Raw genomic sequence first — 576,716 nt, 5'->3', positions numbered from 1 at the left:
CTAATGTGTCTATCTCATCTTGTCAGAAAAGCATTTCCTGGCTCTCCCCTCTGCCCTGATGGATTAGATGCTCTCACATTTCCCAGAGCTCCTCTTCTGAGCATTTCTCACAATATTTGCTTTGCTCTTTTTTTTTTTTTTTGGGTTTTTATGAGACAGGGTTTCTCTGTATTGTTTCGGAGGCTATCGGTCCAGCCCGGCCTTGAACTCACAGCGATCCGCCTGCCTCTGCCTCCCGAGTGCTGGGATTAAAGGCATGTACCACCACTGCCCAGCAACTTTGCTCTGTTTTAATCTTCAGTTTGAGTTAGGGACTTATCAACAGACCATACTTAATTGATGGTAGAGGATTTTCTTTGATATACCTTTAAATTAATTGATTCTATTGATTGATTAATTAATTAATTAGTTAGTTTGAGACAGAATCTTGTAGGGAAAGATTTTACATATCTGTAGTGCTGACCACTCCCGTGTGGGTGTGTTCACCGGTAAGTAGAACATATGGGGGATCAATAGAGTTGGGGGAGGAGACTTTTTCTCTTTGGGTTTTGGTTTCGACCTGGAGAGCAGCGTGCAGACCTTTGGTTTTCGACTTTCTTAGCTTTTCAAGTAAGTGATTTTTCTTTCAATGAAATAGCATAGGATATCCATATTTTGTGTAGTTTAATATTTCTGATTAGAGTTTCCTTGTGCAGCCCCTGCTGGCCTGGAACTGAGTATGTAGATCAGGCTAGCCTTGATAAGAGCTGGTATTAAAGGTATGAGCCACCGTGTCCAGCGGACTTTATTACTTTTAATTGCATATCTGTGTATATGAATGCGGTTGTGTTCATATGCTGCAGGTGTTCACCGAGGCCAGAAGCAGTAGATCCTTCTGGAGCTGGCAGTCAAGTAGTTGTGAGCCACCTGGTCTGGGTACTGGAAACGTAACTCTGGTCCTCTGCAAAAGCGCACACGCCATTTCTCTAGCTTCTATTTGGTCTCTGGAATGCTTTTCAAGAAGGAAACATTACTTCACAAATGTTTAGTGGGTGCTTCTCAGGTGTCATGTATTTTGTGGTATGAGAGACATATGATGTAACTACAGGGTGAGAGAGTACTTGCCTTCAGGGAACTATCATCTTGCCAGGCTGACAGATATCAACCAAATACACAAATACTGACAAGTACTGCAAGTTTATACCCACCAAACAAGACGTCTCTTGTTTCTTAGTATCTGAGCAAAATACATTTATGATTCAATACTGAAAATTCTGTACTTTCAGAGCATACCCAATTATCAAATCCATTGTGTACTGAGCTGCTACGATTGAAATATGTCAACAAGATGATCACATTTAAGACCTTGACAAGTCCTCATGGAAAGACCATTAGGTACAGATCCTGTTCCAGCCAAGTTGACGGGTTGCTGTGGTCTTCCAGTCAAACTCAGCATCAGAACAGCTCACGTGGAAGTGTAGGCAGATCTTGATTGGGAGCCCATCTTAAAGGATGTCTCAGACTTGGCCAATTCTGGTAAGAGCCAGTCATGCCTGAGAACTAACCTACTGGTGACCCTCCCCCCCAACCCCAAGAGAGAATAACAAAATATGAGTGTATGGATGTGCCATGGTCCTCAGGTCGGTGAGACTTGACTCTGAGTTGGCAGTGTGGCTGGCATCTGCGCGTCGCTGTGAGCACTTGGGGAGTCTAGCCAGAGCATCCTGTCTGTAGGCTGCTTCCTTCCTCTCGTCCTCAGTCTTTTGTTCTTTCTCCCACTCACAGTCCCACACAGTCATTATCCCCCATTTTCCACATGGATAAGTAGGGGCCCATAGGGCTTCTGTTGCAAGGATAATAAATGATAGAGTCACTTAAATACCGTTATAGGAAACACAGCTGTATTTTTCTACAGATGATAATCAGTGGCTCATAGACACCAGGAAAAAACTAGACCTTTATTTTCAGCCTCTAGAAAAAAAGGGAGACACGAGTTTTTTTTAGGGGGTATATGAGATCTCTCTCTTTCTCTCCCCCCCCTCCCCCAGTTGTCAACATTGGGTTGGGACTTTTTTGCTCATCTCCTTTCTCTGTGCTTGGGATTGATTTGGCTTGAGTATTCTAGATTCCATGTACACGGTCACAACAACTGTGAATTTATATGTGCAGCTGCCTCTCTATGTCCAGAAGACACGTTCCTCTGGTCATTCACTTCCACAGTGATTATAGTGGCCCACAGGGTTCACAGCTGGGTAAGATTGTGATTGCTCTTCTTTTCCAGTCAAAATGGAGTTAGACCCCAGGGTCAGGTTGGACTGCAGAGGGCTGCATAAGACCATGAAGCCCATAGAGGCAAAAGGCATGGCTAGGTCCAAATTTCTACAACTATGAAAGTAAGGACAAAGCTTCCAGATCAGTCAATACCAGTTTGATAGCTCTCTGTTCTTTGATTCAAGTATGTGGTATCCTGAGCAACATGGTCAGGAATTGCTTGGCATTATATGCTCATTCATTAGCTCATAGGAATGCAAATGTTCCCTGTTCTGGCAGAGTATGAGACAACAGACAAGTCAGTGCAGGACAGAGTGCTGGGTGCTGTGATGGGGTAGCTATTAACATGCTGTGAAAGGTGCATTAGTGCTCCAGAGGTGTCAGAGGACACGAAGACAGAGAGGCAGAATTTTAGGCAATGCAATTTTCAAGAGCTTGGTGGTGCTGCTGGGTGCACAGTTAGTACTGTTACACCAGATAGCAGGCAGCATTTCCTTCATCACAGAGAATTCTAATGGACAGCATTGGAGTAGAAGCTCATTCTGCTGTAACTCTTGCCGTGCATGGCAATGGCCACTTGCTAAAATGTGGAATAAAACAGGAAGAGAAAATCTAAAAGGAAAGAAGGAATTGTCTGGATACACTGAGTTTGGGATGTTTGCAGGCATCCAGGCAATATGACTTTAAAGAGTTAAAAACTGGATCTAGAGCTCAGAGGGATACAGAAACTAGAGAGGGGCATATGAGAATCTCTGGCCCCTAAGTACTGGACATGCAGAAGTAGAGGTGAGTGGAGAGGTTAAGATGCTTCACTGACCACCTCCCCCTCCGAAAGTGGGGGAAGAGGTTCTGAAGAACAGAGGGAAAAGTCATCCAATGAAGAGTAATCTGAGAAAACAGAATGCCGAGTGGTAATCCCGAAGTCAAGGATGAATTAGGCAAACAGGTCCAGAGCCTAAGAACACCAAAACAGGATTTGTCCTGAAAAGACTCTGCTGTTTTTGGAGGTCAGGAAGTCATTAGCAGCCTTGCCTGGAGAAGTTTCAGTAAATGGAGGAGAAGTAGCCAGGGTACAGCTGGCCTCTGGTGGATGGAAGAGGCGTGTGGGGGCGGGTGAGGAGACACAGGCGCCCTCATTCAGGAAGTTTGGGCAAGAGAACGAGAAAGAGCCATAATGAACACGAGGGAAGGACAGGAAAAGGCAAGGGAAAGTTTTGAGTTTTTAGAAAGTGTGAGACTTGAAGACAGCTTTTAAACTGTAGGGAAAGAGCGGCCGGGATGGAGAGGTTTGTGTGACCTTAGGGGAACGGTGTGGTGACCTAGCTGCTCGAGGGAAGAGAAGACACACTTTGCCTCTCAGGTCCAGGGTGGAAGGGTAGAGTGACTAATTCCCAGGGGTGCAGGGGTGGAGGCGGGAAATCTGAGGGCCACACTCCTCTTAGTGTTGTAACATGACATTTTGAACTATGGCTTGAAGGCCATTCAGAAACCGCACATATGTTACTTTTATTGGACCATGCTGACAGCCAAAAGACTGACAGCCACACAGGTCAAGTCGTAGGAGTTTTCAGTGTGGGAGGTAAGGATAAACACTCAACTTTCCAGACTAGGAAGACGGTTCCTTGGTTCAGCCACACTCCTCAGAGCTGGTTAATCACTGTCCATCTAACATAACCAGCAAATAAACCCATACCTGGACTTGGCCTCCTCAACCTACCAAAAACACCAAATAAAAACAGAAGAAAGCCTTTAAAAACGAGCAGAGGAGGAGAGCACTAACCCTGAGTGCAGGGGAGCTGATCAGCTTGGTGACAGATTTTTAAGTGGCAACAGCAGAGATCAGGAGAAGGCCCCGTAATTTACATTGGTAACCCTAACACTGGGCAATCTGAAGTACAGGCCAGCCTTCACTACACAGTGAGTTTTGTAGCTTGGGCTGCCCTTGAACTCCAGATCCTCCTGCCTCACTCTCCTAAATCCTGGGAGTGTGGGAATGAGCACGACGCCTAGCTTAGATGCTGTGCTGTGCTAATATCACCCCTAATGTAATGCTGTAATGATAAATGGCACACTTACTGAAAGTAAAACTAAGTATTTATTGTAGAAATTACTCACAAGATACCAAACAAGTAACCCAGATGAGCCGAGTAGTTTTCCGCCGCCGAACTGGAAGCCAAAAGCCGGAAAAAGAGATCAAGACTTCAGTTCTTCAGTCTTTTATACATTTCCCACGTAACGCCCCTAGCCATGCCCAAAAGTGGGCCTGGTTAGTGACGTAGTTCACAGCCTACGTCCGTATATGTCTTTATGTCCATCCGTATATGTCTTTAGTCATGCCTAAAGTGGGTGTGGTTAGCTGTATGGTAAACCGCTCTTTTATTATCTCATCTGTATGCGCCTCTAGTAAGTCACATGGTTAATGGCGGCATTGTTTTCCTCCTACACTAATGAATAAATTCCAAAGACATTCTCACGAAGAAGGCTGCTAGCTTCCTGGGGGAATATTTAAAATGCTTCAAAACACAAAAGATTTGAAGCCAAGGGGGCCGGCTCAGACTTGAGTTAGGATTTCCATCATGGTGGTGATGGTGTGTACCTGTAACTGCAGAGCTGGGCATGAGATGCAAGAGGACCTGGGGGCTCAGTGCCCGGCAGCCCAGTCCAGACAGCACTAGCTCCTGGTTCAGTGAGAGACTCTGCCTCAAAGAACCTAAGGTAGAGGTGACATAAAGAGGACGTCCAGCATCAGCTGCTGGCCCTTTTGCAGATACACATGCAAAAGTGTACAAAACCCCCTGCTGCAAAAGCACATAGGATTTGAAGAAGTAAGATAATTTTATTAATTTTCCTCAAACAAATTCAATACATTCCCAGTTAAAATTTCACTGAAACTCTAAAATTTGTCTGGAAAAGGTAGAAATGTATCAATAACTAACTCATATTTTAAGAGCACAGAGGAAGACCTTACTATTAAAATCGTATATTAATTTACTGGGGGGTAATGACATGGTTAAAAGGGATAATATAAAGAGCAAATACATCAGTGGGAATGAAAAGAACTCACAACTCTGCTGTGTATGGGTGATACTTACTAGATACCAGAAGACAAAGCTTTATCTTTAAATGGATGACAGGCTGCTTATTTTGGCCACATTGGAGAAATTCTTCCCCAATGAAGCCAAATAAATTTGGGTTCCTCTGCTATATACAGATGCAACCCCAGTGTATTAGTTAAGGCATCACTGAAGGTTGAAAACCATGAAGCTAGTAGAAGAAAATATTTCTGTGACCAAGGGATAGCATAAGATTTTTCACAAGAGAATGAAAAAACTCAGGAAAGATGTTTTTGGCTTTAGCTGTATTAAAAACAAGAATTTCTGCCCAGTGAAGAACTTCACAGACATGGTTAAGAGACAAATGGGATGGAGGGAAGATGTTTTAGGGTTACGGTTGCTGTGATGAAACACCACGACCAAAATCAACTTGGAGGAAAGGGATAATTTGGCTTACATCTCCACATCACAGTTCATCAACAAAGGTAGTCAGGGCAAGAACCTGGGGTCAGGAGCTGATGCAGAGGCCGTGGAGGGGTGCTGCTTACTGGCTTGCTCATCAGGGCTTGCTCAGCCTGCTTTCTTATAGAACCCAGGACTACCAGCCCAGGGATGGCCCCACCCACAATGGGCCCTCACCCATCAGTCACTAATTAAGAAAATGCCCTACAGTCAGATCTCATGGAGGCATTTTCTCAATTGGGATTCCTTCCCTTCAGATAACTATAGCTTATGTCAAGATGACATAAAAATTAGCCAGCACAGAAGATAAGAAGATAAATAATAGCTGAGACTCCCAACGGGCTAATAAAAGGAAGGCATGAACACCAAGTGTAGAAAGTAAGACAGCTAATGAAAACAATGGATTCATGATTTGAAGAAGCTACTTAAAGATGGCAGTCGGAATGGCTACATTCATTAAAAAAAAAAGGCTAGCATTCTGTGACTCTGTGACAGAAACATTAAAGACAAAGTGGCTGCTCAAGTTACCAGCAAACTTTGCAAACATGCAGGGGAAGGTACAGTGAGGATATGCAATGGTAGATGGGGTCTCATCGCCCTGTGGATATATGAGACACCTCTCATTAACGGTGTGCAAGAGAGAAAATCTTACAGGAGTCTGTGGGGTATTCTCTTCAGTAGGGTGGATGCACCCAGTGGTGTGATGTAGAACTGATGGGAGTGTGCTTTGAAGAGATGGGGAATACGACTGTTAGCTTTAGATCACTCCACTCTTTCACGGGCCTCAGTCGTGAGGGAGCCCTTAAAACTATCTGCATAGGTCTGGGCATCTGTTCATGTCTTTCTTAAACACACCACTTTGGACTTGAGCCACATCTAACGTGTGGGAGGCAAAGAAGCACAGGTAGAGGGTGGTGTCTGGAGAAAGGAACCTTAGGTGGTTTTCAGAGATGAGAAGGTGTCAGAGTTAGTTTTTGTCAACTTGACCTAAACCTACATATACCTAGGAGGTCAGAATCTCACTTAAGGAATTGCTTCCATCAGATTGGCTTGTGGACATATACGAGGCATTTTCTTAATTGCTAATTGATATGTGAGGACCCAACCCATTGTGGATGGTATCATGTCTGGGCAGGTGGACCTGTGCTATATTAGAAAGACGGCTGTCTTAGTCAGTGTTCTATTGCTGTAAAGAGATGTCATGACCATGGCAACTGTCTTAGTTAGGGTTTCTATTGTTATAAAGAGACACTATGACCAAGGCAACTCTTATAAAGGAAAACATTTAACTGAGGTGGCAGCTTACAGTTCAGAAGTCCAGTCCATTATCATCATGGTGGGGAATATGGTAGCTGGGAGTATGGCTGCATGTTGGAGAACTATACATCTTGATCCAAAGACATCAGAAAGTGAACTGTCTCACTAGGCTTGAGTATATGTGAGTTCTCAAAGCCTACCTCCACAGTAACATACTTCCTCCAACAAGACCATACCTATTCCAAAAAGGCCACACCTCTTAGTGGTGTGGTGCCTTTGCTATGTAGTGCCACTTGCTATGAGCCTATGGGGGCTGTTTTCATTCAAACCTCCACAATGGCCAAGCAAACCAGGGGAAGCAAGCCAGTAGGTAGTGTTTCTCTACCATTTCTGCTTTAGTTCCCATCCTGGATTCCTTGTAATCTATAAGGCAAATAAACTGTTTTCTTCATACAAGTTGCTTCAGCTTGTGGTATTTATCATAGCAACAGAATCAAACTAGAATAGAGGGACTGACACCAAACCTTGCCAAGTCAAGGTGGAACAGTGCTTCAAAAATCCTGCTTCATAGGATATGCTAGGCCTGTAGGCTGAAGATGGATGCCCCAACATTGCAGAGGTACCTTTGGTGACTATCCAGGCAGTCAATTGTTTTTGTCATTTCTCACATTTTTTGGAAGTCACTTGCTTTCACTTCCTGCTTACTCAGTTAATATTATTTCCTTCTTGGGTGTCTGAGGAAGTTGAAGGCTAGATAGTATAGTTATAGTTTTCCTTGTTTACCAGACTCAGAAAAGAAACTCAGTAAAGAGGTATAAAGTGTAAAATGTTGAGAGATTTTAAAAGATAATTTGATAACACAAATTAGAATAGAAAATAAATTAGATACAAGACTTTGGACTCACCAAGATAGGATAGATAATGGAGTATTTTCTCTGAATTTGTCAAATGCAAATGGACTAGACCTTGTTGATGTATTTATTGCCTGTATATGTTGTATATAGCTATTGTACTTATTGTATGTGGTTTTTCTTATGTTAGTTGTAGCCTTCTTTTTTGTGTTAGACAAAAAAGGGGAGTTGTGGTGACATATTTTTATGATCTAATACAGGGACTGACACACTCTCCTGGCCTCTGTTGGCACTGCATGCATGTGATACACGCACATACAGGCAGGCAAAACACTCATACATATGAGATAAATAAATCAGTAAAAAAAGATCAAAAGATCTCCTACATTGTTGGAGTCAATTTAGATGGTTCAGTGTGCACAAAGCTCTTGATATTTAACGGTGTTTGTCATAGTTATTCTACTTTGAAGAACTAATTGAAGACAGAATGAATGAAAACATGCATGTAAATTGGTTTACTGTAATGTTAAGGAAGTAAAGAAGAATTGAAACATGCTTTGGAGATGCTTACTGGGTGAAAACACATGCAAACACGATGGAGGGTGGACCCCTGGAACTGATGTAGTGGTTTGGCAGGCACTCTACCTTCCCGAGTGCTCAGATTATAAGTGTGTGTCACCAAGACTAGCTTCGACTTGGTTCTTCCAGAGAGATTCTCAAAGAAACTTCATGTGGTATTCATAATTGCCTTGCATTTGTATTTGAATTCTCTTTGGATGTACTTATTTTTATATATCACCAACTCCCTCATTAGTTATTTGAGAGCTCTTGTTGAATTATTTGTTGAAATTTATCTCAATTATTGTAAGTAATGAGTTCATTCTCAAATGAAGTAATTACCAATCTGTCATCCTTTTCCATTTGTTTCGGCAAGTATGTCTACTCACAGATCATTAAACTAATTTTAGCAATAGGTCATTCCTAGGACTGTTTTTAGTTACTTTTCCTGGAAGTCTAACGACCCCACATTGGGCACCAATGACAGACAAAAACAATTATTTAGTCAAAGCTTAGCTTGATGGACCAATGGGTTTATTGGGTTTATTTACAGAAGCCCAGGTGAGGAGTTCTCAGAGGAGTGTTGGTGACAGGAATCATCTGCATGGTAGATGATTACTTCATAGATGCTGCATCATGAAATCCTGCCTTCAGTCAGTCTTTTATCTAAGATCAAGAACAATTGGGAAACAAGATGGGTGCAGGGGGATGTTCCCAGCCCCATTAGCATCACCTTAGACCTAGCAATCACTGTGTTAGTATGCTTTTTTTATTGCTGTGACTATAGGGTCAAAGTGATAGATTCCATGATGGTTGACAGTTGGTCGAACCTACAACAGACTGTTGTAAAAAAGTAACACGGATGAAGTGACGAAAAACCAACAGAAATTTATTATATTGCAGTTGTAGAAATATGTTAAAATCAGGCCATATCCTGCTCTAAGTTACTCCATTATTTGTAAAACAGTTTTTATTTATCTATTTTTTATTTTTTAAATTTATTTTTGTTTTGTTTTGGCTGTGCCATGCCTTGAGAGGCTCCATTTTACAAGCAGCTTTTGAGTCTGTTTTGATGACTCTGTTTCTTGGTGGGCACATAAACACCCATGGCATCCAGACTGATAGCCAACTCACTCCTCAAAGTAAAAATGGTAACCCATACATTCGTTAAAACTGGAATCACATGAGCACACAGATATGTTGAAGTCACAGCAAGAGAAGCAGGCCTGAGAACTCAGGATACATACCCATCCAAGTAAAGTGGTGCAGCCCCCTCATCTGGACCCCATAAAGAGGAGAGCACCTAACACTGCTGTGCCAAAGGCCATGTTGACTTCTCCTCTGACTGAGCAGTGTGTATGCGTTAGGCACTGGTGAGCAGAAAACTCCTTACTTGTCCCAGGGCTTCAACTAAGTTCTGTCCCCACTGTTGGTGCAGCCTACTTAAATGTCACCCACCCACCTGCCCATTTGTCCCTCTGGACCTGTCATCCATTTGTCTGCTTAGGCTCCTTTCTGGATCCAATCACTGACCCTCTATGGGCCTCTATGGTCTGTGTCTCAACTCTATGGGCTTCTATAAATCTGTGTCCCAACACGACCCTGAGGCTCAGCTCAACTCTGACCCGTGTCTTGACTCTACAGAGGTTCCCAGCAAACTTGCAGGAAAGCTTGCTATTTTATTCCAACAGAGACTTTGTTTCCATCTCTGTTGTCTGCTCAGAACCTTCTAAGAACTTTTTGAACTCTGTTTTAGCCTCTTTAACCATTTGTTGCCTTTCTGATATTTAAGCATATACATATGTGCACACATATAGACAATAGATAAGTAGATTTTTTGTGTGATGTAGAATCTGAGAATTGTGTGTGTGATCTGAGAATTGATATTAATAGGTAGTGTTTGGAGGGCTGGAGAGAGAGTTTAGCAAATAAAAGAGCTTGTTACCAAACCTGACTACACATGACAGGAGGACACCAACACCCACAAATTGTTCTCTGACCTCTGCGTGTGCTCCGTGACACACATGTGCCAGACACATACATGCACATAGACACAAATAAACAAATGTAATGATTTAAAAAATTGGAATCAAATAGCTTTTGTTTCACTTTCTCGACTTTCAAGGGAACCAGAACTATGTGACAAATTGCTGCCAAAATACCCTTGATATACCTTATTTATTGTTAATTCTGATAGTTTGTAAAGACACAGTTTTGTTTTAAGCCTGGGACATTCGCCAAAAGACTAAAAATGTGAATCGAGATGCCAGTAGGTCATGCTTTCTCTTGTAGGAGAAAATCTCTTCTGGCTTCTGATGTTTGCTCACAGCTCTTGTTGTTTCTTGGTTTGAGAATGCTATACCACAGTCTCTGCTTTGGTTATCAGAGGCCTCTCTTCTTACCATGTCCAAACTGTTGTTTTTATAAAAGCACCAGTTATTGTTTTGTTTTGTTTTGTTTTGTTTTGTTTTTTCTGTTTTCTGAGACAGGGTTTCTCTGTGGCTTTGGAGGCTGTCCTGGAACTCACTTAGTAGTCCAGGCTGGTCTCGAACTCACAGAGATCCGCCTGCCTCTGCCTCCCGAGTGCTGGGATTAAAGGCGTGCGCCACCAATGCCCGGCAAAAAGCACCAGTTATTGTAATAGACCTCATCTTTATATTATTGTATAATTACAGTATGACTTCACCTTTACTGTTGAAGCCTGCAACAACCCTGTACTGAAGCAACATGTTAGTGGTCAGAACACCAACCCATGGATCTGAGAGGGAGAAATATAATCAGCTCCTAGCAAAGGGAAAGTCAAAGTTCTTGAGGAAAGGAGTAGATAACTCATAGGCAGAGAGTTGACTAAGAACCTTGAACTTTTCATGCATGCCTGTTCGCTTTAAGGTTCTGAGTCATGCACATTGGGGGGTCCCAGGTCTTTCTTGTGGGTGGCCAGCTGTTTTGGAGGAAGTCTGTCTGCCCACAGTTCTGGTGTGGAGCTGGTGTGGTAATGATGATTCCGGGTAACCTGAAGCTGAGGTGGGTAAGTCCAGCTACAAGTCGAAAAGGGCCTTTCTCCCTGGGTTTACTTTCCAGAACACCGCAGAAAGCAGCTTCTCGCTGGACCTGGGAAAAGTGCCGTCTTTCCCACTAGAATGTGACCCTGTCCTTCCAGAGTCACAGATTTATGACTTTTCCTGTTGTGTATTTTTATCTTCCCAGCTGCTTAGAGGAAAATCAGGATAATTCTGAAAGCAAAACTTTCAATCCAGAGTTGATCTTTTTTTCAATTGCTGCAAAGTTTGTGGTTTGGGGCATTTTCACCCACAAAGTAAGCCTGAGCTGTTGAAATGTTGTCGGCGTCAAATGATTCATCTCAGTAAAAGCTTCCTTGGTCGGCCCTTCTTGTCCCATCTTTTCAGTCAGCTTGATACCAGGTTGCATGCTTTCTGATCAGGAGGGTTCCTCTGACTGATGACTCCTGCTAGGCAAGTTCATGGAAAGCCTGGGTGTCAACTTCTCTCCTGGCTGGATTCCAGCTGGTGTCAAATCCCCGCTGTTTGCTTTGGCTTTCCCATATTACCTCTTTTACATGGGTATCACAGAAACCTTCCTCTCGGGGTCCAATAAAAACCACCCCTTACCCTTTCAACCTTGCTACAAATGGTTGGAAAAAACCTCATTGTGATTTTAATGTAGACAAAGGTAACCAGGAGGACAAAGTAAAAAGTGATTGGCACCATTCACACGAGGGACAACTGGGATACAGCTCACCAGAGAGAGGCCCCTTTCAGTCGTAAGAGTCCTCCGGGAACTGAAGGTTCCACCTCACCGTTTTGGAAATGATTATCAACTCACTTAGGCCAATGGCAAAAAAGAAATTATTCTTGAGTCATGGGCGACAACATGTAAGTCTGTGAGGTTGCTGGAAGGACATAGGTAGCCATGGGGAAGAACAAAGACAGTCTGTCTTCTAAGAAGACTGTGTGCACAGAACCCAGGGGAGCAACGGGCGTGGTCGAGCTGTTGAGTTGTGAGGGGCACTCAATAAAAAGACAGAGTGGAAGGTGCTCTTTGGGTGTAGAGGTGAGTCAAGGAGAAGCTGAAGGCTTTAGCGAGAAGTCTGTCTGTCCTTCTGTAGCTTAAAATGGCAATGTCCATGGTCTGTGCCAAGTTGAAGTGCAATGCAGTGACTGTAAGAAGAAAACATTTCTTGGCACTGTAAGAGCGGACATATATTTTTATATGCTGTGAAGTTGGGGGAAAAGTTAATGGTGTGAAGTATGGAGACCACAGTTATAAATGAAAGTCAAGGTTTTAAGCCAAATCTGTGGGAATAAGAAAATAGGTGTTACGGTATGCTAAATGCTTTCCCATGCAGCACTTTTTCAAGCTGGCAAACGTTAGACTTCTGCCCGTGTGAACGATTGCTTTTGCTGGCAAGAACAGTCCAAGCAAAAACAGAAGCAAGCCACCATTTTTTTCTTTTTACAGAAAAGGTAAAAACTTCAAACTTTTCATGGAAATCATTTACACATTTCTTTTACTACTACTTAAAGAAATAGTGATTCCATGAAAATTGGTGTTCATGATAAAAGTAAGTTGTGGAGGAAATTGTATAGGTCTTTTGGGGTTAGAAGTTCACAATTCTACATAGAAGGTGTAAGCTAGGAAGAAAGAAATACATGTATTTGGGAAAGATGACCACTATTAACTTTAGCTTTCTTTGACCCTTGCCTGTATAAAACAAAGTACATTATATAACTGGCGTTCACTCACGTATTTTTCTTACTTAAGAAATTCGGTGTGGTGGTACATGTCTTTATCCACAGCAGTCTCAAGGCAGAGACAGGTAGATTCCTGTGAGTCCAAGGCCAGCCTCGTATACATAGTTATAGGCCATCCAGGACTATACAATGAGATCTCGTCTCAAAAATTTTATCTTAGCTCAATATATTGCTGGGCCCATCTAAACTGTTTTTCTAAACTTGCTTGCAGTTAGTAGAAGGCCCCTGACCTTTCAGCTGATGAAAGTATTGGAGAAATCACTAGGTTCTAGTCTTTTGTTCTATCTTCTGTATTGTTTTTGCCAGGAGACCATTTTGAATGAACCAGCAAACTCGAGATTGCCCCACAGCATGAGAGATAGGTAGTAAGAATGGAGGGAAGAAGATGGGTACCAATGGGGCCATTGGCACGCTGGGTTGGTTGCCACTACTCTTTCTGTAAAGCCTTTTGGTTAGCCTGTTGCATAGGATTTCTGTTTCCTGTGGTTCCCTGACATCATAATTACGTGAAGCCTTTGACACAATCTTGTTTTGTATGGTCTGCTTTATGTATAAGCTAGTCATTGTCACAATGACAAGTTTCATGATTTTCTTCCTCAAATCCTCTGCTAGGCAGGTCCAATCTTCTGTCCTTGAGACACGACATTGTCACCTACCAAAAATTCAGTTAAAAAAAAACACATATTTTCAGAAAGTTAACAGTTTTGTTGTGGAGCACATGCATTGCTATTGTGGGGTGCATATGGCCTATGGGCTACAGGTGGTACACACTAAACTATTCCTGAATGCATGAATTAACATTGGCAAACTTTTCCTCTTTTTCATCATTGTATTTAATGCCCAATAGCTTTTTGGCATATAAACAAAAAATTGCTGATGTGGCTGATGGGAAATAAAGAAATGGAGACTTCAGGTTCTACTCAGCAGAACATGCCAGATCATAAACACTCATAAACCCCAAACACATTTAAAATCAAATAGCATTGGTAAAAGAGAATCGGTGAAGGACCAGCCCTATGCTCTGGTCACCTGTGACCACATTACAAGTGCTCACAATAGAGACATTTGTTTGCCATTGTATAATTTAGTATTTCTGAGTCCCATGTAATCAAAGAATCCAATCCATCTCTTCAATCTATACTGATTAGTACCCAATGGAGATCTCACAAAAGTTGAGATTATCTGTACATGTTCCTCAAAAGAGGGGAACCACCAACATCCTGCCATTCAAAGAAGAGAAAGAGAGGCTCACAAGCCCCATTATTACTCGAGGACTTATAGTCAGATAATGGTTGCTGGGGATGGGAGAGACCTCTTAGCCAGTAGAGTAGCTCCTGATTAAGGTGACCATGCTCCCATAAATCCTCAACTGTGCTCCTGTGAACACATAAACATAGATACACAAAAAGGATGGTGTGGAAGTAGAAGGAAGACTTAGGAATAAGAAGGGGACCAATGGGAGTTGGAGAGGGACAAGAGAAGATAATGCTGCATATGATCAGATTACATTATGTATATGAATGATGTCATAACAAAATCAATCATTATGTATCATTAATCTATGTTAATAAAAAACAGTTAAAAAACCTTGATGTAAATATTCTTATGTGACACAGAGTGAGAAATCCTACAACACAAAATGTAGGGGGAAAAAGACCACTGTTGTTATTTAAGGTTCCAAGCTTGACACCAAATTCAACCAAAGTTAAAAGAAAACAAAAACACAGGACTTTGTACAACACAGAAACTCCCATTTTAGTATGAGATCAAGACATTGTCTTGTTATCATTTGTTCTGTAGAAGACTTATGCCTATCACATAGCTGCTCAAGTGAACACTTCCTGGAGGAAGGAAAACCTTGGCACAAAAATGGAGAAGACAGAGAAGGGGGATCTCCTGGGGACCAGCGAGACATCCTGGCCCTATGTCTAGAGCCCTGGTACTCAAGCCTTCTGGAAGCTGGCAGAGATCTCTTAATGTTGATTTCCTTCTGCATCACTCCCAGGATGTTTTTCTCCCCTTGAATTACATAATAACAGGAGGACCTGATAGCTATCAATCAGAATTCATTTTTGAGTTCTCACACCAATTTATGTGAGTAAGAGAACTACACATCACTGTTCCCTCGAACATAAAAATTTAAATCCCTTATTTATGCTCAAATAACACCTACTTATTTCATAATCTTCATCCTCGTCTCCTTAGCATGAGTCCCAAGAAAGTGTCTACTGCAGCCTGGATAAGGCCTTCAGATGAGTGAGTGTACATATCGTGCCATCCTACGTGTGGCCCCCTAAGGCAGTCTGGTTTAGTGCTCAACTCCTGACCCACATAAACTGGAGAATATATGTCTATTGCTTGAAACTATTAAATTCTGGAATGATTTTAATGTATAAATGGATAGTTAACACAACTAATAACAAGTAGCTCTTGCCAGGCATTGGTGGCACACACCTTTAATCTCAGCACTCTGGTCTACAGAGTGAGTTCTAGGACAGGCTCCAAAACAATAAAGAAAAACCCTGTCTCGAAAAACCAGAAAAAAAGAAGTAGCTCTTAAAGTAGCTTATTTGCAGTCCCACATGAAGCACATAGCCTCCTTCATCCTTCTAGTTTCACAACTTTGGTATAGTTGAGAGAATTAGTTCATCATCACTACTAGTTTTCCTGTCTTTTCAAACAAGTCCAGAGAATCCTTATTTTTATTTTTATTTTACAAATGGCCAGATATGAATCTTTAGGTTATGTGGACTGTGTGGTTGGTCATAGCTCCAATTCTGCTCAGAGAAGAAGACATATAAAGACAATATGCAAATGAATATGGCTCTATTCTAATGTAAGTCTACATAGGAGCACTAATAACTAAAATATCACATCATCTTTCAAACATAAAGTATTATTCTTTTGATTAAAAATACTTTAAAAATGTAAAAAATGAACCTTAGCTTTCAAGTCACTTAACAGCCATCATTGGGAAAGAGTTGGCCAATGGATGCAGAGAGCCAATTTTTGCAGAACTAATAAGATCCTTGATTTTTAGCTGGAATGTGAATAAGCAAAGGTGACAGCTTTTCAGACAATGGCTACAGGTCCATCTCGCAGTCAGTAGGTAGAAACTATGCATGCATTTTCTGAATTATTAATGAATATGATGACATCCCCTCACCGATCTCCTCTTTCTGTCTTGAATGAAGAACTTTTTGGACAATGTGGATGGCAGAATGCCCGGGGGATGGTGGAGCAAACAGACATGAATTTTTGGCTCTGCATTATTTGTAGTTGTGCCCCTTATAAAAAGCATACTATAATTTTTCTTCAACCTGTGTTTATATCCCCTTTTCTCACCTCCAAATTCATATTCCTGGTAATGGTGTTTTATTTGTAGGAAGGACTAGAGTTACTAGGTATGTGTGGAGTTGGATCCATTCTTTACCTGTCAGGGTGGGTTCAACAAAGGATAGATTTGGCTTTTTCTCAAACACTTGATGTCTGAAAATCTGTAGGTACTGACCTTTTCCCTTGGTAATTGATTTCCTTGGATATGGAGGTGAATGGGTGTGCCTTTAAATTCCTCTTTCCCAACTTTGTCATACCTTATCATATGCCAAGAGAGTAATACTATTAATTGGGAGAAATGTCAGTCTCTTCTTGAAATTTCTAGTAGCAAGTTCATTCATACTGTCTTCTGTGAAGCCTGCTCAGGTAAATGAATGGCCTATACATTTTATTTCTAAAGTATTTATTGGAGCTGTGGTGTTCCCATCCATGGAGTAGTTGAAAGAATATGGAGCCATAATGGATATAGACACTTCTTTTTGAGACAGGATCTTATTCTGTAGCCATGGCTGGCCTGGAACTTGAAAAGTCACGAGATCCACCTGCCTCTACCTTCTGCGTCCTGGGTTAATGGTGTGTGCCACCACCAATCTAATGGCAGGTGACTATTGATTGAATCCTAAGGATTTTTCCATGTATGTTTTACCTTTATGAGGGCAGACAAATGTAAAGATTCCATAGTCAAATTGTTCTGAATTCTGTCCATATTTTTTGTGTTGTGCATGTCCCCTTGTGTTTATTTTTAAGAATGCTGCCCCTGGCCTATTTTGGCACTTTATCCATGCTCCTTGCATGTAAGCTTATGCTTGTAACAGTGGTAGAATATAACATGTAAAGTGAACGCCCTGGGGGAAAAGGATCCTATTCTACATGCATAGGCCAGATTATCACTCAGTTAAAACTGGGGAGCCTTAGCTGAAGCCTAAGGTAAGCCTCAGAAAGTCAGGGGGCCATTCCTTAAGATGTCAGGCTTTTCAGTTATGTTCTGATTTCTGTCTGATTTCTCTGGGTTCTTGAAGACATGAATAGAACAACAGTTCTGTTCCCCCTTTCTGAATTCCATCTGCTGGAACTGGAAAGTTAAATATCTAGTATTATATAATGAACTAAAGACAGTCCAGTATTACTATTCAAATAAGAGTAGCAGTATAACTTAAAGATATCTTGCTTCTTTATCTCTCCTCTCACATTCTTGCTACTTTAAAACCAGAATATACCATGGCCAGAGCCCTCAGATATTTGGCTTAGAAACTTACTTTCTTAGTCTTGAATTGTCTGGCAGATGGAGGGTTAAGCTTTGGCACCTCATCAAAGATTTATACACAGTTGTTTGGCATCAGTCACACACATTCCTAGGCACAGACAACTCAATGAGACCATGGCTTTGCATTTCACTGGCTTTTCACCATAGCAAAATTATCTGACATGTGCCAGTCTCAGTGTGACATATGCAAAGTGTGTGTGGTGTGTTTGTATGTGAGTGGTGTATATGGTGTATGTATGTGGAGGTGTGCACACCCACGGACACGCATAGGTTAGGTTACTGTGCAGCCTGAATGAAACGGTGCTAGTTACACTCTTGTTCCAGCGCCAGGCAACTTTAGTGGCTCAAAAAATGTTGGCTATTATGGTGGCTGTTAATATGATGGTGAGGTTGTGGTTCTACATATCATTGGCATTTTATTATATAAACATAAAAACTAACATATCAATTTGGAATGGAACATAGCCCAGAATGCTTATGAAAACCCCTGATACAATTTAATTTATTTGTTTAATTAATTTTTAAAGCTGAGATACAGTATTTCCACATATTCATGAGGTCTCTTATGGAGATTTAATGACTTGTGTTATGAATAATCTTAAAATCAGAGCATTAGGCATTTTCATATCTTCAAACACTAGTAACTGTCATGTCTTCTAGTCATTTTGAAATGTAGCACATTGATTTAATTAATAGTTCCCAGAAAGGGGATGGGATAGGGGGTCGGTGGGGAAAGGGAAGGAGGGGAGGGAACTGGGATTGACATGTAAAACAAGCTTGTTTCTAATTTAAATATAAGAAAAATAGTTCCCTACATGTTATAAAGAGCACACCAGTTCCTCCCATCTCTTTTGTGCCCTTTATACAGCTTCTTTCCATCCTTCCTCTGCTCCACCCTTCCCCGTCTCTTGTGGCCATGATTCCATTGCACTCTTTTATGAAATTGACCTATTATTTTCCACAAATGAGTGAGAACATGTGGTATTTGTCTTTCTGCATTGAATTTCTTTACTTGACACAGGAATACAAACTCTATGTTGTTGCAAGTGGTGTAGTTTACTCCTCTTTAAGGATGAGTAATAGTCCAGTGTGTGTGTGTGTGTGTGTGTGTGTGTGTGTGTGTGTGTATGTGTGTGTGTGTATGTGTGTGTGTATGTGTGTGTGTGTGTGTGTGTGTGTGTGTGTGTATTTCATTTCTTTTCATTTGCCTGTTGCTGAATGTCTAGTCGACCACTAAGCATGGATATTCTGAATAGCAATAAACACAGGACTACAAGTATTTTGGCATAATAATTTCATAACTTTTGTGAGTTCCAGAGTTAGATTTTCTGGGCCATTGAGTAGCTCTCTCTTTAGTCTTTGGAGAATCTCCATGTTGTTTTCCATAAAAGGTGTGCTAACTTATATTCCCATCAACACTGTGGAAAACTTTCCCCTTTCTTTTAAGTTTCATCAGCAGTGTGTGTGTGTGTGTGTGTGTGTGCGTGTGTATGTCTTTATGTGGGTATGTATACCTGAGTGCAAGTGCCTGTTGAGGCCAGAAAAGGTTATTCGATCCCCTGGCGCTGAAGTTACACAGTTGTGAGCTGCTAGGAATGGGTGCTGGGAAATGAACTCAGGTCCTCTGCAAGAGGCCATTTCTCCAGTCACTACCAAAATCTGCAAGTTCATTATGTTTGGTGTTCAAGTTTTAGAATTTATTAGTATATTCCGGACAAGAGTCTCTTAATGAATTAATAGCTGGAAAGGGTTTCCTCGAATCCTTTAGGTTGTAGTCCCCCAGATATAAAGTATGAATCTGCTCAGTTTCTGTGATGTTGCTTGCATGTACATGATTTCAGGGTTGATCATCTGGCACTGCATAACCAATTGTGCTGGTGTGCTCTTCCCTAAAGAATGCCCCTTTCTCCACTCTCAGCATTCCTTCGTTTGCTGTAGTTATTTATGTGGGGCGGAGGCCTCATGAACTTTCCCCTTTCATGTTAGCATGTCTATTGGTGTTGTCTTTCTGGTGTAGGATATAGAACAGTCCTTCACCAAACGTGGTGGCTCCGATGCTTGTGGGTATCGTAGCTGTCACTAGAGGTGAAGGAATTTAATAGGAATGCTTTTGTGAGAACATGATACAAGATGCAGGGGGACTTTGTCATCACTAGCCATGGTACGGAGTTGCAAACAGGAACATGGCATTTTCTTGGTCTCTAGAGAAAAACTAGGGTGATGCCTGGGCTTTTTATACTTGCAGTTACAGTCCCAAGGCTGAGAACTAGGGTGGGTGGTAGGGAATGTTTCCTTAATTCTTCCTGGGCTGGTGTAATTGATCTCTATTGCCACTGGTAGTCACATGGAGCTGTGGAACCTGGCTGGGACCTTCCCAATGGCCAGGAGCAAGTGAAGCTGAGACATGGCAACAATGAGTGGGTACATTTTCAAGATCCTCCTTGGTTCCTGATTAATGAAGTTATAGCGTGGGTGGATCTTTTTGCTTGTGGCTGTGATAGCTGTTGATTCTGAAAATGCAGGATGCAGGATGTTGTGTTCCCCCAGCGAGGGAAGCAAATGTTCAATAGTCATCGCTGTGTCAGCCCATTGGTTGCCAACCTCTAAAGCAGGACAAATGTCTAGTAGTGGCTGTAGCAGCATAGGCTCAGGAGGTTGAGGAGGACCCAATGTGAATTTCCTTTGTCACTCGGACAGCCTGGCTCCCCAAATGGACTGAAAGCCTGTGGGAACTGTGGAGCCCTTCCGTGCTTGGAGCTGCTGGCACTTTTATTTTATTCACAGTGGTGCTAATCCGTCTCACCCTGTTAAGCAGCCAGGGTGGAAGATGCAATTTGCTTTCCCCTGGTGTTTCCTGACTCTCTTTGTCCTTAGAGTTCCCATTCCCTTACTGGCTTTCTGAATTCTCTCCACTTCTCATGATAGTTTCTCCTTTGTCATCCTGTTTCTTCCCTACGGCAGAGTCAGGGCACTGACCTTCAGGGCACCTCTAGTCAGACATCTTGGCTACAGCTCATCTTCTCCATCTTGCTCCTTCTGTCCTCCTCCTCCTCAGCTCTCCCTTCTTTCTTCTTCCTCCTCCTCAACATCATCAACTCTCCCTTCTTCTTCCTCCTCCTCTTCATCATCATCAACTCTCCCTTCTTCCTTCATCCTCCTCCTCTGGTTTTGTAAATGGTTTCATTGTAGATATAATTGTTTCCCCCACTATACAAACCTAATTAAAAGTCAGAGGGCAAAGGAACCCACAGAGTTCACACAAGCCAGCAGTTGATGCTGTAGAGCAGGTGTGTGTGTGTGTGTGTGAGAGGGGGGGGGGAGTGAGAGAGAAAGAGAGAGAGTGTATGTGTGTGTGTGTGTTTGTTTAGAGGGATGCATTAAAAGTCAATATGTGTATAGAGATACCTTTGGGCCACAGAGAAGCAAGTAGCCATCTTTCTCATTCAAGCCAGAAAAGAATGAGTTATACCCTGTGTTTACACCCTTCTTGGATTCTGTTTATAATTCAGGGAGCTGGAAACAGCTTATCAACAATAATGAATTTTAATAGTATTCAGTTACATTTTTTGGGGAGGACTGCTGAAATTCATATCCATGGCCTGACAGCAGTACTGAACTTCAAGAGAAAAAATAACCACACCCCAGCTCCTCTGTACGCTACAGCTTTAATGACGCAGATGCAGAGTAAAGTCAGGAGAGACACTGGCAGTTCCAGTAGTCTGGGGAAATACTCTGTGTTGAAGGAACTCACCACAAGTTTGCAAACATAAATCAGATCGAGACATCATTTTCTTTGGATGTGGTCATTGAAGAATTTTCTTACTAGCCCATTTAATGAGCACAATCATAATATTTTTAATGCCCATGTTCAATTTGGTTATCCTGAAGGTTGCAAGGGCTTTACTCTGCTCCAGAGTTACCTAATGTCTCAGAGGCGGTGAGTTTTTAAAGCTGGGAACAAATTTCATTAGAGTTTGATTCAGGTAACTGAATTCAAGATTGAAAAGCAAGTGCCCATGCTGATGAGTTTACAGCAACTGGTTTGTGGCCTCTGGATTTGCCAGAAATAGATGCAATCTGTCCATGTCCCACTTCGGTTTGCTTTATTGAGGGATATAGAAAGTGAAGGAGTTTGGAAGGAAACATTACATGTGTAAGGAGGAAAATGAGAAAGGTACATGATAAATAGTTCAAAAATTGTTTGATATAATTTAGCTTAAACAAGGTGATATTTGAAGAAAAGTATATAAAAATCACTGGATAATGAGGTCTTCATTTATTTTAGGATACAATGATGACCTTATTGGGAATAATAGGGATATGAATATTGGAATCATGAAGGGTAGTTATAGTCTGTCTTAGTATTGTTTCCTTTGTGGTGACAAAATACCTTGACAAAAGTACTTCATGGAGAAGCTGTTAATTTTAGCTTACAAATCTGGCTTACAGCACACCTATGCCAGGATGTCAGGGTGGCAAGATTTAAAGCAGCCAGTCACATCTACAAGAATGAGCACAGGAGGAAGAAATGAATGCTCTTCCCAGCTCAGTTACCCTTTCCCACTCTTTTAAAACTAATTTCGAGACAGAGTCTCACTGTGTAGCCCTGGCTGTCCTGGAACTCACTATGTAGACCGGGTTGGCCTTGAACTCACAAAGATTTGCCTGCCTCTGTGCAGTCACCACCATGCCTGGCTCCATTCTTCACTCTTGCACAGAATCCTATTCCTAGAGAAAAGTGCCACCTGCAGTGGCTGGGTCTTTCCATTTTAAATAATCAAGACACATCCCTACACACATGCCCACAGACCAACCTAATCTAGATAATCCTTCAGTGACATTTTATTCTAGATTGTACCAAATTGACAATTTAAACTAATCACCCTAGAGCTAAGTTCCAAATACTTACTAAAAGTACATGACTTTGGATCAATTCCTTAACTCATTTGATGTCAGTTTTCCCATATGAAGAGTATGTAATAGCAGTAATAACTTCATGAAGTAGATGGGAAGATTAAATGTGTTAGCCTTACATCCTCATGCAGAGTAAATGTCTAATAATGTCTTTTATTGCTCAAAGACAAGGGGATTGGAATATTCCAATGAACTGCAAGATCTTTCCCTGGTGACCACTGAGGATGTGATAACATTCTCTTCCAGATAATGCAATTAAGTGTTTTATTGGCCCACAGTAGGCATTAGCTGTTTGTAAAAGCCCCTTTCACTCTGTTAGTGTTGGCTTGCCATCTCTGAGAAGTGCTTTGCCTTTTAGATTCTGTTTTCTCCTGCTTTGGGTTAAAATCAGAGCTGTACCATAACTTACTAGTCAGCGCTTGAAATGTAAGTTGTTGAGTGTTTAGATTTAATCTTGTGTTTTCATGGACAGGGCAGATTTGTTTGTCTTCGCCTGATTATTTCTTCTTCTTCTTCTTCTTCTTCTTCTTCTTCTTCTTCTTCTTCTTCTTCTTCTTCTTCTTCTTCTTCTTCTTCTTCTTCTTCTTCTTCTTCCTTTCTTTCCTTCTTTCTTTCTTTCCTTCCTTTCTTTCTTTCTTTCTTTCTTTCTTTCTTTCTTTCTTTCTTTCTTTCTTTCTTTCTTTCTTTCTTTCTTTCTTTCTTTCTTCTTCTTCTTCTCCAAAGCTGCAGGTATCTACTGACCTGGGTTCCTGGGATTTAGAAGGGCCAGGGAAAGACATTCACTGTGAGCAGCTGTCACCGCTAAATGTTAGTAGAGTTAGTAGAGAATTTTCTTGGCTATGTCAAAACTTCCAATGAGGAAACTTCCTTTTATACTCTTTTCCCTCAGGAATCAGTCCTACCCAGACATGGGACAACTCTCCCTTAAATGCTGTCTTTCCTTCCTTGGCTCATTTCCTCTGTTTGATTTCTGATATTTTGATGGTCACTTCTCAACTGCTTGAATTAAGAATTACTGCTAGGCATACTGGCACACACTTTCAACCCCAGCATGGGAGGCAGACAGGAGAATCTCTGTGAGTTTGCAGCCGGCCTGTTCTACAAACAGCATGTCAGGCCAGCCAGGGCCACACAGTGAGATCTTGTAGTGTTGTTTTTTTCTTTTTAAGATCCTTGTTTATTCTGTCTCCTGAACAAAACATGACCCTTGTGCTCAGGAACTCCCAGAAGCAATGGTGACTGCATAAGGCCTGTATAAGATGTAGCCATCAACATTCTGTCATTAATGGGGAAGAGGACTCATGAGGCTTCAGCCCTCCCTGAGGTGGCTGTTAAAGATTGTTGGGGAGTGCAGGAGTCATTTTGTTGAATATACAACAACTGATAACATGCATATGCTCCAATAAATAATCCCACCTATGTTCATGAAAGCAACTCTAGTTAGCCTCACCAAAACACAAATAAACAAAACAAAAACTCAAACAAAAAACACAGGAAAATGTGGGAGGGGGACCATGGAGACAGAAAGGGCTCAGTGGGAGGAGCTGCAGAGGGTAATGGGGGTATGTGTGAAATGATCAAATGCACTCTGTATGTATGCATATACCCACAGAATTGTCAGAAGACAACAAAACAATTTAAATGTAAAACAGGAGGCTTTGTACCAGTAAGTGTCTTGAGGGAGTCAGGTGAAGCCAGGGTGTCAGTGTCTTCCTTATGTGTTAAAAGCAGCAAACTGGTGCTCAGAGGAGATGTGTGCAGGGCTGAGAATGAATTGGGTAGGTGACTGTCTATTCATTTTGATTATGGACATTTTATCTAAGTACCAGGCACCAGTGTACCCTGGTGACGTAAGAGCTGGGTTCTCTACTTATCTCCAAGGGCTCTGTGACTTAAGAAAGCCACCTACAGAATGCAGTGGGAGTACAGAGGAGAGAGTCACCCTCAGAAGCCTGCCAGAGGTGTTCTGCATATTCATAAAACCAGAGATATTTGTGCTGAGGACTTGGGTGAGGAGCTGATTGCAGACAAGGAAGACAGTTTACACCGTAGTTTGCCGGTGCATGGAGTATTTCCAGGAGGAAAGTGGGTTAGGGGCTGAAAAAGAAGAAGCAGCAGGAGTTAGGGAAGAAAGAGAGGGTCTATTCGTTTCATTTCTGTTGCTGTTACAGAATACCCAAACCTGAGCAACTTAAGGGAGAAAAGGTTTGTTCTGGCTTACAATTCCAGAGGGGACATGGTGCATCATGGGAAAGGCATGGCCTCAGAAATATGAGGCTGACCACCACACTGTACCAGTAGCTACAAGAAGACTATAAACAGGAAGTGGGGCCAAGCCATAAAACCTTGAAGCCCACCCCCAGTAACGAACTTCCAGCAGCAAGGCTCCAGCTCCTAAAGGTTTGATAACCTTTCCAAACAGTGCCACCTGCTGGAGACCAAGTATTCAAACACAGGAGTGGATGGGGGACATTGTACATTCCAACCACAACAGAGGGGGAAGGTCTTGACTAAAAAACTCCAGCCCCTTTAACAGAAGGTAGGAGATGTTTGATTTCATCAGAGAAAGGGAGGAGAGAGTACCTCCTCCTAGTGCTTCTTTTTCTTTTCCCAGAGGAAGAAGAAAAGGAAGAGGAAAAGAGATTCCTATTTTCAATTTCATCTCTCCGGCTTCCAGCCATAAGTTGTTATCCTCGGCAAGGCACTAAGCTAGGTTCTTTCCATCCTTGTGCAGTCCATCCTCATGCTGCAGTGTCTGTGAGGAGTTAGAAGTCTCCTCAGCTCTTTTACATTGCACTGAGGCTTGAAAGATAGCTCTAAATAGCAGTGTGAGCTTGCAGTTCATTGGGTCCTCTGAAGTCTTGAATCCTATAGCACTGTTATACATCCATAGCTCACACAATTATCTTTAATAAGCCTCAAGCAAATCCCCTATTTCTACATCTCCCTATCTTTTCTGCTTTACTGCTACTACTACTACTACTCCACACACACACACACACACACACACACACACACACACACACACACACACACACACACGTCCTTAGAAACTCTAGAGACCAATGAAGCCTTGTTTTCAGAGACTAATTACTTGATTAGAGGTTTTGACATTGACTTACCAAAGCTAACACTTGAAAATACAGTTGCCCCAACTTTTTAAAAGCCATTTAAACTATGTTTTAATAAAAATCCTTTCTGTTGTTGGTTGTTTTTTACTTTTTTGGCTCTTTGGCTGGGGGTGGGGGAGGGGCGGGGGTGTGGCCTGCCACCCAGATCCCAAACACATACATGGAGGCTTATTTTTATTTATAAATGCCTGGCCTTAGCTTCCTTAGCATGGCTTGTTACTAGCGAAATTTTCTTAAATTATCCTGTCTATTTTTTGCCTCTGGCCTTTCTTTCTCTATTTCTGTGTACATTTTTACTTCTTTCTCCATGGCTTCCCATGTAGATGGGTGGCTCGCCCATGAAGTCTTGGTCTCCTCTTCTTTCTTGATCCTGGATCTCTCTTGCTTTCTGATCCCTCTTTTCTCCTTCTCGTCTTTATTCTCTTTGCCTGCCAGCCCCGCCTATCCTTTCCCCTGCTTCTCTATTAGCCATTCAGCTGTTTATTAGACCGATCAGGTGTTTTAGAAAGGTGAGGTAGTAGCACAGCTTCACAGAGTTACACAAATACAACATAGAATGCAAACCATCTCTGCATAATTGAACAAATGTTGCACAGTATAAACAAATGTGTAACACTTGTTTTCTTTTTTTCTGTGCTACTCAACACTTCTTAAAACAATATTCTACAACAGTTTTTTTTCCCCATTGAGGTGGATTTGCAAGTTGTCGCCTCAGCTGTGTGGCATCAGGACTTTGCTTTCTGTCCCACAGGCCTCAGCTGCCACTGTATTATGGATTCCTCAGTGTTCCCTAGGCACTTGGTAGATGTGCTCTTGTCTATTGGAAGTCATGGTGGCAGCTTCAGGGGCTGGATTCTTATCAACTTTTTAATATGTCTTCATTTTGTTTTCACAGAAGGGATGTTTTTGTGAACTTGAGGGTATCTGCTTTCTCTAGCCCAAGCATTTTTCTTGGTATCATTTTCTCAGTATGGAGGCCTTATCCTCTGAAGTAACAATATGCAGTTTGTGAGAATGCTGGAGGTCCTCATCGTGGTTTTCACATCTTTAGGTATCACAGAGACACATTACCTAGAAATCTTAACTTAGTAAATTCATGGTAATTCTAATATGTGCTAACTAGAGATCCTGTAACTTTTATCACAGACTGGAGTCTGCCTGGGGGCCTATGAACTGCCACTACAGGGCCCCTGCTGTAGGCTGAGTATTTTCATTAACAGAAAGATGCTCAGTGTCTACTTTGAACTAATGGTATGGTGTTGTAAGTTATTCTGAAAACACCATCCTTAAGTATAGGAAAGTGAAAATAAAGTTGTTCTTAGTCTTTGGTAAATAGTGAAACTCCAGACACGTACAACTTTTGAGTATATTCAGTGGGAGATAAGGTAGGAAGCAGAATAGATGGTTAGAGAGATGGTTGGCTACTTTAGTCTATTGTGTGACTGTAACAGAATCCCACCAGTAGGTAATTTATAATGGACATAATTTTGTTGCATCACAGTTCTGGATGCTGGGAAATCCGAGCTCAAGGTGTTGATCTGGAATGATGACCGTCTTACAGCATCTCATCACATGGTAGAAGATGAGAGAGCAAGAGGGTCAGGTTTTCCTCTTTCTAACAATACCAATCCCATCTGTGATTGTAGAGTCTGCATGATCTAGTCACCTCCCCAAACTCTCACCTCCCAACACCACTACAATGGAAATTCAACTCCAACACTAGTTCTAGAAGGGCATTCAAGCCATGTCAATACTTGTTAAACACATTGCCAAATCCTGAATGACAGCTTCCTTACAGCCAGATGTGATTGTGCTCATCTGCAGTCCCTGCACCCAGGAGGCTGAGGCAGGAGGATGGGAGTTCAGTGGTGGCTCAGGCATATACCCATACCTTGTTACACAAATTATAAATGACCCAGAGACTGATATTAGGGTTCAAGCTGAAGATCAGCAAAGAAAAGCAGCCAGCCACTAGATCTTACCTCTAGCTCAGGCTGAAAGGCTGATCCATGTGCTCTTCACCAAGCCTCAGACTGCTGACTCTCCTCAGCACTGAGACTTCAATGTCTTTCTATCCTTATTTTAGCTGAAGAATGAATGCCAGCTCTGAGACCCTGCTCCTGTCTTAAATACCTCTCAAGAGTTCTGGGATTAAAGGAATGTGTTCCTAAGTGCTGAGATCATCTTTGTGAGAGCTGTTACTTTTTAGGACTGGATGTATTTCTTGTACTCACTGTGGTCTTGAACTAATGGAGATCTGTCTACCTCTTAATCCTGAGTCCTGGGATTAAAGCTGTGTGCCTGGCTTCTATGGTTTGTGGTTGGCTTTGCTTTTTGAATCCGCAGGCAAGCTTTTATTAAATAATAAATAATATATTACCATAATACCTTTCCTCAAATAAGTCATTATATAAATAAAAAATAAAATCCAGAGTCAGGTGGGGGTAGCTTATGCCTCTGTTCTCATGGATGTAGAGGCAGGTGGATCTCTGAGTTTGAGGCCAGCCTGGTCTACAAAGGGAGTTCTAGAACAGCAGGGGTGTAACAGAGAAACTCTTTCTCAAAAAGAAAGGAAGGAAGAAAGGAAGGAAGGAAGAAAAGAATAGAAAAAGGCAGAAGCAGTAGTATATGCCCTTCATCTTAGCACTCAAGAGGTTGAGTTTAAGGTTAACCTGAGCTACATGAGACATGGTCAGAAAATACCAAAAACATCTCTCCAAACTCAATAACAACAATAACAAGACCCCAATTCCCACCCCACCTCCCCAAAGCATCTCTCCCAATTCCAGAATATTCAGTGATGACTCTTTCAGACTGCTAGCCTTTTTTGTTTTGTTTTTTTTGTTTTTTGAAGCAGGGTTTCTCTGTGTAGCCCCGGCTGTCCCTGTACTGACTCTGTAGACTAGGCTGCTAATCTTATTTCTATCAGAAATCTAAAATAGTGTAAAAGTAAATAAAAAAATCTATTGTCCTAAAGTCTATCAACTTATGACTGTAAGGACAGAAAATACCCTGAGCAGAACTTGCTTCTGGTTCTAATGTTGGGACCAGCAAATGAGCAGTGGGCCTCGGCTCACTGACTCCTGTCTCCTCTCTAGACCTGTGACAGTGCAGTCTCACTTGTAGATGGAAAGCCATCTATGAAACCACCTGAACGCCCAGCTTGCTGATTGTGAGGATAGCTGGTAGTAACTCCTCTTTAGGCAGCAGAAGGGAAAAATTTGATGCATTCACCTAAAAACTTTATTTGCTACGGGAATTTGCTTTGGCTAATGCAACTTTTAAGACCTGCTAGTTCACTCTGAGGCTAAGGAACATTTATGTAAGGAATCTTCAATAACATTCCTTCAGTTTGGCAAGCATGGAACTCACTGATGCCAGTTTTTCCCTCTTTTGAGTATTCAATTTGCGTATGGTTTCATTTGACTTCCCAAATGTTTCAATGTTTAAAAACTGCAGATAGGATCATGCATTTTGCTTTTATTTCCTTCTCGGTGGTTTTGGTCTTGATGGTTCTGAAACCCTGAGCATAACCAGGGCCTGCACTGTGACCTTTCTTTTCACTGAAGCCAGTTTGCGATTCCAAATGTTGCTGATCTTCTGTACTTCCCAAAGTAGACCCCCGCAAGTCCTCCATCTGAAGCACCGGTTCTTAGGGTGGGAATTTCATGATGGAAACTTGTGTTAAACACATGTTGGTGATTCTACGATGCCACTGATTAGAGGTCAGCTCCCTTTCTTCCATTGCAACATGTAGAGACTTCACTCTGAGAGCCACGATTTGCTGAGTACAGGGCCCTGGGTTATAGGTAAAGCCTAGGTACTTGGAGGCTCTGAAGTACTGGTGAGGCGAAATCATGACGTGGATACTTATTACTAGTTATGAATGCTCAGCCATATCTTAAGCTTGTCCCACTAGCTTCTATATAAATAAACTGTTTCTCTTCATCCACATTTTACCTCTTTTTCATCCTGTATGTTCTACTCTGTGTCTGACTGGCTGGCGGCTGCCTAGCTGCCTGACTCTGGGCCTCCCCCTCTCTTTCTCCCTCATTCTCTTTTCTTCCATTCTCTTCTCAAGCCTAGATTACTCCTACTTATTTTCTCTGCCTACCAGCTTTGATTGTTCCTCTATCACCTAGCTGTTGGCCATTCAGCTTTTTATTAGACCAATTAAGTGCCTTAGGCAGGCAAAGCAACACCGTCTTTACATCATTAAAGAAATGCAGCACACACAAATATAACACATCTTTGCTTAGTTAAAGTAATATTCCACAATATAAACAAATGTTAACACATCTTTACATAGTTAAAATAATATTCCACAACATGTAATGCCATGACTTATTGATAAAAATATACATTTCCAAGTTGGCAAAGCTTGAGAGACCAAAGGAAATAATGCAGATGGTGCTTTACTGTGTTGAAAGTTGGAGAATGAGCTTAGCCTTCAAATGCACATTATGCTAGTGTCAGCCTATGATATGATCTTCCCCTTCCTTGCCAGGATCTGACCTTTAACACTGGCAGTTTAAGGAGAGTGCTTTTCATCATGTCCAACACTAGATATTCCTAGGTGGTTCCTATGTTTGTTCCTATGATAAGAAGACAAGAGAAGGGCTGATGAGATGGCTCAACAGTTAAGAGCATGCCTTGCTCTTGAAGAGGATCCAGGTTCAATTCTTAGCACTCAACCATTTATAACTCCAATGTAGGGTACCTCTGCAGGCACTAGGCATGCATGTGACATACATATATATGAATGCAAAACATTCATATGCATAAAATAATAAATAAATTAAAAATAATAAATGAACATTTTTAAAAAGAAGCCAAGAGACAAAGAATGGGCCAGTATAGTTTGAGTGGGAAATGACTCACATAAGCTTAATTATTTGAATACCAGGCTATCAGTGACACTGTTTTAGAAGGTTATGGAGCCTTTGTGGGTGGGAAGCATGGCTGACAGAGGTGGGTCACAGAGTGTTGGTATTTGAGGGTTAGAGCCTGACCTATGTCCTGCTCAACTTCTCTGCTTCCTGGTTGTTCCAGGTTATATATGGCAGCCTCACACTTTGCTGCTAGACAGAGACCACTCCCATGTGTTCCCTACCATGATGGACTGATGTTCCCAGGACCTGTGAGCCAAAGGAAATCCCCTGTCCTTTAAATTTTCCCATCAGCTATGAAGAGTGTTGTGGAGTAATCCTTTTTGTACACTGTGAAGATTTGTCTCTCAGATTGGTTTAATAAAAAGTTGGTTGACCAGTAGCTAGGCAGGAAGTATAAGTGGGACAACCAATCTAAGGATATTAGGAAGAAGGAGGGTGGAGTCAGACAAATTGACAGGAGCAAGACATGCTGGAGAACAGGTAAAGCCATGAGCCCTGGAACAATACATTGATTGATAGAAATGGGTTAATTTAAGTTGTAAGAGCAAATTAGTAATAAGCCTGAGCTATTGGCCAAGCATTTATAATTAATATAAGCCTCTGTGTCAGTTATTTGGGAACTGGTAGGCAGGAAAGTAAAGTCCACCTACAGAGGAGAGCAATGGATGTTTTAGGTAGCTTTGAGATATTGACCCTATTTAATTTCCATGACCCCTTTGGAGAGAAAAACTAACAAGAAACACAGGAGGGTAGATGGTTTCTAATATTTTTCCTGCTTCAAACCTAGAATTATTTCCTCCATCTTTTCATCTTCACATGCTCAGTAGATGAGTATATTCATATAATGGGGCATATACTATACTCACATTAATCAGGGACTTCTTGAGAAAATAGAATCAAGAGGATATGGTTAAGGAATTGACTCAAGGAACTGGGTATGCTGGCAGTCTTCAATCTTCAAGGCAAGCCCACAGGCTGGAGAGGGAAGGAAGAGTTATGGCCCAAGTACAAGCAGACCCAACTCGTGGCCAAATTCCTGCTCCCTCAGGGCAACCAGTCTTCATTCTATAGGGCCTTCTGATGTGAAAATTAGTTAAGTTTTGGTGAATTATCTGATTTACCCAAAACCTTCTAATTTTGCTAATCTCATCTCTTCCCCCAAATATGTCGTCAAAGCAACCAGAATAATGATTGACTAAATAAATTGGTACTATATTCTAGTCAAATCAATATATATTATCCTTTAAAACATCACATAAAAGTTAACAGGGCATCATAGCATGTGGTTCCAATCTTACCTGTTAGCAGTAAATGTGAGATAGGATGTGAGCTATCTGGTGGGTCTTATTTTACAGATGACAGAATTAGAAGATCACTGTTTCATTTGGATAAGAAGCAAAGCATATTTTTAAAGTTAAATTGACTTCTGATTTTTAAAAGAGGCATAAAAAGCTCCTCACCTTTGCACAAATATTGGTCATAGTGGTGTAGGAAGACATCTTCCACTCTAAATCAAAGTTTCCAATGAGGTCCTTAACTAACGTCCTGTTGTTCTCCCATACTTTTAATAGGTATTTCAATATAAGGAACATTATATGTTCACATTTGTTCATTTGGCAATTGTCTTTAATACAAAAGCAAGCCTCATAGCAGACTCCTTTTACAGGACAAGAGAAAAATGAAACAAATGTTTATGTTCACTGATAAACACAATGAATACTGAGGTTCTGTTTACTCTGAGATTGAAATATAATCCACATAGCTTAGCAGTATAAATCACAGAACAAAAACTGTGTAATGTAGCTTCCCTGAGATAGGCTTGGTCCCTTGGGATGACATTTTATTACTTACTTAATTATTCTATTTTCTGTACCTTCTGAGTTCCGAAGCTGTCCAGATGTCAATGTCTTATAAAATAAATGTTTCATTATGAAATGACACACGTGGCATGTTTGCTTATAATGATAGCAGCCTCCTAAATTCCCAAGCAGCAATAAGGAGACTTCTAAAGCCAATTTATATTCATCCAAGAGTCTTTGCCTCAGATCTGTTTTCTGTGTTGCATCAAGGTCATAACTGAGATACCTGTGTTAAGATCAGAAAGGGGGCTGCCATGATCTTTTTTTCTTTTTTCAAAACAACTTTATATTTCAGAAAAGACGCTGTGGTTGAGAATTTCAGCAAGATTGATCTTGCAAAAGGATATAACTAAAGAAGTTGCAAAGAAAGAAATCTGCCCCCAAGTCTGGCCAATATAGCAGTTGGTTTTATTTCACACTTTTACAATTACTGGGGGATATCTGGAGTTATCTGTAGACTTATCATTCAGGGGGAAAGACTCAACAGATAAAAAGCATGCATCCTCTCACCCCTGCTAAGACTCCTAGCAACAGTGCAGAGTGTGTCTGGATGGTACTTTCCCTTTAATTGAAATAGTGGGTACCCTAATTGTCATCATAGAACCTACATCCAGCAACAGATGAAAGCAGATGCCCTGATCCATAGCCAAGCACTGGGATGAACTCCTGAAGTTTGGTTGAAAAGGGGGAGAAGGAATCATATGAGCAAGGGGGAGTCAAGACCATGATGGAGATAACCACAGAGACCGCTGACCTGACATAGAAGGAGCTCATAGACATGGACTGACAGCTGGGGAATGATGGAGGATGTCTTTCTGTATATATGTTTCTCTAATTGGTTGATGAATAAAACACTGATTGCCAGTAGCCAGGCAGGAAGTATAGGTAGGGCTATGAGATGAGGAGAATTCTGGGGAGAAAATGCAGAGAGAGGCTGCCAGAGAGATGCAATGTAGCTACTGGGAAGATAGGACAGACATTCTCTGGTAAGATGAGGCCATGTAGAAATACATAGGTTAATAGTAATGGGTTAATAATTAAGAGAGAGTTAGCCAATAAATAGCCTAAGCCATTGGCCAAACAGTTTATAATTAATAGAAGCCTCTGTGTGTTTATTTGGGGCTAAAAGGCTGTGGGACCAGGTGGGACAGAAACTTTCATCTACAGGGGAACCTGCATGGGACCAAACTGGACCCTTTGAGTGTGGGTGACAGTTATGTGACTTGATCTGTTGGGGGGCTCCTGACAGTGGCACCAGGACCTAACAAGAGCATGAATTGGCTTCTTAGAGCCCACTCCTTATGGTGGGATACCTTACTCAGGTTTGATACAGCAGGGAGGGGTTTGGTCCTTACTCAAGTTGGTATGCCAGACTTTGTTGATTCCCCAAGTTACCCCTCTGAGGAGTGGATGGGGGAGGTGGGAATGGTGGGAGGCAGGAGACAGGATAAGGGGAAGGAGAGGGAACTGGGATTGGTATGTAAAATGAAAAATCAATTTTTAAATAAAAAAGCAAAGTAAAAAGCATTTATCTTCTTTTCATAATTATAGTGATATATACATATATGTAAAACAAAGAAATTATATATGTGTATATACATATGTGTGTGTGTGTGTGTGTGTGTGTGTGTGTGTGTGTGTGTGAAATTAGAATCCACTGTTGGAAATGTTACATGACTTCCTTATTTCTTACAAGGATTAGATAGATTATAGATGATTCAGACACCAAGAGACTAGTTGAGAACTTAGATTCCAATAAGGGAAATGTAACCCTTACATGGTCCATTTGTCACATAACTCATTGATTTTCTTTTCTATGCTTCTCCCCATCTCTTTGCTCAATCCATGGGATAATCAGTGCTCTGAGAATATTGTCTCAAGGGAGTAGGACCACTTTACCTTTCTGTGACTAGTTGAGCAAAATTGAGTACTTCCCATTGCTGCTCTTTATTGTTCCTTTTTCTCTCCATGGGGACATCTCAAAGAATGGGTATGTGGCAGCCTGGCATTGGGGTACAGCTACATCTTACCTTTCCTATGCCCTTTTATACTCTATCTTTTTGGGGGAGGAGGTGGGAAAATCCTCAGTTTCCTTGTGTATAAAACGGCTATATAGTATTTTACCTCACATGAGTCTTGGAAGGACCAAAGGAGATACTGTGTAAGTAAGTTACACAGTGTCACCCAGTTTTCTGGATGTAAGTGAGAAACCCAGTAGTGCTACTCTTGCATCTGTAACCCAAAGGGAAAATGCTGTCTGCATCGCTACTTAAGATGGTTAACACAGAGAATGAGCTTAAGTGCCCCAAGCAGATGAATGGATAAAGAAATAAATTATGTGTGCATACACTGAAATTTTTTTCAGCTGCAATACAACGGAACCCTGTAATCATGGATGGAACTGGTGTGCAACACAGCAAGTGAAAAGAGAGACACAGTAAAACAAGTGTCACATGCTTCTTCTCATATATGGATACAGTAAACAATGACAGTAAGAAAATAAGCAAGAAATCAAGCAAAAAAAAAAAAAGCCACTGACCTGGAGGTAATGATGTGATTGCAAGAGATGCGGAAGGGTGCTGGAAGGGTGAGGGTAGATGAGGGATGAGTGATGATCAGTGTGCGCTGTGTGCATGCGTGGGGACATCAAAGTGAGTCCTGTTCACCTGCACCATTAACGTGTTAATAATAAAAATGATTTTTAAAGTTACTGGAAAAGGACACATTCACATCAGTCACTGAATTAGATACGATTCATTGTATCAGGCACTAGTGGCATGGTGGAATCACTGATCTGGGGATATATTCAAGAACAAGCTCAATCGCCATGCCTACTGGAAATAAGTATTCTTTGTCTAATTTATTCTAATAGTAGTGAGCTAAAGCAAATACTGCCATGAGCAGGACACATGAGCTGAGCTCTGTGTGGAGATCTGGGAAGAAACCAAACCAAACCAAACCAAATGGAAAGAGATGTGGATCAAATACAAAAGCCCTCTAAAAATAACCCATTTTTATGTTAATAGTAATATACTTTCTTTGGTATTTAAAGCAATGTATGGTTGCTAAAGTCACATGGATAATAGATTGATAAATAGAGGAAAATAATATGGGAAATTTAAATGAACCATCTGTGCATGTAAAAAGTGACTATGTGTTTGATAGTCTATCTTCAGACTATTATTTTTATTTTATTGTTGAAGCAGGGTCTCTTTAGTTCAGGCTGTCTTTAAGCTTGCTTTGTAGGCAAAGAGAAACTTCTGGTTTTCCTACCTTTACCTGCATGTGAGATTACAGGCATGTACCAGCATTACCTTGATTTATACAGTACGGGGGGGATTTGTTGATGCCCGGCCAGTCTATTTCCAATTGAGATACATCTCCATTTTATTTCTGATTTTTAAAAAATAGAGCTGAATCATAGCAGTAATATTGTTAGGGCTTTTATATCATCCATCTTTGAATGATTAACTAATGCAGATTCCACCATTCCCCTAACAATATAGCCCCGTGGTTTGGCAGTACGAGGAATAAATACTTGTGGCCTGGCCTTTATTATCCTCTAGACAGCTGTGAAAGAGAATAAAGTAAGAGGTGAGATCTACAGTTTACAGTTCCACCTCTTTCCTATGTGCAGGATTGTCTGGATTTAGTGAGAAAGGTTTTCTTATGCAATCTTGGACTAAATGCAAAGAAATATTAGAATTAAAGGGGGGACGGTGTGTTTTAAGTAGCTGGAGCCACAGTGCGGATGAGTAGAGTCTACAGTGAAGCATGCTGTGTTCACGGTGAACTTTGGGATCACTGACTTCCAGGGACTTTGCTAGGTGTTTGATAAGCAGAAAGACAATGGCAGCATTGTCTTTGTGGCCAGTAAAGCCGGTGCTGGCTCTGCCTGTCTGTACATGCCTGGACTCTTCCACCCAGCTCAGATATGCTTGTAATCGCTGGGGATTCTGGGATTGATTTCCTATGCTCTGCATAGCTGAAAGCCAGAGTATTCCTGTTTCATTCCCAGTTTTACCACACGTGTCAGCTTTTGCCAGATACCCCTTAGGAGAACCCAGAATTTCTTTCTCACGGGCTTTCTCAAGGTGTTATATATGTGAGAGACTTAGGGTTAGGTAGCATAACTTTATTGAATCAACTGGTGGTAATAATGCCCTGGACTTACTTGTAAGACACTGTCTGCATGAGAGCTATGATCTTCTCAGGGAGAGTTAGAAGGGTATGTATTCTTAACAATAAAATGAGATACCTGGGTAAAGAAAGTTCTGTATAATATGCAGCTCACAGTGACCCTTTACTTAGACTGGTGGGCTGCCACTGATAATTGTGATACATTACCTTTCTCTTGAAGGACAAGGAAAGAAAATCCAGGAAGGTGTGGATTAGGTGGGAATTGATTACTATTTTTTCCAAATTGGCAGTTATACGGTACCCGTTGCCAGAGGTACACACAGCCCGAGTTTTTCAGTGGATGCTGAGAGGAAGAGTCAGGTGAGCTATTTGATGCTGAAGATTGAAGTTTAAAGGAGCTACACTAAACTCATAGGAAAGGGGAAGGCTGGCTACTTTGCTCATTTGTTGAACTATTGCCTTGCTTTTAAATACTATTCCCTTTGCACCCTTTCTTCTTTTTGTTTTATTGTTTGGCTTGCTCTTTCTTTCTTTCTTTCTTTCTTTCTTTCTTTCTTTCTTTCTTTCTTTCTTTCTTTATTTCTTCATTCCTTTCTTCCCTCCTCTCTCTCTTTTGCTCTCTCTTTCCCTCTCTCCCTCCCTCCCTCCCTCCCTCTTTCCGTCCCTCCTTTCTTCCTTGCTTGCTTATCTTTTTAGACAGGGCCCCATTATGTAGCCTGCTGTTCTGGAACTCACTCTGTAGATCAGCTTTCCACCAAACTCACAGAGATCTACCTGCCTCTGCCCCAGGGTTACTGGGATTAAAAGTGGACATTGCAATATTGCCTTGTTTTTACTGAGAATTTTGTGAGTCAAGAAATAACAAATCTAATTAATGGTTGGGATAAATCAGAATTGTCATCATCTTTTGTTACTTTCCCTGTGTCCATAGAAGTCTCTGAAATTAACTCTATTGATAAATTGAAGCTCTTACGTTAGGATCAGTGGTGGCTTGTTCTTCTGTTTGGTACCTTTCCTGGGTGGTGTCTGAAGTTTAAACCTTTTTGCGCACTTCTGCTCAAAGAAAGGTTTGTGGTAACAGTATCTGGAAACTTTCTGGTGTTATTCTGAATATTACACCTTGACCCAAATTGGAAAGATAGATCAAAACATCTTTCAAGGTCTTAGAATGAACTCATTAAATACTTAATAAAAATCAGTATTTTTTTCTAGGGACTATCTTCGTTCTGAGGACAGTAGATGCAATCAACCCATGACCCTGGTAGTCCTGAGTCTCTAGACAAAGTCCAGAGTGGGGAGGTTGACCTCTGCTGAGCCTGAGGCAGGCATGTTTAGATAAGAGTGTTAAGTCTCAGGTTAATCCCTCTCTGTTTTCCATTGTATTTTCTACCTATGTCTCCTCCCTACACTATGAAACCTCTATTCAGGGAACACATCTCATCTCACATCGACTTTTGCGGTTTGAAACCCTACAATTCAAACCCTGGCTCCACATCCTCCTCGTTGTGATCCCCCACACAAAGGTCGTATTCCATTGAATGTGCTACAATGGCCTCTTAGCTTTTCTAATGGAGTTTTAAGATGCTGTGTTAAGTGCAAGACGGTGACTCATTCACTCAACATAGAGAAACATTCTGGTTGAGCATTAATTGTAGAGAATCTAGGGCAAAGGAGAGGAATAGGGGGAGACACAGCAAAAGAAAGTGACGGCACCAAAGCTAGATGATGCTCCTGGGATGCTTGTAAAACAAATAATTGCTGATGGATGGCATATGGGGTTAGTGTGGTTCAGAATCTGGGAGTGAGATGGCCAGTACTTAACTGGTACATATGAGCAGGGTGCTGGGCTGCGCTATGGTGATAGATGGCCTACTAGTTTTTATTAACGATTTGTCATTGTATGGTTGTTAATTGGGGTTGGGTCAGGGCAGCAAGCAGTTTCCTCACACTCTGTTTAATAGACCACTAATGTGCCTCAGTTCACACATAGTGTGCCCTCTGGGATACTAAAGCAATGAAGGAATGGAGACGGAACCAAGGGGGCTGATTCATTCACAACCTAGCCACAGCGGTGAGAAGTCTATCCAGCAGGGGGTGATGGCTGCCTGTCGAATGAAAGGGGAGTAGGGTAAAGACTCGATTCTGAAACTAAAGCTAGCAATATGGGGAACAAAAGCTAAGTTACATTTTAAAAACCAACTAACATTACAGTCTTAAGAAATTAATAACCCAGATTACTAATTTAAGATGGATCTGATTGTATGATACCCTGATGCTCTTACCTACTTTAAAATCACAGTCAGAAAGTGATTATTATCTCAATAGCAAAAGGCATTCTGATTTTTAGAGACATCAAATATTAAAAATATGGATTTTTTTGTTTTTTTTTGAGACAGGATTTCTTTGTATTGTTTTGGAGTCTGTCCTGGAACTCACTCAGTAGACCAGGCTGGCCTCGAACTCACAGAGATCCACTTGCCTCTGCCTCCTGAGTGCTGGGATTAAAGGGGTGCACCACCACCACCTGGCCCCAAAATATGGATTTTTAAGTCACTGATATATACTATGTTCCCTCCATAAATCCTCTCAACAGCAATGGAAGTGGAAACTGAGTACAAATAACCATCACATTTCAAAGTTTTTTGGATACTGACTTTAGGATTTCTATATTAATATTCAAAATAATGAGTGTAACTGACAAAATACATGGAAACTATAGTTTAATGGGCATTTTGTTGAAATGTGTTACTCATTTTATCTAGCTTATCAGAACTTAAGAAGAGAACATGACACTAACACAAAAAAACCAAAGATTACAAGTGAACAAGGATCTGGAAAAGACGAGAAAACCAAACCCTCAGTTAGCAGAATGAAAGAAACATTAGTTTCGGGGAGAAGTAAACAAAGCACAGTCAAAGAAATGAAAGGAGTTGTTTTTGATAAAACTCAAAAGGGACCAAGTTGCTGGGCAGAGAGCACGTGGCGAGGCGAGGCTGCTCACACCATGGTGGGGGTACAGAAGGGGGGGGGGAGTGCAGTGGGGGAGATAGATGATAGGTAATAGATACATAGATGATAAAGAGATAGATACAGATGATAGATGATGGAGAGATAACACCATGGTGGGGGTACAGAAAGGGGGGGAGAGTGCAGTGGGGGAGATAGATGATAGGTGATAGATACATAGATGATAAAGAGATATAGATGATAGATGATGGGGAGATAGAGGTAGATAGTGGATAGATAGACAGAGATAGATAGATAGATAGATAGATAGATAGATAGATAGATAGATGGCGCTGATTAATTAAGAGCAGGTTGCCTGGCCTGGGATTGTTTTATGTGGCAGTATATAGCTGATTCAGGGGACTTACTTGGGAAAGTTGTGATTATGGCAGCTTGGCAAGGTGGCTTCACACCTTAAGTCATGCTGTATTTGTTCTTGGTGGATGACTATTGCGTTGTCAATAGGTGTTTCTAGATAAGAGTGCTTGATTCTACTGAATTCAAATACTTCTAGGCACTAAGTCAGACATTTAAGATTTGAATGTTTAATCTTCCTCTGAAATTATATAACAGAATATAGTTTATATCTTAATTGTGAGACATGCCTGTGTTGGCATATAATTACTGTCCTAAACTGTGTGCTTACTAAAGGATCCCTAATATCCTATGCTGGACAATATAGATTATTATAATGAGGCATGAGAGCAGAATGGGGAGTGAGTGGCCAGTCTCAGTGCAGAGCAGTTTTTGAGTTGGTTTATTTTATTTAGATTTCTCATTTTTTGTGTGACAGACTGTGTGGCATAAGCCTCTGAAAAGGAAGGTATTTGGATGACAAGTGGCTCAGTTAATAAGGGAACCTGTCATCAAACCTGAATGACAGAGTTCAATCCCCAAGAACCACACAACAGAAGAAAACTGACTTCTACTGAGTTGTCCTCTGACCTCTGCTCATGTACTGTAGTGTGTAGATGGGTGTGAGAGTGCACTTACACCCATCTACACAACTAGATAAACAACACATGTAAAGAAATAAAGGAAAGAAGCCTGGCGTTGGAGGCACATACCTTTAATCCCAGTACTCAGGAGGCAGAGGCAGAGTCAGGCAGATCTCTGTGAGTTCAAGGCCAGTCTGGTCTCTACAGAGCGACTTCTAGCACAGGCTTCAAATTGACACAGAGAAACCCTTTCTCAAAAAACAAAACAACAACAACAAAAAATAAAAAATAAAAAAAGAAATAAAGGAAAGAATCTTCATTTAGCAACTAGTTTCATGGATTTCAGTCTACCATGGCAGGAGGGCAGAGCAGGGAAGAGCAGTTGACAACATGGCACTAGGGGTAGCATAGAACAGTAGGGAGTGGCCTACTTTCTCCAGCCAGACACCACCTTCTGTAGCTCTACCGCCGCTCAACAGTATATTCTAATTTTGAATTCGTCATTGAGCTACACCATTCATTATCCATTATTAATTTTCCAGGTTTACTAATCCAATCAAGGTGACAATCAAGAGTAACTATCACAGTTATTGCACTATTTCAATCCATTTTATAGGGTTTCCCTGAGAACAAATGCTATACCTCTTATTGTTAGTCCAAGGGTGTATCCCCAAGTGGTGCCTAGTATAGAAGCAACTACTAGAGGTGGGGGGGGGTCAACAGGGCTGTCTTTGTATACTGCTCATTTGCACTGTGAGAGTACAAATATGCACTGCAATTTAACATAAACTTATAGTTAGCACCAATGGATGGAAAGATATGGAGAACTTTGGAGAATGTGGTAGAAATGCATTTTTAAATGCTAATGCCCTCTTTTGTGTCAAGGGAGTTAGTCATTTTCTCTTGGTTCGGTATACCATAAGCTGGGCCCTTCTCCAATAGGGGGTCCCGCTCTTGTTTCGGCCTGTACATGACTGGTGAGAAAGTCTACCCAGTTTGGGAATGTGGGACTATGGGCTTAGTTATTCATCAGCCACATTCTCCAACTTAATCTTTTTTGGTCATACAGGTGATATTTTGATGTACATCAATCTTACCCCTTTGCCTTATTTTTCAGTTTTCCTGGAACAACTGCCAAGAGGTGTTATTTATTGAAAATCCCCATACTTACCACTTCCTGATATGGCCTTGATTTATTTGTTTACCTTGTGTTTCTCCTTAGCAGAACACAAGCTCCAGGGCAGAAATTAATTTTGTTCTCTGCCGGATCCCCAGCACCTAGGACAAGAAAGCCTCCTAATAAATGCCCGTTAAATGACAGCACCGGTTGCTATGCCAGGGTGAATGAAGATGAGGGAAGCATGGATGAGTGAGGTCATCCCGCACCATTTCTGTGCGAGTTGTGGAGTGTTAGTCTCTTACCTTGTGTGTGTTCTTTTTTTAGAGTTTTAACTTATGCACAAGGATGTTTTATCTTCATGTATGTCCTTATACCATATTTGGCCCTTGTACTCGGAGGCTGGAAGAGAGTGTCAGATTCCCTGGAACTGGAATTTCAGATGCATTTAACCTGCAATGTGGGTGCTGGAAATCCAGCCCAGGCCCACTAGAAGGGAAACCGGGGCTCTTAGCACTGAGATATCTCTTCAACCCACGCTGCCCATTCTTAAGGGTGTTAGAACAGCATGCAGTTAACTTATCACTATCTGATTTTCCAAGCTTCTGGATCCTTAGAGCAAAATATTTATTTTTAATGAGCTTTGAAAATGTTGTCTTAGTGATGCTTCCATTGAACAGTAAGAAGGTAGACTGAGCTCTGGCGGAGATGAGTAAGACAGCATTTGTCAGGAAATGAGTAAGACAGCATTTGTCAGGTGTTTGCCCAGGGCCCTTGGGGTATGAGGGCTTCAGCATTGCTTTTCTTGCTCTCTAACTTCAAGTACCTGTGAATTTTCTGAATGGCTAATGTGGAGAAGTGAGATGCTGTGTTTATCATAATGGAGCTAAGCACTTGGTAGGAGTTTTACCTCTCCAAGGAGGCCATTCCAGCTTGGCTTTTGGTAGAGCCAGTAAGGAGTTGGCTGGTCACATTTGCAAAGTTGCCTCTATCTTTAGTTTACATTTGAGCTTTTCTTTTTATTCTTCTCAACGCACAGTCTCATATGTCCTACGTTGGCCTTGAACATACAATGGAGGGTGATCCTGAGCTTTCATCCTCCTGTCTCCACCTTCCATATTCTGGGATTATGGGTGTGAGCTACCATGCACAGTGAACGCAGTGCTGGAACTCAAACCCGGGGCTTGGTGCATGCTAGGCAGGCACTTTCCCACCTGAGCTGTATCCGGGGTTAGGTCTGGGCATTGTCTTTTTGTGCTCTTTGCAAACGATTTGTCAGGCCCAGATTCTCCTTTGCCCTCTGGATTTAGGCTTCCATAAATTTAGGCTTATGCATCTGTGTTCTTGATACTTTCATGTCTATAGTTGTCTTCCTAGGTGGCCAAACGTTGGTGATGTTAAGGTTTTTAATAAGGGATTATTATGAGGCAAAATACTGAGCTTAAACTCAGTTGCATATTTGTCTATGTATGTATATCTATCTATCTATCTATCTATCTATCTATCTATCTATCTATCTATCTATCTATCTACCTACCTACCTACCTACCTACCTACCTACCTATCTATCTATCTATCTATCTATCTATCTATCTATCTATCTATCTATCTATCTATCTATCATGTTCCCAGTTCCAGTTCAGTTAAAAAGAGATTTATATTGCAGCTCAGCAGGTAAAGAGTCTCACTTCCAAACCTAATGACCCAAGCTTTCCACTCAGAACCAATACAATGGAAGAAGATGATAGACTCTCACACATGCTGTGGCATGTGCAGGTGCAAACACATACAGGGAATAAATAAACAAATGTAAAAAAGGTAACAACATTGCCATTTGTTGTTCTTTTTGTTTCCTTTTTGAGGCAGGGTCTCACTATGTAACTTTGGCTGTTCTGGAATTTACCATGTAGAGCACACTGGCCTTGAACTCATAGAGATCCACCTAACCCCGACTCCTTAGTGATAGCATTAGAGTCATGGGCCTCTAGGCCTGGCTTCTTTTTTTTGCTCGTTGTGGTGACATTTCACTTGGACCTCAGGAAAGGGTGACGTGAGAGAGTCTGATAGCTTTACCTTTAGGAGTCACAGTGTCATCTTTTATTATTGAAACCCCACAACAAACCCAGTTAATACCCTTTAAATGTCTGTAACTTATTTTATATGCAGAGGTTTATTTTTCAATCATTTATTGAAAAGACTGTGCAACTTTCATTTATTTGCTTTTTAAAAGCCATAGCAACCATCTTATGATAGGCAACTATTTTATTTTGTTTAAAACTTTCTTTTTAAATAATATTTTTAATTAATTCTTCAGAATTTCACACAATGTATTTTGCCCATATTCACCCCTCCACCAACCTCCCTACTCACTCACGTTCTCTCTCTGCATTGTTAAAAGTCAAGTTCAACTGTGTTCCCCAAATACCCTTGAGAGTGGGGTCCGTGAGAGAATGTGGCTGACCTTCCAGAGGTCACACCCTAAAAAAAGTGACTCTTCCTTTCCCAGCAGCTGTCAGGTGGTGGTGGCTCCTCTGCTGAGGGTGGACTTGTTCCCCACATACCCCTCTCCATGCTGGGATTTTGTCTTGCTTGTGCTTGTTTAGGCCTTTTGAGAGCTGTCACAACTGCTGTGAGTTCATAAGAGCAACTGCCTTGCTGTGTCTGGAAGGCACTATTTCCTCGTCATCATCCTTCACCTCTGGCTCTTACAGTCTCCTGCCTGGTCTTCCGTGATGGCCCCTGGACCTTGTATAGAGCGTGTGTGGTACAGATGTTCCCCTTAGGGCTGAGCACTGAAAGTCTCTTATTCTCTGCACCTTAATCAGTTGAGTCTCTGTGTTAGTTGCTATCTACTGCAAGATGCTTCATTGATGAAGACTGAGAGGTGTGCCAGTCTGTGAGTACAACAATAAATCCCTAGGAATCATTTTAATGCTATGCCCACTTAACATAATAATAGTAGAAGGTTTTCCTTTAAAGCCTAAGATCTCCCTGGGCAAAGTTCTTGACCCCAATAATGGTACCAGGTATGAGTTCTAGCTTGTGGAGCAGTCCTTAAATTCAATAATAATAGTAGTAATAAAGTGTGTTTGAGACAGTAATGCTACATAGCACATGCTGTCCTAGAACTATATAGCCCAGGTTGGCCTCGAATTCACAACTCTCCTGCCTCAGACTTTGGAGAGCTAACTTCAGTGTGTGCCACTGCCAGATTGATATGTAACTTTTGAGATCACCAGGTAGCTCCCTGCCTTCTGATATTCATTCTAGTGTATTCCCTTCCTCTTGTAGATAAAAAAACCTGGTGACTTGCTTCTGAGTAAGATATTACAACAACAATAGGAGCCACTCTTGAAATGAGGTGATAGGCTATTGTGAGTTTCTTGTGGCTCTACCAAGTTCTTGCTTATGTTGTCTGACAGGACCAGCACTGTTGTGGAATATTAGTTTAAGATGTATTACATTAATGATGTAAAGATGTGGTGCATTCTTTTATGTTGCATTTGTTTAGCTCTGTGAAGCTGTGTTACTTTGCCTGTCTAAAACACCTGATTTGTCTAATAAAGAGCTGAATGGCCAATAACCAGGCAGGAGAAAAAGGGAGACATGGTGCTGGAGGGCAGAGAGACTAAGTAGAAGGAGAAGTCTGGGAAGAGAAGACCAAAGATCAACGAGTGAAAAAAGAAGGGGCCAGCCACCAGCTAGGAAGCCAGACATAGAATAAGAAGGAAAGAAATTATATACAGAAATAGAGAGAAATCCTAGAGGCAAAAGGCAGTTGGGATTATTTAAGAAAAACTGGCTAGAAATAAGTCAAGATAAGACTGGGCATTCATAGTAAGAATAAGATTCTGTGTGTGATTCATTTGGGGGTTGGGTGGCAGACTCCCCAAAAGAGCAGAGTTTAAAAAATGAAACCAACTACCTAGGTGCTGACAACAGTCTCTGGCCCAATAGTCAGTCCAATATCTTGGAAGGAACTAAATGCTGCCAATAAGATTCCACCTGGGATTCTGCCCCAGTTGAACCTTTAGCGAACTGGTGTCCTCGAATCTCTAGAGGTACCCTCAGCTAGAAGACCTAGCTAAATCAGATTTGGTTCTCAAAGAAACTGCAGGTTTATAAATGTGTATTATGTTAAGCTTTGAAGGTTTTGTTTCTCAGCACTAGGTACCAGAATATATCACATAACATGAAATAATCACATAACATGAAAAAAAACCCCATTTCTTTTTCTATGGGAGAGAGCCTCATGTTTCTCTAGCTGGCCTTGATCTTCCTGCCCCACACCTGTCCTCTCCACCTGGCTTATGTGGTGCTAGGGACCAGGACTTTGTGAAAGTTAGGCATGTACTCTACCAACTGAGCTACAGCCCCAGCCTCTCCCAACAAATTTGAAGTACCTTGCATCTTGTTTATGATGTCATTCAATTTTATTTAAAAGCCAAGGACAGGAAATCACTTGATTTGCCAGGACCTGCTACCTAGTCATTACTTCCAGTTTTAGGGTTTCGGACTACGATGGGTAATTTCCATTGTCAACTTGGCTGAATTTAGCATCAGTGTGGAAACGTGCCTATCAAGTATTTATTAGGATATTTACAGACAGGTTGAACTGAGGAGAGAAGGCCTACTCTTAATGGGTGTGGCATCATCTTCATGGGTGATGTAAGCATCAGTACTCTTTCCTTCCTAACTAGGATGCTATTTGACCCAGTGCCTCAAGCTCCACCCACTAGGACTTCTCTGCCATTATGGACTGTACCCCTGAACTGTAAGCCAGAACAGACTCTTCCTCTCTTGAGTGGCTACTGTTAGGTACTGTGTTACCCCAATAAGAAAAATAACTTACAAATATCAAAGGGGTTATCAAGAAAGAAGCAACAGTTATCAGTAAAATGTGCTGAATTTTAACTTATAATCTCCTTACTTAGTTCAATATAGTAAAAAAGCAGGAAATTAGAATAATAGTTTTTATGCACTGTCATCAGTGTAGGATTTTTGCATTACTTTAGTTCATCAATTTATAGAACATATGAGCAAAAAAAATTTACAATGCCATTTTTATGTTAAAGCTAATTACATTGAAATTACTCTTTGTCAGAAAAGGCCTTATTTAGAAAACTTCAGGATACTAATATGCACTTAAAGTATTGTATGAACCGCTTTAAAATTATGGTTCATGTTGTGTAGAACCCAAGTGAATGGATATGGGATTTGTTTAGGCTTCCAACAGCACAAAGGCAGATTGACCTCTGATGAGGAAGGAGAAGGGAAATTAGCTAGACTCAGCTGGGAAAACAAGCACATGGAATATTTTTGGAATTTGGTAATAAATAAGGGTCAGTGTTCTACCTTTCCACCTGTGTTGCTGTTTATGGTTTTGGAAGCGAGCCTCACCTGGGTGCTGGTGGCATATGCTTTTATTCCCAGCACCTGGGAGGCAGAGGCAGGTGGCTATCTGTGAGTTTGAGGCTAGCCTTGTCTACAGAGTGAATTCCAGGTCATCTAGGGCTGTTACACAGAGAAACCCTGTCTCAGAAAAAGAAAAGAAAAGAAAAGAAAGTGAATCTCAAATCTCTGTGCAGGTAAAAAAAATTACCTAAAGACATGACATTAATTTTATTTATAAAAAGAAATGATTAATGCTGCTCGAATAAGAAGAGATTGCTCAAACAATAAACACATAAATCTCACTCCTGTATCCTTAATGTGGATATGAGTAGTGCAACCCCGATGTCCTAGGTGCCAGCTATTTGTTTCTCAAGTTCATTAATGGAAGGTTTATAGGCTTAGTTCTGTAGGTGACAGTCACAGTGACAGCATCAAGGAGATGGGTTATCTCAGGAGGAAGGTTTCAAAGGGAATGTTGCAGATGCTAGGGAGATTTCAATTTCAGTAGTTCAAAATATTCAAAAAGACATTTTTATATTCCAGTGCCTAGATTGTTTTATTCTCTAGAAAGAACAAAACATTGCCCTCAAGATAAGATGGGAGAGAAAACTGGCTGACCCAATGGGCTATTGGAATGGGCTCCCAAGTGAGATTGTGAAATCCTGTTCTCTGGCTATCTCAGCTGTCTGGTATGTTAGGATAAAGATGGGAAGAGGGCACAGGAGAATGAAGATGATCTCCCAAACTCCATCCAATCCTAAAACTGTCTCATTTTCACAATGGAATTCTCACTGTTGGGTAACAGACAAACAAAAACACTTCTTATCAAGGAGACATTTTACAAATAAGAACTGTAATTCTTTGAAATTTTATTAGAATTGATGAATAAAAGATCTGTAATGCATTATTACCCTGAGTTGTAATCCGTTTTTGTAAAACGATTTTTGTTTTTATGACTGGCACAATTTTGCTATTTATACATGCTATGTAGATAGCATAGTTCTTCAGGGTCATCCACTCAGAGTGCTTTGCTGGCCTGTACATTCTTGCTAGGCAGGTATATACCTTTAGCATTGTATTCCTAAAAGTCACTGTAGTCCTGGAGTAAAGGCAAGGTTAACCCTGAAAGTAGCTCTTGTGCTTTCTCTGGGTCAGGCTGGTCAGGGGTACTCATCCTGAGTCTGTCCCTGTAGTACTCTCTACCTGTCCTTACAAAACGTGCTTACTCAGCTTTGAGTCATTGTCGTGACGGATTCCTCACTCTTCACTATTGGCTTTGTTCTTATGCCTAAGAGAACCCGTGTATTATGGTTAAGTATGGATTTTCCCAGACAGAAAATGTGCTTACATAGTCTGATAGCTGTAGGATCTTGAACAGGTTACCCAGGCTTTTATGAGTCCATGTTTTCATTAACCTGCTCACTTCCCAGGGTTTTTGAAGACAAAACACAATATAATGGGGTTTCTAATGAGTTTCACACAGATAAGATGAGAACAGTATCTACTGTTGACTTACTCTTGCATGCTCATATCCCCAAATGTGTGTTTTTAGTGAGCAGGAAGCATACACTATGGACATGTTTGGATTTATGTAAGAAATAGGTATGACTATCATGGGTGACTTCTGTTAGACAATTAATTTTTAACTTACAACTTAGTCACTGTTATATTGCTGTGAAGAGACACCATGACCAAGGCAACCCTTATAAAATGGAAGCACTTAACTGGGGACTTACTTACAGCTTCAGAGGTTTATTAGCCTGCTATCATCATGGTTAGAGCATGGTGGCACCCATGGTGCTGGAACAGTAGCCGAGAATTGCATCCTAATCCACAGGCCACGAGAGAGATTGGGCCTGGCATGGGTTCAAGTCCAATCTCAGTGATACACTTTTTACAACAAGGCCATACCTACTCCAAGAAGGCCACACCTCTTAATACTGAGAGTCTCATGTATATATAATGGTTTTGATCAAGTCCATCCCCATTCCCTCTCTTCCAATCTCTTCAACCATGGCTATCCCCTCCTCGTTTCACATGCTTCTCCATCTCATTTAAATCCCTGGATTCCAGGTAATACTGACTGTGTGTCCGTCTGTGTAGACCCATTTACTGGAGCACGATTAGCCCCTCCTGGGCCCCATTCTGGAAGAAAACCCGAGTCTTCCTCTCCCAGCAGCCATCAATTGTCAATAGCTCCTCAGCTGTGAGTAGGATTTCCTACCTCCCTCTTCCATTTTAATCATAATTATTGTCATTACTTTATTTTAGTAAAAAGATGATACTTCTACCTAAACCCAGTCCTCTCTGCCTTCTGGAAGATATGCATAACTCCCGTAACATCATGTGTTTCCATGTGACCGCTCTAAAGTTAGTACCTTATGCTTTTGTGGGGAATGCAGTCTCCTGTGCTGTCAGGTGACTCAAGTCCTTTCCAGAGAGACATAATGACTGTACTGTGCACCGTGCCTTTATGAGGCCATGTAAAGTCTGCTCCTTGTGTTTTTCCGTGACTGTACTGTAAGGAGGTTTTAAAATGGGTTTTGTTTTCAAGTTAGGGGTAGTTTCCTTGTAGAAACTATTGCTATTCATTAAGGTTGATAAGTGAAATAATTACAGGCCTATTGCATTTTAACGTCTTAAAGAACATTACAAACAGATGCTAAGTGAGCCACTCATTTGTCTACTTGCTCTTGATCTATTTCCTGATCTGGCCTCCACTCATTCTGACTATAGAGTTCCCTGGGGAATGGGTCTGGGTCAATTTGGAGCAGGTTTGTTGGGGAGATGGAGGATGGAATCCTGGGTATAACCTTCTTGTTTGCTTGGATTAGAGGGAGAACTTGGCATTGGGCATTGCAGTTCTCCTTTATGAGGGCCATCCCTCCCTTCCTTGCCCCAGCTTTCTTTGAGTGGCTAAGGCATGGAACCACTTCTTAGTAGTGCACCAGTTGGCTCTCCTGCTTGGCACCTCACCCCTTCCTTTTTTTCCCTGGATTTACAGGAGCGGCAGCTTACATCTGTTGATACATTTGTCACACAGACTCAACTTCTGTTTGGTTATAAACATCTGTGAAGTATATGAGGCTTATCTGCCATGGATACTGGTATTCACATTAGGCTATTTAAGAATTTAAATAGGTGGGCAGAAACCATTGCATTTTTTGTTATTTGTGGTAGGTACACAGTAGGCAATGAAGAAACTTCTCAAGGCTTCTTTCTCTGGATGCGTTGACTAGTGCTTTATTTCTTAGTTTTTAGGTGCTTTAGACAAAATTATTTCCTTTTCAAGACTCTTGTTCACTCTCTGTTACTGAACATTGGCGTAACTACACTCCTTAGTTGATGGATAAAAAAGACAGAGGAAAGAGAACACAGAGACTGCACTACCCTATTAGTTCAGACACTGTACTGGAACAGCAGACAGTTCTGAGTTTTCTTTAACACTAATGGCAGAAAGGTGAGCTCTTACCAAAAAGAGATGGGAGTTTTGCTAATTTTATGTTAAGGCTATGAGATGTCTTTTCCTCCGTCCCTAATTTCCATTTCCTCATTTATGAAATTTATGAAGAGATCTATCAAAATATTGCTTTACATTATTAAATGTTATCAATTAACAATTGTTCAGGATGTTCTCTCTCTCTCTCTCTCTCTCTCTCTCTCTCTCTCTCTCTCTCTCTCTCTCTCTCTCTCTCTCTCTCTCTCTCTCTCTCTCTCTCTCTGTGTAAGTCATAAACAAACACAATTCCAGAAGCAATGGCCAAGAACGCCAGGTTCCTGTTTACTGTTCCTTGCTTTCTTTATATCGTACCAGGGACTGATTGCTTGCACTCCCTGCTCCAGACAATACTTTGATTGCTTCCTGTTCCTTTAAGCTCCTTTGAGAGGCACAGTCTGAGTCACAGGATGACTCAGCCTGAGGAGGATTAATTCATTCCCTTCATTTAATACTGCTATTTTTAATAGAAGCAATGCTGTTGGGAGATAAAAAGTCAGAGTATCACATGTATACTCAAGATGTTCAAGGGATATCTATAGCTGAGGCACACACTTTTGCACTAAAGAGAAAGCCACAATTACAGCAATATTCTCCCAAGTCTCGGTGATGGACATTTTCAGCCAGGATCTTTTCGACCCTCACATAAATTTATGGTTTTGAGATGAATGTCTTGAAAAGAAAACAAAGTTCTACTAACTCTGGCAGAGACTCCATGTTTCTTGGACATATTCTGTAAACATTCTTATGAAAATTATTTTTTTAAAAAAACACGTTTAAAAATTACCAAATAAACAAGTCTAGTGTTAATGTCTACCTTTTAGTTTTTGTTAATCTCTTTCTCTTTTCATTTGAGAAACTGTAATGGTTGAATGAGAAACGGTCCCCACAGTCTGGTACATTTGAATGATTGGTCCCTAGCTGGTGGTGCTGTTTGGGGAGGCTTAGGTGATGTGACTTTGTTGGTGGCACTGGAGCTGACTTCAGAACTTCTAGACTCACAACGTTCTGAATTTGTGCTCAGCTTCCTAGTTACGGTTTCATATGTGAGCTATCAGTTTGCTGTGGCACTAGAGCTGACTTCAGAACTTCTAGACTCACAGCGTTCTGAATTTGTGCTCAGCTTCCTAGTCACGGTTTCATATGTGAGCTCCCCGTTTGCTGCTCCAGTCACCATGCCTGCCTGCTGTCACACTTCTCCATTGTGATGGTGACAGACTCTTATCACTCTGGAATTGTGACCCTAAATGAACCCTCCCTTCTGTAGGTTGCCTTGGTCGTGGTGTTTATCACAGTGGTAGAATAGTGACTAAGACAGGAGCTTATCTGGGGAGAATCTTTCCAGAAGGCCAATGGTGGTCTTACACTGGATTAAAAGTTTAGAAGTTTAACTCATTTCAAGAAGCATTTGATTATTATTTACATGGTGCTAGGAATTTGGAATACAAGACAAAGCAACTTCTCAAGACAGTGATTTCTTGTATTTTAGCATTTATCACCTCAGGACGCTCTGATACAGCAGATCTGAGTTGCAGATCAAAAACATACTTATGTGAAGGCTTCCTACATTAGCTTTATGCAGTCAGGCTGGGGGATTTTAAACATATATAATTAAACATCCCACTAAAACTTGACTTTTCTGGTTAAGAGTTCACAAGGCTACACAAGGAGTGGTGTTGCTGGGGATGAATACATGTCCTAAAGTCCATGGACAAAGGTGGGACTCAGAAGCTCCCACCTGAGCAGCACTGGGGACCACAAGTAGGAATATAAAAGGAGCAACAAAGGATGGAGTGGAGATTTTCAATTCCTGTCTTACCTGTCTGTGTTTTTATTAGAACCTCAGACAGGGCAGTTTATGAAGAGCCACGAATTTGTCTTCCCATAGTTTTGGAGATAGGATCAAGCTGTTGACATCTCAATTCTTATTATTTCCACTTTCACAAAGATACCTTGAAGGTGACCCCCTCTGCAGGAGGGAGGTACTGCTCCTCCCATGGCAGAAGAGGGAAGAGAGAAACAAACCCTTTGTGTCATGGCATCTATCCATTCCTGAGGACAAAGTTCTGAATATGCAACACATGAGTTTTGAAGGGGACAAGACATCTAGACCTTAGCAAATGCCAATGTGTAGAAGCAGAAGAGGCATGCAAGAGCACGATTTACCCATGCACCCAACACACTTTAGCTAGATGTCAACTAAAGAACGATTTACCCATGCACCCAACACATTTTGGCCCACACTAGAGGTGGCAGGGGTGATGAATTTCATATCAAAGGTTACCTGGCTACATACAAACTTAATCAGCATAAGGGAACTACTGTTCTTTTGTGACAACCTTAGAAAATTAATAAGGGGTAATGTCGCATAGGGAAAATGATACTGTATAGTCTCTATGTGTCTTCAACACTACTTTAAAATTATTGTCCCAGAGAGTCAATGTGTTTTAATATTTTGTCCTCTAATTATTACCTTTAAAGATGAGCCCAGAATGGAACAAATCCTTGGATAGATTAAAAAGTAATGAGTCACATTAAACACAATGGGGGCCAGGGAGGTGGCTCATCGGACATCTCCAGTTTGATATCCTTAGGACCCACATGGTGGAGGAGAGAACTGAGTCATATGTGCTGTTCACTGACCTCTGTACATGTGCTATCACACGTACACACATACACACATGCACACACTCTCTCACACACACACACACAAATAAGCAAATGTAATAAAAAATTAAAAAGCAAAGGCCTGCAGTTAATGGTACCTCACTTATGCTCACAGCTGCATGAGAATCTCTTTGATGTCTCCCAGGCTTAAGGACAGAATGGTCCCTTCCTTTGCTTCTGAACTATCCCATGAACATAAATTTGTCATTTTGAAGATAAAAACAAGTGACCAGGGAGCACATTTGTTGGTGATTTAAACTACAGCCCAGGAGATATTGGGATTATATGTAGGGATGTGGGATCATGGGAGAAATTTGAATTTTAGTGACACGGCACAATTTCCTCGGAGTAATTTTGGATTGTGAGCAAACAAGCAATAAACATTTATCAAAGAAGCAAGTGTGTCTGGCTCTCCCATAGAAAATGACTTATCTTTTGACTTGCATTTGGAAGTAACTGATTTTTTGTTTCCTGCCCATTGTTCGCTCACTCGTTAGTTTGATCCATTTCTCCTGACTATTGCTTAGGCTTCATCCTCACTGTGAGTTATTGCCCATCCCCTCTCATTTTTCATGTTCTGCAGTTTGAGTTCTTTCCTGATCACAGATGCTTTTTTTAAAATCACATTTTTAAGCAAGAGAAAAATGAATGGTGAAGAAACAACTGGCTCCTGAGAGGACTAATGACAGCGCTGAGCTGATGGCACATTAGAGTTACTGGCTCACACCCGTGTACAGTTATCTCCTGAGATACCATGTGGTATTTACTGCACAAATGAATGAAACGCGTGGATTCTTTTTGCTGTTGAACTTAAGTGGTTCCGTGCCTATATACTGATCCATATTATCTCTCTTTGGAATTTTCTCTTCAGATTCTTTGCCATTTTACTCATTTGGTGTTACAAAATTATAAAACATTAGCCAGGCAGTGGTGGCATACGCCTTTAATTCCAACCTTTGGGAGGAAAAGGCAGGTGGATCTCTGTGAGTTCAAAGCCAGCCAGGTCTACAGAGTGAGTTCCAGGACAGTCAGGGCTACACAGAGCAACCCTATCTCATAAAACAAAAACAACACAACAAAACAACCCCCAAACCTTAAAATATGATAAAACATTCATGCCCATATACAAAACATGTTTATATATAGTTCAACAAATGTCAAAATACTTTAAAACTTATGATTTACTATTATGTTATTCAAGTTGTAGAACTAATTTCATATAAAAGAAAACTATTTAAACCCATAAGACCTTTATTAGAGATTTAGAGATTACTAGCATTTTCTTAATTTGAAAAATATTACTTAAAGCAGTAAATTTAGTAATTTATTATTTTTTCCAACTAAATCAGCCAGTATGTTTACTTACAAGAAATTCATTCTGGCTTTTTGATAGGAAAAACAATTTTTAAATGGCTATTAGTAAGTAATAGCATTGCCAACAGATTTGGAAAAGAGCGTGGGGTCTGGGCAAGAAGTGTAGGCCAATGCCTTGCTGTAACCCATCCCTTCTCCAGGGCGCTTCCTGGAGTTCTGGGCACACACTCCCACAGTTGACAGGTCTGGCCTAGACTGATAATCTAGCTTTTGGAGCTCAAGGCAATTATCTTGGTGGAACTACAACTATGTCAGAGAGAATTTTACACATTTGCTTCTCCTTTACTACCTGGTATTTGATCCAAAATCTGGGTCAACTATATCAGATGCTAGTGTGCAGTGTAACTCAACAGAATTTGAGAAAAGTAATTCCTGCAATCACAACAGTAGAAGGCAGGATTTTCCCTGCAAAATGTATAGTGAATTCTTCAAACATGGGAATAGGTTTCTGAGGTCAAACATATACTTTTCTTTCTTAAAATGGTGGATTGTCATAGAGCACTGCAACAACACATATTACCTTGTTTTAAATTTTAAAATACAATCTGTAGTATGAGTGATAACTTTGAATTAATTTTGTGCCTCCTCTTAGCTGTGCGACCTTAAACAAATTAATTAACATCATTCCTACTCTGAAGTATCTGTAAATTAGAAATATCAAATGTCTATTTTGTCACAAAAATTACTATTAAAATAAGAGTGGAATTGCATTGAATTTCTCTCCATTTAGTTTGAAGTTAGCTGTTGGTTTACTGTATATTGCTTTCTCCTGAGGGGAATGGGAGCATGGGGGGAGGTGAGAAGGAGTTGGAAGAAAGAAAGGGGTTGAACAGGAGGGGAGAGGAGGACATGAGGGGGCAAGAAGGTTGAGTCTGGGGAAGAATAGAGGAGAGCAGGATGAGAGATATCATAATAGAGGGAGCCGCTATAGGTTTGAGGAGAGATCTGGCACTAGTGAGATTTCCAGAGATCTACAAGGATGACACCAACTGGCAATCTAGCCAATAGTGGAGATGCTACTTTAAATGTCCTTCCTCGTTAATGAGATTGGTGACTACCTTGCATGCCATCCTAGAGCCTCCATCCAGTGGCTGATGGAAGCAGAAGCAGACACCCACAGCTAAACACTGAATTGGACTCCTGGAAACCAGTTGCAGAGAAGGAGGAGTGATGAGCAAAGGGGTCAAGACTGGGCTGGTGAAACCCATAGAAACAGGTGATCTGAACAAGGGGGAGCTCATGGAATACAGACTGATAGCTGAGAGGCCAGCATGGAACTGATCCAGATCCCCTGAATGTGAGTGTCAGTGAGGAGGTCTCGGCAATTTATGGGGCCTGGTGTAGTAAATCAGAATCTATCCCTGGCATATGAATGGACTTTAGGAGCCCATACCACAAGGAGGGATGCTCTCTTAGCCTGGACACATGGGGGAGGACCTAGCCCCTGCCCTGGGATGATATAATAGACTTTGGAGATCCCCCATGAAGGGCCTCATCCTCCCTGGAGAGTGGAGTTGGGATTGGGTGGTGGGTTTGAGGGGGTTAGGGAGATGGGGGAGGAGGGGAGTGAGAGGGAACTGGGATTGACATGTGAAGCAAGCTTGTTTCTAATTTAAATAATTAAAAAACCAGGTTATAAAAAATGAGAGTGAAGTATATGGAATGGTTACCCGCAGAGTAAGTTCTTGGTAAATGTTATTAGAATTGGTCACAGTTATAATAGGGTCTAGTTCATTTAGCTACAGTTGTCTCCAGTCCCCTATATTGAACTCTGATAGGTCAGTGAAAGATGCAGTTCTCATTATCAGAAACGGGAGCCATCTCCATGCCAGTTGATGTTAGAATCAAAACTCCACTTCTTTCACAATAATTGAAGATCTGGGTGCAGAAGAGATGGCTCATAGGTTAAGAGCACTGGCTGCTCTTCCCGAGGAAGCAGGTTCAACTCCCAGCACTGATGTGGCAGCTTACTACTGTCTGTAACTCCAGCCCCAGAAGTTCTGACACTTTCACATAGGTACATATGCAGGCAAAACACCAGTACACATAAAATGAAAACAAATCATTTACAAAAGTCCTGAATAGGACTCTCATGACAAAGGGGACATTTTGAGTGTACAGGAAGATGAGATGCATATTGTCTTAGTTACTTTTCTGGGTGCTGTGACCAATACCTGACAGAGGGGAGGATTCCTTGACTCACAATTTAGGGTGTTGTCTTTTCTCATGGGGAAGGCATACTAGCAGAAGCCTGAGATAGCAGAGATCAATGGATGCTGCTTTTCCCTTTTTTAATTTTGTCTTAATCTTCAGCCCAAGGAATGCTGGTGTACCTTGTTAGGGCACATCTTCTGATTTCAACTAACCTCATCCTGAAATCCCCTCATAGATATGTTCAGAGATTTGTTTCCATTCCAATTTCCAGTCCAGTTGACAATCACTACTAAACCTGAGATACATCGTTCTGTGCGTGGAATATTTTTAATCATGTAACTTTCAAACACATAAAAAATTTTAACATTTGGTTGTCTTACTTTTATGTATGAAGATTGACCAATGTGTCATGTGATAACGGTCTAATATGTCTGTTAAAAATTCCTGATGTTCACTTTTGTATAATCGTTGTATCCACTGGTGATCTTTTCTTTGCTAAAATTTTAATTTCATCAGGTGTTACAAAATGATACTTTTCTAAGGCTGTTATTCCTTAGCACATTTGTGGGTTGGATTTCTTTTATCTTTTACAGTTATTTGTCTATTCTCAAATATAGGAAAGCCAGGATAAAGATGAAATAAATGCTCAGTATATAGACCTTGTCAAGAGGTGCCATGGATATTCAGGTGTGTAGTAACACTGTCAGGAGAAGTCACAAGTATCTGGGATATACAAACACCATCAGGAGCCACCCACAGGTATCCAAGGGTATACTAATTAGATCACAAGTGCAGTGACTTCATGCTCCTTTGTTTCCTAGAACAGTGTTTACAAAGCCATTTTTGAATCTTCAAAAGTGGTTTAAAATATTATTACACAATCTAAATCCTGATAAGACCTCAAATATTCTGAGATCCTGGTAAGGCATTACCCATTTTGGTTAAAATTATTTGTATTAGTTTAGAATACTACTATACATGTATTCTTTATATGACACCTTCCATACTGATCATGGAGATCACTAAACTTTAGGACAGCTGTTAATAAAGTGGGAAGGTTCAGCATGCCTTAAGAGTTGGCATGACAGCTGGGCATGGTGGCACATGCCTTTAGGGTGAGCACTTGAAAGGCAGAGGGAGGAGGATCTTTGATTTGAGGCCAGCATGGTCTATCTAGACAGTTCCAGGACAGCTAGGGCTATACAGAGAAACCCTGTCTCAGAAAATAAAAAGAAAAATAGAAACCAAAACCCGGTCCCAGTAGTACATTTTCAAAATAAGAGTGGTACTGTTTGTTCCGTGAAATGAACTTTAACTTAGCAACATGGAAAACTTCTCTGACTTCAAATGATTATGAATATTTGGTTTTGTTTGAAGGCAAGAGTTTTGAATGGCTGGATTTACTTATCCATATAAAAATAAACTACCAAATGCCACTTTCCCAGTTACAATATGCTGATGTTGTACCTGAGGACTGAGTGAGGCTTCAAATGGCTTACTCTGGATGGTTTCACTTCCTCCAAGGCAATGTGGATATCTTTGATATTATCTGCACCACTGATGACATGACATCAAGGAGTGATTCAAACACCCATTTCACTCTTAAGATCAAAGAAGCCGAGTAGACCATCACTAGGTCAAAGTGGCTTCTGATTCTTGTTAGGGATTCCTGTAGAGCCATCAAATATAATTTGTCAATCTTAGCAGCTCCCCGGGAAAAACCTCCTTTGGCATGTTGGCTAAAAGCCACTCCTGATATTTCTGTAGTTGGGTTTGAATCAGGTTTGCCTCTCATGCCCATGGCCAAAATCATTGGTCAACTAAGCCAGCTATGAATGAATATCACCCTTTCAAATTATTCTGAGTGAGTCTTTGTTTTTCTCTTTTCCTCTGGAGTTGGATCAAGTACATTGACGTGTCTCCTGGAATGCTAGTGTGTATCCATATACTAGGAAAAAAAAGACCTAAGCTCTTACTCTATTTCCTTCAGTTTTAGTTTATAAATCTCTCAAAAAGGTGGCAATTCCAGTCTTTGGCTGAGATGAAGTTGAACAGTCACAGCATCAGAAAAGATTTCTTTCATGGTGGTTGGCCAAGTCTTTAATGCACATAGGACAACCTGCATGGTAGAACATTCCAGCATCTCTGGATACTTCTCCCTTCACCAAGGCTACAGAACTTGGATTGCCAAACATTGCAGGTGCTCCATCTTCCTAGAGAATACCAGCGTTTTCTTTCAGGTCAAGTTTTTCTTGGCAAGAAAACCATGTTGACAGCCCTTGGAGTTTCTAAAAGGGGCTCCCATAATAGGAATTCTTATAAGAGTCACTTGGTTTTAGGACTGTAAGTTGTTTTATTTGGTGGAGTGTTGAATGAAAATGATTTTAAGACCATTATTCCATTTGAGACAGAAGAAATGATCCTAAGAACAGTGTGGATAGTTATTGATATTTTTTGACTGATTTTTGTATTGAGAGGTAGATTTTTATAGTGACAGATATTTGGTTTTAATTCTTTGGTTCACAGGGTAAGTGTCAACCTTTTCTAATGCTCTCATGGGCCTTTGTCTTGTCTGGTGTGACTGGGAACCTACTAAGTTTGCTTTAAGATGAGCTTTGGCTACTGGGGCAAAGTGATGCTACAGGGTACCAGTAGCTTTTTCAAATCAATTCTCTACTTAATAATAGTGAAAATCCCCTCTGCCCTTAATGCTTTTAGAAGGAGATCATAGACAGTTGTTAGGTTGTCTGGATAGGTGACACCACTTACTGCAAATGAACTGATGAGTGGACCAACCTTGTACCCTGTCCTTTCTCTTTCATATCTCCTCCCCTCATTCCCTTTCTAGCCTTCTTCCTGTTTTGTGTTTGTTTGGTTTTAATTTTAGATGTGTGGATGTTTGGCCTGCATGTATATTTATGCACACGAATGCCTGCTACTCACAGAAGCCAGAAGAGAATGACTGGTACCCTGTAGCATCACTTTGCCCCAGTAGCCAAACCTCATCTTAAAGCAAACTTAGTAGGTTCCCAGTCACACAAGACAGGACAAAGGCCCATGAGAGCATTAGAAAAGGTTGACACTTACCCTGTGAACCAAAGAATTAAAACCAAATATCTGTCACTATAACCAGGCTCACAGATGGCTATGGGCCTCCATGTGGGTACTGGGAATTGAACCTAGGTCCTCTGGAAGAGCAGCAATTGCTCTTAACTGCTGGTCCATTTCTGTTCCTTTCCTGTTTTAGTCTCACATCATCATCATCATCATCATCATCAATTTGACCACACTAATAGTTAACATTTTGTCAATTCTCTATCAACCCTTTGGGTTAGGTACTGTTGTTCTTATTTTACACAGAAGAAAAACAATTACTATGATTCAAGAACTTAACAAATCATCCCAGAAGTGGCCGGTGACGCCATATTCCAATCCAAATACTCAGGCTGCTAATTGCTCTAAAAATAGCTTGCCATGCATGCTGCCATTCATTATCTAAGTAGCAAAGTCTTAGTATGTTTTTATATTAAAGTCTTTCCCCTCAAAACAGTTTTAAATAACAGCAAGAGAAAACCATTTTTTTCATTTTGTTAAGGGTCTCCCAGGGACCACAGATTAAAATTTTATGCTATAATATTTTCTCCCCTAGCCACCCCCCCAGAATGGTCTTCCTTGTTTTTTGGTAGCTGCAGAGGCACTGAAAACAGACACTGGGAGTAATAGGTTTTGACTTCCAAAAACCATGATTGATTGCAAATACATTCCCACTGTTTGCCATGGGTATTTTTTTACTATTGTATTTCTGCCATTCTAGATTCCTCTGTAAATGCTTCATTTAAAGAAAGGCAGCTGTAGCATTTCTAGAGAGAACTCAGTGGTGTCTGCTCTAGAGGGAGGGACTGTGAGACCTGTTTTATAAGCACAGATGTCTGTAACTGTCTAGGAGGAAACCCAAATATATCTTCACAACTCTTGAATTTTTATCATACTTTCCGCAGCTGAGCCGACACAGTCTGGAATAGAAGCCTTGTAAACAAGCGGCATTCTCTGGAAACCCATCTGTCTCGTTGAGGCAGTGACAGTGTGCTTCAGTTTAGGGCCACTTTATTAAATTGAGTTAATGCCCATAAATAAATGGCTTTTTGGGGAGACACAAACACTCCCTACCACTTGAACTTTCACAATGAGCGAGTGCCAAGGCTGATAAAGGCTCCGCATGAGTTTCAGTGTAGCAGAGCTCCCCTTTTGAAAATGGCATCTGTCATGTCTGGTATTCAGGCTGAAGGGGCACTTCTTTTGAAATTGAGTTTTTATAGTTGGGGGCCATAAAACCAAAATGAGTAAAAAGTCCAAACTAAAGTGTCAGTTTTGTCACATTCCTGCTTCAGCTGGACATTTCCACAAAGTCTGCAGCCACTCTTCTAGCAAATCCTGTTGTCCCACGCTTTCTCTACCTGGAGCCCCCACCATTTCTGAGTTTCTTCCCACCACCAAGTCCAACACTTGGACTAAGTCACTCCACAATGTTTCCAATTAAAAGAACAGAGGTGATTGGAGATGGTCATCCTTCCAGCAAAGAGTTTTGTGTTGCAGAATTATACTGGTATAAAGAATGGAAGTAAGTTGTTTTGTCTTTTTGGTCTGAAACTTGCTAAAATCTTCATATCTAATTTAAAATAGAATCCAATATTCTTGAATATTCTTGGCCACATAGATGTGACTTTTGCCCCAGATCCTCTCTAGATTAGTCTCCCTAACACGGGAACACTGAGGCATGCAAACACTCTTTCCTCACTCCCCAGGTGGCTGGCTTAGCAACTTTCATGTGTTCTTTTTATTCACAATTGTGGAGGTGTTTGTTGAAAGTGTGTGGAATTATGAAGAGGTGTTGGAAATATGTGAAGGTGTGGGGAGGTGGATGGAGATGTGAGGAGGTGTATGAAGGTGTGTGGAGATATTGGAGGTGTGGGGAGGTGTTGGAGGTGTGTGGAAGTGTGTGAATGTGTGTAAACATGTTGGAGGTGTGCGGGGAGGTATTGGATGTGTTTAAGTATTGTAGGTATGTACAAGTGTGTGGAGGTGTGTGGAGGGTGGTGGAGATGTTGGATGTTTGTGAAGATGTGTGGATGTTTGTGGAGATGTTGGAGGTATGGGAGGTGTTGGAGATGTGTGGATGAGTGATGAGATGTATGGAGGTGTGGGAGATGTGTGTAGGTGTTGTGAGCATGTGGAGGTGTTGTAGGTTTGTGGAGGTGTTGGAGGTGTATGAAGGTGTTAGACTGTGCGTAGGTGTTGTAGATGTATAGAGATGTTTAAGTAGGTCCGTGTATGTGTGTTGGAGGTTTGTGTAGGTGTTGGAGGATTGTGTAGGTGTTGGAGGATTGTGAAGTTGTTGGAGGAGAATGGAGGTTTGTGTCGGTATGTGAAAGTGTGTACAGGTGTGTGGAGGTGTATGGAGATAGCTTGGTTTGTGGCTGGAACATGGGTTTGCCCATGTTTTTCCTGTTTCCCTAGTGCATAGTCATTTTTATGGCAGATAGTAGGGACATTGGATACAAACTGAGATGTGCTAAGCACCTTATAGCTTCTGCTTGGCTGACTAACACTTCATTATATCACAGGTCCCTCCTTGGTTTAGCCAATTATTGTAATTCATGTAGACTTATAGGAAATCTTGACATCAGATAATGTGATTCCTCATGCTATGAAGTGCTGTGGTGGTTTGAAAGAAAATGGTGCTATTGGGAAGTGTGGCTTTGTTGGAGGAAGTGTGTCACTGTGGAGGTGGGCTTTGAGGTCTCATATATTCTCAAGCCACACCCAGGGTCTCATTTCCTTTTGACTGCCTATCACGATGTACGACTCTCAGCTCCAACAACATGTCTGTCTGCACACCACCATGTCACACCATGATGATAATGTAGTAAACCTCTGAAAATGTAAGCCACCCCAGTGAATAAGAATTGCAGTGGTCATAATGTCTCTTCACAGCAATAGAAACCCTAACTAAGACAATTGCTATTATGAAATAAAAGGATCATAGGTATTGACATGGATGTAGAGAAATTAGAATCTGTATATCCATTCTGTTGGTAGGGAAGTAAGATGAAATAAACAGTTTGGGAAAGATTATGGGATATCTTCAAAATTAGAAATACCAAAAGACTTAGCAATCTTATCCCTACATATATGTCTGAAAAATTGAAATTAGAGGTTGGACAGATGGCTCAGTGGATAAAGGTACATGCCACCACACCTAAGGACCTGAATTTTATCCCCAAGTGTGCATGTGTACACAATGCATGTGCAACACACACACACACACACACACACACACACACACACACACACACACAGAAATGTAAGAAAGAAATGAAATCAGTACCTGGAAGAGATACTGTCCTTTCATGTTCATTCTTATATTATTTGTTATAACCAAGACATGAAACTACCCCAGTGTTGACTGGTACACAAATAGATAAGAAACCTGAAGTGTACACTCACAATCATATATTATTCAGCCTTAGCATCTTACCTTAATTAAAATCCACAGTAAATCATTTTTGGATATTCACTTTTGGAGTCCATGTGTGAACAAGGATTTTTTTCAAACTCAGTCCTCATGAAAACATAGATGTGACGCTGTTTCAAGACTGGATTGAGTTGCAGAGCTTCTGGGAGTGATGGGAGGGAGTGGGTAGAATGACTCTCATTCTCATGTAACCTAGGCTTCTCTCCAACTTACTGTAGAGCTGAAAACAACTTCAAAGTCTTGCTCCTCTTGCCACAACCACCCGCATTTGGAGATGACAGGCATGACCCACCAGACCTAACTTTTTTCTCAGTCTTGCTGCCCCAGCTCATACCTAGAGGTCTATTCTCGGCCTCCAACTTAGTAACTTGCCTTGTGTGTCAATGGTGCAATGTTTTCTTCCATAGCTCTGTATGTATTTTGCTGGGACTTTGGTGTAAGAGCTGTTAAGGAAATGCCTTTGCTAAACTCCCCAAATACCTCTGTCAGCTCTCTGTTGCTGTGTGTTGTGTGTCAGATTGCATCATACTTCTTCACGTGCTGCTCTCTCTATTGTTACACAGCATTACCTCCCCGTTCATTCTCTTCCCTGCATTCTTGAGAAAGGAAAGAACTACTTTCTTGCTTCTATTTTTGAAAAAGTGATGAACAAGACTACTCCAAATATGTCCTATCTGACTTCTGTGCATACCAGAAGCTTCATGCTGACCATTTATAAACCACCAGGAAGGCCCATTGTAGACCCATACTGTTTCTGTGATACAGGATGAGCTCTTTTTAAAGAAAGTAAATACATTTATGCAGGGCACTGTGGAAAGAGTATCAGGCATGGCAGTAGCAGGAGAAATACCTGTCAAGGGTGAGTTTTTATAATCTGAAGAAGACCTTTGGTTCCTAGCGTGGAAATATCAAAGGAATAATCAACCAAAGTCAGGCAGTGTCAAATGATTCTCTGTGTACTTCTGATTGATGCTATGTTTTTGCCTGACTCTGTCTTTTCTGTGACACAAGTCAGTTCAGTGTGCAATATGGAGTTAGCAGCAGCCCTTTCTCCTTTCTGTGCTGTTGTAATGGCAACCAAAGACCTGACTGTCCGCCATTATATGTCTCAGTGTCAGTTGCATTTCCTTGGGGCTGGTTAATCAAAAAGTGGTAGATCAATCCTGTTAACTAACCATCCCCGCTTGCCAACAGGATTATGGTTGGAACCAATCTTGTACTCTTTATGCCATCCTGCTTCAGAGCACCTGTCTGCATTTGCCTTTCTTGCCTTGGATCTAGTGGCTGGATGCTGCTATCTGATCATGTTAGTAAAGGTGAATTTTGGGTTGACCCCCACAGAACTGGGTATTTGTTATCCTTGTGAAATGAAAGTACCCTGGAGCTTGATGGTTACGGAACTTGGTGGTTACCTGACAACTCCTTGAAACTTCATTCTCTTGGTTGCCATGACAGCACTTACACACTGCTCAACAGTGGGATCATCTTTTCCATATCTCCTTCCTGAAACACTTGTGGTTACTGGAGTATGGGAGTGCTAATCACATCCTTTCCCAGCGTGTGTTCTGAACTGGTGGAGAAATAGACAAAGACGGCAGTTGGAGAGCAGCATGCCAGTTCCATGACGACACAGTTCCACCAGAGATTTAGCTTGAGAATTCTCTGCCTTTCTGGTATCAGGGGACTGGATGGGTTCTTCCACCCAGTCATGTCCAGTGAAGCAGGACACACCCAGGTCTTTGCTTTCAGGGTTCACCTTGCCTTTGTATGGTTGGGAGATTTGTTTTCACTTGTTTTATAAAATATGTATTTGGGCTGTGCTCTAAGCCAACTTGTCTAGAGATAAACAGTGGCTGGAACCTGGGTCACCCTTGTGCAAACTTATAAACCCATTTTATAGATTTGAAACTTCCTTGAAGAAGTTTCTGAACATATGTAACATATGATCCAGGTTTGTGGACTGTCCAGCATGCAGATATGTAAGTAATGCCCCTCTTTGCTTTTTTTAATGTTTTATTTATTTTTATTACTTTTTTTACTTTATTACTTCCCATGTCAATCCCAGCTCCCTCTCCCTCCCCTCCTCCTGCACCCCCCCACAGCCTCCCACCCTATTGCCATTTCCTTCCACATAGGGGCTATCCGGAGTCTGTCATTTCACTCAGGGCAGGGTCCAAGCCCTCCCCCAAGAGTCCAGGCTGAGAGAGCATCCCTCTTTGTTTTATGGACACACGAAGTCTTTTGTATGCCAGGGATAAATACTGATCTACTTGCCCAGGGCCCCATAGGTTGCCCAGGCCTCCTCACTGACTCTCACACTCAGGCGGTCTGGATCAGTCCCATGCTGGCCTCCCAGCTGTCGGTTTGGGGTCCAAGAGCTCCCCCTTGTTCAGATCAGCTGTCTCTGCTGGTTTTGCCAGCCCATTCTTTGCCCATTTGCTCATCGGTCCTCTCTCTCTCTGTCATTGGGTTCCATGGGTTCAGTTCAGTGTTTAGTGTGGGTGTTTGCTTCTGCTTCTCTCAGTCACTGGATGAAGGTTCTAGGATGGCATATAAGGTAGTCATCAAGTACATTATCAGGAATTGGCATTTAAGGTCATCTCTTCACTATTGCTTAGCTTGCCAGTTGGTGTCATCCTTGTAGATAGCTAGAGGTCTCACTGGTGCCAGATCTCTCTTCAAATCTATGACTCCCTCTATTATGGTATTTCTCATCCTGTTCTCTGCCTATTCTACCTGCCACTCAACCTTCCTGTTCCCCCATGACCTACTCTCTCTTCCTCTTCCTCCCCTCTTCTTCCCAGCTCCCACTCCCCCCCATCCCCTGCCATGTTTCCAATCTGTTCATGAGATCTTGCCTCTGGGGTACCATGCATATCTCTTTTAAGTTCTTTCCGAATCGGCACTTCCCTGACCCATGTTTAAAATCTGTACATGAGTGAGTACATGCCATGTTTGTCTTTTTGTGACTGAGTTACCTCACTCAGGATGGTTTCTTCTAGTGCCATCCATTTGCCTGCAAATTTCAAGATTACATTGCTTTTTTTTCTGCTGAGTAGTACTCCATTGTGTAAATGTACCACATTTTCTCTATCCACTCTTCAGTTGAGGGGCATCTAGGTTGCTTCTAGGTTCTGGCTATTACAAATACTGCTGCTATGAACACAGTGGAACAGATGTCCTTTTATGAATTTGCATCTTTTGGGTACATGCCTAAGAGTGGAGTTGCTGATGCCCCTCTTTGTGACGCAGAATGAGACAGTGGCTTTGTCCACATTTCCGGCAAGGGTCACCCCAGCCCAGTGCTGCATGTTTCTACCAAGTCTAATGTTTGGCCCCTCACAGCTTTCCTAGACAGAAAATTCTCAACAAGATTTTTATTCACAGGACATAAAATTTTGGAAAAAGATATGACCAGAAAATGATTCTATAAAATTTGTTATTTTTAGTAATGCATGTAATTATAAAAATGACACAAATAAGGTAATATATATTTATGACCATTAACACACTGTTTTAAATGTGTGTATATAAAGTGGAGTGGCTCAATGGTGTATATTAGCATTTATGATAACCCACACTTACCTTTTTCTGTGGTGAGAATACTTAAAAACATCTAGTTTTGGAAATTGTCAAGAGTGCAATACATTGTCATTAGCTACAATCACCATGTTGCAAATAGGTCTCCTTAAATTTTTCTGGAAATATACATTTTCAATATTAGAACTTAGGAAGTATACACTTAAAAAAGATTTATTTATTTGTTATGTATGCAGTGGTCTGCCTGCATGTATGCCTGCAGGCCAAAAGAGGGTACCAGATCTCATTACAGATGGTTGTAAGCCACCATGTAGTTGCTGGGAATTGAACCCAGGATATCTGGAAGATCAGCTAGTGTCCTTAACCAATGAGCCGCCTCTCCAGCCCCAGGAAGTGTACACTCTTTAAAGATGTACATGTATAAGAAGTATAATGAAGATGATGTCTTTTCATTTCTCTTACAATTATGCTGTCTTTTCTCAGGTGCCCTAATTGAGATCTTGATTTGGGAGGGTTCTTCTGAAATGTGGGAATACGTCTGGTTCTGAGTATGGTAGTCCTTCTCTAGCATTTAGTATTTCAGGGAAGTCTCACTTGAGTGTAAGGAGAATGCTTGATGGCTTCCATCTCCAAGCCTGGGCCACATGATAGCCACTGAGCTTGTAAGGCTTTGTAAACCTTAGTCTATCCATGCTTCATCCCCTACACTGGAAATGCCCATCACCAACTGAGATTCGACAATCAGCATGCAGCAAGGTAGAGAATTTCTCTGCACTGGGTCAATGAGGACTTCATGTCAGCTCAGGTCTGGCAGGCAGAACAATAGCTAGGGAATGGACCAACATTTAATGAGCTCCTCCTGTGTGTAGAGAATGACTCAAGCCCTGTGGGGGGATGCAGAATGCACGACTTCATATTTTCCCTTCTTGTCATTTGCTTGTCTTCTGATTGAACAGTCCATGGTCATTGCGCCACCGTGTCAAGAATATATACTCAGATGTGGGTTAATGCTTTAACTGCTGGGGCATGCGCGTCATCTATTCAGTCTGCAGCACCACTTGGCTTCTTGTGGTCCCTGGGATTTCCCTTCAGGTTTCATGGATGCTTTATTGGTGAGCTGTAAGAAAGCACAACACAGCTGAGTATTCCCTTGGTGGTTGGAAAGAGACCTTCAATTGGTAGAACTGGGTTTGACTTTCCAGTGCTTGACCTAAATCTGAGGTCTACATTTCCTGCTTGCAACACTGTGTTGGCTGCATGACTCTTTCCAAATTCTTTCAGAAATCTATGTTAACTAGAACGTTAATGTAGATGAGGAACCATTTGCTTATTCCTTTATATATTCAACAGAATATTTGGAGTACTGAATGTGTCCAAAGCACCAGAATTATAAAAACAAATAAGGCATGGTCCCTGACTTAGAGACACCAATAAGGGAGGGATACAGACACAGAAACTAGGAGTCGCAGGAGAGTGCAGGGTAAGAGCTAACTGGAAATCACAAAGGCAAAGGAGTCAGCTGCCTTGAAAGCTCAAGGGGAAAGTAGACATTGAATGTGTCTTAAAGAAGAGTCTGCCAGAAGGAAGGAAACCTGGGTAAAGGAGCGTGTGCTGAGTCATGTAATTACTAGCTTGTGAGGTCATTGTTTGTTTGGGAATGGTAGGTAACAAGTGTTTAACTTAGAAACTCATCAACATGGAATGGCAGTTTTCTCTCCAGCCAAGTGAGGTCCCCAGAGCAAACACTGGGAAAATGGTTTATATCTGGGGAACTATGTGAGCTAAAGACAACTTCACATGTATCCATTCTGATACATGCATATTTTCACAATAAGTTTTTTTCAAATCAAGTTCTGGTTTGAAATTACATTAAAAGGGAAAGAGCCCTTCAGTTGTAGAATGTTGACCTGGGATGGCACAGCTAGACTAGAATGATCTTGCTTTGACCATATCTTTATTTGATTTTTCTCTCCTTCCAGAATTATGCTCTGAGTGTGAGCAGCCAGACCAAAGCCTCTGGTGTGGCCAAGAATAAAGGCTGGGTGAGCCAAAAGTAAAGGGGCAAGAAATGCTAGGGGAGCCTGGTCAAGCCAGCAGCATGCTTAGCCTCATCAATCCACATGATTGCTAAGTTCTTACAAGCAGGAGATTTGGCAGCAGACGGGTGCTGTTTACTCAGAGACAAGGCTAGGAATTCTTGCAGCCATTTGCCTTCACCCGTCTCACAGATTGAGCAATGCAAGGAACAGAGGGAGCTGGGACTTCATGTTGCTTTGTCTTTCTTCTACTGTCATTTAAGTATCCCTCTTGTTCATGAGATTTCTCTCCAGTTCTGAAGTTGAAATTCTCCATGGGACTGTACAAATCCTTGAATGTTTCTTGGTGACAAACCATGAGTGCTTACTGTTCAGCGATGACTATCATATAATCTATCATAGTTATTTTGGATTGTGATTGGAGTGGCTGTACCAGCTCCTTTGTTAAAGTGTTGATTGGTATGGGAATACAGTGGTAAGAGTAGTCATCAGTTGGTTTTACTGAAGAGGTGCAATGTATCTGGAATGTCATCAGGAGACGTGTCTATATGGGATGTTTTCCATCCCTTGCAGCCTCGGAATGTCTAAGCATATTTTGTTTACCCTGTTCACTGGAAAGGAACTTGTTCATTCCCATCTCCCTAAGACACAGTGAAAAATCACTCTCAATAATTTATACCATAACCTTCAAACAAAAGACACAGTTCTGACGATTGTATCTTCAAAATTTATCCTTTGGGAACTTAATATATGCATAATGTAATTTGGTCACATTTACCATTATCACCCCCTTCCAAATTCTCCCTGAATCTCTACTGAATCCAACTAGTGCTGCCCTTTTATGCGTGGCTGTGGAGTCATCCACTGGAGGATGGTCAACCTACCAAGGACTACACCCTTAATGAAAATTGAGTCTCCTACTAGCCCCCATCAACTGTCCACAGCTGCTTAGCCCGAGGTTAGGCTTCATGAATCCCTCCCCATTCCATGCAGGAATGTTGACTGGCTCGATCTTGCTCTGGTCTTATGCAGGCAGCCACAGCTGCTGCTGAGTTCATGAGTGAACAGTCATGTCTAGAAGACATTGCTCTGCCTCAGTCCTCACAGACCACTGGCCCTTACAATCCTTCTGTTCTCCCCTCTGTTATATTCCCTGTGCCACGAGCAGGCTCTTACTCTCCGCACCTTAATCAGTCTCTATATCCACCACCTTCAATCAGTCATTATTTCTCATCTGCTCTAACAAAACTGTAAAAGAAAAATGAATCAGAGACACAGGTGCTTTGCAGGACCTATGGTCTGAACACGTGCTTTTTAGGAAGTAGAGCAGATGAGGTCCTCTATATCTGTTCTTCAGTCTTCTACAGCCGCAGTCACTGATTGTCAAAGGAATAAACTGAATTCCGGAGGTTTTAAGGACATTGCTCAAGACCCAGAGGAGCTGTAGATGCCTGAGTTTCAGTGTAGCAGACTTTCCAACATCATGTTACATATAACTTTTGACTTTGTGGGGAAAATATTACTTTTCTTGTTTGAGTTTAATTGGCCCCATATCCCAAATTCTTTATCAAAGCCAGTGTTTGTTTTGATTTTTTCTGATGAGAAATCTTCTACAAAGAGAGGGGTAAGTTCCATTGCTTACTGCTATTGTAGTTAAGATATGGAATTTTATGGCTGTACTGAGTGGTGAACTCAACTGTGCTGAGTGTCAAATTACTTGGCTGGATCTTGTATCTGATACTGGAACACAATAAACAGCCTCTGCTTTTAGACTCAGGAATTCAAGTATTTGATTTTTGTACATTAGGAGATTTTTCCCATAAGTTAGAAGTTTGGGAGAATAACACAAGAAGAGTGTCTGTTATGAGTCCCATAGAAAAGGAGTAATGAATGGAAGTAATGAAAGAATTTTGGTTGCTAAGGTCATAGGCCATGTGACAGTTACAGCTGTGGCATGCAGAAATTATTTAGCTTCTATGTCTTAGGTTTCCCATGTGAAATATGACTAGTAGTAGCACTAATATGATAGCTATTGTGAGACTTATATATATAAGCATTTTGAGCACTAAAATTTTGGGTTGGGTAGTGATAAGTCTTTCTAAGCCTCTGAACCATCTAAGAAAAATACATTTCCAATAGTGCCACTGATATGTGAGAAGTCTTCAAGAACTATAACAGGCTAGTTTGTACATTACATCCCTTAAACAAAGGAGGATTAGGGAAATCGTTGAGATGGGTCAGCAGGTACAAGTTCTTATTGCACAAGCACAGGCCTGACAACCTGAGTTCAAACCCCAGAACCCACACAACAGTGGACAATGAGGAGCAACTCTCAAAGTGGTCACCTGACCTCCACATGCATGACACACACATGTGCCCCATCATACACACATACATTGATAAATTAAAAAATTAACAGTGCATTAGAGATTACTACACTTACAAATATTATAGTGTTGTATGTTTCACCTACTGTTAATTATTCCAGGGTAAATACAAGTTGAATTTTAAAGGATGCCTATGTGACTTGACTATAATACTAATTACAAGTGGTTACTAAATGAATAATGAATGGCAGAGTTTTAAATATAGTAAATGTATTCTGAAGGAAATTTCCAGTCTCCTGAAAATTCAGATTCCTAAAAGGAAGTATTAAAACTAATAAACTTTTACAGAATTCCTGCTTTATTATTCTTTTAGCCTATGATTTTTACTGGAATGCGTACCACAAGAAATTTAGTAGGATCTCTGGGCTCATTGACTCTAGTCTTCTGCCTCAGTGCTCAAACAGGGGACACAGTTCCTATATCTCTGAGTATCCTAGAGTTAAATGGATGGTAGAGATTATAGAGAAGCCTCCACAGTATAGGAGTAAAATGGATTGGGAGTGTAGCTCAGTGGTAAGTGAGTGTTTGTATAGCAGACATAAGGCCATAAAGGATTAACTGATTTTGTGGCATATTTAAACCTTATATTGGGAATGAGGATGGACTGGCCTCTGGTAGACATTACAGACCTGGAATGGCCCTTCTGAGGCTCTCATGGTGGCTGATGCCTTCTTGCCGGGATCCATTATTGTTTCTTTTCACCTTTTGACTGCTGTTGTCAAGTGAATGTGGGGTACATGTGTAATTGTAGAGAATAAACCACTCATACCATATACTCAATAAACAATATTATCCTAGAACATGGTTTACGACTCCTTGGTAAATTTTTATGTATCAGAAAGGGAAAAAAGTTTCCTTGTTATGGTATGCAGTGACATTTTGTTTATGATCTAACAAATAAAACTTGCCTGAAGATCAGAAAAGCAAAAGCAAAGCGGCCAGTCACTTGAGATTTCTGACCTCTACCAATGCTCAGACTGCACTTTCAGACTGTGCTGCTCTTCACCAAACCTCAGACTGCATTGAGATCCTGTCTCCTCCCATTTTATATTCCTCTCTAGTGCTGGGATTAAAGGCATAGGATCCCAAGTACTGAGATCACCTTTGTGTTAGCTGTTTCTCTTTTAGACTGCATCATTTTCATGTAGCCCTTGAACTGAGATCTGTCTGCCTCTGTTTCCTGAGTGCTAGGATTAAAGGTGTGTGCCACTACTGTCTGGCCTCTATGCCCAACTAATGTGGTAGATAGCTTTGCATTCTGATCTTCAGGCAAGTTTTATTTGTTAGATCATAAACAAAATATCAACAGTATGGGACTGTAATGCGTGTGCAATTGCTGATAATAGCCTTATATGCACACAGACAATTTTTGAAAAAAATTTATTTTGGAACTTATATTTCACATTTTTTGGTTTTCATTGTGTACATGTGTATGTGCATGTGTGTGCACATACTTACTCATGCCATAGTGAACTTGGGAGGTCTGAGGACAACTTCTGGCAGTCAGTTTTCTATTTCCACTATGTGGGTTCTGGAAATTGAACTCAGGTCATCATATTTGGCAGCAAGGGCCTTTACATATGGAACCATTTCAATGCCCCCAAATAATGTGTGTGTATGTGTATTTTATTTTTGATTTAACACATGAAAAGTATTTGTTGTGATCTGTTCTACCCCTCTTATCCTCTCCTCCCCTTCCTAACCCTTAACGAAGTCTTGTCTGACCCCTCCTCCTCTCCTCCTCCCTCCCTCCTTCCTTTCCCTTCCCTTGCTCAACTTGCTTTGTGTGTTTAGGTCTTAAGCCCTTAGCTGCAGCTGCCCTATGTTCACGACTGACACATTCATGCCATATGTAGAAGAGAGTGTTTCTCTTTCCCATCTTCTGGGATTTAGTCTGCCAGTCTCTTATTCTGTGATATTCCTTGATCCTTGGAGTGCCAGGGTGGGCAGTGGATGAAAGTGAATTGTTAAAGAGGATCCTCCTGTGAGAAACTGAGAGAAAAACAGTAAAACCAAAACAAAGTCCCTTAAAACTCACGCTTATCTGCTTATTCACCGTGAAGAGATGGGGGCTGTTTTTGTTATTACTAACTGCATTTCTTTTCTCTTCTTTTTTTGTTGTTTTAGAGACAGGGTTTCTCTGTGTAGCCCTGTCTGTCCTGGAGTCTCTCTATAAACCAGAGATCTGCCTGCCTCTGTCTCCCAAGTGCTGGGATCAAAGGTGAGTGTCAACACTGTTGTTACTAGTTGAATTTCTTTCTTACATTTTCTACCTCTTTTTGAGGAAATTTGCAAACTTGTATTTTTCTAGAAATTTGTCCATTTCACTTTAACTTGTTAGCATCTTATTTTAGAATGCTATACTGTATCAGTATATATTTAATAGATATCATGCTATATATATACATATAATACACACACACACACACACACACACACATATATATATACACACACACACATAAAACTTCTTATTGCTATAAGAGTGGTAATGGTGTCCCTGCTTTCATTCCTGATATTATTGACTTGAGTCTTCTTTTTTTTTCTGGTCATTGTAAGTTTTTATTTTTTACTCATTTTTCCTCTCCATCTTTTCAGTCTTTGATAGCCCCGTTCTTATTGAATGGTCAGTTTTGTTGCCATTGAAAGTCCATGGAAAGTGCTGCTGTATTTTCCCAAATTATGTTATCCACTCGAGAAGACCTGTAGAAGATGTGCACAAAGACTTACAGTGTAGTGTCATGAAGAATATATAAAACACTTGATAATTTTTTGTTTTGTGGCCTTGTGCCCTTGTGTAACCTGAATATATGAAAATAGATGTGCTTGATTAAAGAAACAGCTAAGCAAGGACAAAATGGATTATTCCTTGTACTGTTTATAGAGGTTTTAAAATTTTATTTCTTTTGTTTTTTTGAGATTATAATGTAATTACATCAAATCCTCTTCTTCCACTCCTTCAAACCCTCCCATGTACCATACCCCTCTTTTAACTTCTAAATTGATAGCCTCTTCTTTAATTAATTGTTGTTATATACGTATATGTGTACACATATATGTTCCTAAATACATGAGTACAGCATGTTCATGTTACTTTTATGACCGATCATTTGTTATTGGATAACCAGTTGTGGTGCTCTTCCCTGGGGTGGACTATTTCTCTTGCTCTCAGCCTTCTTTGTTTGCCTGGAACTCTTTGTGTAAGATTGAGGCCTCATGGTATTTCTGCTGTCTGCTTTGGCATGTGTGGTGGTTTGATTGAGAAAGGCTGTCACAGACTCATGGATTTGAATGCTTGGTTACAGAAGTGGCACTATTTGAAAGGATTAGGGGGTGTGGCCTTATTGGAGGAAGTGTGCCACTGGGGGTGGGCTTTGGGGTTTCAAAAGCCCAATCCAGCCCTAGTGTCTCTCTTTTCCTGCTGCGTGTGGATCCAGATATAGAACTCTCAGACTACTTCTCCAGCACTCTTCTGCCCACATGCCAACATGCTTCCTGCCTGACAATAATGGACTATGCCTCTGAAACTGTAAACAGGTCTTCAATTAAATGCTTCGTTTTTATAAGAGTTGCCATGGTCATGGTGTGTCTTTTCAGCAATAGAACACTGACTAAAACAGCATGCTCGTTGGTGTCACCCTTGTTCAGCTCATGTTTAGGCAATCAAGCTGGTGAGACTTCATGGATGCAGTTTCTGACTTTACTAGGAGGCACAATTTCACAGCAAATTCCCTGATCCTCTGGCTCTTATTATCTCTCTACTCCCTCTTCTGGAGTGATTCCTGAGCCTTGGATGTAGGATTTGTATGGTAGGAAGTAGACGTTTTAAATTGCTAGACAAAACTGGAATTTTTAATTTAAGGAAATATTCTATTGATAAAAGATTCTTGCAGCTTATGAACTTACAATATGATCGTGAAGAATATTAAAATAGAAAGGAGGAAAGACAGTGCTAATAGAATGCATCAAGTAAGTATTGCATGTAACAAACTATGCCAAGACAGAGGGCTTAAAATGGTAATCATGTATTATTTTCACGAGACGGCCAGCTAACTTATCTGGGCTGATCTCACCTGCATAGTTAGTTTTATTGGTCTTGGCTACCTCCTCCCTGTCCATATTGTCTAGAGATCGGTCTCTTGCTGTCGTCCTGCTAGAACAGTCAGGGAATCTAGCAGGTTCTTGAATGATGGAAGAGATTCTGTGGGATAAACTGGAAGTAACTTGTGTTTCAGAAATAACTTTTTCTGAACCTCTTGGTTCGGAAGAAGGTATTATAACTTCCACCTTACTTTGGCCATAGGTCCCATTGCTTACAAAAATAAACTTTTACAGAATAAGGGCAACTTCAAAATTATGGTAGGAGAGTTGATGGGTCAGTAGTGTAGTCTGCCCCAGAGAATTAGTGATGAAATTAAGAGGGTGCTCCCAGCTGGTGATTTCTGCCAAATGTAAGTTGAGTTCTATTATTGTTGGAGTGGGAATAGGAAGGGCGATGTTCTGTAGATTGTACTAGTTTTGCCTTGTTGACAGAATATGTGTGCCTTAGGAAACAAGAAGTAGTGGCGGAGTTGTAGTGTACATGCTGGCTACATTAGGATTTAAAATGTCTATTGTGTACCTACTTTGAAAAAATGTTTGTATACGTGTCTGCATATGCGAGGGGGTGCTTGCCTATGCATGTCTGTATAGAGATAATTGTTAAGTGTCATTCCATCACTCTCCACCTTATTTTGGAGACAAAGTCTCTCACTGAACCTAGAGCCCACCATTTTGGCTGTGCTTTCTGCCCAGGGAGCCCATTGGTGCTGAGATAACAGGCATGCATCATCACATCCGGCTTCTGCATGGCTACTAGGGATCTGAACTCGGGTTCTCACGCTTGCGTAGCTAGCCGCTTATCCACCAGCCCATCTCCCCAGCATTTGTGCCATCTCCTTGTGTGACCATTTTTTTCGCTTCTGCATGGAGCATGTGACTTGAGCAGGTAACTACCTAAGCATTCCTAAGTCTTGGGGAGTTTGATCTCTCCTTTTCTCATGAGTTGGCCACATCAATAGGTCTTGTTTGTCTTGCAGATGGGGAGGACTCTGGGGAAGCTGCCTTGTTACTCCACAAATACCTTAAACTCTGGAATTTCCCCTCTGGGATTATTATATGTGAATGGATTCTTAGGTTTTACAATGGAAAAGCATGAAATCATACCCGGCTTGGCTGTTGCTATTATTCATTTAGCAGGTTTATTCTTTTAACAGTTAAACTTCGATCATGTTTTACTATTTGTTACATACCACTTTTTATGTATTGCATGGTTTCTGCATTTTACAGTTCACTGTTTGAAAGGGCATCAGTCTGTGAAATCAGGAGTGACTTGCCATTATTTTGCTTTTGTCCTCACTAATGTTTTGTGTATTTTTGTCTCAAAGACAATTATAGATTCGGGCGTCAGCCAAGTCAAAAGACGTATTTTACTTTCTTGCCGCTAATAGCAAACCCCAATGCTTCAACTGTACATATTTGTGTTTGGGAATGTCCACAATATACACAGCAGGCATTTCTATAAACATCAGGCACAAGCATCGAATAGATAAACAGCCACAGTGAAAAAAGATAGAATATGTTGGGACGGTAAGATGATTCAGCACACGTCCCAGAGTGTCCCATCTGTCAGCTGTGCATGGTCTTTCCCTGAAACCACAGTATATTTGGTTTAGGGTGTGGTTACTTGGGATTTTGGGTGTTGAGGTAATTACATTTGTTTGTTCTTTGTATCTGGTAAGGAAGTCTTTTGCCTTACTTCCCCTTTGATTGGGTTTGGGCGTGTAAGAACTTTGAGTTATAAATTTGACACTCAATCTAGTATTCACTGGATCCCCTCCCGACTCTCTTGTATCTTGTCTGTTTCTTTCTTCAATCCACACTCCTTTCAATCATGGACTGGACTAGCCAGCAGTACTGGGCAGTTTAATTTTGTCTTACCAGTTTCCTCTTTGTCTTTTATTATTTGTCTTTTTAATTTTCTTTGGGGAAAATGTTCTCTAACTCATCTTCCAACTGCTCTCAAAATGTTCAGTTCTGCATTCATATTTTTGGTTTCCAAGGATTGCTTTTTATTTTCTGAATTAAATGAGCCACACTGATTTTTGTTAACCATTGCTGTTACTATATATCCATTGTAGATAACTAATAGGTTTCACTGTAGTAACCTTGTCTTTACTTCACTCTCCTTCATTTTCAGAGGATGTTAATGGTAGAACTTGGCTACTTCATAGCCTCTCTCTCTCTCTCTCTCTCTCTCTCTCTCTCTCTCTCTCTTGTTGTTTGGCCTTCTGTCTTTCACATTAGAGATCCTCTTTAAAGTGTCTTGTGAATTTGACTGCTGTCCAAGACTACTGGCTGCTTTGCTGAGTATGGCAGCGATAGTTGCCCTTGTCTGGGCTCGCTCTGGGTTCCATGGTCAGGTGATCTAGCCTGACTGTTTCTAGAGACTGTTAAGTGTTTTTTAGGCTTTTTCCCTTGGGAAGGCAGAGTTTTCAGACTCTCTTGGATTATTGTCTGGAAAGATAATCCTCTTATTCAATATGTAGCATGCCCTCCATATGGTATGTCTCCACCTGATAGAAGTTTCCAGAGGAAATAAAAACCTCTAGTCTTACATATATAGAGTTGTACATGGGATCTGATTAGTTGAAGTAAAATGTGTATCTCTGACTGTACTTTGTTACCACATATTCCTGAGTGTTGGGGGTATGGGGCATGCTTTCCTTTTAGTTATATTTCAGGAGTATATTAAAGAAGTTAGTATTTATCTACCTATTTCTGACTTTTCCTATAGACTCTTCTTCCATTCCCTTGATTCTTATGGAATTCTTATTACTTTACCATTTTTGTATGAAATTTCTTGAGCAAATATGAGTTCATCCATTATACTTAATGAGAAATCTTACAACATTTTAAAACATTGTCCTGTTTTCTATTTGGTCTTAATGACAAGAATTTATTCCTTTGACTGCACTACTTGTATTGTCATGACACCATGTGTCCATTTGCTAGGATCCCATGCTTCTGTATACATGAACAATGTGTTAGATTTGAGTGGGTAGTTCTGCCAGTGTGATTGATGGGCAGCCACTCTTAATGCTTTCATCAGTCATTTAAATGATAGCCAAGGGTCTTCAGTACACATGAAATAAATTCACTGACAGCCTTCATTGGGCAGCATTGTTACAAAGCAGAAATAAAAGAAATCCAGATGGAAGGGGAGGCATGGGATCATAAAAAGAAAACTTAATGTCCACATATATTGATTAGAGTGTATTGACTGGGCTTGAAAAGTAGAAAGAAAAAGGCTTGTACCTGGTGACATTCTAAATAGTAATTAACCACTTGTTTAATACAGTAAGACAAATTCTGCCAGTAGCAGATGGAGAAAGTGGCATTTATTGTTCTAGAATCAGCATTAGATTATGCTTATGATTTTGTTTGTGGGCCTGAGAGTTTAGAAGAATGAGAAGACCTTATAAAGTCTTCAGACAAAAACAGTGAAAATAAAGTTTTCAAACTCTGACCAGAATAAATCAGTGCAATTGCTTAATCTGGTGAAGAAAAAGCCATAAAATACATGATAACACAGGTGAAGGAGTTCTGTCTTAGAGATATAAACCATGAGCTCATCTTACTTTAAAGACTAGGTATTAGTAATATCCCAGTTTATAATCTCCTAATTTATCTTGAATGAAGGAATGTGTTTGCCCTCTGAGATAGGTAGTGTTTACTAAGATGTCCACTGAGTAGGGGCATCTGTAGACATTTGGAGATGTGTGTAGAAAAGGGACTGAACCTGCAGCTGGGAGACTCAGACTGATTTTCTAATAGTGCATTAAGTTATTGCCCAGTCTTTGTCTAAGGGCTTAGTACTCAATGCCCGGGGTCTTCCTTTTCTTTCTATGAAGCAAGGACATATCCCTGGACCCCAATTTTGGTAAAATATCATTGCGATAAGAAGTGAGATAATATTGAAAGTCACTTGGTAGAAATTATATAGTAACTCAGAAAGCTTCTTCCTGTCTACACCAAGTGGCAGAGACATTGAACAAGGGCTCTGGGAGCATGTTGCTGTGGGCCAGAGGCCCAGCTTAGCCTCTTACTCCTCAGGTATTCCCCAAAAGCTCTTTCAGATTTCTTAGATATGTTTTCTTCATCCTTTAAAAAAGTGACTTTGCCTTCATGCATGTATGTGCACTGCATGTATGTCTGGTTCCTGAAGAAGGCAGAAGAGAGTGTCAAGTCTACTGGAACTAGAATTACAGATGATTTGGAGACAGCATGTTGATGCTGGGAACTGAACCCAGGTTTTATGCAAAAGCAACAAGTGCAACAGCCACAGAGTCATCATTCCAGCCTCATTTTCTTCATTTTTAAATCAAGATAATAGCAATGATTTATAATACATAGAATTAATAAGCATAGAAATGCAATGTACTTAAAACAGGACTTGAAGCACACTAATTACTTGATATATTTGCAATCGCATTTTCTTGAATGAGAGGTATTAAAATGGCTGATGTGTCTTTGTGAGCTCAGAAATCGGAAAGGTATGCAGGCATGCTAGCAATCACTGGTGCATGTGGACCACGGTTTGGAACTGTCCTTACCTGAGGCACAGCTCCCTGTTTGGAAGCCACATGGACAAGTAGAAAGCAGCATATGTAGAGTCCTGAGCACTTAGTGCCGCTGGGTGAAAAATTAATTCAGGGTCACTAGGATAGCTCCTTGCTCTGGACTGCTTCATCCACAGCTCAGGCATTTTCAAGATTCAGCTGATGAGGCAGTTTCCTACTATGCCCCAGTAAAATAGCCTAATCTTAGTTTTGTGTTGCCTTTGAGTCAGCTTGCCCCACAATGGTGAGGGAAGTCAGGGCAGGAACTCAAGGTGAACTTGAAGCAGCAACCATACCTAGCTAGCTTTCTTATATAACCCAGTACCACCTGCACAGCAACAGAGTCTTTCTGTGACAATTAATAATCAACACCCCCGCAACTCACTCACAAGTCAGTCTGATCTAGGCAATGCCTGGTTACGAAATTCCCGCCTGGGCCCTGTCACCACTTCAGAGCCCCAAAATAACACACACAGACTCTATTAGTTACAATGCTGCTGGCCAATATTTAGGGCTTCTTATTGGCTAGCTCTGTCTTAAGTATTAGCCCATAACTACACACACACACACACACACACACACACACACACACACACACACACACATATTTCTATAAGGTCTTATCTTACCAAGAACACCAGACTCATGCTTCCTCTCCTCCTGGGATCACATGATGACTCCTTACTACATTTCTCAGAATCATCCTTCTCTTCTAGTCCCACATATCTTGTTTCCCTATTGGCCAACAGTATTTTATTCATTAACCAATAAGAGAGACATATACACAGAAGTACTTCCCCCATCATCTTCTCTTTTCTGTCTAAATAAAAAGAAAGGTTTTAACTTTAACATAGTCAAATTATATATAACAAAACAGTTATCAAGTAAGAACTATAGTTACAATATTTATTTCATTAACATTTAGCAAGATTTAAAGAAAATATTCTATCATTTATCCTATCTTTGTGAGTCTAAAGTCTTATATGTAACTTATCTTTTATTATAACTAAGAGAAACTAAAACCATGAGTATCTATATTCAACTCCATCAAAGACCACAGAAGGATAGTATATAAACTCTTGAATTGACAGACACAACTTGCTGCCTGGTCAGTCACCCAAAGTTCTTCTGTAGTGTTGGAGCATCCATCTTCAGCCCATAGGTCATAATGCCTCTGGTAGACTTCTCAGCAAAGCAGGAAATTTAAAACTGTCCCACCATTATTGGTAGCTTGACAGTCATTTCTGTGTCCTGCAGAATGTCTGGCATATTTCCTCCATGAATCAGGAACCCTTCAGGACTGTCCATTTGTTTTGTAAGTTCAGTAGTCACTTTCCTATGGGTCCTGCATGTCCAGTTTATCAATCAGTCCAGGCAAGAGCAGTTTTTTGCCCAAATGGCTATCTTGCCATGTTGAAGGCAAACTTCTCTCTCCCTAGATAGAAATATTAGGTACAAGACTTATACTTTCCAGTTTAGAACAGCTCTATGGTGATCTCTGTTATACCTTTTCCCTAGGACTGGATATGTAGTTCTTGCCATTTGCTCTTGTTGCTTCACTGGCAATAGGTCTTGAGGGTGTATATTCTTAATTTTAAGTGCATACTTGATATTTGCTATCTTTGTATATAGTTTTATATCAGGTCTAAATCTTTTTATTTACACTAAGAGGGGAGTTGTAGTGAGAGATCTTACGCCGTTTTGGGCATGGTCACAGGTGCTTACATGAGCATGTGGGATTTTGTTCTGGGGTCAGGGACAGGCTTGCCCTCTGTTGGTTCCAGTCAGGTCACAGAGAGCCATTGAGCTTGGATCCTTGTAATATTGATACTGGGTTATTGGTTTCTCATGTAAGTGATTTCTCCCCAATAAATTAACCTATATCATCCCAATCCCATGCATTGTAATTTGTACTACCACAATGCCTCATTCCAGGATTTCCTCTCAGATGACTCTGGATTTCATCAAGTTGACAATTAGAACTAAATAGGGCAATACCTGTGAGAGTTCTTTGTATTGACTTAAAACGTTTCTATTCTTTTCCTAAATTGTAAGTCCCTTGAGTGTTGACCAGAGTATTCTTCATCTTTGTATTTGCTCACAGTATGAATGTGGTAAAGGTTTGCTAACTGGCAATAGAAATGACCCTACAAGCTGACCCCTGAGACCTTTAGGTGTACACTGATTTCCTCTGTAAACCTGGCAGGGATTAAGCCTCAGTGTTTTCATTTAGGTGCTCCTATCATTTGAGGCAATATGCTTTTCCTTTTCCCTAAGCTATTCTAAGGTGCAATGGAAGCTGTTTTCATGTGCTGGCTGAGTAAAAGGATTTTGGATTACAGGTCACATGTAAATCCCACTTTGACTTTATATGTCAGTACTTGCCATTTATGTAACAACCATTTTATGTTTTGATGAGAATGTAAAGTTTAACAGAGGGATGAAACCACAACCGAGCAGTGATTTTATGTATGTGCCGAGGACTTAGGTGGACACTTATTTTGCCAGTGTGAATGTTGAGGACTGCTTTCTGCTTCCTTGTATCTATATTCCTCAAGGCTACTCTCCTCCCTTGTTTTTTTATGTGCTGTAATTGGTGTAACCACCATTGTATTGTAGTTCAAGGTAATTTTTTGGATTTTATGAAGAAAAATAATGAATGATTGAAATAATAGATTCAACCAGTATTTCATAAACATACTGCAAGATCTCACTTTCCAGTTGTGAGAGGAATGCAGAATACTTCTTAAACTGCACACAGGTAAGTATGCATTCAAAAGTTGGTGTCATGTAAAGCAGGTTTCCAGAGACAGAGAATTCAGGTACAGTGGAGTTCAGAAGAGGATGGTTCATTTTTGAGTGGAAGACATTTCAATAGAACACTCTCGGGACCAACAAATCAATAACCGAGTCAGGATTGGTCAGGGAATTAGGCTGCCTCCTTTTCTAGAGCCTATTGATTCCTGGGAAATAAAGTAATTTATGTTTTAAGTGGGAGATGTTGCCAGGAAATAGGCATGACTGCTGTATTTCCTCTATGGTTCCTCCACCTTATAAAAACCTTGAAGCCAGGGGCTTTAGACCTCCTAAACAGAGTATCTGAAGAAAAGATAAATAAAATGTAAGCAATTTTGAAACTGGGTGATAAGGGCACATGATGTTATTTAATATTGTCCATATTTTGTGGGGACCTGAAATTTCCAGAATGGCAGTCTATTTTTCAGATAGGGCACCTTGCCAAGCCTCAATATAAGGCGAGATGCTTAGTCTCACTACAACTTGATATGCCAAGTTTTTTTGATATACATGGGAGGCCTGCCCTTTTCTGAATAGAAGTGGAGGAGTGGATGGGGAGCAGAGAGGAAGAATCAGGGAGGGGCTGGGAGGAGAGGAGGGAAGGCAACAGCAGTTAGGATGTAAAATTAAAAACAATAATTAAAAGCAAGCCAAACAGCTATAGGGAGCATGAAAGTTTGCAGTGGGGATTGTACCAGGCTTGAAGCTGCCTGTGCTATTGAGAGGGAGAGATAGAACCTGCAACCTGTCCCTATATAAAGCAGCTCAAGACGGTAGAGAGCTAGCTGTGTCCCAGGTCTCCTGCACTTGGGCTGCTATGGTCAGCAGACTCATCCTTCTCAGAGTTGATGCTTGCCTGTGTGTTACACACAGCATAGAAAGTAGAGTGGGAGGCAGAGTACTTGAGGTCCAGGTTCGCCTTGCCCAGCAAGAGCACATTTTGGTGTGTGGAGTCATTGTTGGACACTCAGCAATGGGCCAGGTGCTGGACTCTGGGCATGTATTACCTCATCAGTGCCTAATTTTGCTTCCACCAAGTTGTTTTGTGGTCCAAGAAGCATAACTATGTAAATGATTAGAAAAATTGTAAACCATGTAGTGCGAAGATAAGCTTTAACATGTAGTATATAAAGAAATAACTAGCTTACTGATAGAAACTTGTCACAGCATGGCACTTCAAATATGACTGACATTCTCAAGTTTCCACATGGGCTTATTGGTAGGGCCTTATCTTCAATATTTATGTTTTTCTTCTCCATTTTCTTATTAAATAGCCCAGACTAGCCTTGAACTGAGGATCCTTCTGCCTCAGCTCACTAAGCGCTGGCGTTATACCACCATGCCTGTGTTTTTCCCTTCAAGTTTTAAGCTAGTAGGTCACTACTGGGTAAAGTATTATAGAGCATAATAAAGCATCACTACATGTGTTGGTAGTAAAGCGGACTTAACTCACTAGTTGTCTTCCAAGAATTTGCTTTACAAAATTGTAATGCATGCCTCATTTGCATGTAGTTCATATTTCCTGTCCCAGAAGCCTTGGCAATGCCTTACTCTGTGATTTTTCTTGAGTTAAAAGGAAGAAGAGGAGGCCAGCTGCGGCTTTGACACATGTAATTGCACCTTGTATTGCAGCAATAGTTATGCATGGGCTGTTTAATTTGAAAGGAATACCAGGCGCACACTATTCACATCTACTGAAAATAAAATGAGAAGAATGTCTGTCAAATGCGACAGAGTCAGATTACTAGAATTAAACAGAAGAAATTATTTTTAATATTTTGTGAACATATGGCCATTGAGCGGTGTGAGATGGAGGGCTGAGTGTATTTGCTGGAATGTTGAAAAGACACTTAAGAACTAAATCTGGCTCACTTCCACTTGGCAGTGTAAGAGAATCTGGGTGGTGTGCGCAGCAATTCCCCGTGAAATTTTTAATCCTTGCCTGGAAAAATATCGGTTGTAATGATGCGTCTCTTCAACAGAAATTGGCTGGGGAAAGGAAGGTCGTGAGTCTGGCTGGCTTGAGTCACTGATGTGAGGTGCTTATCTGAGGACATTTCTCCGAACTCCAGCAGTCAGGAATGGTGGTAGCATGGATTTGGCAAGAAGTTTATACATCTTGCTGTAAAATCTTTTGTTTGCTTTCCTAACTAGAGAGAGATAAGCATATCTTTCCGATGTCACACATGTGTGTGTAATTTAAAAGAATCTTTCTTGATGTTGGAGGAATTCAGAGACCTAGCTTCACATAACCCAGACCCCATGGAGCTGCATGTCATAGCCAAGGTCACCCTGCTCATTAGGGTGGATGTGGTTTTAGGACAGATGAGCTGTTCACAACTCAGCACATGGCAACTTTTCTTCACATCAGTCTGGTCTCAGGACATCCATATCTCCAGATGGAAGGACCTCTTCAGGTTTTTTTCTTCTACTTGAATACTGAAGTCCTTTCTAGTTTTAATATACTGCAGCCTAAAATGCAACTTGTACTTCCCCCCCTATAACTTTGAAGTTTTATTTTGAAGACAATCTGTCTTGAAAGAAATTACTTTCTTTTCATAATGGCACAGTAATTGTGTCGGGGGTGGGGAGGCTGGTGACTGATTTGGGGAAATAGAATGTAAAATGTATCAGTATCTTCTGTATTTAGACTGTAAATAGCTGATCTGTTATCACCCATAAACAAGGAAGTTAATTTGGCAGTGCTACCCAATATCTAGTAAGAATTGCTTGAAGGTAATCCTAAATAATTTATAACATGGGTATCCATTCTGGTTCTGTAGACACAGACATTGATTGTAGCTTTGATAAAAGCATTTAAACTCTAAGAGCTTTAATTTGGTTTCCTTTGTAAAATAAGAATCTTAGTTGACTTACATCTTCCTTCCAGTTCTGTGATTTTGGTCTTTTGAGATTTATACTAAAACCAGATCCTTCATTCTAGTGTAACTCATCAGGATGCTTTCCACATTATTCTAGAACAACAGATTTATTACCCCTTCCCTTTCTCGATCCACCCCTAGCTTGGCTTGGTTTTGAACTCTTAATTCTAAATTCCTCCAGTTCCCAATTGCTGGGATTATAGGTGTGCATCATTATGTCCAGTTTGGATTCCTTCATTCACTTTAGAGTGTATCAATCATATACTCACTTTTAGGACTGACATCAGACTCTTTTTAAAGGTGACAGGATATATCTGAGTGTTGTTCCTTTTCATACGTTTTATATCACTATCTTTCTTTATATATATCTTGATTTATTTCAAGAAAAAGTTTATATATCACTGAAGTTAGAGTTGTTTACCATTGTCTCCAATTCTAGAAGAGAATCCCCCTCACTGTCACAGGTACATCTCTGTCCCACACAATTTAGGAGCAACAAGAGAAGAGCATTGGATAAAACGTTATAAGCACACACACACACACATATATTAAAAAATTAAGTGAGACTCTGTCTTGATGTACAAAACAAAACAAACAATCCAACAAAGGACAAAAATGTGGAAAATGCACTTTGGCATGTGCCTTTGGGCAAGTGTATTTTCTTGAATAATGAAATATTCAAGAAACAAATTTGTGATTTCTCAGGGAGGGCTGAACCTACACAGCAAATGAGTATACTCCACCAAAAAGGGGACTTGGGTTGCCATGCTGTGGGATCTAACTGTCAGCACCATGCAGCTGTGTCCTTTTCACCTCTTTGTGATCTTGGGAAGGATTTCATAGGTTTACTTGACCAGCTATGTTCATTTTCGTAAGAGAAGCTTTTCCAGACTACCAGGTGGCTTCAAGTGCTCTTCTAGTAAAGGACTACCCTCTGAGCCAAATTGCCATCATGTTCATCAGATCAGTCATGTCTGCTTGTGCCCAGAGATGGACTTGTGGGCTGTTGACCTTCTCACAGAAAAGAAGTGGGACGGAGGGTCCTTGGACCCTCGACAGAGTGTGCATCTATGGTACATGGGCATAGACTTAGCTGAGTAATCTTCAAGGTCACCCACACTCCTGCCCATAACCCCATGCCTATTACTCTGTAAGTAAGCCAATAAAGTCATTGGTTCTTCAGGGTAAACTTGGTGGCGTTGAACTTCAGTTTGTCACTGGAACCTTAGAAGGAGTGGGGTATATTCTGTGTAGTCCCCCCATATGGCAAAAGTTCCTTCAGTTTCTTTCTTTCTTCATTTTGTGTTTCTGTTATTGCACTGACTGGATCTCCCAGCACCTCACAGAATGAGAGTGTAGAGAGCAGGCATTCTTGCCTGATCTGAACTAGATGTGGGAATGTAATCTTTCACTATTAGATATCTTGTTAGATGTAGGAGCATTAGTTTAGAAAACAACCTTATATTTTCCCTGAGAGGTCTTATTCAAATTTATTAAATGCCTTTTAGACATTGCTTCATGGGGGCTCTTTTGTTCTTTAGTCTGATGATTTAGTGGATTGCACTGGTGATTCCAAGCCTTTCATTCCCATTTGTAGCTATTATATAACTCTTGTATTAGTTCTCTTTTCCTTCCTCCTATCCTTCCTCTCCCTCATTTTCCTCTTTTCCCTCCTTTTCTCTCTTCCTTTTCCCCTTCTTCTCCTTATGCTCTTTTACTTTTTGTAGTGTAGAAGATCAAACCCAGGGCCTTTCTGTATGTTCAGTAATCACTCTATTGCCCAGCTACACCCCCAGCCCTGTTCATAACTTGAATTTGTTCACATTCTGCTAATGATGTGTTTATTTCTTTCCTTGAGACATAGTGCTGGCTGTCCTGGAACTTGCTTTGTAGACCATGCTGGACTCAAATTCCCAGAGATCCACATGCCCTTTTCTCTTGACTGCTGGGATTAAAGATGTGCAGCACTGCAATTGGCTGTTGCTAAAGACTTTTTTCTTCAATACTGAGAAACATTGGTCATGGCTTTCTTTTACTTTTCCCCTTTCCTTTTCTGAATGTTGCCTCCTTTTTGTCTTACAGTAATACTAACTTCATGAAAAAATAGTTTCTTCCTCCTGTCTATTTCTGGCAGAGATTTTTAGCTTGACTTGGGTTGATTTTTTCCCCCATAGTTGATATCATTTCTTGAAATGCTAGATAGACTTATATAGTGAAGCCATTTCAGCTTAGAAATGTGTTTGAGATGTAGGGATAGAATTCAGTAGTGTCCTTCCTTCATTCCTTCCTTCTTTCTTCGTTCCTTCCTTCATTCTTTCCTTCATTCCTTCCTTAATCTTTTTGAGGCTGGGTTTCTCTATGTATGCCTGTCCTGGTTCTTTTTGAGGCTGGGTTTCCGTATGCATGCCTGACTGTCCTGGGATTTACTATATATCCTATATCCCTTCTTGCCGCTCCTCAAACTCATGGAGACCTGCCTCTCTCTACTTCCCCAATACTGGGATTAAAGGCGTGTGCCACCATTGCCTGACTTTTTTTTTTTTGGTTTTTAAAACTATAATACAATTACCTAATTTCTCCCCTTCTCTTTGCTTTCTTCCCTCCAACTCTTCCCATGTACCTTCCTTGCTCTTTTTCAAATTTGTAGCTCCTTTTCCTTCAATTATTATGTGTATATATATGTTGTTGTATATACATATATGTACAGATGTAAACATGTAAATACAACCTGCTTGGCTGTGTAAGGTTACCTGAATGTTTATCCTGACTTTCTCCTACTTTCATGTGTTCGGCACACACTACTTGGATGCTGCCTTTTCTGATAAAATTGAGTGTTGTGAACTGACCTTGGGCTGCCTTTTGTCTCATTGTGGTCACTGGTTGTTGCACCTGTTATTTTTGTTTTGTTTTGTTTTCCTGAAATTGTTTGACTATTTTCAAGCACAGCATTTGTCCTGGTTGTAACTTTTATATTTCTCCTTCAAGTTCAGGTCTTTGCTTCAGTTATCTCAATACTTTGTCATTTATCAAAATTACAGTATTTTCTTGATCACAACATAATGTTTCTTTAAAGTCACAATACAATTTTTCCTTTAAGTCTACTTATTGATATGACAGAGCTCTCCTACTTTACTTTGACGTTTGCATACCACATCTTCTTCCGTCATTATACTTCTAACCTATGTGTTATACATTCGTCTTATACAGTGGTTCTCAACATTCCTAATGCTGTGACCCTTAAGTACAGTTCCTTATGTTGTGATAATCCCCAACCATAAATTACTTTGTTGTAGTGGGCAGTGGTGATGCACGCCTTTAATCCCAGCACTTGGAAGGCAGAGGCAGGCGGATCTCTGAGTTCGAGGCTAGCCCAGTCTTCAAAGAAAGTTCCAGGTATCCAGGGCTACATAGAGTAACCCTGTCTTGAGAACAAAGAACAAGCAAAATTATTTTGCTGATGCTTCATAACTCTAATTCTGCTACTGTTGTGAATCATAAAGTTAAGCATCTAATATGCCACCCAAGGGGGTGGTCACAACCCACAGGTTGAGAACCACTCCTCTAATACTAAATGTTCCTCTATACCCATTCAGAGCACATCTGTGATATATATTTTTCAAACTTTGGTCAAAGTGAAGCAAAGCTCATTGTGTTTGTGTGTATGTTTTGTTCACTATATTATTTCTTCTTGGTCACTGTTCTAAGACCTATTCCCTTATCATTTCCTTTGTGTTTAAATATGTCTTCTCAGTGATATAATGAAGAATATTTCTAGGTATAGAGATCCATATATCATTTGTAATTCTGGAATACAAAGAGCCATGCAAACCAAGCATAATTTATAATGTTTGGTACAAATATGTTTTGTGGCAAAATCTGACCAAATTTCACATTGAGCTATTTCTGATTTTCATTGACTCCAGTTGCCTTGGCATGTAATATGTGTACTACAGAAACATCAAGGCGTTTGTTTACAGGTTATTGACCAGGCTCTGATGGGGCTGTTGTGAAATATGTGGCTTATACCTCTCATTATTTTCTAAGACTCAAATGTTCTAAATGCTTGCACATGTCTCTGAGATCTTCATATAGTCACTTCCCAGAATGATTGCTAAATTTTGGGTTCTACTGTGAAATTGTGCTTCTATGATACCCTATGTGTTCTAAATAGAACACATGTCCACTGTTTCTGCATGCTCTTGACAACACCAGCTATTATCATGCAGCAGTCTAAAAGTTGTTTTTATTCTTTTGTACAATTATAAATAGAATCTATTAATGAACATGTCAGGACAATATAAAATAACAGAAAGCAGCCTAAGGAAAAAACATTTAAAGCTCTTAAAGATCTTTTCTGAAAGACAATAACTTTCAATATTCTGTCTTAATTTTTGAATATACTTTTAAAACACCAACATAGAATCCCGCATTATTTCATGTATTTTTATTTTCTGTTTTTCATTAATGTTATGGTCTAAGCATTTTTTTCTGTTTTAAATGCTCTTTTGGAACATGGTTTAAATAACTGTAACCATTAAAAAAATTTTTTTAGAGATACACCAACCAGGGCTGGTTGCTTAGGCCTGTTATACCATGGGGAAGAAAATGTTTTTTTTTTTTTTTTGGCTTACAGTTCAAAGGTACAGAATCCATCAATGGTAGGAGCAGGAAGCTACTGATAACATATTTACTCATCTCCAGGAAGCAGAGGCAAGAAAGAGGAAGTGGGGAATGTCTATAAACTCCCAGATCCCACCCCCAGTGGCATACTTCCTCTAATAGGGCTCCACCTCCTAAAGGTTCCATGATGTCCCCAAGCAGGACCACCATCTGGGGACCATGTGTTCAAAGCCTCTGGGAGATATTTCTCATGTGAACCACCATATTCTGCCCCTAGACCCAATAGGCTTAGGGCCTCCTCGTAAGTCAAGATTAATTTAGTCCAGTTTCAAATGTTCTCATAGTCTTTGACAGGCTCAATGTCTAAAAGTTTAATGTCTATTCTGAGACACAAGGCAGTATCTTAACTGGGATTCCTCATAAAATTTTACAAAGTCAGATTGCTTCCTGCCTCATACATCCCAATCTTTAGCTGGTTCTATATTCCCATCTTTGGCTGGTTCTGCTCCTGGTAAAGTAGCTCTTCTTGGCAGATACCTCATGACTTAAGCACTTCCAACATCTTGGAGTTTCTACTAAAACCCAGGCTTCAATTCAGTGTTATTCTGTCTTGAAATTTCCTCTAATGAATAAATCAGTCCATAACCCTTTTACTTAGCTCATGTAAGTTCCCAGGGCATGGACAGAACACAGTCAGAGTCTTAGCTAAAATACCACAGGAATAGCATTTAGCCCACTTGCTAATAGAGGACTTGTTTCCCTCTGGAATATCGCAAGCTGGACCATGTGTATACCATGGCCAGCAGAGTATTTGTCTATGTGAGGTAAGAAGGAAGCCTGGTTCAGTACAACTCAGTAGCTGGTGTTGGTTCAAACCACCTAAAACTGGGTGGTTTACTTTAGGCATATTTAAGTACAGCACAATTTGGAAAAAAAATTCCTGCTGATAATTTACTGTCCTCTGTGTACAAAAAAGCTTAAGGCATGACCACATAGAAACTCTTTGTAAAGTACATATGACCTTGTCCATAATGATGGACTCTATAGATTGACTACATGTGACATCTAAGGGTCTGGGAGTGGATCTGGTGTGGTCTTGGTTATACAGATAGTGTAAAGGTCACCCAGCTGTTAACCACCTCTGTTCCATTTGTAAAGTATGTGACATCTTCTTTAAGAATGGGGTCTATATATATATATATTTACTGAGAAACAATGCTCAAGAGAAGGGTCTAGGGAGGATGACTGAGGTAAACATAAGAGTTTGGAGGAACCAGGTGTGGCTAGGCCATAGAGAGATAGCTCAGAGTTCACTAGGCTATTAACCACATTCATTTCCACCCTTCTGGGCAGAAAATAGGTTATATATCTTTTCCTTTGGACAAACAACTCTGCGTGTTTAACATTTCTGGCTTCCACAGTGCTTATCTATGAGCACAAGGACCTCTGCTTCCTTACACTGGGTCTCCACCACCCACATCATTCTCAACATCACTGTCTCCCAGGCTCCATTGAGTTCTGCTTACAGTATCCAGTGGCTTTTCTAGTGTGACATTCCAAAGTCTTCTACAGTCCTCCAGAAACCAGCATTTCAGGATTTTCACAGGAACAGCTTCACTTTCCTGGTACAGCTTTTCTATTAGGTACTTTGCTGTTACTGTGATAAACCATTCTGACCAAAATCAATCCAAGTGTAAGCATATAATATAAATTTGAATGCTTTATCACACATAAAAGGTTCTCACCCTTTTAAAAACATAGTAGTTTATCTATAGAAACCAAACAACTTTTTCCTGCTATCAGAATTCAGAATTTATCAAATTAGTGTGTTTTCTGATTTGTGTTAGAACATTTGATTTTAAAATTTGCTGCTTGAACTGCTGCAAACTGATGAAGGCTATCAGAGAAAAGTCATGGCTGGTAAAAAAAAATGCAGAGAATAATTGACCCAATCCCTATCCTTGTGAATCTACAGCACAGCTCTTGTATCTAAAGCACAGGCAATGTCTCCGAAAGAGGGGATGGAAAGTTTGTAAGGACCAGAGGACCAGGACATCTACTAGGAGGCACTGCCCTCTATATGTGACAGGGAAGCTGTACCCATGAAATCTAAATAATGTGATGGCCTAAACAAGATCTGCTTAATGACAACTGCAGTTGACATGCTAACATGGATGGGGGAAATCTCACAAGTCCCACTCCTAAACTAAGAGCTCCAGGCATTCAATGGCTACTGAGAGAGGGGGAATCCATTTTCTTTAGAGATGAGGCCCCTGGTAGGTTATCTGGTCCCAATTGGTCAGCCCTAAACACATGTACTTATGAGCAACACTAAGTGGATTATAATAGGTTATATACATAATATATAATTTATATATAAATATAACAATAATAATTAAAGAATTTGAAGAGGGGTGGGGGGCCATAGGTGGAGTTGGAGGGGGAAGAGAAGAGGGTGAAAATGATATAAATACCGTACTCATACTTGATAGTCTATAAAAACCCAAAACAATAAAATTAAAATAATAATAAATGAATTTTGGTTTGGGATTGGGATAGAATTTTCAACAATTTCTGAAATGTTCCTAAACACATTTATGCCATTTTGTACTGTTTATGCAAAGAGGAATTCTCAACATTGATGATTATAAAATCAAAATATTAACCATGGAAAGCATTGAAGATGCTCTGTGTCTTGCAGTAGTGAATGTTCATCCAATATTTAATAATTTATGTAAAAACCCATTTAGTGTGTGTGCATACTTGATTTGTCTTTAATAAATGGCAAAATCATGTAGACATCAAAATTGTTTTAAAATAAATTTATAACCTAAAATTATCAGTAGACGTTTGGCTTTTATGCTTATTATATATTCCCAAATGCCAGGGGGTCATATGAAAATGATTTTGTGCTAAAGGGGCTGTGAGTGGAAAATGTTTAAGAAGCCCTGGGGCTAAGGAAGCTCTCACCCTCTACCTCTGCTTCCCTGATGCAGTGACATAATGTCACCAAAGTGATGCCTGTGCCACATTTCAGGTTTTTGTCGTTATTGTTATTTGGACTCATTGCCTGATTTGTTGTTTCACTTTATTATTGTTTAAATTTTCTGAAAAGTTGAACTGTAGGTGAAGGTCACGAATAATGCATTCAATCTTCAGTTGTCCTGTGCATATTTTCTGTACTTACACCAGTCACCACTCCAGACTTCTCAGTGCTCTGTCTGACAATTACTACTTCTCTTCTTTTAGAGACACATGGCCATAAGCAAATCAGCCAGAGATCTTTGTCTCAGTTTCCTCACCTGAAAAACAGAGAAGTCACAGCCTCATAGCTCCCCCTTGAGACCAGAAACAGTGAATGGGAAATCCTTTTGTAAACGGAGCCAGTGGTTCTCAACTTTTCTAATGCTGTGACCCTTTAATACAGTTCCTCAAGTTGCGGTGACCCCCTAGCATAATATTATTTTTGTTGCTGCTTCATGACTGCAATTTTGCTACTGTTGTGAACTTTAATGCTAATAAGACCATGTTTTCTCACGATCTTGGGCTACCCCTGTGAAAGGGTCCTTTGACTCCCAGGTTGAGAACTGCCATTGTGTGGACCAGGAGTTGAGTATAACTCCAGGGATCTTTCACCACTAGATGGCAGGGTAGCGGTGTGAAGCAACCCAGTTGACCTTAGCTTCACCCAGACCAATGTCTATGCCTTTCCCCTTCATTTATCCATTCTTCCTGCTTTACCTTAGCTGCTGAGACCTCTAGACTGGAGTTGAAGTATTCTTTCCTTTCAGATGTCAAGGGAAGAACTTATGGCTAATTGCTTGCCACTGCTGCTCCTACTTCCTACTGTCTTTTTGACTACCAACTTCGACTGCTTCAAGAACAGTGAGAATCTGTGCGGAGAAGTTTTGAATGTCATTCCTCCCAAGCTGGGGGTTAATGCTGAGAAAGTCTTTTCAAATGTGCCCACATGATTGTTGGCATTTTTGGTGGTGTGACATCAGGGGATCCTGGAGGCGGGGCTCGGTGTTAAGGTGAAGAATGCAGCATCTCCAGCATCTGGGACACAATTTCACATTGAGACTGTCGCATTGGATTGTGGGTGGACTGTTGTTTTACCACAGACTCTAAGATGCCTTTTCCTTTCTATGCAGAGGAGAGTTTGATAGACAACTTAAAAGGTGAACTCTTAACTGAAATCAATACTGTAAAGGCATATATAATGCATAGTTACTTTCTTGTTGTTAGATGACATAAAGCATTGCAGGAGATCAGGGCAGTGATGAAAGTACATCAGACTGCCTTCTGCTCTTCCAAATAGGAAAAGAGATAATCGTTCTTAGATGTGGCCTACAAAACAGTAATTAAAAAAAAGTCTTCATAGTACAGCCAGTGTTCTCATGACTCCCTTATTTGGATTGAAGACACTGCTTTTCTTTATGTGCTTCATTAAAATCAATGACCTACAGGGTTATGTTTTTAGATGAATTTGTCTTTGGTTTGCTGTTTTAGCAAGAGGAAGCAGATCCAGGGGGATGATTGTATTTTGATGGGGCCATGGCATTGGACACTTCAGAATATGACAGATCAGAGCATGTGATAGCATCCATGGATCATATGTTACGTGTCTACAAAGAGGTGGAGTAGTGGAGACTTGAGGTTATTAGCAGATTAAATCGGATAATATGTGTTTAATTTTTAGCTCAGAGCACTCAACCAATGTTGTTATTACTACAGTATGTCTCATGAATTCCAGATGCTGGAACTCTGCAGACTTGGTTATTGCTTTCAGGGACCTAATGTTTGACAGAGACACAGTTAACTGAAAATAATAACAGTGTGTATAGTAAAGACTCTGCCACAAAAAAAAATCAGGGTAGGGTGTTTGTTTGGGGAGCATGGAACGAAGCACACAAGCTAGTATTCTGACTAGGAGGGCTTTACAGAGACAGTGTGAGGCCTGAATAAAGAGTGAGGGATGTGGGACGGAGGCATGGAGAGTTTCCCACATGGAACACATGCCTGAAAATCCAGAACTGGGACCAAGCAGGACGAAGCGCTGAAACGCGGGTTAGTTGTTGGAGGATAGAATCTCTGGGGTCCCTGGTTGGTGATGAGGCTACAGGATTGGCAGTGAGAAGGAGAGTGGAAAGTAGTGAGCCTCGGAGCTGCATCTTACCATTGTTTAAGGCTGGTATTGACTACGCTGAAGTAGAAAAATTGATTGACACTTCAGATCTGCAGACTGCTCAGAGTGGTGATGCTACAGCCAACTTTTATTGGATTCGGTAGCAAACTGAACACGCTGATTAGCACCTCCACACTGAATCACACGCCTCATCAGAGTGTTGCTTCTTTAGTTACCATTTTTCTGTTTCTATTTTTCTCAGAAGGGTCAAAGTGATACAAAAGTTACTTGACAGTCTCCCATGAATAGGCCTGCAGAGGACAAACGAAGACTCTTAGGAAGAAGAGGTCACATTTGAGTATTTAGGGACCTCAAAATTGTTATGTGGTTGAGAAATAGAGAGCATACAGTAAATTAATGTCAGGCTTGCCTTACAGGAGATAAGCAATGCTATTAGATTGTTGTGAATTCTCTTACATCTTCTCCAGGACCAAACAGAGAAAGTTCTATGCATATAGAGATCATTTCTTGGACTTGAAAGCGATTGTACCTCAATTTAATAATACATGATAGAAACACTCCAATATTTTGTTAAAAGATTCAATACAGCCTTTTGATGTCTACAAACCATTATATTTCAGTCCACTATTTCATGATCAATCCTTCAGGCTATTCTCAGTAACACTGAGAATGCTGTAACAAATGTGCATATTTATAAATTCTTAGAGTTTTCCTATGAGCGGTCATAGTGGGTGCCAAAGGGGGACAGGGCTAGTCAAACACATATATGTGAATTAATTCACATTGTATTTTTGACAGATATTATCTGTGTGTAGTAGTCTCAGAACTTGGAAGCAGAGGCAGGAGAATCAGTAGTTCAAAGTCATCCTTGGATACATAGGAAGTGAGAGGCTAGCCTGGGTTATGGGAGACTGTCTCAAAACCCAAGAATAGGAAAAATATTTTGTCATATTCTTTGCTAAAGCTTAGCAACAAACTATATTAATAGGATATAATAGTGCTTTTGACTATTGCTAATCAGCTAGGCAATAAACTGAACCACATGGCTATTTTAATTTCAATTCTTGCTGCAGTAAGTGGAAGTGATTTTTTGTTGGTTTTTGGTTTGCATTTTTTTGTGTGTTCGCAGTCAATGTAGCTTGCTCTTTCTTTCTACTAAGCTATTCGCCTTGCAGAATAATTCTGTAGATTTTTATCTTAATCCTTTTCATATTGTATATGTCTTGCTTCTCAATCCATCTTTTGTTTCATTTTTCTATTCTCTCTGGGAAATAAAATGGTTTCTCTGGGTTGTTGATGGTAGCCATAGGGTTGTTGTATTAGATGCCACAGGAGTGAATATCTTCCTACTCTCCTCTAACCTGGTTGTATTTTCAGTTATTAATGTTAAAAATAATCTCAAGTCGGGCGTTGGTGGCGTACACCTTTAATCTCAGTACTTGGGAGGCAGAGGCAGGTGGATCTCTGTGAGTTCAAAACTAGCTTGGTCTACAAGAGCTAGTTCCAGGACAGTCTCCAAAGCCACAGAGAAACCCTATCTCAAAAAACAAACAAACAAACAAAAAAAGTCTCTTATGGAAAATATGTGAGAACAACTGCTTTTTATTGTTTGAGAATTTCCTACATGAATATAATGTGTTTTGATCACAGAGACTGAGACAGCTTTCACAGGACCTGCACAGGTCTACACCAGATGGGGTCCTAGAGCTGAAAGAAGTGGACACATACCCCCATCTCTAACCCAGAAGTTATCTCCAACTGATAGCCATGTGCAAATGAAATATTAGTTTCTCCAAGGGGAGATTTTACTGAGGAACAGACCACACTTAAGGGTAGACTACATGCCTGGCAACCAATGCAAAATGAACTCAACATCTTTGGAGGCTCTTTGTCGTATAAGTCAGGGCATTTTTTAAACCTTACAAGTCCTTTGTGTATATATTATGTCTTCCAGTTTTGTGTTTTTATGGGATTCCTGTGTGTGCCAACGTGTTTCTCTGTGTTTATATGTGTTTCTTGTGTTTTTCCTTTAGCTCTATTTTTTTTGAGGGGGGATTAGCTGTTTTGTCATATTCCAATTTGTTTGTTTTTGTTTTGTCTTATTCTAATGATTCCTTAGAGGCCCATTTTCTAATGAGAGACAAAAGTGTAGAGCCAGATGGGAAGGGAGGTGGGAAGGAACTGGGAGGAGTGGGAGGAGGGGAGACAGTACTAAGAATATACCCTATGAAATAAATCTTTTTTTTTTTTTTTGGTTTTACGAGACAGGGTTTCTCTGTATTGTTTTGGAGGCTGTTGGTCCAGCCTGGCCTCGAACTCACAAGATTCGCCTGCCTCTGCCTCCCGAGTGCTGGGATTAAAGGCGTGTGCCCCCACCGCCCGGCAATAAGTCTATTTTTAATTAAAGAAAAAAGTTAAAGAGGTGTTGGTCCCCTGATTTCTTTCTGATCTCTTTGTTGCTTGCATCTAGGAAGCCTATTGATCTTTGTATGTTAATTTTGCTACTATAAATTATTGTTGCTTAAAATGTTTATCAGTGCTAGAAGTTTCCTGGTGAAGGTTTCAGGGTCTTTTATATATAAAAATCATATCATCTGCAAATAAAGATCCTTTGACTTCCTTACTTATTGTAGTCCTTTGTTCTCCTTAAGTTATCTTATTGCTCTAGCTAAGACTTCAAATACTATGTTGAATAAATATGGAAGGAGTGGACAGCCTTGTTTTGTTCCTGATTTTAGTTGGAAATGATTTGAGATTCCTCTTCATTTAAGTTAACATTGGCTGTGGGATTGGTGTAATTGCCTTTATTATGTTGAAGTATGTCCCCAAATCCTCATTCTTTCCAGGACTTTTATTATGAAGGCATGTTGGATTTTGTCAAAGGCCTTTTCTGCATCTAATGAGACGACGATCACATGGGCTTTGTCTTGCTGTCTGTTTATATAGTGGGCTACATTTATCAATTTACATTCTTGCATCTCTGGAATGAAGCTTTCTTGATCATGGTGGGTGATCTTTTTGATGTGTTCCTGGATTTGGTTTGCAAGTGTTTTATTGAGAATCTTTGTTCATAGGGGATATTGGTCTATAATTTTCTTTTTTGTTCAGTCGTTGTGGTTTTGGTATCAGAATAAATGTCCTTGTAAAAAGAGTTAGGGCTTTTGTTGACTAGGAGACTTTTAATTACTGCTTCTACTTCACTAGGGTTTGGGGTCTGTTTAAATTGCTTATCTGATCTGAATTTAATTTTGATAGGTTATGTATCAAGAAATCCATTCCAGTTTGGGATACAGGCTTTGCAGAGGGTGGGGAATGAAATTGGGTGGGCATTAGGATGGGAAGAAGGATCTCTGAGGAGTTGGAGGAGTCTATAATTTTTTAAATAAAAGGGAAGATTTAGGGTTAAGACACATCGTCTGAGGTACTGAGAAAAATGTGTAAGACTGTGTGTAGTTGGGTGTAAGATAACCAAGCTAGACAGAGAACTGGAAAGACATGACTCTGGACAGGTGATGGCAGGCTCTATGGCATCTGAAGCCATTAAAGAATCTATGAAATGCCTATTGTCTTTCTACTTATTCTTTCTTCTAATGCAGACAATTGTGATAGGCTAAATTGTAAGTGATGATGCCTCCACCTGCTTCAGGAAAGGGACTCCAGATCATCTTGTAGGCAAGGAGTTAACTAAGAACAAATGAAGCTACATTTTGGTATCTAGGAGAACAAAGAACTTAGAATGTATAGCAAATAACACTGGAGACTCTGGGAAGGTCAGAGGATAGTTAACACTGACTAAGCGATCAACAGATAGCAGACAGTCAAGGCCAATAACTGGTAAGGTCACTGTCAAAGATGGACAGAGGATATATTAGTCATCCCTAACTGGATGGGAAGTGCAGGACCAGTAGATGATCACCTCCCTAGTTGGGCCATAGAGACAGGCACAGCAAGTTTGTGTCTTCCATTGGCTCAGTCCATGATAACTTAGAGAATTTGCTAACCCCCATAGAGGTTATTTCAGCTTTTGTCAGGTTTCTATCATAACCCCATAGAAACTTAATAAAAGAGTTTGGTAGCTGTTTCCTCTCTTGGAAATCCTCCATTTCTAAGGTGTTGAGTTCAGATGGTCTGCAGTTCCTTTCTCAGGAACAAACTATGACCCAGATGTGGCCCCATGACTACAGGCATGAGGTAAAGCTTAGGAGGAATGTCCACCAAACAAAACAAGGCCACAAGCGCAGAGAAATTCAAAAGGAAGAACTCATATGGGAGGCAGGTCAAAGATGTCTTCAGGGAAGAATGGAAAGAATTCTGATAAGGGGGTCATGACCTGCCCCTCCAATTCCACCATACATGTACTGTTCCACTCCTCCGTCTTTCCCACTTCCCCTCACATACCATTACTTGTGGTGGCATTGTACCTGCTGTGTGCCTTTACCCCAAACAGCTTTACTTGCAAAGGTTCATTACAATGATTTATTGGTCTGGTTCAAGGCCTCTGACGTCTGCTGCACCATCAATACTAGATCCTCCCTCTCATAATCCTGCTGTTAGCCTGAGCCATGGAGATCCTGAGGCCATTGTTCTGCAGCACTGGCCCTTTCACACACTCCAGTAGCTCACAGATGGGGTAGATGTTTGGATGGACCAACTCTAAGCCCTGAACCTGGGCCCGGGTCATAGGTGAGTTGGTCAGCCTAACAGCTCTCCTATGCCCACACTAGCAGGGCCAGCTCTCCCCTGCCGCCCAGGTGACAGGCAGAGCCAGCTCTCCTGTGTGGACATTGTTTTTTAAAATTCAATCAGTTAGTGTGAGTTGGAATCACTTATGTTTAAGGTTGTTATGGAGTGAGATCTAAATTCCTTTATTTTTGCTTGTTGTTTATCTGGATGGCTGGGTTATTTGTTCTTTTCTTTCTCTCCAGTTAGTAATAGAGCTCTGTTGCCCTCCTTATTGTATTGGATGTGATAGATTCCTTCTAGATATTTGCTCAGATATTCCTTTCATGGAATTTATTCTTTATTGTGTTCTCATGAATACAAAAGGAGATGATGAAGTTGTAGTGTCTTCACTCTGGTCCTTGAGAATCAGAGGCATTAAGTATATTCAGGCATGGTGGTGTTTCTTGAACTTGTGAAGATTTGTGCTGTGATTTACACTAGTGCTGATCCTGTATGGGGCAAGTGTCCTATGGTTCTCTTAGGTTGGTTGCCTCATTTTGTGTGTGTGTGTGTGTGTGTGTGTGTGTGTTTCAGGGACCTCTGATTTCAGGTTTAAGCGTATCAAACTCCAGAATCACCCTTAGCCAGTGAGATCTATTCCTCAGGCACTAAGAACATGAAATGCCCCTTTGCCTTAGTATTGCCCCATCTGGGCGTACTTTTTGTCTCTCTCTCTCTCTCTCTCTCTCTCTCTCTCTCTCTCTCTCTCTCTCTCTCTCTCTCTCTCTCTCTCACTCTCACTCTCTTTCTCTCTCTCTCAAAAATATATATATGTATATATATTTATATATTCAGCGTTTAACCCTCTCACGCTACACAGTTGCCTCCCATACTAGAGCTGGTTGAATTCTGGTTCCCTGACTTCCATTTTCTCTCTCTCTTAGATCCTCAAGCTATCTTAGGTTAAATAACATTTCTTCTCCAGGTGCCCCCAGCCACAGCATTTGGCTACGGAACTGGCCCTTCATTGCTGACTCTTCCAGCTCAAGAAATGTCAGCCGGACCAGCAACTGGATTTGAGGCCTCTGAGAGTTGTGTGTCTGTACTGTGGTTAGGATTACCCATCTCCTGTGCCATGTCTGACTGGATAAGCTTTTGGATTAAGTGTCTGCTTGTTCTGTTCCTGCTGAAAAGCTGTGTTCTCTTTCCATTGCTTAACCCTTGGCATTTCTGCACTTTTCATCTGTCCTATAACTGCTCTGTGAAGCCTGAAGATCCTTCTCTCTCTTTGCCTTTGGATTCTAGTCTGTCTTCTCCTTAGCATTTTCCTCTCCCTGGGTCACACAGAGGCAGTTTTCAGTCTTCCATCTGCTGTTGAAAGAGGCAACGTAAGAGTGTTTTAGTTACTTTTTAGTCACTGTGAAGAGACAACAGGAATAAGGCACCTTACAAAGAAAGTATGTAATCGGGAGTTTGCGTAGTTTCAGAGAGTTAGTCCGTGACCGTCATGGAAGGAAGGATAGCAGCAGGCAGGCATGGCACCGGGGCAGTAACTGAGAGCTACATCATGATTCACAAGTTGAGGGAAGAGAGAGAGACTGAGCCTGTTACAACCTTTTGAAACCTCAAAGTGACACACCTCCTCTCACAAGGCAGCACCTCCTAATCCTTCCCAAAACAGTTCCACCTAGAGACCAAACATTCAAATATATGAGTCTATGGGGGTGGTTCTCATTTAAATCACCCCAGGGCAGAAAGGTTTATTTTTGCTCTTAATACAGGGCATACAGAAGGGAGACATGCCTGAAAGACCATCCTCTCTGTGGCAGTGGGAGGCTGCTTGCTACAATCTTGGTGATAACGGGACTGGTGACACTCTTTAAAACTGATGTTAGTGAGGGTAGATGAGAGACTTAGGGCAAGTGAAATTTTAATTCCTAAACAGAAGGAAATGAGATTTCCACTTTCCTCTCCTCCCTCTTTAAAGTTTATGAGCTGATATAATTAGTAGATAAGTAAATGGAATGTTTGCTTTCTAGCTAAACCCAGTAAGAACATGATGATAATGCTCTATGCTTGTAACAGCATTTAATTTTGATCAACTATGAATCCACAAGTTCTCTACTCTCAGAAAGGGCAGCTCTTCATCAGCTACTAAAAGCAGAGAGCAAACACAAATGAATGCGATGTCTATTCTGATGTATTCTTACCACAAGAACAGTCAGTCAATCTGGCTACATTCTGTGATTGATTAATTTAGAATGCACTTTGCAATTAACTCAAAGACAGAAATTCTACTTAGAGTTAGACGTTCAGCAGGGGCTCTGCAGAGGCCATTTTGGATGATGTAACTGATACTAGAAGCCTTTAAAATGTGCTGGGAGAGTGTGCATCCCACGTCATATATTTCAACTTAGTTCTCAACAGCTGTTTTCTCTATTCCAAGATTCATTTCCGAGTAGTGGCTGGCAGTGGCTGGGTCGAGGTGGGATTAAACCGGTTTTACACAGGGACAAGGAGAGCTCACACCTTTATGTATAGCCTATTACAGGAACCCAGAGAAGGGCATACAGGCATGGTCTTTGAGTGGGCTGTACATTTAAATAGAGAAGTTTAAATAAAAATGAAGAAGTTATACTCTACATGGAGTAGTACACGTTGGCCCTTTTACTGGCCACCATGACTTACAGCCATGTTTACCTTTCTCTTGAAATGTACATGCTTATGTTAGCATAATTATATTGCTTTTTGTTTTCTGTTAAAGACGCTATTTTGTGTCTCTTCAGTACTCATTTCAATTTTTAAAAGCTGTTTTCGGATTTCATTTTAAAATATGAAAAAAATCAAGAAATAAAAGTTGTCTGAACCCCCAGGATAACTCTAAGAAGCCATACCTGCAGTCTAAAGCACACAAAGTTATTTTTAATCAGTGATTGAGAATATTAGCATATAAGGCAGTTACATAATTTAGAAAAATTAATTAGAGCCTGTTATCTTCCAGAGCTCTACTTTCCATGTTAACTCTCTTTCCTGCCTTTCCCTGGCTTTGTCTCTACGTTGCCTAAGTAACAAAACCAATCCATGTAATGAGCCAGGCTGTGTAATTTTAACTCCCACCACATCAGGGTCACAGTGTTAAGATTTCCGCTGAAACTTCCAATTGTAGGATGGTAAATGCTCTTCATTGTTCAGATGTCATTCCTGTTTCTTAATATTAGAAATGAAGATATTGAAGTCCAGAGACATGAAGTAAGTTGCTGCCATTCACAGAGGTGTGACAGAGCCAGTCTCAGAAAGCTGCCCCTCTTCTCCTTCCTGTGCCAGCCTCCATTCTGCCCCTACTCTCCTCTCCATTCTGCATCCCTTCTGTATACTTCATTCACAAGTTCTGTTTTTTCTTTCCTCACCATGTGTGAACAGTGATGCCTAGAAGACATTTATTCAACTTCTTATAAAGACATTCCAAACTATAAGTACACATGAGGACTTCCTAAACAGAATCCTACTTGTCCAGGAATTGAGGCCACCAACTGACAAACTGGACCTCTTAAAACTAAAAAGTTTCTGCATAGCTGAAGAAACAACCAATCAAAGAAAGAGGAAGCCCGCAGAATGGGAGAATATTTGCCAGTCATACAATTGGCAGATGATTAATGTCCACTATATATAAAGAATTAAAAAAAATGACCCATTCAGGAAACAGGGTTGGGATCTGAACAGAGAGTTCTAAGAAGAAGAAATAAAAATGGCTAAGAATTATTTTAAAATGTCCATGATTCCTAACAATTAGAGAATTACAAATCAAAACAACTTTGAGATTTCAGCTTACCCTAGTCAGAACGGCAAAGACCAACAAAACAACTGGCAACACGTGCTGGAGGTGACATGGGGGAATCAGAACCCTCATTCATTCAGAATGCAAACTGGTTTGGCCCTTCTGGAAATCTGTGTGGAGAACCCTCAAAAAGCTAAAAATGCCATATGATCACTCCTTGGCAATTGACCAAGGCTGCTCCGCATCCTACTTTACCGATACTTGCTCAGCCATGTCCATTGCCACTCTGTTCACATGAGTTAGGATATGGAAACAAGTTAAATGTATTTCAGTTTGCATAAGGATAAAAATATGGCACAAATGCATTATGGAATACTAATCATCTGTAAAGAAAAATTATGTCAAAGGCAAGTCCCCAGTAGTGAAGATACCATGTACTTCAGACAGGGGCAAGAAGGTATGAGCTAGATCTGACATGAGTGCCCCTTCTTAGGGACTAGCTTTCATGCTATAGAAGGTGAAATACAAACTTTCAAGGAGGGAGGCAACCAATAGTCTCACACAGCTATGAAGTTTATGAACCACAACAATGACCAGCATGGCATGATAATCCTAAGGGTTCAACAGGGGCATGCATGCCTTGATGGTAACCAACTGGACCTAAGGCCCATGCCTGGTACTAGAAGCCTCGCTAGCTACCTGGGGCTCATGAAGTCATGGATCTCGAAGATAAACCTACAGCCAACACTTCACTAAGTCACAACTAAGTATTTCTTTTGTTTCTGCTTTTTTTTTTTAGTTTAAATTTAGATTAGAAACAAGGTTGCTTCAGAACAAGTCAGTTCCAGGTCCCTCTCCATTTCCCTCCCCTCCTCCCGTACCCTCCTCCCAACCCCCCTAATATCCCCTCATTTCCCCAGGGAGGGTGAGGCCCTCCATGCAGGTGTCCACAGTCTGTCATTTCATCCAGGGTAGGGCCCAGACCCTCCCCCCAAGAGTTCAGAGTGAGAGTGCATCTCACATTGTTGGATGGGAGTCCAAAGTCCATGTGTATACTCAGGATAAATACTGATCTACTGCCCAAGGCTCAATAGATTACCTAGGCCTCCTCACTGACACCCCCATTCAGGGGGTCTTGATCAGTCCCATGCTGGATTCCCAGGCATCAGCCTGGGATTCAAGAGTTAACCTTTGTCAGGTCAGCTGTTTCTGGGGGTTAAACCAGCCCAGTCGTAATCCCTTTGGTCATCAGTCCTCCCTCTCTGTTACTGGCTTTCTTGAGTTCAGCTCAGTGCTTAGCCATGGGAGACTGCCTCTTCTTCCATCAGCCACTGAATGAAGGTTCTGTTTCCCAGACTCTCTGGCCATGGGATTGTAAACTGGCACTCCCCAGATCTATGTCTAAAATCCACATATGAGAGAGTACATGCCCTGTTTCTCTTTTTGTGACAGAGTTACCTCACTCAGGATGGTTTCTTCTAGTGTCATCCATTTGCCTGCAAATCTCAGGATTCCATTGTTTTTTTCTGCTGAATAGTACTCCATTGTGTAAATGTACCAAACTTTCTCTATCCACTCTTCGGTTGAGGGGCATCTAGGTTGCTTCCAAGTTCTGGCTATTACAAATAATGCAGCTATGAACATAGTGGAACAGACATCCTTGTTGTATGAATGGGCATCTTTTGGATATATGCCTAAGAGTGGAGTTCCTGGGTCTTGTGGTAGGTTTATTCCCATTTTTCTGAGGAATCTCCATACTGATTTCCAAAGTGGCTGAATAAGTTGGCACTCCCACCAGCAATGGAGGAGTGTTCCCCTTTTACCACATCCTCTCCAGCATAAATTGTCATTGGTGTTTTTGATTTTAGCCATTCTGACAGGAGTGAGATGGTATCTCAGAGTTGTTTGATTTGTATTTCCCGGATGGCTAAGGATGTTGAGCACTTTCTCAAGTGTCTCTCAGCCGTTTTAGACTCCTCTATTGAAAATTCTCTATTTAGTTCTGCAGCCCACTTTTTAATTGGATTCTTTGGTGTTTTGGAGACTTTTTTCTTGAGTTCTTTGTAAATTTTGGAGATCAACCCTCTGTCAGATGTGGGGTTAGTGAATATTTTTCCCATTCTGTGGGCTGCTTTTTTGTCTTACTGACTGTGTCCTTTGCCTTACAGAAGCTTCTCAGTTTCAGAAGGTCCCATTTATTACTTGTTGATCTCACTGTCTGTGCTACTGGTGTTATGTTCAGGAAGCTGTCTCCTGTACCAGTTCCTTCAAGGGTACCACCCACTTTCTCTTCTAAGAGGTTCAGTGTGGCTGGATTTATGTTGAGGTCTTTGATCCATTTGGACTTAAGTTTTGTGCATGGCAATAAACATGGATCAATCTGTATTCTTCTACATACTAGCATCCAGTTATGCCAGCACCATTTGTTGAAGATGCTTTCTTTATTCCATTGTATATTTTTAGCTTCTTTGTCAAAGATCAGATGTTCATATGTGTGTGGGTTAAAATCCGGGTTTTCAATTCGATTCCATTGGTCTACCTGTCTATTTTTGTGCCAATACCAAGCTGTTTTCAGGACTAGAGCTCTATAATGGAGCTTGAGGTCAGGGATGGTGATGCCTCCAGACGTTGCCTTGTTGAACAGGGTTGTTTTGGCTATCCTGGGTCTTTTGTTTTTCCATACAAATTGATTATTGTTCTTTCAAGGTTTGTGAAGAATTGTGCTGGGATTTTAATGGGGATTGCATTGAATCTGTAGATTGCTTTTGGCAAGATTGCCGTTTTTACTACATTGATCCTACCTATCCAAGAGCATGGGAGATCTTTCCATTTTCTGAGGGCTTCTTTAATTTCTTTCTTTAAAGATTCAAAGTTCTTGTGATAGCACTGCTTCCAAAGTGTCCCATACGTTTGGGCATGCTGTGTCTTCATTCTCATTGAATTCTAGGAAGTCTTTAATTTCTTTTTTTTATTTTTTCTTTGACCCAGGAATGGTGCAGTTGTGCATTATTCAATTTCTATGAGTTTGTAGGTTTTCTGCAATTTGTGTTGTTGTTGAATTCTAATTTTAAAGCATGGTGGTCTGATCAGATGCATGGAGTTATTCCAATTTTTTTGAAGCTGCTGAGGTTGGATATGTTGCCAAGTATGTGTTCGATTTTGAGAAGGTTCCATGTGGTGGTGAGAAGGAGGTATAATCTTTTTTATGTGGATGAAATGTTCTATAGATGTCTGTTAATCCCAGTTGGGTCATTACTTCTATGAGACCCTTTGCTTCTTTGTTGAGTTTCTGTCTGGTATTCCTGTCTAGTGGTGAGAGTGGTGTGTTGAAATCTCCCACTATAAGTGTGTTGGGCTTTTATATGTGATTTAAGTTTTAGTAATGATTCTTTTATGAATGTGGATGCCTTTGTATTTGGGGCATAGATGTTCAGGATAGACATTTCATCTTGGTGGATTTCGCCTGTGATGAGTATGTAATGACCTCCTTCATCTCTTTTGATTGATTTTATTTTAAAGTCTAATTTGTTAGATATTAGGATTGCTACCCCTGGCTTTGGTCCATTTGATTGGAAAAATTTTCCCAACCTTTAACTCTGAGGTAATGTCTGTCTTTGAGGGTGAGGTGTGTTTCTTGTATGCAGCAGAAGGATGGGTTCTGTCTTTGAATCCATTCTGCTAGCCTGTGTCTTTTTATGGGTGAGTTAAGGCCATTAATGTTGAGGGATATTAATGCCCATTGAATGCTCATCCTTCTTCGATTTGCAATGGTTGTTGGTAGAATTATGTGTGTAATTTCACCCCTTTGTTCTTTTGGCTGTTGGTAGAGAGGGATTCTCTAATGCCTATGTTTTTCTGGTTGTAGTTAACTTCATTGGGCTGGATTTTTCCTTCCAAAACTTTCTGTAGGGCTGGGCTAGTGGATACATATTGCTTGAATTTAGTTTTGTCATGGAATATCTTGTTTTCTCCATCTATAATGATTGAGAGCTTTGCCGGGTATAGTAGTCTGGGCTGGCATCCATGGTTTCTTAGTGTTGATAGAATATCTATCCAGGACCTTTTGGCTTTCAGAGTTTCCATGGAGAAGTCAGGTGTAATTCTGATAGGTCTGCCTTTATATGTTACTTGGCCTTTTTCCTTAGCTGCTCTTAATATTCTTTCTTTATTCTGTATATTTGGGGTCTTGATTATTATGTGGCGAGGGGACTTTTTTGTGATCCACTCTATTTGGTGTTCTGTAAGCTTTTTGTACCTTCATTGGCATGTCTTTCTTAACGTTGGGAATGTTTTCTTCTATGATTTTGTTGAATATGTTTTCTGCCCCTTTGAGGTGGTTTTCTTCTCCTTCTTCTATACCTATTATTCTTAGGTTTGGTCTTTTCATGGTGTCCCATATTTCCTGGATGTTTTGTGTTAAGGATTTGTTGGACTTAAGGTTTTCTTTGGTTGATGAATCTATTTCTCCTAGTGTATCTTCAACACTTGAGATTCTCTCTTCCATCTCTTCTATTCTGTTGGTAATGCTTGCATTGGTAGTACCTGACCGTTTGCCCAGCTTTTCTATTTCCTGCCTTTCTTCAGATTGTGTTTTTTTATTGTCTCTATTTCAGTTTTCAACCTTTGCAATGTTTGCATTTTTTCTTGCAATTTTCGGTTTATCTTTTCGTCCGTTTGTTGCATTTTATGAATTTTTTGGTTTGCTTTTTCTTCCAATTTTTGCTTTGTTTCTTCTTTCATTTCCTGCCCTTTTTGCTTTGTTTCTTCTTCCATTTCTTGCATTTTTTACTTTGTTTTTTCATCCATTTCTTTGAGAGATTTTCCTATATCCTCTTTTAGGGCCTCTATAATTTTCATGAAAGTGGTTTTAAAGTCATTCTCTTCTGCTTCATTTGCATTGGAAAGTTGGAGTCTTACTGGTGTGGAGTCTCTAGAATCTGGTGGTGTCATATTTGTTTTTCTGTTGCTGAGTGTGTTTTTGTATTATCTCTTTCCCATCTCTTTTTCTAGTGGGTGCAGAAAGAGCCCCTTACTGGTCTGGTGGTTAGGGGACCAGTGTTCCCTTTTGGTGGGTGCTAGCAAGTCCAATAATCTGGTAGTTCTATTCCTTGTCCTCTTTCTGGTCCTGTGAGTAGAGAAGAAGACCAGGAATCTGGGGTGCTTAGCCTCCCACCTGGTCCCTGGTACTTTTGCTGGATCTGCTGGTTTCCTGGTCTTGTTGGTGGGAGAGAAGTCCTGGAGTCTTGGGTGTTTGGCTCCTGCCAGGATTGGAAGCTCTGTGCAGTTCCCAGGCAATCCCCAGGCACTGGAACACAGGCCCCGATGCAGGGCCTGTTGTACCGGGTCCTGCTGGAACAGCTGGTCCCCTGGTCTCCCTCTAAGTATTTATTTTTATATCCATAGGTAAATGCAGTCCATGTACCCTCACCGAGGAAACCTCCCTTTGCAACAGATGGTTACTATTACAGAACACCATGACTGATCAAAATGCAGAGAACAGGAGATCACGAGGAACCCAGTACTGGCTGATACGTCTACAGTACAGTCCCTGCACTGTGACTAAGAGATCACTGTAAGAGTGTACAATCCAGAAGAAGTTGTCTGTGAAACTGTGTCTCCTGGAAATATTGCTGCTAAAACAAGCCCTTAAAAGTGACAATAACAATGGGCATGCTAACATGGAAGTAGGGGGAGTTCATGAGGTCTCAACCCTAGACAAAGAACCACACGCAACAAGAGAATGCTGAGAATGTGAGAAATGGTCTTCCACAATGAAGAGCCCCACAACTAGCTCTCTAATACCAAGTGATCAGCGCTGAGTTCATATATATACAGGTAACATTATATATACTGAGCAATTATAGTCAAGAGTCTCTCATTCTCTCTCTCTCTCTCTCTCTCTCTCTCTCTCTCTGTGTGTGTGTGTTTGTATGTGTGTGTGTGTGTAAAACAAAGATTAAATTTGAGATAGAGCAAGAACAAATTGCATAGGAAGAGTTGGAGGGAAGAAAGGGAATTTCAAAAGTAAAAAATTATTATAAAAACAGCACACACAAATATCTGTGTTTATTCTTTGACTTTCAAATTGGATCTACACCCTGTACATGGTAGCTTCTGACTAGAGTCTAAAATGGACCAGACCCCACTTAATACATTCTTTTGAACTGATTCTGAAATTAGTTTAAATTGAGCAGAGAACTAAATATTGTCACTGTCTTTCCTAAAGCTTCATTCTAATATGAATACCAAACATGATTATGTAGCTTCCAATTTATTCTACCTTCCCAGCTTATGGATAACAAGCAAATCATTTAATTTCTCTATAAAACAATCTACTCAGCCCTAAGATGAGGACAATATTATCTTCTATTTGATAGAGTTATAGCAAGGAAGAAATAAGCTACAACACACACAGCATTTTGGAAGGTGTCTGGCACAAAACCAATATGGCTATGTTTATAGTGTAACAAGGTTTTCTTACTGAAAGGCATCAATGACAGAAATATATTTATTTATGTCATGTTGATGTCATTTACTGATGTGTATCATACACATGCAAAAATATAAAGTTTATGAAATAATTTTGGATGCCAAAAGGCTGTCTTTCATGTCCCTACTGCTAACTCAGACACCACTGATCTAATTTCTTTTTTTGCCCTATATTTTGTGTGTTGTCTCCTACAATATTTCCCAGTCTACTATCAGCTGACAAATGACAACTTCTTTCCCTGTATCACAGCAATTTCTCATGTAGTAATATGTCAACTTTTATAAACTTCAGTGGCCTAAAGCACTGATAAGCCCACAGCATGTATCTTTGGTAATTAGGAATCTTTTATCACCCCATACCACTGGGATTATCCTCTAAGAATCTGCTGTAGGCTGGAACAAATTATATTTCATGTTCAGTGGCTAGGATTTTTCTCTTCAGTTGCTTGAATCGGAAGATGAAAATAGGGTTTTCAGTGTCTTTGTTTATTACAGTGTTTGGTTTGCAGATAGAAATGCATCAAGGAATTTATATATTTTTTTTAGTTTGTCATTTGAGGATATACATGTAGACCTAGTTATCACAAGGAACCAGGAGCGTTCCAGGAAGGGCTGGGTAGTTCTCTATGTCAGAGTTCCCATATGCTGCAGATGTGAAGGTTATCTTTGGGTTGATCTTTCCTGCTTCTTGTGTTATTTTTCTCAACTTTTTTTGATGTGGTTATGAAAGTAGTTGAAACATCTTCAAGATGATAAGTTACTGTAAAAACTCAAATTCATTGTTAACCGAAGTATGGAAGTATTAGTCACTTCTTTTCATTGTGAAGGAGACAAGAGTGCTCACCAAGTTAAGATAAAATGCATTGTTACCATAAACATAAATTTATCATTGGAATCTAGAACCAGTGGTTTCATAATTGTTTTAACCAGGAATTAAAAAAAGTAAATTATTAGATGCCTATTGGGACAGTTCTAGAATTATTCTAGAGTTTGCTTACTGCTTCATAATAAAATTCTGCCACATGTTGTTACAAAAGATAAGTGTGAAAAGCATAAAAGTGGGTTGTTTCTGAGAATTACTTGGGAATAGTTGCTGAACAAATCAAATTCAGGTGTGATTCCTTGCGATTGAAAAATTTTAATAAGTCTACTTAAGGGTTAGTGGAGAAAAGAAAAGAAATTGCTCCACCTCCATAGTTGTTCCCTACAAATATGCTCTTTAGAGGATGTCAGGGGGCTAGCCACTTCATGTTGCCATATCTCAAACCTGGGACAAAGGGCTAATGGAATTCCCTGTTAACATATCTAAGCATCAGCATCCCTCAGTCTCTACCTGTTTGGGGTCCTCCTGGTTGACATATGGTGCCCCCTAGCCTGGATTCTCCAGCCCAGGGCCTGGGCCACTCTTTCCACAACCACTCCTCCCTTTATGTCTCAGCCTGGCCATGTTCACTATGAATTTGTCCAGATGTCTCTGCTTCTGGCTATGCTCTCCCTCGTATGTATGATCAACCTCCTCCACAGTCCCTAGGAACAGTCATGTCCTCCTTTTTATTTCTTTTCTTTCATTCACAGATCTTATCTTTGAGGAGTCCCCAAGTGGTAGCTGTTTGGTGCCAGGCTTGCCCAAGTAAGCAGGAGTAAACCCTACCATATTTGCTGATATTGGCCCAGAGCTACACTTTCCATTTCGTTTCTGCACTATTAACAATTATAGAGTCTGTTATTATATATGCATAAGTCATTATTCATGCTGAGTCAGTCTGGTTAGAGAACAATAGCATTAGAATAGGTTTCACTTTCAAACCTAATGTGTAATGATGGTTAATTTTATGTCAGTTTGGCCAAGTATGGCTCCTGGATTTTGGCCCAGTATGGCTCCAGGAATGTTTTTATATCTGATTATTATTAAAGTAGGAAAGCTCAAGTCAAGCAGATAATCTTTCATGGGGCCCTTTCCTAGCAGTTAATGGCCTTAAAAGACAGATCCACTGAGGAAGAAAGCAGTCTTCAAATGGTCTTCAGATTCAAGACTGAAAAGAAATGTTGACTTTCCCTTGAATCTCTTGCCTGCTGGACTGCACATTTTAGGACTCTTAGTCCCTACAGCTATATAAGCCAATTTATCCAATTTATTTCTCTTATTTCTCCAGAGATCTCTGGCTAACATAGCACACGAACATTAGTTAACTAGTCATGGCTATCTGTGGTCACATGTTCTTCCACTATACGGTGAAAGTTTGTCATTCTGTGGTCACCCACTCTGCTTTTCTTTAAGAAACACTGTCGAGCTCTGCTTCATGATGTCCCTACAAGTGTGAAGTATCCTCATGGCCCCACTTCCATATCCAAGAACTATTCTGGCTCCTATGCCTTGCCCACCATGGTGACATATCCTCAGATGACAAGCACACATAAATCCTTTCTCCATTAAGTTGCTTCTGGTCGGCTCTTTGGATCTGAGGACGAGCAACAGAATCAACTGATGAGTGAAAAGAGAAGATGTTTCCATTTTCTGGTGTCCTCTTTAGTTTCTTTCTTTAAAGACTCAAAGTTCTTGCGATACAGGTCTTTCTTGTTTGGTTAGTGTTACCCCAAGGTATTTTATGTTGTTAGTGGCTATTGTAAAGGGCGATGTTTCTCTGATTTCTTTCTCAGCCCTTTTATCATTTGTATATATATAGCAGGGCTACTGATTTTCTTGAGTTGATCTTGTATCCTACCACTTTGCTGAAGGTGTTAATCAGCTGTAAGAGTCCCCTGGTAGAGTTTTCTGGGTCACTTATATAAACTATCATATCATCTGCAAATAGTGAAAGTTTGATGTCTTCCTTTCCAATTTGTATCCCCTTGATCTCTTTTTGTTGTCACGTTGCTCTAGGTAGAACTTCAAGTACAATATTGAAGAGGTATAGAGAAAGCAGGCAGATTTGTCTTGTTCCTGATTTTAGAGGAATCACATTGAGTTTCTGTCTATTTAGTTTGATGTTGGATGTTGGTTTGCTGTATATAGCTTTTATTATGTTAAGGTAAGTTCCTTTTATCTTGGATCTCTCCAAGACCTTTATCATGAAGGGGTGTTGGATTTTGTCAAAGGCTTTTTCAGCATCTAGTGAGATGATCATGTTATTTTTGTTTCTCAGCTTATTTTATGGTGGATTACATTGATGGATTTTCATATGTTGAACCATCCCTGCATCCCTGAGATGAAGCCTACTTGGTCATGGTGGATGACTTTTCTGATGTGTTCTTGGATCTGATTTGCCAATATTTCCCCATGATCTTGGATAGATAGGATCAACATAGTAAAAACGGCAATCTTACTGAAAGCAATATACAGATTCAATGAAATCCCCATTAAAATCCTAGCACAATTCTTCACAAACCTTGAAAGAACAATTCTCAACTTTATATGGAAAAACAAAAGACTAAGGATAGTCAAAACAACCCTGTTCAACAAGGCAACATCTGGAGGCATCACCATCCCTGACTTCAAGCTGTATTACAGAGCTATAGTCCTGAAAACAGTTTGGTATTGGCACAAAAATAGACAGATAGACCAATGGAATTGAATTGAACACCCTGATATTAACCCATATATGTATGAGCACCTGATTTTTGCCAAGGAGCTAAAATTATATAATGGAAAAAAGAAAGCATCTTTAACAAATGGTACTGGCATAACTGGAGGGTGAAATGTAGAAGACTGAAGATAGATCCATGTCTATCACCATGAGCAAGACTTAAATCCAAATGGATCAAATACCTCAACATAAATCCAGCCACACTGACCCTGTTAGAAGAGAAAGTAGGAGGCACCCTTGAACGATAGGTACAGGAGACCGCTTCCTGAACATAACTCCAGTAGGACAGACACTAAGGTTGACAATTAATAAATAGGACCTCCTAAAACTGAGAAGCTTCTGTAAGGCAAAGGACACAGTCAGCAAAGCAAAAAGGCAGCCCACAGAATGGGAAAAGATATTCACTAACCCCACATCTGATAGTGGGCTGATCTCCAACATTTACAACGAACTTAAGAAGCAAGTCTCCAAAACACCAAATGATCCAATTAAAAAGTGGGGGACCGAACTAAATAGAGAATTCTCAATAGAGGAGTCTAAAATGGCTGAGAGACACTCGAGAAAGTGTTCAACATCATTAGCCATCAGGGAAATGCAAATCAAAACAACTCTGAGATATCATCTTACTCCTGTCAGAATGGCCAAAATCAAAAACACCAATGACAGTTTACGCTGGAGAGGATGTGGAGAAAAGAGAACACTCCTCCACTGCTGGTAGGAGTGCCGACTTGCACAACCACTTTGGAAATCAGTATGGAGATTCCTCAGGAAAATGGGAATCAGTCTACCACAAGACCCAGCAATTCCACTCTTAGGCATATACCAGAAAGATGCACATTCATACAACAAGGATGTTTGTCCCACTATGTTCATAGCGGCATTATTTGCAATAGCCAGAACCTGGTAGCAACCTAGATGCCTCTTAACTGAAGAGTGAATAGAGACAATGTGGTACATTTACACAATGGAGTACTATCCAGCAGAAAAAACCAATGGAATCCTGAAATTTGTAGGTAAATGGATGGGCACTAAAAGAAGCCATCCTGAGTCAGGTAACCCAGTCACAAAAAGAGGAACATGGTATGAACTCACTCATTTCTGGATTTTAGACATGAATCAGGGGAGTGACAGCATACAATTCCATTGCCAGAGAATCTGGGAAACAGAACCTTCATCCAGCAACTGATGAAAGCAGAGGCCCATACCCACAGATACACACTGAACTGAACTCCTGGAATCCAGTGTCAGAAAGGGAGAACTGATGGGCAAAGGAGTTAAGACTGGGCTGGTTTAACCCACAGAAACAGTCGACCTGGACAAGGGAGAGCTCTTGGACCCCAGATTGATGGCTGTGTGGAAAGCATGGGAATGACCCAGACCCCCTGAGTGTAGGTGTCAGTGAAAAGGCTTGGTAATCTATGGGGGCTTGGGTAGTATTTATCCCTGGCATACAAATAGACTTTGAGTGCCCATTCCACAATGAGGGATGCTCTCTCAGCCTGAACTCTTGAAGGAGGGCCTAGACCCTACCCTGGATGACATGACAGACTCTGGAGATCCACCATGGAGGGCCTCACTCTACCTGGGGATCGGAGTGGAGACTGGGTGAGGGACTGGGGGGCCTGGTTGGGAGGGCTGGGGAGAAGGGGAGGGAGAGGGAGCTGGGATTGACATGTGAACCAAACTTGTTTCTAACTTAAATTAAAAAAAGGAAAAAAACTAAAAAAAATAAGAAAAGAGAAGATGAGGAATGGTGGAGAAAGTACTCACCATTATTGGAAGGTTTGGGGAGTCTCACACTAGGTACCATACATACTGCAGAAATAAGGGTTCCCTCCCATAGGTTCCTAGTTTCACCCTGGGTACTATACATTACTTTGGAAATCAGGGTTCCCTTCCATAGGTTCCTAGTCTCACACTGGGTACCATACATACTGAAGAAATAAGGGTTCCCTTCCATAGGTTCCTAGTCTCACTAGTAGAAGAACTGAGCAAACAGCCTTGAAAGAGAGCTTGATGACTACTTCCTTCGAGAGAAAAAATAATGTTGAAAGAAACTTGTAAATCTCTATACCTCCCAGGACGAGGGGGTGGAGTGGAGGAAGAAATAAAAGCCTGCCACATAGTGGAGGGAGAAGGAGAACAGCTTCCTAAAAAGAGGAGAAATGGCCAGGTCATCAGGAAAGACACGGCCTTGCTCCGGGAAAAGAGAAAAAAGAAGCAATGCTCTTCTGGGTATGCTGCAGCAACTGCTCGGGGGAGGGTTTCTGGGAAGGAAAGTGTAATCTCACCGAGGAAGTAATTATTCCTCCCATGTCTTTATGTGAATCAGCCTTCCTGAGGGCTACTCTCATGACTAGGCATTGGAGGAGTCCAGCTGAATTAACTCTAAAGGGAGGAGACTGAAGTATACAACTTTCTGAATTTAGGGGTGTATCAGAATGATGCAATGGCTCTTACCTTACTCAGGGTCAGAGGTCAATTTGACTCTTTTGATCATGATGAAATAATATTCCATTGATGAGTCTCAGTGAGGCCTGATATCTATCTTGAGTGGTTTCCAAGTCTATGGCAACAAAGTATTTTATATAATTGCATAAAATAGCCTTATGAAACCCAGCATATGCACAATAAATATATTCTATTTAAAAATGTTATTAAAAATGAAAATTGGTACTTGGAAGTAGGTCTAATGTTGTGATCAGCCTTGAAACCCGGCCTGTAGACTTTTAGGAGAGATGTAGTAGAGTTTGGAGCTGCAGGCAGGAGCAACTATAGAACACTGAAAGTAGAGCGTTTTGCTTGTCTATCTGTTGAGACGGGGTCTCACTATGAGCCTTGACTGTCCTGGAACTCACTATATAGAAGGTTGCCCTTGAACTCACAGATATAAGCTCACCTCTGCCTCCTGAGTTCCAAGATTAGAGTTGATAGCCATGCTCAGCTGTAAGTGGAGCTCAATGGGATATTCCCATGGGAGTATTGAAGACCAGAATGCATACAGATATGTAGATAGTGAAAACAAACTCATGAGAGTTCTGAGAAGAAAAAGAACTCTTCCAGGAATTATGCTAGAAGCCAATTGTGTTATATTCTGGTAAAAGAAAAAAACTGGCTACATCTCCATCCATGACTTAATACTTCGAGTGAAGCTGAATTTAAAAGCAATGGAATTTGACACTTAAAACTATGGTCAGTTTTCAAAGCGGGACTAAATGAATTTTACATTGTAGCAGAGTTATGAGTCGGTGGGAAACAGGGGCAGAATGCTGATTTGAGGGTAAAATACTCCTTAAAGGCTCATGTCCTGGAACCCTTGGACCCAAATGCTGGTGGTGCTGTTTTTGTGTTTGTAGAATCTTGAGAAGGTGGAGACTCACTGAAGAAAGTGGGTCGTCAGGGCTGGCATCTGAGGTTTTATGGCTAGGCTGTGGTTGAGAACTAACAGTCTGTGTTCCTGATGCCATGGCCAAGAGCAGCAGCTACCACTGTCTTTTGTTCTGTGAAGGATTATTCTCTCCCTTAAAGAGTATAAAGACTATAGTGGTATACTCACTTTATTTTATTATTTAATATTTAAATTAGAAACAAGCTTACTTCACATGTCAATCCCAACTCCCACTCCCTCCTCTCCTCCCTCACCTCCCCAAACCCCCCAGCACCCCACCCAATCCCCACTCCCCTCCCCATGGTGGGTGAGGCCCTCTGTGGGGGATCTCCAAAGTCTGTCATTTCATCCAGGGCAGGGCCTAGGCCCTCCCCCATGTGTCCAGGCTGAGAGAGCATCCCTCCATTTGGAATGGGCTACCAAAGTCCATTCATATGCCAGGGATAAATACTGATTTACTCTCTGAGGCCCCATAGATTGCCGAAGCCTCTTCACTGACACCCAAATTCAGGGGTTCTGGATCAGTCCCATGCTGGACTCTCAGCCATCAGTCTGGGGTCCATGAGCACCCCCATGTTCAGGTCAACTGTCTCTGTGGGTTTCACCCACCCGGTCTTGACCCCTTTGCTTATCACTCCTCCCTCTCTGCAACTGGGTTCCAGGAATTCAGTTCAGTGTTTAGCTGTGGGTGTCTGCCTCTGCTTCTATCAGCCACTGATGAAGGCTCTAGGATGGCATATAAGGTAGTCCTCAATCTCATTATTGGGGAAAGGCATTTAAGGTAGCCTCTCCACTATTGCTCAGATTGCCAGTTGGTGTCATCCTTGTAGATTTCTGGAAATCTCACTAGTGTCAGATCTCTCCTCAAACCTATAATCACTCCCTCTATTATGGTATCTCTCATCCTGCTCTATTTTCTTCCCCAGACTCAACCCTCCTGCTGTCCCATGCTCTCCTCTCCCCTTCACCAACCTCTCTCTCTCTCTCTCTCTCCCTGCTCCCTCTCCCCATCCACCATGCTCCCAATCCAGTCAGGAGATCCTGTCCCATTCGCCTTCTCTGGGGTACCAGGCATAACTCTCTTAGGATCCTCCCTGTTTCTCAGACTCTTTGGCAGTGGGATTGTAGGCTGGCAATCCCCTGCTTCATGTCTAAAATCCATAGATGAGTGAGTACATACTGTGTTTGTCTTTTTGTGACTGGGTTACCTGACTCAGGATGTTTTTTTTTTTCCCCAGTGTCATTCATTTGCCTACAAATTTCAGGATTCCATTGGATTTTTTATTTGTTTGTTTGTTTTGTTTTCCACTGAGTAGTACTCCATTGTGTAAGTGTACCATATTTTCTCTATCCACTCTTCAGTTGAGGGGCATTTAGGTTGCTTCCAGGTTCTGGCTATTGCAAATAATGCCGCTATGAACATAGTGGAGCATGTGCCCTTGTTGTATGAATGCACACCTTTTGGGTATATGCCTAGGAGTGGAATTGCTGGGTCTTGTGGTAGATTGATTCCCATTTTCCTGAGGAATTTCCATACTCATTTCCAAAGTAGCTGTATAAGTTGACACTCCCACCAACATTGGAGTAATATTCCCCTTTCTCTACATCCTCTCCAGCATAAACTGTCATTGGTGTTTTTGATTTTAGCCATTCGGACAAGAGTAAGATGGTATCTCAGAGTTGTTTTTTTTGGCATTTACCTGATGGCTAAGGATGTTGAACACTTTCTTAAGTGTCTCTCAGCCATTATAGACTCCTCTATTGAGAATTCTCTATTTAGTTCTGTAGCCTACTTTTTAATTGTATCATTTGGTGTTTTGGAGACTTGCTTCTTGAGTTCTTTGTAAATTTTGGAGATCAGCCTTCTGTCAGATGTGGGGTTAGTTATATCTTTTCCCTTTCTGTGGACTGCCTTTTTGCCTTGCTGACTTGTCCTTTGCCTTACAGAAGCTTCTCAGTTTCAGGAGGTCCCATTTATTAATTGTTGATCTCATTGTCTGTGCTACTGGTGTTATGTTCAGGAAGTTGTCTCCTGTACCAATTCGTTCAAGGTTACCACCCACTGTCTCTTCTAAGAGGTTCAGTGTGGCTGGATTTATGTTGAGGTCTTTGATCCATTTGGATTTACATTTTGTGCATGGCGATAGACATGGATCGATCCACATTCTTCTACATGCCAGCATCCAGTTATGCCAGCACCATTTGTTGAAGATTCTTTTTTTTTTCCATTATATAATTTTAGCTTCTTTGTCAAAAATCAGGTGTTTGTAGGTGTGTGGGTTAATATCAGAGTTTTCAGTTCAATTCCATTGGTCTACCTGTCTATTTTTGTGCCAATACCAAGCTGTTTTCAGGACTATAGCTCTGTAACAGAGCTTGAAGTCAGGGATAGTGATGCCTCCTGAAGTTCCTTTGTTGTACAGGGTTGTTTGGGCTATCCTGGGTCTTTTGTTTTTCCATATAAAATGGATTATTGTTTTTCCAAGGCCTCTGAAGAATTGTGCCAGTATTTTTATGGGAATTGCATTGAATCTGAATCTGTTGATTGCTTTTGGCAAGATTGCCACTTTTACTATGTTGATTCTATCTATTCAAGAGCATGGGAGATCTTTCCATTTTCTTGTATCTTATTTAATTTCTTTCTTGAAAGACTCAAAGTTTGTGCTATACTGGTCTTTCACTTGTTTGGTTAGTGTTACCCCAAGATATTTAATGTTGTTTGTGGCTATTGTAAAGGGTCATGTGGGATTATCTATTGCCTATGGGTTTTTTCTTTTTGGTTGTAGTTAACTTCCTTGGGTTGGAGTTTTCCTTCTAGAACTTTCTATGGGGCTGTATTAGTGGATATGTATTGTTTAAATCTGGTTTTGTCATGGGATATCTTTTTTTCCATCTATAGTGATTGAAAGCTTTGCTGGATATAGTTAGTAGTCTGGGCTGGCATCTGTGGTCTCTTAGTGTTGGTAGAATATCTATCTAGGACCGTCTGACTTTCACATTTCCCATGGAGAAGTCAGGTGAAATTCTGATGTATTTGCCTTTACATGTTATTTGACCTTTTTCTTTCTTTGATGCTATTTATAACACACAAGTCCTCTGGCTTTTTATCATACCCTTGACTCCCAAATTGCTTATGGTAAGTCATAGAAAATTTCTCCTATTCAGTCTTTGTTTGATTTACAACAATGTCAACTATACACCTGAGTCCATTCAACCCCAGAGAAACTCCACTGACACACACAGAACTACTGACATCGACAGTAGGGACACATGAGTAAGTAACCTCAGAATTCAAATGTTGCCCCAGCAGCACTTAAGTAACTGAAGGAGAATTCTTCTTCAGTGTTCCCAAATGTAAGTTGGTCACTCTTTCATGGGGACCAGGGGATTCAGATGAAAGAAAGATCTATCAATAATTGGTAAGTCTAGGGTCAGCCAAGGTTCCATTTTAAGGACAATTCTTTGAGTGATAAGGGTTACAAAGTTCTAATTCCTGCTATAGCCATGAAATATAATTTCCAGTTTGGAAGTGAGGGAGACAAGAAGCAGAGGGTATTAGGCTTTTTCTTTATACAACACAGAAAGGTTAAACCTGTGTCACAGTTCTGAGATCACAAGAAAATTCACAACTGGGAATACAAAAAAGAATCAACAGCATTTATCATTAATACAAGAATAGAGACAAATCAGCATAGTAAGATTATGATTTGGTTTCATTACTATAGGATTTTAAGAAGTTTTAGCTGGCATGGTTCAGTGGTTAGGAGCATTGACCATTCTTCCAGGAACTTGGGTGTGATTCCCAGCACCCACATGGATGCTCACAACCATCTGTAATTCCAGTTCAAGGGAATCTGATGCCCTCTTTTGGCCTCCATAGGCACTACACAAAAATTGTGCACAGACATGCAGGCAAATACCCATACACATACTTCTCTTTAGTTAAAAAAATATTAGCAGATAATGTTGTTCATGTGTGGTTTATTTTTGAAAAACATTTTTGAAAGTTTTCTAATACCAAATATGTGGCTTTGTGGTGGTGATTTTTGCCTTTCTAAACCTAAACTACTTTATTAAACCACTCACAAAAAGAATGTTCTATGGTAGTTAAACGAGGTAGGATGAAAGCAAATGAAAGATGATTGAAGCCTAATATTTTATTAATTATATTAAGTACAGTATAGGTTTCTTTTTGGGGCCAGACAAGACAGCTTCTCTGGATATCTGTGGGTGATCAACAAGATTTGTGTTACAGTAATGCTTTGACTTCTGTCATTGTGAAACTTGTCATGTAAAATGTGGTTCACTGAGGGCCATTCCCACAAGTACATGATGTACTGTTCGAAGTTTGAAACCAGCAATCTTGACGGTACATAAAATGGTGGAATTGAAATGTGGTCTGGACGAGATGCCATAGGAAGAAGTATATTACCAGGGTGCTGTCTAACTTATCTACCCACTTTAGATTTTCTGCTGTTTTTCTTAATTCAGCTACAACCTCAATATTTGTACTAATCCTGTGGGTTCTTAAGGTCATCTTTTTGTTTGTTTTTAAAACATGATTATTGCATAATAGCATATTTTGTAATATAAATAATCACAGTTTAGTCAAATTGGCTAAGTAAATACAGATTATGGAAAAGAACTAAGGAAGATATTTCAAGTTTGTTTAGCTCCTAGACTGTCTTGTAGAAGAAAGTAATGTTATCGTCTTTGTTTACACTGGAAGTTTTGACAACAGTACTATTTGACAATCAGCCATATTTGATGCAGCCATAGAGCATTTTAAAAATAGAAACATGTTATATAAAATAGATATTTCATACTTCTCTTAAAAACAGCAAACTTTGGCAACAAGGCACCAACTCGCTCATGGGTAAAGATCAACAGCTATAGGACAGTAGTTGCTCTTTTAGATTAGTAGGGAGCCCAGTACCATCAATCCCAGACAACTGCATGCAACTGTTATCTACTTAGTTTCTGTGGGTAGTGAGCAGTCATTGAACCATTTTAGTCAGTGGTAATCTGCATATATGTCAGTGGTCCTGTGGATTATGATATAGCTAGATATTACCTGTCACCTAGTGGTTTCAGTTTAGATATACAAATGCAATAGTATGGTAATTGTGTACAGTATTAAGTAGAATAATAGGTTGTGCAACCTTGTGGCACTGATAGACTACACCACACAACCTGGGTGTGTGTAAACATATAGTACACCAAACTGTAGGCTTGTGTACCATATTTATACAGTAACAAATTGTCCAATGGCACACTTTTGGGGAGGTGTTGCCAATGTCAAGCAGTGTATGACTGTAACTGCTCTCTGGGGTGCAAAGTGAGCTAACAAGAATGGTACTTAGACAGACTCAAAACAGTTTTCATCTCCAAATAACTTCATTTTGCCTCACGAATACAGAACCATTTTCTGAGAAGTTGGTCTTTACACATTTCTTCTTCTTTTTAATAAAGGTAGATTAAAATGTATATGCTGAAAACAGCAGTATAACTGGCATGTATCTTGGAAAATCAGTGAAAAGTGTCTATTCTTAAGACTAGGATCTTCTTGTTTAACATATGCATTTGTTCATTTGTCATTTAGTTATTAAGGGGGAGCTATGTATTAAAGATCCTGGAGCTGAAGTGTGAACAAAGTGTGTGATTTTATGGAAGCTTTATTTTGATAAAGGAAATAGGAAATGACTTAAGATAGTTGCAAGTGTGATGACTAACATGAAGCTGACAGAGGATATCTGTGAACTTAGAAATATCAAGTCTTGAATGACCTAGAGAAAATAGCCATCAACTGCCTGTAGCTAGCTCCTCATCTAGGATGAGACCCTAGATGAAATTTCTCCCATCCATTTACATAGCAACTGATGCTATCATTATGTAGATCTTGTTTAGGTAACACATTACAGAGATTTAATGGGTATAGCTTCCTTGTCATGTATAGGAGCCTCTCTACAGCAGCAGGCATCCTGGTCCTCTGGCTATTACGGTCTTTCTACCCCCACTTCTATGATTTTCCCCTGAGTTTTAAGTGTAGTGGTTGTGTTACAGAAATTGCGTTACACAACTGAAACTGTATTTCATTTGGGCACTTCATTCTCCTCATTTTGAACATTTTGTAGTAGCTTCCATTTACTACAGAAGAAACTTATCTAATTGAGGGCTAAGAGCTGCACTTCTATGTGGGTATAAGGATAAACATTTAGACTATGCAAGAAATTATATTATTTCAAGAAAATGGCAGTAGCAGGTTCTTTTATAGGGTCTAGGACCTCTCCAGCAATAGTTAATTGGCTAGGCTTATAGTTCCAGATACGAATTCCCTTTTATTGAGCAGGACTTAAATCTAATTTGACAATGTTGGTTATCCCCAAGATAGAAGTGCTATTATTGCACCATCGGGGATATCTTGATGGGTAGGACATTTTTGGCTTTATTTCTGGGTAGAACTAACCATTGATTGCTTTTCTTCCTTGGCAGCTTACATAGCACCTTCCAATACTATGAGAGCCAGCCCTCAGGGAGGAGGATTTCTGGTCAGTTTCAGTTCAATTCCTCCAAGTCCTGTGTCTGAGTGTCTTGTGTCTTCAGCAAGATAGTCTGACCTTCCAGTTCTGGGAAGAAACCAAAGACAACACCAATCACCTTTATTGTTTGAGGAGTCTCTTGAAGGGAGGTTTCCCATGACTGACATTTGAGTTTTGTTAGTCTGTGACTTTGAGGGAGAGTACCTATTTCTTATTGCTTTATGATCCATAGGTGAACAGTCCAACTAAGAGGCTCAGTTAGTTGCAGAATAGCTATCAGTACTACTTTGGGAGTACTGGGACTACTCTCTTCTGCTTTGGAGAATAAAGTAGGTCTTGGGTAATCTTTGATCAGTGGCCTTGCTTTCTAACATCTCAGGCATCCTGGTAATTTTCTCTCTGTCGTGTCATAAGAGTATGAACTATGAAATGAATGTTTTGCTCCACTTCATCTGTCACAAATGGCCATCTTGCTTCTACTTGTTTATGTCTCTGTGGTCTCAGCAGCCACTGTAGTTCAGTAAGTGTTTCTGAGGCGTCCATTCAGAGCCAGCTGTTGGCTTCCTCCCAAGTTCCTTTACTTCCCGGCACACCAGCTGCTGTTTTATAGTATTCTTACTTCCTTTCTTCCTGACCCCACATTTTATTCTCTTCAGTCTCCAGTCTCTTTCAGCTTAGTTTTCAGTTCCTCCATTCTCTTTGTTACCTGTGGTTTCATCGTCTTTGCTGATTCTGTTTGTCACGATTTACACCTTTCTTCTTTTTCCTGTATGCCTGTTAATCATGCTCCTCTTTTATTCTCTCATTTAACTGCCTATATACTCTTAGTTTCTGTTTGTCTCTCTGTCTCTGTCTGTCTCCTTCTCTTTCTGTCTCTCTCTGTCTCTCTCTCTGTCTGTCTCTGTCTCTCTGTGTCTCTGTCTCTCTGTGTCTCTGTCTCTGTCTCTGTCTCTGTCTCTGTCTCTGTCTCTCTCTCTCTCTCTCTCTCTCTCTCTCTCTCTCTCTCTCTCTCTCTCTCTCTCTCTCTCTCCAGGGTCTCATATAATTCAGGCAGACTGGTTTCAAAATTACTATGTATCTGAGGCCAGTTTTGAACTCTTGCTCTTACTGCCTCTTCCTCCCATATAATTTCATTTTGTTTTTCTATGTTTGTCTTTTAATTCTTTTAATTTTATTCTCTGTACCATTCTCTGTTGCCTGCTATTTTCACATTAAATCCACACTAGACAAATTTATTATATGGACCTTCAATGTAGTTTATAACCATTTGATGTGTTGATTGCTTAAAGCCAGTCTGGATATCATCCTGAATGGTTAATCTTGCCAAAAAGAAATGCCAGAAACTTTTTTTTCCTTGGATCATTGATATTTCCATTAAAAATAAAATCTTACAAACAACTGGTTTTAATTGGGTGAGAACTGAGTAAGGGCTGTAATTAAGTATGATACAATAGTTTTAAGTTAAAAATCCAAATGCAGAAAGTAGAAAATCATATGTGCAGAAAATAATGTGACATGAAAATATACATGAAGAATAAAACAAGGCATGAAATACTTTTGCAGGGTCCTTCCTTTTCTATATATTCAGATCCGGTGTTCAGAAACTCCCATCAAATATTGTTTCAGGGAGCGTTGTCCTTTGAAAATGAGCCCACTTTCTTTTCTTTCTACACATCACATTGAAAAGATCAAAGTCAAAATAGATGCTCAAGTTAGCTATAAGACAAATAAAAAAAACCAACTGTACCAAACAAAAGATGCAACAGTTATTCTAATGACATTTCTGTCTCTCAAGGTATTTTGTTTCCTTTTGCTTCTTTCAGTTTACTGTCTCCTTGCTTGTTCTTTATTCAAGCAAACTACCTCGGCTGTTTCTGGTGTGTGTTGGGAAGTAAACCTTCCTTTTGGTGTCACTGCTCGCTTTGGGGATCACTTGGTCTGGCTAGAACACGAGCCATTTGGTTAGAAAAGCTGTCTCATTTGGAAAGGAGCAGCCGGGCAGGGAGAAACTAAACTATTTTTCTGTGTCTGCCTGCCATCCAAGTCTTTGCAGTCGTTGCCAGTATTTTGCAGGGAGAAGTGTGGGGTTTGTTCGGCTGTCAGTGAGCATGAGGGAAGGAATCAATTCACTCCAGTCTATTCTTTGTATGATGGACTCAGTTACCAAAGGCTGGTGGTGAGCACTTGTGCTGATACTTCAGGGTGCATCCCAGGATGTCGGAAGGAGGGAAGCCCTGTAACTATCAGGGAAGGCATATGCTGGTCTGTTATGCAAGGCTCATATTTTTCTTTTACTGTATCTGTGGCATTAAGAGTCCCTGAGGACCACCCTTCACTGAAGCAGAATTTGTCATGAGGTTAGTTCCATCATCCAACATGGACAAGATACAAAAGGAGTAAGAATTTGTCTGAGTAATTTTCTTGAGATGACCTTGGATTTCTAGTACTGATGTGGGATATATTAGAAGGATAATAGAAATAATAAAAGCATGATGGAATGAATCCTCACCTAAGAGAGGTTACTGATGAAAAACAGGTACTGTGGAGAATGGAGAAAGATATATGAGCCCTGGAGATCACTCCAAAAATACAGAGAGGTGGTATATAAGTTTTGCTAAGTGCTAGGATATATATATATGTATATATATATATATATATACATATATATATATATTGCAGAACTCAATGACACAACTGCTGGGTAAACAATCCAGTGGTTTAAGGGTTATGACTTCCTAGAGAAAATGAATTGGAATACTACAGTAAGAAGAAATTACCCTTTTCTCTGTCTTCATAATTTGACTAACGAGTGACTATATTAATATGCAAAGGACTTTAAATGTGTGCTACTACATCCACACAAGTGTCTGAAGCAACACACATTTACCAACTCCCATTTTGTGAGTGAAGAAATCGAGGCACAGAATGTTACTGAAATAACTCACCCAATGTTATAACTGGAAGATGGCACAGCCAGGTTCAAAGCCAGATGCCAGTCAGTATGTTCATTCTGCTGCTCAGGTCTTGTCTGATATGGGTGCATATAGAAAATATAAAGCTACCTTCCCTTGAATCTGTTAGTTATACATAGACCTACATTTGAAAGGGAATAGTGAACTGTTGATGAATTCCTAAGAAATGGATGAGACACTGGGAAAACGGCTCCTGACACAGAACCCTGAAAGACACAAGCATGTCTACAATGTAAGGTCACTTTTAGGCAAATAGAAAGCAGCAAGGGAATATATAAAATGTTTGCTGAGAGCAACTCTTGTACTAGATCCAAATTAATCATGTTTCGTGGGTTTGAAAACAAACTCTGCCAACCAACTCCATGAACCTATTCAAGTCTTTTCATTTCTCTGAGCTTGATTTTTCTTGTCTGCCAACCAAGGACGATGACTGTCCACCCATCATGAGGTGGCTATGGTGATGAAAGCAGACAATGTGGCATAAGATGGCCCTTTGATATAATAAGGAGTTGTCACATGAGAACATCCTAGTTTGTCATCATTAAGACCACCGCCGTCTCGCTTAATTCCCTTCAATTCTTACCACGTTACTTATGAGGTGCCAGGCAGGGTTCTAAATGCTTTACACGCTAACTCACTTCACACCATGACCTACACAGTGGGCTTCGTGAGCACTTTTACTTTACAAGCGAGGGCGCCAAGGAGGTGTCTAACCGTAGCATGTCTGTCCTGGAGTCAACTTAGAGCCACTGTCCCAAGCCTCACAGCTGCTATAAGCCGCCTTTCCAACCTCAGACTGCTAGAAATGGCCAGAAATGGAATTCAGACTAGTATTTTCCCACTCTAAGTCTAGACTGCATTTTTTGGTATAATTTAGGACTGATGAGAGTTAAAGAATCGAGAGCAAAATTCCACTTAACAATCAGAGAGGCACTAAGCCTGCAGGCCGGCACATGCAAATCTTCTGGCCCATTAGTACTCCTCTGGAAGAGAATTAAGTTGCAGAACAAAACCAATGAATTAAGCATGGGAAATAAGTGAGACAACAAACCATATTAACTGAATAACATAAAAACGAATCAAAGCAAATATAAACGGGCTGGTTATTAAACTGAATCCTAAGGCTCACTTCAATGGCAAAACAGACCACCAACACAATAACTGAATTACATTTATTTGACATTATGTGCTGTTTTTCTGATGATTTTAGATATTGGCATTTACTAAATCCTAATTATCTTACAAAGAAACAAAATAATTTAGCGTTTGGCTTACTTGATTTTATTTGTCATTTAAATCTATTTTTACTGATAAATAAAAATGTACATTAATAAGGTAGTGTATAATATTCTTATGCACATATCCATTGGATAATGTTTAAATCAGGTTAAACATGTTTACTTCTCTTCAAATAATTATCATTTCTTCATGGTGAAAACTTTCAAACTTCTGCCTTCTGGCTTTTGAACTGTCTTCTGCATTGCTGTCTGTAAGTGCCACGTTGGGCAGTACCACATTAAAACTCCACCTATTTAATGGCGTGGCATCCACCTTGCTCCTCATCTGGCTGGCACATTACCCCAGTGGCTGGTAGCCACAACTCAAGTTCTGCAAGGGCACCATTTCTTTTTCCTTCACAGAGGATTTACTAAGCACTTCATACACAGTCTTGCTTTGAATATTCAAAGTGCAGGCATTCAGCAAGTCTTTATTAAGGGCCGACTGTGTTCTAGGCACTCTTTGTTATGAGGCAGGGATTTATCAGTGAACAAGACAAAGCCAGCACTCTGCTGAGGCTTATCCTATGGAACTAATAAGAAAAGCTTAAAAATCAAACAAAAGAAACAGAGCAAATGTTGCAAAACTTTGTGGTTTGGCAAGCTGACCTCCAAGGATGAAGTCAAGGGCAGAAGCCGAGTGGTAGAGGAATAAACGCAGGTCAGCTTCTTAGACATGGAAGGCTGGTTTTAGAAGAAGAGAAGGGCATCCACACCAAAATTCCCTGTGGCTGCTTGTAAACAGGAGAGGTCAGATGTCAAGAAAAGAACTGGAAGCAGAGATTCAGGAATGAGCATCCTGAAGGAGAGAGATAGTTGAAGCAATGGCATTTCTCTCCTGAATGAGTCAATGTATGAGAGAAAGGCCAAGGAACAGAGGATGGATGCTGGAGAAACAAAGTGTGCTGTAGTGAAAGATGATGCTTCTGAAGAGGAAACCGCCTTCCCAGGAAGACGCAGAAGGGGCAGGAGCTCAAAGGCAGTTAAGAGAAAATACTAATAATAAGCATTATTGTTCTCCTGAGAAAATGGCAAATGCTGGGGGAAAAGCGAGAAATCTGCAGGATATGGACGGAGCAAGCACGAGCAGGCTGATCTAGGACACCAGCTAGCCTGGGCCATAGGACTGACTCTAGAGGAACACGTACCATTCTGCTCACACAAGACTATGGAAACAGGAGCTTAATCAGGGAAATTCCTAGTGAAATACTGAAACACAAAGACTCTAATATGCAGCTCTTTATTTTCAAAATATGGCAAGACTCTTAGAAAAGACTTTGTTGTCTATTTTGAAAATGAGCAAGAAGAATCTGGGTCTTCCACTGTGAAAGCTGAAGGTCCTCATCCATCTTCATAAAGAGGTTTATTTTTCCTGTCATCCAGGAGGGAAAATGCTTCCTTGGTATGGAGGTTTGAAGCAGAGGAGAAAATGGATTGCACTCAGTCACAAAGTTGTATCTGCATTAGGAAAGTATCAGTTTGGCAGGAGAGATGCAATAACTTGTCAAGCAGATTAATCTCAGCAATGGAAAGTCCTAACCAAGCAGCGGGAACTTTCATCCATCTCCCAGATAGATAGGTTGGCTGTGGACCTGGGAGTGAAAAGATGCTGGCAATCTGTAAGAGCTTAATATGTGGAAACCATGATGAACTCAGAGAATGTGTGTGATTAGATTTATTCAATATTGTGCCACTCCCATTCTACGATTGTAGCAGAATGATCTGAAAGGCAGAAAAAGAAAATCAAAGCTTGTTTAGAGACTACACACTTAGTGATTTTTTATAATTGAGAACTATTTTTCATACAATATGTTTTGATCGCGTTTTCCCTCCTCCAGTGCCTCCCAGACCCTCCTAATCTCCCTCCCCACCAACTCCACCTTCTCTCTGTAAAACAAACAACAAACATAAACCAAAAAGAAAAAAATGCATACATAACAACTACAAAAAATAAATCCTCACAAAACCCACAAAAGTAAAAATCAAAACGAATAAGCAAAACACCACCAAGACAAAAAAAATACCAGAGCAAAACAAAACAAGGCAGAAATTATATGAAAATACTGCTGAGTTCAATTTGTGTTGCTGACTGCTCCTGGGTATGGGGCCTGCCCTGAAGCATGGTTAATATATTCAGTGAGACTCCATTGGGGAAAAATGAGTTTTCTTTTGCCAGTGGGTATCTACTGCAGATAGCGTCTTGGTTATGTGAGCCCTTGTCTACTTCTTCTCAGTGCTGAGACTGTGTGGCTGGAACCTGTGTAGGATCTTTGCATGCTGCCATGTCTCTGTGAGTTCAAAGTGAGTCAGTCCTGTTGTGTCTCGATGACACTGGTTCCTTGGAGTCATTCATCCCCTTTGGCTCTTAAAATCTTTCTGCTTCCTGTTCCATCAGACCCCTGAGCCTTGAGGGAAGTAGCTTTGATGAGGACACCCACTTAGGACTGAGAGTTTCAAAGTCTCTCACTCTCTGCTCATTGTCTCTGTATTGTTTCCACTAACCACAATAGGAGGGTTCTCTGATGATGTCCAAGTAAGGCATTGATCTATGGGGATAACAGAATGTCATTAGGAGTCATTTGATTGCTATATTCCTTTAGCAGAATAATGGCATTAGCGTTTCCCCTAGGCCATTGACCTACTTTGTTGTGGGTTCTTGGCTACTTTAGCAGTGTCAGGTATAGGTGGCATATTGTTTGTCTCCCTGTGTAGCTATGCCTGGCATGGAACTTACTATGTAGACCAAGTTAGCCTCAAACTGGCAAAGTTCTGCCAATCTCTGCCTTCCACCCACTGGGATAAAGACTTGTACTACCACACCCTGGAACTGCATCGACATTTCTTTAAGCCCTCTTTAATAGGTATGCATGGCTAGAAAAGCACAGAAATCTTTTCTCTCTTTCCTCCTAAGTATGGGCATTGCATTTTCAAAATAGAAGGAAATGGCAGGAAGAAAATTTCCAACAACGCACAAGTGAACTCAACCCCCATCCCTAACCTTTAAATGAAATCCCAGACTGGAGAATCCCAATGTTCTGAAATTGTGCTCTCATTAGTGAAGCCTTCAGGAAATATGTTTGTGGATACACCCCTCAAAAGCTGTGTTTGAAATGCTGGTGTGTTTTGCCTTTAAGGACCAGGACTGGGTGCAAAGGGAGAGAGCTCCAGGACACTGGGAAGTTAGACTTTGATAAGGCTCAGGTCTATTACTTCATGGTTAATATCAAGGTCTGGGAATGCCCATGACATTTAATGGAGTGCTTTGGGAGTGATAAGTAGTCACAAAACAGAGCCAGCACATGGGCACAAAGCACAATGCTGTGTTTTCCTCAGCTTCGGGAACCGGTAACATACCATAGAGAAGTCAAATGGCTGAAGCAAAGAGACTGGTTTATATTGCAAAATACGCTAATGCTGATTAGAAACTAACCATAGCCCAATTCCTAGTCACGGATGAATTAGGAACTTAAATTGCAATCTGTAGCATTGACACATTATAATATACGCTGTGTTTCTGGCTAACCACGGAGAGGTGATGTCATTTGAGTAGTGAAGACCCTGGGGCAGTTCATAGAAGCAGGACGTGTGTGTCTGGGTGCTGCCTGCAATCCATGTCAACTGCCACCACTTTATCACACTGTAATATCTCTCCTTTCAAAATCTTAGACGAGTTGAGCACACCATCTGCTCTTTGTCTGCGTCCCTCCTGCGCTTCCCTTAATCTTGAAGAATGGCTCTTGAAATGTATACAGAACTCTTTAAAACATTTGCCACACACTTTGAGAAGGATCTGCTTGGAAAACCAGTCCTGCCTTCTGTATTTGTTCCCAGTTGTCCGCTGAGTGCCATGCTTCTTGTGAATCTAGTTTTGTTAACTTTGGGGTAAATGTTATTTTTTTTTTTTGTAATAGCAAGACTAACAAGCCAAAGTGAGCTGCTTGGGGTTGTATTAACAAATGGCTCAGGTTCAGGCAGGCTTGATTAATTTACCTGCTGTCTAAGCTGAACAAGGGTTACCTGGAAGTGAGTGTTTGTTTCTTTTGCTTGATGGTTTCAAGATGGACCTTGTCCCTTTAAGGAATCTTGGACACCTTGCATATTTGTTCAAACAACTGCTCAGGTTTCAGCAGCAATTTCATGATAGCTATAATTCACACAGCTCTCCTTCAGCAAACAAGGCAGCAACCTGTCAGCAAGACGGATCTCCCAAGGAGCTGGCAACCGAGGGTTGTAAAGATCTGGCTCTAAGAGGGACAGAACTGTCACCCGATGAGCTCCGATGGGTTATTTGTTGCCAGCCACTTTTCATTATTCTCATTTTCTTCCCTATTTAAATAGTATGCGGTCTAAAATATTGGAAATTTCAAGAAACGACTGTCTTATACCATGGTCAAAAATAATGGCTAACACTTCTGTAGTGCTTATGTGGAATAAGCATTATAGCTTTACAGATATTGGCTCTTTCAACTCAAGTGATGACTGCAGTGAGATGCAGACTATCATTGCCCTCAACATAGAGAGAACAAAATGGTGGCTTTGGGTACCTGCTTGAAGTCTGTGGATTGATAAGTAGTAAAGCTGACACTGCCCAGGGTCAAAATGAACAGCCACACTGTGTACACTTCCTGACCTGGGTCCACACCTGCGCTGCCTGCCTTTCACGGCGCTTTCTATCCAACTGGTAAAACACGTGAGATTAGAGCATGTTTGGTTACTACCTTTAAGTTTTGTTTACTCAGTCATCTTTGCTCTATTTACAAACTCCGTGAAGGCATCATTATGAAAGATAAATACATTTTAATTCAGTGAAACTGCTAAGGTGCTCTACTTCATATATTACCTCGTGGTGTCTTCTTTCTGGTCCTACCAGAAAGCTGAAAGGATGCAGGAGAAAAAGTTGGAGTGTCAAGTTAGTGTGCAGGGCAGTAAAGCTGTTGGCTTCTTTAATCTCGATTTTCCTCTCGGAAAAGTGCATCTATCTGCCACTCCCATGCCTGATTGAAACTTCCTGGTTTTAAATATCCTATTAATTGAAGTAGAATTACATCACTTCCTTCCTTTTTCCCTCTCTCCAGCCCCTTCCAGATACCCTTGCTTCAACTCCTTCCATGCCACCTCCACTTTCAAGTTGATAGCTTCTTTTTCTTTGATTATTATTGTTACATGCATGTTTACTTTTTTTGTTTTGTGTTTGTTTTTTTCAAGACAGGGTTTCTCTGTGGCTTTGGAGTAGAACTTGCACTTGTAGACCAGGCTGGTCTCGGACTCACAGAGATCTGCCTGCCTCTGCCTCCCAAGTGCTGGGATTAAAGGCAAGCATGCATCACTACCACCTGGCTTACCTACGTGTAAATGTTCATGTATGTATGTATGTATGTACATCTATGTTTACACAAATATATATACAAATAAAACCTGATGAGTCCATTATTTTTTTTTCCTCCCCTCCTCCTGCACTCCATTACTGATTGAGTATATGGTTTCAAGACTGGCCACTCTGCTTTGGACACCAATAAGGGGGTTCATGCTTATAAGAGGCTAATCTTCTTCCCACAGTCATTAGTTGCCTTTAATTCTTTATCTAGGGTGGGACCCCTCAAGATTTTCACTTTCCACATTAAAATATCTATCAATATAGAGATTGTCTTGGTCTGGTTTATGCAGCCATTTCTAGGAGATACTGTTTCATAACAGGCCTCCTGGTCATCTGGCTCTCATAACCTCTCTGACCTCCTCTTCTTCCATGTTCTCTGAGTAATGTATGTAAGAGTTGTGAGACAGATGTATGTGTAGGGTCTGGGATCCCCACAATCCATTGATCTCTGCATTGATGTCCAGTGGTGATTTTCTGTGATGTTGCAAAAAGAGGCTTCTTTGATGAGGATTGGTAGTTACACTTATCTGTGGATGTAAGGATAATATTTAAGATGTAGTAAGGGATTATCCTGGTCTAGCAAAATGGTGGTGGTAGATACTTTTCTAAAACTTGTCACCTCCCTAGCCTTGGGAAGCTGGCTAAGTGTCTAGTACCAGACATGATTTCCTTCTGGTTGGGTGAGCCTTAGGTTCACTCAGACAGCTGTTGGTTGCCAATAACATGTGAGTGTCACTTATTGCACCTTGATATACATCTTGTCATGCTGGTACTTCTCATGGTCCATAGTTGTCCCAGCTGGGTAGGACAGTTTAGCTTACTCCCTCCCTTGGCAGCTTGCATAGTATTTTCTGGAACCATGGAAGCTATACAGCAGAAAAGAGACTTTGTGGTTGGATTCAGCTTGAGCCATCTGAGTCCTATGCTCTAAGTGTGTGTCAGCATCTTCAGCAATAGGAGTCCACTGTCCACCAACTCCTGAGGAGCAACTCAAGGGTACAACTATCATCTATATTATTTTTGCAGACACTTCGACTATCCTAACCAAAGTTTCTTTCACCTTGTATGGACACACACACACACACACACACACACACACACACACACACACACACGCACGCACGCACGCACACACGCACACACGCACACACACACGCACACACACAGCAGACACACACACCTTAAAGAAAATTAAGCTATTTTGGCAGACAATGCTCCCCACAAGAACTATAAATTTATTACCACAGTTCTTCCTAAAATTGAGTGCAGATATCAAAGTCACATTGACACATTTTATAGGGGAGCCAATTCTTCAGTGTCTGTTGTTTGAAGTACCAGTACTAGTTCAACACATACTGACATTTTTGTTGACTAATTTTTTTCTTTCTTAATTCTGGGCTTGACATTTACATTGGGAATCTCAGAGAGGCTGAAGGGTACATCCAACTGTGACAAAATACCTGCATGGGCAGTATGTTCCGAAGGTACCTCTGAGAATATGTGAGGAGAGAGCCTGCATTTTGAGGAGATATCATTAAACTTTGGCAACTGCTCTGACACCATGGTGCCCTGCCACAGAGAAGGTGCCATACAAAATTTTACACTAGAAGTCTAGATAAAATATCTTTGGATTTTCTGTGCACACCCCTCCGGATTAGATACTGCTGCCAACTGGTTAATTGACGCAAAGATCCCTCCCATGAGGTGTGAGAGTCTGTGATATAAATCCCATCTGTTTCTGGAAGCAGTTTATGGGTTTGGCAATATGATGTGTTGGCTTGACAATTGCTGAAAAATCCTTTTTAGCATGATACAGGTATAATTTTTAATAGTATCCAGATTTCTTTTCCTCACCATCTGACTTTAAATTAAAAACCACTCTAGCCCAATGTCTCAGATACAAAATTTTTTGTGAATGTAAGTACTTTATAGCATCTACTGACTAAAAGGATGTGCCTTGTAGTCGCTAGTAGAGAAACAGAATGGTATGAGAATTGGAATATTACCCTGAATATGCTCTTTATTAGTTTCTTTTTTAAATTATTATTTTATTTGTATGGGTGTTTTGGTTGCATGTATGTTTGTGCACCACATGTGTAGAATGCCCCTGGAGGTAATCACAGGGTATTACATCCTTTGGATCTGGAGTTACAGATGTTATGAGTCACCTGGGAATCAAACCTGCATCTTCTGCAAGGGCAACAAGTACTCTTAACCTCTGAACCATCTTTCTAGCACTGCCCCCCTCATAGTACTTCTTAAGTACAATTCTTCAGTTTCAAGGATTGTCTAAAGAACACCTTCAGTGGATTCTAGGATATGAGACATTCACTAGACTTGTGTGAACAGTATATACATGTGTCAGTTTTTACGTCACTCACAAATACCTAAGACGAATTACACAAGTGAGGAAGGATTTCTTTTAGCCCATGCAGGTTTCAGTCTCTGGTTGTCTGACTCTATTGCTTTAGGCTGTGGCGAGATAGACTGTCACATCTGAGAGCACATTGATAAGCACAGCAGCTCTCCTCAGGACAGCCAGGGACAAGAGGGAGAGTCTAGGAAGTGAAAGACCCTTCATAAATATGTCTGCAGTGGCTTACTTCCTCCATGTATGTCCTGCCTCCTAATGTTACATAGTCTCCCAAAATAGCACCACCAGGTAGGACAAAACATTCAGCACATGAGCATGTGGGGCACAGTTTACATTCAAATCATAACAGCATTCATCTTCCATGACTAACCTCTCTATAGGTAAATCCAGGTTTTGGAAACAGAAGAAGCAAAGACAAATCTTACTGGTGAAAACCAGGATGTCAGCCTGAGGGATATAGGAAGTTAGGAAAAGAAATGACTCCATGTCTTGACATCATTATGGAAAGCAAGGGCCTGCCGACCTTTCCCTCTGGCTCTCTAATTCTTACGTGGGAATTTTCTTCAGGCCTGTCTACACAAGATACGATTTTAGATCATAAACCTTAGTTCCAACTTGACTTCCTTAAGATCTGTTTTTATCCTAACTTTCCTTTAGCTCCATATACCTCTATTGCTGCCAAGAAGTTCTGTTCCTTTGGCCTATACCAACTGCTTGCTGCATGAACCCAAGTTGACCCATACTTTCACTTGCACGAGAAGAAAGATAGAACAACAACATCATTTATCAGTTTTCATTTTTATCTGAAGTAAACCAATAGCAATGTTGTGCTGGAGATAAAGTGTCTGATCTGTGAGGATGTGGCACTAATGTCTGCGCATGCTCCGTCAACCAGCAGGAGGCCAGATGTCTTAGGCTACCCTCCACACTTCCAGAGGTGGTGTTATGTTTCATGGTTTAGGGCTCAAGGTGCTCTAGAACAGGATGATGACCTTATGAGCCTTAGGTAGACCCAGTAGGCCAGGTGAGCAAACCTATAGTGTCTATTTCCTGGAAGAATGTTGACTCTTTCCACCTATTCCCAAGGAGAAGTCCCATTGAACTGTGGTCCCCTTGTGCTCATCATCCTTAGAAAATCAGTGTTCTTAATTCTGTTATGACTAATAGAGCTGTGGTAGAGTCATCATCTCACACGTCAAGTGCTTTTATGTTTGCCTGATATGTTGGGATAGTGTCTATTCCATCAGCTGTCCTTTGAATTTGCCGAGATTGCTGAGAGTCAGATAAAAAGCTCCCTGTTTACTTGTGTTCTTGTTTAGAAAACTTTCCCCTGATTCTGTTCCCCATTAGCTCCTTCAAATCTCTCATTAACCATCTCTAGTCTTCATGTTCTTTAAATTTCACTTTTATTCCCTACTTTCTAGTTATTCTTCAAAATGGTAGCTTGATTTCCGACTGCTTCTCTTTGAGGTGGTATTTGGGTAAACGCCTTCACCCTAAAGCTTCAGAGCCATGTTAGTATATCTGTGACTATGGCTTAACTTGCATCTTTAGGCACAGTGTTCTTTTGCTAGCTAACTAACAAGTATAGTGTTGACAGTACTGTGGCAGCTTCCCAGGCACTGATTTTACTTGATCAGTTGCATCTGGTTCAATTATTAAACTTGTGGTGGTAAAGGTTACTACATGTCTATGTCCCAGTAAACTGTCAGACACACAGTGTCAATTGACCAGCTTTTGAATGAATAAATACACCCCAAGAACACTTTTTATGCACATATGGAACCTTGAATCTTCATTCTATTTAAAGTTCCACTATTAATGCAGAAAGGCTGGTAAAATTGAAATTCCAACTGATATACACTCAGCACTAAAATGTCTATACACAGATCTCTAGAGGGGACATCACAATTGTGTGAAAATTATGCCTGGGCATTAATTTATACAGTTGGAACCAAGTGATGACGTAGAGGTTAGTGCCATTGCCAGAGATTTTATTACTTCCATAAATCTCAGAGATTTATTTGTTCATTTCCTGAAGGAAGAGGGCCTGCCATCCCATAAAGTGTTACATGCCAAGAGGAACATCAGTTTATTCATGAGGCAGAAACAGGTATGAGGGGGAAAGCCTAGGCATGGCACATTTTGGTTTTTCCAGAAAGGTTAAGGAAGGTCAGAAAGCTTAGGCTCATGGGTGCTCCTTGTAAAGTCAGTGAGCCTCATAGAGGCTGTCGTGGGTTGTCTTTCACCTAGCCCTGAGTGACTTAGAGGAGGCCAAATACTTGGTGTATGGAAGTTTGATAAGGAGATAGGTGGGTTGTCAGCTGTGGATTAGTGAGTTTCCATTGAGTGTTGTAGAGGTATTGCCAAATAAGCTGTTTGCTGTCTTGACAACTAGCTAGCCCTCCTCTTTAGGCAGAAATGGCCCCCAGGATATTAAAATATCATAAGAAGCAGTGCATTAGCAAAACATTACCAACAGTCACAGACTTTTTCATGATCTTCTGTGATTCCTCTGCCAAATCAGAGATTGAAAAAAGGAGGCCATACGTGTTTAGAAAGGAAATGTACCACAGAATGAGAACTCCCTCATGCCTGTTCACAGGTACAAGAGGAGGTTCAGGGGCTACCTCTCAATCCCTTGATGACAGTGAGTAAAGACTACAAATTCTCTATGAGGATGTTGTCTTCATATTAAGCTGGTACCCGATTCATGCTTGAGAAGTGAGCCATCAAGAAGGACCATAAGTGATAGAAATCCAAAGCCTCCCCTACCCTCTAAAAGACAAAACAATGACAAAAAAACAAAACTCCAGACAGCCAACATAACTGTAAAACAATGAGTAGAAGAGCTTCAAGCATCTACCAGTCACTGGGAGCCTGAAATTATTTAAGAAATTAACTTAAAAGGTTGATTACCTACTTATATAAGATCTTTATTGTTCCCTTAAATTTTCTTTATTTATTGCATCTTAAAAATTTCAAAAACAAAGTAAAACAAAACCCTCAAAGCCTAGCAAGTTCAGCATGGTAGACAATGAGGGAAGAAACCATTTCTCTCAATTCTACTGTAAGTCAAATTTCCTCCCTGGTGAAGGCTAGGACATTGGTAGCAGAGGGTCTGAGGCAGATCTGGGCTCCATACTGATTCTGTTGTTTCTGTGTTATTTTGTAAAAACAAGTTTTATCTCTAAACCCGGCGTCGGATTTAGAAGGATCTCAGAATTATTTCTTGTCCCAGTTACCACTCAAAGTAATGTAGGTTCTATTAGCAAAATAAAGATTTGGTAGAATCAGACTGGCTTGAAAAAAAAGTCAAAGGGTTTAGTAATGGAGGAAAATTCTGATTTAAAATGTGAGGAGAAAAGAATACGGCATTCATATCATATGGAAAGTTCATTTTTCTGCATCCTTACAGACAAAACAGAAAGAGTATAAAATATCTCAGTGTTATATCATGATTTATACCCTTGTAATGTTTTAATCTTATAATTATATATATATATACTTTCTTATTTGGTTTGTGTGAATGTCTTTGGAATTTGGAAAAACTAGTATTTCTCTGTGCTTTATTGCTGAGTTACAGATAAAAATAACAAGGGAGTGCCAGCCTACAATCCCATGGCCAGGGAGTCTGGGAAACAGAACCTTCAATCAGTGGCTGATGGAAGAAGAGGCAGACTCCCACGGCTAAGCACTGAGCTGAACTCAAGAAAGCCAGTAACAGAGAGGGAGGACTGATGACCAAAGGGATTAAGACTGGGCTTGTTTAACCCCCAGAAACAGCTGACCTGACAAGGGTTAGCTCTTGAATCCCAGGCTGATGCCTGGGAATCCAGCATGGGACTGATCAAGACCCCCTGAATGTGGGTGTCAGTGAGGAGGTCTAGGAAATCTATTGAGCCTTGGGCAGTAGATCAGTATTTATCCTGAGTATACACATGGATTTTGGACTCCCATCCAACAATGTGAGCCGCACTCTCACCCTGAACTCTTGGGGGAGGGTCTAGGCCCTGCCCTGGATGAAATGACAGACTGTGGACACCTGCATGGAGGGCCTAACCCTCCCTGGGGAAATGAGGGGATATTGGGGGGGTTGGAGGGAGGGCACAGGAGGAGGGAGGGAAATGGAGAGGGACCTGGAACTGACTTGTGAAGCAACCTTGTTTCTAATTTAAATTTAAATTAAAAATAAACAATAAAAATTAAAAAAAATAACAAGGGAAAAATACCGGGTCTATAGTTCAATGGTAGAGTATTTGCCTGGCATGTACAAGGCCTCGGGTTTGATTCTCAGCACAAAACAAAAAAAAAAAAACATGGAAAAAGAAATGTAAAACATCTTTTTCTAAGAAAATAGTAGGATAAAAAGTTGAATGTGAAAGAGTAATTCAATGGAAGACCAGAAAAGGCATGGAAAGCAAGTTAAACTTAGCGTTGGAAATGATGGTGCTTAACTGTCATGGACAGGAATGACAGTGGTATAGGATAGAGGTATTTAATACTTGAGATTGAGATCATGTGGTAGTTTGAATGTAATTGATTTCCATAAGTTCATGGGGAATGGAACTATTAGGATGTGTGGCTTTGTTGGAGAAAGTGAGCCTTGTCAGAGGAAGTATGGCATTGTGTGGGTAGGCTTTGAGGTCTCATATATGCTTAAGCCACACCCAATGTCTCAGTCCACTTCCTGTTGCCTTCTGATCAAGATGAATCCAGCACTATGTCTGTCTGTTTGCCACCATGCTCCCTGTCATTATGATGATAGACTAAACCTCTGAAACTGTAAGGTGCCACCTCAATTAAATGCTTTCCTTTATAAGAATTACTGTGGTCATAGTGTCTCTTCACAGCAATAGAAACTCTAAGACAATTTTCGTCTATATACAAAGTTCTTTTGTTCTCTGTTAAGACTTTTAGAGGACTCATACTGTATATACTGTGCCTGGGTGTAAATATAAGGCCACACATGGCAGGATATGCAAGGAAGTAGGCAAAGGAGACACATTTGTTGTTGGCATGGTAAGAATGGCTAGGTGGGTAGAAGTCAATAGAAAGTAACCACTTTCACAGATCAGTCCATACCAAAATCTTCTCAGACTTGATCAGGGAAGTTTCCCTCTGAAGTAGGTGATTATTAAGTCAGAGAATCATAACTTGTCAAACTGCTGAAAAAATGTGATTTTTGAGTGGGACACATATCACCTCCCTCACAACTCAGGGACCATATCAGAAGTAGGAGCAGACAGGATGGAAGAGCTGGCAGATGGGGAAGCATGCTATGAAATGATGTCTTCTAGACTTGTCATGGTTCTTTCACCCCTGAACCCACAGCAGCAGTGGTTACCTGTAAAAGGCCTGTAAAAAGCCAGCCTCATCAACATTCCACCATGGAGAGGGAACTTATAAGGCCGCACTCTAAGAGGTTAGTGGTTGCTGGAGGAGGGGTATCATATTTCTCAGTGATGTAGCCTCTCGCTGTCAAATTGCTCTTGATCAAGTAATTAACCCCTGACACAGGATCATGCATGTAATCAGAATTAAATATAGGAACACACATGCATGCACACACAAACCTATGTGCACATACATGCTCATACTCATGCACACACATACATACATTATGTAAGTATAGGGGGATTTATTGGGAAGAGAAGATGATTTAGAAGCTGAAAGGGAGGCAGTAAATAATGAAAGGACAATTAGGATTAAAGTAAATTATCTGTACCAATGAGATTGTGAAAAGCTAAAGATACTAAAGCAACCTTCCTGGTCTAGTCAGCTTTCCTTACCTAAAGTAGGGTATGATGGACTGCAATTTGCAGTTGTTTGTTGGAGTGCATGAATGTACTTTAATGACTTATGTAAGTAGTGCAAACTGATGCATAATTGCTTATGGGGCGATATCTTCATGTTTCAGCAACTGAGCAGAAGCATTTGGCTGTTGTTTTCTTGTGACATGCTTTTCACGTTCATTCCTCTTGGGGTCCTTATGATAGAAACACTGGTGACAGCACAGTATAGGGGATGGTTTGAATCAGGAAACAAGAGTCTTGCATTTCCCCCTTAGGCTCTGCCACTGCCACTTGAGATGGCTGTCAAGGGAATCTCTGAACCTCTATGCTTGAGCCTTTTGCTTGAGTTCTCATCTGTGAAGGAGGTGATGAGCCAGATGCCTTTTCCAGAAATCAGATCACGTGACTGGGCATAGTCTCATACCACCCTTTGTTTCTACTTTCAGCTGCTCTGGTAAAGTTAGAGGTCCTGCTTAAAAATACAAGCCAATAAACGTAGAATATATATTGTGTAGAAGTTTCGAAAAAATTACAGAATGTAACTATCCTAAATCACTTCCATGCTAACCAAGGACAGTATCATTAGTAGTTATATTTATTGTATTGCTCTTCTTTCACACCTGCATATGTTTATCTACTTTTGTTTTATAAATATGTAAATGTGTAATTATGAATATATTTTAGGTAAACTATATTTACAAATCATGTGCATAGCTTATATGCTTTTTAAATATGGCCATTTTATTCATTTGGCTAAATCTTTGTCATGAGTATTCAATGGCTACAGAATATTTTCTCCTAGCACAATTTCTGAAGAAAGAATAGATTTAACAAATTTTAGCTTTAGTTATTAGACTTGAGTTATTATTTTTCTACATAATTTGCTTTTCAAATGCCTCCTGTTTAGGAGCAGGGTCAGCAGCTGTTACACTGTGTTCATTGTGCACCACAAGGAAAGAGAGAGACAATACCTCATGAAACAGCAGTCTTTAATATATTATACCATACAAGTAGGGTTGTTGATCAATCTGTAGGACAAGGACTTGGGAGCCTTGCTTCTCCTGGCAGCCCTGAGCAGGGGCTGAAGCAGGGTTTACAAGCACAAAACCCACAGATGCCTTGCCAAGTCAGTTACAGTTTTTCACCAATCAGAATCCAAAGATTAGGGACTTTCCTTATGTATTTCATCATTGTCAACCAACATAAAATGTAAACTTTCAAGTCTAACCAATCAGATTCATTTTTTTTTTATTTTTGTGTTTAAGAATAGGAATTATGTTTGGGGGAACTATTGTTATCTAAAGAGGCAACTGGTTCTGGCAAGTCTCCCAGCTTCCCTAGCCTCTGGGAACTTGAACGTTGTTCCACCCCATAGGTAAAATGGAGTCCGAAGTCAAAATGGCAGTCCTTAAAAGGAGTCCCTTTGTCTGCTCCCAACATTGCCCCTTTGTCTTGTGAATGAGACATTTCATCACTTCTTTTAGGTTGGGGAGCTGGAAAATTCTGAGGTTGCAGTTGAGATGTCAAACCAGTACTGGGATCATCTAGAGGATCTATGTCCAAATTGCCCTTTTCTCCAGGATAGAAGGCCTCAGTTCCTAGCCTATGAGACTGTCTCATGGAGTCTGAAGTCAAAATGGCAGTCCTCTTAACACATATATATCCTAGGAGAGTAGCCAAACAGGAAGCAAGATGGAAACCTCCATGTCTTATGGTACAACCATGGAAGTCTTGCTCCGCAGTGCTCCCAATATTCTACTGGCTACACAAGACCTTCAGGTCAGTGTGGAGGGTTATACATACAGAGGCTGACTCCCACAGATGGATTCCTACAAATGTGTTTGTGGGATTAAATCAACAACCAAATGTGGCCTCCATTCTTCCTAAGTTGTAGTTGTTCAGCTTTCTTTAGTGCCCTTACTCCGTAACATTGCCATCATGGCTGCGTATCATAGCACACAGGGATACTGTAAGGAGACCTAAACTTTTCTGCATCCACGGAGGTTATGTGTTTCATATGTTTGGACAATACTTCTCTGTGACTGTATAATTACATTGTTCCTTCTTTTCCTTTCCTGCAGTTGCTGCCTTCTTGTCTGACTAAATGGATACATTTCTGTTTCTACCTTAACCCAAGTTTAAAAACAAAAGACTAATTATTTATTATCAAATGTGGGGTAATTAGGAGGATTGTACTCCAAAGCAGCCTCACATTGATTAGGTAAAAAAAAAATCCTTATTTGTAGGATAAACACATTGAAATATTTAGTGATATAGAGGTATCATGTTGGCATCTTACTCTCAGATTAATCAAAATAACATTTACACACAGAGAGAAGCATTCAGGACAGCAATGTATAATATCACTATCCTAGGAATGGAGTGTAATTTTTGATATAAGTTATACCCCCCCTAGTATATGTTTCAGTGCCTTTCTTTTCTGTTATACATAAAAATGTCACTCCTTTCCCCTTTACATTTTTAATTTGGATATACTTTCAATCCTGTCAAAATGTTGCAAGAGTTGTAGGAAGACCTCATTAGGTTAGCCCATGTCTTAGCCCTAACCGATTTGCTGTATGCTTCTCTGTAATGCGTTCAAGAACATGGAGAGTGAAGCCACACTCATGGGGTTTCAGGTGGGAATGAGGCCATTTGTATTCCTTCTGGTAAAGAAGCAAACAACTTGTCTGTCATTTTCAGTGCACTGATACTTTGCGGGAAGCTGAATTCTAAGGTAATAGAATAAGGAATTTGGTTGGGGAAAATGTAATACCTGAACTGTGACCTAGTAATGGATTTTAGCCAGGTCTACAGTCAGAAGACAAACACTGTGGAAAAGTTTGAAAACTCGTGGAGGCTGGCTGGAAAAGGAATGGGAAAGTGATAAGCAAGGAAGATGGAATTGCCAACTATCAGCCCTTTAAAGAGATACCAAGAGTACTGCACAGGGAAAACAGGAAAAGATGCCTTGAGGGCAAACTCCATGCTTCATCATGGGTTGTAGAGAGTGAAACTAGGAAGCCAACTGAAAGACATTCCCTTGAGAAGAGTGTCTGCTGGGGAGCCTTGTGCACACAGGGACACCTGGGTCAGTTTATTCCTGAGGTCAGCACCTAAACATTCACAGAGTAGGCCCTGACTGATGGGAGCTATCAGCTGCTTAACCAGGCAGCAGGTTTTAGCATCATCCATGTGATGTCAGCTTCGCAGACATGCCACATGCAAGTTCTGGGTTCATAGATAGAGGCATCACTCCTGCAGGCAAACCCCAACAAGGCAACGTGTGAAGCTATGAGGGTAAAGATGAAGATGCAATGGAGAACAGGAGACTGGGAGTGCTAGGAACGTGACTCAAAGGAAAAACTTGGAATGTATGGAACTTAGGGAGATGAATCTCGTGCATCTTGACCAGGGGAAGAAAGTAATATGGTTTCAGCATAGCGTATCCCCCCACAGCCTCTGGTTTTAACACCCAGGTCTCCAACTGGTGGCAATGTTTAGGTATTTCTCTAAGTGGTGAGGTCTAGATGGGGAAGGAGATGAGGGTGGCCCCTTTCCTACAAGTCTAAGTCACCGTGACGTAGACTGTTCTCCCCCTCCATGCCCCCAAGGTCACAACAGACCTAATCCTTTGAAACAGTAAGCTGAAATAAATCCTTCCTTAACAACCAAGAGGAGAATAAGAGGGATCAAGAAGACTGAGACAGGAGAGGAATAGAGGAGAACAAGAAAGGAGATACTTTAATAGAGGGAACCAATATAGGTTTAGAACAAGGTCTGGCACTAGGGAAATGTTTAGGGATCCATAGAGATGACCCCAACTAAGAGTCTAGACAGTAGTGGAGAGGCTTCCTTTGATGTCCTTCCCCTATAATGATATTGATGACTACCTTGGTTGTGATCCTAGAGTCATCTAGTAGCTGATCAAAGAAGCAGTCACCCACAGCTAAACACTGAGCCATACTCCTGGAATCCAGTTGTAGAGAGGAGGAGGGATGAGTAAAGGAACCTAGATAGTGCTAGAGAAACCCACAGAAACAGTTGACCTGACATAGTGAGAGCATGGAGACCCTAGTCGTAAAGCTGGGGAACCAACATTTAACTGAACCAAGCCCTCTGAATGTGAGTGCCAGCTAGGAGGTCTGGGCAGTCTATGGGACCTCTAACAATGGAGCCAGTGTTTATCCCTAGTGCACAAATGGACTTTGGGAGCCCATTCCCTGTGGAGGGATACTATTACAGCTCAGATACATGAAACATAGTCTAGGCCCTCCCCCAAAGGATGTGACAGACATTGATGGTCCCCTGTGGAAGGCCTCACTATCCTTGGGGAGTGAGAGGGGTATCGGTGGAGGGCATGGGAGGAGGGGAGAGAGAGGGAACTGGGATTGATACGTAAAATAAGATTATTTCTAAAATTAAAAAAAAAGAAATTAAAAACCAAACACAACCAAGATGTTTCCATTTACACAATGTTTCCTAAATTGACAGGTATTATGCTTTTTGTTTTCTAATCTATAAATATAATGACTCTTGGGAAGGATAAATGTATTTTGGTGCTGTTTATTTCTAGAGTGCTGGTTGATTCTTGGTGATGAATGCTTAACATACATGTCATGGATTTTGATAAACTCTGAAAATTTTAGAGAATATTTTAATTCAAAGTGTAACTTTATAATGCTGACTACCAAGTACAGTTTTGAAGAGAGAGGTTCCTTGTGAGAGTGTTCCTTGTGAAAGTCTGCTGCATAGACATGCCCATAAAGACCTCAGGAGTAGAAAAAGACAACTTCAGTTACAATTGTCTCCTAGTTCAGTCCTGAGCCTCAGGTTGTCTTAATTAATACCATGCCTTCTTTATCCCTTGATAGAGGGCCAATTCCTGCAGTGTGCAGGCTTGCTACGTAATTGCTGAGGTTGGATCCTATAACAAGCACCCAAGAGATAAGCATGTTATTCCCTTCTGTGAAGGGAAAAGAATTAACTGGGGTCTTGTAGACAGTAGGTGTCCAAGCATAGTTTTACAGTAAATAGTTGTGTTTGGTGTGTAGTCATGGGGTATGGAATTTGGCTGCTGCAATGAAGATTACTACAGAGGCATTTGTCTGTTGAGGGATATGCTTCCTGGAGACATCCTCCCCCTTTGTCTCTGCAACTGTGTTGTACATATAAGTAGCATTTATTTCCATGACAAGGTGGAAAGCAGAGTCAAAGGAGGACAAGTCCTTGGGCTAATTTGACCCATGTAGTTAATACAGGTCAGTTATTTTTTGGTGGATGTTGCCTTGTACCATTTTATAAGTTCTCTTGAAGCAAGCAAATGTGCTTTTCTTTAGTCAGGGTTAGACAGAACATTTGCTTTATCTCTGTTTCCCAGAAAATTTTGTTTATTCATAAATCATAATTATAAATTGGAAATGGCTGTTTTTAACATTTATTTCTTATTTTGTGAGATTGTGTGAGTGTATATGTGTGCTCTTTTGTGTGTGTGTGTGTGTGTGTGTGTTGCATATCTGTGTGTCCTTGCATGTGTGGCGATCAGAGGACAACTTTTGGGAGTCAGTTCTCTCTTTCCACCTTCACGTGGGTTCTGGGTATTGAACTCAGTTTGTCAGGCTTGGCATCAAGCCTTTGCTTGCTGAACCATCTTGCTTGCTGACTATTTTTTTTATCAGACTAAGCGCAGGTGTGTTTACATAGTGGAAACAGACAGAAGAAATGCCTACTTTTCTCATTTTGTTTATGGGTCAGTAAATGAAATATAAATTCCACCTAAAACCTATGCTTTTAGAACTGTTTGTTCCCTAGGATATTTCTAGAAATCTTAAAGAAACATCAAGGGCAAATTAATTGTGAAAGCTTTCTCTTTTTGTAATTCTTTTTTGAGACAAGATCTCAGTATGTGTCCCTGGCTGGCCTGGAATTCTCTATGTGGCTATACTGAACTTGAACTCAGAGATCCACCCACCTCTGCATTACAAGTGGTGGAACTAAAGACATGTGCTACCACATCCAGGTTTGAATTGTTTTCAAAGAAAAAGGTAAACAGGAATGAATAAGATTAATAGCAAACTCATTTAAGCCCTTTTAAAAATTATTTTATCGACTCAAACTTCACTACTTTATGCAGCAGTTGCTTTATCTTTTTCCTACAAAAAATACATGCTATTGTTTACAGCTCAATTTCTACCTTTATTTGGTTGAAGAAACTAAGTCTCAGACTTGTCAATACAAGGTGTTCCAAGTCCTTCAAACAAGAGGTAAAAGTTAAACTTGAATTCAGGTAATTAGACCTCAGAGACTATTCTCTCAACACTGAATTGCAAGCTTCAAGTTTCCAGAGACAAGTCATTGAATTATACAGTTATACAGAACGAGAAGGATTCAGTCTTAGTTGGGAACACTTTCAGTGTCTTAGGTGTTTTTGATTTTAGCCATTCTGACAGGAGTAAGATGGTATCTCAGAGTTGTTTTGATTTGCATTTCCCTGATGGCTAAGGATGTTGAGCACTTTCTTAAGTGTCTCTTGGCCATTTTAGCCTCCTCTATTGAGAATTCTCTATTTAGTTCTGTAACCCACCTTGGGTGTTTTGAAGACTTGTTTCTTGAGTTCTTTGTAAATTTTGGAGATTAGCCCTCTGTCAGATGTAGGGTTAGTGAATATCTTTTCCCATTCTGTGGATTGCCTTTTTGTCTTGTTGACTGTGTCCTTTGCCTTACAGAAGCTTTTTAGTTTTAGGAGGTCCCATTTGGGAAACAGGAAAGAACCTAAAAGATATGCATATATGCATAGTACCCAAGAGAAGAGGATTGAGACAAGATCCTCTGAATGGATGGGGAACACAGCGAGGGGGTGCGGGGGGAGTGGGAGCTGGGAAGAAGAGAGGGGGGAAAAGAGGAAGAGAAAGTAGGTCATGGGGTAACAGGAAGTTGAGTGGGTGGGAGTGGGATAGGGGGAAGAGGGAATCATAGGTTAGAAGACAGATCAGGCACCAGAGTGACCTCGAGTGATCTAAAGGGATAACACCAATTGGCAAGCTAAGCAATAGTGGAGAGACCACCTCGAATGCCCATTCCTGATAATGAACTTGATGTCTATAACCATCCGGGAGCCTTCATCCTGTGACTGATAGAAGCAGAGGCAAGCACACAATTAATCACTGAACTGAACCCAAGGAACCCAGTGACAGAGAGAGGAGTGATGAGCAAATTGGCAAAGAATGGGCTGGCAAAACCAGCAGAGACAGCTGATCTGAACAGGGGAGAGCTCTTGGACCCCAGACCGACAGTGGGGAGGCCAGCATGGGACTGATCTGGATCCCCCAAATGTGAGCGTCATCGAGAAGGCCTGGGCAACCTATGGGGCCCTGAGCTGTGGATCAGTGTCTATCCCTGGAATACAAACAGTCATCGTGTGCCCATAGCACAAAGAGGGATGCTCTCTCAGCCTGGATTCTTAGGGGAGTGCCTGGACCCTACCCAGAGTGAAATGACAGACTCTATATATCCCCTATGTGGAAGGATTTGGCAATAGGGTGGGAGGCTGGGGGGGGAAGGGAAGTGTGGGAGGAGGGGAGGGAGAGGGAACTGGGATTGACATGTAAAACAAGCTATTTAAAATTAAAATAAAAATATACTTTTATTGTGAATAATTAGAGTGAGGTGTTGAGGGCATTAGGTCCCTGCACTCACAGAGAAGCACTAAGGAAACCAGGAATGTGAAACACCAAGGAGGCCTCTGTTGGCTTCAACGGACGCAAACCCAGAGAAGCCCAGCAGATCTCAGCTAGCGACTGGACCGGAAGCCGAACTCCAGGAAAAAGAGAGCGAGACTTCCTGTGCGCTGTCTTTTATGCCTTCCCCCCCCGTAACGCCCCTAGCCATGCCCAAAAGTGGGCTTGGCTAGTGATGTAGTTCCGCCTACGTATGTATACGTCTTTACGTCCAGCCGTATACGTCTTTAGTCCTGCCTAAAGTGGGTGTGGTTAGCGGTGTGGTAAACCGCCCTTTTATTACCTCATCTGTATGCGCCTCTAGTAAGTCACATGTTTAATGGTGGCATAGACTTAGTAAGTCACATGTTTAATGGCGGCATCAGACTTCCTCCTACAGGTCTCTTTAACAGAAGACATACACAATCTATTTTCACCCAGAAGGCTGGGAATGGATATAGTTAATAGCCTCATGATCTGTGCTATCTGTAGGTCTACACCACACCTGACTGCCTCAGACTTTTATGTTTGTCCTAGTCATTCTCGCTAGACTCTTGAGCAGTTTCTCAGTCAATAGAACCCATTTTATGGAAGAGGTCGTATGTCCTTTGTAAAGAATTTCAAAGTAAACATGTCTGAAGCTTCCTTGTACACATAAGGTTGAGTTAATTATCACCAAGAAACTTTCCCCAAAATTGTTCTTTGCATAAATATTCCTAAAACAAACTGCCCTGGTTCAAACTCTAGAATTTTTGAACCAGCACTGGGTACTGAGTTATGCTGACCTGAATTTCCTTCTTGCCTCACAGGGATTATTACTCTTCCAACCCTGGTATTTGCACTCAATAGGTGCTGGAGTTCTGAGGATATCCTAGAGCTCTTCTGGTCTTCACTCTATGCTGGAACCCTGAAGCAAATAACAGCAAAGGGATGCCTCGGCAACAGGATGAATGGACTTGTCAGAGAAACTGAGGGAAAGCAAGCAAGAAGCAAAAGCTTCCCTCCTCGTGTCCCTTTATGTGGGCTGCCACCAGAAGGTGAAGCCCAGATAGAGTGAGTCATCCCATCTCCAATGATACTGTCAAGAGCATTCCTCACACGCATGTCTGGCTGCTTGAGCTTTAGTTGACTTCAGTGGTAGTGAAGCTGGCAGCAAGATTAGACATCACTCTACCTAATCAAAACTTGATATTTGGAAAAGCAAAACTTTCTCTTCACTGATAAAGATCTCCCCTTTCACACACTCTTCAATTTCTTATAACATTTCTCTGCTATTTTATGAGTTCAGCATTTTTAGATTCCACTCAAATAGGATCGTTCAGGATTTGCTATTTGGTTACTGAGTTATTACATTCAATATAATGTCCTCAGGTACATCATATTGCTATAAATTGTGGGATTTCTGTTTTACTCAATTCAGAATAGTCTCCTAGAGCATGCATATTTTTCTCTTTCTTATGCTTTTAGGTACTACGAAGGTACTGCACTTGAGTTGCTTTCAAGGCAGAATACTGAAGTTACAAACCAATGGTTTCTCAAAGTTAGCATGAACCCCATAGGTTTTCCTTTTGTTTTGTTTGTTTGTTTGTTTGTTTTTGGTGCAAATGGATCCCAGAAAGGTATATATTGGATAGATGTTACCAAAGCGTAGGCATGCCCTCACTGTTTAGATACCTTAAATTTAATCATTAAAGTACAGGCTATTACAACTCATCTGTCATCTTGTATCTTACATCTGCTTACTTAAATGAATTCTGCTTTGTTTTTAAACATAAAATTTAAACAGCAACTGTAAAAGAGGGCCCAATAGACTTACAGTAAAGGAAAAGCATGGTCCTACCCTTCACTCCTTTTCTTCTCCCAGTGCAGATTCTGCCAAGTAGCTAAATAATATGTGCTTATTACTGTACTATCTGCTACTGGGATATTGGGGACTTGCTCTCTTGATCTACCTCCCAGCTCCATGCTGACCCCTAAAATTCATCAAGTGGTTTAATTTTTATGTAAACAAATTAATCAGGCACATGATCTCACTCATATACAGAAATTAAGTAAGCTGATCTCATGGGGGTAGACAGGAGAATTCTGGGTACAAGAGACCGGTTGGGAGGCCAAGGATTGGGTTGGGAGATGTTGATCTAAAACTTTAACTCTAAGATATATTTTATCCTTGAAAAATGCTAAAGCAGTGACTTAAAAGCATTCTCATCATAAAATGATGGTTATATAAGATAGCTGTATCAGCTGTTCCATAATACATATATACTTTAAAACCTTATATAACACATATGCTATTTTAATCTGTTAAGGTTAACATTAATTTAAAATCACAAAATGGAAACTCCAGAATGTATGGGTAGAGGACTTTTTTTTTCTGTGAATGCATCAACCTAAAACAATGATGATAATTCAGGACTTTCTTTTTGAGGGGCACGAAAATCCTATGCAAACTCTGATGTGTTATTAGCTGTACATTACAGTGCACAACTGTGAAATAGAATGCATGGGTTAGCCAGGCGGTGGTGGTGCACGCCTTTAATCCCAGCACTCGGGAGGCAGAGTCAGGGCATCTCTGTGAGTTCGAGACCAAGCCTGGTCTACCAAGCGAGTTCCAGGACAGGCTCCAAAACAATACAGAGAAACCCTGTCTCAAAAAAAAAAAAAAGAATACATATGTTATGCAGAGGAACCATGGGCAACATCTTACCTGATTCGTTCCCTGATTCATCAACCCGTTCGTTAACCCATTCTTCCCATGTAGGTACTGAATGATGAATGTCAGGATGAAAATATGAATGGGATTTCTCTCAACAAGTTCACATACATAGAGATTATTCTTTGGTTTATTAGGTTGTGTGGTTTACGCTAATGAATCTGTTTATTCTATTGTGGTGTAGGTCACCCACTACCTGTAAAACAGAAGTGCACCTCTTCTCCTCAGGAACTCTCTGCAACAAGAGCATCACAGGTAGGTACCAGATTCAGAAAAACTGACCCCAAAGAAGTTTCCAAGTCTTTTATTCAAGACATTTCTTAGCATACACTATATTTAGGTCATTCTTCTTCTTAATTTTGAATTCCCAGCATGTTGGAGACAGTATTTAGTCTGTGTGTTTCTTTCTGATTGATTGCATATAACTTAGCATAGTGTTTCAGAGTAACACAATGGTCAAGAAGATTTAGGAATTTCTATTGTTTTCCCTTTAATCCTAACCTCACTATCTCTACAACCTCTGAACTCCACCTAAGCCTGGACATCCAAATAAATCTACACAGCACTGAGTTTTCCAGTTCTGCCTAAGACACAAATTTGGGGCATCTGAGGTCAAAGGTATGCACATGTTCATGGCTGTGTTCCATACAAAGTATGTGAGGAAAACATAGGAGGGGGAATTTCTGTCTACCCAAACTCAGTATGCGTATTTCCTCCTGGATCTCCCCCATATTCAAGTGTGAACATGGAGACAGAGCAGGGAATTCTTTCTCTTTGAAGAATATACTGGCAAGAGTAACTTGGAACTTGGCCTTTTATAAAAAACAAAACAAAACAAAACTGTGCTGAATGAGACAAAGAAAGCAGTGATGGAAAATTTCAGCATCTTCCTGCCCCCCCTTCTTTTCATCCTCAAGAAATAATAATAATAATAATAATAATAATAATAATAATAATAATAATAAATACCACTGAGAATATGCAGCACATTCCAAGAGAGTCGATCATCATTGTGTTTAGCAGCCCTTCAGGCCTATGAAGACAGAAGCTGGTGGGAGCCTGAACTCTCATGTTCTCCTCCTTCCAATGCTTCTATTATTGCTATGGCTGCACCATTATTAATATTGCAAGCATCTCACCATGTTTTCAAACAAAACTTGGCTACCATTTCTGCAAATGTCATAAGAGCTAAGCTCCCTGTAAAACTTTAAGGAAACATTTAAAAAACTAAAGCTGCCCAGGTTCAACATGAACTTCATTAATGGCTTCCTCAAAGCCAAGCATGGTCTTGAGAGGCCCATTAGTGCAATCTGGGGCCTCTGAAGGCCCACATAGTTTCTTGGAGTCCAAAAATGCCTCACTCGAGCTGGCATTGTTCCCTGGCCTGTGCTGTTTGAGGTCTTTACTGGGTCCAGGTAAAATTCCCATCTTGTTTCTTTTTCTTGATTCCATTAGTAAAGATGAAATATAAGACAGTGCTAAGCTGCCTGGAGAAGCAGCTGCTAGATTCCTTATTGGAGGGGCTTAGAGAGCTTCCTTGTATTTATTACAATTAGCTGCAGCATGCTGGGATATGACTCCTTAATTAATAATGCTATGTATGCCATTTTGTGGTCAAATATTCAGTCAGCCTCTACAGACACAGGATTCTTCACAGGCATGAGATCATGGCCAAGTTTTTCTGCAGAGGAACATTGATGAAGGGCCTTCTGACCCCTAGGCTTCACCATCAGAGTCTGTGATGAACAGGCTCAGTTTTCAGAGGTCCACCTCCAGCTCTAATGACAATGGATTTCATTTGGTGCAATGTCCCAAGCACTATCCTTGGTGCTAGGAATGTGACAGTAAATAAAGAAAACAATATTTCCCCACAAAGGACATATGGTGAATACTGGAGACAGATCACAAACAAACATATGTGCTTTAAAAATGTTTCTAACCACCTCAGAAACAATTGATGCAAGATAATAAGGTAGAGAAGATGACACACATATATACATACATACATATATATATACATGTGTGTATGTATATATGTATATATTAGTGGTAGGTGGGGCAGCTATTTTAGATTTTCTAATAATGGGTGAACTTCTTGAAGGAGTGTCAGTATTTAGAAGTATCTAGATACAAAGACAAATGAGCCTTGGGATATCTAGAGAAACTAATAAAGGACAAAGGGGCAGTATTCTGAAGTTGGGTGAACCTTAAACACTTGCTCAACAACAAAACCCACAGTGTGTGTGGAAATGTTAAACAGAAGGGAGCAGAAGAAGAGGAATTTGGGTGCTTCTCCACTCACACTGGGTGGACTGTGCCTCTTGCTCTTGAGGGTGTTGGGTCCCCTAAAACTAGAGTTGCAGGAGGTTGTTAGGTGCCCAGTGTTCACAATGGACACTGAAATCCAGGACTCATCAAGAGCAGCAAGCACTTTTAACTGCAGAGTCATCACCTTAGGTCACAGGGAGAGTGGATGCTTTCGTCCTCCCTTTCTCCCTCCCTTCCTCCCTCCCTCCCTTCCTTCCTTCCCTCCCTCCCTTCCCTCCCTCCCTCCCTTCCCTCCCTCCCTCCCTCCCTTCCTCCATTCCTCCCTTCCTTCCTTTCTCCCTCCCTCCCTCCGTCCCTCCCTCCCTCTCTCCCTCCTTCCCTCCCTCCCTTCCTTTCTTTTTATATTCATGTCAATAAGGCAAATGGGAGGTTCTAGAAGAGCCCACTCTCAGCTTGGAATGAAGGCAGGTAATTTGGAATTGTATTTTGACTATTACTAGAATCCCTTTCCAGAGACAAAGTACCCTTGTACAAGCTGATGGTAGACTGTCTGTTCTAATTGAAATGAGCCCTCCCCTCATTAATATCACGGAATCCATATCATCCCACAGACTATAAGACTATATGGTCAATTCAGGCCATGATTCAGAGCCAAGAGCCTTCACTGTGACTTTCACTTTCTCTGGGTGCTGTGAGTACAACTAACACATCACTCTGTGGCTTTATCTTGGTGATGTGGAGTTTACCATTTTAGTTTCCATTGAGTTGTTACTTCTTGAGTCCATGGTCATTTAATCTTCATCTGCAATGATATTGTTTATAGCACTTTGAAAGCAGTGAACCTTGACCTTGATGGAGAATGTACACACAAGAACATATGTGGTGGACCAGAAGTTCTTTCTTTTTGTTTTTTTTTTTGTTTTTGTTTTTTGTTTTCAAAGAGAGATTTGATATTCATAAGTGGTACAAGGATAATTAGTCTTGATAATAAATGTGTCATTCATTCAGCCATCTTAGGGATGTCAAGGTATTGTTAACCCCACAGTCCTGTGAGACAAAGTACAAGCTGGGTAACTACTCATTGTGCTGGGGGAATCATCTCAGACTCCATCACTCGATGGCTGCTGAGCCTCAGATTTATGTTATTCTGTGGATTTCTCATTCCATATCTTTCTGGCTTACAACCTGCAGGCTGTTTCAAATCATGCCACCATATTAGTGACATGCCACTTTCCTCTGAGTAGTCTTTGTTCCAGAATCAAAAGTGAGTTGAAGATGGAGAGGATCTACAAAGGCATTAGGATGTATCTGAGAAGCTGGAGTTGTAGGAGGTTTGTTGTCATGATGTGTTCTCCACTGAGTAGCGGTGAGATCACTTCCAACACCTGAACCCAGAACCACAGATTCCAAGTGTGTAGGGAAGCTGGCTGTGGAGGAAAGAAATGTGAACATGTAATAAAAGTTTCAGGGGTTTTGGAAATAAGACTATTCAGGTCTATCTTCCTTCTCCTAACACAATAACTCCAGTCTTACCATCCAAGCCAAAAAACATGTTTCTTCAAACATCTACTAGTCAAAATGCATTACATTTCTTTTTGCTTCTTATCTAGATTGGATTTCTGGTCATTTGGTTCTGAACATTGACTTCCTTTCTGGAGCCATCTGTGTTATAAAATTACACCTGGAACTTGGCATTTTTCCTCAGTAGACTTGAAAAGATTCATCAGATGACATCGTCTGATCTCCAAGCTCCCATCTGACCTCCAGAGTCTCGTTTATCATTCAGGTTACCTTTCCTTTCCTTAAGTCTTTTCTTTGAAATCTATTCAGTGGATGGGGAAGATTCAAATGTTTATGTATTCTCTGTCTTCAGAAACTGAAGGAATAAACCACTAGCTGTGGATTTAGTTCTTTTCAATTGTATTCAAATTTATAAACAGTAAAATACATGAAGCTGAGATAGCAATGATTGTGTGATAACAAGGGAAAAAAGTAAATACTGCATTTAAAGGTACCACTGGAAAATATGAAGTAGAAACCTTATTGTATAATGTATTCTCCAAAGGTCCACATTTCATGCAATGATAATGTCTCCTCGAAGTCTAAGGGCCAGACAAGCTAAACACAGTCTTGATTGCATTTAGTCCTTACTTTATGAGTCACTTTGACCCTTAATTTTAACTGTTTAGGCTTCATGATTTCTCATCTAGAAAAATATGACTACTATACCTTTGCCTTTTTAAAATTCTCATGGACACAGAAACATGCTGAACACAAAGATGTATGCCATAGATAAGGCAATTTTGTATGAGTAAACAAGGTATTTAATAATTAGATGAAGTTGTAAAACCCAGAGAGAGAGAGAGAGAGAGAGAGAGAGAGAGAGAGAGAGAGAGAGAGAGAGAGAGAGAGAGAGAGAGAGAACACATGCCAGGATCAACATCAACATTAATTATTCTATTGGTGTGATTGAACAAAATGTTTACTTCAGAACACTCTGTTCAGCAGAAATGAGTTTAAGATTGCCAACCGAAGTGGCTAATTAGTATCTGATCAAGACTGGGGAAATGAGTGGCTTCTTTAAGAATGTTTGCTGTCTTGAGTGTCTAAATGAGCCTGACATCCCTGGCAGATGTTAAATGCAAGGGACCATTCATAAGGCTGTGGTCTGTGAACAGTTAGCAGACAACTAGAGTCCTTTGCTGAATTACCATTTGGATTAGATGCTCCATGTTCCACCCAAGATTCAAACCTGCCCTTTGTTTAAGGACTAAGACTCTGGAACAGGTCACAAACAACCACCAAACCCCAAGTTTACTTTGTGTTTGGACATTGTCATGGAGCATATAAACTTTGTAAATAGTTGGTTCTTATGTAAGATTTCTCATTTTATGTCTGGCATCTTTTTCTTTTTCTCCTCCCCCTTTCTTCTCTGCCCTTAAATTTAATTTTATTTTCTTTTAAAAATTCTTTTAACTAATTTTACTCTTACATTCAGGGTAAGGCATAAATAAGTACCTGTTGAGGAAATAGAAGGTATTAAACTAGGGACGTCTCTAAGATATAGAAAACAAGGATGAGAAGACAAACCGGGGAAAGAATTTTCTAGTTTCTAGTTTTGCTTCTAACAAGTAAAATCCTCTTACTCCTTAGATTTATTTCTCATTTGTAATCAAAAGCAGCATTTCTCTGAAAACAGTGTTTGTTGGGCTCTGTGTTTAATTAGCTATATATGTGTACATATAAATTGCAGATGCTAAGCAGCTTCATCTTCATGTTGGTTTCTCCTTTCTCTTTTTATCCTTGTTGGTCTATAATTTTTAGAGATTTTTTTCCTTCATGATATTATTAAACCTGGAATCCCACACACACCTTTTAAAAGTAACTTAAATTACCCAAATACTATTTTTCCTAACTTATTCTATCTGCAGTATAAACACAAATTCTAGAGGACCATATCTAAGATTCACGCCATCTCCCTCACTTTGTCAGTGGTCCATTGCCATCCACATGAGATTATTCTTTCTATTGCTTCAGAGTGGGTTTCATGGGCCCAGCGTTGCCCACCACTCACATGTTCTTTCACGTTTTCCTTGCCAACTTTTTAAAATTATCTTTGACTGCATGCAATGAACCTCACCTCATGAGATTTCTTTCTGAGACTTGTCTCTTCTGAATAATTTCATGTTTTTATACACAAGAATTTTAAGATTTTCCATTGGGTAGCATAGTTTCTAGCTTAAGTTTCTGTGAGCCACAGAATTTGCTTTATTTACAGCTAACAACAGAGGTGATTCTTCTCCACACTCCAATGATTGATAGAGAGTAGGTTTCCAAAATGCATACCAATTGAATGCTCAGATCTGTACTGGCTTGATCCTGTGCAGCTCTTGCTTGGTAACCACAGCTCTGTGAGTTCATGTGTAAAACAGCCATGGTATACCCAAGAGCCAGAATTTCACAGTATTCCTCCTCATCCTCTGAGTCTTACATTTTTCTGACCCCTCCATGGTGGTTTGAATGAAAACGGCCCCAATTAGCTCATAGGGAGTAGCACTATTAGGAGATGTGGCCTTATTGGAATAAGTATGCCCTTGTTGGAGGAAGTGTGTCACTGGGGGATGAGCTTTGAGACTTCGTATGCTCAAGCCTGACCTGTGTGCCTCCCTTCCTGCTGCCTGTGAATCTGCATGTAGAACTCTCAGCTCCTTATCCTGCACCATGTTTGCCTGTACAATAAAGGAACTTCAGGAGGCATCACCATCCCTGACTTCAAGCTGTACTGTAGAGCTATAGTCCTGAAAGCAGCTTGGTATTGGCACAAAAATAGACATGTAGACCAATGGAATTAAATTGAAGACCCTGATATTAACCCACATACCTATGAACACATGATCTTTTTTTTTTTAATTTTATTTTCCAGTTTAAGTTTGGATAAGAAACAAGGTTGCTTCACAAGTCAGTTCCAGGTCCCTCTCCCATTCCCTCCCTTCCTCCCGAGCCCTTCTCCCCCCCCCCCCTGTTATCCCCTCATTTCCCCAGGGAGGGTGAGGCCCTCCATGGGGGTGTGCATAGTCTGTCATTTCATATAGGGCAGGGCCTAGACCCTTCCCCAAGAGTTCGGGTGAGAGTGCACCTCAAATTGTTCTATGGGAGTCCAAAGTCCGTGTGTATACTTGGGATGGGTACTGATCTGCTGCCCAAGGCTCAATAGATTCCCTAGGCCTCCTCACTGACACCCAGATTCAGGGGGTCTTGATCAGTCCCATGCTGGCTTCCCAGGCTGATGCCTGGGATTCAAGAGTTAACCTTTGTCTGGTCAGCTGTTTCTGGGGGTTAAACCAGAACACATGATCTTTGACAAAGAAGCTAAAACTATACAATGTAAAAAAAGAAAGCATCTTCAACAAATGGTGCTAGCATAACTGGATGCTGGCATGTAGAAGACTGCAGATAGATCCATGTTTTCACCATGCACAAAACTTAAGTCCAAATGGATCAAAGACCACAAAAGAAATCCAGCCACACTGAATCTTTTAGAAGATTAAGTAGGAAGTACCCTTGAAAGAACTTGTACAGGAACCTGCTTCCTGAACATAACACTAGTAGCACAGACAATGAGATCAACAATTAATAAATGGGACCTCCTGAAATGGAGAAGCTTCTGTAAGGCAAAGGACACAGTCAACAAGACAAAATGGCAGCTTATGGAATGGGAAAAAATATTCACCAATCTCACATCTGACAGAGGGCTGATCTCCAAAACTTACAAAGAACTCAAGAAGCAAGTCACCAAATAGTCCAATAGAACTGAATAGAGAATTCTCAATAGAGGAATCTAAAATGGCTGAAAGACACCTAAGCAAGTGCTCAACACCCTTAGCCATCAGGGAGATGCAAATCAAAACAACTCTGAGATACCATCTCACTCCCATCAGAATGGCTAAAATCAAAAACACTAATGACAGTTTATGCTGGAGAGGATATGGAGAAAGAGGAATACTCCTCCACTGCTGGTGGGAGTGCAAACTCATACAGCTACTTTGGAAATCAGTATGGAGATTCCTCAGGAAAATGGGGAACAACAATCCCACTCTTAGGCACAGGGTCACTTTTTTAAATGGCACATTTTAATTATGAGATAAACATTTTACAACATTTTCTAAAACTTATTCCAAGGACTATATGCTATCTGATACATATATGCTCACTTTACTAGATTTGTCACTGAGCCAAATGCTGAATCTCCTCAGAATTTCTCATGAAAGGCTTGGGTTTTTTCCACATTAGTTCCCCTTTGTAATCTCATTTCCTAGTTACCCCGTGCCAGTCCTGGAGAAAAAGTCATCACTGTAGTACACCCCCCCCCCAAAGTAATTTCCTAGGTATGCCTCTAAATTTTTGAAACTTTCAAAAACAGCCTAAATATTTTGTTGCATAGTGAGAAAACCAATGTATAAAACAAAATTTAGGCCAAGACATCAGTAGTCCAAACTTCACACTCCATTAACTGTGTCGGGAGTCTGTTTATCCTTGGCTACAAGCATTATAGCGCCACCTTCTGGGAGGATGGACCTTTAACAGCGCAGTTCCTGGTTTCTGTAAACAGCTGGTTTTGTTTCAGTCACTGGCAAACTAAATTCAGTTGAGGTCAGTAACAATAAGAATTACTTGCTGTCTTGGTGTGTTTGGGCTGCTGTGACAAAAACTCCTAAAATCGAGTGGCTAGTAACCAATAGAAATGTAATGGTGAAGGCTGAGGAGCACAGTTCAAGTACCTAATAGATACCGTGTTTGGTGAATGCTAGCTTCCTGATTGATGGAGGGGATCATCTCACACATCTGAAGGGACTTCTTTTTTCTTAGGATATGAATCCCACTGATGAGGGCCCTGCCTTATCGATCCAATTACCTTCAAAGGCTCCACTGCCTCATACTGGAAGTTTGCGGGTTAGGATTTCAAAATATGAATTTGCATGGTGCAACCCCCACAGTTTAGAGACTGCAAATAGCATATTTTGTAAAGCAAACAGAATTCCTTGTTGCCTGGCCATAGCCATGGTGTAAATAAAGCCAGACATGGCATGGCCAGACACAATGTATCTTTGTATACTGAAGATTATTGGAAGCAGGCATTCCATTTCATATTCACTTTATAGCTTGACCTTATGTGTGTGTGTTGTTTTTTTTTTTGCAGACTCAAACCAATACCTATTGCCAGGTCTACAACAAAACAGTCAATGAGACAAACTCACTCTTTAACTGATGATCTCCTTGATGATATTCTTGTGTTAATGATCCATTTTGGAGTAACTACTCTGACTTGGACACACTAAAATTTTTTGTTTTTGAAATTGTAATTTAATTACATTTCCCTTTGTTCTCTCTAAACCTCCCACTCTTCTTCAAATTCTTGGCTTATTTTTCATCTGCAGTTATTACATGCATATACAAATTCGCATATGCATATGTATGCCTAAATATACCCATTGCATCTATATAATGCTACTTCTCTGTGTTTTTTTAGGGCTGACTTTTTACTTAGTTACCTGTGGTTCTTTGTGTAGGGTTGAGGTCTATTGGGCTTTTCTCCATGGCATGTTTATTGGTGTCACTCTTGTTCAGCTCATGTTTGGGCAGTATTTAGTGAGACTTTATGGGTATAACTTCTGATGTTGCTAGGAGACACAATCTCACAACAAACTCCCTGGTCCTCTGGCTCTTACAATCTATCCGCCCCCTCTTCCACTAATTCATTAAAAATTTCCAGGGCTGGAGAAATGACTCAGGGAACCCAAATTCAGTTCCCAGAACCCACATAGAGTGGTTCATAATTGCTTTATTCTATAGCCTTAGGGGTATGTGAGGTAGCTGACCTCCTAGGGCACCTGTACTCATGTGTACATGCCTAGACATAGACACACAGGCATGCCCATCATTTCAAATAAGAACAATTAAAATTTCCTTGGAATTCCTTTGGCTTTCAAGTCCTATGTTGTAGGATTGAAGGGGTTATAGTTAGGCTTAGTCTAGGGCATAAGAGAGAGGACCAGAGCCAAACCTAAGTTAATTACAAATAACAAATGCTGTACTATAGAAAGTGTGAAATGAAAATGAGTTGTATGTTTTGCTTGTTTTTATTGGAAAATAAGATTTATTATGATAGGTAATATGAGCAATCAAGTGTATTGACCACAAAGCCAACTGGCCTGACCTGCAAACTGGGTTTCTCCATCAACTCATCCATCCAGGATCAGTTTCTTAATGCAGATACTTCCCCATTTTCCCATAAAGTGAAACTAATTCTGGCACCTGTTCCATATGACACATGCTATATTTGCAATCTAGTCATAACTTAATTATTACACACCAACTATTACTCTAAATATATAATTTTGGTTATTGTTATTGAATTTTCTCTTTCATGTATTTTCTTGGTCTGCCATTTCTCAAAATAATCAGGCAAGCAACCAATTTCATGCTTACTCTCTGGGGTGGAAATATAAGAAATGCATATGAATCCATACACATTTTTACAAGACACATAAATAAAAGGCAACATATACATACAAGTGAAAATTGAAGGAAAAACAAAAATTAAACAGTACTGAAAATATAAAGCTTTCACTTACTTGAGTTGGGATCCGAATAGCATTGACACACTGTGGCAGGTTGATATTCCATTTTTTAAGATAGACATTCCAGTTCCATCTCTTCCCTTTCAATGCTTTAATGGGAGCTACCACATTTTAAATTTCTTTGTTCTCCACCACCTGAATTTTGATACTTTCATCCCTACAGTGTCATCTCCCATGTTTCCTGTATTTTGTTATTTTTACTTAAATAATTGATAAGCTTTAGGATATGTCTGCAAATACACATACATATCACAAATACATTTGCAAGTTTACTTTATAGGTGGTACCCTGTTTTGAATCATAATTTGTCATAGTGTTTGGTTGCCTTTGTTGCATGTTGGTGCCTTTTGTTGGTGACCACTGTCTAGATCCTTTTGCTTTTATGAGGGCCATGATTCTCCCTTGGAAAGTTTCTTTTAGTTTAAAATCCCTCTTGCTTAAAATTTATATAGAAAGATTATACATACAGTTGTTTCTTTTGTTTTCCTACTTACAAAGTAATGAATTTGGTCCTTAACATCTTCCTATGTTAGCTCACGAGAGTCCCTTAGTCGTATCAAAATGAATTCAAGCACATTTGGCATGTGCAGTCCTTTAATGTTATCAGTTTCATTGGGATCCAAATTATCACTGGCCCGGACATCATAAAATGGGTTAGTAAGTCTTTTAAATTTCATTCCAAGGGCGTTTGTTTTCTAGAGAATACATTTACCCATTTTCAGAATGTGTGTTTCCTGGATATAAAAACAACCATTTCACCTAGGAGCCCTGCTAGCACTCAATGAGAAGTGGCATAAACAGCCATCAGGAACCACGGACACTCTGTTCTATGGACTTACATTGCCAGGCACATCTAGTGGGTAGAGCTAGAGTATATAGTTTGTAAGTTAAAATGCAATGTGAGTTGATATAACTAGTATTCACACTATATAGCTGCTCTATTGTGCCTGGGTTCTTGTATGCTCTAGATAGATGATATAGCAGAAATGTATTTTCTCTCAGTTCCAAAAACTGGAAGTTGAAAATCAGCGTGGGATCAAGATCAAATTCTAGTAAATACTCTCCTGGCCTGCAGACATTCTATAGTTTCAGTGTGAAGATCTGGCAGAGATAGGTGTATCAATTTTCTTGTACAAGGCATGGATCCTACCATGAGGGCATTGCTCTAATGATCTAATCTAACCCAATTTATCTCCCACTTGTTCAGCACCAATGTTTGAGTAGGTAGGAGGACAAAACAATCAGTCCATAACAGAGATACAGGGCTTTTACTAACCTTATTAATCTTATGTATTCCATGTTTCCTACACCAAAAGGCCTCGTTTTCTAAAACATGGATGTGATTACTCTTTTGAGTAAAGTTAGGGAGCTAATTCTACTTTTTCATGGTTTTGATAGTTATGATGAATCTATAATTTTAGAACAGGCAGTCATGTGACAAGGTACTTACTCTTGTAAGAAGGTATTGTAATTGTGAGTGTGTGTGTGTGTGTGTGTGTGTGTGTGTGTGCCCGCTCCCATCTGAGTGTGATATGTACATGTGAGTACAGGTGCTCATGGAGACCAGAGAGGTTGGGTTGGGTTAACTGGGACTGCAGTTATAGGTTGCATCCTGGGAACTGAACTCAGGTCTTCTGAAAGAGTAGCTCATGCTCATAACTGCTGAGACATCACTTCAACCTAGGATTTTTTCAATCATTGTAAATTGAATGTATTTTTTAAGATTGCATTGCCTGGTTGGAAAAAGATAATGTTCAAGAACACTTGCATGGGCTTTGTGTTGAGAATGCAGAGATAGAACAGAGTTTAGATGATTTGTCCATAGCTCATGACACTATTTTGTCTCTGAGATCTGCTAAGGAATAGCAAAATTGGGAGAGCTTCAGATTGGTTGTACAGGTGCCTGTGTCCATGGGAACGGGAGTGTGTTGGACAACTGTTAGAGAAGTAAAAATATTCTCTTTGCATGTGTTTATATTCATATTTTTTCAACATATAGTACTGAGCCACATGCAGTAATTTTCCACCTAATCAACCCAGGATTTTACTCTTCGGTACCATCATTTAGTCAGAGAGTTCTTGGGTAAGTTCCTCATGAATAACATTGTCTGGCTTCCTGTATATTCTCAAAAGATTTGGCTTTTATATTTAATACTGACTTTTATTTGCATAAAGGCTTTTATTTATATTTATTTTCCTTGAAAAGTTTATATTTAGCATGCATGGTTTTCTGTAGTCTAAAATTTCTAGTAAAATAAAATGATATTTTCACCTTTCCTCCAAAAGTTCAATAGCTTTAGCAGAATATGCTGGTTATTTTCTGTTAGGGGTCTGTTTTACCAGATGTGAACTATGTCTATTCAGGATATAGTTTTTAATATATTTTGTCTTGGGAAATTTTTCTATGTTTTTTTAGCATTATTATAGTCAATACTTTCCCTTCACATTCAATTCTGTGTGTATGTGGCCATGTCAAACTTTACCTTTCTTCCAAGCCTACTAGCCTGAACAGTCCCCCTTCTTTCAGTTACCAAGATATTTTTCATGTTGTTTACTCAATCTTGTTCTTAATTTAGTCATTTCTGAAAAAAATTGATAGCATTTGTAATTCTTTTCTGGGTTCTATCAGCTCTCTTCAAATCTTTCTTTTTCATTTACCTCATTTCTGGATTTTCCTTGTTCATGTTTATTATGTTTATCATACATATCTTTTTAAAAAGTTTCTGTAAATGCATAAGAAACCATTTTAATACAGAGTGATATAGAAAATGCATGTCTTATTGACATGTGCCTCTCCTGTGCTTTGACTTTCTGTAGGGATAATTGGATGTATTCCACCACAACTACTAAAATTTCAAGGAACAGGCAAATGTTTTTGGCTTCTAAGCAAAAAGAGAAGATCCCCCAGAAAGCTAAGGGTATCTGCCATATGTTCTATTTTTAGTTTGATAATTTTGTATTTCACTTGATGTGATCCTTCCAATTTTCAATAGAATGAGTTTTTCTTATCTTCTAGGCATTGCCCATTAGTATCTTAGTCTGTTTTTATAAGTCTCTTTTATATTTTTTGCAGCAAGCTGAACTGCCTAAGGCAAGGTGATAATGTATTTAATTCTTAGGAATATCATAGGAATCATTGAAAAATAATGTAAACCACTTGGCATGGGAAATGCATAGAAAGACTCCAATAAATATTGGAGATTTGAATTCCTATCCAAATATTACTAAGCCTTGTTTAGCTTCCTTTTCTTTTGGCTGAGAATATATCATTCAGATTCTCAGGGTAGGAAACAAGAATCCAGGAGACATCCAGGTACTACTTACTCTTTATTTCGCCTCTACAGGAGATTCTGTAAAGATCTTCAGTGCTTGCTGACACTCTCAGGTTAAATAACTAAAGTCAGCTTCCAAATACATTGATGCAGAGCATTTGAGGATGATAACTAGTGACATGGCTCCACTCTCTAGCTAGGACCGAATGAGCTGCTTGATCATTTAGCGCCTAAAATTCTCAATATAAATGGAGGCAACAGGATTAATATACATATATATATATATATATTAAAACACTTAGTATTTAAGTTCGTTGAAATGGTTTCTCCGTTCAGTTTTTAAGATTTATTTGTTCACACACATGTTTATATGCACCAGATATAGTACCCACAGAGGCCAGAAGAGGGTGTCAGATCCTTGGGAGCTGGTGTTCCAGGTGGCTGTGAGCTTCATGATGCAGGTGCTAGGAATGGAACCCAGGTCCTCTAGGGGAAGCAGCAAACGCTCTTAAGCACCGAATCCTCTCTACAACCCCCTCTTTCTATCTTTTATTACTCCTTTTTCCATTTTATTTTTCCAGATGTTGGGAAGTAAAAGATGGAAAGTGTGGGGGGGGTTAAGAAAAGCCTTCTCACTCTATAATGTAGCTAAGATAGAAACCAACATGAAGATATGAATAACTTGATGTGGTAAGATGCTAAATTATGAGTGTGTGATTTGCTATTGTATGTGGTCACTAGGAGGAGAGACAATACTTTGTGAAAGAAGCGAGCTTGTTGCAGTGTCCAGAAACAACTCTTCTATTATTTTCTTTCTTTCTCTCTTTCTTTCTTTCTTTCTTTCTTTCTTTCTTTCTTTCTTTCTTTCTTTCTTTCTTTTTCTCTCCTTCCTTTCTTTTTTTTCTTGTGAAATGTTTACATGTAGTCACTGTTCTATATAGAAGATCTCAGAAACTAGTGTGTTAAACTCTTTAGAAGTAACCCTGCAGAATTACATGCTTACAGTCAGGACCTTTGGTCTTCTAGTAGTTACAAAGCTGAAAAAACTATTCATGCATTTATTTGTTCGTTCATTCATTTTTGAGACTTTTGAGACCTGCTATTAGCCCAGGATGTCTTCAGCCTCCTGAGTAGCTGAATCAAATGGGTATTCCACTATGCCCACCTCTAAAAGGCAATTTACAATTTGTTTCACAAGGAATGGCATATTTTTAACTTGCACCATGAAAGTGAATTTCATTGCTTTCAATCCAGAAACATAAAGCTCTACAAACCTAGACCAGGAATAGGTAGTCTTAAGCTAAGCTTTCTATTTAAAAATCTTTGGGATATGCTCTGTGATATTACAAAAATATCCAAAATGACTTGAATTTCAAGTGTCCTTGGCTAGAAGTCATAAGGGCTTTCTTCTATAAATCTGGCTTTTAAAGGAAGCAGGAAGATGTTCCCCACTGGCTCAAATACTAGAAGACCTTTGCAACCAAGTCCCAAACCCAGTTGATTTTTTTCCTCTAGTAAGATCTCACTAATATTTTTAAAAACGTTAAGTATTTTACTATCATACAAAGCTGTAATAGTCATCTTACTCTATAGTGCATTTAATAATGCTATCCATTGAGATGGCGTTACCATCATCCATTAAAAGTAATGTGCTCATAACTTCTTTGGTGGAGTAGGGTATGCTAGGAATATGCAAGGTTGAATGGGCTAAAGTTTGGATGTAGATGAGAACAAATATGGTTGTAGTTGCAATACTCGCTAGACATCACACACACACACACACACACAGCTTGTGTAGAGGAAAATACAGAGCTTGAGGTGTGGGTTAGAAATAAAAGGAATGGTATTTGGTCCTGCTTTAATATCAATTACATTTTTTTCCTGTCTTTGAGTATGTGAAAATTTTTGGGCAACATGCAGCTTGAAGCAGTCACTCCTCCCCATTTTTGGCTTTTTTAAAATCCTTTTCCACTTTTGCTGCTTTAATAATCATTGAATTTGTAGTTGCGGGTCAGTGGGGAGATGCTTCCACATTCTTTCATTCATCAATGGGTATCAGGTACTTCTCCAGCCAGACACTAGGTAGGTTGGTTTGCTGAAGAGTGGATATGTGGGAGGTCATATGAGTTTCTTTTTTCCTTTGCAGTTGAAGCCCAGAGGAATGATGACTAAAGGGATTAATGAGATATTGGAAAAGGCTCAGATATATCCATGTCTATGATGATCTGATCATTTAGTGAGAGAATAAAGATGAAAGCATAGTATCCCCATGAGGTCTGCAGCTAACTCATAGTAAAGCCATCCTAAGGCAATGGAGGGGGAGAGGGATTCCTATCTCACTTTGATCCTAAGTTGAACCTACCACTAAGATTAGGGCAAACAATGGAAGACTTAATGAGCTAATAGACTGTGTGGTCCTGGAGTTCTAATTGTATGACCTGATTATTATGGGTGGTGGTTGACTACCAAAAGAAAATTAAAAAGAGGATGGGAAGAAGAGGACAATAAGTATCTGTTGTGACTGTTTAGCTTTGAGTATGCTGTGACCAATTCAGCATAGATGGCTGAATTGGCAGCATAGATGCATCTGGATGTGAGATTCGTAGTAAGTGAAGGATATTCCTCCCTCTTTTTCTCAGGTAGGTAAAAATAAAACAGAAACATTGGAGGTATCAGTGCTAGTACAGACTTTAGAATCAACAGTTTCAAAGTTGAAGCAGTCTCAAGCAACTTCATCTGCTCTGGACCCCAGTGAGTGCATCAGGGAAGGAAAAGAGAGTCAGATTCTATGTAGTGATGCTGTAACAGTATAGTTATAGTGCATGTAAGGGAGTCAGAGTCTATGCAGTAATGTTGTAACAGCATAGCTATGGAGTGTGGAAGGGAGTCAGATTCTATGCCGTGATGCTGTAAAAGCATAGTCATAGTAAGTGTAAGGGAGTCAGAGTCTATGCAATGATGCTGTAACAGCATAGTTATGGTGCATGTCAGGGAGTCTCGTAGGAGAAACCTACCCAAGCCACAGTCACACTGCCTAAACCAACCTGCATGAGTATGCACAGCAGGTACTTCCTTCCTGAGCCAACCTAAGGCCTGCTGCTATACCCAGAGACTGCTAATGCAGAGACACCTGACCAGAGATGTCAGCGAGGGAAGGACAATACAGCAGAGTTGCTGCCTGAGCCAATGGGACTTTGGGAGCTACTCCCACCCGACTCTTGGAGTCTGTGTTGTTGACTCCGAGACTCCTCGCCCCCCTCTCCTAAGGGGTGTCCAAGCAGGGTCACCCACAACAGTCTCTAACATAAGCAGGTAAACCTATGAAGAAAAATGAGGTTTTTTACAGGGTTAGTCATTAAATTAACATGGAATCAAATTGGTAAGACTTAGTGAAATTGTATCACACATGCCCATGAAGAGTACTTATCTTCAATGAAAGAAACATTCAACCTGTTCTAACAACTATTCATTCATTTTGTTTTTTATTACTATCCTGTTATATTAAAAGGATCTGAACACTCAAACAGACAAACACACACAAACTAAACAAATTACAAAAACAAAAAACTTCTCAATTCTTTCCTACCCCTCAACTAAAATTAACTTCTGTTAACCATTCAAAAATTAAATTTCTTCTTTTATCAAGAAAAAATAAGCAGCCTTTTAGTAATCATTTGGGTTTGATTATAATATGCCAGCAACATCTGTCAAGAAAGCAAAGATAAGCCAGGCAAGAAGGCACTTTTACAATCCTAGCACTTAGAGGCTGAGGCAGGAGACTCACCCATTTGAGGCCAGCCTGGGCTATATAGTTAGCTAAAGACCAATTTGGATTATAGAGACCTGTCTAAAAGAAAAAGGGAGGTGGGGGAGAAGGAAGTGGTGGCGGTAGAGGGGAGAGGAGGAAGAGGAAGAAGAAAAAAGAAGAGGAGAAGGAGGGGGAAGAGGATGGGGAAGCAGTTACCATATAGAGAATTGTGAATAGGAGGGAAGGAAATCTGTCCTGGAGTATTTTTCCAAGAAGCAGAAGTAGAGATTGGGAAAGAGAAACCTATATCTAACATCCATTAGGTTAGAGCTTATAAGTAAATCATTTTGAGGAGCATTCCAGGTAGAAAGTGTAACTCTCCCTCAAATCTTTAGTGGTTAAAATAATAAGAACTTATGTTATCTTGCTAGGTCATAGGTAGGCTGACTAGTGTGCTGGTGGTCTGGATAGGTATGCTGATCCCAGGTAAATGTATACATAGGGCTGAAGCTGATTGCTAGTTATTTTGACCTGCTCTAGGGCAGTGCTGCCTGACATGACTCCTCCATGTGCATCTCACTACCTTCCAGTTGACTCACCATGGCATGCTCACATGGCCATCCAAAGGCAGAGAGACAGGAAAAGGGAATGAGCTAGCAATTTCTCAAGAATCTCCTTGACTCCAGTTTTCTTGTTGGTGAAAGCCAATGGCAAGTAAGCCTAGTATTACAAGGGATGTGGGAGGTACTGTCACCTAGGTTGAGGGAAGGGGGTGGTGTTGGAAGGTGACATCTTTGAAAAGTCCGGGTGTCCTTTGCAAATTTGACCCCTCATTGTTTTGGAAAAGGCAGTATCTCACTACCAGCACTAGAGATCTGCACCAGGTATTTCTGTCATTTATAGGATGGACGTTTGCCCTCAGCCTGTAATGTGTAAGACTTTGGCTAAGCTAGTTTTGTGGAAAGGTAAACTAGAGTAATAATAACACAGTCCTCCTAATAAAATTGGAACACACATTTCATGGGGGCAGTGAATATAGCTCAGTATTAGAGTGTGTATCTAGCATGCACAAGGCTAGTGTTTTAAACTCCAGCACCAAATTAAGAAAAATACGTTTGCATTTTTTTAAATAAGAGAAAAACACCTTTATTTATTTAGGAGTTTGTTTTCTCACTCTTTTGGAGTAGAAAGATAATACTGATAATCATCTTAGATTGATTTTAAGCCTTCTTTGCTGGAGTTTAATATCAACATTTTAATATCATACAAGTATCTCAAGCTGATTACACTATCCATTTATTTTGCTCAGAAATCTATTCAGAAGACATGAGAAGAAAAATTAGTTAAGATTGTTACAGTAATTATGAGTCACAGCTAAACTCAACAATGTATGTGGTAAGCTCATAAATGTATATAATGCAGTAAGAGTTCAAATGTGCACTATAGGGCATTATATGCAGCATGATGATCTCCTTATAATGTTAAAAATGAGCAACACGATTTTTAGGCAAACATAAAATAGAACCTAGTTTTTAAAAGATGAAGTAAGTAACATTGTTAACATAAAACACAGGTCTTACTTCAAAAGGAATAAAAGAGTTTGCTTTTGAACCAAATGAGTGATCAAGACCAGGTTCCTATTGACCTGAAAGATGTGTTCCACTGCTAAAGTTACATGAAATTTTAATAGTTACACAACAAAGAAAACAATAAATCAAAGTGTTTACCAAATACACTGGAGACCATAGGTAGGTGGGTTACCACAAAATAGGGGAAGTGCTGCAGACGCTAATGGCATTTGGAGCTTTTGGATTGGTGGAAGGCAGTGCTCTGCTAAGAACTGATTTTAAGGGTTTGTGACTTAGATGTTGGATGTTAGATCAGACAAGGGATGAAATCTCTCAATGGATCTAAAACTAGCCCAACATAATTTGACTCTGGGATGCATGTTCTAACTCTCCACATCATTGCAATTTATAGGCATGACTTTCCTTTTTCTCTGACTTCTTTTTCTACAGTTCTCCTTGTTGGACAAGCATCACATTCACACACATGGAGGAAAAATGCTGTTTCATGTTCCATGTCACTAGGAAGGCTCATTCCCAGAGTCTGGTAAAGAATGAGCTAGGGAGACAGGAAAGCAGTCTTCAGGAGAAATGATAAAGCCATTAAGGAAGAAATCGTGGATCGTATCAAAATTACCTGCTATTATGTTCCGGGCTACTCTTTTATTATGCTCTTTGTATCTGATATAGCATCTATTTGTGATGTAATAAAAGTATTACACCTAAACGTAATCAAGAACACAGCATGGCCTAAAAATGCAAACACAGCAATTAAGGGCAGCATGCATTTTAACTGACCAAACAATTACCCTTTTAAACCCCATTGACTATAGATTCTCCTCGCTGTCTATAGCTACTTGTTCTTTGAAATATGTTGTTTGATGTTGGAATTATTTTAAATAATTCATTATCTTCTAATTTTAGGTTTTATTCTGACCAGTTTAATTTCCTAGTCATAATCTTATGAGAAATGGATAATTCTACTTTTTGGGAAAATTGGTTTCTAATGTCTAAATTATTATTAGTCTCATTGTAATGAATAATTTAATTTATCCTCTTGTTTTGATAGTCAACAAGCTGAATGTAGGGAAAGGGAATGGGTAGCCAGAGTGTTATACTTCTTCCCTCCCCACACCCTCCATCTCTTACATTCTGTCTACCTTTCTTCCATGATGTTCCCGGAGTCTTAGACTGGATGCTCTAGATGTCCTTTTTATAGCTGGAAATTCAGCAGTCGTTCATTCCTTCTCAGTGATTTGACAAGAAGTAATTCCTATTTTCTGTAGTTATTTGTTTGAAAAATTCTTATCTTTAGTCACATGTACTAAAGGCCTATTTAAAAAACTACCTAATAGGAATATTTTAACTATAGTATATTTCCATGTTAGATATCTTATGACGATATTAAATATAAATGTAGTCTTCAACACCCTGCTTGGCTGCCATAGGTAATGAAGTTAGACAAATGCTTCAAGTTCATTTTTTGTTACTTTCGTACTCCCAAGGTGAAAAGAAAAACACTAAACCTTCTTTACTGTTCATTTAAAGTGGCCATTTAAAATAGTGAAGCAAAGGAAACAGAAGTGAAATGCTTACAAGTAATTCTGAGCATCCAAGGAAGGCAAACACAGATTCAGAAAGAAATCAGTGTACTTTCCATTGATTAAATTGAGTTTTATCTGGAACAGAAAAAAAAACCATGAAATGCCTCTCCACCATCCTCCCATGTAAGTGAGGGACTGAAGGAAAACGGTGAAGGCACACAAGCAAACAGGACCAGGCATGGCCTCGAGTGATGGCAGGTGTTTCTGTTCAACCACACTACAAATGGGAAGCAGTTAGTGACAGTCAGCTCCTGTAGAGAACTCCCCCATTCGATGCCTTTGTAGAATATGAACCCTATAGAATTCTGAGGGTCGGTGTTTTGTATTCTGTTCTGTACCAAAATATCCACTTTGAATTCTAATCTTGAATGTTCTAGGTTGTGCCAGTTCTATCCATTACTGTAATTATGTAACTCAAATCTTTGTACAGATCAAGGAAGTGTGAGCAGGGTCAGACAATAGATATTTATGTATAGTGACATTAAATGAAAGGTTTTGGAGTGACTTTAAAAAGCAGCAGCTTAAAAATGATGTCACATTACATTCATCAAGGTATTTAGAATAGACTATAACCATGATGATGTCAGGGGATGTAACATGCATTTTACTTCATTAAAGTATTTAAATATTTTGAAAATCCCTGAAACTGGAAAGCTGAGTCAAAGTCATCAATGTGGCTTGTGTGAGGTCAGGTGACACGCCCACCAGACATGCACTCTCAAGGAAATTGATATTTTTGTTTATTCCATTTTGTTCTTCTGTGTCTATGTGTTCCTGTGAACACCAGAGTTTATTTGCTTTGGAAGGTAAAATGAAACCACCTCTATTGCTTCTGACTCTCCAGAAAGTTTGTTGGATGACTTCTCTGAAGATAGGCTGGAAGCCTGGCTGATTAGGAATGTTCTGACAGCCATACTTGAAAATTACACAGGATGACAGAGTGTGGCCACGGCATTTTCTGTGTTGGCAACTTTCGCAATGTACAACCTTTCCTCGTGATTATAATAGAATGTGTTAGTTATTTCCTGGATTATTTGTGGATTCTAAAGCCTTCTCACCACACATGTAACTAATTTAGCCCCATTTTGCCAGCAGCTGATTTGTGAGTAGCTGCCTTTAAGAACAATGCATTGGGTCTCTGCTTTGCTTGAGTATGACAGTCTGCTCTGTCTATGTAAGGAAAAGGAAGTTCACTACAGACCACCTCCTGAGTTGTCAATAACTTCAGAATGTTTGCCTGATGTAGAGTATGCATACATACATAAACACGTGTGTGTGTGTGTGTGCAAGTGTGTGTAATTTTACCTAGTTATCTCAACAAAAAGTAAATAGCATTTCCAATGTGGGGAGAATCACTTGGACACTCATTGGCTTTTTGGCAGCTTGGCGTATATTACATGCAATTCTGAAGGTTAATAGCAAGCATGTGGGTGCCATTTGATTATGAAAATCAGGGCACTCAGTTATTAAACACACCACAATACATACTTAAGAAATTATAGTATTACTAGAAAAACTGACTTCCGGGAGACAACTACCTCACAGATTTTGCAGCCAAATTTGTGGTGGGGGCGCTACCAAACCTGGAGTGTCTGTAACAGGTTTTACCTCCCAGTTCACCAGGCTGGGAACAGATTTATCAAATGTCTCTGTTAATAGAGAATGCACTCACACACTTCCCAAGCTCAGTCACTGCAGAACGTTGAAATACTGGAAACTGGCATTTAGTATTTATCAATTATATTTTCTCAAAATATGCTAACAGGTTTTGTCTTAACTGGGGGGACTACATTGTACCTGGCATGCACCAGTTTCTTATGAGCTTCTCCTTGTACGTATGCAAGAGGGCAATGTATTCTTAAATAGCTTCTTTAGAAGATGTCCTGTGATATTTATAATGATTCCTGCAAAATCTTCCCTTCAGAAAGAAAAAAAATTAGAGTGCTGATGTTACCAAGGGGTGGTGGCACACACCTTTAATCCCAGCACTCAAAAGGTAGAGGCAGGTGGATCTCTGTGAGTTCGAGGCCAGCCTGGTCTACAGAGTGAGTTCAAGGAATGCCAGGCTCTTACACAGAGAAACCCTGTTTCCAGAAACAAAGTCAGGGACCACTTTACATTCTGTCAGTACTGTGGGAAGACTGACTAGATAAGCCAAAATTAAGAGCTGCAAAATCATCTTTAAAAGACTTAAGGCTACCTAGGAACAAACAAGGTTGCCCTCTGGCAATAAAATGGAAAGTATTGGGGACCATCTTCCTATATAAGGGCGCTGTGCCGACAGGCATGCTGTGGCATTGCCTTCATTAGGCAGCCAACATAAAAGAGTATTCCTAGCCAGAGCAAGCAAGGGCTGGTTCCTGGAGAAGTACTAGAAGGTAAATTTTACTCTCTGGTTGACTAACAAACTACACACACTCAATAAATACACAGCATCACAATAAAGTGGCCAGCAGTCCTGCCTAGGGGTTAAGAACATGGGCTCTGAAGGTAAATTTCTGCTATATAAAATGACGTTTTACTTTTGATACCTGTAACTTTTTCCGTGCTTCAGTTTTCTTCACTGTAAAATGTGCAGAGACACTGTGTGCTGCCACTGTGCCATGCAGGTTGAGGGGTGGCGTCCACAGGCTGAAGTGCACAGGGGGAACCTGATGAGGACCTTGTGCTCATGCACATTGGTCACTATCGGTATTTGTGCTTTCCTCTGCTGGAACCTGGCTGTGAAGCCTTTCTGGGCAGTGGCCCCACTGTGCCCTTTGTATCCTCAGGAAACTGTGTGTGTGCTAAGGAGTTTTGCTTTTAATTGGAGAAGCCTCCTGTGTGTGTTTTCTCTCCCGCCCTGGCATTTGGTGGTAAGTGTGCTGTGGTAGGGATTAGCAGGTCAGAGGGATGGCAGAAGCAAGTTGACAGCTTGATGCCCACACTGAAAAGTCTTCTGTCTTCCCCCTCTGCATGCCTGCTGTGAGGCACAGGATGAATAAAGGAAGGACAGTGGCCTTTGGGTTGAGATCAAATGCGTGGGAATGTGTGAGGTAATGTGAGAAAGAGAAAGGAGAGATTTGGTTGTTAAAAACCTGTAAGAGAATTTTAGAGACATTACATCTATTGATTTCTAATCTAGCCCTGGGGACCAATTAATCCTGGAGAGAGTTCCCAGGAAGTTTGTGGTTAACAGACCCTCACGGAACTCAGACAAATAGAGTCAGGGTTCTAATGAAGTCCTGGGCTTCTGGAGCACATTTCACAGCCCCCTTCCTGTGCTTCTGTAGTCTTTACATTAGCTGTACCTCTGTTGTGTCATGATTATCATACATAATTATGATAATGGCTGTCATGACTGACATTATGGGATTATGGCTTATTCATCTGTGCTCACATAATACCTTGCAAATGGGTATATAATGAGTACTTGAACAAGGAATACAAGAATAGAGAGAAGAGAGGAGAGAATAGGACAGAGAAGGAGAGGGGGAAGGGGAGGGAGCAACGGTAGGAGAAAGAAGGGAGATGAGAAGGAAAGGGAAGGGAGAAAAGGGGAAAGGAGGGCAGAGAAATGCAAGAGAAAGAGGGAAGCAGGGAAGTAAAGTAAAGGGGATGGACAGCTTTAAGGAAGGGGGCACAGAAGGAGAAGGCGGAGACATCCAGACCTGCACTTATTTCCAGAGTTGTGGCAAATGCCAGAAAGGTCTTGTTTTAAAGATTCCTACAAAATGGATATAGTCTTTCTTAATAACATGTCCCAGAGTGATGGAACACCCAGGAAACCCACAGCTCATCATGGCATCTAATCATTACCCTGAAAGACTGAGCTTTCAGGATATAATGCATGCAAAAGAGGAGGCAGCCTGATGAGAATTAGACAGCATGTAGATTTAGGAAGCCATGTTTGCTAGTTGGGAAGACAAGAGTTGACATTCTCCAGCACTGGAACCAGTATAGTAGAAATGCCATTGTATTATTCACTGCATGCTTCCGGAGCACAAATGGGAACTTTTCATCTATTTCTAACTCCCTGGCAGGTTATAAAACACAAACTGTTGCACTTTTCCTAAACCAGAGCACCTTTCGCACTTTTCTTAGTCTCTTGAGGTTGGTGAGTTGCTTATTGTTGAGCCGTTTGCTTGCCAGAAGGAGACACTGTAATGAGACTTTGGAAGCTAAATGTGAAAAATCTCATGAATTTGGAAGCAAACGAACGTACTCTCTGCTTTCTGAAGACAAGTTGACTCCAATTCCAGGACGGGCTCAGCACCGTGCCACTCTCGCTCACATTACTTGTTCCTTAGCTCAGCTTACAAGGTGCAGGCAGCAGCTCCTTTCCAGTGCTATTTCTGCCAGCACCCAAAGCCACCTGACCAAAGAGGTTTGACGATGTCAGAGACGTGCTAGAGATGAAATGGGAGGGAGAGAGAAAACCCAACTTCTTCCCAAGTGTTAATTCAAGAAAGATGTGAAGATGTTGTTGACAAATGAAACCTTGCCACTCAGTCCTCTTAAATGTTGCACAGAGCAGACATCTACTTTATTTTTGTGCTATTTTTAGGTTGTCTGAGCAAATGTGAAAGCGCTCAAAAACACATAAACATTCATAGATACACACTTAATGTTTAATGAAGGTGGCTGGCTTACATAAATTCATGTTCATTAAAAATATTTTGAACACATGAAAGTACTTTAATAAGCTCTTGCTAATGCTTGCCGTTCTTGAGGTTGTGAACACAAACACACATGTACAACTCCCTTCCCTTCATTTTTTTCTCAAAGCTGGGGACCACACCCAAGATCTCATGCTTGTCAGGCAGGCACCCTCCTGCTGAGATACACCCCAGCCCTTCCTTTCCTAAGTAGAAACTTCCCAATCCATGCCCTGCTATATTCTGTGGCAGTGGCATGTGGATATTTCCCCAACAGTGCCCATCACTACTTCATACCTCCAAGAATCTTTTGTAGAGCTAGCTTAGTGCTCATAAATTCCTTAAGTACATTTTCAATATGGAAGAATGTCCTTTCTCCTTTAATTATGTGATGGGGAAGTCTTCTGCACATACGTTTCTCTTACTGGTTGAAGAATAAAACATTGTTGGCTAATAGGGAAGCAACATAGGTGTGACTAGGAAACAAGGAGGATTCTGGGAAGTGTAATTAGGGAGTCACCATGTGATCCCAGGAGAAGAGGATGCATGAGTCTGGCGTTCTCAGTAGGATAAGACCTTGTAGAAATGCATATATTAGTAGTTATGGGTTAATACTTAAGACAGAGCTAGCCAATAAGAAACCCTAGGCATTGGCCAACAGCATTATAACTAATAGAGTCTCTGTATGTTATTTGGGGCTGTCACAGCACTGGGACTGGGCTGGTGGGAAGAGTTATTGCAACAATTATGACCGATAGCTTACCAGGTATAATATTCTGACTGAAATCTGTGGCCTTTTATAACTTGTACAACATGGACCCAACCCTTTGGCTCTCATGATAATTCTGATGAGTTTTCCTTTTTATACAAGTTGTTCTTTCTCTCTTACTGCTTATAGGGTTCTTTCTTTGCTCTTCACATAAGTGTTTTGATGATTATATGATGTAAAGTGTTTCTTTTATGGTCCTGTCTATTTGGTGTTGCATATGTCTCTTATATTTTGATTGGCATCTCTTTCCTTAGATTAGGGAAGTTTTTTTTCTATGATTTTGATGAAGATGTTTTCTGTGCCTTTGACCTGAGTCTCTGCTTCATCCTCTATACTGGTTATTCATATGTTTGGACTTTTTATAGTGTCCCAGAATTCCTGCATATTCCAATTCATTTTATTTGATCTTTCTGTTGGCAGAGTAATCCAATTCCTTTATTATGTTTTCCAGACCCAATATGTTCTATTCCACTACATCTACTCTATTGGTGAGAATTTCTTCTGAATTCATTTTCATTTGAATTCCTCAATTTTCCTATCATTTTCAGTTTTATTTCATTTTGACTTTTTTCAGAGATTTTTTAATTAAATTATGTTTTTATGTATTGAATTTTTATCATTTTACTATGTCATTAATCTGTGTGTGGTTTCAAGGTCTTCATTCCAGCATTTATTCATATCCTCTTTGAGTTCTATGATCACATTTATTATTGATAATTATTTTAAGCATATTTTAGTTAAAAAGTAATTACATAGCCCCATTCCCTTTTCTCTATTCATTTAATCCCCTTCTAGGCTCTCTCACACACCTCAAAAACTGATGGCCTTTTTATCTCTATTATTGTTTTACAACATACACACATCTATATATTAACAAATATATAACTTGCTAAGTATATTTTTATATATGATTATAGAGTTCACCACTTTGTATTGAATAGCCAATAAGAAGGCTTATCTCTGGGAAAGGTAATCATTGGTTGCTTGGGATGCTTTGTATAAGGACTGGACCCCATGAGAATTTCCCCCTTCAACATTAGCATGACTATTGATATTATTATTGTTCACGTCTTGTTTAGGGAGCCATTACTAGAGACACTAATTGTAGACTTCCTTGTCATCTGGTTCTTACAATCTTCCTGCCCCCCTCCTTATGATGTTCCCTGAGTCTTAAGTACAGGGGCTGTGTTGTAGTTGGAATTAGTCCTTCCACAATCAACATCCTATCCAGTTGTGGTTTTCTGTGATAGTCTCCATTTGCTGTAAAGAGAAGCGTCTTTGATGAGGGACGGGAGCTGCACTTATCTGTGAGTATAAGGATACATTTTAGAATATAGTTAAGAATTATGCCCAACTACTGAATTGACCTTGGTAGGTTCACTTCTAAGGTCCACAGCCTCACTTGCAACAGGTTGGCTAGGTTTCAGTACCTTCTTACTGAGGGGGTCTTAAGTCCAATTAGACAGCTGTTAGTTGCCACTGAAATATAAATGCCACTATTTTACCTTTGGGATATCTTGCCATGGTGGTCATTGCTATGTTTCACAGACATCACAAGTAGAAGGACTATTGGCTTCATCCCTCCAGTGGCATCTTGACTATTACTTACTAGTACTATGAAGACTAGAGACCACATGAAGGAGGCTTTCAGAGTAGGTCTTCTTGGAGCCATCTGCATTCTGTCTCCTAAGTGTATGGTGTCTTCAAGAATACAGACTTACCTTCAACCTTTGAGAGGCAACCAAGGGCAACAGCAATAGCCTGTATTGTTTTGGAAGTCAATTTGGACCACTCTAAAGAACAATGTGAATGGGATTTTTGTTACATAGTCTATAGCTCTGGTAGAGAGCCCAAGAGGCACAATTTTGTTTGTTTGTTTGTGTGTGTGTGTGTGTGTGTGTCTCTGTGTGTATGTGTATGTGTGTACTCAAGTTTAGGTCTTCTATTTTATTCCATTGTTCTAAGTATAAGTTTTTGTGCCAATGCATTATTTTTTTAATTATAGCCAGTCCCTCACGCTCTTAGGTTTCTCATAGCATCTTACACAACACAAACCCATAATAGGATATCCTGTTTAACTGCTTGCATCTGTTCCTTTTTCAAAGTGCAGAGACGCTACTTCACTGGGTTCAGACCTCTTCTAGGTATAACTGTAGAAATTTTTAAAACTTCAGAATGTTATCAATCAATGCAAATGTGGTAGGCTGAATATAATTGGCCCCCATAATCCCACATTAAAGCAGTGCTAATAGGAGGTGTGGCTCTGTTGGAGTGAGTACGGCCTTGTTGGAGGAAGTGTGTCACTGTGGGTGGGCTTTGAGGTTTCTTATGCCTAGGATACTGCAGAGTGTCTCAGTTCACTTCCTGTTGCCAGCAAGATGTAGTACTCTCAGATCTTTCTCCAACACTGTATCTTCCTGCATGCTGCTATGTTCCTTGTCATGACAATAATGGACTGAATCTTTGGAACTGTAAGAGAGTCACCCCAATTAAATGTCCTTGTAAGAGTTTCTGAGGCCATGCTGTCTCTTTACAGCAATAGAAACCGTAATTAAGACAGCATACAACTCATTCTTTCCAGTAATTGTGTTACATCTAAGTACAAAAGACATAAATAAACTCAGTTACCTGACTTATTCATTCCAAAGCTCAGCCCCCATTCCTAACCCCATCTCTATCACTGAGACTTTGTTATGTTTTATCTATCAAGGGGGAATGAGGGGATTCTAGCTAGATATACTAGGTACAATGCAATATTATCACTTTAGGGTGTGACATTCCTGTGTCAAAAATCTCATAAGAGGACTGGAACAATGGCTCAGCCAGTGCACTTTTACCATACAAGCGTTAGAACTTGAGTTTAAATCCTTAGCATCTGTCCAAAAAGCCAGATACAACAGCACTGAAGGACAGAGATGGGCAGATTCCAGAGTGTTAGTGGATATCCAGTCTACCTAAACAGCAAGCTCCAGGCTCAGTAAGAGACCCCATCTCAAAAAATAAAGTGGAGAATGATAGAGGGAGGAAGACACCAGATACCATGCACTACGCATGCATGTGTGTGTGTGTGTGCCTGCATGCATGCACGCGTGCGTGCACACACACACATACACACAAACAAATACATACACTCACAAATCTCATAGGAGAGGTCACAAAGTGTGTGGTTATAGCAAACCATACAACACTGCATTGCTTTCCAGACATCCAGACATGACACGTGGTGCTCTGGTTTCTCTGAAACAGAAAAGGAGGAATAGAGGCCACTTTCTGTACCCATCAGGGATAAAAAGCCTGGTTTTGACCATAGAGACAGTGTAGAAGAGGTCATAACTTTGATCTCTCTTTCTCTGTCTCTTCTGTTGGACCTTGTTGAGTATGTGTCATAAGGCAAGTAGTCACCTGCAATGAAGGTGATGGTTAAAACCACAGCAATGGAAAGAGAACGGGTTTAAAAACTTAGGTATGATGCCAGAAAGCACATGTCAGAGACAGAGGTAGGCATCATAAACTTTGGAAAGTCCCAGGAGCAAGCTCCATTTTGAGGTTATGTATGTAGAAAGGACACACAGGGCTCCAGCTCCCCTCATCGGTTTACCCTGTTAACCTTGATGTTGGTAAAGCAAAGCTGCCCTTGTTTCCCCTCTGGTAGGCTCATGTGTTCTTTGTGTGTGGGTGGATTTCCATGGAGGCTTGCCTTTTTTGCCAGCCCATATTGTTTTGGCTCAGCCACCTGTGGCATCATAAAAGTCATTACTCAAACAACTGGTAGCTAAACCACAGGCACGGACTGCTTGTGTTGCCAATTAGGAGAGATAGTTGGGAATTTGAGTTGACATGGATTCTAAAGGAATTTTACTGGATGGAATAAACTTAAAAATTGTCAGTATCATTCAGAAGGCAATAGGCTCTGAGAAGAGTCTGATGTCCTTCTGTGGTTCCTCTGTCATTACTACAGGCTAGTTTTCAGGTAGCAATACTAATAAAGAAGAAAGACTCAAGATCCATGATAGATGTGTTCAACCTCTAGTGTTTGGGCCACTATGGATGCACTGATCAAGATTCATGTAACTTGGCTCATTAGAGATTGATATAATTTTATTTGGGAGGAAGTCACTTACACAAGAAGCAGATGGCCACCACAAGTTCCCACTCCAAGCATCCACACCAGTCTGCTATCTATGACCTGACTGGAAGCCAGAGAGAGAGAGACCACCTTTCCTGACCCCAGACCTAAACCTACTCTCTGTCACATCCAATCCACATGTGAGCAAGGTGGATATCTCACTTTTAATCTAAAGAAAAAGATTTAGGCTTGATACAAAACTATATACAAAGACAGCAAATATCAAGTATACTCTAGGAGAAGGAACAACACACTTAAAACCTATTTCCAGTGAAGTAACATAGAGCAAAAGGCAAGAACTACACATCCAGTCCTAGGGTAAAGGCATAGCAGGGATTACTATAGAGTTGTCCTAAGCTGGAAAGTTTAAGTCTTGTGCCTAATATTTCTATCTACGAAGAGAGAACAAAAACTGTGACAGTCTAATCTTCAACCTCATCAAAGACCTGAGAAGGAAGATGACAATACTGGTGTAGGAAAGAAATTCAGGCAGGCAATTGCCAAAAGGTGCAGGGAAGACAGAAACAGCAGGAAACCTGGACAGTCAGCCAAAGTCTCACAGCTGTGTAGGGGCAACCAGCTTTGGCTAAGGCCTGGAGTATCTGACTGACCAACACAAAAGCTGGGAGGTATAAAGACTGTCTTACCTGGCAAGGTTTAGCAGGCTTCTATGTTTTTCTCCTGCAAGCACAGTAGAATAGCATATCCAAAGTCAGAGGTTAAGGTGGGGGCAGTTATTTGCCCAAGAGGCCATTAACTGATGAGAGAATGAGCTCCAGAAGGAGTGTCATCTCTGCCCAACATTTTCTTGGGAAATCTTGTTGCTGTTAGGAGCAATTGTGTCTCAAGTCAACAGAGTCCAGAGTACTAGTATTAAAACATTTAAGTGTCATGTTCTTCAGGTCTGTGAAGCGTTTGAAGATCAAATATCTATGTCTGACTAATCTCATAAGTATAAGAAATATGGGTGATAATAATCTATAATTCTCAGACACATAGTTGTACAATGGCTGAAACTTCCAAAAATTTTAGCAAGGACAATAACTTCAAAAATGTAACTACACACACACACACACACACACACACATATAATTCTCACTAACAGAGATAGAAGTGAAATGTCTTGACTAGAGGTAGAACTATAAAGTGTAATATGATAAAATATCCTAAGCTGTATTAATACACAAAATGTATATACATCAAGATAGTTTTATATTTGTGTGCAAAACATCATAAAGAGAAGACCCTAAATGGTCAACATACAAGAATCTGACAATTTAAGTTATCTATAGCTAAAAGTTGCTAAAGTTAGTTCACTAGAAAGTATGTTAATCTACCTATATCCCATCCTAATCATACCTTTCCTATCCATACCCTTAAACTCACCTAAAAGAGATACCCATGTCTGAGAATCACCTTCCATACCCAACCCTAAACAACTAAAACCATGAAGTTGAATACTATCCCTTAATGCCAACAGTAGGGAAAAGGGACGTGTTTTCTTAGGATTATTTCCTGATGAAATGGGACGAAAAAGACTCCATGGAATCCTATAGGAAAAAAATTAGAGCAATAAAAAGTCTCAAGAGGACTAGCTGTAACATTTGTAACTAGACTCTGCGTGGTGGGAGATGCTTAACTGAAGAAGTTCTTATCTGAAGCTCTGGCCAGGGTGTAATAAGAAGGTGCGCTGTTTCAGCTAGCTAGTCTGGAGTTGCCTTGAGCCTTATGGTCCCAAATCTGTTTTAGGATGGTTAGTTCAGAGGTGTCAAGTTGAATCAAGTGGAATCGATGAAGTGGGGCCCCATCTTCTTTCTGGAGAGTTCAAAGATTGCTGTTAAGAATTTTTCTGTTCTCTGTGGAGGACTTAAACATTAATATCAGCACAGAAAGTTTAACTTTCATAGGTAAACATACAAGGAAAGTTAATAATAGGGATGAAATTAAGAATGGGGAAAATTAGGATTTTAGAGAATATAGAGTTAAGACAATAGTAGTTCTAGATTTTGTTTTCTTCTGTCTTACACCAATGGCCTTATGATATGAGACAGAAAGTCTGAATTTTATTTTAATAATATGTATAAATTTGGAGAAGGCGGGTCAAGTCCAACTCCAAAGCAAGGTTTGATTTTTATGTGAATTGGGACTGTGATTGTGGTGGGAAGTAAGAAGGCAAAAGTTTAGTATAAAATTTTTACTGTATGTCAGATTCTTCTTTGTATGATGGTTCTTTCTGGATAGCTATCCTTTCTTCTTTAAACGTCTACACATTTGGTATCTTTTGATATTTGGAGATGGGTTTTTCTGTTTTCCTGTAAAGACCAAAACACCCCCTACCTTTGTGAGGCTTCCAAACAACTTGTGGGATATACCTTGATAGATGACCTATTATTTCTCCTCATCAAGAGGTTTCTCCTGTTCAAATCAGATATTGATAAACATTGATGGTATCCAAAGCTTTTCTTCTCTTGTAGAAACAAAGGCAAAACCCTTACCCCAACATAAGACATATCCTGGTTTCCATATTGAGGTCAATACATCCTTGAAGTACACAGGCTGATTTAGTTCAGAAGTTTTTTTCTATTGTCCAGTACCAGGCTGCTCTCCATGACCTGGACTGGAAGCCAGAGAGAGACCATCTGTCCCAACCCCAGACCTACAGTTTGCGGGTGGGGTGGGTATCTCAATACAGGCCACAAGTAGCCTAGGATTTATTTGAATATGGCCCAACACAAAAGCATAAATATGTTTTAAAAGTTCTGAGATTGGTTTTACTTTTTTTGTAACTAGATTTCACAGTTCTGGAACATGAGTTTTGTAGGTGAAAACTTTGCATTGCAACATCAAAAAGTGGAAATGTCCACCTGAGAAGTTTCTCTAGTTTGTGTCAGTTTTGCAACAGCATGTATAGGGGCTGAGATGAAGTTCCAGGATGATGCAGTGATGATGATTTAGACCACTTAAGAGGAATGTCTCTTTGTTTTGTTTTGTTTTTTAAGATGTATTTTTTTATTATGTATACCGTGTTTTGTCTGCATTTTGTCTGTACACCAGGAGAGGGCATCAGATCTCATCATAGATGGTTGTGAGCCACCATGTGGTTGCTGGGAATTGAACTTAGGTCCTCTGGAAGAGCAGTCAATACTCTCAACATCTGAGCCATCTTTCCAGCCAAACAGGAACATTTTTAAAAAATTGTTGTTTTTCTTCAATTTTTTTAATATGTGCTTTTTACAACTGACTTTTTCTCTTCACATTTCTGTGTTTTTCTTATTGTTTTACAAAGTTAATTGTTGGCAGACTTCTGTTTCACTAGTCAGCTCTGTCCTGTCAGCTCCTAAATAACCAAACAGAGACATTAATTATAAAAGCTTGGTTGATAGCTTAGGTTTGTTACTAACTAGCTCTTACAACTTAAATTAACCCATATTCTAATCTATGCTCCACCACGTGCTAGTACCTTTTCTCAGCACAGTATGTTCATCTCCTGCTTCCTCTGTGTCTGGCTGGGGACCCTACCCTTCTTCCCAGTGTTCTTTCAGTCTGGCTTTACTGCCTAAGCTCTTCCTGCCTAGCTATTGGCCGGTTGGCTATTTATTAAGCCAATTGAGAGTCATATATATTCACAGTGTACAAAATGATTATTCCACAACAGTTATTTGTTTGTATTTATGTACAATACTGCTTAAACATCATAAAAAATTCACAAATTTCATCTAGTTACGACAATTCATCAGTTTTCACAAAAGTCTTATGAACATAGTGATAGTACCATCATTGCTTTATGACTGGAATTGACTCTGGAAATTTAACAATTCATTCAAAACACACAGCAATTGCATGAAATATTGCATCGAAACTAAAAGCAACTAGATATATTTATCCACACAAATATATCTGTAACTATTTTATTGTTTGAATATTTTTCTATAATGGAAATGAAATTGAATTTCAAGAGAAGTGAAGATGACTGCTCTGACAACTCTGCCTTTGTATCTGTGATGCTGAATGTGCGATTTGTTTTCCACATCCATAGTCTTCATTAGCATCTTCTCACGATACTTCTTCAAAATGAGTGACATCACTTATATTTCCTATGCTGAGAATATACATAAATATATTTTTGCTCAATGTAAATACCAGTATATTAATTTAGTGGCTAAAAGTCAGCATATTATACATATTTCCTTAGAATAGATCCACAGATGTACAATGAATTTGCCAATAGGTTATAAGTATTTTTAAAACTATCAATTCAGTCACTAAATAACCTTACTGCATATTATGAAAACATTATGTATGAAATAGTATGAGTCTACGTAATATATTATAACAATAATGTGTGGTTAGGATTCAGTTTTGCTATCTTTTATAAGTTACAGGCATAACTACAGGCCAATAAAAATGCAAATGTTGTCAAGCTGTTCAAATTTAATTGATGAATTAAATGGTGACTGATATGTGAAAGCCACCAAAATATTTCTTTTAACTGAAACTGCAAAAAAAACTGCTTTTTTTTAAGAAAAAGAACTTTAAAATAATGCTTGATAAGTACAATGTTACTGGTTATCCTCTACAGCACTGGCCTAAGACATAACTTTAAGTAAATATTTACAACATGCAAGTAAATAAGTGTGTTAACGAGCCGCAGACAAATTAAATAAGGTTTTAGAAATGTTGGAACACAGAAAACACAGTGTTTAGACTAAAAGAGATATTTAGCACAAGGCAATTTTTAAGTACTGATTTAAATTAAAACAATGTAGTAGTCATTTCCTAACACTTTATAGCCACCTTTCATTTATCATCTGCTAAACATGCTTTAAGCATAAACCATCCCATATATAGGACCTTGAAACTGTCTAGCCAAACCCAGCTACTGAACATGATCCTCACAATGATACATAAGTAAATTGAAATAACAAAAAGAATCTTTAAGAAAATGCCTTCAACCATAACCGGAGTCATAGGCATAAAGAAATTTAGAAACTAAGAGGATTCAACTCACTAAAATGTCAGATACTTGACCAAGACCATGGAATTATGATGGGTAATGTAGTCTTGTGTATGATACTTCAGCTTATGCAAACCAGTAAATAGTTTGCCACTTCTTTTTTTTTCAGATATACCCTACAAACTCTTTTAAAAATTTTTACATCATAACATATAAAATAGAAATTCAAGTCTGGAAATTATAATCAGCTAACACAGTTTAGGATAGGTATCATTAATAGTGACCAGTTGTCATTAATTTTCAGTAAGAGCTGATGAGATGATTTGTCCACATTCATGTTTTTAGGTTACTCAACATTATTATCATAGTTTATAGTGATGTTCTTCTCTCTAATCCTTTCTGAGAGTTCAGACACCCTAGGCTCTGCCCCTCTATTGTACCAACTAGCTCCAGGTTCCTTGCTTCCTCTTCTGGAATCCTCCCTCTTGTTATCAGACTTACATGTAGCTTTTGGGTCTCACCTCTAACCCCATTTTGCTTTGTTCGACTATTATGGGTGTTGTCAAATACCTGATTCCCAGCTGCCTCCACTCTCCTCTGTTATCCCTAGCCTGTGGAACCCTAAGGTATTTTTGTTCTTAGCATTTCCTAGACTTGGCATTTATCAGAGACAATGGGAGATACGATTTCTGAACTTCAAATAGGTCTCTCTCTAGGAAATGGTTAAACCTAGATTATTAAAGTATAGTACCTTACATAGTTAAAATTTTGTGATCATTTAGCATCAGCTGGAGCACATTTCAAACATGCATTCAATGTTCACTAACCGTACTCATCATGTTGTAGAGTAAATACCATGGATATATTCTTCTTATCTGATTTATTTTGTACCCGTTTACTAGCATGCCCCTCCACTTCTCTCTCTTACCTACATCAGTCTCTAGCAATCATCATTCCACTCTCTCCTAATATGTGGCAAACACTTTTAGATTTCTTGTATAAATGGCACATGCAGTACATGACTTTTTACAACAGCCTTCTTTCTCTTGTGTCCTCCAGGTTTACTATATCCTCACAGCGACAGAGAGGGAGAGAGAGAGAGGGAGAGGGAGAGAGAGAGAGAGAGAGGGAGACAGAGAGAGAGAGAGACAGAGAGGGAGAGACAGAGAGAGAGAGAGAGAGAGGGAGAGAGAGAGAGAGAGATTTTGTTTACTAATTGATCAGTTGGTGCACACTTGGATATTCCAAATGATGTCTCAGTAAACGTGGGGTACAGATATCTTCTCTGATTGCTGGTTTTTATCTCCATGGCATATATCTCTAGCAGTAGGGCTTCTTGGTCATATGCTTGTGTCATTTTTAATATCTCAAGGAATTTGAATGTTTCCAAATTCGCTACACTAATCTGTATTCTCACAATGTACAAGAGTTCCCTTTGCTGTCCATCCTTGACAATGTTCACTATCTTTTGACACTGTAGACTGAATTTAAATCTGCTTTTAGTGAGAAAAGAATTTTGCTTGGTGAGAAATGGATATTATAAAACATATCAGTCATTTCATTTGTTGAACTTCCCTTTGGCCAGTTTCTCCTTCTACTCTGTGACAAAAACTAACAAACATGTATTGTTGTGGAATGTCATGTGTCCTGGTTGGAGTTTTGCTTTTTTGTTTTTTGTTTTTAATAAACTTAACACAAATTAAAGTTATTTGGAAAAAGAAACCTCAGCCGACAAAATGTCTCCATCTAATTGTCTATAGGCAAATCCGTTGGGCGTTGTAAAAATTAATACTTTATGTAGAAGGGTCCAGTTCACTGCTGGTGGTATCACCTTCAGGAGGTGGTCCTGACTTGTGAAAGAGAGCAAGCTGAACAAGCCGTGGGGAGCAAATCAGTAAGCAGCACTCCTCCAAGGTCTTGGCTTCAGTTCCTGCCTCCAACTTTCTTCTTGAGTTCCTGCCCTGACTTCTTCGTGATAGACTGTGATCAGACATGTAAGCCAGATAAACATTTTCCTTCCCAAGCTACTTTTGGTCATGGTGTTTTACCAGAAGCCATAAGTAAGACATCCTCTCTGACCTTAGAGTTTGTAAAACTCTCAAGTGCAAGGAGAGTCTTTGTCCTATTCTCTTTAGTACCTAGTCTTTAGGAATATTTAATCAATATCTATTGGATGAATAGGTGGGGTCTTTTGTTTGTTTCTACTATTAAACGACCTATTGAGCCAGGAGGTGGTGGCACACACCTTTAATCCCAGCACTCGGGAGGCAGAGGCAGGCTGATCTCTGTGAGTTCCTGACCAGCCTGGTCTACAGGAGCTAGTTCCAGGACAGTCTCCAAAGCCACAGAGAAACCCTGCCTTGAAAAAAACCTATTACATGAGGGAGCAGCTTTTATGAATCACTTAAAACCAATCTGGATATTTTGCAAAAAAGTCGTCTGTCTATGTCAGTGATTATGAGATGGAAGTGCATTTGGGAAATTGTTTGAGTTTTTTAATTTAAATTAGATACAATCTTGTTTTACATGTCAACCCCAGTTCCCTCTCCCTCCCCTCCTCCCCTGCCCTCACCGACCCCTATCCCATCCCCTTTCTGCTCCCCAGGGAGGGTGAGGCTTCAATGGGGGATCTTCAAAGTCTGTCACATCATTTGGAGCAGGGCCTAAGCCTTCCCCCATGTGTCTAGATGTTTAGGAATTTTACGAACAAGATCACACTTACATTTTTTATTTAGTCAAAATATGATTACATATTTTATCTTCCTTTTTCATGTTATGTATCATACCAACTCCCTCCTAAATCTGCTTTCTTTAGCTATTTTTGTTATATATAAATGAATAAATATATAAATACAACCTATTGAGTCCATTCAGTTTTGCTTGCATATACATGTACATGTTTCTAGAGCTGATCCCTTGGTATTGGGTAAACAACTCTGTATTGTTCTTCTATTTTATTTCAGTGTTCTACATATCTGTTTTTGTGTCAATACCATGTTATCTCTATAATATGTCTTAATATGATATATAATATTATTATTATAATATATAATATAATATAATATTAATTATAAATATAATAAAACAAATATAGAACAACAATCCCTCTTCTTTATAAGGGGTCTTTTCTGGTTCCATATGAAATTTTGGAAGTTGTTTTTTTTCTATTTCTGTGTAGACTATTATAGGTATTTTAATTAGGATTACATTGAATATGTAAATTGCTTCTGGTAGGATTGCCATTTTTACTACATTAATTTTTACCAAGACATCTTCCAGTGTTTTTCTCAATGTCTTTTTTCAGAGATTTGAGATTTTTCAATGTAAAGATTTTCATCTCTCCCTCGGGATCGGAGTGGAGATTGGGTGGGGGGCTGGGGGACCTGGTGGGGAGGACCAGGGGGAGGAGGGGAGGGAGACAGTGCTGAGATTGACATATGAAACAAGATTGTTTCTAACCTAAATAAAAAATAATTATTATTATTTAAAAAAAGAACAGATTAAAATATTTTCATCTCCTTTGTTGGGTTTATTCCAAAATATTTTATTGTCTTTGATGCTATTATAAATGGAAGTATATCCATGATCTCTTTCTCAGTGTTTGTTGTTGGCATACAGAAAGGTTATTGGTTTTTATACATAAATTTTTACATCCTCCAACTTAGATGAAAGTGTTTATTATTTCTAGAAATTTCTGGTGGCATTTTTGGGATGTCTCATGTATAATGGTATACCATATACAAAAAAGGATCACTAGTCTCCTTCTTAAGTTGTCATTTTCCCACGACCAAGACCAATTCAAGGTGTGAAGCCAATTGTGCAAATGTGTGATGGTACACAGCAAAATAAATCATCTCTCCAGCAATGCCAAAAATGACCTTTTTTTTCTTTCAACAGCTATTTTGTCACTGTGACTACATCACAAAGTTCGTTAATCTAATCCTGTGGCGATCAGACAATCGATTTTATGCCTTTATGACATCTTTAAAAAATATTGGAATTCAAGAATGAATAGCCAGAGAAGTTAGGCCACTTGGACCTGATGAAATTGCTACGTAGAAATGGATATGAGCTTGAATCTTCTTGTTCTGGGGCTGTTTTCCACCGTGTTGTAGGTACCAGAGGGGGGCAGCACTCGAAGACAAATCAGCCTTGGATTCCTCCCCCCAGAAGTAGAGTATGGAAGTAAATAGAAGCTATGACTATAGAGAGAAACTGGAGGTAGCATTAGAGAAACACATGTAAGTGACTGTGAGAGGATAAGGGGCAAAACTGACTTCTGTTAGGGAGATACAGATGTCTTCACAAATTGCTGAATAAACACAACTTTCAGGACATTTGGATTCTAGGGTAAGACAAAGTGGATAAAACATATAAACAAGGGTAGGGCTTAGGTTGAGGAGCAGTAAATGGCTTAGCTTGGCACATCTTAAATGGGTGTAGTGCACAACATGATTGGAAAGGTCAGTTGAGGCCAGGTTGTGAGGGAACTTGAATTCCAGACAAAGACATCCAAATGTATTATGGCAACTGTGATTACGGAACATAGAAAAATTTGAGTAGACCACTGAAGTTGTGGAGCAGGGGAATTAACATGCTTGAACTGTGGCCACCGCTGTAGATCCCATTTTTATCGCATCAAATATGTGTGCACCTGTTTCTTTGGCTAGTGTCAGGAAAACCTTTGATATTTCCCCAGGGCAATATTTTCCTTGTACACCTCAGAAAGGGAAACTGAAGGTCCTATGAGCATTTCCAAGAAATGCGCTGTCTCGGGGCAGGGAGCCATGACTTCTGCCCAACAAAACAGGTCTGCTTTGGGCAGAGTGTGCACTGCCCACATTCAATTGATACCAATGGGAAAAGCAGATATTCCATCTGTCCAATGATCAAACACATAAAATCACACAGGAATGTACAGTATGCTGGTTTGAACAACATAGGCGTTGACTTCAACCAGAGAGAAAAGACCTGCTTATTTATGTCCGCTGGTAAGGACATTAGTGAGAGAAAGCTTTGATGTTTAAGCAATCATATAATTGACTCCACCATTGGACCCTACAATAGAGGGTTGGTTTCAGGAATGAAAACTGAACATTTTTTAATAGCGCTGTGAAGAGATGGAGGCATATGGTAGGAGTGTGAAACAGATAGACCATTATCTTGGGACATTTTCTGACTATACAGGGTAAGAGCTTGACCTGTTAAATGCCACATTGCCAGTGTTGCTGGGTTGAAGTTATAGGTGTTGTTCACTTGAAAATCTTAACAGAACAGCATTGTTTCTCAGTTGTGATGGCCACAATACTATACACATTTTAATAGGATGGGGAGGGGGTCTGGAGACAATTAGGGTGACTACAGGAAGACACATGCATTCCAGGCTTTGTAAAGAGAATTGGAACAGTTCGTGACTCCTTTACTGCAGCTTGTATATTTGATGATTTGCCTGAACTACAAGTATTCATTTATTCCTGGTACGAGCTGACTTCAGGCCCTCATAGTCCCCTTGGGTTAGTGTGATCCTTTCCTTACTAGGTTTCCTGCCTTCAAATTCCTCTTTTTCTATGTGATTTTCAAGGTATTTCCTCTTTGGTCTGCTCAGCCTGTAGAGGCTCTCACTCTGTTTCTCGGCTGCTCATATCACCTAGCGGCCTAGCCCAGTGCCAGAGCTGGCCATTCTAGAAAGTCTTGTTTAAGCATGTCCAGGAGTTGACATCTCCACAGCAGGATCCACGCTGCCTCATTTCTGAGAATCCTCCCCCACCCCATCCATCATTTGACTAATATACCCTGTTGACTCTCCTTACTTCCTCCTCATTAACCTTTTGTATAATTGTTCTTGTTCACCTTGGTCTCTACATTTGCAGAATGCCTTCTAATTTTACCTTCAGATTCTAGACACTGGCAATTAATTATAGATTACTGTATTTCATTGTTGAACCACTTTAGTATTATCTCCCAAATGATTATGTGTCTGTTCCAACAAGGGTTATTTGTGGCTCCACTTGTGATCTCTTCACAATCCGGTAAGTGAAACAAGTCATAAAAATAATCAAGTTCTTTAAATCCCTTTAAACATACAATTAATTCTTTTAAAACTTACTGTACAGTCTTAAAGGGAAGAAGACTATCACCTATCTATGCCAACACAAATAAACAGGAAACAGGAGGGCAATAGATGTTCTTCAAGGAGACTTGTAGTTAGTGGGTGTAAACTTGGGACCAAGCAACAGTCTAAGAATTGAGGCTACATCATTTAATGTATACCCTGTGACACTTCATGGGAAAGTTAGAAAAGAACCTCCGTGAGAGCATCACCCTGCTCTTGGGAATCTGTATAACATGTTCCTAACAGAGATGAATGGAGAGTGGTTAGGGCTGATGACCTTCCAAGCTCCTTAGGACGTTAGTCCCTTTATGAATGCACTTTGGGTTGAGACCCTTCAGAAGATCACTAGTGGGTGTTCAGCCAGTCAGTAGTTTTGAAAGGGCAGAATGTCTGCTATAGATCTGTGACTTAATCCAAATCTGAATAGTTTCAGCTGTCAGGGACCCAGAAGTAGTGGGCAGCCTAATTTTATAGCAGTTTAGAAGTCAAGTGATGAAAGAAACTGATTAATGCATTAATTAAAACACTTAGACAGAGAGACAGAGAGAGACAGAGACAGAGATAGCCTCTTTGTCTGTCTCTCTGTCTGTCTGTCTGTCTGTCTGTCTTTCTGTCTGTCTGTCTGTCTGTCTGTCTGTCTCTCTCTCTCTCTCTCTCTCTCTCTCTGTGTCCTTTTTCCCTCCCTCACTCATCTACCCTGAGACATGGTCTTGCTATGTAACCCTGGATGGCCTGGAATTTACTATGTAGCTGAGTCTGGCCTGAAATGTGACTATCCTCTTAGTTCTTCTTCCAGATCACTGGGACTAGAGGCCTTTGCCTCCATGTGTGACTTAAGTCACATTGTTCTTTCATTCTGTACCACATGCTATGCTAGGGACAGGGACAGAAACTATAAAACATAATTATAGAAGTAAGTTTCATCATCAAGAAGGATAGTACTGCTTCAGTAGAGAAACAAGCAAAAGACTTTTAAAAATTAGGTTGGAGATGAATATAGGACATTTAGTAACAGCAGAATAACAAGTCAGTGTTATGAAAATGCTTGCTTGCTAAAAACTCTCCTCCAGCAGAATATGGTGGTGTACACCTTTAATCCCAGCACTTGGGAGGCAGAGGCAGGTAGATCTCAGAGTTCAAGGCCAGCCTGGTCTACCGAGTGAGTTCCTGGACAGCTAGGTCTACACAGAGAATCGCCTCACCACCTCCTCTCTCTCTCTCTCTCTCTCTCTCTCTCTCTCTCTCTCTCTCTCTCTCTCTCTCTCTCTCTCTCTCTCTCTCTCTCTCTCTCTCTCTCTCTCACACACACACACAAGAAAAATAAATAAAAACTTCCCTCCATCTTCTTCCCAGACTATTTGCATGTTTTCCAAGGAGGAAAAGGGATGATTATTCATTTAGTTCAATACAATCTGAAGCTGTTCAAATCTACAGGCTCAGGGAGGTCTGGCATGTGGCATCCTTGGGGACACTGTAGGGAACAAACAGTTGAAACACTAGAAAAACAGAGTTTGGACCAAAGATAAAATTCACATTTTATTTTATTTGTAGCATCCCTTAACATGGCACTGAAGTTTCTGTGAAATTCCTCAGCTAAACCATCTTAGCTTAGGACCAGTGGTAAGATGGAAGAGGGCACGTTAGGGGACCATTTTCAAAGTGTAGGTATTTACTGGACTTCCTATTCTGTTCCCTCATTTTATGAACTTCCATCCAGCCTTGTAAACTCCATAAACTTGAACCATGCAGCAGTTTCTGTGTCACTCCACAATGAAAATGAGTCAGAGGAATGGGCAGATAAGTGGCCAGCTCTGGCATTCCAGGAGTGCTCTCCAGGGAGGGAGTTATTGGAGGGCTTCAGAGAAGCAATCATTGTCATCACAAAGGGGCAGTCACTTGCTGGTCACTTGTCACATGCCAATCACAGTTGTGCATTCAAACTGTCTCAAAAATACATTTGTGGGGCCAGACTTCTTAGATTTGAGCTCTGAAATTCCTGGTACTTCAGCCTTTGATTGTGTCCCCTCCTCAGTGAAGACTCTTCTTTTTCACTCCAAACTTAGCAGGGAAAATCCCATTTATCATTCGCACTTCACAATTTGGTGTCTATTGATGCTGAGAGTATTTCTAACTATGCTCAATCTGAGAAAACAGATCTTTTTTGTCCTCTAAACCTCCAGTCTGTGTATGTGTGTGTGCACGCGTGTGCATGCATGTGTGTGCTGTGTATGTGTATGTGTACAAACATATTTGTTTATATTATTTATAGATACATAAATATGATTACATACATATTTTTGGGGGATGGGTCTCATTGTGTAGTTTAGGCTAACCTTGAGCTCACCCTCTTTCTGCCTCAGTTCCCTTCCGAGTACTGGAATTACAGGCATGCATCACCATGCCTGGGAAGTGAAGGCAAGGATGTAAAGATATCACTAAACCCAAGATAAATGATAAATGGCTGCTTATTGGGGAATGTTACACAGAAAAATACAAAGAACTGAGGGGGCCATTCCCTGTGCTTCCTACCGAATCTGCTGATCCACCAGAAAGAGCTGGTGAAGGAAAAAGCCATGCATTAAGCTCCTCTCTTTCCTCTTTGTCCACCTGAGGCCATGCCCAAGGAGGTATGGCCACCATTACAAGCTCACTGGCAAGATGCCTAAAGAGAAGTATCTGTAATTTTCATCCATGACCTCCTTTTCTATAAGCACACACAGTTCACATCTGGCTTGCTTACTTCCTCCTCCAGAGTGGAAACCGTGAGTTCTGTACCTTAGGCGTTCTGTTTTTCAAAGCTGTGCTATCTATCTCTTGCATGGCATGTCTCCTGAAAATCCAGATTATTGGTATTCCCTTGAGCTTTGCTGAATTACATCTTAGGATGTAAAGTCTGCCAGTTGGTACCCATGATTTAAACCAACATCTTAAGGGGGTGCATGCATTGCATCTTAGCATAGAGCAACAATTCTCAACTGAGGGTGACTTAGCCCTCGAGAGAACATTCCACATCTGCAAACATTTTTCTCAGCATAGCTAAGACAGGGTTAGTGCTTCTGGCATGTTGAGATAGAGGCCAGAGATCCTACTCAGTGTCCTACTATACACAGGACAGTCACCAGAACATTGATAAGAAACCCAGGCACTGAGTGAGTAACACTGTGAGGATGCACACACTCATTGAGCATCTCCAAATAGTAAGATGCTTGTGAAATGGGTTGAGACAGCAAAGCTGGGTACTCTTAATGCTTTACTCCTCGGAGTCTGCCTTGTGGGACTGCTCGTGGCATTGAACTTGCCAAGCTAATCCTCACTGGGAGCAAGGTCATTAAGTACTAGGACCATGTAACATGTATCAACTCATTTTGGTGATAGTGTATCATTATATTTATCAACTTTATAGAGAAAAGAAATGTCTTTTATATGTTTCTATTGTAATTATGGTGGTTAATTATGAGTGTCAACTTGATTGAATTGAGAGACACCTAAGAGATTTCAGTAGCACCCCTGGGAGTGTCAATAAAGGCATTTCTGGGAATGATTGACATGCGGCTCAATAGCAGAAGAGGTATAGCCCACTCTGAATGTAAATGGTACTGTTCATAGGCTGGGGTCCCAGATAGAATGAAACAGGAGAAAGAAGAGGCTGGGTGGTCCCACTCCTCCCACCCTCCTGCCCCTGTTTTCTCATCATCTTGATGGCACAGGCTTCTTTGTTCTGCTATTCCCTTCCTATCCTAATGGACGAAAACTCTCAAACCATGAACCTAAATAAATTCTTCTTCCTTATAAGCTGCTTTTCTCTCGAGCAAAGTGACAATAACTACAATACTTCTTCCTTTTAGGTCTTTACATAGTTTCTTAAAATGTAGACACCTAATACGCATTTGGGCAGTTTCAGTGTCCATAGGGAAGGATACAGCACTGTTCTTTATATTACTGATATGGAAGTCCAATAAAAGCAATTCCACAATTTAGTGGTCGTTCCATGGACCAGCAAACGAATTAGGGTTAGTACCTCTGCCTTCCACATACAAACCCTGGACCCACATGGCTCCCCAAATCTTTATTTCAGAACCTTTTTCCTAATAGTGCATGCTTGAAATGAGTCTTAGTTTATCTTTTTAATTACCTATTTATGAATGAGTCCTTATTCACCATGACACATGGCATTTCCATTGCCTGAAGAGAGCACTTGTTTAGATTATTTTCTTTATAGAAAACATCAACTAGAAGTGTTTTGGGACAATAGTCAATTTGCAACCTCAATGTGAAGTTTATTTTTAAATGTAGGTCATACAGAATTTTTGCCAGTATTTTACTAGTATGATAAAGGGTTTAGTTCATAAAAACACACTCTATACTTTCAGGGATTGTGTGTGTGTGTGTGTGTGTGTGTGTGTGTGTGTATGTGTGTGTGTGTGCTCATGCAGATGTGCACACACACCAATATAGAAACTACTAACAAATAAAATATTTGTAGACCCATTTATCATCCTCTTTTATATTTGGTTGTGAGCCTATCCTTAAACAGCTGAGTAATTTCTCCAATTCCATTTATCATACTCTTGTACCATATTTCGTTCTTTTTGTTTTGGGGGTAAGGGGTTAAAAGCACACTGGAATGTTGACAGTGGGGTGAGCTATGTGTGTGTAAGGCTGAAAGTAGCAGGAGAAATTTCCAGGCCTTCTGCTCAGTTTATTCCACCCCAACCCTGCCCTGACAAACAAAGTCTATAAAAGCGTTTGGCTACCCCAGTTTGGCTGCTGTGCACTGAGGTTCTCTGGCATTTGGACAATGCTTTGACTATAGAGCATCAGGAAAGAGGAGTACAAAGAGTTAATTACAGGCTTCCTTCTTAAAATAAATCCTCATTTTCAAACATATGCATTTGTGGAGAAACATTTTAAGATGGGACTAAAATGTTATAAAATGTAGATTCCCCTACTTCTGTGAAAAGGCCACATGCAGACTTGTTATTTTTCTCTCAATATTTTTTTTTAAGTTTCAAGAAATTCAATTCTAGTCTGTTCAGGTCACAAGGAAAACTGACTTTAAAGACTGGAAAGTATTTAATGGCATATAAAAACATTTTCTTGGGTGGTCTTCTGTAACCTATCCTTTCTATTTTTCTTATCATCAATTTCTTTAAATGTGTTTCATCGACAGACAAGTGGGCTAAAAGGCAAGGGAATTTTAAAGAAACGTCAAAGAGAGGACAGGACAGACACAAAGGCTAATGAACAGTGGGTTTCACATTTTTCTCTTCATCATCTAGTACAAGGATGACTTTCACTGCTGTCTAATAAAATGAGCTAAGAGTGAAAAGTTCAAATATTAGACTTTCCTGTGGAGCTGGTTTGAGGAAGGCTCAGGAGCCAACATCAGCGGAGTGACAGAAGGGTGTTCATGTTTCTGTCTAGTCTGTGGTGGACTGCTCTGATGGGTACTTGAGGGCAAATAAAATCCCCAAACCAAGAGTGAACCTGCCCCTCAAAAGCCCAGTGACCTAAGGTTACAGAACTTCGCTTCAATTTCCACCAACTCCCCTTGCTTCCCACCAACCCCTCTCCCAAAATTGCCTTCTTAAAGCTAAACAAACCAAAAAGGCAAAAAAACGCCGACTTCTCAACAAAAGACGTTTTGTTTGCTGCCCGGACCGTTGTGTAGACTCAAAGAAAGTAGCAGTCATGGGAGGAGGAAACTTACATTAAATTAACATTCCCCCAAACAACTTAAAATCAATGGATGTGTTTTCCTTCAGAGAAATACATAATTACCTTGGCTTCAGCACAGCAGAAAATAACAGAGTATCACAGACAGTTTTTGAGTTGACTATAGTTCAGATCAAGGGCCACATATGCTGCAAATCTCTGTAATGACAAATAACTATAGGGGACCAAGCAAGCTGTGCAGCAATTGAAGTGCTGTGCACCGAAACTTCCAAATAGACTGAAACAAGTGTTCATTTCTCACAGTACCCTGAAATGACCAGTACACAGCACGAAAGTAGCAGCTTCATGATTTAAGCCTGTGTCCTGAGACCAGGGCTGCCAGATAAAATACAAGGCATCCAGTAAAACTTGGGCTCCAGAAGAACGCTCCTGTTTTTAAAGTTAGTATGCTCCAAACACAGCATAGGATATACTTAGACTAAACAATTATTTATTGTTTATCTGAATTTCAAATTGAAATTGTGCGTTCTGTATTTTGAGTTTTTGTTTGCTGAGGCTAACTCCTCCGCCTTGGAATAGCTTTTTCATCTTCAGTTTTTAAAAGTGATGTTAGGAAACACTAAAGTACCTAACAATTACACATATGTTAAAGAATTAAATAGCCGTGTTAGGCTAGAAAATGTGAGGGGTCGAGTGTCAGTGCAGGAAGGCAAGAGTCTGCACAATTGTAACTGATGGAAAAAGAAAAAGAGGATTTCTTAAGCTGAGACATACTTGTCTCACACCATCCTCAGTTTTGTCTTCTTGATGCATTATTATAATGTTTTGAGTCCTTGATAGTTACCTATTCAGAGACTTCAGGAGGGTTGACCATTTTGCTTATCTCTGATGTCCTCACTGGTATTATTTAGTTAATCCAAATTTGACCAAAGCAGAATCAAGTGACATGTTTGACTAGATGTTCTCAGGCAGGAAGTTTCAGAATAGCATCTGCTGCTGCGTGTTCTCGATAGTCACGGAGTTTGTGTCAGTAGTAGTAGGGGGTCTTACCATAAAGATTTGGTTGCATAACTTAGAACATTTAAAATGAGGCCTAGGGGGAGGGCTAAGTGATTAAGAGTGCCTGTCCAACAAGTGTAAGGACCTCAGTTCGAATCCCTAGCACCCATATTAAAAGTGAGGCATGGCTGCTGGTGCTTGTAACCCTGGCATTGCAGAACAAATAAATAAAGATCATGAGAGCCAGCAAGAGCTTCCAGCTCAGTAAGAGATGCTGTCTCAAGGCAATGGGATAGAAAGTGATAGAGGAAGACACAGTGTCCTGCTCTGGCCATCGCACACATATGCACACACATTCACACACACACACACACACACACACACACACACACACACACACACCTAATTTTACTAAGCCCTAGCTTCTCTGTCTTTAAGATGAAAAGTAAAACCTGACTCTCAGCCAGCTATTGTTAAGATGAGGTAAAATGACAGGCCCTTTCCATTCATTGGGCTGTGTGCTCCCCAGACATGAGACCTTATGTCTGTGGGCCACACTGCAGAAGCAGCCACAGTTCCAGAGATGTGGAAAGGAGCTCACATATTTACTGAACATTTCTTCTATAAATAGCTGTAGTGGGAGTAGTTACAGGACTTCACTAGGATATTTGATAATTTTAGAAATTTAATATTTTAAATGAGAGAATTGCCCTTTGTGAGTTGCTGGGGTTTTGGGTTTCTGAAAGAATAGAGGCACAATTTCTGAAAACAAATACACTGTATTATAGGAAAATTGCCAGCAGGTTCTTAAGTTATCCTACTGTAAAATAAATACCCATCCACTTTCTAGAAGCGATTTTGAGGTCTTTTAAAACCTGAATGCGGTCGTCCCAAGTTGAGTTGTTTTCTGTTCTCTCTTGAGAGTTTAATGTTCCTTTCTTCCCCTGGATTTTGCCCTTGACAAATTAGCGTAATAATTACATCAATCACGAACTGAGTCAAACTGTGGCTATCTTGCACAATGTTGCGTTGTAGAATATTATTTTTAAGATGTGTTCTTTTCGTTTGCGCTCTGGAACGTCTGTTTAATGATGCAAAGATGTGTTTGATTGAATAAAATTCACCTGGGGTCAGGAGGCCAAGTTAGCGACTAGCTGACAAGAAGTTGTAGGGAGGGGTCAGGTGGAGAAGGGTTTATAAAGTAGGGGTGAGGAAAAGCACCAGGACTTCTGGAGAGAGGAGAGAGCTGGGAAGGTGAGATGCTTGTTACCCAGCCTCTCTGAGGAGCAGAATTCTACCTCAACCTTTGAATTTTGAGTTATCTAGAGGGACAGAGATTTAGATACATTCCCTTTGTAGCTTTGAAAGGGTCAGTGCCTGAGGGAGTATAATTCCCTCAGGCTGGGGCTCTTGCTTCATAACTGCTGCTGGTAGCTGCAGAGTTGCAGTTGATGATGGGATAGCCTTGGCTTAAAAGGCAGCAGCAATTTAAAGAAAAGGACAACAATGTTGTATAAAGGTCAATAATACCTTAGAGCCTGGGAAATACGCCATCAACCACTGTTATTACTCTGTGGGGTCCTCCTGGTCTCAGTGCCACATGTCATGACTTCTGTAGGGCTATGATATCTCTGGGGAGCAGTGGATATTCCTTACTTTTGACTTTACTTGCCAGGGAAGGAGAAGTTTTTAAGGTGTGCCATATTCCATTTGGTAATTAAAACAAAATTTATCACATTTATTTATTAATGTGTACTTATGTCACGGCACATGTGTGGAGCTCAAGGAACAACTTGTTGAAGTTGGTTCTCCCCTTTCACCATGTAGGTTCTAGGGATCAAATGCAGATCACCAAGCATGAAAGCAAGTTCCTTTTACCAACATGCTGTCTTGCCAGTCCCTCATTCTGTAATTTTAAGAGTCACAAAACTAGACTCGGGGACATATAAATATCAACCACAATGAAAACAACTACAGGAAGACTATGAAAAATAATCCCACTGTGGAATTTTGTGGAAGTTAATCTGGTAAGTGCCATGGGGAAACTTCCTGGAATTCTCTGTAAGGACTCTTAAGCTGTGTTGAGTTCCTACCTATGGAACCCAAACATAACCACTATTGTGAACTATGCGAGAAACAAAACTTGCTTTATTAATAAAAAGTAAATACTGGTATATGGGAGAGGTACAGGCTCATAGCTAGAGGCAGCCATGATGAGGCCCTGAAGTGGGAGGAGCTTTAAGAAAAATAGGCACCATGTATAGCATGATGGAGGTACTGAAGGGAGAAAGTCTTTAGTTCTGTAAGAAAAGGGGGGGGGGGATTCTGGATGGCAGAGAGTGGATGTTCGTGTGACCTAGCCTATGTGCTAGAGATCAGGAAGGTACTGAAAAAGGTCTAGCTACAACTCAAGGCTATCTTTCTAGGCAGTAGTAACCTCAGGGAGTGGGAGTCAGGTACTGCTTCCAGGCAGAGGAAGAGGACTGAGCTCTGTGAGAGTTGCATGGCACAGTGTGATTCCTTACCAACTCTGTCTACTACAGTGGAATGAGAAATCGGCTAGAGGGTTGATCTACGGTCTGGCAAAGTGCACTTCCCTTGTCTCTTTCACATATGATAATTTTGTGAAATACTGCAGCTAGAAACCTAGCCACATTTGAAGAATTCACTAAGGGATCTACGGTCCTCCTTATGAAACACTGGGATAGTGAATCAAGAGAGGAGATGATGTGATGTGACCTGCAACAGGTTGACAGTTAACATTTGGAACCCAAATTGGCTGTAAACATTGAAAAGAGACAGCCAGGTTTGGTCTGCAGCACATCCAAGAATTCCCGAGTGGTCCCCCAGAAACCACTTCACTTGAGAAGTGGAGAACGAGCGTGGACTTCCTGAAACCCTGAATATGTTTTTGAAAGGATAAGTGTGTTTCATCAAAAACTGGTGACATCTAGAGACACACCCATTATATTCAGCATCTTGGCGCTGAAAAGCTTCAAGCTGTGTTTCTAATTATAAGGAGCTCACCCAGAATTCCTAAATTCATTAGGAGCTACCAGGAAGGTAAGCCTAGGCCAAAGAACATTTCTCCTCTGAAATCATTTATGATCTCTTTTAATCTTTATTATTAGAATAAACATTTGTGTAGTGCAGAGAGAATCTAGTAGATAAGCTGGGGCTTAGGCATCCCCAGGCACTTCACAAGCTTGGAGCAGCTTGACAGAAGTCTGCTCAGCGACGGGGGGCAATAAGGAAGATCCTGGGGAATATGGAGTTGGTCACAGGCTGGCTTAATGCTAACACAACAAACTTGTGAGTGTAGTGACTCTGGGAAAAATTAATATGTCATTTATTGAGATGGTTGATCATATATATCAACTTGATAGGTTGAAAGGATACTCATATGGCAAATAAAATTGGGGGCATGTGTTCCCAAAAGGATTAGCATTTGAATTGATTAACCAGAAAAAAAGGTAAATACTCACCAATGTGAATGCCTTCCAGGACTCATTCAAAAATATATGTTTATTCAACTTTATTGACTCTTATTTACTAATAATGCTTCCTTCTCTTTTGTTACTTAAATATTCACTAAATTTAAGATTAGGATTTATACTCACAGATGGCTCTGTGGTTAAAAGCACTGGCCACTCTTCTATAGGTCTTAGGTTCAATTCCCAGCACCCGTGTGGCAACTCACAATATGTAGCTGCAGTCCCATGGGATCTGATGCCCTCTTCTGGCTGTCCAGACATACATGCAGGCAAACACCCACATACATAAAGTAAAGAAATGAGTAAATCAAAAAAATCCGACAAAAGAGAAGATTAAGAAGGGATAGATGGGCGTTGGTGGCACATGCCTTTAATCCCAGCACTCGGGAGACACAGGCAGGTGGATCTCTGTGAGTTCCAGGCCAGCCTGGTCTACAGAGTGAGTTCCAGGACAACCTCCAAAGCAATACAGAGAAACCCTGCCTGGAAAAACCAAAAGAAAAAAAAAAGAAAAAGAAGGGTAAGCAGAGAATTACAGAAGCATAAAATGGCTAACTGCTGTATTTCTGTTGTTGTTATTGTTGATTGGTTTACTGTATGTATAAGGGTGTTTGTCTGCATGAATGTACTTTGTGCATGCTGTGCCTGCAGAGGCTAGAAAGGGGTGTTGGGTTTCCCGGAACTTGAGTTATAGATGGTTGTAAACCACCACATGAGTGCTAGGAATCAAGCCTGGGTCCCTGGAAGAACAGCAAATGCTCTTCACTGCTAAACCATCACCTAATCCTGTTTTTCAAAGCTACTTTTCACAAGAACCACTAAGTACAGTGGCAGTACAGGGTTACCCAGGGTCAAAACAATGAGCCTTGCCAGGTCAGTCTAGGAAACTAGAGCAGGTATTAGATCCAATCCAGAGAGCCAGCCAAAGTCAAGAACTTGGAACCATGTCAGAGGCTGAGTAGGATGAGGCCAGAGGGCAGCCACGAGAACAATCCAAGGTTAGTACACAGGGAAAACAGCAGAGTTAACAAGACAAGGACAGAGGCAGCTCCTGGGCTACCACAGCTGCTTCTGAACAGGGTCTCTGTAGAGTGACAATGTCTCATTTCATCTCCAAGTGTGAGCTCACTACAGTGTCTTAAAGCTTAGTTTATCTGATGTCACAGACCCCAGTATAATCTACCCCTTAAAATCCAGAGTGTGGGTACAGACTTCTGAATGTTTGTTGTCATGATGATTTATAGCAGCCTTCCTGGTCCATTTCTTGGGCCCATTCTGTCTGTGTGCCTTCACCACTGCTGTGACCCAGCAGAGGGCCATCTGGAGCTTGGAAAATATGATCATATCGCTAGTCTATTGTTTTGGAATTGGAAGAAGTGTGGAGTCCAAAGTTTTATAGACCAGGGAGTTGGGGAACAGTGTGTTCCTCTCAAGACTGGAGGGATGTTTAGGAGAACCTTGGTACTGAAATCTCAGAGTTCAGAAATGACCACAGTGTCTTGTTTAGTTAGTTACTATGTGGCCAGGTAAAAGACTGTTTTGGGGGAGATACCTGATTTGGCTTGAATTTGTATTTTGAGTTTGTGAAAAATGTGCCATTTTAAAAATCTTGATCTTGAACTATTTCAGTTGGCCCTAAAATGGATGGATGGTACTCACAGGATGTGTATCTTCACAGTCAGTTCCCTCAGCTTCATTTAACCATGGTCAACACTGTCCAAAAATTTTAAGTAGAAAATTCCCAGAGATAAACTACTCATTAATTTCAAAGTGCACACCATTTAGAGTATTGAGATGCCTCTGGCCAGTCCCCTCCATCCTACCCGTGATGTGAAGACATTCAGTTGTGTACACCACTCACTCATTAGTTACTATGCAGCCTTGTAGGCTAACATAATAACTGCTGTGGTATCTCAGTGTTTGTGTGTAAGTAATCTGTGCCTTATTTAAAGATTATGCCAAAGCATGAGAGTAGTATATAGGATGCTTCAGTTAGAAGGAAAGGAGAAAGCTAATCATAGGTCTGTATGTGTCACACAGCACAAGCTGGGGGTCCCAGGCGCTCACAGTCATCTTGGACTACTTTCCCTGATGACCACTGTATTACAGCAGATACAACAGAGGATGGCCTCCAATGTGCTGTACTGTTGAATAACTGTGCACCTTGAGATAGATGGATAGATAGATCATAGATAGACAGACAGACAGACTAAGCAAGCCTAGGCCTTTCTTCAAGCCAGAATTACAAGCAATATAGATTCTGCCTTTTTCTCTGTAGCTGTTTTTCAAGGTGCTATCCGCAGTAACTTTACAGTCTCAAGGAAATAAATTACACCAATGACCTGAAGAAGCTTAGAGGCCCATCCTTCCTCAGCAGAATCTGCAAGTGAGAATCCAAATGCTTGGGTACCATGATTCTAGTCTTAGCAAGCTCTAATCAGAGGAGCCAGCTTAAAAGTGCCTAGAGTTATAACCTTGAGCTAGTTATGTTTTCCAAAAAATACAGCATAGCAGAATTTGACAAAGAGGAAGCAGAGATCTACTGAGAGACAGCAGCTTCAAAGATAATAGGGATAAGGCAGGCAGGGTAGGAGAGCAATTAGACTACCACATGGTCTTCGGTCAGCATTATTATAGCAGACTACATACAAATCAGTATCTGGTAAGATGCTGGTTCCTTAGCAAGTTGCTCACACTGGAACGATACACCCATACAAACATTTACATTTACAGGTGACCATTATTTAGTTGTGTGTTGATACTTGGGTCACTGGAATTTCTATTACTGAGAAATGATGAGGCATTGGGAGCACTGGGTTTATGGTTCGAAATGACAGATCTCAAGAATGTCAGTCTGTATACTAGAAAAGAGTGAAAGACTTTTAGCCAATCCTGGGGCAAGGAAACAAGTTCTCAGGCCCTATATTGTCCTTTTTAAAGTTACTTTATAACCAACATCCCTAGAGAAGGCATTTTATTCTAAAAATTCTGCCTGCAATTTTAGTTGTGTTCTTAGTACTGTGACCCACACAGCCTGAAGATGGGTGTGGTTGTCTGAAGACAATTACAGCATGGTTTTCCTCTGTAGAGTGCTTCTTTTTAAAAATGGAACATGGGCCCATTGTGTGTACATTACCAAAACCATGTTTATTTCAAAGATGTAACTATTAGAAGATAATTAGAAGAAATGCTGCTTTTGAGGATAATTTAAATCTCTCTCTCTCTGTGTGTGTGTGTGTGAGTGTGTGTGTGTGTGTGTGTGTGTGTGTGTGTGAGAGAGAGAGAGAGAGAGAGAGAGAGAGAGAGAGAGAGATGGGGGGAGGGAGACAGAGAATCTTAATATGTAATTCCAGCAACTGGCTTGATTTGGAACTCAAGTTTCTCCTTCCTCAGTTTCTAGAGTGCTGGTATTGAAGACATGCATCTCTCTATGCCTGGGAACCTTGTGTTTTAAATACAAAATTATTTGTAAATAATTTCTTACAACTTCTCCATAATAAAGCAATCTTGGGAGTCCACTGTCCACTTTAATAAACATTCTATTGAACCCCAAGGTTGTATAGCCCCTGCTTGATCACAAATTCCTTTTTATACTCAGTATTCCTGTTTTGAGATGAGTCTCACTAAGCTTCCTAGGCTGGCTTCAAATTCACAACCCTCCTGCCTCAGCCTCCTAGGTAACGGAGATTTTGATCACAGGCTTCAGCCTTCCTTTCTGATATTCACACTTGTCACTGCTCTCCTGCTTTGCATACATTCCCCCATTGTCTGAAGTAGGAATGTTTTCCAAGTGTGTGTGTGTGTTGATGAGGTTAGAGCCAACAGACTCATGAGTGCTAGGCAAATGCTTTGTCACTCAAACATTCATTCTATAGTTCATCAACAGAAATAGATGGAGTTGCCCTGGGTATAGGCAATTGCCTAGCTCCTCCTAGATGTACCAGGAATAAGGGAATGAGTATTTGTCTTCCCTGCCGGGCAAGACACACACACACTGCTGGTGTGTCTTGGGTACACTTTCCCCCTTTGCTCTAAGGATCTAGTAAGAGAATAGATGGGAAGTGGTACATATACCCATTTAAAGGGTTTTCAGACTTGTCTTCAGTTTATGCTCAGAGGTAGCAATGGATGAAAGTTGCTACTTACTTATATGTGACATTGGCTGAAGTAAAACTTTTCAATAGTAAAGAGAATTCTAAATAAATTTGAGTTCATCTCTTTTTCTGTTAGAATCATGTATTGGTTTCCTAGATGGCCATATGACTTGTCCACAGACCTGGTGTCTTCAGGCAGCAGAGAATTACTGTCTAACTGATCTGGAGGTGGGACATTTTCCATCCAGGTACTGGTAGGCTGTTGCTTGTGGAGGCCTCCTGGTGGTGGCCTTCAGGGATTCTTAGTTAGTAGCTGCAGTGTTGTCACCTCCATGTCCCACCTCTCAAAGCCCTCTTGCCACTGTTACCTTTCCATGCCAGTCATTCTATTTAGGACCCAATGCAATCCATTATTGCCTCATCTTAATTAATCACATCTGCAGAAATTCTTTCAAATAACATCGTAGCCTGAGGTTTTGAACGACCATGAACTTGAGGGGAACAGTACTAACTTGGGACAAGACATTTGTAACTTTTTCCTATTGTCTGTTCATATCTTTTGCCCATTTTTTGTTGTCATTGGCCTTATTTGCCTAAATTTGGAGATTTAAGTGTTCATAAATGATATTATATTTTTATAATATTAGTTACCAGTGTTTTCCCAGTTTGCTATTTCTCTTTGATATTTTATGATGAACTTGGAGTTTAGTCAGGCTTCCAGGGGCTAATATTTCACATTTATGTGTCTGACCTCTTTGGAATTCATGTTGGGTATGGTTTGAGGAGTGGATCCAGTTTTCCATATGTGTATATAGTTGTCTAGTTCTTATTTGAAAATTCTCTTTTTCTAGTGATCTGAGGTGCCTCTTTATTGTACCAATTTCCATATTCTTGTGAGTCAAATGTTATCTTTCTAGAGTTTTCCATTTGTCTATTAATTCTTGTATCCATTGTTAGTTTCGTTTACTAAATAGTGACTAGTTAATAAGTCTCCCAGCTATTGACTCCCACACTTTGACTTATCCAAATAATTCTTTTTGCTATTATTGCTTATCTAGTTTTACATCTGAAGTCACCTTGCCTAACTACAAAAATATAGATCTTAAGGAATTTGAGTTGGGTTACATTTTAAAAATTAGAAGTGACATTTTAATGATTTTGAATTTTTCTGATAAGAACATTTGTCTTCTCATTTCTTCTGATAATTCCTAGGGCTTACATTGATTCGTAGTTTCTTTTTGCAGATTTTGCGCATCTCCAGATTTTTACCTTAGTGTTTAATTTTACCTTTTTCTAGTGAAAATGTAATCTTCTTTTTTACTATTATATACAAACTGGTAATTTGTACATTTAAAGGTTGTTGGTTTTGTGCTAGTTTTTGTTTCTTGATATTTTGCAAAGTAATTTTTTATTTGTAGGATGAAATTTTAATATGATCTCCTATATATGTAATCTTTTCATCAGTAGCCAAAACTAAATTCTTTCCTTTTGATTAAGGTTCATATTTCTCTGTAATTTCATTGGTGCAGCATCAATGTATTAAGGCAAAAATAGATTTTTATTTGGGTCACTCTTCATTTTCATGGAAGCATCACTTACATTTCTATTAGGGAGGACGCTGACTCTGGAGATGATGGATAGAGCTTTATAAAAGCTTACTTGCTAGTTATTTCAATTTAGCTCCCTCACCTTTGTTTAATACTACACTTGTTTTATAGCAGTGTGTGTGGTTTTTATGTAGATTTTAAACTCGGCTCATGAAAAAGGTTTGAAAAGATAGTGATCAAAGCCACAGGTACTGTAGGTATCATTAAAACCACTTAGCCTTTGACATTTGCAGACACCCTCATTTGTATTGTTCTAGTCTGGAAATTTGTGGGAGACTAGAGAGGCTGTGGTAACTCACGCTATTTCTTTCATGAAAATGTGTTTAAACTAGTGTTTTTCTTGTCTTGTGTTCTGTGCCTTGACGTCCATGGTTTAGGAATGTACTCAGTCAGTCCTTTTTTTTAACTTTCTTTTTTGTTAGTGTTCAGTGTATTTGTGTGTGTGTGTGTGTGTGTGTGTGTGTGTGTGTGTGTGTACACATAGGGGGCAGAGGTCAATGCCGGGTGTTTTCCTCAGCTGCTTGCCACATAATTTTTCTGGGACCAGGTCTGGTCTCCTCACTGAACCTGGAGTTCACTTGATTTTTTTGTATGTATAATATACAAAGGATGGCCCACATTTTAAAATGTCATAATTATACTTTTTGTATATTCATACTTTTTATTTAATAAAATTAGAAACAACCTTGCTTCACATGTCAATCCCAGCTTCCTCTCTCTCCCCCGCCCCCACCAATTCCCCACCCAATCCCCACTCCACTCTCCAGGGAGGGTGAGGCTCTTCATGGGGGACCTCCAAAGTCTGTCATATCCTCCTAGCACCGTGGTTACAGACGTACCTGAATTTTATATGTGTGCTAGGGATCTCAATTCAGTTCCCCAGGTATGTGGAGCAGGCCCTTTACCTGAACACCATATTCCCAGCCTGCCTGCCTCCTTCCCTCCTTTCCTCTCTCCCTTCATTCTTTAGATGAACTTTACTACATAGTTCAGTCTGACCTTCAACTTGCAATCCTCCAGCTTCAACCTCCTAGTGTTGTAATTACAGGCTTGTACCATAACACTGAGCCAAATTTGCTTTTATTTTTGAGGCTTGTGTGTGTGTGTGTGTGTGTGTGTGTGTGTTTAACTATGCATCCACATTTCTTCGATAATTCTGTATTCTTCTTTTGTACTATTGTCATGAGGTTGTTTCCATCTAGGACCAGATAAATTTAATTCTCAGTCTGGATTTTTCATGAACACATGGGTAACAGCAATTTGAATCCTAGACTTCTATGACAATACTTTTTGTGGTCTTCAGTCCTCAGGGGAAATTGTTAGGACTGTTGGTTTTTCCCTTCTCTCTTTAAATACAGAATTCCAGAGACAAGGTGACTTCCTTTTAGTTCCTGGCTGGGAGAGTAGTTTTTCTCAGTTGGTGTATTTGGGTAAGGTGCAGGCTATTTTGCTTAGCAGGTTTCAGATCATTTCAGGGCAGACCCTAGTCGTTATTTACTGTTCTGATGATCTAAATGTCTGGTATTGAAAGCTATTTCATTTTCCACTTCCACCAGCCCCTCCATCCAGCTTGTGATTCATTTGTTTGATTTATTGGTTTATTTGGTTTTGCTTGATCTTGAGTGAATGTTTTCCCTTTGTTTTATAGTTAGAAAATATCATGGAACACAGTCATATTGTTGATGTGGTAAAACTAATATTTGTGAGTGTGTGTGTGTGTGTGTGTGTGTGCATTAATATAGGCACACATGTGCCATGGCATGTGCGTGGAGATCAGAGGATAATTTTGGTGGTAGACTATATTAATTACTCTTCTATTGTTGGGATAAAACACCATGACAACTTATAGAATGAAGCATTTATTGGGGGACTTATGGTTCCAGAGGGATAAGAATCTACCACTATCATGATGGAGAACACAGCGGCTGGCAGATAGAGCGGCACAATTTTGGAGCAGAAGCTGAGAGCTCAAATCTCAAACTACAAATAGGAAGCAAAGAGAGCTAACACAAAATGCATCTTTCAAAATCTCAAAGCCTGCCCCCAGCGGCATGCTTCCTGGAACAAAGTCACACCTCCTAATTCTCCCTAACTATGGACTGAATATTAAAACACTAAATCGTCAAATGACCAAATCATGCAAATCACCAACTTTTCACCTCCTTTGAGACAGGGTCTCCTTTCTATTGCATGTACTGGGCTAGTTGGCCTAGAAGCTTCTGCTGATTCTCTTGTCCCACCTGTCCATCTCACTACAGCAACACTGGGATTATTGGCACTTGCTACCGTGTCCAGCTTTACCTGGATTCTGGGGATTTGAACTCAGATCCTCACACACATTCAGTAAACTCTTAACCAAATGAGCCATCTCCTCAGCCAGTACTTTGAAATCCTCTTTTAGTTTTTTGTTCTTTTTTTCTTTCTGTTGGATCAGATATTGAGCCAGGGTCCTATACATGCTGGCAGTCACTTTGTCTCTGAGCTGTGTCCTGTTTTTCATTTCAAACCATTTTTAAACAGGTTGTCACTAGATTTTCCAGGTTAGCCTTAAACATGCGATCCTCCAGTCTCAGCCCTGGATAGCAGGTGTTACAAAACTGCATTTATAGGCCTAGCTTGCTTTTAGTTCAAATCTAGACTTGAGTTTCCCTCTGGAAATTAAATATAGTGTTTCTTTCTTTTCGCCTTAGCCATGTGGGCTTGTCTAAGCATTTAAAATTTGTATTACATTTATTCACTTTTGTTTGTGTGTTACCACAGTGTGTATATGGGGTCAGAGGACAACTTGCAGGGGACAGCATTCTCCTCCTATCATGTAGGTTCCAGCAATCAAATTCTGGTTGCCAGCTTTGTTGGCTAATGCCTTTACCAACTAAGAAATCAGGACAGTCATAACTTTTTATAAAAATTAAATGCCTATAAACTTCTCACAAAACATATTTAAAGAAGCCTTAATCTCAGCCATAAACTGAGGATATTTGGATGAAAGAACAGTAAGACTCTGCGGTGTTCTCAGTGATTAGCAGGTTGGAGGGCATTGGTGCAGACAACACCTCCTTCAGTCTCATGCTGGGGTGTCAAGAAGGGGCTTGCAGGCTCTCGCCATTTGCTTATGGTGAATATGCATCTTTAAGTTTTCAGCTCTCCCTCAGCCAGATATGCCCTTCATAGTCCTAAACACTTGTCATGTGGCAAAGACCTTGCATTGTTCCTTTCTTCAAAGAGAGCATCTTTAGGAATATTTTTATAATGAATCCTGTATGGTGGAGGCAGAAATGGATGAAAGATTGGTTTGCTACAATGAATAGTCTAAATAGTTTACTGGAAAACAAGTTATAATACTTTATTATAACTTTAGTAAAGGTGCCAATATCTTTTGCCAAAGCCTTTCTTGCTTATATTCACAACAGTCCAGTCTCTATATATCAAAAACAAGATAACCTTTACCAGAAAAAAACTTTTTATATCTTGAATTCTGTTGCTAATTTTGGTGTAAATAACTTTGTGGTATTTAAAGATACACACTGTAGACCTGCTTCTATCATTACATCTAAATACAGTGTTGAAAAAGATAATCAAAATGTCATGAGCATAAGGATATTTTTGGTTGGCATAAGGGATAAAGACACTTGCCACTAAGCATGCTGACCTTACTTTGGTCCTCAGGAGTCACATTGTTTAAAGGTAGGACCAAATCCTACATGTTGCCCTCTGATATCCACATGTATGCCCATGAGCACACATATGTGCATGCACACACATGTGCCTGTGAGCCCACATGTGCCTGTGAGCCCACATGTGCATGTGAGCACACATGTGCATGTGAGCACACATGTGTGCTAGTGCATACATTTATACAAATAAATGTAATAAATTTTTGAAGAATAACTTTGGTACAGAGAAATTATTTATTCTACTCCTAAGGTGGATTTGACCACAATATTCCTGTATTTAGTGAGCACCACAGGTGAATCTGATATATAGGAATTGGGGGCCATAATCTCAGAAAATTCATAGCGTATCGATTCAACACATTTTTTAGTCTAAGTTCCTTTCTGTTTCTCTTTGATATGTGTCTGTCTTGATGCTTCTGACTCTAGGACATGTCAGACGGCTGGTGACATATTGAACTCAACTGCACTGATATTTAAGGTGTGCTGCTACACTGATTGCTTCCAGGCCTACAAGGATTCCCCCTCATGGTCTGGGTCTTCAGAATTTTTCTGATCTGTACATTTTTGTTTTATTATTTTCTTAATATTAAAGTTATAAATTGTGCTTTTGACATTTGATAGCCTTCTTAGAGACATAGAGGTGTCTCCTTTGCCAATCTAATCCTGCATTTTATTTTCCAATTTATGGTTGGGACGTTTATCTTTCTCCTTTGGCAAGCACACAGCCAAGGTTACAGGCATCTGACATTTACTTTGCCATCCTTCCTAGTCACACTACTTGAACATATTTTATTCTGATTTCTTTAATTATCTGATGATTCTGTGTAGTTCATTCCCACGTACCCAATTTATAATGATATTATTTCTATCACTGTCCAAATTACCCTAAGATGCAGTTGGGTGTAATTAAAAAGATTCTGTAGTATATTTAATTTTGTAATCCAATTTTCATTTGCTTAACCCAACTTTATAATTTAATAGAAGTCCTTTTTGATTGCTGTCTGGAGCTCACATTCATTGTTTAACCTTTAATATCAAGCAGGAAGGATCACAATATATATAATTTATTGTAACAATCGTGTAGGAGGATATGCATTGAGAAAACACTAGAGATGAGTAACTTCTACCTGGCCACAGTCAGAACAATAATACTCCATCACTCAGTATGTGTGTCAGGGGGTCAGTCTCTTAAATGGAGAGTAGATTGATGGCAGATGGGAGTCATTCATGTCTCAGGCTTTTATTGTTCAAAATTAAGTGTAGGGTGATGATTTGCTAGAAAAGTTCAGCAGACCCTGAGAAAATTAGAGTGGCCCGATATATTAAATCTACTGGCTTAAGATGTCACCCTGCTGTTGAGAGACAAGATGCACACACACAAAGCTAAACACGGCCCATATGAAGCAGCGACTGCTTGCTTTGTTAAGGACTGCTAGCAAATTTACCTCATAGTGATGAGGAGAAAAGCGGCTACCCAGGGGCTTTCTGGGGGCTGTCTTCCACTCTCCAGTGGCCCAGCTAGGTATCCTGGAGACTGGGCTGTAGGGCTCAGGCATTTGGGGCAAGATCTGTGCCTCTTGGAAACATGTTGCTGTGTGTAGAAAACCATCGGGAATTAAAGGAATCAACTATAGAATCACCATAGCACAGTAGCAATGATTGAGCCTTGCTTGGGAAAAGGACATGCCAGTGGTCTTGTTTTAGTCACATTTTTTATATTACTCAATTATGATGATTCCTGTTAGTAGGTTGTTGCATCAGAATGTATTATTCTTACAGTGTATGTGAATTTTTCTTAAAATCATACACAACTACTTAGTTTTGTATTTGGGTCTTTAAAAGTTAAATAAGGGTATGCCCTAATTGAAATGCTCAAAACGTGTACACGTGTTCAAGCACCCCTATGTCTCCTAGGATCACCAGTCATTGTGATACCTAGTTCATTGTTCTCCTATGAGGGATAACATTACTAATTAATTACAGTAGTAGTAATAGTGCCCCTGAAGTCTGTTGTAGTGAAATCAGTGCTACCATGCCTTTGGGATTTCTCTGCTGTTCCATTTTCATTTGCTCAGCACCACTCACATTCTCTATTTCTGCCCTGTCTCACTGAAGAGAATTTGTCAATGAATCTCTGTGGTTATGTCAAATTTGGCAGACCTCAACCCTAAACAGAAGATAAAGAAGCATATGACCTTCATAAATATTAACTGCTAAGACAGAAAATGAAAATTCGGACAGTATTTGTTTAAGTTGGAGAGTTTACTCTGACGTTTAATGCATTAAAGAATAACTTTTGCTTATTTATGCTTCAAATCCTATTTTAATATTTCAATTTTTCCTTCTCAGAAAAATAAAGTCCCATGACAGCATGTGTATGCATGCACTGCTATTAGGAGAAACAGCATCAGCAGAGGAAGATATACTTTAGATTCATTCAAAGAAGCAGAATCCTTACAAATAAAATAAAACTCTAGAAGTTAGGTAGTCGGGACCTTCGCTCTACTTGATGTTGGGTTCAAAGTCTTGCCCTTCAGCATTGTCTAACACATTTAGAGTGTCTGAAATGCTCCTTACTTGTCTTGTCCTGTGGCATTCTCTGTGGTAAACAGAGATGAGGAAATGAATAGTTTGTAAGTTCTGTTTTCATTTTCTAAGATACATGGTCACACTGAAGAAAATTAGACAATACACCAAATGCTACTGATATCTCAAATTCTGACTTATAAAGAGGTCTGAACACAATTTATTGTTAACTCATTTTCCAATGCCTTGGCAGTAATAACAATATATTAGTAATAACTTACATTTTTGTATTCACTTATATTCTCTTATTCATTCCCACAGAACCTCACTAAGTTTAGTACTACATTTACTCACATTTAGGAAGAGTATAATTACAAAACTTAACCTCATCTTGTTATTAAACTTTGTCATTAAAGCCATAATCTTCACTGAGTTTTGTGTATTGATTCCCACTATAAATAATTATTCAAAGTAATTAAGTTTTAGGGTCACCATAATAAGAAGTAGAATTCTGATTTTTTTTAATTCTACAAAGTTTTGCATCATTCCTAGGAAGAAGTGATTAGCAAAGTAAGTGTAAAACGTAATAGATTTTTAAAAAGTCAGTAAGTTAATATCTGTCATGGATTTCATAGGCTTATATGAGCATGGGTTCGGTTTCTGAGTGTGCCTCTTCTGCACATCTATGCTTGTGCACACATAGGAGACACGCTTGAGTTAGGTACAGGCGTCCCTAATCTAGCCAGCCTCAACAAATGAATAGAAAGAAGGAAGTAGGCTACTCTACCTCATGGTCATTTGGGAGTTACAGTTGATAATGCAAGTAGAAAATTACCTCCATATGCCTTTACCTTATTTCCTTCCCATTTTCTCATTTTGCTTCCTCGTGGCAAAGTAGTTATTCATCCATGCTCTGTGGATTTTTATCTTTTAAAATGTCAGGTAGTCTCCAAATGGCAATTTCAGTGTAATTTGCTCTCTACTGAGAGACACTTTCATAATACATACTATGGGTTGAGATAAATATTTCCAAATACTAAAATGAATGACCTAGAACAGCTTGGCAATGAGGTGACATTACAGCAAATTGTATTGCGATGCTAAAGAACTAAATTATATGTGGGCAATAAGAGGACATGATAGTATACTAGGTACTAATTGTTGAGGGATTAAAAGAAACTTGAGGAAATAAAGGACACTTAGGTGCTATGAGAAAAAAAAACCTCAAGTAAGTTCTAGAAGGGTAGGTGGCCTGTCTGTATACATAAGAAAAATGAGGCAATTATATACAAGGGAGACATTTGAATGACCTTATAAAAATAGGAATATCTGAGAGGTTATAAGGGCTGAGTCAGTCCAGCTTGCCTTGATCACTGGTCAACAGTGAGAATGGGGTTGGATGGATTTATAGAGATGGATTTGGAACTCCTAGACTCCAAGTTAAAGAGCAGGGCTTGGCATGAAACCAATTGTCCCAAAGATTTTAGTTATTAATGCTGACTTTCGCCATGTGTAGCCAACCCATTGGTGAGTGTGAATAAGGGACCATGTTTCCTACTTATTTTTATGTGCTTTTCGGGTTATCAATATGATCTATTGACACGGAGGATTTTTTTATTAAAGTATATTCATGCTGGGTGTGGTGGCACAGGACTTTAATCCCAGAACTCAGGAGGCAGAGGCAGGTAGATCTCTGAGTTCAAGACTAGCCTTGTCTATAGAGAGTTCCAGGACAGTATATATAAAGCCTGTCTTGAAAAAGAAACAAACAAACAAACAATCAAAAAAACATTCGTTCATTCACTGAATGAGATGTCCATCTGGGAATTTTATTTAAAAAATTACATGAAATTTAATGTGCTTATTGAGTATTGTGTATTATACACTGGGTTAAATACTAAGGAGGCAGCAGAGTTTCAGAAAGTGGGCTAACTCTGTCATAACCACACAGAGTTATGGTCGAATAGAAATTATAGGCATCAATTTCTATCTTTAAATTACATTTATTTATTTAGTGTGTGTGTGTGTGTAGATATACACATGTCACAGTGTCTGTGGAAGTCAAAGGATCTTTGCAGCAGTTAGTTTTCTCCTACATGTTCATCTCAGGGATCAAACTTATGTCGTCAGTCTTTGAGGAGAGTGCCTTTACCTGATGAGCCATCTTGCCAGCCCTGAGACATTAATGTTTTAAAAGTGAAGAGAATTTTTTAAGGAAGACATCTAAGATCCTGCATATAATCCAGTCAAAGCAATTGACAAATCTGTGGAGAAAGCAGACTCATTTAAAAAAGCTCTTAGTGGTTAGCTGGAATTTCCTTTTATTCCAAGTTCATAAGCATCCATGGTAGGCTCATCCATTATTTGGGATGATTACTGTTACTAAATGCAGAACTAAATGTTCTGGGCTTACCATATTACCGCAGCAAAAGAGCTGGTAGCCATATTGACATAGGTGTTTCAGTTAACATATCTTAGTGGTGATGGCTGCTGACTTCCATGTTAATAGTCCAAGTTTCAGGGACCAGAGCATAGCTCAGTAGTCTAGACCTTGTCTCACAAATACACAAGCACGAGTTCTAAAACAGCTGATAATTAGAGGCATGCAACCAAAGTCAAGACACATGTCAGCCTGCATGCCAAAGAAGTCCACAGAGACAACCTTCTATGGATGCTGCCCACTGACAGGGTTTCTTCAGAAGACAGAGCAGGGGCCTTATTCAAGGATTCTTAACCAAGTTCAGCCACCAGAGTTCCGCAGCCTTGATGTGTGAAACACCACCCTTTTACAGCTTGCTCATAGGCTAATGTTTGTGTGAGGGTGGTCTTGGTTGTATAAATTTAAGAATCTTAAATAAAAAACAATTAGTATCCTTACATTCTGTAGTATGCTGTGACTCTTAGAATGCTTTGTGGAAATGGGGATATTTCCCAGAAACAGCTCATCAAGGGCCCTGGTAACAATTTGAAATAGCAACATTCATGCCCAGCTTAGGAGCATCTACTATAAATCATCCTGGCCCAATTCTGCTTACAGTAAAATGTTATCCCTCGATATCTGTGGGCTCTAAACCAGTTCTCCTTTGACACCCCTAATGCAAACCCTTGATAGCTGAAATTAGTCCTGTCTTGTCACAAGAACCAACTGAAGCCAGATGGAGTATTTTTTAATCAAAGGATGCCACACACAAACTTTGAGAAAACATACCCTCTGGAAGTTCTCAAATACTGTGTCCAAAACAAATTAGATACCACATGCTCTAGCTTCAGCCATTTATTTCTTAATGTGAGCTTAGTGGAAATTCAAAGCAGCTGATACCTATTATATACTCATTCTCCAGTATTTATTTACTGTTAGCTCCAGTAATCATGCCCTGGTTGTCTCTTTATAAAATGATAAATCATTATAGTTCCCTTTCAACTATTGCCGTGAAATAAAGATGTGTTTTAGTCTTGCCGAATAATCCCGCCTACATCTGCTCGATGGTATAAACTCTGTCCAGAATGTAATTACTCAGAGATTGATCATAAACTCCTAGGAACCTTCTCCAGGGAAAAATTTGCATAGCTCTGCAGTAATTCTCTGTTGGCTAATTTTACATGTCAGCTTGACTGGGCTTCAGGATGCCCACATAGTTGGCAAAATACCATTTTTTCCATGGGTTTGTGAGCTTGTCGAGGGCTGCAAGTTCTCCACCATCAGGATGGTATGGTCTAATCAATTGCAGTGAAATGGGTTGATCTCTGCCTCATTTAAAGCCATAGAATCTGGCTCCTTTCAGACTTCAGGTCTGACTCTCGAGTCTTAGGTGACGAGACCACATGTAGACAAGACCTTTGGTCCTTAGGCTGGAAAGAGACCTATGTGGGGCTCCACCGCTGTATGGTGGTTTAGTGCAGGTAAGTCTGGCAGCAATTCCAGGTCTCTGGTTTTTTTGTTTGTTTGTTTGTTTGTTTGTTTGTTAGGTTTTTACTTGTAGAAAAATAAGAAGAGCCCCCTAGTGTCTAAGGTATTTTTGAGTTCTAATATCTTATAAATCTGTGGGTATAATTTTCTATTTTTTCTGTTGTCAGAAAGACAAAAGAACTTGCTAATCAAAATCAAATTCAGACTATCAAATTGTATGTAATAAAATCAAATTTTTAATTAAATTAGCCAAAATAAAATGACTTTGATTTTTACCAGGATGAAAGTACTAGCAGTTTTTTTGAATAGCAAGACTTCCTAATAATTACCATGTGACACTTTCTCTTCCCTGGGAGGGGGCTCCCAGCTTTCTGAGGTCAGTCTGCCTACAATAAGCATTTTCTTACTTCCTAGCACTTTTATTCCCATCTCAGTATTCTGTGTAATGTTTCAGACTGCATTCTTGTTAAGTTTATGGATGTATTTTTTTCATGGGAATAAAAAAAAGTTTTGCAATGTACCAAATAGTGGGCTTCGGTATGATATTTCTATATAGTCTCTCTAGGTTAATTTGGAGAACTGCTGACAAAAAATATATTTTTAAATGTTCATTAAAGTGACAAGATGCTCTAGAAATTTTCTATTCATTAATTTTTTGATACTGTGTTAAAGTAATGCAAAAGCTGGGCAGAGTGGTACATGCCTTTAATCCTGGCATTTGGGAGGCAGAGGTAAGAAGACCTCTGTGAGTTCAAGACCAGCCTGGTCTATATATGAGTTCCAGGTCAATGAGAGCTACATAGTGAGTCCCTGTCTTTAAAAAAAAGACATTTTAAAAAATAATCTAAAATACAAATGATACAAATGGGACTCTACCACACCTATGAGACTATGGTTTACGGGGAAAGGAACTCAAAGCATGCCAAAGTGAATGAGTGAAGTTCCTTCACTGAGGAGAAGGCAGTTGGCAAGGGAAACCCAAGTGTCTAAATGACTAACTGCCTGGAAGAGTGGAGCAAGAGCTGTTGAAACCTTCTTCCCAGGTGATTAATGTGTAATAGTGATTGTAATGAAATGAGAAGCGTTGGGAATATCTGGGGAAAATCATTTATTTAAGAAAATGTGTGTGTGTGTGTGTGTGTGTGTGTGTGTGTGTGTGTGTGTGTGTGTGTGTGTGTGTATCATTGCAGGACAAGTAACATGGGAGAGGACAGTAAGACAGTATGGGGGCATTAGGGAGGGTGACAGGTTTCTACTGACAAGATTTTGATCACCCCTTGTCCTTCTAACAAGTTTGGAAATTGCCTCACCGTATTAAGTGAAAATTTAGGGGAGCCACTGAGAGCCCACAGTGCTCATGCCAGTTCCCCATATTCCTTTGTTTAGTCTGGATCACTCTTGCAGTTAACTTACAAACAAGATCTCTGAGTTCAAGACTAGCCTTGTCTATAGAGAGTTCCAGGACGGCCAGGGCTCAGTGAGGTGAGCTAATTTCCCCCCAAAACACCAGAACTAGGAGGTGGCAGAGTTGGCATCTGAATCCAGTGACTTCAAAGGTCCAAAGACTCAGCATTTCACCCTTGAGAACACTGCCTCCGCAAGGGGCGGGTGTGGTGGTGGTGGGAAAAGCTGCCCCTCTCTCTTGGCTCTCAGGCCACCCAACTTTCTAACTGTCCCTTCAAAAGGTTATCCCCCAGGGCACCGTGTGCAAGGGGGTGGGAATTTACCTCACTTGGGAATGCTATGCCCCTCCTTATCAACAATGGCCTCAAGGGGCCTGCTTGCTTTTCATCCCCCTCCAGCAGGTCTGCCCAGAAGCGCTTGGCCACAGGGACAAACTTAATTAAATTCAAGTGAGTGTTGTTACCAGGACCTGACAGGCACAGTTGTGTGCGGCTGAATAATTAAGTTGTGCACAGTTTTTTTTTTCTCCCCTCTTTGCCTTCTTGGTGGTAGGCTTTTGGGGGGTTTTGTTTTGTTTTCTTTGGGTTTCTAAAGATGACCCTGACGCTTTTCATAAAGCTGTTTTCTAATAGGAACGCCCTCCATCAAAGAGATGCAGTTTGGTTGCCAGGCTACCGTGAGAAAAGGGAACTCCGAAGTGACAATGCGGATCTTTTCTTGGGATATCCGAGGTCTATCCTTGCTCAGGACCTCACAGCTAGAACTCCAGTGTCACTACCTGGAGCCCAGATCAGTGTGCAGGAGGTGCAACCAAGCTTGATGTAAGCCCGTGGAGACGATTGGGAAAACCAGCCGTATCAGACAGGTAGGGAGGAGAAGGAGAGGGCACCTGGAACAACTTAGAAATCTCACCAGTTAACATTTGCTGACCTGGTGGGGTCCTCCCACACAGTGAAAGAAAGTAGCTATTTGGTTGAAGGAAAGAATACAGCTTTTGTAGCCTGTTTCTATTTTGGAGTAGGGTAGATCACTTGCAGTATACAACTGGATTATCTGAGTCTTTTAGTTTTTGCCTATCAGGATTTTTTTGTTGTTGTTGCTTTTTGTTTGTTTTATATTAGATGGCCTTTGCTCTTCTGCTGTTTAAATATCACACAGCTTGCCTTACAGCACTGGGGTTCCTCAGTTCCTGGTCCCCCTAGTATTGTCAATAATTGCCAGGCATTTATGTTCATTTACAGTTTTCAATATTAATTCCCACTATTAAGTCTACAATGCATATATTGGACATTTGAAACCCTTCTCTTCCTCCACTTGGAAGAACGCAGACTGGTGAGGGGTTTTCAGCTTCTCACCCACACGCTTTGAGTAGGTTTTAGAGAGGGTATCTGGTTTGACACATGCTATGGCCCACAGTTTACACCACTGTGCTCCACTCCACCTGCGGCATTTCTTTCTTTTGTAAATATTTCAATCTTACATTTTCTTCCTAACTGACAGCACGCTGTCTTTCAAACAGGCTATTTTTACAGAATTTTAGCTTCTCTAATTCATGTGACTAGAGATTGTGGGTAGGGAGTGACAGCCACAGTCTACTTATGAAGAAATGGAGGCAAAGTGGGTATCCATAGTTGTGTGTGACCTCTGCTGCTGGCAGAGGTGGCAGTGGGGGTGCTTCGGACCCTCCAAGGCTCAGTTTTGCCCTTTCCCTTCTCTTTGTTTTCAGAGGTGGTTTTAGAGTGACCGCTTTGCTCCTTCATTGCACTTTTAACTGTCTCTTGGAGCTCTAGATGACTCTAAAGCAACATATGCTATGTACTTTATGAGATTTTATGTATTCCTTATATAAACCATTAATCAATCCCTAGGCAAAGCTCAGATATTGAGCATTGAGCCAACGTCCTTTGGAATCGACAGATGTCATTAACTTAATCCACTAACTAAAAGTGAAGTGTGTGAGGGACATTGCTCCTGAAGCAGGATCTAAATCAGAGAATGTGGTGCCTGCCCTCATAGCTCCAAGAAGATGGAGTGTCCAGACTGGGTCCCTTGTCTTACTACTCACGTTTTAAATATGACACAGGGCCATCACCTGAAATCAGGGAACTTGGCTTTCTTTAGAATGGTTTATAACATTGTGAGCCATAAAAAAAAAATAACCTTCCTTTCTCAACCATCACCTGAAAAGACAGCATACTGAGAAGTTCATTGACTCTAATAACATTTGGCTACAAAACCCAGCAGGTGTCTCTCTGGGAAAATTTTAACTGAGGAGATGCTTTGTGGGGAGATGGTAATATTTGCAAGAGGGAACTTAATCCATGGATTTACACAGTGTGAGGGAGGTAAGAACCTCAGAGGCCAGGAGGCAGAGGTTAGCAACACATGTCTGGAGGGCTCAGGAGATGGATTAGAAGCCAGAGTCACACAGCAAAGGTGGGGACCTTAGTGAGTCAGTGTACTGAAGCTAAAGACGGATGGAGGTGCTGAATGGCAGGAAAGAAACAGCCAATGTACTTTTCCCAATTCCCGGGGCCTCAAATATCCAACTAGTGCTTCCCGCTGGACAAACTGAAGGAACCTGTTGATGAGAAAAAGGCTGTGGGAATCTGACCTCTTAGGATATAGAGCAACGGTTTGCAACCTTCCTAATGCTGTGACCCTTCACTACAGTTCCTCATGCTGTGGTGACCTCCAACCATAATTATTTGGTTGCTACTTTGTAACTGCAATTTTGCTACTGTTGTGAATCATAATGTAAATATATGTGTTTTCCAATGGTCTTAAGCAATCCCTGTGAAAGGGTCATTAGATTTCTCCAAAAGGGTCATAACCCACAGGTTAGGAACCACTGATATAGAGGCAGGAAGAGAGGCAAATTTGATAGGCACAGACCAAGAACTTTGGGAATTATTATTTCATTCAATATTGGTTCTGGAACCAAAGTGTTTGGGCTGCAATTCTAGCTTTGCTACTTATTCTGTGGATAATAATATTAAATTTTTGTCTTCCTTATCTATGAAATGAGGACCATGTGGGAAAGACATTACATACTCTGTAATATTGGGGAAGACTAGATGAGATCATGTTTGTACAGCAGTGTTGTTTTTATGTATAAGAAATTAGGTTTGGTGAAATGTGAGGATTCAGCCATCTTCACTCTCAAAGTTGGGTATAATTTACTCACAGGTGGAAACACTGAAGAATGAATGAAGGAATATGCTATGCAGAAGCAGGAATGAGGACTGAATGTTACCTAAATATGGACCCACTATATGCAGCTTGGCAAGCTTAAGGGGTTGGTACACATGTGGTTACTTCTAAGCCTCAGTAGCATGATTAGTGTTTAAATGTCCAGTGTAGATTTGTAGGGGAGCAATTTGTTTATAAATTCGTTCCTAATTATAATGATAGCAATCATTATAGAGAGTAAACCACAGAAAATTAGGGAAAATTTCGCTGGTAATTGTACCATTCAAGGGTAGTGACATACATACATATATACATGTATGCATTTACTTATAAAATTTAAAAATGCATAACTATATACCCGTATTTAATTGTAATGCTATACAAGTTAAGAAATTTTATTATGTATTGAAAGATTTCTAAATGTTATAAAAGTGATTTATAGAGCCAGTTTATTTTGTATAGAATTGTATATTAGGAATTAAATTTTATCTTATATGTAGTCTTTGAGAACATTCATATTTCAGAATTAGATACAATATGGATGTGTATAATTCTCAACTAGAGAACTCAAACTGCTGTGGTTCAAAGGTGACGGGAAGTTCCCAGCTCACTGGAGGAGTGAAACTGTGGGATAAGTACTGGGAACTGTGTGAGCCACATGAGGACCCTCCTAGCACATCCAGTGACAATATGCAGTAATACCACCTGCCAGAGAACAATTGACACTAGAGTTGCAAGCCTGAGATTTCTCGACTTTTATTTTTCAAAAGAACAAAAACCCAGAGAAGCCCATCCGTGGCCCACTTATTCCTGCCACACAACAGCTTCACTCTGGATGGAACAGGTGTGTTCGCCCTGAGCCGCAGGGTTGCTCCATGATTTAGGAAACCGGGCTGTGTGCTAAACCCAATGTGCTAAACTTCTCAGAGCCACACCTGGGTTGGAAGGACTAAATGTGTTTGCACCTAGCTTCAGAAGTGTATGATAATATGGAGAGGAAATGTCATCATGAGATGCCGTGATTGCTCAGAAAACCCAGTCAGTGCAAGCTGTTGACTTAAGCAAATCTTCTGTTATATTTTCATTTGCTAATTTCCTTATATATTAAAGATGCAAAAGTTGACTCGTCCTTCCAACAAACCGTTATGCATCAGACACTGTTCTCTATATCCTCCCTGACACCTTCCCACAATTGCTGTTTGCCCTTGATTCCTCCTGCCCCCAACACTCCCGGCTTCTGTTTCTCTGTGCTACAGCCCCCTGGATCTCCTCGAACTCACTTTGTAGACCAGGCTGGCTCTGAACTCCCAGATATTCACCTGCCTCTGCTTCCCCAGTGCTGGGATTAAAGGCGTGCACCACCAACGCCCAGCTTCCTCCTACCACTCTTTAAACCTCTAGGTGATCAAGTCTTTACTCTCCTCTATTTTTTATTTTCTTTTATTTGATTTTTTAAAATTTAGTATTTTTGAAATAGGGTCTCATTACAAGCTGGCCTGGAACTCACTGTAATCCAAACTGAGCCTCAAACTTTGGAGTTCTTCCCTTGGCTTCTGGAGTTCCCCTTTTAAAAAAAGTTTTAATTAAATTTATTTTGATCATATTCTCTCCCCAGATCCTCCAAGATTCTCCCCATCCCACTCCCTGCCAAACTTTATGTTCTCTCATTCTCTTGTTAAAAAAAATAACTAAAAAAACACAAAACTCCCACAAAACTGAAAATCAAAACAAACATGCAAGGGGCCAAGAAAGCACACACAATGCCAAAATGAAAAAAGTAAACACACACACCAAACAAAACAAACAAACAAACAAACAAACCCACAGAGTTTGTTTTATATTGGCCAACTACTCCTACACCAGTGTCACTCCATTAGAGAAAACTGACTTGTACCTCCCAGCAGATACCAATTGCAAACAGCTTCTTGGTTAGGCTGAGAGCCCATGTCTGGGCTGCTCTCAGTGCTGGAACTACATATGGCTTGGATCTATGAAGTCTGGTGCATGCTGCCGCAGGCTCTGACATCATATGTCCATTGGTCCCATTATATCTGTTTCCCGGGAGTCATCCCTCATCCCAGGTGCTGACACTCTTCCTGTCTTCTCCTCTGCTTGGATTTCTGCGCCCAGTTTCTTTTAAAGCATAGAGATGATGGCTTTTCACCTCACTATTTCATGTGCAGGTCTATTTCTGGTAACATTCTACTTTTATTTACTTCTCAGAACTTCAGGGGTTTCTTCATCTTACTTTTCCCCTTTCTGTCTTTGTCCTTTTTTTTGACACACCTTTTCTCCTACAGTATTATCTCCTTTACTCTGTAAATGATCACATATAAAATCAAAATTATTTTAAAACACCTAATTATAAGTTACAAGTTTCTGCATACTTGCTGTAACTGTAGAAATTAAGCACTACCTTTTAGTTTAATAAAACACATTATTTCTAGTTTTATTGATGGCATTAGATTTTAGGACTCAATATTAAATGCAAAATTTATTTAGTTCAATAAATACATAGCTTTTATTAGCACTCAGTAGATCAGGAGGGCCTCATTAGGACATTGTAATAAAATACAAAGACTGTAAGATAAATTACAGAGATCATACAACACAAAATATTGTGGCAGCTATGAGAGAGATAGCAGCACCATAAATGAGAGAATTAAATGTGTACAAATCAAACCCAATTTGAGACATGAAAGACTTCTGCGGTGGGAAAACATTAGAGAGCTTTTTGAAGGACTGTAGCTTTGCTGGTACCAAGTGCCTTAGTTTTGTCTAACCAGAGCTGTTTCCTTGTCTCCAGGTAAAATCACTTTGATTTTTCTCTAATGGCAACCTCTCCCTCCTTCATGCTGTGTAATTTGAATGGGGTTGACCCATCCCTGGTTCCAGTGAAGCCCAAGTTTAGCCAGTCTGGCAGCACTTATATTACCTTGAAGAATATACGGCTCCTCTAGTGGAAAGGAACTTTGGTTTTCTGTGGGCTGCTAAATTTGAAGTTATGGACGTTTAGTACGTGGAAAGATCCAAAATGAAATTGACTCCAACACAGAGGAAGAGGAGGTGAACAGCAAAAGAAGTAAGTGAAGACAGCAGGTAGCTGGGAGGGGCTTGGAGGAAAGGGGGAGACAGGCAGAGGGAAAGGAAAGGAAAATGAGGATGAGGACCACACTTGATAACATCACTTCAACTTCCTGGTTGTTTTTTAAGTTCTCAAATGGACCTTTTCAGCTATCTAAGCCAGTTAAGGTCTTCTTGCTTAAGCTTTCCCAAATTTAGGTTCAGGTTAGTGAGAAATTGGAGAGCCCTGAATGGCACACAAGAATGAGTGACAGGTACTCTATTGGGAGTGTGCAATATGATCAGAATGACAATGGTTAGGAAGAGCAATTGTACAAATGGAAGGGGTACATACTACAAACATGAAAGCGATGGAAAAGAACTTGGGAAAGCACATTGTGACATTAAGAGGTCTTTGCATGGTAAACTGAGGAATGTGTAGCCCAGCAGTGTCTAGTAGCAATGGAAAAGGAACAAGAAATGTAATTTCAAGTTGAACCTGCCATTAAGGTGCAGCCTTAAGCACACCATAAGTTGGAAATGAATTTAACAAACAAAACCCAGTAAATCTCATTACTCAGGAATGCAGTGCACTGGAGTATTGATCACCACAAGGCTGATGGTGCTGTGGATCTCTGAGGCTGCCCAGCACCTTGAGAGACTCCTTCCTTCCTTATCCTTACACAGGAAAGCAGACATTTGAAGCAGCTTCTAATGCCGTGAGATCACTTTCACACCATTTTATAGCCCAAAGCTCCCAAGTGAAGCCTTGCAAATCAAGGAATGTCTGAATTCTAAAATAATTTTTTAAAACACTGCATTTCAATGATTAGTTTTGAAATTGAGATTGTAATTGTTTTTCCTTCTCTTAGACAAAAATAAGTCAGGTCGGGCTTTGGGAAAGAGATGGAGTTAGGGGGAGGGGTGGCTTCAATATGCTGAATAAGGAAGATGTCAATCAAGTGGGGGGGGTGTAATCTGAAGTATTGGAAGGCTGAAGAACACTGTGTCCTTGAAGCTTTTATAAAGCAGCCAAGGTAGTAAATTCAATAGAGTCGATAGTAACATCAGTGAGCCCATTGTACAAAATTGCTTAAGTCATCAACATGAAGAATGAAACAAAATGTATATACAGGGAACAAGATCGATTGCTTAGGGTAAGCATCACCTCACATTGGTCAGATGTTGAACAAACTTATTTTACTTGTTAATACTAACAGGAAACAGCTGTTGTAACATATTCAGCTTCTAATAATGTGCTTCTTAGATAAAAGAGGAGATACCTCACCTCACAGAGAAGGATGCTTAGTAGACAATGTCCCTTTTCCACCCAGCATCTTTAGATTCCTCATTAGAGGATTCCTGGCTTGGTAATCGAGGTCAATCTGAGATAATTTACTATCACTTTCTTGAAGCTTGTGGCTATGGTTCTAACCTTGAGCATGAGTCCCACACAGTAAGGACAGCAGGATAGGATAGAAAGATGGGGAGCCAGGTTCCTAGTTATATGCTTTTAAAAAATTTGATGTGTGTGTGTGGAGGGGGGGTCTGTAGAGGCCAGAAGATGTTGCATGCCCCAAAGTGGGTGCTGAAAACTGAAGTCAGCTCTTATGCAAAAGCAGAGAGTACTCTTAACCACTGAGCCATCTCTCCAGCCCCAGCTCAGTAATATTTTTAATCTATTGCCCTGGTCTCCACAGTTATCATTTCCTTATTTTGAGCAATCTGTATAACAGTAATTGAATTCTGTTTCATCCAGTAAAATTATCCCTTACTGAGAAAGTGGCCTAAATGTATAGGATAACTTTAGGGAAGATTTCTCAGGAAATGAATGGAGAAGAGATGATCACTTTCTGGATCAAGTTCATTCATACTCAAACACCAGGATATCTAACATAGACCTGTGACTCCAGTATCCTTGTAGTGTAGCATTTAATGTAGAGAATTTCCACTCTTGGTTGAGATTTCTGTTTGGCAACACCAGATTGCATTGTATGTATCTGGTTTCCTGTTCATGATCAAGTCTTTTTTTTTGTTTTGTTTTGTTTTTGTAGTCAATACTTGAAAAAAGAGATTCATGACAAGCCCATTTGGTTAGAACACAAACTAGTAAATACTGATAATGTATTTTGGAATACATAAGTGAGAAGAATTCCTTATACCTGGTAGGTGACTTTCTAAAGAGATGTTCTAATGTAATGCAGATAAGCCAATCAAAGCAAAACACAACCAAGACCATCTGGACACTAATGTGGAGCCTCCCTCAACCCCTTTATCTTCAGAAGTGTCTCACTAGTATAGTGAGTGAGTATGTCTCTGGCTATATACATCAACAATATCTCAAGCTATTGAGGAATATTTTTATTACACGTCACATTTACATTAGTGTCTCTTTGCATCAAAGTACTTGGGATATTTTGGAGGGGATTGGATAGTAAGACCCTAGGAGGAAGATATTTCTTTGGAACTAAGAAAATATAAAAGATAATGTAAAAAGACTTTAAGTGGCTTCATTTGAGAGACCTTCCATATATCATCCATTTCTTCAAAATATCCTTATGATTTTCCATGAGAATATTTGCCCTATTTTTTCCATCTGTATTGGCTTTACTATAAAGAAAGTCCATATCCTTACAGATATAATTATACCCTTTGCTAAAAAGATGGTCCTCTAGAATGATCTGCATTTGACATATAAAATGCAATTTTTGTGTACATGGCAGTAGAATAGATTATTGTTAAATGTGCTTCTTAGATAAAAGTCCTTCTTGATCCAATGGACTGAAGGGACCTCAGAAGCAGCGGAAAAAACTCTTTGCAGCTGTTACAGAAGGTGCTTGGAGAGGGGAAAATGTGAAGAGAGCATATACTTCAATGTGACTTTTCTTCCACTTGTGGACAAAAGTGACTCTAGAATTTTCCCAGATGTCAGTGGACAAACTGACTGGGTCGTTAAACACTTTTTGTAGAAACATTACAGCTAGAGATACATAAAACAGAAAACTTAAGACGATATCCCAAGATGCCACTAAAGGCATGTTAGCACTGAAGAAGCCCCATGTTAAGGAAGCTTGCTTATCAAGCATGTTTGACTAGTGATGATGTACTCATAGGTGAGAGGAGCAGTGTGGTATAAGAACAGGGAGTAACTTGAATCAGTTCTTGTAAACCAGAAACAGTGACTTTGATGGGTTTTCTGTTTGCTTGCTTGAATGAATAAGCTCTATATGAACAAATGATTGAATAGGCCATGTTCTGTCTGTGAAATTCGGGGAGTTTTTGCTAATAGCCTGGCTGAATCTTAACAAACCACCAGCCTTTGTCACTCCTAGTTGGCATGCTGTGGGGCTCTTATTTATGGTTCCTAACAAATATGACTGTGCCAGCCAGAGAATGTGGCCCACTGCCAGCTCATTCCTGGCTGCTATGTGCTGTCTTTGGCTTCGGATACTTCCTGTTCCTCCCTAGACCACTGTATGTCTGAACCAGCAGAGTATCATTACAGTAAATCTCAAGTTTCCTGTTGACATGCTTTTATGCCACAACGACAGAGATCTACACAATTGCTGGTGGCTTCTTAGCAGTATAATATTTGGCGAATCTAAGAGAAACTTTACCATAAAGGAGAGTTAAGAAGAAGAGAGAATGGAGAAATAAAGGCAACTGAAGAGGCAGTGAAGAGAGGATTGGTTGTCCACTATAGCAAAATTGAATTTTTAAAGTTTCACATGCTCAGCAACTCCCCAGGATTCCAAATCCTGTCTTGAAAAACCAAAAAAGAAAAGAAAAAGAAAGCAGGTTGAGCAAGATGCGGGGAGTAGAGTCAGTAAGCAGCATTTCTCCATGGCCTCTGCATCAGCTCCTACCTCCGGGTTCCTGCTGGATCTGAGTTCCTGCCTTGGCTTCCCTCAATGCACTATGATCAGGACATGAAAGCCAAATAAACCCTCCTTCCCTTCCCAAGTTGCTTTAGGTCATGTTGTTTCATCGCAGCAATAGTAACCCTAACTAAGACAATAATTACATTAGTAGGACACTATGTTGCTACGCATGTGTGTATGTATATAATATCCTATATAGGTTTAAAAATAAAGCATATTCTGCACACATCACACCATGAATTTGGATTTCAAGTGTGGTTAATTAACAATAATATGACTGCATGTCACCCTCTTTCCTGCTTGGAGGTAGCTCGTAGGACTGGGAAACATATGTTGTCCAAAAGGGACCAGGGGAAAGTCGGTTTGGATTAGATGCTATCTTCACAGTTCTCACGGCTTTTCTGAAAGCTCCATTCATTGAGATAAATTGATGCTGCATAACCAGATATTTTTATTACTTAGTCGGTTGAGCAGTCCGTGCTTTGCACGATGTGTAAGGTCATTGTTTTGCTTTCTCAGGCTCCCTGAGTAGAAAGGAGCTGTATTCTCACAGCACTGCGATAATTCAGAATGTTTTCTTTTTTACTGACACTAATACATTGGTTGCTGCAGAAAACTGCCCAAGATGGCTCACTCTTGTACACATGGCTATTTTGGCCATTCTGAGTTTTCTCTGATTAAAACAAGATTCTGTCACACTCCCCCCTCGTGTGTGTGTGTGTGTATGTGTGTGTGTGTGTCCTCACGTGCTGACACGTGTGTAGGAGCACACATGAACAGTTCATACCTGTAAGTGCAGGTGCATGGGTGTGGAGGCCAGAGGGACTGGGGTGTACTTCTCTCCTTCCATCTTATTCAAGACAGTTTTTATTGGTTGCTGCTCTATATGCCAGGCTAGCGGGCCTGGAACTCCTGGGGATTCTCCTATTTCTATCTCCTGTCTTGCCGGGGGAGCACTGGAGTTTACAGAGCTGTGCTAGTGTTTAACTTCATATGAATTCTGTAAACTCTAGGCCGAAGGCTGTGCAACAAGCACTTAACCCCTTGAGCTATCTCCCAGCCCTAAATCCTATGATCAAAGTTGCAAACATTAAGGAAAAATATTTAATAATATACATTCATAGTCTAGTAAACCTACAGTGTTCCTAGGAACAAACTATAGCACCTAAGTGCAGTTTGGGTGCACGGTATACGTTACTGAACTGAGCCTAGATTTCTGAATGGTTTTGTTTAGATATTGATTAATCTGCTATAGGTATATTCAGCTTCTTTCTTGTGAGTGGGCTTTTGCGTATGTACTTTGTTGACATTATAAACACATTACAAAACACATTTGAAAGTAACACACAGGAAGTTAGTCATGTCTCAGTGGTCAGATCTTAATAACAACGATTCCTTATGAACAGCCCTGGCAATGGAGGTTCTGCTTCCCCACAGAAAGATTGGTTTTCACCTGCATTTCTGAAATTAACTGATGTTTCTCACCACCTGGGATTCAAGGTGGCCTGCATGGGCTATAACCCAGAACAGAGTGGTTTCAGGTAAGTGTGCAGCAGAGTTAAAGTAATTACACTTTTTTCTTAGAAAATCACAGAGGATGAGGAGGGGGAGGAGAAAGAGAGAGGAGGAAGAAAGAAGGGGGAGAAAGGAGAAGGATAGGAACAACAGTATCAGTAAAACGACTTCTAGAATACTAGAAAATTCATTTGACAGTTATCTTTATCTTCTCTTCTCCTTCCCTATGCATGTATATTAGTTGCACATATTAATGGACTTTATTATGATTTTCTTAGAGGTAGCTGTGAACATTTAAGGTTGCAAATGATAATATATGTCACTGAAGCAGTGTCAGATAGACAAGGCAACTGGTATCTTTGAAATTAGAAAGAAACAGATTCTGTGATTCACATAAGCAATCAGACTAGCTTGAAGAACAACACAAGGAAGTCAATCCAAACCCAACCAGAAGGCGCCATTCTCTTAGCCAGTCTGAAGTCTTACAGTCCCTTTGTGCCAAGCAAGTGACAGTTTGTGATTACACTCACCATGAGACAAAATACATCTGGATTCTCCATCCATGATAGAGGTTTGATTTTTCTCAAGAAATAATTTTTAAAGGCTATAAGTCTCAATTTAGCTCTCCCATTGTAGTGATAAATAAAGATGGACACTATGGGCCTGGACCAATATTATGCTTTGATTGAACATATTCAAATTTATCATTCATGATTTTACAAGCATACAATTAGGTTGGTGTAGGCAGAAGTTTCTGTCCCGCCTGCCAATTTCCAAATAACCAATAGGGAGACTCAATATTAATTACAAATGTCCAACCATAGCTCAGGCTTATTACTAACTAGCCCTTACTTACATTTTAAGCTAACCCATAATCATTATTTATGCTCTGTCACATGGTAGTACCTTTATTATCATGGCATGCTCATTTCCTGCTCCCTCTGAGTCTGGCTGGTGACCCCAGACTCCACCCTTCTTCCTCCCAGCATTCTCCTAGTCTGGTTCTCCTGCCTAACCTTATCCAGTTCAGCTATTGACCAGTCAGCTCCTTTATCAAACAAATCACAGTGACACATCTTCACAGTGTACAAAAGGATTATTCCACAGCAGGATGGCCATCCAGTGTTATTCTTCTTTGCTTTATTTAATTCTAAAGTATCTTTAGTGCCCAGGTCTGGGGCTATAAGACATTCACCTCAGTTACTTGTCCTGTCTCCCTAAAATTTCCCACTCACTAAAAGCCTGAGGGTAGCTTTCTTAGGCTTGGAAACCATGGGTCACCATGGAGACACTCTGTGTGTAACCTATTCTGGATCGTTGTGAAGCACAGGTACATGGGCTGTGGCCCTTTGCTCCAGTGCCTGACTGTCCCAATGGACCTCCTCTTTCCAAAAGAACACAGATAATAGCATTGACCTCTTCGTCAAAGTCACTTGCTTTCTCACCCTGAGTCTCTGGGAAACAGAGGAATAAGGACACACCATACAAAGGGACATTTCTTTTTCTGCCATTCTGAAGCAACTTGGATCAGGCATGGGAGGAACAACCTTACAAATATAACATGAAATCTTAAATGACTACCTGCTGCAGCAAAGGGGGTTGGGTCTTCTATAGAATTCAGTTTTGATAAAGGTTATGCCTATCTGACTTTTAATAACATTTTTATTCTCATAGAGGATGAAACAAACTCCTTATTCTAGTGTAATCAGAGAGATTTATGGGATATATTTATACATACAACCTAAGATTTAAAGAGTTCTTATTAGATGATTATCTAAAAGCAGCCAACTGGAGCATACACTCAGTCTATGGGGTCTGGAAACATAGGCTAGAATATCTTAATTCCATAAGAATTATATCCTTATGTATATCAACAAAATGATTTTATAATTAACCTAAGTTCCTCACAATATGGAGTCTACAGAGACTCTTGTGATTTTTTTTTACAATAAAAGCACCAATGAAATGTTCCTTTTGTTTTAAAAATAACCTCAGTCAGTTCCTTGAACTTAAACTCAGTCTGGGTGGACCATTAATGGACTGGACAGAAAACTGTAGAGCAGTGTCTGGATCCAGTGTCCCTCACTACCTAAGTGGTTCATAAATGCAGCACCTTCAGGAACCTGATGCTTAGTATTGTGAGCAACAAACATTCTTGAAGGGATGGTAGATTGTAGACTGTGATGTGTTTTTAAACATTATAAATTAACAGATTATAAACTGACTTAAGTGTTCACTGTGTAAAAAAAGTACACAGCTCAGTGACTCAAAAAAAAAAGAGTAGTTTCCTAAATAATGTCAGAACCACTTTCCCAGACTCATTTCTTCACAGTTCTGAATTTTATGTTGATCATATATCATGGGTTTTTAGTAAGAAATCGGGAAAAACATTAGCTGTTATTCTAAGTAGTTCATGCTTGACTCTTAAAAATGTCAGGTGGTTCCTATTTTCTGCAATTATCTGTGAATAGTACATTCTCTGGTTTTGCCACTCAGGGTTTTCTCAAGAACACAGATACCAATGTTGGCTATGAACTTGAAATTAACCCCTAAACTCACCACACCCAAATCTGCATGTATTAGGATAAAACAGCAGGGGAGTATGGCCATTGCTTAAGGCTCTGTTTAGACTGACTTGTCCTTAAAGCTGTTTAAAAAGAGATGCCAACCTTTCTTCCACAGTAGCTCGTGGGATCTGAATGTCTGGGAACTCCTTGGGTGTTTGAACCCCACCCCCACCCCCAAAGGTCGACTGTTTATGTACACCTAGCATTCCTTCTACTGTTGGGAAGAAAACCACATAGTAAATGGTGACGTGTGTTTTCAGGGCATGAGTATCACAAAGCAGGCCCCTAGTTCAAACGCTGGAACTCCTTTTGGGTGACCAAGGCATCAATGTGAGGATTAACTGAAGTTTATAGGTCAGTATTACTTCCTTACGCTGTAAATGATGTGAGTTCTTGACAGAAATGACTTTAGCCATAGAATAAGTTATTTGTTACACATTTTCCAAAAAATATGTTAAAAAGCACCATCTTGTTGCTTGAGCCTTGGTTCTGTGCTGCTATACCAATGGTAATAGTTTTGTTCTGAAATGTCTGTAAAGCATAATGAAACTAAATAGCTCTACACGTTCCCTTTTGAACATTTCCTACCAGGTACTTACCATGCAGCTTGCCAGAATAGTGGTAGCGCTCAAATCCTTTGTTTAGTGTGGCCATAACAGAATTGGATCTTAGAACCCTTATTCCCCCCTCACTTTTATGTGACCCTTTGCCATAAAACAACTGAAGACAAGCAATGCTTGCCAGCTTAATTGCATCTGTTGTCATCTGGTTGAGGATCTACACAGATTAAAACACCCAAAGATCAGGGTTCAGGGTTTGATTTGTTTTGGGTTTGTTCTTTCTGGCATGCTAGATGTTACTGTAGGTCTTGTTTTTCTCAGCAGAGACAGTCTACCAGAGATTGTTGATTTCATAACTGATTTCGTTTTTTCTTTAGTGGATTGTTTTGTGTTGTCTGTCCTCTCTATGCTCACTACTCCTATTTCTGGGAAAAGTCAATTGCTATCTGAATGAATGTTTATATTATCTTGAGAACTGCAGGACTGCTCTTATATGAAATAAGTTTGGGGATGACTTTCAATAACTTAGTGAGACATATGTATTGTTTCCCTCAACAAATAAACTGAAAACATCAGCAACAATAGCAAAAAAAATGAATGAAACTCTTCTGAATTTTAGGGAAAAAGTTTTCAAGACATTGGGTAAATAAGGCTTTGGAAAGGCAGCAAAATATGAACTCTAGTGTGATTATAGTGGGTGATGTTATGATGCTTCATGTCATGTCTCAAGCAGCAGAACTGCTTTACTGCACAGCTGTACCCAGAAGACTCCTTGTCTGCCCCTGACAACCTTGTCTTTATTCTAGTCTCAGAAATCCATAGGAAATTCCATTACAGAACTGGCTTTGTTAAACAGAAACAGCTCTTACAGAAAAGGGCTATATGACATGTAATTTTAACAAGTCCTCCCAAACCATGCCATCTTGTTTTGACTTTAGTTATATGTCTGGGGCAGTTGATTACATTTCTGACTTGTACATACTCACACTTACCTATGAGGGAATACTTAGGAGCAATACATACTAAGAGATTTTTTTTCACTTTTTAATTAAGTTTCTTGAATCCAACTGAAAATTGTGATTTCTTCTGTAGTTTCTAACTAAAGACTGATAATTTCACGGGTTTGGGCTTTTGAGATACCTCCAAATGCTTTACAATATTGATTTGAGAATTTTATGGGTTTGTATATAGTTAGTTATTTGGAGCTGGTGAGTGACATAATTATTTATCATATATTTGTGGAATTATCTATGTGGGATGTACAATGCCATGTCTCTGACTTTGAATCCCTTCCTCCTCAGGAGAATATGGCTACTAATTAATAGTTCTAAATACACATCTGCATTCTTCAGAATTCTCATCCATTGGGTTCCTTGAACTATCAAGAAAAAAGGGCATCAACACAAGCAATTTGACAATAATTTTAAATACCTTTCCATTAACATAGTTTATGGCAATTAGGTTGTGACCCTTAAAAGAATATTTGAAGGATTTTAGTATTTTGATTGCTTCTTTGTTTCTTTTTAAATCAGGGTCCTAGGAAGACTATGATCTTCCATTACCACTTAGAATTTCCAAGGAAAAGGAAAACATTTAGAAGGCTTAAAGAAATAGAGGAAGACTTTGAAAACAAAGGAAGTAATACCTTTTCCCATAACGGCTATACAGATATGAACAGCTAGTGATGTTAATTGTTATAGGAAACCGTGTTAAGGGAGGGGGGACTCATTTGGTGTAAGAAATAATTCTACTCAGGGAGAAGAAGAAAAGTCAAGGAACACAAGGAATGACCTTCTCTCTGGATGTGTTCCATTGTGGAATCATTTTCTAAAAGCAAATGATTAAGAAATCCCAGACACTCAAATTTATCCTTGCAAGATACTGGATTTCCTCTAAGGAAAGACTTCAGGACAGTGTTGCTTAGTTGCCAGCAGGAGATGGGTGGGATCGTTGTGTTCATAAATTTTCCTGGGTTTTGGTTTGTGGAGTTTTCAAGGAGACTTCTGAAAACGTGTGTGAGAAGAGAAGTAAATTGGAAATAACTTAATCATTTGTCTTGGAGAAAACACACTACTTATTTTACTCTATTTAGTAGAAACAGTAAATAGCCACTCACTGCTTCATTCAGCAAATATTCCATTCCTGTGGGCTATGTACCAGGAGTTGGTTTCTGAGTAAGACAGTTCAACCTCCTAACTGCTAACCAATGCCGGTAATGCCTTGGTTAAAAATACATATATATTACAAGTAATGTATACATAGTGTGCACTGACCCATGAGTGAAAACTCAGTCTTTTATTAGACAGAAGAAACAGACTTAGGATGGATAACTCCTGCTGTGTTGGGGAATTGCTATCATCTCTGTGTTCTCATGCTTCAAGCCCCATAATCTATGAGCACCCAGGAGGCAGGGTGAAGATAGCAGGTAAACCCAGCTTTCACTGTCCAGGAGCAACAAGCCACATATACCTACTCTAATACTGCTATAGACTCAGGACCTAGAATAGAGAGCTCTTGAGGAGGAAGAAGTGTCTCATAATAGAAATTGTTGGAAATTGGTGATAGAAAATGAATTAGGCAGATATCAGTACCCAATGTACCTTGGAATCTGGAGGAAAACACAGACACAAGCCTAGCCAGTTGTGCTGAACTGTCTTTTGAACAACCATGAGTATGTACTTCACAAATTTATTTGTCCAAAAATATGAGGCCTCCAACAATTATCGATTGGCAATAGTGAGATATATTACAAGTGTGAGAAAAGGACATAGCAAGAAGAAAAAAAACTAAAGAAATCATGAATTATAAATTTTGTATTATAGGAAATATAAATTAGGCATAATGGGAAACATAATATCTAGTAATAGAGCAATTGCTTAAAACTTATAAATCATTTCTGGAATTTCTGTTTAGTATTTTCAAGTTGGGGTTGAAATCTTGAGAATCAAAACCTGAGATAAAGGAGACTGTGGTACACCTGTACATCTCACAATTTAAAATATAAAAGGGACATCTAGTTTCATTTCTGTTGTTGTGATAAAATACCCTGACAAAAAGAAACACAGACGAGAAAGGGCTTATTTTAGTTCCCACATTCAGGTTACATTCCCCCCCCCCCAGCAGGAAAGAAAAGAGGGCAGGAACTTAAAAACAACAAGCCAAATCACATCCATAGTTAAGAGCACATTCGTTACTGGATTTAACCTTGCTCACCCTTACACAGTCCAGGATCCAACCCCAGGGAATGGTGCCACCCACAGTGGGCGGTGTCTTCACGTGTCAATACAAGGAAAAGAACCTACCTCAACAGACATGCCCTCAGGCCAACCATATCAAAATGATCCCTCTTCCCTGATGACTTTAGATTGCATCAGATTGGTAATTAAAAAGTAACCATCAGAGGGGATGGAAATTAAGACCAGGTGTCAGAAATCTCAAGAACCAAAATACAGCTTCATATTAGTCAGGGTAAATATGGTATCCTTCTGCTTGTACATGTTCAGGGTGAGTAAAGTTCCCTGCATCCCCCATGGGATGGAAACTGTGCTAGATATTGGTGAAACATAGGATTACTGCTGAAATTATTTATAAACAAGAAACATACTTCGAAAGAAAGCATACTTAAAATGCTTAGTTATTTTGAGGTATAAATGTATGCTCTCCTGTATACAATGCCCTTGGCTGCTTGGACAGGATCAATGTTATAGCTACTACGGAGACATATGAAGTGGAGGGGATTAATTCCAGGCAGGCCAGAGGGGTCAGTTCGTGACAGGAATTCACTAACTCTGGGAAACTATCTGTCCATACACCCTTACCACATTCTAAATGACATGCGAGACAGTTTACGGTAAAACCATGTGACTTTCATGATGTCTCTAGGAAGTGGGAAATAAAGAAACTCATTTCATTTTCTTTCTATGCCTATTTCACAAACTTCAGTTGGCTGATAGACTTCCCCCAGTAGAAAAAAAAAAAAACTAGTCTGTGAAGGTCTGCCTTGGATTGTGTTGGGAGAATGTTAACGAGAGCTCACATTAGAATCAGATAAATAAAGACCTTATGGCATGCACTTAAATCAGCGTTTGTCAGAGTGAGGGTCATGACTCAGGAGGTTGTGAAATTCAGGGAGTCTCAATCAGAACTTAAAGAAAAACGAGCAGAAAGAAAACACCAGAGTTGCTGTATGCAGAAGAGTCGAAAAACCAATTAATGGAATTTTAAATGACAATGTAAGCCACACACACACACACACACACACACACACACACACACACACACACACACACACAATGGTCAGTTCCCTGAATTGTTCGTTGTTGTGCAAAATAGTGGTTCAGTGACAACTGTTTGAATGTTGTGAACTGACACAATAATACCACTGTAGCCGCATGGATAACACATCGTTTGTCATCACTTAAGATCAGGGAGTCTTAGAGTGGAAATACCTCAGAGGAGAGAAACCAAAATGGAGTTCCAGGACTTGCCAGTTAGAAGGCTGTTGGGACAGGGGACAGTTCTAGAGCCCAGGTCTGCTTGTAATCCCCTTTTCTTTTCTTTGCCTGTATATAAGGACCACATGTTTAATGTATGCAACCTTGAGGCTTATTGGCATTTCATGGATAGGACAACCTGGTGCAAACTTCAGGTGTTCCCCTCTAGAACTCAAGGACAGCCCACAACAATGCTGCAGGCTGGAGTTGAAAGGGGAAAGTCAATTTAGAGGTCCTGAGAGGGTCTAATCCTACTTCTAAGCAATAATTAACTCATTAACCTAATACAACTAGATGAGGCCACTTCCCAAATGTTTTCCTTTTATGATTTTGACAAGACAAAGCCAACACAGCGCTGAGCACAGTGTGATGTGTAAGCTGGAGGACAGCATTTCCTTTAGCTCTCTAGGAATAAACAATTTATGAAGGCGCATAGCAAAAATTAGCCGCATTTTGGCAGGATCACCTCTTCAGGACTTGACTCCACTTCTGTATTTCCAGGTGAAGTCTTGGAAATTCCACCTCAACGTGAACCTTCTTACTCTTTGTTCTAATCTTGGGTGAGGGTGGTCCTTCAGGACAGGGAAACCTTCTCCGTCGCTCTTCTCCCCCCCCGCCCCCGCTCCCCATGGCCACCCTGGTCTACCCCAGCGAGGCAGGTCTGAGATTCCAGCAACTCTCGGGTCACTGTCCTTTCCTCCCAGAAAGCTGCAAACCGCAGAAGTCACTAGATAACTTAATCTGGGTATAAGCAAGAGACCCCGAGGCCTGTGTACTCTAGTGATAAACGGAAACATCCGGCTGAGTCAAGAAAGGGAACGCGGTATCTTTGAAAACTAATATAAACGAATAAAGCATAAACAAGAGCTTTGCGGGGAGAGTCCTCCCGCCCCACAAGCCCATCCAAGCGTGGGAGGGGATGAGTGTCTGGAGGGGAAAAATCCCCCATGTCCTTGGGCTTCTGTCGGGAGACTTTCCCCTGCCTGGCGGGGTGGGAGGAGGGGGGGATAGGGGAGGCTGGAGGAGGTGATTTCCTCCAGCCCAGGTCTGGTCCCCCGGACCCTCCCCCCCCCTCCGCCATCGGGATGGGAGGCGCGCCTGGACCCTCCCCGCCCTCGTCCCATCACGGAGACCTGGGGGATGCGGGGTCCAGGCGGCGCTTTCGAAGTCCCGGGCGGGTTCGAGTCCTGACCCTACGCCGGGGGGCGCGGGCCCCGCGTGACGTGGGCGTGCAGCGGGAGGGGCCGCCTGGGGGAGGGGGGTGGCTCCGCCGCCTTATTAGCGCCCGGCGGGTCGCGGGCAGAGAGCAGACGGCCCGGGCCGCGAGCAACCGGAGCGGGCGAGCGGCCCACTCCTCCCTCCTCCTAGGCGGCCGCCTCCTCCCCTCGTCCTCCCGCCCCCACTGCGTGTACGGCGGAGACACCAGGGCTCGCGCTGCCTCTTTCTCCCGCTCGCTGGGCTCCGGTTCCCACTTTCCCCGGCCGCCGCGCTCCCGGGACCCGAGCAGTCTCCGTGCTTAGCCTCGGCGGCCCACGGTGCTCCGAGATTCTCGCAAAAGCAGCCCCGGGGCAGAGAGTGGGACGCCCCGGTCCCTTCCCCCGCTTGGGTCAGCTTCTGCCCGGCTCGCAGCACCTTCTGGCTCCCGCACAGTCGGCTTGGGAGGACAGGGTGAGAAGGTGAAGTGGAAAGGACCGACAGGGCACGGGGCCAGGCGCACAGCTCACATTGCCTTTTCATTGAGCAAAGCCCAAGATAATTTTTGTTTTAAAGCTCTGCAACCCCCCTTCCCCTTCTTCCATTTTCTTTGCGCTTTTTAAAGGAAACTTATTTTGGGGTGGTTTGCGCTGGGGTAGCTGCTTTGCCCAGTAGTTGCGAAGTGCACTCGACTCGTGATGGTGTTCCTGTCACTTTGGTTGATAGCAGCCTCTCTGGTAGAGGTTAGGACGTCAGCTGATGGACAAGTAAGTGGAAAATAATAATAAAAAACTCAAACCCAACCTTTTCCCGACAGAGTTCCTCCCCTCCGTCCCCTTCACTCTCCCCTCCTCCTCTTGCCACCCTTCTGGGGGCATCTTCTGTGTTCCGAGGCGCGTGGGGGGCTGGGGGCTAATTGCACGGGAGGTTGGGACAACCCTCTCCCGGGAGCCCGGGCTCATCACACCTGGGGCTCCCCTAGTCCGCGGCGACCAGACTGCAGCCAGGTCGCATCCTAGTGGGGCCATCAGGCTGTCCCCTTTTGCGAGGGCGCTCCGGGCACTCTGGGTGAAGTTAGGGTTGCGGATCGCGGATTCCAGAGCCCAGAGGATCTCCCTTCTCCTGACTCCGGTTTCTGCGGGTAGCCAGGGACAAGGGCTTTCACGAAGTTCCCAGGCAAGACCCGGAGCTACCCAGCAGACACGTGTCCTGGGAGGACCGCGGCTGGGCTGCAGTTTGACAGTTGGGGAGGGCCGGGGACGTTTCCTGCCCTCGCCTTTTCCGCGGGCAGCCTAAGCTGGAGGCGGCTGCCGCCTCTTCCCCTCCCCCTCCCACAACTCCTCCTCTTTTTAAAGCTAAATTGAGTGCAGCTCTGGTGCCTTTCGGCCCTGCCCCCAACCCGTGGAGACTCCAGGTGAAGCTGATGCTTCCTTCAGAAGAGTCTTTGAAAGAGGCTCAGGCTGGCGAGCCTTTTGTAGTAAATCAAGTCATCGCTGAACCGGTGCGGCTCTCAGGGCATGATTTCTCTGTGAGTTTTTGTAGCCTCTCTGGTCTGGTGACCTAGTATTGGAGTTTTCCGAAAAGGCCATTGAGGGTCACTATTTATTTTACTGGCTTCACAGATACTAAAATTAAAGCCGGCCAACAAGTCCCTTTCTCAAACAGTCATTGAATTGGCTCATGCTCCTGTCACAGGAACCTTCTAGGAACTAAGGTTCAGCCTTCAGGCAGCAATTTCCAGTCGCTCCGTCTCCTGATTAACCAGCTCCCCGAAAAGTACTGATGGTAGAAATAAAAGGCGATAAGATGAAACCAGTAACTGTTTCTTTTTCTTACCCCCTCCCCCCTTCTAGGCTGGTACTGAAGAAATGGTGCAAATAGGTAAGCCTCCTCCTCAGATGTCACCCTTACCCTAGCTGAGAGCAAGGAACAAAGTAAGCTGAGCAGAAGAATTGTTCCTGAAACTTTTCTAATTAGTGGGTAAAATAATTCCTAGTCTGGGATCATTTCTACTTGTCTGCTTCCCTTGGGAGGGTCCTATTTTCCCCAGGCTAAATTATAGTGGTGTCAATATCCTCTCTAGTAGTTCGACTTCCCAAGCATTACTTTATTACTGATTTGGTGAGAGCCACTGGTTTGCACTGGGAGGGTTTTAGCGGGAATGGAACACAAGAGATCCTTTAAGTCAGACCATCAACTTGTGTAACATAGAGAAACAGTTGTAGGAATGCCAGGGAGAAAGGGGAAATGATCTAGAGAATTCACTTTTTTTCTCTTAGCTTTGTCTGTTTTGTCTACACTCTTGGGGGACTTCTTTTATTTCATAAAAGTTATTTCATAAAATAATTGTCTTCAAGTATATGATAGTATTAAGGCCTTTTGCAAATAAAATTAAGAAATACTCAAGTAATACCTGCTGCTGTGGGGGCTATTAATTACTCCCTTTTTACCAGTGAGGAGACTAAAATTACAAGTGTATAATTTGTAATAGATTACCCCCAAACAATCATTTCTTGAAGTCGTTCATAATACTGTTTTGAATCCTCACATTGGAAAGCCAGGATACAATCAACACCCTATAAAACACATATTAAAAATTATTCTATGTGAACGGGGTGTTTGCCTACTGCCTATGTTGGCTCTCATTCGTGCAGTACCCAGGGCGGGCAGAAGAGGGCATCAGATCCCCCGGAACTGGAGTTACAGATGGTTGTCAGCCACCATGTGGGTACTGTGAATTGAAGTAGGGTACTTTTTCAGAGTACCCAGTGCTCTTGACCACTGTTTTAGTTACTTCTATTGCTGTGACTAGACACCATGATCAAGGTAACTTTGGGGCTTATATTTTCAGAGGGTTAGAGGCCCAATATCATCATAGCCAGATGACATAGCCCTGGCAGCAGGCAGATAGGCATGATGCTTGAGCAGTAACCGAGAGCTCACATCACAGCCACAAGGGAGAAAAAGACTATCTGGAAATGACATGAGTCTTTTGAAACCAAAACCCACCCCTAGTGACACACCTCCTCCAACAGAGCCTTTCTCCTAACTCTTCCCAAAAATTTCCACCAACTAGGGGCAGAGTATTCAAGTATATGAACCTACAGGGGACAGTCTTATTCAAACCACCATTTTTGATAACACATTTTTTCCTTACTAGATTTTTAAATTTAAATTTGAAATAGTATTATTATACATATCAATCCCAGTTCCCTCTCCCTCCCATCCTCCTATACCCCCTATCAAACACCATCCCATCCTCCTTCTGTTCCCCAGGGAGGATGAGGCCTGCCATGGGGGATCATCAAAGTCTGTCACATCATTTGGGACAGGACCTAGGCCATCCCCTTGTGTTTCCAGAATAAGAGAGAGTATCCCTTTATGGGGAATGGGCTCCCAAAGTGCATTTGTACCCTAGGGATACATACTGTTCCACTACCAGAGACCCAATACCAGGCCTCCTAACTGACAGCCACATTCAGGGGACCTGGTTCAGTCCTATGCTGGTCTCCCAGATGTCAGTCTGGGGACCATGAGCTCCCCCTTGTTCAGATCACCTGTCTCTGGGTTTCCTCAGCCTGGTCTTGACCCCTTTGCTCATAACTCCTTCCTCTCTACAACTGGACTCCGGAGGTTCAGCTCAGTGCTTAGCTATGGGTGAAGCAAGAAAAGAGATATCTTAATAGACAGAGTCATTATAGGTTTAAAGAGAAATCTAGCACTAGGAAATGTCCAGAGATCTACAAGAATGACCCCCAACTAAGAATCTAAGGAGAGGTTACCTTAAATACTCTTCCCCTATAATGTGATTGATGACTACCTAATATGCCATTCTAGAGCCTTTATCCAGTAGCTGATGGAAGTGGAAGAGTAATGTTCATTTATAACATAAAAGTGGCCAAGGTTATGGTGTCTCTTCACAACAATAGAAATCCTAACTAAGACACCTTTCATGCAATATTAAAGTACTGTAAGTCACCTATGACCCATCATTAATTTTCTTCAAAATAAAAGATTTTAGAGAGTAATGATTAAGACATATATCATTTCAGGAAAGTCAATCCATTTTAAAGATGATACTAAGTATATGTACCCACAAAAACCAAATGAAATCTGAGGTAAATAGAGTGCCAGGACAGACATGTTGATTTATAAAACATCTTTCTTCCCTATGCTGGTATTCTCTACAAAGATCCCATGAAAAAGGCTTGATACAAACGGTAACTTGGGCCTCACTCTAATTCTCCCTGCTACTAAAATTTTTGTCTATTGATACTTTGACAAAATTTGATATAAATTATGTGACTTAGTTCTGAGTTTAGCAGTCTGTAGTCTTCACTCATAAGGGAATATTAGATGTAAAGCAAAGAGTAACCAGGCTACAATCCACAACCCCAGAGGAGCTAGGTAAAGTTGGGGCATCATAACAGGGACACAATGGAAGGCCCCAGGAAGGGAAAATAGTTAAGATCTCCTGGGTAAACTGGGAGGGGGAGTAGAAGGGAGGGGATAGAGACCTGAAAGATCAAGAAAACCCAGTTGGGGGAGGGATGGAGCAGGAGAGCAATGAAAGATATATTTTGATAGAGAGAGCCATTGTGGCATTAGGGAGAAACCTGGTGCTAGAGAAATTCTCAGGAATCCACAAGGATGACCCCAGCCAAGAACAGTGGAGAAGGTGCCTGAACTGGTCTTCCCCTTTAATATAACCTATGTGATAACACATTTTAATTAAATTACTTTAAAAGATAGTATTAGTTTTGGCAGACTGTGAATTTTGTATTTTTGAAGTGACATAGTGAATTCTGTTTGTTGAGACCGGGTTTCATATAGTTCAGGGTTGACTTGGAACTCACTAGGTAGGCAAGAATATCCTTGAACTTCTGATCCAAGTGTTGGGATTAAAGGTATCTGCTGTCATACCAGGCTGTAAAGTCATTTTGCTTTTAAAAGTTATCCTTTCTGCTGCAAACTTGGTTACAAGTAACCTATGACTTACCAACTACTGTGTGTCTTGTTAATTGCTTGATATGCATTATATGGCTTGATTCTCACAGTCTCAGGATGGGCTTGGTGTGTCTATTAAGGAACAAGGAAGCTTTGCTCCAACTGCCTGCTGCAGTGCACAGGGAGGTCCACGCTTGTTAACCAATGAGTGAAGCCAAGATCCAGGCCCAGAGCTGTGTACAAATGTCCTCTGACTTAGGATGCGATTACGTTTCGTAGGTCCGTTATGAATTGGAAATATTGTAAGTCAGAAAATGCATTTAATACACCCAACTTAGGGAGTGGAGAAGCCTGGCTAGAAGTGTGGCTGTTGAGTATTGGTGTAAATTGCTGATGGTGGATGGAGGTACCGGCGGGGTGTAGATGTTGCAGCGTCAGGTGTGAGCATGGCAGCCTCAGGTGTGAGCATGGTAGTTCTGTTAGTGCTGTTTTGAGAAGGATCAAAATTCAAAGTTGTATAGTTCCTCCTCAGTGCACTTCACTTTTGTAACACCATGGAGCTGTGAATCATGTATAGGTGCAGCATGAATACATGCAAGCACGTATGCAACTCTTGCTTGGGGCTTAGTGTTGTGAGTTTCCTCCCCAGGGTTAGAGTTTAAGTTGCAAGAGAGAGTAGCACAGAAGGGAGGATGGCGACTGAGAATGCACTGCAAACTGCCTAAGAAGCAGCCTTAGTTTTGCGGTGATTTATTGCACTCAGCCATCTGTCTATCTTTTTAAAGAAACAAAAAATAAAACAACAACAACAAAAAACCCAAGCCCCCAAGTAGGAAAAAGAACAGTCTTCATTTTAATTATTTATTTCATTGGACACTCTGGCATTTCAATATGTAGTTAAAAAGGAGTTTTAAGACGGTCCATTCATTCTTCCAACACATTTTAGTCACATAATAACATGCATTGCTCTGATGCAGTTTTGAGACTCAGGATGTGTAGGAGTGAACCCCACAAAGCTATCCGCCCATGAGGGCGGGGACATGTAAACTGACACAGGTAGATATAAAAGGAAGTGAAAGGAAAAGGAACCTCCCGTTTCTCCTGGAAGCCAGCTATGCTTCTAACTCCTGGTTTGTGCGACTCTCTCTCTCTCTCTCTCTCTCTCTCTCTCTCTCTCTCTCTCTCTCTCTCTCTCTCTCTCTCTCTCTCTCTCTCTCTCTCTCTCTCTCTCTCTCTCTCTCTCTCTCTCTCTCTCTCTGGTAAATAAATATATTGTGTTCCTATAGCATTGACTATCATTAATAAGGATGCTCTTGTGCAAGAGGCCTGGGGTTGGCTTTGGTCCAGACCGTTTGTTGTCGTCAATTCCTTTCTACTTTTGTAGTCTTTTCTGCAGAAAAGAAAGCAGTGCAGGTGTGGGTAAGTTTTAGCTTGAAGGTGATGAGTCAGCAGCCTGGCAGGGACACTCTTGGTGCTCTTAGGTTGTATTTCTGGAGATTTATAGCACTTGTCTCCCTACACCTGTTCTATGGGATTCCTCTTTGCTATTGTCATTTTATTTACCATACTCAAGTTTAATGAAAACAAAAACAACACGAGAGATTTTGACCCCCGAGTCTTGTACTAATGAAACATGACAATCATTTATAGTCAATGAGCTGACTCCGTGAAGTTTTAAAATACTCAGCTTCAGAAAATCTTATTCATAGTAATGAATTCTTCTTTGCCGTTTCCATTTGAAAAGGGACTTATAGCTTCAGTAAGATGCACTTCTATGCCTTTAACTGTCTCTTTCAATAGCCATTCATTTGAAAGGTGATTATAGGCAACACCTGGAGATACTGTTTGATTGATGATACATTAGGAATGACTAATCCAGCCTGTAACATTTATGTATTTATTATTTATAGCCATTGCATTATAAATTGGCTAGAGAAATTCCATAGCTCTGAATGGTTTCTGAATATGTTTCAGGAAGAGATAAACATAATTTAGCAATAAACCACAAGCTGTGGAGGAGACAGATTTGAGAGGAATTAAAGTTTCATATGCTTGTAGGACAGTGCGTATTCAGGGGACAGCTTACTGCTTCTTCTATGGTGTGTACTAGTGTACATGGATCAGTAAGCAGAATATTCCTAGCACCCTTGTGCCCGTCCCGTCAACTTCCTGGTGCTAATCCCTCATTAGAGGTAATCTCACTCCCGATTTCTAACAAGGTTAGATTATTTTTAACCAGCACTTCCTCTTTTTATGATTGAAATCACATCACATCATATTATTCTGTATTACATGGCCTAGAATGTCAATCAAAAAAATCTGCAAGGCATGTCTTAACCCACTAGAGTAGGAGACGGATTTTATTTAGGTAGAGAGAAGGCAGTTTATAGTGGAGTAAATGGCAGGTTAGAATACATTGGGTTTCTTACCTATATAATCTTATAGGGTATATAAGTCCTCCCTTAGCCAGTGAGAAAAATACATTCTTGGCATGTGGGGAAGTATGACTAATTCTAGGGAAATAAATTTTGAACTGTGATCTCATTTGGGGCTTCTTTGTCAAGTAGGGAGAAACTACCTACCTTTACCCCAACCTATACATGTTGAAGTGTATTTGGTGTATGTATGTATGGTCAAGCATGTTTCATTAGCTGACTGGCATGTTTCTGCTGCCTGTTGGGGAACTTCTTTCTTGTCTGACTCAGCACATGGTCTTGGTGGGATGCAAGGGAGTAATTGTGGGCATCTGGCTGGCTGGCTGGCTTAATTGGGTTAGGAGGCTTGCTCCGTGACACACGAAACAATTATAGTTCTGTAGAATTTGGAAAATCTGAAAAAGAACCCTCAGTCTCTTTGTTTTGAAACCATCACTTTGCTATTCTCTGGGTATCATTTGAGGAAGACTCATGATATTGCATGAAGCTGTCTTTCTTCAGCAACCCTTGTTGGAACTGAGGAATGCTTATTTTTCTCTGCTCTATTTCTAGTCTTCAGTTGCAAAACCCATTGCATTTCATTCTTTAGGAAGAAGTGTATCTTTGTCCACTCAGACATCTAGTTTCCTAAGAAATTCTTTGTCATCCCTGGGCTGTATCTCTATCTCTGTCTCTATCTCTATCTCTATGCATAGTTTTCAGAGTTGAGTGGGAGTCACTTACCTGATAGTTGACATCGAGTAAAGAAATACTATCACTGAGTACAGCATGAAAGCTAAGACTCTGGCTTGAAGATGACCGTGTCTTAGTAAATAAAGCCACGCTGGGTACCTGGCGGTCAACAGAGGTTTATTACTCAGTGACTATATGTAGCAAGCAGGGCATCATTACATCAATATCTATGTTCTGGATTTCCTTAAATGCTTTTGTTCTGGGCCTGTCTTCAGGTTTAGGGAGTCCCTACAGCAACAGTGACTATGACAGTGGCTATCAGTTAATCCTTCAATGTTAGCAAGGCATCATGTGACTACTTTTATACCACAAAGAATGAGAACCTTGGTCCAATCGTTTTGCATACCTTTCGTATAGTTGGTTTGGGATTATTGTCCCATTTGCCTGCTCTCCCTTGTAACTGAAGATTGCTGTTCCTGTTGAACTGACAATTTTCCTGCCCATGCTTTTGCTGTTCCCTTGTTGCTGTCTAAAATCATGCTGTAGTGCTTAGAAATGTTAAGAAAACCCTCAAGGTCACCCCTGCCTCAGGATGACGGACTTCAAACATTCTTTGCTTGTGAGAGGCCAAAACTCCGACTGCCTTGGAAATCCATTAGGGATAGTTCCAAATGGCCTGGTAAAATTATGAGTGGTTTCAGGATGAAGAATCTGGTTATATCACTTGGAATGTCTACAGGGGTGACTTCTACGGAGTTCATTCTTTCTGCAAGAGGATTGCAGTTAGCAGTGGAGCCTCTCCTCAGCAATCCTGTGATGGAATACAGTTTAACTTTTCTTCCTAAACTACACTGGTGCCTCTGTGGCAAGCTGTCATTCTTGTATTCCGATTAGAGATGTGTTACATGTATGTACTGTGGCTGTCTCCTTTACTGTGTTCTCTGAAACTCTGATAGTCAAAGCCCAAGGAACTGACAGGTTAGCAATTTTTTTACTCACTGTTCTTTTAATTGCAGCCTTTCGGAGTTTAGAATTTTGGATTAGGAAGCTCAACTGGTAAAGTGTACGCACATGTTCTAAAACCTGAAAGAATAAACATCACGGCCCTAAACATTTTGGCTAAGGAATGATCAGCCTGTATACATGAAGTATAGTTGATGTGCAATCTGGTTGGAATTGCTGGTGTGATATAATATGTTTTTGTATGAAGAAAAACTGGTTTGGCACATTTGCTTTTGTTTTCCAAATCATTACAAACTTCTTGCAAAAGATGCCAAATTCTATTGTGCTAATTGTCCATTACTTGATAATTATTTTTCTCATGGTATCTGCTTTCCCATAATATTTGAAATTTGCCACCTGGTGTTATATACAGGTCATTACGTGCGTTTCAAGTGACTCCTTAAAGAAGAAAGCCCCAGAAGTTGGTTTCTAAGCAGATGCACATCATATACTTTGACAAATGGCTTTTGGGAAAAAAAAGTATGGAATAAACTCCTTGCAACTTAGGAATAAATTGGCTATTAAAAACTTAGTTAAAATTAATTTTGGCTTTGTTTCAATATTAAAATACATTTAAAATATTTAAGAGTCTGAAAGATACAAGATTATTTGTCGTGTTTGTTATTGCAAATACTCAAATATGAGAAGTTATATAAGTATGGTTTTGTAATTTTATTAAGTACTTTGGGAAGGCACATAGACTGGAGAGAGAGCAGAGACAAAATAAAATTCAAGACTTAAATCTTTAAAACGGATAGCAATGCGTGGGGAGTTTCCTAGCACAAGGACTCTCTGATCCCACATGTAATTGATTCATCTTAATTTCTCAAGTAACTGTGCATGAGTTTGATGACTAACTATAATCCCTAAGACAGATTTTGTGGTAAAATGCCATTCTCTTGTTTATAAAAATGACTGCCACAAATTCAGCATGATGAATCTGTGTGGACTTCAGACAGATTGCAAGCAGCTTGAAACAATATATCTTGATTTGACTGTGAAACAGAAATATCTTTTGGGGAACTTGTAGGTCAAATAGAATTAAAAATATGAGGTCCCAACTCAGGCACTATTTCTATGTCTTAACGTTTTTATTCATATTGAGTGAATTCATATTGAGACATATTGTGAATACATGTCCGTAAACAAAGCAGTAACTGAAATAATTAGTGATGCAATTTGGAGTTCTTTTACATGTAAAATCCTCTCTTTTACATGCAAAGTCTGTCCTGAGGACTTAATTGGTGTCCTATATCTTTACATTATCAAGTGATCAGGGAACAGGCTGAACTGACACCTTCCAATGTCACTTTCCTGTGGACAATTTCGGCATATCATGCTACTTCTTACTTCCTAGAGGTGTGATACTTTTATGTAGATTCCTAAAATGCTGCCCCATGGTAAGCAAATCAGACCAACAGCTGTTAGTATTAGAATGTCTTAGATTTGTACTTAGAAAAGCATTTTTAAAAGTTATTAGTATGCAAAATATGACATTTCAAAGTGCTTTGCATTTTGATACCATGTAGTAAAATCCCTCCCATTTACTTAAAGATGGGTATTTCGTTCTGTTTCCTACATTTTAGGTCTATTGCCCAACATGAATTTTCAGGTACATCAACTTGCTGTGCCATGCCTTGTAAAGCGTCCAGTCACGTAGCATACCATACCCTCTTTGAGCTTTTTATTTTCACATACTACCTTCATGCTGATTTCTCAATGCAGGGCTTGCTTAAGTCACTGAAATACAGCAGCTCAGGGAGTTGAGTAAGGCACAAGACAAAAAGTTCTTCCATCTAGATTACTCATAGCTGGATTTGTGGTACAGCATGAGTCTTTCTTATCTGAAATGCCTGGGGCCATAGTGTTTGGATTTGAGTTTAGGGGTTCTAGGCTATTTGTGTAGACGTGCCTTGCTGAGTATCCCTAGCCCAAACCCCCCAAGTCTGAATGGTTGCAAGGTTGCAGAACTTTTTTTTTTTTTTTTTTGGTTTTTACGAGACAGGGTTTCTCTGTATTGTTTTGGAGGCTGTCGGTCCAGCCCAGCCTCGAACTCACAGAGATCCGCCTGCCTCTGCCTCCTGAGTGCTGGGATTAAAGACGTGCACCACCACCGCCCAGTAAGGTTGCAGAACTTTTAAGTGTCATGTCTGTTCTCAGCAAATTTGGGGATTCTGAGCCTATCAGATTTGAAATTTTCTTGACTAGGATGGAGGACCTCACCTGGCTCAGTTCTTTGATTTTTTTTCCACTTCATTTATTGGAATTTCTTTGTCTCCGTTTCATGGAAAATTTATAGAGCAGACCCCCGCCTTTTTAAATATAAGTGATAGGAATTCGGTGCTCATAGGTTAAAAAGCAAACACACACACGAAAAATAGATCGATAAGGTAATCAAACTCAGCTATAGCTAAAGCTATTATTCAGACTCTGCCGTTACCTGTCCCCAGCTCCACTTCTGGCAGTCTCCTCCCCTGTGCTGGCCCTTTCTTCTGTCTCTGCCTCTGTGTTGTCTTTCTTTTGTTCTACTAGGATTAGCCTGGTAACCCCAAGTTGTGGGAAAATTTGTCATCAGCACTTCTAGGTGGCCATTCCACATTTTATTTCACAAAAGAGACATCTCTGTCTAGATGATTTCAGTACATTTGCCCGATAGAGACTTAACCAAGTCATAAGCTTAACCTTGAAATGGTGCCTGTGGTATGTGGGTTAGCTCCCACCCTTCTAAAACACCTGCATCTGAATCCTTGGAATCTGTGCCGCTAGTAAAGGAGGAGATAGTTGGTAGGTAAAAGCAGGTTGCTAGTCAAGTGACCTTAAAATAGATGATCCAAGGTTATCCGGGTGGTAGTCTTTGTAAGTAGGAAGGCAGGCAAAGGGTGGGCATACGGAGGACTGTGTCTGGGGTGGCTTTGCAAACCGGAGATGAGGAGATCGTAAGCCTCGAAGCTGAGGAAGGCAGGGAACAGTCCCCTCCCAGAGCTGCCAGAAGCAATGGCCCTACTGGCACCCAGCTTTGCACCTAGCGTGATGCAGTGTAGGCTTTGAGCATTCCGGCTGGTTATCACTAGATTTACACTAATCCATTAAATCAAAAATAGAAAACTCATAGCTTTGCCACTGGTAAACCAATTTGTTTTAGATTTTGAAAACTTAGTTGTCATAAAGAGCGCTTCCACGAAGACCTTTCAGGATTCTCTGTACTTTTTAGCCCTACTTTCCCTGGCTTTACCACCTGGGAACAAATCCTAATGTTTATGGATTTAAATTGTAGATCCAGTATGAATAATTAAATTACTAACCTCCTCCAAGTAGTAACTAATGTGATGAATATTGACTTGTAATGTCTGATGTAGCTCTTAGGTTTGCAGTTTCCAATAGTGATAGCCAGCCAGTTGAGTGTTTCTTCAAGAGTTAAGCTCGGAATGTTAACATTTTGGCATTTGTTCCTCACAAAACAAACAAACAAAAAAAACAAAACAAACAAACAAAAAAAACCCCACAACCCCAACTTACCCCCTCATCTTGTTATCCTCTATTATTTGGCTATTTGAAGATGTAGCCCAGAAAATACTTGGCTTCTTCTCAAAGCCCACATTTCTTTCTCTTACCTGATTTAATGTTCCAGCACACTGAAGAATGTGCTGTTCTCTCTCTTAAGTGACTTTGTAGAACATAAACATTGTGCAATCGCAACAGATATTTATTAAAAGGCAGATCAAAAAAAAAAGAGGGAGAATCTCTAAGTTCACTGTTCTTTATTCCTTAATAAGCCCCCACCCCTCACTGCCTTTTCATTTTTCAAATAGCTTCATGAAGAAGCTTGCACTGTGAAAATAGATGTGTGGCTAAAAGACCCACTGAGCAGAATCTGTTTTGTGGTGATAAGAGCCTAGAGGAATGAATGGAGAAGACAGACAGGGGCAGGGCGCTTGGCTGTCTTCAGAGGTTCAGTCTGCTGGTTATTGCTTGGGAGAGAAAATGTGTTCCCTTCCCCACAAGTGTTTATAGCCCTGCTAAGCCCTTCGGCATCTGGTGTCCACTTTAATGTCCACCCTTCACCCTGCTTGCCTGTTTGCTAGAACAGCTGGCCGCTGTCAGTGGCGATGAGAGTTCGTTCTTTTCCCTGGGCTCAGGATTTGGGGGTGTTGTTGCTTGAGCTGCTTCTTCAGCTGGTCTCAGATTTTGCTCTCCAGGCCAGCTCACTGTGTTTCTGAGAATTTGTACCTGATCAAGGAAGTTGCTTACGTGAGCTGCTCCTCCAAAGGGCTGTGCTCAGCAGTTCTTGGGAAAGAATCTCAGGTTCCTTGGTGGGATCATAGGGCAAGAATTGCTACAGCTCGCCTGGGTTTGAGGGCCTCTGTCAGTCAAGGTGTAGGGTCCTTCTAGCCACAGCAGGCATTCCAGACTAGCATAGGAGCGTAGGGAAGGGGTGCTAGGGGATGCAGAGAACTTCTTTCCCCTGATGACACTGGTAAGCCGTTTCTCATGTGTTCAGTTGTGCTAAGTGGAGCTGGCCCTTCACGTTGCTTTGAGCCTTGGCAGTCATCTCCATTGTACGGGTTTCCCTCAGTGAGTCTTCATTTTCACAATTTGCTTACAAGATGCCAAAGCCCTCATCGGGCTAGCGCCCACTCCCAAAGTAGGCCTTTCTGACCTTTAGTGCCCAAGCACTACCCCCAGGTCTCTTCCGGGGAAGAAGGACACAAGCATCAGTCTCAAGTGTCCCCGTACGCCCTGCGCCTGGGAAAGCCTTGATGTTGGTTAGAACACATAAGCACACCTGGGCCATGGGGAATTTACACTGCACCACTGATATGAGAGCATCACTCTAACATACCTTGAAGGACAGTTGTCACATTTTCCCTGTTGTGGCATCTGTGGCTAAATGTATAAAGGAGCTATAATGACTAGGTATCTTGACCAGCCCCACATGGGACACTCACTCCCAAGAAACCACAGCCCCCAGAAGACCCAACTTTCCCTTCCTCCCCACTCTTGGAGAAGGGACATTCAACCCAGTTACTACTGTCCTACACTTCTTCCCTAGAGGCCTTAAAATTTCGGAAATCATAAGTCACACACACATAGCCAGAAACCTCTTACACTGGTGGCTTTGATTTGTGTCATAGGACTTGATAGTGAGAACTGTGGAAGCTTAGACCAGGAAGTCTGTCCCTTATGCACTTGTTTCCTGGAAAGGATGGGGCTTGCAGCCAGTGTTGGGAGCTCAGCTGGATTCACCTCGTCAGCTCCTTTGCCTGGTAGTCCAGCAGAACGGGCTGTAAAATCAGGGTGGGTAAGCCAGGCCTGCGGAGCACAGCTGTGCTTATAGAGACTACTTGGGAGGATGCTGAGACCACACTGCAGAGGGACTTGAATGTACAACTTTAAAGCTCTTGGACCCCAGATTGATGGCTGTGTGGAAAGCAAGGGACTGACCCAGACCCCCTGAATGTGGGTGTCAGTGAGGGCCTTGGGTAGTATTTATCCCTGACATACAAATGGACTTTAAGTGCCCATGCCACAATATGGGAGTCTCTCTCAGCCTGGACTTTTGGGGGAGGGCCTAGGCCCTGCCCTGGATGAAACAACAGTCACTGGAGACCTACCATGGAGGGCCTCACCCTCCCTGGGGATCAGAGTGGAGATTGGGTGGGGGGCTGGGGGACCTGGTGGGGAGGATGGGGGAGGAGGGGAGGGAGAGGGATCTGGGATGACATGTGAAACAAGATTGTTTCTAACCTAAATAAAAAATAATAATTTTAAAAAATGGCAGGGAGTCAGATATTAGTGTAAAACCTGATAGATCCACAGAGCAATGGAGAAAATGATCAGCGACCTCACTCTCTACTCTTCCCAGTTCGGAAGGGCTGCCCATCTCCTTTGGCCCCTCCGCATTCCACTGTGTGTCCATTTATCTCCTCAGAGTTGGCCAGAAACTCTGTGGTCCACTCTGGCCAGCTGAAAGTAGACCCCCTCCCCCAACCAAGGAACCACTCCTTTGAAGGTCTCAGAGCAACAACACAAACAAATCTCCCTCAACACAACTTATATTTTGATTTAAATTAAGTTGCTTTGTCTCCAAGTTTGTTTTATTAGAGTATTTGGTTAACATGAATAAGATATCAATGTTAGGAGTTTTATAAAGAAATAACAGGAAACTATTTGGAAAGAACAGCATGATAAAATTCATTACTGTGTCTGCATGTTTGTGTGATGCTGGGGGTTGTGCTCAGGGTAGAGACCTCTCCTACTATATGTGTACATACTCAGTAATAGCTATTATTGTAAGCACTTTGAATTGATTGGGTCATTTCATTTTTATAATGACTCTGGTGGTGTGGAAGAGTAGCACTATCAGGAGGTGTGGCTTTGTTGCAGTAGGTGTGGTCTTCTTGGAGGAAGTACATCACTGTGGGGGTGGGCTTTGAGGTCTCCTAAGGTCAAGCTGTCCTCAGTATAGGACATAGTCTCCTGCTGCTGTCTGTAGATCAAGATGTGGAACTCTTAACTCCTTCTCTAGCACCATGTCTGCCTGCATGCCACTCGACATAAAGATAGTGGACTAAACTTCTGAAACTGTAAGCAAGCCCCAATTAAATGTTTTTCTTTATAAGAATTGGTATGGTCATGGTATCCCTTCACAGCAATAGAAACCCCAACTAAGACAAACTCTTTGAAGTAAATACTTTTATCTCAATTTTCATGGATAAGAGGGGACATAGAATGTCTTAGGTTGCTGGGCAGTAGTGGTCCCAGCACTCGAGAGGCAGAGGTAGGCCCGATCTCTGAGTTCGAGGCCAGCCTGGTCTAAAAGAGCTAGTTCCAGGACAGCCTCCAAAGCCACAGAGAAACTCTGTCTTGAAAAAAACAAAACAAAACAAAAAGTCTTAGGTCACTAAAATCACTAAGGGATGGTACAGTCGAAGCTTGTAGACCTGGCCTTTACAGTAGTTCTCTTGACAGTGATTTGGACAGTATTTTTGGTATAATTTGCATAATATTTACTAAGGAAAACTATAGGTGGGGAATTTGGACTTGGCACATGGTAGTATTTCATTTTTTAGTTTTTTTCATTTTGCATATTAACCCCAGTTCCCCCTCTCTCCGCTTCTTCCCCCTTCCTGCTCTCCCTCATCCCACCCCCTACTCTCCCTCATCCCACTCCACATCCGCTCATCAAAGGGGGTGAGGCCTCCCTTGGGGAGTCAACAGTGTCTGGCCAAGTTAAAGCAGTACCAAGCCCCTCCCCACTGCATCAAGGCTGAGCAAGGTATCCCACCACAGGAAATGGGCTCCAAAGAAGCCAGTTCATGTACGCAGGATAAGTCCTGGTCCTACTACAGGAGCCCCACAAACAGATCAAGCCACGCAACTGTCACGCTCATTTAGAAGGCCTACTTCAGTCCCATGCAGGTTTACCCAGCTGTCAGTCCAGAGTCCATGTGCTCCCACTAGCTTGGGACAGTTCTCTCTGTGGCCTTCCCCATCGTGCTCGTCACTCCCCCACTTGCTTATTATGATCCCTCCTGCCTCTCTTCAACTGAAGTCCAGGAGCTCAACCCAGTGCTTGGCTGTGGATCTCTGCATCTGCTTCCATCAGTTACTGGATGAAGGTTCTAGGATTATAGGGGAAGGCCCATTCAGGCACACTCTCTGCTATTGCTATTCTTAGCTGGGGTCATCCTTGTGGATTCCTGGGAATTCCTTTAATACCAGGTTTCTCCCTAAGTCTATAACAGCTCCCTCTAGAAGATATCTCCTTCATTGCTCCCCCTCTCCTTCTCTCCCACAACCTGGCCTTCTCAATCCCTCATTTTTTCATTCCCATCTCCTCACTTCTGCCCCTATTCCCAGTTTACCCGGGAAATCTTAACTATTTCTCCTTCCTGCGAATTTCCATGCATCTCCTTCTTGGGGTCCCTCTTTTTACCTAGCTTCTCTTGGGTCGTGATTTGTAGCCTAGTTATCCTTTGCTTTATGCCCAATATCCACTTATAAATGAATACATGCCATGTTTGTCTTTCTGGGTCTGGGTTATCTCACTCAGGATGATTTTTTTCTTGTTCCATCTATTCGCTTGGCAGTATTTCTTTGTGAGGTAATGAGTACTTCGAAGTGACTAGAAAAAAGGAGGGGCAGTTTGTAGGGAAAATCAGTAGGTCTTGAACAATACCATAATGGGAAGAAAATTTGGTGTAACTTCCTGACTTGTTTTATGACTATCAGCACACTGTGAGCAGAAATGGTGAAGTCAGAGGATCAAGCTGAATATTCATTTTGATTTACATGAGTTAAGGATTCTCAGCAGAGAACTGACGGATTTCAGCTACAGTGTGAAAGGTGTTGTTTTATTTGAGTGTATTTTGCCTTGATTTGTTTACTGTGTGTATTGTATCATGCTAAAAACACAGACATATGTAAAAGGATCTAAAACCTCAGAGATGATTCAAGTTTAGAAGCTATTAGGACAATCCACCATAGTTGATATTCAAACAGAAAATCAAGTAATTCTAATACAAGCTGGAGGCTCCTATCTGAAGTGCCCAGGACTGTAAATGTTTTGTGTTTCAGATTTTGGAAGATATGCATCTATACAATGAGATATTATAGGAGTAAGAACCAACCCAAAATATGAAATTCACTTATACTTCATATACATTTTATATATTTCATAGTTGAAAGACAATCCTATACATTTTATTGTACCGGCATTTTGCCTGGTGTGTCACGAGAAGTTAAGTGTAGATTTTCTACTTATGACATATTATCCACCCTCAAAGTTTCAGAAGTTAGAGCATTTTGGGTCCATTTTCCACTCTTTTCAGGATTTCAGACTTTAGAGTATCTTGGGTCCATTTTTCTATGGGTTTTGGGATTAGAATTTTCAACCTCTCTGTAGATACTCGATGTGACTTTTGATGAGGTTGGTGTGAAATGATTATATCTGACTATGGATTTACATATATCTATCAAATATGTACATGTGAAAGGAGTGATTTAAGATAGGAAAATGGACAGAAGAGTTATTACTAAGGAAGTGGAGTAGAGACTAACGGAGGAAAGAGGAAGAAAGTAAGGGGGAGTCAGTATGATCAGAGTGCATGTAAAAAAGTTATAAACTCATTATTTTGTATAATTAGTATATTCTAATAAGGTACATTGTAAAAAAAAAGAATTTTGGTACAAAAGAACTCCCTCTCCCCCTAAAAACCTCTGTTATAATCAGGCTGCCAGAGAACATGTGAGAGGACTTTGTTAGGGGTGGTTTGAGTTCTGAAAAAAATCCTAAAGAGGAATCTCTCCCTGTTGCCTGCCTGGGTTCTGAGCATGCTGAGAAATGGAAACATCAAAGATGTTTCTCTTTACAAAAGAGAATGTGATGGAGCCCAGTTTCACTTTGACAGACAGGTTGTACCATAGATTCCCATCCTAGTGGGCCAGGTTGAGCTGGGACTCCCCTGGTCAAGCAGGAGAAGTAGGATCAAGCTAAAGACACTCTACCTGTAATTTAAGGGGAAAAATCTGCTGGAGATGCTTAATGTGTAAGAGAGACAGGGACTTAATGGACTTTCAACTTAAAAAAAGGCTTTTTTTTGACGGGTATAGTGTGGGAATTAATTTCCTGCTGCTGAGAATGAGAAGCTCCATGCCTGCCTTCCTGGAGGTCTGTTTTAATAATTGCACCCATTACTTACTCTTGGTGGATTAAGTTGTAAGGCGTGAATGCCGTGAAATGTTTGATTTATAGGTCAGTAGGATCTGGGAGAACTATACACATGTTTTGCAGACAAAGAGTTCTGATTCTAGGTCCGTGTCAGCCTTTACAATTTGCTGTTTAGGGAGAAGAATGTATGCTAATTTTAGATATTTCGTGGGCTTGAACTGCCCTCATTCATTTCTTAATTCACAAAAACTATTGACCCACTTTGGGCTCTGTAATGAGAACAGATGCTCCTGTGAAGCTTATGTGTAAGCAGAGAAAAAAATCCATAAATAAACATATGACTAAGATTTCTAAGATGTCAAAGGTTGATATATTGGTAGCACAAATAATATAAATCCAGAGACAGATATTGGGGTTCAAGCTGAAGGTCAGAGAAGCAAACCAACCAAGTCACCAGAGAGCTCTTACCTCTACCCAGGCTCGGGTGATCCTATCTGCAGCGTGACTGGAGACCAATTGCCAGAGACTCAAGACTGGATGTCACATAAGTCCCTGGGTACCTTGTTTTGTTTGTTTTTTGTTTTTTGTTTTTTTTTTGTTTTTTGTTTTTTGTTTTTTTTACGAGACAGGGTTTCTCTGTATTGTTTTGGAGGCTATCGGTCCAGCCCGGCCTGAAACTCACAGAGATCCGCCTGCCTCTGCCTCCCGAGTGATGGGATTAAAGGTGTGTGTCACTACTGCCCAGATTCTAGGGCTATGGCCTACTTTACATTCTGATCTGCAGTGGCTTTATTAGATTGTAAACCCTGGTTTCCATAGTGGCTGTGTAAGTGCTGTACAAGCAATGAGTGAGTGCTTCCATTTGCCCCACATCCTCTTCAGTATGAGCTGTCAGTTGTTTTATTGATCTTGGTCATTCTGATTGGTGTAAGATGATATCTTCAAGTAGTTTAGATATCCATTTTCCTGATGGCTAAAGATGTTGGACCTTTCTTTAAATGTTTCTCAGCGATTTGTGTTTCCTCTTTTGAGAATTCTTTGCTTAGATGTGTACCTCATTTTAAATTAGATTATCTGTTTTCTTGATGTCCAATTTTTTCTTCTTTTTTTAGTTCTTTAATAGATTTTGGATATTAGCTCTCTATTGGATGTATAGGTGGTATCTCTAACCATTCTGTTTTGTACTACTTTATCTGAATGATAGTGTACTTTGCTTTACAGAAGCTTTTTAGTTTCATGAGGTCTTATTTATTAATAGTTGTTCTTAGTGCCTGTGCTATTGGTGTTCTGTTCAGAAAGATTTTTCCTTAGCGGTGAGTTCAGCACTGTTGCCCACTTTCTGTTCTAACATATTTAGTGTATCTAGCTTTATGTTGAGGTCTTTGATCCATTTGGAGTTGAGTTTTGTGCATGGTGATAAATATGGATCTATCTGCAGTCTTCTACATTCACACATCCAGTTTAACCAGCATCATTTGTTGATGATGTTGTGTATTGTCCTGTGTGTATTTCTGGATTCCCCTTCAAAAGCTGGGTCTCCATATGTTTGTGGACTTATTTCTGGGTCTTCAATTCTATTCCATTGATCAGACAATTGTATAATTAAAAAATTGAACATGACATTCCCTTAAGTGTTTGTATTTCTAGTGACTAGTATTCACTGAGTCTCTGGTTGACATAATATGAACTTCTTGACAAATACATGTGCTGTAACTACTGTTAAAATCCAGTTGATAATTAAGGAAATGATTCACAGGAATATAAACCTTGATCAAGGTGATTGTTGATTGAGTTTGTTGGTGTCTTAAATATTGCTGTTCATTCCTAACCACCCACAGTTCTGCTCTGTAGAAGATGGGTCTGTCAAATGCATATTTTTTTCATTCAATAAGTAAATATTGAACATAATTTGGTTTTCATGTAATTGTAATATGTTAAAATGCTTCTGATAGTTTTAATTTTCTACCCACTTTCATCACTTCTCCTACCCAAACTGGAATTTAAAATCTTTTACAGAAGTTACTGAAGCTGTGCTATGTGCTACCTTTCATTTATAGGTCAGACTTTGACTGAGAAATTGACAGCGAGAAGTTCCATCTGTGCTGAAGTTGGAGGAGAATGGGTGTGCATTCAGAGCCCAAATTCAGGACTGAGATTTTTTTCCTTAGGTACATGGCTTGCTGTGTTAGGCTTAGTTCCACTTCCTCATTTATAGAATAGGAGTAATAATACTGACCTACGATGATTGCTGTGTTAGGGATGATACATTCCCAAGCACAGTTCACAGAGCATCATATTTTACCAACAAATAGCAGGCAACTGGGGAGTTCCTTAGTTATCTCAAGGGTGTTAGAGGTTTCTGAGTTCATCTTTTCCCAAGTTCCCTAATTACCAATGGGAAAATGGGAATTTGGGGTTTCATTTAAGAAATGATTCTTATGTCTACACTTGAAAAATACATTTTTTTACACCAGGGAAAGAGGTCTTATGTAGCATCTTTCTTTTAAATAAAAATTCAGAACATATTGTCTGAACTGAAACTGTCTTAGAGGTCTAGGATATAAGGCTGCTGTCTGTGTATCCTCTTGGGGTCTCCTGCATTCATATTCTCGAGTCTTTTAATCCAGGCATCAGTATGTTGTCTAGACTTTCTTGTGTGAATTCCATTCAGAGGAGACAGGAAATCCATACATTAAATATAAGCATTGCATTCTCCTTCTCTTCAAGTAAAAAACTAATGGAGAAAGAGTTAGAGCAGATTATTGGTATAGGGAGATTCTGCTCATGCGTCCTGAGTAGAACTAGAAGTCAGTATGACTAGCAGCATAGACATAGCAAAAGTTGTCTGGTTACCAGAAGCGAATATACACTGAACAAATGTACCTGGCTGTAGCATCTGATATATACAGAAAACCTTATGTTAGGTTATTATATATTGATATTGAGAATATCACATAAATTAAGGGTGTTCCACTGTCCTTATGGAACTTACTTGGTTGGTCCTTCTTAGGCCACATTCTAGGACTTGATTTAGACCTGCCTATGAACACTTTCCCCTATCACTCTGCTCCTATAACTCTTGTGTTCATTTCCTAAATTTCCAGCCCCATTCTAAACCAAGAAACATTCACTATGGGTGTCAGGAGACTGGCATCATGCACTTGCTCACTTAGGTGCTTTAGGAATGTGTGGCTGAGCTCTCAGGATAAAACCCAGCCATCCCTCTGCTATGCAGAGTTTTCCCTCTTCCTCTGCCTAATGACCCTTGCAGAGGTGTCACTTGCTTTATACTTGTAACTAAGAGTGGTTTTTGTTTTAATACATTGGTCAGTATAGGTGGCCTACCATATACACCAAAAATTTCCATGTTACAACATGTCTTATCTGTCTTCTGGGACCTTACACTTGAGGACACAATGATTTTACAATGACACTAAGTGCACACACATGATGGGTTCATTGTGGACCCTAGGCTCTGAATACTTTAAGGGATAACAATGATTCAGTTTCTATAGACAATCATTATTTGTGAGTCAGTTTTGTCAGGTAACATGAACACATTACATGACTAGTTTGGGGTGATAATTCTAAGGGTGGGAAACTTTAAATTCAAAGTCACATATTCTTCCCATGCTTGCTTTTTTGTGCCCTTTGCTCCGTGTTTCTTTTCTCCAGTATCTACTATTTTTCTTTTTAATCTTTCCCAAGTTCATGTATTCAACTAACCTGGGGGAAACAGTTCTGACTCAAAGATTTAGTTTAGTATGGAAATTGCTACCTATGTTGTTATAAGGTGGGTTCCAACTACATATGCTGATGGACGGCTGTTCTTGGAAGGAATACAGTATAAAATGAGAATACTGTATTCTTAGGCCTCTACATATCAATTAATAAAATGTGGTTTCTTCTTAGTGTTTTATTATTATTTTTTTAAAAAAGAACTATGTATTGTTGTATAGTACTATTAGTATAACAGGGAATTGTGTTGTATGTGTGTGTGTGTGTGTGTATGTAGGTATTGTAGTATAATTTGGATTTATATCCAAGCTTCACAATTGGCTGGCTTTGGATTCAGGTTCTTCCTGAAACTCAGTTTTCTTATCAGTGGTATGTGATTGTCAGGAATGTTAGACTGAAAAAATATAACATATACTCTAGTGTTATAAGTTAGAGTATAAATCCTAGGTTTTGGGCAGAAGCAGCATATAGAAGATACTGAATGCAGGATAAATTCTGGGATTCTACAGGGACAAAAAATAAAATCAAGAAATTTTATATGATAGCAACTTTTTTGGAAGTTCCTATGAGAACCCTGAGTTATTTAGGGGTATGTCCTAATTTTAAAAGAGCCAGATATAGTTTATAGAAACATATTCATGGTCTTAAATATAGCAACAAGGTGTAAATGTTCATGATTGAATACACTTTTTAAAATAAAAAGAATTAATTGAATTACCTAAGTGCATTAGAGAAATGATTTTAGTGCTTAAAATATATTAAATGTGTGCTGGCTCAGCTATTTGAGGTGGTTTTTTATGTTGTGTACCCTGCCGTCTGATGTCTTACAATTCCCTTTTTTTACCCACAGATTTACCAATAAAGAGATATAGAGAGTATGAGCTGGTGACACCAGTTAGCACAAATCTGAAAGGACACTATCTTTCCCATATTCTTTCGGCAAATCACAAAAAGAGGTCACCCAGGGATGTGTCATCCAACTCAGAGCAATTATTCTTTAACATCACTGCATTTGGAAGAGATTTTCATCTTCGACTAAAGCCCAACACTCACTTCATAGCTCCTGGGGCTGTTGTGGAATGGCACGAGACATCTTCAAGACCTGGGAATATAACTGACCCCGGAAACAGCCATCAACACGGAAGTGCTTCAGAAAAAACCTGGAGAACAGAGCCTTTGCAGACTAGCTGTGCTTATGTTGGTGACATCATGGACATTCCAGGAACCTCTGTTGCCATTAGCAACTGTGATGGTCTGGTAAGACTCATTTCCTTTCCTATGCATGTGAACATGGGAGTGTGCAGGTGTTGGCAAGCAGTGTGTCTTCAGCATTGCAAGGTAGAGGTGGAAAGGAACCCCAACTCACAGGCAGTTTGGTGGGTGGTGTGCAGGTGCCCTCTGCCCTGCAACAGTTATAGCTTATGTATACTGCCTTGTGAATCTTATAACCTCCTGGGTTTCCTGAGTCTTGTAACTACAGGAGCTTAATTCCATTTGGGGGGTCATGACTAGACAAAGGGGACTAATAAGTTTTTTGAAGGTTCTTTTTCCATTATATTTTTTATTTAAATTAGAAACATACTTGCTTCATATGTCAATCCCAGCCCCCTCTCCCACCCCTCCTCCCTTGCCCCTTCACCAGTCCCTCCAGCCCCCTACCCAATCCCTACACCATTCCCTAGGGAGGGTGAGGCCCTCCATGGGGGATCTCTAGAATCTGTTTCATCTGGGGCAGGGCCTAAGGCCTCCCCCATGTGTCCAGACTGAGAGAGCATCCCTCTATGTGGAATGGGCTTCCAAAGTTCATTCATATGCCATGGTAATATATATGGATTTCTAGACATGGATCAGGGGAGTACCAGCCTACAATCCTATTGCCAGTAAGTCTGGGAAACAGGGAGGTTCCCAAGAGAGATATGCATGATACCCCAGAGAAGCAGAATGAGGCAAGATCTCCTGAGCAGATTGGGGACATGGGGGGAGGGGAGAGGGAACAGGGATGTGGAGAGAGGGAGAGGGGGAGAAACGGAGGGGGGAGGAAGACATGGGGAGCAGGAAGGTTGATTTGGGGGGAAGAATAGAGGACAGAAGGATGAGAGATACCATAATAGAGGGAATCATTATAGGTTTGAGGAGAGAGCTGACACTACTGAGATTTCCAGAGATCTACAAGGATGACACCAACTGGCAAACTAAGCAACCGTAATTGCCCCTCCCTGATAATGAGATTGAGGACTACCTTATATGCCATCCTAGAACCTTCATCCAGTGACTAATAGTTTCTGACAAATTGTAGTGTCCTTCTTGCTAGGTTATCATATTTCTAGGTGAGAAACACTGAGCTACCCAGCCCCAGAATTGTCCCTACTCTCTGTAGATTTCCAGAACAACTGCTTCAGGAGACAACCCCTCATCCCACATTATCCAACCATCATTGGCCACAATTCTGTCAGTAGGGGTTTTTCCAGCTATTCCTAAGATGATCCTGGCCTCCATTCCTGCAATTCCTGTAACATACCCAGCCTTTGATGGCCTTTGGCAGGAGGAGTTGGCCTACTTCACCTTGTTGCTTTCCACTCTGAAGTGAAGTTCAAGGGGGAGAAGGTTTGATGGTGCTTCACTCTGAGGTAGGAGAACAATGGTGCTGGAAACTGTAGATGAAAATTTCTTTTCTTCACAGAGTCCTGCCATGGGCTCTGTTGCACCATTAAGCCACTCATTTGAGTAGTGACACCTCATACTGATTTTTGTGCTCTATAAATTTACCAAAGCAACATGGCTGTTATAACCCTTGTGTCATGAGTTTTACAACAGAAAGACGTTATGTTTGTCTAGACTTACTAATACCCTGTGGCCTTGCTAATTCTCCTGGTTTGTCATCAGAGAGAACTGGTTGGGAGTGAAGGAAATGGGTAAATTAATTGCTTCTCTGAGTTACTGGAGGTCAATGATTTCCTTCTGGGTTGCTTTTAAGATCAAGGGAGATTATCAAGTGCTAAGGTTTTCCATATTTAAAAAAATGACTTCTAACTTCTGATGAAAGTATAAGGGTTTATCTAGTAAAAAAATGTATGTAAAAGGCACAAACTTACTTGAAAAAGATGAGCTGTTCTTTCTCCCCTTCCTTCCTGTCCTTGACCCTTTGGTTCTCTGATGGTTAGAGAAGGAGAGTCTTCCATAGCATCAGGGGCTCTTGGAAGTCAAGGTTAACAGTTTAGTGATGATGGATGAATGCCTTTTTCTAAAATATTAGATAGCCATGTCTGGTGAATATCATAGGCATTTTATTCTTGTCAGATCTTTGGGCAGGACCAAATGAGCTGTGTGGGAAGTTGCCAGCTTTTAACAAAAACATCCTCAGGGCTTCTGCTTTGAGATTGGGCCCCTTCAAAAAGACACTGCTGCTGGGCTTGCCTCAGTAAGTCTGGTTGCAGAGGCACTTTTTAACCAAGTCTGTTTTCGGGAGAATCAGACAGTATGCATGTGATTGAGAACATTTGGTAATTGTAGATTCAGCTCAATCTGGTAAGTGAAATGTTTGGCACTAAAAATAGGCATGGTCGTGTAGCCACTTGCAGGGTACTTGGAGACGCTGGTTGCTGGGGACTGACCTTTAAGATGCTGATGGTGGATTTCTGCTTCTAGGCCAGTGTCTTCTTACTATTTTCTTCCAGAGAGTCCAGTGGAAGTGGCCATTGATGGGCAGAGGGGGGAGTGCCATACTTTCCTGGTTTATATACTGATTTTAGAGGCTGTAGAAACTCTGAGGAAAAGAAAATTAAAACCATGTTTCCAGGTTGACATGAGGCTCTTTTAGGATGAAAGACTTGTAACTCTTAGTATATAGAAGGGGACAGAAAAGAAAGTGACATTGGGATGGGTAAATGTTATTTATTTAATCTATGAGACCCATAACTGTTGAAAGCTTGCTTCTTAAACTACAGTTTGCTTGGTCCCGCAATGTCCCATAGTAGCTGATTATATTATCTAGTTTTGTGTGGCCTATGCCATATTTGCGCTTTTGCCCACGTCATCCACCTTGCTGCTCTTTTCATGCAGCTAGGCAGCCAGTTTGCACTTAGAATGAAGAGTGATGGGTTAGTCCTATCTTTAATCATTATCATACTTCATGTCACTTAATAACTGACACAGGCTCTTGAAGGTACTAAATAAATACACAGGTGACTGTGAAAGCAGTTATGAGAGCCTCTTACATTATTCCTGGGCAAATGATACTTGAAACAACAAGCAAAAATACCATTGTGGAAATGACATGATGCCTTGTGGGGGACTGTACTTTGAGACCACAGAGTTCTACTGTGAAGAGTCCCTTAAGCTTGATGAGTGCTGTTTCGCTTAGGAAACTGTGATCCAAGTTAGGACAGTAGTGAAACACTCATGTATTATGTCAGGCTCTGTACATTTGATGGCTGGAGTGGACATTAAAGTAGGTGAGATTTGGCCTTTGTCTTCAGTGGGAACTGGAAATAATGTATGCAGAAACATAATCAAAGAATAAGGCTGATATCAAGATTAGAGGGGAGATATAAGAGCTTAGATTATGGAAAGATTATTTTTGCCTTGGATAGTAGTCTTGATGGAAAAAAGCTATATTCTGATGCAGGAGCATTGAGAAGGTTAACATAATCAAGGGTGCAGGAAATGACTGGATAGGAAGAACTACTAACCTCTGGGGAAAGCAGTAGAGTTGGGTGGTTATATGACTAGGGAGAGCTTGAGAAAAATGATTGCATGAAGGTTGAAGCCCAGGCAACAAAATGTGAGAGAGTCAATGTAGAATAGATCCATAGTTACCTGAATAAAGGACACGGATGATAGGATATGAAGGGAAGAAAGAGAAAAAGAAAGCTCAAATGGATGGCTGATACTGTCAGAGTTACCTAGGTGTTCAGATGATAATACGGCAAGGATTGATGAACCTTATTTTTCCTCATAGAGCATGTCCTTGGGGGCCTGTGGACTTTGCCGCTGGTATCTAGGTGGGCATGTACAAATAGTAGTTCTCTTTCTAGAGTTCCTGGAATTTTATTTGAGAAGTATGGAATTTGCTTTTGGAGAATTGGAGCAGGCTCCCCAGCCTTTAAATTTGAGGAGTTAAGTGCTAGTCTTCAGGAAGATTTATATAAGTCTGGTTTCTTCCATCTGGTGTGTTTCCCACACCTTCCCATGTGTTTACATTCTGATCAGGTTTCTTCATTCTATCTCTAAAGGGCATTTCTAATGTCTTTTACTGATTTCTGCTTTATAATATACTTTTACACAAAAATTAAAGTAAAATGTAGAGGAAGGTAATATAATTTTATCTGATCAATTTCGCTAAACTCTTGACAAACCAATAATACCTCTATTAATAAGGGAATTGATATTCATTCATACTCTGTTATAGTATCTGGTCTATATATGTATGTATATGTATGTTCATATATGGAATGTGTATTTCTACATAGTTATTTATACATATATGTATATTTATAAGCACATTATATAATGGGGAAAGTTAGCCATACATTGCATCATTTGCAGTCAAGAGATTGTAACCAAATTTAAAGATGCATTCTTAAATTATAATTGCATAAAATTAACTATAGTACTTATTATGTGCTGCCAGAAGAATTTTGCAGCTTCCTATTGTCCTTGTAGTGAACTAGAATATTACCAGCTTAATTCCTAAAAATTGATGGGATGCTAATTATTTACCCTTAAGCAGTTTGTGTCCTTCATAATTTGTAAGTACCAGAAAACGTATATCTCCTAAGACCTTGTCTTAAATAGAAATGTTAAAGGGAACTGTGCTTCATGGAAAGTCCTTGGCTATTGCACATGTAACCTGGGTTCCATTATAATAGTTCAGAAAAGAGAAAACCAACTCTCCAGATTCTTGCGTATTTTTTCACTGTATTTAATGTACTTAATGTAAAATATGTGTAGTAATTGGTTATTATTGGTAAGATATACAGTTATTTGAAACATTTGAAAACTATCAACAGTTAAGTTTTTGTGGAGTTGATTTTTATATGTGATCTCTCTCTCTGTCTCTCTGTCTCTGTCTCTCTCTGTCTGTCTCTCTCTGTTTCTCTGTGTCTGTCTGTCTGTCTGTCTGTCTGTCTCTCTCTCTCTCTCTCTCTCTGTCTGTCTCTCCCCCTCTCCTTTTCTTGGTGTGTTAGGACATTGAACCTAGTTAGTGCCTTACATATTCTAGGCAGATACTCAGTTGCTGAGCTACATTTCCAGTCCCATGAGACTTTACAGTTGTTTAGAGAATAACATCCCTCATCCTTGTGATCAAGGGTCAGCTATAGCTGCATGTTTTAATTTTCTCACTCATCCTCTTGCTGACTGTTCTATGCTTTACCGAGTATCAGACATTGATATCTTCAACTATGGTTGTAGAACTGATATCTTCAGTTATGATTGTAGAACTGTGTTTGCTTTCCTTCCTTGCTTGCATTTTCTTAATATATTCTTATGGCCTGTTATTCCATATGCAAATATTTATGATTGTTAAATATATTTTTATTACTATACATCTTCCTTTGTCTCTTGTAACTTGTCTTATAAAGTCTGTTTTGCCTAATGTTAATATATGGGTTGGGCTTTCCTTTTAATTAACCTGTGTCTCTGGATCTAAGTGATTTTCTTATAAACACTGTATAGTTAAATTATGCTTATTGTTTATTATGTATGTTTTCTTTCATTCTTTCTTGTCCAGGAGTTTTCAAATGACGGGTGGTGTTTGCAACAAATGTCAGTGCAGATAACTTTTAAAAAGGGGTTCTGTGATGGAGTAAATGGTCTATCCAAGGTGCTCTCACATCTTATTCTCCATCCTTCTCTAAAGGGGCCAATGGGTTCTCCTCCTCCGTCTTACCTGAAGAATATTGGAACTCACAGACGAGACCCAGAGTCTCAGGTCTAAGTAAGCTGAGGGCAATCTGGATGCCTAACCTTAAGCAAGTGAGAACTAGCCATGGGTGAGGAAGCCTTTGTGGTGTCTGTGGAGAAGGCCCTGTGAAACAAAGAACTCTGTGTGTGGTGTTCATTTGAGTCATAGTAGACTATGAAGGGATTACAAGGGTATTTCCTAAACTCTTTAAGTTGGATAGAAATTCCCTATGGTGTAGTAAGGACCCACGCCCACACACATTGTTATCTGGTGAACTATGTATCCACCCAAGTTTCTTATCCTGAAATCTTCACTCACAAAACCACAGAATGTGACTGTGTTTGGAGAAAGGATATTTTTGGTGATTAAATAAAAATGTGGTCATTAGAGTAGGCCTTAATCCACTGTTATGAAGAGGAAGTGATTAGGACAAAGGCAAGCAAAGAGGGAAGACAGTGGGAGGATACGGAGATGAGTAGGTGTCTACAAGCCAAGGAGAAAGGCCCCAGGAGAAACACACTACCAACTCCACGAGGGGAACTTCCAGTCTCCAGAGCTGAGATCATGTATTTCGGCTGCTTAAACAGCCTGGTCTATGGTACTATTGTATAGTAATTCCAGGAACTCTCAGACATGCTAAAAAGCCGTGTATGATTGACACTATTCTTTTGCAAAAAGTTAATTTATCCTTTGACAGTTTCACTCTTGTATATAATGCATTCTGTTCATATTCACTGCCCTCTCTCTGTTAACCCATTCTCTCATCCCCTCTCTGTTTCCTATATACCCCTCTTCTATTGTCATGTCTTCTTATTTTGTGATCAACTGAGTTTACCCATCAATTCATAACATCTGCATCTACTTGTACCATACCTATACATCACTGGGCCTATCCATATTCAGTTATGGACTGGGACACTGGAAATTCTTGGGCTTGATCTCTCCCTGATGTCTTACTAATGCTCCATTGGATACCCTACACCATGCAGGCAGCCTTGGTTATTTATTTTCTTTAAAAAATAACCATATATATATATGTATATATATATATATTTCTCTGCATGTATGCTCTGTGCACCATTGTTTACACATTGCCAAAGGATGCCAGAAGAGGGTGTTGGATCCTCTAAGACTGCAGTCACAGATAGTTGTGAGCCACCATGCAGGGAGAGAGGGGCGGGTAGGAATTTAACCTGGGTCCTCTGGAAAGGATCAGGACTCTTAACCACTGAGCCATTTCTCCAGTCCCTATTTTCATTTTGAAAAGCCATTCTGTCCATCTCTGTCTTGATTGGAGAATTTAGCCCATTTATATTTAAATTAATTACTGATAAGGAAAGGTCTTGATTTTGATGCCTATTTTCAAGTGGTTGATAGTAGTTCTTGTCTCTTACTTCCTGTATTATTATTTTCCTTTATGTCTAGGTGATCTTTTGGAGCAAAATATTTTAATTCTTCTATTATCACCTTTGGTATATATCCTTTAGCTGTACTCTTTGTGGCCACTGTTGGAATTTCATTTTATGTCTTAAAGTTATAAATCCTGGTTTTGAACTTAGTTTTTTTCAAGTTTAACTTCTAACCATACATGGTTTTTTTAAATGACAATTATTTGTATAGTTACTATTTTGAACTTCTTTTAACAGCAATAAAATATGAAAACTCTGTTTTTTAGTAGCTCTGGTCCTTGTTTCAATTGTGGATATCATAAAATCTTATCCTTATAAATTTTATGTCTAGAAATTTAAACTAAAGATTTTAAACTAAACTCCTTAATATGTTTTAAGATTATTTTACTCAATTTTTTAAAAATTAAAATAAAACGTTGCCCCCTTTCTTTCCTCCAACTCCACCCGTGTCCCCTCCCTGAGACCCTTCCCTGTGTTCCCCCAATTCCAGATCAAATTGATGGCCTGTCCCTCACCAACTATTATTGGTACCCATCCCATATAGTTAAGTACATAAATATATAAATAAACCCGCTGAGCCTGTTTAACATGGTTTGTGGATATGTGATTTCAGGGCTGACCACTTTGTTTTGACAAACCAGGATCTCATTCCTGGGAGAGGCTAATTCCCCTTACCCCCAACAGTTATTAGTTGCCTGTCCAGCTATGTGGAGTCTCCTCTGGCCTCCTGCATCCTCCCTTTGATTTGCCTAGTAGATTTGCCATCAGTATTTTTGGATATAATGTTTCTTGGCTTTGTTCATATCCCTTGGAATACCCATACTTTTCTTAGTATTCCATGTCAGTTTTTTTTTATGTTAGACATTTCAGTCTGATAATACATCAGTTCTAGAAATCAGATTTGTTACTTCTCCATTGTTTCCAAGTTTGCTGATTTCCACCCCTTCAAATGTAACAGGCTTCTTTTGGGGGCCTTATCCTGACTTGGAAACCTAGGGGTTTGTGTTTATTCCTCAGCCTCCTTATTCCCCAGGTATACACAGTGACTTTCTAGTTTTCTCCCCATACACAGTCTCTTTGGAACAGTCATTGTCGGTTTCTCCACAAAGGTCTAAGATAAAAAGAAAATGTGAATGTGTTGGTTTTTTGAAGTAACTTCAGCTGGATGGGAAGGGTGCTGAGACAATGAGCGTGGATCTGGGAACAGTGGCTCCCATGTCCCCTGCCCTCGGTGACGGAGTCCGGTTCTGAGCAGTTGCAAAGGAGACAGGTCCTTTGTAGCTCATGTGATGTGGGTGAGCTGTGTGCAAGGACATGTCTATAACTGCCCAATGCAGGGCCGACATGTGATGTCAGTTGCTCTCCTGTTATCTCCTGGGAGAAGACACATGTCCTTGATGTATCTTACTTTCTCTGTTGCTCGCCTTCAACAGAGTCCAGAGTCCTGTCACCCTGCATGTTTTGCTGTGTGCCTAGCATATGGGTTTAGGAGGGCGACTTCCAGTTCTTACTCCATAATCCTAGAATCCATTTGTTACATCTTAGTTTCAAAGAATGCTTAGGCCCTGATAATGTCAAGCTTTGTTGTTAGAATCAAGAAATATCAGCGAAAATGAAAAGTAGCTAAATTCTGCCAGGTTATGACATTTTATAGGAGTTTAGTTTGAAAAATTAGTATGATAACTGGGAAACCTTTTACAAAATGGCTGAGGGCAGTGAATTCTGTTTCGAGTGATCACAATTTTGTATCAGAACCAGACAAACCTGGACTGTGTTTCCATCACGTACTGTCCTCAGTATCCCCAAAGCCTTTCTGTGTCTCTTTTCCTCAGTGAGGTAGAAAGGGATGCTTGTCCGATCAAGACTTTGGAAAGGATGTCAGTGCAGCCCTGAAAACCAGACTGTTGCTCAAGAGTCTTCCTTTTTTTTCTGCTTAGGGTTATTTTAACATTTTATTATTAGGTTTATTAATGATTAAGGTTAAAAATGAAAGGTAGTGCAATCACCCAACTGAGACTGTGAAATCTTTTGTAGACAGCACAGACTGCTCAGAAGTAAAGGTTAGGGGAAAAAAGTCCTTGTAAATTTTATGTTACTTTCCACATTGTGTGAGCAGGCCTATGTTAACAGTTCCTCTGAGGGGCACACTGATCTCTGTCTGCCTGGAGACTTGCAAGCATGGTAAAGCCACACTTCACATCTTACTTATTCTCCACCCTTGCTACATGGGACACTCTAATTTATATTCTGTTTGGAAACATCTTGTTCTACTGACTAGATTCTTCAGTTAGCAGAAGCAAGGTAATTATGATAGCATATCACACTGCAGTAAAACAGCCTCTAGTGTAGACACGTTTCCTTTAGTAGGGTGATATAGCCTACACCCTAGTTTCCGAGATGTCAATGGAATAGAGGTTGCAATGTTACTATTCCTCTAAGGTTCATTGTAGGCATGTATTTCAAGTTGTGAATCATAGTATGAGATGTTGTTGAGATAGGAAGATTTCTATGGCATTGGATGTCCCTTTATCTCTCCTGTCTGTCTGGTCTGTCTGTCTGTCTCTGTCTGTCTGTCTGTCTGTCTCTCTCTCTGTGTATACATGCAATGGAGGACAAAGTTCAATGTTGGGTGTCTTTCCTGGGTTTTTGTTAAATATATTTTTTATTTTTATGTGCATTGGTATTTTTGCCATGGGTGTTGGGTCCCCAGAAACTGGAGTTACAGACAGGTGTGAGCTGCCATGTGTGTGCTGGGAATTGAACTTGAGTCCTCTGGAAGAGCAGTCAGTGCTCTTAATCCTGACCCATCTTTCTGTCCCCTTTCCTTAGTTTTTGAAGCAGCTTCTCACTGAACTTGGATTCACAGGAATTACTATTACCAGGGTGATGGGAGAAGTCCTGTGTATATGTCAATAAAGCACTGTTGGCCAATAGGGAACCAAGATAGGTCGGACTAGGAGTCCAGGAGGACTCTGGGAAGGAGAAACACAGGAAGTCAAGATGTAACTGCCATAGGGATAAGAAGCCCAGAAAGTTCTCCTGTAAGAGAAATACTTAGGTTAACAATTATGGGATAAATACTTAAGCCAAAGCTAGCCAGTAAGAAACAAGCAAGGCCAACAGCTTCATAATTAATATAGCCTCCTGTGTGTTCATTTGGGACTGATACGGCTCTGGAACCAGGCTGGCGGGAAGGCTTCTCTTTACACCAGGGCTCCTTCTCTCACCATCCCCTCAGCACTGGAATTACGAGTAGGCATAGGGATCAGAACTCATATCCTTATGTTATGTGTCAAACCCTTCATTAACTGAGTCATTGCCTAGCTTCTGGGGTCATATATTCTGATGGTCTTCCTTAGTCTATTCATTTTGTATCTCATTTCTTTGGTGATGTTAGTTAACATTCTACCTTATCTTTATTTTTATCTTGTCTGGAGTCTTCTATGACAAATAAAGCCAGGTAACAACCTGGTAAGGAATGTGCATTCTTTTTTACTTTTCTTTTCTCAGTTGTTTTATGATTGCGGAAATAATGACAAGACTCTTGGTTTTCAAATATCAACATAAGATACTTTGCGGAAATAATGACAAGACTCTTGGTTTTCAAATATCATCATAAGATACTGTTGTTACAGTTTGATTTTGCTATTTTGAGGCTATAATTTAGTTACATTCTCCCCTTCCCTTCCCTCCCTCCAAACCCTCCCAGATACCATTCCTGCTCTCCTTCAAATTCATGACCCTTTTCACTAATTATCACTGCCTGCATGTGTGTATATCCATATATTTTCCTAAATATGACCTGTTCAGTCTGTATAATGTTTCTTATATGCATGTTGGCATGCTCTTTTCTAGGGAAGATCAAAGGGTGTGTATTATTGACCCCTCTGTGGGTGTAGTTTAAGAGCATGGGAACAGAGGTAGCATGGGCCTATGTATCTCCAACTATAGAGGAATTCTGTTTTGAACTCGAATGACATTATCAAGGTGGACTTTGTGGATGTAGGGAACTTTTGGTTACCTAATAGGCTTTTCTAATGCCAGTTGAAAGTGTTGGTACTTTCTGGAAGTCTTCTCCATCCAGTGACTTCCTTAAGGTAAAAGATGTGTATAGGGCAAGAGGATTGTGTTGCCATTTGCTCAGGTGTCATTTGACCCTAGCAGGTCCCATGCCAAAGTAGGCTGCAGAGAATGTGACTCTTGAGAGAAAATGAGCAATACTTACAGAATTTGCAAACCTTAGCAAGGCAAGTACAGTGGCAAGCATTTTATCTAGCACTGTCTGTGAAAAACGGTGCTTTCAATAGGACTTTTAGGATAATACCTCTTTTGGAAAATCAGGATATTTGATCTTATTGAGAGTGTGCCAGCATTTCAGGCTTTTCTGACGGACTTTGGACAGTCCTTCAAGTTTCATACCTGGCTCTGAGGAGGGTATTCACTTGCTGCCAGGGCAAAAGTGCAGCCCTAGCTTAGAGATGTGCATCCAGATAAGGTTAAGTCACCATGCGATCTCTATTTGGTCAGCTGTGCCTCATTGCTAACTTTGGCTTCAACTGTGGGACCACATCTAGACTTAAAATGTAAGGATGGGCAAAGGATTTGAGCCACTTTATTCCTAGCTCCTAACAACTGATGATAAGGTTTTCAGAGAAGGATCTCTTGTTAAAATCCATGCTTAGAAAGAAGTAGACAAATGTGTTAATCTATAAGAATGTTTTGAAATTGGCAGTGTTCACCCTGTCACACTGTTGTTTTTAAATACTTAAAACTGGGTGTCAATTGGATCAATGTGATTTTTGTTCACTTGCTTGATCTTAAATGTTTTGAGACACTTTGTAAACCGACACATTATGTGGTGAATTTTTTCCTACATTATTATTTTTATTCATTAAATTTAGCATCATTCATGTGAGTATGCGTTGTCATGGTGTGCATGCGGAGGAGAACTTGGTGGGATCGGTTTTCTCCTTCCACCATTATAGAGGTTCCAAACCCAAGACTATAGGGCAAGCAGTTAACCTGCTGAGCCATCTCATGGACACCCATTTCCCTACCTTTTAATCACCAACGATATTAAATTGCTGGTCAGAGTCCTAATGGGTGCATATTACACACTGTGTCTGCTCACTGACTACCCTTCTTATGAAACAGTTATGCGATCATGGACTTTCCACATTTTGTTGGGTCTGATGGCACAGTCACAGACATTCTCAGTTTTCATGATGGGTGGATCTCTGCAGCTTCAGGAAACTCAAATTTGGAAATGTATCAGTAGTTTCCCAAGGTTCCTTCTAGAAGCAGTGTTCCATGACTCCGGAGTTAGGTTTTGTGTTCTTTATCCTCCCTGCCTGAGGAAGACTGCACACTGACCCTTGCTAATGAGTAATGACAAATGTTAGTTGTTTACTCAGGGTCTGGAGTGGAAACTGTATGAATGAGTGTTTATATTTCCAGACTCTGAGATATGCTTACTTTCTAGCAATACATTATCCATTGTTTTGATAATGATTTTTAATCCACTAAACACGAAAAGTTCTGTGTTCCTAAAGGCTCCAAGAATCCTGCCGGCTATTACAGTTTTGGAAAGTGTTTTAGCTTGACTATGAATGAGATGAGGAAATAAAACCATTTTAAAGCACAAAAGATATTTATTATAAAGTTAAGTACAATGAACTGTCCCTTGGATGGGCTGTCAGGGACACACCACTTATCTCAGGATAGGGATGTTGTGCCACTGTATGGAGGCATCCTTGTCTCAGGGAGAGCTTCTCATATGTTGAATTTGCTGGATGTACAGCCAGATCAATGGCAGTTCTTGATTTTAAGGGCATCATGACCTTTTAGAGGGCTTATGAAGACAGAGTGATGGGAACCGCCCCAGAGTGTCAGGTGTAAAGGGAAACCTTTTCCTTGAGAGAAGCCTTCCCGCCAGCCTGTTCCAGAGCCGCATCAGTCCCAAATAAACACACAGGAGGCTATATTAATTATGAAGCTGTTGGCCTTGCTTGTTTCTTACTGACTAGCTCTGACTTAAGTATTTATCCCATAATTGTTAATCTAAGTATTTCTCTTACCAGAGAACTTTCCGGGCTTCCTACCCCATGGAGTTACATCTTGACTCCTTGTGTTTCTCCTTCCCAGAGTCCTCCTGGACTCCTAGTCCCACCTATATTGGTTCTCTATTGGCCAACAGTGCTTTATTGACAAATACACAGGACTTCCCCCATCAGTCAGGTCTACTAAGTTACAGAGCAGTGAATACTAGACTCTCATACTTGAATGCTCCTCCTATTTTTAGAAGCTTTAGTGTTGGATGCTGGTTTTCCCTGGCCATTTTAGCCAAGTGTTCTCTAGAGGAACATGTGTATGGGTTTTATTAGAATGGCTTGCAGGTTGTGATCCAGCTGGTGCAACGATGGCTGTCCACCAATGAAAGGTCCAGGAATACAGTAGCTTTTCATTGCATGAGCTTGGATGTCTCCGCTGGTTTTCAGTGTACTCTGGAATCCTGAAGAAGTAGGCTGCAATTCCAGTGAAGGAATGGAGGTACCAGTGAGAGAGAGAGGGGTGGGGGGCAGGCAAAGAAAGCAAGCTTCTTTCATCGATTTCCTTATAAGTAGACTACCAACAGAAGTGATGGCTCAGGTTAAAAGTGGATCTTCTTCCATTCTTCCAACTTCAAAAGATGTGGACTGAAGGTGTCTTCTCCCCTCAAAAGAACTGGATTATAAGCGTGTCTTCCCACTTCATATAGTGTAATTAAGGAAGAAACATCCTTCACCGTTGTACCTGGCTGCTTGGGTTTAGTTAATTCCAGATGTAGTCAAGTTGACAACCAAGAATAGCCATCACACCAGTTGACCTGCTTTCTCTTGTAGGACTTTCAACTTTTTTGTCTGTAATACTGTCTTGGCATTGTCTGCTGTTCTGTTATAATCCCAGCCGGCTAGCCTCAGCACCTGTCAGCCTCAGGCTAGATTAAGTATGTACAACTACAACTTCCTGTCAGTCCCCTTGGCTGGAAGCTACACATTCTTTGGAATTACACATGAGTGTTATCCTCCAGGACTGTGGCCAGGTTCTGGGAAAACACAGAAACTTGGTGAATTTGAACAAAGTCTTTTTAACATGTCTTGAACCTTGGTTTCCTTCTCTGATTGAGGCCAGTGTGTCCTGCCGGGGCTCTGAGGTTGTTTTTTGTGTTGCTTTATTGGCCATGAGTTTCTAAGAAGTGATTGTGAATGTCTGTTCATAAGCCCTTCAAATGGCTTCCAGTAAAATAAGACTAATTGCCATAATTTTTAAAACCCTAAGCCAGTAGTTCCAATAATGATTGTCATATATAGTAATAGTCCTTTAAAGAAGCATGAGTGCCTCTTCAGATCTACTCCAAGCCAGAGAGATGTGGATGAGTTGGATGTGTATAAAGCCCAGCACAAGTAGATTGAGAACCTAGCAGATGATTCTAGTCTGAAACAGCTCAGCCTTGAGATTCTCTTACTCTCTACAGTTGACATTGTGGCCTCAGAATCCCCTAAAGGGCATCACCATGGAGGCTCTGACTGAATGGCCATGAGAGACCCAGAATTTCTCCTTCTGGCATATTCTAGGGTAACACTGCAAGATTTGCTCTTCACCTGCTAGTGTGATGCAATTATTTTATACCTTTTTTGCATTATGTTTATATCTGGTCATTCTCATTGTTTATTTTTGTTTGAGTTTTATTTCTTAAACAATCTACTTTCCCCTGTCTCTGGTTTGGTTTTTCTCATCAAAACAGTGTTTTCTAGAGTTCAAAGTAGAAAAACTAGAAGTTAACACATATCATTGTGTGTTGAATTCAAAGTCAGTCAGTCTGGTGTGACAGTGGCACTAATCTCCCTGTTGATGCTGTTGTCACTTTGAATCTTTAGTGAAGTTTGCTGGGGTGGGGGTGGGCCTTGCAGAACTCTTTCCACAGATCTCTGACAATTGTTTGTAACAGTGTCTGCTAAACAAGTCAATGTTAACGGTTATAGGTGTGGTTTTTGGAGTTGAGGATTGACAGTCACTGTGAGGGGTGTGTTACAAAAACCTTTCTTTGTTGTCCTTAGATTTACCCACATAAAAATTCTCACAAGATGAAGACAAATGTGAGAACCTGAAATAGTTAAAGATTTAGAATTTCTAGCCTTTAGTGTGAATGGATGCTGTCTACATTAATATCTCAAAGTTTTTGTTTTCTTTTTCCTCTTTCTCTTTCCTTTCTTTCCCATATGAGTTCCCAGGTCACATCATCTTGACTTTAACCCACAGTTAAGTTTAACATAGTGGTGGGTAAAGGCAGTGTTAAATTAGTTTACTGCTAGTAAACAATAGGAACACAGAAATTCACCATGGCAACCTGGTTTTGTTTGTTTTAAAGAGAGGACTTTTAAAACTTTATAAAAACATTATGCCGTGGCTTAATTCTTTGGAAGTAATGCAGCATGCTGAAATGCTAACTTCTCAGTTAAGGTTGTCACTACAGCAATCTGAGAATCTCTTTTCTGAGTTCTGAGCACACCTATAGTACTTGTTTCAAGCCAATGTATTTGGTTCACAGTGAATATCAGGATGTTGACTGTATGTAGACACAGGACACCAATCCTGGACACTGGAGAGACACTGTAATCTGTTCCCTGCATCCCCCAGGTTTCAGGAGCCTCAACTGAACGACACTTCTTTTTTTTAATCTTAGAAGCCCTCTTTTTTACATATCAATCCCCCCATTCCCTCATCCTCCCATGTTCCCCACCGATCCACCATCCCACCCCATACCCACTCACACTGGAAACCATCAAAGTCCATCACATCATTTGGGGGAGGGCCCAGGCCCTCCTTCTGTATCTGATGGGCTGCAATAGTATTCCTCCATAGTGAATGGGCTCCCAAAGTCCATTTGTGCTCTAGCGATAAATGCTGGCTCCACTGTTAGAGGTCTCATAGACTGCCTTGGCACCTACAGAGGGCTTGGTTCAGTCCAATGCAGGTTCCCCAGATTTACAATTAGAGTCTCTGTGCTCTCACTAGGTCAGGCCAACTGTTTCTATGGGTTTCTCCAGCATTGTCTTGGCTCCTTTGCCCATCCCTCCTCCCCTCTCTGCAACTGGATTTCAGTAGCATGGCTCAGTGTTTACCTGTGGGTGCCTATTTCTACTTTGATCAGCTGCTGGATGAATGTTCTAGGAATGGTAACCAAGGTAGGCATCAATTTCATTATAGGGGAAGGACATCAAAGGCAGCCTCTCTACTACTGCCTAGATTCTTAGTTGGGGTCATCCCAGTGTATCCCCTAACATTCCCTCTGTGCCACACCTCTCTCCAAACCTATTCTGGCTCCCTCTATCAAGACATCTCCTTTGTTGCCCTCCTGTATTCCTCCCCTGTCTCAGTCCTCCTGTTCTCCTTCCCCTTCCCCTGCCCTCCTCTCTACTCCTGTGCTCCCAATTTGCTCAGGAGTTCTTGCCCCCTTCCCCTTCTTTGGGGGACCATGCATTCTTCTCTTGGGTCCTCCCTGTTTCCTAGTTTCTTTGGTGGTGTGGATTGTAGGCTGGTAGACCTTTGCTCTATGTCTAATATCCATATATAAGTTTTCTTCCAGTTCCATCCATTTGCCTGCGAATTTCAAGATTTCATTGTTTTTTTTTTCCTATGAGTAATACTTCATTGTGTAAATGTGCCACATTTTCTCCATCCATTCTTTGGTTGAGGGGTATCTAGGTTGCTTCCAGGTTCTGACTATTACAAAGCTGCTATGAACATATGTCCTTGTTGTATTAATGTGCATTCTTTGGGTAAATACTCAAGAGAGGAATTGCTGGATCTTGAGGTAGACTGATTCCCATTTTCCTGAGAAACCATACTGATTTCCAAAGTGGTTGTATAAGTTTGCACTCCCACCAACAGTGGAGGAGTGTTTCTCTTTCTCGACATCCCTCCAACATAGACTGTCATTGGTTGTTTTTGATTTTAGCCATTCTGGCCTGTATAACATGGTATCTCAGAGTTGTTTTGAGTTGCATTTCCCTGATGGCTAAGGATGTTGAGCACTTTCCTAAGTGTCTTTCAGCCATTTTAAATTCCTCTATTGAGAATTATCTGTTTAGTTCTGCACCCCACTTTTAATTGGATTGTTTGGTGTTTTGGTGGCTAGCAAATGAAACTTCTTGAATACATAGTCCCTCCCTCTCTTTCCCCTTTGGTACATAGAACTATACATTTTATGTATAGTTTATTGACTACTTCTCCTTGAAAGAATGTAGCAACGCTTCTCAAGGAAGAAAAGAAAACCATGCCTCTTCAGAGTCTTGGGTTGCATGACTGATTTTCCTAACTTTTTATTTGTTTTTAATTTTTAACATTAAAACATAGGTAAATCCTTTTCCCCTTCCCTTTCCTTCTTCCAACCCTTCCCATGTGTGTGTGCCTCTCCCCCATTCTCTCTCAAGTTCATAGCCTCTATTTCTTTCATTGTTATTACATATATGTATACATATATGTGTAAATACATTTCTAACTGTATAAATGCCATCTGCACTGTCCATTTAAAGTTACTTGTTGCATGTGTTTTCAGGGATGAACAGCTGGTATTGCACAACCCATCTGATGGCTCTTCCCTGGGGAACACTGGTTCTCCTTCTCTTAGCGTTTCTGAGTTGCCTGTTGTTCTTTGTCTCTAGTTCTTTGTGTTCTTCCCTCCATCTGTCCATGTTAGCGTGTCTGTTGGTGTTGTCCTTGTTGGGGTCATTAGGCAGCCCTGTTTATTCCCAAACTTTTATCACCTGGGGTAACTCTTAAGATTATTTACCTTCATGTGACTGAATTTTTACCCTCTCTGCTTCTTGAGAGGGTGAGTGTAGATGGACTGATAACTGGACTAAGCTGGGCTAAACCTTTGAATATCTAATATGTGTTAGTGCCTTGGATGCTGTGGAAGCACCAGGCAGCAAAAGTAGTGTAAGATTTACTGCCATGGAATTTGGAGCATGGGAAACATTACCATTGTAGTAATGCAACAGAGTGAATAATGTAAAGGTGTCATGGTGCTATAGAGAAAGGGACACTAAGAAATAACTATAGTGTTAAGTGACATGAGCTGGGGGTCAGGCAAAGAAGGTTTCTTTGGAGAAGGTCCAGGTGAGCTATTTTAAAGGATCAGAAGGTGTTCCCTAGACATAGTGCTGTTGTGAAGGAAGAGAACAGGGAGACCATAGAGCCAGCTTAGCAGCCATGGCGGAGAATATGGGAATGTTAGGAGAGAACTCATTTGTCAGAGCTACTGTAAATGTTATACCACTAATGCTAGTTAAAAATTGAACCAGCACTGTGCCAAGCATACATCTCGTCCTTGGACAAATAGTCTTCTTAATCCTTGGCAAAAATGCTGGTTTGTGGATGAGGAATCCAGAGAGGTGAGAATCTTATCAGGTTTCATGAAACTCCCGGCTTCAGAGCCTATATTCCTGATCATTATTTTATGCTGATGCCTGGTGCAGTTTCTCAATATTCCACTTAGGGAACTTGCATTAGACACAGATACACACACGAATGTGTCTATACTTGTATGCATTTCTTGTTTGCACATATGTATAATGCATACAAAGCTGTGTGTATCGTTGTATAAAGTCACCCATATGGATATTTTGATATCTATAATATATATTACATGTCACTTCATTGTATTTTTGACAGTAAAAGTTGAATTTGGGGAATGCAGGAAGCAGATTACAATGCCAGACATTGTTGTTGTTCGTTTTCCTACATTACTGTGTGCCAGCTATATGAGACATGCTGCTTGACTTTGTGTGTCTCTGCCTTAATTTTTAAACTTCACACAGGGAGGGTCTGAAATCAAGCAGTTTGATTTTGAATAGAATAACTAGAAGGGGTATACAGACAAGAGTTGGTAATTAGTAAGTGGAGTCAAGCTGTTGTCTGTCTAACTTGGGTGCCTCATTTCCACAGGTGAGTGAATTCTTTAGTGCTTGTGAAAATCCATGCCTCAGGCCTTATCCTTCCCCACTAAGCAGCTCATCTCCAGCCACAGTAGCTGCTTATAGCTTTAAATAGCACATCCGTGGCCTCTGCCAGCTTCCCAAGCCAGCTAGGGTTATGGTGGGGCCAGAGTGGCACTGACTATGCGGTCTGTGCAAGGCCAGGGAAGAGGCCAGGGCAGGGGCTAGTGAGTTGGCCAGCTGCCTGGGCACCGGTACAGGGGAGGCACGGAGAGGCCCAGCAATTTCCTGCTTTGGGGAAGCCATAGGAAGGCTAGTGCTGGCTAAGCTTAGGCTTTCACATTCTTTTGTGATACTTCACTGCCCACTCCACCCAGTGTTTCTCTGGAAGGAAATTTTAATTTGTGCTGTTCACAGGTACATAGAGGTGACTTAAGGAGACCCTAAAAGAGTCTTCCCTCTTCAGTTACCTCATTTTGCCTAAGATTAGAAAATACATTTATCATACGCTGTCATTATAGATTCCTTTTAAAAGTTTTTATTACATCTGCTTATTTAGTGTATATGGTGATGCATGCCAGGCACCCATGTTGACATCAGAGGACAAGCCCTGGGAGTTGGTTCTATCCTGATACCATATGGGTCCCTGAAGCACAACTCAGATTTTCAGGCTTAGCAGCAGGTGCCTTCACCAGCTCAACTATCTTGCTTGCTCCAAGTTACAGATTTTTAGCTTCGATAATGTTGCATGAGCAGTTGAGTCAACTTATTCCTGAAGACATAGAGTGTTGAGGAAACAGGTTGGCCAATGGGACTGGGACATAAGCACGAATCAGGAAGTAGGTAAGAAACTGGGAAGTTCTTGGGAAAATCGACCATCTGATGGAGACACTGAAGAAAAACCACATGAATTCTCTATTGTGTCTTTTGTGGGTTTATTCAGGACATGGCTGAGAAACTGGGAAGTTCTTGGGAAAATCGACCATCAGATAGATACCCAGGGAAAGACCACATGTATTCTGAATTCTGTTTTTCACTGATTTATTTAGTCAACCTTGAAGTTTGCCAGTCTCTCTGCTTTGAAGGTCGAGGTCAAAAGAAGATAAGCAAATGCATTTCTCAAAGTTCCTTCAGGGGCCTTGCCATCTAGCTGATTGGACTGCTTCCTACTGATGTGTGGTCATAACTTGCTTCCTGTCTGAGACACACTGGTGATGTGGGTAAAGCATCAGGTATTGCACACTGGTCCATCTTCTACCTGATCCAGGTGACTCACTTAGAGTTTGCCCATTCGTTTCGCTGAAATAGAATCATGCAAAGGGAAATCTGTGTGATGGGAGGGACAGGGGCAAGCCTCCAGATGTCATTCCCACTCTGACAACAAGTGCCTGTGCTGACAGTGCCTGGCAGGAGAACAAAAGGCCTGGGTTTCAGCTCTAGGGCCACAGGGTCCTTGACTGTTAGAGTGACTTTCTGGGTTTATACACGAGGAAAACAGTTCTCAGAGGAACTAAGTGATGGGGGTGTCTGAATTTCCTACTGGCAATGCAAAAACCCAGGACCCAGATATCACAGTTTTTGCCTTCAGCACCTTCCTACCCAGCACCTGGTATGGTGGTTTGAAAGAAAATGGCCCCTTAAAGGGAGTGGCGCTAACGGGAGGTGTGGCCTTGTTGGAGTGGGTGTGGCCTTTTTGTAGGAAGTATGTCACCGTTGAGGTGGGCTTTGAGGTCTCGTATATGCTCAAGCCACACCCAGTACGACAGACCACTTCCTGTTTCCTGGATGTCAAGATGTAAGAATTATCAGTGCCTTCTCCAGCACCATGTCTGGCTGCACACTGCCATGTCACTGTGCTCCCTGCTGTGATGATAATTGACAAAATCTCTGGACTGTAAGTGGTCACCTCAGTTGAACGCTTTTCTTTATAAGTGTTGCTGTGGTCATGGTGTCTTTCACAGCAATAGAAACCCTAACTAAGACACCCAGATATCAGTTCAGAGTGCTTCAAGGAGGTCTCTGTGCAGCTTGCTGCTCTGCCTGGCTCTGTGTGCTTGCCCTACCCCAGCTGACTCAAATACTTCAGGTAGTACTGGAGTTATTATCCATTTCAGCATTCCATTCAGTTGACACCTTTGACCTAGTTTTTATGTAGCACACCGTCATACTTGAGAAAATTCAGGTCAAGAAGACTAACAAGGCATATTTTACTTACTACCTATGGCAAGATGAAACTGGGTAAGGCTCCACCCTGGAAGGAATGGCTGACTGCTGGCTTCCCTACCCTGGACATAGAGCTGTACTTTATCTCAGTTTCCTCACTAATAAAATAGTGATGATAACTATGACTTCATCACTACATCACAGATTACCCTGAGCGATAAATGATTCATGCAAACCTATAATACAGTGCTTGAGACATAGTTTATCTATCTACCTATTCTCTTTACATTTGCTTAGTGTGTTACTTACACAGTTTTGTCATTGCCATAGAATATTGCCAATGTGAATTGTTTTGGAAGGGAGTAGTGTTGTTTTCCTGGGAAAACAGTAGATCGGTGACACTTCTCAGGACCAACAGTATGTACTTTGCTACTTCCTGCCTGACCCCACCCCACTCTATCCTGTCTTCATTCCTAAAGGCTACCTCATTTCTGTGTTCTGAAAGGACTTGGGGTGACCACATGTAAGGAGAGAGTGTCAGTTCCTTTCAGGACAGATCACAAGACTATGTGAAGGAAGCCAAAAGAATAGTTTTGAGTATATGAACTAGAAAAGAAAAAAAGGAGGAGAAAGAGAGATAGGGTCAGAGGGGAGGAATGGAGAGACAGAGAGAGAGAGAGAGACAGAGAGACAGAGAGAGACAGAGAGAGACAGAGAGAGACAGAGAGAGACAGAGAGAGACAGAGAGAGACAGAGAGAGACAGAGAGAGACAGAGAGAGACAGAGAGAGACAGAGAGAGACAGAGAGAGACAGAGAGAGACAGAGACAGAGAGAGACAGAGGCAGAGGCAGAGACAGAGAATATGAATGAACATGGGAAATAAAAATTGCCCTAAAGCTGATAGTTGTTAAGATCTAAAAAGAAAATACATTAGGCACATTTAGTTTGGCAATAGAGAAGAAAGTACATTGTTGTTTCAAAATATTTTTCCCAGTAGAGCCTAACTGAAGTTACAAGCAATATAGTTCATTGTGCACACATTGAATCTTGGTCAAGAAACTGTCCTTGAAAAGGTGATACCTCAGCTTTTTCACTTAAGAAGTTGTGCCTTCTTATTCTTTCCATCATTTGAAAAGGTCTCATTATGTTCAGGTCATATGTTAAAGATATTGTTCTGGTCATGCCTGGAAATAATGTCATGATGACTCACTTTTGAGTGGGCTGCATATTGGTAGACTCACACTAGTTTTGTCAACTAACAGAAGCAATAGACGTCTCATTATTTTTAAAAGATTTTAAGAAATTTTCAGTGCAGAATTTTTAAGGTTGGTCTCATCAGGTGGTGGTGATACGTTGATAAGGTTTCACTCTTCCTGGAATGGGATCCTGGATGACTAAAGGTTTATGATGAAGATGGAGGCCATTGTGCATTTTAGAGTACAATTTTAAGGTGAAAAATAGGTTTATTTTCTCAGGCTTATGTTATGCTTGTTAGGATACAAGGAAATTAGTATGGCATGGTTGTGTGTGCCTTGGGTAGCGTAAGGCAAATTGCTTCAGAATTAATTAATAGCCAAGGGAAAGTCACTTTTTTTTGTCACTGACAAAATAGCTGACAGCATCAGCTTAAAGGAGGAGGGGCTTTTAGTTTGAGCTCATGAGGATAAGTTTTGGTCATTGACCACTTGGGTGTGTGTTTCTGGGCTGTGGTGGGTAGGATACCATGGTGGAAGGATATAGCTGCTCACCTTACTGCCAGGAAGCAGAGAGAACAAGAGCAAAGGCTTGGGGACAAGGTGAACCCTCCAAAGACACATGCCCAAATGATGTGCTTCCTCCATCTAAGTCTTACCTTCTGATAGCCAGTTCAGGAATGGACTCACCAATGGGCTAATCTCACGATGAAGTTAATGCCACATGATCCATTCATCTCAACAGTGCCACCAGCTGGGGACCCAGCCATCAACACAGGATCCTTTGGATGCTCAACATGCAGATTGAATATATATACCTTTATTTTTACTTAATTTTTGAAATAGTGAATTATTACCTCTTTGCTATGAAAGATGTTATTGGGCAATGTCCAAGATTTTAAAACTAACAGTTATTCTTTCAGTAAAGAGACTGTTATCTTCTCCCATTCATTTTGATACATAAAACAGTTTTAAAATAAGAATGTGTTTTCTATTTGGGATGTTAAAGCTGGATTTGAAGCAAGTGTCAGTATCATAAGAAAATATCTCATTTTAATATTGGCTTGGCTTTAGACACTTACCCACAGCGCTGCTTGAAGTTAGCGCTTTAACTTTATAATGGCTATGACCTTTTTTAAAGTGTCTTAGGCATTGTTAATGTTGTCAGAAATGAAGATTGTTCTTTTTTGGTTATGATTCATTTCTGTATCAGTTCCTAAGCAGAGTATTACATAAATGAGGTGACAGAACAGAGCAGAGACTGTGTGGGAGACTTAAAAATTCCATTTGATGAAAAGAATAATCAGCCTGCATTTAGCGTGAAGTCAGTAATGAAAATAGCCCAATTTCAGAGAATTGGTTGTGTGTATGTGTGTGTGTGTGTGTGTGTGTGTGTGTGTGTGGGTGTTTCTTTCCATAGTACCTGAGATGAATGTAGACTTAGGCTTTGGGTTCCCTGTCTCCTCTCACTCTCTGGTCCCATGACTGACTCTACAATCAAATGCTCCAACTCACCAGGAGTACAATGAGGACAATGTAGGAGGTGCTATTTAAATTCCTTTTGCAGGAAGAGGACATTTCATGGAACTACAAAGTTACTTGGTTGGAGAGAAACTAATTAGATTAAGATTCATTTAATGAGTGTGCAAATCCTGACAGGTGTTGAAAAGATCAAAGTCTGTTATGAATGCTGAGGGTGAGGCTTGTCCCACTACCCCCACTCAGAAGGCTACTAGTGGGAGGAAACATTTGCAGTGTTGTTTTCTGCTTTTGAATTTGTGTGTAGGCAAAAGGATGTGCCATTTCCGATTGGCTGTGAAATGCCCCTCCTTCTCTTCTCAGTTTCAGTAATTCAGCTTGCCATCCCACCCAGGCTCTGTCTCTCTAGAGGTGGCCACACTTTGACTTGAAACCTGTGGGGTCTTCTTCCTTGCTTTATTCAGAAGAAGCTTAGAGCTGCGTTTTCAATGGGAAGTGTGGAAACCATCTCCAATAGAGATTAAGATATTTTGATCTTATTCCAAATGAGATCTGGGTAGAGCATCTTGGAAACTTGCTGAAATCATTTTGTTCACTTACTGAAAGCATTTGTTTGCGTGTGGTTACCATGGTTTCTCTTGCGACTTTATTGTAGGGCTGCAGGGCAGAGAGAAGTAATCAAGACAGGAAGCCTCTCAGTTTAAATGGAAGATTGACAGGCAGAATATAGGAGAAGTTATAGGAAGTATGGTGTTTTTTGGGGGGGGAACTTTTATGTTGGTTTAAGAAACTCTTATTTTTGAGGATGTAGTTTTGTAGAATGTTGGGAAGGATTCAATTTAAATCTGGCTTTTATAATACAATGAATCCTCATCAAGTGCTGATTATATCCCAGGCAGGACACCACAGGCTTTATGTCTATTATGTTACTTAATCTTGAAGACAACCTGAGCCAGAGTCAGTGTTTTCACTGCTTTTAACACCATCTTGAAATTGATTTCAAAGGTTAGTTGCTATTTTTAAGACAGTGTGATTGTTGAAGTAGAAAAAAAGAGATAGAAACTGTGAGGAACCAGTTGTAAGTAGAAAGGGCCTAGATTTCTTGTCATATTTCAATATTTGTACATGGTAAAATGTTTTGGGGAAGATACATATTATGAAGTGTAGACTGTTCTCTTAGAAACCTCACATTCTCTTAAGATTTAGACTTGACAGACGTTGGAATGTATATGGGGTAGAGGTGACAGACTTGATGGCTGATTCCCAGCTATCTGAATGTAAAGGTGATGCATTTCTTAAGAGGGAAATAACCCCAGGGGGGAAATACTAAATGTTGTCATCTTGATTTGGTTTTGAACACTGAGAGTCAGAGTAATTTAAAACACTGGAAAATGTCTTTCTTCAAGTTTTTATATGACTCAAAAATCTCTAAAGATTCATGTCTGTGTCCCACAGAATTAGGGTATGTATAAAAATGCCAGGAAGAAGCCTTCAATGTGTGGGAAACATGACTTGGAGCCTCCTAGAACTTTTGATGACTTATATGGGCTTAGGAGTCCTGTATCATCCTGACATTTATTACAGTTTTGGGGTGTCATTAGTGACCATGGATGGGAAAAGCCTAACTGTGCAGAGCTTACAGAAACAACTGTTACAGCATGAAAAATGGTGACAGGATAGAGAGCGTGATACATTGAAAGTGACAGATAGAGGGGACAAAGGAGTAGGATGAAGAGAAAAGATAAAAGAGATGAGCCTGTAGATGATGGAATAAAAGTGATTCATTTTAGAGCCAAAGAAGATGTTGGAGAACCTTAAAGACTATTTCATGAGATATTTAACCATACATTATGGGTAGAAGGAATGACAGTCTTCATGGAAGAAATTACAGAAGTATGACTGTAGATATGACAAATATTGGGAAGAAGGGGATGGGAAGAAATTCAATGTAGCTTCATAGTAGAACGTGGAGACAGTTGCCTGTGGCAATAAAACAGCAGAGTGCTAGCCATGTCTGTACTCTAGGAAGTCAGGAAGTTAGATGAGGAGAATAGAATTTAGAGGTCATGGTATGGAAGAGGTTGAACAGCCACACAGTAGCTATGCAGCAACTGGGGGAGGACTTGTGGGCTTGGAGAAAAGAGAGAGCTTCTGTGACATAATTGGGGCAGTTCCCATTATTTGGCAAGTGATGTGGTTGCTGAGGAAAAAGGGGAATCAGACATGAGCTGGGTGTTTTGAACTCACATAATTAGGAAATATAGAAAACAGAAGGAAAAACATTAAATTCATATCTCTTTGACACACTGCATACGAATAGCACTTGGGACAGGACTTGAAAGTGGAGATAGTAGACATTTGGGATGGGGAGATCTCTGGTGAGATTGCATGGCCACTGACAGGGGAATTATAGCAGCAGCTGCAACTGGGCAATGGACAGAGTACTGAAGGATTCTCTCTTTATCTCAGTGAATCATTTTTAGAGTAGTTTTGGGTTGATATTTCCCATGGACCTCTGCCCATATGTGTGTAGAGAGTCCCCATTTTTAGAGGTTCCAGAAGAAAAGACTCAGAAATGTCTGGGCAGTAAAAACTGCACTCTACAGATTGGCTGTTCATATAAACCAAAGAATTTAATATTTATGAAGTTCAAATGGATTCTAAAGAAATAATTTTTGTTTGAAATATTAAATTAACTCAGAATATTGTTCCTAAGGACAAAACAAAACAAAAACAAAAATCTTATAGTCTCTACTAATGACTAGCTAGGAATAATGTGACCAAAGTATGACTATCACAAAGTAGCACTTATGCACTGTTGAATCAGCTTGGCTGTTTGAGTTACTCTGAATAAATGCAAAATACTTTCTTCTAGCTGTTGTTTTTTCCCTATTATCACAAACACCCTGGGTTCCTTTTGACCTGTTTTCCAATATAAAATAGGATACACTTCCCATTTTCTACAGTCACTGTGAAAAATAGGAAAATAAGTAAAAAAAAATCCAGGTTTTTCAATCCAGGAATTACAGATGGAGATTTTACATTTGTTTTATTCTGTATTTTTGTATGTATGTATATATGTACTCACATGTGTGGGTGTATGCCTCATATGGAGCTTGTGCGGAGGTCAGAGATCAACTTTAGGAAGTTGGCTAGCTCTTTCCACCATGTGGGTTCTGGGAATTGAACTCAGGTCACCAAATTTGGCAGAATAAGCCCTAACCTGTGGTGTCATCTTGTCTACCCAAGATTTCTGCCAGCAACCCATTTGAATCTTCCCATCCATTAATTCAGAATTGTCAATGAGTCATTGTGGAACAAAGAATAGAAACTGGTACCTCAAGCCCTTGGTTATTTATGGAAGAGAGTCTTAGAGGTTGAAGGTGAGAGTATATGTGTCGCTGAAGTGGGACTTCTGGTGGGTATTTTATAAGGTACCGGGCTTGCTACTGTCCTTCAAATATGTGCTTTCTGAATCATGGCTAATGATGTCTATTATAAAACATGACAATGCTCAGCACAGTCCATGTTACTATGTGTGATAATGTGTGCATATGACAAGCAAAACTGCCATGCTTGATATGCATAGGAAATATATAATTTAAGAAAGCATAATGTATTAAGACAGTATGTATATGGGAAAATTATTTAACATGCATGTTAGAAGAGGCCCATGATGTGTTTATCTAAGTTGTCCTATTACCACTAGAAACTTTGGAGTCAGATATTAGGGTAAAGACCCAATAGATCAAGAAAGTGGTGGAGGAATGGCCAATTGACCCTTTCTCCACACTTCTCAGATAGAAAAGAAATGCGAAAAATCCAAGTCCTTCTCTTCTTTCTTGTGAATCTCTCATCTGTATTCCTGGCTTCCCTATGGGCAATTCCATTCAGCTAGTTGCTGACTCCAACCCCCCCACCCCAATTCAGGGTTGCATTTTTAACAGAATTGGAGTATCAGTGTGATCAAATATCCCACAGCAGTTCAGGTATTTAATTTTGTAATGGACATTAATAGCAAGAGATGTCAAGCCCCTAAGAAGAACACCGAGAATTCTATGGGGAATCTCATGGTAAATTCACACGTTATTGCAGTAGTAGCTCTTGAGTGTCCATCAGTCTGAAAGGCCTTCATGGAAGAAAGGTGATACTTTTGTGTTGGCTCAAATGCCTATCGAGAAATAGTGATCGAGAAATAGTGTCTCACAAGTAGTTCACCCAAATAAGATTCATTCACAGAATGTCTTACTACTTTTGGAGATTTTGATTGCTGACAAAAAAAAGTGGTATCTAACTAATATTAGGAAAGAGGGAGTAGAACCATATTTTTAATTCACAGAAATGGAGGGGTGTAGGCTTTACTGGACGCTGTAACGATACGCGACACACAATTACTGAAAGTGAAGCTAAGTATTTAATGTAGAAAATTACTCACAAGATACCAAACCCAGAGAAGCCCAGCAGATCTCAGCTAGCGGCTGGACCGGAAGCCGAACTCCAGGAAAAGAGACCGAGACTTCCTGTGTGCTGTCTTTTATGCCTTCCCCCCGTAACGCCCTTAGCCATGCCCAAAAGTGGGCCTGGCTAGTGACGTAGTTCCGCCTACGTACGTATACGTCTTTAGTCCTGCCTAAAGTGGGTGTGGTTAGCGGTGTGGTAAACCACCCTTTTATTACCTCATCTGTATGCGCCTCTAATAAGTCACATGTTTAATGGCGGCATCAGATTTCCTCCTACAGAGGGGAAAGCTAAACACTCAAACATCAAGAGAGTGGAATCTAGGATAGCTAGCAACTTGTTAAACAAAACCCATTTTCTGGGATATTGAGTTCCAGCCATTGTGCATGGTCCTTTATGAGAATCAACCAATTCAACCATTCTTGGGTTGAGTCATCTTTCAGAAAGTGGCACTGTAACAGTCCACCAGAGTTACAGAGACTGGCTGGGTTTTGTTTCAAAAAGAGGCGTGTTCCATGGTTACCACAAGAACAACAAAGGATGCTAGATTGATGAACACAAAAGGCCTTCCGTAGACTTCTGTGGTCCTTTGCCAGCTCCTTAGAAAGTGAGAGAATTGGCTTGAGTACTCTACACCTGAATCTCTATATGTGCACATTCACATAGGCAGATGGGCACACCTACACGTGTGTGTGTGTGTGTGTGTGTGTGTGTGTGTGTATGTATATATATATATTTACACACTGGTTTTGGATATTTTCTGCCCCTTTTTCTGTTCATTCACTACTGAACAGTTGACATTGAGTGTTACATTATAGACTGCTTCTTTTTCCATCAAAGAAACAAAATTAAGGCACTGTTAGAGCACTCTAGGAGATATATTATTATAGAATATAATGACAGATGCCAAGGTCAGCTTGATATCAAAAATTAGTTTGGGAATGGTGATAAAGCAGCTTGTGTGGTTTTTTTTCAAGTGAAAAACATGTTCTCACATTTTGTCTGAGTAGAATTTTTATTGACTTGAATGACTATTCTTATCTGCTAGCAGGAAAGTGACCTACTGGAATAAGATTCTCCTGCTGGGATACTATTCAGCTTCTGATCCAGAATTTTACTTACTATAAATAAAGACATCTACAATACTATTAAAATTCTACATTCACTGTTAATTTATCCATCTGTTATTTTAGATGTAGTTTTATATTGTATTAATGGTAAGATGTTTCTCACTGCAGTTCAGACTACAGACAAAAAAAATAATACACTCTAAAGTGGTTGGCAGACTCTGTTTCCACTTTGTTGTTTCTTTTTTTTTATTTTTAAATTTAAATTTAAATTAGAAACAAGGTTGCTTCACAACGTCAATCTCACATCCCTTTCCCTTTTCTTCCCCTCCTCCCACACCCTCCAACCAGCTGCCCCCCCATACCTCCTCGTTTCACCAGGGAGGATGAGGTCCTCCATGGGGATGTCCATAGTCTGTCATTTCATCCAGGGCAGGACCTAGACCCTCCCCCAAGAGTCCAGAGTGAGAGTGCATCTCTCATTGTAGGATGGGCACCCAACATCCATTTGTATGCCAAGGATAAATACTGATCTACTACCCAAGGCCCCATAGGTTGCCTAGTCCACCTCACTGACACCCACATTCAGAGTGTCTTGATCAGTCCCATGCTGGATTCCCAGCCATCAGTCTGGGATTCAAGAGCTACCACTTGTTCAGGTCAGCTATTTCTGGGGGTTAAACTAGCTCAGTCTTAACCGCTTTGCTTATTAGTGCTCCCTCATTGTCAATGGGTTCCTTGAGTTCAGCTAAGTATTTAGCTGTGGGAGTCTGCTTCTGCTTCCATCAGTCACTGGTTGAAGGTTCTGTTTCCCAGACTCTCTGGCCATGGGATTGTAGACTGGCACTCCCCAGATCTATGTCTAAAATCCAAATATGAGAGAGTACATACCATGTTTGTCTTTTTGTGACTGGGTTACCTTACTCAGGATGGTTTCTTCTAGTGCCATCTATTTGCCTGCAAATTTCAGGATTCCATTGTTTTTTCTGCTGAATAGTACTCCATTGTGTAAATGTACCACATTTTTTTCTATCCTCTCTTCGGTTGAAGGGCATCTAGGTTGCTTCCAGGTTCTGACTATTACAAATAATGCTGCTATGAACATAGTGGAACAGATGTCCTTGTTGTATGAATGTGCATCTTTTGGATATATGCCTAAGAGTGGAATTGCTGGGTCTTGTGATAGGCTGATTCCCATTTTTCTGAGGAATCTCCATACTGATTCCAAAATGGCTGAACGAGTTGGCACTCTCACCAGCCCTGGAGGAGTATTTCCCTTTCTCCACATCCTCTCCAGCATAAAATGTCACTGATGTTTTTTATTTTAGTCATTCTGACAGGAGTGATATGATATCTCAGAGTTTTTTTGATTTGCATTTCCCGGATGGCTAGGGATGTTGAGCACTTACTTTCTCAAGTGCCTCTCAGCCATTTTAGACTCCTCTATTGAAAACTCTCTGTTTGGTTCTATAGCCTACTTTTTAATTGGATCCTTTGGTGTTTTGGAGACTTGCTTCTTTGAGTTCTTTGTAGATTTTGGAGATCAGCCCTTTATCAGATGTGGGGTTAGTGAATATCTTTTCACATTCTGTGGGCTGCCTTTTTGTCTTGCTGACTGTGTCCTTTGCCTTACAGAAGCTTCTCAGTTTTAGGAGATCCCATTTATTAATTGTTGACCTCAGTGTCTGTGCTATTGATGTTATGTTTAGGAAGCAGTCTCCTGTACCAATTCATTCAAGGGTAACACCCACTTTCTCTTGTAAGAGGTTCAGTGTGGTTGGATTTATGTTGAGGTCTTTGATCCATTTGGACTTAAGTTTTGTGCATGGCCATAGACATGGATCTATCTGCATTCTTCTACATGCCAGCATCCAGTTATGCCAGCACCATTTGTTGAAGATGATTTCTTTTTTCCATTGTATATTTTTAGCTTCTTTGTCGAAGATCAGATGTTCATACATGTATGGGTTAATATCAGGGTGTTCAGTTAGATTCCATTGGTCTACCTGTCTATTTTTGTGCCAATACCAAGCTGCTTTCAGGACTACAGATCTATAATAGAGGTTGAAGTCAGGGATGGTGATGCCTCCAGATGTTGCTTTGTTGAATAAGGTTGTTTTGGCTATGCTGGGTCTTTTGTTTCTCCATACAAAGTTGATTATTGTTCTTTCAAGTTCTGTAAAGAATTGTGCTGGTATTTTAATGGAGATTGCATTGAATCTATAGATTGCTTTGGGCAAGATTGCCATTTTTACTACATTGATCTTACTTATCCAAGAGCAAGGGAGATCTTTCCATTTTCTGATGTCTTCTTTAATTTCTTTCTTTAAAGACTCAAAGTTATTGAGATACAGGTCTTTCATTTGTTTGGTTAGCATTTCCCAAAGGTATTTTATGTTGTTTTGGCAGCTGTGAAGGGTGATGTTTCTCTGATTTCTTTCTCAGCCCTTTTATCATCTGTATATAGTAGAACTACTGATTTTCTTGAGTTGATCTTGTAGCCTGCCACATTGCTGAAGGTGTTAATCAGCTGTAAGAGTTCTCTGGTAGAGTTTTTTGGGTCACTTATATAAACTATCATATGATCTGCAAATAGTCAAAGTTTGACCTCTTCCTTTCCAATTTGTATCCCCTTGAGCTTCTTTTGTTGTTGAATTGCTCTAGCTAGAACTTCAAGTACAATATTGAAAAGGTATGGAGAGAGTGGACAACCTTGTCTTGTTCCTGATTTTAGAGGAATTGAATTGAGTTTCTGTCCATTTATTTTGATATTGGATGTTGATTTTCTGTATATAGCTTTTATTATATTTAGGTATGTTCCTGTTATCCCAGATCTCTCCAAGACCTTTATCATGAAGGGGTGTTGGATTTTGTCAAAGACTTTTTCAGCATCTAGTGAGATGATCATGTGATTTTGTTTCTCAGTTTATTTATATGGTGGATTACATTGATGGATTTTCGTATGTTGAATCATCTCTACATCCCTGGGATGAAACCTACTTGATTGTGTTGAATGATTGTTTTGATGTGTTCTTGGATCCAATTTGCCAGTATTTCATTGTGTATTTTTGCATCAATGTTCATGAGGGATATTGGTCTGAAGTTCCCTTTCTTAGTTGTGTCTTTGTGTGGCTTGGGGATCAAGGTTATTGAAGCCTCGTATAAAGAGTTTGGCAAAGCCCCTTCTGCTTCTATTGTGTGGAATACTTTGAGAAGAATCGGTATAAGGTGTTCTTTGAATTTCTGGTAGAATTCTGCACTGTGGCCATCTGGACCTGGGCTCTTTTTGGTTGGGAGACTTTTGATGACTGCTTCTATTTCCATAGGGGTTATAGGTTTATTTAAATTGCTTATCTGTTCCTGATTTAATTTTGGCAAGTGATAGCTATCCACAAAATTGTTCATTTCCTTTAAATTTTCAAATTTTGTGGAGTACAGGTTTTCAAAGTATGACCTGATGATTCTCTGGATTTCCTCAGTGTCTGTTGTTATGTCCCCCTTTTTGTTTCTTGTTTTATTAATTGTCATGTTCACACTCTGCCGTTTGGTAAGTTTGGATAAAGGTTTGTGTATCTTGTTGTTTTTCTCAAAGAATCAACTCTTCGTTGCATTGATTCTTTGTATTGTTTTCCAAGTTTCTAATTTGTTGATTTCACCCCTCAGTTTGATTATTTCCTCCTGGGAGAGTTTGCTTCTTTGTGTTCTAGAGCTTTCAGTTTAGCTGTTAATTCTGTAGTGTAACTATTCTCCAGTTTCTTCATGTGGGCGCATATTGCTATGAACTTCCCTCGTAGCACTTCAAAGTGTCCCATAGATTTGGGTATGTTGTGTCTTCATTGTCATTGAATTCTAGGAAGTTTTTAATTTCTTTTTTATTTCTTCTTTGACCCACGAATGGTGCAGTTGCGCATTATTCAATTCCATGAGTTTGTAGGTTTTCTGCAATTTGTGTTGTTGTTGAATTCTAATTTTAACGCATGGTGGTCTAATAAGATGCATGGAGTTATTCCAATTTTTTTGTACCTCTTGAGGTTTGATATGCTGCCAAGTTCCATGTGGTCCTGAGAAGAAGGTATATTCTTTATTTGGGTGGAATGTTCTATGGATGTCTGTTAATCCCAATTGGGTCATAACTTTTATTAATCCCTTTGCTACTTTGTTAAATTTCTGTCTGGTATTCCTGTCTAGTGGTGAGAGTGGGGTGTTGAAATCTCCCACTGTAAGTGTGTGGGGCTTTATATGTAATTTGAGTTTTAGTAATGTTTCTTTTATGAACGTGGATGCCTTTGTATTTGGGGCATAGATGTTCAGAATTTAAACTTCATCTTGGTGGATTTCTCCTGTGATGAGTATGTAATGATCTCCTTCATCTCTTTTGATTGATTTTATTTTAAAGTCTAATTTGTTAGATATTAGGATTGCTATCCCCGCTTGTTTCTTGGATCCATTTGATCGGAAAATCTTTTCCTAACCTTTAATTCTGAGATAATGGTAATTTCTGTCTTTGAGGCTGGGGTGTGTTTCTTGTATGCAGCAGAAGGATGGGTTCTGTCTTCATATTCATTCGGTTAGCCTGTGTCTTTTTATGGGCGAGTTAAGACCATTAATATTGAGAGATCTTAATGACCATTGCTTGCTCATTCTTCTTTGATTTGTAATGCTTGTTTTTGGTGGAATTATGTGTGGAATTCCACCCTTTTTTTTCTTTTGGCTGTTGGTAAGGTGGGATTATTTAATACCTATGTTTTTCTGGTTGTAGTTAACTCCCTTAGGTTGGAGTTTTCCTTCCAGAACTTTCTATAGGTCTGGGTTAGTGGATATGTATTGTTTGAATCTAGTTTTGTCATGGAATATCTTATTTTCTCCATCTATAGAGATTGAAAGCTTTGCTGGGTATAGTAGTCTGGGCTGGCATCCATGGTCTCTTAGTGTTGGTAGAATATCTATCCAGGACCTTCTGGCTTTCAAGTTTCCATGGATAAGTCAGGTGTAATTCTGATAGGTTTGCCTTTATATGTTACTTGACCTTTTTCCTTAGCTGCTCTTAATCTTCTTTTTTTATTCTGTATGTTTGGGATCTTGACTTGATTATTATGTGATGAGGGTACTTTTTTGTGGTCCACTCTATTTGGTGTTCTGTAAGCTTCTTGTGCCTTCCTTGGCATGTCTTCCTTTAGGTTGGGAAAGTTTTCTTCTGTGATTTTGCTCCTTTTAGGTGGTTTTCTTCACGTTCTATACCTATTATTTTTAGGTTTGGCCTTTTCATGTTGTCCCATATTTCCTGGAGTTTTGTGTTAGGGATTTGTTGGACTTAAGATTTTCTTTGGTTGATGAATCAATTTCTCCTAGTGTATCTTCAACGCCTGAGATTCTCTCTTCCATTGGTTATGCTGTTGGTTATGCTTGCAACTGTAGTACCTGACCATTTGCCCAGCTTTTCTATTTCCAGCCTTCCTTCAGATTGTGGTTTTTTTTATTGTCTCTATTTCAGTTTCCAACCATTGCACTGTTTGCATTGTTTTTGCAATTTTTGCTTTGTCTTTTCGTCCATTTGTTGCATTTTTTTGGTTTGTTTTTTCTTCCATTTCTTGTATTTTTTGGTTTGCTTTGTCTTCCATTTCTTCCTGTTTTTGTTTTTTTTCCTTTCATTTCTTTGAGGGATTTTCCCATATCCTCTTTTAGGACCTCCATCATTTTCATGAAATTGTTTTTAAGGCCATTCTCTTCTGCTTTATTTGCGTTGGAATGTTGGAGTGTTGCTGGTGTGGAGTCTCTAGAATCTGGTGGTGTCATATTTGCTTTTCTGTTGCTGAGTGTGTTTTTGTATTGTTTCCTTCCCATCCCTTCTTCTAGTGGGTGCAGAAAGAGCCTCTTACTGGCCTGGTAGTTAGGGGACCAGAGTTCCCTTTAAGTAGTGCAATGAAGTCCAATATTATGGTAATTCTCCTCTTCCTGGTCCTCGTCCTGGTCCCATGGGTGGAGAAGAAGACCCGGAATCTGGGGTGCATAGGCTCCCACCGGGAGGGGAGACTCAGTGGCAGTCCCCAAGCACTGGAGCATGGGCCCAGAAACAGAGCCCGAATTGCCTGGTCCCGTGGGTGGAGAAGACCAGGAACCTGGGGTACTTAGGCTCCTACTGGAAGGGAAGTGTCACTGGTGGTCCCCAGGCACTGGTCAGTGGGTGGAGAAGAAGACCAGGAAACTGGGTTGCCTAGGCTCCCACCGGGAGGGGAAACTCTGTGGCAGTCCCCAGGCATTCCCCAGGCACTTGAAGGCAGGCCCGGATACAGGGCGCAGTTTACCTGGTCTGGTCCTGTTGGTGGAAAAGAAGACCAGAAATCTGGGGTGAGTAGGTTCCTGCCAAGAGGGGAGGCTTGTGGCAGTCCCCAGGCACTGGAGCACTTTGTTGTTTCTTACACTTTATTTGATATGTATGTGTGTGTGTGTGTGTGTATGTATGTTTGTATGTATGTATCAACCAGCTCTACCTTATAATGAAATACCTATGACAGTTGACTTATAAAGGTAAAAAGGTTTATTTAGATTATAAACTGTAGTTCAAAATCCGGTATTTTAGGCCTCTGACAAGCTTGAAATATCGTGGCAGGGGTGCATACAGTAGGAGCAAACACTTTATGGATTAGAAGGGGAAATGAGATAGAGAAGGGGAGGGAGGTGAAAAGAAGTGAGAAAAGGGTCTGTTTTCTTGGAAATATGCTTGTGTTCTCCCACAGATAACTGTATAGTAGCTGGAGTAAGAGTTTTGTTCATCATATATTCCCATCAAAACATTCTTTTTTTTTTTTTTTTTTTTTTTTTGGTTGTACGAGACATGGTTTCTCTGTATTGTTTTGGAGGCTGTCAGTCCAGCCTGGCCTCGAATTCACAGTGATCTGCCTGCCTCTGCCTCCCGAGTGCTGGGATTAAAGGCATGGGCCACCACAGCCCAAAACATATTCTTATACATACAGTTTCTTCCTCTGAAAACAAAAGTTTTGTTTTTCTCCCTGCAGGCATTTTTAGAAGCTCCAACTCCTCTTCCCCTTGTATGACAGTGGCCTTTGCTAATGTTGCAAGGCTGGTCTTGGTCTTCAGTGATCTTCCTGCCTTCACTTCTGAGTGCTTCCTATGGAAGTCCCCTCCATCCTTCATCTTCCCCAGCATCAGATGGTTTGATTCTTGGTGTCTTTTCTTCTTATTGAAACATGAATGATACTGACATTCCCAGTGCCACAAGGCTGACTTCTCATTAATTATTTCTAATATTTGGCATAACATTATATTAAAAGTTTGGGATGCCTCTTCAACTCTAGCCTTTCTGTGAATGCAAGAGGAGGGGGAAGGGTTCTCCAAGTTCCCCAGAAGTGTCTGTCTGTAGCTCTCTGACATATGACAGATACTATGATTAAGTTAGAAAAATAAGGAGCCAATGATGCTTGAACTTCACATATTCCAATTTTTTTTAACTATGATAGAGATTTACTTGTGGTTTTATGGCACTGTGTTTATAGCCACTCCCACAACATGAGTCTCTGTTTTTACAGTCATTTTTAAGGTAGAGCAATTCCAACAGCTTTGCCTTGCTTCTATATGGAATTTGTGGATTCTGTAGGAAGGAAGTCTTTTCTCAGTTGGGACCCCAGTTTAGCCTCTGATAAAATTCCTTTGCAAGCCTGGCATGATCCCAATATACAGGTTTGGAAAGCTGCCAAAAATGGGGACTGGATTTACACCTGGGAGACATACTAGGTGCTAAGAAGAAACCTCTATAGGTTTTGAATTTTCAAGTTATGGTATCAACCTAGGAAAGTTTCCTGATATGCACCTGAATGCTCATGGATTTGGATGTTTTTTGAGGTATTTTAAACCCAACTGTATCAAATCCTAGCTATCATTGTTAGAAACTGAGGAAAAGGGCATAAGAAAGTATCACTGTTCTCCCATATCCTGGACTTTAAAACAAACCTCAGTGTTGATGATTTCTCCTTATAGAAATGTCAGTGCAACTAAAATAAAATTATGGACATCTAGCATACTCCATGGTCTCTGGGTCTGCTGTATGTGTTCTGGAGGTGGAACAAGTAAGTCCTCTGGAGTGGGTAGCATTTGAATCCTGGAGGTGACATCACTTTTTCATGCCTGTGCCTGGCATTGCAATGGTTGTGAGGGTTAGTATCCATCAGGGAACCAGCATACAGCACACACTAAAGGTTGGAAAGGACCAAATTGTTCTAGTCTGTGAGACAAAAGATGAGATCCGGTTGCCTTGGTTGTGACAGTCCACAAAATGGATTTATTTTGCATGCTGTAACATCTCCCAGTGAACACTGGAGTAAGAAGTCCAAAGTGTGAGTATTCAACTAAGTGTGCCAAAGATGGCTGCCTAAACATGCCCCAAACAAGAACAACACTAGACATACTAAAGTGAATGGGGAAAGCTCCTGAGGGCTCAACCCTATAGGAATGCTGAGAGTAAGGGAAATACTCTTCTCTAGGGAAGACCACACCAATTGGTTGTCCAATACTGAATGGCTGGCCCTGAAAATATACACATTATGCATAAGACTGAGAAGACTGTGTGTTAGATATATATATGTATGTATGTTTAGAAATATATACATATGTTAGGTATGTATATATATGTATATATGAAAAACATATATGTATAAGCAACAATAATGGAAAAGTGGGTTGTGAATTTGAAAGAGAGCAAAGATGTATATGTGGGACTTGGAGGGCAAGAAAGGAAAGAGAATTTTCCTGTGTAAAGGAAAATTATGTACTCGATTAAATAGTCATCAAGGGGGTGGGTCCATCAGTAGTTTGCCCCGTTTCCTTGCCAACGAGTCTTCTGACAAGGGATGTTATAGGCCTTCTGTGACCATTTACCTGATACTTACCTATTTTTGGTTGTTCCAAGTACCCAATTTGAACCTTCATGAGTAGTTTTTTAAGACTGTAATTCTTCCAATTATTTGTGAAGTTCCTGGTTACATGCTTCTTGCCTCCTTAGCTTAGGAAGTCAGCCCACTCTTCCCAGATGGGCATTTTGCTTTACAGCCCCTTTGGCATATGTGTGAGCACTTTCGCCAATACTGAGTGTCTCCATCCCTGGGTGGCCCTTCTGATAGGCGGAAGATTGCCCTATGTTCATTCAGCTTGGATTTTCCTGGTGACAAGTGGCCTTGTCGGTGCATATTTCACAGTCATAGCTCCTCTAGACATGTGAAAATGTGTTCATGACTTTTCCCATTTTCTGATTGAAGTTTCTCTTTCTCCCCCTCTTCTTTTTTTAAAGACTGTAATCGATTGGAACATATTTCCCCCATATTTATTCTCAAATCTTTATCAGATAACTCCAGTCATCTCATCGTCAGTATCCGTTGTCTTTTTTTCAGTTTAGTTTGGCATTTTCCAAGCTTTTGCTGTGATGAGTGATTTTTTTTTTTAAATTGAAATTTGGATTTTTTATGTGTTGTGATATTTTGGATCTTTCTGAAATCTGTTTTAATTGGATTCCCCACGCCCCCCCTCCTCCCCCCCGGCTTTGCTGTGACGGATGGAGTGAGGGAAAGGGCTGCCTTGTCACAGCTAGATGAAGCTTTTGGCTACTAGTCATACCTAAGGACAGCCACTTTTCATTGCAGATGTGTAGAGTAGGAGTTCAGCTCTCCATACCTTCACCATAACCATGTTTGACCTCCACTGAAAGCTGGTCTCATTGAGCAATGATGAAAGTCCCAACAACCCACTTACCATTAAACCACCCCAGTGGGGAGAGGGTGTCTCGGTTTGAGACTGTTTATCTTCTATGTGATCCTATTGACAACACAATAGAGGCAGGAAGGGCTAGTTACTCCCTGGTAGGAAGCCCCTCTGTCATTACTTGGATTTCTTACAGAGAAGCATTGAGAGACTCTCTAAACACCCCCTGAGAAAGTGGCAGTCTAGATGCTCTACCTAGCCTGGAGTGAACATGGCTGTGTTGGTCTTGAGTATTCCTCCGTGTCTGTGGCTGAACTGCAGCTGTTGTCCTTTTCTTGTCTTCCTTGACTGACCTGTTCTTGGCACTGTAAATAAAGAGAGTGTACTCTTCTTTTTATTTTTTTAAATATGTACCTACTGCTATTTTTGAGATGCTGGGTTTTTCCCACACCAGACCTATGATATATAAAGACATGATGACCTGGCACTTACTCTTACAGGGATGATCTGGCCTTTTCTTTCTACCTGACATTGTTTTGCCCTTCATTTTCCCTGTTGCTTATATGGAATACCCAACATTTATTCCTATTTGAGCCTGTCTTGGCACAGCTCTCATTTTCTATTATATGTGTCTTGTGATAATTATGTGGGAATCTCTCCCTTACTAATACACATTATTGTCAAGGACTGCAGGTGAATTTGAGGTATGTCAAACTGACTTCTGGTCTTTTGGCTTATCTGAGTCTTTTTAATTTGTGTTTTGAGGCAAGTTCTTACTCTGTGGTGCAAGCTTTGAACTCAGGCCTGTTGTCTCAGTCTCCTGAGTCCTGAATCCTAGGATTGCAGTTATGTGTGTCACTGCATGTAGCTTCTGACCCATACTTTCTTTTTATTCTTTGATGGTTTCATACGTGTGTATAATGAATTTTAGTCATTTTCTATGCAGTTGCCTTCTCTTATCACCCTCACTTCTCCCCACAGATTTTTCTTCCTAAAAAGTCCCTCTTGTGCTTTCATGTAGTGTGTGTGTGTGTGTGTGTGTGTGTGTGAGAGAGAGAGAGAGAGAGAGAGAGAGAGAGAGAGAGAGAGACGGAGAGAGAGAGAGAGAATTAGGGTGGCTTCATTGGCTACATCATTAAAAGAAGTGACATCCTACCACCTTATCGCTCAGTAGCCACAAACTGCCAACAGTTGCTTGGGGAGAGGCAGAACCTCATAAGGCCCTCCTGCTTTTATGATGAGATTTTCAAGAGCCCAATGTTGTGCAGGTTTCATGCAGGTAACCACAGCCACTGTGAGTTCACAGGTATGGTAACCATGCCATATTGAGAAGACATCTTTTTATGGCTCATACGTTATTTTTGTATACTCTTCTTCAATGTTTCTTGAACCTTGGATGATAGAGAACCTTGAATGGCAACCCATTTTGGACCTAGCATTTCAGCATCATGTATTCTCAGCACATTGAGAACTTCAGAGTCTCTGCATTATCTACTGTCTACTGCAATAAGAGGTTTCTCCAATGAACATGTAGAGCAACTGTAATCTGTGGCTATAAATATATGAATGAATTTAGAAGGCAATTTAACTACACACATAATTAGCAAAACAAGCTCTTAACTAGGTTCATAGTAGAAGGCGTGAGGTCCTCCCTGTGGAGCTGCTCTCAATTCCAAGCAAAAAGCCATTGGTTACCCCCGTAACATTCATGTCACTGTTGTTCCAGTGAGCGCATCTTGCCTGACAAGTCATCATTGTATTTCATAGGGTGCACATCTGGGTAAGACTGTTGATGACTTGTCTTTCCCAGCAGTCTGCATAACACCTTCTGGTACTGTGAGAGCCAGCCAGCAGGGAGGAAGCTTCCAACTCAATTCCAGCTTGGTTTTTCCATATCCTGCAACCAGAATGTATGATGTCTTCAGCAATAACAACCCATTTTTTTTAACATGAAACAAATTATTAAGTGGCCTTTATGAGTTACTTAGCTTATGATAACTTGTAGAATGATTTATCTGTGGATAAAATAATTCAATTTAATTCTTCATTTTTACTGTTTTTTGTGGCATATTCACTATTTATTCCCATTTGATCACTTTTTGGCACATTCCTGGCTTTTCTGTTACATGTTACAACCCATCCAAACTTCACAGTGAAAGAAGCAGTGATTATCTTCAATGGAATTGATTTTGATACCTTTCCTCAAGTATATATTGAGATTGAGACAACATAGTATTGTCAGATAACCAAATTTACAGTAATTTATAACATGTACTGGTAGATTAATTAGCCTATTCAGTGATGAAAGTAGAACTCCCTCCCCCCATTTTTGGAAGCAGAAACAAGTTATGTCTATGTCCAAAGCATTGTGTAGGTACCTTTATGTGTTTTACAAACCTACAGTAAATAGCTTTGCGTGTTAAGAGATATTTGCCACAGATCTTTCTTTTTTGGCATATATTCTACAGTAACGGAGGTTGGATTTTTATTTTCAGAAGAAAAATGATCAGTATGTAATTTGTTTTTTATAGGTCTCTTTTCTTCTATGGAGGATGGAATTTTGGCTTTAGTAAAACTCAAATGCAGTGGAATTGAGAATGTATGAATATCAGAATATTTATGAAAACATTATTGCTTCATGTATTTGCCGTTTATATTGTGGCACTCTTTTCTTTTCCAAGACTAAGATTTCCAGATGTGAAACTCTGTTCTTGTTTCTAGGCTTTCCTTGTACTTATCTCAGGAATCCTAAGTATCTGCTCTAGTTACACAGCTCTCCATATCTTGGCTTGAGACTATATGGAGATGTGATCTGCTCTGTGTTCTTCACTGAAAGAGTTTGGTTTTAGGACCCTTGAACTCTAAAAAATTTATTAAAGACTAGGAGGAAGCTTGTTTATGTAGGTCATCTCTCCTTATCCTTACATTAACACCCAAAGCTGATAAAATTTTAGTACACTAATTCTTTATTTTATACTAACAAGAGTAAATGAATTGGAAAAATTAAACCTGGTATACATGAATGTGAATAACTTTTTATGAACGTCTGTATTTTCACAAATGTCCATTGGTGTTGATATTTCTTTTTCACTCATCTCTTAATAGTGGACTTAATGGAACACTATCTTGTAGTTAAAATATATAAAGAATATCTGGTCTTCTGTTCTAGTTAGGTTTCTGTTAAGGTGTTATAAGACACCACAATCAAAAGCAACTTGGGAAAGAAAGGGTTTATTTGGGTCACACATCTCCATCTCAGTTCATCATTGAGAGAAGGCGAAGCAGGAATTCAAGCAGAGCAGGAACTGAAGTAGTGATCAGTGAGGGGCACTGCTTTTTGGCTTGCTCCCCATGGCTCGCAAAGCCCACTTTCTTATACAACTAAGGATCACCAGCCCAGGGGTGGAATCTGTCTCAATGGGTCGGGTCCTCCTAAATCAGTCATTAGTTAAGGCCAATCTGATGGAGGCCATTCTCTCAACTGAGGTTCCTCTTCCTATATGACTCTAGATTTGTACAGTTAAACAAAAACTAACTAGGATATCTCCTAAATATGTTATAATTGAAAGAGAATGGAATATTTTGATAACTTTTAATATAACAGAATATTCTTTGATTATACATTAAAATTGAGCAATGTTATAATTTTCATTTATTTGAAATGTGGACAGTTGAAACCATATGAAGTATTTTTGTACTTTGTTATAACAAGAATTCATGTCACTCTTCCAGCACACTAGGAAATCTTGTGTGAGTGTATATGACTGTGTTGTTTCCTGCACTGTTCAGTAGGAAAGTCCTATTCCTAGAGTTGTGACATGTTACAGCACTGACATTATATATTTCAAACTAGAAATTGTTTATCATGAGAGGCTATCAACCTCACAGTGGATACAAATATTCCAGAGTTCTGATTTTTCAAAGCCTTAATTTCATCATTTGTTTTCATGAAAAAGATGGGTCTATTTTATTCTTTTTTTAGAGAACATGTTTACAGATACCCACATTTGAGTGACTATATTTGTGTTAGTCGTTGTTTCAAGCACAAATGGTGTTCCATGAGGAAGTGGGTGAATGGGTGGTTCCATTTACACTGAACACAGCCATGCAGATGATCTTCTTTATGGTACCCTCTGCATCCTGGGATGCACTTGAAGGCTCTGTGCCCATGCAGTTCCCATGTAGATCCCATAGGATGGCAGCTATGCTTGAGTCTAAAGATTTAACAAAGTTGATGAATTGTGATCGTTTAATCAGGGCATTGTTAGGTACCATGACTTTAAAAAATCATCACTGTAAGGGGAGGGGAAGAATGAGGCAAGTCCTTGCACATCATTACCTTGGTTTGTAAAGCTTAATCCTAACAGCAGAGGCTCCACTTACTTGCTTATCAAAGACTGACCACAGTGATTTGTGGATTATTAGGGGACTTAATGACATCATATACCTAATGGTCTTGCACAGGACCTAGCACTGGCAATTAATAGAACCATCTTCTTTCTCCTCTCTTTGTTATCTGACCCTCTGGCCCCTAACAGCTAGCACGAGGTCTCACAATTTAGTTATGTGTACATGTGTGCCTATGTGAATTTATGTGTACCACGTATATGCCAACTGAGACCAGATCCATTGGAAGTGGGAGACACTGCACAGTGTGGGTCCTGGGAATTGAACTCCCCAGTCCTCTGCAAGAAGAGCAAGTGCTCTTCATCACTGAGCTACCCTCCAACCCCAGCACCAGAGACTTTCCCCAGTGTTCCATGCTTTACGACACATTTCACAGCAAAAATAGTCAGGTGAAGCAAGAATTCTGAAGATTACATCCAGCTCCCTAAGTACACACTACATAGCTAAATGATTTTGCAGTGTTTGGTTAGTGAACTCCTAGGGACTCCTGAGAGCCATTCTTTTAAAGATATTCTTCGAGATACAAACTCTGCTTACCTTTGTATGCAATGGTACGTGCGCTTTTCATGGCTGTTATTTGCATTGCTGGTAGAAAGTCAGAAACGAGTCAAAGGTGTAGGGTTTCAGGACAGATCAAGGCAGCGATGTGCAAGGACACACCATGTTCTCCACCACACTTACACTTACACTGAGTCGTGAGATGTTGTAACACTGACATATGTACATATGCATATACATACATACGTATGTACGTACATACATACATACATACATACATATATACATACATATATGCACATGTAACCAGAAATCTTTTAGCATGAGAGGCTATCAACCTCACAGTGGATACAAGTATTCCAAAGTTCTGAATTTTTTGTTTGAAAGCTTTAGTTTAATCATTGGTAACAAAAATCCCATCATTTATTTTCATAAAAGAGATGGGTTTATTTTATTCTCCTTTTAGAGAATATATTTATAGATACTTTTGAGTGACTATAAAAATAACCCCACCAGAAAATACCATTTTGTGTTGGCAATCTACTGCTGGGCATGGAGTCTGCCCTTGAGTATGGTTTGTATACCCAATGAGACTACATTGGAGAAAGCATTTCATTTACAAGCAGTTGTCAATTGGAGATGTCACCTGGGTTACGGACGGGGCCTTGTGTCTACTTGCCCTCTCAGTGCTGAGACCCCATCTGGCTTAGACCCATGCAAGCCTGTGCATGCTGCCACAGTTATCTGTGAGTTCATTATGTGTGTCAGCTCTGCTGTGTCTAGAAGACCTTGTTTCTTTGATGTCTTCCATCTGCCCAGCTCTTAGAATCTTTCTGCCTCCTCTTCCATGAAGTCCCTAAGCCCCAAGAGGAGAGATTGGATTGAAACATCCCATTTAGGACTGAGTGTTCCAAGCTCTCTCACTCTCTGCGCATTGTTCAGCTGTGGGTCTCTGTATTGCTCCCATCTGCAGCTGGAGGAAGCTTCTCTGATGATGGTTGAGCAAGGCGCTGATCTTTGAGTATAGCAGAATGTTGTTAGGAGTCATTTTTTATTGCTGTGTTCTGTTAGCAGAACAGTGGTATTTTGTTTCCCTCTAGGTCCATGTTACTGTGTCTTTTAAATATATACCCAAATAATCTATTTTTACCTTGATTGAGAAAACAAACACAATATTCATTATGTCTTCCACTAGGGGGTGCAAGAGTGCTAACTTGTTAAACACATGATGATCTATAAGTGGTTAGGGTTTGATTGATTGCAGTATGATTTATATACAAAAGCAAATTGTATGTATGTGGGATATTCTGAAAACATCTTCAGTTATTATTCCTGAAGATGCCATGCAGTCTTTTTTCCAAGAACCTGGAAAGGCCATTCTTCCCTGAACATGCGAAGCAAATGTGGCTGTCAGTTGAGGTAGCAATCATGTGATAGGAATTGACAAAATAAGCTGTGAGCCATGGAGATTATGATTTTTGTGTTGGCTTTCTTAGATGCACCTCAATTTGAACAGAATGTTACCTGTTAAGATCTCTTTGAGGAATTAGCATTTGAAGAACTGATACTCCTGTGTCATTGTCAAAGCTCTTATGGCATATTACAAGGCATTTTGTATTTAGATAATGATTTCATAAACCATTGCTTATTCAATACCTATCATTTCAATATGGAGAGACATGAGGAGAGCCCTTTAATTATTGGGATAATTTTTAGTAAAGTTATTAAATACCTTAAAAAAGCAGAGGTTGAAAACTCTAAAATCATTGCATACTTACACCTTTAAAATATCTGTATTTGAGCATAAATTTGGGGTGTTATAATTTATTGTTCTTAAGTGTCCTGCTACTTTAGATGTTAAAAGCAGGTCCTGAAGGCTCATTGGTACAGTATTAATGGCAAGACACAAAGGCCGGAGGTGCCTATGAGTTTACATCTGCAGACTTAGCAGTTAGTCACTGGGTCTGCATAGGTTGCAGTGGCTTCGGATGACTCTTCTGGTGTAGGCGGTTGTGGGAAATAGAAGAGAGAAGCAAGATTTATTGAACGGGGTTTTGCTGGAGAGAGATGGAAACAAAATAAAATACAACCTTGAGCTGGCGCTTGAGAATCTCCAGTGTGCTGGGGACATTGAAACACTTCCATCTTTCATTAACAAATGAGGAAGCAGCTTTAGAGAGGTGATGTGTCCTACCTGTGACCACAAACTTGGAACTGGTTGGGATTAGAATTAGAATTCAAACTTCAACCTCTCTGAGCTAAAGGCTTTTCCATTCTTACAAGACTATGCACAGAGAATAGAAGACAGTGATGGTAGAATTTGGGCAAAACATTAAATTATATAATTACATCCTTCCAAGATCGACGGAAGATGCCACTGGAGAGATGGGAGGAGTAAAATAAAATTATTGCATCCAAGGAAGGAAAAGTGTGTCCCCTTAGACTCTCATTTTTTCTAGAAGTTGTTTATCTGATGAACAAAACACAAAACAAAACAAAACTGGACATGGGCCTGAGTGATGTTTTGATACATGTATGCATAATATTGTGTTCAAATCAGTGTAAGCATGTCAGTGTCCTCCAGTACTAGTTATTTTTATAATAAGAGCTTTCAAAAATCTTTCTAACCTCATGAAGTATATGGTACATTGTTATCTAGAACTGCCCTATTTTGCAATAGTGCATAGAACTTATTTGCCATGTCTCTTAGTAGGCAGTGATCAACCTTATCTTGTCCCTTCTCTCGCCACTGTCCCTGTTCTCATCACTGTCAGAATAAAATCTGACTCCTTACAGTGGTTGCAAGGCATTGGATGAGAGCAGCCTCCAGCCTGTCTTCCTCATCTGGTTTGGCTATGTGTTCTTCTCAAACCTGTTTAGCTATGTCTGTCTCTGGCCTAATCTGGCTGTATGTTCTTCCCTGACCTGGTTGGTTATCCTTTGTCCCTGGCCTGGTTTCGCTGTATGTTCTTCCCCAACTTGGCTAGGTGTCTTTGTCCTCAACCTGGTTTGGCTATGTGTTCTTCTCCAACCTGTTAGCTATATCTGTTCCTACCTGGTTTGGCTATACCTTCTTCCGCAACCTGGTTGGTTATGTTTAGTCACGTTGTCCTATTTGTTCTTTTTGGAATAACCTAACTTATTTTTTCTTTATGTTCCCCTTGCTAACCTTTTCTTCAACATGGTTGGCTCCTTTTGAGCCTTCAGGCCTTTTCTTCAAGTAGTGCATAGATAGGAAACACCTTAGTGACCACTCTTACATCTTCTGGATTTGGATTCACCTCAGTATTGTTACTTTCACTGACATAGACATTTGTTTGTTTACATTTTTTCTTCTGAGTGAGAGTATAGACCTCTTGAGGGCCAGTGCTTTTCTTTCTGATTCTCGTGCCTCTCCCCCGGCTCCTCTGTGGAGTGCTTGGCCTGCCTTGAAAGCCCCATGCTTCGAGGACACTGGTAAGACTTCCTGTGAGCATGGCTCCTTGATGACTCTTGGTCACACACCATTTAAATACACACCTAAAAATCCAAGGATAAATGTCACATAGTTTAAACTCTAATAAGCTGTGAGACTTCCTTTCTCAACTGGCTCAGGGGACCCTGGTTTGTCACTTAATAGAGTCTCTTTTTGGTTTTGTACAGTTGTGGGAATCCACAGCTCATGAACTGTCAGGTTGTTACAATTTATTCTCCATCAACTGCCAACAATTTAGATTTAATTAGTTGTTGGATCCTCGCTGACACCCAGTGTCCCCTTTTCCTTCATATCTCTAGCACATGGCCCAGCATCCAGTACAAATGTAAATGTCCTATACTGTCATTGGTGATTTATATATTTTACAGTTAAAATTTTTATAAAACATTTTTAGTTTTTACAGGTTTCAAAATTGACCCCATCCCTCCCACCCACTTGCCCACAAATGTCAACCTTTAAGAGACTCTAGTAGAGAAATGAGGGAGTCACAGGGCCGTACTGAACTCAAAATTTATATGCCAGGGTGGAGGAACAGAGGGAACCTGTAAGCATTTTTGACCCCTACAACTCCTCTGGATTTGGGTTGGGGTAGGGCTGGAGCAGAGGCAGGGACAGGCCTGGGGCCAAGCGTCTCCCTATACTCTGACTTTGCCTTGATAAAGCAGTCAGTGTTCAGTGCGGCTCCGAGCATTTTGGTTTGGGGATTGAGAGAGTGAGCTGCAGGTAGCTGTGACGCAGGTTTGCGCAGTCACTGAGCCGCACACACCTTAAGCCAACAGAACCAGTGAAAGGCTGTAGTGTGTGACTCGAATCTGCGCTGTTTAGATGGAACAGCACCCCAGCAATAAAAGCACGTTTATACCAAGTCCTTAAGAAGTTTAGACTGCAGGGCTGTCTCCAGAAACTGGCCCCTCCTTGCGCCAAGACCCATTTGTTTGTCTTGGCTGGCTGGCTGTGTCTGCTTGGCCAGGCGAATGCCTGGATGTTAAATTGATGAAACACAGGGCCGTTGATACTTCTCAGTGAGGCTTCTATTTGGTTAATGGCAGGGTAGCTCTCTTTGCTGCTAGCCACCTGTAAGTGGTCAAGTAGAAAAACCTGACTGCAGAGATGTGGAAGAGGAAATTTTTCTTCCAAACAACAACAAAACCCCCTTACAAATGTGCCATTTGTATTTGCCCTATTTTAATTCCCCAAATAGGTTTAAATGCACTAAAGAAGATGGTAAATAAAATCACCTTATCCTTACCTAAACAGAATTTGAGCAGCCTAATGTTGAGGGGCAAGAGACTGCCACTCTTCTGATAGGGCTAGAGATTTGAGGAGCTGTGGGGAATTCATTAGACCAATGAGTCCTGAAAAGGTTCTGAGAAAGGATTTTCTTCCAGGAGATCATGTCTGTTTCTGCTTGGTGTAAATGCCAAATTATGGATAACCGGGTAAAGATGTACGGTTTGGTTTGTGCAAATTTGTACATTAGGAAGTGTCACATAGCTTCACTCCTGTGAAAGCGGCTTGTGTTTGCTGCCATGGGGTCACACTTCAGGAGGGTGTCAGTCAGTCTGCAGGACTCCACATGGCTTCAGTAGCCATGGCCTCTCCCTGAACTTCTCAGAGCTGTCGGCACAGAAAGGCAGGAAACGCAAATAGCATTTTTTAATTCTGAGTTTGTTTTCAGAAGGAGTTAGAGTATTGCTTAGATTCTTACAGGTTTTGATAGTCCCTGACTTCCTCAGTTACCCATTTCATCCGCCATCTGCTCAATGATGCCTGCCCTTCCCCTCTCACTCTCTCGATGGCTCGTCTGCCTTTTTGTCTTCATTCAACAGGTGCAATGATCTGAATGGGCATCTATTTTATACTCCCTCAATGGCAATGTGAATCTTCATGGGCAGAGATTTTTTCCTCCCTTCTCTGTTGTTTAATCCTTGATCCAAGAAGAGTATCTGGGATATAATAGGTGCTTCTCAAAACGATTGAATGATTTTCATAAACATGAAAGGAACAATGAAGGATGAAGGTAGTGGAAGAGGTAATGATTGATTACTTCTAAGCTAGTAGTGTTCACTGTGCAGCTTGGTAAAGTAGGAAAATCCTTCTGCTTTGTCTATGTGGAATATTTATTGGTGCTTTCAATAAAATATGAACAGTGGGTTTCCTGAAGCAAGCCAATCACTGATAGCAAGTACATGGAATCATGAAATTAGTCACAGATCAGGGAACTGGAAAAGATTCCACTGTAGGTTGGGCAGGAATTGAACAGAGAGATTAGATTTGTTTTAATAGTATAGAGTATTGAGTTGGCAATTTTACCATTGTTCCCTAAAACTATGGGGATTTTTTTTTCTGCCCACCACACCTTTTGTTGTCCAAGGAATAGGATTTGTCAATTCTATAGTTCCCACTAGTTGCTCCTATCTGTTCTCAGAGTACATTAGCATTTCTGGTGCTATAGCACATGCTACCACAAACAGGGAATTTACGGAAGAAAATGCCTCCTGTCCATGAAGGGAGCAAATCTTGAAAGAGGATGTTTGACGCATGGCAGATGGTCTGAGGAATAGCCGGTTAATTTAAGATGGATAGTAACAGGCCAATAAGCGCCCTGTCATGAACTATACAGATTCTTTCCATGCTTTTATTTCTTTTTATTTAATAGCATATTTTATATTTCATATTTTGTGAGATAATTTTGTTTGCAGCTTTGCTGATGGTCATTCTCAGAATTAGGTAATTTTGAGAAAGATGTCCATGTTTCAGAAGTTGTATCTGATGGGCGGAACATATTCAGTTCACACCTGTTGAATTTGGTCATCGGGTATTCTGCATGCATTCAATCTCTATTTTATGTTCAGGCCTTTAGCTTCTTTGCAGTTTACTGATTGTCTCTGATGTGGTGGCCCTCTAAGCATCTGCAGTTTGGGGGTCCTTATGACTAATATTCTTATGAGGAAGACACTTAAGAACAATTTCTGTTTCTTGATTTATGAGCACATGATAACATTTTATGTTTATTTCTTTAGTATCCCAACATTCTTTTGGTCTTCTAAAATAAGCAAAGGTTTTATGTTTAAGGTTATTTAGCATTTGTTGTGGTGAACTTTGTTTTCTATACATTATTAAAAGATGGATTCTTTAAAATTTAAAACGGGTGACAATCTGTTAAGTTTTCAGTTCGATGGATGTTTTGTGTGGTCATTGTCAAGTGTTCTTATGACTTTTAATGACCGATTAATTTCCATAAATTGTGCATCTCTGTTTTTTTTCACTAAATGTAGAGGTCTTTGAGCTTGAATACCTCCCAAAACTATATTTCTGTGTTCTTATTTCATTCAAGGACTCTGCAATTGGTCATTCCTCAGGCCTTTTTTAAATTTCCCTGTATCTTACACTGCTTGTGGCTTTTGACATTGTTTGTAAGTTGTTAAGACATTTGTTTTCTTATGTTATATGGTGCATAATTATTCCCTCATTAACTCTGCAATTCTGTGGAGGAACAGAGAAACCAGGCAGCTCCTATAGTCACAACAGGGAACCTGTGATTGTTTAACACAGCCGGATTCAAGTCTAAAACAAGATACTGGCTAGTACAAAACATGGAGATTTTCTTACATCTAGCCTTTTCTCACTTCTGTTTCTCACTTCTGTTTTCAGTTCTCAAGTCCTAAAAATCTCCCTAATCGGTTAGCTCCAATATGATAGTGTTTTTGTTGACACTAGGAGGTTGATAGATCTTAGTTATGGTAACTAGTATTTTTGTGTGTACAAGGTACTAGAATTTCTACGTATTTTCTTAGTGAATTCTGTTAGTTCACTTTAAAGGAGCGGGAGAGTTCAGTCGCTGATCCTGGAGGTGTACGTACATAGCATCCTCTTCCTAGCTGTAAAGCCCTAGAAGTTTCATGGCATGGCATTTTAATGGTTTGCTTATTTCCAGGTATCTTTAAATAAAACTCTTTCATTTTTGTTTCTATAAATGTGTCTGATTGTCAAAATGCTAATTCAGTTTGTAATTTCTATCCAATGTAGTTTTATGTATTTTATATTTTATTTATTTTGTTGTTTTCAGTATGTGAGTTCAGGTGTGCATGCGTGGTGAAGGTCACTACTTTGGGCTATCAGTCCTTGTCTTTCACGTTTTTGAGGTAAGGTAGCTTTATACCATTACTGCATACTCCCACAAGCTTTGTACAGTTACTGCATTAGTGTATTTTGCAGGCAGATCACCATTGTAGATCAAAAGGGTTCATAATTCATTTGGTTTTTACCTTTCCTCTCTGATAGCATGCGGAGTAGCTTCTAGTATTAAGAACACTAGTCAGCAGAGATGAAAGATATGACTATGTACCAGCTCCACTTCTCTGTGTTCAATTAGTTGTATAGGTGTTGTCTTCAGCAGTAGGGCTTTACCATGAGTTTTAGGAGAGCACCCAGTAGCCTTGGCAATAGTCTAGGTTGCATGAGGCTTCACACAGGACCTCTTTGGCCTACAACTCACTTAAATGTAACCTATTCCCCCGCACTGTAGGTTTCATTTGGTGACAAGAGATGCCCAGTTGGGCCTCCATCTCTCCTACTATTTGACAATTCCATTTAGATCACCTTCATATGTGTGTGTGGTCTGGGAAGCTTCTACTGTATTAGGTTTCCATACAAGCCCTCAAATGGTACTTCGTTTTAGCTGCCCCTTCCTGTATTTGTTCCATAAAACCTCTCTTCTCTTATTTACTCTGCTTGATCATCCAGTTCCAGTTCCATGCCCTTGCCTCATGCATCCATATCTATTCCTAGGGAGATCCATCCTGGTCCCCTAGTTCCTTACTCTACCCAAATTCTGTGGTTGTATGGATTTAGCCTGCTTATTGAAGACTTAATAGCAAATATACATATATGTGAATACATGATCATATTTGTCTTTTTGGGTCTGAGTTACCAGGTATCTTAGTTGGGGTTTCTGTTGCTGTGAAAAGACACCATGACCACAACAACTCTCATAAAGGATGCAACAACATGGTGTGCAGTCAGACATGGTGCTGGAGAAGTAGCGGAGTATCATCTATTGACAGAGATCTAGACTATTTCCAGTTTCTGGCTATTATGAATGAAACTGTACTGAATATGGGTGATCAAGTGTCTCTGTAGTAGGATGAAGTGTCCTTTCGGTATATATCCAAGAGTGGTGCACTGGCTAGTTTGATGACAACTTGACACAAGCTAAGAGTCATCAGAGAGGAGGGAACCTCAGTTGAGAAAATGCCTCCATAATATCCTGCTGAAAGACATTTTCTTAAGTTACTTATTGATGTGAGAGGTGCCAGCCCATTGTGGGTGGGACCATCCTTAGGCGGGAGATCTGTGTCCTATAAGAAAGCAGGTGGAGCAAGCCAGTAAGCACTCCTTCCTGGTCTCTGCATCAGCTCTTGTCTCCAGGTTCCTGCCATGTTTCAGTTCCTGTCTTGGTTACCTTCAGTAATGTGGAAGTGTAAGACCAATAAACCTTTCCTTTCACAGTTTGCTCTTTTTTTTTTTGTCATGATATTTTGTTGCAGCGGTAGAAAGCCTAAGTGAGACAAGTAGCACAGCTGGATATTGATGTATATTGGTTTCCACCTTCCTGAGGAGCGTCCACACTGATTTTCTCAGTGACCATATAAGTTTGGAGTCCCACTAGAAATGATGAGTGTTCCTCTTATTCCATGTCCTTGTCAACATAAGCTGTTATTTGTTTTTATTAATCTTGGCTATTCTTACTGGTGTAAGATGAAATCCCAAAGTAATTTTGATTTACAGTTCCCCAGTGGGTAAGGATATTGACCATTTAATTGCTCCTCAACCACTGTATTTTCTCTTTTGAGAATTCTCTACTGAGATCTGTGCCCCATTGTATAAATGGGCTATTCATTTTCTTGATGTCCATTTCTTTTAGTTCTTTGTGTAGTTTAGGTATTAGGCCTCTGTTGGGTGTGTAGTAGGTAAAAATCTTTTTTCACTCTGTAGGCTGCACTTTGTCCAAATAATGGTGTCACTTGCTATATAGAAGCTTATCGTTTTCACTAGGTTCCTTTTATTAATTGTTGGTCTTAGTGTCTGTGTTATCATTGCTCTGTTCAGAAAAGACTTTTCTTGTGCCAATGAGTTCAAGGCTATTCCCCACTTTCTCTCCTATCAGGCTCACTGTATCTGGCCTTATGTTGAGGTCCTTGATCCATCTGGAGTTGAGTCTTGTGCATGGTGATAAGTATAGATCTATTTGCATTCTTCTACACGCAGACATCCAGTTTAATCAGCACCATTTGTTGAAGATGCTGTCTTTTTTCCAGTGTGTATTTCTGGCTTCTTCATCAAATGTCAGATTTCCATATGTCTTTGGGCTTATTTCTACATCTTCAATTTTATTACATTCATCTATATGTCTGTTTTTTCTGGTATCACCATGCTATTTTTATTACTATAGCTCTGTACTACAATTTGAGATCAAGGATGATGATACTTCGGCAGTTCTTTTATTATCAGGATTGTTGTAGCTATACCAGGTTTTTATGTTTCAATATGATGGTTAAGATTATCCTTTCAAGTTCTGTGAAGAGTTGTGTTGGAATTTTAATGGGAATTGCATTGAATCTATATATTGTTTTTGATAGGATGGCCATTTTCAGTATGTCAATCCTACTTATCCATGAACATGGAAGATCTTTTAATTTTTCTGTATCTTCTTTGTCTTTCTTCATTATCTTAAAGTTCTTATTATATAAGTCTTTAGATTTCTTGGTTAGGAGTTATTCCAAGATTTTTTTGAGGCTATTATGAAAGGTAATGTTTCCCTGATTTCTTTCTCTCTCTGTAATTTCTATATAGGAAAGTTACTGATTTTGTGTATTAATTTTGTATCCTGCTACTTAGCTGTGTTTATAAGCTATAGGAGTTTTTTGGTGGAACTTTTATGCATATTCATATCATATGCAAATAAAAATATTTTGACCTCTTTCTTTCCTATTTGTTTCCCCTCTATCTCTTTCATAGTGACAGCTTTATTGGCAGCTTAAACAGCACATAGGATAGCAGAGATGGTACCATGTTTGTCTGTTTTCTCTTTTTCTTACAAAGCAACTGAGTTTTAACCATGAGAGCTCCAGCTTACTGACCTATCTAAACATAAGTCCATGTCTAAAAGTACCTGAATTAAATTCTTCCCTCTTAATGCACCACAGTGTTGGTTAAATTTTAGTATGTGAAATTCTTACTCCTCAGCCCAACCATAGCAGCCATCATTCACATTGCTATTGATTTAGATTTTCCCCAAAGAAAACCGATCTCAAAGAAAGTTAAAATATTTCCATTTTCAAAACTTGACCGTCTACATTTATTTAGCCACTTGTATTCTTGAATTCACAGGCATTTTAGATACCTGAGCAATAATGTCTGTTTCATCCTTTTGTTTTTGTCTTGTGTTTGGATCTAAGCACCATTGGCCATTTTCCTTGTTTTTAAGCAGGAAGACTGCAGCATTACAAGTTTGTCTTAATTAACTTCATTGTCTTTGTGTTGGTCATCTGTGGCAAGCTACTTGAGAGGAGCAAGTCTAAGGAGGAAAGATTTTCCTGGAGACAGAGCAAATTCTCTTCACATTTGTTGGGTCCATTGCTTTGAACCTGCGGTTTGGTGGAATATCATTGCAGTGTGGTGGTGGGAGCTGCTCACCTTATGGAAGCCAGGAAGCAGAGAACTGGAAAAGGAAAAGGCAGAACAACTGATATAGTTCAAAGGCATATCCTGGGCAACCTGTTTTTTCCAACTAGTCCCTGCCATCTCCACTTTCCAACCCACCAATAGTTCATTCAGCTATGACTCTGTCATTGAATAAGCCCACTGCATAGATCAGAGCACTCAGGATCCATTTACTTCCCCAAAGCCACACCTGTGAATACTGCATTAGGGGCCAATCATCAATACTGTGTCCTCACGGGGCATTTCATATCCAGTTTATAATAATCTTTAAATGTTCCGAGAGAAGGTATTCGTGGAAGTATTTCAGTGACTTTCTTTTGTCTTTTGAGCTTTATATCATTCCTCATTTGTTGTTTTGAAGCACAGAATAGGGATAGCTCCATTTAAAAGCAGCACAAATAAAGATACACAAATCTCAATAATATATCAGCACAAGGTCTTACCACTAATCTTCAGACACTGGCTTCAGAGAAAGATAAGGAACTTAAGATGAACACTGGGAGACAGGAGTAGGTTCCTGGGTAAGTTTACACAGCCCTTTTAGAGATGAAAGTACTTGCCTGAAATCATTTGAAATGATTCATAATGTAGTTGTCCTTTGACTATAGGGTTTAGCACATATAGAACATCTAATTCATGGATGTGGCTCAGGGCAATTATACTAAGTTCAGGAGTGCTGGAGTCAGGATTTGTGGGGCTAGAAACTTGTATAATTTTGCAGAACACATTCTAGAAGAATGGATGTAACATTCTAAGTAAAAATTTTGGCACAATAATGAACATTTAGTATGAGAAAAATTAACAAATTTGATTAAGTTGACAAATTTTACTGACAGCACAGAATCTGGAGATGAATCCATTTTATTAAAATGATAGCTTGACATAGTTCTACGTGCTTTTCTTTACATTTGGCTCTGATACTTTAAATGCCTCTTTTGTTATTAGTGATTTTATAATATAAAATTATACAGAGAACAGAAAATTGGCATAGTTTTCTTCTAGCATAGTTGATTAAGCTTTCTTGTGCTGGAACTTAAGAAGCATTAGCTCTCTTTGTTTGCAGCCATTATTTGTGGTACTGCCACCTGTTGGTTTGTATCTACTGCTGTGTTTTGGATGAATAACCCCAAAGACTGTTAATTTAAAGGCTTAGTTCCTCACTCAAGGTGGTAGAACCTCTAAGAAGTAGACCTAGTGAGAGATTTTTCAGTCCTTGAGAGCAGGCCCTCAGAAGGGCTGTTGGGACCCCAACCCATTTCTTTATCTCTCTTTATTCTGGGATATGCTCTCTTTCATAATATACTGTCTCATCGTGTGTCCAAAGCAGTAAAACCAACTAACCATGGGCTGAAACCTCCAAAATCATGAGCCAAAAGCAAAGTGTCTTTTAGGTGGATCACTGTTGTGGGTTGCAGGGTTTGTAGCTGGTAATATTGATAATGACTTTCCTCTTGGCAGAGGGCCTATGAATGCTAGTCAGTAGGAGTGAAGTTTTTAGTTAGGTACCCAGTTGAGTTCTCCATGTTTAGTGAGATATGTAAGTGTTGTCTTCAGCAATAAAGCCTTACATCAGTTTGTGAAGAAGGCCATATTCCTTGGCATGTGATGATTGAGGGTTTAAAGGATGCTGCTTTAGCAAATTACTCAATAAGATGTAGCCCATCCCTGGTCCTGGAGGTTTTACTTGATGGCATAAGATGTCTAGTTGGGGCATTATGTCACCTATTATTTAATGACTCCATTTAGATTTCTTTCATATGTGTATATATATATATATATATTATGAAGCTTCTATACTAGTAGGTTTCATATGGGCCTTGAAATGGCCTTTACCATTCATTAGTTGTCACTCCTGTTCCCTTCTTTGCCCTTTACTTCCAACTGACTTCCTATTTCATCATCCTATTCTAGTTTTCCTTTGTTGCTCCATAACAATAAAGTTTATCTCCCCTTCCTTGAGAGATCCTCTCCTCTTTTCTAATCCCTTACTACGTACCTAACCTCTGCGGTGTTTCTGATCATAGCATACAGAATGAGGGCGTAAACACTAACATCTGCAGATAAGAGAAATCGTTTAATATTGGCCCTTTTATGTATGGGTTACCTTGCTCAGGGTGAGATTTTTTTTAAGCTCTACCCACGTACCTGAGACTTTGATAATTTCATTTTTCTTAACAACTGGGTAATAATCCATTGTGGAAATGTACGACATTTTCATTGCCTATTCATCTGTTGAGGGACATCTAGGCTGTCTCCAGTTTCTGGGTACTATGAATAGAGCAGCAATGACCATGAATACACAAGTATCTTTGTAATGGATGTAGAGGACTTTTGGGTATGTGTCCAAGGGCGGTATAGCTGAGCCACCTTGCTAGTGCAATCAAGTCACCTCACCAGGCAGTGGCAGCTTAAGCAGCTGGATGTATCCAGAAGCAAGACAGGTTTTATATCACCCAAGGATCTAGTTTGCAATTTCCCGGGATATTTGGGACACGTTTCTTTATGAGAAAGAAAAGTAGTTTTATGAAACACCACTGTATGCCTTTTGACTATCTCACATATGATAGTAGTGGCTGTTAAAATGTACTACTGTATTTATTGCATTAATGAAGAACAAACATATATAGAACAATTTTGCTGTGATTTGGATGGCAGATTTTAGAACTTATACCTGGTTAATGCTTTTTAAGATTTCAGTGAAATGCAATTCTTGTTCTTGCTATCAGTTTCCATAATTATGCTTTAATTGGTGCTTTTTAATTGTCTAGAATTTCCTACCATGCCTCACTTACATATGAGTACAATGGTTAAATTATATTTCCTTCATCTGCATAGTTCATAATTGACTTTTGAAAAGCCTTATTCATAACATACTGGAACTTGGCTTTGGTTTTGTTCCTTCAAATTTTGGAAAAAAGTTTTGGACCACTTACTACAACAAATGCTTTTTTTCCTTCTAGTGTCATTCTACTTCTGCGTCTGTAGTTACTGAGTTCTGGGCCTGAAAATGTTCTATTTACGTCATGAAGTAGTGCTGGCCCCAGTTCTAAGTGTGCTGGCATCAGACCAGGGTTCGCTTTTCCACTGTGCTCCACGCCTATCTTTTGAAATTTGACTTTCACATGCTTTCTTTGATTGCTAATCTATTACACTCAGGGTTTGCTACCATTTTGGAATCTGCTAGTAATAAATGGCCTCAGATGTTATTGGGAAATCTGTCATTTTTTTTCACGACCCCCTCCAACCCTGCCCCATCTGCTCTGAGTAGCTCGGGCTCACTCTGGCCAGGCATTTACTTTGCACTAGGTATTTCTTGACTTTAGGAATTTGTAATTCCAGCCAGGATTGGGTCAGATTTGATCCTCTCCAGTTATGGACACCTGGCCAACTTCCCTGGCTAGTGAGAAGTTTTGACCCTCCCAAAGGGTTGGAGATGATTCCCGAGCAGAGTATGTGACCCTTTCTTTTGCCTCCACAGGCAAATAAGTGCAGCCCTGTGTGAGACAGAGGATTTCTCTTGAGCTCCTTTCTGACTCATTCTTTTTCTCCTTTACCCTATCCTCCCTTCTTTCACTTCCTCACCTACACCCTTAGTTCCCTTTTCTTTCCTTCATCCCCTTCCTTCCAGTTGTCCCCTCCCATCTTCTTCCTCCCATTCCTCCTCCCCTCTCCCTTCCCTCTCTGGGGTAGCAATGGATAGGATCATTTACACACTGCTGTTTATCTGTCTACTTTCTCTGTTGGAACCATCACCAAGGGTTTCCCAGCCTGGCAGATGTGAGGGAGTGTTGGATAGCAGAGCTTACCCAGCCTGAATGGACCTATCGAGTCATGTGGGATAAGCCTCATGGATTCTGCCTTTGCAACAGTAGATCATTGACCATGGATTATAGTTTACCATAGACATGTGATATAATCACAGCAAGCCTTATGAGTATTTGTGGTATTGGTACTGGCGAAAGTCTAGGGAATCCTTCTGAGACCATCAATTGTTGCCTTTATACCAGCATACTCTATTGTGATGGACCAAGGACCTGGTGATTTGGGAATAGTCATGTAGTGACTACACTAAGGTTGTTGCTATCATTTCCCAGAAAAATGTACCAAGAAGCAGGGAAAAGATTCCAAGCTGCTTTTCTGGGTAGATGGACTCCCATGGTAAAGATGATAGAAGAGGTTTCTAGATAGAAAACCAATAAATAGCCAAGAACACTGTAACGTTGACAGGGGACTAAGCATTGTCTATAAATAAGACTGATTTGATAAGGAATGACTGAGTCCTATTTAGGGTGTATGGCAAGGAAGAGATGATACGGAGATCAAGGGCTCAAGGTAAAGTGTGGAAATACAGGAGAATTAGGAAGCAAAGTATTTTGGCCAGAGGAAAACACTAAAAAGATGAGTGAGCATTGAAGGAGGTGTTAGGATACAAAATCAAATGCATTGGGAGAGGCCAAACCTGGATTGGAAGGCTGTCGGGAGATATTTACCCAGGCCCAGCCTAGGAGCCCCCAGAGCCTTGCTGGCCTAACCCAGACTAAACCGGCTCTCTGAACATGCAATAGTAACTTCCCCAAATTGAGCCAACCTAGATCTGCCGAGGTCTGTCCCAGCAACTGCTGCCATGCCATGAGATAATTTACCCAAACCAGTCTCCAGCCACCACGAAAAGACCCTGATGCTAGTGCTGCAACTTCCCCTTCCCTTGGGTGAGTGGAGGTATGTAAAGCTTTACCCATGCTAAAATAAACTGAGCTTGCTGCAGTCTCCCAGAGTCTGAGCCATTGACTCTGTGTCTACTCGCCCCTTCCCCAGGGGGAAGTTCAGTGGGACAAACAGCAGTTATTTCAAAGTAACAAGGTGAGGCAGAATCTTTAACCATTGCAAAAGGGGTCCTAGAAGATTTCCAACTGATGTCTGAGATTGCATGGCCTGCTTTGTAAGGAGAACCCGTCTTGCTCAGAGAGACAAGAAGAAGGGGGACTCTCTAAGGAGGTGTGGTGTGATGAGACTGGATCTGTGGTAGGACTGAGGGAGGTAGAACCTGAGTGTGTTTAGAATGTGCTAGCATAGATTGACCAGACTTGTGGATGAACTCTACACTCCATGGAGTGACTAAAGGCAAGGAAACACACCTTGTATCAACTCAGCTCTCTAAGAGGTGTATCTCACCCAACCCTAAGCTAAATGTGTTGCAAGCTTAGTTCCTACATGTGCAAATAAACTGCTTAATAGTACTCCTCCAAACCAGTCAAACGTGATAGAAGGAAAAGCAAGAGTGAAAACTAGAGCCATCTTAAGCAACTGACATGAAACTATCTTATCTTTGCAAACTTGAGCATTAAATTCACGTCATGGCATAAGAGTGATGGTGCCTAGAAAGAGTCTATACAGATACAAAGCCTTGAATGAACTTATCTTCTGGGGCTTCTCCTGGGAGAAGAGTGCAATCTCACCTTTTTCTTCATGACTCCTATGCGTAGTTATTGACCAAATGTGGTGAAAATATTAAATGAAAAGTTCCAGACATAATTAATAAGTGGTAAATAATATTTGTCACATTGTACTGTTAAAACCATTCTATTTTATTATTTGCCTCCCCATGTCTAATTTAAGCACTAAACTTTATTGTGAGTGTGTGTGTATTAGGACAAGCACACATGCTTATATAGTTAAGTACTACTTGTTATTTCAGACATTCACTGGGGCCTGGTAGCATACCCTTGTGGATAAGTGAGGACCATGGTAAAGTAGATACAAGGCAGATGAAATAGGAAGAGATGATAACAGAGAGGGCTCCATTGAAGTTTTCATAAAATTATTTACTATAAAAAAAATAGGTCCAGAGTCTTTGGTGAAAAATTGTGTCTAAGAAGCAATGTGATATATTTGGCAGACACTAAGGTAGGATGCCCTGGTTGCCAGAGATAAGTGAGTATGTTTTATCAGGTATGATTTACATGGAGTGTGTCACTACCTTCCATCTAGAAGCAAAGGTAATTACAACATTTGACACCTACTGTTTCTGGTCACCAGTTTTGCATTTCAACCCAATTGTGCGTCATCAGAGCAATTTGCTGCAAAACACATAGATGAAAAAGATCAAGACTGTTAAGATGTCCTGGAGCTGTGGAGATTCCTCAGGAAAATGGGAATTAATCTACCGCAAGACCCAGGAATTGCACTCTTGGGCATATATCCAAATGAGGCAAATTCATACAACAAGGGCATCTGCTCCACTATGTTCATAGCAGCATTATTTGTAATAGCCAGAATCTGGAAGCAACCTAGATGCCCCTCAACTGAAGAGTGGGTGGAGAAAATGTGGTACATTTACACAATGGAGTATTACTCAGCAGAAAAAAACAATGGAATCTTGAAATTCCCAGGTAAATGGATGGCACTGGAGGAAGCCATCCTGAGTGAGGTAACCCAGTCGCAAAAAGACAAACATGGTATATACTCACTCATATATGGTTTCTAGTCATGGATCAGAATAGTGCCAGTCTGCACTTCCACTGATAGAGAGTCTCGGAAACAGGAAAGAACCTAAAAGATATGCATATATGCATAGTACCCAAGAGAAGAGGATTGAGACAAGATCCTCTGAATGGATGGGGAACACGGTGAGGGGTGAGGGGAAGTGGGAGCTGGGAAGAAGAGAGGGGGAGAAGAGAAAGAGAGAGTAGGGCATGGGGGAACAGGAAATTGAGGGGGTGGGGGTAGAATAGGGGGAAGAGGGAATCATAGGATCGAAGACAGATCAGGCACCAGAGCGACCTCGAGTGATCTAAAGGGATAACACCAATTGGCAAGCTAAGCAATAGTGGAGAGACCACCTCGAATGCCCATTCCTGATAATGAACTTGATGTCTATAACCATCCGGGAGCTTTCATCCTGTGACTGATGGAAGCAGAGGCAAACACACAATTAAACACTGAACTGAACCCAAGGAACCCAGTGGCAGAGAGAGAGGAGTGATGAGCAAATTGGCAAAGAATGGGCTGGCAAAACCAGCAGAGACAGCTGATCTGAACAGGGGAGAGCTCTTGGACCCCAGACTGACAGCGGGGAGGCTAACATGGGACTGATCTGGACCCCCCAAATGTGAGTGTCAGTGAGAAGGCCTGGGCAACCTATGGGGCCTTGAGCAGTGGATCAGTGTCTATCCCTGGAATACAAACAGTCATCGTGTGCCTATAGCACAAAGAGGGACGCTCTCTCAGCCTGGACTCTTAGGGGAGTGCCTGGACCCTACCCAGAGTGAAATGACAGACTCTAGATATCCCCTATGTGGAAGGAATTGGCAATAGGGTGGGAGGCTGGGGCGGAAGGGGAGTGCGGGAGGAGGGGAGGGAGAGGGAACTGGGATTGACATGTAAAACAAGCTATTTAAAATTAAAACAAAAATGATATAAAAAAGGCAGATCCCATGTCCAGTAGTAGATGGCTATCACAAAATTAATTCAATAACGTCTTTGTTTCCTAACGTATTGAGGGGGCTTTTTTAACTCCACTGGTCTTTTGCAGATACATTGCAGTACCTATTCTGTGATTTTTTATGACATTCCTGTGTGTACAAATCCCTCTGTGTATTTATGTATTTTTTCGTGCTATTTGCTTGATTCTTCTTCTTTTGTTTGTGCCTTTGTCTTGCCCTATTCTGGTTTGTTTCTTGTTTTATTTTGTATTATTTGTATTCTTTAGATAACTGTTCATTTTCTAAGGTGACACAGAAAGGATGTGGATTCTGATGGAAGGGTAAAAGGAAAGGATATCAAAAGAGTTAGGGTGAGGAAACCAATATTGTAAAAAAACAAAATCTTAAGCCATTTCAATTCCTGGGAAATGTGAACTGAATTTTAATTCAACTGACAAGATAACAACAGCAATAAAAGAAAATAAAAAATTTACTTATGACAGGTTTAATCACAAAAAAAAGATGTCCTGGAGCCACAATGGACTCTTTTTAGGTCCTTTCATTTTCACCCTCATTAGTCCTGAGCTCAAGAAAACCCTGAGAGCTCTCACATACTTATCAGTAAAGCAATTTTCTCACCTGGCATTAAGAGAATGCCCCCAATGCACACATTGCTGTCATTGCACAAAAGCTTTCTAACCACACTTGTAGCTGACTGAAGCTCTGTTCAGTGAGTTGAGTAAATTTAGACTGTGATTGTATCCATCTGGGTATTCAATACTACACGGCATAAGCATAGGTCAGAAGTGAAATGAGAAGAACTGGGCCATGATTGGATGTTACTGGCTCCTCCCACTTCTCTATACCACCTTCTTCAGCCTGCTCCTTTTACTTGTTCATGTTGCCCTTTGAAGAACAGCAAAGAAAAGCACTAGGAATTCTCAGATACTGGCATTCATTTGGTAAAGTCTGGCTGGGTCAAGAGCCCAAGCCTGAAGTGCAGTCTGTTCTTCTACTTAGACTCAGGAACATTTTCATGTGTTGATGAGAACAGAGCTGGAAGTAAAGAATATGAGAGAAACAGAAACTAACACTTGTGTTCAGAACGACTTTAGATTGAATTTACTTTCTTCCCTATATTGTGTGAGTCATGTAAAAGCTCTTTCACTTATGAAAATTACTGTTTGTTTCTTTTCTCGGTATTCAAAAACATCAATTGTAGGTTTTAAGTTTGAGTTGGCAAATTCACTAAGGGGAAGGGAGGAGGCTGTGGGCAAGTTTTCTACATGTGTGATTCAGCCAAACTCTAGGAGGAATATACGGAATTTTAGATTAGCTAGTTCAGTCTTCTACCCAAAGAGCGAAGCCTCAGCCATAGATGTTTCAGAGACGTGCAGTGAGTTTGTATGGAACACACTGTTAGAGAACTACAGTTTTCTCAGCCTCATGGTCAGTAATTAAGCAGAGATATCATATCAGAGCATCGCCCTTGTATAAGCACAAGCTATTTACACCTTAATTGTTGTCCTGTGTACTTGTACCTCACACCAATGTGATCACCCTGAGTTAGGGGAGGGTTTACGACCTTCTTTCCTTCCTGGTATCATTGGCCTGTCTTGCCTGGCTCTGTAGGCAAATCAGAGCAGCATGGGATGCTCATGAAGATCTCATGCCCTTTAGCAGGGATTGCTTGAAGTATGGACAGGTGATGGAATTCTGGAAGTAGGCTCTACAGTAGGTTCTCAGCCTTCCTATTGCTGCAACTCTTTAATACAGGTGACCCCAACCATAAAATCATAAATATATGATGTGCTGGATATCTGATTTTCAGTACCCAATGGAGTTGCAAGCCATAGGTTGCAAACTGCTGCTTTACAGTGAAGTAGGGTAAAGGGCACTTTCAAAGGCCTTTCTTTGATTACAAAGATAAATGGGAAAACATCCCTCTGTCCCCTCTCCTTCTTTATTTTACCCGCCAGTGTGTGGGGGGCATTCTGCTAGGAGATGGCTCCCAGACCAGATGTTGCTAGCTTAGAAACATCATTAGAGGCACCACTGGAATTCAGAGGTGCAAAGTAGAATGATTGAAAATCCTGGGGTCCCTGAAGTCAGGTTGAACTGCTGAGTCAGCCAGATAGCTTCTACCACATAAGTTCCTGATGAGACATGACAAATCCTTTCCAGTTTTAAGTCCTTTTACTTTGCTCTTCTGTTACATGGGGCCCAAAACTCTGTGGCATGTTTGTATATATATATATTTTAGTTCACCTGACTCATCTGTCAATCAGCGATGGGCACCCAGAGCATTGCTCTTGATGTCTTGCTGATCAAATTAACATTTCAGTCTTGTTGGATATTTTACCTGTCAATCCTTGAAAATAGATGCATTAAAACTGTATTCTCTGTATATTCATTACTGAATATGGTGTACTTAACTGTAGATGTGATGCAGACAGTGAAACTGTCACAGATTGTAACAACATTTTGTTGGCTGCACTGGTCAGCTGAGATGCACTGCACTTAGTCTGTGGTTCTGAACTCAGGAGAAGGGTTCTTTCTGAAGGGTCACCCCCTTTTTATATCCTCCAAGATGCACACTTTACAAATGCAAGAAATACACATTCCACACTCTCTGTCTGTACCCTGGTGGGGAGCCATTTGCTGCAGTGAAACGGTGTCTTAGTGAAGGAAACTATTGCTGTGATGTAGCATGATGACCAAAAGTGATGTGGGAAGGAAAGTTTACCTCACTCACAGTCCACATAGAAGTTCAATATCAAAAGAAAGGAGGGCAGGGACTCGAGCAGGACAGGAACATAGAGGTAGGAGCTGGCACAGTGGCCAAAGAGGAGGGCTGCTTATTGGCTTGTTCCTCATGGCTTTTCAGCCTGTTTTCTTACAGAATCCAGGACCACCAGCCCAGGAATGGCACCACCCATAATGGCCTGGGCCATCCCATATCAATCAGTGATTAAGAAAATGCTGTATATGCTTTCATACAGCCAAGTGTTATGGAGACATTTTCTCAGTTGAGGCTCCATTGTCTTGGATAGCTCTATCCTGTGTCTAGTTGTCATAAACCTATCCAGCACTGACAGTATTTGGTTTTAGTGCTTTATAGAGATGATAACTCAGATACTCTCCTAGTCACTAGTAGCTTTTAGTATCTTCCTCAAGTGTTCAGCCATCACCCAATCAACTTTGGAGCAGTGTCATTGTCTCAGAAACCCATGTCCAGGAGCAGCACCTGCCCTTTCCTCTATCTCCTCCTCTTTCTTCTGTTGTAGGAAACCATACATCTATTGTTGGTCTCTGGGTTTGTCCAGTCTAGACATTTTGTAGAAATAGAATCTCACAGTATGAGCTGATTTCACATATCCCATTTTCAAGGATGTTCTGTGCTGCATATGCATTGGGTCTCCGTATCTTTTTATTCCAGGATGCGACTTACCAAGTCCTATCAAGTTATTCCCTTCTTCATTGGAAGGGGATTTAGATTGTTTTCTCTGTTGCCTGCCCAGCGTTATGTGGAATTGTGTCCCTGAGCTTCCTTCAGTCTCATGTAACTTGTGGAGTCATACTAGGCTCTCTTTTTATTGGAGCTAACATTCAGGAATATAAGATTCTATTAGCTGACCCCTTAGTTCTTTAAAATGTATTTATGCTGTGTGCATGCATGGGTGTGCGTGAGTGCATGTGTCCATGCAAATAAATCTTTAGATTTAAGTGTTTGAGAAATATGCATATGGATGGTAATTATAAATCCAGTTTCAGGTTTAAATTGGAAAAAGTCCTTGAGGTGTCTGATGATTATCTTTAGACATCATGAAGACCACTATGAGAGCTGCCAACTTAATGATTTTGAAAGTCAAGAGACGAATACATTTTTATAATACTTCATTCACTGTGACCTTTGTACCTCCTTAGTTCACCATTGAGACTTCCAGGATGGTAGCAGCAAATAGTTTACATTTGTAAGGAACTGAAGTGTGTGTGTGTGTGTGTGTGTGTGTGTGTGTGTGTGTTCTCCCTAGAAAAGGAGTCTGACTACATATAGGCACTTACATAGGGAGAACTTTCTGTCACTAATTTTCACTGTCCCCAGTACTGAGCTGGGTTTTACCTTTACTCTGTGGTATGGTGAAATATAAGCACAATTCATGAGGTTGCTGTTGATTGTGATTCTATATATAGCTGACTTTGTTCAAAGAAACACTGAGAGAGTCATGGGTCCTCGGTTTGCACCTCATTAGGTTTCAGCCTCTGTGTCGACTTGTGGCTCACAGGTCATTCCTGCATGGCCACAAATGATCACAAATGACTGGCATCGTAGTTCTCTGTTGTCAGGATATTGAGGAACTGTTGATTGAGTAAACAGAATTGGTTTAATGATGAATATGGAAAAATGAGGTTCCTGGAGTCTCACACTTATCCATATTTATGTTCTCTTTATGGATGTGTGTGTGTCTTATTTCTCTTTTTTCTATTCCTCCCCTTCTCTCTCCTCCATCTGTATCTTTCCCTTCTTCCCTTTCTCATATTCCTTCCTTCCTCTCTTTGTTTAGTGCCTTTGGGAATTCAAATGGCAATGGCACCTGTGAAAATTACATTAATTTATTTAAAACATATTGTACATGAGTGTCTAACAGTGAAGCAACTATGAACAAGGATTTAACTACTCTATCGTTCATGAACTATTGATTAAAATAGAGAATTCTGAAAATTATTTGCAGTGGTGGCAAATGAGGAAAAATTTTACTGTCAATTGGATCATTGTGTAGCTGTAGCAGAGCTGTTGGCACTTGATAGCTGTGCAACAAGGTATATTTTTGTTTGCTGTAATGAGTGAATGAAGACAGAATAAATAATACAATGGTGTTGAAGGCTATGAAGGACACAGAACTGGCTGCTAGAAAGTCTTGGTGTGTTGACCTTTTGTGACTGGGCTGTGGTGACTGAGGAGAATCAGTAGGCAGAGGTCTGTGGGGACTCTGTGGGGAAGTGTTGGAAACCGCTTCCCATTCTCCAGGATGAGTGAGTTACTTGATATAACTGAACAAGGCATAGTATCCCTCCATTGTATAATTACAGAGAAGGATGCAGATGAGTGATGGTGCATCCCTTTCCCCTCCTGCTCTCCCCCTTCCCTTTCTCTGACAAATGGCCTTGGTATCAACTACTTAAAGAAATTCTATAAATCATAAATTAAAACATGAAAAGTCTAATTTTATAAATGGGAAAATATTGAAACTAATATTTCACAAAGAACATATGCAAAATGTCAGTAAAATAATGAAACATGTTCCATTTATGTGATGGGATGCTGTTGAGCAGTGAGAAGCGACTACAGATCTGTAAGACTGTCAAAACAAGGCCAAGTAAAAAGCCTGCAAATGCTATGGTTTGATTTACATGAAGTATAAAAATAGACAAAATAATCTATGATACTAGAAACTCAGGAATTATTTGCCTGGTCAAGGGCAAAAGAAACTGATACGAAGATGCTAAAAATACTTGTGTGCTGTCTCTCACACTGTCTTTAGTGTTGCCACACAAATATTTATAATTATGAAAATTCTCTTTTCTGAACTCCTAAGTTATATGAATTCATTTCTTATTAAGGTTGAAATATAAATTGGGAATTTTTCCTGCTCTTTGAGACTTCATGACATTATTTAGTTCTTGATTGTCGATAAAGACTGTACATGTTCTACTCGTTTGCATCCACTCACCTGGTGTAACTTTTTGGCTGCTCTGTGCTATATATACTCTGCACTTTGAGAAGCAGACATGTTTTAGTGTGCTCTCCTGGGGAGGTTGCCTGGGCCAATACAGAAGGTGGGGTTGGACATCTGCTGGAGGCAGGGTGCAGAAAGACATGCCAAGCCAACTTACTGGAAGAGTAACTTGGCAGGAACTCTGTGGTTTGGGACTTAGAGAACGTCACCTCTAGAGCTCAGATGTTCAGGTTGCATCTTTCAAGAAATAAATCCATGGAATTTTCAAAGAGTTAAGTGACTTCCTTCAAGAATTTTACTGCTGTGGTGAAGAGTACGCTAAAATTTTGAGAAACTGTTATTATGTGGGTGTGGTATCTCTGCTATAAATCAGTCACCCAAAATACCATTTAGGGTCTAAGACTTTATCAGACTTTGGTGCATAATTATAAGATGCAGATCATTCTTTTTTATTTGCAATGTGTTTGAAAAACACCATAAAACTCATCTTTCATTTGCTTGTTTTATTTCCTGTTGCTTTATTGTCCCCTAATTATTCATCTGCACAATAACAAGTGGTCTTTATCAAAATTGAGAAGCTTGTAATATTTGTAAGAGTATTTCATTGTACAACATTTTGCATTGTTTGTTTGAAGCAGTGAAAACTGTGTAATATTAGTCTGGAGTCTGAAATTGCATTGGTGCTACTGGACATACTCCTTTCACATTCACAAATGCCTTTTTTAGTGAATTTGTAGACAATTGGAGAATAAAAAGGAAGACTGAGGAGATGGCTTAGTGGGTTAATCACCTACTGTGCCAGTATGAGCACTTACGTTTTAGCCCAGCACACATAGAAGGGCCTAGATGGCGCAATACATGCCTGTAATCCTGGAACTGAGTGAGGAGATTGAGACAGGAGGACCCATCGCACTTGCCAGCCACTAGTCTAGCAGAATTGGTCAGGTCCAGGTGCAGTGTGAGACCTTGTCTCAAACAGTAAGCTGGAGAATATTGAGGATGACACCTGACAGAAACCTCTGGCCTGCACACTACACAACACACACACACAGACACACACACACACAGACACACACACACACACACACACAGAGGCACACACACAGGCACATACGCATGCAAAAATATAACTAAAACAGGAAAACTGCAACATGAAAGCCACAGTTTTTGGTAGGGATTATTGCTTTTGGAAATATATTTTAAGGTTTCGGCAAACGTCTTGCAGAAAATGATTTATTTAAACAATATTTCTATGCCAAGGTAAAGATCATGCTGGTAGCATAGCAACTGTAGGTACAAATTTAATTTTGTGAGAAAGAAGGTAAGAGAAATGTTTTGAATTTGGAATGTATGTTTGTTGCCAACTCAATAATGTTGCATATGTTACACAAAAGAAAACCATTGGTTATATTAGTGATTTCCTAATGGATTTTACTCTAAATTTTTAGGAATTATTAAAAGTCTAGTCATTGTTGTTACACACAGATAGATTCACACATGTACCATTTAAGAAATAGTTCATCTCAAAGAAGGGAAAATTGTGGAAACAGATGATGGCGTTACTTGACTAATGACTTAGTCATACCTAGTTTCATCTGAAAGGAACTAAAGTGATGGGGAAACATGTGGTTTGGCACTTGAGTATCAGAAAGCAGAGTTAATATATTTTATTCAGTAAAGTTTTTGGATAATTTTATTTTGAAGGAAACTAAGTAGTGTTAGTTGTTGCACAAGACAATGAATTACTGTAAGAGTAAGCTTTTGATTGTACTTTGTGAAAAATACTTTATGACATTCTGTGTATTACTTTTCTTTTTAAAATAATATGCTTCAACAGCTACTTATTAAGTTACATTGGCTTTACCCCGAGGTTCCAAACCACAAAGCATTAAATATAGCTTAATTTTGACTTTGCCCAATATAACATCAAACCTTTACTTTGGGTGCTTAGATGTGTGCTGCTGAGGTCCTGTTGATTTCAAACCAGTCTGCTGCTATTGAATATTCTGAAGCTGTTACATGGTCAAGGGTTAGGGCACCTTGAGATTTTCGGAGGCATAAAAGTTGTTAGTTGACATTTGGGCTTTTAATCAGCTGATCTTTTGATCATGGTTTATCACTGTGACTCTTGAAGTGGAATGCGGAAAGGGAAAAGGTGATCAGTTCTTGTGGTTAACCTTGGGCTTTCATGGAGCTTTTGGCATTCACAGAAGGGAAGTGGGCTACCCTGTGTCACCAGGAAACTTTCAACATGTTTCCCTTAATGGTGTTATTGCTATTTCTACTGTTAGCACACCAGAATTGTTAATGTTAATGAATATTGAGATATTATATATCACCGCCTAGTACTTGGGAAACTAGAAAGGATTCTGATGTTCTTCATTTCTAGGTTGCATTGTTGTTAGTGATGATGATAAAGAAGCCACAGATTTTTAAAGAGTTGACCTCAGACTAGTATTGCTCTCTTGTCATGACTTGGAGGATTGGTTCATAGTGGGCCATTGTGGATTCCTACTTGTGACCTTTGGAACTGGTGATATTGCTGACCACACAGCTCTACACGGAATCTTCTGCATTAGTCTCTCAATCTACTCATTTAAATTCTAAGTTGTAGTGCAAGTAACAAAGTTATTTTCAACTAAGGGAAAAAAATTGAATGTGTTCAACCTATAGCCCATGGGCCACATGTATTCTAGGGTAGCTAAGAATTGCAGGCCAACTCATTTTTAGATCATACCATGTCAACTTCACAGTGTCTAAAGGTTGGATGATTCTGTATGATATAAAGTTCATGGATAGAAACTTGCTCTCTGTTCGTTTTTGTGCTTCACTAAATTGATGCAGAGTTTCTTCAAGACTATTTTAGGTGGTTGGTTGGCAAATCTTTGATGTAATGGTGGACATGATGCCATAATGTTATTCATGCTAATTTTTAACCAAGAGACTAATTTTTTCTGAAGGATTGTCTTTCCTGATGAGATTAGTGAATAGTTAGCATTGCTTTATGAAGTTTTGCAAAAACACCTAGCATTTCAGATCTACTTTATGCCTATATTGAGGAATGTTTCACAATATGGTTAGTCCTAGAAACTGGAGGAAATTCATCCATTTATTCTATGTGATCTAGCATCTCTTCAGTATCATGAACTCTCTGGAAGAACTGCCAATTAGAAGCTACTTTCTTCTGAAAAAGTACTAAAATTTTGTATAAGTACTACCTGAAGGTCAAACAGAAAGCATAGAACATTCTGTTTGAATTGTCAAATGTGTGTGTGTGTGTGTGTGTGTGTGTGTGTGTGTGTATGCGTGCGCATTTAAAATGCAGTTGTTTTGTCAGTACATGTTTGGCATAAAAAATAAAGAGATAAAATAAATATAACATATTTTGAAATGCAGTGATCCTCACTGTTAGTGGACTCCACATGTTAAATGTGTTAGCTTGAGAAACTTTATCTGTAACCCCATGATGAGTGAATACTCATGGGCCCTCCCACAAAATTTTAAGTCACTTAACCATGTATGTTCCTATCTTGGAGCAAACAAAGTGGTGATCTCAAGTGGGTAACACCTATCCTTTTGAAGCCCATTCAGTGAAAGGCACATTTTTTTCTTTTTAGGTTTTTGTATTTCGTTGGTGAGTGGCTCGTTCAAAAGGCTCCTGTGTGTGTTGCTTAAGTGCTCTCTAGTGTCCTTAAGTGAGAAAATACACGTTATAGAAGCTTCCCCCAGACTTGACTTACAGGATTCTCATGGTTTTTAAAATAAGCAACCTTTAAATTTGCAAACTGAAGCCAAGGTTTGATATTGATGCATTGAAGCTGTTTTGGCCTGAGTCTTGAGGAACCAAACCCTGTATTTCCCCCAGGAGTGATGGTTCAGCCTTTGCTTATACAGTTTTTGTGGTAACTTATAGGACAAAATTGCTACAAATAATAAATATTAGCAATGCATTTCTTTTAAACAAGTTTGTTTATCTATATTCACATGACTTTTCAAGATAAAATAGAATCCAAGATATTTTTCTCTTTGTTAGACATGAGAGCTCAGTATCTTTGCATGATGATCAATATATATGAAGGACTATATTTAATGTGGCTGTACATTATTGATTGATTTCTCGTATTTATTATAGCCCCATTTACCCAAGTTTGAGGAATACTATAGTAAATGGTCATTGTTAAGACTTCAATCTAAATTCCCAGAAGAAACGTACCATTTGACCCACATCTTGATACAAAGAGGTGTATTTTGATACCAGTGTATAATAGTAACCGACTTTTGTTATGGAACAATTCCATACTGTGTAGCATTGTATCTTCATACAGCAAAGAGACAGAAAAATGATTTGGGAAAATAAAAGGTGTGAAACTCTACTCTAACCAACATGAAGTAATCAACAAATGTAACTATTCTAAATAGCAGGTATTTTAGTCTCCTGTTTAATGTGTCAAAGCCAAGACTTGCTTTGTAACAAGGTATAGTTGTTTTGATAAATGTGAACTTTTTCTTTTGCTAAATGTGTGTCTTTTTCTCAGAATACTAGACTATTAGTCAAAGGAACAGAACCAATATGAATGAACACATTACAACAGGAGATGTATTAAATGGGCCTACATGATATGGGCTGGATAGTTCAACAGTGACTGACTGTCTCTATACACCTGATTAAGAAACTGTTTGCTACTCAGTCTATGAGGCTGGATTACTCAGTAGTCCTAACTGGGTAAGGAAAGCTTAGAGGTTTCTTGAAGAGTCTTCAGTCCATATTGGAAGGCTGAAGAAGATGGTTTCTTATGGCAGTAGGGGATGGTGCAACAACATGGTATAGATGTACTCAAAAATAGCATAAAACAAAGATGGGAAAGCACACAGTACTGATTTTTCCTTGGCACCTAACCCTCTTAGTTGATTTCAGACCCAAACAAGTTAATGGTCACAACTGACTATCACAGTAGTTATAAATGTTGTATCTCAAAACAAGACTATTAACAGAAACTCAGTATATGAGATTGGTGCTGTGGAGCAAGGGTGAATTAAGGAGCAAAGGGAAGAATATTTAAAGTGTAATCCCAGCACTTGGGAGGCAGAGGCAGGTGGATCTCTTGAGTTTGAGGCCAGTCCAGACTGTAGAGTGAGCTCCAGGACAGCAATGACTACACAGAAAACCCCATCTAGAGCCCCCCCCGCCCTTATAAAATAAAAACAAATATTTTAAAGCTTTTCTCATGAGTACTTGATAATGGAAAATTGCCTCTGCTGCTGAGTCCTGGCTGTGGGAAAGCTGGGTGTCTGAATGGGACGTGCGTGCAGGCTGTGGCTCTTGATCAGGGTTGACAGTAATGATCAGGGTTAACTTTGGTTAAAACATGGCTGTTTCTTTCAGAAGAAGATCTTCAGAATAGGAGGAAGCACGTTGGAGTACCATTAACTGGGCCTGGACTAGCCATCCAGCAGTCTTGTAAACAGATGTGGGCTTCATTGAAAGAACAAGAACTGAGAGCCTTCCAATTTAGGGGCATGCTCATCCAGAGTAGACCTGGTGTCTGAGCACTGATGATAAGAATTAGTGTTCCTTCTTCTGAGAATATTCTCATTACAAAATGACTTTCTAAAGCCTATGGGGAGCTCTGCATGCGGTGCACTTTTGATGTACATTTTTTCTTTTGGTATGAACTCAATACTCTGGTTATGTATAAAATATAAAAAAACTCAGCTATTCCATTATTGATCACCAGTGAGGGAAATGGGCTAACAAGATTTCCAAGATTGCTGCTGGTCCTGAAGTTCTGTCATCTTCATTTTAGTTACTTTCAGTACTTCAGTATTATCATTGCTTAAGTTTTTAAATCAGTTAATTTACTTTTAATTTTTTAGTTGCATGTGTGTGTGTGTGTGTGTGTGTGTGTGTGTGTGTGTGTGTGTGTGAGACAGTGCACATGTGGAGGTCAGATGCCAACCTCACATATAATGTCAAGGTCTCTTTATTGTTTGCTGCAGTGTACATTAAGCTAGCTGTCTTGAGAGATTCTGGAATAACCTTGTTAAGTCACACAACTTCTTATAAGAGCCTGGGATTACAGATGTAGCTACCATGCCTGGGAATTCAAATGCAGATATTGATACATATGTGTAATGTTTTCTAGAGGAACAGAGCTGATAGAATGAATACACACATTAAGAGAGGATTCATTCGATTGGCTTACACGGTGTGATCTAAGTAGTCCAACTGTGGCTGTCTTACATGGGAGAGGTCAAGAACCTGGTAGTTGTTCATTCCAGGAGTTGTCTCAGTGGAGTCAGCTGGAGATGCCCAAGGCTATACAGAACTCAGCATGCTGCCCTACCATGTAGCTGTATTTCTTCGGGATTTGTTAGAAATATTTAATCTCAGAGCTGGGGAGATGGCTCAGTAGGAAAGAACACTAGTTGTGAAAGCTTGAGAGCCTGAGTTCAAGTCCCCAGTTCCCTTGGGTAAGCCATGTCTAACCTAGTGTGCCTTTTGGTAGAGTGATGGGGAGCAGAGACAGGTAGATCCCATTTGATCACTTGCCTAACCAGAGTAGCCAGAGGAAGAGTTGACTATTTAGTGAGAGAGTCTGTCTCCGAAGATAATGTGGAAAATGAAAAAGAAGGTACATAGTCCTCCTTAGGCTTCCACTGTGTGTGTCCAGGAAATATACCACAACCCAATATCTTTTGTTTTTATTTTTTTGTGGGGGGCAGAGGTTCGAGATAGGATTTCTCTGTATAGCTTTGAAGCCTGTCCCAGGCACTTGCTCTTGTAGACCAAGCTGAACTCAAACTCACAGAGATCTGCCTACCTCTGCCTCCCAAGTGCTGGGATTAAAGGCATGAGTCACCAGTGCCCAGCTCCAATTTCTTAATTAAGAATGACTATGGAAGTTTAGGCCATGAATCAGAATCTGCACCCAGACGAGAGCTCAGGGTTATTAATTTATATTTGAACTCATTTGAAGAATCCTCACTGAGAGAGACTATCTTGACCCCATGATGTAGAATTCCCTGATCTGTGTAATAGCAGAAGGAAAATAGCAAGCTGGATGAAGTTAGTTCATCTGATCTAGGCTGATTTCTTGTTCACAAACAGAATTTCCATACTTTCAAATGTGCTGGACACTATTTTACTTCTAATGGTGACTGTCATCTAACTTATCTTTCTAGGAGCAGTGACTATGGCCCTGATATGTTGCCACAAGAACTAAAGAGTTCATCCCTAGGCTTAGTAGTTATTCATCATGAGTATCCATGATTCATGAAGGTTTGGCATGGGTAACAAGAAGGGACATAGTACAGTATGGACTTATATGAAAATGTCATAAGGAAGCTCATTTGATATATTTAATATATGCTACTAAAAGTTTTACATTGGTCAGATGCTTTGATATGTGCATAAATGTTCTTTTAAATAGTTTCTGATGTAAAATTCTAGGTTATTTTGTATTTTAAGTTTTCCTTATATTTTAATAGAATATGTAAAGGTTTGTGCTTCCTATGACAGTTGTTGATAGACATTTTCCCACTGCATAAAAATGGGATTATTAGACCAGCGGTGATGGTGTATGCCTTTAATCCCAGCACATAGGAGGCAGAAGCAGGCAGACCTCTGTGATTTAGAGAGGCTAGCCTGGTCAATAGAGCAAATCCTAGGACAGCCAGGGCAGCACAGAGAAACCTTGTCTTGAAAAAAAACATGATTATTAATTTATTGAAGCTATTTATTTAAGACACTTTGAGTTATTCTATAAACTTAAGTCCCTCAGAAATACATGCACTATTTATTATATATTTAACAGATAGATATTAATATTTAAGTAGTACCTTGACTTTACTTCATGGATTCCATTTATTCACATTTTCTTTAAGTAGTCACCTTCAAATTTGTTTTTATATTTTTTGGGGTGGCAAGAATGGTACACGAGAGGCGACTGTCACCCTACCACTGAGCTGTAGCCTGGCCCCAAATTTAGAAGAGTATACATCTAAAATTCATTTTGATTGGCATGCGATTTTTAAGCAGTTTTTCTCAAGCTGTAATTTTCAGACCACTACTGTTTGCAGCATGTGAAGTGCTGGTTAAAATTGCAGATGTCTGATGCCCAGCCCAGCCCTTCTGAATCAGACTCTGGAGTTTGGAACATGGAAATGTCTCTGAGGTTGGAACCTAAATTCCTTGGCATGCTAACATTTGTGACCTACTTTAGGAGTTAATTATATTAGTCTTATAGTCATATTTCAGTTATTTATTATGGGAATAAGTGGATCTTGGGATATTGGCAGGGGGCAGTTTTTCAAATGCATGTCTTTCCTAGGATCTTTAATAGTGGAATATAATTTAAATAACAGAGTAATTGAATTGGAAGCTATTTTTGCGATTACCTAGTCAAATCCTCATGATTTTTTTCAGATTATGAAACAGCCAAAAGGGGTTTAAATGACTTTGGAAGTCATACTTTGTAGAAAAGCTGTGTCCAGAGTGCAATTCCTTGGTAAACCAAGCTAAGGCTACTGCACCCCTCTCAATAGGCACATTGAAACATAGTCTCACAGTGTAGTCCTGGCTTGTCTGGAATCCACTATGATGTAGACCAGGCCGACCCCAAACTCACAGAAATCCACCTGCCTCTGCCTCCTAAGTGCTAGAATTAACCTATGTGCCACCACATTTTGCTTCTAAGCCTTGACAATTAGATATGTTTATTGCAAGATACAAAGAAATGTTGGTCATTTAATCACAGGCCTTGATTTCTCATTGAATTGGCTATATTAATAAAATTAATATGTTTTTAATAATCTAAATTAAGGTCTGTTTTGGATTCTGCTTTGCTTTTTATGTCCTTAGAAACTGAGAGTTACAGGAACTAGCTTTTCATAAAAAAAAAATACGTTCTCCATATGACAGGGTCATAATCTTCCTTGAGTATTTTATATCCCAAATTTTTTAAGTGTTAAATACTTATGAAAACCATTTTACTAAAAACTTCTAATAAAATTTTCTGAAACAAATATAAGCAAAGCCTGCTGCAGCCCTCTCCTAACTCGGTTGCCTTCTCTCCCTTCCTCCCTGCCTTCGGTTCTCATGTCCTTCTGGAACTGTGAAGTCATGGCAGGTGCCAGCCTGCCCCAGTGAGTGGAATTCATAAGAACATTTAGTTACAAGACTGACTTTTAAAGGTCAAAATGTACTAAATGATACCTCATGACTCCTTTTTAACTGTTTCCTCCGACCAAAATGAAAAGTGACTTTATGTGCTTTAACATGCTGAGGTTTTATTTTTTGTACGTTTATTTCTTATCTAATCTTAGATGAGGGCAGATATGGAGTTTTTCTGTGCAACAGAAGCAGGAAGCTCTCTTTAGTAGGTCAAGTCTCTCCCTCCTGTGCTTACGCCTCATTTTGCTGACCTGAATTCTGAACGTGGAGTTTGCTTGCCACCACTACCACCACCTTTTGTATCTCCCTTCTCCTATTCCTCCTCCTCCTCCTCTTCCTCTTCCTCCTCCTCCTCCTCCCTTTCCTATCTTACTCTATTTTATAGTTTTAAGCTGCGGGTTGGTTCTCTTGACAATCTCCCTGTGTTTAAGATGCTGTGGTAGTGTCCTGGCGAGTGTTCCTTAGAATCTCATTGGGCGTGGGATGGAGAGGGGCTCCTTAGCTCCCGCTATAGCCAGAAGCACTGTGTAACAGCTGTCTGTGTTTGCCTGGCTTGGCAAGGGCGTCTGACAAAGAAAGTGGGACTACAGCAGTATTTCTCATTCTCTTCTCCCACCAAATAAGTTCTTTTTGTCTATTTTCAGTTCTGTTAGAATGGAAAGTAGTGGTAACAAATGGCGGGTGGCGGGCAGGGGAGAGGAGAGTGGCAAAATACAACCAACTTTTCTAGTGCTCTTGGAGTTGCCTCTGCTGGCACCTCACCACCAGTCAGGATCCTGACCCACAGATCTTACCAATTGTACTGTTTTCAGGCCATACATTTGTGGCAATTTGTTACAGCCACCATCTGTTCTCAGGCACCAAAATTAATGGTTGGTTAGGAAGAATTAAATAAGATGAAATAGAGTCGGCAACTGATTGGATGCTTTACAAAGAGGGAAGAGGGAAGAGACCTGCTTGAATAGCATTGGCTCCTGGAGCCTGGAGTTGGGTGTTTGCTTTCCTAACTTGGGGAAGTCTCCTTTGTAATAGAATCAAGCACTCAGTTACTTCTTATGTATTTTAAAATTGTTGGCTGATATACATTAAGAAGCAAAAAACAAAAACAGTATTTTGCTAACAATTATAAACTGATAATTTGTATCATCAACGTTTCAGAAACACATATCTTTGAAATATTGGATAATGCTAAATATTGTTAAGATATTTAATCTTATAGTTTATACATTTGTAGAAAATTAGCTTTCTCCTTGCAGGTAAACATGTGATGTCTGATTTTCAGCTTGAAATACCAGCTATATGTTTTAATTAATAAGTACCCACCCTACCTAGTAAGAGAGAACATGCAGTTTACATTACAGTCACATAATAAGACAATGAAATCAGAATGGGGGAACCAGAAGGGGTCAAGGAACCTCAGAAGAGAGGAGTAGAAGAGCAGTATGAATTAGAGCAAAGGAAAATGACACACATGAATACAAAATGCTATGATGAATGAAACCCATGCTAACTTGAATAATTAACAAGATAGGGAAAAAGTCAAGAGAAAGGAAGAGAAGGGAACTGATACCTAAGAATAAGTCCATCCCACGGGATTCGTGTTACAGGCTGGGACTGCAAGGGAGATACCGATTCGCCTCTGAGTTTCCTCACAGGTGATGTTAGTTACATGAAGTAGAGTGTTTATGAGGGAAAAGGCAGTCAGTTTGTCATGAGAAGAAATTTTTGTGTTACCAACATCTGGATGACCCTCCTGCTTCCTATTCTCACATAGCAAGCAGTATGATATTGGAAAGATCTTAGTACCCAACACACTGTTGTTACAGTGACTGGCTTCCCAGGACTTTTTAAATGGAGTATCCTTTCTCTCATTGTTAGAGTGTGAACCAAGTTGTTGAGTGGAAACAGGCCAGGCTGCATTCAGTGTCACCGTGGTAGGCAAGGGCTGGCGGTGTTGATGAGAGGTTAAACTGGCTGGACAGAAAGCTCTTCATCCTTTGAGAACTCTCCATGGACTTTCATTTCCAATGGCATATATTTTGATGAGACTCAGTCGGAGGTTGTGCTCTCTAATTAATAAACTAAAATGATGATCTCTCATGTCACTGATCATTAGACTCCATCGTTTTAGCAATTAATTGCATTGTCGGTAGAGACAGTATCTTTTTAATTTTTTTAAGTCTTGTTCAGTCCCTTTGTAGGAGGGATTTTGCAAATATACTTTCAATCTTGTAAATTTGAAAGGAACTTTCAAGATTTTTAGATGCCACTAAAATAAGGACAGCATCCTAAGATTTACTTCTCCCCCCCTCTGTGTGTGTGTGTGTGTGTGTGTGTGTGTGTGTGTGTGTGATTAGTGCAAATTGTGCCACCAGAGCCCAGGAGAAATGTCAGGTCCCTTGGAGCCAGAGTTACAGGCATTGTGAGCTGCCCAACATGGGTACCAGGATGAAAACTTGATCCTCTAGAAGAACAGCAAAACCTTATAAATGTGGAGCCATCTCTTCAGTCTCTCCAGGCCCAAGGATAGCATTTAGAAACATCACTTTTTGATGAAGCACCAATGGAATCCAGATAGAAACCACATCAGATTTATTTGTGTTCTCAGGTGACATATTATTCCCTATTTCCTAGTGTCTAGGCACAAGTAACTGCAATATAGGTAATAATGAATTCCATGGAAATATTCAAGAATGACTGAGAAATAAAAATAAGTCCTAAATACCTCTATCTCTGGATGGAGGAAGATTTTTAAGTGCCATGTTGCAGGAGATAGGTCAACTCCTCTAGTATCTGAGAGTGTCCACAAAGCCCCACATCTTTAGGTGTGGGGATCTGCTTTGGGTTTATAGCCTTCTAAGCAATACTACTCTGTACTTTCTATCCAGCCACATCGATGTCTACATTATATCTTCTGTATGGATTGGGGATGTCATTGAAATGTCTCTAGAAATTCAGGAATCCTTTACAAGTTAACTTCATAAAACAATTTCTGTCCATTGTCCTGATAAAATGGGAACCAGATAAGGTGTTTGCTTGTATATTGCAATAACTGTTCATCCCATGATGTATCTTCATGTAGCATTAGTGAGCTAAAAGTTCCAATGACAGCCTTGACAGAACATTGTATGTGCCTTACCTCTTGTTAGCATACCCTTTCCATGATCTATTCTAGCCATACAGATCCTATCTCTGCTTTGTGTTACTATACCCTAGTAGTTTACTCCTGAATGCAGTTTGACACAAATGGTATTGTCAACTGCAGCCATGTTGTATTTGGAACATACTTCATGCAATGCCTGGATAACCTCCATGGATCCACTGTCTTGCTGTAGCAGAACAAAAGAATGGTATTCGTATGTCACAACTAAAACAGGATTTTCCCCACAAGAAGTTTTCAGAATATCTGACACAGAATTTCTGAGGAGAGATAGTAATTTTTATAGAATTTTAAACACTGTCGTTTAGACCAATTTTCATCATAAATCAAACTAAGCACAAATTAATATTTCTTTGGTGAATGGATTTTATTATTGTGACCTATAAAGAACAGTGTTTTACATTTTTTGTATAACTTTATATTTTATGAAATGCATTCATAGACATCATCTCATCTAAAATTCCCTGCACTCCATACCCTCCATTTACGTTATGACTGGATGAGGAAAGTATCTAATCTAGTGTATTAGAGCTGGGTGTCAGGTATGGCTCGGAGGACTCCACCTAGCGAGGAGGGCGTGTGGCCCCGGTGATGGCTGTTCCTATCCAGGAGGCCCTCTGACTCAGTTTGGAGTTTTTGGCAGCATGTGAAGTGACTGATGCAGCTGGAGGAGTTGACCAGATGTGAAGGGGATATCGGGCTGTTTAGCATCCCTCCAAAGTGTTGTTAAGGTGCCTGTGTGAGAATTAAAACAAAATCAAATCTTTAAATGTTTAATACTAGATTGAATAGAATACTATTGCTTTAAAAAACTTTAATTTTGGAAACTAGCTTGAGAAACATGGCAGATGTTTTCTGTTTTGTTGCGTGGTATTGGGTGGCAAATATGGAGTTCTTTGGAAAAGAACAATTTCTAAAATATTTTATTATATAAGTAGCCTTAATGGTGAATCAAAATGATTGTCTAAGTAGAATCCCTCAGGAGTGTATATAATATCATGCGTGGCATCTCAAAAATATCTAGGTTATAATTTGCAAGTTTCTTTCTGTCAGGATCATGAGTATTATTAGTAATTAGGATGTCGTCCTTGGTCTAGACTTTCAAAGGGTTAGACACATTGGGTTTTTACTCTGGGATGTCTTTATATCCTGTGTGAATGAAACCAGGGAGTTGAGGATAAGAGTGTGAGTTAATTAATGTTAAGGTTTGGCAACACATGGCTTTTGAGCTTTCAAAAATGTTTTTGAGTGCATGACTCTGTAAATAAATATGTTAGTGCATAAAACGGGTTTCAGTGCCTAATTGTCAGCACTGATGATTTTTCCACTGTTAAGTATGCATGGACAAGTTTTTTTTTTTCTTCTGAAAATACAGGCACCTTTAAAATAGTCCCTCTAGTTTGGGTCACCACTGAAGGAGAAAAATCAATATAGTGTGGTGGAAAGATGTGCATCAGAACCCACCTACAATAGCTAAGAATATTCTAGACCTTAAAATACATGCAGTTTTACAACCCCCTGTCTCTGTAGTTCTTTGTAATGTCTTTCAGTCCCCACCACTCTAGTTAAACAGTACAGTTTGTCCAGTTTGCTTCTCACAGGCTTCATTCTTTGCACACTGCAGCCTCGTTTTTAGGGCTTCAGAAGCCTATTTTCAGTTTTTCCTCCTCCTCTTCTCTTTCTCTTGCTAATCCTTTTACCTTTCTTCCAAGATGTTTGGTTCTATTTGTGTTAATGTTTTCTCCCCCCATCCCCAAATATTAGGCACCTACTATAAGCCAGGCTTTGTTCTGTAACCTGGGAGGTGATAAACAGTAAATGTGGCAAAGTCTGTGCCTACTTAGAACTTGGTGTTCCAAAGTCTGACAGTCACCTAGAAGTCATCCAGTGGGAAAGGGTTGGAGAGCCAATGGGGGCTATTAGGGCTGCGGGGTACTGCCAGTGTGTCAAGAGCCCTTTTAGCTGGACCAGGTGGAACAATGGGAAGAGGAAGAAATGCAGAGAACCTGTCCATTCAGGGCCCTTGGGCCATTTCTGGAGTTTAGGCTTTGGGGATTTTTCTAGATGGCAATTTAAGGTTATATGGGAATTTTCTAACCTTTTTTTCCCTTTCCTTTTTTTTTTGACTTAAATGTATTTGCAAACTTTCCTTGTTCATTTTTTTCATCCAATTTAGTTACTATGTGTGAAAAGATAGACCTGAAATCCAATGTATCTGTGGTTATGGTTATAGTTCTTTAAAAAGAGTCATTAATTCCTCTACTAACTGTTAGTAAGCACCACCAGTACCTCAGGGGAACACAGTTAAACAATTTTCCCTACCTTTATACTTAGCACTACCAAATCCTCGTGCCTTCACCATCCATTTGCTGGGATTTTGGGCATGTGTTCCCAGCTTGCTTTTCTCTTTCTGTGAATGTAAGCACTAATTTCTTAGTCACTCGACTTCCAGATTTAGGAGTAATCTTGGGTCTTGGGTTATCCCTTATTCTCATTTTTGTTTCTTCATTCTAAAAGTACTTATGGATGATCTAGTGTGAGCCAAGCACTGTGTAGGACATGTAGACTACATACTGAACAAAGCAAACTGAAAGTAACTCCTGTGTAGTGAGGTGTGGGAATAGAGAGTGCCAAGAAATAGGACCAAGACTGTCCACAAGCAATGAGCATGATGAGCACTTAATACTATCTTGAATGTTCAAAGCAAACAGTGGAGCAGGGAAGGAGATGCTGGCTTCTGTGTGGAAGAACAGGTGTGTAGCTAGAACGTGCTGACTTGAGAGGTCACATCCAAGGACTTAAAAGCCAGAACACATGTGGAATACAAGGTTGGGGGTGGGGGCGATTCCAGGTAAAGAACTAATAGCAGGGCCTAAAAAGGAGACCGTGCCCACCTGTGGTGTTCTGGGATAGGTAGGGAACTTTTGAGGTTGGAGAGAAGCTCCGAGGGCAGAGTAAGAAGTTAAGGTTTGTGACAAGAGCGTCATGAGAGCAAAGGGGACAAGATCAAAGAAAGAGTTGAAGGAGCTATGGTAATTAATCTGAGAAAAAAGATGCATCCCCTCTGTTACCCTTTCCTGTGCCTGTAGGTACCAGTTCTCCCATTTTTGGAAATTACCATAAACCTTTAAAACTTCTGCATCCTCTATAGTGGTTAATTTTGCTTGTCCACTTGCCTGGATTGATAAATGCCCAGGGGATTGGTGAGGAGCACCTCTTGGTATCTGTGAGGATAGTTTCAGTAGCAGTTGGATCATGATGGTTTTAATTTAATAGATGCCTTCATTCACTGGTGATTTGAAAGTCTGAATAGCCCACTGGCAGATGGCAGAAGTCTGGCGGGGGGTGTGGCAAGTCCTTGGAGCTATATACTGCTCTACCCCCTTCTAGTTGCTTCTTCTCTTCCACGAGGCAAAGAGGCTCCTTCACCAAATGCTCCCAACACCATGATGGTCCACTAAAGCACAAAGAGATAGCACTTGTGGACTGAATACTCCAAAACTCTCCGTCAAGACAAATATTCCCCCTTTTAATTGTTCTTGTGGGCATTTGATTACACACAAGTGTAGCTATGACATATGCCTTCATTTCTGTAGTTCATCATATAGTTGTTCATTACAAAACTGAATACAAAATTTGTTCCAATGCTATATGATTAGCATTCGTAATAGCCAGAACCTGGAAACAACCTAGATGACCCTCAACCAAATAATGGGTAAAGAAAATGTGGTACATGTATACAATGGAGTATTACTCAGCTGTAAAAAAAATGACATCATGAAATTTGCAGGCAAATGGATGGAACTAGAAAAAAATCATTTTGAGTGAGGTAACCCAGACCGAGAAAGACAAACTTGGTATGTACTCACTCATAAGTGGATGTTAGGTGTAAAGTGTAGGATAACCAGGTTACAATCCACATCCCCAGAACAGGGAAATCCCAAAGAAGGACTCATAGGTTTCCCTGGGAAGGGGAAATAGAAGAAATCTCCTGGGTAAACGGGGACAGAAGGAGTAGTGGGAGGAGATGGGAGGGATGGAAACATGAGGGCTTGGGTTGGTCGGGTTGGGGTAAAACGAAAAATGTTTTGATGGGAGGGGGGATTTAGGGGTTAGGGAAAACACGTGTTGCCCAGGAAACTTTCAGAAATCTACAAGGATGACCCCAGCTAAGACTCTAGCAGTAGTGGAGAGGGTGCCGAATTGGCCATCTACTGTAATCAAATTGGTGACTACCTTAATTGTCATCAGAGAGCCTTCATCCAGTAATCAATGGAAGAAGATGCAGAGATCCACAGTCAAGCACTGGGTCAAGCTCCATGAGTCCTGTTAAATAGAGCAAGGAAGGATTGTAAGAGCAGCATGTGGAGACTGTCAAGGTCATGGTGGGAGGACCAACAGAGACAGCTGACCTGAGATCATGGGAGCTCATGGACTCTGGACCATGTGTGTGACATTTGTGTAGCTGTTTGTGAGGCTCCTATTAGTGGGATCAGGACCTGCCCCTGGCTCTTGAGTTGGCTTTTAGGAACCTATTTCCCATGTTGCATTGCCTTATCCAGTTTTGATGGAGGGGGAGGAGCTTGGTCTTGCCTCAACTTGATGTGCCATGCTGTGTTGGAGGGGAGAGTAGGAACAGGAGGAGAGGCGGTAAGAGAAACTGTGGTCAGTATATAAATGAAAAAAAATTAATTAATTAAAAAATCCAACCTCAGGGGGGAAAAAGCTAGTTAAGATAGACACGTCTGCCCTGGCAGCTGACAAACTTGCAGAGGAGAAAGAATAACAAATACTCACATGCAGGTAAGCCCAACCCTTACCATTTGTAATAAGAGTGAAAAATGGCAGAAGCAACACATTGCTGTGATGCTATGAGTCTGAATGGTTGGCCTGAGGAGAACACCAAATTTCTGTGGAATGAAGGTATGAGAAAATCACTTTTAAGAAGATAGCATTTTTTGATGAGACATGGAGAATATAAAATGGCAATGTGCCTGTGTAGGGTGGGCTTTCTTTTGGGGGATGGTTCAAGACAGGGTTTCTTTGTGGCTTTTGGAGGCTGTTCTGGAACTAGCTGTTGTAGAGCAGGCTGGTCTCAAACTCACAGAGTGCTGGGGTTAAAGGCGTGCACCACCACCACCCAGCATTAGGGAGGGCTTTCTAAGCATAACAGCATTTCCCCTGTGACTGGGGTCTGAGGAGTGTGGTAACTGGTTCCTTGAGGGAAGAATGTAGAGCCGTGTGAAGCAGGACTGTGGGGCTGTGGCAGTGAGTGTCATTTTAAGTGCAAGGGGCAGCAATGGAAATGTAAGCAAAGGTGTGACGTTAGTTCATTTGAGGTTGCCACTTCCATCTGCTCATCAAAATCTGTCTCTACTTCCTGGGCATACAGCCAGGTTCTGTTTCTGGCCCTCTTCACAGTTGGCTGTGATCCATGTAACTCTATCCTGCCCGTGGATGGAGAGAAATGGTGAACAATGCGTCTAGGACAGGCTCCTGGAGGTCTCTCATGTGGGGCTCCTCAGAGTTTTCCATTGCTGATTGAGCAGACTTACAAAGTGTCAGAGTGACTGTCAGTCTAGACCCTAGTGTGATTCTGTGGTGCACACACCTTTTAGAAGGCACAAACTACCATAAGGAAAACCTGGTATTTTGAGCCTTTCCATGATTAGGTCATTCCTCCATTGTCCAAATGATTACTTTAGAAAGCAGTTTTGCCTGTTGGGCTATGTGAGAGTGAGAAGCTATAAATAATAGCAGTGGTCAAGTTGAAGGTTTATTGTGAGGTGTGCTAGGGTGATTTCCATAGAGGTGGGTATTGGATTTGGGTTAGAAGGTCATTAGTCTCTAATACGAGCTGGAGAAACAATCTCGCAGCAAACTCCATGATCTTTGAACTCTTACAATCTTTCTGCCCACCTTCTTCAGTTGGACCTTATGTGCTAGAGTGTTTTGTAGATGTGTACGTTGGGATTGGGGTCCACAGCTCTGCAATTTGTTTGGATGTGGCTTCCTGTAATTTTTCCAGTCTGTGGCAAAGAGATGTGGGACGAAGAGTGTGTATGTGTGTGTGCTTGCACGTGCATGTGTGCACACTCATATATGTAACAAGTTATGAAAAATTACGTGAATTTGAAAGCAAGCATATGGAAGGGACATGTGGGTGGGTTTATAGGGAAGAAAGGGAAGGGGAAATGATGTAATTATATTATGATCTTGAAAATAAAAGAAACTAAAGAAATTTAGCCCTCAAAGTTATTTTGCTTGTGTACCGTGAGATTGTGAAAGGGGTAGTATGCAAATTTGATTTCATGCTCATCAACCATGACTCTGTCCTTTTAACAAACCTCATTGAATCGCTATAGGCCTGTGTCTACTGTTTTGCTAGACTGACTCAACTAGAGGGTAGATCAGTCGTGTCTTCAGCGATTTATTTGCTTTGTGTGTGCTTGTTTACAGTTCTTTAATTCTTTAAGATAATATTTAAATTACTGAAAGGTCAGACTCACATTTCCTGTCCATCAATATTAGAGGTCACATGTGCTAATATTTGTTTACTACTGTGCTGCTATACGCAAATCCCTAAGGCAGTGGGCCTGCATTAAGCTGAACCTGCTGTCCTTCAATCATCAACTGGGAGGGGGTCCCCTCACCCCTACTTTTCCCTTCTGAATTATTGATTCCTGATGGGTTCTGGAGGAAGTATAGTCATTGTTTTCAATTGTGTGCTCACTAAGGAACCCACCAGTCTTCAATGGATACATAAGATGATTCTGGTTATACTCACTGGGCCTTGAAAGAAAGAAAAGAAAAAGAGACATAAGAATGTAGGACTTACTGGGGTGCAATACAGGGAAGAAGGAGGCTAAAGAGGGTGATATTTTGTTGCTGTTTTGAGACAGGATATCTCTGTGTAGCCCTGACTGTCCCAGAACTCACTATGTAAACCAGGGTTGTCCCAGACTCACAGAGACCCATCTGTCTCCCTCCTCAGTGCTGGAATTAAAGGCGTACCTCCATGCCTACTTAGCTAGGTGAGGAGTTTTGTAATCAGAATGTACTTTGTGCATTGTTGAAAATGCAAATAAAAGCTGTAGATAAACTACAAAATGTGGTGACTTAATGGACTGGAGGCAAATCAGAGACTAAGAAAAAGATGAACAGTGGAACTTCAAATCATAAACTTATGGGTTCTATGTGTATCTGTGTGTATGTATATATAGAGATTATACTACAATATTCAATACAGTACAAAATGTGTACGATTATGTCAGTTAACAATGTTTTCTGCTTATTGTAGGTAGTGTTAATGACAAAATTGTACATTTTAGCCATGGATATGTGCTTGTTCTCCAGATTAACAAGTATTGGAAGTATGGGATTCCTACCAAAGCCTGTGTTATGGGACTCACATCTCTCATACTGTAATGTCCATGTGGGAGATGAAAATGAGTTGTCCAAGTAATATAGTGTACTCCATAATAGTTGTTATGGGACATCAGGGATTTTTTTAGTTCCTGTGTTCCATAAGATTCTGTTGTTGAGAAGACAGGATGTAGAATCTACCCCTTTTCTTCTCTGATGAAACAATGTGTCATGTAATTTTATTCTTAAGCTGCATATGCTTGGCATTTTGTGCCTCGTATAGACTTTTCATTCCTGCCATATGATTTTAATTTATTTTTTATTTAAATTAGAAACAAGCTTGCTTAATATGTGAATCTCAGCTCCCTCTCGCTCCCCTCCTCCCTACCCCTCGCCAACCCCTCATTCCCCCTCTGCTCCCTCGGGAGGGTGAGGCACTCCATGGGGGATCCCTAAAGTCTGTCATGTCATTCAGGACAGGGCCCAGTCCCTCCCCCATGTGTCTAGGCCAAGAACACATTCTTCTGTGTGGAATGGGCTCCCAAAGCTCATTCATGCACCAGGGATAAATACTGATCCACTATCAGAGACCCCATAGATTGCTGAGGCCTCCTCACTGACACCCACATTCTGGGGGTCTGGATCAGTCCCATGCTGGCCTCTCAGCCATCAGTCCAGGGTCCATGAGCTCCCCCTTGTTCAGGTCAGCTGCTTCTGTGGGATTCACCAGCCCAGTCTTGAACCCCTTGCCCATCAGTCCTCCCTCTCTTGAAGATGTGAAAAGGGCCTCTGACCCCCTGGAACTGGAATTTCAAGGGGTTGTGAACCACCATATAGGGGCTGAGACCAAAGCTGGGCATTCTGAAGAGGATCAGTAAATGCTCTTAGTTGCTGAGCCATCTCCCTAGCCCTCATATGAATTTCTTATGTTATATATGGATTGCTGATATACAAGAATGGCTGGTATAACTTAACTGCTTTGAATTTATAATCATGAAGAAAGAAATAATTGTTTTCATAATTTCCATTCTTGCTGTTTAAAAGGATGTACTGGTGAGATGAAAATGGTATTTCTTTTTTAAATGGACACATTTTATGCTTTCTTTAGGCTGGAATGATAAGAAGTGATACTGAAGAGTATTTCATTGAGCCCTTGGAAAGGGGGAAGCAGATGGAGGAAGAAACAGGAAGAATCCACATTGTCTATAAGAGGGCAGCAGTGGATCTGATTCCCAGAGGTGTGTCCGAAGACGTCTACTACAGGGGTAGGCATATCAATAGGCTTAATAATTAAATACAGATTTGAGGGATGAGGAGTCATCAGTCAAGAGAACTTGGGAAATGTGGAAGCTGAATAGAAATTTCTATTATAACCATCAAGTTTAGCTTTTATACATGTTGGAGGTATTCTATGCCAGTGATTCATTACATGTCAGTACACTTTTCATGATTTATTTTAAAAGTTGTTTACTAAAGCTATGGTCTTTTAGCCTATCTTAAATGTGCAATTATTTGCTTTTTAACCAGTAATATTGAAATAATGCACTATTTGTGTCATTGTAAAAGTTAGTAAGATGTATTAATACAACGAAGTTATGTTTTAAGACCAAACTGATAGCTACTTGACTTTGATGTTTATTTGGCACAGCATAAACAAATAAGAGTTTTATGATAAAAGTGATTTATAACAATGCACACATTGGAGACTGACTTCCTTAATCATGACAAGAAGCTTGTCATATTGTGAAAATAGACCATGGGCTAAAGTGACCCACTTAGGAGAGGCTTGCAGTGGCCATGGGAGGAGGTAGTTTGTTTCCTCACTCTCAGTTAACTTGTATTAGGATGTCCCAAGAAAAATCTTAACATGAAATGAATGTGTTGCATTTTCGTATTTATAGTGCTCTGATTTAGCTACTGGTGACATCAGCTGATCTCTTCTTAAGTATATCTAACTATTTGTATCAGAAATTTAACTTTCTTCCCTAGGGCAAGAAGAGTTCAGATTCATGAATTTAAACACCAGATTGTAGCTTTTCAATTCTTTTCTTGTCAAAGGACTAGAGGGGTCAGTGTTTTTTATAATGAGAGTATAAATTAGGGATGTATTTTTATGGTATGTTTCATCATTTAAAAATGTACTGATTTAGGAACATATATTGATTTATAAATGAATGCTAAAGTGCCGTATAAAGTAGTACTTTTCTGGTCAAGTCAAGATTCCGTCTTAAGCGATGCACCATTAGTCAACGTGGTACAGGAAGAGAAGTGAAATGCATAAGCCAGGGTGTAGCTAGGAAGAAACCGATTTGAGAACCGCGTCTTCATAATTTTTCTGATAATGAGTTACCAGGGTCCACAAGTGGTTACTTGTGACCTTGCAAAGCTTATTCATGTGTCCTGGAGACATGAGTAATCATTTTTTCTACTTGTTCCAGCGATTGCCTGGCTACTTTGTGAAGCCCTTTGAAGGTCAGATGGGCCATATGTCTGCTTAGAGTTTGTTGCAACTATTCTAAATTAAAACAGATTAGAGCCCAAACAGGAGTGATGGGTAACCAGAGAATGAGTAATGAGACAGGGCCATAGTGCCAGATGAAAACAAAGATTGAAGTAAAATTGGTAGGGTTTGTGATAGAGTGGATCTTGTGGCTGGGAGAGGGAAGAGAGGCAATAATCTAACATATCTCAGGATTCTAATTTGAGACCAAGGAAATCTGTTTCCAGAATTAAAGCATAGAAAATGTGAACAGAAAGAGGCTTGGTGAGGATGATACATGGGGATGATTTGAATATAGCTTTGGAGATCCATTGGAAACAGTGAGGACATTTTAAAATTGCTTTTGTGGGTGGCTGTTTTTGGAGAAGCCAGCAGCTGTGTGTTTATGTAAGTTGTCCTTTTCCTAAGCACCTCACTCTCATTTAACAGAAATGGTTTCAGTTAAGTTCCAACTTTGCTCCTAATATGCAATATAATGTATATTCTAGTAATTGCTTGATGGGCAATGTGGGAAGAATGACTAGAGGTGACCATTAGAGGCAAGGGTGTGATTGGCTTATAATGCTTAGGCTGATCAGAAAAAGTCATAGCTTTGAGCCCATTGGTATATGGTAAAACTCACCAACAACAAGACTGTTAGCTAATTCAGTCAGCTTTCTATCTTCACTCTCAGTTGAGGAACTTGTACTGCTTTCAAAATGTGGAAAAACTGGAAGACTTATTCAGAACTATCTTGAATTTGATATATGAATCACAGCCATGGAGCTTGGCTCTTATTTATGTATTTGTATTTTTACTTTTTTATTATTCTATGTGTCTTTTATGTTGTGTATCTTGGTCCCATTCATCTCTCCATCCCTTTGCATCTGCCCTTTGTCCCTGCACCCTCCCCCCAAATAAAACCACATTTAAGAGAAAAAAATTAAAAGTCTTGTCATGGAAGCTGCAGTGTGACACATACAGTAAACCCCTTTGTCCATAGATCTTTACTTGCAAATATTCATTGCAGAGTCATTGGTCTGGTTGGAGGCCTCTGGTTTCTACTACACTATAAGATGCTGGGCCCTCAATAGGACTCTTCCTGGACATCCTGCTGCCACCCTGTATCATGGAGATCTTGCAGCTTTGTGTCTGCAGGTCAGGTCCTGTTATGTACTCCAACAGATCATAGATGGGTAGATGTTGGGGCGGGCCAAGTCATTACCTAGTTCTGGGACTGGGTAGTTGCAGGGTTGGCCCGACCACCAGTTCTCCCCTGACCTCACCACTAGAGTGAGTTCTCCAGCATTACCCCAGATAATCCATCATTGCCCTGACTAGGAGCTCAGCTTACAACTGCTTACAACTGAGACCTCCAGGTCTATAGAGGTGGCTCATAAAGGCCTAAATTCACATTTCTACCACCAAAATAAAAACCAGGAATGGTGTTATGTGTCTATAACCCTATGCTGATGAAATGGAGGCAGGTGGATCCTCAGCACTCACTGGCTAGCATGTCCAGCCAAACTGGCCAGCTCAAGGTCATGTTAAAAATTAATGTGGAAAGTAATAGAGGAAGACACCCAAAGCTGAACTCCGACACCACAAGCACAGGCAAGTATGTGCCCTCCCACCCTCCTACCACCCCCATCCCCCTGGCACAAACACAGTTTGAGACCTCCAGGACTTTATCATTGCCTCTGTGAGTTATGGTCAGTGCAGAGTTGGTGGTTTGGGTGAAGTATAGCTTTTGCTATCCCTGTCAGGAGGTGTGCCATCCTTCTAGTTAGCAACAAACAAAAGTGTTGGCATACTTGTGGTAATCACAGAGAGAGAGTTTGCTTCTCTCTGATCATTGCTACAGAAATGGAGAATCATTCTTTTTTTGACATCTGTAGTCTGTACAAAATGATTTGCTGTCTGACTCTGCTTATAAGATTGCAATTGATAATGATACATGCAATCAAAATTATCCTCCACTATTTAGTCATTTGTCTAAACTCAGATTTAAAACACACACACACACACACACACACACACACACACATGCACACACCCTGACCAGCCCCAAAGACTTCTCACACTGTCATCATCAGAGATTTGCTCCATGCAGTCTATGGGGGATGGGGAGTGCTTACATGACATCATTCAGCTTTTCATATTTTGTATTGAGTCTCTAGGCCCTTAGGCTTCTCTCCTCACATTACAAGCTATTCATTCACCAGTAGCTCTGTGTTAAAGTAATTTTTGTAATTACTTCCTACCAGTGGGAAGCAAGGACTCGTAAGCCTTTATCTCTTAGCTTCCTTTCAGAGTTTTTTCATTTTTCTACAGGATCCCAAGTGCTTGTGGTGCTGGTGTGGTTGTCATGGTGCCCTGAAGGAGTGTCTTTGTCGCAGGTGGGAAACATGGAGTAGTCAGAAATGATTTAGGAGTTGCTCCTGGTTACTGGGGAGTGAAGCTGCAGAACAAGCAGGAGTAATGGGAAGACTTAGCCTTGCTGATGCTAGGGGTTGGGTAGATGCCTAGTCTTCTTTGAATTTAGACATGTGAATAGGTGCCCTAACCCTTTGCTTTGGGAGATTCTCATGACCTGTGCATGGATCAAAGAGAATCCTCCATGAGCTTTGTAAAAGGAAAATATGATATAATAGAAATTAATTTTAGTAGGTAATTTTATTAGAAAACCATAAATGGAAGATAATACTATATGAAGATATGCCATTGAGCAAACATTCCTTTAGGTAGTATTAGATTATAAATTTTCACAGAAACAATCTGAGATCATTTGTTGAGCTACTTTATTAAACTCATATGGAAATGCTAAGTCTATATGTGGGATTTCTTTAGTATATTTTAGTCTACGTTTATAATAATTATAGAGAAAATGAATTCTGTATGAGATTATCTTAATCCATGAAGCAATGAGAAAGCAGAATCAATAGGGGAGGGATTTTAACATGTAAAATACGAATCGTTTTTAAATATTTACCTGCTCAGATGTGAAAGTTAACAGTATACAACATCTTCAGACTTGCATAGGAACTTACTCTGATGTCTGCTGTTCAGTATACTGCAATAAAAACTAATTAAAAACACAACCAATTAAAACTAAGCCATTGTGCAATTAACACTTCAGTGAGCCACCTACAAAATAGGCTTCATGCAACTTTCCAGATAGCAGTGTATTTTGATCAAGATACAACCCACAGTGTTTGAGAGACTAGACATGAATGTTGAAAGATGTCAGAGTTTGGATTAAGATATAATGTTGGGAAGATAATAAAAGAACCTGTTTCTGAGGACAAGAAGACTGAAGCGTAGGCAACAATGGTGATAACTTGGTTATAAACGTATTGCTCTTAACTATTTTTAACCTAAAGCTAAAAAGTACCTAGAGACACTCATAGCTCAGTTCAGTTAGATATGAGTCTAACCTGTAAACGATGTGTAAATGTGTTTTGGCTGTAGTGTGTTTTATCTGAAGGATGTGCACTGAATAGCTTATGACTTTTATAAAGTTACTTTACCTACCAAAGTCTGTTTTCTCATTGGTAATGCAAGAAAAAAAATAATAGTGCAGATTTCAAAGCCTTAAAAAAACACTGAAATAAAGAACCTCTTTTAAGTTTCTTATACTTAGTGCTCAATGATAAGTTAACTCTTCCTATTTTTAGTATGACTATATTTTCCCTTTATGGTGGTTCAGTACTCTTATAAAGAGTTGCCAACCATCGTTTATCATTGCTATGATGAAGAAGTCACTTAAAGGAGGAACAGTTTATTTTGGCTCATCGTGTAAGAGGACACTGTTTATCATGGCAGACACTGACTCCATGGTGCAGGGAGCTATGGCAGAAGAATCATGTGGTAACTGCTTTCTCTTATCTCAACAAACATGGAAACAGACATGAGGTAAAAAAGTGAATTGGGCTATGTAGACCTCAAAGCCAGACCCCCAAACAGTTATCTTCTCCAGCCAAGTGCTATCTTCCAATGGTTCCTCAGCCTAATAAATCAGGGTCACTTGCTTGTGAACAAGTGTTCAAGCACACAAACCTGTGGTATATTTTATTTCCTGCTCTTTGTACTGCATTAGATCCCTAACTATTCTCCTACCTGGAACCTGTTCCTCTTGGATGTATTTGATGTAGGTTATATATCATGGGCTGTTTACTCATACCACATGTGTATGGACACACTAACGAATTGCTGTTATTTCCACATTGCACAACATGCACATTACATATCACACAACATACCCAATTATAGGAATGTCAAAGAATGCAATAAATGGAAGTATATAAAGTCACATAATTTGTCTGTGTTCTGATGAATGCTTTTGTGCATGATTGTAGTGTAAGGAATCTGCTGTGGAGACTGCTCTGTAGACTAAAATTTCTGTTGGGTAACATATGAGGGTCTTGTTTTAATTCATGTCCCAAACCCTTTCGATTCTCTACCTTAGTATTCTTTAGTGACTCTCATTTTCTACTTGGTATTTTTTATTTTGTGTCTAATAAACTGTCTCTTAAGCATTCTTTTTACCCAGACTTATGTTTTTCTCATTGTATTCATTAGACTACATATCTGTTTTTTTTTCAGAAATTAATGTGTCCTTGACTCTTAGTTTCATTGGAAAAAAACTAGACACTCACCATGAAAAAAAAAGAGTAACTATCTGCCTTAGATTTTGTAGGATCTGAAAGAGAAAGACCTGCATCTCTGGCTATAATACTGTTTGTTTATTTGAATTTGTGGTCACCTTTTATTTTTTTTTTAAGATTTACTCATTGGGTGCTATTGCCTGCATGTATGTCTGTGCACTGTGTGTGTGTGGTGCCAGAGTCTAGGATAGGGTCTCAGATATTCTGAAACTAGAGTTATATATTCTGAAACTATGGGTGTTGGGAGTGGAACCTGGGTCTTCTGAAGAACAACAAAAGTCCTTAACTGCTGAACTACCTCTTCAGGTACTCACCTTTTACCTAACTGTATAATATTCTTTTAAATTATATTTTCCCTCAAATTGCTTATTTAGAGTGGTTTAAAGGAGGTCACTTTTTCATCTGCAACATTGTTTATAATTGAAAAGAATATATTATAAATCAGGTTTTGAGAGAAAATTACAGTGTTTCGAGAGAGTCATTTCTCTTAAGGAAAGTCATTGCTCTGCATTAACATTTTCCAACAGTGCTTGGACAGAAGCTTGCTTTTGTACTGAGTTGTGTTCTATGAAGCAAGATTTCCCAGTGTCAGAAGGCCTCGGTCGTGTGTGTAGTTTCCTAACACATGCATAATCGAGTCCATCAACTCTTTTTTTCTCAGAGAACTTTCATAGCTTCCAAAATATTTTTAGAATAGTCCATATGAAAAAACCATTGGAGACTAACTGTCCTTAAATTATGAATGTTCTTAAAAAATTCAATTTGCTTCTCAAAACCATGTTTATACATATATTCAGGATTATGGGGTGGGAAAGTTTCTTCTGTTCATACAACATATTTCCTACAAAATTCTTAGAATTTAAATAACAAGAATATTAATTGGATAGTGTACCTGTTCCTTATAATAGAGTATGATCTTTTGTTTCTACCTTACATTTATGAAGAAACCATTCCATTACTGACTCACTAAGCGCAGAGGCCATCTTTTAGTGAGAGTGCACATGTTCTGGGAGAATTTCTTTTTAATAATTCAGAAGATAAAGAAAACCACACTGCCCCTTGCAATGAATAGGAGCCTGAGGTGTTTGAAAGTTTAGGAAGTTTGCACTGAAGCAAAGGCAATGCCTTGGGCGGAGAGGTCTTCATTATCTCAGCTCACAGAGCTCTTCAGCAGCGATGACATCATTGTGGCTTCTCTCACCTCAGAATCCAGGCAGGAGACACTTAGAGTCTTTTGTCAGACATGTGTAGAAAAGAGGGCACAAAGAACGAGCCTCCCGCAGAGTTGGGGGGAGGCTTTGCGACTCCTTCTTGGTCTTTTGTGAAAGCACATGACTGGACTTGTAGAAGATTAACCCCCTTCACATTTCTGCAGAAACATTAAATAGATGCAAAGCAGCTCTGCCACTTTCTTCCTGTCTGTGAACTCAGTATTCTGGTGGGCAGTGAATTATTTTGAATTCCCTCAGAGAGGCCATGGCAGTCAATGGGAGCTGTGAATGAGAGCTCTCTGAAGGGCTCGGTTGTGGGTTTTCACCGTTCTTTATAGCATTATTCCTCTGAAAGAGTCCCCTCTAAGAGTGGGGTCAGCCTCGAGACCTTTATAGTGCGTGAAGTAATCCATCCTTTAATCTCTTCCTTCCTGTGGGAAAATCAGCACAGATAAAAAAATGTGGGGAGGGTGAGCTCATATTTACACCCATACATTCTGTTTGACCATTTATTTTCCATTTTTTGCCATTCTCTGCTTGATTATGGTGTACTTTCAAATTTAGTTTCTTAGTAAAGAAGAAACCCTGAACAACTTAAAATTGTGTGCTGATACTTTTGTCTAGTTTTGGGAGACTTTTCTCGGCCCTCTGCACTAATATTTCAATAATCTAGCAGATGTTACATTTCAAAGAAAATAGTACACATCAGTTGATTATTGCAGCATGGTATCTCCTATGCCATTTCTATTTCCTTTAGTCTGGCTTTATTTAGATATTCTGTATGTACAATGCTTATGCTTTTACATACAGAACAAGACACTATATTGGAGGGCAACAAGATTTACTTACTGGCAAAACCAATACTGAGAAGACAAATAATGGCTTGCTTTGGGGTTGCTATACTAACTGGGAGATGAGATGGTGAGGGAAAGTTTATCTGTTTGTTTACTTATTATTTTTGAAACAGGGTCTCCCATTCCAGCTGAGGCTGGTCTTGAACTCTCCTCTGTCTCTTGCCTCTGCTTCCTGAGTGCTACCTTATAGGTGTGCACTACCACACCTGTGGAGAAGACTTTTGTTTACATTTTATTGTATGATTTTCAAAAGCCACAATTGCATTAGTATGTCACATTTATTTAAAAAGTCTTTAAAAATGTATTAGTCTAAAGTAGTGGACATTTTAGTTCAGGTTCTTATGTGTTGTCAGTTTTGGACTGGCATCTGTGAAGATAACTACACCCAGGTGTAGTTTAAAAGCTTTCACACCTTTAATCCTGGTACTCAGGAGGCAGATGCAGGTAGATCTCTGAGGCCAGCCTGGTCTACGAAGCAAGTTCCAGGATAGCCAGGGTTGTTTCACTGAGAAACTGTCGTCAAAAAACAAAACAAAAAAGCCAAAAAACAAAAACAAGCAAACCCTTGAGTTCACAAAGGGAAAAAGGGAGGAAATAGCAACTAATAATTTACTTGGAAATATATGAATGACAGAAAGGTATATTTTACACAAAATTTTCTGAAGGTATAGTGTGTAAATTCCCTTATAGCTCCTGGTTATTCGAATTAAAAGTTAGCTGCCTCTAGTTGTCTTTGAAACAATATAATGTGTAGCATGGAAAGACAGACAGACACAAAGGAAGAAACAATGAAAGGAAGGAAGGAAGGAAGAAAGAAAGAAAGAAAGAAAGAAAGAAAGAAAGAAAGAAAGAAAGAAAAGGAAGAACAAAGAAGTATGGTGGTCTTAGCAAAAGAGGCCCATGGAAGAATCAGATCCCTTTATCACTGTGACCTCTTTTCTGCTCTTTCCCAATTGGAACTATACAAGGAGAAAATAAGCAGTGTGCTTGCAACCTCCACAGAACTTGACTGAGGGATAGTTAGACGAGGAAATCTATCAAGATACTGTGGAGCCGATGAGTTGTTAGACAAAGTAATGCCATGTACAATGAGTTCTCCTCTACTTTGGATTAAGGGTGTATTTTTTCCTTAAATATGTAAAGCATAAGAAGCAGTCTGTGGTATACTAGAGTAGTAGTAGATGAAGCCCTACTTGGAGAAAACAGAAGTAGACACGTGAGTCTCCCTACATGGATCACCTGGGCTACCCCGGTGAGAATCGTGTAAGGATGCTTGCTTGCTGTCTATCATCAGTTCGTGTGCTGTGAAGTGGAACGTGGGATGTCGAAGCCTGGAGACTCAGCTTGTCTATCCGCTGACTTAAGAAATCTGAGCCTGGCAGTATAAAGAACCTGGTGCTGGTCTCTAGGAGTTAGGGAATAAAAATTTGGGCTCATTTGCACTCAGCTGATAGCTATGAGAACCCAGGGCACTCTTCTCTTTCAAGCTTGTATCCTCTCTACAGATGGATATGTTAGGTCTGGGGATGCTGTTTTTGTTTTAGAGATGTGGTGTCGTGTAACCTAGACTGCCCTCAACTTCCCTATGTAGCTGAGGAGGCCTTGAAGCTCTGATATCCCAGATTCTAGGTGCCAAGTGCTGGGATGACAGGCACAGACCACCACAGCTGGTTAATGTTATACTGGGAAGCTACCCTGAGCCTTCATGTGCTCTACCAGCTGAGCTCCACCCTCTGCCCAGCTATCAAGCTTTCTGAATCTTCTTTTTACTCATTACATTCTAGATAGTGTATTTTCAAATTGGAAGCATGAAGTGTGTGTGTGTGTGTGTAAGAGTCAGATACTTACCATGACTGTGATCATGCTATGCCTACATGTGTGCCTATTGTATGAGCACATGTGCCATAGCCTGTGTGTGAAAGTCAGAGGTCAACTTTGGATATTGGTCCTTATGCTCCATCTTGATTGAGGTAGGGTCTCTTGCTCCTATGCCAGGCTAGCTGGCCTGTGAGCTTCTGAGAATTCTCCAGTCTCACCATGGATAGGATGGCAGATGTACACTACAGTGCTGATGTTTACATGCCAGAGGATTTGAATTTAGATCTTCACACATACACTGAGATTATTATTATTATTATTATTATTATTATTATTATGATGAACTAAAGTTCTGGAAAAGGAGCCACATGGTGTATTGAATTTTCTGTAAAAGTTAACTAGCCAATTATAATTTCAGCAGTTGTGAAAAGGTTGAAATGTTGCAAGTTCAAAGCCTGATTGCAAGGTATCTTGGGATAACTTCCTCCCCTCCCCCTTGAGTAGTCACTAACTGCTCACCTCCACGTATGACCTAATAGCTTTGTAGGTATTGGGTATGGATAAGCAAACTCCTACCTTCCACCGTCAAAGTAGTAAGAATGTTGTCAGAGAGCATCTGAGATTGTAGCAGGGATTTCCCTACTCGTGATGCTTACACCAATGCATTTGGAAAGTATGTTGACTTACAACTTTCTTTTCAGTGGGTTGAGGTGCTGTGCACAGGCCTGACAACCTGAGTTCAATCCCCAGATCCCAGAAGGTGGCAGGAAAGAATCAGTAGTCAAGAGTTGCCCTCTGATCTCCACAGACATACGGTGGCATGTGTGCACCTGCAGACACAAGCTGCGAGCATACATACACACACACATACCAAAATAAAGCACATAAGCAAATCAACAAAATCTTATATACATTACATATGTTTAAATAATATACACACACATACAGTGAAAATGCAACAATATTGGAACATAGAATTTAGAGTGACCCAAATCTGTGTCCCTAAGCCTTGAACACTCATATTTTGCCCCTGGGAGTAATCAGTGTCCCAGTCTGAGGTGAAGGTTGCTATGCTTTTTGTTTTGTCGATGTTTTTACATTGTCATTATGCCCAAAGCTGTGTCCCAGGTTCTATTTTGTCTAATGACTGAGGAAAGAGGGCAATTATTGTGAAGTTAAGGAGGCTGTGGCAAGTTTTAAGATTAAAAAACCCAACTATTTGAATAGATTTCAGGTCTCTCCCAGGCAGGTGTTTTTGACATAGATTGGGCAGCTGGTGTAGGAGAAGCTCTCTTGAAGCCTGCTCTCCATCCAGAACAGACACATCTCCCTTGCCCTGTATAACAACATCTGCTTTGTGAAAACATCATCAGAATAGGAAATGTGATTTTTGGGTAATGTTCTGTTCTCATGAACTATGAGCTAGTAGTACATAAAAATAGGCAAAATAAAGTTCAAAATTCAAAGTTTGGATATAGTTTGCCTGAGTGAGTTTGTGTTCTGAGTCAGCTTATATAAACTTCTTTGCCTCTGTTTTTGTCCATTTTTGTCTGCTTTTCTTTCCTTTTTTTTTAGTCCTTAAGAGTGAACCCCAGGGGCTCACAGGTGCTACCCAAGGCCCTGGACTGCTGAGAGACACCCTTGGCCCTCCAAGTTCAGTGAGCATCAACACTCTTTCTCACTGGGGTCTTAGAATTAACTGAGGTGAAGAACTTAGAATAGCATTCATGTAACTATCACCATCGGCACAAATAAAGGTACTTATCAGCATTTTGAATAACAGCAGCTATTTAGATACCAGGAAGCTTTTAAAAGTTGGTCAGTATAGTTAATACATTAGGAGACTCGTGAAAACTTTTTCTGAGCCCTGTGCAGCTGGGACTTGACCTGTCTGTGGCTGTGAATGAATGATGAGGGCGAACATACAGACACATGAGTAGGAAAGCTGAGGTCTTTCCTCCTGCAGAGTGACACCAACTACTGCACAGCTGGGAACTTCAGGGCATTTATTTTGTGCAGCACGAGGGAGGGCTTAGTTAGTCTCTCTAGGAGGTCTCTATTTGAGCAGTCAGTCTGTAACATCTGGGAGGAGGAAGCTGCAGTAGCTAGTTTTTGCTCATGCTGTTTACTGTAAACATGTGTAACTGTGTGCACTGTTAGCAATCACACTCAGAATATAGGAAAGTGTTGGCATCTCTCTGAGCCTCACTCCAGAGGAAGGCTTTGCCAAGTTCTCCCAACAGAGGGGGGCGGAAAGGCCTTGAAACTGGTTATCTACAGGCTTTTTTAAAAAAAAAAGGATTTATGACTGAAACTGGACAAAAACCGAGGTAGTTTCTGTTAAGATTGGATAGTTCTCTGGCCATACCATGGCACACTTTGCCTTTCAGACTCACCTGAAGAGGTGGAAACACCTTGCTCAAATGTTGCTCATCCAAATGGAGGTTCATGCATGAAGCCCCTCTATCCATCTCTAACTTCTGTTAGCTGCTGAGCTTGGCTTGTGTGTTTGCCACTCACCCTAGCCAGCATTGTTACTCACCCACCTTTCAGGAGTTGCTGGCTCTGACCTTGGCAGGTGTCTTGATGTCTGTTAAACTATGCTCTCCTTGTTTGACATTCAGAGATTACTAGCTTGTGGTTTTATCAAGAACTTGCCCCCCACCCTACATACACAAGCTCCCATAAAGATCTAACTTCTTCCCCATAAGATTCTTACCCAAACCTCAAACTAATACTATGTATTTGTGATAATTCTGCATAGCTTCTAGGCCTTTTCTATTTATTTAGACGCCGTCTTCATTGTTCTATGAAGGCGGGATTACTCTAGACCATTTTTTTAAAGGCTAGATTTTGTGAAACACCCTGAAGAGTGGGAACATTAGAGATAGTTCCATGTGTGTGGTGGGCTAGACGCAAACCCTGTGCTGCTCATCTTCATTCCTTCCTTCCTCTCCCCTCCCCTTCTGCCCTTTCTGCATCTCATTTTCCATTATATATATATATATACACACACACATATATATATATATATATATATATATGCAGTTACAAAGCCATTCTCTTCTCTTTCTCCTCTGTTTCTCTGAGGCAGCATCTCTTATAAGCCTTTCTGGCAAAGCAGCAATCCAAATCAAGCTGAATTTAAAAAGCCCACGTTTCCCCATGTCCTCCTCTCCTCTTCTCCCTCCCCCTCTCTTTTTCCTGGCTCTCTTCCCCCCCCCGTCTCCCAATCTGCTCAGGAGATTTTGCCTCATTCCACCTTCTCTGGGGTACAATGCATATCTCTCTTAGGGTCCTTCCTGTTTGCCTGACTCTCTGGCAGTGGGATTGTAGGCTGGCACTCCTCTAATTCATGTCTAAAATCCATATGTGAGTGAGTATATACCACGTTTGTCTTTTTGTGACTGGGTTACCTCACTCAGGATGGTTTCTTCTAGTGCCATCCATTTGCCTGCAAATTTCAAGATTCCATTGTTTTTTTCTGCTGAATAGTACTCCATTGTGTAAATGTACCACATTTTCTCTATCCACTCTTCAGTTGAGGGCCATCTAGGTTGCTTCCAGGTTCTGGCTATGACAAACAGTGCTGCTATAAACATAGTGGAACAGATGTCCTTGTTGTAAGAATGTGCATCTTTTGGGTATATGCCTAAAAGTGGAATTGCTGGGTCTTGTGGTAGACTGTTTCCCATTTTTCTGAGGAATCTCCATACTGATTTCCATAGTGGCTGTATGAGTTGGCACTCCCACCAGCAAAAACCAAGTACCAAGTGTTCATATGTGTATGGGTTAATATCAGGGTTTTCAATTCGATTCCATTGGTCTACCTGTCTATTTTTGTGCCAATACCAAGCTGTTTTCAGGATTATAGCTCTCTAATAGAGCTTGCAGTCAGGGACGGTGATGCCTCCGGATGTGAGTTGGGGGAAGGATAGGAGGAGAGCCGGATGAGGTTAGAGGAGAGATCTGGCACTAGTGAGATCTCCAGAGATCTACAAGAATGACACCAACTGGCAAACTAAGCAGTAGTAGAGAGACTACTTTAAATGCCCCTCCCTGATAGTAATTTTGACAACTATTTTACATACCACCCTAGAACCTCCATTCAGTGACAAATGGAAGCAGAGGCAGATACCCACAGCTAAACACTGAGCTGAACTCCTGGAACTCAGTTGTAGAGAGGGAGAAGTGATGAGCAAAGGGGTCAAGACTGGGCTGGTGAAACCCAGACAAACAGTTGACCTGAACAAGGGGGAGATCTTGAACCCCAGACTGATGACTGAGAGGCCAGCATGGGACTGATCCAGACCCCCTGAATGTGGGTGTTAGTGAGGAGACCTAGACAATCTATGTGGCTTTGGCTAGTGGATCAGTATTTATCCCTGGCACACAGATGGACTTTAGGTGCCCATCCCACAATGATGCTCTCTCAATCTGGACACTTGGGGGGAGGGCCTGGGCCTCCCCAGAACGAAATGACAGACTCTAGCGATCCCCCTGGGGAATGGAGTAGGGATTGGGTGAGGGGCTGGAAGGGAGAGTGGGTATGGAGGGAAGAGAGAGGGAGCCGGAACTGACATGGGAAGCAAGCTTGTTTCTAATTTAAATATATAATAAAAAGTGTTTAAAAAAATAAAAAGCCCATGCTTAATGGATACAATGTTCCCATGGGGGCCTTCCAGCTCCCCCCCCCCCCGCCCAGGGGAGACAGGGAAGAGAAACCGAAAAAGCCCCAGTCTGTTTTCTGGAGGACAGTTTAAATACCCTGTGGGAGTGATCTTGAGCAACTATGAGGGAGGGGTCTTCATTTGGTGGGCTTATGGAAGCCAGGGGCTTGGGATGAAGTTTCCACCCTAACAGAGAGGACCTCAAGATTAGGGCTATGGTGCCTTTGAGCTTCATGATTGGGGAAGTCCTTCTTGCTACCTGGCATGATCACAGCCGTAAACACAAGAGTGGGATAACATAATGGAGCTTTGACTCCACCCCAACATGCCAGAGGAGTGCTTGACACTGGGGGGGGAGGGCACCAGCTGTCACCGGGCTGAGGGTCGTGGGTGTGGGTAGTTTTGTCATGGCAATGTTTGAAACCTCAGCACTTGACAAAGAAGATAATTCCTGTTTTTGTCCCTGTGCTAAGGAACAGGTATCCTCATTACAGGGAGGTCAGCCTTATTTTTGAGACAAACTCTGTATGTGAGCCAGGTTAGCCTCAAACTTGCTATGTAGTGTAGGCTTCCCTTGAATTCCTGACCTTCCTGCTTCCACCTGACAAGAGGTGAAATTAAGGTGTGTGCCACCATACCCAGATCTAATAACCCTCGTTATCACCCAGTTTCCATGGTCTAGTCGCCTTAGTTATTAGGCCTGGTTCCCTACCCAGACCTCCTGTCTGCCCTGGAAGTACTGCAGCTCACAATCCAAGGCCATTTCCAAGTCCTATATTCCCAGTACTGACTGCTTCTCATTTATTGTATCCTTAGATAAGAGAGTGTTGGTTGTTGGTCCTTTATACTTACCTCTGTCTCTTTCCCTCCCTCTATCCCTCTCTCTTCCCCTCTCTCTCCTTTTGCTGATGTTTACTGACCAGTCCCAGAACTCTCTTTGGATTTGTTGTTCAGGGGTTGAAAGCTGAATTAGTCATTGATGAGCCATGAAACAGATTTGGGAGAACTTTAAAAGCAAAACAGTGCAGTTCTTCACACATCACATCTTTCCGGAAACATTTGCAAAGTCACATGGAAGAGTGCCACATGTATGAGTATGTCCGTATTTCCCATAACATACAATGCTTGTAGAAAAACCCAGCTCACATGGTCTCACACATGTGATTGAACAAATTTTCCTAGCTGTTTTCATTTAAGTATGCGCCCCTACCCTCTCCTTCCATCTGCCAACCCATTTCTTACTTCTCCTTTTTCTCCTTTATTCCTTTCATTTAAAACAGTTTGGAGTTGCTTTACACCAGCTTCAAATGAGATCATCTTACCTGATGAAAGGGTTACTGAGAGTCTTGCCCTTAAATGCTGCTTGAACAGTGGCTTGCCTGGAACCTTGTGCATTATTTCCATGTATTTCTGATGTAGGAGCGCAATGGAAGTGGTTGGATATATTAGAACTCTTAACTTCTATTGCAGAAATACCAAATACTATGTTTCAGTTATTTTCTCTTTCATTGACAAGTAAGACAGGGATTGGCTACTATTAATCACATAGTAATTACCCAGATTTATGTTTTTGTACTTTGATGTTACAAAATTACTTCTCTAATGTCTGATGTTGCCAAATAGGCATTCCTTAGGAACTTGCAAAAAAACATATTTTCATCTTTTGTTAATTATATAGTATAAGACAGAAGGAAGTATCATTTTTAAAGGCCATGCCTTATAATCAACTAGGAAATGACTGACCCTTTGTGTTTTGACTAACACCACGTATGTTCCCCTAGGGAAGGATTCCATTGATGTAAATGGGGGATTCTAATAATACAGTATTTGTATAGCAAGCTTGCCCTGAAATTATAGTCATTTTTCTTGCTAATTGGCCTTGTGTTTGTACACCCTGAGTGACAAGGGACTTGTTTGTGATAAACCCAGTGTATACTTCCCATCAGATGTTCATCTAAGCCACAGCCTGTAGGTGGTGTGGCACTTGATGAAGGAAGTGCACTCAGGATGCAAAGTCAGATTCCAGTTAGTAATTAGTAACATCAGCTACCCTCCTGTATTAGGGCTTTCCTTTACCAAAGGCATTTAACAGCTAGAGATCAGTAGCTCTTGAGGATTGGGGTATAATTCTTTTTTCATGAAGACTGGGAAACAGAATTTTCTTTCTTTTTTTGCATGAAAAGAAAGGCCCCAAACAACCAAATTATACACTAATGATAGGTTAGAGTAAGAATATGAAAAGATTAGCACACTTAAGGTAAGCACATATCAAATAAGACAGAAGTAAAGAAAACCAGTCAGTTTGTAAATTTAAAAAAGATCTATGTGCTTTTTTCTCTTTTTCTTCCTTTTTTTTTTTTTTGCATGTGCCTCTCTGTGTACTGTAAACATGCCTGATACACTTGGAGGCCAGAAAAGGGTATTGAGTCCCCTGGAACTAGAGTTTCCGATCATCATGAGCGGACCCTTGGGTGCTAGGAACCGAGCCCAGGACCTCTTCAAAAACAGCTAGCTTTTAACTGCTAAGTTATATCTTTAGTACTCATTAAAAAACAAAAACAAAGAATTAATAAATAAAACTAAAATGTAAAACTACAATCAAAAGTCCTTGAAAAGTAAGGAACTGATTTTTTAAAAAAAATGCTTTTATGTTTGTAAATTAATTCCATGCTAGAGTTTTAGTCTAAACTGACTTTTAAATAGGAAACTTAGCAGGGAAAATCTCCCTATAGACTCCTAATCCTTGGAGCAGCTACTTTCTGCTGACCTTGTGAAGACCTTGCTTTGGATTCAGTGGCTCAGTGCATTCCCAGGGCAGGCTCTTTCACCAAACTGCCTGCAGGCACCAGATTCATGGAAACATTGCCATGGTGTGTCCTGGGTGTTCCTCCATTGCTTTCTTGTATATCATGTTCTCTCTCTGAGCCCCTTCCTTTCTGATCCCTTCCTCCTTGCTTTCTTCCTCTTCTCCTTTCTCTTTCTTCTTTCAAGCCATATTTTGGTTAGGACCATTACAAATTGAAGGCATTTGAAGGAAATCAGGTGCTGCCCTGCCTCCTCTTGTGCTAATCATAGAATTAATAATTTTAAGAGCAATGAAGAAATATGCAATCCTTGCAAGTTTTCTGTTGCTTGCTTTGTCTTTGAAAAATGCTAATTCTTTGTATGATTGGCATGTTCACTCTAGTATTGTTAGAATGGCACAGATGGCTGGTATGTGCTTTAAGAAATAAGAATGAAAATATATAAACACATGCACACACAGATGTATCCATACACATACACAAAAAATAAATTTAGATGGAAAAAAATTGGAGAAAAAAGGAAACATTACTTTGACTATTAATTTTAGGAAATAATTCAGCTGGTAAATGTTGCATCTTCGGGAGATTACCAAAAGTGATATAATATTGGGAATGCAGACTTCTGGGGAGGAGGAGGAAATAACAGCATGGAAATGTATTGGTTTGGTAGTGAACCTTCCTAGTTAGTGTGTAGCCATCTTGATGCTGGCTAGAAATCTGAAATGGTACATCAAAAAACATGAATCCCATGGAAACAGACAATGAGTACAAAGGCATGTTTATTCTATCTGTTGGGTACTATAATTCTTAGCAAGTTTTTTAAGTACATGAAAATTGCTTTACTAAATGAGGTTTAAGTGTACGCAAAGTAAAATGACAGATTTTCCATGGATTGTTTGTCTTCTTGATAAATTTAAAATACCTCATTTTTAAAATTTTGTAATTAAATATATTATAATTATAAAGCTTCCAAATGTAGTTGGTTTTCTTGAGATGACTTTATCCAATACTTACTAGCCTCAGAGGTGCCTGCTTTTCTGTCATGTACTTTCTTTGTTTAAACTGTTTCCAGATTCTCACTTTTAATCAGTATGTGTCTTTGACCAAAATGTGACCTGAAGTTTTTAGATCCATTCTATTTATTTATTTTTGTTTATTTGGAAAAGTAGCCAGGTAATTTTATTCAAAGCCAAACCTTAGCATAAAGTAGAAATATGCTTTTGTAATTTTTTATTTTTGAAATTGAAATATAATTGCATAAATTCCCCCTTCCCTTTCTTTCCCCAAAGCCTTGACATGCATTCCCCTTACTCTTTGTTAAATTTATGGCCACTGTTTCTTTAATACACACAGAGAAACACACATATATGTGTATACACACACATACATGCACACAAACAAAATCTGCTCAGTTCATATACTATGATTTGAATGTCTGTGTTCTCAGGGTTGACCATTTGGTACTCAGTAACTCACTGCTGTGACCCTCCCTGATGATTAACATTTTTTCACACTCTTTACATTCGTTAGTTGCCTATAGTTCTTTGTGTAGGGTTGAGGCCTTGCTCTATATTCTTCATCAGAATTCATATATATTGACATTATATTTTGTGGTATGGTTCCATAGGCCATTAGAAGACCATCTATCTATCTATCTATCTTGCTTCATTCACCTTCAAGTTCACTAATTCTTCTAAATGTCATTGCCATTATCCTTCATTCATTCATTCATTGAGACAGGGTTTCATTGGGTATCCCTGGATTTTCTGGACCAGGCTGGCCTCAAACCTAAAGAGACCCTACTTTTGTCTCCTGAATGCTGGGATTAAAGGTATGTGCCACCACTGCCCAGTTCAAATGTCCTGTATAATCTATGCCCAACCTATCCACTTGAATTTTGTAAAATTGACTCATTATACTTTGGGGATTTGGTATTCATTTTCTTTAGTTCCCCCTTATTTATTCATTATGAACAATCCCTTCATATCACTGAACAATTGTAGGACCTTATGATTTTATTTCTCATATCGGGATCATCTCAAACTCAACTTTGGTTTCAATTATTGTCTTTTCTCTCAATAGTGGATTATACCTTCCTGTTTTCCACTTTTCTCTAATGGTTATGGATTACTTCTTTGTTACCCTGAATAAAACCATAAAGACTCTTCAATTCTGGGAAGGAAATCCTAGGTAGTGTTAATTCTTTACCATTTTGCTTGTTTGTTTCAAACTGAGAACTTGACTGGAATCAAGTTCTAATTGCAACCTCCTCTTCTCTAACTACTAGCTGGTCTTCCCAGAATAGGTTCAGAGGGACAAGACAGAGGTTCTGGTAGGATTTTGGTTGACCTTCCATGATTTCGTCCACTGGGATTCTTGTATCTCCCGACGCATTCCCACTCTGATCACTGCATCTCCTTGTACACTCCACCTCTCTACATGTCATCCTGCCCAAACTCAGTCCTTTGGTTCTTCTGACTAGTGCAAGTAAAGTTTCCCACTTGACTCTCAGCTTCTTGTGTAGACTGACCTCAGGGAGGAAAGCATATAACTAGAAAGCCTCCGCACATTTCACTTCTTTCTTCTGAATGCTAGTTCCTCCAGCTCCTCCTGAGGATGACTGTCGTTTGCTGCCTTCGGGAGGTAGTGGCTTTGAGTATTTTATATCATGTTCAGTAGTTACCTGTAGCAGGGTTGGTTGGGTAGAAAGTGCCCGGTGATACCAGAAGTGGACTGACTGTTGTTATTTGGAATCTGGAAGTTTCCATTTGCAATAAATAAAAATAGTGGGACAAATCTTGCATCTTAATGAAATGTCAATAAGGTTCTTGTTCACAAAATACTCTGTAAAGCTATGAAATTTTGTTCAGGAGAGAAACTTTCTAGCAAGACACCACTGAAATGAAAGTAAAACTACACTAAATTCTACTGTGAACCCCAGGGGTACAGTAAAGTGACTGCCTAGAAAGAAATATGTTACTTGGTAGTCCTCTTCTTTGGAGGTTTCTTTATATTCAAACCTATAAATTACACAGCATTTCTATTTTTGGCATGTGCTAAAGTAAACATTACAGTTCTTCTTGTCCTTGGGCATGTATTACTGGGATTAGTGGGAGGTAGAAGAGAGACAGAAATGTCCATGGGTAAACACAAATTATGAAATTGGAAAGTTTTTATACTTGAGGGTGTATGTACATAACAAAGGGAGACTGGGGAGAGAAACAAGCTTATTAGAGATAGAAAATGAATGAAGTCAGTGAACTACTGAATAATAGCTGTGTAAAACGCTCCAGTAGTTTGAACCTATTTTGCATTCCTGTTACTTTCCCTAACTATGAAAGAGCATTGTAGGTGTAATACTTAAGAAATCTCTTGCCCTCACCTTCTGCATTTACCAGGTCTTTATAAAATTATTTTTAATGAATTTAAAGAGGTGATATAAAAATTACATATAGAATACAGAAATACCCCTCTAAAAACATTTAATAACCCAAAAGGTAGAGACAGACAGGTTCCTGGGACCCACATGGTAGCAAGAAAGAACGGATACTACAAGCGGTGTTCTGGCCTTCACAAGTGTATCATGGCACACATTTTCCCCTCTTCTGTCCTCTCCTTTCCTTCCCTCCCTTCTCCTTCCATCTATTCCTATCCCCAAACCTCTCCTTCCCTCCTGGCTTCACCATTCCTGCCCTCCTCTATGTGTCTCTGTCTCTGTTTTTCTGTCTCTGTCACACACACACAAGCACAGACACACAGCAAGAAGAAAGCAAACTAGAACAACTGGAGAGCCAGTTTGGTATTTATTTCTTTTGTCTAATTCTCAATACATTGCCCTTATTCAGTGTTTCCCTCTTCCTTCCATCAGTTTAAATGAAGTGTATGGGGGGGATGGGTTGTGTGTGTGTGGGGGTGTGGGTGTATGTATGTGTATTTAAAATTGAACGTATGGCCTTGTGCATACAAGTTAAGCACTCAATCACTAACTCACTATTTCTTGCCATTATTACTGTTTTTCCCTCTTAAGCCCAAGAACTTAAATGAGAAATCCTGGTGATAAAATCTATAATTGCAAGTATGCACCTGCCTTAGTCTCTGTTGCTGTGAAGAGACATAGCCAAGGCAACTCTTACAGAGCAAAGCATTTAATTGGGGGCTTGCTAACTGTTTAGAGGCTTAGTCCATTATCATCATGGAAGAAAGGATGGCATCAGGAAGCATGGCGGAAGGCATGGTGCTGGAGAAGTAGTTGAGAGCTATGCATCATGATCCACAGGCAAACGGAGACTCTGGGCTTCGCATGGGCTTTTGAAACTTCAAAGGCCACCCCCAGCAACACACACCTCTTAATCCTTATAGCCTTTTCAAATAGTGTCACTCCCTGGTGACTAAGCATTCAATTATGTGAGCCTATGGGGGCCATTCTCATTCAAACCACCACAATAAAAGAATTCTATGTAATGAATGAATTTTGTTTGTTATACAAGAAGTTTGGTACTTATGATAAATAAGGATTGCTCTTGGCTCAGTTCCATTTAAATGGATCATCTTGTGGAAATCCAAACTCCTTTCCAGATAAAAGTGAAAGAACAGCCATACACTTACTCTGATACTTCCCCCCTCTCCTGTATGCCTGTTGTTTCTTGGACTAGCTCCTTTTCCAAAAGGCTTTCCATTACTTAATGGGTTGAAATTATTGCTGACATTATTTACTATCTACTCTTATTGCCTTCACTCTTTGTGAAGGCACAAAAACACTGTCATTTTAGGAACCAAAGATATCCAGCAAATTCTTTTTTATTTATTTAAGCTTGCTTCACATGTCAATTCCAGCTCCCTCTCACTCCCCTCCTCCCCTTCCCCCTTCCCCCTTAAGATCCGCCCAACCACCCACCCAATCCCCACTCAACTCTCCAGGGGGAGGGGGAGGCCCTTCCTAGGGTATCTCCAAATTCTGTCATATCATCCAGGGCAGGGCCTAGGCCCTCCCCCTTGTGTCCAGGCTGAGACAGCATCCCTCCACATGGAATGGACTCCCAAAGTCCATCTGGATGCCAGGGATAAATGCTGATCTATTGCCTGTGGCCCCAAAGAATGCCAAGGCTGCCTCACTGACACCCACGTTCATGGGGTCTGGATCAGTCCCATGCTGGCCTCTCAGCTGTCAGTCTGGGATCCATGAGTTCCCCCTTGTTCAGGTCAGCTGTTTCTGGGTTTTACCCAACTGGTCTTGACCCCTTTGTTCATCACTCCTCCCTCTCTGCAACTGGTTTCCAGGGGTTCAGTTCAGTGTTTAGCTGTGGGTGTCTGCCTCTGCTTCTTTCAGCCATTGGATGGAGGCTCTAGGATGGCATAAAAGAAAGTTGTCAATCACATCATTATGGAAGGGCATTTAAGGTAGCCTCTCCACTCTTTGGTAGATTGCCAGTTGGTGTTATCCTTGGAGGTCTGTGGACATCTCACTAATGCCAGATCTCTCTTCAAACATATAATGACTTCTTCTATTATGGTATCTCTCATCCTGCTCTCCTCTATTCTTCCCCCAACTCAACCTTCCTGCTCTCCCATGTCTTCTTCTCCCCTCCTCTTTACCCCGTTTTCTCCCAGCTTCCTCCCCCCCCCGTGCTCCCAATTCCCTCAAGAGATTAGATACCCAACAAATTTTGATTAAAAGTATATTTGTGCAGAATTTCAACATATGCCTTATTTTGTATTGTCCCACTTTTCTTACTTAGTCTGTCCCACATAGGATACCATAACTCTGTGATAATTTTCCGTATCTTATTTTACTTTCTAATATTGCTCACTGCTTTTGCCTTAGCCTGTTTTGTGTAGCCATCAAAAACCTGAGGAGTGGCGAGCAAAGCCTTCCATGCAATTTAGGGGCAGTGATTGCTCTAGTGCTTTTGACTAAAGGAGGCTTGTTATTGTACTTTTTATCTTTCCCAAGGGTGGTTGGGTTGTGTTTCTTTTCAGTTTGTTTCCCTATTCAAGGGAAAAGCATTTCCTCAAACTCTGTGAATTTTTGTTCTTATGAGTTGACCTTTATCTATGTAATCATACTTCAAACATTGTACACTAAATTGAAACTGTTCAGCTTGATGGTACTGGCTTAGCTAAATACTTCATCTATTGTGCCCAGTGTTCTGTACTTGCTGTTGGGTAAGACCACTATTTCCTATAGGAATGATGGGGAGCATTAATAAGAACACTGTTTGTTCATGAGGTCATGAGGAGTGAGCCCTCCATAGTCATAGCCTGCAGGAACCTGGATCTTATACTACGTGGACTTTAGTAGCATGAGCAAGGTGTTTTTATATTTTATAATTTGCTCAGCACTTGACTTTTCATATAACAGCCTGAACAGTTCAGGATGGTTATTTCTTACACTTGACTTCCGGGACTGTACACATGTGCTCACACACATCATAGCTGATATGTTGACTTCCAGAACTGTGCACATGTGCTCACAGACATCATAGCTGTTATGTTGACTTCCAGAACTATGCACATGTGCTCACAGATGTCATAGCTGATATGTTGACTTCCAGAACTGTGCACATGTGCTCACACACATCATAGCTGATATGTTGACTTCCAGAACTATGCACATGTGCTCACATACATCATAGCTGATATGTTGACTTCCAGAACTGTGCACATGTGCTCACATACATCATAGCTGTTATGTTGACTTCCAGAACTATGCACATGTGCTCACATACATCATAGCTGACATGTTGACTTCCAGAACTATGCACATGTGCTCACACACATCATAGCTGATATGTTGACTTCCAGGACTGTGCACATGTGCTCACATACATCATAGCTGTTATGTTGACTTCCAGAACCATGCACATGTGCTCACATACATCATAGCTGACATGTTGACTTCCAGAACTGTGCACATGTGCTCACATACATCATAGCTGATATGTTGACTTCCAGAACTATGCACATGTGCTCACACACATCATAGCTGACATGTTGACTTCCAGAACTGTGCACATGTGCTCACATACATCATAGCTGACATGTTGACTTCCAGAACTGTGCACATGTGCTCACATACATCATAGCTGTTATGTTGACTTCCAGGACTGTGCACATGTGCTCACACACATCATAGCTGACATGTTGACTTCCAGAACTATGCACATGTGCTCACATACATCATAGCTGAAATGTTGGTACCTGGGGGCTAGACACTCAAGTTGAGATGTTGAGATTGCCAGGTGGTCTTCTTTAGTGTTTGTCTAACTCTCCTCTCTCTTTTTATATCATCTCTCTATTTTATGATGTTGTATCTTGCCTCCCCCTTTTCCCATATAAACTTCTGCCATCTGTACTTCATTGTATAAAATTAAGCCACATAGTGTTATAATCATAATTCTGGGTCCCCGTCCCTTTCTGGAGGCACGAGATTTAGGTGGTAATTTTTCTTCTTTGAAGGGAAATAATTATTGCACTAGAATAAATTTTAATTTTCTTCCCACTATCAAAAGTTCAAAGTTTTCTTCAGTCCTTTCCCTTGCCAAAAGATCTGATAACCCAGAGGTATGAAGGACCTCTTCTTTGGGGCACAAAACTTTATCCTGATTTTCATTTCCATGCATGGTGTGCCCACTATTTGATGTCTATTCTTTAGATGCTGGATGAATGCCTCCTCTTTGGAAACATTTCCTGACCCAGCAAACTAGGTCAGGCCAACCATCTTGGACTCTCGGGATAGCGTGGACTTCCCTTGTCCAGTAGCCTTCACAGTTCATAATCGTATAGCAGGGTAGTTACTCACTTAGGTTCTGCCTTTCCCATTAATATCTGAGCTCTTGAAGGGTCAGGGGCCTCTCTGTTTTACCATTTGCTTTCTTGAATTTGGTAGAGTGCTAGGCACATAGTAGGCACCCAGGGACTATTTGTTGAATTGAATGGACTGTACCTCCCAGAAATGCTTTAGCCACCTGTGACCATTCCTTGTGGTAGAGTCAGGCATATTGAGCCAGTTTGCTGCCTCACGGGGATGAAGTTGAGTCTATACTTAGGACTGCCAGAGGCCAGTTTACTGAGTCATAGTTGAGAGGAAGGGAGGCAGTGCCTTGCATAAAGTCTCAAGGGTGAGATAATTCTAGAAACGGTACAGAGAAACTGGTAATAAAATGGGTAGCCAGGAGATATGGGGATCAAGAAGAAGCATAGAGGGAGGAAATATTTTAGGGCCAACTAAATATTTAGGGCTCAGAACTAACACCAAGAAAGAACAATTGTCTCTTTCCTGTGGTAACTGGTGAGAAATGGAAGGCATTTCTGAAGGGATCATGAAAAGTCCAAACCAGAGGCCTGGGTGTGGCATCTGTGGTGCCGTAGAAGTGCCTTCCTTCATCTGAGAGTATAATTGCTTGTGTCAGAGGCAAGAAGACTGAGGTAATTCTCATTGCTAGAGTCGAAGGTGTTGGGAGTGCTTGCTCCTTCACTATCCATTTATGTTGTCAGTTTTTTGATGTCATAGTAACAAGTTCCACAGTTAAAAAATAAATTCCTTTTACAGCATTTTAAACCAAGGAACTATGCAAAAATATAATCAGTCACCTCATTCTCTTGAAATATATAACTGAAATTGCAATAAATAATCCACCAGTGTGGACAGGATGGAAGAAACAGAAGTGGAAGAAAATTTTGTGTAAGGAAAAAATATAAAATTCTATTTATGGAAGGATTTATTTCCATATTGCCTAGTTAATAATTAGTGACATCTTTTACTTTCTTCTATTTATAACCCCCTTCTTCCTTTTGCCATATAAAACTATTCAATTTTTTAATAATTCACATGTGTAATAATTCTGCTGCAGTCCTGAATGAGATAATCCCTTGTGACTGGTTTTCTTTGCTTCTGAGTTAGCTGCTAAATTCTAAAAATGACTCTTGGCTTGCATAATTTCAAACATAGCAAGAAGATAATAATAGGGGATCCTGTACCAGCAGAAATGGGGATTGATTTCCAAACATGCAATACAGCACATGGATTGGCACTTAGGATTTTTAATTAAATAAAAACATGTTTTTAATGTCAAAATGAAAAACATTATAGAACATCTTAGAAAGTGTGTTCTTTTCCTTCATACCGCTCAAGCAGCCGCAAGGTTTGGTTAAAAAAATTTTGGCTTTTTGAAACAAGGTCTTGATTATAGATAGACCTGTCTGGCCTGGAACTTGCACTATAGATCATGTTGGCTTTAACTTTTAGCCATTCTCCTGCCTCTGCCTCCCAAGCAATGGTATGACACATACAACCACATACCTGACAAAGCTTTGACACTTGTTTTTCCAGTCTCTGTTCCACACACTATCTGGAAAATGCAGAAATTGGCCATATCTTTATCCTAGCACATTACTCATTTTATTGGGCAGATAGTCAGCACTCTGTGTAAATTCCTCACATGGCTTCATGTTTTTCTAGAGTATCCCCTCCCTAGTGAAGACTTAGAACATCATTAACGGCCCTCATATTTCCTTCACCACTGTTGTAACCTTAAGCACAGTTTGGAATCCTTCTGAGTGATAGATAAGTGGAATTATATCATGCAGATCTTGCCCAACTTTGTTCACTTGAAGTTTTTTTTTATGAAATTCACACTTGTGTAGGATTCATTTCTCCTATTTTCAACTCTTTGCATCCAGTGTGTGAATATGCCACATTTCCATATCTACTTTCTTAAAGAACTGGGATGTTCCCATGATAAAATAGCTTGTTCTGTGTGTGTGTGTGTGTGTGTGTGCGTGTACACGCACATGAGCGCACTCACGTTCTGTATGTGTGTATATGAGAGCATGTGCATGCACATGCAAATGCATGAATGTGTCAAGACACAAGGAAGACTTCAAAGAGATGCCAGAAGTCACCGGCGGTGGTGGCGCACACCTTTAATCCCAGCACTGGGGAGGCAGAGGCAGGTGGATCTCTGTGAGTTCGAGGCCGGGCTGGGCCGATAGCCTCCAAAACAATACAGAGAACCCCTGTCTCGTAAAAACCAAAAAGAAAAAAAAAAGAGATGCCAGAAGTCAACTTTGGATGTCATTTCTCAATTATGTTCCCTCTTTATTTCGAAACAGGATATCTCATTGGCCTGATGCTCATCAAGTAGTCTAAACTGGCTACCCTGCAAACCACAGGGATCTATAATGGCCTTATTTGTACTGGCCTTACAAGTGCAAACCTTTGTGTAGTTTTTTTCATGGAGTCTGTGAATTAGACTTGGGTATTTGTATTTCCAAGACAAGCACTTTTCCTACTGATCTACCTCCCCAGTCTCTATGACAGCTCTTTTGACATGATTCTCTTGTGCAGTGTACAACCTTCAGGGATGTTTTCAGTGACCCTCATATATGATACCTATCCCTTTCCTTCTAGGGAGCTCCCAATGTAGCCACAAAAGTGATAACAAATAATACTATAATTTATCTCTATTATATGTTATATATATTATGTATTAAAAGAATATGGGAGATATGAAGGGTATTTCATTGTATAGGGATGGTATGTCACAAGAGGTTATATCATGTAAATAAACTACTTGCCAGAAACACAGGCTAAATACCCTAGAGTAGTTTTCCACCTTTTCTGGAAATGTCTGCTCACTTCTCTGGCCAAAAGATAACCCACTTGCCTTGTTGACAACACAGTTGCACGTTTCTTCTTTTAATTACAAGGTCATATTTGAGAGCTACTGTCGCTGAGACCACTTCACTCATATGTGCTAAGAGACAATATTATTGCTATTTATTTCTTTACTCTGTAAGTATGAAGTTCCTCAAGCACACTTTAGTGGACATACCCCTCATATTCGGAATCATTGGGTCTGTAGGCACTGCCAGTGCTTGTAGATGCAAAAGAGAGCTCAGTTTCTCAACAATATTTTTAATTGGGAAAAAATCAAATTCAGAATAAAGTATAAAGAGTTTAATATAGGATGGTTTGAAGCCTTTGCTGGCCTGGAACTCACTAGGTAGTCCAGGAATGACTCAAACTCAAGAGGTCAACCTGCCTAAGCCTCAGAGCTCTGGGACTACAGGTATGCACCTTTTCAAGTTTGCTTATATTGTAGTGTGGTGAGCGTATTCTCACACAAAATAATAGTTTTTAATGTTAAGTAAGCATCACGAACATTTCAATGGGATATATTACAGATTCTTGAAATATATATCTTACTCTTTTCAAGGTCACTACCATGATCTTCTCTAGCAAACTTTCTCTGCATTAATTGCTTTATGGAAACTACTAATTTCACCAGATACTACAGGGGCCATATTTACTTCTATGCTTTGAGAGTCTTTGCTGCAGGAACCACATTTACTTCCATGCTTTGAGCGTCCCTGCTGCAGGTTTTGCATATGTCCCTCTTCCAGCTCTATGCTGTCTTCAGTTTTTTTCTTTTAATTTTAGACTTTAAACAATGTGTTTTGCTATCATGTTTCATATGAAGCTTCTATCTAGATTTCCACTAATGTGATCTGTTTTCCCAGGGAGTTTATTAAACGGTGTATTTCCTCTACTACATGTACTTACATATTTGTCACACAACTTTCTTGATCACTGATCTGTGTCTGAGATTTCCAGATCATCCCTTTGGTCTTTGAGAACAAGACAAACATCAAACCAAATGGTTGCCGAAAAGCAAATGCATTTCTGGGGAGGGGAGAGGGAAAGAGAAGGGGAGAGATTATGGGCTTGGGGCCATCAACTGGAGCTTGGGAAATCTACTCATAGCAATGTCCTCAATAGAAAATGACTGTCCCTCTCCCAGCTTCTATCCATGACCAATAGCACATCAGCACATCAATATGAGGCAGAACGTGGAGATCCTCTGATCCTCTACCTCATTGGATTTGGACCTACTTGATCTTGCATAGGTCTCATGCTGCATGATCTTGTAGGTCACAGCTGCTGTGAGTTTATGACTGTGATAGCAGTATAAAGCCTGGAAGACAGAATTTCACAGAACTCTTCCCCTTCCTCCAGCTCTATATATCCTGTTTGTCTCCTCTTCCACTATGTCCTCTTACTCTTCGCACACTCCTCTTAGTAGATTTTACCAGGTTAATGCTGCTTCACTGGACCACCCACCAGGAGAAAGGGTCTAAAGATCTGTCATTTCTTGGAAGATAATACGGTGTGCAGTTTAATGTTCAACAGTATTAAGATCTATCATCCAGGCAACAGTATTAAGATCTATCATCCAGGCTAATTAATACCACATAATAACTCAATCACAGCTATTACAAATTAGGGTAGTTAATTTGACCAACTATTTTAACATTAGTATTTCAGTATCTCCTAGAGTAATTATGAAAATTCAGGTTTTAGAAGACCTGTTCCAACTTAATGTGATAAGGCATTTGGGTGTGGACCCTAAGAACTCAGTGATTCAGCACACAAAATATTGGAGAGGCAACTATTTTTTTATTATTTTTCCTTTAACATTGGCTATCATGATTGTAAAGTGGTCTTCCATCCTGGGCCCTGCCAAGCTGTTTGAGCCACCAAGTAACACACAGGATGCTATATTAATTATAAGCTGTTGGCCTTTTGATATGATTTCTTATTGGCTAGCTCTGACTTAATATTTAACCCATAATTGCTAATCTGAGTATTTCCATGTGATCTTCACTTACCGGAGAACAGGGTCTGGACCTCTTATTTCTCTGGCATCCTACATTGTGACTGACTGTGTCTCTCTTTCCCCGAATCCTCCTATTCCCATCTATCTTGCTTCCCTATTGACAAACAGTGCTTTATTCAACAACCAATAAGAGAGACATATTTATAGAATGGCATCTCCCATCATCTCCTCTTTTCTGTCTAAATAAAAAGAAAGATTTTAACTTTAACATAGTCAAATTACATATAACAGAACAGTTATCAAACAAGATCTATAGTTACAATATTTAGTCCATTAACATTTAGTAAGATTTCAAGAAAGTATTTTCTGTCCTATCTTTGTGAGTCTAAAGTCTTATATGTAGCTTTTTTATCATAACTAAGGAAAACTAGAACTATAACTATCTGTCTTAAACTCCATCAGAGACGACAGAAGGATAATATATAAACACTAGAATTGACAGAGACATCTTGCTACCTGGACAGTCACCCAAAGTTCCTCTGCAATGTTGGAGCATTCATTTTCAGCCCATAGGCCTCAGTGTGCCTGGCAGACTTCTCAGCAAAGAGGAAATTTTAAACTTTCTTCCTGCATTGGCAGTTCATCAGTCATTTTTCTATGTCTTGCAGAATGTCTGGCAAACTCTTCCATGAAGCAGGAACCCTGTAGGACTGTCCAAGTTCAGCAGTCACTTTCCTGTGGGTCCTGCATGTCCATTTTATACAGCAACAGTCAAGCAGTCCAGCAAGAGCAGTTTCTTGCCCAAATGGCTAATCTTGCCATGTTGAAAGCAAACTCCATAACAAGTTTCTTTGATGCCCATCTTCCTTTCAGACATAATTGATGTGTCGGGAGCAGTTGTGTCTCACTATCATGAAAAACTCTAAGACACTTAAATGCCATTTATGCTGTAGGTCTTTGAAAGGTTTGAAGGATATCTATCCTTCTCAAATATATCTCTGTATGTCTAGAAAACCTAACTAACCTAACTATAAGTTCTGACTATTTTAAGTAACTCACTATAATCTGTATTTAACTATGCATTGTGTTTTAAAAGATCAATATAAACACCATGCTTAAACAAGAGGAGAGATATACATATCACAAAATTGACCTTAAATTTGTATCAATAAATGAAAATCCATACCAATGCAAAATATTCATTTCTGTATCATATGACAGATGCTTTTACTGAAAAATGATAATGTATACCGGCTGACTCTCTAGCATGCATAAATATCAACATAGTTTATATGACTTAGTGTGAAGGGAAGGCCTTTAGGAGAATGATCTCATAGACAATTTGGCAAAATCCTGCACATGTTCTATGTATCATAGTGGGGCTTACATTATCCAGACATTGACCCTTGGGAAGTAAGTTCTTTGATTTGACTTAGGATGTTTTTATTATAAAATCATTTTTTCAGGGGAGTGAAGCCTTCTGTGTATGCATTATAAGACATACTTGCATCAATCATTTTTTCCATCAATTTAGATGTACATATAATGCTCTCTGCTAATTTTTATGTTTTACACTGCACCATATTTGTACAATTGTGTGTCAAAGATGGTCTTTGACACATGACACAATTGATTTGTACATTTCTTAAAGGAAAACTAGCAGTTAATAAGATTTTTTAAACTATAACTCCAGTATTAAACACAGTGAGTTTTTATTTTCTCATCATTCATATTAAGTTATAAAACTTGTCCTTTATTCCATGGGCTTCCTTTATATAAACCACTCTTTGGAATTCTATCAAGATACTGTAGTTTGACTCTTCATGGAGTTAACATATATACATATTATATATATATATATGTAAGTATATATATATGTGTGTGTGTGTGTCATAAATGGCATAAATAACAATATTTACTGAGTATTCGGGCATTTAACATGGATGTATATTAAGTGTATATTGTTTCATATAAGAGCAAATAGTTTCTCTTGATTTATAAATTTTTATGACAACTTATTTATCCAACTCAATTTCCGGTTTTAGGTCTCATACATAGCTATGGGTATTCTTACCGTGTATTAGAATAGGTTTATATATGGGCTTACTTCCTTTTTTAACATAAGAGTAGAGTTAATGTGTTATAAGAGGAATACGTGTGTGTATTTAATATGTATGTAATATCAGATAGTTTTTAACATCTTGTTCTTGTATATGTTCCTACAGAGTAAGAGACTTCTAATAATTATATTAATTGCTTAGTATGTCAATTTTTATTTTCCAGATTTAACATTGTAATACATATATACATACATACATACATACATACACACACACACACACACACACACACACACACACACACACACACTGATTTTTGAGACAAGGTTTCTCCGTGTAACCTGGATGTCCTGGAACCTAGTGCTGTACACCAGGCCGGCCTCGAACTCCCAGAGATCCAGCTGCCTCTGACTCCCCAGTTCTAGGATTAAAGGCCCAGCAATAGATATTTTATTTGACTTTAATTTTATTTTTCCATATGTATGCAACAAGGAACAGAGCATGCACATACACAGGTTTATTGTTAAGAATGTTGTTTGAGGAATTTTTTTTGTAGTAGGACTTCATGTTATTTGAATGTAGATGCTTTCTCAAATATGATCTGGTAATGAGATCAGTGTCTCAGTAGTATTAGACTTTGAAACATAATTTTCATTGTAAAGAATTCTTCATAGACTTTATAGTTCTTGAATTTCTCTTAAGAATGTGTTATTTTAGCCAGATGATGGTGGTGCATGCCTTTAGTCCCAGCACTCAGGAGGCAGAAGTAGGCAGATCTCTGTGAGTCTGAGGTCAACCTGGTCTACAGAATGAGTTCCAGGACAGCCAGGGCTGTTAACACAGAGGAACCCTACCACAAAAAGCAACAACAAAAAGAATGTGTTATTTTAAATATTCTTTTAAATGGTATTTGCTCATTGTTGATGGTGATGGATTTAACGTCTTACTTTTTTGTGTTCTATGAAATTCAAATGATTTCTTTATTGACTTTGTACCCAATATCTTTCTTCATTTGTTAATTATAAAATTTAATCTATTTTTCATATTTGTTTTACAATTCTGTCATACAGGAAGTAATATTAATTATTTCTTATTTATACATCATAATTCTCTTTTGTTTTTGTATCCAAATGAGTGGTTTTCTTTTTTTCTTTATCCTTTTTAGTTTTGACATTTTGTAGAACTTCAAATGATGATAAAAGTAGGGGCGTCTTAGAATATCTTTTGCTGTGATAAAACAAGGTGACCAAAATCAACTGTAGAAGAAATGCGTTTATTTCATTTTATAGCTTGTAGTCCATTACCCAGAAAGTCAGGACACAAAGTCAAGGCCTGAAACCTGGAGGCAGGAGTAGACACATAGTGCTTGGAGTATAGAGTAACTACTGGCTTAATCCTCCTGTTTCGTTTTGTTTTTCTTATAGCACCCATGACCACCAGCTCAGGGGTGGCACCACCCACAATGAACTGGCCCCTCCCACATCAATTATCAATCAAGAAAATGCATCACAGGCTTCCTCACAGGCTGACCTGGTGAGGACATTTTCTCAGTTGAGGTTATCTTTTTCTAAATGACTCCAGCTTGAGTCAAGTTGACACAAAACTACCCATCATAAGGTGTTGAAATTATGGTGAATAGGCAAATTGGCACTGATAAATGGCAATAAGTAACTGAGTTTGACACATCTTTATGCAAAATGTAAAATAATATCATGTGATTCCGGTTGAGTATCCTTTAATCCAAAATACTAGGAATGTTTAAGATTTGAGGATATTTTAAGACTTTGAGACACATGCATATATTGTCCAGGTCAAATGTCTCAAGTCCTAATAAAAAAATCTAATATCCAAAAATATTCAGGTTTTTTTTAATCCTCCAATTCGATAATTAGATAATTTTGTATGACTTTGTGTATTGCAACATTAACAAAGCTGTGTGCCCACCCTTAGATATGTAAATAGCTTTAGTTTCCCTTTTTATTAGCATATATTATACATAAAATCAGTTTCATTTTCTTACATGCATATAATTTTTTAAATCATGTTCACCTCATTATTCTTTTCTAGTCCTCTTTCCCACACCTGCTGATACCCACTCTCTTCACAATTAGTTCCCTTTTATGTCTCATTTGTTCTGTTACCCAGTGAATTTAATTATAGTTGTTTGCCATGAGTGTGGGTGGGTGGAGTTATTTGCTTGACCATCAGTAACTTACCAGTGGCTACACTACTCAAGAGAGTGTCTCCCCTTATTCTAGCAGCTATTTTATGGACTTTAATTATGAATGTTCTGGACTGATAAGAGATGAGGTTAAGTAAGTTGATGCCTTAGAACAGAGAAAACTTTGAATTGTTCATTAAGGAGTTTTTCAGATATCATTTTGTTCTGACAAACAACTAGGTAAATGAAATCAAGTAACAGCAATGAGGGGTGTGGTGGTGATGTGGTGATGACGATAATGGTGGTGCTTTGGGTGGTCATTGTAGAGATGGTGATAATTGTGATGATGGTGGTGTTAATGGTGTTGATGATGGTGTTAAGTAGTTTGTGGTGGTGGTGATAGTGGTGACAATGATGGTGATACTATTGGTGGTGTTTTTGGTTGTGGTGGTGATGATGATGGTGGTGGTGGTGATAAAAGATTAACTGTTCTAAAGAAATTTTTAAAAATAGAGTGCAATAGGAAATAATTTCCAATATAGGTGTATGGTTAAATTTTTGGCCAATTTCAAAAGATACATGCCTAAGGAAAAAGGAATTCATTACTAGTTTTGGAGTAACATATAAAGAAGATAATTTAAATAGCCAAATCTAGGATGGAAGAGCCACATTCTCAGCACTTGGATATGATACTGGATGTAGAAATGCTGGCATGGTAGCAAGTGTAAAAACAATATACCTAAAGAATTACCATACTTTGGCATTGATATGATAAGTCAAACAGCATAAAAAATGACCTCATGCCTTTTAGTATTTGGAAATTACAAGGTTGTTAGAGGGGCTATACTGTGAGGTAAAGTAATTCTTTGAAAAGATACTAGAAGTCTCTGTAGCAGTCAGTGTCTTTTTTTTGCCCTCATGGCACAGAGATTGTGGATAGCTTGTATAAGAGACTTTCTAAAATGCAGATGACCTTGGATGGTTCTCAGTTCATGGGTGAAGAAAACAGGCTCTCACAAGGAAGGGCCCTCACAAGCATCTCTTGTAAGTAGAGGGATGTGGAATTGAATGACTGCATGAATAAAGAGAATATGGGAAGAAAGCAAAGTAGTCCAGGAAGGCCCGAAATCTCCTATAAACTGAAATCTTGAATTAGCTTGGGTTGTACAGAAGCAACTCCACTGACTGGACCCCAGATTGAGAGGGATGGAGTGGCAAATGGAATTTTTTAAACTGTAGCCCAGACAAAATATATGCTACTCTAGGACACTTGTCTAAGCAAGTGCTTCGAATAGCTGAGAATGTAGAAAAATGTTACCTGAGATCATCTGTCACATAGTAGACTTCAGCATATGTTGAGTGGATGAATGAATTATTACCTTTATGTTGAACACATCCTATGTGTTTTGATGTAGTTACTGAATGTGTGTTCATAGGTGATCCTAGTCAAAGTGATATGGAGACTAGGAAACTGCTAGCCAAATTGCAGATATCCCTGAAGGATGTGGGAGAAGAAAATAGAGGTGCCCAGAAACTCCGTAAAAAGGGAGGAATTACAAAAACAGAATTCCAAAGGTGGGAGGATCTTGCTACCAAGAAACCCAAACCTCTCACTGCATGGATATGCATTTGAAGGCCAGTTTTGTTAAATAGCTTACCATATATATGTCAAGATTCCATTCCAGGAAATTCAAACCATACTAGCTATTTTAAGCATGAAAGGATTTAATGTAAAGAATTAAATGCACATTAAATTTTTGGAAGGATTGGAGGAGTAACTTCTAGTCTTTGGATCTAGGACTGCTGCCCAGAACGGGAGAGCAGATTGGCCCACCCATGTGCTGTTATTGCTGCAAAAGTCAGAGAACAGGAGAAAGCGATGGTGCCTAGTAACTTCTCCTCAAGACGTAGTTCAAGCGTAATAAAGCAGTGCTACTGCTAAGCATGCTCCTCCCTTTCAGGATTCACTCAGCTGGTAACGAACCTGGGACCCTGAGACCCTAGGTTTTCTCCAGGGATTAGTTCCCAAGTCCTCAGCCCTAAATACTTGTACATAAGAGCAAACTGAAATGGGCCCAGTAGGAAGGGAGGGATAGTGTGGGATAGCGTGTGTGTGTGTGTGTGTGTGTGTGTGTGTGTATAGCAATACTAATTGAAATTGGCTGTGAATTTGAGAGAGAGTTGGGGGGATGTTGAAGGAGTTGGAGGAGGGAGAGAAGGCATGGGAATGATGTAAATGTACTACTCATGTATAAAATTCTTAAAAAATGAAGGTTTTAAAGTAAAAATTTGTCACAAATCTTTTAAATTATAAAAACACGGATTTAGATAGAATAGGACTCACTTGTACCATGAGTCCTATCTGCTTTCTTACTCTATGAAGGTTCAGTCTGAGTTTCTTATTGCTCTTGTTGACTTTAAGCGAGGGCCCACAATGAAGCCTAATGTATGGGATTCTTGCCTTCACTGCTGTAGCAAACCTTTAAAGGGTCACCTCAATGTTCCATCATCTGAATATGATCTTTACAGGCTCAGTTCTTTAAAAAAGTTCAAAGCCAAATATAGTCTGTAGACAATTTAAATATCACATTCTTTGGTCTAAGTTTTTTTATGGTTGACATTTCTTTTTTTTTAGCCACTTTTGACATTTATTTCTTTTTTATTATTTTAATTTTAAATAGCTTGTTTTACATGCCAATCCCAGTTCCCTCTTCTTCCTCTCCTCCAGCACCTTCCCACCATCCCCCTAGCCTCCCACCCTATTGCCACTTCCTTCCACATAGGGGATATCTAGAGTCTGTCATTTCACTCAGGGCAGGGACCAGGCACTCCCCTAAGAGTCTAGGCTGAGAGAGCATCCCTCTTTGTGCTATGGGCACACGATGACTGTTTGTAATCCAGGGATAGATACTGATCCACTGCTCAGGGCCCCATAGGTTGCCCAGGCCTCCTCACTGACACTCACATTCAGGGGGTCTGGATCAGTCCCATGCTGGCCTCCCTGCTGTCGGTCTGGGGTCCAAGAGCTCTCCCCTGTTCGGATCAGTTGTCTCTGGTGGTTTTGCCAGCCCATTCTTTGCCAATTTGCTCATCACTCCTCTCTCTCTCTGTCACTGGGTTCCTTGGGTTCAGTTCAGTGTTTAACTATGGGTGTTTGCCTCTGCTTCCATCAGTCACTGGATGAAGGCTCCAGGATGGATATGGACATCAAGTTCATTATCAGGAATGGGCATTCGAGGTGGTCTCTCCACATTGCTTAGCTTGCCAATTGGTGTCATCCCTTTAGATCACTGGAGGACTCACTGGTGCCAGATCTGTCTTCTAACCTATGATTCCCTCTTCCCCCTATTCAACCCCCCACTCAACCTTCCTGTTCCCCCATGACCTATTCTCTCTTCCTCTTCTCCCCCTCTCCTCTTCCCAGCTCCCACTCCCCCCCACTCCTCCCCATGTTCCACATCTGTTCAGAAGATCTTGCTTCATTCTTCTTCTCTGGGGTACCATGCATATCTCTTAGGTTCTTTCCTGTTTCCCAGTATGGTTGACATTTCTTGAATGGCTGCCATGTTTTTGCTGTGCAACTTCTAAACAGGCTGCCCCACCCAACTCTTGGAATAGTTTTTCTCCAAGAACATTTACAATACCTTTGGCTCAGATAGTTTTTAATTAGCCACAGAAATCCCATTCGTTTATGAGAAAAGTGAGTATAACTCTTCGAGGTTCACGAAGTGCCACTCAGCCCTCACTTCCTCACTTCTCTGCTTTCTGAGTAGTGTTGTCAATGTCAACACATGGTCAAGAATATTTTCTGTCTGACCAAACATGTCTTTTACTGTAAGAATATTGCCAGGGCTTATGCTCGGCATCCCATTGTTACCCAACTTCTGTAGACCTGAATAGACTGTGTGTGCGGTCACTTGGTAAACTCTGGATGCAAATTCTAAGTCATGTTACTGATGCAGAAAAGGACAGCACTCCTGAGCCACCAGACACTCATAGCGAAGCCAAATCCAAATGACCTTCCAGGCCTAGCCAAGATGGAATCACCTAGCGTGGTTCATCTTCCTGCTTGGAACAAACAGAAATGGACAAAATACATGAAGAAACAACTTGCATGATAGTGGATATCAAATAGTGACTCAGAATGACCTTAAGAGATGAGGCTTGAAAAAAAAGGGGCTGAGGTATTCAGGAATACCCAGGCTTAGGGACCTCAGGGTTTCTAGTCTGAGTTCCAGGAAAAGAGAATGTGAATAGAGCCTGAAAGATTTCTAGAACTGAGAAATCAGAGCCAACAATCACATGACTGAGGATGAGTGAAGAGGGACTGAGACAAAGATATAATTCTACAGGTCTATACAGAGTCCTTGGTCTTCTGTAGCTGAGTCCTGATTGGTGCACAGGTTCATGGAACTAGGCAAAGCTTAAGAGAATCCCCACCTGAATGGAGCAGAGGTAACAGTGCTGCTTCTACAGGGAGCTATTGCAGGTCAGACCGTAGCTGTTAGGGATTCCCACAGCACTGGAGGATGCCCAGAATGGGCCTGCCTCAGCAGCAGTAATTAATTCTAGATGGATGCTACTTTGACTCTGCCTAATAAATCTTACACATAAGATCCAAAAGGAACAAACTGTTTTCCTGTCGTTTAACTCATCCAACGGGAAGCTCGAGAATATTTATAGGAAGACAAATAGATCCAGCAGCCAAAAAGATAAGATTTACAATGTTGGCTGTCTTAATCAAAAATTACCAAGTATGCAAAGAAGCAGAAAAATGAAACACATAATGATGACAAAACACAGTTGTTGTTGTTTTTTAACTGGCCCAGAATTGACAGGAATGTTAGAATTAGCAGACAAACACATTAGAAACCTATTAAGTGAAATTAGTCAGTTTCTCAAATCTTGTAAGTTATTTTTTTAAATCTGTCTCCTCCTGCCCCCACTCCTCTGCACCCTCTCTGTCTCTCTTGGCCTTTACAGCTTTCCCCAAGTCACAAGTGGGATGACAGCATTGCCAAACTGGGAGCTCATTTCATAGCCCTTTTAGCTCCCTTACGATTCTTTTCTATGGAATTCACTTGTCAGAACTTTAATGGCTTAAGGCGATACCCAGCATTTTTGGTTCTGTAGGTCAGAAGTCTGAGGTCCTAGACAAGTTCTATGCTTAGCAGATCATAAAACCAAAATAAAAGCTAGCCAAGTGGACTCAGCTTGTGAGTGTGTGTGTGTGTGTGTGTGTGTGTGTGTGTGTGTGTGTGTGTTACTAAAGACTGAACCTCTACCAATGAGCTATGTCCCTAGACTTTTTCTTCCTTTTTACTTTGAAATGAGGCCTCATTGCATTGCTCAGGCTGGCTTTGAACTCATCCTGTAGCCTGGCCTAGTCTTGGACTTTCTTGTATTCTTCATGCTTCAGCCTCCCTTGTGGAGTGGCTGGAATTATAGCCCTGATTTGATCTCTGATCCAGAAGCATTGGTTAATAACACTCTTAAAGGATTGTTCATGATGTTGGCAGAATTCTGGACCTTGTTCTTGTGGCCTGGAATGTTTTTTTTTTCTGGCCAGTTATTGACAAATAATGTCTGCCATTAGCCTTTCTCTGATCCTGTGGACGTCTCTTGGGAACCAGCAGTTGCATTTTGAATCCTTCTCAGAGTTAGCTGATCCTGTGGGCGTCTCTTTGGGACCAGCAGTTGCATTTTGAATCCTTCTCAGAGTTAGCTGGCATTCATAACAGCCTCCTTAGCTGCCAGACAGAGAAAGTTCTCTGCTCTTACTGGCTCAGGTTGAAACAGTCCCTGGACTGTGTGTCTGTGTTCTGATCACTGGTAGCTTATAGCCTGGTCATAGAAACAGAAAGTTAACATACTCTCATGTCCTGAGCATTGAGGCCTACATGAAGCAATTCTTGAAATTCACTTACCACAAACTTGAATCTATTTTTTCTTTTAGATTTTGCTATTGCTTTCTGGATAGATATTAATGTACTAACATGTTACTCAGATTTTGTTACTTCAATAGAATATTTAAAGCAAGCTCAGAAATGAAGTTCATTTTGAGCCCAGTTTTGGTTGTTTTTTTTAAGGGGATGGCATGTGCATCAACTGTTTGGCAAGGGCTCTTTCTGTGCATCACATCATGGTGGGTGACAATGGCTGGAAGCAAGAAATGACGTCTTAATATAGGAATTCAGAAAGCAGCTAGGTCCTAACAGTGCTATCTTGGGGCATGGTTCCAGTGAACTCACACTGGGCCTTACCTCTTAAAGATTTTAAATCTTCTTTTAATATCATAGTTAAGAATCAGGCTTCTAACACACAAACCTGTTGGGAGACAGATCACCTTCAGCCATAGTACTGAGTACATGTAAAATGTTGGCATGTATCTCAAACAAATATAATGTAGATATTCATGTGGCCTATTCCATCACTTTGCATGGTCTCTGCCTATGCCCTCCCTTCTTTTGAGAACCTTATATAAAACTGCACCTCCTTCACTTTGCCCTTTTTGTTCTCTTCATACTGTTTTGTTCTTCTTACCACCTGGCGCTGATCTTACCATTGGAGTGCAAGTTCTTTGAAGGAAGGTAAGTTTGGCCCGACTCCTGCTAGCTTGATTATTGGTGCTTAGAAAAATGGCAGGGGAAGTTCCCAGATTCTTTATGTATTTATCTCAAAAAATAAGTAGAAGTATTACTACTTAGTATTTTGGTTAGGATTAGTTTTGTAAACATGTGTTACTCATCCTCTATGCCTTTGTAGAAAATAATCTATATGAATGACTCTTGCAGAACTCCTTGGGATATTTGAGATAAAGAGACTTTTAAATTCCCAACAAGGAAACACAGAGGACGTAACTGGTAGGATTGGTATGAGCTTTGAAATTGACAGCTGTGAAATGTAACCCCATTTCTCTATATAGAGTGGGACTTTTTCAAAAACCTTCATAGCAGTGTATGATAATCAGACTATAAAAGTAAATTGGGTGTGATCATCTCTTCCTCTGTCTGTCATCATCCATTGATTTAATGGAACTCAACTACAGAAGCCATAAATATGAAAGACTAGAATCAGTAAAGACAAAAAGGAATGTTAGAGTGCTGTCAAATATATAAAATATTAAAATATAAAGATTATAAACTGTACTGCCTTTGAAAAATAACTAAGATTTTAGTGATTAAATATATTAATATATAGTATATATTAAGAAAAGAAATGATTACTGATAGTGAAATCTTTAAAGTAAAATTGAGCTAAAATAATTGATTCATAAGGTAAAACAGAATATAAAGTCCTTTTCAAAGGACTGTGTAGCTAATAATAGTTTTCTAAGTAATTTTGGAAAAGAATACTATTGATTCTAAATAGTATTAAAAAAAGAATACTATTGATGATTCTAAATAATATTGTAAAAGAATACCATTGATGATTATAAATAATATTGAAGAAGAATACTATTGATTTTGAATAGTATTGGAAAAGAAAACTATTGATGATTCTGAATAACATTTGAAAAGAATACTATTTCTGATAGTTAAGGGCTTCGTGAAGTTTCTGTTAGTTTCAAGTGTCAGGAACTTACATCAAACTGTTTTAAGCAAAAGTCAAAGAAGAAAATGAGGGAGAGGTAGTTTATTATTTTATTAAACTGAACAGACCTAGCAGAGTCGGGTGAGGAAGAATGGGGGTCAACCCCTGTGACTGCATGCATTACATGGAGGAAGCTTCCTCATACCTAGAGTTGCTGGATTAGTAAATAGCAATATACTATTTTCATTTCATGTTGAATCTCAGATAAATAATGAATATATTTTTAGCATTAGCTATGTCCCCTATATTAGGGCAACAATAAAATTTTTATTTATCTTACATTTAACTTTACAGCAAATGTACTTTTTCTTCTGAAAACCTTGCCCAATCACAGAGATTTCAGTTATTAAAAAAAAAAAAGACAAAATTCTGCAGATGGAAAATACATTGGGAAATGTTGAGGAGCTCAAGGGAGGGAGTTAGGAATGGAAATAATGAGGATGCATTGTTTATATAAATAAAATTTAAAATAAATAGAAATGGCAGCTACCTGGCTGAATAAGAAACAGTGATAAAAATCTACAGGTACCACATGAGTGAAGGAATATGCCCTTCTGTGGACACCAAGAGGGTGAAGGAATGCAAAACTAAATCTAGGTAAACAGACCACAGTGCATGAAATTACACATAAAATGTACAAATGCAAACTGTGAGTAAGAGACCCAGTAGAAGATGAAGAAGGAGCAGATTCTGAAAAAAAAATCTGTCAAGTGGGTTCCTGTTAGGCATCTACTAATCCATCTTCACTCCATGACACCTCCCATATCTAAGCATATGCTGCAAAGGAGCTGAGCCTTAGGCACAAGGCTGAATTTTTTTTCTCTGCCGAAACAGGCTGAAGCATCTATGTTCTTGTCAACTAGGGATGCTTTTAACTGTGTGTGATTGGATTCTGGCCATTGAAATAGTTAAGTGTGCCAAAAGCTTCTGATAAACTTTCTTGCCTACTCTTAAAAAAGACACACAGGGAGGTCCAGTCTGTAAAATGCATAGGGAGGGAGGTCCAGTCTGTAAGACACATAGCATAGAGAGGTCCAGTCTCTAAGACACATAGCATAGAGAGGTCCAGTCTGTAAGACACACACAGAGGTCCAGTCTGTAAGATACATACAGAGGTCCAGTCTGTAAGACACATAGCATAGAGACATCCAGTCTGTAAGACACACACAGAGGTCCAGTCTGTAAGACACACACAGAGGTCCAGTCTGTAAGACACATAGCATAGAGAGGTCCAGTCTGTTGGATCTGACTCTGATGCTAGAATTGGTGACACTGTTTTAAAAGAAGGAAATTAACCAGAAGAGAGATTATATATCAACAGTAGCAGGATGTCCAAAGGAGGAAGTAGCTGTGTCATTTATAATCTACTGATAGAATAGCCCGGGGATCCCCATTCTTCAGCACCTCTTCTTCATGCAACTAATATAATTCCTTACTGTTTACAATGTTCAAGTAAAGTGGGTCTTTAAAATTAATAACTGAAAACATTCTAATATAATTCCTTACTGTTTACAATGTTCAAGTAAAGTAGGTCTTTAAAATTAATAACTGAAAACATTCTAATATAATTCCTTACTGTTTACAATGTTCAAGTAAAGTGGGTCTTTAAAATTAATAACTGAAAACATTCTAATATAATCCCTTATTGTTTACAATGTTCAAGTAAAGTGGGTCTTTAAAATTAATAACTGAAAACATTCTAACTGATACGAAAAAAAATTTTATAAAAGTAAGTTTATGGTTTGGATATTGAAGTGATTTTTAAAGTTTTGCTTCTAAATGATTATCAATCCAAAGCATGCAAGCATTGTTACATTTTTTACTTCAAATATAGAATTCTCTATTTTAAAGCACCATACATTCTCCTTTGAAGTAGGTAGCAACAGTTAAACAAACGCAAATACATAGTGTTTACAGTGAGAACTTTGCAGGGAAAAACATGGACAGTCATATTCATCGGTTGGAAATGGTATTATTTTTAGAAATCTGCAACTTCAGAGTTCACATCATAAGCTGGTCTATGTATGGTTCTTTGGGCTATCATTATGCAGTTTACTTGCTGGTGAAGTGTTTTTACAGTAGTATTTTATATTCTACCCTCATAATTCAGAGACAGGCACGATACCTTATTAGGAATGACACTTTAACTCTAAAAACCAAGATGTTGGTGGAAAGATCACTATGTGATAACACTAATAGGGTGGCATGAGGAGATTGGCCACCCTCTGCTTCTGATGTTACTAGATGACATTTGTTGGATCTTACATCTATTTTTGGCTCTGATCTTAGGCTCTCCACCTACTCTTGGAAAACCAGCTTGTGGTATTCCAGTGACTTCATTTTCAACACAGTATTCCATTCATGTGTTGAAATACTGTGTATTTCTCATTACTGCAAAACAATATGGTTCTTCCTAGTTTCTTGACGTCAGTGCACCATAAGGAAATGTAGTGTGATTTGTTTTGGTGATTTATTTACTTATTTAGTGCAATTTTATCATTTATATTATCTGCAGAAAATGCAACTTACATTCATTCCCACACAGGATAGGTGCAGAAGAAACCCAGGCAACAATGATATAGTGTCAGTATTGCATGTGATAGGATAGAGTTTGAGGCATATTTTTTTAAAGTCCAATCAGGGTAGTGACCTAAACACGAGGGTCATCCTTCATTTATTATTTCAGTCTGGAGTTGTTTCGGAACTCTTGTGGATTCCCACACTCATAGAACAACCATAGTCCTCTGTGTAAGCACTCTGCCATACTCAGCACCTGCCTTCATCCCAAGGCCCCTCCTCCAGTTCCTGGTGCTCTGCTTCCTTAGTGAGGAACCAGGAGTGTACCCACAAAGTCAAATCACTTTCCTTTGCAGAGTCCTTAGGAAAGCCTTCCATAGAAGCTTGGGTGGATCTTGTGTGTAAGTCACCAATGTATGAGCAATGCTTCTATCTAGAGTAAAAGGTTTATTCCATTTCATAAATGAGGTGGCCAAGGATCAAAGAAGATCGTCACCTTACATAAAACTACAGCTAGATGGGTTGGTATCGTGATTTGAACATACATTTGTCTGATTATAAAGTCCATGTTAGTTGGTTGTACTGGCACACACCCTAATCTTAGTATCCCAGGAAGCAGAGGCATATTAGAGAACTCATTCAGACAGTGAGACCTTAGTATCCCAGGAAGCAGAGGCATATTAGAGAACTCATTCAGACAGTGAGACGCAGTCTTGGGGGGAAAAGGAAAAAAAATCTGCTAGTAATAACTTGGATGTTACATTTAAAGAAAACATACTAAGGCAAATTAATTGTGAATGAATATACTTCAGGGCCCCAGTGGTGACTAGAATTATGATGTGTGTAAATAAAACTGCCTGAAGTTGCCCTAATGTTTGACAGTGTCCACATTCAGAATCAAGGAAAATGAGATTGCCCAGCACAGAGTTAAAGGCAGACACAAGTGTCCTTGGTTTTAAAGGTTCCTTTCTTTTTCCCCATGTTGCCTCTTGTACCAAAAATGTCTCTGCTCTTTCCCTCTATTTAAGGCAAAATTCAGAAGCCAGAACAGAAGTGTCAGGGTGAAATGAACTGTCTCTTTGCAATAAACCCTCACTCTTCATTCATTCATTCAATCTTGCTAATATAATGATGTTACTCACGTATGTCCACTGAACATTGTCCCTGACAACCCTGCAAAGAAGACATTTTTAGAACTGAGAGCTAATCCATGAGTGGTCCTGTCCATTCTCTCGCTATCACCTCTCCCATTGTCAAGTGTGTAGAGAGACGAGTTTGAATAGCAAAGCTGTGTGCAGGTGTAGTTTCCAGCCTCACTATGAGTCCACAGCTCTTGAAAAGCAACTTTTGAAGGAAGCTTTCTGTTTGATGTGGATGATGGTGAGAGTTATTTTTATAGCGCAGAGCCAGTGAGTTCTCAGTGAGGAGAAAGTCCCCAGCTAATGAATGAGGAACTGGGCTTGGGTCAAAGCAGAGTACAGTATATCTTTTAAACAAACTAGTCATAAGCATAGCTTATTCCAGTACGTGTTGGGCAGGGCTGGGTGTTTTACTATATTTGTGAGAGGTTGAAGAGGTGTGAGCAGGGTATGTACTTCCATGCCTCTAATCCCATGAGGCTAAAGCTTGGTCATCAGCCTTCTTGGCCAAGAGACATACTTTCCTGCAACTCCACTAAAACCACAAAGGTGGGGAAGAAAATGCCTATTCATTCATGTAAAGACTCTGATTCAGATGGCTCATATGCCTCAACACAGCATTCAGTAAACCTCTATATAAAGTGTGAATCAGTCTTGGTTCTGTCAAGCTTGTTTTAGACATCAAGGCACTTTATAGAATAAATTTCTTTCTGGGTTTTATGGACTTGAAATGGAAATGAACATAGCGTTCAGGTGTTTTTTTATGCCAGTAGTTGAATGGTGTTAGTATCCAACTTATATTTTCATGTTTTAATTCACCAAAACATTTCTTCACTAAAGATGGAGAATTTAGGTTATTAAATGCAAACAGTGCCTGCTTCATTCCTTCCTTCATCTGTGTTTGTATTATCTATATTTGAAATGTCCATTTAGAGGATGAAACACTTTTTTGATACAAGTAAAAGTAAATTGTGCTTATAATTGTATTTTTCTCCAAGTCATTTACTGATTGATCCCTTACTTTAATGTCTCACAAATTCAGTCATACAGCAATGGATTTTACCTGCTGTAGGATGAGAGACCAGCCAAATGTGGAGAACTATAGTATCAATTGACTGTACCATGGGTCTGTCTACTTGTTCCATAGCCACATTCACCAGACAACCAGACTGCAGCATACAAAGCAATATATTAACCATGTCACTCGTAACAACATGGCCAGTAATCGTTATCATAAATACAACAGAAGTTGATTTTTAAATTAAGGCCACTGGTGAGAGTGATTTAAGTTTATGTAGCATAAATTCAACACCATATGATCATAGGATGGTGGATTAACCAAGGTTAATGTGGTGGCACATGGCATTTATTTAAAGTCCTTATTGATTGATTCTGTAACTGGCTTCCATGCTATTCCTTGTTACCTTTTTTCCATCCTAGGATGCAGCAAGGAAGAGATTAACCACTCTTATGACTATTCAGTTTGATACAGTGGTTCATTGTCTATACATTATACTATTGTATATTCCTGTGAGTGTTGAATACATGCCTATTATTTACTGAACAAAATGGAAGCAATATGCCAATGATTTGGATTGTAGTGAGGCCCCTGAAAAGATATCTTTCTAAGAAAGTACTGGAAGGCCCATTGGGGAAACTGAAATGCCTGGGTTCCTTTTGTCTCTTAATAGAGTCGGATGTGGAAGGCCTTGATGATCTAGGCACAGTTTACAGTAACATTGGCCAGCAGCTGAATGAGACAATGAGGCGCCGCAGACACTCGGGAGAGAAGGATTACAACATCGAGGTGCTTCTGGGAGTGGATGACTCTGTGGTCCGTTTCCATGGCAAAGAGCATGTCCAAAACTACCTCCTCACCCTGATGAACATTGTGAGTAGTGACTCCTTCCTGAGGCTTTTGGTCATTTCAATCACAGCTCTTGCTTGCTTAGTGTCCTCTGGGCACTGGTAGAAGAACCTCACTCAAGGCCTGGGCAAAACAGTGTTGAATTCAGATTCTGATCTCTACCTCTGAAGTACAAGAATTCAGTCAAAGGAAGCATGAAATGAAAGTTCCTTTTGCTCAATCTACTGGTTTCGCTTGTTACCAAGTGATATTTTCCTGTTGATTTAGCTGCACATGAATCTACTGATAGTTTGATATCATCTGCCACCCCACAGCCACTCAGTCCGTGCCCTGCCCTGAGTGGCCTAGCTGGGCTTCCCATCCAGCTGCCCAGGCTCTGCCTCAGCCACAAGGTATAGGTTTAAATTGAGTCTCTATGGTTCTATTTAGCAATAAGACTCAGGAGTAAAAATCCGCTAGCTCAGAAAGGCTGGGCAGCAACTAGCTAACCTTTCTTTTCAGCCTGAAAAATGGCAGGAAACACATCTCTTTCCTTGTTCTAGAACCAAGAGGAAACTCAGACTCTAGTCCCTGCACTCTCCTTCCTCTGCATCTTCTCTATCCAAATTGTTGGCTTCTCTATGACCAATTCCAGTGAGCTAGTTTCTGTCTCTACTCCCTGATTCAAGGTATAACTTTATTGGGCAGTCTCAGGAATGTCAGAGTACCATCAAAATATCCCACAACAGCCAAGTAAAAAAAAATCATGTATTTTAGAAGCCATGTTGAATGGAATTATATCATGGGTTTGATTTTCATTTTGTTTGAGGGACAATTAGTACACTGAAGTCTGCCAACTTGCTCTGGGTAGTTAAATAAGGTTCTTCCCAGCATTGCTCCGTCCCTGAGAGGATGGATGATTTTACATTGCTGAGAAATAACCAATGATAACACATCCAAGCCACCTACTTCTGAGAGATAACTGAAACAGTGGCATCCTTTCATGTATTTTATCCCAGGCCATTCTATAACACACAATATATTGAACTTGTAGCTTTGTTGCCTAACTCTCTGCCCTCTTTCTGCTTTCTGATGCTTGATTTTATTTCTTTTGGTACCTATGCCATTTACTTTTTTCATGTGTAGTGTATTTCATTTAACTATGAAGATATATATTAATGATGAAAATGCTAAATTTCATTAATAATTGTTTTATGCACAACAATATTTAATCCTGTTAAATAGTGTTTATTCGTTGAGATGCCAGTTTCTAAAATCACACATATTCCACAACTCTGTGAGGTTTTGAAGGTGTGCTCTGCATCCAAACTCAAGGCCAGTGCAGTGGCTTAAAGTGATGTTATCTGATCTCATAACTCTTCCCTCAGCTGCTGATTTGCAGAATTTCCTAGAAGAGGGAGTAATGGTAGAGGGAAACAAGGCTATTTTGGGGGTAAGTTGGATTGAATTATGTGGCCCTTGAAGCTATGCCATGGAGCACGTACAAATTACACAACAAGCCACAGAGTACAGGTCAAATCTTAGCATCAGAATTCTCATGGCTCTGTGGTGGGGGATTTGGACAGCTAAGCAAGACTGCTGAATTCCATATTGTGCAAGGAGATATTTGTGAAGATATGAACAGAAGCTGAAACCTGAGAATGGGAAAAGAGTGGAAAACATGGGAATTTAGTTTGGAACAAATACATTTCCTGTTCCCATATTTTTAGGGCCAATGATTTAAAAATCTAGTGATTGTAGGTGAACTATAATTTTATTAGGTAAACTAAACACATAAGAAAGTCATCAGTCATTATAGGTTCATTTAGAAATATTTTGTGAAATCTATTCAAATTTGGAATCATAAACAAATAAGCTACAATGATTAAAGTGTGTGTGTGTGTGTTAAAGGAATTTCAAAGTTGGCATGAGATTCCATGACATTTAGTAGAAATATGCCTATTGGTTACTATGTGGAAATCCTCACTAGGAAATCCACAAAGGATGATGGTATAGACTGTTTTAAAATACACTGAAAAAGTTGATAGATTCATGTCTGAGATGTAGTTCTTGTTGTAGCATTTACATAGTATGGAGATGAGACTTAGCAATGGTTAGACATTGCCCGTAGAAAGATTTTGTTGTAAAACTTTCCACATGGAGAGGAGTTGCTGTGCTCTGCTCATCTTAATGGAGGGAGGAAAAATGCAAGGAGGGAAGGAGAGAGCAAAACCTTTGAATAGGGACATTGATTATACAGTCAACAGTGATCTTAATGAATGTGGAAAGAATAATATGCTAAGGTGTGGATTTTATATGAAAGTCTTTACGTTAAAACTTTGGTCCGGAAAGTAGCGTTCTAGAGTTTGTACTTTGCTTTGAAATCAGAGGCGGAAGTGTCCTGGGAGCTCATTGACTGTCAAGTCTGACTAGTTGATAAGCTTCAGGCCCAGTGAGATGCCCTGTCTTAAAGTAAGGTGGAGAAACATAGAAGAAGAAACTGATTTTTAAGCTTCATATGCATGTGCACCTGTGCACATACACATGCATCTGTACACACACATGATATGTACATACACCTGCACACACATGTATATATACGCATACACCTGTACACACACATATGTCTATATATACACACACGTGTCTGTACACACACACATCTGTAGACATACACACATGTACCTGTACACACACACGTTTCTGCACACACACATATGCACCCATACACATACAAATGCATCTGTACACACACGTGTCTATACATACACACATGTATCTGTACACACACACACACATCTGTAGACATACACACATGCACCTGCACACACACACATGTTTCTGCACACACACATATGCACCCATACACATACACATGCATCTGTACACACACATATGATATGTACATACACACACCTGCACACACATGTATATAAACACACATGCACCTGTATACACACACATGTGTCTGTACATACACATGTGTCTATACACACACACCCATACACATAAACATGTGTCAGTACACATACACATGTGTCTGTACACATACATGCACTTGTACACATACACACATGCATCTGCATGCACACACATGTCTGCACACACACGTGTATCTGTACACATACACACATGTGCCTGCATGCACACACGTTTCTGTACACACACATATATGCACCCATACACATACACATGCATCTGTACATATGCATATATGTACATACACATGTGCCTGTACACACACATGCACATGCACACACACAGGTTTCTGTACACACACATATGCACCTATACACATACACATGTCTGTACACATACACATACATCTATACACACACGTGCACCCATACACACACATGCACCTGTACACACACATGTGTCTGTATACTCACACATACACCTGTACACACACATGCATCTGTACATACACATGCACCCATGCACATACAAATGTGTCTATATACACACACACATGCACCTGTACACACACACATCTGTACAGACACATGCACCTGTACACACACATGCATCTGTACATACACACACATGCACCAGTACACATATATGTGTCTGTATACTCACACATGCACCTGTACACACACATGCACTTGTACACACACATGCACTTGTACACACACATGCACTTATACACACACATACATCTGTACACACATGCACCTGCACACACACATGCACTTATACACATACAATGTACCTGTACACACATATGCATCTATACACACACATGCATCTGTACATACACATACATCCTGAACACACATATGTGCACACGTGTCTGTACACACACATGCACACATACACATACATGCACCTGTATACACATATGCACCTGTATACACACATGCATCTGTACTCACACATGCACCTGCACACTCACATGCATCTGTATACACACATGCATCTGTACACACACATGCACCTGTACACACACACATGCACCTGTACGTATACACATATATCTGTATACACACACATGCACCTGCACACATACACATGCACCTGCACACACAAATGCATCTGTACACACAATACAGATGTACACACACATGCCTGTTGAAATTGGCTGTTCATGAGTGAACACCTAAAAGATAATGCAAGCCTCTTCTCTTTCTTAAATCCCCACCCCACTCTGGCTCTTACAAAGCATAATGAATGAGTAAGTGTTAGCACATGAACTTTATCAATGGTTACTTAGGGATAACTTCTGGATATAGATTTATCTGGGGGTATATGTGTTCATGAGTCCTTAATGGGTCCTGCAACAGTTTTCATTTTGGGTTAATATCTAATATCCGTTTCTTCTGTTGAAATTCACAACAGTACTCTAGGCATTTATTTAGCCAGCATTTCTAGTCTTTCCTAAGATTCAATCATGTTAAATCCCCAGGAAGCTAATAAAACCAAACTCCTTCCAATAGCTTGTTAATTGTAACAGGTAGACTCAAAAAATGGTATTAAAATATATTGTTTCACTTAGAAGATCCATCCACAGCCATTACGTAAATAGGAACTGAAAAGGAGGGAGGTGAGGCTTGGCCAATAACACCAGCGATCACAAAGTGAGCTTATCCCCCCTGCCACTTTTTTCAATCCAGGGACTCAAACCCAGAGTCCTCTGCATTCCATTCCACACATACTCTCTATCACTGAACCCCATCTACAACCCATTCATTTCTTCTCACGTTTATAGCTTCCATGTTTTTAGCTGGTATATTTCCCATTAGAATACATGTCTGATCAAAGAAGACGCAAACTCATTTATTATTCAGGTCCCCACTCTGAGGACTTTGGGTGCTTGTCAAAGTTTGTTAAGAGCGTAGACAGTTATAGTCTTACATAATTCTACAGGTGAGAGAAAAATTGACTTCCTCAAAGGACCCCTGGGTACCAGGAACACTCCAGATATGGAATGCAGAAGACAAGTTAGGTGTGTGTTCGTTTGGAATGTGCGTTGTATGAGAGGCAATTGCAGTGATAGTTTTTCATAGATCAATTCAAAATTTTATGTTCAGTCAGGGATACCCTTGGCTGTCTTGCCATCCAAAGGTCTCTCTAAAAATTCACATAGGTCTACTGTTTATTTGCTTTCCTGGGAGAATTGTACTAATTATGCCTAACATTCTTTTATATTTATGAAAGCCAAGTACGATTTTAATCACTGTTCACATATGAACATATGTATTCCTTTCAATGATTCTGTGAACACAGTACTGTGGTAATTCACTTTTACATCTGGGGAAACTGAGGTACAGATGATGAAATGACACACCCAGGGTCATATAGCTAATTATCTAGGCAGGTAAGTGACAGAGCCCAAGGTCTTAACCACTCCACCACACTGCCTCTCGAGACCCAATTCACCTGACGTGTCTCTTTGTTGAAGCCAGACAGAACTGTTCATCACCTAGTCAGACAGAGGGATCAGGCTGTCCTGCCAGGGGAATGCCCTGGAGAAATTGTCCTGACTGGGAACAAACCTGGAAGGAATTTTCTTTTCAAGGAAAGAGATGCTTGTTTGGATCTTTGCCTTTTTGCCCTCTTTATATCATTGGCAACCTGATCAAAGTCAAGGCCATCTGAAATTTGAATTAATATTCTGTTTACCCCTTCTTTGAGGTCATTTAATGAAGACTCTGGGCTCAACCCTGAACTTCTCATTGAACCTCCTTGTCCAGAGCCCAGTAGGCTGGCACTATTGATGACATTTTGATCAGCATCACATGTGTCAAATGCATGACTTACAGCAACGTCCATACTTAATGTTTTTTTTTAATGTCCAGTACACTGACTACAAATCCCACTGGTTTTTCTTATTCACATTTTCGGCTAATTTATTCTATCTGCTCTTTATTTTCCCCAGTACTTTTAGTACAGCATTATATTAGTGAAAAGGAAATTGTTATTTGTTATAAATCTAGAATGCTGCTCCTCCTTTCTTTAAAATTCATTTGGAAGAAGGTAACTGAAGCAAATGAACATTGTATTACCTCTTCTGGTATAATTCCATGGAATATTTGTAATCTCAGAGGTGTGAACTGCTATTATTCTAAAATGAAATCTGTTCAGCAGTGTCTTGATTTATGGGTTTGGTAGTGTGGTAAAATGTTTAAATCTGTTGACTGTAGGATCAAACTGCCCAGATTCGCATCCTTGGCTTGTTCTAGGATCGTGTGACATTGGGCAAATTACTTAACAACTCTCAGTCTCAATTTCCTTAGCTGTAGAGAGATGATAATATCCCTGAGAGTAATGTCAAGGATTCCTTGAATCAGCACAGGTTAAAGTATGTAAAACAATGTCTGCCATCTGGAAAGGTGTACATGATGTTAGGTATTGTGTGTGGAGTTTGGCAGTGATGCTTTTCCTTTGGGAAATATGCTTTCTTTGTCACTAAAAGCTATACAACTCTTTTCTTTACAAAAAGAGTTTTGCAATATTTTGCTTTGCTTTTAAGAGTCAAATAGTCATTAAAACGGGATTTTCCTCATGCTATTTTTAAGTTTCTGTTTAACTTAGTGGGAGCTGTTTTATTTGTGGGTAAACATGGGAAGGCTGAGGACAACCCAGTTGGGATGTAGGTGCTCCAAGGCGTAGGGGGCAGCATCTAGCTTGTCCTTCTCCGATCTCAAGAGTGCACAGTGCCATCTGCTGGCAGATCCTGAGAAAAACTACACCGTCCATAATTTTCTGCATGGTTTTTAAATTGCATCCTACATTTGGTTGATATGTAACTAATTCAAATGGAAGCATCTTGAAATTCCCTTAGAAGTACAATGGGCCATTTTATTTTCTTGAGAAAAGGTGAATTGTGACCATGGGTTTTCAAAACTTCACTCTATCCATGTGGTTGGGAATAAAGGATTTGACATTCTTCAGAGGATAGTTCTATGCCATTTTGCTTGATTTGAACAATCTGTCTATGAGTCTGGCAGGGCAACTATGATTACAATTTGACAACAAGAAACTTGAGATGCAGAGTGGTTAGCTAAGCATCCTAAAGTCCCCTGGCTTATTGTGGAAACCCTGGAACCAGAGTCCAGGGCTTTGAACATGTGACCTGTTTTGGCTACTTTTAACCTGTGATAATATAGTAGGAATTTTAAATGATCCTATCCCATAATTGATTTTTTCAGTAAAGCAGCCTGCTATCCAATTAGCCTGGCATGATAGTGACTTTTGTTAAATTATATATCTTTTTTATTCCTGGTGAAAGTTAATTTAACTGTTAAAATGGTGCCCTTTTACTCAGCTTGATACTGTTGCTGTTGGCATTAAAGATTGTTACCATTATACTTTATTGGTACTATGTTGATTTTTAAATTCATTGACTGTAAGAATGTAGTCCTACCTCACTTGTCACAAGGTGCATGCCATTGTTACCACCCTTTCTTCACTTTGTGACTCTAAGGCAGTGATTCTCAGCCTTTCAAATGTTGTGACCTTTAATACAGTTCCTCATGTTGTGGTGACCCCCAACCATAAAGTTCTTTTCATTGCTATTTCATAGCTGTAATTTTGCTACTGTTATGAATCACAATGTAAATATCTGTGTTTTCTGATGCTCATGGGCTATCCCTGTGAAACTGTCATTCAACTCCAAAGGGGTCACAATCCACATGTTGAGAACCATCGTTCTAAGGTTTTTCACTGCGGCTGCTTTCTGTAGCAGTCATGACTATGTCTCCTAACCCCATCATTTCCTCTTCTCCAGAAATTAACCCACTTTTTCTTCAAGATTTGTATCCATCACTTTTGTTTGGTGGCAGCATTACTTTTCCCTTTTGCAAAGAGGACCAAAGGCATTTTATACCTCATTCCCATTCAACTAAGCACAGCCTCCTTCTGTGCCATGCCTCTAATGGGGAACAGCTGCCTTACAAGAAATCTGTTGGAATGTCTGTGAGTCTCTGGATGCGAGTATCAGTGACATATCTGGCTTTTGATTGGTACTTTCATTGGAACTGTAACATTAAGAATGTTTTTTTAACCAGATAATTTATCTTCCAAGTAGGCAGGATGTAATATGGTGTAATGGAAGAATTGACTTGTGACAAAATGGGCCATAGGTATCAGTGCCTTTGTCTAGCATTCAGCTTGCTTTATGTTGGATTGGAAATGACCCCTCTGATAGAAAGGAGTGAATTGAGTTTTATTTTCTGTAGACGTGGTATACAAATTTATTATTTCTTCCCTCTCACGGCTTTTTAGCCTTTGTGGATTTTTCTTTCCACTTCTGTTGATGAGATACCCTTTAAAAGGCCCTGCCCTCAGTGTTGGTCCTAACTCTGAGCATTTTGCCAAAATGAGTCAAGTCTTTAATTCTTCTCACAAGATGATGAGATAGTAATTTTTATATTGCTCATTTGATTGGAGCAGAGAAATGAAGAAATGCTATGCATCAAGGGATTGATCAATGATGATCTGAGACAATTAATGACCAGTGTCTTTAATCACTACATCTCCCCAATCATTCTTTCTATGACACATTTTCTGGGTTCTTTGCTCTCTATTATTCCTTAAATACCATTGTGTTTGTTGCCCACCTCTCTTACATGTCAGCACACAATGAGATTAATTCTTCAGATGTCCTTTAGCCTAGAATGTGACAACCTGGCCACGAGTCCTGTGTAATGTAAGGGTTCACCACTGTTTTATTTTCATCTTAGCTTATATTCTACAGCTCTCAAGCTGGATCTAACCTATGCATATGCATACATGTGTGTACAAAAATGTTTACAAACACTTGAATATATACATGCATTTGTTCACTTAAAGGAACCATAAAACTTTTCTCACTAGATTATGCTTTCCCTTTTTTAGCATGTTCTAGCTTAGACTGACCTTTCATGTCCATCTTGGTAGCTTTGTAAATGGTAAGTTCAATTTGCCTATGCAGCATGCCATCTGTCAGTCTTCATTAAAGGTCTACAATGTTGAAGTTGTTCCATACCGTTATGCTAGAATCTCGAAACATCTAAATAGAGATTTCTTGGCCTGTTTCTTGGTTAGTGTGGCAAGTCAGAGTTTCCTGGTGGAAGAATTTTCTGTATTTTCAGACCTTACTTCTATGGCATTATACTTTTCTCTGCAGCTTTTACATTTTTCTATGCCTACCGTCCAAATGTCCTGGATCTCAAGTGAAATTGTGGTTAGCATCCATCCCTCTCTTAGTTTCTGTTAGAAGTTTAGAGTCTTGTTCTGGGGACTAACTAGTAATTGGAATCTAGCCTGGTAACCCTGCCTTTGTCATTCCTGCTCACATTTGCCAAGTTGGACAGATTTTCTTTACACTCACTTTGCAGTAGCTTAATCAGAAGATATTATTACAGTGTACTTTAGATTCCTGTCTGCCAGTAACTCACTGTGTAGTTTGCTCATTGCTTAAGGTTTACAGGCTTCATCTTCCTCCTCTGAATAAAACCGAGTTGACCTGTGACCTACTATTGCTTTAATTCCAATAGTTGTACTACTAAAGTACACAAAATCATTCAGGGAGATTCTAGGCTAATTTTAAAAGTGAAATAATGAGATGAGACTCAATTAAGCTCCTCAGAGTTGAATCCAGGACAGACATCTCTGATATGTACTTGTACTGTCACTTTGATAATGTATATTCTGAAAAACATCTGTCTTATACTAATTCTGAACAGTCTGAACCCAGCAGCTCTATTCTGGGAGACAGTGAGAAAGCCATCTACTTGCTGACCCACAGATAGTCCACTACAGCTTCTACACAGAAATCCCTCAACCACAATAGCACATGCCTGAGGCTGTCTTTTTTCTTCCATTGTGATGTGGCCACCAATAGGAGGCCAGAAAATCACTAGAGTCATATTCTTGTATTTGCTTTAGGTGAATGTTATGTGTAGACACATGTGAGAATGTGAATCTGCGTGTGTACACGATTTATTTAGTAAGCCTCTTATCATGTCTATATTCATTTTCTCTGTAGTTTACAAAAAAATCAGTAATTAATGTATCTAGGGAGTGCTCCAAAACAAAAGGTAAGTTACTCCAATTTGGAGATCAGCTTCACCTAAATTTAAAAATAATGTAAGTTGACAGTCTGACTAGAGTACTTGTGATTGGCATGGCTGATCTCTTAATGTTACATGTGTCTCTTGAAACCTGCTTCATTGCCTTTATTGTAGCAACTTTCTGTTTTGTCTCCAGGTAAATGAAATCTACCACGATGAGTCCCTTGGAGTGCATATAAATGTGGTCCTGGTGCGAATGATTATGCTTGGTTATGCAAAGGTAAAATGTCTTAAAATGTGTGGGCTGTGATCACTAGAGACTGGGTTAGCCAGTAGAAGATTGAGTTGCATAACTAATCTCAATCTTATATAAACTCATGGTTATACCAAGCTGGGGAGAAGAAATCTAGAATTGCAAGAGATTTCAAAATTAGAGCAACTTTCTTGTTTGTTTGTTTTTTGTTTTTGTTTTTCAAGACAGGGTTTCTCTGTATTGTTTTGGAGGCTGTCATGGAACTCGCTTTGTAGACTAGGCTGGCCTCACAGAGATCCACCTACCTCTGCCTCCCGAATGCTGGGATTAAAGGCGTTAACCACCAATGCCCAGGAAGTAACGTTTTGTTAAAGACAGGTCTCATATAGTCCAGGTTGGCCTCAAACTTCCTATGAGGTCAAGGATGACCGTGAACTCCTGACCCTCTTAATTCTGCTTCCTAAGTGTTGGGACTATAGGAATGCACTAATGTATCCAGTGTATACTCTGCTGAGATTGGATGAAGAATCTCTTGCATGCTAGACCAGCACTCTACCAACTAAGCTACACCCGACCCTCAGTTATCACAATTTTAGGTGACAGAACGAGTAAGTGACCATGAACGGATGGCATTAAGAGTAAAGAAAATCTCCTTAGCCTATTACCATCAGGTTGATGACCTGTATATCCATTCACTGTGTCTATGTGTAGTTTCCATTTATGTGGAAGTTACTCTGAGAGCGTTTGGAATACACAATTGATTTGTTTAAAACAATGTTTCAAGTGGATATATTTAAACATGAAGCACTCTGGTTATTTTTTCAGTTAAGGAAGCTTTAATCCTTTTGAAAACAAAGGTGAATCAAAATGTATACAGTAGCCATTCTTGCCATATAATTAGAAACCTATATATATTGATACTAGATGTGACCATGTCCTTGGAAAGAATTTTGTGTAAAACGATGAGTGCCTCCCATAGTTAATCCCCCTGATTAGGAGATGCTAGTGAACTTTTGCATGTGGGAAACCATAAGCCTCCATATGTTTGCATTTCCTCAAGTATCTATCATCCTCATATCATTATCTATAGACAGATGTCCCTGAGCGTTACCTTCTCTTAAAATCTAACATACTTTGTGTCATTACAGAGGAGCAAACTAACCCCAGCTGGACATCTCAATGACCTTCAGTTGGTTATTAAATCATGTGGTGTATGAATAGCGTATAACAGAGCAAACTAAGTTTATTAAGAATGTAAACATTGGCCAGACGTTGGTGGCACATGCCTTTAATCCCAGCCCTTGGGAGGCAGAGGCAGGCGGACCTCTGTGAGTTCGAGGTCAGCCTGGTTTACAAAGCGAGTTCCAGGACAGGCTCCAAAACAATACAGAGAAACCTTGTCTCATAAAACCAAAAAAAAAAATGTAAACACTGATCATAGCACTTCTGAAATTTAACAAAATGCTGGGCTCTTTAGTCAATTAAGAATTCATTTGGGATTCCAAATTTAATTTCTCTTTCTGTTAAAAATACTCTGGAAAGAAGAAACTCCATGTTCTTAAAGAATGGGCTTTTTAACTCCAAACCACAGTGTGACCTTAACACACACACACACACACACACACACACACACACACACACAATCTATCTACCTAGCTACCAGCTATGTTTATATATCATATCCACTGATAATAAGAGACCAAATCCTGTCATTTCATGGGGTTAAAATGCTATTTTCCCCTCCATGGGGAAGCTAATTTAATTTGACTGTGCCCTGTACACTAATGTTTGACCAGTCTTGCCAAATCTTGAAAGAATTTATTTTCCTCCAACATACTGATTATCTCTGGACTGAAAGAACACACAAAACTCTTTTTTTCAACTATTTTTTATTTAAATTAGAAACATGCATGCTTCAAATGTCAATCCCAGCTACCCGCTTCTCCCTCCACCAGCCCCACCCCAGCCCAATCCCCACATCATTCCCCAGGGAGGGTGAGGCCCTCCTTGGGGGCATCTCCAGAGTCTGTCATTTCATCCAGGACAGGACCCTAGGCCCTTCCCCACGTGTCCAGGCTGAGAGAGCATCCCTCCATGTGGAATGGGCTCCCAAAGTTCATTTGTACGCCATGGTGAACACTAATCTACTACCCAAGGCCCCAGAGATTTCTGAGGCCCCCATCACTGACACTACATTCATGGGGTCTGGATCAGTCCCCTGTTGGTCTCTTACCCGTCAGTCTGGGGTTCAAGAGTTCCCCCTTGTCCAGTCAGCTGTCTTTGTGGGTTTCACCAGCACAGTCTTGACCCCTTTGCTCATCACTCCTCCATTTCTGTCACTGGGTTCCAGGGGGGTCAGTTCAGTGGTTAGCTATGAGTATCTGTCTCTGCTTCCATCAGTCACTGGATGAAGGTTCTAGGATGTCATAAGGTAGTCATCAATCTTATCAGGTAGGGGCTATTAATGTAGTCTCTCCGCTATTACTTAGTTTTACAGTCACACAAAATTCTTAACTTTGACTTTTGTATCTCTGGAAAAAGTCTCATCCAAGAACCTTTCCCAGTGTGTTTGTCTGTAATGTGTGAAATCTAAAATTTGAATAGAATTGATAAATATTTTAGACTTCTAAAACTCTCCAAATGATTAATATCCAGTCACTTCATAGTGGCACATCCTGACTCAAACATCACTATGCATGTGTCCGTGGATTTTCACACAGGTAGCGTGGAACCTCCTCAGTGGGTCCTTACACGTTTTAGAATTTCTGAATCCTTGTTGAAATATTATCCCCAGATCAAAAATCACAAAAAGTATGTTTACCATATTCTTTCCTTTTAGTCCATCAGCCTCATAGAAAGGGGGAACCCATCCAGGAGCCTGGAGAATGTGTGCCGCTGGGCTTGCCAACAGCAAAAACCTGATCCCAACCACGCTGAACACCATGATCATGCCATATTCTTAACCAGGCAAGACTTTGGGCCTGCCGGAATGCAAGGTATTACTGTTGCTTTGTAGAAGAAAAAAAAATCAATGGCCTGGGTTTTCAAAAGAAATCCCAAGTCAAGCAGGTTGTGCAGATGTCCATATCTCCGCCCACTTTCCACTATCCACCAGCCAAGTATACATTTTTCCCTCTATTTCTTCCTGTGACTTTTTGCAGAATCCACAATGTTAAATGCCACTTAAACACCATAATAAATTATGCTTGCCTTTAAAATAATGATTGTACATTTGGGGTATGGAAGGGATGTAGTGTGATTTCCACTAACTGCTCAGAATGAGAAGGGCTCCTGCCAGCAATCTGTCTTCCAAAGTCAGCTTCCATTTAGCTAATAAACGCTGGTGTAGAGCGTGGAGAAGGACCAATGCTTTTCTTTTCCACAGTGGTGGGATTTCTGGCTTCCTCCACTAGAACCAAGATATGAAGGGCCATTTACAGAAAGACAAGGCTGAGATGGTAGCCAGAACAGAATGGTAGCCCCAGGCGGTACTCTCCCAAGAGAATATGGCTTACTGATAACAGAGAAATAATGTTGCCACTGTTTATAGGAACACTGCTATTTTTTCTTTTTGCTAAGCAAATACCCAGTACTAATTACAATGAGCTTTTTGTATATATAATGGAAATAAAAGTGATTGCCATTGTCTACAGGATACGCTCCAGTCACAGGCATGTGTCACCCAGTGAGAAGTTGCACCCTGAATCATGAAGATGGGTTTTCATCTGCTTTTGTTGTAGCCCATGAAACTGGCCATGTGTAAGTTACTGCTGACAGCTAGATAGAAAAACAGGTTTTTTTTCTCTCTGCTTTTCCACTGTCGTTCATACTTTAAGCAAAAATGCATGCCAGTGTGAGTTCTCGTCCTTTGCCAAGAGTGAGGAGCTGCAGAAAGTGAAGGGTTATGAGCTGAGATTCAATGAGTGATTCTGTCTGGTCAAGCAGTTCCATGCCTTTTATGGCTGTAGGCTGAGAAAACCATCTCATTATACTACTCTCAATATCAGTGTCTGTGGTGTCTCCAAGGAAGCTGTGTTGACTTTCAAAAACAAGTCTTTCGCATCATGTGTTGTGAGGAAAGAAAATAAGTCCGAGTCATGGCCTTGAAGTTATTACCCACGAGGTCTCCTTTGTGTTCTAGGTTGGGAATGGAGCATGACGGGCAAGGCAACAGGTGTGGGGATGAGACTGCCATGGGCAGCGTCATGGCGCCCCTGGTACAAGCTGCCTTCCATCGCTACCACTGGTCCAGATGCAGTGGCCAGGAACTGAAGAGATATATCCAGTATGTGCCTCGCTGCATGTCATGCCCTGCTGCATAGGCTGCACACATGATATCAGAGGTGTTAACCCAAAAGTTTCTATAGTGTCATACAATGGAATAAGCCGTGAGCTTAAGTGTAGTTCTGTCTGGGATGGGGTTTCCCTGGGGTAGATTCCTTGTGACTGAGGGTCGGACATGAGCTGAGGATGGAGGGTTCTTGTATGGGTTCCTGCTTTTAACCCTACTCATACCCTGAAAACCTCCTGTGCAGGTGTTAACCCTGCCGCAGTTCATAGAGATTCACTTAGTGACATGAATACAGCTGCCACATCATTCTTATGTCCCAGAGTTGTGCTTGATGAACTTTCCCGGAATTAGTAAAGATGAAAGATGAGTTGAATAAAGCCAAAACCCTTAAAACTATGTTTCTTGGAACCTGCTCTATGAGCTGACAGAACCCCGGAGTATTTGAGCTAGGAGTCCTTTTTCCCTTTAGACCTGATTTCAACAGTGAGAGTTTAAATGTCCTTAATGTTTTCCTCCCTGCAGTTCCTATGACTGTCTCCTTGATGACCCCTTTGAACATGATTGGCCCAAACTCCCAGAACTTCCTGGAATAAATTACTCCATGGATGAGCAATGCCGTTTCGATTTTGGTGTTGGCTACAAAATGTGCACTGCGGTATGTGCCCTGCTGTCAAATTAGATGTCTCGTCTTGAAGTCTGTTTGTGTAGCTCCTTTTGGGTGGGCCTTACACACTCACTGATACAAGTGTGAAAATGTCTATGGTTATCTTGTATTTGCTCTGAGGATTGAGCAGATAGCCTTAATTAATCCTCAAGAGAGACAAGGGGGAAGATAGATCATAGGCTCTCATTATTCTAATTATTACATTATTGCCTCCTCCTCTTTTAACCCTCCAGAAGCTCTCAAATACCCCTCCTTACTTATTCAAGTTTATAGCTTTTTAAATTAAAAGCTATTGTTACAGATGTTTGTGTGTGTGTGCACGTGCGCACACACACAGAACAGATACAAACACATACATATTACAGAAGCAGGGGCAGAAAGATTATAAGTCTTTTGCTTTTAGGGTGAAAGAGCAAGACTGCGGAGGTCTTCGCACCTGGGCAACGGGGAGTGAGCTGGACTGATGGATGCTCTCCAGCTCATGGCCTTCTGTCCCATTCCTCCTCTGCTGTTTCTTTCCTTCAGAGATGTCATTGAGCCTTTCTTTGGCTTGATGGCCGGTGTCCGTATCTTTGTGGCTATAGAAAATGATTAGCCTGATATTCACAGTGAAAAGTGTGTGTGGTGATTCAGCTTAGAGGCTGAGGCAGAAGGATCGTGATTTTGGAGCCACTTAATTTATTCAGGACCAGCCTGGGTTATGAAATGAAACTCTGCTTTGGGTGCTTTTAGTTTATGATTTTACTTTCCAGTAGACACAATGACATGGATGTCAGACAGAGTAGGTCAGATGTGACACTAAACCATGAACTTGAGTACCATGTGTGACAACTCTGGCTTAGTTTTCTCATATCTGAAGTGTGGATGGTGGCAGTATTTGCCTCTTATAGGTTATGTGAAGATTAATGTGATGATGTAGTTAATGTACAAGTGCAATGCAGACCTATTGCACTTGACCTTGCTGCTTCAGCACTCTAGTACAGAGTTTATTTCTTGACATGTTACCACTTTGGCAACCAACTTGAAAATAAAATATACCCTCCCTCCAAAAAAACAAAAAACATGACATGACACGAAGAAAGTATGTATAAAACATGGTTGGCAAACACCCAACTCTCTGAACGTTCTGTCATGGTTTCTTTTTTTTTTTTCTAGTTCCGAACCTTTGACCCATGCAAACAGCTGTGGTGCAGTCATCCCGATAACCCATATTTCTGTAAGACTAAGAAAGGGCCTCCACTCGATGGGACTGAGTGTGCTGCCGGGAAGGTCAGTGTGTCTGCTACTGATTAAGCTTCCACGTGTGCTGCATGGGGGACCTTCCATGGTCTGGCAAATGACACTTATTGCTGGGCTGTTTTCCTTATGGAAAATGTTGTGCCTGTGGTTTCCTTCTAGTAAGGCTCTAAGACAGTATACTACCTTCCATGGCTGCTACCAGAAACTGTCACGATGTTGACAGTTCAAAACACTGGAAATTTGTTCTGTAACAGCTGTCGAGGGCAAGAGTCAGTTATACTGAGGTGGAGTCTGATGTGGACAGGGCTATACTCCCTCCAGAGACTGTAGTAGCAAAGAGTTCCTCTCATCTCCCAGCTTCTAACTATCTTTCTTCCGTATCATGGCCACACTCCTCAGGCCTCTAACGTGGTGGGTGTCAGTATTCCCTCTGCCCCTTTCTTGCAAGGATGGAGTCTCTTTGTGATGTTTCGGGCCTACCTGGGTACCTCAGGACCTTCTACTGAACTTGAAATCCTTAACCAAATCATGCTGCCAAAGAATCATTTACTAAATAAGGTCACCTTTATGGGTCCAGACATTGGGAGTTTTTAATACTGGGAGGACCAGACCGTTTGGCTAACTATGGCCAACAGGAAAGACAGTGGGGACAGCAGATCTCTGGCCCCTGCTAGTGGTGTCTGATTTACTTGCTGGCATGGCATCCCTTGTGAAAGTTGCCCAGAAATAAAGGATTATGAATTTATACCAAAGATTTGGCCTCACTCCTGGAGGAAAGAGGCCCAAAGGTTTTAAATCCGAGATTGTGTAGTTGGGAATGAATACTTAGGAACTGGCTAGATGCCAAGGTGTCCTTCTCTTAGGGGCAGAGAGCCCAAAACAAAGGCATTCTAAGAAGGCAAGCTGAAGAGCCTTGACTAGTCTAGAAATAATATATTGTAGATAGGACCAAATGCTGACAGAAAAGATTAATGCAACTTTTACCTTTTTTAAAAGGTTGATTTCAAGCATACATGAACTGTTCTTATATGAAGTATGTAGTCTAATAAAAACCTGTCATTACAAGTACTTGCATTTTGTCTGACACTGTGACAGCTACACTATATATAGATAGTATCTTGCTTTGGGAAGATTTGGAAAATAACTTTCCAACTAAAATTAAGAGCAATGATGAGTAGAATTATTTTGGCTTATTAAAAAGTTATGGTATAATAGATTTTAACATCCAACTTCCTCATATATAATTATGGCATGTTATATTTAAATGTTTAAAGTTTTTTAAAACTCAGAAATTGAAAATTTTGGAAAGAAAATAATCTATTCCCTTTGAATACCTATATGCTAAATTCTGGGCAGTGTTATAACAGAATTTGTGTGGCATCATGACTGTATTAATCCCACATGTTATCACAGAATCTCTATGGCATCACGACTGTATTACCCTCACTTAGTTCTTGGACACTCATGAATTTTTATATACCTTGATTTTGCTTAACTAAAAGGCAAAAATCATTATTTAACTTAACTATTTCTCAGATTCATAAATTAATATTTTATAAAGATAAAATGCTTTGCATGAAGAAGGGACTTGGTCCTTCCCTGGATGAAATGACAGACTTTGGAGATCCCCCAAGGAGGGCCTCACCCTCCCTGGGGAATGATGTGGGGATTGGGTGGGGGGCTGGGAGGGTTGGTGGACAGACTAGGGAGGAGGGGCGGGAAAGGGAGCTGGGATTGACATGTGAAGCATTCATGTTTCTGATTTAAATAAAGACATATATTGAGGAAAAAAAAGAATAAACAGAGGAAAAAAACAAAAAGATAAAAGTGCTTTGAATGCTGAATACAGTTTTAGCTAAGTTTAGTTAGTTAGTTTTTAAGTTGAGACAAATTTGCAGGCAATTATGTTAAAAGGGCATGTTAGCATCTAAAAACTCTAGGGTGAGCTATGCAGTGAGATGTGAAGCAGAGCAAGAATGGGGTCTGCTGGGCAGGCTGGACACGTGTGTCATTTCAAAACTTATCTGAGTAAATGTTACTTTTCTTGTTAAAATTTGTTTTTATTAATATGTGTATATATGAGTCTGTATATGATATGTATGTATATGTGAGTGAATGTCCAGTATCAGGGTGGTGCCTACAGAGGCCAGAAGAGAGCATATGAATCCCCTGGATTTGGAAATACAGGTGGCTGTGTGAGCTACCTGATGTGGATGCCTGGAACATGACTCAGACCCTCTGCAAGAGAGCAGTGAGGCGCTCTTAACTAGTGAGCCATCTCTCCAGTCTTAAATTATCATCTTAATTTCATTCTAAAATTATGAACTTAAGTTATCCTTCTGATAAGATACCTTTGTGCAGCAAATGCCTATGGAGACTTTGAATCAGTAATAACTGGAGGGAGAATAAAAATTGAAGACCTTCAAATAAATGTTTCTTGAGTGACACTGTCAATGACTTTCGTAATTTATCTTTTCTCATTTTCCCAAGTGGTGCTATAAAGGACACTGCATGTGGAAGAATGCTAATCAACAAAAACAAGATGGCAATTGGGGGTCGTGGACCAAATTTGGCTCCTGTTCCAGGACATGCGGAACTGGTGTTCGTTTTAGAACACGCCAGTGCAATAATCCCGCGTGAGTATAACCTTATACTTCCTGTTGCTTTCTTATAGACCAGGAAGTGATTCTGTGTTCTGCTATTAGTGTTCTTTCCTTTTTTCATCCTGCTTACAAAATAGGGGAAATGAAAAAATATTGGTTCACAATTCATAAGACATCGCCTTCTAGACTAATGTTCCCAAAATAAAAAGTAGTCAGTGATGTGGAAGAGACATGCGAATGAATGGAGAGATGTTTTGAAGAACTTGATGTTTGGAACCACTGGGGAGTTGAGCAGAGAGAGTAGATGTTGTGTGCACTGCAGGCTACGAAGTGTGCATAAAGAAGCAGAGGCCACTGAGTGGAAGAAGGACCCACAATTTCAACCAGATTCCAGAAGACAGATCCAGCTGCTTCAGTGTAAAAGGATGGCGGCAGAGGGCAGGGACTATGAGAAGAAAAGACATCCATTCATTCAGTCAGACAAAATTCATACGAGCCAAGGAAAAGTAACGGAATTATTCAACTATGATACGCTAACTTGTCCAGTTGGGTTTAACCCGTAAGCAGCCCTTTCTCTGTTCTGGGGGAACGATAGCTCTGAGCATGACCTTTATAAAGACGACTGGTGACTGCACACTGCCTTCACAAGAGGAGAGGATGCCAGCATTAGAAGTAACATATACTCAAAAACATGACAGTAAGGGTAATGGGCTCACCACAAGACATGAAATATTCTAAGATCTTTAAGTATGCCACCCCACTGAGTACTTACCACTGGCTTGTTTGGAAAACCATTCCATTTTGCATTTGACATAGGTGGAAATAGAGACACAGGACTATATGGCCAACTTTTCTTTGAGTTGTACCTGCATGTTTTATACAAAGGTAGAAAATATCATTTTCTTGAGTTACATGCGTGCTTCCCATCTTTGTATACTTCTGTAATGAATGAAACACACCATTTGAAAACCGAGTTAGGTTGTGTGTGGGGGCCTTTACGCCTCAGTGGAGAGGGAGGGGTGCATTCAGAGAGTCACTAGACGTTGGAAGCCCGGCATCATTCGGCCTGTGCTGGAGGCTGAGATGCACTGGCTCTTTGCCAGCAGTACTGCATCTGTGAGCCTGCGTGGCTGGGCTACAGCCAGACAGCCTTTGAAACGCTCTCTTTTCTCTAGGCCCATCAATGGTGGTCAGGATTGTCCTGGCATTAATTTTGAGTACCAGCTTTGTAATACAGAAGAATGCCAGAAGCACTTTGAGGACTTCAGGGCCCAGCAGTGCCAACAGCGCAACTCCCACTTTGAATACCAAAACAGCAAACACCATTGGCTGCCTCATGAACATCCTGACGGTGAGTAGATACAGTTCTTTCTCCGGCGTGTAGATGGTCACTTGGCTTTCAGCTTTGCTGACACCAAGACCTTGCACTCTTGAGTTCACAGTGGTAACATAGGAAGAGAAATACTTACAGAGGCAACTCATTCCAGGTTCCTGAGAGTCAGGCTAAAGAATGCCTTTCTCCTGAGAGGTGGGGACTGTGACAGACATGGTATCTGGTAAACAGCCCTGTCGTCACCACCATGAGAAATGACAGTGACATCACCTGATTAAACTAAGATCCTCTACTAAGAAATAACCATTGCAGGGGAAAAATAGTCCATTTACAGCTAAGTTGAGATACAAAAAAAAGATGGCCACTTATTAAAAACAAAGACTATGCAGCCTTTTCTAGTTATTAAAAATACTCTTGGAAATTTTCTAATGTTTGACTTTTTCATTATATTCTACATTAGATAGACTCAAACTGAAATCTCTTATCATATTTCTGTTAGGTGGATTAGTGTGAATATACCACTGAATTTTATTGAGTGCTCTTTTAAAGGAAATGTAAGCATGGATAGGTCAAAGTTGAATACTTTAGAATAAATTCACTATTTTCTAATTTACTTTAGTGAAGTGAGTCACTTAGATTATCAATTAAGTAGATCCTACAAAGGACACTGATATCAGCTGGGTGGTAGGGTGAGACCAAAGACTAAAGCAGTCAGAGTTCAGAATGTTACTGAGGTGAAATTGGCTTTTGAGTCACAGTTTACTAAAAAGCTAATGTAAGTGACATCAAATTTTGCCACTATAACCTACCTGATGTACCTACATCAATAGAACCCCTTATTATCTCAACAGTGGCCCAGTTTAGATGCAATACATTAACCATTCACATTAAAACAAATACTCATGGTGACATGTCCGTACTTTTCATCTACTCCATATTTTATTCATTCAGCGTTTCATTTGCTTTTCAAGAAGCCATACTGAAATGTTATATCTTAAACTATTCTGGTCAGACATCCTATTTTACGAAAACTAATTTAAGCCTGCCTCTTCTGCAGCCAAGAAAAGATGCCACCTTTACTGCCAGTCCAAAGAGACCGGAGATGTTGCTTACATGAAGCAGCTGGTACATGACGGAACACGCTGTTCCTACAAAGACCCATACAGCATATGTGTGCGAGGAGAGTGTGTGGTGAGTTCATACAACTGTCTCCGTAGCATCCATATTACCCTGAAATTCTACCTTTACCATCACTCATAGGCATGCTTGCAGTTATTTTCAACTGATTTGGTGTTTGGTTTGGTTTGATTGTTTGAGAATCTCCCTGAATAGCATTGACTGGCCTGGTACTCATTGTGCAGGCTGGCTTTGAACTCAGAGATTTGCCTGTCTCTGCTTTCTGAGTGCTGGGACTCAAGGCATGTACCACCAGCCACACCCAGCTCTCAGCTCACTCTTATTTATGAGGTAGCGTTGCAATTGCCATCCTATAAAACGAAAGTCTTTATAGTAGGTTAACTAGTTAACTAGTAGGTTAACACTAGTAAAATACTAAAACCAATGCAGTTTCTCTAGATTGGGAACCCAATCTAGAGGCATTAGTTACTTAGAAAAATTATCTGGCCATGTCAAAAGTGTAATTAAAATTGTTCTTGCATCTTGATTCTTCTCAAACCCACTACATTGGCAGTGGAGACACACATCTTTAGTCCCCAGCACTCAGGAGGCAGAGGCAAGGCAGATCTTTATGAGTTTTAGGCCAGCCTGGTCTATAAAGCAAGTTCCAGGACAACCAAGGCTACACAGAGAAACCTTGTCTCAACTCCCCCACGCCTCTCAAAAAAAACACAAAACTCACATCAAACCTACTACATCCTCAAAGTGCTGCCTATGTGCATGGCTATAGTACTTCTACTGAAACATGGATAGCTTTTCAGGGGTTACAATCCCTCTCCCAGCAGCCATCAATTGCTAATAGCTCCTGAGATAAGGGTGGGACTTCATGAGCTCCTCCCCTCACCCATGTGGAATTTTGGCTGCTTTGATCTTGTGTGGTGTTGTACGTGCAGTCACCACCTCTTTGAGTTCATGTGTGTAGCAGCACTGTCATGTCTACCAAGTAATATTTTCCTACAGATATCCCTTACTTCTGGCTCTCAGAATATCTCATCTCCCACAGTGATTCATGAGCCTCGTGGGGCAGGATGTATTATAAATGTCCCATGTTGAGCATGCCACTGCTTCTTTTTCTCTGAATGTTGAGCAATTGGAGGTCTCAGTGCTAATACAAAAGGAAACATCTTAGGGCTGTGAGCTGCATTTATCTACAGGTTATAAAGAGAAGAATTTAGGGGATGTTTTAGTATAGTGCCCATTTAGCAAAATAGTAGTACTAGGTTCTTCCTCTACGGCTTACAATCTAGCCAGTCATAAATTTTTGTTGCAGTTGTTAGTACAAGGCATGAGCTCCATCTCATGGAGTGGACTTTAAATACAATCAGAAAGTGGTTGGTTACTCCCACACATTTGTGCCACTAATGCACCAGTGGGCATGTCTTGTCGGGCAAGTCATTATTAGAGTTCACAGTGGGGTAAGACTGTTGAAGGCTAGAGCTGTGAAAGCTATCTTATAGAGATGAAGCTTCCAGGTGAATGGAGCTTGATTTCTCAGTATTCCGTGATTCATACATACAGTGTCTTCAGCAGTCGGGTCTTCCCATCAAGTTCTGAAGGGTAACCAAGAGATATGGCCACAACCTTTAATGTTTGGAGAGGTCCATAAGACTCTACTGACCAGTATCTTGAAAAGCGGTAGTCCATACCTGACACTGGGCTTTCTGTTTGATAGCCTGTGGTGTCTGAGAGAGGCATTGATTCCCCCATTATGAAGTAACTCCATTTAGTATCCTTTGTTATATGTATGTGTACTACCTTTCAGTTTAGGATACCATATTGAAAAAAACACAGAGTTCTAAGTTTAAATGATTAATACAGAAATTTCCAAATGATTCTAACCTTAGATACTGAATTCTATGCCAGAGTCAAAGTTGTAGGCAACAAAAAAAGTTCTTGTTTCATTTAGTCTTTTTATAATGCAGTTTATTTTTGTTCATATTCAACTGTTACTATAAACTTATCCATATTACCTGGAACAGTGTTCCTAACATCCCTTTCCTTTTCAATTAGCAAAACTGAAGTATGCTACTGTGTTACTATAACAGAATACCATAAACTGGGTAATTTATAAACCAAAAGAAAGTAAAGTATAACATGAAAAATAAAAGACCCAGAGACAGATATTGAAGTTCAAACTTCAAGCTGAAGATCAGAGAAGCAAAGCAGCCAAGCCAAGTAGATCTTACCCAGCTGAAATGGCAATCCTGTCTCCATGAATCCTCAGAGGCAAAATTCTTAATTCCCATCTCTCCTTATATTTCTTTCTCCACCCAGCCATATCCTCCTGTCTCCACCTCCCTAGTGCTGGGATTAAAGGCATGTGATCCCAAGTGCTGGGATCAAAGGCATGAATTCTGTTACTCTTCACTCTTGTGTAGGCCAGGGTGACCTTGAACTCAGAGAGATCCATCTGCCTGTCTCCTAAATTCTGGGATTAAAGGTGTGTGCCACCACTATCTAGCTTCTACAGCTAACTAGTGTGGCTGCCTTTGCTTTCTGATGCTTCAGGCAATCTTTATTAAATCATAAGTAGTATGTCACCACAGAAAAGCTCATGCTAAGTGAGTTTAAATGTTTTGCTGTTTGATTCTGAAGCTGGAAAGCCCAAGGTGTTATGATGGTATCTCTCTGGCATCTTCCTGTTGAGTCTTCAATGCTAGAAGTTATAAGAGAAAGGGAGACTAGGAACTGAGCAGAGGAAGGGGAAGTTACTCTTATGACATCCCTGCTCTCTTAAAACTGTCCCATTTCTAGGACATGAAAAAAAATCCTTCGTGGAAGCAGAGGTCTCATGACCTAATTGTGGAAGCTTTTTGTTTATTTTGTCTTATTGTTTTGAGATAACATCTCACTCTGGTTCCAAACCTACTGTGATCCTCCTGCTTCAGCCTTCCCAGTACTGATATGAGATAGATATATGCCCACACCTGTCTTCCCACATATTATTAGGCCCTAACCTCTCAACACTTTTGAACTTGGCATTAAATTTCCAACATAACCTGCTTGAAACTAGATATAAATGCTAATAATGGAATGTTACTGTCATCATTTTTAATCCCTACAGTGTTTAGTACTAAATGTATGTCCATTCCCTGCCCATTTTTCATATGCAACTTGTAAGTGCAACTTTATGTCATGTACCACATTTACTTGAAAGTCCTGCCCAGTCCAGAAAGCCTTCAGTAGCTACCTATTGACTGTGCAAATCTAAACGAAACCCAATCTTCAGGGTCTTGCCCAGCTTTATCCATGCAGAGCTTTCACAGTTCTTTCCCAGCATGCAACATGAATTTTCTACCAGCTTTCACCTACCTATAGATATTGACCTCTAAACCAACTCTACATGAATGTAAAAATCCATAACTATTCAAACTTTTTCCAATTCTAAAATAATTTCTTACTGTTTTCCTTCAAGGCCATGTGAGAGTCTCTGGTACTTTGGGGAACTTCATTTTGCATCCCAACTCACTTTTAAAAGATAACACTGTTTTAAAGCTTACTACATTACTATGTGCCTTTATGAATATGAGAGCAACATGGAGAAAGCACCATGCTCTTGAGTGGTAGATTTTTCTCCCCAGAATCAACTTACTTCTTTGCTTATAAATCTTGTTTGATGAATAGGACAATAATGCTGGGAAAATACTTCATGAAACAAAGACATTTATATAATTTGTTGCCTAGACTCTGACTCATTTTGTTATTTGATTTCACACTATTTCTCCAAGAACCTAGGGTCTGAGAAATCATGACTACAATGAAAGTCTGGCAGAAGCTTGCTGGTCCTATGCCCATCACTAAAGAAGGGGTTCATCATCATGTGGGATGTTGTTTACTACTTGGCACAATAAAATTAGCTGTGTTTAACATCTTCTTTCCCCAGAAAGTGGGCTGTGATAAAGAAATTGGTTCCAACAAGGTTGACGATAAGTGCGGGGTCTGTGGAGGGGACAATTCCCACTGTCGAACTGTGAAGGGGACATTCACCAGAACACCCAGGAAACTTGGTAAGATGAGTGTCCTCATGAATTAATCACCTTCTGTGCTATTTGACATTTTGAGACATCTCTTAGAATTTCAGGACTTTTTTCAATGAGTATCACAGAAATAAACAGATAAGGAGTGCTGTATTAGTTCTAAGACTTAGAGGGAAAACAACCTGTGCTATATGCTATTTGAATTTAATCAAATGTGTATGGGATTCACAGTTAATTTTGAGTATGTGTGGCACATACTTTATTATCTGGAAATGTAAAATGTTAGAAAACTTTAAACGTAACTTTTAACATGTTCTATCATTTTCACTTATTTTTACTTTAAAGGTGAGCAATTTTATCTTGGAATATTTATAGAGCTAGCATTCATATATAGCATAGTCTTTAACAGCTTTTTAAAGTAAAATAAAGATACATTGTATGAAAAATGCAAAAAAATGAGATATGATGAAAAATTGATCTGAAGTATGATTGCTCATGTGTATGACCCTTTGTGCTCAAACTAAAGCTCCAAAGCGAGCTATCCTCATGCTATAGGTAATATGTAAGAATATTTGTAGTTTTATAAATTATATAAGGATTTCTATACAATCATACAAACATTTTACAGTATTACAAATATTCATATATTTGATGAGGATTTATTAGTAAACTATTTCAGGAAATTTAGCAGTTCAAGGTAAATACAACATGATATTGTCATGAAAATTCTCTTAATATCCTATGGCACTATCAGAAAAATGTCTAATGGGATGAGAGAAGGCACAGAGAAATTTGGTTTGGGGCTGGGAGTGAGGTTAATAACACTCGCTGCTCTTCCAAAGGACCTGGGTTCTGCTCCCAGCACCCATGTGGTGGCTCACATCATCTGTAGCTCCAGTCCCCGGGGATCCAGTGCCCTCTTCTCACCTCTGCAAGCAGTAGGCATGCAAGCGGTGCACAGACACACATGGAAGCAAAACACTCACACACATAAAATAATAAGCGAATCTTCAAAAGAAGAATTTGGTTTACTTTAAGTGATTACAACTAATAGAGGAGCACATTAAAAGTTGTTCTTCATCCACATGGAGCAATCCTCGTTGTCCATTTTTATACACATTCTATACCCTGGATACCCAACTCTGGTGAATTCTGGTATCAGATTTTCTCTGTGCCTTTTTTCAAATATGGTCCCTCGTCCTTAATGTCTTTGCTATTCCTCTATGATAAAATATCAGGGCTTATACTTTGAAATCTATTTGAAAGCAAATAATGCCACTTCTGGCTGGCTATTTGCATTACTTTAACAAATAAAACAGAATTGAAGTGCAAATGTCACACTTTTCTTAGAGTCAAATATAATTTTCTCTTCATGGCTATGAGAGGATGAAATATACTTGCTTTCCTGAAATTACATTTCTTTTTCTATTTGAGGGTGTGGAATAATTGGTTTTATTTTCAGGATGAACTAACGTAAAGAAACCTCTTTCTGTGATAATTTTTCTGGATTTTGTGTAATTTAAGGACATGATACTATTTTTCAGACCATCTGAAAAGTTATGCTAAACAAGAATCAAAGTCCCAGGAACATGTGAAGTGTCCCTTCAGTCACTCAGATTTAAAGTCGTCAAAGATAATCTAGCCTCCATTCTTTTCGTGAATGTCAATCATAATCATGCAATAGACTAATTAACCTTTTCCAACAGGCAAACATTTAAGCAAGAGATGCCATAAGGAACTCAAGTTTCTGGAAAATGAAATCTGCAAGTATTCAACTTCAAATCACCTCCATCATTTTGCATTCATGCCCAGTCTTGCTTTCATTGACTATTAACAGTATATCAGCATTTGCTAACTATTGTAAACGCATTTTGACTTGAAATTTTTAAAGTTTCAGAACATGTTTTATATCTCACCCAATAAAATCTGTATGGCTTATGGGGTAGTCAATGAAACAGCAAGACTTTGATAAACACGAAACCTCCACTAACTAACGGCATTCTATTTAAGGGAAGACGAGAGGCGTGTTCGTTTTACCCAAAGGAGCCCGTAATATTTCTCTTGCTGAGACAAGAGAAACTAAAAATGTACTGGGTAAGTTGTAAGCCACTGCAGAAAGATGGGCATCCATAAACGACCTCACCCCTGGGCATCTTAAGCATGCTGCATTCAGCGGTCGCTTACTCAGGCAAACAGCACAGCCCCTGTGCTGAGATACACCTTAGGTTTAGGTACTGAAACCTCTGATCCTAAATGACTTCTTCATTTACTCAGGATCCTACTAAATATAAGAGTTGGGTAAGTCTACCTGCAGACAAATGTTACTTATACATATACAAATAGCATTTTTTCTGATTCCATCAGTAATTATACATTTCTATCTAGATTTCTTTGGGCATAAATCCTGGATTATATGAGCTAGATGCTCCGTAATATACTAAAAGTTTAGGTTGCATGATTTCCAATATTTGTCTTTATTTGATACAGCATCTTCCTATACAGCAGATATCCAACTCAGTATCCTCCTGCCTCAGCTTCACAGATACTGGGTTCTAGACAGGCATCACCTCGCCTGGATCTGACTCATTTATTGTTACTGGCCATGAGATACAATAGATCTGACTCTCGATTTGTTCTACTATTGATTTATTTTCATGAACAAAATTATAAGTGATCTCTGATATAATTTTAGGGCTTGTGGTAATTTAAGATTTTTCATATAAGAATGTAAAGTTTCAATAATCAATTTAAGGCTATTAATTTATTTTGTAGTTAACTTAGGTTGTTCATTCAGATGATTGAGGCTAGAGCATTTGTAAAAGCAGTACATAATATACACCTGGCATTCAGTTTCTCTCTTTCAAGTATTTCTTTAAAGTGGGATTCTAAATATTAAAACATTTAATCATGGAAGCCTAGCCATTTATAGTGTAATTGGCTTTCATAACAATATGTAAGCAGAAGGAATATCTCAAACTCACCACCTAACAACTTTTATTCAAACTACCACTTAAAATGGCAGTATGGAAGCTAGAACAACTCACAGAGACTCAGGAAAGAATAACTGTTTGCCTGAATTGCTGATGCAACTCATAGGTCAACACTACCTATGAATTTTCCTCCTCCTCGGTGGAAAAAATTCTTTCCCTCATGCGAGATGTCTCAGAGCTGTAGAGTTAATTCCTGAGATGCGCCTTGCAGTTTATGGATGCCCTCTTCTGCATGTAGGAGCTGTGAGGATGCAGTGCTAGACTAATCATAGTGTTGCCTTTCTTTTCTCTGCTTCCTCCAACATTCGCTACACATGCAAAGGGTACCTTAAGATGTTTGATATACCCCCTGGGGCTAGACATGTGTTAGTCCAAGAAGACGAGGCTTCTCCTCATGTTCTTGGTAAGTGTTTCTGTCTGTCAACTCTGCTTTTCCTTGCGCATAAACATGACATGTCAAAGACACTCCACATGGGGTATGTATGTGTACTATACATACTGTATGTGCAGGAATGAGGGTTATATAGAAATTCATTCACTGGATAGATATTATGTGAAGTTTAATCATTTCCCCCAACTATCCTTACACTAGAACAAATATTTAAAAAGGAAACTTCTGGTTTTGGGAGAAAAGGGATTGTTTCATAGCTCCTGGGGAAAGTTTACAAGTTTATATTTATTAATCGTATTTTGCTCTGTATTAAGAGATAATAAAATGGCATGCTATTAAGGGACAGCAATAGAAAAAGTTGTCATTTATTTGTATTTTGAGTGCTCTGCATGCCAGAAGAGGGCATCAGGTCCATTATAGATGATCATGAGCCACCAAGGGGTTGCTGGGGATTGGATCTCAGGACCTCTGGAAGAGCACAGTGCTCTTAATCTCCAGTCCCAAATTTATCATTTTATGTTCAAAATGACTAGTAGATAGTTTTAGATGGATTTTGGAGAGTTTTTTGTAGATTTAAAATTCTTTGGAAAGCCGCCACAGGAGAATTTTGCTATTCCAGTGTTAATTTTTCCTAATATCTGGGAGCTGTCTGTTCTTGATTAGCACAGAGAAGTGCACTTTCATGGTTGGTTATAATTTCCATTCTTTTTCTCTCTTGTGAGAAAACAGAATAGAGTGCCCTGTGAACAGTTTACAAACAACTATCATGATGTCCCTGTTCATCTACTGAAAATTAGACATCATTTGCCAACTCCAGGAAATTTTGTAGCATATTGGTTTTTATTTACATGAGACACTTTAAAAGTCTCTTTATTTTGGAGGTTAAAGAACTGTTCGTAGTTCTTTCACTGGTTTTTAAAATACTTGTTGTTCATCCTAGAATTCAGATTATTCTTGGAATAATTACCTTAAAAAGTTGAGGGAAAAATACAAAGTAAATGGTTTTAACCAAGAAATGTTTCCAGTGAAATTAGAATTATGAAATGTTTTTTCACTTACTGATAGACACCTCCAGGGTGTAAATTTAATCTATTACTGGATCTATTATTTCCCACTGGAGAAGTGTTATACATTACAGTAACAACAGATCTGAAATGAATTAAGGACTCTATCAATGATAAACACACTTTTCTAACAATATCAGTTGCTCAGTAGTTTGGGAGTTTTACTATCATCAGAAAAGTGATGGCCTGGAAATCAGTTCACCTCTTTAGGGTGGCTATCAATATTTACCAATCTAAAGAGATAGTTTGTATCCTTTCTATCCACAGAGACCCAGCTTCCAAGGAAATGTATGGGATGAGTGAGTTATAATCTGTTAATCTCTTTGACAATGTTTCCAAATGCGTATATTTGCAAACATTATTTTTCACCCGTTTAACCATTTTTATCTTACTTAACTCAGTAGGAGTGCTTCTCAATGGTTTAAATGCCTAATGCAGGGAATGGGGAAATAGAACTAACATTCATTTTGACTGCTTAGTGCTAATGAGGCAGAGAACCTATTGGCTTTTATTAGTAAAATGGAGATTTGCTGTGGCTCATCAACACTGCCCTCTGATAAATGTGTGCCCGTTACCCATTTTCTTTTGTTTAGCTATTAAGAACCAAGCCACAGGTCACTACATCTTAAATGGCAAAGGGGAGGAAGCCAAGTCACGGACCTTCATAGATCTTGGTGTCGAGTGGGATTACAACATAGAAGATGACATTGAAACTCTCCACACAGATGGGCCCCTTCATGACCCTGTTATTGTTTTGGTATGTGTCACACAGCATGTATGTAGTTGGTTTTGTTTATAATAATTATAATTTAACTTACCTGAAAACATGCTTAGTTAAAATATGACTGAATATCTCCTTGCCTTTTTTAGTTTTTTTTTTTTTGGTAATTCTATTTATGTCTCCCTGTTCTGTGTGTAACGTTCTCATATAGTTTAGTTGAATAATTTATATTCAGTCATAAAATTACTATTTTTGATGTCCCCTTTAATCCATGATCATTTTACCTTCTGTACATAGAACTTTCTTTGGCTGTTTTTGTGGTATGAACATATTATCAATGAATTTTCTTAGCATCTTTCAAATTTTCCAAAATGCCAATATTTCCCCTCATTCTTGAAAGATACCTGCAAGGAGTGTAAAATTGGGGTATTACAGGTTTTTGTAGTTTTGATTTAGAAATGTCTTTATATTTACTCACTGTTACAAGCATGCTATTTATAACATACAATGAATCTATAATAATCAAGGATTCTATATCAGCATGTTTTTCAAAGTATAAAAGCAGGTGATGTGGTCTGAGAAATGTACCAGAACATTTTACTATAATTCTATCAGAAAATCCAGTCGTATGAAAATCTGTTATTTAGTTACCTATCGGTGTTTGGACAAGGCTGAAGAGTTACTGTAGAGGAGTCATTGTGTTGTATGCTATACTAACAGACTATGTTAAATATTTGGAGAAGTTGTTATTGCCTTTAGGGACCTTTAAGGGTCATCAATGAGGAAGAGCTGGCCACTTGCAGCAGATGCACACATGAGCTTATTTGATGGGCGTTTGTAAATGCTATCACAGCCCTGAGGAGGGGTTTGCCTCACTCAGCAGCCCCTTAGCGTCTGCTCTGAGAACTCTTGTGGGAAGCAGACCTAGCCCATAGGGGGTGCTGTTTCATCATATATATGGAGCAGGTAGCTTCTATGTGATACTGAACAGAATTGAAAAGCCCTAATAAAGCACACAGAATTGCGGAAACAAATAAGCGATAATGTTCAAAACTTGTAAAGAGAAAATCTCCAGAAATTCCCAAAGTGTTGTTTGACCTACACTTAAACAGAATGTGAACACTGTCAAATGTCAGAGCTCTGAAGGAAGGCTTTTGAGCTCTCAGGTGGCAGCTTCCTCTGGGAAAATGTGAAACCAAGGGGTTAAATAATAATAAGCAGTAGACATGACTTCCTCATTGGCAGAACCTCTGTCTGCTAGACCCCCACGATTTATGCTGAGAGTCTCATTTCTAATGAGAACTCTGAATATGGTGTGGCAGCTTTCTGTGGCTACTTTTAAAGGATTTTACATCATTACTTTAGTTAATGTGAGAACTTTGGGTGTCATTGTTCTCTGCTCATATTCACCCCCATTGCCCTTCTTTCCCTCTCTCTACAGCTGGTCCCTTTCTACTCTCGACTGATCTGTTTCCACGTTGCAGATATACACCTGTCCTCAGACTAAACATGCAATGTCTGATTTACTTTCCCCACCAAGTACATATTTCCCCTCTACTTTCATATCATTCATACATACAGTAATTTTCCTACATGTGAGAAATGGCAAGCATGCGTGCAATGCTTGTCTTCCTGAGTCTGGCTTATTTCACTTAGCATGCTCACCACTTTTGTGCATTTTGCTGCAAATGCAAGAGTTCGTTCTTAATGGCTGAATAAAACCCCAATTTCATATATGCTAGTTCCTTTATCTAGTCCTCTAAATTGGTTTCACATTGTGAATAATTCTGCAATAAACATGGGTATGCACGTAGCTCTATAGTATGTTTAGATTCTTTCCAATATATACACAAGTATGGTATAGCTGGGTCATACAGCTCAATATTTTTTGAGAAACCTCTATACTGGCTTCTCCAGTTTACATGGAGACCAGTGGTATAGAAAGTTCCTCTTTTTCCATATCCCCACTAGTATTTGTTATATCTTGGTGATAGTTATTCTGAATTGTATTGATGGACTCTCAATGTAACCATTTTTTTCCATGACTAATTTGGGCAGCTATCTCCCATCCCTAGGCTGTAGCAGGTTGTCCAAGGTGCTTGTCATGAGATTTCCCATTGTTACTATGCCAACAATCAATGGACTCCCACTCAAGGTGACCCCGAGTTGGGAAATGAACTGCTGTTCCATGGGTGACCTTTCACATGGAGGAGTCCCTTTGTCACCAGAATACCCAATTGGGACTGTGGACTTGCGTCTTTATACCAGAACACTCAGTTTAGCTTTTGGATGTACTTCTGCCTCTCATTCCTTGCCAGGGAGCCATAACTAGAGTTCTGTGCCTGTGTTCTGTGTTATTCTGACTGCTCATTCACCCCAACACACAGAGGTAGCTTTGATTTGTCATCTTACCTGAAAAATGAAGGTTTTTCTCTTTATGCTCATTGTTTAGACATTTTACTGGGGTATGCTCAGTGGGTGAGCTCTGTATTGATCATACTTGAAGTTCACTAAGAACTTGACTCTAGGTAGTAAAATGTTTTATACCACATTTGAGTAAATTTCTCATTATATCTTTAAGAGTTCTACTCTATCTGTATTCATGGAATTCATTTTTTAACCAATTTAGTCTTTTGTAATATTTTTAAAACGTGAATAATTTTCACTTGTCTATTTAAAGTCAGATCCTCCAATCTAACCTACACATAGTATCCAGCATTTTCTTCCTGTCAGTTGGTGAACTTCTTTCCTAGAATTTCCATTCAGTGGTGTTCTGCTTGGTTTTGTGTTTCTTTATAAGTCTACTTGGTATACCCAACATGCCCTTTAAATTCTAGGTCTCCAAGTTGTCTGCTTCTGCTGGAAGCTTCTGTTTTCTCCCTGATGGGTCACGGTTCCCTGCTTCTGTTTTCTTTACATAATACACTTGTATGAATGGTTCCTTGGCTTTGGTCCCAAGGCTGTTAAGCTTTGGAATGTTTGAAGTCTCTTGTTCTGCTTCTCCTCAACCTTAGGCTTACACCATGAATCTCTCAAGTGTTTCTGAGCCCTCTTCACTCTGCACAAAGTCCCCCCATGACTCCCAGCCGTAGCTATCCTTGAGTTTCTTCATTCTGCCATCTTGGAATAGTTTCTTGAGAGCACACAGCATCTCCAACTAACAATGCACAGACCAGGCCTCTGGTCAAGACCGAAGCGCTATTGGGCTGCCCTTCCATGCAGCTTTCTCCTTTGCAGGGAACACTGTCATCTGCCATGGTATCTGTCACATTCCACCAGAAATGTTCTCAAGTTTTGTGGAGGTTACAGTTCCATGTCAGGAGGGAATTCAATTGCCCTCATGGCAGGATACAAAAAGGATCTACTTGGACTGAAATGTGTTGTTAAAAAGTTATACTAATCTAAATCAAATTTCTACTATGCTAATTCAAATTTCTTCACTTGGTTTTGTTTTCTCCTTCATGGATGTTGTCTACTGAGATGCCCTTTCAGGTCTGCTGTCCACTGTTAGCCTTGAATTCACTTTGTATTTCACAGGACTTGTCAAGTACACAGATCAGACATATTTCCCACTCTCCAACGTCTTTTCCTTCTCTCGGGTTTACTTAAGTTGCACTCATAAGGTTTTTTTTTTTTAATGGATTACTATCTAGGTGTTATAACATCAAAACATTTATCTTATTTTCAAAAAGTTTTACAAGTTCATTTAGGTTTATGAACTGTAATAAATTTTATATAAACTAAGTTACTTTTGCACATACTTGTCAATATTAGTTCTATTAATACATGAAGAATTCCCTCAAGCACAGTAAGTAGGTAAACAAAAATATAACCCATAGCATCTGTGGATGATGGATCTGAAAGCAGGTTACCTGACCACACGTGGCACAGTGACTCTCATGGGGTAGCTGGTGGCCCTGCCATCACCACCTTGAAGCTTGTCTATCGGGGCTGCTCTTACTCTCTGGCTCAGCCTGCGGCTGCTGAAAAGCCTCAGCATATGATGCCAGGCTTCCCGAGCAGCCGCTGGCAGACTGCCTTCCCTCACCACTTGAGCCTCTCCAGAAGCTGATTAAACACTCACAATACCTGGCACAGAGATCCCCTGGGCTGAGCAGAGAAACTGAGCCAGTGCAACAAAGGCAGAAGTCATGAGCTTTCAAAACTCACTCTTGGACATGTTGAAAATACAACAATGACAAAAAGAAAATCAATGTACTGATTTAAAAGAGAGGGGAATGGCTAACAATCATATTATTAATGGACAATGGGCAGCAAACAAGCAATTCTTAAATTAGGGAAATCTATACTTAAAATGGTATTTTATCTCACCCAATTAGTAGAAGGAATATTATATGTAGTGATAAATAGAATATTTAAAAGTTAAAAGGCACAGAAGTCTTTAGTTTTCCAAGGAAAATCAGAAGTCCCCACAAAGATAAATCAATTCTACTGTGTAAAAATATTCATTGATCAGTATTGTTTATGTTCAGACAAATACACACAATGCTAACATTTTGAAGGAATATCCCAAAATAATAAAAGTTACTTTCTCTTGTTCTATAGAGTTATGAATGGTTTTTATTTTCTGTATCTTTTTCTAAAATGTTTCCCCCACCCTCTCTGGAGAAAACACGGGCATTATAGTAAATCATTTTATTTTAGCGAACTTTAAAATACACTGAAGAGATGGTATAATTTAAGGCGACCCACTTTAAGGTAACATAGAAAATACATTATTTTGATAATGTCAGCATTTACTCGTCAGCATATTTTATATTCAAAGTTTTTCTTTAATATCACACGCTACCACTTGAGTTGATGGGAACAAAACATTCTAAAAACATTTTCCAGTTTTTAAAATATCAATATTCTGAAATGCTTAGCTTTATAGTTAAGTCTCTAGTTGCTTGCATATTAATTGCATCTCTCTCACATATATGTGTATTAGATCATACCTCAGGAGAACGACACACGCTCTAGCCTGACGTATAAGTACATCATCCATGAAGACTCTGTGCCAACCATCAACAGCAACAATGTCATCCAGGAGGAGCTGGATACCTTCGAGTGGGCACTGAAGAGCTGGTCTCAGTGCTCCAAACCCTGCGGTGGAGGTAAAACTGCATACATTTCTTAGTTTATCATTGTATGTCATTATATGTGATAATGTGCTTAATTATTAGTGTATTTTGAGCATACATACACACATACACCCCTTACTCCTGCTGGTCTCTTTCCTCATCCCATCTGATTCTCCTACTTTCATGTCTTGTCTTCTTTTTTTGCATATAACCAGTAAATTTTATGTCGGCATGTATATGAGTCATACAAAAAGCTAATCTTGCTTTTGCTCTAATGATTGTCTCTAATTTGAAGCTACAGTTGGAGAAATACCAAAAAATTTGGTACGTTTCTCAGATTTTGCAAAAGGATTGATTCCACTTAAAACAATGGCAGACCATATATCCCCCTGATCTTTTCTCTCTGGTTCTTTATGACTTGTGTTCATCACAGTCGCCCCTTAATCACTTTTCTCAAAATCTAAAACTGTCTCCAATCCAGTTCACTCTGGTTGCTGCCTCTCTTCTCCATTTTGCTCTCCATGTGTATACATCACTTTTCTATTAGTAAGATGTAATCAATTGCTCTATCTGTACAGTTATGCTGTGTTTCAGAGGCTAGCTGCCGTACCGAATGCTTTGTATATCCATGTGTCAATATTCACAATGGCTCTGTGTTGTCAGTACTATCTCTATTTTGCTGGTGGTGAAAATGAGACACAGGGATGGGAAGTGGTTTTCCAAAACCATAGGATTCAGACCAGATTAGCTGCATGTCATGACTTCTCTCATTTCCCCAGATCAGATCCATGAGATGGGAGGAACTGATGGAAACTGAGGCCCATCATCTATTTGTCCAGTTCTGCACAACAGATTCTCTAGTATTAAGCGGGCAATGACAGAATAGTTGCAATAATCACTATATAATTAAATACTGAATAATTAAGAGAAAAATATTCATAATAGGTAACTCTGAGTAAACCAAATTTTAATTAAAACTCCAGACTGTGTTTCCACTGTGTTTCTGGAAAGGGACTTTTAAGAATGACACTTCTTTCATAGTTGCAAGATAGATGCTGATTTAATTTGGAGTCTCCCTTCTTTTTGTACTCGACATCTCCATGGTCCTCAGGGTTATCATTGACATTTTAATACACCTGGCATCAACCTGCCTCAGCAGGCCTCCTTCACTGTTCTAGAGGAGAAGATTAGTGCAATTCTCTTCTATTTACATACGAATGTTTTTAAGTTAATGGATGTATAGAATTATATTGTCTTCCCAATTAAAATCCTTCAGTCAGCTGACATGTGGCCCTGAAGACATAAAACCATTCTAGTAGTGTTCTTGTGCAAAGTTAATAAGCTGAGCCTCATCAATAGGGACCATTAAACAAAGCATATTGCAATGGCATTGTGCAAAACAACTGGCATGTATATTTTAAGAATAGTAAATGCCATAGAGAGATGGAGTTTGAGAAATTATTCCTTCTGGTGGAAGCTGAGGAGCCTTGAAAGTTAAATGATTCACATGGTAGAGACTGGAAAAGCCTTGCTGGAAAGGAACATGACAAAGACAATAGCAGGTTTCTAATATTGTGTACATATAATATTTTTAAAATAATTTTATACTAATATGAACTGTTTATGAGTGAAGTATCCAGACATCTGAAATTTGGAAAAAAATGCATGTATGGAAAATTGCAGTTTGGACAGTAAATGTGATGATTAATCTAAATCCATATAGACACTTCCTTACGTCTTTTATAGAGGTTATAACATTTTCAATTTGTAAAGGGTTTTTGTTGTCTCTGGGTTTGTTTGTTTTACAAATGTAAAAGTAGTGAATGTTGGGAGACCTTCTTTGGTCAACCACTGCCTATGACCTTCAGGTTCATCGCTCTGTAGATCTGATGCTTTCTTACCTCCTTCCTCTTCATGCATGACATGTTCTGCACCCACCAGAAGCATCTCGCCTGTCCCATGTTCTTTCCTGCATGTGACATGGATGGCATGTCATTTCCTTTAACCAACACGGTTTGAGCTGCATTGCTCTTCTCAAGGAGGTGTTGGTCTGTAAGATTTCCCTGTCGCTTCCCATCAGCTGAGCTAGGGTCTTCTTCCGTGTGTTCCTCTCTGCCCCTGCAGAAAGGTCATCACTGACTTGTGTAAAGGACTATGCTCAGCTTTGATCGCCACAGTGGTTTTCATAACACTACACTGTGAACATTCCATCTTCACTCCAAAGTACACAGGTACTGCTTACAAAGCTTGAGTAGTTACTAAATACTACGTTCTGAGACAATGGGCTTTTTAAGTTTAAATTCATTTACCATTCTCTTTTATATGATAGCACTCAGCAGAGATCCTGGCACAGTATGTGTGCTCAGACATTTTCTAAAGGAACGCATGAGTCTATTTTTAAATGCGTAGCATGAGTAAGTGGCTAAACAGAATGCATGTTCTGTTCCAGGTTTCCAGTACACAAAATACGGATGCCGAAGGAAAAGTGACAATAAGATGGTGCATCGCAGCTTCTGTGAGGTCAATAAGAAGCCGAAACCCATCAGACGCATGTGCAACATTCAGGAATGCACACACCCTCTGTAAGGAATAAATTATGCGTGCCTGCTGCCATAGCTGGGATGAGGGTGTCCTTAAAGCTTTATTTCATTCAAATTTTTACATTTGCCCGTTCAAGTAGTCTTATCACAAGGAGTGTGTAAAGCTCTGGTCCCCTGCTTTCCCCTACATGCCACTTGTGAAATACAGATCTATTTTTAGCTATTTTATTTCTTTTGATATTTGATACGACTTGCTTTCATCTAAGTGTTACCTTCTACCCATTGACTTTTGGGGGAAGTGACAGGTTAAATAGTAAATACTGAGTTTCTTCCAAAAACATCCATTATTTGAAAGCCTCTACAGACCACACTTAACTTTTACTTTCTTGATTTTAACAATATGGACTTCTTTTGCTGATAGTGATATCTGGGGCCGGTTGTCACGTGTATTTCAACAGGTGAGTCATATTGCAAGAGCAGAATATTGAAAACCATTCGAATCTGAACACTAAATACTCAGGTACCCTATTGCTTAACTACGGAGTTCTGCCTTAGCCTGACTCTCACCTTTCTCCTGGAGTTTCCTGGTTTCCTGAGTTAGTTACATCTTATGTCTTGGTTCATCCATCCATTTCAAGAGGTACTAGTTTTTTCAGGAACTTAAACAAAAAGTCTAGCAAATAAAATTTTTATACAGAAGATTTATATTTAGACACTTAGGAAAGACATCAAAGAGATTAAAGTATATGGTTATGAAAAATATATTGCCGCTGCTCTCACCTTTGATCTCTTGAAGATACATGTGTAATATATATGTTTCCCCTGGAATCTCAAAATCTCTGTCCCATTGTTTGGCTGGACTCCAGCATTGCTGTTGAAAAAATTATTGGTCATTTTGATTCTCAATTCTGTAGAACATTCATTTGCTCTTTTTCTAAATTATTTTCTCTCTCCTTTTTTATTTATCTTTGTTTCATGTTGCTCTCAGTTCTCCCCACCAACCTCCCACCCCACTCCCCAGGAAGAGTAAAGGCTACCATAAGGAATTTTCAGAGTCTGTCATATCATCCCGGGCAAAGCCTAGGTCCTCCCCCAAGTGTCTAGGCTGAGAGAGCATCCCCCCATGTGGAATGGGCTCCCCGAGTCTGTCTGTATGCCAGGAATAAATACTGCTCTACTCTCCAAGGTCCCATAGATTTCTGAGGCCTCTTCTCTGACACCCAGGTTCCAGGTGGTGGGGGTATCTGAATCATTCCCATGCTGGCCTCTCATTTATCCATGTGTTCCACCTTATTTAGGTCAGCTGCCTCTGTGGGTTTCGCCAGCCTGATCTTTGTCTTTTTGTGACTGGGTTATCTCACTCAGGATGGTTTCTTCTAGTGCCATCCATTTGTCTGCAAATTTCACAATTCCATTTTTTTTTCTGCTGAGTAGTACCCCATGTGTAGATGTACCACATTTTCTCTATTCACTCTTCAGTTGAAGGGCATCTACGTTGCTTCCAGGTTCTGGCTATTACAAATAATGCTGCTATGAACATAGTTGAGTCGTCGTTTGGGTATATGCTTAAGAATGGAATTGCTGGGTCTTGTGGTAGGCTCATTTTCATTTTCCTGAGAAATCTCCACACTGATCTCCACAGTGGCGGCACAAGTTGGCATTCCCACCATCAGTGGAGTGGAGGAGTATTCCCCTTTCTCCACATCCTCTCCAGCATAAATTGTCATTAGTGGTTTCGATTTTAGCCATTCTGACAGGAATAAGATGGTATCTCAGAGTTGTTTTGATCAGGTCCACTGATAAGTGAAAGTGAGAATGGTGAGACTGTGAGTAAGCTTGATGCTTCATGATAAGAGTGTACAACAGAATTCCTTTTTGTGTGCAAAAGCTATGTGCTGGGCCCATTGTCAGAACATTGTTCCCCCGTAAAGTGCATTCATTCAGAAGACAGGAGGTGCCTAGGCATTGTACTTTGGGGAGGCTCACAGTCTACCTCACTGCTCTCCCTCTTGCTCCCACAGCTGGGCAGCAGAAGAATGGGAGCACTGCAGCAGAAGCTGCGGCAGCTCGGGCTACCAGCTCCGAACCGTGCGCTGTCTCCAGCCACTCCGTGATGGTACCAACCGCTCTGTGCACAGCAAGTACTGCCTGGGGGAGCGTCCTGAGAGCCGCAGGCCCTGCAACAGAGTGCCGTGCCCAGCCCAGTGGAAAACAGGGCCCTGGAATGAGGTGAGTCACTTGTTAGTATGCAGTGTGTGAATAGAGGAACTAGGGAAAATTAATTCTTTAAGACAGCATTTGCAGCTAAGAATGGGTGGCAGGAACAAACCATGTTTAGGTTGTGACATGGAGGCATTGGAGAGGCCCCTGAATCTTCTGAGATCATCACGACTTCTCTCTTCCTACATAAGTTTCAATCCACCCCAGAATGCAGGGCCCTGGTACATTAGTTACCCGCCTCCACATACCCACATTCCTCTCTATCTTCATTCTAGCTGAAAAAGTATATTTTCTGTGTTCCAAATCATGCTTGTTCAAGCCTACTCCTTTCATGTGGCTTGTTCTTCCCTGTCTCTAGTCTAACAGTATTCCACCCCTCCACCAAGGCTCATCCTTGTAGCTCAAATCTCTCCTCTGTCCTTAAAGGACCAGATTAGCTCTAGATTGCTGCTCAGGAAAGAGCACTGTGACTCCCGTCTTAGTCCACTCTTGCCCTCAATCCAACGGCAGTGTGTCTTGCTTCCCCAGTACATAGCCACAGTCAGAGGTCAAATGGTATTTGGTGACTGGCTGACTCATTGTGTTATTGTCTATATTACCACCTATTCTTGACATTTCTAAGTATTCACAATAAGAGGGTTTATAGAAAAATGGAGCATCAAAAACAGGCACAGGAGCAAGGTGGAGATCATGCCCAATAAGTGAGGAACAGGCAAGGACCAGTCTTCCATACATGATAAGATGGAGAATTACTGTTCGTTCCCTTAGAGACCCAGAACTAAGCTTCTCCCAGCCCTACCTAACTCAACAGTACAGAAGTTTCTCAGCTTAATTTGGAATACTTTTCAGTAAATAAGAAAAATAAAGGAGTTTGGGGCTGTATAATAAGCCCCGACGAGGGAGCCAGTGTATGATCCAAGGGTTGTCTGGTCTCAGGGGCCTTGTGCAGCACCTCTTCTGTAGCCAGGGAACTCCAGAGTTGTCGAGTGGGGTGTTTCTGTGTGTGTGTGTGTGTGTGTGTGTGTGTGTGTGTGTGTTGCAGGGAGATCCCCATCAGCATGCATGTGCCTGGTCTCGGGAGAATCAACACCTGTAATTTCAGCCATTGTCTCTGTAGTGTTCAGTGACCTGCGGAGAGGGGACAGAGGTGAGACAGGTTCTCTGTAGGACTGGAGACCACTGTGATGGTGAAAAGCCCGAGTCCATCAGACCCTGTCAGCTGCCTCCCTGTAATGGTAAGTATATCACTAACCTTACCGTTATGATGTTGCTAAACCTTAGAGAGCAGAATTTCCTTTTAGCATAAGGCCTGGAATATGCATTTGCCTACCAAGAATTAGTCAAATGAAAAAAACCTTTGGAAATAATAGTCTGAGAATATTGTTTGACATAAGGCCAGCATCACTGAATTACCAAAACCAGTATATTGGTGATATTGGATGTGGCCATATCATCCTTGTGTGTCTCCTTTTGATGTGGGGTTTCTGTTGGGAACTATACATTTTTCATATATCCTTTACCTTTATAATGATAGGGAATTATGGGAATTATGGTTAGAATTATTACAGCAGGCTTTAAGACACTTTACTAAAATTATTTAGATATACAGAACTCAACCTTAACACCCTTCCTAATAATTGTCCATACATATAGTGATTCCAAAATAGACATCTTGCACATATGCTAAAGTCAAGTATTTGGCTGAGTGACCAACTAGTTGTGTTTTGAAAGTGAAATATGTTACATTTAAATGTGAGCTGGGGAGGTGACTCAGTTGGGTAACACGCTGCTGAACAAGCATGATGGCTTGAGTTCAGGCCCCCCACACTCATGAATGGCAGCCCACACCTGTAATCAAAACTCTGGAGAAGCAGGAATCCTATTTCAGGTACATAGTAATAAGAAAGATACCTGATACCTATCTCATCTGTTTACTACTGTGCCTTCATTTCTCTCTGCCCCCATTTGTACATACTCTGTTAAACCTCAAAACTAAAAAGATTTTCCCCTCGGCATCTACTCCCATAAGTATTATTAAAATCTGGTCATCTCCCTTTAAATAAGAAAATTGACAAAGCATTATTTCTTCAAATAATTTTGTATTTTGGACATTTTATGCTCCCATCTTTAAACATTAAAAAAAGTCATTTGGAATGGCAAGAACCAGAGACATAGGACTCATCTATTTGGCTGTTTCTTTTGGGTAGTGTTTTCTATCTAGAAACTGGCAGGGAAGGGATGAGAAAGTAAACCATACCCAATTAGAAGCTCTAAAACTTACATTTGCTGTAATAATTTTCCCATGTGTAGTTTATTACTGTTGAGACTGAACACTTTCCAAGTAAACCTTATTGATTTTTCTAGCTACAAGGGCCCTGTGCTTGTATAGACAGCTGACCACCAGCATAGACTTACTTGCTCCTCTCTTGTGGTAGTGGATGGAGGTATTGTAAAGTCAATGTGCTGAGGAGACAGCATAACCGTGGTAGCTAGTGTGTCCCTGATCCTTTCCAGAGCCTTAGTGCTCTGAGTTCTAGGTCTGTAGCCAATTTTGAGGATTCTATGTTATTTCAGTCAAACCAGTAAGAGGCCACCCTCATTCTCAATCAACTGTCCCTATCTGGTGACTTTGGGGTCTGGTATAAATCTCTTTGCCCAGAGTTCCTATGACCTAACAGTAGTGTATGAGAAGGCTGGAAAGTTTCCTTTACTTTAATGATTGGTTTTGTTGTCTGATTAGAATTCTTATTTGCATTTAAGCCTTCTTGTCTATGCCTAGAAAAAAGGATCATGAAGTCTGTTTGTCACCAGCATCTTCCCCTCATCTGTGCAGAAGCATATTCTGGCCCTAATGAGACTCGGGCTATGCACATGCTCACTTGTAGATGAGTCTCTTATCTGAGGCTTCTCTAATGGTTCTGAGTGCTCCCCTCCCCCCACCAGTAGCAGGCTAATGGGGTTAGTATGATGGAGACAAAGAATATAAGGCTCTCTCAGCCAGAGTCTACAGCCCTAGTGACAATGTCAGAAACAGACACTCAGAAAACATTCACAAGTGAAGAATTAATATTGAGCATCCCATAAACCCTCAGTCGCTAATAATGTCGCCTAGCTTCTGACCTCAGCAAGCATAAAACATTCAAGTTCTGTATAGCACAGTAGACTATAGATGTCATGACAGCTTCATCCGTTCCACAACTTGGAATGTGGACATAGAATGACACATGAAACCAGGAGAGCTTAGTCTGCTGTTGACATCATCAACCTCACCCTCTTAAAAAGAACTATCAAAAAGGCCATCTCAATTTCAGAGTTGTGTGGCAGATTCCTTATCTTAAAATATTTTCTTACATAATATATATTATATATAGTATATATATTATATATAATAGAATATGCTGTGATTTTTATGTGACGATGGTCTATAGGTGCTGTAATTCTTTTGCTTTTTAAATGGGTACAGAAACACATTTGGATCTACGAATATCCTGGTTCTTATCTGTAAACATAAAGTGCTGTCAGTTCCAAGAAATCAAATATAAACATGTGACTTAGAATATAGTTGACATATTTTATAGAGATGTTTTAAAATAAAGCCTAAGAATGTCTAGTAGTAGAATTCTCTGGTTTGAAAGCAAGTTTTATGTGTATTTTAATCAAAGTAAACATTGTTTCCTTTGGTAAAATTTTTTATAGATTTAATCAGTTACACTAGGGGTGTTTAATATTCATTTTAATTGTGAATTTGAAATTAATATAGAAGCAAATTTGAATATCACACAACTAAAAATGATACTTCATCGTCTTTAGAATGAGCCCAATTTTCTCCTTCTACAATCACAAACATATCTCAATTTCATCTTAAAGACAAAATTCCCCACAGTGATCTGACCATGCCCAGTGCTTAGTAGACACAGGGCTGATGGAACATGTTTATAATCACAACCCTGTGGAGGTTAGTGCACTGAGGTCCTGCCTTTTCAAGAGTAAAAACAAAAACAAGATGCAGTGAATCCAGCCTATTGTTTATATTTTTAATTCAAAGGTTCATGTATTGATTTCACTTGTCATTGGGATTGATTTGTAGTTGTCAATAATTGTCATTTCTTTCAACCTTTAATTTTTATGTCTGTGTGGGTTTTTTTTTTCTTTTTTGCAGATGAGCCATGTTTGGGCGACAAGTCCATATTCTGTCAAATGGAGGTTCTCGCACGGTACTGCTCCATACCAGGGTATAATAAGTTATGTTGTGAGTCATGTAGCAAGCGCAGTGGCACCCTGCCACCACCATACCTTCAAGAAGCTGCTGAAATCCATAGTGATGCTATCTTTGGTCCTAGTGACCTCCCTAGGTCTCTAGTGATGCCTACACCGTTTCTTCCTTACTACTCAGGAACTCGTGCTGAGAAGAAATCCTTGGGTAGCACATCTTACATGGCAAATACAAATGCATATGCTGCTTTCAGAGCCAGCAGCCAACCTAGCGCTAACTTCCTCCAGGAGAAAATCCAGCAGGCTGGAATAAAGATGCTGGCCTCAGTACCACCACCCTCATCTATAAAGACTGATCACATCCATTCTGCCTCACCCGTGGCTGCTGCCCCCTCCCCTGTTGCCAGTGATTCAATAGGTGCTTCAACCCAAACCAGAACCCCAAAGAAAGATGGAAAGAATATTAGCAAGAGACATCCAGTGAGGTCAGTGACCTCAGAGAGATGAGAAAGTGGACCCATGGGGCTGGAGATGAAAGGGAAACCCTGGGGCAGCCACCCTCCCTGCATGGTGCATACAGCTTGATAAAAAGCAGGACCCTCCACACCAGGTTTACTCTTGCCCTCTGTAAATGGAAGGACAAGAAGTGCTGGTTCACTTTGTAGTTGCTTCCATCTCCTGTTCTGTGTCGACTCGTTCACCAGAATCCATTGGAAGGAAGCGCCAAAGACTGCTCTTGGAAGCAAAGAGCCCAGCTGCAGTGGCCCCTGCCTAGAATCCCAGCATTTGGGAAACTAAGGCAAAAGGATGGCTGCCAGTCCCGGCCTAGCCTGGAATGCCTCTCTCCAAAACACAAAAGAAATGGAAAATAGTTAAATGTGTTGCTTGCTCTCAAAGGAAGGAAAGAGCCCGGAGCCGAAAGTGCATATCAGCTGATTACTCGTCTGTCTTTAAAAAGTTACAGTAGAAAAATATACAAACAGATGCCAGTGGTTTATGCTTCAAGAAAATTTTGGAAATAATTATTAGACTTGCATTCCTATTTATCTATATTAGAAATACTGTATGAGCAAATTTGCAACTGTTGTGTAAATACTGTACATTGCAGAAATCAGTATTTTAAAAAGATGTCCTCAAATGATTGTTTACTATCTTACATTTCTGGATGCTCTAGGGTGCCTGTCATTGAGTATTGCCTTATGTGACATTCCATGAGTTGATTTCAAAGCAACATGTTATGAAGAAGTTGGGATTGCAGCTACTGTCACTGTAAAGAGGGTTTGCCATGTGTTATCTGTTGCCACTGCAGGTGTACAGGTGACCCGTTTTATCTACTGTCTTCCATTCTTACAGCAAAGGGAACAGGACCGGTGTCTTGGTGTGTTTGTGCACACAGGGTGCAGTGGATGAGCTTGTACAAGAAACCCCCACCTTCTTGCCATCAGATCAAAGGGCGTCCTTGAGAGTGTGCATCTCAACGATGCCCTGTGCTAACAGTTGTGCTTGATGCACTGTGATCATCACAGAAGTGTTGTGTGTGCTCTTTCCTGGCTGAGAAAAGTTTCATCAGGCTGGAACTGACACTTGAGTAATTAGTGCTTTGAAAGCAGGTGCAAGGATGTGTCTTTGTCATGGTTGAGATATTTATTTTCTGCATGGTTCATATCTAAATGTTCACAGCCATAGTGCACCTGACTGCAGTGCCATGCTGGTAGTTCTGTCAGAGACCAACGTGCTCACACAAAGCCAGGAATGCCCTCCGGCAACACCCCCGGGAGTGGATGTACAGTACTTGTATATAGGATACAGATCTGAAGATATTTATTTTAAGAGTTGATTTTTTTCCTTGATAGTCTTTTTATGTCTTTAATATTGACACTAATATCGATGACATTTTAGTAAACTAGAGAGACATAATTAGAAGTGTGTGCTGTGTTCTGTACTGGAAGGTCAAATTTAAACTAAGCATACAACCAACTCAAAGAATTAAAAGTGAACAGATTCTTACACAAAAAACAAATCTGGCAGTACTTGATGGAATCCAGGGCCTCACTCAGGCTGAGCAAGCACCCCATCACTGAACTGTATCCACAGACCCATTTTATATTCTCAATGCAGAAGTACCCTAAATTGCCTGGGCAGGTCTTGAACTTATGATCCACCTGCCATCACCCAAGAAGCTAGGATTATAGGTAATGCTTGTGTTACATGTTTGCATTTTTTAAGGAGTTGATACAGAGTTGGTTATTTATTCCCCTTTAAGGACATATAAAATAGTCAGGAATTCAACTAGCTGTTTAATGAAATATTGAATTAGGAATATTTCTAAACCCAGGCAAGGCAGTGCACACCTGGCATTCAGCATTCAAAAGCTGAGGCAAGAGGCTTGCTGTGAGTGTGCAGCCAGTCTGGGCTCTGTAGCAAGACCCTGTCTCAAACAAGACATATTTTAAGTATGTAATGAGTACTTCCTGAATTGCACTTAAAGACAAAAGTGTTATGAGCATGCTTTTGAAGTCATTTTGAAACATGTCTAGAAATTTCAGACTAATATAGAGATGCATTATCCTTTGAAAACACAGACTGAGCAAAGCCTTCTGCATGGTAACCATCATAAATGAACAGCCTAAGCTATGACTCGATACCTCGAAAGTATTGCTGCTACTCCATGCAAGAACTTCAAATGTCAAGTTAGGTAACTTCCTGATAGTTAACAATCTTGAGCCTTAACATGATCTCTTTCTTGAAAACTTCACCAGAACAAAATTCTCTCTCGTTTACTTGGGTGTACACACATCCGGTCCACAGGGAATCTGAAGACAGTAACACACATACACCTCCTGTAAGATGTACATATTCCTTCCACTTTTTACCTATGTGCTTTCTTTTCTACTAAGCTGAAAGTTCCTTTTTATCAAGGTGTACACTACTGATGCTGTTTGTTGTATTGGGAACACATAGCAATAAAAAACGTGAAAGAGGAGGTGTGGCCTGACCTTGCTTTCCTTGCCAGTTTCTCTGGTGCTTATGGGAAACAATAACCTATACTTTCACTGAAGATACTGGAGAGTAGCTCTTGGTTTCACCTCAGGATAAACCACAGTTTTAGAGATGGATGGTGTTGGTCTGCCCCATAAACCATGTAAGAGAACAACAAGAAATGAGAGCATATCTATCTATCTCTAATCTCTCTCTGTATATACATAGAGAGACAGACAGGCCGACAGACAGATGTAGATATAGGTAATATGAAATCTCAGAGTAGCTGAGATGCCCAGTGACTCTGGATCATGACTACCTGAGGGTTGGAAGGGATATCACAGTGGACTCAGTTCAGTGAGAAGGAACAGAACTCTGAGTGGATATGGAATTTTGTTATGTAAAGAGGGGACACTGGAATACCCACGCCAGGTTGAGGTGCAAAGCTGGCCAACTAGAGTTTAAACTCTACCTGCCACCTCATACCTGAGTTTCAGTTTCCTCAGCAATAACACAGACAGCAGAACTCCCACTTTTTCTATGTCGTCACTGCAGGGCCTATCACATGGCATCTCCTAATAGATAGCAAACAGTTGTCTAATTCCTCTCAGCTTCATTGAAGCACAGCCGTCCTCTAGTGTCTGTGGCTACTTTGGAATCAGAATTGCTCAGTCTCACGTCAGATAAACAAGATGGTTTGGGAAACCTAAAGACTTGATATAATGAACTCAGTTAAAATGCTTTCCAGTCATTGATTTTAAAGATTTTTTAGCTGCTTCTCCCCATTTGTCCTTCCCAAACAATGGTCAAACTAAGCTGTGTTATTCCTGAAAAGATGGCTCCACACCATCAGCATGTGTTTCTGATACTTTATTTCATTAAGATACTTTGTAGGATGCCACAAAATTCAGTCTTCTAGACACAATTTGTATTTTCTTTATAAACAAGCCTTCTGAATGTAAGCTGTATAAGGAAAAAAATCAGTATAAGATTGATAAAAATGGTATAAGTCAGAGAATATTACCTGCTAAAGAAGTATTAAAGTAAAAGGGACTACTGAATCCACTTGCAATCACAGAACACAAAAAATCCAATCAGTGTGCACAGGCATTATCAGTTGAAACCATTCTTTCTATTTGATCCCAGATGATTTGAGATAGTTCAGCCAGAGCTGAAGGTGACCTTTAACAACTCGTTATAATATTGCCTATGATACAATGAAAACATAATTCGCTAAAATGAACTTGAGGTCCCTAGATTCCCAGAACAAAGTGCTACAAATTTCTGTAATTTTATCAGGCACTTTACCTAGGAATTGCTTCAGACAACACCAACTAGCATTGTATTAAAACTATTGCTTTAAAGTCAAGTCATGGTGGCACATGCCTTTAATACCAGTGCCTGAGAGGCAGAGGCAGATGGATTTCTGAGTTTGAGACCAGCCTGGTCTACAGAGTGAGTTCCAGGACAACTAGGACAGAAACCCTGTCTCAGAAAACCAAAAGGCCAAACAAAACCTGTTGCTTTGAAACATTAGTATTTTCCAGTCAATTCAGAGTTTCACACAGAGGCATCACTCCCCAAGTGATCCAATTCTACAGTCACTGCTAAATAATAGATGTGCTAATATAACACCTGCATCCCCATGTCCCCACCACCTTTCTCAGCCAGTCTTCTGCCCTAAGCCCATGAAGCTCCAAGAGGCCAATCCCAACAGCTGCTTCTTAACCCAAATCCATCTTGGAGTTAAGGGAATTTACTGGGCTCTGATGCTGTGCTGGTCATGCATATGGGTTCTTAAACAAAAGGAACAAAACAGCAAAAAACCCCCACCCTCAGCTGTGCTTAGGAGCTAACAGGGGAGGAAGAAACAACCACCTTATATGGGCTGACTACACAACATTAAAAAAGGAGTCAGAAGAGCACGGTGCCTTGTTAGGGATCACAATGGTAGCCTGTGACCATTCTTAAAGGATGACACAAATGTATCTGCAATGTCGGGGGAGAAAGATTCAAGGAAGAGCTCCCAGCACAGAGTGCAGACAGCTGCCAAGTTTAGGCTCAGGACTGAAAGAGCTCAGGGGCAGGGAATGATGTAGGAAGAGAGCCAGTCAAAACTAACATAGGATTTGTGGGTCAGTGTGGGGATTTGGCTTTGATTTTGAGTTTCTCCACTGCTCTTCATAGGAATGAACTCAGGATTTGACCATAGAGTGAGTTTGAAACCTTCTAGTGATAACCTGTGCTGTTTCTCTCCTATTAAATTCTCTTAATTAGCTTATCTATATCATGGATCTAGCTCAAATCTAGCTCACTTCTAGAGTGGAGTCAAATGAGCTCATTTACGTGAAATTGTGCAAATGTGCTAAAACAAACATTATAAATCAACATGGTTTCATTGTTACAGCTTATAGTCTATATAATTGATGAGTCAGAAGAGACTATACCACACCCAGGGAAGGCCCATCTGGCTCTGGCTCCTTTTCACAGTAACCCTTGGCTGGCTCCTCTATCTCAAATGATTTCTTGCATAGTTCTCTGTCTACGTGTATAAGCCTCCAGGTCTAAATTAAAGATGCATCTACAAGCATCTCTGATCATCTTAGTTCTGTTGATAACTGTACTGCAGCATATCTCAATGCACAGTTCCCCTCCTTCCTGGAGATGGAGTCCTATTACCTGTGTTCTGTGTTCCTTGCGAGATCCAGCTTCATAGAGGAGTGATCATGCCATTCTTTTTTATTATTATTGTCTTGGTTTTTAAACTCTTGTGCATATTTGGTCAGCTCTCTTGGCCGATTGTTTTCCCTTCTAAAATGTTTCCTGAATCTGTTCCCTTCTGTATGTCATTATTGTCTATGCCTAATTCACCTCAATTTGGGGGAGGTCTGGGTACTGAGTCAGGGAGTGGGTGCAGCAGAGGGGCCTTATGGGTAGTTACAAGTAAGGCACATGCTGGCAGAAGCCTAGAGCTTCTGGGAGCCTGGAGGGTTGCCCTACAACCAATTACAAATACCTTTAACACACCCTAGATAAATCTGTCCCTGAAATCCCACCGAACGTCTGCTTCCTGAAGTCACTGTGCCACCCTGAACCTTTTGCTCCCTCTCTTACAAGGTTCAAATTCTTCAGTAATGAGCTCAATGCACTCTCCTAAGGAAGCCAACTTATTTTGTTTGGGAGTCTTCAATTCTACTACTAGGAGGCTGTTAACAGTTAAGCCTTTAAAGGCGTCATGGTAACTAGTAGTAGCATGCTGACATCAAGGATGCCATTGAATGACAGTTAAAGTATTTAGAAGATAAATTTTTCCTCTTTGTTAATTAAAAGAATGAGAAAATGATAAAGAAATGGTTGGTAAAGCCAATTTCTGGATTCATAGCACAATGAGCAAAAATTCTCAAGAGTGAACACAGTGCCTAGCTACATTTCTGTAGTTCTCCCTAAAGTTCTTGAGACTTATATGAACACTTCTTGGCCTCTGATCCCTTGTTACCATATCATTTCACACAAAAGTGCCACAAAACATTTAAGAAAGACAGTACATCTCTGTGGTGACAGGACTATTAAAGTTTACCATCAAAACTTTATAAAGATCAGAGTGCAATTTTCTCAACTTTTGATACTATTTCCCTTCCAATATGTTAATTTTAGACCATCTCTAAAGGGTCTATAATCTCAGGCACAGATTTGAAATTAGAATTGACATTAAAGACTACACCTAACTCTGAAACCTACAAAAGAGAAACACACATGGATATTGTATTGAGACCTGTCATGGCAGTTCTTGTGTAATTCCCCTGACTCCAGGCTCCTGCTTAACTCTATGGTCTACAGTAACTGTCATTGAAGATAACTGGTGCTGAAATGGTTAAAATCTGCTTGTGTTAATGAACAATAAGTCAAAATATTTAACTCTGCTTAATGTTTGACCTGACTTATCACCTCATTTTGCAGTCCAGCTTTTTAAACCACTTCAGTGGGCATTGTTTGAAACTACAGCCACTGTACGGGCACAGCTTGTAGATGCTGGTGTGATTTCAGTCTGCCACAAAAAAGCAAACAGTGCAAGCAGATGACAAATGAAAGTGGTCATTTCTTAATGCCCGTAAATGTCTGCACAACTCTATTTTGTGTGCAATAGAAGTGTGTCTAAAATAATGTATATATTGCAAATTTATAAAATCCTATCCTTCAAAAATTGCTGAGCTAGGTGTGATAGTGCATGCCTTTAGTCACAGCACTAATGAGGCAGAGGTAGGAAGATCTCTATGTGTTTGCGGCCGTTCTGGTCTACACTGCAAGTTCTAGGACAGTTAAGCTATATAATGAAACTCAGGCTCCATAAATAAAAGATCATCTAGAACTTCAGTGGCTCCTGCCTTGCTATTGATGATTGCTAACTGATACAGGTGGTCATTGAAGAGCAAGATGTTTAAGGATAGAGGAGCAATTTCTTCAAAGAAGAACCACATCTCTTACTAGGGATACCCAAAAACTCAAGTTGACATTTCTTATCCAAAGTACACCCAAAGTATCAATCTCTGATAACAAAAGCATTCACTGTTTTCAAACTTAGCTCATATTTTTTTGATTAAGCAGTTAAAATTTTCTATAATACAGTTCCCTGAAATTAATATATACATATATGATTATGTATTATGTGTATAAAACAAATGTAAAATATATTTTAAAGTTATATCTTAATAGTTTTATATGTAAAATCACACACATGAAAGACAATAGTTGTATCTTGCCAATGAAAACACATGTGGACACTACTATAAAGTGACCACCACCGGAGTTTCATTGTCTTTCTGATTGTACAATAAGAAATAAGATGTGTTTCTGCCCACAGAACCTATAACTCCTCATATAGCACAAGGCTGACCACTTGTTTCTATCCCTTTATTAACAATATTTTGCATGTTAGAAAAATTTAAAGTGATACTACATTGTTATCTGAACTCTTTATGATACAATGTTTTATTTACACTTTGAAAAAAATCTGATAGAATACCAAAAATAATAAAATTATATTATAAGGAAGGTAATAATTTAGATATTATTTTATAATTTAGATATTATCTTTCCCTAAAATTGAAACTCACAACTCTTCATAAGGTTAGAACCCTGAGAGGGAGTCCAGCTTCAGGTGAGATTGGGTCTCCAGCGGGGGACCGCCCGCCCATCACCCTTCCCCCTCCATCTTCGGGGCCGCTCCTGGCTTCCAGAAGAGCCGCCCACACAGGAAAGAGATCAGCCCCTCCAAGACCCCAACCCAGCGAGCCCAGCTTCAGGTGAGATTGGGTCTCCAGCGGGGGACCGCCCACCCATCACCCATCCCCCTCCATCTTTGGGGCCGCTCCTGGCTTCCAGAAGAGCCGCCCACACAGGAAAGAGATCAGCCCCTCCAAGACCCCAACCCAGCGAGCCCAGCTTCAGGAAAGACATCAACCCCTCCAAGACCCAACCCCAGGGAGTCCAGCTTCAGGAAAGAGATCAGCCCCTCCAAGACCCCAACCCCAGCGAGTCCAGCTTCAGCATCCCCAGCTTCAGCTGCAGTAAGGAAGGAGACCAGAGGAGACAGAAAGACCCCACCAGCACCCACTGGAAGAAGAGATGGGAAGAAGACAGAATAAGAGATCACTCAGCAATAGAAACACCAACATGACCCCACCAGAATCCAGGGATCCAACACCAGCAAGACCCGAAAAGCACTACATAGATGAACAAGAGGAGACAGACCTTAAAAATTATCTCATGAAGATGATGGAGACCCTCAAAGAAGAAACAAGGAAATCCCTTAAAGAAATAGAAGAAAAAACAAACAAAAAAATCCATGAAATGGGGGAAAAAAATTCAAGAAATAAACAAATCTCTCGAAGAATCTAAAGAGTACCAAGAAAAAACAACCAAGAAAATTAAGGAAACAGCTCAAACAGTTGAAGGATTGAAAGCTGAAATAGAAACGATAAAGAAAACAGAATGAAGGGATGCTGGAAATAGAAAAGCTCGGTAAACGGTCTGGAACTACAGATGCATGTATCACCAATAGAATACAAGAGATAGAAGAGAGAATCTCAGGTGTTGAAGACTCATTAGAGGATATAGAGTCGTCAAGCAAAGAGAATCTCAAAACCAACAAATCCTTAACACAAAATATCCAGGAAATATGGGACACCGTGAAGAAGCCAAACCTGAGAATAATAGGTATAGAAGAAGGTGAAGAAATTCAACTTAAAGGTACAGAAAACATATTCAACAAAATCATAGAAGAAAACTTCCCTAACCTAAAGAAAGATATGCCTATGAAAGTACAAGAATCTTACAGAACACCAAATAGGCTTGACCAGAAAAAGAAGTCACCTCGCCATATAATAATCAAAACATCAAACCTACAGAGTAAAGAGAAAATATTAAGAGTAGCTAAAGAAAAAGGCCAAGTAACATAGAAAGGCAGACCTATCCGAATTACACCTGACTTCTCAATGGAAACGATGAAAGCCAGAAGATCCTGGTCAGATGTCCTACAAACCCTAAGGGAACAAGGATGCCAGCCCAGACTACTATATCCAGCAAAGCTCTCAATTACCATAGATGGAGAAAACAAAATATTCCATGACAAAGCCAGATTTAAACAATACGTATCCATGAATCCAGCTCTACAGAAAATGCTAGAAGGAAAACCTAGAGCCAAGGAAGATAACTACATTCACAAAGACACAGGCAATATATAATCATACTTTACAAAACACCAAAAGAAAAAGGGAGGAGAAACTACACAAAATAACTTCACTAACAATAAATCAAGCGCAAACAAGGATCACCAATCAATGGTCATTAATATCCCTCAATGTCAACGGCCTCAACTTGCCTATAAAAAGACACAGACTAGCAGAATTGATACGAAGACAGAACCCTTCCTTCTGCTGCATACAAGAAACACATCTCAACACCAAAGACAGACGTTATCTCAGAGTAAAGGGCTGGGAAAAGATCTTCCAATCAAACGGCCCCAAGAAACAAGCGGGCGTAGCAATCCTAATATCTAACAAATTAGACTTCAAATTAAAATCAATCAAAAGAGATGAAGAAGGGCACTTCATATTCATCAAAGGAAAAATACATCAAGACGAAGTCTCGATTTTAAACATCTATGCCCCAAATACAAAGGCACCTACATTCGTGAAAGAAACATTACTAAAGCTCAAAATGCACATAAAATCTCACACACTAATAGTAGGAGACTTCAACACTCCACTCTCACCGTTAGACAGGACCTCCAGACAGAAACTTAACAAAGAAACAAAAGAATTAATAGAAGTTATGACACAACTGGGTTTAACAGACATCTATAGAACACTCCACCCAAATACAAAGGGATATACCTTCTTCTCGGCACCACATGGAACCTTCTCTAAAATTGACCACATAATAGGAAACATAGCAAATCTCCACAGATACAAAAAAATTGGAATAACCCCCTGCATCTTATCAGACCACCATGCATTAACATTAGAATTCAACAATAACACAAATCGCAGAAACCCTACAAACTCATGGAGATTGAACAATGCACAATTGCACCATCCCTGGGTAAAGGAACAAATAAAAAAAGAAATTAAAGACTTCCTCGATTTCAATGAGAATGAAGACACAACATACACAAACTTATGGGACACTTTGAAAGCAGTGCTGAGAGGAAAGTTTATAGCACTAAGTGCCCACATGAAAAAACTGGAAAACAGTCATACTAGAGAATTAATAGCACAGCTGAATGTTCTAGAACAAAAAGAAGCAAACTCCCCAGGAGGAGCAGACGCCAGGAAATAATCAAATTGAGGGCTGAAATCAATCAAGTAGAAACCAGGAAAACACTGAGAAGAATCAATGAAACAAAGAGTTGGTTCTTCGAGAAAATCAACAAAATAGACAAACCTCTGTCCAAACTAACCAAAAGACAGAGAGAGAACATGCTAATTAACAAAATCAGGGATGAAAAAGGGGACATAACAACGGACTCTGAGGAAATCAAGAGAATCATCAGGGCATACTTTGAAAATCTGTACTCCACAAAATTTGAAAATTTAAAGGAAATGGACAATTTCCTGGATAGATATCACTTGCCAAAACTAAATCAAGAACAGATAAATAATCTAAACAGACATATAACCCCTAATGAAATAGAAGCAGTCATCAAAAGCCTCCCAAACAAAAAAAGCCCAGGCCCAGATGGCTTCAGTGCAGAATTCTACCAGAAATTCAAAGAAGAGCTCATTCCAATACTCGTCAAAGTATTCCACACAATAGAAGCAGGAGGCTCACTGCCAAACTCTTTCTACGAGGCTACAATTACCTTGATACCCAAGCCACACAAAGACACCACTAAGAAAGAGAACTATAGACCAATTTCCCTCATGAACATTGATGCAAAAATACTCAATAAAATACTTGCAAACCGGATTCAAGAACACATCAGAAAAATCATCCACCATGATCAAGTAGGCTTCATTCCAGGAATGCAGGGATGGTTTAACATTAGAAAATCTATCAATGTAATCCACCATATTAACAATCTGCAAAAGAAAAACCACATGATCATCTCACTAGATGCTGAAAAAGCCTTTGACAAAATCCAGCACCCCTTCATGATAAAGGTCCTAGAGAGATCAGGGATAACAGGAACGTACCTGAATATAATTAAAGCAATATACAGTAAACCAACAGCTAACATCAAACTAAATGGAGAGAAACTCAAAGCAATTCCTCTAAAATCAGGAACAAGACAAGGCTGTCCACTCTCTCCATATCTCTTCAATATTGTACTTGAAGTTCTAGCTACAGCAATAAGACAACAAAAGGAGATAAAGGGGATACAAATAGGAAAAGAAGAAGTCAAACTTTCACTATTTGCAGATGATATGATAGTTTACATAAGTGACCCAAAAAACTCCGCAAGGTTACTCCTAGAGCTGATAAACACCTTCAGCAATGTGGCAGGATACAAGGTAAACTCAAAAAAATCAGTGGCCCTATTATATACAGAAGATGAAGTGACTGAGAAAGAAATCAGAGAAACATCACCTTTTACAATAGCCAAAAACTGCATCAAATATCTGGGGATAATGTTAACCAAGGAAGTGAAGGACCTGTATATCAAGAACTTTGTGTCTTTGAAGAAAGAAATCAAAGAAGATACCAGAAAATGGAAAGATCTCCCATGCTCTTGGATTGGTAGGATCAACATAATAAAAATGGCAATCTTGCCAAAAGCAGTCTACAGATTCAATGCAATCCCTATCAAAATTCCATCACAATTCTTCAAGGACCTGGAAAGAACATTAATCAACTTTATATGGAAAAACAAAAGGCCCAGAATAGCCAAAACATCCCTATACAATAGAGGAACTTCAGGAGGCATCACCATACCTGACTTCAAGCTCTATTATAGAGCTATAGTCCTGAAAACAGCTTGGTATTGGCACAAAAATAGGCAGGTAGACCAATGGAACCGAATCGAAAGCCCTAATTTTAACCCACACACCTATGAACACCTGATTTTTGACAAAGAAGCTAAAACTGTACAGTGGAAAAAAGAAAGCATCTTCAACAAATGGTGCTGGCATAACTGGGTACTGGTATGCAGAAGACTGCAGATAGATCCATGTTTATCGCCTTGTACAAAACTTAAGTCCAAATGGATCAAAGATCTCAACATACATCCAGCCACACTAAAACTTTTAGAAGAGAAAGTGGGAGATACTCTTCAACGAGTTGGTACAGGAGACCACTTCCTAAACATAACACCAGTGGCCCAGGCACTGAGATCGACAATTAACAAATGGGACCTTTTGAAACTAAAAAGCTTCTGTAAGGCAAAGGACACAGTCAAAAAGACAAAAAGGCAGGCCACAGAATGGGAAAAGATATTCACTAACCCTACATCTGACAGAGGGCTAATCTCCAAAATTTACAAAGAACTCAAGAAACAAGTCTCCAAAACACCAAAGGATCCACTTGAAAGGTGGGGTACAGAGCTAAATAGAGAATTCTCAGTAGAGGAGGCTAAAATGGCCAAGAGACACTTAAGAAAGTACTCAACATCCTTAGCCATCAGGGAAATGCAAATCAAAACAACTCTGAGATACCATCTTACTCCTGTCAGAATGGCTAGAATCAAAAACACCGAAGACAATTTATGCTGGAGAGGATGTGGAGAGAGAGGAACACTCCTCCACTGCTGGTGGGAATGCCGACTCATACAGCCTCTTTGGAAATCAGTATGGAGATTCCTCAGGAAAATGGGAATTAATCTACCACTAGACCCAGCAATTCCACTCTTAGGCATTTATCCAAATGAGGCAGGTTCATACAACAAGGGCATCTGCTCCACTATGTTCATAGCAGCATTGTTTGTAATAGCCAGAACCTGGAAGCAACCTAGATGCCCCTCAACTGAAGAGTGGATAGAGAAAATGTGGTACATTTACACAATGGAGTATTACTCGGCAGAAAAAAACAATGGAATCTTGAAATTTGCAGGGAAATGGATAGCACTGGAAGAAACCATCCTGAGTGAGGTAACCCAGTCGCAAAAAGACAAACATGGTATGTACTCACTTATATATGGATTTTAGACATGGATCAGGATAGTGCCAGTCTGCACTTCCACAGATAGTCTGGGAAACAGGAAAGAACCTAAAAGATATGCATATATGCATAGTACCCAAGAGAAGAGGATGGAGACAAGATCCTCTGAATGGATGGGGAACACGGCGAGGGGAGGGGGGGAGTGGGACCTGGGAAGAATAGAGGGGGTAAAGAGGAAGGGAGTTGGTCATGGGGGAACAGGAAGTTGAGGGGGTGGGGGTAGAATAGGGGAAATGGGAATCATAGGATCGAAGACAGATCAGGCACCAGAGTGACCTCGAGTGATCTAAAGGTATAACATCAATTGGCAAGCTAAGCAATAGTGGAGGGACCACCTCGAATGCCCATTCCTGATAATGAACTTGGTCTATAACCATCCGGGAGCCTTCATCCTGTGACTGATGGAAGCAGAGGCAAACACACAACTAATCACTGAACTGAACCCAAGGAACCCAGTGACAGAGAGGAGTGATGAGCAAATTGGCAAAGAATGGGCTGGCAAAACCAGCAGAGACAGCTGATCTGAACAGGGGAGTGCCCTTGGACCCCAGACCAACAGTGGGGAGGCCAGCATGGGACTGATCTGGACCCCCCAAATGTGAGTGTCAGCGAGAAGGCCTGGGCAACCTATGGGGCCCTGAGCTGTGGATCAGTGTCTATCCCTGGTATACAAACTGTCTTCATGTGCCTATAGCACAAAGAGAGATGCTCTCTCAGCCTGGACTCTTAGGGGAGTGCCTTGACCCTACCAAGAGTAAAATGACAGACTCTAGATATCCCCTATGTGGAAGGATTTGGCAATAGGGTGGGAGGGAGGGGGGGAAGGGGAGTGCGGGAAGAGGGGAGGGAGAGGGAACTGGGACTGACATGTAAAACAAGCTATTTAAAATTAAAATAAAAAATGAAAAAAAAAGGTTAGAACCCTGAAATCAAAGTAGCCTAGAGAAAAACTAAAATTAAAATATAAATTGTTTCAAATATGCCAAACATCAAACAGAATATTCCACAGAATAAAAATAATTGTATAACAGAGGACACAGATACTCAAGCCTGATTAAATAAATTGATTTTCTGTTTTTTTGATATGCCTCTTTCCTTTACCTGTTACCTTCCTTAGGCCATATGATGATCTTGGTTGTTTTAACCTTAGGTTCTGTCATATGTTGAAGACCCTAAGATCTTATGACAATAATTACAGGTATATGTAATAAGATTCAAAAGTTGCCTCCTTTCTCCTGAAGACCGTTGTACCTCCTACTCAAGCTCAATGTTATCAAACCCTAGGTCTAAGCCTTCCTACCATGGGACATAAACACTATTTGGCTCAAAATGTGCTGCTTGCACAACAGGAGATTTTTAGGACTGCTTGCCTGAATTCTATTTCCATAGTCACCCAGTTATTGCTCTGTGTCTTGGTTGAGTTGCTTCATGTACCTGAGCCTTGGTTCTTTTATCTATGAAATTCAACAAGCCCATACTTCACAGAAACTGTTTAGGAAAAATAGATTGATAACCCAGAGAAATATGGTGCCTGGCCAACAGGGAATTGGTATAGACTGAAGTTCCCAGTGTTAAAGGGTCTATAAGAGTGAGTGACTAGAGCTTCCATGGTCATGAAGAACTGAAATGTTGGCGATCTGGATCCAAATTACCTTATATGTGTGAACTTAATAGGCAATCATTGCCCTCCTCTGTGTCTGGCCTATTATGTAAACCTTTTGCAATGTTTCAGTAGATCACTGACTTCTACCGACTTACCAACCGAGAAAAACCATCAGATGACAGTTGAGGACTGTGTGTGTAGATTTCCCCACTTTCCTGTAGCTTGCCTCCCTGAATTTTTCAACAATTGATGTCTATTTTTACACTTATTTTAGTGGAAGGCAAGGGGCATATAACACAAGGTTTGTGTTGAAGTACAATTTTGAGAGTAGGTTCTTCCTTACTACTATGTGAGATCCAGGGATAAAACTGGATCAGGCCAGGCTTTGTGGCAAGTGACATTAGCCCCCTAAGCTATCCCATGGCTCCAGCAATGTATTTTAAAATACCTTGATTCATTTGTTCTGTAACTACAAAAACTTCACTAAACTGTTAACATATTGAAATATGGTATTTGGAATAAACTATGATCAATCAAATTAGCTCCAAAATAAAGTATCTCTTTACTCCCTTTTAGTTGAGTACTTATCTTTTGTTTTGACAAAGAAATCAGGAAATGCATAGCCATATGTCAAACATGCTTGAAAACAGATTTGGTCACAGTGACCGAATGTGTTAAATTGAGTTTATTTAAAATTTTGCCACTTCTGACATTGATAATATTCTAAGACTTTGGATAAACTTGAAATCAAGAAGAATCTACTTGCAGTCATGAAATTGCAAAACTATTCACTACTTCATGGAAAAAAAATAAATGAGTCTCTTACACATGTATTGCCAATGCTTGTCCAATTAAAGTATTGATAAGTTCATTAGGATGCAATACAAACTAAATTAAGCTAAATAATTCAAGTATAGTTCATTTAATATGTGTTTTCTTTTTAAAGTAATGTTCTTTTTGGTGAATTAAAACATCAAATGCAATCACTTTCAAGTCCATTTCACTAAATCTGAACATAAGGTTTTAAATGTTTCTATTAAATGCTTTTTTAAAAAACTCAGAATATGGAGAATGTAACATCCAATAATTTCTATTATTTTCCATGTACATGATTGGGACAGATATAATAGAATGTGAGCTTAACTATTAAATAGACCCAAATTAAAATATGTAAAACATCAGGACACATAGTCATAACGGCAGACATGCCCTCACTGTGTCTGTGGGCCTTCAAATCCCTGTTTGCTGCAATATTGTAAAGGTTGGAGGGCTGGTCTCCATGGTCACTAGTAGAAGTCTGGTTGTGGAACAGAAGTACAAGTTAAAAATACTGTAGAAAAGATAAAAAAGATTCCAAAGGTCAAACAAGGAAATCTATCAGGAGTAACTACCTTTTTCTCTATTTCTGTCTGTCTAATGGGCATTTCACTGAGATATTCTTTAAGTAACATACAATTTACATTCATGAAGCTTGTCTGGACATTTCATATGCTGCTTCATTGGGTTTAGGATTTTCTTAACTTAGCTGTGTGGCTGGTACACAGTTGAAATTATCTCCCTTAGGTAAATGACATAAGGTTCATGACACAGGGTGCCAATTGGAATATAAAATAAAATTTTAAAAAAAGATGGGGGAAAAGCTAATAAACTCATTTATAATAAAAAAATATACATGAATTTAAATAACTCTGAGCTGTATAAGTTCAGAAGCATAATTTGTCATCTGAAGTGTCTCTCAGTTTCAAATGACAATGAAGAATCAGTGTGGAGGAGAAATGTGCTTGTCCTACCAAGGCAATCATCACATAGTTCAGACTCTCACTTAGGATAACTTAGTCAATGGTTTAAATTTCTATGTCTTTGTCTTTAAAATGAAGACATACTTGCAGATACTTAAGGGAAGTCATGTAGGAAAATGGTGTTCTTTCACTCAGTGCTAAATTGGGGCCTGAGAAGTGAAAATAGATTCACCCACAGCACAACTATTAATCTTTATGACAGCATCTAACATCACACCATATGATGTTAATTGTCAGTGGTAGGAATAATATCACTGACAGGAGCAACGCAAAGTAATTGTGTGGTGCTTTAAAGTGATTGTATTTAATGTTTGAATTCACCAAAATGAAACATTACTTTAAAGAATACCGGTACCAGCTCCATTACTGATTTTTTTTCTTCCTCTCAAGTCATATAGGTCTATTTTCTCAAACATTTGGGCTTCCACGAAACCAGTGAAGAGCTTAACCTCAAATTTGCTCTTTGAAAACAGCGTCTTTCTAACAAAGTACCTGGTCCTGGTGACTCAGTTGAGTTATATGTTTGAGAGTGATGTGGCCCTCTCAGTTCCTCTCCCATCATTTACTGAATTCTTAACACTACTCCACAGAATTATGATACAACCCCATAGCCGTTCTCTTGGTAATACACATCTGACAGCTGAGTTCAAGAAATTTTTCTAAATCCTCAATCAGAGCAGTAGTTTCAACCATTTAAACCATGCCTGTCACTTCTCCCTGCCTTTAGAATAAGATCTCCAAGGGTTGACCTGCAAGGACCTCCATGGTATGGTACCACTCATTTCTGCAAGTTCTTGCTGAGGAATTCCTCCTTCCTCCCACAACTGTTTAACCTGAGTGTTCTTTGAGGCAATGCTACACAGAGAACTTTCTTACTCCCTAGGGTTGAAGCACAGACTGCCTTCTGCTTGGAAAGCTCCTTGATTCTTTCCTACCCTTTAGCTCTCAGCATGAGAGCTGTCCCCTGTTAACTGTACCCAAAGGACCCTCCTCTTCACCATTTTAAAATGCGATTTCCCCCTGCTTTCCTTCTTAGATTGTTTTACAGTGTACTTTCTTTTCTTTGTTCATTGCCTTTTGTTTTCTGTCTTCATTTCCTTGTACTTGTATCACCAGTCACTGACTCCACTATATTCTACAGGACACCGGGAAATAGATTTTTTTTTTTGCTCATTTTTTAAAAAATTTCTACACTTAGTTGTTAAACTAACCTTGGTAAAGGTGGCGCACATGCAAACTCAGGTACAGAAGGTGATATGCGCCTTTGTTAGTGAAGCAAGGTGGTCCTCATTTGGTTTGGGTCACATAAACAACCCAGGTTCAGGTGGTGTTAGTATTCAGGCATCTGTGCTGGCCTGTCCTTGGGGTTCTCACAGGACACGCCCTCAGCTGCAGTTTAATAGCACCACCTGTGCACATTCACCGTGTTCCCTTTTAAAACGGCCCTGCCCACCTCTCATTATTCTTTCCTTCCTTCCCTCTCTCCCTCCCTTTTTTTCCTCTCTCTCCCCCTCTTTCCTTTCTCCTCTCTCCTGCAGCTCCTGTCTCCAGAGGTCAGGGTCCCCCTCCCCTTTCCCCCTTTTTATGATGCCTTTCTCTAATTAAAAAAACCCTCTGCTTCAATCTTGTCTCATGGCATCTTTCTCTTGAGTGCTGCTTTTCTTAAATTACAGCAGGTGGGTCTAGAGAATAAACTTGTGGATATGTTCAAACTATGTAAAAAGCAATAACTTTGTTGTGCCCAAATTCTGAACCCCAAAATCACAAGAAGCCCATTTTGATGCAAAAGCAAAGAGTTTTTTTTTATTGTTGTTTAATGAGCTAACCCCATTAGCTCAGGCCTTTCATCCATCCACAGAAGCAGACGGCTGGAGAAAGACCCTGAGAAATCACCAGACAGGGATCTTATAGGGCAGGGTTAGGGGAGTATCTAGGGTTATGCAACAGTCTCAGGATTGGTGGGCTTCCAGGCTCAGGTGGCCTGCCCTGTGTTGAGTGGTCAACTAGTTGTTATGGCCCATAGGCCCTCCCAGGGCAGTTGCTATGCTCTGCACATCACTGTTGTGCACTTGTCCGTAAAGCACACCCAGAGCAGTAAAGCACAGCCTTGTCAGCTAACTTCTGATTGGTTCCTTGCCATGAGGAGGCAAGGTCAGATGAGCACATATTAGCCTGCCATGGCTGCTAAAACAGAGGGCTGGTCCCTTCAACTTGCCAACCTAGTTTACCATTTTGTTCTACAAAAACTCCACATAAAAATGTACCCTAAGCTTAATGGAGGAGTAAGATATAGACTCAGGGTTTTACTTGGTAGTATGTTTTAAAAGTTCTGATGTTGCCACTAATTTTGTTACTGATCAACAGAGACTGAATCTATGTGCAATGTCCATTGTCACAGAAAACTTAATCCCCATCCTTCCCCCCACCTTGCTTTCTCCTTCCCAACATCAGGGAGAAGTAAACTATGCCTTTGTTCCTAAGCAAAATTTGCTTCTAGTAAAGATAAGTGCTATGTAAACTGTGGTTCCCGGAGAGTTTGCCAAGCTAGGCTGGTGAATCCATTCCGTCTATCCTACCAGCTTTCCTGCTTTTTCGTTTAAAGATGACATAAATCAGCAAATCTGAGAAGAGACTATGTCTAGATCCAAGCATCTGTGTGCTTATTCATTTAAAGCTTCTGCAAGCACCAAAAAGTACTGATGATATTTAATTATATAAGTGAAGAAACAAGGTGAGTACTTCCATGTCACAGAAATGAAGTAAACACCAATTCTAGCCCAGCAGGAAATAGTGCTTGACTGGGTATTAAGTATTAAAATATTTATTCAAGCCAGGCATCGGTGGCGCACGCCTTAAATCCCAGCACTCAGGAGGCAGAGGCAGGCAGATCTCTGTGAGTTCGAGGCCAGCCTGTTCTACAGAGTGAGTTCCAGAACAGCCTCCAAAACAATACAGAGAAACCCTGTCTCGAAAACAAAAACAAACAAACAAAATATTCAATCAATCAGTAGCATTGATTCACATATTTTAACAAGTTTTACATCAAGTTGCTCATGGTGCGTTCGTATTTACAAGATTACTTATTATAGTGTTATTTTTGTTAGCAAATGACTTTTTTTCTCTATAAATAGATATGACTGGATGAAGCTGCCTCTACAGTAGGCAAAGATAGTAGGATTATGTTGGTCACTGATTTGGTTTCTCTCTTGCTAGCCTTGTACCTCTCAGTGGGAGATACCTGCCGAAGTGTGAGACAGCAGCCTGTGAAACCCTTCAGATGTGTGTTTAGGAATGGGACACCACCACTATGACAGGCTGTATCTCAGTGGCCCTAGGGGATAAACACTGATCTGTTTTCCCTTTCTATTCTGAATTTGATTGAGAAGCATTTGGAAAAATGCAGCCTGGACCTTGGGTTCTCCCAGCCTCGGGCTCCCCCTGAATCATCACTTGCTCTGTATGTAAGTCTGCTTACGTGTTTCATCCATGTGAGATAAAATTTACGTCATGGGGTTGTTGTGAGGCCTAATTAGAATGCTGTATGCATGCTGAGAGAAGCAGTTACCTCTGTTACTAACTAGTTCCTATTACTCTTGCAGGGGGGGAGGGAGGAGACACGGACAGGGACACGACAATTTTGGAAACAAGGAAAAATTTATCAGATTCCAGAATCAATCAGGGATTTAATGCACTTGTCTCTGTTGGTGGTTTGAACACTTTTCTTTTTCTTTCTTTTCCAACTGGACTCCTCTTCTTTCTTTATATCCAGTGTTTGCAACTTGCTTTTTTTGTCTGGTTTTAAACTCAGAGTTGGAGGACTAGCGTGAACATTTATGTGCCTACTATTTTAATTCTGCCACAAGCTTCCAAAAACAACAATGTTCTGTAGTAATTAGAAATTTATCTTGTCTTGAAATTGATTCTTGCTGGATGGTGGGGATGCATGCCTTTAATCCCACCACTCTGGAGGCAGAGGCAGGTAGATCTCTGTGATTTTGAGACCAGCCTGGTGTGCAAGAGCTAGTTCCAGGACAGCCTCCAAAGCCACAGAGAAATCCTGTCTCCATATCTCGAAAAACCAAAAATAAATAAATAAATAAAAGTGGTTCTTAAGGTGTGTGTGTGTGTGTGTGTGTGTGTGTGTGTGTGTGTATCCTATGGCTTGCTATAAATAGAAATAAGAATATTATGAATATTAGTAAAAATGCCACCCAAGGAATAAGCCATTGCTACAGGTAACATTTATGAAGTTTACATCACACATAGGCTTCTAGAGAATTCTTTTTCATGCATTGCTTAAGCATCATGGTTCTGTGAATGGAACACCATGATTATTGCATATTTACAAATAAGGTCAGTGGGATTTGAACTGGAAGTAACTTTCTTTCCGTCAGACAATGGGAGTTAGAATAGGAAAGGGTAGAGCTGGTGGCCCGACAGCACTCTGCACCATAGTCCCTTCCCTTAATCCCTAAGTACCCCCTCCTTGTGACTCTGCCTCCAGTGACAGCCATGGTGTTCACTGCAGTGATCCGCAGACAGGTACCTCACAGTCATGTACCTGTGAGGCGAATCATGAACTTGAACCTTAATGAGTGAGTGCCTACTTACTGTGATATACATTTGGGATTTTATCTCTCACGGGTAGCTTTACTGTTAATGTTTTCTGGTGACTGCTTTATTGATGGGATGCGTTTACCATATGGCTGTTTTGCCTTTCTTCCTCTTCCTAATGAATCTGATTCTCTTCAATGCTGGTTAATATTTACCTGACGTCTGAGGTTTTCTTTCTCTGAGCTATGCCTGCCCTTGCTCATTTTATTACTGTTTCCATATCTCCTGAAAGCTATGAAAAAGTCCCTCTTCTATGTGAGAGCGTGTGTCTGCTGATCTTGTACTGTTTCAATATAAATAGCATTGTAAACGCTCATCAGTTCTAAGTGTATTTTTTTCATTGTCATCTGCATGTTAATATTATACATTCACTTGACATAAACTATTGAATTTGATGTAATCAAATATATCACAGTTTAACATATGGTTTCTACCATATCCTTCTTTAATAATATTAAAGAAGGATACCAGACCTTTTTCTTTCTCATTCAGATTATCTGTCCATGTTACAAATAACATCTCTCTCTCTCTCTCTCTCTCTCTCTCTCTCTCTCTCTCTCTCTCTCTCTCTCTCTCTCTCTCCCTCCCCCTTGATCTCTCTCTTTACATATTACTAAAGAGTTTTCATATTACAAATGAATTTTTCTCCTTTGGTAGTCAGGATTGCCTTACTCTTATAGCAATGTATTATACAACCAAAGAGCTATTTCTGTGTTGTTTATAAGCCACCTTCACGTTATTTTTTTATCTTAGTAATATGACTCATCTCTTACCTTTGCTATTGTTTTGCATACTAATAATTATAGTATGCATATTTAATTTAACTTTAAAAAATTCAGATGAGCCACACATGTTAGTACGTGACTGTATTTCTAGTACTGAGGCTAAGGTAGGAGGACTGCCATAAGTTCAAATATAGTCTCACTTACATAACAAGATAGGTTGCTGGGGATATATAGCAATACAGCCCAATAAAGCAAAATAGAATTTTTTAAAAATCTAGGTAAATTTATTGTTTTTGGCATACAAAATTAGCTTATCAAATAATATAAGATATGAAAATGAAGCTATTACTGTGTCATATTACAATTTGAATTGCTGTCATTTATAAAATTAGCATATCTTCCCATTTCTCTTGAAATTTTCTGTACCCTTTGCCTTTAATTCCAAAGTAAAGTGACACCCTCTTCATTTGCTCAATATTGGGAGAAAATCATAAATATAATCAAAATGTTAACACACAAGAGGAGAAACAGGAACCAGGATGTGCTCCTGCTCCTGGAGACATTGTCACGTGACACCGTCATTGCAGAAAGCAACCTGGAGCTCTCAGTGAACTCACACGTGTAAGTGCAAGCTGACCCGATGAGCCAGGGCTAGAAAAACTCACGCACAAGCAGACTCAACAAGCACAAGTAGGTTCATTCCACTCTAGCTCATGAGAGTGAGGAGCAGAGTAGGAACGACTGAAGTAGCATCACTTATGTAAATCAGAAAACCACTCATAGGAAACAACAGTTACTGTTTAGGTATTTTTCGGAGCCATGTGTGAAGTGTCTAAGGGAGATTAGAGATTATGAAAGATTAGAGATTACAAAAATAAGAATCAGAGCTTGTATGGATTACTGATAATTATGTATACTACATAGTCATTCCATTTTTTGTGTGTCAAAACTAAAGATAAAATTTTAGCTGGTTGTTAACTACTGGAGTATATATAGAAGTCAGGTTAGTCATTACGGAGTGTGAGCACAGAAGCAGGGACACCTGTTTTCCCTCTACTGTTAATTCATAGCACTGTAACTGTGGACAGGACTGTACTTTACAAAGACATTTGAGTGTCTGATTGTTGGTGCACTAATATTTCACGCTGGTCACTGCTGATAGTCCCACAGGAAAACTATGTAAGTACATTATGAGTGTGTGAGCTCTCAATGTCAATAAGGCACATCCTTCTCAAGTCACCCCAGTACCCAGATACTTCCTGGCCTCACCACAACTAGCTTGTTGTCTTTTACAGGCATGGTAACTCAAGCTGATTTACTATGAATTTCTTTGTAAATCATCTGAAGGAAAAACATAACCTGAGTGTATAGTGATAGAAATAAAATCAGAATGATAATGATATAAGCTTCCATCATTTCCTACTAGAGTCTATTGTCCCTCCCTCCCTGGGATCCTTTGATGCCATGTGACACTCTATCAGAGAAAAAAAAATAGTGTGCTTACCTGAACCTAAGTGGAGTACATTCATTCGCTCATAAATTCTAGTCAAACACACACAGCTCCCACAGATAAGCCTGCATAACCTCAATATCATAACCCTGCTATTTGCCAAGTTTTAATCTGTAAGACATTGCTCAGTCCCTAACACAGACCTAGTTCACATCAAGTAATAGGATGAGGTCAGTTATCTATAATACCTTCAATTATATTATTTATACAATATAATTATATAATTACCTTTGATAGAAACCTTAATTACCTTAAAATTATAATATCTATAATACAGTTATATATAATACCTTCATATAATACAGTGTTATATCTGAACTTGCATTTAGGTTTTCAATGTCATACTGTAGACTATAAAATGTTATAATCACCATTAAAGTTAATCAAAGATACTCAATGAAAAAAAATTAGGCAACATGAACTAAGGCCAATAACAATCCAGAGATCCTTTGATGAATTATAACAATCTATCAAAGAAAAAATATAGTGTGCTTACTTGAGCCTAGGAGGAGTTCATTCATGACAACAAATGGCATCACACCTGCTTGATGTCCTCCATGAGACGTAATACTATCAAAACAAGGAGAAAAGTGTAGTGGGTTATTAGAGATAACCAAAAGGAAAATCTACCCATAGAAGATGAATTATAGAATTACCATCCCTTGACTTACTGAGTCATGGACTTCATCCTCTAATGTCTGGGATCCTGCTAATATTAAACACAGTACCCCTTACTGGGGATTTTGAAATGGAAAGAAAGAGATTCTGTTCACACAGAAATTGGAATAGAAGAGGATGAGCAAGATGGCTCAGTGGGTAAAGGTACTTGCTATCAACCATGTTCATCCTATATATAATCGCCACATAAATAGGTGAATATAAATTGAAAAAGAAATTATACTAGACAAAGTCACAGAAAACTAAACAATTATTAAAATATGTGGTAGGTAAAGGTTTAGAAGATAAATATATTGTTGACATAGCCAAGTTCTCTGATTCAACATGTGGTTATGAAAAACACTAAAGAATAAGTGAGTCAGTAAGCAGGCAAAATGGGATTTAATTGAGAAGGGGAGAGATGACACACAAAAGGAAAGAGGGAGGATAGAAAAATTACAATATAGTTGTTTGAAAAAGCCATATGGAATCATATTATTTACATTAATTACATATAACACATGTAAGTGTATGTGTATACATGTACATTTAAATGAAGATAAGATATTTGGACTGACAGTACTCCTTCCCCAAGATCCATAGACAAACTAAAACCCCAATACCAAGCATGAGAAACCCTCTTTTGAATTGATGGTTAGGGGAGTCCAAGAGACTCCCAGAACAATACAGGTTATTGTTACTGCCCTTGGTTGCCTTCCAGAAGTTGAGTAAGTCCTATTGTTGAAGACGCCATGCACTTTGAACACAGGGCTTGGAGATCTGAGCTGGATCTGACTTGAAAGCCTCCTTCCTGAGAACTAGCTTTCATAGTACAAAGAAGATGCTATGCAAGCTACTAATATGTTGTTTATGTTCTAATAAAGCTTTGCTGACTATCAGAATGCAAAGGCAGCCACAGCCATAGAGGCCAGCAGTCACACTAGTTAGCCATAGAGACCAGGCAGTGGTGGTACAGTCTTTTACTCCCAGCACTAGAGAGGCGTATTAAGACAGGAGCTCAGGGTCTCATGCAGCATTCAGTCTGAGGATTCATAGAGACAGGATTGGGCATTCAGTATTCAGTCTCCAGCCACTCTGAGGGACAGATCACTCCAGTCTTGGTAGAGGTAAGAGCTAGTGGCCTGTTGTTTTGCTTTTCTGATCTACAGCTTCAATCGCAGTATCTGTCTCTGGGTCTATATTATTCATACTACATGGAGTAAGAAATCACTATTTCTACCTGGGTATGATGCCTGTGAACCACAAGAATGAACAGCATGACAAGATATCCCTAAGATTTCAACAGTGTCAGTCATCTTTTGGTGATCAATAACTGTCCACTTGAGACCCACTCAACAAGAAGGCAACCATGCCAGGTACTGGAAACTTAGCCAAGCACTAGGAGCTAGTAAGTTCAAGGACCATTAGAAGAGAACCTACAATCCCTTCACTGAACCAGCATTATTCAAGATACTTATATTTATACTCAAAGCTAAGTGTAGCTCTCACCCATCATCAAAGTTTCTTTTTTCCATCAGGTAGAGAATAACAGAGAAAATCACAACTAGTGAAAATGCAGAGAACAACTATCATGGGGTGCACATTCCCAATTACACATCTACAACACAACCTGGACACCTAAGGCTCAGAAAACATTGTGGAAGAGTGGATGGGAAGATTGTAAGAGCCAGATGACCAGGAAATCTGCTGTGAGATTGTGCATCCTAGAATGTCATGGAAGCTTCATCTGTGGTCCCTCAATAATATGGCTGCCTACACAAAATCTGAACAAGGGCAACATTAATAGGCATGCAGACATGGAAGAGGGAAATTTCATGGGGCCCCATCCCTAGACAAAGAACTACAGAAAAATAAGGAATTCTTGGGGTGGGAGATTAGTCTTCCTTGGGGATGTACCATCTTAATTGGTTATCTCATACCAAGTGGCCAACCCTAAAATCATATGCGTACAATCACTAAATGAATTCATCAGGTTATATTTATATATTTATTCATATATTTATGTAACAGTAACAAGTAACAAGAAAATGCAGCAAGAGGGGTACATGAAAGGGTTGTAGAAAGGAAACGGAAAAGTGATATATTTTAATTAAAAAAAATAAGAAGATGATTTTTAAAGGACATAAATAGCCAATAAATACACTAAAGTGTTCAACTTCTTTAGTCCTTAGGGAAATACAGTTCCAAACTATATTGATATTCCATCTCACAATGTCAGAAATGTCATCAAGAAAATGAAATACAAGGAAATGTTGGTCAGGATTCATTGAGAGGGAATATTTACATAATATTGGTAGGTATGTAAGTGCAGCCACCATAAAAATCAATATGATGATTCTGCCCCAAGCAAAAACAGAATTGCAAGATGTTCCATCCATATTACCACCCAGTACAGATTCAAGAGAATAAAAGTCAGGATATAATATAGATGGCTGTGTAATCATGTTTATTATAGTATCAGTTACAATGGCTAAATACATGAATCAACCTAAGTGCCAGACCGTGGATGAATAAATAAAGAAAATGTGATGAGTGTATTCAGTGTGGTATTATTCAGCCACAAAGAATTGAATTATGTCATTTTCAGAAAAATGGATGGAATTGTAAGTCATATTAGGTGACATAACCAGACTTGGATAAGTGTTACATATTTTCATTATATATAAAGTTTAGAAAAATGTGAAAGTGGAAGAGGATTGAAAGGGGGGATATGAGAATGTAGTGTGTAAATATGTGTAAATTCTATATATGTATGAATGAATATGTCACAGTATATGTTAATAAAAAAGGAAATCCTCTTAGAAGTACTAGTTCGTGAAGGCTGGAGAAATGGCTCACTGGGTAAGAGCACTTCTGCTGTATCTAAGACCCAAGTTCAGTGACCAGCATCCATATAAGGAAGCTCAAAACATCTGTAACTCTATCTAGCTTCAGAGTATCTAATGCCCTTTCCTGACTTCTATGCCACACACACACACACACACACACACACACACACACACACACACACACTTGTGGCATACATTCACACAAGCACAATCTATCTATATAAACACAAATCTTTAAAAGAGAATCAGTAGTGCATAAGGGAATTATAATTTGCATCATACAGATAAAAGAAGAAGAATATAAGACTACTCTATACAGACAAGTATAGCTTGAGGGAAGAGATATATATGGTTTGTATGAAATAATGAAACCTAATACTTCCTATTGTTTTCTTAAACAAGAGTAGGCAAAGTATTTGTTGTCGGGGCCCATGGAAGTTGTTCTGTTTTTTCTTGACTTAAGGTCAGAGAATTCAGAGCTATCCTTGTACTTTCAAGGTTAAAAGGTCTAAGACCTAAAGGTCTAAGATGTGGCTACTAAAGGATATTTGGCCTAAAGTGTGGATTTCTCAACTAGATGACAGACTACTTGATCTAAGGTTACTAGATGTGTTAATCCTCAAGGCTGGATAACAAGAGGTTTGATCTAAGGTGTGATTACTAAATGTTTTGAGAGTTAAGGAAGTAATTATGCCAGTTTGTTCCTTGTATCATAGTAAAGAAGTCTTTTCCTTTTCCCCACCTTTGGGTTAGGGAATATAAGAACATTGAGCAATAAATTTAAGGCAGATCCCAGCGTTCACTGGATGCCCTCCTGACTCTATCTTCTGTCTCTAGCCTATTTCTTTCCTCAGTCTACACGCCCCTTCTCTCAGGTATGAACAAGCCAAGTCAGCTGGATCTGACAATTCTGTCTAATACCAAATAATGCTACTTGGTTTGCACAGAGGAAACAAGTAGATAAATAAATCCCAACTCTGGACAGCCACTTTATGACCAAGGAGACTAAGTACCATTAAAAAGATCATATCCCCACACTTTCAGGCCTGTTCCAGCCATGCAGCCTACACACCAACCAAGCTAAGTTCCCCAAAGTCTTACCTGAATTCTCACCATACTCTTGGGCCTTGCTCCTATCGTGGAGTTTGAACCCAGAGAGACACAACCATTTGCAGTCCTTCTCAATTACCACTGAATTAGAACCACCCCTATATCTCCAAACAAAAATCAACACTGAGGATGTGAAGGACAGGCTTCCCAACTCTTCATATCTAATCTGAAATCCACCAAGATTGGGCAATAGTAAATCAAAACACAACTTCTTCTCAAGAGGCAAGCTAGACCTCACAGCAATGAAAGAAGCTCACATACCCAGGTCACATCAGAAAAAAAAATTGTGAAAAGACAGGACATTATATCTCCCCTAAATCCATTAGTGATAAAAAAATTTTCTTCAATTACAATTACATAGATGAACCCAAGATACAGAATTTAAAGAAAACCCATAAACTTCCTCAAAGAATAAGAGTTTTTGGTTGTCCAGTGCAAAACACTCAACCCTGAAAACATGCATACAAGTAGCATTATATGGACTGATGGACTGAAGAGGATATATATATATATGTCAGATGCAACAACAATTAATGAAAGAGAGGCCAGTGATGGGTGGAGTATATGAGAGAGTTTAGAAGGAAGAAAGGAAGGGAGAAATGTAGTTATACTATAATCTCAAAAATAAAATGAAAGAATGAAGACTTCAATGAACTGAAAGAGTACAGGAATAAACTTCTGAGTGACATCCAAGAAAACTGCTTAAAATTATGAAGAAAATAGGAGATTTGAAAACTGAATTCAGTAAAGAGATAGAACTACTCAGAATGTAAACTGAAATGAAGATGAAATTGAGAAACTCGGTAACTCAATTAGAAAACTCAGGGAAATTTTTTATAATTGGAATAGATCAAAGAGAAAATATCAGGACTTGAAAAGATTAAATAAAGGAATTTGACCACAAAAGCAAAGAATATGCAAGAAAGAAATTTAAAACACAGCAAAGGAACATGCAGGAACTTTGGGACACCAAACAAAATCTTCAAATTTTAAGCACAGAAAGAGACAAATACCAGCTCAGTGTCATAAACCTGACATTCAACAGAAACATCATAGAAAACTACCCCAAATTAAGGAACATTGTACCTATACAGATATAAGAACAGAAACTACCAAGTAGACAATAGTAGAGAAGAATCGTCCCACAGATTATTACAGTTAAAACACCAAATACAGAGAACAAAGAGGGGTTTTTAACCCACAAGAGAAAAACTGCAAATCACACATAAAGGAAAACCCATCATAAAAAGAGCTGACTCATCAATGGAAACATCAAAAGCCAGAAGGATGTGGATCAATGTACTTCAAGTTCCAAAAGATCGTGTATGCCAACCCAAGCTATTTATCATCAAAGCTATCTGCTGTAGTTGAAAGAGAAGCAAAGACTTCCCATTTAATGAACAGGCTAACAGACTTCATATTTACCAAACCAAGACACACAGAATACACAATAATTTAGACTAAAGAGAGGATATCAAAGAGGTTATAGAAGGAAAACAAATGAAGCTATAATCACTGAAACACAAAATGGGATTAAGGATGCAAATAGCAAAAGGATAACAAAATAATAGCAATCAATACACATCCTTCAACAATAATATTAATAGCCTCAATTGTAAAACAAGTTCTTATTCTAAATAATAAAAACCTGGAGTCAGATATAAAGGAAAATGCTGAGAGATCAGAGAGAACAAGTCATGACCACACCCTACCTCCTTTAGCATTTCCACAGACAAGAAAGTTCCTGTTTCTCCCTGCTTATATCTTTTTTCTGCCCAGCTACTTCACTTCCTGTCTGTCTGTACAGACCTCTATGGTTAGTTAGTGGCAAGCTCCATTCTCTGACCCTTGAACAGGCTTTATTTGTACATGCAAGATATCACCATTTGCTAAATGGAAAGTTTTTGCTTCTCTTTCAAATACAGCAGATAGTTGGGTGAGGCAACAATGATCCAGGAAGAAAAATGCCACATCTAGCTCCAAATCTTCATAACATGAAATGACAGCAAAAGTCCAGGAAAGTAACAAGGGACCATGGAAGAATGAGGGAGAAGACTCTAGAAAGGGTTATAGTATGATGCAGGTGCTACAAATGGGGAATACCTTAACAAAGGAGGACAGAGGATAATATAGAAGGATAATACAGAAAGGAAGGAAAGACAACACTAGAGACAGACAGACTGTGTTAAACAAGAGTTCAGTGAAGCAAGTTGATGCTTTGATACTTTTTTAGGGTGGTGGTGTTTTGTTTTGTTTGTTTTGTATTTAAGAAGGACAGCTATTTAACTGAGAAAAACAGATGTCTACATATATCCCTTTTCTCTGCCCAAATGTCTCATTATCTCATCCCTACTGGTAGAGATGGTAAATTGTTTAGTGAGAGCCTGGAGCATGCTGGAGTCACAGCTAGTCTTTCAGCATGCAGCTCACCGGGTTTTGGAAACAATGAGCCTAAGCTCCATGATGCTTAGCGCCCTATCCCGGGAGACCAGGTCAGTGGACTCCAGGTGGGGGTCTCCATCACCTCTGTGGTTCTATTTTCCTTCCCTCTTACTTTAATTTGCCTGAAAGTCCTGTATTTGAGGGAAAAGTACAAAATTTACGTTAAACATAGAGTTAAAGAATGGATTCAGGGCTAACCTCTTCTGGTGTACTCTCATACCACCTTACTGAATTTAAACCATACTGCATATTTTACAGGAAACCACATGATGTTCTAAAATATCTGGAGTAAGTTGGGTGCTATAGAGGAACCAATTAAGTCATCCATGGTCTCATAGTGACTTACTCCCATCCTGCCTTCCCAGGGCAACACTTGTTATGGTCTATTCATTTAGCAAAAATCTAAAACAAAACACTATAGTTAACCATTTGTGATGTCTCTTTTGTCATTCTATCATAATGAAACTCCATAATCTCCCAGATGACTGCAATAGAGGCTCAAAAATTAGATGTATAAAGAGGTAAAATATATAGTATCTACAGAAATATTGAGGTGATGGGATGATTAATCATGGTGTCTTACAGCACCATAGTGGCCTGGATTATCAATTCTCTGTGTTTAGACAAAGTGCATAGACTGTCTTGTTTAGATTCTTCAACTAAAATAGAAACAATCATAGTATATAGGTGAACAGGATGTAAGCATGAAAACATCAATGCATATATGTTAGGATGGTGCCTGGTCGATAGCAAGCAATCAATACAAGATAGCACATAAAGCTACTGTGGTTCCATGACCCCAAAGTTAAGGCTCCTCCTGTAGTCTTTGCTACAATACAAAAGTGTTTGTTTTTTTTTTTTTCCTTTCTGTAACGAAATGAAGACAAGTTGGTAGTACACTTTCTTCTGGACTGTAATCCTACAATCTATTTGTATCTAAACCTCAGTCAGTGATAAGTATGGGAATGCTTTGGCTTACTCCACAGAGGAAAGACCTCATTATCACTTCTCTGAACACTATTGTCTCCTTGCTCTTAGATGCCTATTGATGCATACAGAGCAAAACCCCCAAGGATAACGGCTCTGTCTGAGAAACCAGTGTGGCTCACAAAACTAGGCAGGAGAGTTCACAGGGCCAGCCCAGTATTCAATACCTGTACCATCTGTCTCCAAAATTCCTTCCAATTTGATTTCCTCATGGCCATCGACAGATCAGCCAAAATGTTTGCTGTTTTCTAAATACCCTGTTTACTTTCTTATAGCTGGGCTACTGAGTGCATGTTCTACTTGGAAATTAAAAACAAAGAAACAAAAAAAGAAACCCTCGTTTTAACTCCCATCTACCTGACCAAAGGTGAAGTATGTTTTCTGCACTAAAATTGTATTGTGTGTGTGTATGTGTGAGTGTGTGTGTGTGTGTGTGTGGTTGTCATCATTATGTTTTATACATCTTTGATAAGGGGATTTTTCTCAACTGTCTTTTGTCAAATTTAGTCAAATCTATGCTCATGCATGCACTGTAAACTTAAAAAAAAACGTTTTTGAAAAAAAAATCAGTAACCTACAGATTTCTGCAATCCCACTGAAAAACTTGCCATGCACTTTGAAAACGTTTAACTAGAAAATCAGGAGTCGTTAATTAGTCTGTAATTAAATGTTCGTGCAAACAGCACACAGGTTTTCAGCATGTGGGTGCTCAGTGTGTGTGGTCACAGGTTGGATTCAGAGAGGTGTGAATATGAGACGGAGATCTTATATGGGTTCTAATAGGCGGATAGAGCTGCTGGGGGACAAGAAAGGGACTGTGCTCCTCTTGCCTGGATTTACTACTGTGTGCTATGTGGTTTTCATAGGAAAGTATTAAACAAGCAGCTGTAAGACAGACAGGCAGCTTCTGCAGTAGAACAAAATATATCCTGGGGGTATTATAAACCTGACCTCTGTTGGGCTAATATTTTTGTAGGAAAGTCATGAATATATCTGTACATCTATCTGGGACATGGATCTTTAAAAAAAAACAAATATTTCTTGTTGAGGAATGCTAAGCTATAGAAAGCTTATAAGTGTGTCTTGGTCCCTGTGTCCAACACAGGTGATTTGGGAGGCTCTCAAAGGCTGAGATACTGGGAATATTATCGGAGAACAGCAGTACTTTTATGTAACTTTAAGGAACTTAGGAGCAAGAAGCAATGAATATGATGTACTACAGGGGCTAAAATAGCAGAGAATGAGATGGAGAAGCCAGAGACATGTTTTCTTCAACAGACCTGGGAAGAAGAAATTTGATTGGCTGTAGTTATTATAGTTGAACTCAATATTCAGTAGACCAGGGCAAATATGGCTATTAGTAAAGGGCCATGAAGTAAGTAATTTCTCAACCGTTTATCAGAAAGTCCCCAGTGAGTTGATAGCATTTGGCTAAGAGATTAAAAAAGAAAAGCAACAAACACAAGACAAACAAGCAAAAACCCAGCCTTTAAATGGTTCTAACATTTTCTTTCTAAAAGCACTTAACATTTGGGAGCATGTGTTACACAGGAAGTGCTTTCTAAATGAGAATATTAAATCTGAGCACTTATTTGTTAACAAAATACATATTGAAGAAAATACAAAAAATACTGAACAGCTATCATGTGTGTGTGTGTGTATATATATATATATATATATATATGATTAATACTCTTCTAAGTTTCTAAGCAAACAGTCCTTTTTACGTGGACATGTCTCTTAGGAGGAATAAATAACAGAATAAATGTTATGTTAAAATGCAGAAGAAGCCGGGCAATGGTGGCACACGCCTTTAATCCCAGCACTCTGGAGACAGAGACAGGTGGATCTCTGTGGGTTCGAGACCACCCTGGTCTACAAGAGCTAGTTCCAGGACAGCCTCCAAAGCCACAGAGAAACCCTGTCTCAATAAATAAATAAATAAATAAATAAATAAATAAATAAATAAAAAGCAGAAGAAAAATGCAATACGTGTAATATGCACAATAGAGAAGGGGATGAGAGAGATCTACCATGGCTTCATTCTGCAGTGTTACATGTATGTGGGGATGGAGGTGGTGCATGCCTACAGATGCTACAGTTCCATGCCAGGTGTCTTCTCCAAGCATCTCGACCCTATCTTTGTGAGATAGGGTCTCTCAATGATCTATATTGACTGCCCTGGCTGACCAATGAGCCCAGTGATCTACTCTCACAGCCTACTCCCCAGATCTAGGCTTATACAGGCACCATGCCTGTCATTTTTCTGTTGATGCTGGGGATGAAACTTAGCTCTCCATGCATACCCCAAGCACATTACTCAAGGAACCGTTTCCTCAGTCCCTTCTTGAGTAGTAACAAATGTAACAAACAAACAACATTTTCTGAATGGAAGAATCATATCCTTTGTGTAAAGGGAAGCTTTTTCTTTGTGAGAAGCCTTCCCGCCAGCCTGGTTCTAGTGCCGTATCAGTCCCAAATAAACATACAGGAGGCTATATTAATTATGAAGCTGTTGGCCTTGCTTGTTTCTTACTAGCTAGCTCTGACTTAAGTAATTACCCCATAATTGTTAATCTAAGTATGTCTCTTACCGGAGAAGTTTCCGGGCTTCCTACCCCATGGCGGTGCATCTCGACTCTCTTGTGTTTCTCCTTCCCAGAGTCCTCCTGGACTCCTAGTCCCACCTATCTAGATTCCTATTGGCCCAACAGTGCTTTATTGACATATACATAGGACTTCCCCCATCACCTTTGTCTTCAAAATAAGCAGTGTTTGCAAAGGTAAAATTACAGGCTGGAGATTCTGAAAAGGCTGCTGCAGTACTAAGCCAAATTTTTAAAAATTCCTCCTTCGTCTTGAAAGAAACAGAAATCTCAATTTTTATGACTCTATGGAGGGGTGCAGCCCAGTTCAGTTCAAGGTTGCCAGACCCTAGGTCACTAGCTGTTTTCTCTGGGTCCTACTTTCAAGATTAATAGAAAAAAGAGCCAAATGGGAAAATCTTTCTTAATCCAAACAGCTGGAGTAGAGGAATAGCATACAATAAAATGACTGAGAGTTTTATTGATCTAGTTTTTCATATTAAAATTTAGGTGAGTCAGATAGAAGACTATAGTATATAAGGAATTATGTTAACTAACAAATACAATTTAAAAGAATATGTGAAAAATTCTGAGTGATCAGCAAAATTGGTCAGTTCTACCACAGAAGACATCCAACCTTCATTGTCCATGGATTTTATTTCTTCATACTTATCTCTCTTTAGCCCCAAGGTCAATGCTCATGGGGGGTGGGTGGGATGTGGTAATTCAAGGACAAAATAGTGAAAGTTTTGAGTCACTGGAATCACACTGCCAAAAAACAAGGTGACACACTGCCTCTTATTTCAGCTCTCATGATGCAAACCAATGTCATTTTGGGGGTCTATTTAGTGGCGTTACCTTTACATTCTTGCAGTCTCCAAAGGGCAATATGGGAAAGGCAGGTTCCACCTTAAAGGGTAGAACCAATCTGTCAATGGAATATTGGCCTCCTCCTTTCTCCCTTTACTTCCTGGCTACCATGAAATGAGGAACATTCTGTAATACCCACTCTCGAAAGGCAGTGTGGCCTTGCCACATGCCTACTGTGACAGGGCAGCCATTGACTGAAGCCTCCACAATTGTGAGACAAAAATCATCCCTTTTTCTTGTAAGCTGATGTTAGGCATTTTGTTTCAGTAAATACAAAAGGAAGCACAAAGAACTTTTTTCAGAAAAAAAAGGCATATGTAAGAATTACAGTACTAATGTCATGAAATTAGTGCTACTGAATCAGCAACATATTTATAAATATTGCAATTGTAAATAAAAGCATATGTTATACATTACTTGGCTGATGAAAATGTGATGATCAGAAGCTTACAGCAGCCTGTGCTTATAATTCCCCTAGAATCAATAGTCTGGTACTCACTATTAGACAGTGCCCAGATATATACACACATACATACATTTAAAAAATTTAAATGTTATTGCTAACATACAATAGGAACAATAACCTCCCTCCTAGACACCGCAGGATAGCAAATAAGAGGCCAAGTGTCAGGAATGGATTGCCTCTTAGATGTTATTGACAAGTGAAATCCCATAGTCCTCATTACATTATGGCCTACTGCCAATGCTCCTGACTAGCCTCCAGAACTTGGCGCTAAGACCATCTTGCTGAAGACACCACACACTTCAGTGATATAAGATAGAGAAATCAAGCTGTTATTGACCTTGAAACTCCATGCTGCTAACTAGCTTTCATAGTGCTAGAAGGTGCTACTCACACTACAAGAGGAAAAATGCAATCACCAATCTTACCCAGCTGTGAACCCTGTAAGGAATAAATACCTGACTAGACATGCCCACTAATGCAAAAGTGACACAGATGCCATGGGAGTAATCAACTATTTCCTTCTTGGATTTAGAGCCTGCTCCACAAGTAGAAACCCAGAACTGTCATCATATTAAGGGATAAGAACCTGTGGTAACAGATCATAGACCTTAGGGATGAAACATTACAGTTACCTGTTAAATGGACAGTCCTAATTTGCTTTCTCTTGATGTGATTAAAAACACTATGACCAAAAGCACCTTAGGTACAAACGGGTTTATTTGGTTTACAAGTCCCAAACACAGATCATCATTAAAAGAAGACAGGGCAGGAACCCAGAGGTAGGAACTAGAGTCCAAATAATAATGCTGTGAACCTGCTTGTTCACAAGTAGTTTGCTCAGCCTGCTTTCTTATAACAACCAGTGCCGCCTCCCCAGTAGGCTGAGCTGTCCCACAGCATTAATTAAGAAAACGTCCAATAGACTTGCCTGCAGGCCACTCTGATGGAGGCATTTTCTTTACTGAGATTCTTTACTTTCCAGATGGTCCTAGCTTTTGACATGGTGACAAGAAAAACTAATCAGCACATGAACTAAGTATTAAATAAATTCCAAATGATTTAACCTTATACCACACATTAGTGTAAATTAGTGCATTTGCCAATCCTTATTAGAAAAGCTTTTTTCAGTGACCACAGAGACCCACAACTAGTCAAGGTGCAGAGAGTGAGTCTACAGAATGCTCGTCCCAGTCCTTTTGTCCTGCTAATATTATAATTTCTAATGAAAGAAAGGAAGAAATGTTTAGAGGAAACTGTTGTTTGGTAGCCCAGCTGGTTTTATGCTTTGAAAATACAAATGTTTTTCAAAAGAGACTCTGTCTTCATTAGGTTTTTATTGCTGTGAAGAAACACCATGACCACAGCAACTCTTATAAAGTAAAACATTTAACTGGGGTGGCTTACAGTTTCTGAGATTTAGTCCATTATCATCATTTAGGGGAGCATGGCCAAGTGCAAGCAGATGTGCTGGAGTAGCTGAGCATCCTACATCTTGCAGGAAACAGGAATCAACTGTCACACTGACTGAAGCTTGAGAAAAGATCTCAAAGCCTGCCCTCCCAGTGACAAGCTTCTTCCCACAAGACCACACCTACTCCAACAAAGCCATATCTCCTAGTAGTGCCACTCCCTTTGGGAGCCACCTATTTTTTCAAACCAGGATAGTCTCCATGCCCTTTGTGTGCTCTTGTTTTTGTTTTCTTTTGATTTTTTTAATGGTGCTTTTCTGTCGTTTTGATTTTTTAAAATTTGTTTGACCTTTGAAATCAAGGGAGCTTGAAGTTGGGTGGGTAGGATGATGGGGGAGGATCTATCTGGAAGTAGTTAAGAGAGGGAAAGACCAGCATTTGGGCGGCAGAGGCAGGTGGATCTCTGTGAGTTCAGCATCAGTCTGGTGTCTAGAGAGTTAGTTCCAGGACAGCCAACCAAAGCTACATAGAGAAACCCTGTGTCATAAAAAAAGTAAGTGAAAAAGAGGCGAAAGAACACGAACAAAATACATGGTGTGAAGAATAAACAAAAAAAATAAATTCAATTAAAAATTAATGAAGACAGAAATAAACAGTTCTCAGGAAATTTTAAAAGTGGAGAACATTTAAATCTCTGTACCTTATTTTGTTGTACAATAAACTATAAGTCCTATTCAACAGAATTAAAAATCATGAAAGGGTAGTGGTTTTAATTATAATTTTGTTTAAATATGATGAAATTTACAAATACGAGTTTTGGAAACTAGAATTAAAAGAAAATATTAAAATAAATTGGAAATTAGTAAGAAAATTGTAGGAACTTTCAGATTTAAAGATAAATTCCAACTAGTCTAGATTATCCAAATTAAACCCAAATCTAATTACTCTTAACCCTGCATTCTCATCTAGCCTTCTCCAGCCTAGTTTCTTTGTGACCAACCAGAGCAAAATTCTACATCAAAGGAACAGATGGCTCTTTAAGATGAAACCTACCAGGAGAAGAGATAGGTATTGTTGCTGCTGAGTCCTAACAGGAAAAGGGAGAACTCTAATTCATCTTTGGTGTCACCAAACCTTTTTTACATCTCAAAGAGATAGAAACTGGAGATAATTGACTAACTGTGGTGCCTATCAGCATACCAATGTGTCTGCTGGCCTCCAGGCTCACTCTGTACCTGTAGCTCTTGGCTCTTCTCACCCTGTTCCCTACTCTAAACTTCTCCCACCCATGGGCTTCCCTTCCCTCAGTTTCTGATTCCCATATAACCCTGCCATTTTGGCCATGTGCCCTCTTGGCCTTCTCCTCCTCTCTTGTTCTCCTGCCCTCAATCTTTGTTCATAGCCTGGTTCAGTCTACTGACCATACTTAACCCATTACTTTCTTTCCCTGTTCTGGATTCTTCCCGATACCTCTAGCTGTCCTCTCTCATATCTACAATAAAATACTTCTCAACATTACCTTAGTGCATTAACTTTATGCACTAAGTACTTAACAGCCTATGAAAACATAAGGAAAAAAATCTATGACCCATCTCTTTAAAGGGCTTCATACATTGTGAGAGCTAACTTTTTTTGTTGTTGTTGTTGTTTTTTGTTTGTTTGTTTTTATGATTTTTTTTATTCTTTTTTTTAAATTTAGATAAGAAACAAGGTTGCTTCACAAGTCAGTTCCAGGTCCCTCTCCTTTTCCCTCCCCTCCTCCCGTGCCCTCCTCCCATCCCCCCCCCCCGTTATCCCCTCATTCCCCCAGGGAGGGTGAGGCCCTCCATGGGGGTGTCCATAGTCTGTCATTTCATATAGGGCAGGGCCTAGACCCTTCCCCAAGAGTTCAGGGTGAGAGTGCACCTCACATTGTTCTATGGGAGTCCAAAGTCCGTGTGTATACTTGGGATGGGTACTGATCTGCTGCCCAAGGCTCAATAACTTTTAATTATGATACTTATTAATAAAGATTTAGAATGGATCACTGAGTCCTTTCATCACAGGTTTCTAGAAAAACTAGAGAAATGGGAACTAAAACCACGTGATAGTTTATGAAGGACTCTGCTCAGTCTGGAAGAAAAGAATTCTATCGGATAATTCTATGTCCTGTGCTGAAATCTTCATATGTGACTTGTGCCAACTTCAGAGATGATATCCTTTAACTATGTAGACAGTTAGATACCTAAGTAACAATAATCTAACTTTTCCCACCTTTTACACTCCTTAAACATACCTACTCATACACATACTTACACATGCTCAGACACACACACATACATACAATGCCACATAGGTAAGGAGAGAAGGTATAAAGAGATAAGAAGATGGCATATTTCCGGATTTTCTTCACCTAGCATAGACTTGGCAGGCTTCTTGTCCTACTGATAGGATTCTTTCTGGCTGGCCTGCCTGGACATGGTCACAGCAGGACCTGGGCATGAGATCGCAGCTATTAAGTTCACTCTTTTTTGTCCAACCTGACTAATCTGAAAAATAGAGGGAAGCTTATATCGCAAACACTTAAAATTCCAGTCTTCCAGGGGAAATGGATTTCTCTTTCCTACTCCCCTCCTCATTTGTGGGCATCTGCTCCTGAGGGGTCTCTACAAGTAGCAGGCAGAGAAGTGACCCATGAAGAGATGAGAATGAATGCTCTGTTCAGATTGATTCCGTCAACCTGGAACTAGACTTCTGAGAGTCTGGTGCCAGGCAGTTCATCATTGTCAGCTACATGTTACAATTTGGACAGTTTCTTGATGTAATACAATCCCCAGTGCACATGGAAGCACAATTACATTGAAACTCAACTCAGGGTACATGTCATTTCTTCAGAGAAGATAGGTTTAAGAGATAGGCTACCTGCACTAGCTTAAAGGCTTAAGGAAAGTTCTTCCTGGTTTCAGTCTCACAGCTAAATTCGGGATCATTTTGGTTACTAGTTACCTCTAGTCTTGGTTGTGGGAACTTGGGGAGTCCCTGACTATAAAGGTTTGCCACCTCAGGTCCTGGTTGTCAGAGCTTGGGGGAGCCTCGCTATACAGAAGATATCTCCAGTCCTGGTCATGGGAGCCTGGGAGTCCCTGCCTGTAAAGGTCTAGCTACCCCAGGTCCTGGTTGTAGGAGCTCGATATGGCCTGGCCTGGAAGATAACACACATCACCACACTGTTAGTCACTTCCTATTCTCCACTTTCTGGATGGAAGAACAGGTTCTTTTTACATCTTCCCTATGGAAAATACAACCCTATGTGGTCAACATCTCTGGTTTCTCTGGAGACCTGTGGCTGTAAGGGCATTCATGCTATGTTTTCAACATGTTCCTCTGTGCCCACACTGCTTGTCTCATAGACTAAACCACATGCAACCACATTCTACAGACACCCCACCATCTCCTGAAAATCCACAAAGATCAGAAACTTCCATTGCTGGAGGTATTTCTCTGAAGGCCCTCTCTCTTTTTTAGTCCCACCCCGCCACATGGCAGTTGCACTTCCGACTTCTTAAAGCCAGCTCTCCCTATGAAGCCCCTCTCCAGGCTTCATTATTTTACAGCTCAGCTTGCTGTCCTCTGGTATGATGCATTATCTTCTCTTCTACTGCCTTCCACTACAAGAGTACATCACAACCTCCCATAGCCATGAGACACTTCCTTCTAACAAAGGTCTTTAATAGCTAACTTTGCGTTAGTTTCCTTCTCAACAAACCAGTAACTTCTTTTTGCTATAACAGATGTTAAAAATTCTCTATTTTGATATTGCAATGACCTCAAAATATCCCAGTCATGTCACTTTGTAAATGGTATAGAATGATTCATTTCTGGTTCAGAGGCAGCAAACCAATAAACTTACATTGATTCTTAAAGAATATATTTGATATTTGTCTTCACAAAATTATGTAACTTTATAGGTAGCTTATACCTTATTCCCATGGTTGCTATAAGACTACTATGATCAGTTAACATTTTATAAACTAGGTAATTGAATCAAAGAAATCCATCAGAGGTAAAGAAAAAAAAAGGCAACTCTGCTTTTCTTTGGGAATAAATTAACACCTCCTCTTCAGTTGGATCAAAGATAACATGTTCTATAAAATTTCAGCAAGAGTATAAAAGAGAAAAAGCACTTTTGAGGATTAAATTCAATCAGCATAGAACTCATTCAGGATCCCAAACCAGTCTGCAAGAAATAGATGCATCTAATAATGTTTTCTAGGAAAACAATGAAAAATATCCTAATCTTAAAAGAAAATGTCCTTACTCCAACCTTCAGGTGTTGTGGAGACTGTCCTTGTAGCACAGTTATTAGAGCCAGCCGACAATTGCCTTCTTGACATAACTCATGTGATGGTTTCCATTTAATTGGCTTTTTTTTTGTTTGTAGCTGTTGGTGGGGTGGGGTGAAACTTGGGCCTCCTCATGCATAGGAAGCAAGACTCTACCACTGAGCTCCAGCTCCAGACCTTCATTACATAATTCCATATTCTCTAAGTCTACTATTCACACAAGAACTCATAATTTGCTATAATCAAAGTAAATAGACCTTCTTACTTCTTTGCAAGGGTATGCTGAATCTGAGACCATGCAAAACATCAAGGAAAACAAAGCATTTTAGAAATTGAAAGTAGTAAAATGTGATCGATATGCATAGGAATAATAACCACAGTACTAGAACAACATTATAGTTTGACTATGACCCTGGAAGCTGACCACAGTAATCACTATTCTTGCCTTAAGGAATAAAAATATGGTAATACAGGGCAGAAACAAATGAGCTCTAACTAGAAATATAAGAAATACAAGAGGAAAAAGCAAATTTCATTATTATCTTTGCATAATAATGATAATTCACCCAACAGTCTTCTGCTGCTTCCTTCCTGGGTACCAGGTAATCCATATGGTCCCAGCAGTAAAAGAGGAGGCATATGTGTGAGCCATGAACATCACATGCGGAAGGACAGTTACAATTTTTATAGAAAGCAGTTTCCACATTAGAAAAATACAAAACAGAGCAGCTAATTATTTTATGGTTGATTTGAAAAGATGAAATCTGATTGATTTCTGGGTTTTAACTTGATTTGTGAAAACCTCACATTTTACGTGACTGCCATATTTTCCCTAGTATCTATAAAGTGGTTGATTGGTTGGTTGGGATTTGGTTTGGTTTTTGCTTTGATTTGTTTTATTGTAATTTGCTTCTCACTGAAAATATTCCACAGTGCAAATGATTTCATTAAAATCATTCTGAAATTACTCAAAACCAATGTTGCTATTTTAATTATCAACATTTTCACTTAACAATTATGTTCATGGGGAAATAAAAAAGAACAGTTGGTCCCAACCCTTACTTGCAAACACTTGAATAGTATTTTCAAATTTCTCATTAAAACGTCTAAAATGATGACTGTAAACAAGATGATCCTCCACGAATGACAAAGAGTAGAGGTGACAGGTGGAAGCTTCAAAGTTTGGATTAGCTGAGGAACACAGACTAACACTAACTCTGAACATGCCATCCAGAGAACTGGTTCCAGACTTGCATGTTCTTCTTTAACCTAATAAAAGTTAGTTCCTTTCACTGAGATCAAGTGAAAGACTGGGAAAACAACAGCGTCAAGAAAACCATCTCTTTGTAAGCATTGGAGAAAACTGATCCAGCCAGGATTTAAAATTGTGGAATCTAAGAAAATGCAAGTCACAGAGCTGAACTTTACATGCGGTGCTATTTGTCCTGTTTTGTTGTTGTGGATTCAGACCACATGGGGTAGGCATGCTTAGAAACCCAGTAGGAAACGCTAGTGAAGATAGCTAGGGAAACAGAACTTGATAGAGTTTAATTCAATAACATGAATTTAAAATCAACAAAGCAACACAACAGAAGGGCAAGTAAAACCTGAATGATGACATTTATGACATAATAAAGACCAGCAGGAGCAAACACACAAATCTTGACTGAAGACTGTAGAAGTTCTCTAGGTTCTCATTAAACTTCATCCTGAGAACATCATCCTTGAATTAAGTTAACTTGTAATTACTTTCAAAACAGAAGGAGAGAAAATCCAAGATGTGAGTATGTAGGTATTGGTCAGAAGCCATCCGTGGTAGGCACAATTGGGAACAAGGGCTCTAATTGTCCCTTGGTCTTATTTATCTAATTATTTGTTGTATGAAATGAGTATTGTCTGAGACAGTTAATAGGAAACTCAAAGAGTGATTCACACTTGCTAAACTATTACAACAGAAATTAACACATGCCATTAGACAAGTTGTTGAAATTAACAGCTCTCTCATCTGCTATATATTTCCCCCTTTTTAATAATGTGAATTTTGTTCTTGCTTTATGAGTAGGCCAGCAAAAATACTACCTTAAGCTACGACTAGCAATACATTTCATTGTAAAAGACACAATTTCTAGACTTGAGTCTATCATGTATAATCTGGTGACTTTGAGAAGGACTTCATCTACAAAAAAATGTTCATGTAGGTGAATTTTGATTATCATTTCTAAGTATTTGGCTATACTTCCCTTGTAACATTCCCAGTAACTAAGAATGATGGCATTCTCCTTTAAACATGACAGATTACAAAGGAAAGTAAGAACACTTCAAAGCTATGCCATTTTAATATGTACATATTTGACCAATTGTGTAGGTGAGCTCAGCTCTCAGGGATCCCTGCCTTGCCCTAGTTAACTCACTGTGCTTGTCAAGGAGAAAGCAGGCATTCAGGATGACACCAGGGGTCCCTTTGCTTGTTGCAGGAGAGGGACCTAGAGGCTTTAACTAGAAGCACACAGTCTGACTTCCCAAGGTCACCTTCTCCTAGACATTGTAAGGAGAACTTTGTAAATCTGGGAAATGTGCAGTAAGTGATGGCCACTTAATAGCAGCGACCACGTCTGTTTATTCTTAAAATTTGGCAGACATTCACTTTTAAAGTCTCTTTTCTACACAGAATTAAATTCACAGCTTTTTTTTTTAATCTTACTTGGTTTCTATAGCACCAAATGAATTTTACTGAGAACACAGAGTAACATAGAGTAAAGCAAAGACAATCCCAGAGTTAGGCTATACAGGGCTGGGCTCAGGCTGTCCCCAGCTAGGCAGTTCTAAGTTTGGCCCCATCTTTCAGTGTTTAAGGAACATTCCAACTTTGAAGTTCTATGTATGAGTGAATATAATTATTACATTATAACTGATAGAATTTAATTGATATAATTGTCAATTAAAAATGCAAGTTTATCAGTTTCAACATTATGAGAAATGAAGAAAACAAGTTCTTTGATAGGAGAAAAAGTATTAGGTAGGGATGTTGTCTGCTTTCACTGTGCTCCGATTATAAAACATTTATAATATTCTAGTCATGATGGTTGTCTCACACAGTGCCAAAATTATGAATCCCACATGTATATCTGAATATTAGTTTGAGTCATAAAAAATGAAGTGGAAATGGCCACAAATGCAGTTACTGCTAAAAGCTACTCACAGTGAAAAACTAAAGTGGCTTTCATTCAAAGGGAGAATACATCATGTCTGATTCAGTGTGCTCCAGTACTTAAACAGTTTCTCTGCAGTGTCTTAAGACTCAGGGGAAATAGTACTGGGCACAATATCATATGGCAGAGTAATAATCACTAATTTGTAGGGTGTAGTCGAGGAGAGAGGGGAAGTATCGTGTTTACAGGCACCATGGAGCAAGCATGTGGGAATTCTGTAAAAGACTGACTTGCTTTTGAGAAATATCACATTTCTTCAGGCCCACCGACAGACACAGGAAACCTTTCTCGTTCCCATGGCCGGACGCTTTCATTATAATTGGCTGTGATGAATTATGTAATGAGAATAAACCAGGACCCTGGCTGAATCATGACTCCATATTGATCTCTCTGGCAGTCAGAATCATGCATGGAACCACGTGACAGTTGACTGCTTCCTAGAATGTTCTGTGACGGACAGTATAAATCTCCCAAGTTTGGTTTTGGAAGCTAAAATTGCTAATGCACACATAGAAGCAACTGGCAGCAGGCCCTGAGTGCAGAGAAGACCATTATGAAGAATTACATTCTCGTTAGTTTTCTTTGTCTAATATGATTATAGGATATACTCATGCTCTAACGATTTGTGCTTTCTTCAAATTAACAAAGGTTTTAAGTGAAAATTGCAATGAAATGTCCATTTTCCTTGGGTAGAATGGCTGCAATAATAGAGACAAGTGACAAGCAATGGTGAGAACATGAAGTGGAGAAAGGAATGATTGCATACACTTGGCCATACCACATACTCATGGGAAACAGCATGATTGTTCTTAACAAACTTATGATTATCACAGATGCATCAGCCTTTCTATCGGGTGCATATCCAAAAGAAAGGAAGAGAGTGTTTAGAAAAACTGCTAGGCCGTGGTGGGGCACACCTTTAACGCCAGCACTCAGGAGGCAGGGACAGGTGTGTTGTTGATCTTCTGCTCCAGTGTTAGCAAAAAAGCTGGAAGGGGTTCCTGCGTGGGGGACAATGGTGGATTCCATGGCCGGCCACAAGCATGCTATACAGATAGAGCTTGAGTGAGAAGTTTTATTAGAAAGGGGAGGGAGGGGGAAGGAAAGAGAAAAGAGGTAAAGAGACACAGAGGGAGGACAGAAGAGAAGAGGGTGACAGGAGCAGAAAGAGAACAATAGGCAGAAAGAGAGCAAGAGAGCGAAAGTGGGCAGGGATCTCTCTTTTAAAGGGGTCCTTTGCACCTGCGTGCAGACTAGTTTTACTCATAGAACTCTGGGTTGACCAGGGTACTGCCTGACTGCATTCTGTCAGGTGACAGGGGCAGGCCAGCATAATGCCTGCCTGAATCCTTACATAGATCTCTGAGTTTGAGGTCAGCCTGGTCTACAGAATGAATTCCAGGATGGCTAGGGCTACATAGAGAAACTCAGTCTTGCAAAAAAAAAAAAAAACGTAAAAAAATATAAAGGGGATGGGATGGGGGTCAGAGGGGGCAGGGGAGGAGGGGAGGAGGAGGGAACTGAGATTGACATGTAAAACAAGCTTGTTTCTATTTTAAATTTAAAAAATCTGAGAAAAACTAAAACTTCTTTATAATATGGCACAAAAATATACATTCATTGTTATATATCCACACACAAAATTTAAATCTATAATCAAGAACTGCAGCTTTAACAACTGTGAGATTCAATACCACCACTTAAACCAGCACGGCACAGGTGGCCTCTTTTACAACAAGTACATAAAGTACCGGATACATTGCTAAACACGTAATATAAACACACAAATTGGGGAAGTGGGAGGAATGGCTATAGTGGGTATTGCTGTTCCCAACTCTCCTTCTATTGAAAGACTACCAGGACTTTAGTACCCACTGCTCAGTCTCTGCAGGCCACTCTGTCATTGTTTACTAGTCCTGCCAAGTAGTTTTTCATAGGCCACTTTATGTGCAAAGGGGCCGGCTCATAGATCGCAACATTTTGTGACCCACAGCTGACTGAAAGTGCCCTAAACATTCTCGTAGCTCAATAGGCAAGATTTCAGATGGTGCTGTGAATCTAGGAGCAGGAACAAAGACGGGTAGGAACCTGCATTGTTCTCCGGTTTCTGAGGCTACCAGCAACTCACCTACATTTTTAATAACTATAATCCCCCTCACAGGATAAATTTGTCAACCTTTTAATGACTGAAAACAAAGTTCCAAGACCTTAAAGAATACTTTGACGTAAATACTAGACGACTTCATAAGCAAAAACAAAGAAGCATCCTTAATTCTGTGCTCCATTCTTATCCCCAAAACTCCACAGGCCCTCCACCTGGAACACAGAATAGGGTAGCATTTAAGTTCCAATGGGGTCCCTCAGGAAGGGCCAGGTTAAAGAGCCAGTGTTCCTCAGTAAGATGACATATGTGTGGGAACCACAAAGGGAAAGAAATGTGACAACTGGTCCCCAACACTAACAGCCACGTTACTCTACCACAAAATGCAAAGCAGGAGATTCCCAAGGAAGCCTCAGAATAAATAGTAGAAATATGAGTGTCCATCAGAACAGGTTAAGGACAGATTAGCCTGAACAAAGTTATGAAAGTATATTCCATTCCACAGTTCCCATTCTTGCGAGTCTCTCAACCCATTAGTTTGTAGCCATTTTCAAATTTCTAACTGTGAGCTTTGTCTTTTTAGGCTCCCCTGACTCTCCTTTCCTTGTACTTTAGACATTTTATGGACTTTTTGCATTTTTCTCTTTCAATGACCTGACTGCCTGTAATATGGAAAATCTCCTTTTTTGTCTGTTTTCCAGACAAAATGATCATTTCCCTTCAATAATCATTTCTGAATGAATTGCTAACACAGTAGTTTTCAGTATCTTCTTCATGTTTCCCTACATGGCTCCCAAACTAACTGACATTAAGATGTGAGTGAGTGTCCACCACTCCAATCCTACCTATCTCCCAACTGAATTTTTGTGGTCAGTTAGAGAGCTAAGACAAAAGTGCACAACAGCCCGAGAATTCTCTTCTGTCCTTATCTTGTGCTAATTTATTTGAGAAAGCTCAATAAACTAAAGGATCAACCAATGCCACACCACTATAACTGCTGCCTCACTCAGAGTACAGTCTTGAGGTATGGCTGTGGGCAACCTTTCTTGATGGGTGTGTGACACTGCCTGATCTTGAAGGATGTGAGCTGTCAAACCAATGATGCAGCCATCTCCGTATCCCAACATGCTTGTCCCATCAAAGGACCAAGGTTCAAGAGCTGTACAAGCTCACATAGTTTCTGCTTACTGAGTTCACTGTACATAGGGCTATGAATGGAAAACATGCTGGGGAGTAGGTCCCTTATGAAAACTTCTAGGTTACAGGGAAATCAAGTCCTTAAGCAACAGCAGCGGCCAACAAGGGCTTGTCAGTTACACGCCAATCCAAGTAGCTTCAGGTTTGCTCATGACTCAGACGGAAAGGGCTAATTTTTCCCTGTGCATAACTTTTTCTTAATATTTGCCAGCTGACTAACTAGCATGCATGCCTTTGTTTAAGTACAGTTGCTCTCACCCCATGCCTGTCTTTGGGAGCACTGTCTTTGACTAAAATCTTCAACTGTTTTCTGACCATGAATTAAAGTTCTAACTCCCAAGGTGATGATATTTGTAGGTGAAGACTTGGGGAAGTGATTGGCAAAGGAGGGGGAGCTCTTTGGAATGGGACTGGTACCCAGAGATCTCTTCCACCCCTTTTCTTCCATGTGAAAGTACAAAGAGGACAGTCTGAAACTCAGAAGAATATCTGCCAGAGTATAACCATGTTGGGACACTAAGTCCTCACAGCTGGAAGACAATTGTTTATAGCCATCCAACCACAGTAGTTTGTTTTATAGGCCACAATGAATATATATTCTAGAGATAGAGAAAGAATCTATAATTACATCTCCTCTAAAGTAAATTCTTCAAGAAAAGGGAGGAAGAAATCTCCCCCCTTGAGTGCAACAAGGAGTATTAAACCTCTCCATTTTAGTTTGTATTTGCCCTTTGATGTCCCAGAGACCTAAGGGAAGCTCTTAGATAGGGGGGAGGGTATAATTTTATCTGGAGAGCTTTATGTAACCTTGTTTGGTGGAACTAAAGTAATATTCAGGGAGACATAACTGATTATCATGGGTTACTAGTAAGATACTCGACAAAATCATGGTTCATTTAAAAGGCAGGGGTTGTAAAGAGACTGAAAAACAGAGAAAACAGAAACAGTGACCTGCTCAAGGTGCCCTCTATTTGGTGACATTGGAAAGCAGGGGTAATAACAGATAAGGGAGTGGGCATTTGCAATGTTTGGAAGCTAGGGCTCTGTTTATCCACAGATCCCCCTATTAAAAGTCCCAGTAATTTTATCCTTTCATACTAGCCTGAAGGAATGGGAATCCAATTATAAAAATTGTGACTTAGGACCAAAATGCATGGGAGATGCATTTAATCCCTCTATGAAAGCCATTACTGAGAACATGGGAGTGGATGAGGTATGCTTGCCCTGTTGCCCACTAGGAAATGGTGATAGCAGACAAGACTTCTCAGGATAGTTACATATGGATACTTGATATTCCAGTGTCTCTAGAAGTAGAGGCATGCCTGAAAACACAAGAAGGATTCAGACAAGACACCAAAGGGCAGGCTGGGGTAGAAATACAAAAATGTGCCAAGATATTCATTGGGCTAAGTTGCTTTTGATATAGAACAGATAATTGGTGTAGATGGAAGGTGAACACATTGCTCATGCCCCCTTCCCGGAGTATAGCAAACTGATTGACCCTTTGCCCACTTTTTATCAGTTGTGCTAAATGGTAACCTTTAGCCGTCTGTGATTTCCTCTTTGGAAAACATTAAGACTGCTGAAAGATCAGATCAGAGGGAGAACTGAAGGGGTCAAGTAGATGCTGGCCCAAAGAGAGATTTGGATACCAAAGTAGATTCTGTGTTCAGATGCCTCAGTGACTATCCCCATAAAGAAAATGGTTGTGGGAAGAATTTTGATCCCACTCTTTAAAAAATATCCTCTCTGGTGAGTAACCCAGGCAGATGTTCACTGGAGATTAACAACAGAGTACAGTGGTGTGGTATTCAGCAATCTCTGATATGGCCAAGACAGAAGCAGACCTAGGTGGGAAACTACACTGTATTCCCATCGTGATGCTCTTGAGTTTGTTTCATGAAAGCAGACATTAACCAGGAGACCCACTTTCTAAGAGAGTACTGACCAGAGACTGCATCAAGAAATAGACATAAAATTCCAGAATAATAAGCAATCTGCTATTCACCTGTCCTGGAACGATCATGGATGGAAACTGTAGGAAGTCTGGAAGCAAGTGGCTGGGAACTCAGTCAGTAGATGGTGTAATGCCAGAAAGAGGGCCGTGTGCAATCCTTCAGGTTTAGGGTAATCAACCCATCTGAGGCAGAGCTTATTTATTTGACTCTGGTGTTGACTATTAAGTTGTATTGAGGTTCAGCTGGGGCATATGCTGGGTCTGGACCAGGGAGATGATGAACACGTGGCTATACCAAACACAACCACCTGAGGAGCCAGTGGGGAATGGTGAATTGGTGTATATGGCTGTGGTGTTTTCTTGCCCAAAGATACCTGAGACAGGGTGGGTGGTACACACTTGCAATTCCAGCACTCTTGCTGTGAGAACTCGTGTGAAGAGCAGCACCATGTTGTCAGCACACATGCCACTGTGAAGGCTCAGATCTCCGGGAAATGACTTGCAGTTTTCAAGAACATCAGTCATGGACCACAACATAGTCTTCCCCTGGGGACCAGACTAAATGGTGTATTCTTTCTCTAGATTACTAGAGGCTTCATTTCTTTGGGGAGAGGTCTATTATTTAGCTATCATGATTTTGATTGTTGTCTACATATTCACATTACCTGGAAATTAGGTAATGTTAGAAAAGAGATTCTGAGCACCAAGCCCAGGCATCAGAGTTTCTTTAGACACTCTGAAGGGATTAACACACAGCTCTAGTTGAGAACCATTTCTTCAGGAAAAACACTGAAAAAACCAAGCCCACCAAGACAGACAGCGCTCACTACAATGCCCGGGGTTAGGTTCACAGTCCTGCACTGTTAATGAGTGCTGTGGTCCATGACTGGAGAAGCTTTGGAACTTCTAATAAAGGATGGCTGACTTACTCTCTTTCTTTGGCCAAAATCAACGAAGTGCAAATCTTAGGAAAACTCCCTCCCAACTTTCCCATTTCCTCCCTTCTCCCAATCGGTTACCCCTTTTCCCATTTTCTCCACCCCCCCTCTGCATCCTCTCTCTCCTTTGCTCATTCTCTCTCAGCCCCTTTCCATCCTCCCCAGTCATCCTTAAGTACCAGCAATTTCTGTGGGGAGAAGTACTGAGCATTCTGTCTCTGTTCTGGTGGCTTCAAGTGGAGCTCATCAGTTCAGCAGGCCTGATAGGCAAATGGGGAAGTTCAGGGAGGTGTGTGTTGTGGGGTGGTGGGGGGTAGGGGGCAGAGGGTGGGGGGAACCAGGAGGCTCAAGCCTCTTTTTTATTCCAGTGAGGAAACTCTTACTTCTGTTTTCTTTTAGCCTTATGGATGCTCTTTCATTTGAGAGGTGTATTTCAGTTGGAGAAAAAAAAAAAAAGAAAAAGAAGAAATCAATTTTTGTTCAACATCTTTGTTAGCACACAGGTTATAAAGCACAGGCCATCGCCAAAGCCCAAGTGTGAACCAAAGAACAGTCTTTACAACTCACAGGGAACACTGTTGACAAGCAGACAAGCTTTTATGTGCTAGGCCTGCCTGGGTCAGCAGCCTTTGGCCTTGCCACTGTGAGCTCATACTTTCAAGACTTTTCTTTATCTTAGATACTTGCCTTGGGTGAAATCAGAGCTCTTCTTTCTGTGCAGCCAGAGGCTATTGTCTTTTATGGTTTTATGCCTATTTAATCGAACCCTATGCAATTTTAAGGTTCCATTCCATAGGGAACTTGATTCTCATTTCCCCTCTCATATAAGGATGGGCATTAAAAAACTAAAAGGCTATCCGCAGAGAAGTTTGACTTTATGTGAATTGATCAGATTTGATCTGATCTCAGCTGTTGCTCATAAGTCAATTCAGCCCAAGTTGCTTCTCTATTTTGTGCTCAGTATGGGATTAGTTTATGAGTGAGGGTCATCCAAGTTGTTACTCCATACCTATTAAATCAACAAGCTTACCCAATGAGTTCATGTCTAGAGGGAGACAAGACTCAGCTGGAATTTGAGTGTGGATGTGATTAGGCAAGAGAACCAGCAGGCTGCTTCAAAAGGGACTCATGAACCCACAGAGCACGTGCTCAACATGGTCTGAGTTCAACTATACAACAAGAATTAGGTTCCAAGCAAAGAGACACTGCTTTAGGGTCTGCTGTGGAAACCTACCAGCACTCACCAGATAGATTAGTGAAGGGAAACTTCAGGGAATCACTTTTTCTTTTTCTGGAGATAATGAACAACGACTAAAAAGCAGCTCTGGTCTAGCATCCTCTAACTGGTAGGCACAGATGAAAATGCACTCAATACATGAAGCAAAGACATTCAGTGCTTTTGCAAAAGAATTCAATACCAACATTAGTCTGTCTTTCAAAGCCCAGGGACCTGGCTTCACTCTAGACTGATAGGACACCCTGTCTTTTCTACAATGACCTTCTGTGTAATTGCTTTTCCTTTATTGATTACACAAAACTTAATAACAACATAACTTTTTTTTCTATTTGCTTCTAAGGCAGAGCTTTGCGTGATAGAATCTAAATCATGTCCTTCTGCAAATTGAAATTAGAGCTGTAGCTGTCTGTGGTGCCACCCTGGAGTTCCTTCCAATGTGGGAGATGACTCGGATAGCCTAGTTAGAAAGGGTATAACCTACTACTCTCCTGCAGGCTTACTGTAACCACAGTGGACAGGAACCCCAAACGTGCCTTCTTTGTAAACAAGGGCAGGGCAGCCATCTGGGCTTCCATGAAAATATAATACTCTCTTTCCATTGAATTTGTCACCAGAAGCACTATAAAAAGTACCCTGGTCCATAGTTATATTAAATGTGTTACTGTTTTGACTATGAGATTTCTTTTCCTAAAAAATTCTTTCCTCAGAATGTTGTTCTTAAAGGTTAAATGCTGTATTTTAAATAATGAAGCATTTCTAAGAATGCTTCAAGTCATTCAGAGGACATATTCACATATGCGTCACTTTTTTTAAAGTCTCAATTTAAATATTTTCGGTCATTTACTTTTCTTTACGTTTCAACCAAACCTTAAATACTTTTCCTGCAGTTCAAGTGTGGCCTCTTTATTTTAATGACACCCATCCCACATCAGTCATGAACTTCTTCCTTTATCCTTCACTGGTCCTTTGTCTGTAGTTTCTCTATTCAAGGTCCCATGTCTGATCAGATGACCACTCACTTTGACCAGAGCTCTGTAGAGGCAGTGGTCCCACAAACCAAAGACTCATGAAGATCACCAGGGGGAGTTAAAACCCTGACTCTTGTTTAAAAACAAAACAGAAAAACAAAAACTAATAAATAACAACAACAACAAACTCCTGAGGATTTAGCTATAAGGTGAAACGGAAGAATCAGAAAAGAGGGGGAGAGGTCATGAGCACATTTCTGTTTGTTTTTAAGAGTTGTAGATTTTATGACATGCTCAGGACATACATAGTCCAATAGGGAACTTCTCCCAAATCTGAGGGAGAGGAGTAAGTCCCAGAGGTAAAGTTCTTGCAGAGCTAGTGAAGAGTTAATGACCCAAAATTCTCAAGCAAGCTGAGAAGCTCCCAACAGGAAAGTTTATACCCTGCTAACATCTATAGGCAGTTAGGAACTGATAGCCCCTGTCAAGAAAATCAACATACTGAGATGGAGACGTGTTATGCCAAGTTCATGAGACCCCAGAAAGGAGACCACCAAGGAGCCCACTCATTGATGCAAATGCATAAGGTTTAAAGTTACAAGCCTGGCACAGCAGCTGCAGGAAAGGGTGCCAGGCCTCAATTGCAAGCAGAGGGGTACGTGCCTTGGATGTTCAGGACCTGGGGGCTAGGGGAATTTCAAAATTGTTACTAACAGTTGCCCACAAGAACAGTTGTGGCGAGAAGATGTTATTTACCAAAATTAGTCATTGCTTGACCACCCGGATGGGGCCACTTTGTCCCTGGTGGGCACAATTTGGGTGCTCTTGGAACTGTTTATGGTTCCTTGGCTGAAGCCGAATCAGCCTTGTGTCATGCAGGACATTTCTCAGGGTGGAGTTTTCTGAGGATGGAGTTAACTCCATCTCCAGTTTACCATGCTCTTACAAGAAGAATTCCTCTAGGTCTCTATAGGCCCTGTCCCCCATCCCCCACCCCCATCTCCTCCTGCTGAGAACAATCTACAGATAGAGTTTTCCACCCCAAAAGTTCTTCCCCTTTCTTCTTTATAAAGCCCTCACAGCCCTGACCTTGGTGCACAGTCTCCATCCAGGTGGAGGGACTTCTGCCCTTCAGTGTTCTAAGGAAGGAAATCTGCTTCTATTTGCGGGGTGTGTCTTCCCCTTCTTTCATTTTCACCTAGGACATAACTGGTAGGAAGCTATCAACCAACCACCAGGGAATCTGTCTTTCAGACGATGGTGATGGTGACAGCAGTTGGTAAACTGTGGAGACCAGATCTGACCCTTTCAACTCCACCTGTCAGGACTCCCAGGAAAAACTGCATGGATGCAGAGAGAATTAAAAGTGTGAAGAAGAAACAGAAAATGGTTTATTAACAAACACGAGGAAGTGAATTGTTCAAGCAAATGTAATGTGATGGGCATGCCCCAGAGTATCCTATTCCACGATGCTTAAGTCCTATTTTCTCATTCTACATTTTCTGTAGGCCAATTGAATGAAGATAAGGACATGACCTCCCAAGATACAGCTGAGAAAAGAATTTTATTGAAGAAATGAGGAAAGTTTAGCCAGAGGCATCTGGAAAGGTCCAGACTGAACAGGGCCGTGAGAGAGAGGGGGCAGGGTGGAGGGCAAGCACACCAACAGAGGAGCTAAGAAACTGCAAGGCTCAAATGGTAGGCTTCCATCTAAGGTAGGGAAATAAGGCTGGACTGGAGAGGTTTAGGATGGGGGCCGAGTGAGAGTTGCTGGGAGAAGCCTCTGGTTTTTTTTTTTTTTTTTTTTTTTTTTGGTTTTTACAAGACAGGGTTTCTCTGTATTGTTTTGGAGGCTGTTGGTCCAGCCTGGCCTCGAACTCACGAAGCCTCTGGTATTGCTGTAAGCCTAGTCCCAGGTTTCTTTGGCACCTGACACCTGACACCAATAATTGTTTTTCTATAAATTCATTATTGAAGCTTCACATACCATACAGAAGCAGCACATATTATTACATGTACAACCCAAGTGATAGTCACAAATGAGAGTGTTCTTATGATCACTATGTAGGTAAAGAAATGGAATCCTACCAGTATCAGGAACCTCTCTGCACTTCCATAGTCACTTCTGAGCACTCCTTCACCCCGTAACCACCATCCGGGTGTCACTTCAGAATCACTTCTGCTTTTTAAATTCTTTTAAAATTCTAAACGAATGGACCTATACACCTCACAGTTTTGCTTCATATTTCTGGAGTAATCTAAAGATTGTGGGGTTTCTTACAATGCATGCAGCTTCAGTTCCTTCATTTTCTTCACTTCTACAAAGCAGGGTCCAGCAAGCTTTTTCTTTAAAGAGAGGGTGTATGCTGCATTTTCTGGCATATACAGTTTATCCAGCGACTATTCAACTCCCTTCTCGCATATAAAAGCAATACTATACAGTAGAAAAATCAGTGAGTGGGCTGTATTCTGTATTCTGACAAAATTCATTTGAAAAAGCAGTCCATGGACTGAGTTGGGCCTGATGGATATTATCCTACATCTTTTTCATGAGGTATTCCTGTGGTGACACACTGGATCTTACTATCACCCTACAATAGATTTGGTTTATTCTGACTTATTGGTTATTTCAAAGAGGGAAAGAAGTCTACTATGCATATTTGTATGATTTTGATGCACATCTTAGATTTGAATTAGGCATAAAATTGTTTGATTATAATATAACTTTTAGTAAATATAACCAATTTTCACATATAATATTCCCATCATTCATCAATTACTGACTAGTCTAGACATTCCACGTTCACTTCAAACTTATATCTTGAGATGTTAACATTTCAGCCATTCTGAGTAGTCCATGGCAGCTTATTAGCTTGATTCTCTATGATCATGAATGAATTTGAGCATTGATCATTTGCATATTCTCTTCAAGTTTACACTCCTTATTGCAGATCATCTTACTTTTAACATACGTTTTGTTAACTTCTTTGTTCAGTTTAAAATCCTTCCTTAGCCTGGCAGTGGTGACACATGCCTTTCATTCCAGCATGCGGGAGGCAGAGGTAGGTAGACCTCTAAGTTTGATGCCAGTTCCAGGACAGCTAGAGCTATACAGAGAAACCAAACAAAACAACAAAAATAAACAAAACCAAATAAAAGCTTTCCTTGTATTTATGCAAATATCTCCTTCCTTCCTTTGAATTTCTAAATAATTTCTATTTTCCTTTTATAAATTCTCTGCTCAGCACAACATTTCAAGGGAAGGCTCCCTTTGGTGATTTGAGTGCAAATGTGTGCCCTGTATTTAATTGAAAGTGTAGAGTATTAAATTAGATTTCTGGTACTAATCCTTTGATAGATTAGCATGGAGTGATGAGGTTACCATATAACAATGTTAAAAAAAACTATAGGTCATCTAAAAAAAATCTGTGAATTTATGTAAAATTTTTCACAATTTAGTTTACAAGTACTATTTCTCTTACAAACCTATCATTGGAATATTTGAAATTTGTATGTAGTAGAAAATCTTGCTCTGTGCTGTTTATTTGTTTATTTAGCAAATACACACTGCAAGTTGACTTTGGTGGCTCTACTGAAGAAGTCCCATGATGGATAAATGTGTCAACAAAAGATTGACAACTGGGACTCTGGATGGATAATTAGTCCCTAGACCACACTTGGAAGGGTGTTCACTCAAGTTTAGTAAAGGGCTGACCTACCAATGTCCTTTAGAGACTCTACCTCTTTAGCATCTGTAGATGATTAGGAAGACAGTAATGACCCAGAATCCAGCTTGACAGCATCTATAAAGGAGCTTCCATAAGTGGAAACATTTATAGAAGTATGGAGCAAGCCACGACGCTCAGGGAGAGGCTTGTTGAAGATGAGAGTGGGGATGTGGAATGTTTCTTTCCTTCCAGAATTGGCTTCTTAGCCTATGAATAAACATTTTTGGATGCAAGCTTTGTGTGAGGAAATTGTTGTGATTTGACTCCGTCAATAGTCACTGATTGGAATCATGCTAAAGAGGACACCTAACTAGGAACAAAGAGACTTCAGAATAGGAGGCTCAGGTGGAGGGTCACAGGTTCAAGTGAGGAAGGATGAGAACGACCTAAGGGACAAGGCCTCACTTTAGCCGGGGAGGGAAAACTTGTATGGTATTGAACGTGAGTTAGCCAGGGACTATCTAGCCATCTTAAGACTAGATTACAATATCATCCAATAAGAAATTTCTTCTTTGCCAAGAGGTTCATGCCTTTAATCCCAGAACTCTGGAGGAAGAAATCAGGCATAATTTTATGAGTTCAAGCCTAGCCTGTTCTACACAAAGAAATCTGGTCTTGAAAATCAAAGAAACAAACAAAACAATGAGAGAGAGAGAGAGAGAGAGAGAGAGAGAGAGAGAGAGAGAGAGAGAGAGAGAGAGAATGAAAAGCAGAAAGTTCTTCTCATGTTTCTTGTATCATTAACAGGCCCATCTTGACATTTGACCTTTGAATGAGCCTCAATTGCCAGCCAGAGGAGAAATTGAGGCTTATCAGGCATCTTTAGCTATTGAGTTCTCTGCCTTTATTACATTTGTGCAAGAAAAGCAGTGATTTTAATTTATTCTGGATTGGATTAACACCTCACATCCCAAATTACAGGTCATTTGTTAACTGAGAACCTGCTAGAGGGAACGGTTCACCTCCTAGAGACATTACCAGCAGAGAGGGCCTACAGGCTGAGTCAAGACAACACTGGCAAAGCAAGCAGGATTCCTCTTGTTTGTATCCTGCTAAGCCGACTCAGTAGTTAAAGTTACTTTCTTCTGACTGTCAATGCTGGTGATCAGATCTATAATGGGATGAGTCACAAAGTCCAAAAGAGAATCAGCAACAGTGACTGTGAAAAGGCAAAAAGGGCTTTTACTTAATCAAACCTATTTTCAACAAAGAAATGGATCTCTGTGAACAGAGAGGAGGAAAGGACATAGGATATATGAGAATAAAATAGCAATCGAAAAGATTAGAACAATACACTTATATCAGGAAATTCTATACCTTTTAAAGGAGGTTACGAAAGACCACTCCGTTATGACCCTAACTTTCTTGTTTATGCTAATTTATCCATCTTCTTGACTCAATCAATTCTCTATTTTTCCTGTTTCCTGTGTTAGGTCATTGCTTACCCTGGTCTTTGCAAACACTGTATCTGTCTGTGTGCTGATGGTTAAGCTTTTCTGTCAGTTTGACTGATTTTGAATCATCTAGGAGACACACTTCTGGGTGTACCTATGAGGTTGTTCCCAGAGAGCTGTACTTTTGGAGGGAAGACCCACCCTGAATGTGTGTGACACTGCCCCATAGGAGACCATTATGTGTCTGCCTCCTGACCTCGGGCTTATACTGACCAGCCACTTTAGGCTCCAGCAGTGTGTGTCTCACCAGTATTCACTGTATCCTGTCTTAAATCCCAAGCCAGAAAAATCCTATTCCCTTGGGTTGCATCTGCCAAAATCTTTTTCACAGTGATGAGAAACACAACCAACATTCCTTGCCTCCACTACTGCTTTTAACGTTTAGGTTACCTGTCTCACTGTTGAAAACATTTGCAAGGGTGTTTCATGACTAAAGGTTCAGAAATAATAGTACTGACGAAATCAATTTCCCTGTGTATAATAGAAAACCATGTATTCCCAAAGTATGGAAAACCCATAGATACCTACTATCCTGTAACCAAGTTAAAGAAATACAAGTTTTCAAATCTCCCTGGTGTTAATTATTCCTTTCTTATCCCACTCTTCTACCCTACCTTTTATCCTTTTTAACCACTGGGATGTCTCTCCCCATCATCTCCATTTCCCCAGCGCATGACCTGTGTTCTAATATCCCCCTTTCTTTAATTGTATGCCTACTACTGACTCTGCCAGATTTTAATGGATAACTACAAAACCCAAAGGTCACAACGATGACTCTCGTTAATCTAAATGGGTCACAAAGAAAAACCGAAAGGCATGAATCTGGGAAAGGGATGGATTGGTGTGGGTGGGAGAGTATTGATAAAGACTTGAGGCAGATAAGAGAGAATGGGAAGACAGAGTAATAAAAATGGGTTACATAATGTGTGACATTGCCCAAGAACATGTTTTTAGAACATTCTCTTTAGGAGAATACTTTCAGACGTCTACTTTTTACTTTTTCCTCTTCCCATTTCTGCCTTTCTTCACTACAAGATTCATCTTTCTCTATCACTGTTTTTCTTGCTTTAAAATCAGAAATATTTTTCCCAAGGGATATAGATGCCTTAATTAGTGATAATAAAAAGATGCTACAAATATAACACAGTGCTGTGGGAAAGTAATTATGTCTTTGAAAATGAAGTACAAGTTAGTTATTTTCTTTTTAAAAAGGGAGAATACTTACATTCTAATAGATCTTAATAATAAAAGCTTGGAGCCAGATATAGGGGTAAAAGCTGAAAGATCAGAGAAATGAAGGAACAAGCCACAGCCACACCACCTTACTTTGCTAACTTCCCAAGTGACAATAGAGTGAGTTCCTGTTTCCGCCTGCTTATTTCCTCTCTCCACCCAGCCATCTTACTTCCTGTCTGTCTATTAGCTAGTGGCAAGCTCAACCCTCTAATCTTCAGACATGCTTTATTTGTACAAAAGATATCACCACACTTACTTGGGGGCTCTTTAAGACTGCTTCAAAAACAAATTTGTGACTCAGTTCTTACATTCCATCATACACAGGGGTTTTGTCTGATTATGCATAACTCTGGCAAGCATACCTGAAGAACCAAATAAATCTGTCAAAAATTACAAAATTATCCTAACAAGATTGAACTCTGAAGTTATAGATTTATTATGACATAATTTATACTTAGCACATCATGAATGGCACTGTTGTTGACATTTCTATTGTTCAGACCATTTTACTCAAAATTTTTTTCTAGTTATTCTGCATTTTGGTGAACAATGACCTAATCCATTTTTTTGGCTTTTTTATTTTGAGACAGGGTTTCTTTGTATTGTTTGGAGGTTGTCCTGGAACTCACTCTGTAGATCAGGCTGGCCTGAACTCACAGAGATCCGCCTGCCTCTGCCTCCCGAGTACTGGGATTAAAGGCGTGTGCCACCAACACCCAGCCCTAATCATTTTTTTAAACTGAGGTGTGTCACACCTGCTGTGCGGCCTGCATCCGAGAATGTAGCGAGGTGGTCGGGATAGATGACACAGAGACCGGTCGGTTGCTTTAAGAAAACTTTATGCTTCCCAAGTCAGCTTAGGAGGAGATTCCAAGTCCGCTTAGGAGAGAGAAGTCTCAGGAGAAATCTCTCCAAGAAAAAAGAGCTTCCCTTTTTAAGGACTTTTGCCATCCATTTACATACCATTCTTTCCACTTCTCACCCTCCTGGCTGGTGGTTTAATCTCCGGCCCCAGAATCGGGGAGACACCACAGGGGACAGGGACAGGAAGAGGCATCTAGCCATAGGAGGTGTGAAAGGCATGGTATTTCAGTGAGCCAGCCCTTATCTGAGCCCTATCAAGCTTTAAAGCACTGAATTGTTTTCAGTAAACATTACATAGATGCCTGCTCCCAGGCCGAAGGGGGAGTAGGTTTCTGCTCAAGGTCTGGTGTCCCCACAGAGGTGAATGTTTCCACATACATCTGACAATTAAAATGACATTTTGCTATAAATAAATGTAATCACTTAAAATAAGACAATTATTAAATTTACTGAAGATAAATACCAACAAGTTTATCCATTGTGAACTCTATGATGGCATGTTCAATCTTTGAATGGTTAAATTAAGTTTGATTTCACCTAGCTGCTCTGAAAGTTGAATGTGTTCACATTTTAGGGACCTTATCTTTTCCCTATGGGTTTTTTACTATTTCAGAATTCTGAATTATAGTAGTTTTATAGTTTTATTTCTGATAGTTAAAGCTGGGTGGTGGTGGCACATGCCTTTAATCCCAACACGAAGGAGGCAGAGGCAGGGGGATCTCTGTTGAGTTCCATGCCAACCTGGTCTACAAAGCTATACAGAAAAACCCTGTCTCAACCCTCCCCAAAAGTTTGGTATTAATGTATTTCCGTAGTACTATATTTACTCAAATAATATTACTTTGCAGGAGTAATATTCAGCCTTTAGTATAACTGGCTTCATAAAGAATATTTATCAAATGACACATAATTTTTGTATGATAGAAATCTAACATAATAATGGAATGCAATACACTCTGTCCAAATAAAACAAAGGATCAACCAATTATACAATGAGTCATTTGTTTAGGAAGCTGAAATTATATAGCTAGGAAGATAATGATTTTATATGCATATTACTGGATTTCGTGGCTGATTTTTAAAAGTTTAGGACTAAAAAGCTTTCACTTGAGTTCCATAAACCCGTTTAAGTCTTTTGATTATTTATAGAGTGGACTGTCTTTATATAGTCTCATATTTGGGCTTACACAGAAAAGCCATGAGCACAAACCAGCAAGCCATCTTAAAACTACTTGATACTTACCTTGAAAATTCTCATAATTTCCTCTATATATCATAGTCTTTAAAAATAACATAATAAATGCATTACCTCCCTTTCAGAAATAAGGAAAACGATCTAAAGTTTAATGAGGTGTTGTATTTATATGGCTAGAATACTAATAAAGACCAGTGCTCTAATATCTACTGCTGCTCTTCAAGGACACCAAGGTGCCAGGAGTGGGGAGATGTGTTGGCCTGCAAGCAACAATTCTCAAATGAGTTTTAAATAAATGTGCCATTTCCACAGGTTTTGGCATTAGACATATATACATTTATTTGAGCGCAACCCCATTGGTCCTCTCTGGGCTTCATTTATTCACATGAAAAGTATAGGTCATAGACACTTGAACTTACTAAGGATTAATGTACAAGGAATGTGAAATACTCATCACAGTGTGTTATCCATAGTAGGATCTTAATTCCTTAAAGTTATACTTCATATCAAGATGCATTCTCTGAATGGTTTGCGCTAGAATCTTGGTGTGATGATAGGAGCCTGAATGACTTGATTGCATTGTTCTCTTCAGGAAGTGCAAATCAGTTCATCTGAACCACTTTGTACATAATGAGGCCTTGTCTGTTATTTTAGATTTGGCTATGCTTATGTTGTAAAAATGTGCTGTTCTGAAATTCTATTCTCTTTTTTCTTCAAATCTGTATGCTTTGGGAAACAGCAAAATCAGACTATGTACACTTATCCACTGCCCAAGGCATCAAAATCATCGTTGCTGTTGGAAATGTGAAACCAGGCAGGTGTTGTGTTTCCACAAAGAACTATATCACCTAGAAACCGGGTGTTGGTTGGTGGTGTACACCTTTAATCCCAGCACTGGGTAGGCAGAGGCAGGCAGATCTCTGTGAGCAAGTTCCAAGACAGGCTCCAAAACAATACAGAGAAACCCAGTTTCAAAAACAAACAAACAAACAAACAAAAACAAAATAAAACAACAAAAAAAGAACTATATCACCTCTGAGATTATCATCCTTGTTTAAGTATCTGGATGATAAAATACTACATGGCTTGTGGGTAAATGCCTATATGGAAGCAAACAATGCTATTTTACATAGTAGATTGTTATGTACCAGTTTTACTTTCATCCACAACCCATTATTATTCTAATGGGGGAACCACACTGAAAAAGCTACATGTTAAAGATATCACTCATTTGCCCCTCCTCAACATGAACTTTAACAACTAATTTCCTACAAGTAAGACGACAAATTTGATGTGTTTATGTAATTCTATTTTATGGTTGTGCAATAGATGTGGGAATATGAAGTATTAGGCTGTCAATATATTTTATCTCTTTAGAAAAGATAATTTATCATAAGAAGTGTATGCACCTGGATTCAGTACAATAAGCTCCAATGTTCAAATTCCTATTAAAACTGTTTGAAGATGTATGGGCAGGAAAGGATAAATAAAACTATAAACCTTTCAAAAAGGCATGGAAACCTACTATTATAGTAGCTTACATACATGTGCACACACACACACATAACAATGAGAGAGAGAGACAGACAGACAGAGAGAGAGAGAGAGAGAGAGAGAGAGAGAGAGAGAGAGAGAGAGAGAGAGTTACCTTATAACAGGGTAACAATGCTGCTTCCTGAAAACAGGTTAACCAAAAAAAGGGACCAGTGCATGGAATGGGTTAATGATATTATTGAGTGAAATCCCCTAGACCTCCACACCTGACAGGTTATTATTGCTCTTGGTTACCATTCAGAACTTGATGGTAAACACCTGTTACTGAATACACCACACACCTGAGTCATAGAACATGCTAAAATGAAACTGCTATGGACCTAGAAGCTTCACAACTTCTGCCTAGCTTTCATGGTGCCAGAAGGTTCTGTGCATGCTGTCAGAGGAGAAAAATAATCATCAATAATACCAACATGTGAACTCTGCAAGCTCCAATAAATCCTTGCCTAGCAAGACACACCCACTGGAGCAAGAGTGGCATAAACATCATGGGAGTAAGCAACAATTTTCTGATTAGATTTAAGTCCTGTTCCACAAGGTGAAACCTATAACTGTCACCATTATTGAGCCAAGCACTTATGACTAGATAGGTCATATGCCTAGAGGAAAGCCTACTACTATTATTCTGTTACATAGACATAGTATTCAACCAATTTATAATGACTTATTATTATCCCCATAGATCAATGCATCTTTCAACCCTCACCTGAGAAGCTTCTATTTGCAGTAGATGGTGATTAACACAGACCAACAACAAGCCAAGGCACAAAGAATAAGAACCTGTAGAAAGCTCAGCCATAAAGAGAACATATATATGTAATTCTTTACCAGGGCCCAGGGGTCACTGTGGAAGAGGGGGAAGAAAGAATATAAGAACCAGAAATGGCAGACGGCTACAAGGAAACATTATCTTCTGTACACAATCAACAGCATGCACAAAACCTATATAAATCCAAGCCAGATCAAATCCCAGCATGAAGATGTAAATTGGATGCACAATCCCAACTAAGCTATGGAGCCGTTAACAATTGTTAGCTGCTGGGAGGAAAAGAGACAGTCTTTTCTAAGAGTGTAGACCCAGGTAAGTTGACCATTCTCCAGAGGCAGGTCACACATCCAAGAATATTTGGATAGCCCAAATTGTCCTTGAACAACAAAGGATCCAAAGTTGGGTAGTAGTACTGGGGATAGATGTGGGAAGAGCTAGGGGAGGGAGGGTGAATATGAACAAAACATGGTATAACAAACTTTCATAGAACTAATAAAAATATTAAAGCAAGGAAACCTATTAGGAGAATATGCTAAATTCTCCTTTGAAGCTTTTAGGATACAACTCATAGATTTTACAAGAGATTATACCTGGGAATTCAGCCTACCAGGGGAAACCAGAGTCGAAATCAAAGAAGGCAGAATCCAACTCTTAAGTACTTGGGCAGAGCCATACTTCAGTTACCAAACAGAGACTACTTAGGCTATATGAATTAATAATTTTGTCCATATAAAAAGCAAGTATGGAATGGAGACACAGCTCAGAGGCTGAGAGGACCCAGAATTGGTTCCTAACACCCACATGGTTACTAACAATTAACTGTAACTCAGGTTCCAATGATCAATACCTGTTTCTGGCCTTCACAGGCATATCACTCACATGGTGCACTTACACACATGAAGCAAACCATCCATACGTGTAAAATTAAAAATAGTTTTTAAAAGTAAATTAAATTCAGATCCTAGCTCTTGCACCCTAAAGAGATGCAGCTATGAAATACATTGGCAGGAGTGAGGGGTTGCACATAGTTCATTGAGCTCAGAGATAGAATAGAAAGAGGTAACAGGCCCAAGAATCTTGACTTGGAAGACCTAAAGCTTTGGTAGCTAGTTTAAGGATATGAGCAGATAAAAACCTCATACCAAATAAAGAGAGGCCAGAAATTGCTACTGACTGACACAATTTTCAGTTAGTTTCCCCAGTCATGTGGACAAGAGTTGAGCCATTTTCTTTACATAGTCCCTTAATAAGTAGAATTCTCCAGATTTGCTCATGACTACAAGGAAGAACAGAGATCATTGTATCCCTATGACAATTTTGTTACAACAATGTGTTTCTGTGTTTTCTGTTTGGAGAATGATTCAAGTCATCACTTGTCATGGATATACACCATGAAGATTGATGATCACAATTAGTAACATCACTGTGAGAGCAGGACATGGTAGTCAAATCAGCAACCTAGCATTGTAGGAAAAAATGCAGGTATGTCTTGGCGGCCAGTCTACTTAGCACAGTGCACTTCTTAATAAGAAGCAGGGCTCACCATGGCCCCGAAGTCAGAACACTGAACTCTGCAGCAGTGTGAGTATCAAGTAGCTGCCTACAGATGAGTCTGAACTCTCCATCTCTCCTTTCACATGCCTCTTCTGCATAGAAACCCTGGGGGTCTGAACCCTCACTGTCCAATCCAAGGTAACAGGCTATCCATTACAGTTGGTAGGCTTCCACTGTGTAAGTGGTTGCTTGTGTGCGATAAAGCAGATACAGGTCTCCAGAGTGGTTTATTCTCATGCCCTTCACTAACCTTCAGACATTGCTGTCTTATCAGGAGACCCCCAAGTAACTAGGGCAGAAGATGATTTATGTTGTCTTGTTTTAGATGTGGCTTGAAGGTGTCTTTAGTGTGTGTGTGAAAGTTGTGTTTTATGAGGTGGAAGGCCTTCTAAAATATGCTATTAGGAAAGAGGTTTGTTTGTTGCATAGCCACAATAAAATGAGGAATTTGTGGAAATTTGTCTATTCAAAAGTCTATTTCTCTACTTTAGATAACACATAAATACCTCCATTTACATCTTGGAATCCATTATCTGACTCATGTGCTGTGTATGAAACATTCTTTTTTTTTTTCCAGATGTGGCCACTTCCTTTCAGTGGCATGCATGTGACTTATTTCTGGAGATCTGTTTAACTACTATTCTAAACTGTGAAAAGGTGAGCTATGGGCTCTTGACAGCCAACTTGTCAACATGAAGCCCATCTGATTAAACAAAAGGAGAATGTGAAACACTTGGACTGCTACTAATAGAGAAAGGCAGATCTTATATGTAAATTGTTCCTAAGCATATTGCCACATATGGCATTACATACATCACTGTATCTTATCTGAATCAGTTCATTTTAAAAGTCCTTGGGACTGTAGGATTCAAGACAGCATACTACTTCATAGTTAGTAAGAAAAGATGATATGGATCTGCTAGCAAGGCACAGCTTCATCTAAATGTAAGAACTCAGAGCAATGTTCAGTCACCTTTGTTATACTCTTTTGGTTCGAAGAAAGCCATGGGTCCTATCTACACTCAAGAGGATACAATTATAGAAAAGCATGAATACGAACAGGTAAGAATCAAAGACACCATCTTGTCTGCCCTTTCTTCTTCCTTCCTTCCTTTCTTTCTTTCTTTCTTTCTTTCTTTTTTTTTTTTGGTTTTTCGAGACAGGGTTTCTCTGTATTGTTTTGAAGGCTGTCCTAGAACTTGCTTTGTAGACCACAATGTCCTCGAACTCACAGAGATCTGCCTGCCTCTGCCTCCCGAGTGCTGGAATTAAAGGCTTGTTCCACCAATGCCCGGCTTCTCCACCATTTCTAAGAAAAGTTAAATACTCTAAAATTTTCAGAGGGAAGAGCTAATTCTAAGTAGCTATTTGATACAAAGTAAACTTCATAGTATTATCAGAGTCTAGAAGTCAAAGGAACAACATTTTCAAAACATTAGAAAACTGCATCCTTTCCTACAAAAATGGATCTGACTTTGTCAATTTGGAAACTGAGAGGGGTATTTGATAAGTATTTCAATCCTAAAAAAATGCACTGAGGGATTAAAACCATAAAAACAACTGTAGAGTTATTACTCAGATCCATTATGGTAACAATAATATGGACTTGGCCCAGCACTTTGTTAATCACATTGGCTACATTTGCTTCAATGTTAATTAGGAAATGTAACCATATTTCTGCTCCCACTCTCAGAACAGTGTAGATTTAATGTCTGTATTTCACAGTGCATGAAATCCAGATATACTCTTTCCCTAGTGGAAATTTACTCTTTGGCTACAAGTCTCTTTGAAAAGGAATTGTACAACATTTTTCTCACATACTTTTAGTGGTACAAAATAATTCCTCTAAAAGACCTGGTATTCAATTCATGAACTTTTCTTCTGAGAACTGGCTCATAATTCTATTTGGAAGTTAAATAATACTTTGCCCTGGAGATCACTATAGCCTTTTGTCCATCAGAAATGCATTTTCTTTGATTATAGGAGACAGGTAAAAACCTCTACTGCCTTCCCATCTAACTTGTCTCTAGGAACTCCATGTTCCCTTAGACAATGATACATGAACGTGTATGATTTCATTGTTGTTATTCTTTCCTACTTGATTTCCATTACCTTTATTCTAATCTCTGGTAGTTGAGAATCAACACGTGGATTTATTCTTTGTGTGTATGATTATATCTTCAAGGTAAGATGGCCAGAATGGCTTATAGGGAAGAGTAATTGTTATAGGCTACATGGAGATAGCTATAGTACTCTAGCCAGAACTGACTACAGATGAGTTGAATTCAGTCTTACTATAGAGACCTGGCAGGACTGGTATTAAAATACAATACTGAAGTCTAGAAGCACAACAGAAAACCATACTAGGCGAATATCCTCTAAAGATCTGCAATTAGCAATATGGTATTGTGTCCTGAAAATTTTTAATGGGAGTAGGTTTTGTGTTATATTTTCCTATAAGTAAAGAGACAAAAATGTGTAGGAAGGATACAAGGAATATCTTGAAGGCCTTGGATGCTCTATTACTGTGACTGTAGTGAGGGACCCACAGAGATTTGCCTGTGTTCAAGCTCATCACATGATGAACCTTCACTAACTCAGCTCCTTGCCTAGCAAATATACCTAACTAGAAGTATAAAAATGTGTCCCATTAACAATGCAAATGACAGGAATACTTAGGTAATGTCTGTTAGACACCTCTTGCTATAATGAAAAACACTATATTTTAAAAGAAACAAGTATTATAAAAGAAACAATTCTGTTGGGGCTACAACATAATTTTTCAAGTAGACTTTAAGGTTTTAAATATTTTTCAGTTAAATGAAATCCATACTTAATTACTAAATGAAAATGGTAGTAATATAATTCCTGGAAAAGTTCTTCACCTGAAACATTACTCATTTATTAGATTTTAGAGAATAAATAAAAGAACCTGGGCCACAGAGATAGCTCAGCATTTCAGAGCCCTTGCAGCCATTGCAGTGGACATGGTTTGCATCCCAGCCCCCACATCAGACCACTCACAAGCTCTAACTCTAGCTCCAAGGGATCTAACTCCCTCTTGAGGTTTCTGCAGACACTGCACATACACAGCACACAGAAAAGCAAGCACACACATATACACAGAAATAAAATAAATGAAACACCTTCTTAAGTCACTCACCACAGTAATTACATTTATTTATAAGAATCACTTCATAGAAAACCAAACATTTTTATTTGAATAGTATTTTATTTGTTTCATTCTAGTTCACAATCATGTATCATATTTTTTTCTATCCAAGGTGCAATAAGGATATTACAGTATCATTTTGCAATTGATTTGGAAAAATAGACTTGTCCTACTAAAACACATGGAATGTGAGACAAACTACTGATATTACTATAAGAAGACTAAACATTGTCCAGCACTTTGTTATAGAACTCATCTGTGAAGGCATGCTGCTATACTTTTCACAGATTATTACACAAATTCTTAGAGAGATAAGCATACCCATGCAATTAGCAATGTGCAGTATATACTGAGTTTGATGGAGAGGTTGAGTTCCTTATACAACTATGCAGTCTGCATTCTAACTTAATATCAACAATCTAGCCAAGGGCTCCTCCATTCCCATTCCCATTCCCAAGATCCTTCACATGGTCATTTGTTACCCATGTAGTCATGAAGACAAGATAATACACTAAGCCTGAGTTTGCAGGATTTTCTTGCCATTTGTTCAGACAGCAAATACTTTACTCTTTCTGAACTATATGGTATCACTCATAACTACCCAACTCTTCTATTATTGCACAAAAGAAAGCACAGAAAATGTATTAAACTATAGGCAGGTTGTGTTCCAATATACTTTTATTTACCAAAATAGATGGCAGGCCAGCTTAGATGGTAGTTTTCTGGCCCTCTGCTATAGGTAAAGAGGAGCAGTAAGAGGGTAGTCACCTGGGTTCCTGGGTGAGTCTTCAGGAAGAGCTTTACAAAAGAGATATGCAGTCAGACAGTGGTGGCATATGCCTTTAATCCCAGTGTGTAGGAGGCAGGGGCAGGCAGATCTCTATGAATTTGAGACTAGCTGGTCTACAGAGTGAGTTCCAGGACAGACTCCAAAGACATACAAAAAAAAACCCTGTCTCAAAACCAAAAAATACAAACAAAAGGATATGCACATCTATTCTTCTTAAAGCACCTAATAAAAAACAACATTCACACTACCAATATATATGAGATCATCCATTTACTCATATGTGCATATTGAATGGGAAAAGTATTAACATCTACCTGATAGCCAAAGATTATTATTCTGAATTAGAAAGTTCTTTTATAATTAACTAAGGAAAACACTCAAATAATCTAATAAAATGTTAACAGGAAACTAGCAAAAAAGTAAATGCTAATGAATATAAAAAGAATAGAAATAAACCATGCTGAATTGAACTTATTTTTCATGTTCTAATGTACACCAGTGAAATAAAAATAAGCAATATTTATAAGTCCTCCTGTTGATAAAATATTTGACACAAGCGAGAAAGGTTTAATTTGGCTCACAACCTGAGGTCACCAGCCTACCATGTTGGTGACTGTAGATGGAAAGCCTGAAGTAACTCAGTTACTGGGGCAGAAGCTTCAGTGTGACTCTGTCATTCTGTGGCGTATTGGGAAGCAGAAAAATTCAAAAAGCAGAAGCAGATACCAATTTCAAGGCTGAAGCCTTGACTTATTTTCAGCTAGCTAGGCCAGTCTCCAAAGTTCTATGACCCTCTAAAACAGTACCACCAGCTGGGAACTAAGTGTAAAACCTGAGCCCATGGGGGAAAATTTCACATTCAAACCATAAAATTTCATCACTAGCTCCTAAAGTGTCATGGCATGCTCACAATGCAAAATACATTCAGTCAAACTTCAAAACATTCTGTATTGTTAACTGTGCTAATGCCTTTCTATTTTTTTTTTGTTTTTTGTTTTTTTTTTTTGTTTTTCGAGACAGGGTTTCTCTGTGGCTTTGGAGGCTGTCCTGGAACTCACTTTGTAGACCAGGCTGGCCTCGAACTCACAGAAATCCGCCTGCCTCTGCCTCCCGAGTGCTGGGATTAAAGGCGTGCGCCACCAACACCCGGCCGGCTAATGCCTTTCTAAAGTCCCAAGTCTTTGCTGAACCTCAAGTTAATTTCTTAATGGTGAGCCCCTGCAAAGCCCAAAAGGAAGTTGAGTTGTGGAATTGCAGCAAACAATGGCTACAAGTAAACATTTCTATTCCAAAAGGAAGCAAGAGAATCATAACAAGGAATGGGCAGATGGAAACTAGACTGAGCAGCAAGGTAGAAATTAATTCCTATAGATCTACACACAGCCTTTGTGGCATGTGGTGGCATTGTCTAAGATCTATTAGGCTTGTGCAACCTTGTGCACACCATTCTGCCATTGGCAGGATCAATGGGTTCTCTCTTAAGCTGTCTCCATTCAGTGCCTTAACTTTTCCTTGACTAACATCTCACAGTCCTAGTATCTCTCATTTCCTGGGGTCTCCACTGAAACTTAGGTTTTTGTCTATGCAGCTTCACTCTTTGCTTCTTTAAGATTCCTCCCCCCACCCCCACCCCGACATCCCATGGATGCTAGCTTCTGTGACCCTATAGTATAAAGGACAACAAATTCTTCTGCTTGCTTGAGATTTAATGTCAGCTTTCCAAGGTTAGTACACCAATTCCCCCCTTATCAAATGTACGCTTTCCATATCATCCCCTGCTGCTTTCTATTCTAGATTCTCACTATAAACATGGCTAATAGCACCGAGAAACAACTATATCATGGCTTGAAAGTCATGCTGCCTTCAATTAAGCATCATGCACATTTTGAGGATATGAGCAGAATGGAGCTACGTTAACTGGTGGTATGTAACACATTTGTCTTTTGACAGGGTTCCCATTATAGTCCTGTTCCCTCTGACACCTCTTACTCAGTCTGTCTGCATTTCCCTCTGAATTCTACTCTTTCAAGCTCTCATCAAAATGTGTCTCTCTGTACACTCTGTTTCCAACATTCTAGGTATTTCCTATTCCATAGCTTCTATAGGGAGTGGAGGAAACCCTGAGTGTGTGAAGTCCCGCATGAATGTGTGTTGGACATGGGCATGACCATGTTGAGGACTCCAGGGCTCAGACCCATGGGACAATTGGCAAAGTCAGTTCCTTCTTTGGGTTAGGCTCAAGAGGGGTAATAAAAGCTCTCCTTGGGAGTCTGAGTGTTATGAACAATTGGCCAGTGTGTGCAAAGATGAACAATGGCAGTTTCCTCCTCCTGGAAGTTTGTAACCAGAAACTGCTTGCCTACAGAGTTCCCCTACACATACCTCCTACCAAGAGGAGCCAACTCCTGCCCATGTGCTATATCTAGCATGATGAGGTTACTGGTTGCAGCTGTTAGAGAACCCTACTTGATCTTGGCTTTACTGTACCTGTGCTTGTTCTCTCTTTGCTCCATCCATGACCCTAGCCAGGGTTCTAGGGCTCTACCTGCATAAGGCCCTATGAGCTTTAATCTGTTCCATACTCCTATATACTGCAAAGGCCTAAAACCACATGTCTGGGTTTATCACAACAGTTAACCTACTTCTCAGTTCTCTGTGTGTGTGTGTTTGTGTGTGTTACTTTTCTCATCATTGCGATTAAAGTACCCATCAGAGCATCTTAAGACAAGAAAGGCTTATTGGGCTCCCAGTTCCAAAGATTTCAGTCCATCAAGGTGGGAAACCCGCAACACCTAGAAATGCTCATTTCACAGTAACAGGACCTAATTGTTCACACTTGGTGGGTCAGGCATCAGACAGCATGGGGCAAGAAGGAGTAGTGGATACCATCTTCAAGACTGCTTCCTAGTGACCTAGTACTGCTACCTGGCATACCACCCCAAGACTCCTCAAGCTTCATAAGACATCATAAATCGCTTCATGGTACCAGTATTCAAAAAATGAGGCAGTGGAAAACATTAAAGCAGTCAAACCATAACACATGCATTCTCACCAAATTGGTTAGATAAAGTTTTCTAGAATATGCAATATTTGAGAATGTATGTGAGCAAATTTTCTTATACCTCAGTGCTTCTAAAAAATTAAGCAGGATCTTATGATATTAAGAAACACATTTTAGACAAGTAATTTCATTTCTTCTCAGTCTGTTCTGAGATGTTGGAAAATGCTTAGTGTTATGAGAAGTTTATATAATTACACCTTTTACAAAATAAAGACTTCGGTGACATTTCCAGTCACAGAGAAGTTTAATGGAATGACATTGAAATTAATAAAATATTTGGAAACATGTCTGTGACACACTAAACTAATAAAATAGCTATAAAGCATATATCATAAAATCATATCCTTATTAATGAAAGCATGCACACAGGCTCCAAAGTGACAAAATGATTATTGCTACATGAAAGTGGGATAATGAATGATTTTCATTTTACTTAATTTGCATTTCAGTATTACCTAATACTTCTATCGAATTCTGGGTTTCTTTAACAATTGAAAATAAAATATAGCTCATACATAATTAATAAACTAAAACCAAGAATGTTTTTGTAATTATTTAATTTATTTTTCAACAAATATTTATCATGTGTCTATTGTGTGCCAAGTACCCTCTTAGGGACTGGGACTCAAATGAAATATGAGACAAAATCTTTGCCTTACACTGATTTCTTGGTAGGGGATATAGATAGATATCATGCAAGAACATAAGTGACATTTCAGGATATTAGAGATAATGAGATCTACTATGGAAGAAATGAGCAGGTGAGGTTTGTGCTGAGCTCTGGAGGAGGAGGAGGAGCCAGTACCTGAAGGGAAATGGGGAGAGTGCATCTAGCTGAAGACAGATGAGAAATCCAGGATTTGCTAAGAACTTGGGAGGGGAGAGAGAAATTAGTCAGGTGGTCAAGGAGACAGACTGAGTGACGACTTCAGAGGACATCAAGAAGTTGGTAAGGACAGAAAAAGCAAAGACATGCAAGTATTAACAAATACTCTGGGTTTTCCCCCAAGTTAAAAGCAACAACAATAATCAAAAATAAAGTGTGATGTTTCTGATGCAATGAAGTGATATTTTCTGCCTGTTACTGAGACTGATATGCCTAAAGCACAAAAGATTGATAGAAATAAAAGAAAAGATAATACAAGTTGGGGAAGTGGTCAAAGAATTTGAAGAAGTAGAAATTAGTTAGAAACAAAGAATGCTGTTCAACTGTACTAGCTCCTATGCAAAATGGTCAATTCAGATGTGTTTTCATTTCCTAGAGTAGCAAAATTAAAGAAAGAAATTGAGTATGGTGTGAGGCTGCTCTGAGACAGTCAGCCACAAAGTGTGGGCTGTGCATCGAACACTTCATGAAAAAACAGTGTTTCCAAATTACTTCCTGTATTATAGTTGTCCACCCCACCATTCTTTGTCTCCTGAAGGTGTAGGGTGCTGACCTCAGGGATGGATGGAAGCTGATGGAGTTGAGTTGTAGGGTGCTGATCTTAGGGCTGGATAGAAACTAATGGAGATGAGGTGTAGGGTACTGATCTTAGGGCTGTGTGGAATAAGTATTTACGTCAATGGTTCTCCTTTATAAAAAGACATGTGTAATTTATTATACTCTTGGTACTACCTGTATTTTTCCAAAATTCTACAAGTAAAAGGTACTACGTTTACAGTCAGAAAAACAGCTATTGAGAAGTTGTTTATAGATGAGTTCAAACAAGTTCATTATAATAAGATGATAACATTGGGTGGAAATATTAAAATGCTTTTTGAATTTTACATATTGACTTCCCAACTTTCTTGCCTTCTTTTTATAAAAGCCTTAAGATTTTAGGGACATAGGCTGTTAAGAGCACTTGCTGTTCCTCCAGTGATTGCAAGTTTGGTTCCCATCACCTACATCAGGTGGTTGATAGATAGTATGGACAAGTCCTCTGAAAAATGTGGACAGCATATACTTCAGAGTATTTTTGTGAGGCTTAAAGATCATTTTGAAAAATCACTTTACATGGTGTTAAGATTATTTTATTGTAATATATTATTATATTATTATAACTATAGTACATATCCTCACACTAAATGTTTATCACTCTGCTTTTCATTTTACATGCTTGTCTCTCCAATAGCATGGTATTCACAGAATAGCAAATGTGTAAAAACCACTGTGAGGTTGTAAGTGAGAAAATTCAGCTATGGAAAATGTATTTGTCCAAAGTCTTATACTAGCAGGTACTCAAATGTCTGATTCCATAATCCAAATGCTAAGTACAAATGTTTGGACATTTTAGTGTTCCCCATCCTTCCCTCTATTGCTCGAGTTTATGAAAAACAAAACCTCTTATCTATGCATCATTGTTGCACTGGAATGATAATGGAGTTGTCTACACTAAGAATGTAGACAGGCTTCTGGAGGGGACTTTTTGAACAGATGTTAAGGAATGGTAACATAGGAAATAGTAAATAAATAGAAAATAAAAAGCACAAACAATCTAGACTGAGCATCGTAGTTTGATAAGAGTTTAGAAAATAATTTTTTTTTGTCAGAGATACAAGGAGCAGATATGGGGCAGGCCTTGGTTAGCCTGGGTCCTGCATATGTTTTAATGGAGCTTCCAAAAGCACTTTATACTGGAGAACAAATTCACTATCTACTTGAGAAAGACGATTCTGCCAACTGTAGAAAGATCTGAAAGTGTCAAGACCACAGCAGGACATAATTCAGTCGTGAGTACCACAAGCATTAGGAAGGAGGCAATGAGGGAATGCAGCTGATGAAATGTAGGAAGAAGGGAGTTGAGGGCTTTGGATGAGTTCTGAGAACTAGTCAGATGTTTATCCAGTCGCAATGCCATGAGCAAGTTGTAGTCTCTAGTGAATAATTTATAATGTTCAACTTCACCAACTATAAGCAGAAACATTCAGGAAATCACGAATACAGGGAGGAATTCCTAACCTAAAGGTTCAGAGAGTTGCACACCCTGATGACAGGGAGGAACATGCCATAACTCAGTTAAAATCAAACCTCAGTAATTAACTCTCACCAGCCCGATGAAAACCTTTCAACTTGAACTACAGCAATGACTGTAAGAACATGGTGTCTCAATATTCAGGATTTATTATTATCTGCAAAATAAGCTATTTTGTAATATGTTCAACTTTCAGGGAACCCCAGATAAACTTAGCACTTAAAAACCATTACACTGTATAATGATAACAGAGGGTTATGAACTCTCTTTTATACCTTAGTGCTGACTTATTAAGCTGTGAATGATATATTTAAATATTGGGTCTGGTAGGAAGTTTGGAAGAGTCTTTGCACTGTCTACAGGTCAGGGAACTCTTGGAATGATGGCCAAGCAGCCGTGATGCCATTCTTAGGAGGAGAAGGAAGAAGTGGCACTCCCTGGCACCTGATGTACTATGTAAGGATGTCTTCTTTTGCTTGAACATTATGCTAAAATGCAGATCTTAAAGTCTGAAACTATTAAAAAGTCAACGGTAATTTCTTTTAAGAACTTTCTTAGAGGTATTTAACTTTCATGTGCTTAAGTGTTTTGCCTGCATGTGTGTATCTGCCCCACATCTGTGCCTGGTAGCTGCAGAAGTCTAAAGAGGATTCAGATATTCTGGAATATAGGTTATGGGTGGTTGTGAACCACCATGTGGGTGATGGGAGTTGATCAACAATATCTACAAGTTGTCTTAACCACTGAGCCAATCTCTCCAGCCCCAGCAGTAACTTCTATGAACTACTATGATTTCTTTAACTTTGTACTTTTCAAAGAAAAAAAACTTTACATTGAAGAAATCTGTGTTCTAGTACATAAAGTGGAGTGACCAGGGATATTATTACTGATGGACCTTCAGCATCTTGCTTCAAGAGTAACCCAAATTAATTGACAGCAATGAGAAATCAGTAGCAAAGACTTCAGACAATCCAACAGTTTTCTTAATAGACTAAGCCCATTTAAAAGGCAGAGGACATAGGTAAGTCTAAAATCTCAAATCCAAAATCAGTTTGAGAAATTACAAGATGTGCTTTCATGCACAGTGTCCTTCTAGTTTAAGAAGATGTGTGTCCTTCTAGTTCTGTGGTTCTCAACCTTCCTAATGCTTCAACCCTTTATAGAGTTCCTCATGTTGTGATAACCCCCAACAATAAAATCTCATTGCTACTTCAGAGTTGTAATTTTGCTACTGTTGTGAATTGTAACATAAATATCTTTGTTTTCTGAGGGCCTTAAGCGACCCCAGTGAAATGGTCATTGGACTACCCAAAGGGGTTGCAACCCACAGGTTGAGGACCACTGTTCTAGACATATAGATGATAGAGGACAAAGAAAAGATGAATAGACAGACAGATAAAAATGACAGACTCACAAAACAAGCGCACTTGATTTTCTTGACTCACATAAAATAAATGGTTAAAACCAGGAGGTGGTAGTGCATGCCTTTAATTCTAGTACTTACAAGGCAGAGGCAGGTGGATCTCTGTGAGCTCGAGATCAGCCTGGTCTACAAGAGCTAGTTCCAGGAGAGCCTCCAAAGTCATAGAGAAACCCTGTATCGAAATCTCCCCCCCCAAAAAAAACAAAATAAATTAAAAATAAATAAAAAATGAAAACAAATGATTAAAATAGGAATGGCTAGACTTTGAAAGATTTCAGGCAAATATGAAAGTCACTGAATATTTCATGTACCAGACTGGTTAGGAAGGCATTTTTATACTTTAAAATTTTTGACAAATGGGCTTTCGGTAAACATTTTCATCAGAATACTAGAAATGCAAAGCCACAATAAGCAGCAGTATTTAAAGACATATCCACACTCATATACTACATAACACTGTGTAGCACTGGGGACCCGCACTCTTTTTTAAGCTGCAGAACTGTTAGTAGCTTCTCCCATTTCTTCCATTAGGGATTCTTGTGTGGGATTTTCAGCACTTTTCCCACACACCAAATGTTCCCCACCTGGGTTTTGAGATGCAGGTTCCTGGACCAGCAGGCCAGATGTGTTTATTACCATCTTGCTTTTAGCTCTTAGGACATAGGCTTCTTGGGGTTTTGTTTTCTTTTGGCAGACTTGGAACGCGTCTTGGAAACCACTGCGAAAATTTTCATTAAAGAAACCATAAATGATGGGGTTGACACTGCTGTTGCAAAAGGCAAGCCAGTGGGCGAAAGGGTAGATATAGATGTTGATGACACGCAGTTTATTAGGAGACAGGTCAGCATAGTCTGAGAGCATCATCAGAGTCCACAGGGGCAGCCAGGAAAGGATGAAAAGGAGGGCCACAATCAGCAGCATCTTGATGACCTTCTGTTTCTTCTTGGAAACATGCCACTGCTCCTGGCGCTGCTTGCCCATGCAGTGTGCTGAAGTCTTGAAGAGGGAAGCCCCAATCCTTGCATACATGACCACAATGAGGGAGAGGGGAGCCAGGTAGATGGTGGCAAATAGCACAGTGGTGTAGATCCTCCTCATTTCCTGCTTTGGCCAGTCCTCCCGACACCAGTACACCGTGCTAGTTTTGTTGTGAGAGCCGAGTCTCACACGGTAGTATTTTTCTTCTTGTACATGTAACATTACTGCAGATGGAGACATAATGGCAACGGCCAGGCCCCAGATGATCACAATAGTGACAAAGGCTGTCTTGACCGTGAGCTTTGGCTTAAAGGGGTAGACGACACACCGGAATCTGCAATGAGAGGCAAAGATCAGTGGGGCACTGCCTCAGCTTCCGAACACAATGCAAACCAATGTGAGGACGACCGCCTATATTTCCCTTAAAAGCAGAGAAAGTTAGCGCCTGTGGCAACACAGCAAGCATTGCCAACTTATGTAACTGACAGAATATATGTTGCAATTCAAAGTAAATGAATGAAACAGCTCAGATGCTATTAATGAGAAAATGTTATTATGGTGCTAACGGTATTACATCAGAACATGCCAAATCCTGTCCCTTAGAACTCTGCCATAGACTTAGTCCCGTGGGCTTCCATGAGCTCTTCCTGGAAGCATGATAGATTAAAATATGAAGATTAGGATTTAGGAAAGGTCACATCTGGCTTATTGTTATGTATGATTTCAACCGAAGCAGTTAGACTCCAGAATAGTAGGATCAATAGAACAGCCAGTTCTACTGTGCTGCAGGAGACAGCTCATCAGTAGTAATCCACGAACCAGTTCCCCCTTGGGTTCTGAATGTTCCCAATATATCATTTCCATGCTTGGCCGTGGAATGTGCTCTGGCTAGTACACATTAACAAGCATGCACACCAGGACTGTCCTTTTGGATGCTTCTTCTGAAAATGCAGCTTCCAGCTTCCAAGAAACTTGACTTAGAGGAGAAGCACATGGGGAAAGGCCCTGGGGAGCATCTGGCTGGCCATCTTAGATGCATCAGTCTCAATTTAATCCACAGAGTAGCACTGCAACATGGGTGGTCCAGGGAGCAGAAGACTGAGAGAGGTACTCGCCCAGCCCATAGAATCACAAGAGGAATACATTTCTTATACCAAAAAGTAGTTTTAGATATTTTACAATTATACAGGTCTAAGAGGCACCATTGTAAGTTCCGATAAAGATCCCTTCTTTATCCTCTGTTGAGCATGGCAATTCAACCTCCATTGAGGAATTTTACCACTTTTGTTATTGTGACTTTTATTGTTGTTAGATGTGTGTTACAAATAATTATAACAAGCATGTGCTATTATGCAACTCTATCATTTTAGGTATTATTACCTATTTAATACTTTTTTTTGTTTTTGTGATTATTCTGAAGCAGAGTGTATTACTCAGCAGACAGATACACAGATGAAGAAAGTAATGGCTGAATAGGAACTCCAAATGAACTTCTGTGACACTCCTTCAGAGAGTCACTAAAGAATGAGTTGACGATACCTTATTGCTGAAGACACCACACACCTTGAATGCAAGACACAGAGAAATCAAGATGGAACTGAGCTGGAAGATTTCTCCCCTCTGGCTGCCTTACATCATGCCAGATGGTGTTCTGCATACTGCCAGGGGCAGGAAAGATACACAAGTTCTTCCTCAGCTTTGGACTTTATTAACCAATCTGCCAGGCAAGATTGGCTCATGGGTGAAACAATGACACAGAGTTATGGGGGAAACCAGTTCTTCTCTGGGACCAACACTGAGGTTTGCTCTACAAGAGGGAACCCATGCCTACCAATGTCAACCAAGTCAAAAACCCTGACTAAAGAGAGCGTAAGTCCAAGGAAAGAACCTGTGACTGCTGCTTAGCAAAAGTGAAACAGCATCCAACTGCCTTCTGACTAACTTTGTTTACTCCCACAGACAAAGGCTGTGCTCAGCCTTAACCAGAGAAGCCCCTCTTCAACGGCTGTTGATGACTGCAGACAGCCATAGCTTCCCAAGATGCTGAGGATAATGAATAGTTGAGGACCCAGACCTAAACAACACATTCATTCCATTCCCTTAAGGCTCAGGGAAAGTTAAGAATAGGGAGCAGAAAGTATCTGAGAGGCAAAAGGCAGGGAGAAGGAGCGAGAAAGCCCATCTTCAAAGCAATCATGAACCCGCAGCTTCTGTGCCTAGTAGAACTAGGTCTGTACAAGTTCAGCCCACCCAACAGTCAGCTGTGAAAGGAGAAGGGGCTCATGGGCCATACAACTTATTATTGAACTACTAGCTACTAACAGATTCTGGAAGAGGGGCAAGTCAGTATCTACTGATGTACCCTCTAGTGAGTCCATCAGGCTCTAATAGTTCCAAATACGTGATCACATGAATAGCCTCATTAAACTCTGTGGGACACAAAACAAAATAGCAAGTCATAAGTATGGGGAAGAGGTTGGCAGGAAAGAAGGAATCACGGTAGGGGCGGGAGCAGAGATAAGAGAGGTTGTGGGAGTCATCAAAATGAATCATATTCATGTAGGAAATTTGTCAATTATAATGTATTAATAAGACAAGAATCATAATTGAATGTTATTTTGTATTATTGGTACTATCTCTGAATAATTAAAAATGAAATGAATGAAACTAAAGATACAACTATGGAGCAAAACTCAAACATATAGATCCTTAGGGTTTATATTGCAGTGATAAAGATGATGACCAAGACAGGGTATGGTAGCACATGACTTTAATCCCAGCTTTCAAAAGACAGTGGATGGTGGGTCTCTGTGAATGCCAGTCCAGCCAAGGATACCTACTGAAACTCTGTTTCACAAAACAAAACAAAACACAGAAAACAAAAATATCACAAGCAAATCTATTTGGGAGAAAAGGGTTTGTCCAGCTTATAATTCTTAAGACCCACTTCGCTGAGGGAACTCAGGACAGGGACCCTGGAGGCAGAGGCCAAGGAAGAGTGCTGCTTACTGGCTTGCTCAATTTGTTTTCTTCTTCATCCCAGGACATCTACTTAGGGGAGCATCACCCACAATGACCTGGGCCCCTCCCACATCAATTATAAATCAAGAAAATGCCCCCCACAGTCTTGCCTACATGCTGATCTTATGGAGACATTTTTCAGTTGAGGTTCCTTCTTCTGAGATGATTCTAGCATGTGTAGGATTGACACATGTAAAACACACAAACTAAAATCCAATTCCCTGATGATGATTGAGGCATCATGCCATGCAAATAATAAAACGACTTTACATTCATTTACTAATAAAGTCATTACATTTTCAAACATAAAAAGCAGAAGAAAAGTGTTATTGCCCTCCAGACCTGAAATTTCTCGTCTCTATGCCATGCTGTCTTAAACACTGCATTTCACATGCAGCTACACTCCACACTGAGTCAGATACAGAGGTAAATGCTGGGAGACCAGAAAAGCAGAGCAGCCAGCCACTAGGTCTTGCCTCTACCAAATCCTCAGACCAAATACGCAATCCTGTCTCTACAAATCCACAAACTGAATGCTATGAACTCCTGTATCCTTCCACTTTATATTCCTCTGTCTGCCCAGCCACATCCCTTCATGTCTCCACCTCCCTAGTGCTGGGATTAAAGACATGCGACTCCCAAGTACTGGGATTAAAGGTGTGAGCCATCACTCCCTGTCTCTGTTTCTTTTTTAGACTGGATCAATTTCATGTAGCCCAGGGTGGCCTTGAACTAACAGAGATCCATCTGCCCGTCTCCCAAGTGCTAGCATTAAAGGTGTGTGCCACCACTGCCTGGCCTCTGTGGATAACCAGTGTGGCTAGTTCCGCATTTCGATCACCAGTCAAGCGTTATTTGCTAGAGCACAAACAAAACATCACCAAAGGCAGCCATACTCATTCATTTTCCTCTTTGTGAAGACATTCAGAAGTTGCTAGGCATCCCTCCTGTACACGCATTTCTGCATTTTCAGCATTCACCTACATCTGGAATGGGTTGGGTTTCACATTGTGGTATATATCATGTGTATCATCATGCAGTCTCTCTGGCTGTGTGTGCTTTTACACTTTACACATGTTGACCTGTGCTGCTCTGCTACATTCATTTGAGTATCTTTCATGCTACCCACTTAAAAAGCAACATTAATTGTTGATTTTAATCTCATTTACTTTCTAAAATAAAGAGGGCCAATGTCTATTTTCAAGTTTTTTTCAAGTGTCATGTCAAAAACACTGGTCAAAGCTTTTAAGGACAAATGAAAAGTGGAAGGAAACCTTTTTAGCTTAAGATTGAAGTAGAAATACAAAAGATAGGATAGATTTTGTTCACTGGAAGAAGCCCTAATTACTACACAATGTTCACTTGCAGGGCACCATTATATTTAATGTATATTTTGAGTGTGCACACACAGAAAATGTATTGCTTACCCAAAAGTGATGCAGTTTATCGTTTTAACATTGAGGGCTCAACTGGTCTTGCTATGCAGTTATTGAAAAGAAGAACAATCTATCAATAATTCTAAAATTAAACACCTCAGTTCATACTCCCAAGCTGTAACTGCATGGAAAATATTAATACTCAAGATCTGAATAAACACAAATAATTGCATGAATTACACAATTTGCTATAAACATTCAGTGATGCAATACTTTTGTGATAATGCTGTATATTGCAGTAATATAAGCAGGTAGATAGTTATATCAGTGTAGTATCATTGACAATCTGCAGTAATTTGGTAAATGAACACTTTCTGGGGCTTGGGGTTTGGAGCTGACTTACCTGTCCACAGCTATTGCAACCAAGGTGAAGACTGAGGCTGAAACTGATATTCCCTGCACCAGCCCACTGATCTTGCACATGCTGCTTCCAAATGGCCATCCTGGATGGGAGATGGAATAGTCTTTTGAGAAGATGATTTTACCTCACAGTATCGCAAATATGAACGAAAACATAACAAATGAAGGCAGTCACAGAACAATGTGTCCTGATGCTGTTGGTAATTTCTCCAGACTGATTCATTAATGCAGTATTCACAATGCAAGCCCAGCACAGTAACTATTACATCCGAGACACTATAAGAAGCACTTCACACCTGCCTCTATATTTAATCCCCAGGAGAAGATTTTGAAACTGTTTTCTAATTCATGATATCTCCAGACAAGGGAAAAAACATATACCTTGCCCCTGCCAGTTCTTGGCTTAGTAAGATTTAATACCAGGTAAGTTTCCAGAGTGTAAACCATCAAACCTTAGGTTGCAGTGCTTTAATGTGGATAAAGCAGACAGAATATTAATGATATAATTTGGAAATACACCCATAAATTGTGAGGAACCAGGAATTACATATGAAATAAATACAGACAATGCACAATCTGCATAATAGTGGTGTCTAGAATAAAGACTCCTTTACATGAGCGGAAGTAGCGGAGTTGCTTACCTAAACCTCAGTGACCAGAGCATTTCTAAGAGAAATAAACAAAACTGTCAGAGCAGTTTGACCTTCTAAACACTCATTCACTATTTTAAAAAAATAGCTTCTCCTAAAAACACGCTATACATGTTTTTCAGATTTCAAATTTTATTGTTCAAAAACTCCATAGTTTCCTTTTTAAAAAACAAACTACTCGTATCTAATTTCTATTAGCCCACGGAGCACAAGTGAGTCTGTTTTAACAGGCTTCCCTACTTAGAGTTGTCTTTCTTTGTTTCACTTTGCTTTCTGAGACAAGGTTGGTCTATGTTGGTCAGACTGGACTCCAACTTGTGATTTGCCCACTTCAGCTCCCAGTAGGAGCTTAAACAGATCCCTGGGTGAGCCTATCAAACACATAGGACATCATACTAAATCATAAACCAAAAATGGTTCTTAATGCTAGAAAATTATCAAACACAAAATAAAGGGACTATAGGAAAGAACCGTGTAATAAAATTCACACAAAGATAGAATAAACATTTTACCAGTAATCTCAGAAACGATAGTAAAGAAACATAACAGAAAGCAAGCAAAAATAGGTCACGTATTTAAGACAATGAAAATGAAGAACTCAAGATGAATGTTTAGAAAACCCTTCTCTGCCCTACAGTGTTGGGGATTGAGACAAGGACCCTGTATAAGCTAGGTAATCATACTGACAATGACCTATGTACTTAGTCCTTGGATTTAAAAAAGATTTATTGTAATTTTAAAATCATGTGTATGTGTGCATCTATGTATAGGTTTAGACAGGTGAGTTCAGGTGCCCACATAGGCCAGAAGGGGGAAATCCCCCAGAAACTAGAGTTATAGGTAGTTATGAGCCAACTAGCATGGGTGCTTGGAACTGCATTTAGGTCATTATCAACTGCCCTTAAGCATTAAGCAATCTGTCTAGTCCCAAACACATGGATTTGAGGATAGTGTCTTTATGTTGACCAGGCTGAACTTTAACTTGCAATCTCCTGCCTGGATCTCCAAAGGGCTGATATTATATTATAGGTATATACTTCCATATCTCTAGTGCGCATGTGTGCGTGCTCTCGTGCACATGTGTACACACATATACACACACTCACATGCACACACACATCTTTGAAGATTAGAAAAATAAGAACCATAAATTAAGTGAGAAACAATGAAAAGGGAAACTATGACCTCCTATATGTGACACATCCAAAAGAAGAGAAAAGACTTTGCCAAGAAAATTGTTCAGGATGAAGCCCATTGGTTTTCAAGTTGAAAGGAGTAGTTTGTATCCAGTGCAATAAATCAACCACAGAAAACCGACTTCCAGCCCTAACTTCATAAAAATTCAGAACACACTGGGGATAAAGAAAACTCAAAAAGCTTTTAGGAAGAAAAAAATATACAACTCAAATCAACAATGTTCAACAATAACTCAACATTTCTCAGAAGTAACAAGAAAGAAATCCCCTTAAAGTTCTGAGAGGAAAGTTTTCCAGCCCAGAAATGTTCACAGAGCTAACTGTAATCAAGTGTGAGAGTGAAAGGAAGGCATTTAGAGACATGCAGACTCTTGGAAATGTTTCACCATGATGTGCGATTTCTTAGGAAGGAATAAAGTAGAAAGAAGATGTGGTATCAGAAACCAGAGGGACAAATTCAAAGAGGGGTGGAGAAGATTGAGAGGGCATCAACGGGAGAGACAGCTAACAATCACTGGGTGATTCCTAGCTGACTAATAGAGGAGATGATGGGTGTGGATGCATGTTGGTGTTTATGTGGTGGTAAGTGGATTATTAAAATGGGATTTCTGTCTTAAGCAGTTTAGAAAACATAAAATGACATTAGTTTCACATTACTTAGTTATATGGTCATAATTACCAAAAATAAAGACAGAAAATGCTGCAAGGGGCTGCCTATTGAGAAACAAAATAATGGATACAGTGAAGTGATTTATGTGCAGAATATTAAAGTAATCATTTAGTTCAAAATAATTATGGCAGGAAACAGTGTCATGAGAGGATCCGAGCTTTGAAACAGCTTGAGGTACTGCAGATAACTTCAATATGTTGCAATTTTTCATTGTTTTCCTTATATTGGTAGGAATGTGAACATCACAAGTGTTGCTCCTCAATTAACACAACAAACTGTTAAATCAACACTCTGAATGAAAACACTACTGGGACCAGGAAATACACTGTCCCTGTGCCTCTAGAACATGTGACGTGGCCCATGATGACATGGACCCAGAAGCGTGGAAGGGAAATTCTTGTTCCCAAACTGCACATCTATTTGGTTATTACATGTTTTGCTTAGAATGTTCATCTCGTGAAGATAGATACCTGGAACACTTCTGGGAACCCAATAAGTATGTGTGAATGAGTGAAGACATGAATGAATGAATGACTCTGCTCTGACTCTAAGCATTTGTGGAACCATTTTTCCAGGTCATATTTATACCGCACACAACTCAACATACCTGCTATGATGTTGTCCAGCAATGTGATAGGCATGCAGAATATTCCAACCAACAAATCACTTATTGCCAGGTTTAAGATGAAGAAATTAGTGACAGTGTGCATGTGTTTATTCCTTATTACAATGAAGCAAACTATAGTATTTCCCACCATGCACAGGAAAAAGATCAGGAAGTAGGAACTAATGAAGATCGCTGCCACTTGAGGCTGGTGAAGATAATAGTTCACATAGGTGATGTTGATATCCGAGTACCAGTGATGCTGTGTGTCATTGCTGCTCCAGGTGTGACTCCAGTTTTCTGAAGAGTTTGAGTCCCATTTCTTGCTCATGATGGACCTTAACAAAGGAGGGGTAAAACCGAAAAGATTAGCGAGAGACTGGTAGACTGTAACTTGTGTGTTTGAGTTTAATAAGAGGGGCACTTTCTCAACATCGTTGAATTTCAATGAGCTCTCAGTTGTTCACCAGTTTTACATGAAGCTGGATTAGAAATGAAGCATTCATTTTATTAGGATTTCAACTGGAAGCATTTGAAGTTATCCCTTTGTGCCATATGCAGCAATCATTACAGCTGATTCCTTGATGTACTTTATATTTCACTTCTGAACATGGTTTATCTGTCAAAAACCACTTGTTCTTTTAAGACAGGGGCGTATCAGCAGAATTCCTGCCTGTCTAGTAATCTGACAAGGGATTATTTCTATGGGTGTTTTGCAGATGCAGACCCACCTCTGTATTCAGATTATTAGACAAACTTACAAAATTAAACTCTGTATTCACTTTTTAAGAATAATGCTAGAAAATTTAATCAATTTAAGTGGATCAACCACTGAGCTGGTAAGACCACACTTTGAAAAACTTTGAGGCAATTAGTGACTTCACGATCTCTTCTGGACCTTTGCCAAGTATACTTGTATCTCCGTAGAGCATGATGGTTGTCCTGTAAAGATTACAGTAAGTATTAAGCTATGCACTACATATCTGATACTTGACTTTGGATGGCAATCTTTTCAAAAAATTGTTATCTAATCAACCCTCTAGTTTCACTTGCTCCTACTTAACTTTGGAACAGTACTAATTTGAAAGTTACACACCTGGGGAAGTCATTATTCATCTCTCTGCTGAGCTTTGTTATAGATGACACTTCTGGATGAAGTCACCGAATGGGCAAGATATTGTTGTTCTATTTCCTGGATCATCCAGAGAGACATAGCCTTTTATGGCTTTCCTCTGGGAAAGGATGCATTTGTAAATTAATCATTGAATGCACAATGAGCTAGTCTTAGGAAAAGAACTAAAATACATGAGCATTCACAATTTTTTAAACAGTCATTTTCTTTTACATGTATGGAACCCTACTGTCTTGGAAGCTTTGGATAGCAGCTCAAGCATCAGAAGGGCAGAAAACTTGGCATGTGTAAATTGCACTGATGCCCACCTATTTGGCATGCTTCCCCACAGCTCCTGATGTAGACCTTATTTCTGCAACCCAAAGGTAAGACAGAATCTGCTGATGAGTCTCTACCATCTTCAGTTTCCAAAATAAATCTTCTTTGACCCAACAGCTTGCCTTTGCATCACTGCTCTAAGTGATGAGAAATGAATTATGTTTTATGGACACACTTTTTAGTATGAAGAAAAGTAACTAGATATTAAGTCATTAAAATAGATGAAAGGGATTAATTTTTTCAAAAGGAAGGACCTTTTATTGTAAATTATAAAAAGCACATGTTTCTTGGTGTCGTGTATTAGCATTCATCTTACAACATCTTCACAACCTTGTGTGGCTTGCATTTTGTTAGCCTATCCTCCTGCAATCTACAACCACCAAAGCACAAACGGAGGAATAAAGTTCAATAGGTCTTGTAAGACATATTACCAGAGAAAGAACGTAATACAATAAACCCATGAAGGTTTAGTTTTCAAAGAAATAAAACAAGTAATAAAAAACAAAAGCATTTTTGCCATAATTTAATCTTTCTGATGATTCAGAGGTACCTAAAGATTGTGTTGTGGCCATTATCTTCTGCTCTGTTGTATGCTGAGGTGCCTGCAACAGAATTCTGGTTACTGAGGTCTGAAAACAGAAGAGTTTTATATGTGGTTCACATAGCATCAAGGGACTACAGATACAACACAGGAATTCTGATGTGTATATTTGTACAATTTATACTATGCTGAGAAAATTTTTAAATTTAAGTTACAAAATGAGTATTTTTAATACATTTAGTAATGACTATTTATATAAACTATCATTTTACTTGGGTGACCAAATGAAAGTTGAACATAATTAAAGAACATGCAACTTCTAAACAACATTTAAGGAACATAGTTATAGAACTGTTACACTGAAAGTCATGTACACATATAAAGAGCACTGAGGTTTCTCAAGCCCACTGTTTTGAAAGGATTCAATCCATCTTAATGTAAATCAATGTAAAAGTAAAAAGCGCCTACTTGGTGTCAGAGCATAATGAGGTGAAATCCATGCTGATCAATCAGTTTGCCTACCAATCAACCACTAGTGTTGATCACTGAGAAATACTGCTTTGTTATTCGATTTTCTTGACAACCACTATAATTGGGACACATGTACATATTCAGATGAGGTTGATTCAATCAACTGCAGAGGAAATTTTCAACTTAAAAGTGGCCAAAACAAGTGACAACTAGGAATGGCTGAATCACTGTACCTGTCAGATCTTGCCTTATATCCCCGTTTTGCTACAAGCTATTTATCTGGTGCTTTTGGACTCCACAGTTGGGGTTTAAAAAACAAAAGCTTCTGTATTCAAACCTATCTACAGAATATCAAAGAAAAATGGAGACATATACACTGATATACACTCATACACACACACACATTCATTCTCACATGTCTATAAACCAGCACCTAACCACATCCCACTTCTCACTACTAACAACAAATTATTTATTACTTTAAGGCCAGCTTAGACTCTATAAGGCTATTTAACAGCATATGGCTAAAAAGGTCAAACAAGCACCCACACTCAGGCTGGACTGAATTTCCTCCTCATGATTTCTGACAAACAGTTAATACCGTTTACATGACAGACCGTAATAACTTAGGATCTGAGTATAAAACCACAAACAGGATCTCTCTCACTGCTGTAAGGATGAGAGTATATCCCATAGGAGATCACTGAACCGTAAAAATGATCTTTACTTCTAATCTAAACAAACATGAGCCAAAACATTCTGAAATGCTGCACCCTTTGATTTCTCCATCTTTTCAATTGCCCGATTCAGGTCCTGCTGCTGCACAGGTGGATTTCATCTTCATCATGACCTTCTTCTGATGTAAAATTGACATACTCAACACATTTCTTTTAGATCACTTCCTGAAAACCCATCAGTTTCCTGGGCAACTTCTAGAAGATCTACATGTCTATCCACATTTTCATTTTTCAGTATGCGTTTCAAGATTGCTTCTCTTTGTTTTAGAGCAGGCTGGTTGATATGAAACCTTGTAGGCATTCTTCTCATTATAGCTGAGTCAAGGTCTTGATGGCGATTGGTAGCTCCCATCACTATGACCTGGCAGCTGTGATCAGTATCCAGTCCATCCCAGAGGCTCATAAATTGAGCTTTCATCATTGCTGTAGCTTCATGGTCAGAACTTGAACAGTTTCATAGAAAGGAGTCTATTTCATCTATAAATATGATGGGAGGCTGCAGCTTTATCGCAAGGGAGAAAACAGCAGGAGTCAGTTTCTGAGATTCTCCATACCACTTATCAGTCAGTGTCGAAGGCTGAGGGTTAATGAATCGACAGCCTGCTTCTTTGGCTGTAGCTTTGGCAATTAACGTTTTCCCATAGCGTGGAGGTCCATACAGAAGAACACCTTTAGGAGGCTGCAGAAGCCTCAAACAAGTGCTTCTTTTTGATAGGTAGGATGACTGTGTCTTTCAGATTTGTAATGACATCATCTAAACCTGCTATATCACTCCAAGTAGCATGCATATTCAGAGGGTCTACTAGATAAGCAGCAATACTCATTTCATATTGTGAAAGTTTCACGTTCTTCACACCAATTTGCTTCATCAGTTTTTCTGCCTGTTTCTGAGCTTCTACTTTCTGCTTTCTGGTTGGGTCAATTGCATCTACCATCCATTTGATAGTGACATATGTTACTGCACCAATTATTGTTAAATGGAAAATTAAACGAACAACTTCGTTCCAACTCAATGGACGAGAAAAAGCTTCAGCAAGTACCATCTTGACTGTTAACCTTCACAAAATAAGCTTAGCAGGAAGGATGTGACTATCATATTTTAGGAGATAGGATATCAGTGTCCAACAATGTCATTAAGCCTTGGTAAGTGCAAAGGCAGGACCAGAGGCGATGGGAGCCCCAGCTGGCCTTGCACAGGAGAGAAATCAGGGGGATTAATTTTAATAGCATATATTATGTTGTTTAGGTGGAAGCCCTTTACAGATATCTATATCTATCCAAAAAGGTTAGGACGTTTGGAATCTCCAGCTCAGGGTTCTATTGCAAACCCGCCCTCAGGGTGTCAAGTGATGGGTCCCTCCCCTGGAGTTACCTCAGTCCAGACTCTGCTCCTGAGGAAGCCTGCCATCAGTGACTCCACCCCTAGAAGGAATTAAAAGCCTCCATCCCATGGGCTCCCCTCATGGTCTTTCCCTTTACCTTGGGGCCACCTGGGAACGCTTTGCTCAGATTACACTTGGATTTATTAATGCTGCTTGACTGGCTTATTACATCAGTGGCGGTGGGTTTGCAACAACCAGGGATTCAAAACTTATCAGTACCTGCCAATTAGAATTCTTGAGAAGAAGCTGCATATGCAAAGACGGACTGACTGATAGAACTGCAATGATGTGGAGAGGTTGGAATGTTGCAAATCCAGAGATTAATTATTTTCACTTTTTTTTTCGGTTGGAAACAATCTTGTTTCACATGTCAATCCCAGCTCCCTCTCCCTCCCCCTCCTCCCCCGCCCTCCCCACCAGGTCCCCCAGCCCCCCACCCAAAGTTATTTTAACTTTGGCTAGGTTTAGCCCCATGAAGAACCATCCCTTCCCCATAAAAGTTAAAAGCCTTTTGAAATGTTTTAAATGAGACCCAGCTTTCTGTGTTTTAAACATGCACTGATTTATGACTTTGTTCTGTAAAACTATACAACTCCATGAAACACCCTCCATGTTGGAACAGTTAATGTCAATAACCTAAATCTATGTTCTCAGGGCCATGGTTGAAAGGTTCAGGCATTACGCTGGCCTGCCCTGTTACCTAGCAAGATGCACTCAGGCAACACTCTGGCCAGCCTAGAGTTCCATGAGAACCAAGCAGGTGCAAAGGACCCCTTTAAAGGACTGACCCCTGCCCGTTTACGCTCTCTTACTCTTGTCTTACTCATCTCCTCTCTTACTCTTATCTCTCTGTCTCTCTCTCTGTCTCTCTCTCTGTCTCTGTCTCTCTCTCTCTCTCTCTCTCTCTCTTTCACTCTCTCTCTCTCTCTCATATCTTATCTCTCTCTCAGCTCTGCACAGGTCGGTTACCTCTCACCCCCCCTTTCCCTCCCTGTCTACTAATAAACTCAATGTGGGATCGTTGAGTCACGGTTTGTGTCTTGTTACTGGATAAACCTAAACATTTTAACAACAATGGTCATTCAAATTTGACTCTAGGATAAGCTTTCTCTGTTCCCTTAAGGTGAGAACTCTGCTTTTTGTATCCTCACACTTACCAAGAGCTGTGCTGCTGTTACTTCATTCCTGTTTAATAGATGTGTAGGTAAATTTAAAATAGTAATTATGTATTATTGGAATAGTACAGCTTCATTACCCATATAAATATTAAGGCTCATCCCATACTAAAGTGATCAACTTCAGTAACTTGTTTGAACACAGAATCATTTTAATGTATTTTAATTGCATGCTTTCTGTGTCCCACAAATGCCCCAACCGGCAGGCTATTGGTGACTATGAAGCTCCTGAGACTACAGGCTTTTTGAGAACCAGGGAAACACTGTTCAATTACTGTTCCTGACTAGGATAATAGAAGATGCTGTAATCAGGGGCTATGACTCCTGATCTCTTATGTAATCTAGCTCCGGTGAAGACAAGACAATAATATTCAGGAGACATAAATGGAATTACAGACTCCAGCAAACATAAGGGGCTATACAACAACAAATGGTCAGAACAGAGAGAGAGAGAGAGAGAGTGTGTGTGTGTGTGTGTGTGTGTGTGTGAGAGAGAGAGAGAGAGAGAGAGAGAGAGAGAGAAATAACAACACCAGCAAGTCAACCTCTAATAAGTTAGTGAAATAATATTAACATTTGGAGGGTGAGGTATTGTTTTGACCTTCCCATCCATCCATCTTAAATAGTTACTGCAAATTTATAAAGATTGTAATATAGAAGAAATCAAATCAAATAACAAGAGTCACAAACAGAAAGTACTTGAACACCAGCCTGAATTTTTTCCATGGATAAGCCAGAGTAAATATGAATAACACTGAGTGAGAGCGGAACAATGCTAAAACAGTGCTAAAGGAAGATCATGGGCATTGTGTAAGCATTAGGTAATAGGACAGGGACTGGCTGGCATAGTTCCCTAAAATTACTAGAGAGAAGTATTCAATGTTCTGTAGCACTCATAGGGGATAGCAGTGCTCTGAAAGGGACATAAGGAAAGCAGGAAGACTGGGAGATGCCATGTGGAAGGACCAACATCCGGCAGAGGTTATGGGTAGAGGGTAATAGTGGGAGGATTTCCATATTTAATTGCCTTTAATGACTTTTTCATTGTAGTAGACAGTCTGTGTTATTAGAGAATATAGCCCATGCCTTTTTATCTTGTAGAAACATACTGCCTAAGTCACCTTCCTGTATTGCTAGGTAGGAACCTTGGTTAACTCCCTACATGTTTTAAGGAAACAAACTGTAAATAATACAGAACACCAAGGTGGTAGAGAGACTGGCCCATACATGATCATTGGTTTCCAGAACTTCACTGTTAATGGAGCTCACCAGTGCAAAGAGCTTGTTACCTGTAAGTGATAAAGCCTTGAGTGACGGGGTGCTAACAGCTGTAGACAATGTTTACTAAAAACGTGTTTACTGAAAACAATCCGGTGCCCTAAGAAATGTTTACTGGAGCAATAAGTTCCTGATAAGGGCTCGCTCACAGGAACACCCTGACTTTGATCTTTCCAATGGCTAGCTGCCTCTTCCTGACCTCCCCACCTCCCGCCACCAACTCTGGTGTCAGGGGCATATAATCAGCCAGAGGTAAGAGAAGTGAGGGCTGAAGGTTTTTCTTGAGGGAAGCCTTTCTTGGGAGGCTTTCTTGAGCCTTCTTGGGGCCTGCTTAAAGTTTTCTTTGCATCATTGACTGGTCTCTGTGTCATCAATCCCGACACCCTCCTCACATTCTTGGATACAGCTGGCGCAGCAGGTGCGGCAATGTACACAGGCCATAGGATCCCCCTTGTCATCAGAAACTAGTCTAGTTTTCTCCTCTTTGTTGCAGCATCTGTGAACAAGTTGGCATAATTTGATCTCTTGCTGCGAAGAAGTTGGTGTAAATATACTGGATTGCTGGAGTGTATTTGAATTTGCCAACCTAACTGCTACAGTTTTATAAGATGAGACTTTGATTCAATAAGCATTCAGAGCAAGCCAGGAAATAGCATTGACTCTTATTATGAGAACTCATCCTCTAAGGAAAAGGTCAGAGGAGTTAAGCACTACGGAGGCTTATGTGACAAATTAAGGCAAGATAATAAGTTCAGCTAAAATTCAAAGACCTCAGAATTACATGGACTGGAGCAACTAATGGCAGCCCAGAAGCCATGCAAATACATAAGTTAGAGGCACTGCCAAGGAGCGGTATAAATCTGGTAGCTTTGGCTTCGCCATAGGGTCTTTATTTTTTTAATCCAAGAATCATATTGGCTCCTATTTACAAAATCACCACCAACAATATTTTAATTTGAATAAGGCCAAGTGGGAACAGTTGCTAAAGGACTGTCAAAGCAGAGAACTCTAATGTGGTTGCTCAGGTAACTTTGGATATATCTGAGAAGAGAAATAAAGACTTTAGCTAATGACAGAAATGAAATCGTTCAATGAGTACTTTTCTTATACCTGAGCACAGAATCCCTCTAAGAGATCTGTTCCTAACAAAGTATTGGAAGTCATTTGCCAGCATCTCACTGAGTACTAGCCTAGCCCACGCAAAAGATAACAGACAATTCTGAACCTAGGACACCAAGGTAAAGAGGCATTCAAATATTAATCAAGTCTCACAGCACCAGTTAGTTATTCATGAATTAAAGAGTAATACACTGAGAAAGAGAGGGAGGCGAGCAAGGTCAGGGGAAGCACTCACTACATAAAAGCAGTTTCGCTTTGAGGGCTATAGGATCAACAATGAAACACGCAGAGAAACTCTCCAACCCCATTGCTGCATGTTCTCTGTCTAAACTTGACTCATAGCTGAGTACAAGAAGCCACACGGCTTGTTGCTGAACATTTCTGGGTGTGTCATTGTGTGGCTGTAAGTCACCAGTGATGTACAATGCACACAAGAAAAGCTTAAACAGAGACCGCTCAAATACCCTTCATCTGCAGTCCTTGGCCTTGCTATATAATTAAGGAAATGTGTATTCATTGAAAAGAGTTCTCCTGAGAATCAAGAAGATATAAATTATGTCACTGACACAACCGATTGCAGACTAGGCTTAGAATAAGGCAATAATGCAAATGTTTTGGCCAGATTTCTAGAATTCATTATATGGCTCCTGCAGAGAGCAGCCATGTGGATGTGCTCCATGAGAATCTGCTTGTTTTTGGAGACACTTCCCTTGACTTTCAGGTATAGGCTGTGATACATACGGTAGTCAATCTTAATGTTATCTCCTGAGAAGTTGGCACAGGAGTCACATCCTTCTCATCCAGGTCACCTTCTCTGGCATTTGAGCATTGGCAGTAACCTTCTACTTCCTTATGCCCATATGCCTGCCCTTCCACTGAGCCAAAGTGGTTTTTCAGCATCAGGCCAGGAATGGACAGTCACTGGCTTCCAGATGTTCAGTTCATCTTTGATCAGTTTCCAGATCTCTTGACTGGAGTTAGCATTAGCCATTTCATTGGTCCCATTGGGGTCCAACCTGACCTTCTTTTTACCACAGTGAGGACACTAGAGGCAAGCCTTTTTTGTAGCCTTAGCATACCCATGGCTGTGGATGCAGCAGCAAAAGGAAAGGAGGAAAAGAGTTTTAAGAGTTAAATACACACATATGCACATACATATATATGCATATATATTCTGGGACATATTGTATTAAGACAAGAGCAAGAGAAGTGCCTTCCAGAGATATACAAGGATAACACCAACTGGCAAACTAAGCAATAGTGGAGAGACTACATTAATTGCCCCTCCTTGATGGTAAGGTTATATGCTATCCTAGAATCTTCATCCAGTGACTGATGGATGCAGAGACAGATACCCACAGCTAAACACTGAACTGCACTCCTGGAACCTAGTGACAGAGATGGAGGAGTGATGAGCAAAGGGGTCAAGACCATGATGGTGAAACCCACAAAGACAGCTGACTGGATAAGGGGGAGCTCTTGAATCCCAGGCTGAGAGGCCAACAGGAGACTGATCGAGACTCCATGAATGTAGAGCCAGGGAGGAGGCCACAGAAATCTCTGGGGCCTCAGGTAGTAGATCAGTGTTTACCATGGTTTATGAATGATCTTTGGGAGCCCATTCCAAATAGAGGGATACTCTCTCAGTCTGGACACATGGGGAAGGGCCTAGGTCCTTCCCGGGGTGAAATGACAGACTTTGGGGATGCCCCAATGAGGGCCTCACCCTCTCTGGGGAATGATGTGGGGATTGGGTGGGGGCCTGGGAGGGATGGTGGAGGGACAAGGAAGGAGGGGTAGGAGAGAGAGCTGGGATTGACATGTGAAGCATTCATGTTTCTAATTTAAATAAAAACATATATTGAGGGAAAAAAAGAAACTGGTCCTAATGTGGACTGTAACTGGCCTGCGTTTTCTTTCAGTTAACTCTATTCTACTCTTCCCAAAATGTGAATTAGGGTTATGATATTTTGAAGTTGTTATGATCAGACATAGGAGCATTTAAGATGGGTATTTCGTTATTCTTTAAAAACATTAGAGGCATTTTATTCTGTAACCAGGCTTTCTCTGTGCATCATCGTGCATCCATATCTAAGGAAAGGAAGCCTGCAGCATATAGTTGTGCTGACAGCTTTAAGAAACTGATATCTCCCACCCCTTATTACGAAATTAAATTTTATACCTGAAAGAAGATAACTGAATGCTAAAAATGAAAGCCTTATCAAGGAAGTTCATATTTGGTGGGCATTATGCTGGTTTATTTCAATAAGCAACTTAATAGGACTTGGAATAATCTATGAGGAAGACACAGGCAGGTGAATGCTGGCATTCTTCTTTTCGGTCTTAATGTGGCCATCTGCCTCACATTCCTGCTTGGGGATGCTCACACTGTGAAGGACTGCATCCTTGAACTGTGAGCCAGAATATAGCCCCTCTGCCTTAAGTTGCTTTTGTCAAATATGTTTCCATAGCCCTAAGGAGAGTAACTAATACATGTACCCAAGAGTTACTGTAATAGCTCTTCAAGTTTTCTGAAGAAGTAAAAGAATCAGCTATGGTTTATGACTCTCAGGGCTGTGTCAGAGATGGAGCTAAGCAAGAAATGTGAATTTTACCTTCTTACAGCATTTTACAATTTATCTTCTTACAGCATCTATCATTCCTAAGCCTCCTCATTATTCCTACAGTATTTTGTATTCCTAAGCCACTTCATCCTCCCAGGAAACCAAATAGGTTATTAAATAGTGCATCAAGAATGCTAATCTCCCAAAACATTATCTCTTTTTGAATTAAGTGCTATTTGAACACAATTTCAGAACACTGTGTGATGCTTTCCTTAGAAGACAGGTGATAATGTCAACATTTGGTGCTTACAAAGCTTCGCATGCTTTAATTTCTTGCATAAAAGGCACTGTACTCCTCAAATGATTTTTGTAATATTGATTTGTAAGATAAAAGATGGAAACAAGTCAATATAGATAATGTAAGAGGTAATATCATTGATTAGCGTAGGTTAGAATTTGTGTGGCAGTGTTATTTAATGTTCCTTTTATTTCCCTCATTCCTACAACTGTCATGGAGTTTTCTTTCCTTGACTGTGATCATGAGAGGTCTAAGAGAATGAGCCTTCTGATCATTATGAAATAGAAAAGATGTAAAGATCCTAAACATTTTTGTGGATTACAGCAGACTGGCTCAAAAAAATGATGTAACTACCTAAGTTATTGCTTATGCAGATATCTGAGGTAGCTCCAATCTAAACTTTTTAATTTCAAAATGTTAGTATTTAACAACAAAACCATATATGAACATCTGTCTTCCCCTAAACACCTATTTTAGTCTAGTCTTCTATGCATGCTTTGTATCCAACTTTAATCTTATGTTGGGGACATGGAGTTATAGGCCTAAGTATATGCTATTTAAGAAATTATGTTTATGTAGAGATGAGTGAATTACATAAGATGCAAAATACCTAAATAGGTCAGAACTAGCTGTGATGGAGCAAACCTGTAATCTCACCAACCAAAAGGCTAAGGCAGAGATTTTGAGGTTCAGGACAGCCTGGATTCATCCCGAGGCTCTGTCTCAAAATGAAGAAAGAAGAGAATAAGGGGCAAAACGAAGACGGATTTTTCACAACCAAGTATTTGAAGTTAGAATGAAATTTTGCTTTTAGTATGTGAGTATAAATTGCATAGCCTTCTCCCCTCTAAAGTGAAATTTAATTTAAACTGCTTTTCAAGTACATTACATTTCAGCAACTGGACAGTATTGCAGCAAGAAGATAGAGTTATTTCTCTCAATAAGAAATTAAATCCTGGAAAATGTAAAGATAGTCCTTAGACCTTTTACCAAGGTGATTTTGAATGATAAGAACTCTTAAATAAGTCAACTTCTTCTTGCTATTCATATATTCAAAGTAGTTTTTGAACATAAAATTTTGAAAGTCTACCCCATTTCTACCTTTTAGTTTTGATGATATCACTAGACATCATCAGCACTGAGATCAGAGGATGCTTTTATTATTTTTCATCCACATTCAAAAAATTATGTCCATGTTGGTTATATGTTACTAACCAGTCTACCAAAAATGGTAGGCCAAGAAAGGGTCGTGTAAGCCTGGCTGAACAGTCTGGATCTGCACATGTTTTCTTATGGACACTATCATGAATAGATTGTTCCATGTCAACAGACTCAGGCTTGAGCCACTACAGGGGCCACAACAGATATTTTAACATACCTGAATTGTTATCAAAGGGGAGTGTACTGTCTAATTGTGAGGAACAGATGGAGAATACGCATTTGAATCATTTATTCTGCAGATAAAAGAACAATCTTTTATATTATTTGAAAATAGTATGGGTGTCAACACTAACCATTATGATAATGCACACTATCTATGTAGGTATTATCTTCTAATAGCATCTCACAGATTCACTAAATGTGCAGCACTAAGTGAAAGATAGCAGGCCATCCTCGAAGGGTGATGAGTGCATGGGCCCTCACTTTCTTATGGCTTGTCTGCACTATGTTGAATTGATGCCCAAATGATCTGTCACCCTCCTCTTCTGGTACTCATTCATTATCTAATGATGAATGGCTTTAGTTCCTCAGTCTCCATTCAGTCTTTGGTATACAGTAATTTGTCTCTTGTCTCTATGCTGACTGTCTTGCTAACGTCACTTGTTAGTGGTTAAAGTCCATATTCAGGTCTGTCCCCTGCTATTCATATTTTATATTAATACCCTACTATTTGTATTTTATATTAGTGCACTATTTTTTTCCTCCAACTAAATGTACTTTATCAATAAAGCATGAAAAAGATCTTTAGAAAAAGATCCAGCCTGAAGAAAGAGCATGAGAAACATAACTTGCTGGTAATTTGTGGAACCATCTAACAGCTTGTCATCTCAAGGCCTCTGGATACTCTTCCCTGCATTTTGTGTCTTATGTATCCTATAAACAAAGCAGGGGTGGGTAATTCAGACTAAGAATTATTACCTTATTCAAATTTTTAAAATTAAGTTTGTATCATGGCTAGCTCATGATATAAAGAAACACCTTAATCAGTTGTGACATTAAGATGAACACCTTGACTCCTTTCTTAAAATTAAAAATGCGTTTTGTTCTATTTCCTATTGAGTGACTACAAGCCATGTTCTGTTAATTATTTATAAGAATAGGAGACTGTCTTTGAAGAAATCTTCATTCGATTTTAGTTGAAAAATGTTTTCAATGATAGCATTTCTATATTAGGTTGACCTTTAATCCTGTCAGTGATGGACAGACCCCTTCTGGTGGCCTATGAAAATGAGTCAATGTATTTTACTGTACAAACATTCTCATCATCTTTTGCAAAGCATAAAGTTATGGGAAGAAGAAATAAAATTTAAATATATTTAAATAAAAATTTTAATTTTAAAATATGAACTAAACTTGTAACAGCAGATGTTTAAATTTTCCTGAATTTTCACCTGTTTGTGTATACAGGGTACAAGGACTACAACAGAGAAAAAAATAATTGTCCTAGGCTTACAATACAGGCAAGTAGCAATACCACACACTGCTAAAACCTCCTTCTTTTAGCCTTGTGCACCTTCTTACAGAAGTCCCCCAACCTTTATCTGGAAATTTCATCATCCTACCCAAATTATGCCTATGAAAACCCCAAATTACCTCAAGATTCCAAATGCTTATAACAATTGCCAGTCATAATGATGCCAGGGACAAAGGCACATATCTCCCACTGACATGGGCCTCTTTTGGCAGTTGGTAACACAGCATCATCTTTAAAAGCACATAACTCCACCACCATAGAAACAAGTTATAAGGTATCTTCAGACATAATACCAATTAAGTGAAATAAGATCATCCATATATCTAGCTAGCCATCTTCAGTAACTGAAATGTTAGGTCTCAGTGACCCATGCTATCAGTCACCAAATGACATGTTTTTCTATTGATTTGGTCCTTGAACTCTGAAATAATCAAGTTTAACTGCATAGTAGAGGTAATCTTTGTCAAAATAGATGAAACCCTATATAGAGAACTCAAATAACAGAATTAAAATAATAAACAATGCAAATATTTTCATTATTTTTTTCTCTAAGCTTATGCACAGACTGACAAAGAAGTATGATGATAATTTTTTTAACAACTGCTACTCTAGAAACTGTCAAATTGCTAGATCTACAGCCAGAGATCTATAGCCAGATATAAATTGCCCCAGCACCACAGTCACAGAAGCCTCCTAAACTGATTCCACTAAGATAACAAGGGTTTTTTTCTCAGATTTTATATTATAAACTTATTCTCCTTGCTTAGATTTATTTTTTTACTTTTGTTTATTATATGTGTGTGTATACCATGTATGTTCAGGAGCCTGCAGATATCAGAAGAGAGCATCAAATCTCCTGGAACTGGAGTTACAGGCAGTTGTGCATCATATGATACACCCATGTGTTGTGTGTATGCATGTCCAAGTGCATGGGCATGCTGGGAATTTGAATCCTTGGAAGAGCATTGAGCACTCTTACCCAACGAGCCATCCATCCATCCATCTATCCATCCTTCCATCCATCCATCCATCCATCCATCCCCGTACTATCTTGTAATAATTATGGACCTACATAAATAATAATTTAGAGCAATAATATACAAAACTGTCATACATCATTCTAACAAAATCTCATAGTATTTTCCAAATACCAATACCTCACCAAATTTAGCTTATCTTCTTTTTGTCTGAATAGTTGTAGTAGTGGTTTCCAACAGTAATAGTTATGGATGCAAGATTCCTGTGCCCTTAAATACTTCAGTGTGTCCTTCCCATAACATAAAGACATTGGAACTTTTAGAAATTTTAACAGATTGACAGCAACCACGATTTCCCACATTTCTGTGAAGTTTCTACTTAGCATTTAATGTGAATCTTTTAAGATACACTCTGAGACAATGCATCTGATTTTCATTGTAGTGGATTAAATTAACTCAAAGAAACAGTTATCTCAAACATGTTATAGATAGGAACGTGATGTTATTTAATAAGAGGATCATTGAAAACCAGAATAAAGATTTAAAAGTAAGGTCATCTCACTTTCAGGGTAAGCCCGAAATACAAGGGCAGGGGTGCACAAGAGAAAGGTTGATGGGAGTTCAGACACATGTACCAGGGAAAGCCTGTGTGACAACCTAGGCAGAGGCTAGAGTCAAAGCTACAGAATGAATGGAACCACAGACGCTACACAGGATAAGAAGGGCTCTCACCTGTGGTTTCTGGAGGTACCATGGCCATGTCTATACCTTCCAGTGATATTTCTGAACTCCAGGCTAGGGGAAAATAAATTTCAGGTTGTTTTTTTTAAAGTCTCCAGGTTTGTTATTCTAGCCCCAGGATGTGTTAAGTCAGCAAATCACTTCAGTCTTCACCTGAGTCACTTATTGTATTAGTCACAAAATAGTGACTTTTTTGTACACTTATAAACTGGTAATCTATCAAAATGAAGAACATTTCTGGTTTTGACTTACAGCTTATACTACTATTCAGTTACAAGTAATTGCTTTTTAAAAGATCTAGTTAGATAAAGTTTCCATACAAATATTCACCCATTTAAAAAAATGTGTATATGTGATACAATTACACATATTCATGATAAATTGACAGTTATTATCCATCAAGTCCTCATCTACAGGTTCAGCCAATCATGAATCTAAAGAAAATATTCAAAGAAAAATATTTTTGCCTGCTCTAGACCTGTAAGGACTCTTACTGTTGTCATTATTCCCTAGACAATATGGTGTAACAATGGTTTTCAAATTACACACACTATATTAATATAAGTAACAGACAGACTACATAAAATATATGGGAAGATATTACTGCATGTAGTATACCTTTTTATAGAAGAGATTTGAGCATCTATAGACTTTAGTATTTGTCAAGTGAGCTAGAAACAGGCTCTCTGAAGATGCTGAGGAATGACTGGACAATTTTTTATTTTCTATACACATACCTGTGACAGTGCTTAATTTATATATAAGAAAAAAGTATGGGATAAATGACAATAATAAAACAAATCATAACAAAAAGTACAAAAAGTTTTATTAAAAACTTGTTTCTTCTGTTTTCCACTGAATGTCTTTAGACCATGATTGACTCCAGTTAACTGAAGGTGTGGCTGACTCCAGTTAACTGAGAGCATGGAAGAGAAGAATGGAGATGGGGGAACTGATGCATTATGTAAGATCATAACACTCAGTTTCCAAGTTGAAAATCATCCCTTTGGCCTTTTCATGAGCTTTTGCTTGTGTTAGAGGAGTGTGTCTGTGTTAACTTGTGTGTGCTAGTGTGTATGGCTACTTGCATGTGGCAGCCAGAGCTTGACACTGGGTGTCTCTTCAGTTATCCTCCACCTTATATTTTGAGTCAGGGTCTCTCACTGAAGTTGGAGTTCTCTGATCAGTAAACTAGCTGACCAGCAAGACCCCAGGATCTGCCTGTCTCCACTCCCAATGCTGGGATTCTGGGCATATGTTGCCATACCTGACTGCTTTACATGGGTTCAGACATCAAACTCATGACCTTTTGTCTGTATCACAAGCATTTTACCAAGCATTCCATCTCCACAGGTCCCTCTTATGAACCTTTAACAAAATACAACCCTCAAAAATCATATTGCAGAATAATCTTGGCAAGATAAAAAATTCTGCTATTACAAAATGAACTGAAATATGTGTGTCATTTTTATGGGAGTGCTAAATTAAAACTCCAACTCAGCATTGAAATTGAGTGCAAACTATTTCATTTGATAAATGCACTTTGGGTTCTGCATCCAAATAGTACTTTAAGAGGACATATTCAGAGTCTAAACACTTTTGTAAAGTTTTATTCATTCCACCTGTTTATGTATAGAATAATGCAATTAGGGTATGCAATAGAACACAGAAACTATTGAATGCTAGGTTGAAAAGGTAGGTTGTTTGAAAGTATTTGAACACAAAAGATAACTGTTTTCAATATAAGAAATGTGCTTAATAGAGAACAAGTGAGTTAGACAGCAGAGCTAATGCTTTGCTCAGAGGTTTTAGGAGAATAAAGGCTTTCCTCTTTATTGCTACACTGGTTGTTACAGACTTTCTTAGATTTCTTTCTTTACAGGATTTTCAAACATTGTGAACTATATCTTAGGTTGCAACTCTCTAAAGTAGCAAATACATCAAGTGGTGGAAGGAACTTGACTCATTATGCTGGCTCTTACCAAGTCAGATGGCTGACTTTGTACATTTTGTTGATAATCTACTGAATTTGGAAGAAAGATCAATTTTTATATACCTTCTAGCTCTACAACTTTACAAGAAAGCTAACAATACTCAACCTTCTTGACTATTAACAGGAAAATCTTGTTAAAAAACGCAGTAAAGACAGAGGTCATTGTAATGGTGAAAACTTTGCCCTAGTCCCTGGCATTCATATACCCAAAGAGTCTGGAATGTTATGGTGGAGGTTCCACCCAAGCTCCCCTCCCCCATCTCCTCCCAAAGCCTACCAAGTGATGACCCCTCAAATGATGACCCCTCCCCCAGAGATACTAAAGACCACTCCCACAGGGTATTTAAACTGTCAAACTCCTGGTTTATCCCATCTCCCTTTCTTGTCTCCTCTCCGGGGGGGGGAGGGCTGGAAGGCTACCCAGGAGTGCTGTATCCATTAAACCCTGTCTTTTTCTAATTCAGTTTGATTTGTTCTGATTTGGATGGCTGCAACGGTGGAGAGGCTTATCAGGATACAGAAAATTTTCAATCATATCAAAACATCACTCGGTACTCACAGTTTTTGGCACCAAACACTTTATTTAAACCTTCTCATTCAAGTGCTTGCTCTTAGGTAATTGTAATTAGTCAATGTGATTTTTTTTGCATATTTTAAGCAACTTGTTTATTTTCAATTCTATTGTTTATTCCCCTCGTGTGAAATATCAACTTGATGTGGATCTATTGTAAATTGGCTGAATTGATCTGTGACAACAGAAATAGTCAAAAAAATAGTTACAACATGTTTTAGCAATCTTTTCTTTAAAAATATGGCACAATTATTGGAAAATATATAGTATGTAAATGAAAATTAAAACCCAACTTACTACCTTTAGATAGAACGCATCTGGCCGGGCGGTGGTGGCACATGCCTTTAATCCCAGCAATCGGGAGGCAGAGGCAGGCGGATCTCTGTGAGTTTGAGGCCAGGCTGGATTGACAGCCTCCAAAACAATACAGAGAAACCCTGTCTCGTAAATACAAAAAAAAAAAAAAGGAACCCCACCTACTGTTTCCTGTTTCCACAGTAAGAAAGCTGCAAGTACTGGCCCTACTCTCCATTCTCTCTTCTGTGTCAGGAAGTGTGAGAAGAAACTGTCCTTGAACATTAGGGCCTTTGCATTGTTCCCTTTTATACCCTTCTGCCTATAAAGTGCATGTCCTTTCCAATCCAATCACTTAAAAAGGAAAAAGAATTCATTGTCTCACTGTAATTATGAGATTGTACAGGAAATTCTATTCCATACAGAAGTGTCATAATTGCAAATCCTCATGCCCATAGCTTCCAGTTACAGTTTTAAATGGCAGTTTTATTCATAATAAAGTTCACATCTTTATGTCTCTATACTTGTATCTATCCTAAATGTACCTATCTCTGGGTTTTCCCAAAGTTGGGTGATAGATAGGATACAACTATTACTTATGAAACAAGTTAGTATTCATAAAGTATACATGCACCTTGAGTTTTATTTATTTACTCATTCAGCATTTTTTTTGCTGTGAATTCAACACAATATTCAAGCTCACTGACTTGCCTCAGCTTATGAGGTTTGCAAAAAAGGCAACCATCCAAGTAAATATTGATAAGGATGACAAGGTCCATGCTTGGCAAAACTGAACGGAGAAGAACACAGTGTATTTACAAGTTCTAACTTCTGAGGCTCATGGGAAAAGGTCAAGTCAAAGGGTGGAAGCAGAGTATGAACTAATGGGGAGGGGTTTGTGAGGATATCAAGCATCTTCAAGCAGCAAGCTAGGTTTGAGGAAGGAACCTGATATAAGTCGCCAGGGGCTACAGCCTGGAGATGGACAGATCTCAGTGTGCTGAAAGTGGGGCTGGAATGTAGGTATAAACCAAACTGAAAAGTGCCTATGAGATGTAATAAAAGCACGTAGTATCCTATGGGCATCGGACTTTAATTCTGTACTAACAAGACCCAATATATTGCTCATGGAAGTTTTAAAATTTGGCCCTTTTTATTTTGCTAGCAAAGACATAAATGTCATTCTGTGCTCAGGCATGAGAAGTATTCGGTGAACTATTGCATTCCTGTCATTAGCTACAGTTTGTATTTCTGGTCTCAGATATATCCAATGTTATCTGAGCAACCAAAACAGATCCTGGTCAGACATTGTAGATCACCATCTTTTTTTTCTTACTAATTTTATGAGACCTTTAGTTTAATTCTTTTTATATGTTTATAAAACTTTTCTCTACATCTGTTATTTAACTTCATTTTTTAGTTCTAAATTTCTAACTTTTAGAAAAAATTAAATTTAATAATCACAATGTAAATTGTTTATTAAAGACAATGCCCTCCTGGTCTATAAGTAAAGACATCATCTCAAAATAAACAAAATGAAATACGAGATCATAGTAGAAGAAGAGGAACTGAATATGTTGGTGTATCATACTGTAAATTTATAGGTGATTCAAAACTTGGTAAAATATAATAGCATTTGGTCATTAGGAGAAATTCCTGCTTGTACTTTTTAATATAGATCCCTACATTTATGTCACTTGTAGCAAATGGAAAGTGCTGAATTGGTCTTATATGTTGTGAGACTGTTATATTTATGAAAGAAAGACAACACGATAGGATAAGGCCCATCATTGAACATTATTACAGTGCAATATTTCAATTCTCTCTACAGATACCCACAACTTAAAAATGTATTCACTTGTTTTATGCCGGGCGGTGGTGGTGCATGCCTTTAATCCCAGCACTCGGGAGGCAGAGGCAGGCAGATCTCTGTGAGTTCGAGGCCAGGCTGGACCGACAGCCTCCAAAACAAAACAGAGAAACCCTGTCTCGTAAAAACCAAAAAAAAAATGTATTCACTTGTTTTATTATTGTAATAAGCATTCAATTCTGTAGCTTTTTCTTTGACAATACTATACTTTAAAGCTCTTACTAATATTTCTGTATCACCGGAGACAGATCATTTTTATTCTCGATAATAACAGTGATATTCAGCTTCCTGTGGGTTCATTCTGTGGGACAGCCAAGCCATGGCTCTAAATGTTTTAGCGTGCAATAATTTCTTCTACACTCAACCTCTGAAAGTACTATTAACTAAATGTTACAGAACAGACAAAGAAGGAATAAGTAACTAACCCGGGTTATGACAGAGCTGTGGCATAAGGTCCATCCAAGGACTTTCCATTCAGCCAGGCAGCCTTCATCCTCACTGCAATCCTGGCCATGTAAAACCACCACACAGGAAGTTGCTTCCATTATCATGTTAGAAATAATGTTTTATGGAGCATGTATGGCATGTACATTTTTAATCATCCACCATTAGTTTGCCTTCCAGAAGGATCACACCAAGAAGTTTTGTGTGAGCCGGGCGGTGGTGGTGCATGCCTTTAATCCCAGCACTCGGGAGGCAGAGGCAGGCGGATCTCTGTGAGTTCGAGGCTGGGCTGGACCGACAGCCTCCAAAACAATACAGAGAAACCCTGTCTCGTAAAAACAAAAAAACAAAAAAGAAGTTTTGTGTGTTCCACACTGTCACCTGTACTCAGTCAGCATAGACTTCTTAAAATTTCTCAACATCATAGTGACAATATTTTGTTTAATTTAAATGGCTGGCCACATCTCTATTTTTGCATATTTGTCATTTGATAATCAAAGAACTAAATAATAAAATGTGAAATAGCACATCCTAATCACTTAAACATTAGCAAGACTCAAGGCTGGAGATATGGCTTAGCAGTTAAGAGCACTGGCTGTTCTTCCTCAGTTCAACTCCCAGCAGTCACATGGTGGCTTACAATTGCTGATAATGAGACCTGGCGCCCTCTTCTGGCCTGCAGGCACACAAGCAGGCTGAACACTATACATAGTAAATAAATATTAGCAAAACTCTCATCAATCAACCTTTGACCAAATAAAATGTCAAAAAGAAAAAAATGTAACTGATCTAGACCCATTGAACGTGGGTGTCAGTGAGGAGGCCTCAGCAGTTTATGGAACCTCTGGTAGTGGATCAGTATTTATCCCTAGTATAAGAATGGACTTTGGGGGGCTGGACAGATGGCTCAGAGCTTAAGAGCACTGACTGCTCTTCCAGGGGTCCTGAGTTCAATTCCCAGCAACCACATGATGGCTCACAAAAATCTACAGTGATAATGAGACCTGGTGCCCATTTCCGGCATGTAGGCAGAACACTGTATATGTAATAAATAAATAAATCTTAAAAAAAAAAGAATGGACTTTGGGAGCCCATTCCACATACAGGGATCCCCTCTCAGCCTAGAACATGGGGGAGGGCCTAGGCCCTGCCCCAAATGATGTGACAGACTTTGAAGATCCCCCATGGAAGGCCTCACCCTCCCTGGGGAGCAGAAAGGGGATGGGATACAAGGTTAGTTGGGGGCAGGGGAGGAGAGGAGGGAGAGGGAACTGGGATTGACATGTAAAACAAACTTGTTTCTAATTTAAGTAAAAATAAATAAAAAGAAAAAATGAAACTATTTAAGGCAATGAAAACAAGAACATGAAAGCTGAAGAAAATATGAAATATTTCACAAACAACATGGCAGATTTAGGTTTATGAACCTTATTTTTAAAGCAAAAGAGCCTAATGCAGATTTGAATATAATTAAAACTTACCAATACATTTGTAAAAATTATAAAACAGAACTGAAGTTAATAGCCTCTTAATACTTTAGATAGAGATTATGGAAGTAACTAGGAGGGTGAGCACATACGTGAGTACACAGCACACATATGCACATGTGCTCGTGACTGGATTGGCCGTTCTGAGTGCGAAGGGACTTTCATTAAAACCTAGAAACCTGCATGTCCAATGGTAGTACTCGTTAATACTGAACTCTGCATGTCCAATGGAAGTACTCGTTAATACTGAATTCTGCATATCCAATGGAAGTACTTATTAATACTGAACTCTGCATGTCCAATGGAAGTACTTATTAATACTGCTCTGCATGTTCAATGGAAGTACTTATTAATACTGAACTCTCCATGTCCAATGGAAGTATAAAACTTTTGTTAATACTGAACTCTCCAATCATATTGAAACTAACTAAACTGATCATGATCGTATTTTGAATGTATATAGCAAGTTATGGAAAAGACATCAGGTGAATAGCCACATTATCAGAATAAATACAGGCAATATGCAAAGAACACAAAATCACTAGATAAGGTAGGTAATGGTAGAAATGAAGATTGTAATTGTTTGTTAAATAAGACATGAGGTCTATTACTGAAATTAATATAACACCTGTAAACAAAGTCATAACACTGGTGGTGATGGGAATACAAATAGTCTTTCAATCTTTTTGATGAACATTTTGTTGGTACTACTTTGGAGGAATATGACCACATATATTAAATTTGGAAATTTTTGTTCCTTGAACTAATTATTTAATTCATATATAAATCACACATACATACATACATTCACACATATACACACACAAATATAAGCCTTGAACAGTGACAAAATGCCAGAAAACACACATATTTATATTATGGTTCACAACAGCAGCAGTAACACAATAATTTTATGGTTAGGGGTCACCACATGAGGAACTAAGTTAACGGGATGAAGCATTTGGAAGGTTGAGATACACTAGTCTCTTAGGAAAGCAAAACCAAACACCAGACAATACTGTGATAACCTGCAGTAAGAAACAGCTGTCTAGAGTTGTCATTGAGAGGCTCTGGAGCTAGATTTCTGAGTCAGGCAACACAATAAGCCCAAAGGCTGTAAGCAGGCCTTGATTGACTCAAGATGAAGGTACCACAAAGACAAGAGTGGCCCCCTGAGTTTGCAGCTCTTTGAGAGTTGTGAGAGCATTGAGGCAGTCCTGATTCCATAGGACATTATGATGGAAGAAGTTGTCAAAACCTCCATAATCAAACTACCAAGAAAAACAAGCTCAGGGATGGGGTGCCTGGTTGAACCCAGGCTTCTTTGAGCTTCTTCAGTACTTGGGACCAGTCCAGGGCTACTACTGTGCAAAGAATCACCAGCCACAGTGTAGGTTGGAAAGATTTAAGGAAGCGTCTGCTTTTGAGGAAAACTGTTAAGGCTCTGAGGCGTGAAGGAGAACCATGACAAAATGAAGAAAGAGGAGGCAGGTTCCACATAAAATTCCTGTTTTCTGTCAGTGGTAAGACCCCAAGGGAAATGCTGAGGCAGCAGCCCATTACATGTAACACACTTTCTTCACATGGAGTAGAAGCTGTGTTCCCAGACTCAGTGTTTTCAATCACTTTAGTCCCCATGAGCACTAACTGCACAGAACTAAGACAGAAAGAAAAAAGTAGAGAGGTCAAATGAGAGAGGTAGAGAGGTTAAATGAGGTCAAAATTTCAATAAAAAAAATGTCTTGCCGGGCCGTGTGGCACACGCCTTTAATCCTAGCACTCGGGAGGCAGAGGCAGGCGGATCTCTGTGAGTTCGAGGCCCGGCTGGACTGACAGCCTCCAAAACAATACAGAGAAACCCTGTTCGTAAAACCAAAAAAAAAAAAAAAAAAAGGAAATCTGAGTTCTGTGGGCCCCTGTTTACTTGTCCATAGTTAACAAGGTGATTGAGAGAAGTCTCTGAATGTATAAGTAATCTGTTAAGAGTCCTTCTGGATCCCCCAGGGCACAAGACTCACAAGGTCATGATCAAACTCTTAATTTGAAAGTTGTCCTCATTGAGTTTTTGGTTCTTAGGAGGTAAACTCTAATACAGACAACTATTAGTTTTACTGGCTTTCTGGTGGGATAAATAATAGAAATGTTCACCCAATTTTTAGCTTACCTCTAAATGAATATCCCCTTGCCCAGTGTTAGAAGAAAAATTCCTTAAACCAATTAAATTTGTAGAGCTTATTTGAACAAAGCAAAACAATTCCTCCTAGAGCAAGATAGATTAACAATTATGGGGTAATTACTTAAGTCAGAGCTAGCCAGTAAGAAACAAGCAAGGCCAACAGCTTCATAATTAATACAGCGTCTTGTGTGTTTATTTGGGGACTACAAAGCGGCAGAGCCCAGGCAACTGGCGGGAGATAAACCAAAGTGGCTAGCAAAGAAAAAGCTTCTCCTTACAGACACTCCCCCCGGCCACTGTTGAAGGGCACTTATTTGTACTATTCTTTCTTCATTTGCTGGTGTGCAAGGTTTGGGCTCTGTTGTTACTCCTGATGGCCATTATTGATCCTGTCTGGTTTGCTTTGAGGGAATAGAAGCTGAACTTGGTATGAGAACCTGACTAAGACCTGTTTTCTCAATCTTGTGCATGAGTGAATTCAATTCCAGTTTTGTTTTTTATTTGTGGGAGGTGTGGGAGGAACTTCTGAGTAAGGTAATAGAAACACACTCAGAACACAACAAGGAACTGGCTCCTCGTGGGGACCCAGTGCTTACTGTACTAGCTGATGACTGTCCTGGTCATGAGTCACTTGGACATGCCAGGACTCACCTTTTACCACAGCCTGAGATCTCTTCAGATTTCTCAGAGATTGGCCCTTGAGAAAAGACCGTAAGGCATTTGACATGTACCAGAGGCTGCATCCAGAGAGCCAAATAGATCACATTCTATATAGAAATTATATCTTTTTCCAGGCCATTTTAGAGGGAAACTAAAGAATTTCAGGACCTCAGCTAAGGGCATTAACTCTTTAGTAGCAAGGCAAGGTCAAGGTAGCCTTTTCCTTCTGGATTCTCTTTCTCTGTGGGATTTCTAAAGACTGAAAGGGTTCTAGTGGTTTGATTTTGACATCCTTTCATGTTTGAACAGTATTAGAGACAGCAAATGACTTTCTTGGCTCAGAAAGCCAGCAGGGCAGGGACGGAAGCAGAGGTGTGACTGAAATGAGAGCTTGTCTGTACCTCTGGATGTGTGCACTTCCATGAGAGATGTGGAAGTCTATCTGCTGTGGCAAACACTACAACTCAGGCAAACAGAGGAGACAACAGCAATCAGCTGTTATCAAGTTAATACTAAGCAAGGAATTCCCCCAGGCAGTTTGCCAAGACTAGTAACTACAATATACAAGGGCAAAGGATGTGGGATCCTGTTTGATATTTTCAAATGTGCAGAACAGTGCTTATCCAAAATCAATTCCACTTCTCACTAAAGGAGTGTGCTACAAAATGTATACTTGCTGATTTATGAAGCTTTGAGGGACAAAGTTCTTATCTGGGTCTGAAATGCAGCTGGAAATCCTTAATAAAATACAGATACATTTGCAAGGGTGCCCACACCGCCACCCCACTCCACTCCAGAAGCCAAGTACAATAACAACTGCAGCAAACACAGAATCTTCCAGACACAAACCATTTACTGGCTTTTGTGAATTTGTACCTGTATATTCTACAGCTTTGACACCTAGGGGAGATAGCACGGCTAAACAGTGGTAAACAAAGCTATGAATCAAAAGAATCATAGAAATAGATTTCTATTATACACACACTTGCAAATTCTCCGCAGTGCATTTGCAAAATGCAAAAAAATTCCCCCAGAGAAAAGTAGACGAAGGAAAAGTAATGGGAACTTTAACTATCCCTGTAGTTGACTATTGACGTAAAAGAGGGGTTTGGTAGAAATATAGGATTAAACGTTATGAATGTGAAGGAAAACAAGAAACAAAGGATAATTGTATTCGGAACTTATTGTTAAGCAATAACTAGGACATGTTTCAGACTAATAACATCTAGTTTTTAATGTTAGCATATGCCTTTAAAGATAATGGAGTGAGCAGCGATGTTGATATTTAATTAAACCAGTCTTCTTCAGAGGAAAACTTGAAGTTTGCAACACTGTTGTCACTCGGCTTTCCTATTGATCCATACCATCGTTGAACAGCTGCAAGTTCAGCTGTAACTTACAATGTCATTAATTTTACCCAACTTATTTCTAATTGGGAGTCCAGCCGCCAACAAAAATAGATCCTTCACAGCTGGCAACACACTGACTTGTTCATCCTTTCTCCTCTTATGAAAATGAAATTTGGTCATGTGATGGAAAGAGAATTTAGATACCTGGCTCCAAGAAATTTGAGTATATTGATTAAAAGGAAATCCTTTCATTGTTCACGTTATATTTAATATTGTTTAAAATAAATGTTGAAAAATAGCGCCCACCTAGTTGGAGGGAGATAGGAAGTAAATGCATTAAATGCATTTTTTTGTTGCTCAGTTTGTATGTGGTTCTAGTTACGGGAAAGCATTTTCCACTTCTTCAAGACCTCAGTGTCCCAGGGCTGCACTGGCACTGCCTGCTTCTCTGACACAAAAGAAATCCCATCTCCATAGTCGTCTTTGAGAGCTGGGTGTTGTCCTAGCCACATTTTAGTTGCCCCCCTCCCCGCCCCAAATCCTGATGCACGAGACCAAGCCTAGTCCACAATTGCCATTGCTAAGAATCATTCGGATGAAGCGAGCAAGCGAACCGTGTGGGAAACTTTTGCTAACGATCCACTTACCTTCCTAAGGAGATTCAGCTGAGTTTACCAGCGTTCACCTGGAGAGGGGTCGGGGGACTTGGAGGGTGAGGGAGCACCGCCATCACAACCAGGTACCTGATCCGTAAGCTGAAGAGCGCAGGCGCCCACTGGGTGGACCCTCCCCACCGTCCCACCCCGCCCCCAGGGCAGACTTCAGCCAGGGACCAGACCAAAGCTCCCAGGACAACACCCAGAGAGCCTAGGGAGCAAAAGCCTCTGGGGAAAGGTCAAGAGAAAAAACGGCAGAATCCAAGCAACCGTGTGTCACCGAGGCCAGCAGAGACCCTGGGAAAGGTTCTCCCATCCACGCTGAAAACCCAGGCTGTCTTCCATCGTCCTTACCTGCTCTTGGCCAAGTGTCCCAGGCGCGCGTTGAAGGCAGCAAGTCGGTCCTGAGCAACAGGTTCTGTCTGGGGTGCCAGCTTCCAGGCTTTATCTTCTGGCAGAGGGGCGACGGGCTAGCCACCTCCCCAGGGTTTGCTGCTGCCGGCGGCAAGCTCTGCACGGTCCCTTCTTGCTCAGGACACCACTGGCCAACTACTGGTTACCGACAGAGCTGCTCACAGCCTGTCAACAGGCTCTGGATAGCTTGTGAATTCACAATCCCTGAGCTGCAAAGGAAGGGAAGCTGCGCTGATTACCACCTCCTGGGTCACTGATGGCTTGGCTCAAAATTCTGAGCAGTCCTTTAAAGCTCTAGGTGTCTGTTTCTTTCTGTAGCAAAATAGAAATCGTGATGACATTAGTATGCACTTTAAGAACTAAATGGGTAGCCGTGTGTAAGTATGCCCCGGAGTGGTCGTGATACATGTTAAACATTCGTTCATTTTGTCAATTTTCATAGCAACGAGAATTCATCTTAGAGAACAAACTAAAACAACCCACCTATCCCCCTCCTCTGAAGCAGGCATTACTTTGTAAATCCTTGGGATACTGGAAGTGTGAATTCTTTTTTTTTTGGAACTGTGAATTCTTATAACCACCAGTGGAAAGAGAGACAAGGGAGTCCAGCAATGATTCTAACACAGTTTCTGCTATGTTGGACTAGCAAAGAGAAGCCATGCTTAAAATACTATGTGTTTGAGATTCACAAAGTGAGTGAAAAGTTAAAGGCACTTTAAGAGACTAACAGGGCTAGATTCAAGGGTGCTAGCAAACTCAGAATCTGGGTATGGCACTAACCACCACAAGAATCGGTAGAGAATTCTTTTCAATTCACATGACACCAAGGCTCAGTGACATGTACAAGACCACAGGGTGGCATTTAAATCACACCTCCAGAGATCAAATTGTCTCTATTGCATTCCCTGTTGACAACCATTAGGATGCATGGAATACAGGGAAAATCTATCTTAGTTGCCTTTGGGGTGTGTGTGTGTGTGTGTGTGTGTGTGTGTAAGTCTCAACTTCTCAATTGTGAATAATTTGAGGAGCCAGGAAGGAATGACTCTACTAAAACTTTACAAGTTCAAGATTAGGATCTGAGAGAATTTATCAGGACATCTAAGGCACAGGAGGTTAGGTGGGGATTAAAAAGCCAGGTTGGCAAATAACTAAGAGGAGTTTGATCGTTGGAGAATAACAGCAGAGAGAAATAAAACTGACAGGGATAATCTGACAGTCTAAGACTGCTGAGATATAAAATCTAATAAACTTGAGGAAAGGGTGCACCACTCCACACAAGCCCCTGTCCCACTGAAAACTAAAAGTCACCAAAGTGAATGATCCCAATAACCAGGTTCTGATGGGACAATTAATAACATCTACCTTCCAGGAATTTCAAATGTAGAAATATTTATAATGTGTAATAACCAGACTAACAATGAATTAACTTCTGCCTCATATAAAGTCGTGTGGTATAAGATGTCTCCATAAGCTGCCACTGGACCTTAGACCATGTCTGTGAAGTGGGGAAAGGCCTGTGGTGGACCCCTCCCTCACCGTGTCTTTCATACACACCCACCAGACACTTTAGTGACTTTGCTTCACCGGGTTTCCAAAGCCCATCTCCAGGGCTTCCAGCCTTGCCTCTAGCCCCTGCCTTTCCCCCTCTGTTCCCCCTGCTGTCAAATGAACTATTCACTCCAGCTTTTAGATCAGCTCATCTCTCCCACTTAAAAATCCACACCTATGCCCGCAAGGCCTCAAATGGGACCCACACCAGCCCTCCCCAGGAGCAAGCACAATGCATTCTGCAGTTCATATTTCCTCACTTGTCACTCACTCACCAATCCATTCTGGCCAACTCTTGAGCCACTATGGAATGATGCTGTGAGGGTTATCATGAAGCCCAAGGTTGATAAATGAAATTGGTATTTTTCACTTCAGGCTTCCTCGGCCTTAGCCAGCTTGATTTTCCAAACAATTCTTCTTCTTCTTCTTCTTCTTCTTCTTCTTCTTCTTCTTCTTCTTCTTCTTCTTCTTCTTCTTCTTCTTCTTCTTCTTCTTTTGGCATTCCTCTATTTTGCTTATTAACTCTGAATTTTTGGCTACTCCATTTCTATCCTTTGCAGTTTTCCTTGTTTCTTTGCAACCATGTAATACAAATAAATGTCTTTCTAAGGCTCGGTGGTAGGCTTTCTTCTTTCTGCCTTTCTGAATACTTTTACTCATCTCATTAGCCTCAAGTAGCCTATTAAAGTTCATGCAGAAGATCGCCACAATTTGCCCCCTCCCTTAAGTGGCATCCATTCGGCATATGGGCTCTTGTCTAGCTCAACATCACCCCAAACTCAACACATCTAAACATAGGATTGAAGCCTTCACAAAATTCATTCATTGGCTCTCACGACCCAACTACCTGACCTTCTCACTGCTAGATTAAATATGGTGTGACTCAAGTCACCAAACGAAAACATGGAAACTGGTGCTAGTGATCCTAAAGAAGCAAGACAAGGAACATGTGGAACCTGCACTTCATTTCCACAATGAGAAAAGCCCAGTTTTTTTCTTTAAATGGTGCTTGTGTCTAATAAAGACATTTTGATCAATAAGGAACTGTAAGCCCCTAAGAGTCTGATGGGGCCGGGCGGTGGTGGCACACGCCTTTAATCCCAGCACTCGGGAGGCAGAGGCAGGCAGATCTCTGTGGGTTCCAGGCTGGGCTGGACCGACAGCCTCCAAAACAATACAGAGAAACCCTGTCTCGTAAAACCACCAAAAAAACCAAAAAAACAAACAAACAAAAAAAACAAAAACAAAACAAAAAAAAAACAGAGTCTGATGGGACTGAAAATGTCTTTTTTTTTTCCTCTGTTCTTTTTTATTGTTTGGGTCTTTAATGGGTAGAGTAATAATTCCCACTTACATTGGTGGATACGATGCAATTGGCTTTACTGATTCAAGTATTAACCTGATATAGAAACCCTCATACATCTCAAATACTGAAAATTTCTTGTTACTTAATTTCTTCCATTGTGACACCACAGCACAGCACATTACTCACATGCCTATGGTGGAGTGTCATAAATAAATCTACTGTGCTGCCAGTGATTTAAATGAATAGTGCACACAGTTACATATGGTAGGTGACATTTGTAATATGAGCAGCTATGTTCCTGGCTTCTGTATTAACTCAATGATACTGCTTGTTATTAGAGTTTATTCTGTCTACTCATTAAAATCTTACTGTAAAACTCTATAACATTACACAGACAGTTGTGCCAGGCATTTTCTTTTAAGCCACCAACCAGTTACCAAATCATGACACAGAGACTTACTATTGGTTTTGAATGCCCAGTCTAGCATAGGCATGTTTCTGGCTAACTCTTTTAACTTAAATTAACCTGTTTCTCATTATCTACCATTTGCCTTGGGACTTTTTACTTCTCCTTCTTTCTTTCTTTCTTTCTTTCTTTCTTTCTTTCTTTCTTTCTTTCTTTCTTTCCTTCCTTCCTTCCTTCCTTCCTTCCTTCCTTCCTTCCTTCTTTCTTTCTTTCTTTCTTTCTTTCTTTCTTTCTTTCTTTCTTTCTTTCTTTCTTTCTTTCTTTCGTGTATCTCAGTTTCACTGCTTTTCTGTCTATTGGCTGGTGGCTTCCTGGCTTCTGGCCCCAGGCATCTTCCTCATTCCTCCTCCTCTCATTTTTCCTTCTCTCCTTTTTGAGCCTAGATTTCTCCTCCAACTTATTCTCTCTGCCTGGCAGCCCCACCTATCCCTCTCCTGCCTAGCTATTGGCTGTTCAGCTCTTTACGCAAGATGAAACAGATGCAACCATCTTTACACAATTAAACACCCATCCTTTTTTTTTTCAGTTTAAATTTAGATAAGAAACAAGGTTGCTTCACAAGTCAGTTCCAGGTCCCTCTCCCTTTCCCTCCCCCCCTCCCGTGCTCTCCCCCCAACCGCCCCCATTATCCCCTCATTTCCCCAGGGAGGGTGAGGCCCTCCATGGGGATGTCCATAGTCTGTCATTTCATACAGGGCAGGGCCTATACCCTCCCCCAAGAGTTCAGGGTGAGAGTGCACCTCACATTGTTGGATGGGAGTCCAAAGTCCGTGTGTATACTCGGGATGAGTACTGATCTGCTGCCCAAGGCTCAATAGATTACCTAGGCCTCCTCACTGACACCCACATTCAGGGGGTCTTGATCAGTCCCATGCTGGATTCCCAGGCTGATGCCTGGGGTTCAAGAGTTAACCTTTGTCAGGTCAGCTTAAACACCCATCCTTACATCATTAAACAATGCAGCAAAAACAAAAGTAACACACCTTTACACAACTAAGCAATATTCTGCAGCATAAGCAAATATAACACATTTTGCCTAGTTAAAATATTATACAACAGACAGTAGCCTCATTTATCTCATGTTTATGTCCTCTCTTGACTGGGTTAAGGAGCCATGTCCAGAGATTGACCTCTACTATTTATTTCAGTGCTCTCTAAGATGTTCCCATAATTACCTAACAATTCAGTTTTCTGAATTTGTTTCAATGACACATATCTATCTATATATTCCTCCTATCAGTGGAGAACCATTGAAGTTTGGTGCAAATGCAAAACGGATTATTAATAGATGTTAAAGTAGATATTAAAGTAAAAATGTTAAAAACTTCCTGAAGAGTTTCTCTACATTACATTTCAAGGTACCTTATATTCCATGATAATATTTCATATTTGGGGAATACTACCTAATTAATAAGAAGATAAATTTATGTAATAAGACACAAAGGAAAATAGTAGTCTACATGGGGACAGTTGGAAAGATGAATTAAAGGGTAAAAGAAAGGAGGAGGGGTATTGGGCACCATGACCTTACTTGTAGTCATTTCTGATTCAATGTGTTTGCTTTAAACTCAAGAATGGTGGTTGTTTTTAAGGGGAAAATAAGATTGATTTTTAAGATGTTAGAGAAGTCAAATACTATTTATGGTTTAAAAAAGCATATAGGCAAAGTATAGAGACAAATAATATAGGAAAAGAATATCATTGCAAAAACCAAAGGAATGAGCATTGCTAAACCAGTACAATACAAATTAAAGTAGTAATTAAGTACCATCTTCCTATTTATTTTTTAATTGATATTTTGATTCACTTATTTATTTTCTTTTTATTTAAATTAGAAACAATCTTGCTTCACATGTCAATCGCAACTCCCTCTCCCTCACCTCCTTCCCTGCCCCCTACCCACTCCCCCAATCCCCTACTCCAGGGGTGAAGCCCGCCATGGGGGATCTCCAAAGAATGTCATATCATCCAGGGCAGGGCCTAGGTCCTCCCCCATGTGTCCAGGCTGAGAGAGCATCTCTCCATGTGGATTGGGCTCCCCAAGTCCATTCCTATGCCAGGGATAAATACTGATCTACTACCTGAGGTCCCATAGATTGCCTAGGCCTCCTTAATGACATTCACATTCAGGGGGTCTGGATCAGGCCCATACTGGCCTCTCAGTCATCAGTCTGGGGTAAATGAGCTTCCCCTTGTTCAGGTCAGCTGTCTCTATGGGTTTCACCAGCTCAGTCTTGACCCCTTTACTCATCACTTCTCTCTCTCTGCAACTGGGTTCCAGGAATTCAGTTCAGTGTTTAGCTGTGGGTGTGCTTTCATCAGCCACTGGATGAAGGCTCTAGGACAAGGTAGTCATCAATCTTATTATTGGGGAAGGACATTTAAGGTAGCCTCTCCACTATTGCTTAGATTGCCAGTTGGTATTATCCTTGTATATCTCTGGAAATCTCATTAGTGCCAGATCTCTCCTCAAATCTATAATGGCTCCCTCTATTATGGTATCTCTCATCCTGCTCTCCTCTATTCTTCCCCTGATTCAACCTTCCTGCTCCCCTATGTCCTCCTCTCTCCTGGTCTTCTTCCCCTCTCTTTCTCCCAGCTCCCTCTTCCCTCCTCCCATGCTTCCAGTCTGCTCAGGAAATCCTGTCCCCTTTTCCAGTGTACCATACTTATCTCTCTTAGGGTACTCCCTGTATCCCAGAATCTCTGGCGGTGGGACTGTAGGCTGGCAATCCCCTTCTCCGTATCTAAAATCCATATATGTGTGAGTACATACCATGTGTTTTTTTTTGTGTGTGTGACTGGGTTACCTCACTCAGGATGGTTTCTTCTAGTGCCATCCATTTGCCTGCAAATTTCAAGATTCCATTGTTTTTTTCCACTGAGTAGTACTCCATTGTGTAAATGTACCACATTTTCTCTATCCACTCTGGTTGAGGGGCATCTAGGTAGCTTCCAGGTTCTGGCTATTACAAATAATGCTGCCATGAACATAGTTGAACAGATGTCCTTAGTTTATTAATGTGTATCTTTTGGGTATATGCTTAAGAGTGGAATTGCTGGGTCTTGTGGTAGACTTATTCACATTTCCTGAGGAATCTGCATACAGATTTCCAAAGTGGCTGAATGAGTTGGCACTCCCACCAGAAGTGGAGGAGTGTTCCCCTTTTTCCACATCCTCTCCAGCATAAACTGTCATTAGTGTTTCTGATTTTAGCCATTCTGACAGGAGTGATATGGTATCTCAGAGTTGTTTTGATTTGCATTTCCCTGATGGCTAAGGATGTTTAACACTTATGTGTCTATCAGCCATTTTAGACGTCTTTATTGAGAAGTCTCTATTTAGTTCTGTACCTCATTTTTTAGTTGAATTATTTGGTGTTTAGGAGACTTGCTTCTTGAATTCTTTGTAAGTTTTGGAGATCAGCCCTTTGTCAGATGTGAGGTTGGTGAATACCTTTTTCCATTCTGTGGGCTGCCATTCTGTTTTGTTAGCTGTGTCCTTTACCTTACAGAAGTTTCTCAGTTTCAGGAGGTCCCATTTATTAATTGTGAACCTCAGTGTCTGTGCTACTAGTGCTATATTCAGGAAACTGTCTTCTGTACCAATTAATTCAAGGGTACTTCCCACTTTCTCTTCTAAGAGGTTCAGTGTGGCTAGATTTACATTGAGGTTTTTGATCTATTTGGTCCATTAAGTTTTGTCCATGGTGATAGATAGTGATCTATCTGCAGTCTTCTACATGCCAGCATCATTTGTTGAAGATGCTTTCTTTTTTTCCATTGTATACTTTTAGCTTCTTTGTCAAAGATCAGATATTCATGGGTGTGTGGGCTAATATCAGGGTCTTCAATTCGATTCCATTGGTCTACCTGTCTATTTTTATGCCAATACCAAGCTGTTTTCAGGACTATAGCTCTAAAGTAGGGCTTGAAGGCAGGGATGGTGATGCCTCCTGAAGTTCCTTTATTGTACAGGTTTTTTTGCTTTCCTGGGTCTTTTATTTTTCCATATAATTATTCTTTCAAGGTCTGTGAAGAATTGTGCTGGGATTTTGATAGGGGTTGCATTGAATCTGTAGATTGCTTTTGGTAGGATTGCCATTTTTACTATGTTGATTCTACCTATCCAAGATCACGGGAGATCTTTCCATTTTTTTGATATCTTCTTTAATTTCTTTTTTTTTAGTGACTCAAAGTTTTTGTCATACAGGTCTTTTACCTGTTTGGTTAGAGTTACCCCAAGATATTTTATGTTGTTTGTGGCTATTGTAAAGGGTGATGTTTCTCTGGTTTCTTTTCCAGCACATTTTTTGTATATACTACCAATTTTTTTGAGTTAACCTTGTATCCTGCCACTATGCTGAAGGTATTTACCAGCTGTAGGAGTTCCCTGGTAGAATTCTTCATGTCACTTATGTAGACTATCATGTCATCTGCAAATAGTGAAAGCTTTACTTCTTCCTTTCCAATTTGTATCCCCTTTATCTCCTTTTGTTGTCTTATTGCTCTAACAAGAACTTTGAGTACAATATTGAAGAGATATGGAGAGAATGGACAATCTTGTCTTGTTCCTGATCTTAGAGGAATTGCCTTGAGTTTCTCTCCATTTAGTTTGATGTCGACTATTGGTTTGTTGTATATTGCCTTTATTATGTTTAGGTATGTTCCTGCTATCCCTGATCTCTCCAAGACCTTTATCATGAAGGGGTGTTGAATTTTGTCAAAGACATTTTTAGCATATAATGAGATGATCATGTGGGTTTTCTTTTTTAGATTGTATATATGGTGTATTATATTGCTGGATTTTTGTATGTTGAACCCTGCCTGCATCCCTTGGATGAATCCTACTTGACCATGGTGGATGATTTTTCTGATGTGTTCTTGGAATCTATTTGCCATTATTTTATTGAGTATTTCTGCATCAATATTCATGAGGGAGATTGGTCTGTAGTGCTCTATCTTAGTTGTGTCTTTGTGTGGTTTGGGTACCAAGGTAATTGTAGCCTCATAAAAAGAGTTTGGCAGTGATCCTTCTGCTTCTAGTGTGGAACAATTTGATGAGTTTTGGTATTAGCTCTTCTTTGAATTTCTGGTAGAATGCTTGGCTGAAACCATCTAGCCCTGGGCTTCTTTTTTTTTGGTTGGAAGACTTGATGACTGCTTATATTTCGTTAGGGATTATAGGTCTATTTAAATTGTTTGTCTGTTCTTGATTTAATTTTGGTAGATGATATCTATCTAGAAAATCTCCATTTCCTTTAAGTTTTCTAATTTTGTGGAGTATAGGTTTTCAAAGTATGACCTGATGAGTTTCTGGATTTCCCCAGTGTTGTTATGTTCTCCTTTTCATTTCTGATTTTGTTAATTTGCCTGTTCTCTCTCTGCCTTTTGATTAGGTTGGATAAAGGTTTGTCTATCTTGTTGACTTTCTCAAAGAACCAACTCTTTGTTTCATTGATTCTTTGTATTGTTTTCTTTGTTTCTACTTTATTGATTTCAGCTCTCAATTTGATTATTTCCTGGTGTCTACTCCTCTTGGGTGAGTTTGCTTCTTTTTATTCTAGAACTTTCAACTGTTCTATTAATTCTCTAGTGTGTCTATTCTCCAAGTTTCTTCATGTGGGCACTAAGTGCTATGAACTTTCCTCTTAGCACTACTTTCAAAGTGTCCCATAAGTTTGGGTATGTTGTGCCTTCATTTTCATTAAATTCTAGGAAGTCTTTGATTTCTTTCTTTCTTTCTTCCTTTACCCAGGAGAGAAGCAATTGAGCATTGTTCAATTTCCATGAGTTGGTGGGGTTTCTGCAATTTGTGTTGTTGAATTCTAATTTTAAGCCATGGTGGTCTAGTAAGATACAGAGGGTTATTCCATTTAAAAAAAATATCTGTTGAGGTTTGCTTTGTTGTTAAGTATGTGGTCGATTTTACAGAAGGTTCCATGTGGCACTGAGAAGAAGGTATATTCTTTTGTGTTTGGATGGAATGTTCTATAGATGTCTGTTAAACCCAATTGGGTCTTAAATTCTATTACTTCCTTTGTTTCTTTGCTAAGTTTCTGTCTGGTAGTCCTTTCCAGTGGTGAGAGTGGGGTGTTGAAGTCTCTCACTATAAGTGTGTGGGGTTTAATGTGTGATTTGAGTTTTAATAATGTTTCTTTTCCCGAATGTGGGTTCCTTTGTATTTGGGGCATAGATGTTCAGAATTGAGACTTCATCCTGATGGGTTCTTCCTGTGATGAATATAAAATGACCTTCTTCATCTCTTTTGATTAATTTTAGTTTGAAGTCTAATTTGTTAGATATTAGTATAGCTATACCCACTTGCTTCTTAGGTCCATTTGATTGGAAAATCTTTTCCCAACCCTTAACTCAGAGGTAACATCTGTCTTTCAAGGTGAGGTGTGTTTCTTGTATGCAGCAGAAGGATGGATTCTGTCTCTGTATCCATTCTGTTAGCCTGTGTCTTTTTATAGTTAAGACCATTGATATTGAGGGATATCAATGATCATTGATTGTTGATTCTTGTTTGTTTTGGATTCATTTTTGGTGGTCATATTGTGTGTGAGTTTTTCCCCTATTTCTGATTTCTGGTAAAGGGAGATCATCTATTGTCTATGTCTTTGTGAGTGTAGTTAATTTCCTTGGGTTAGAGTTTTCCTTCTAGAACTTTCTGTATGGCTGGATTAGTAGATATGTATTGTGTAAATCTGGTTTTTCATGGAATATCTTGTTTTCTCCATCTATAGTGATTGAAAGCTTTTCTGGGTATAGTAGTCTGGGCTGGAGTCTGTGGTCTCTTAGTGTTTGTAAGACATCTGTCCAGGACCTTCTGGCTTTCAGAGTTTCCATAGGGAAGTCAGGTGTAATTCTGATAGGTTTGCCTTTATATGTTACTTGGCTTTTTTTCTGTCGTTGCTCTTAACATTCTTTCTTTATTATGTATGTTTGGGGTGTTGATAATTATGTGTGAAAAGACTTCTTTTTGATGCAGTCTATTTGGTGTTGGGTAAGTTTCTTGTGCTTTCATAGGCATGTCCTTCTCAGGTTGGGAAATTTTTCTTCTATGATTTTGTTGAATATGTTTTCTGCACTTTTGAGCTGGGCTTATTCACCTTCTTCTATGCCTATTATTCTTAAGTTTGGTCTTTTCAAGGTGTCCCATATTTCCTGGATATTTTGTGTTAAGGATATGTTGGATTTAAGATTTTCTTTGGTTGATGAATATATTTCCTCTAGTTTACCTTCAGTGCCTGAGATTCTGTCTTTTCATCTCTTGTATTCTGTTGGTTATGCTTTCATCTGTAGTTCCTGATCATTTACTAAGCTTTTCTATTTCCAGCATTCCCTTAGTTTGTGTTTTTTTATTGTCTCTATTTCAGTTTTCAGGTCTTGAACTGTTTGAATTGTTTTCTTCATCGGTTTGTTTTCTTTAAGAGATTTGTTGATTTCTTGCATGTTTTGGTTTGTTTTTTCTTCTATTTCTTTAAGGGATTATCTCATATCTTCTTTGAGGGCCTCTATCACTTTCATGAGGTTGCTTTGAATGTCATTCTCTTCTGTTTCATCTGGGTTTGGGATGTTCAGGTCTTGCTGGTGTAGAGTTCCTAGACTCTGGTAGGTTCATATTGGTTTTTCTGTTGTTGACTGTGTTTTTATATGTTGTCTTCTCATCCCTTCCTCCAGTGGGAACTCTTCCTTTCCTGGTGGGTATTAGTCTAAAAGGTTCTCTTCCAGTGGGTTCAAAGAGATCCAATACAACTATGGGTTTCATGATGGTGCAGATGGGTCTGATACACTCAAGGCAAGGGGCAGGCCCAGGAATATTCAAACAGGCAGATGTAGGGATTTGGGGCCTTGAGCAGAACCTGCAACACACCTCAAGCAGAGGTCCCCATCTTCCTATTTATACTAGCAATAATACCAATTTGTCAGTCGGTAAGGAAATGGTGCTATTCCTTTAAGAGTAACACTGTTAAAAAAAGTTTGACAGTATAAAGCAAATTTCAATTTTGATGGGTTTTCATCTAATATACTCATTCTTGTAAATATGCCCACTGGAAACAGCTACATAATAAATACAGGAAGCTATTTATTAGTTTTAAGTAATCAGTGAAAATGCAGGATACTTCTGGTATGGGAACACAATGAAATTTATGTGGCCATAAAAAGTAATCATTACAATGGCAATAGCAACACAGAGAAAGAAATGTAGAATAATAATAAGTGAAATAGGCATGCTAACTAGGATAAGTTGTGACTGTATGCAAAGTAATAAATTCTTAGGATATGTTTAGATGAGTCTTTGGATATATCTATGTATTATATTGTAATTGTAAGTGAATATTTCTTCTAGTTTCTTATTATTCCAGCAGCTGCCTATTCTTCCCATTTTGATCCTTTACTTTCATGAGCGCCAGTTTTTTTAAGTGAAACAAAGGGTTCAATTCATGTTTTACTACTTATAGAGCCTAGATTCTCACTCCCAGTTTAGCAAGCCATCTTCCCCCATTTTTCATTCACTAATTTTTAGTCTCTCAGTCAGTAATATTCACTGCCATTGGAAAAAGTTTTGATGAGAGAGGATGGCAGACATGGATTAGAATAGTCCTCCATTCTTCAGTCATCTTTTTTTCCTTTCTTTTCTTCAGTTATGTTGAGACAGGTTCATGGGGTCAGGTTCTATAGTCTAAACTGGCCTTGAATTCAAGATTCCCTTGCCTCTATCTCCTGAGTGCTAGGGTTGTGAGGATGTGAAGCCATGTTCAGCACCTTAAGATGCTTTGAAGGGAAGCTTTGAGCTTGGTTTGTAAGATGTAAGCCCTTTATAATCACCACCTTCATTGAATCCTACCTACTAGGATTTCACAGAATCTGCATCCAAAGTTAAGATCAAATAGAACAAGGACAGGGTGTTTCAGCTGTGCCTCAAAAAATAAGTACCATTTGGACATGTCAAACAATGGGTGATGGGATTTAGGCAAAGGGTATGCCTTGGAAAATATGGAGGTAGGGAACACTGAGTTCTGTGCAGACATGGTTCTTTGTACAGCGGGGCAAAAGCAGCAGCTGTGTAAGGCAGCAGAAAGTCTCAGTATTTGAAGACTTGTTAGCACTGGGACACTGTGTAGTGTGACACACGTACAACTGCAGCTCTTGTCACGAAGCCTCAATGTATCCTATGATAAGCAGCAACAGAGCCACCATGATCCTAGAGGAAGTGAAGAAAGAGACTATGCAGGTGAGTCTTGCACTTCACTCCTAAAAGCTGTGCATGGGATGTAGCAGAACAAAAAATCCACGTTCTCACTTGAGCAAAGGTAGAGAGGTTCAGAGTATCTAAGTCAGGATAAAACTTCTAAGATACACAACACAGTCAGGACTTTGCCAGAGGGGACAGTGTACTCCTCTAGAAGGCCACTGGAGGTTGGTTTTAGCTTAAGGTGGCAAAACTAATCCCCATTGCCTGAAGAGAGATATTTTCTTCTTTGACCCCAAGATACAAGAAAAATCATAGCCAGCAACAGGGACGTGAGAATACATTTAAAAGAAGATTTGGATTTATTTAAACAAAACTAGATTGTGGTGTTATGGATACTCAGTGGTACGGTTTTGTCTCTTCAGCCCCTCCCATTATGAAAGATACCCTATTGGTCATAGAACAGAAGGGAGTTCTTTGTCTTGTACATCAGAGTATAATGTATAAGCATGTAACTACTGTGGAGACTGATGCCCTGCTGGCCTCATTTACTAGAATGGGGGAGGGGTTACAAGAATTTTCTAAACTTCCTAACGCATGTTTTTCTTAGAATAAAAGCAATATTTGTTATATTGGAAAAAACTCAAAAGATGTTTTTTTAAAATTATCACTAAATATTAATTATTGGCTACTTGTTTCCCAAGCTATGCTAAACCCCTTATAATCCTTACTCCCATTTCCTACTAATAATAGCCCTCAAATGGATTCCTTTTAAGCCTCAGTTTATGCTATTTGTTACAGATGAAATAATGCAACTTGTAGTAACGATTCTCAAATTTTAAGGCAGTTTTAACGCAAGATTCCCCAGTATCTCTGTGGTGAATGGACAGCCTTTGTATCTTATACACTTGAAAGTAACACAGACAGCACTCTTCTATGGATCACACTTGGAGTAACAAGGTCTTTTAGAAGTTGGCAATTGCCCAAAGCCACACAGTTTTGTTCCCCCAATACTTTTCGAGCCTCAATCTTAGGTCCATTATGCCTAGCTAATTCTACATAGAATAAATGAAATTAGTTCACATGGATAGAGGGAGGGAAGGATGGCTTAGTATGGAAGCGATTTAAGGCTTTATGAGCATATGGGAAACTAAGTCTTGTTAAGTACCCAAGGTAAGCTGGTGCCAACACACTCTAATCAGGGTTTTGATTTTTTTTAAAGAATATGGAAATGTGTTGGGGCACAGTGGTTTCGTAAGATACTACTGATGGAATACCATTAATAAATCCAAAAGTTACCAGTAGCCTTGTTTCCTGACTACTTTTCTTTTTGTTGGAGTAGGAAATTTTCTGTACTTTTCACTTTAATGTCATGTAACCAGGTAATTTCAGTAATTTTATTTCTGCTTAGCTTCTATTTCAGAAGCTCATTTTTCATTAATTAGCCACTGCCTAGAAATCATGGCTTGCTGCAATTATGTCAAAGATACAAATGGGTCAAATTCCACAGGGGCAAGGCTATACCATCACCCTATAGTGAACAGTGAAGGGACAGAAATTCGGTAGCTCCTGGGGACACAGTATTCAAATAGCCAGAGAAGCATCACAACTATTAGCCTTCCTTCATTCAAACTATTGGTTAGTTATCATCCTTTCTCCACTCAAAACCATTGATTGAAATATCTGTGTTTTTAGATTTTTTTAAAGTACTCAAAACTTTTGAGAGTTTAACCCAATTCACTCTAAAGAGGAGGAGGAGGGGCTTTGCAGTATTGATTTCTAGAATGACATAATCATACAAAAATATCTGATTTCATTGATTAGCTATCTGCCAGGAGGAAACATTTCCTTTAGAATAAAGGGCATAACCTTTTCTCTTCTTCCACGTTTTAATACTTATAATTAAAATATTCATAATTTTAATATTGAGTCTATAACTAAAGTCAATTCACAGTCCTTCCACAGGGATCTAGAACTTGGGAATAGTGATAAGAGATGGCCACTGAGAGCCAGGAAGTCTAGCGGTGACTATCTGGTAAGTCTTAGCCATGTGAAATTTCACTTGCAGAATGTAGTTTCCAAATAGCTGATCACCTAGGGAAGAGCATCAGAACTTTCCAGGCTGACACCTCAAGTGATTACACAATTAGCCACATTCAGGAACCTTTGAAACATCTTTTTATAATTGTCTCATGGAATCCATCAACCATTTTAGGATAGGCACAGATACTGAGGTGTGTGTGTACATATGTGTGTATACTCATAAATATAGTCTCTATATATTTTGTTTATTCATATATATACAAATATAATCTCAGAGAAAAAGTTGACCAAGTTCACAAGTCGACCATGATGTTGAAAGAAAAACTGAAGACATCTTATTTACTCCTGGTGTTTTCACCATAATACCTAAAGTCACTTAAAGTAATCTATTCTTTTACTAAAGAAAGTAAGCTATTCGTTCTAACATAGAAACAAGAAAATAGAGAAACAGAAAAGAAATCTAATTAATAGTACCATTCATAACTGTTAGTTTTGCTTTTTTGCATTTAGTTACAACTGACATGTTTGAAATGCATTTCTGAAACCCTAGAATGAGAAGAAAATTTAAATTTTATATCTACAGCATAGTACATTCACTCTGTTAGCTCTAGCTTGAAATGACGAGTGTCTACTTTCATCCCTCAGTTTGAAGATCATGGCTGAGGCACTGGGGTAGGGAGTGATAAGTAGGCATGGTAGGTTCTAAAATCAAGGCTCATTGATGAGACAGAACCTTATCTAAACTTTTAGTATATAAAATTCTAGGAAAAGAACCAAGCAGATGTATAGGTGGATATAAGTGTGTGAGTGGATATAGGCAAGTCCATTTGGTTAACATATGCCAGACAACTCCCCAACCACAGAGATGTCTACAAAGTTTGCTTCTGTGCTTTGCATCCTTTGTCCAGCTTTTTCAGCCCAACTTCTGTGTGTGCATGTGTATGTTTGTGTATTTTGTCATTTTTACTGAATATCTGGAGTTTTAAAAATTAGCTAAGTTTGGACCTACTTGTTACACAAACATTGATGATTTTTTTCCTTGTTGCATCTGTTAGGCTCTCTGGAAGTCCTTCACAAGGTCCTTCCAGAGAAGACTCCCCAGAGATAATACTTCACCTACTGTTTTGTTATCTAAGCAGTTAGCACATCAATTAATACTGATGTTGGGTGTTCTTGAGTATTTCAAGCCAGCAGAACCACTTTTATTTACAGGAACACAGGGAAGAAAACAAATTATGACATTAATATTCGCTAAATTAGTGTCAGGAACTTTGAAAATGACCTAGTTGTTCCTCTCCCACGGCATCCTCCCAATTCTCTATTGCAGCTGGGAATACACAGTCTCAGTACAGTGAAGTGACTATTCTGTAGCACTGCCACTAATAATTACAGTGCTAGCATTTAAAATCAGGACCATCAGGTTCTACTCCATCTGTATTAGAGTAACTGGAGGAGGTTCAACATTACTCTTTCCGTGTGTGTGTGTGTGTGTGTGCTGTACAAGTATGTGCACACACAGAAGCATCAGCTAGTATAGGAGAAGAGCATGGAAAGTCAGATTAGGTGAGATGGTATACAGTTAGCAATTCAGAAACAAGCTTGCTTCACATGTCAATCCCAGCTCCCTCTCCCTCCCCTCCTCTTCTGCCCCCACCAACAAACCCCTATTCCCCAGCCCCCACCCAATTCCCACTCCTTTCCCAAGGGAGGATGAGGCCCTCCATGGGTGATCTCCAGAGTCTGTCATTTCGTTCAGGGCAGGGCCTAGGCCCTCCCCCAAGGGTCCAGGCTGAGAGAGCGCTCCTCATTGTGGGTGGGCACCCAAAGTCCATTTGTATGCCAGGGATAAATACTGATCTACTACCCAAAGCCCCATAGATTGTCTAGGCCTCCTCACTGACATCCACATTCAGGAGGTCTGGATCAGGGAGAAGAATAGAGAAGAGCAGGATGAGAGATACCATAATAAAGAGAGCAATTCAGGAATTTATGCTGTCCCTAGGGGTAAGAGAGAGTCATCGAACACTCAACGAGGTAATGGTACGGTTGGATCGGTATTCTAGAAAGGTTGCTTCCTATAAAAGTATAGCAGGCTGGAAGAAAGAGAAGTATAGCCTGCCTCAAAAGATACTAAAAACCTGTTTTACAAACTGTACTAACAACACAGGAGCTTGGGTAGAAAGGAGAAAAGATGTGTGTAAGTAATATAACTTAAGAGACCCCAGAGATATCAAGTAAAGGGCTGGAAGACAGCTCAGATATTTATGTATTGGTGAGCTGGTAGTTTAGGGTACCATTATCCAACATGAGAAACACAAGAGGAGGACAAAGACGAGCACAAGACTGTTTTAAATGTTCTGTATCCAAAGTAAAAATATCAAATAGGAAAAAGGATACAGCATATCTAATGCATGGCCCACATCCTTTCTATCCTCTTTCAGGAGTCCAGTCATGGAGCCTCAGGCAAAGTCACAGTGCTAATTCCATGCTATTTGCACTGCTCTCTGTTGACTTGAGCCCCCCCTTCCAGGAAGGGCACCCTTCCCTAGTGCTTTGTTAGCACTCTTTCCTTCATCAAGCTCCATGCAAGTGGGTTCTGATTTAGTCTGTTTCAAATGCATTGCTATTGTCTTATTATCAGTGCTCAGCAGATGGGATGTGTTGGGCTAACACTTTAGAAAGTCAGGATTGGTATTAATTCTTCAGTGTATAGTAACTTTGAACAAGAGTGACATTTGTTGCAGATAAACAGAGTAAAGGCATAGAGACCACCTGGGATTGAATCTTAGGTCC

At 40.0% G+C, this 576,716-nt stretch overlaps 2 protein-coding genes, 2 long non-coding RNA genes and 1 pseudogene across 9 annotated transcripts; 1 reads left to right on the top strand and 4 right to left on the bottom strand.

The window, feature by feature from the left end:
• The first annotated feature begins 241,306 nt into the window (after positions 1–241,306).
• On the top strand, positions 241,307–449,140 carry Adamts3 (ADAM metallopeptidase with thrombospondin type 1 motif 3). Of its 3 annotated transcripts, none has more exons than XM_040747375.1 (22): positions 241,307–241,950; positions 243,037–243,064; positions 264,498–264,904; positions 354,074–354,230; positions 401,247–401,446; positions 411,596–411,679; positions 414,492–414,648; positions 415,306–415,411; positions 415,794–415,937; positions 416,466–416,598; positions 417,763–417,876; positions 420,337–420,482; positions 421,625–421,800; positions 422,840–422,973; positions 426,842–426,965; positions 428,946–429,029; positions 431,974–432,137; positions 437,053–437,218; positions 439,635–439,767; positions 441,747–441,954; positions 443,063–443,180; positions 446,105–449,140. In XM_040747375.1, the coding sequence occupies exons 1-22, from the start codon at positions 241,882–241,884 to the stop codon at positions 446,662–446,664; spliced, it is 3,612 nt and encodes a 1,203-aa protein (XP_040603309.1). In that variant the 5' UTR covers positions 241,307–241,881; the 3' UTR covers positions 446,665–449,140. The 3 variants fall into 3 exon arrangements, with proteins under 3 accessions (XP_040603309.1, XP_040603308.1, XP_040603307.1); XM_040747374.1 differs by lacking the exon at positions 428,946–429,029 and adding an exon at positions 430,248–430,328 and having other exon boundaries at positions 241,308–241,950; positions 354,074–354,203; XM_040747373.1 differs by lacking the exon at positions 428,946–429,029 and adding an exon at positions 430,248–430,328 and having other exon boundaries at positions 241,308–241,950.
• Positions 436,743–440,590, bottom strand: LOC121140870. Its single transcript, XR_005877818.1, has 3 exons — positions 440,506–440,590; positions 439,087–439,154; positions 436,743–437,207 (listed from the first exon to the last, which is right to left on the bottom strand). It is a non-coding gene; the product is annotated as an uncharacterized LOC121140870 (long non-coding RNA).
• An 851-nt stretch (positions 449,141–449,991) lies between the features above and the next one.
• Positions 449,992–496,355, bottom strand: LOC110340552. The gene is made up of 3 exons (XR_002382343.2): positions 496,253–496,355; positions 470,537–470,610; positions 449,992–450,099 (listed from the first exon to the last, which is right to left on the bottom strand). It is a non-coding gene; the product is annotated as an uncharacterized LOC110340552 (long non-coding RNA).
• A 27,047-nt stretch (positions 496,356–523,402) lies between these two features.
• Positions 523,403–559,603, bottom strand: Npffr2 (neuropeptide FF receptor 2). 4 transcript variants are annotated; one of them, XM_021226065.2, is made up of 5 exons: positions 559,299–559,603; positions 533,113–533,248; positions 532,020–532,354; positions 528,880–528,979; positions 523,403–524,413 (listed from the first exon to the last, which is right to left on the bottom strand). In XM_021226065.2, the coding sequence occupies exons 2-5, from the start codon at positions 533,130–533,132 to the stop codon at positions 523,588–523,590; spliced, it is 1,281 nt and encodes a 426-aa protein (XP_021081724.2). In that variant the 5' UTR covers positions 533,133–533,248; positions 559,299–559,603; the 3' UTR covers positions 523,403–523,587. The 4 variants fall into 4 exon arrangements, with proteins under 4 accessions (XP_021081724.2, XP_005068221.2, XP_021081726.2 ...); XM_005068164.4 differs by lacking the exon at positions 533,113–533,248 and having other exon boundaries at positions 559,299–559,602; XM_021226067.2 differs by lacking the exons at positions 533,113–533,248; positions 559,299–559,603 and adding an exon at positions 558,936–559,050.
• LOC101838737 lies at positions 535,208–536,393 on the bottom strand (annotated as a pseudogene).
• Positions 559,604–576,716: the final 17,113 nt, after the last annotated feature.

Source organism: Mesocricetus auratus, unplaced genomic scaffold (genome assembly GCF_017639785.1).
Source record: "Mesocricetus auratus isolate SY011 unplaced genomic scaffold, BCM_Maur_2.0 Super-Scaffold_100006, whole genome shotgun sequence".
In the NCBI taxonomy this organism is placed as follows: Eukaryota; Metazoa; Chordata; class Mammalia; order Rodentia; family Cricetidae; genus Mesocricetus; species Mesocricetus auratus.
Note: the sequence above shows the minus strand (reverse complement) of the source record. Positions and strands in the feature narration are given on the sequence as shown.

Coding starts and splice junctions, on each gene's coding strand:
- Adamts3 (XM_040747375.1), top strand. CDS start 241,882: ATGGTGTTCCTGTCACTTTGGTTGATAGCAGCCTCTCTGGTAGAGGTT. Junction 264,905..354,073: donor TTAGCAACTGTGATGGTCTG/GTAAGACTCATT, acceptor TGCTTTCTTTAG/GCTGGAATGATAAGAAGTGA. Junction 432,138..437,052: donor ATGACCCTGTTATTGTTTTG/GTATGTGTCACA, acceptor TATGTGTATTAG/ATCATACCTCAGGAGAACGA.
- Npffr2 (XM_021226065.2), bottom strand. CDS start 533,132: ATGAATAATGACTTCCCCAG. Junction 532,355..533,112: donor ATGAATAATGACTTCCCCAG/GTGTGTAACTTT, acceptor TCCTTTGTTAAG/GTCCATCATGAGCAAGAAAT. Junction 528,980..532,019: donor GCTGGACAACATCATAGCAG/GTATGTTGAGTT, acceptor TCTCCCATCCAG/GATGGCCATTTGGAAGCAGC.